Here is a 540317-nt window from a genome sequence, read left to right as displayed (position 1 = left end):
ATAAATTTTTTTAAATGGGACACCCTATATATCTTTTCATACATACTTATATTCCTCTGAATTCTTGTTCGTGTAATATTGTGCTTTGCATTACTGTACAGAGTATTTAACAAGCTATGACCATTTTTATTTCGAAATCCCTATGAAATCAACACCATGCATATAAATAAGTAGGGTAAGGAAAAGTATATTGGTGATAAAAATTAAAAATACTAATAATTGGATGTAGTTATGCATAAAAGAACCAACCCAAAATATATGAAAATGAGCTATGACAGGTTTTATGTATTTAAATTGCAAAAAATGTAGTAGGGCAGTTTGAATTATTTAAGCGTTCATTAATGGATAAAACTAATTTATTGGTGTAAATCTAAGATAATTTAATGACCATATTATAAAAAATGTTATTTTGTTTTTGTTATGTGGCTTGGTTCTTTTTTGCATAATATGAATACCTGGATTATAAAATTTGAATATTGGAACCACTCTGATATTTATTCAATATGGATAAAAAGTAACACTTTAGAAGACAAAATATTTTATTTATCAAATCAACATGTATTATCCGTCAAATTCAAAATCTAAATTAGCGTCGTAACCATCAAGATAATCTTCAACATTACTATCACTTGTCAGAGTAGTATAGTGGTGCTTAACGTCTTCAGGAATAAGATGTAGTAAAGATGAGATGTCTTCAAGCTTTTTGGGCGATATTGGTTTGCCCGTAGGCCACAGTTGAGTTAGCGATGGCGAAAAGATATTCCTTGTGTTATCTAAAGGTCTGCCTTTTGATTTTTTTGAAATGTCTACTTGAACATAGTCTTCGCTGTGTGTTTTTGACATAAATAATTCAAATGGTTTTTCTTTATAAATTTTTATTTCTCTCAAATGAAGCCAATTAATTTTTTCTCCAGACGTATCTACTTTGCGGTTGGTGATAAGCTTTTCTGTATCTTTGGTCCCAAAAAAATGTTCCGTTTTCATTTTCGTAACCTGTAAGGGATTTTTTTTACGACAGCTTTTTATGATATTTATGTAATCGTCTTCACTGTAGATTCTTTGCTGTAACTTTAATGCCTTTTCTATGTCTGAAAAATCGCTGTCGTTTTTTAAAAAACTATGCCCGGAAACCAAAAACCTTAATGAAATATCTTCTAATGTCAAATGATTTTCCAATGCAGCCTTTAACATTAGTACAATTTTTATATTTCGGTTTTGGCCACCACAAGAATCTGACCAAAGTATGAGATGTTTTGTCGATTCAGGAACATGTCGCGCAATGTGCTTGAGCAAACAAGACCCTACCTCCTGAGCTCCTCTACCAGCTTTGCCTTCTAACCATGTATAACAATATCCTTTATTGAATTTGCATGAATGGATACCAGTATTTTAAAACCATATCTGTCTCTTATAGAAAACTATATTCGTGGGAATTTTTGGCAAGGGTAATGTTTTTTCCATGTCAAACGTAAGGACTTCTAAACTGTCATCGATTTTTGCCTGTTGCATGTCTTTGTTCATTCTGTTTCTTGCTTCTTCCTGATTAGTTAAATGTATTTTATGCTCCTGCAAAAACTTTTCTTTATCATCGTTACTCTTAGCACATTTTACAGCAGCATTTAGTTTGTCACATAGATTACAGGTGTCCTTTTTTAACGGCTTACGCCGTAGATTAAAAATTGAATAAAAATTTTTTTTATACTTTTGATAGCTGACTGGATTTTCCACCTCTTCTGAATACAAAGAATGCATTTTCTCAATAGTTATGTGGCTTTCTAAATACTCAGCATCTTGCATTTCTTCCCGTCTGTAATGGGACTTATATTTTGGAAGTCTTTTTATGTGGTCAATAACTTCGTTGAAACGTGTACTGCTAAGTTTATTATAACCACCATACGCTCCTCTCTTATCAACTATACTGTCCGACTTAATCTTCACGAGAGCGGTATTAACACGTTTTGTTGATATTTGGAGCGTTTTAACAAACATGTCCCGGCAAACCTTAATACTACTTATTTTATATACTCGAGTAAATTGTTTCGCCCGATCACCAGAACTAACTCCATAATGAAGCTTGACTGGTTCCTCGCTGATTAGTGTACCTAAATAAGTTGTTTGGGAATCATATGATCCTAATTCCCAGTATTTCTTAAACAGTTTTTCTCGTTCTTCCACAGAAACCATCTCACTGCACCTATTCTTACACTTGCACACGTAGTTTTCAAATTCTTTGGAATTAACATGGATACCTCTATAATTTACGTAAGGTTTGTTGGTGTTCTTGAACTTTTTCCTGCTATCACGTGTTTGATTGTTATATTTGCGTTTTCGACCCTTTGGCCGTCTGCCTGTAGAAGTACTTTGATTGTTAATTTCATCGCATTTTCATCTTCTGTATCTGATGAAGAGGGTACATAATTCGCATCAGCAATGCTATCATCGGTGTCTTCTGAAAAATCACCCGAATCTTGTAACAGATTATCACCGTCAATGGTAGGTTCCTAAAAAGTATTGAGGTTAGGTTTCAAATTTTTACTTAATCTAAACAAATTTATTTTCGCACGCTTTTAATACTTATTACATACCTCATCTTTGTTTTCTTTTTGTGTTAGCTGCACCATATATCGTCCTCTGGACACAGACATAATGATATCACTCGTTAACACTTAAAATGTAACTGAAAGATAACGGTTTATGTAAACACAACCGGAACCAACAATAGAATAGTATGAAATTTGCAACCAACCCGTTTGGTTCCTTTATGCAGAATTCTGTAACCGCGTTTTACTGTATGCATAAGGGTACTATCCCACAGATGGCGTGACTATGCACATAAATAGGTTGGTTCTATTTTGCGTTTTAGAGAACACTAATTTTTATAATCGAAAACTTCATTATCTCAAAACTGCCAAAATGTGGGTTGGTTCCTTTATGCAGAACTACATCCAATTTAGGAATTCAAAAACTAAGCAACAAATAAGTTTTGCTTTATTACGTTACTTATTATTTGAAGTAAATGTTTAGAAGAGTTAATTTAACAAAAAATGATTAATAATGATAGTAAATGTCAAATTGACATACACACTTATGTTAGGTAAGTTGGTGACAAGGTAAGGTATATTGGTGATAGTGGTTAGGAAATTTGGTCATATGAAAATTGTATAAATCAGATATTTAAAAATTTTATTCCATACAACGATCACACCTATAATAAAGTTTTTCATCGGCGTCAGTATCTTCGATAGATATGCAAATCTCGTGGTATGGTGTCAAACAAGATGAGCACTGAATCCATTGGGCTCCATTTGAATACAGGACTCCACATAAGCCACACTCCCAATCATCTATTTTACTGTTTTTGCTTTTTGGGCAGATTTGTATGAAGTTGAGGGCTGTTGCTGAAGATTTTCTGTTACTAAAGTGTTTTCATTTGTCGGTGTTAAGCATTTCGCACTTGAGTCCCTTTTTCTTGACCTCTCTGGACGTTTTGAAGCTGTTGGTGTTTTCAAAATATGATCGACTGTAGCTTTAGGATTTAAAATAGAAGTTTCAGGTGCTGCGTCAGTTCAAACTGGAGAAGCAGGAGCTATGTCAGTTAAAGATGAAGGCCGTAATGCTTCTTTTGGAATAACATCTCCGTTTAAAGGACATATGCCTATTTTTTTAAAAGCATTCTCAATGTTTTTCTTTGTAATGGCGCTTATGTAAGCTGTATTCAAAATGGAATGGAAGTTGCTACGATTTGGAGCATCCGTAGGGTTATTGCTCATGTAACGATTCATGCTATCGCGCCAGTAAGTCTTAAGTGGCTTGAATAGTCCCACGTCAAGTGGTTGCAATGAATGAGTTTAATGAGCTGGGAAAGTAAATAGGTAAACTTGATTATCTATCGCTATTTTCAAAACTTCAGCTCCAATGTGGGCAGAATGAGAGTCCATCAACAAGACTACAGGACGTTCAGGCGGTATCGTAGTGATAAAAAAATTTAACCATTCCAAAAACAATTTAGAATTGATCCATCCTTTAGGAGATAATTTTATTAATGCGTTGGGAAGGGCATCATTTTTAAGTGTATCATTCCATCTAACACCTTTAAAGATTACCATAGGAGGAATCCATGTTCCATCAGCACAAATGCATGCTAACATAGTTTGAGTTTGACCTCGTTCAGCGTAGGATCTTTTATAAACATAGTTTTTACCAATGCCGGTAAGGCAAACTTTGGAAGGTTTCACTACATATGATAATCCAGTCTCATCGCAATTCCAAATTAAATTCGGTTTGTTTTTTATATTGAGTTTCGTAAGAACATCATTCAGTTTCGAAAAGAAATCTTTGATCATAAATTCATTAGCCATGGAAGCTCTGTAGGCCGAAAGATTTTCTGGCACACGAAGGCACAAGTTGTACCTACTTTTAAAACTATTCCACCACAATTTGCTTCCAATGCAGTTAGTTGACGGCAAGAATTTCTCTCGACCATCCACTTTAGCAAGATCATAAGCATATTTTCTAATTTGATACACGGTTAGTCCAAAACCCAATTCTTGCATTTCTATAATATAATTGTAAAGCCTCAGCTCTAAATCACATGACAATGCAAAAGGCCTCCCCAGTTTTCTTACCGAATCCTCTTCATTCGCTAGGTAACGTTTCAAAGTGCTCCATGGGACTTCTACTTTCTTTGCAGCTTTATATATAGTCTTACCTTCATTTCTTACTAATCTGACAGCGTTGTGAAGTTGCTGTTGATTATATTTTCTATATTTACCCTCTTTTTCCATTGCCAATCTAAAAGTAGAAATTAAATAGGTTATTTGGTGATAAAAAAAAAGTTAACAGCTTTTAAAAATAAAATATATTTACGGATTCCTCAAAACAATAACTTTTGCATATTATACTACACTTCTCTATTTTATTTTAAATAAAAGAACAAAATATATCCAAAGTTAACGTCTCAAAAGTTCTTGAAAAATGTGTGCAAAAACACTAAGAAACAACAACCGCAATTTAAGGAATAAAAACTTACCTTTTCTGAATCACGAATTCAATGCAGCTTTTTTTTATTGAATGGTTTTATAAAGTTTTATAAAGAAAGCAGCAATTATTCCAATAAAAATGTAACTAAATATGTAACAGTCTTTCACATTCAATAAGAAATGACTCCACTATCGCACAATGGTCAAAAAAGTCTGTTTACTAAACGCAGGTGCGCGCATCGCTAAATCGGAATATCGTCGGCCTAATTTGTTATCCTGCTAAGTCCATTTTTGCATAGTTTACAGGAGGGAGAAAAAATTGAATAATACTTTTTCTTTTTTACATATCAAGATTCTAAGGATCCCGTTGGTTCCTATGATGATTCTAGACATTTTGTAAGTTTTAATGCTTGAGTACCTGAAGTAAAGGGTAAAAAAAATCAAAAAATAATAACTTGGCAGTTTTTCGTCTTAGGTTTAAATTTGATTGAGAACTTAGCAGTTATAACACCTAAATGAACATAATGACATTTCAATGTGATTTTTAGTTAAGGTTTATAATAAAATAATCAGATAAATACAGTCTATATTAAAATATTTATTATCAAATGTTTAACAACAGAATCAGTCTTTAAACATGAAACAATATTATAGATTATTTTATAAACAATAACCAACATCGTATTAAATGTTGTAAGTATTCTTCACTAGCTACACTTTTATCTTAACCATTAAAATCACAGTCAATATTAAAACTTAATCAAAGTTAATATTAAGAGACAACTTATTTAAAAGAAAAATAACATCAAAAGATTCTTGAAACAAAAACTAAACTTTTAAAAATAATTAAATTCTTCACAAAAAACAGTCTTCTAAACACTCTAAATTCAAAGGCACATCAAAATAAATTGCAAAAATATAAAAAAATTTAGATGGTTACTTGTGACGCCTCAATATACTAGGATGTTGTATTGTGAAGTCCTTTTTCCTGGTTTGTACAGTCCACCTTCCTAGATCTAAGGTGTTCAAAAACATCGTTCGACATACCTTAACGTTTTCATTATTAACTTTTAAATGATAAATAAATGTATTAGCTCTCTTTGTTATCTCTTTGGTATTCCGATTTCGTGGTCACATTGTCTCAATAGTGGTTAATAGTGGTTTTTTCTCCCCAAGTAAAACTCCAAAATTGTTTAAAAATATCCTTTCTTAAATTTTTATCTATGGTTTTACATTTTAAAGTACTGTACTTTCCGATTTTACAAGTGCATCTTAATTTGATGGAACGAGCCTCTTTTGGTTTCATGAAATTATAGTAGTCTTCTTTCTTCTGTCTTCCAAAATAGCTTTTACCACATTCTCTTCTGTCTTTATTCTTTTCCGAAAACCATTCTTTTTTATTGACTTGAAACCGTTTCTTTTGTTTATTACTTTTTCTTATTTCAGAAAGCAAGTCTGAGTCAGAATCAGAATAAGGCACAAGTTTATTATGTTTTGTATCATTATTATCTGATATAGGTGGATTAGGTACAACTTGATGACTGGAATTAACAAGAGGTAATATGCTTTCAACCGGAGCGTGCATATTGTCTATAATGCTTGGCGTTTCATCTGAAGTATTAGAAATAGCTTGAAGTGAATATAGGCTTGGTTCATGACTTATTATTTCGAATGATTGAATGGCTGAACTATTTATATCCTTTGAAATCAAAATATTAGTTGTTTGGAAATATTTTTCAATTTGTAACGGTAATATAATCAAATTATTTTCACTCTCAACTGGAGTAATGTATTCTTTTTTAATTTGTGACGGTAGTATAATCAAATTATTTTCACTCGTAACTGGAGGAATATATTATTTTTCAATTTGTGACGGTATTATAATCAAATTATTTTCAAAATATTTTATGAAAACATTCGAAAACTTCAATCTTTTCAACAGCCACGTTCACGGCGGACCATTGTCAGTACGCAACTAAGGTCCCACGAGGATTTAGCAGGTTTTTGATGTGTAGATTTGCTATTGGGTACAACGCAGTTTTTCGTGCACGGCGTTTCTACCCAATTGAATATTGATATCGACCTTATTCCTTTACCATAAGGTAGGTAATCGTCTCAACTTTATGACGAGCTCGAAAAGTAAAATTGACCAAAAAATGAACCTGACAAAAAGCAGGTTAACGCATTAGGCCGACGATATATGTTTATATCGGAATATAACTGTGTGGTAATCTGATTAAAAATTATCACCAAATTACTTGTATCACCAATATACCTTTCCTTACCCTAATGCATAGACAATTATTTATTTTATATGATAAGATAAACAATATATTGTAGTTTTAAATTAAGTTTAATTGAAATCCTTGACTAAAATTTGTATACAGGGTGAACTACAAAACGAAATTACGATTTTCTCAATTTTTTTAAATGGATCACCCTGTGTTTTATTTTTTAGAAATATTGTATTTTTAATACTCTTTTATTTTTATATAGCCATTCCATATACCTAAACTTATTACTTTCCGAGATATTTTTAGTTTTCTTCAAATTTCGGGAATATATTTAATTTTTGTAAGTAGAAATAAGTTTTGAGTATTGGGTGATAATATAACAAAATTATTTTTATTCAATAAGTAACTAACAAAAAATATAAACCATAATAATATGTAATGAATGTAGCAATTGATGCGTTCTTTGTAAAAACCCCATGTGACATTATTGACAACATTGAAGATGTTTTAAAAAAAAAAGTTATTTAATTGAACCGTATTAAGTTTACGGAAATTCTCAAATTAGTGATTTATTATTTTGATGATTACACACAGTTTTTAATATAAATAACATTATTTTTTCCTTTGGTTTTTATGAAGGATATTTATTCATTTGACATAATATGTGGTTTTTGCAGGAAATTTTCATTAATTTATAGGAAAAACGATATTTATAGTAATAAACCAAAATAAAAAATGAACGGAAACTTTTATTTGAAATGTGAAAAAATTGAAATATGAAATAGTTGAAATTTAAAACAAAATATTTAGTTTTCATCACTTAAACCACTGCTGTTATCGTCTTCATCTAAATCGGTAATCTTTTCAGACTGATGACCAGATTGTGTGAGCAGTTCGTTATAAAAGTTTTGAGCCTCTGTTTTTTCCAAATATTGGGTTAAATCTCTAAGGTTTTTTTTTTTTTTTTTGAGAAATATCCAAACGCGTAGTATATAACGGTTTAAATTTAAACTCTTTCGGTGTACCACGTTTGTTTCTTATAAGGGATTTTCCCAGCTACCTGTATAAGTCTGTCTTACTAAAACAACCCCAGGTTTATTAACTGAATATCTAAATATTCACGTTTTTATTTTCACTGGAGGAACTGTGAAAATTTCCACTGTTCTAAGAAAAAATGGAGTTACTGCTTTTGAAATGTTAAATATCATAGACTGATTAACATCAGTTACGGTAAACGGTGATGGTTTGCCCCTAGCATTCTTGATTACATTTTCGCATTCTTTAGGCATTTCGACGGTTTCATATTATTTATGCTTTTCAATCAATGAAAAATCTTCGTCGCAACTTAAAAATGAATGGCCTCGAATAGGAAATTCATGTGTGATAGTTTCAAACATGTGTAAACCATGGACAAGCAAGTACAAAAATTTCATAACATAGTTTTTATTTTGTCCAGCACATCCGTCGCTTATTAGGATAAGATTCTTTGTCGTATTCGCCTCATTAGATCGTAAATATTGACTTCATTTTGTCCTTTTCTTCCCATAGTTTCATCGTAAGAGAACATAGTTGCATTATTATTTTCATCATTGTGCACACCAAATACGTATAACCATAACTGCCTAGCATAGACTATCTGAATCATCACGTGCTTTTAATTTATATTTTCTTTTTAGTCCATAAAACTTCTCAGCTTTCCGTAAGCGGAGTTCTTTCTCAATATTTAATTTCCGTAATAGTTTACTTTGATACCGATCACAAGTACCACATACATTACTTCTCGGTAATCCAAATTTAAGGTTAAATTCGGTACGGAATATTTTCCAATATATTTTATAAGAAGACTTTACACCGGGATGTTCTGTTATGAATATTTTATATTTTTTTTTTTCACAAATAGCGTTTCAGGAAGATAGTAGGTATTCGGATTTTTTTTTTAAATAATGAGCCTGTCGGTTTTTAAAAGATTTGATATGGCTCTTAATCAAAGCCAATGTATTTTCTGCCATTTTATTTGATCGGCTTGAATGCTTGCCTCGTTTATGCGTTGGTGCTGATCCGCCATTAAAGACATATTTTTGTAGCCTTGGAACCCTTTCATATGTTATTCCATGAAGACCGCAAAAAGCCTTTACACATACTGGTTCTTCTCTTTTTTCCAACCCTATTTTATAATTATAGGCAGCAGAATGTTGGTCTTTGAGCGTTTGCGGATCATTACCTTGGCTTGGCGCATCATTTTCTACTTCTGTTAGTAAAACATATTTAATTTCAGCGTTTTTTCGGCTTCTTCTTTGCTTTGGAATGTGATAAGATATTAGCCCTACAACGAAATATACTTGTTAATATTTTAATTGTTTAAATAAAGCGATTCATGAATCAATTCATTCATATTTTAAATTGACGTCAGCGAACAAAATATATTAATTCTTTGCACTGTTTATTTTTTAAAATCATATTTGTCTTGCGATAAAATTTGCTTTAGCAATGACGGCGACTCTTTTAAAAACTTATAAAAATCAACTCATTCATATTTCAAATTAAATTTTACGAACAAAGTATTTTTTAAGGTTTAAATGCCAAGTTGCGATTTTTCGGCTGTCCATATTTTTGTAATCAATGAAAAACGCGCTCGACGTTCGCAGACGTAGGTGGTAATCAAAAGATGAATTCAATAACTCGTGCAAAGCGTTTATACGGAACGTGATTCTTTTCGAAGTGTTGGAAGCAATCAACCTAGCATTGATTAGCCTCCCGTACATGATTAATGTCACTTATAGGCGACAGTGACAGTTCTGTTTCTTCATATTCACTTTCCATAATATTATCCTAAAAAAAAACAATATGAGATTAAAAACTTTTTCGCTATTTTTCTTTATTGAGTAATTATGATAAACCGCAGAATTTGCACGGCTAATAAATGCTATTTTGGGCTTAATCTTCTTTTTAAATCTACAGTTTTATCAAGAAATACAAAAGTAAAACTCTACAAAACAATAATACGCCCAGTCCTAACATATGGTTCAGAAACCTGGACTTTAACAAAAAGCAATGAAAACATGTTTGTTTCATGATGTTTCAAAAGAAAAATACTAAGGCGAATCTATGGAGCGGTACATGAAAATGGTGTCTGGAGAAGACGATACAACTTCGAACTCTATAGAATATACCAGGAACCTGATATCGTACAACACATTAAGATAGGAAGTCTGAGGTGGGTAGGCCATGTAATGCGAATGGAGCAAACCGACCCAGCTAGAAAAACGCTTCTTGATAGACCTATTGGTCAAAGAAGAAGAAGAAGACCCAGAACAAGATTCCTAGATAACATAGACCAAGATATGAGAAATATGGAAATACGTGCTTGGCGGAGGAAGGCGATGGATAGGGACGACTGGAAAAAAATTCTTGGGGAGGCTAGGAGCCACACAGGGTTGTAAAGCCAAAATGATGATGTAATTATGAACTGATTGTGTCAAAATTTAGAAAAATATTTTAATACAAATTAGTGGTTTCCTCTTGTGCAGACGAGTGGCAGAAACTTGCAGACGACTTTCTTTGACTTGCTCCACCCGTGGACACACTGGTGCCATGGTTAAAATTTTATAAAATAAATATTAATAATGTGTGTGTGTGTGTGTCTGTGTGTGAAAGAATAATGGCACGGAATCAAGTCCATTTGCCACTGAAAGTTGTATACAGAACTTTCCTTATAATATGAATACAAAGTTGTGGGTTATGCTGCTTTAAATTTCTATTTTTACTTCTTTAATAAAATTTACTAGAAGTTCTAAAGTGTTTCTATTGGCAGTTAATAAAATGTGTGATAGATTTAATGGAAGAAAATATTTCATTTTAATTAGTTTACGAATTAAATCATCGGATTTTTTTAAATGTTTTTTGCAACCTTTTGCAACCGAAGAATATATGGTTGAGATCTCCGTAAGAGTTCTGATCACAACTACAGGCCGATGACTGTATAATGCCCAGCTTAGCAAGGTGTGATGGAAATCGCCCATGATTTGTTTTAAGTCGAAAAACACTTGCCGAAAAGAATTGTGACGTGGAATAGTTGAAAATATATTGGGGTGAAGATGGTAGGGTTGGATGTATTTTAAAATACGTATTTTGTGAGTTCTCTACGACGTTTTCCCACTGTCGTTCCCATTTGAACAATATTTTATTTTTTATCAAATTAGAGATGTCACGTATTGTACAAATATTACAATGAACTCCGTTTTGTACTGTCTCCTTGGCCAAACTATCAGCTTTTTCATTACCTAGTATACCTATATGACCTTTGACCCATACAAATGTTATATTTTATTCTGCTATCAATTTTTTTAAATTGCATAATATAGGACATTTCATTCTTTCAAATTGAATGCTTTTTATTGACTCCAAGGCTGACTTAGAATCGGTTAGTATTACCCCCTCTCGTAAATTATTTGATATTAAAATATTAATAATAGTTTAAACTTACTGTATATCTCTGCTTTAGAACAGAACTAGTCTATGTGAGAAATCACAACTTTTCAGAAGAGCAATTTGAAGTTTTTCAGAAGTTTAGTTTTCCATTATTTTGTTTTTCAAACATTAACGTTTACTTTGTGCATACTTTTAAATTCATTCAAAAACTTTTACATTATTATAAAACTAGTTTTTTTGTTTCATTATTTTAATAAAAAATGAGGTGGACATAGACTAGTGCTGCATCAGAATTATCAGTGCAGAAGTAGTTTATCTGGATTTATGCTAGTTCTACACTAACAATATTTTCGATACGATATATTTTCATGATATGTGCCATGAATGCGTGGATAAATCGCTTTATTTTTTTTAAGAGATCTGTACAAAATCCAGACTCGTCGCAGTTAAAGAAAAGCTCGGGTGTTTGATCAAATAAATTTTCATTTAGAATTTGTTGTAATTTATTGTAATGGTCTGCAACAACAAAAGGATCATAAAACAGGGCACTTTTATTTTGCAAACTTTCTGGTTTCTTTAATGATAATCGAGGATGTCGATTCATAAAATTCTGATACCAATCTTGACCGGGTTTATTTTGCTTGAAAGGAGTGAAAATGTTTGAATCTTGACAATAACTTTGAACGAAAGATATTAATTCTTCTTTGTCCATGGGATAACCAAAGTCGGCTCTCGCTAAAATTAGCTAGTTGACCCCCCAACTTCTTTCGAAAGGGCATTACGCCGACCATCGCCGAAAAATTACAGTGAAGTTTTTCTTCCATTTATTCGGTTAAATATAACGCTTCTTGGATATCCATAATATTCAGCAGTAGAGCGATAAGAACGGTTGTGGTTTTTGACGTCGTTTACGGCAGCTTTTACGTTTTCTGCCGTGTAGATTTTCTCTGGTCTTTTTTTAATATATTTTCTTACCATATTGCAATTTATTTTAGCCTGTAACGAAAAAATGATTATCAACTATGTAGAAACCAAGTCTCTGTATAATAGTAATTAGGGGTAATTGGGGACGCGTCCGTAATTGCCCCAAAATTCTGTCTTTATTTACCTCTTGTACATATTATTACAATCCTAGTCCTAATTATCATTAAATATTTTATACATGGAAATTAATTCTAATTCTTAAAGTATAACACTCCTCGACCTTCCTCTTCCTCCTCCACCTGGGCCTCATGCACCAAATTCATTAATTTGCTACGAAGCAACCTAGCCCTCTTGGGATTTTTAATTTGTCGTATTTCTAAGCTCATGTGTCTGTAACAATATATGAGATTATTTCTAGTTATATAGTTGATTTATTGCAACAAAAATGTTTAAACATGAAAACCAAACAAATATTTACTAAATAAGTACTAAATTTTTTCACTTACATAAAAAAACCATCAACAAGATCTGCTTCAGATTTAGAATCTGTTTCATGTTTTTCTAAAAATCTTGTAGCTACATAATTTTTACAGCTGGTACATCCTTACTACTCTCTGCCTTTGCGACAAGTTTCCTCCTTTTGTGTTAGAGTTGAGTTGCTACCAAATTAGTTTCTGATGATATTGAAGCAGTCTGAGTCATATCAGATGTTACAGAAACTTCTGGCTCTAATTCTATTGACAGCCTTGTGGACGGCGAATCAAGCAAAACATCTGTGGGCTCTACTATTCTTTTTTGTAATTTCCTGGATGGTCCTGGATGGATAAAGCTTGCCCATTCCAGTCCAGCTCAAATAAGTGACTCGAGGGCCCATCATACAGTACTTCTATGTGTCATCAACAGGGTCTCTAAGCTCACTTACTTGTTCCACTAGATTGGACACACTTGAGCGTACAGGATTACTGCCATCCAGGAATTTTAGATTGTCAAAACACCATAAGGAGGGGCAATAAACTTGGTTTGTTCCACTACCACTGGTCATGCTGCTCCTTACTTTGTTTTTTTTCAGCAAAATACTGAGTTCTCAGACTGTTTTTTTTTTCTAATATCATGGACCCCCACCTTGGCCGATGGGTATTTACGGTTAAAATTTTAGGTTATGGATTTTAATGAAAATAATCTTTTTGTTTTATTTTTGTAATCATTGTTGGTTACCTAATACAATTGGGGATGTAGTTCATACAATGATATTAAATAATAACATTCTTCGCGGGAAATTGTATGTTTTCCCTAAAAAATACATATATGGCTTATAGTAGTTATAGGGTGGCTTTGTTAATGATGGCTTGATATTCTGTTGTCCTAGATCCGGTATTGCATGGGATGTGTTTGTTTGTATTTAATTTGTTAGCTGACCCTCTAAGAAGATTTTCTAGCTTACTTTTATGGATGCATCGTTACGGCATTGTTCTCATACTACACCTCTGTATTTGATATTTATTTTTGTAGCAATTATCAAAATTACATTTTATATCGATTATCGATATTATCGATAGTGAGATTAAAATCTCACTATAAGTGAGACTAAGAAAAAAAAATTAAAAAACTATTTCAATCTTTTAATAGAAAATGTTTCGTGCAGTATTTCTGCACTTCTTCTGTTCTAATGATTGTAAAGTCATTTAAATATGTCAAACAATGTTAAATGCATAGGTTTTGTGATAGGAAATACATTTAATAACTACAATAAAATTACAGTAAAAAACACATTCAGAGTTTTTTAATTCTATACAAACTTTAAAAAGTCACAAAAATGTAACAGTATGTTAACAGGAAAACAATATATGTAATATAAAACAATACTTCTATTCTATCGCTGATGTACAATATATTGAAACATGAAGCCAGCAGAAAAAGTAACTTATTTTAATTAGAGCTTAGTAAGCAATTAAAAAAAAAACTTTTTTATAAAAAAAGGCATGGAAAGTTAACTTTATTGTTGGAGACACCAAAGTAATTAAAAAAATAAACTATTTTGACAGAAAGGGCTCAACTATTACGAAGAGAAAAATAAAATATAATGTGGCTTTCTGTCTATCGAAATCAGCCTTTGTATGAAAAATCAACTAGATAACAAAAATACTCGTTTAAGCAGGACAAAATAGAAAAGTCAAATTTTTTATATAAATCTGATTAAAAAGGAAGATTGGAAATATAAGGTATCGATGACCATTGACCACGAAATTGTGTTGGGGAACCTAGAATTACGTGAATGTTTTGAAATGAATTGCGATGTGAATTTATTTAGCTCACCATGAGGTTCCTTTTGGAAAAGATTTTACATCGGATGCGATGTATGAAAATTGCTGAAGTTCTCGTTGAAATGTGAGGATTGAGCTTAGAAGTATCAAAGTAGAATCTATGGTAGCTACTTTTTTTCATAGAGGACAAAAACCGAAAATTTAGGCCATGTCTTGATCGGATTTGGGTGTGCATAAGTTAAGTTAATGAATTATAACATTTAACTGAAGGATTTTAAGGACTATTCAACAGCAAGGAGTGATAAATGATGCTGAGATTATCGAGGTCAGTACGTCTGTTCATGGAGTTATGGGACACATTTCTAGAAAGGATCTCTTATAGAAATTATTCTCAGTTGCTAGAGATTTAATATTCTTAAAGTCGATTTGGTGGTTAAGAGAGGTAGAGTGGGTACTGAGAGCACAAGAGTTCTTGTTGCATCTGGTATTACTTTGATGAGATATAAGTGTTTTGATACGTGAAAAGAGATTTCCAACTGTTTTACAATTTTTTATGCCTATTTTAGTAGATAGGGGTTTAAACAATTTAGTAAGTTTCTCTGTAACTGTGGAAAATAGGGTAATGAGCAATATCTAGGACAGGGGTGGTCAACCTTTTTAAGTCGAGTGCCAATATGAGAACAAAAAAAATTTGGCGTGCCACTAAAATTTTTCGACATACTAACATTAATAATATACGGTACAATATATATTTCTTATGTAAATTTCACATTTTTCCGTTTAGTCAAGATAGTGGAGGTTTAAAAAATAACGTAATAAGTAAAACATAACAACAAACTTACTTTATTGTTAATAAAAATAAAATAAAAACGTTAAACAAAAAAACTTAAATATTTTCTTATTATCTAAAATTTAAATTATTAAACAGTTACTTATTTAATGTGGTATTTGAACTTGTATTTTTTTAATTAATTCATCTATTTTGGGTTAATTTCGGAACTAGCCAACAGAATTAGATTTTTTAAATGCATGTCAGTTAATCGTGACCGATATTTTGATTTTATTATGTTCATAATAGAGAACATTTGCTCACAAACGTACGTTGAACCAAATCTACAACAATATCTTAGAGCTAACTCGTGTAAATTAGGAAAATTGTTTGCTGGTACAAATTTCCAAAATTCAATATAATTGGGATCAGTAACAGTTGAAATAATTTTCCTATATTTGGTTTTTAGTATAGTGTGGTTCTGTAAATCAATAATTTCGATCTGTATTTCAGCTGAGTAACAATTGATATCTTGCAGAGAAATAGAAAAAGGATTTATGAAAAGGTCAACATTCATTTTGTCTTTTTGAAAATCTTCAAACCGGGTATTGAATGAACCTAGCAAAATAGATATAAATCTTTTTTAAATTTGTCATAATTTGGAGTTCTACTGACCTTGTTGGCTAATTCCTGCATTAATGTGAAATGTGTCAATCTCTGTTCTCCAAAATCGTTACAAAAAAGCATAAGTTTGTTCACAAAAGAAGATATATGACCAACTAGAGTAGGAAAAATACAATTTTTCCCTGTAATCTTAAATTTAATAAATTTAAATGTCTCATAATATCAGTGAGAAAAGCTAAATCCCAAAGCCAATCTTTATCATTAAGTAACGAGCACTCACTGGGTAGTTCATTGTTTTCTTGCAAATATTTTAAGACGCACTCCTTCAAGTTCCAAAACCTTTCGAGTGCATTTCCTTTGGAGAGCCAGCGCACACTGCAATGGAGAAGTAACTCTCCATCTTGCTCCGTTTCTTCCGCGAACAGTTCTCGAAATTGTCGTCGATTCAATGCCCGAGCTCGTATTTTGTTAATGCAGCGTGTTACAGGGTCAACAACAGATGACATGTTTAGGTCCTTGGCACAAAGAGCTTCCTGGTGAATAATACAATGGTACTTAAAAACTTTTCTTCCCAAATAGTTTTCCTGTAATGTAACAAACCCCTTTAGTCTACCAACCATGCAAGGAGCTCCATCTGTACAAACACTATCTAATTTTGACCATTCAACTTTGTTGACTTCGATTACGTTTTTAAGCTGTTGAAAAATGTCCTCTCCTGTTGTTGTGACTAGTTTGCACAAATCCAGAAGCTCTTCGGCATTTTCAAAATTATCATTGGTATAACGGACAAAAATGCTTAACTGCGCATTTTCTGTGTTGTCACAACTTTCATCCAACGCTAAAGAAAAGAATTTGCAGGATATTAATCCACTTCCCACTGGGAAACAACATCCTGGCCCATATCATCTATACGGCGCATGACTGTATTTCGGGATAATGCAATATTATCGACCATATTTTTGATCTTTACATCTCCCACATTTTTAGCAAATATTGCCAGACTATTTTTAATTATCTCCTCTCCATCAGAGTAGGCTTTTTTCTTCCGGGCTAACAGCAGAGAAAGTTCATATGATGTTTTAACCATAGTTTCCATTTCATCACTTCTCTTCTGAAACAGTGACTGTTGGCTGGCTAGGGTTTTCTTTTTTTTTTCAATAAAGTCGGCTCGCAAATGTGAACCAATACGATATTTGTTGCTGAAGTCCTTATGCAGTTGTTTATAATGTCGTTCCAGGTTAAATTTTTCGGAACTGCTACAGACAATCCACATATCAAACAAACAGGCTTTGAAGTATTACGATTAGTAAATAAAAATTGTTCTTCCCAAGCAGGTTGAAAATCGCAAAATCGCTAATTGCAATATCATCTTCGTATTTTCGTTTTGAAGTCGAAGGCTTACTCGTAGACATATCGAACAAATACTTTTAAAATTTTAAAGAAACAATGCGCGATGACAAAATGTGCACATACAACGGGGCAGTTTAAAATAAACTAAGCAAGGGTAACAGTCCTATTGCACATTACGACAGCTAGGATCACGTGCACCAATCGCAGCAATATCGCTCGCCAGAGGATGCAATGATGCCGCATCTATCGTAACTTCCGTAAACCTACCAAGTTTCTTCTTATTATTTTTTGTTTTTTAAGTTTTAATTTTTTTGAAAGTGTTTTAATCCAAAACGCTACGCGTGCCACTGATAGGACTCAATCGTGCCACAGAGTGGCACGCGTGCCGCGGGTTGGCCATCCCTGATCTAGGAGAAGACTCAGATGTGGATTCCTCATCAAGGTGGAGTTCATTGTCGTCAAGTATGTTATTATGAAAATCTTCCACATTGGTATAAGTATTTTTATATGCTCTCTTCCTATACACTTTTCCGTTGTTTCCGAGAAGACTGTCTATATGGTCTGCGATACTTCATCTATATCCTGTTTGACTGGATCCTCTAGTTTTTTATTTATTTCTTCCTCTAGTCTGTTTACAACCTATTTCTCTTGAAGGCGCTCTAATTGGTTATTTAATCTATCTCTAACAGGTTTTGATATTATTGGTAGTTCTTGTTTTGGTTTTGCTATTATTAGTGTGTGGTCACTGTTAGTATCTGCCCCTCTGTAACTCCTGCAATCGAGTATTGCCTTATCATGTTTGCTTTCAATTAGGACATGATCTATCTGATTTTTTTTTCCATCGGGAGAAGTCCATGGTGTCTTATGAATGTCTTTGCTATCAAACTTTGTGCTAGCTGTCTTCATTTTGTTCTCTGAAGCAAATACTATTAACTTTTTCCCGTTTTCATTTGATTCCTTATGTAAACTTCGTCCCCTGTTATTCTTCTATATATTTCCTCGTTTCCGACTTTCGCATTCAGTCACTAATGATTATCTTTATATCGTATTTCTGTATATTTCCTATTAGGGTGCTTAGCTTTTCGTAGAACTGTTTTGGTTTCTAAGTTTTTATCTTCAGTGTGCGGCATGTACATTAATGATACTTATCTTCCTATACTTTTCTCTGACTCTCATACATATTCTGTCTGATATTGGTTGAAAATTTACACAACTGCTTTTTTACTTTCTCCGACACCATGAATCCCACTCCAAAATATCTCTTGGTTCCTTCACTCATTGAACAGTGTGCTATTTCCTATTCTTATTATTTCATTTCCCAGTTGTTTCGTTTTTTGCAGGGCAAGGATATCTATTGTATATTTTGTTATAATTTGGTCCAAGTTTCTTAAAGCTCACTGCTCATAAGTACCTCTCACATTCCAAGTCCCAATTATTATTATATCCTTGGATTGTTGCCTTTCTTTTGTGTTTATTTTTCCGTTTTCCATGGTCGTATTCCTTTGCCTTGCAATTTTTCTTTGGTATTTCCTTTTAGTTGTTGTTTTTCTTCCTCCCATATCCATTCTTTCCCATTCACGAACAACTTCTTATAGCCTATTTTTGTCTGTTTTCCTTTACTTTTTTCTTCCTATGCTATTTTAACTATTTCTTTCTGTATTTCTTTTTTTTGCTGTCAGATCATTATTTATGTAGATGTGATCTTTATACTTCAATTTACTTTTCCTATTTAGTATATCAATTTTGTCCGTCAAAGTTTCTGTTTTAGACTCTTTCTCCTATTTTTGTTGCGTTCCTCAGTTTTATTTGCGCATGCAGTTCTTGGGATATGAATGTTTTCATACTTTCTTTTAGTTTCTTATCATCATTTGTATCTATTTTTAAACCCGATATAATTAAACTTTTCTTTTTACTTGTTTTCTCCAGTTGTTCCATTCTGTCTTGTAATTGTTTTACATCGTTTTTTAATTTTCTATAATATCGTGAGTATATCGTAATATATCGTTGATTCAATTTTTAATGTTTGTTTTAAGAATTTAAGCGTCTTGACTATTACTACGTTTGTCATTGCGTTGGTGAAAAACCAGGGCGTAAAGGGTGACGTTTCATTATCATTATCGAATCTGATACATCGCTCCTACTGTTATTACCTGCAGGATTTTATTATAACTCGAGTGCCAACTACCCTACCTGTCGATGAACCCACGTCACATTTGTATTTTTATTTGTTTGCAGGGCATCTCGTTTCATCATCCCACGTCAAATAAAGCAGCTAATGCAATGAACGATGGTATTTCGTAAGGAAAAAGTAATTTCAAAAATAAAACGTTGAATCAACTTTTTACGTTTTCACAAAATTTATTACGACGAACGCATCAACGAATTTATGAGTGGGTGGTAAAGTTTGTTTGGATATTTTTATTTGTAAAGCTCGGCAGGCTATGAAGACCTTTGACTAGGTTAGCATTCGTACTTTAATTTACAAAATATTACAATATAACAAATAATATGAAATATAAAAAAATACTTATAATTGATTCTATTATAATCTAGATGACAGGATTCGGACTCTACGATTTCAACCGTCATCAGGTCCACAATAAAAAGGGGTAAAGTGAGGTAACATGGTTCAGTAGGGCCGCCATCTAAGGTAAAGACGGTAGTACTGTTCGTTGCAAAATATTTTGGATTTAATCTTCTAAGTAAAGTTGTATACAGGGTCGAACTTATATACTGATACATTTTATCAAAATTACGGCAATCCCACAAAGTAAAAGAAAAATGCATATAAGTAATACTGTTATATTGAAATATACCATGCGGTTCATTTGTATGGAATAAATTCATTTTTAGCGTTATTATGTACTATCTGAAAAAAACCTGAAACAGGTCGATTTTTATTTTTAAATTGGCAATTTAGAGTATGAAAATATTATCCCCTTCCAGCGCCCCCTTTGAATTATAAGCACCCCCTCGAAAATTTTAAATAACAAAGGGGGTCGTGTGGCACCTTGTTAGAAAGGGATTTTAGTCCTCTGTTTAGCAATATAAATTTTTTGAGTTTGTGCAATCATAACTGAGAAAATTGATTTTTACAATTAAATTAAATGTTCAACTTGACCACCATTATTCACTTCTTGACAATAACCGAGGCGATTTTGGAATTCTCGTACATTTTGTATGACCTCGGGGATTATTTTGTTATTTTCTTCCGTTATTCTAACTTTTAAATCAGCAATATTGCCTGGTCTATTAAAATATGCTTTAGAAATAATCAGGTATTTTCGAATCTGTTCTGCCAAACATTAGAGAAAAAACTTTGAAGATAATAAAATAGTAGTCAAAAAGTCAAATAAACAATTGATATGAATCTAGTAGGCTGCTGTCATTTAGGTATTTAAAGTTAGTAAAAGACGTCAGTATAATATTATTGTGCGCGTAATAAATTTAATTACGGTTCATTTGACCGAGACTCAAACAATAGACATTTTAATTATGATTGGTTGTGATAATAAAACAAGAACTCAAAAGAAGGTTTGTGAAATGTTTAATAATAAATACCCTGGTCAACAACTTTCGCAGTCTACAGTTAGAAAAATTGAAAAGTTTCGTTATACTGGACATGTAAAAAATATTGAAAAACCAGGTAGAAATATTAAAATTACTGATGAAAAAAGTTGTATTTCTAGAGATTGAGGAAAATCCGCATAAGACAACTCGAAAACTGACCGACGTCAATGATGTATTTTGCATAAAGAAAAATACCACCCTTAGAAAGTTCAGTTGGTTCCGGAGTTAAATGAAGATGATCCCGATAGAAGGCAAGAAAATGATGATACGCAGATTTGCAGTTCATAAACAAAATAGTTTTTTTCTGATTAAGCGATGTTTCATTTAAACGGAACGGTTAACAAACCTAGAGAAAATCCTCACTGGGTGTGTGTGACTCACGCAATATCCTAAAAAAAAAATAACATTTGGGCTGGTATCATTAACAATAAAATTATTGGTCCTTATTTTTTTAAGGGCACAGTTGATTGTGAGGTTTATCTAGATTTTTGATTAACTTTTTAGTGCCGACATTACGAAGATTTTTTTCCTGATGTAAATATTTTTCCCAATAGGTGGATTGGAAGACGTGGAACGATCGAATGGCCGGCTAGATCCCCGATTTGACCCCTCTCGATTACTTCTTATGGGGTTATTGAAAGTCTAAAGTATATTTTATTAGACCAAACAGTATTGCTGATTTAAAAGTTAGGATAACGGAAGAAATACAAAATGTTGTGCGAGAATTCCAAAATCGCATCGGCGATTGTCAAGAAGTGAATGGTGGTTATTTTGAACATTTAATTTAATTGAAAATTACATTGAAAAATACATTCTAAATATTATGTGACAATATTATATTCATTTAACCTAAAGTTTTGTGATAGAGACATTATCAAAATTTACATATTAAAAATTAATTTTCTCAGTTACAATTGCACCAAACTTAAAAACTTTATATTTCTGAATAGAGGACTAAAATCCCTTTCTAATAAGGTGTCACACGACCCCCTTTGTTATTTAAAATTTTCGAGGGGATGCTTATAATTCAAAGGGGGTGCTGGAAGGGGATAATATTTTCGTACTATAAATTGTCAATTTAAAAATAAAAATCGACCTGTGTTAGGTTTTTTTTCAGATAGTACATAATAACGCCATGAATGAATTTATTCCATACATATGGACCGCATGGTATATGTAACATAGTGAAAAATTACAAAAAAAATATTTTAAACTTGACTATCGTCTACATTTAAATCGGTATCACTATCATCGCTATCGTTTAAATCTATAACTATTCTATTTATAATGTTTTGAAACTGTAAGTATTTTTCTTCTAGTTTTTTGACATACTCTATACATTTTTTCCAATTATCTGCTGTAATATTATTACATTCGGTCTTAATTAAATCTACAACTGTCGAAATTTTTTTTTGAACATCCCATTTATTTTCAATCTGTAATAAGGATTACAATAAGTAAATTGTTTAACTAGATTACAAGAGACTTTCAGGAGAGTGTCCAGTGACAATAACCTATTAAATCATAATTTTAGTAACAAAATTATTTGTGACTCTAATATAATGTTTATAATAAATAATTTTTTTTAATTTAAAAGTTTAAAATCTTGTTGGTAGATCGCTTGGTGTAACACGCTTTAGCCTTCTGTTTGCCTGGAGCCTCATAAGGTTCTTCGCTAGCCTGTTGGGGTGGTTTTGCAGTCGTCTGTCATATTTTTGGGAGTAACTGGCAATTTCTTCTTTGACAGTTTTCATCTGAAGATCGCGATTGATAAATTCAGTGGGCATGTACCACGGTGCATTTGTGATAATGCGGAAGGTCTTGCATTCTAGGATTTTATTGTACAAAGTCAGTTGTGATCTTTTTCTTATTAGCCAGTACATTTTACTGAGTTTCAGACCCAACTGTTTTCTTTTCGTGAATATGTGTTTCTTCCACGTTAATCTGCGGTCCAGGTGCAACAATCGAAAATGAGTTAGGAGAATTATTATTTTTCCTCACATTACTATACTATTTTACTATACTATACTTATACTAAAAACTATAAATGAAGGAATACGAATAAGGATACGATTGGGTAAGAAATTGTATTCACTACAATGTGTTATAATGCCAAACATGTTGCATGATATGATCGTAGGAGTGGATGAATTGGCAGAAAAACATGTGGTGATAGATTTGAAAAATAACACGATGAAAATCACAGAGGAAATCGAAGAAGAACAGGAGATGTTGGAAAAGGACAAGGAACATGAAAAACGGAAAAATGATGATTTAGACAATGAACAATCGGTGGAAATGAATTTGGCAACGAAACAAGGACAGAGAAAGAAGGAAAAGCAGAAAAAAATTAAAAAAGGAAATAGGGGATTCCTCAAAAGAAGAAATGAGCCCAGAAGAAGAAGAAAGTTTGAAAAAAGAAAATGGAAAAGATATAATTGAAACGGTGGTGTTTGAAGAATAAGTATGCGAGATGGAGGAGGCAGAATATACAATAAACATGTGTAAAGAATCTGAGGAAAAAGAACGAAAATTAATATGTGGAGAAGAAATAGAGAAGGAGCTGCGTTTAATATTGAGATATTATGAAAATTTAATAAATGAAGAAAACAGAGTAGCCAAAAAGTAGAAAACATTCATTTGAGGTTAAACACTTTGGAAATTTTCGATCGAAAACTTACCCTAACCCATATAAGTAAGAGGTGAAAGGAGAAATTAATAAAATGTTAGAAGATCAAATTATAGAGAGATGTGACTCGCCGTATATCAACCCAATCGTGATTGTTAAAAAAAGCAGTGGAGAATTGAGGCTATGTTTGGATGCCCGGAATATAAATCAAAACACGGTATCTCAATATGAATCACCTCTCAACATAGAGGCATTTTGTTACTACAGGAGTATGATTTTGAGTTTCGATATATAAAAGGAAAAGACAACATTATAGCCGACGCTCTCACATAGGATGAAGACACCGGAAAAAAGGAAGCAGTTGCTTTTCATGTTGGACTAAATATTTTGACACAAGAGGAAGGTGTATTTTCGTTAAACGATATAAAAGCAAATCAAGAAGATCTGGAGGAAGGAGAAAAAAGAAGAGCGGAGAGGGAAAATGACATCGATGGAAAGGAACTATATTTGTCAGACATTGGCAGAGAGGATCATAAAGAAATTACACGAGGACAATGGACATATCGGTAGCAGGAAGGTTTGGCTGGTTTTTCGAGAAAAGCCATATCTGCTGAAAAGATTACCGGATTGCCAAAGAAGTTACCCAAAAATGTGAAATATGTTAAAAATATAAAAGCAGAAATTTCTGAAATGAAAATATTGTATCCCGTCAAAAATTGGATATTGTACCAATAGATATGTTAAGTGATCTGATTATGACCACGCAAAGGAACATATTTTGGTGATGGTCGATATATTTTCAAAATATGTAAAATAATACAATTGCCGTACGACAAAAGGGGAAGAGATAATGAGAAAGATTGACAATTTTATAGCCAGCGTAGAAACACCAAGAAGAATTCTCTTAGACAATGCGACGTATTTCCGGAGTGATCGTTTCAAGGGACAGCTTCAAGACAGGGGAATAGAGACAAATTTTGTCAGTATCAGACATCCTCAAAGTAATCCTTCAGAGCGTTTTATACAGGAGACTACGAAATTCCTTCGCATTGCTACCGATGGACAACATCGACGATAGGATAGAAAAATGGCAGAAATAGAAAATTACTTGTAACACCATTCCAAGTACGGTAACAAAAGAGACTCCGGAATATATCATGAAGGTTGTGATGCCAACACGGTCATGGGAAGATCCTGAGCAGAGTGAATGTCAACGAGTTTTGGAAACTGTGCAGAGGAGGCTGCAGCGCAGTAATGAGAAATATCTCCAAAGACAAAGTCACAATAGAAGACGAAGACCAGTGACTTTTCAAAAGGGAGGAAAGGTGCTTGTAAGGGCGTTACGAGTATCAAATCTCACTGGGAACGTTTGAGCAAAACTAATGCCTGTTTTCGGGGGGTCCATATATCGTACACAATGAAAATGGAATAAACAGTTATGTTCTGAGGCATGTGGTATCAGAAAAAAAAACGAGAAATTTACAATATTCACGATGTGTACAAATACCATGAATAAAGACACATTTATAAAATTTTAAGGTAGGGTAAAAGAATTAGGTTAGGATAAAATGATAACAAGAGAAAATTTTTTGTTGCCGAGAGAAAATATTTTTTTTGTTGCAATTGTAAAAAAAAATTGTATCTCAAAACAATGCGGGGATTTTGTTGTGTTTCGTTTTATCAATCAAACATAGAATAAAAATTTTATTTTGTTATAGAACGCGGCCACATAAATTTGCAACGTTCTGTACATCTATACATTTGTAAATATTTGTTATAAGTTAGTTTTAAGCAGTGGGTTTATCCATATTGAGTTCTATCCTGAAGGATTGAAAAACATTAGTAAATATTTAAATGTGAAGAGACAATTGTTTCCCGGTATTTGTAGATATTATATTTTAAAAGCCTTTGGTGTTGTGTCGCTGGAAAGGCCAAAGCCACCAGGTAGTTATTGTATTTAGAAAGTATAAGATAAAACCGTTATCATTTTCAAAGAAAGTTGTTTAGAAGCGATGCTGGTGTTTTTCTGAAGTAAAATAAGAAGAGGGATATAGGAATTTTCTAATTGGTCAGCGAATTTGGAATGGGGATGAAAGAGAGGGAATGTTTTGAAAGTTTGGAGTAGAAAAGATTATTATGTGATAGTCATCCGAAAGAAGCAGAAGAAGTTTTGTGTAGTCAGTTAAGAAGCAAGTGCCAGTGATGTTAATAGTTAGAAGTGGGTGGCTTAAAGGTGGAACGAGAGATAGGTAAAAGTTGAGATGTCGAATACCTCTATAAACTCAAAGTGAGTAAGTCACAAGAATTATAACTTTTGTAAATTTTGACAATTTACTACAAGGAGAATTCATGGTAATACAAATAGGTCTAACGCCAGATTTATTGGTTGTCATAATGACAACCTAAAGTACACTTTAACTAATGTTCACTTTACACTAAAGTGCACTTTAGTGTTGCATCCGGTTTCATAATACCTAGAGCTCTTCTCATTAGTAAAAGTAAACTTTAGTGTTTAATTTGGTAGGTTGGTAATGGTGTTTGTGTCAATTTTGTTGGGTTTTTGTCAAAATCAAAATAATATATATATATATATATATATATATATATATATATATATATATATATATATATATATATATATATATATATATATATTGTAAAGTCGGTTCGCTATATTTACGCGGGTTTCGGATTAAAAATTTTATTTATAAGTACCCAGTTTTAATTACCTGCTGTTTGGGGAAATATCAACTGGTCAAATGAAATGAAAAATAATCCATAACTTTTGTTAATTAAATAATAATGGAAAATCTTTTATATAATTGACAGTATAATAAGGAGAATTACTTCATTAATGGAGTCTAATGTGGCTAATATAAACCTAATAATAATGTTATATTACACTTCACACAGAAAATATGGTCTATGTATATTTGTTCCATGGAGAGAATTTCTAATGAAAAATAAAAAAATTTAACTTGCCAACAAAAATGAAAATCAGTCATTATCATCAAAAATATCATAATCGTCATCATCATCACTGTCATCACCATTAATTGTTATTATGATTGGACTTATTTCGTTTATTTTATTTTCATGAGTCCACCAATCTTCTATTAGTTTCTCGCACTTGAATATACAGTTGCATCACACTTCTGGAGTTACAATTGAAAGTGCCTTTCGCCAAGTTTCCCGAACTGCGTCGTCGCTATAACCGTTAGGCCCAACATGGTTGTCATTCATATGTTCATATGTTTTGCTATTCCCCATATATATTCGATGGGATTAAACTGGCAATGATACGGTGGCAGACGTAAAACTTGATGACCGTAACTTTCAATAATCTGATCCACAACAAAGGTTTTTGGTTTTGCGTGGATATTTGCCAAGCGTAATAATTCTGATTTTAAAATATGTTGTGTAAATGGTATATGTTCCTTTGTCAACCATTTATTAATTTTATTAACAGTCCAAGAATTCGTTGGACTTTTGTTTAATACTTCAGAATGGTAAGGTGCATTGTCTAAAATAATTACGCTGGGCTCACTTAAACCTGGGAGAAGTTTTTCATGTAACCATTTTACAAACATTTCTGTGTTCATATTATCGTGATAGTCACTTGATTTTGATTTAGATGAAAATATTAAATCAGCACCTTCTATAAAACCCGATTTTCCTCCTGCATGTAAAATTATGTGTCGCTTCCCTTCTCCATCAGTATGTTTGATAGACTTTACGTTATCATCTTGCCATATTCTCTTGGTTGCACCCCTAGAAAATATCCATGTTTCGTCTAAATATATAAAATTTGCCCTTTCTTCTTTTAATTTAGAATATTTTCTTAGAAAGTTAATTCTTTTATGCACAACAGAGCTTCTTTCACAAAGGGCTTTTCTGTTATCCTCCTTTTGAAATTTGAAATTTTCTATCTTTTAATTCCGAGAGAATTGTATTTAAGGTCACATGTTCCTTGTTGGCTCGCATTCGGTAAATGGTATTACGAATTTCAAATTTTTTTCCACCTGGAATATCTTTCGTTTTCAATGATAGGCGAGTTTTTCGGTGATCTTCTTTCGGCCGTCCATTATTGCGATTTTGTAATACCCTTCTTAGTTTGGTTTCACTAATTCCTAGAGCATCACATATGCGTTGTTAAACAGACATTACCGATTTTAAAGGACCGCCATTTTCTTTTTCATCCGTAAAATACTTATGTACACTACAAATTAGACTATCTACATCTAACACACGTCTAGGCATTTTTAAATATTTCCACCAAACATACATTGTCAACACTGGCAAAAAATCAATTCAACTGCACTATTGTAACAAATTTATACCTACCCTAATGTTATTTTAATGTATTTTAAAATATGACCATTAATGCAGTTTTTACCTAATTTTCTCTGAAGTCGTTTACTGCAACTGGTTATCAATGAGTCATTAGCATAATTTTGTTAATCCGAAACCCGCGTAAATATAGCGAACCGACTATAGTATATCATTGCTTGTAAAGTTAAAGTTAGTTGTTAATTGTTTGTAAAGTTAGGTGTTAAAAGTTAGTTGTTAATTATGTCTGCAGCGAAAAGAAGTCGTTCTGTGAATTTCACTATAGAGGACGAACTTTTACTCATTAAGAAAGTCTCTAAGTACAAGTCAATTGTAGAATGTAAAACAACAAATAAACTAAATTGGAATGAGAAGGTTAGTTTTTATTTTATATATTTTTGTTTATATATGAAATAAAAATAACATTTGCAGGAAAATACTTGGAAAAAGACACTGGATCAGGACACTGGATCAAGTACGGACCAAGTATGATAACAAAGAGCAAGGCAAGAAAGGAAGTTGCCAAGTTAACCAGTTAACCAACTAGTACAAATCTACCAAAGTTTCCAGCTTCAAATCTTTGTTTTATGCCACTATTGTTAAATATTGTTTGATCATGCATAGAACCAGGCCATCTTGCAACAATATTTCTGATTTTTAAAGTAGAGTCACTGATTGTTTGGACATTTAATGCAAAAAATCCTTTTCTTGAGCGATATATTTCTACATCTATGCCTCCAGGAGAATCAATTCGTATTAAAGTGCAATCAGTTACACCTATGCATCTTGGAAATTGTGCAATGGCATAAAACTCTTCTGCAGCTTGGACCATTTCATCATTTGTTTCATACATTTTAATGTACTCTCTGCTTAATGATGCATTTGCTGCAGAAACTCTTTTGATATTTCTGGACGCTGTTGCCTTTGATATACCCATGTAGTCAGCTACTGATACTTGTATGGTTCCAGAAGCAAAAAATCTTAAGGTCAATAATAATTGTTGGAGAGTGGTGTAACAGCTCCTCCCCTAAAAATATGTTCTCATTAATATTTTTCTCTATACACATTTTAACATTGTTGGTTTGACTTTTTAATGGTTTTTGTATCCACCAATGTTAATGTGATGACAAATTTTATTATATCTTAATGGTATTACTTACCTATTTGTTGGAAGTTTTATTAAAGGTTCGATTTGTTCCAGTAAGGACATAACTGTTTCTTTTGTCAATCTAAATCTTTCATAGAAACATACATCTTACATAATGAATTCTTTACCTGTCAACTTTAGAGCGGCGGACATATATAAATTCATCTTCAGAAGAATCTGAACTTGTAGCCGAAGAATTCATTTTAAATTTGAAAAAAAAAATAAGAATTTTGGGGTTAAATTATTGGTTTAGTTAAAGTGGACATTACGAAGATAATTGACAGATTTCTACCGTATAACTTAAAGTGAACTTTAAAGTAAGGTTACAGGATTATGAAACTGAAATTTACACTTTAAAGTGAACTTTAATTTAAAGTTTACTTTAAATCGATTATGAAATCGGGCGTAAGTGGTGTATTCGCTTTATAAACTTTCGATCAAAAAAAATCATAGCGCCTGATTCGTCTTTAAACAGACAACCACATGCAGTAAATTTCTTGACATGACCCTTTTCTCTAAAATTACAAATAAAACAGTTTGTGCTGTTTTACACTTCACCCGTGGACACACTGGTGCCATGGTTAAAATTTTATAAAATAAATATTAATAATAGTTTAAACTTACTGTCTATAAGGAAAAACACAGTTAAAATTTGATTCCACGTATAGTGCGACTTCCTTCATTATGGTTAAATTCATAATTTCTTGTGCTGAAGGCCGTTTGACAGAGTTGTATATACTCATTCGTTTAATTAAATATAAAAGAGGGACACAACTTTCTAAAAATTTATTAATGAAGGTATTTATAGGATCCTGGAGACATATAAAAAGCACGGAAAACGGAAGGTCTACTTTGGACAGTGGAGTCCTGTGGTGGATAATTAGAACAACCTTGGACGAGAATTCAATACAAATTAAATGGGTCAATTCTCTGTTAGACATGATACAGTCTAGCTTCGACTGAGCTATTCTAAATAAAATTCCAATGACTACCATATTCAAAAAGTGTTTTTTTTTGTTATGAAATAAAATACCAAAATGTTACGTATGGTTTAATAAAAAATTATAATAGTTTGTCGTAATCCTTTTTGGTATCTTCTCATACTTATTTCAATCTTCTTGAATTCAGAATTGCTTGACATGACACTTTTCTCTAAAATTACAAATAAAAAAGTTTGTGCTGTTTTACACTCCACCTGTGGACACACTGGTGCCATGGTTAAAATTTTATAAAATATATATTTATAATAGTTTAAACTTACTGTATATAATGAAAAAGACAGTTAAGATTTGTATCCGCTGTGTATCCGCTTATACTATATATATTTGTCGTAATCCTTCTTGGTATCTCAGATGAATCATCAGCCTGTAATTGAGATACTGTAGGTGCTGTTGTTATTTGAGTGTTTTGCTAAAAGATTAGTCAGCAAATTTATGACTAAATTTTTTGATCGCTCAGCAACACTTTCATCTGAGAAACCGATATTTTTAAACCTCGGATCCATAAATGTTGAAACAATCAAACTGTTGCTATTTTCAAAATTTTTGAATCTCACCTGGCTACTATTGAAGATACTTTCAACAACTTTTGTCGGTCTTTCGGCAAATGATGTCCCTGGATTGGTAACTAGACGGTGGTATATTTTTAGTAAGTTATTTGCTATAATAATTACAGACGAAAGTGTTACATATTTTTCTCCACTCATTGTTCTGGTGGCGGATTCTAAAGGTATCAAAGGTATCAAAGGATCAAAATCAGTATTGGTGATACATGGAACATTTTCATTGTCTAGTACCGCAATAGAAGCTCTAACTTCTGCTTTGAGGTTAACAATTCTGTCCAGCATATAATAAACGGAGTTCCATCGTGTAAGAACAGCCTGAATTAATTTTTTGGGATCTTTGCCGTTTTGCTTCTGATACCAATCAAGCTTCTCTTTGGCTAAATTACTTTGCTTGAATAGATTAACGACAAGTTTAACCTTTTCAATTAAACTCTCGATTGATTTTAGACCATCTTGAACTATTAAATTATTAGTGTGTTCTAAACAACCCAAATGTTTTAATTTTAGCTCTTCTAAAATCGCTTTTTTACATTTGCATCATTGTCAGTAATAACTATAAAAATTTTGTTTTGCAAATCCCATTTAGTTATAACACATCGTAGTTCATTTGCTATGTTAACACTTCTGTGAGATCGCTCGAACAGAGAAACTTACAAAAGGATTGACTTTAGTTCTAACTTATCATTTATAAAATGAGCTGTAATTCCCATAAAACTATCACTATTCCGTGATGACCACATATCAGTAGTTATTGTTGCAGATTCTTTGGTTGCCATAATTTCTTAAGTTTTATTTAGAATCTTAAGAGGTACTTTAAATATTTTTAACAATAAGTAAAAGCAAAGTTATATGCAAAAATGCCTGATATAGTCGATAATTTGTTATTTTTTAATAATAAATTTGCAATAACTCCGCTTCTAATGGGCCGATTTTAATTCTTCTTAAAGAAACAAAACATGAATTTGTTAGTAACAAATTCCTGCCTAAAGATACGGATTATCTTGTTGAAGTTTTGGAATCAGCGGATTAAAATACATAAAAATCACTTGTAAAATCTCATGGACCTCAATCGGTCACGAAACGTCCCTTTGCTCATGGAATAAAAGGCACGATATGAAAAATAGAAGCGGTTATGTTCAAAAATTTTTATCAAGGATAGTAATAACAAAAAATCTCCATACAGTTATAAAGTTTTTTTAAACAACTAAAATAGTTCCAAACTTTAGCAGTTTCCAAGAAACTGTTAAACTTTAACGAATATGTCCGTGCGAAACTTAAATAGTAAATTATACCGCAATGTGACCGCCTTCCTCAAGGTGACATTATAACAATCGGAGCAATTACCCACGCTATGAACACGGTCTCCTGCTAGTCCTACCATTCGTCCTTTGCAGGATTTATCTTGACACGACATTTCGAGCAAATTTAGGAAATTGTGTTAAACGCCACTGGAGTTGTTTGTGTCGAAATTAATTTGTCAAGTTTCTTATTATTAGTGACCTTTTGGCTTGGCAAAGCTACAATTTCGATGAAAACACTGTAAAAGACAAACGAGTTCAATACAAAACGAGTGAATTGAAATAACGCACTTGTGTACTTTGTTGTACAATCTATCATTTTGTAAATATTTGCCAGCTTTATTTATTATCATTATTTAAATGCTATTTTCTCGTTTATAACACCTAGTAGTAAAGGGGCAGCACGGGTTCTGCGTATTTTCCCATGTTAAATCCCATAAGAAATCGCTAAGGTCCATTCTGCTCGTTTTTGGCTCATTTCGTGGTGGGGGTAAAACGGCTCATCGGATCGTGACGTGTGAGGTATCGTTGGAAAGGGGAGAGGGTAACGAATACGTTAACACAACTAATGCTGTAGTCAGTGTGAGGCTGAATATGTTGGTGAGACCGGAAGAAATCTTTCAAATCGCATTATTTCTCACAAAAGTGATTGCAGAATTAAAAAACCATCTTGTGCTTTGGCAGAGCATGTAATCGATAAAGACCATATTATGGATTTTGATAACATTAAAATTTTGTGGAGTGAAAGTAATAAATTCAAAAGGACTTTTTTGGAAATTGTTTGTATTAGCAAAAGTGATAATAATTTAAACAAAACATCAGAAATTCAAAATCTAAGCAACATTTATAATTAAATTATTTCTTTGTAGTTTATATATGAAACCAGTAAAATATCACATTTTGATTTAATTTTCCATATATCTGTTACATTTTTTCAGACATCTATCAATGGTGAATAAATCTTCTTCTTTTTTGTTACTAAACAAAAAAGAATTTTTAAACAAAATTTTATGTTTGGCAATATAATTGTCAAAAATAAAAATTTTAAGTTGGCATTTATGACATTAAGGCTTAATTAACCAATAGCCCTTTTATTGACTCCAACCCATCCAAAACCTTTATATATTTTTCCAAACGAGTCACAACTATATATCTAAAAATAACCGTTTCTGTTCTGTTCATTTTTCTGCCTCTCTAGAATTAAAATATAGAATATATATATATATATATATATATATATATATATATATATATATATATATATATATATATATATATATATATATATATAGTAAGTAGTTAGGTATTATTGACTGGCACGTTATGTAAAATAAAGTTTTATTTTGGGGTTGCAGTCATTAATAGGGCAGGAAAGTGAAACTCTTTGTTCTTTATCAAGCTTTCGCAAAATTTATTTGCTTCTTCAGGATATGCTAAAATATGGTATCAGTAAATACAATGAAATTAGAATTAAATAGCATTGTATAAAACTAGTATAAAAACTTACAACGTGAGTAATCCATTAAATTTTCAAATTTACAAAACATTAATATATATATATATATATATATATATATATATATATATATATATATATATATATATATATATATATATATATATATATATTGAAATAACAGGCAGAAAAAACAGAAACGGTTATTTTTAGAAAAATAAAAAATGTATAAATAGAAAATCAAATATTGACAAATTAAGTAATATTTATTGTTATATATTAACATATCAATAAACAATTGGCATAACATCATAATCTCATTTTCTATCGACATCCCAACATTAAAAAATTCATATTTGTGCTTAAGCTAAACTGACTGGATTAATTTATTTTTCATCAACAATTAAATTATTAATAATAAAAATTATTGTTACTTGTTTTGCTTTCCACATAAAGTAACTTTATATTCATTCGTATATGTATATTAATCAAACCAACATGAGAATGAAATATATAGTGACAGTATAGTTATTTTAAGAAAATTTTTTTAAAAATTTTAATTTATGTGTAATGTTTTGTTTCATAAAGTATGACATAAACTGTAACCTCACGACTAGTAAGTAAGACAATTAATAATTATAACTAGATACTTTTTATTTTGATTTGTTCACTGAGGTCTTGAAAAAGAATTAAAATAAATTCGAAAGCTTGACAGTAAGTCAAAGAGTTTTCTTTGTCTTGTGGGCCAAATAGACTGACTGCATCCTCAAGAATCACCACTTGTTGATATTTAAATCAACAGGCAAAAATACCACCATCTTATATAAATATATACACTGGGCATAACATATATGGCATTTACTCGCCGAACATTTAAGGGTCCTTTGAACAACCAGGTAAATTTAAAAATTTTGGATTACCAACATATATGGCAGTTACTTGCCGAACATTTAAAGTTCCTTTGAACAACCAGGTAAATTTAAAAATTTTGGATTACCAACATATATGGCATTTACTCGCCGAACATTTAAAGGTCCTTTGAACAACCAGGTAAATTTAAAAATTTTGGATTACCAACATATATGGCATTTACTCGCCGAACATTTAAAGGTCCTTTGAACAACCAGGTAAATTTAAAAATTTTGGATTACCAACATATATGGCAGTTACTTGCCGAACATTTAAAGGTCCTTTGAACAACCAGGTAAATTTAAAAATTTTGGATTACCAACATGGCAGTAACTTGCCGAACATTTAAGTGTCCTTTGAACAACCAGGTAGATCTAAAAATTCTGGATTACCAATAGCCTCGTCTTTTTCTTTTGTTTTTTTGGAATACTAAATTTTTCTTCCAGATTCTCTAAATTCTCCGTCTACAAAATATTACTAATAAGACAATTAATAATTATAACTAAATAATTTTTATATTGATTTGTTCACAGATATCTTGAAAAAAAAAATTAAAATAAATTCAAAAGCTTGACGGTAAGTCAAAGAGTTTTCTTTGTCTTGTGGGCCAAATAGACTGACTGCATCCTCAAGAATCACCACTTGTTGAATTTTAAATCAACAGCCAAAAATACCACTATCTTATATAAATATATACACTGGGCATAACATATATGGCATTTACTCGCCGAACATTTAAGGGTCCTTTGAACAACCAGGTAAATTTAAAAATTTTGGATTACCAACATATATGGCAGTAACTTGCCGAACATTTAAGTGTCCTTTGAACAACCAGGTAGATCTAAAAATTCTGGATTACCAAGAGCCTCGTCTTTTTCGTTTTGTTTTTTTGGAATACTAAATTTTTCTTTCAGATTCTCTAAATTCTCCGTCTACAAAATATTACTAATAAGACAATTAATAATTATAACTAAATAATTTTTATATTGATTTGTTCACAGATATCTTGAAAAAAAAAATTAAAATAAATTCGAAAGCTTGACGGTAAGTCAAAGAGTTTTCTTTGTCTTGTGGGCCAAATAGACTGACTGCATCCTCAAGAATCACCACTTGTTGAATTTTAAATCAACAGGCAAAAATACCACTATCTTATATAAATATATACACTGGGCATAACATATATGGCATTTACTCGCCGAACATTTAAGGGTCCTTTGAACAACCAGGTAAATTTAAAAATTTTGGATTACCAACATATATGGCAGTAACTTGCCGAACATTTAAGTGTCCTTTGAACAACCAGGTAGATCTAAAAATTCTGGATTACCAAGAGCCTCGTCTTTTTCGTTTTGTTTTTTTGGAATACTAAATTTTTCTTTCAGATTCTCTAAATTCTCTCAAGATATCTTGAAAAAAAAAATTAAAATAAATTCGAAAGCTTGACGGTAAGTCAAAGAGTTTTCTTTGTCTTGTGGGCCAAATAGACTGACTGCATCCTCAAGAATCACCACTTGTTGAATTTTAAATCAACAGCCAAAAATACCACTATCTTATATAAATATATACACTGGGCATAACATATATGGCATTTACTCGCCGAACATTTAAGGGTCCTTTGAACAACCAGGTAAATTTAAAAATTTTGGATTACCAACATATATGGCAGTTACTTGCCGAACATTTAAGTGTCCTTTGAACAACCAGGTAGATCTAAAACTTCTGGATTACCAATAGCCTCGTCTTTTTCCTTTTGTTTTTTTTGGAATACCAACTTTTCTTCCAGATTCTCTAAATTCTCCGTCTACAAAATATTACTAGTAAGACAATTAATAATTATAACTAAATAATTTTTATATTGATTTGTTCACAGATATCTTGAAAAAAAAATTAAAATAAATTCGAAAGCTTGACAGTAAGTCAAAGAGTTTTCTTTGTCTTGTGGGCCAAATAGACTGACTGCATCACCACTCAAGAATCACCACTTGTTGATATTTAAAATATATATATATATATATATATATATATATATATATATATATATATATATATATATATATATATATATATATATATATATATGTATATATATGGCAGTTACTTGCCGAACTTTTACGGGTCTTTTGAACAACCAGGTAGATTAAAAATTCTGGATTACCAATAGCCTCGTCTTTTTCCTTTTGTTTTTTTGGAATACTAAATTTTTCCTCCAGATCCTCTTAATTCTCCGTCTACAAAATATTACTAATAAGACAATTAATAATTATAACTAGGTAGATAATTTTAATAACAAGACAATCCAGTAAAACTAATGGCGATAGAATAAAATTAAGAATAACAATGTCATGAATGTGTTTATAATAATTAAGTGTTGTGAATGTAAAGTAATTTTTGAGTTTTAAATATAGGAGTAGGTTTTATATTAAACAAAGATGGATCACAGACTGTGATAAATTTTATCAACATTATATAACATCATTGATGATACAGCCTCATTAAGTTTCTCCCTGATGAAGGACATAGCCAATGTCCGAAAGCTTGGATTACAAATTTACAAGAGTACACGTTTCATTTTTTATTGCTGCAAACCCAATATTAAACGTTTACTTCATTACGTTGTAAGCAAATACTTCTGGTTAATTATATTTAAACAATTAAAATTGTTTTTAATAGATAATATATGGTAGCTAATTATAATTTATTCTCTTTCAGCCCTGAAGAAGCCAAATTATTTCTCTTTGGCGAAAACGTTCGGCGAAACAATTGATACTCATTAGAGTCTTTCTTGCAGATTTCCCCAATATTTAAGAGTTTACTATTTAACTTATCTGCAAAGATTAAGTTTCTTATATATATATATATATATATATATATATATATATATATATATATATATATATACAAATCAAAGTACATACCTTTCATTCTTTTAGTAGCCCTAGGGGAAACCTCATTGTAGCTACTTGAACTGGCAGAACTCCTTATAAACAGCCTACGTTTTCTTAGGTTTCCATATTCTGGTGTCTGAAAAGAGTTTTTATTTTAATTATTGTAATAAAATTTTTGTACCAATTACTAACATATACTGTCAAAAAACTTACCGAACAGTAATTATGTTCTTCAAACACATATTCTGGTTCACTATCAGATATACCAGCAGTAATGGTGCTGTTTGATAGTTGGTGATCATCAACATCTACCTCTAACGTCTCTGAGGGTTGATTAACATCCTCGCTGTCCAAAGAATCATTCCTTGAACTATCTAACCCATATATTGCAGCGTCTCCAATTAGAATTAGTCTCCTTATAATTTTTAGTTCAAGGTCACTTAAGATCCCTTTTAAAGGAGGACCTCCTCCGGTTTGGGTCATGCTATTTTTTATTGCACTTGTCTTCTTTTTTACCTTATTTTCTACACATTATAAAGTATCTACAGCATTTAGGCTCAACTCAAAGTATACTTACTCTTTGCCATTTTTGGCTACTTTTTTTGGGCCCATTTACACCATTTAACTGTGTAGTTAAAATCTCCTTCCTAGCCATCATGGCCAAGGAGTTTGCCCTTAGCAAAATCAGCATGGTCCTCCAAAAAAGCCATCATAATTTCCTTTTGGTCCACAGACAATTAACCCGTAACTGCTACTGACAAAAAGTTATCTCGCAGCTGCTATTGACGGGTCACTGTGACCCAGTTTTAAAATTCTGAAATAAAGAAAAAACATTAGCTAATACATTTATTTTAAGTCATAAACACTTTTTTATATAACGGTAAACTAATTTAATGTAAAATAAATTCCTATTTACAATTTGGGCATATTTTTAGACCACATTGTAAACATATAGGTAATTTGCACACAAAACAGTATGTATTTGTTTTCCGGTCTTTTTTTCTGGGACAAATTGCGCATCTTTTCCTTTTAGATATATTCTGTATTGGCAATGGTGCAGGTGTGTCATCTATATCTACTCCAAGGATATTCGCTGCGAGACATCGAAGTTTCCGGGGTACATTTACGTTGTAAAGTCTTTTCTTCATATGTGGCGTGTACAGTGCAATGCCTAGTTCTTTTAAAAAATTGTAACGGGATATTTCTTTTCCTCGGGAAAACTGATATATTATTCGGCTGTTTACACCAGACACATTTAAAATACAGTGAAAAATTGCCATAGGTCATCGACGGGTCCTTCGAGAAGTGGAATATGTTGCACATTTTTCGTCCAAAGCATCTACACCTGCTTTGGTTTGGTTATAAAACATAATTATTTTGGGTTTCTCAGTGCTCTGATCAACAGTACTGTCGTGATGCATTGATGATATTAAAACAACAGATTTTCCCTTTTTTGGGACGGACATATGATACCAGAGTATTGTCTGATGTAAATCCGAACTCTGAAGAACTAGCAGGTCTCTTTCTGTCGGCCATAAATTCTGGAGGAATCATTCTTTTATTTTTCTTCACTGTACCTACATATGTAATTCCTCGTTTTCTTAACTCGTTGGTTAATTCCATTGATGTGTACCAGTTATCTCCAGTGACATTACGGTTGGAATTTTCAATACATTATATCATTCGAAGAACAACCTCAGTTGGATGTGAAAATAGCGATTTTTGTTTCTGTTGGAGAATTTTTCCTGTATAGACCTCCGCGTTATACATGTAGTGTGTTTGGGAATCGGCTAAGATCTGCACTTTTATACCATATTTCGCAGGTTTATTAGGTATGTATATTCTAAATGCACACCTTCCCCTGAATGGTACCAGCATTTCATCTACTGTTACGTGAGGACCTGGAACATAGTTCTGTTGTGAGTTTTTTTACAAAAGTTTCAAATAGGTTGGATATAGCTGCCAATTTATTAGTTTTCACTCTTTCAGACCTTGTAAGATGATTGTCGAATCTTAAACAGCTTAGCAAAAATAAGAATCGTGCAAGTGACATCGAACATCTAAACAAATCTCTCCCTGTACCATCTGTTGCCCATAATGATTTTAAATCTTCATGGTTAGACTTAAATATACCTTGCATAAATAAAAGTCCAATAAAAGCTTCTATCTCAATTTTATCTGTTCTTTCAATGAAAGTTGGGGCAAATTTTGAGAGAGAGTTTTTACGTCGTTTGAATGTAGCGTAATTTGAGGATACTAAGTCAATTCTTGTGTTGGTATGTTCAACAATAATTTCCAACATGTCATCAGTTATTAATAATTTCCAAGCTTCTTTAGGACACAGTGGTGGATTCTGACGGGTAGAACCTTTCAGTCCTGGTAAAACTCTTATAATGTTATGAGATTTTACTTTGGACCTTTTTGGCGATTGTTTTGCCCATTTTGTAGAATCTTTTCCATACCAAGCTAATTTTGAAATGTTCAAAGTAGCTGTTTTGTTACTTGAAGCGTTATTCGTGGCATCATCTCTGTCTAAGGTGTTTTCATGCAATAGTTCAACCTCAAATTCACTATCAGAGTCGTGTTCACTGTAAATTTCATTGTCTATTTCATCGCTGTCACTTTCACCTGAATAGTTAAATAATTTGTGTGCAGCTTGCTCCTTATTTTCTACTTCTTGGAGAGTATCTGTCGTTTCATCGGCATCTTCCAAATCTTTCCAAAACTCTTCACTGTTTAGAATGTCTTCCATCTCAGACAAAGTTAAATGCTTACTTGAAGAAGCCATTTTATCTAAAACAAAAAATGTGTATTAAGCAAATGATATAAATATTTAAATTATTCAAGCCGTTAACATAATAATATATATATATATATATATATATATATATATATATATATATATATATATATATAATAAAAATAGGTACATACCTTTATAACCAAAAAATATTATGTTACTTAAATACTATAGACGGGTCACCGTGACCCAACTACGTAATTATTTCGAATTTGACACGATCAACAAAACTGCTCACTTTGCCTTTTTATAAAATACTAACTGGCCAGAGAATAGGTGGACAGACAGCTCCCCCACTATCAAACTTAAATGGGTAGGGTGGTTTAAAACTATTGATGGGTCACGCTGACCCTGTCGGTAGCAGTTACGGGTTAAGTGCCACCATCACCGACAGCCTCTCCATCCATTTTCTTTAAATTCAAAACATACTAAATGAGAATGGTCACTAAAAATTTAACAACTCAAATAAGAAACAAAAGACGTAACGTAATCAAAACAAACATTCAACAAGCGCTGTGCATCGTGCAGCCAATAAACAAGAGGGCCAACCCAAATTCTGAGCAGTGTCAAAATGATAAAGTAAATATCCCCAGTTTTAACTAAAATCGAAATGAATGAGAATCGCTAGCGATTGCAACTGTCAGTCATGGCGTAGTCGCTTTTAAATTTCGACATCAAAATGAAATAGAATCAGGGCTCTGGTCTTCCTGACCTTTCGGCATACGACCGTTCTTGGGATACAGTCGAAACATGCCACATGCGGGAGGTTGGATCTTCCTATGTGGCGTTTACTATACCTATCTAAATTTCTAAGAATTTCTTGGGGAGCCAATTCACACAAACCCTTTTATCGGTAGAAAGCTTATTATCTGCAAACGGAAGCTAATTTATGTGAACAACCAAAATGTTAACCTCTCACTGAAAAACTGGGCCGTAGTGATAAGAAAGTTGGAACAGTAATCGATGTTTTGCACCGATCTAATTGAATTAAAAATAGATCAGTCAATAAGCCTTAAATATTTTTTCCATTTTGATATTAAATTCTTTGTAAAAATTCTTATGTACGATACTTGCAAGGATAGTTTCAATTAGCAAATAAATATCCAACGATCGATAGGACATGGAACTAGAAGAAGAATATACACTTTAACTGTTGATATTAAAGGTGTAACCTGCTTATATATTTTTACAAACTTTTTAATGGAATTAAAGTGGTTTTGTTTCATCAAAAACACATCTCTTAATAGCCACCGTAAGTTAGACGGAGATCTTTTCACATTGCCACTGATCTGATCATCTGGTTTAAGTTTGACACAAGTCTTGTTATTTATTTAAGAAATATGGAAGGTAGCAACAACGTAGCACAAAACATTTTAGTAATTATAACATTTTTTGCCCCTGCAACATTAATTTGTCCAAGACAAATTATCCAAAAAGGTGTTCGCATGTGGCCAGTTCATTAATTTAATTAGACATAAAATATTTGTTATCTTTTGTCGTCATATGTCCACATAACAACGCATAACATAATGGAAAAGAGGAGAATACTACAAAGGGACAATGATTGATCATTCCGCTACCTTCACATTGAATTTGACACAAGATAGGTTTCTTGTGATTAATCCACCCTCGTTTACGGAGTGTTAATGCACGTGTCGTGTGTTGCTCACTATATCGCAGTAGTCCGTGGGGAGTTTTCTAGAGAGCCAATATTTGGATTAAATTTGGAAGGGTAGATTGTAACGACCATAGTCAAAATTATTTTATCTCTGCGATATTTATAAAATGGAATTTTTAAGTTAGTTAAAAGTTAATTAAAGTTGGATGAAAATAAATGTTTTTTAAAAAAAATTCTTCTTCCACTCTATAAGCATTTCTGCTTGTTCTTCTGCTTCTTGACATTTAACAGTTATCTAAGGTCAGTGGCCCAAATTCAGACATGTTTAGGCTTTCACGTTCCATTTTATTTATTGGAAATAATACTTATTGAGTAACATTGTTCAGTTTTTATCTTCTCGAATTAATAACTATATATAAGAGAACCTGACAAATTATTAATCATAAAACTTATTACATAAAACGACAAGTTAATTATATTTTTATATTTATTATAACCATACAAAAATCACCTAATTCCGACATCAGGAGTGAAGTTTGCTCCAAAATCAGCCATGTCAGTGAACCTAATTCAGACACTGATCCTAAATCAGGCTTCTCTTCAATAACAGTTGATTTTTTCGGTGTCAATTGTAAGGTTACTAATATTTTTTCAGTATTATTTTTCTCTTCTTTGGCCGCTTCCTCTTTTACTTGCTCATCTTCAATGATATTATTTTGTATTTCTGGAGACAACTGAACGTTCCTTAATACTTCTTTAGTATTATTTTTATTATTGACTGATTCCTTTGGTATTCGCTCGCTTTCAATGATATCAATTCGGTTTTCTGGCGCCAATGAAATAATTTCTAATACATTAATTTTCTTTCCTATAACATTAGTTTTTGTTGTTTCGTCGAAAGTTTCTTTCGTGTCTGTTTCATCAATTCTTTTCATTTCTTCAATAATTGTTAATTCTTTTTCAAGAAGTTCTGCTTCGGTTTCAGTATTTTTAACTATGTCTTGTATGTCCAAAATTACTCCTTGTAACGTATCATCAGCTTCAAATTCCACTTTATTTTCCCATCCATCTTCTAGAATTAGGTCTTCTTAAATATCGATTATAATGTTGGCGGTTTTCTCAATATTTTGGGATAATCCAGATTTCTGATATAGTTTGTACCAAACTTCATACAAACTCTTATCGTTAATTTCACCTGTCCACTCTGCACCCATCAGTCCATAACATTTAGTCAAACAATCTGGCTGAATGAACGATTCCAGATATTGCAAATAACTCACTATTTCAGGATCCGGTGTGGCTGTACTTGTGTTAAGCTCATTGTCTTCAGCGAGAAGTTTATGATAATCCATATTATCAGCATTAAATGGACAAAGACCACATACTTTAAAAGATTTTTTAAAATATCTTCCACGTTTGTTATTGAACTTAAAGCATTTTGAAGGACAGGGGCAAGGGTGTCTTTTCCTAAGTGTTTATAATTATTTTGGATTTTAAAATTTTGTACTTCAATTTTTCATTTCATTTTTAAAGAGTTAAATAATCCCACATCAAAAGGTTGTAGAATATGTGTGGAATTTGGTAACAAACTTATCAGGATTATTTGTTTTTCTTTACAGTAGTCAGTCAAAGGTAAGGTCACATGTGACTATGTCCAAGTATAATATTACTGGAAACTGAATATTTTCCGATAAGAGCCATGGGTAAAAAATGTTTGTTATATATTCGAAAAAAGATTATAAAGTCATCCATCCGCTGGTTGACTTACCAATACTCCAACCTTTAGGCACCTGCGATACTATGTGCTTGGGTATTCTTTCATATGCGTATATTACCATGGGTGGAGCTAGTTGACCGGTAGCATTAGCCGTAACAAGAACAGTCAAGCATTCTTTGTCATCACCGGATCTATCGTGCAGGGACTTACTTCCTTTCTTAGCAAGTACTTTGCGACCTTTTGGCGAGAGAAAAAAAAGCAGACTCATCCGTGTTGTATATTCTTTTTGGATCAGTTATATTAATATTACATGAAATAAAGTATTCTTCAATTTCCTTATGCCAGTTTCTGATTTTGTTTTCAGTTACGGCTGCTCGAGATGTACATAAGTTTTGAGCTATTTGTTCACTAATTTCTGGATGCATTTTGGTAAATAATTCATACCAGTGACGACCTGGTCTTCCATCTGTAAAATTGTTAGGGCGCTTTAAATTTTTTATCAGAAGGCAAACACTATCGAGCAATTGATCCTTGGTGACAGGAAAACCCATTCACCCCATATTAATTATCCATTGAACCAATAGATTTTCTTCATGAACGGATAGTACAGAAGGTGCTCCGCTGCGACATTCTTCTGGGTAAATGCCCCGGATCTTCCCAATGAGTGTAGTTCTCGGAACGTTATATAGCCTCGCTGCGGCTAAACAAGGTGTTCCACCTTTAATGGCATCTAAAGCACGTCTCACATCATCTTGGGTTCGTCGACATTCTGTAAATAAAGCAAAAAACTATTGCAAATAATATCTAAATGTTAAAATAACAGAGAATATTCGCTTACACAAATTAAACATAATTCGGACAGTTAAAGTCCCTAACTCCGACATCTATGTCGGAATTTGGATACAAGCTGTAAAAAGTAGTTCTACTAACTAAAGTGGTATAGACTTATGTTAATATAAGAGAAACGAAATAAATAGAACTATATCCACTTTATAACTTATGTACGCAATTCCGACACCCAGTTAAACCATTACCCCATTACACCATTAAAATTTTTGGATGCTGTAATTATACTGATAGAATTTCAACTTAAAATGAAAATTTAAAGCCCTTATATACAACTTCAACAAAGTTTATTCTAATTTTCTTAACTAGTAATATCTTATATTAAATAAAATAATAGATGAAATCTGCTTACCTTATTAGAAATTCTTTCTCGATGGACACACACACAATTTGCAAGAACCGTCCAACTTTTAGGTTATGTATTGACAGATACAATGTCGGTAAGATAGAAAACGAATTTGGAAATGAAAAAATCAATGTTAAATTAAACCAATAGATGTCTTAATATTTATCTGGATATACCAAATTTCTTATTTTAACCGAATAAACAGAAATATGTCTGAATTTAGGACCGTGTCTGAATTTGGGTCACTTACCTTATGTAGTTCTATTTAGTTTATATAATAGTTCTATTTAACATTATTAAAATAAGGATACCGTAAACTGGGGTAATTTTGTTTTACTTTTAAGAGTCATTAAAATAATTGCGAGGAGAATTGTATAAAATTATTTCTAGTACTGTTCTGAAGCTATTCTTTGTGGCATCTTAAAGTAATTACTATTTTAATGGGAATAAGCCACAATTAAAAGTTTAAAATAAGTTTACTGGTGTTTCAATTTCCACTTCGGAAATCGTTCTCAAAATACAAACAATGAATTAAACAAATTTTGTTTTTTGTTACTTAATAGAAATTTCTTAATGAAATCCCTACAAATTGTTAATAGTACTCTTAGGCAAATGGGAATAGTGATTTTGAAATTTTAATTATGATAGTTACCTTAAAAAATTCATATTTTGTGAACATAGTATTGTATACCTCTAGGCTTGATATGTGTTCCACGGACATAATATAAGAGTATTATCGTTGAAAATTATTATTATTCACTATTCAACTTAAAATATTATTTCTTTATGTTGATTTTATAGCAGGTATAATAATATAACAAGCGTATGATAGGACAATGATTTATTAAAAAACAAAACATTTCAAAATTTTAATAATACACTACATACACAGTACAGGATACTTTCTTTTAATGAATTAATGTGACAGAACGAAATAATAATTATGATGAAAGCATTATTTTTAAGCAAATCAAGAATCACTGTCACTATCGATGGCTGGGTAGTCTCTGTTTCAACATTAGTTTTTGGAGGTCCCTCTAAAATCCATGGAAATAACTGGGAATAAAAGGTAAGAAATAAATTAAGTCATTGTATTTTTGTTCGGATATTGGAACAGCCTTCTTTTGTCGAAGGGCTGATGGAAATGTAGGCCCACATCCATCCAATCTTGAACTACTTCTTGTATTCCTTTTCAGGTCAACTGCTTGGAACTACCCTCAAATGATGTTTTTAGGAAAATCATTCCAAGATTTTCCTGCCTCAACTGTATGTGGTGGCCTGCGTAGCGCAAGCGGTAGGATGCTTGACTCGCAAGCCGGTGGTCCGGGGTTCGAATCCCACCGCCGGCAAGAACATCTAGACATTTTAAAAATGTCTATAGGCCCCAGGTCGACTCAGCCTGAATAAAAATGAGTACCTTGGGTAAAACCAGGGGTAATAATAGACGGTTGAAGCGTAGCACTGGCCATGTTACCTTCTTTGTATACCGTAGGCCCTAGATATAGCAGACTACCCTGCTATACTCCCAAAGCCGCGACAGCGGTATAAAACGGGAGACTATTATTATAACTGTATGTGTACACAATTTGACATAAGAAATTTCTCATTCTCAATGTTTTTTTTTTCTATGTATAAATGGTGTTTTTTGACCCTTATACAGTGCATCAAATTGTTTAAAATATTCTTGTTCCATGTTGTATACATGGTATTTGTTAGAACACTGACGTACCATTTGCTGTCAGTCCCAGGGAGTGATAATTGTCAGCTTGTCAAGTTCTTTCCTTTTTTTTCTATTAATGCATGAATAGAATCAGCCTCCATGTGTGTAAGGAGGTACTTTGCGTTGACACACTGTATTTGAGGATATTTTTTTAAAATCCAGGAAAAGCACAACACAATGAAAATATTTTTATTTTGCCCAAAGCAATTATCGGACCAAAGTGTAATTTCGTTAACATCAGAAGTAGATATAACACTGAAGGCCCATTTCAAAATAGCAGATGGAATTTTCTCTCCACCTCGGCCACCTTTGGACTCATCCCACATCATGCAATGTGCAGTTTTATCTAATGAATCGTAGAGTGTATAATTTAGCGTCCAAAGTTTGCGTTTATAGAAACTTAAACCATTTGTCAATAAAGGTGTTGGTAGACACTTCTGGAGGTCGCCAGTTAAAACTTGGTGATTAGGGTTTCTTTTTGACATTTTGGTGTCATCACTTTTCAGATTGTACCTTTTTTTGCTTCTGTGAGGTGTGAATTGTATTCAGCATTTATGTATTCTCTGTCTGCCTCACTTAAACTTCTGTCTTTCAAATTGGCCTGAAAAGTATCAAAAGTGTCACAAGTGTCAACCTCCGGTGGCTTAAAAGGTAGCTTAAACTCCTTTTCAAAAATATCAAAATACTTCCATTTTGGAGCAATATGTTCAACCTGCATGTTTTTTTCTTGGCAAAATGTCAAATATGGATTATACATTTTCTCTTTATTTAAATGAGGACCCAAATATCTACGTTGTGATTTTTCACGACAATAATGACTCTCATACGAAGGGATGGAAGAGATATAACAACATTATCTATACATTCTTGTGGTATTTTGTTTGTGGGAGTACTTTTACCCCTACAGTCAAGATTGACTGCACCTCCTGGCTGGGAGTTTTTCAAACAATTTACTACAACAATGCTTGTAATTGCTTGAGTGTTTAGAAACATAACCTTGCAAACCTTAACTTTGCTACCGTTCACCGTAAAATAGTACTGTATAGTATTATGTTTGGCTTTATTATGAATGTTTTGTCGCTTTCTACTACGTTCAATAGGAATGGTATTTAAGCAACATAAAATGAATTGCCTGTTTACATTAGGGCTTTTTTCTTTGACCCAATAAACATTGAAAACATCTAATTTTTCATTATAAGTTATCTTCTCCTAACACTTTGAACGGCATGAACATGGCGGTTTCATAACCTTAGCAGGTACTAATTTACCTTTCTTACTATAATATTGTTCACCACCAGCCAACTTTCTTTTACGTATATTACAAATCCAGGCATCTGGATTTCTTACTCGTATTCTTCCCTTTTGTTTAATACGTGTTACATTTTTAACTTTTCTAACAGATTTATTTTGGTTGCCAACTGGAGTTCCTGCAATAATTGAATCATCACTTGTAGTAAGGTATAAATCTTTCTCCAGCATACTAATTCTATTTTTACTTAATATTTTTCTCGCCTTCTTTGAAGTAAATGGCTTACAAAGTCCATTGTATGGAAAATAATTTGCGTCCTTGTCTGACTCATCAATTATTTCGCTGCTTATAGAACTGCTGTCCGTGTCATCTCTGTTATTTTGGTTTTTCTTATCATTTTCATTTGAGACTGGAATAAAAACAATAAACTACCTACATAGTAATGTATTATTACATAGTAAGAAGTAGGTTGGACACTGCCAGTTGGTTGGCAACATAAAGGAATTTTGGAGGTACGTAGGGTTAGTATTGTATATAACAAGGTTATGGTAGTCAGGGACAACATAACCATCTTTCAGTTTATATAATTATTATTAGGTCTTGTTTTTACAGTGCTAAGTTTTATAGGTTATGAAAGCAACTTACCTTTGTTTTCGTTTGAACTCTGAATATTATTTAACTTGAGTAAACTTAAAATCTTTGATCTTCTAGAATTTAAATTTTCCATATCGCCTTACTAAAGGAAATCCAAGCAGTCACAACATTAAAAATCATCAAAACTAAACAGACAGTGAAACTGCTATATTGTAAACAACACAAAGTTTATACTATCAATATAGTACATGTTGTATCCACCAGGTGCAACTGCAGTCTAACTGAAAGGGATATATCATGTTCACATGGTATTAAAAACTCCTGAACGTTTCTTGGGGTAAACAATACTATGTCCACATGGTATCATATCCCTCTGAGGAAAATGGACATATCATATTTTATTACCTTATCTTCCTTATTTTTGGGAATAGGACATAGCATCATATACCACTGTATAGAGCAAAAATTCTACATTATGGACATAGTATTAAGTCAATTTCATGAAAAAATGGACGTGTTATCCTTTACCTCCGGGGTACAGATATAGGTTATACTTATATTTACTTAAACTCCTGGACAAAATTAACGCACCACTTTAATTAATCTAAATATTTACAATATGAACACAAAATAGAACTAAGTTACATTGAAATAATAATAAACACCTACAAATAAGTCCAATATGACTTAAATAAGTCCATCATGACCTTAATTTGCCTTATTGTTTCTTTAAAAATTTGTTTTTGCCGGAAATGCGTAAATAAGCTAGCATAACTCCAAATTACAAAAAAAAAATAGTAAAGTAACACCATAAAATGCATCTGGATCTACACTAATACCGTGTAGGCCCTCCTCTAATTCTTATGACTGCATTTATGCGTCGAGGCATGCTTGATATCAAATGTTCAACAAAAGCTTGCGGAATATTCTCCCATTCTTCAATAACGGCCTCAATAAGTTGGTTGTGATTGGCAATAGGGGGTCTACGACTTCGAATCTTTTTTTTTTGAGATAGTCCCATAGATGCTCTACAGGATTCATGTCCGGACTGTTAGGTGGCCACTCTAATAATGGAATATCAACATCATTTAGGTAGCCAATAACCTGTCGAGCCACATGAGGCCGAGCGTTGTCTTGCATGAATAAAAAATTAGGTCCAAGAAACGGAGCAAAAGGAATTGTATGTTCGATAATAATGTTGTCTAAGTAATAATGGGCATTCATAGACCTCGTACGTATGGGGACCAACTCCGTACGAGCTTCAAAGCAAATTTCCCCCAAAAACATTTTAAAGCCACCACCAAAAGGTACTTTAGGAGAGATATTGCAGCTGGCAAACCTTTCTCCTTGCCTTCGCCAGACACGCTCACGACCATCTGGAGCTTTTAGGCTTACTCTAGTCTCATCGGAGAAAAGAACTCGTTTCCAATCATCGATGGTCCAATTTTGATGCAATCTTGCAAAATTCAATCTCTAAACCCTGTGTTCTCTGGTAAGCAAGGGTTTTTTGGCCGGTTTCCTGTTGCTCAATTCTGCTTCATGTATACGTCTTCTAACTGTTCGAGATGATATCGCGACATTTCGAACATCTGCTAGTTCATTTTTTAGCAAATTGCTGGCGACTCTCCTATCTCTGAGAGCACGTTGTCTCAAAAAACGATCATCAATTTGATTAGTGCAACGTTTTCGCCCTTGTCCTGGTCTTCGATGGTACCACCCTCTTTCATTATATCGCCTCACCTTGCGACTGCTGCTGGACTGATGTCTTCCTAACAAACCTGTAACGTATCGCATTGAATATCCTTTATCTAGGATAGTCGGTGCTCGCACTGCCTCCTCCATTGACAAATTTCTTTGGCGGTTAATTTTTTTATTTGTTTTTTATGCAAATGAACTTCCAAACATGCATATGATAAAAAATATCACAATAAAAAGCTTGTTTGTCATAAGCACTATGCTTTAATCGGCACTTTTAATGAAAAATTTAACTCACTTTTATTCTAAAACGAAGTTTAATACAAATTATTGTTAAAATAAGTCGATTATTAGCTTACATAACAACTGTCACTGTCAAACAAAGTCCATAGGCAACTTTTCGTACAGTAAATTATCAAGAAATAAAAATTATTGAGAAAAATATGAGTGGTGAGTTAATTTTGTCCAGGAGTTTATATTTATAGAGCCAAAATTACTTATATAATTACTTATATATAATGCTTTGTAAGGAGTTCTACGTTGTTATCATTATTTATCATCACCTTGCTTAATTATAAATGCATATTTAGTTGGCGACTGATATCCTTTTCGGTTTTTACAATTCAAAAAAAGTTTATACCTACCGGTTTGATCTTTTCGCGGTATTTTCCCGCGGTTGTTGCGGACGGAAACTGAAAGAAAATAAAATGAGCTGCTGAGAGCAAAAGTGGTGTAAGTCAAAAAATCAAGTTCTCAGCAAATTAGTGCTTTACTAGAAAGTCTGTACACACGAAGGTTTTTATGGAAATTGTTTTTTGTTTGAACAAGTGAATGTATAATACATTACTCATGCTTATAGTATGTATTATTACGTAATAATCTCCATAATGGAGATTTTATTAGCCTCTCAAATGACTTACACCACTTTTGCAGTAAACTTACCTAATGGTAATGACTTACACCACTTTTACAACAAACGTGTTTAATGATTAGGTGTCATTTATGATTTGCAAGAAGATTAAAAAAAATTAGGAGAAACCAGTACAAAGGAAAAACAATATTAAAGTTAAGAACTGGTGCCTCCGTTCTCATCATCGAATGACTCTACATGTTCTAATGGTCCCACGTCATCCACGTTCCCTGTTGACGTTTTTAAAATGTTATAAAATGCATGGTGAATTGGAGGAATATAGGGTAATAAATCTTTCATATCGTTTTTCTTTGCTTGTGTAATAGGCCTAGGGCAATTAAACAACCGGCGTTGTTGAATTTCACAAAAAAGTTGTGATGAGCCTTTCGTTTTCGGCAACTGCAACTTAAAAAAGTCTCCTATGTCACTTAATGTTTCCTTATTAAAAATTGTATGAGGACAGTTTTTTGTGAAAAACATTCGAAGGTTTTTGTCCGCTGTGTATCAGTAGATGTACTTTTAAATTTGTTTTCTGGCTAAATCAGTTAAAACAAACGTCACATTCGAAGGTTTTTGTCCGCTGTGTATCAATAAATGTAATTTCACCCTCAATCACTTGTTTCTGATCGTCACTAGTTTCAATAAGTTTAAGATTTAAACTCTTAATTTCCGCATTGTATTTGTCACATATTGAACAAGTATTTGTTCGGGGCTATCCAAAAGAAAGATTAAGTTTATTAATAAAGATTTTTCTGTAACTCTCATACGATACACGAAGATTGGGATATTTTCCTTTGTAAAGTTCATAGCATTTAGATATCGATAAATCTTCAGGTACGTAAATTTTTTCAGTATCGTTGAGGCCATAATGGCTTCTTATACCTCTAAATAAGTTTATATGGTTATAGACTGCCTGTTTTTTCTCATCACTCAATCTTTGTAGTTAGTAAAGTTAAAGTCGGATTGTCGGGCACATTTCGCCAGATGCAACCGGGTATAGGATTAGTTCTATAAAATCTACGTCTATACTCCACTGGGGTTGCTCTATTTGCTAAACTCACCACAGTTTGCCTTAAATTCTGGTACGTAACTTGTTGAGCTTGAGGAATGAATTCCCCATTATTAGTGAACTTATCTTTGCCAATTTTTGGAACGTACAATCTTTCACCAACTTTCACTTTACCAATTTGATTAATGGTCAAACTCATTTGATCAGGGATTGCTAGCACACCTTTTGCAGTTATAATTAAATCTTCATTTTGAGTAAATCTTTCATAATCTTCCTCATGATCTAGAATACCTATCACGCCCCGCTGGGCCACAACTGTTTTACACTGAATTAAAGCTAGTCCTATTCTATATAATTGATAAATTGATCCCCTACCTGGTACATTATTATAATCAAAAAGAACTGAGAATATATTAACGGTGGAGAATCTTACTCCTAGGTATATACATATCGAAACCTACTGATATTTCACTTAAGGTACTGTCGTTCACTGAATTATTACTTATTACACTTAACTCGTTCATTTCTGCCATTTTAACTTTACTAATTTACTTTTATGAACGTTTTCTACTACGAACAAAATTTTGTTTCCAAACTGCAAAATGCGGTAATCTTTCAATATATAAAAATTTTTGAAGAAAATAGTTATATACCGGGGCTGAAATCAGTATCCACCGTTAAGAAAATCGTTTACTTTTGACACCTCTTCACTACGAGGGTATGAATTTGCATTTCTATGATTCTGGCTCTTATTTTTACTCTTTTTCTGTTCTAAGGGTCGCCGTTCACTGGCGTCGCTGTTCGGCCTTAACTTACACCCTGTTAAACTTAGAGATTGTTCTTCTATGCTGTGGACTTTTGTCTCAATAGCTTTAATTTCTGCCTCCATTTCAGCTAAGGCATTATCACAATATGTTCTACTATTAGTTTGACAAACTGACACCTTTTCAACAAAAAGTGTAATCATTTCTTCAAGCTTTTCATCGATTAAACTACGGATATTCTCTTCCGCAAATGTATGTCCAGTGGGGGATGCTAACCTCTCAATGCTATCCCACATACTACGCATTGAACGAATGGACTCTGATTTATTTCCAATTATTGATTTTATTTCAGAGGATGTAGAACCGTCCGATTCTACAACTTCTATCTCTTCGGTCTGAGTACTTTGAACGCTTTCTTCTTTGGATTTTTCTTCTTTCTTCTCCTGATTTTTGGGAGTAACATATACACAGTATCTATCATTATTGAAATTTAGAGAACAGTCAAATACATCACAAGTAAACTTTTGAGAAATCTCTTCACGGGCTACTGGTTCGTTAAATATTTTTAAATCAAAAACATCAAACTCGATTAAATTAAAATGGGTTTTGCTATAAAATGAATAGTGAATTTCAGTATACCTAAACTGAATTCCAAAGTATTCAAAACTATTTCGATATCCAATTCGGCGTGTTCTATTATATAACCTAGAAAAAGACCTACTAGGTCTTTCTTGGGGCCGATTTAAATGGCGACCTCTTTGGTCCCTAGGAGACAAGCCTTTTTCTTTTAAAGAATTTTGTATTGTATCTAGTCTACGTCTTGAAATACCATGTAAGGAAATGAAAACCTTCTTGCAAACAGGAACTTCCTGCATAAAATTGCCTCGTTTCACTCTTACTAAATATCTAAAATTACAGTCTCTACTTTTTGGATCGTCCTGTCTAGGTATTCTACGAACAACCAATGTTACTGCAATAAGAGAGGTTAGATATGATGACTGTTCATTCCAGTTTCCTAATAGATTAATAGTATATTACTTTATGAGGCGGAGAAGCATGACTTTTCTTGATGCGCCCGATATTACGCGCCGAACGAAGTGAGGCGCGTAATAGAGGGCAAGTCAAGAAAAGTCGCTTCTTTGCCGAATAAAGTATACTATTTTTTCTTCAAACGTAGCAATTTTCAACCATAAATAGTACAATTCATACGCTATTTTTACTCGAAATTAACTGTGACAACTATCAAAGTCGTCTAGATGTTAGAAATTAAAATAATTAAGTCGTCGGTGGGATTTGCGTCTCCCTGGTTACAGTTGTAACCGAAATTGAGTCCGCGGATAATGATGCAGTAGCACGTTTGGGGCCCTCCAAGTCCGGAATAAAGTATCGGTTAGCGTACAAGCACTTCCAAGAGTGGTGCGATACAAGAGGAGTACGGCAAGAGTTTCCGAAGTAAGTAAGTACCGAAGTTACCGAAGACGTTTTACTGGCATATTTTAATATAATGGAAAATGAAAATAAATGGAAATCTTCTACAATGTGGTCACGATACTCTATGATAAAATCCGAGTTAGTTATTAGAAAAAATGTGGATATAAGCAAATTTTTAAAGTTACGTGCCTTTCTGAAAAAAACAAGCGAATGATATACTGCAAAGAACTCCAAAGTTTTCACTAAAGACGAGTTTGATAAATTTTTGTTTGAAGCGCCAGATAAGTTGTATTTAGGATTAAAGGTAAAAAAAATTATATTGCAAAGCATGTAGTATACTCTACTAAATTATAAAAATATTTCAGATTGTTTTGTTAATTGGGGTTACCGGCGCCTGTCGATGCGACGAAATGGTAAAAATGAAGACTGTGGACATTGAGGATAAAGAAAATGTAATAATTATCAAAATCCCAGACAGTAAAACACGACAAATTAGATCTTTTACGATAATTGGTCAAAACTACATTAAACTGTATAAAAAGTATGCATCACTTCGGCCTGAAAATTTCACAGAAAACCGATTTTTTATCAAGTACCAAAATGGAAAGTGTTACCGAAGCGTCATGGGAATACATTCGATCAGCGCAGTAGCCCAAAAAGTAGCTAGTTATTTAAATTTAAACGATGCAAACACATACACGGGTCACTCTTTACGACGAACTTCAGCAACACTTTTAATTGATGGAGGCGGAAATCTAGAATGCCTCAAACGACATGGGGGCTGGAAATCAAGCACGGTTGCCGAAGGATATATAGAGGATTCAATAAGAAATAAGAACGATAATGCTCAAAAAATTTTAAACCCTCATGATTCGCCAACATCGGGAATGATTGCTGAAAGTTGTTCTCGACCATCAGTATCATCAACAATTACCAATGCGTATCAAGAGTCGGGAACATTTTTGCACGGTTTCAATTTTGAAAATGCCTCATTAACTAATTGTACTTTTAATATTACTATAAATAAAAATGATGTTTAATTGTTGTTAATGACATGTGTATTGTTGCTTTGTGACATGTTTCATATTGTTGCCATGACAACATTTTTCCCCCCGCCGTAAAGAAATGGGAAAAAAAAAACTGCTGCCGGCGGAGACATCAAACTTTGACAGGATCAAGTTAGATAAGTAATGTCATCATTATTTGACGTTTGAAGAAAAAATCTTTTATATTCCTACTCCTATCCTCGGGCGGAATAATTTTAAAACAACCAAACATTGAGCAGTTACAATCAGGACCTGTTTCATGACTACTAGCTAACATTCTTTTGTTTACATCAGTTAGTCTACCAAAACTATGTTTTTTCTTAGAAGTTTTACCTGACGATCGCTTCTCTCTCTCTCATCACCACTAGTATCTACACTGTCAATTTCCATTGTTCCTATATAATTAATTACTAATTAACACTGACTGATGCTCAACAACGACAAGCAAAAGCGAACTGATGCAATGGCTCCAAGGGATAGATAGATAGATAGATAGTTTATTTGACTGTAATTTACAACAAGGTTTACAGCAAGTCAAACTAAAATTATAAATATTAATCATTACAACAAAATGAAAACAATACATTAAAAATGTTTAAAACATTAAAATACATACAGTGTGGCGCACCGAAAACGAAACAGAGACATTTACTGGCAGATGATTCCTTTCTTGAAAAAACGCTCGGACCCGTCGATTTTGTTTTCGAGGGGGACACAAAATTGGCATAAAATCACTTTAACATTTGCAGCCCCTTAAGCGGGGGTGGCATCATCCCTAAAATCTTAAATGAAAAGGGGGGTCGAATGATCCATTATTTGAAAGGTCTTTCAACTCCCTTTATAATGATGTAAAATTCATGTATTCAATTCAGTAGTTTTGGAGATTTATTGATTTAAAGTTTAAAGTAGACTTTAATAGGTACATCAAATTAGTTTGTACTTCTTTCAGAAGAAATTTGAGTAAAAGCATTTTCTTGATAAGTAAATGCTTTTATTTACTACGCCCATGGTTTATTAATAATGAAAATAGCAATTGAAGTGTCCTTTGTGACAAAAAAAGTTGTTTCTTGAAGAAAGATAAGTAGAGAATGCCACGTACTTATTTTAAATAGGAAATAGTACATTAGTTTGCGATTGATTTGACCAATCTTTGTTGTTAAAATATCATTTATTGCTTTATACATAAATTAACCATGGTATATTCCACGGCAGAAAGGGTTGAAATTATTGAAATATTTTTCGGAAATAATCAGTGCGCTAATAGAACAGCACAAATTTTTAATGAGCGACATGAGAACAATAATGTGCACCCAAAATATGTTTTAGAACTTGTAGCTAAATTTCGGGAAACTGGATCAGTCGCCAATAAAAAACGTAATATTGAAAATCCTATAAGGAACGAAGCAACAGAAGTGGGGGTTTTAGGGCAAGTTATTGTAAATCCTACATTAAGTACCAGCAAATTGCAAACTTCGTGTGGTGTTAGTCGACGTACTATCCAACGGATTCTAAAGGCCCATAATTTTCATCCGTATAAAATTCACCTTGTACAAGAACTTAATGAAGACGATTTTGATAAGCGATTAGAATTTTGTGAAGTTATGAGTGAACGAATTACAAACGATGAACAATTTTTATTTAACATTTGCTTTTCCGACGAATGTTCCTTTTTTTAAAATGGCGAAGTAAATCGTCATAATTGTCGATATTGGTCGGACTCTAATCCCAGAATTTACCATGAGGTACACACACAGCAGCCACAAAAATTAAATGTTTGGGCTGGCATTTTTGGCGATCATTTGGTTGGTCCTTTTTTCTTACCTGGAAATTTGACTGGTGAAATGTATTTGGAATTACTGCAAAATGCCATAGATCCTGCGCTAACAGATATAATTGAAAATCAGAATGATGGTCGATACGTTGAGAATATGTTGATGTTCCAACAGGATGGTGCCCCACCACATTACGCATTAAGAGTTCGGCATTATTTAGATCAGACCTTTCCAGGTCAATGGATTGGTAGAAGAGGTGCCGTTGAATGGCCCCCAAGATCGCCAGATTTATCACCTTTGGATTTCTTTTTGTGGGGTTACTTAAAAAGCAAAATCTATGCTACTCAGCCAACATCCTTAGAAGATTTACGACAAAGAATTGTGAATGAGTGCCATCAAATTACTCCACAAATATTGCAAAATGTCCGGCAAGGTTTTCAGCAAAATCTTTATTATTGCATGGAAAGTAATGGTGGTCATTTTCAACATTTACTCGGCTGACAGGTCGGTTCATTCTTTATTTTTTAACAACTTTGCTGCTATGTATTGATCTCCTCTTACGATGATGTATTTAAACTTTAAATCAATAAATCTCCAAAACTACTGAATTGAAGTACATGAATTTTACATCATTGTAAAGGGAGTTGAAAGACCTTTTAAATGATGGATCATTCGACCCCCCTTTCCATTTAAGATTTTAGGGATGGTGCCACCCCCGCTTAGGGGACTGCAAATGTTAATGTGATTTTATGCCAATTTTGTTTCCCCCTCGATAACAAAATCGACTGGTCCAAGCGTTTTTTTTTTAAAGGAATCATGTGCCAGTAAATGCATCTGTTTCGTTTTCGGTGCGCCACCCTGTATAAAACGTACAATGGACATCATAATATAATTAAAATAACATTAAATTTGGTTATGTTACAGCTTGGACATTCACAGATACACTCTGGTAATATTCACTTAATGTATAAGGACACATGGTCACTAGGTACTCTTTGACTTGGTTTTTAAAAGCTGTAGTTGAATGAATGTTTTTAAATTTTTGAGGAAGTTGATTATACAATAGTAAACTACAGACAGTAGATGACTTCCTACTTATTTCTAAATGTCGATAGGGTACTACAAACTGTCTCTTATTTCTTGTGTTGTGTGAGTGAATATCACTGTTACATAAAAAAGTTCTTTTATTTTTATGAATTAGTATCAATAATTCCAAAATGTAAATTCCATACACTGTTAATATATTCAAATCTCTAAATAGGTTTTTACAAGACCAACCATACGGAACACCTGCAATACATCTGACAATACGCTTTTGGGCCTTGAAAACGTCCTTTATACTAGAAGAGCCACCCCAGACAGTTATACCGTAACTCATTGGCGATTGTACCTCAGCAAAATAAAAAAGACGAAGGTGTTGGAGACTAGTATTCTACCCAAATTTCTCAATTGATTACATTTAGAATTGAGTTTTTTACATACATTCCAACAATGAGCCTTAAAACATAAATGAGAGTCGAAAGTCACTCCTAAAAACTTCACATCACTACAACTCAAAATACCCTCACCATTGATGGAAATACTTAAATCAGGTTTAGTAGAATTTGAACGGGATGTAAATGATAAAAATTTAGTTTTGTGAACGTTGAACAGGAGCGACTGATTACTGGACCAATCAGAGAAGGTCTTCAGTGAGTTTGTTATTTTGTCTTGTAAAAAATTTATGTCTTTATCACGATATAGCATTGTTGAGTCATCAGCATAAACTGATACAAATGCATCAGACATTACATATGGTAGTTCATTAATATACAAAATAAATAATATCGGGCACAATATGGAGCCTTGTGGTACTCCATTCTTATGGAAGTACTGAACACGTTCTTTGCATTTAGGCAAGCGACTAAGCACACTCTTTTCGTGTGCCTCCAAATTAGAAACGGAAATATCTCACGGACTGAATACGTTGTTTTCGTGTGATGTAGACAGGTTCGTAGTACTCGCATTGAACTACCAGAATGCGTTATAAAACAAAATTCCAAAAAATGGACTGAACACATTTTTCCCGTGGACCCTTCAATTATTTTGCCTCTTTGTTTTTCCATACAGGTAAACTCATCATTATGTCTTGCGGTATAAACACTAGCAACTTCAGGAACGTTTGGATAAAAGAACTTGTTCGATTTATTTTTTTTTTCTTATATAATTGGTCTCATATTCGAAATCATCAGAAAGATTAGTCAAAATTTTGCAAAAAAAAAGTTTACTTACTTTAGTCATCAATGACTGCATTTCTATCCAGTTCTTCGAATCCTGTTATTGGAGCATCAAGGTCGGCATCTTATTCAGATGAGCTGTTCAGGGATTCTGCTTGGTTACTTAAAGAACTATTTTCGGGTTGGATAAATCGTTTTTACTGTCTTAGCTCTAGCTTTGCGTTTTTCAGAGTTCTTTGTTTGAAGTTAATTTTTTTTTTGAAGTGTTTCTTGGACAGTGGGACGCGTCTCAGCATGTCCCTCTAAGGATTGTCTCACTGTACCCCACAGGTACAATTTCACCAAAGTGTGATATTTTTTCTAAATTCGATCAAATAAAAATAATATCGCTACGTAATTACATGCAAAAATACCCAAGCTTTCTTCTTCAAGTGCCATCTCCGCGGCGGAGGTCGGCAATCATCATAGCTATTCGGACTTTTGAGACGGCTGCTCTGAAAAGTTAATTTGATGTACATCCGTACCACTCTCCCAGGTTGCGCAGCCATGACATTCTACGCCTCCCTATGCTTCTCTTTCCTTGGATCTTTCCCTGCATAATCAGTTGGAGCAAGGTGTATTTCTCTCCACGTGTAATATGTCCCAGATATTCCAATTTTCTTGTTTTAATTATATTTAAAACTTCTATTTCTTTATTCATCCTTCTCAGAACCTCTTTGTTTGTGATGCGTTCTGTCCACAATATTTTTATACTATACACCCACAGCTCAAATGATTTCAGTTTTTTCATTGATATCGCATTCAAGGTTCAAGATTCCATTCCATAAAATAAAGTCGAAAAAACACAGCACCTCGCCAACCTAACTCTTAGTTCCAATTTTAAATCCCTTGTACATAGTACTCTTCTCATTTTGTTCAAATTTGCTCTAGCCTTTTCTATTCTGATTTTGATCTCCTGAGTATAATCATTTGTGGAGTTAATCATTGTTCCCAGATATGCATATTTGTCTACTTGTTCGACGTTGGTTCCGTTTATTAGAAGATTCTCGTTATTTCTTTGAGTTTTCGATATTCTCACAAATTTCGTCTTCTTGACATTCATTGTTAGACCATACTCTTTTCCATACTCCGCTATTCTGGTCACCAGTCTCTGAAAATCTTCAATATTTTTGGCTAAGATCACAGTATCGTCCGCATATCTAATGTTGTTAATGGAAACTCAATTTACCTTTATTCCAGCTGTTTCACCCTCAAGAGCTTTTTCAGGATCTCTTCGGAGTATGCATTAAAAAGAATTGGCGACAATACGCATCCCTGTCTCACTCCACATCTTATTTCAATTTCTTCTGACAGCTGTTCGTTAACACGTACTTTTGCTCGCTGTTTGTAGTATAAATTTGATATGATCCTGAGGTCTTTGTAGTCAATCTTCTTTGATTTCAGGACATTCATTAATTGTTTATATCGTACTTTATCGAATGCTTTATTATAGTCAATAAAACATACGTATATATTTTGATTGACATCCAGGCATCTTTGTATCAGTATATTAAGTGAAAAAAGAGCTTCAAGCGTTCCTAGTCCTCTGCGAAAACCAAATTGTGTATCATTAACGTCTATGTCCAGTTTGTGATATATTCGGTTATGGATGACTTTTAGTAGTAACTTTAGCACATGAGACATCAAGCTAATGGTGCGGTAATCGCTGCATTCTCTTGCGTTTTTCTTTTTGGGGAGACAAATTAAAATCGACGTTAACCACTCTTTGGGTAATACGCCTGAACTATAAATTTGGTTCAAGAGTGTCACTAAAACATCAATGTGCTTCTCATCTAGAATTTTTAGGATTTCTATAGGAAGCATGTCAGGTCCAGGGTTTTTCCCACTCTTCATGGTTTTTAATGCGTATAATATTTCTTCTTTTGTAATATATGGACCTATTTCTTCTGACGTAAGTTCTATGTGCTCCAGATCTCCTCTTTCATCATCGCACAATTCGTCGATATATTCTGCCCATTTTTGTATTTTCTCGTCCGTGTGTGTTATAGTAGTCCCGTGTCTATCCAGAATTGCACGAGTTGGATTTTGTTTTCTTAGTCCTGCCAGTTCTTTAACTTTCTTGTGTAGGTTAAACAGATCATATTTATTTTGAAGGTCTTCGATCTCTTTGCATTTCTCTTCAAAGTATTTTTCTTTTGCCTGCTTTATCATCTTCCTGATCTCGTGTTTTATCTCTCTGTATGTATTGTTGTCTTTGTTTTTAAATTGTCTCCGCTGTTCCATCATATTGAGTATCTCGTCATTTATCCATTATTCTTTTCTTCTTGCGGAAGTCTTTAGTATTTCTTTACAGGGTTCCAGTAGACAATGTTTTAGTCGATCCCAGTACTCGTCAATATCATTGGTGTTTGTGTTCAATTTTCTGCAGTTCACATGCAGTTCATGTTGGAGGCATTCTTTTACTTTAGGTTCTTTAAGTTTTCTTGTGTCTATTGTAGGGATGATTTGATGTCTTTTAATATTTTTAACGGTGAGTGTAATCTTGGCGATAAATGGATTGTGATCTGAAGTCACGTCTGATCCAGGATATGCTTTCACGGCTTTAACAGCATTACGGTATCTTTCATTGATCATAATGTAGTCTATCTGGTTCCTGACTACTTTCTCCGATGTATCTGCGGGCAAACGCCATGTATACAATCGTCTGTTTGGTAACTTAAAAATGTGTTTATAATAATCAAGTTCTGCTCTTGACAGAATTGTAACAGACGGTCTCCTCTCTCGTTTCGATTTCTCAGACCATAGTTTCCTATACACTTTCCGCTTTGTCCCTTTCCAATATTTTCTTACCATCAATATCAAAGTACTAACTCAATGCACAACCGAATAATATCGGTCGATGTAAGGAACAATATAATTACTTTGGGGAGCAAAAATCACACTACCAGCTGACACGCAAAAACGAACAAGCGAACTGAAGCTAAGACTTGGTGGTAGACTCTACGTGTTAAGACAATCTTATGATGGGGATAGCATGCAGCCTCAGAAAATACACTGTCTCACTGTGGAACATGTCTGACTGTGGACCACTCTCCCCTACAATGGAAAAGACAGAGAAAACGAAAATGGGACCAGGATGTTACACAAATCGATCATATGAGACTCGCCCGAATAGCAAGTTGTTTAAGTCCAAAAGGTACCTGACCACCACGAAGACCCTTTTAAAAATGGCGAGGTCGTTAGTAGTAACGTCACAAAAAATACAGCCTTAAGATCGGTCAAGAACAGGCTGAAACTCTAATATAAGGAGAATAAGAAGACGTAGAAGAAGAAGAAAGTAAGTTCTTCAATTCTAATATCAAAATAGGTTCAAATATTGGTATCTAAAAAGTTGCGCTCTGAAATAACTGCGTACAAAGAACGCGAAGTCTACATACTTTTTCCCAACATGCAATATATTAAATTATTGCACTTATAGGATATACATCTTTCGAGGTTTTCTTAATGCTTAAAACCTCTAGACCACTCATGCGAGATGGTTCACTTGGAGGAGCCTTTGATATTTTAACGGCAATTTCATCTTGCAACTTTATGTCCTCAGTCACATCACCTAATTCCCTAACGGTGTCATCCGCTACCTCAGACATATCAGAGGTTGATAGTTCTTCTGTAGGTGTTGACATGATGTATATTATCAGTTGTTTGATAGCAAAATAAGCAATATGTAACGCAAGAATGATTATTCCACTTGAAAACACACTATATACGTATAGATTTGATTATATATTGTATAGAAAACCTCGAGAGATGTATGTCCTATTTGTAGTGCAGCAAAAAGGCTGAATGCAAGTGCAACCATTGCACTTATGTCATAAAATAGATTTGGATATTCACAAAGCGCATAAACTTAGGCGAGCTATTAAAATAAATTTATATCAAATTTTACGCGACATAAGTACTTTTCATGCGACACCTGTATGAAAACATGATAAAGTGTTACCTGTAATAAATAAAAAGACATTTTTAGATTTCTGTATAACCATTCGCAACAACGTAAACATAAATTGGTTATCGATACAATTTAAAAATTATTTCAAATCGATTCGATTTTACCGCTATTGATAAAATGGTATATTCCCTGTGCGTTGGGATTATAACCATTGCGAATTTTGACGGTTTCTACAGTTCATGTCAGTGGTCCTTAACAGCCATAGGATCTTTATGTTCAACAGAAATATGTGTGAATAATCAAATAGTTACTGATTATTGCATATAAAATAATTTCATGTTTACTCTATAAAGTCAATATGATAAATTATTTAAATTTCCGTAAAGACACGAGCATTTGTAATGAAAATCAAGAATGACCGATAAATTCGAACGTTTGAGCACCTCTGTTTCTTTTCCACAGTCCTGGCGGTCATGCGTAGAAGTAGTCACCTTGTCACCGACGTCACGGAAATTCGATGCAAGCTACGCTTGACGTTCTTATACCATCGAACGTGCTTCTTAGGGCGATTTTGTTGAAGTAAGTCGTAGCTTGATCGGTGTGTATACGTTCAGTCTCCCAGCCATCTTGTAGAAATCTAAAAGTATGCTTTTTTGAGGTGTGTGTTGATTTTAAAGGATTTTTTAAGTGACCAGGATTATTTTATGGGTGAGTTGTTATCTTTATAAAATATAGTGTCGTGTTATCTTGTGGTATATGTGAAAAGCCGTACCCAACCGTGACATTTTCGCATCATAAAGTGTGCCCCTGTCAAAGCTTTCACTTGGTCCCTAAATACAGGAAAATAGATTTAATACTTAAAATTAGCATTAGTGGAAACATGAGATTCTATATTTGTGTACGGGGTGTTTCTATCGTGTTATTAGATTAAGGTACAAGTGATAATAGTCGGTTTCGCTGTCGGTTTAGAGGCCAATATTGCTCCAAGAAACTTAGCCTTATTAGGTAGACCTTTGATTTATCTATAGAAATCGGTTTTCCTGTTAATACACAGGTGCTTATTAATCATTATCAATTAAATACCGATACTGTTGTATTTTTAAAAAGTGTTGATACATGGTAACTCCGGAAATGCAAGGCAATTTCTTTGAAAAGTGGGTAGGTGTTCACATTATTATAAGACAGGTTCTTAGTTTTTAAGTGTATAGGTATCTCTCGCCAAATGAGTCATCGTCGATAGAAGACCCTGGGAGGTCATTACTTCCTTAGTGTAGAAGACTTAATTGTTTTTGTATAATTTATTCATACATATCTCATATTTAATATAAAGAACAACACATTCTGCCTTTTTGACAAAGATTCACCAATATTAAAAAGTTGTAGTTGTAAACAGTTTTTATTTATAAACATTCAACATGAGTACTGATAAATCTTTACAATTATTATATTTAAGTAGGTCTACACCTTATCTCTGCTAAAACTCATAATATTTATTAAATTATTCACAGTAATCAAATAGGTTAACCTGGTTTTTGCAACTGCTTGATTATCCTTATTTCAAGATCAAATGAGGTTGAAAACCTTGTGTATTATGTCAATTTAAAGATTCTTAGTATCATTCTCTTTATTACTCAAATATAATTGGCCAAGTTGATTTTAATGGAGTGTAAAATTAGTAGTAATAAACTGGGTATCAGCAAATTTTGTGTTGGAACAAAATTGTTTATTTTAACAGTTGTATTAAAACAAAAAGTTTATTACTCTTTACATGTGTATTGTCTTTACTATTTCTGCTAGTATTTATACAAGTACAAGCACAATTTCCAGTTGAAATATTTGAATAATATTTCCTGAAATATGTCCTTTTCAATTTTATTCATATACAGGATTACAAAAAAATTTTAGATTCATATCTTGTATTTTATTGCAATTAAAATAGCTTCATCTCATAGTTTTACTGATTCTATTTTTGCATAGGCCTTAATGACATTTTGTAATAAAAAAATGTATTAATGTGGTCATAAAGCTCCGTATTTTGCTGTGTCCTGGGAAGTTTTTATTATATCTCTTTTATAATTTGGTTTTGGAGTAACTAATCTTTTTTCATTTCTGGCAAATTATTGTAATCTCCTTATGTCAAGGATTTTGTGATGTAAGGAAACAGTTTTTGAGTAATGTAATGTAAAACAGTAATGATTAGTGACTGTGGATGCAGTTTCGGTTTTAATTGATTAAGTGTACAGCCAAATAAATCTACTCAGGTATAATATTAAATTCAGTATAAATTCTAGTTTTATATCAATTTTATTGCCCTGTTATATATATATATATATATATATATATATATATATATATATATATATATATATATATATATATATATATATCCTGGTCCATTTTGATACCTTTTCAAACACGAATATGCTAGTATCATATTCTGTTTGTGCCTAGTATCATAACCATGCTGATCTTCGTGACTTGTATAAACTTTGGTATTCCTCTTCATGAATAGAAGGTTTTTAAGAATATACTATGCTGGTACAGTAAGAATTCCCAATCTTTCATAAGACTGATGGCAGGCTTCTCTAAATCCCAAACCAGCAAGTGGACCCTCACTGCCTTTCTCTACAAACCAATTACTCTGTGAGTGAGAGCTGAGTGACCCCAGACAAGCATATGAAAGATGTGAGTGGAGTATGGAGTGATACATAGTACATTATAGTCTCCAGTGAGGTACATTTTGAAAGATTTTTTAAAATAAAGAGGCTTTTGTTTAATTTTAAGTTATTAATATGTGAGCCCCACTGTAATTTTGGGTCCAATAGAACTCCTAAAAATCCGAACTTGCTGACTCCAGCATTCATATCACCCACATCTCTCATTGTGAAAATCAATGAAATACAATTCATTAAATTACAATATTTTACTGTCATCTGAGGTGTCCTAGCTCTTAACGAACTTTCTCCATTCCTTCCTATTGGATGCCATCTGTGTTGCTTCCTGCCAAGTCTTACCCTTACTATGCAGTATCGGCGAGATGTCACTGTTCCATTCATTAATGGGTCTTCCTCTTCTGTTCTTCCCTATTCGTTTGGCATCCCACACTCTTTTTACTTGTCTATTATTGTCCATCCGGGTTAGATGTCCGAACCATGTCTCATTGTGAAAATCACTTGTTTAGTTTTATTGTTGTTAAGAACCAACCTATTTGCAGCAAACCATTGCTCAGTCATCTGCCATGCTTCCATAGAATCTGCCAAGATACCTTAAATATTATCAGCTCCAAAAACCACTGCAGTATATCTGCTAGGAGTGTATATTTAACTTTATGTTACATATTTGGAAGATTTGGAAGAATTTTTCATCTGCCATGCTACCATAGAATCCTCCAACATATCTTAAATATTATCAGCTCCAAAGGCCACTGCAGTATATCTGCTAAGAGTGTATATTTAACTTTATGTTACATGTTTGGAAGATTTGGAAGAATTTTTCATCTGCCATGCTACCATAGAATCCTCCAACATATCTTAAATATTATCAGCTCCAAAGGCCACTGCAGTATATCTGCTAAGAGTGTATATTTAACTTTATGTTACATATTTGGAAGATTTGGAAGAATTTTTCATCTGCCATGCTACCATAGAATCCTCCAACATATCTTAAATATTATCAGCTCCAAAGGCCACTGCAGTATATCTGCTAAGAGTGTATATTTAACTTTATGTTACATGTTTGGAAGATTTGGAAGAATTTTTCATCTGCCATGCTACCATAGAATCCTCCAACATATCTTAAATATTATCAGCTCCAAAGGCCACTGCAGTATATCTGCTAAGAGTGTATATTTAACTTTATGTTACATGTTTGGAAGATTTGGAAGAATTTTTCATCTGCCATGCTACCATAGAATCCACCAATATATCTTAAATATTATCAGCTCCAAAGGCCACTGCAGTATATCTGCTAAGAGTGTATATTTAACCTTATGTTACGTGTTTTGAAGATTGTTTATATAAATCAAAAATAACTATTGAATCCTGTGGTACTCCAATATTTAACACTCTCTGACGACAACACCCGACCCCATCTTAGAAACTTGATTTGAATTATTTGCATTCTAGTGAAATATTCATCACTATATAGTGTCCACACAAAAGATGAATATTCCAGAATAGAACATACTAAAGAACAATAAAGAATTTTTAAGCAGTAAGTAGGTGTTGGAAAAATATTTTAAAGATCTGTTAATAAAACCAAGGTGTTTATGGGCTCTATTACATATGTCTTTTATATGATTACCAGACCTTAGAGATCCATCAAATCTAACCCTTAAGTCTTTTATAGATGTAAACAAATCTATTTAAAACATGTTGAAGCAGTTCAGTCTTGAACATTGCAAATTTTTCTAAAAACCTTTTTTTTAATTGCTGTATTGCTAGATTCCAGTAAGAGCCTAGGGCATCCATTGAATTCTGGTAGGCAATGGTGGGGCAAATCTTTTTTAGACATCTACGTCACGGAGCAAGACACACTGGCTTTTTCGGCCAGGTAAGATACTAGACCAGAAGACCCCAGGGTAATGCCGGATTAACTGTTTCTGGCTAAAACCTTAACCACCTTGCCAGAGAGGTGGTCTTGCCACTTAATAAACAACTGAAATAAAAAACTAAAAACTTATAAATAACCGTACCTATTACGATTTGATAAAAAGCTTGAGATCCAATTGAATAGTGAACCAAATACTCCCAGAGACCATAGCTTACTTATAAATGTAGAATGATGTATTTTGTCAAATGCCTAAGAGAAGTTGGTGTAAATAGCTATTACTTCACTTCTATCGTACAAGGCATCAGTCATGAATTTTTCGTAAACCAGCAGATTAGATATAGTTGATCTATTTGAGCAAAAACCATATTGTTTCACACATAAAATACTACAATTTTTTCAAATACTTTACCAAATAAAGAGCACTTTATAATTCCTCATTAATTTCTAACATTTGTCTTGTCATTCTTAAAGATAGGAGTAATATAACTTGTCTTCTAAGCTTCTGGGAAAATTCCTGAGCTGTGAAATAAATGAAAAATCTTTAGTAGAATGGTGATATAACAAAGCTAGTATTATATAAGAAATCTCTTTAAATACCCTCTGGACTAGTTTTCAATTTAACATTCATGCATTCCAAACAGTTGTAAACTTTCATTAAATCAATCTATTAGATCAGTAATAATATAATTGGAATATCCTTCTTTTGAGGATTTTTGTATTTGTATATGGCTAAATCTAACAATATGGAAAACAAGCTAAAATTTATTTAACACTGTAGAATAAATGTCTTTATTAACAAACAAATCAACTTTTGATACAATATAATATTACAGTATTACAGCACCATATAACTGCTCTTCAATCTAACCTTATTGTGTTAGTAGGTGCCATTTAGTATAAAATTAATGTAACACATATGTTTAAGAAACATTCACCATCTAATATGAATGACAAAACAACTTTACTTTGGTTAACCGCTGTCAAAAATAGTTGTGTAGTTGATAGAATGATTTGTAAGAGACTATAAACTGAACTTAGTGTTATTATATTATACATAAATAGTTGGAAATTATTATTTTTAATAACTAAATTACCTAAGCCTTTCTCTACTTGACATTTTCTGTCAATATGGGGCCACGAGTCTGCAACACATTCTGCCTATCTTTCTCTATTTTGGGCCTGTGCAATCCACAATCCATCTACTTTTCGGATAAGTATCATCATCTTCAAGTAACATCTCATAATGGTGGTTAAATATCATTCTGCTATTTATATGATCTTGTGTAAGTGTCCAACATTCCTGTTCATATTATGTTGTTGAGAAAATGTAGCCTGTAGTTCTTATTGTTAGTTGCTTCGAAAGGTTCTGGTAACAAAGAAACTGTTTTAACTTCATTGAAAACATTTCGAACTGTTTCAATCCTCGTCCAGATCTCTCTTGATTTATTATTATTGTGTCCCTAAATATTTATAGTTTTCCATTGTCTCCAATTTGATATATTAGTATTTACATTATGAATACAGCACTAGGTTATGGCAATACTTAGTAATATAAGTTACCTAATAATTTGCTTAATACCTACTTATACAATATAAAAAACATATAAGAAAAACAAATTAAACAATGTATTAGAAAACATTTCCTTCTGTTTTTTTTTCTTCAGCTAAGATGTGTGAAGGTACATGGTAGCGATCAAATATCCAATTCTTTTCTATGGTTCTAAGATGACCAGAATACCTTGTTCAGCATGTCAAATATAGTAGTGGCATCTGGTATTCCACAGTCCCTTATATTTCTTAGCCAGAAACCTACCAACCCCTTTCTCAGTTTTTTCTAGTAATATTAGTTTTGGTATTAAGTATTGGAGTAAACTTTCCTAAAAGACTAAAATGAATTGTACATACAAAACCTAAAGATTTGTCAAAAGAACAGTTTTTACCATAATTGCTTCTATGGAATTCAATATGAAATAAATTATTTAGTTCCAGTGTTCTCGGAGAAATAGACAATTTAAGTTTAAGATAATTCAATATTTGTGAATATCTTACAGACATTATATGGAGAGTCCAGATAATTGAGCCATATTCAAGGTGTGATCACATAAATGCCACATATATTGATTTTACTGCTCGCAAAAACAACCCACTACAATTTATAAGAGTCAAACCTAACTTTCTATTAGCTTTTATTACGATTTGATCTGTATGATTACAAAAGCCTAATTTTGAACCAAACAGTATACCAAAATCTTTATTAGCAACATCATTTATTTTAATTTTCTTCTGATTTATTGTGAAAAAATTGATTATGACTTTTTTCCTGCCAAATTAAATTTAAAAGCATTTATTGATATTCAAATCTAACAAATTTCTTTGACACCTCTAATCAAGATCTTTCTGTAATATACTAATGACTTATATCAAGTTCATTAATAAAAAATCAAGAATGGTTCGAGAACATTGACCAACATTAAAAACTCACAAAACGCTATGATATTGTTAAGGTTGTTAACAAACATATTAAATAGTTAAGGAGAAAAGTGTCCATCCTGGGGAATAATAATTACTTGTCTTCTTTCACTAAGAAAACTTAGCAAGATGTCAGATAAACCTATATTTCGCAATTTTTCAATCAGCAATTACTTACCATGTAATAAGTAATTACCAAGCACTTGGTCTTTTTAATGTTTATTTAAGTCCATAATTCTTGAGAAATTGTTTGAACAGTTGACTAATATTTGGATTTCTTCTTCTACTACTATACTTGATAGGATTTTTCACCAATCCAGCACAACATGAAACAATTATGGCATAGAAAAATAGTATCTATAACCAATAGATCATTTTGTTTCATACACTTCCTTGTTTGTATAAGACATTAAGAAACTGTTTGAAGATATAATTACTAAAACTGTAAGACACAGACACTATTAAAATCATTAAAAAATATACTTGATCTTAATTTTTATTTATTGGATCCATCACAGTAAGTAATCTAAACTTGAAAGTAATTTTTGTGGTGTGCATACAACACTAATTTCCTGTGACTATGGTTTGTATGTGTACTATACATTTATGGAAATAATATTAGTCATGTTATGAGCGAACTGTTTAAATCCTTGTGTAAATATTCAATAGGTGAATGTGTATGAACAATTATATAACATTGAAACAATATTCTATAAATGTGCAGAACTTACACACAGTAAATAGCTTTTATTTTAAAATTCTTTCAAAATTTATATAAACTTTTGTTTTGAAATCCTAATGAAATGATTCGCAACAATTTGTTGTTCGTGTACTGGTAGCCTAATTTTTGGGAAAATTGTAAAGAATCATGGTTCTGGTGCATTTATTAGCCACGCGCTTTCGGGAAAAATTTTTGTAAATCTTGAAAATATACATTACTTTAAGCTATTTCAAAAAAAAATAAAATTTGCGGAATTTCCATTTGTTTAAATAAAAAACTTTTATTATTTTATTTTCTAGAAAATTTCACACTTTTTGGGCGGTCATATTGAGAGTTGACTGCGACGTTTCCAAATCTATAAAAATGTATAGTATTACAAGTATTCAGATGGTGATCTACAGACGTCGGTAGGTCATCTCATAGCCCAGGAAGAGAACTCAATCTATCCTAAACTAAACGAAAGTAATTAAGATAAAATATGTTAATCGGTGTATATTATTAAGATAAAATATACAAGTTTTCTTCCTGGGGTGTGAAATGACCTATCCTAACCTAAACGAAAAAAATTAAGATAAAATATATGAGTACTTTCCTGGGGTATTCCCCATCTCATACCCCAAGAACCTATTCTAACCTAAACGAAAATAATTAAGATAAAATATAATAATCGGTGTATATTATTAAGATAAAAATATACGAGTTCCCTTCCTGGGGTGTGAGATGACCTACCGACGTCCGTAGGACACACCCCAGGAAGGGAACTCAACTTATCCTCACGTAAAGAAAAATAATTAAGGTAAAATATATTAATCGGTGTATATTATTAAGATAAATATATACGAGTTCCCTTCCTGGGGTGTGAACTTAACCTAAATAATACTATTTAAAAAGATTAGTGATTAGTGATAAATAAACCTAACCAAACCTAACTTAACGCAACCTAAGCTAACCCATACAAACCAATGCCAGGCTCGTTACCAGCTAAAACCACCAACCCCATATTCTCCAGAGAACGCCAAATGGGACCATCCTGTTGGAACTTTTCTCTCTTTGGCGCCTCCCAGACTTATGTCACCTCTATGCAGGAAATTACTCGCTCTAACACACAGTCTGCAAGGTATCAATAAGGTGTACCCCTGACGGGTACATATCACCTGTCTCTACTATTGAGGGATCACTCGACGTTCTGGAAAAGACCACGCACGCTCGAAGTAATTCCTCTTTTCAAACACTCTGGGTATATGCCCAGATTTAACTGGGCAATACCCCTCTCAGGTTACATACACACATATACAACACACATACACATGCGGACAGCACAACATATATTTGTAACTGTAAATATAATGTAAAGAAATAAAATGTGTAAATAAATAAATAAAAATAAAATTATTGTATATATTGGGTAAAAATAAAAAGTAAAAATGTAATAAAAGAAAAGTGTGTATAAAATTGGGTAAATAAATAAAAGGTAAGTGTAAATGGTAAAATGAATATACGTTCCTAAACTATGTGTATAAATATAATATCAAAAATAAACAAAATAAAACAGATACATATAACTTTTCGCAGAATAAAGATTCGCAGGTAACACTGTTACCTGCAAATTCATTCACACTCTTCACCACGTCCTCCGGCGAGACTCTTCACCACGTCCTCCGGCGAGGTGATCTGATGCAAACCGGTCAGGAGAACCTCCCTCATCCGGCTGCCGCCCTTCGCGACTGCCGATTTGACCGCGCCAGAGCCGCCGGTGGAGATGACTTTCCTGACCTTCCGCCTGACTCTGCCGCCTTCTACTTCGAGGACGACCCCTTCCTCTCTCGTTCTCAGTCCCTCGACAGCCCCTTCAGCAGATCGGCGTATGACTTACCCTGCTCCTTATGTATAAGGACAATCCCCTTTGTGGACCGGAGCGGTCCCTCCGTGGCCGTCTTCTCACTGTTACCGTGGACAGTAATTGTCACATCTTTACCCAGGGCCGCACACTCCACCAGCTTCCTGGTGACCTCTGCACCAAGAACTGCCGGGACATGCAGCCCCACGTTCTTGCGCCCATGTTGCTCCATGCGGCAGACAAGCATTGAAGCAACTTTCAAAAACCTGACTGCCGCAGGTTCATCACTTTCCGAGGGGATGAGCTTGTGGGCCCACCTCTCGGCGCACTCCCGTCTGCCGTCCTCTTCGACGGTGTCGAACCTGGCGACGACAGACCCCACGGCTCCCCCTTCGCGAGCGGGGGCGGCAGCACCAGGCAGATCTGGGTATTTCTCCCTTAGCCTCGCCACCACCTCCGCGTCGGCAGCGTCCTTAGTAATAAGGACCTCCACGTCCCCGGGTGAGTCATAGAGCCCGACATCGTTCCCCCTCGACACCGTGAAGAGGTCTTCGGGCCATTCCTCGGAGATGAGGTCCATGACCTCTTCCGCCGTGCCTGTGACTGCTGCCAGCATTCGTTCGCGAATGCATGCAGCCCTCCCTTTGGCCTCCCGCTCGGTGTCCAGGCCAATCTGAACGCCGACCGAGGGTCCACATTGCACCGCTGCCTGTCTGTGTGCTGACGGTGCAGCCTATCACTTTTCTTGGGGGGGGGACTCGGTCAGCGCTTCTTTCCAGCTCCCTGGAGATCACCTTGATCTCCTTTTTTGTGTTCACATTGGCTTGCACTAAGCGTGCAAGCCTAAAAACCTTCCGCATTGAGTTGATTTCCTCCTCTAAGGACCGAAGTCCCGCTTTCTTCTTCGGATGCGAAGCTGTTGTTTCCCCCCTGAGCTTGCCGTCTTCTTTCTTTTTTTAGTATTTGCCACCTGCCACTCTTTATCGAGGGCAGTGGCCTCAGCTACCTCCAGAGTGGAGGTGTATTCAGACGCAAGGGGCGCTCCTTCGAACGCGCCCTCTACCGTTGCTTCCTTCCTGGGCGAATTCGGGGTCTTGGTAGACCTCTAAAACGGTGCCAGTTCCTCCGCCTTTTCCATCTCACTTACTACGTTAACATTCTCTTCATTATTCTTATTCCCACGAGTAGGGCCGGAACAACTAACGCTCCACGGCAGTGCGCCCTTACCGTGAGGGTGGCTAACTTACCCCAGAAGGTTGCCTGGCCGACTGGGGGCACCGTTCGAGACCATCTAACCCTTCAGGTACTTCGATCTTGGAGGTATTGGGGCGAAGTCCCCATTTTTGAAAGTAATTTCCCATAATTAGCTTCTTCTAGTGACTTTGTTTCGGTTAATAAAGCCCAGTCATCAGCATAGCAAAACATTTTACTAAGGCGTCTTCATTTATGTCATTCTCCCTGTATTTCCACTGCTCGTGATAACTATTGAAATCTCCCACATACACCGCTAGATGGGGATAAGTTTCTAGAACGTGCGTTGGCCATTGCTTGCCTGGAGGTTTATAAACGTTGGTGATAGTAATGCTGCCGACTCTTGTAACAACGGTAATATTTTCCCCCTTTTTCGGAGATCATGTTCTGTTACACAGTGGGTTTCCTGTATGGCACATATCGATATCATTATCTTTTAGTATCCTTAATAGATACTGGCTTTTGGCGTAGCTTATGTTTTCTATATCAATGTGACAAATTCGAACTGAAGGCCCGATTTGTCTAGTAGAATAGCTCTGAAAAGAGCTTGTTGGTAAGTTTTGAGTCATACTTCTGTGTATCGTGGTCAGGAGATACAAAGATTGTGTGACCGCCAGTATTTGCTAGTTGATTTAGCGTTACCCAGGGTGCACGTGTGGTATTCTACTACGGACGCGAACTAGCTCTATTAATACAATTCATAATAGTTCACTTGAACATTAATTCACATACCATTTCAGGTTTTTTTTTATATTATTGAACTGATAATTGAGTAATTACCGCATATTATTTAATTTATCTGCGCGCGCAACTAGATACGAGTTAAAATAGGACTATATCTCAGAAAATACTGAAGTTGTAAAAATGTTTTAGATAAGTTTTTAGGGTAAAGTCATGCCGATAATAGTTTTCTAAAAAAATTATTGTTTTTCATTATTTTCATTATTTTTTATATGAACCTTTCTAGTCAAACTTTTTTCCAAAATGGGGGTACTTTAGAATTGTAAACTTTTTTTAATTGAACACTTTCAACTATCTATTCCCAAATTTTCATCCTTCATTTTTTTTGTTTTTGGCAAAATTTTGTGTTCATTGACCGGGTTCATCATCATCAGTTTCGGCTACAGCCCTTCGTGAGTCATGGCTTGCCTCAAAATGTCCTCTCTATCCCCTTACTACAATCTCCCTTAAATCGTCCTGCACATCGTCCAGATACCTGAGTTTAGGTCGCCCCCTTCTTCCGACCGGATTATTTTGCATGATTATTGTCCGGGTTGCAAATGTATATACATAATCGTATATTATAGTATGAAAAGATTTCTGTTTAAAAATTATTCAGCGTCTTTTCTCTCAAGGAGATTTTGAGGTTGTTGTTTAAATATTATACAGTTTATCAATAATTATGTTTCTCCTGCTGGGTAATCAATTTGTTTAAGATAATCGCCGAGAAGAACCAATAATAGAAGTTTAACGTTGATAAATGTAGGTCAAATCATGCATTTCTATTTGTATGTAAAGATCTATCGTCTAATTATTAATAATAATAATCTTTGCACCGCAAAAGTGCAAAATTGTTGTTTGAAATATAATCGTGCATGTTGAGATGATGGCCACAGAAGTTCGATAAAGTTTTATACGGTTTGGTGTAATAAATATCGGAAACGTGTGTGGTTTTACCGTTGTAAAAAATTAGCTGTCCCTGTTCTGTTTGTTTACTTCCGGAAGTCACTTAATTTTTTTTATTGTAATTCTTCTTCAATCCTCTATATTTATATGTTATCTCAATTTTTGCTCATATTTTTTGAAAATAAAAAGTTTTCTGTTTCGGTTTATTGAAGAAGCTTTTTAACCCTCCTTTCCACGGGTGACTTTCTTGTGACACAAATCCACGGGTGGGGTCTATCAGGAACAAATTTTAAATATTAATTTTCTCATTAAAAATTTTTTTTTTTAATATTTTTAAGAAAACTTAGTGATGTAACGTACTACCTAAATGTACATATATGTGTCAATATGTATTGGTATAGTTTACTGCGAAATAACTAAAACCATTATTTTTTTACAAGAGTTTATTAAAAAAATCATAAACGGCAAAATACAAAAAGAAAATATAAAAAAAAAACAATAATATTACTCTAAATACTTAGTTATACAAGTAAAAACTAAATATCTAAAATTAAAATTGGAAACCGAAAATAGAGGGGGTTAAATTATGTTAACTTTGTTTCGACACAATCGGCACAACATGCTTTTATATGTTCGATACATAACCAGTTTCTGCACAATTGGCAAAAATACCTAGTTTTTTTTTGCAATACTAACACCATCTCCGTTTTCCTGGGACTGGGTCATCCCTCGTCGTTTGATCAATTCCAGAAAATTTTGCAGCAAGTAACCGTGATGTACTCGGTATACGGATATTTAGCGCTCGTATTTTCATATTTTTCTGGACTAACGCAATTCCTAAGGATTTCGGAAACAATCGACGAGAAGACCGAAATGCTGCATTTGTATTATTAGATCTGTGTATAATAAATGCATTTATAGCTGCAATATTAGCCAAGCCATAGAAAACGGCCATTGGCCACCTTCTTGTTCCTCTTGCTACATTATAAGATGTAATCATACGATCTACCACATCTACTCCACTTTAGTAGAATTGTAGAATGTAATTATATCTGGCTTACAGAGATCACCAGTACTTTCATCAATTCTGTCATCCCTGTACATACTAGAAACGACCAAAACATTTTTATTTTTTTTTTGGGACGTCATTTGGGGGAGAAACAAGCGTCATTTTTTCACCATATGCAAACATTGAAGAATATACCTATCTGGTTTTTACATTTGTTAGTTCCTGAGGTAATTCTCTTCTATTAGCCATAATTGTTCCTACTACTGTAAGACGGTGTTCATTCAGTAAATGTGTTACAATATTGTAACTGGTAAACCAACGATCAATAGTAACGTTTCTACCAGACTGAGATAAATGTTGCACCATTCTTTCTGTTACAGCAGCAGTTGAGTTATTTGTTTTATATTGTCCACCTGGCTGCGTTCCTACATACAATTCTAAATGATAGGTGTAAAATGTGTGGGCATCAACTGTAGCAAACATTTTGAGCCCATACTTATTAGGTTTTTTCGACATGTACATTTTAAACATGCACCTTTCTCTAAATGCAAGAAGCATTTCATTAAGCGTAACATATTCCCCTACTGAATAATGTAGTTGTACAGTTTTGTACAAAGGTATCGATCATTTGTCGAACTGGAGCCAGCTTATCTTCTTGCCTCCTTTCTTCCCTAGTGTTGACATTATCAAATCGTAATGATTTTACTAGAAATTCAAATCTTCGCTGAGACAGTGCAGCTGTAAATATTTCCGATCCCATGCCGTCACTAGCCCAAATTCTTTTCCCAAAGTTTTTCCTACCTCCATGTTGAACACCAGCTAAATAAAGTTCAATTTCCTCAGAATTTGTTAGTTGCGTATCATATTTAGATTTAAATCTGTCTTGAATTTTTTGTGTATTTACATTTGTATTTTAAACTATAATATCTTATAATATTACCAAACATGTACATCCAACTCTCGTATGGATCCCTAGCATCACCGATAACTCCAGATAATTTGGTGGTTATATTCTCTTGGCGGGTTCTGACTTTACGAGGCGGAAACTGCTTTCGCTATTTGGTTTTGTCTTGTCCATAATAAAACAATCTTCTGTCATCAGGAATAGAAAAGTGCTGTTCTCGTATATTGTCAGATTCTGTAACATCGTCTTGATCGGTGTCAGTTTTACTAAAAATAAATTCTGCGTCGTCAATTCCAGGCTCCGTCTCAAACTCGTCTTCCGACTCCATTTCAGTAACATTTTCATCATACAATGCTTGTAGTCTTTTTAGTTCTACTTCATAAGGATCCATATTAACACGTTAACTGCCGATCTATTCTGGGTAGGTTTTCACCAAGAGCCGCTTTCTGTTTTTGGTACACAGACGTTTATTTATTAGTTTTTGGAAAAGTTCGAATAAAGTAAGTGTTTTTAAACTAAATGCACATATTATACAATAAGGGTTGGTGGTGAACGTGCCAGAGCGTCACTGGCGCTCGGCTCTAGTATTTATATACATACGCCGTACGACGCGCTGGTGCGTTTTGTAAATAATATTGATAAAATCAGTTTTAATAAGAACATTTTATTGATTTACTAATACAAAATAAAAATAAAACAAGAAATACAAAATAAGATAAAATATAGATATATAAAACAAAATTAAGGTTTAAATGTGGGATATTTGACAGCGATCCAGACAAAATCCAGGGGTGTCGGTACAGGTTTTGCATTCGTAAATTGTATCTTTACGGATATTTCGTTCGCTGCAAGTTTTACAGCGTTTTCTCATAACTTTTCCCTTTAGATCTTTTACCTCTCGTTTTGTTATTAGGTGATCTTTTGTAACATGTTTAGTTTCAGAATTATTAATTTTTAAAAGTTATTTAACGAGTTCTAAACGAAATTCGTAAAGACCAATCTTTTTTCCAGAATACTTATTGTATAGTATGTGAGCATTTATAACCATCATCTGCATAATATGTATACATATTTTTGTTGGCCATCGTACAGTTTTTCGTTGACAAGGATAATAGGCAAGCATCTGGTCTTGTCGGTCAATACCAGACATATTCTTATTATATCTTATAATAGGCTCTGGTTTCATTACATGCTGACCTCTTTTTGTTGTAACTTGTTGTAAGGTGTTTTAACATTCTGTTGTTATATAGTAAACGTCTCTCTTATCCTTCCATTTGCCAACTAATACCCCTTTTCGGCAACGGGCAATTGTTTGCAGCAATTGCACCTTTAGCAAGTTTTTCTTGTTTTACTTCTGCAGGATTAGGAGCACCGACTGCAAAGCGCAAGCAAACTGAAACGCTGACTAGTGCCGGCCGACAAGAATCGTAGAAACCGCTTCCCTCAAGGACGAGCGACGGACGCGTGCGCTCCCTCACTGGCCATAACGCCAAACACATGCTTTCGGGCCATGGGGATCAACTGATATAATTGCCCAGTATAGTGCAATTGGCAATGTGCCGTCTATTTGCGTGAATCCTCTTTGATTTAGGTTAAGAGAGACCGCGTTTTTTAGTCTGTGGGAAAGTACCCGATGCATTAATCTCTGTACAGCTGACCCCACCCCCACAGGACGGTAATTACTGGGATTGGATCTTTCTCCCTGTTTATGAATCAAAGTAGTTCTTGTAGCAAAGCTCCTGAGGTACACTTTTCTCATTAAAACGATTGAGAATAGCACTGCCAGTGCTTCATTGTTAAGTGCCTTCACCCTTCCCACCTCAATGCCATCGAGTCCCGGGGCCGAGTTGGACCAACCGGTTTTCGCTGACTCGACTTCAGTGGGGTGGAATGGGCGAAATACCCTACTCGAGCCTGTTTAGGGTCGGTTACCTCTTCCACATCCCCAAGAGAAAGAAATTCGAGAATATTCCCGAATAGTCCTTCCACACTCTCGATTGATGGAAATCGCACTTCCTCTTCTAAAGACCTAACTGTTATGATTCTATCAATCAGACCAGATCTGTCTTTGGCAAATAGGCCTTGTGCATTTTTGTATGATACTGCCCTTTGACCTTTGCCGCAGTTTGGCCTGTTAGATTTGTAGGAAGTGCGGTTTCCACCTCTCCCTCTTTTTCCACCCTTTTTAATTTTAGAGTCTATCCATAACTGGATAGACTCTGAAAGTTCTCTGTTATGTAAGGAGATACCAGCCTCGCATAGAGAAACAAGGACCTCTCCGTCCCTCGCTAGGAGATTTTGTCTAACGTCGACGAGGTACCTCTCTAACTCCCCCGAGACCGGTAAAGTGTACACTGACTCGTCTTCGTTGTGAGGTTCCTTCTGGAACGTTGAGCCAGTGTACACTTTATCATTAAGGGTGTCCAGGTGAGTGCTTTGACCTGGTGGTGTGGAGGGTGTCTCCGACCGTCCATTCGGCATGCGATCCAAATGAATCACCGGCAATGCCCCTACCGATGTACTTGGTATTTGGGAGCAGTGTACCCCAGGAGAAGATGCTATGGGAAATTTCGGTAATACTTCCTGTAAAGGTGAGTCCCTGCTTACAAAGGAATCGGTTTTTTCGCTTGTAATTTGGCACAAAACACGGAGCGATACAACCTAACCCTAATATTACACCTGTTTGACAGGAGAACGGCGGTATTTTTAACAGAATGTACATAAGCGGTATTAAAATAGCGGCACTGGAGAGCGCGTCGTTTGTCGAAATTAGACAGTTTTCAAGCCAAATGACGCCTATGTAAAGGAACCATAAAGTACATTTGGGGAAAAATGTCACTTGCGCTTTTGGTTCTTCGGCGATGATATACTTCATGAGCTGCGTATTTTATATATAAAAAGTAAATGAACGAAATACAATTTTTGTCAAAAATTAATTACTTTAATTAATTAATTTAATTAATTAATTAAATGAATTCAAAATATTTGCTGCCACTTTTTGGTTGGCAACCTATTATCAATGTATCCTCCTAATTTCAAATGTATGTAAAAATGTGAGTTTGATTAACTACGGTGATCCTGTAGTGGGATCTTAGGCTAATAATATAGTTGTTGGGTAAAATAGTTGAAGAAGGTTTGGAGATTAAATCTAAAGTGTTTTTGACAGAATATTTGGGAGTGTAATTAATTAGATCTTAAAACAGAATGTTAATAAAAATATTCTAGAAAAACAAACTATTGGAACATTAACTTGTGAGTTTTTTGGAAGACCGTAAAGCCGTGGCATTAAAGGATTGCGGTAAAGGAAAGTTTTGGGGTGAATTTAAACTTCTTGAAAAAAAATTGTAGCATGAGAAATATTGGTTTTTAGATCACTTATAAGTTTGTCCATTGCGTTTTCGTTAAGTGGAACGAATGAGTTGGTTAATAGAAAATATTGTACTTTGTTGACATAATTTAGATTGTACATGATTTGAAGTTAATTGCCTTTATCAGCTTTTATCAATAAGACATCAAACTTATTGCCAAACTTTACTGGAACCAAACAGCCATTATTAATACCAACAACAGAGAATCAAAGCCAATCAGTATTGAACGAGGCGTAAGACAAGGCTGTATACTATCTCCCACCCTCTTTAACGTCTATTCTGAGAATCTAAGGAAGCTTTAAAAGATCAAAAAGGAATTATCATAGGAGGAGAAATAATTAACAATATACGGTACGCCGACGATACTGTGATTCTAGCTGAAAACATCGACGATCTGCAGGAGCTAATCAATAGAGTTGACATGGAATGCACAAATTGGGGACTGTCGATAAATATCGATAAAACTAAATACATGGTGACCAGTAAAGTGGATATCGGCGCAACCCAAATGATATTAAACCAACAACCGCTGCAGAGAGTTCAGAGATTGAAATACCTTGGATGTTGGATTACCCAAAATCTAGATCCATCCTTCGAAATTCGATGTAGAATTGAACAGGCAAGAAACTCATTTCAAAAATTCAAGCCTCTATTATCCAATAACTCATTAAATTTGGAAATCCGTGAAAAGTTGACAAGATGTTACGTGTGGTCTGTACTTTTGTATGGATGTGAAACTTGGACTTTAAACGCCGATATCATGAATAAAATCGAGGCGTTTGAGATGTGGTTGTACCGAAGGATACTAAAAATTCCATGGACTAGCAGAACCAGAAACGAAGAAGTTCTTCGAAGAATGGGACATCAACGAACTCTATTAAATATTATTAAGAGGCGTAAACTAGAATATCTTGGACATATAATCAGAGGACCAAGATATGAGTTCCTTCTGCTAATTCTCAACGGTAAAATCGAAGAAAAGAAATGGATAGGACGGAAGAAACTCTCTTGGTTGAGGAATTTGCGGCAGTGGACAGGTTTGACAGCGGACCAATTGCTACACGTAGCGCAAGACCGAGATCAGTATAAAAATATTATAAGCATGGTAGTCGCCGACGTTCCGTAGGGATATGGCACTCTAAGAAGAAGAAGCTTTTATTATTATAAGTGAAATAGTGCAAAACCTATAGTATGACAAGGTATTAATCAACATATAATTGTACATAATACAACAAACAAAAGCAGTAGAAAATAGAACAACATGGCAGTGTTATGTCACTGACTTATGTCAAACATTGACAGAAATAAAGTTGTCTACAATGTTCAAAGTCTACAGCAAATGCAATACCAAGGAGGTTAATATCACATCAATAAGTTTATAAGTTTTGATTTTATTAGAAATAGTTTTAACAAGTTTAAATTGTGTATAAAAACTTGACATAACCTTATTGTTAAAAGAGTATTATAAGACTGGTTTAATATAAGAAGACATAAAATTTATGATACTGTCAATTTCTGCACAAAATAATTCACTGTTATTTAAATCCGATTTAGTTTTAATACAAAATATGAGGCCCTTACTCAAAAATTCATGTTCAACTTTTGTAAATTTACAAATCTGTCCTACGGCATTATGTCCTACACCATACCGTTTATTACTCCGCAATGACGTAATAGAATGCTTTGTTTACGAATACCGTGCTACACGTCATTATATTTTGAGTTATGCTCTTCATTTCTACCCTCAATATTTCCTGACAACCTGCCCAGGTAGAAATAATGTCATCTTCCCTTTCGAAATTAACCACACCCTTGAACTTAACCCTAAAAGCCGATATTTTGTTTCGCCCTTCTACGTTTTCAGTCCCCTCGTCGATTCAAAATATCATAAAAGTGATAAAGAATTCATTATATTGTACCTGTAAATTGTGATACGGTAGTTTCGGAAGGAAACGCCTATTTATTTATGGCTAGGGAAATTTTCGAGTCGGCGGCAAATAGTTTTAGGTTTTTCGTGTTTCCTGTTTAACGGGGTATTTTGTCTTTGAAAAACATAAAAAGGTATTAGGGTTTAATTTATTATAAGCTTAAAAATAAGAATGTAAATAAGTTATAAAGATGAATCTTTTAACCTTTTAGCGCTCTTGCCTATATTTTTTACATCAAAGCGCGCGTGACATATTTTTTGTGTATTTTGGATAAATGTGAATTATCTCATATTTCTTGAATGTAAATCATAAAACATATAAATATATTACAAATAATAATGAGTAAACATATTTATTTGCAAATTTTACAAAATAAAACAGAAATTACACTTTATACTTTTTAGTCTAGATCAGGGGTGGCCAACCTTTTTAAGTCGAGTGCCAATATGAGAACAAAAAAAATTTGGCGTGCCACTAAAATTTTTCGACATACTAACATTAATAATATACGGTACAATATGTATTTCTTATGTAAATTCCACATTTTTCCGTTTAGTCAAGATAGTGGAGGTTTAAAAAATAACGTAATAAGTAAAACATAACAACAAACTTACTTTATTGTTAATAAAAATAAAATAAAAACGTTAAACAAAAAACCTTAAATATTTTCTTATTATCTAAAATTCAAATTATTAAACAGTTACTTATTTAATGTGGTATTTGAACTTGTATTTTTTTAATTAATTCATCTATATTGGGATTAATTTCGGAACTAGCCAACAGAATTAGATTTTTTAAATGCATGTCAGTTAATCGTGACCGATATTTTGATTTTATTATGTTCATAATAGAGAACATTTGCTCACAAACGTACGTTGAACCAAATCTACAACAATATCTTAGAGCTAACTCGTGTAAATTAGGAAAATTGTTTGCTGGTACAAATTTCCAAAATTCAATATAATTGGGATCAGTAACAGTTGAAATAATTTCCCTATATTTGGTTTTTAGTATAGTGTGGTTCTGTAAATCCATAATTTCGATCTGTATTTCAGCTGAGTAACAATTGATATCTTGAAGAGAAATAGAAAAAGGATTTATGAAAAGGTCAACATTCATTTTGTCTTTTAGAAAATCTTCAAACCGGGTATTGAATGAACCTAGCAAAATAGATATAAGGTTTTTAAATTTGTCATAATTTGGAGTTCTACTGACCTTGTTGGCTAATTCCTGCATTAATGTGAAATGTGTCAATCTCTGTTCTCCAAAATCGTTACAAAAAAGCATAAGTTTATTCACAAAAGAAGATATATGACCAACTAGAGTAGGAAAAATACAATTTTTTCCCTGTAATCTTAAATTTAATAAATTTAAATGTCTCATAATATCAGTGAGAAAAGCTAAATCCCAAAGCCAATCTTTATCATTAAGTAACGAGCACTCACTGGGTAGTTCATTGTTTTCTTGCAAATATTTTACACTCCTTCAAGTTCCAAAACCTTTAGAGTGTTTCTCTCCATCTTGCTCCGTTTCTTCCGCGAACAGTTCTCGAAATTGTCGTCGATTCAATGCCCGAGCTCGTATTTTGTTAATGCAGCGTGTTACAGGGTCAACAACAGATGACATGTTTAGGTCCTTGGCACAAAGAGCTTCCTGGTGAATAATACAATGGTACTTAAAAACTTTTCTTCTCAAATAGTTTTCCAGTAATGTAACAAACCCCTTTAGTCTACCAACCATGCAAGGAGCTCCATCTGTACAAACACTATCTAATTTTGACCATTCAACTTTGTTGACTTCGATTACGTTTTTAAGCTGTTGAAAAATGTCCTCTCCTGTTTTTGTGACTAGTTGGCGCAAATCCAGAAGCTCTTCGGCATTTTCAAAATTATCATTGGTATAACGGACAAAAATGCTTAACTGCGCATTTTCTGTGTTGTCACAACTTTCATCCAACGCTAAAGAAAAGAATTTGCAGGATTTTAATCCACTTATAATTTGGGAAACAACATCCTGGCCCATATCATCTATACGGCGCATGACTGTATTTCGGGATAATGCAATATTATCGACCATATTTTTGATCTTTACATCTCCCACATTTTTAGCAAATATTGCCAGACTATTTTTAATTATCTCCTCTCCATCAGAGTAGGCTTTTTTCTTCCGGGCTAACAGCAGAGAAAGTTCATATGATGTTTTAACCATAGTTTCCATTTCATCACTTCTCTTCTGAAACAGTGACTGTTGGCTGGCTAGGGTTTTCTTTTTTTTTTTTTCAATAAAGTCGGCTCGCAAATGTGAACCAATAGGATATTTGTTGCTGAAGTCCTTATGCAGTTGTTTATAATGTCGTTCCAGGTTAAATTTTTTCGGAACTGCTACAGACAATCCACATATCAAACAAACAGGCTTTGAAGTATTACGATTAGTAAATAAAAATTGTTCTTCCCAAGCAGGTTGAAAATCGCGAATTGCAATATCATCTTCGTATTTTCGTTTTGAAGTCGAAGGCTTACTCGTGGACATATCGAACAAATACTTTAAAAATTTTAAAGAAACAATGCGCGATGACAAAATGTGCACATACAACGGGGCAGTTTAAAATAAACTAAGCAAGGGTAACGCAGTCCTATTGCACATTACGACAGCTAGGATCACGTGCACCAATCGTAGCAATATCGCTTGCCAGAGGATGCAATGATGCCGCATCTATCGTAACTTCCGTAAACCTACCAAGTTTCTTCTTATTATTTTTTGTTTTTCAAGTTTTAATTTTTTTGAAAGTGTTTTAATCCAAAACGCTACGCGTGCCACTGATAGGACTCAATCGTGCCACAGAGTGGCACGCGTACCGCGGGTTGGCCATCCCTGGTCTAGGTAAACAAAAAAATAAATAAATATACAGGTAAAAACTATCATCCTAACTGTTTGTATTACAAAAGTTACACATAATTGTCGTAAGTGAATGTCGTTTGCAAGTGAAAGAATTAAAACGTTTGTTTCAGGACCCATGCTTCACTGCCAAAGCATACTATTGGTCGAATTAAGGTTTTATAGATTCTCATCTTTGTATTTCGGTGGACATTTTTAGACCAACATATATATGGGAGAATTCAAAATAAGCTCTGTTTGCCTGCGTTATTATTCTCTTCCGTATTTCTCTTATTGGGATTATTAAGGGATGTGTAAATAGTATAAAATAATTTTTTCAAATTTTTTGTCCAACCCCTTATAAGGAGTGGGGAGCCGGGACCTACTAGTACCGTCAGGGACGAGAGTGATGGTAACTTATACAACTACACATATTACATACTTGTTTATTCAGTAATATTATGGTATTTGGTAAAACAATTTTTCTTATCATTAACACACAGATATACCGAACAGTTTGAACATTTTGAATATGGTCGTGACTCTATTGCAACAGACGAACATTGTTCGCATCTACCTCTTTTTGGGGTAAAAATTGGCAAGTGCACTCCAAGGTTGCCCAGTCTAACGTCGTCAGAAACACTGTAGTTATATTTCCTACGTTTTGCACACACCACAGAATTTTGTAGACTGTTTCGAAGTGTCACTGAAGACGCCGATCTGGGCACACTTTATATCGATCTTTCTGTGTAGTCAATTCTGTGCCATGGAAGTTGATATATCGATATTGATATATCCATATTTGACACTCTATAATCAATATCACCTCGCCGAAAGGATTTATTTTATTTCATAATATACTACTACTACTAAGGATTTCCACAGTTTTCACTGTCTTCCTTCACTCAACCGTTTTCTCCAATTTTCCCTGTCATTCCAGTCTCCATCTCGCAGGGTTCTTTTCTCCATAGCCTCGTCGATTTCATCTCTGAATGATCTTCGGGGTCTTCCTCTCTTTCTTCTTCCCATCGGGCTCCATTCTGTGATTTTGTTTATCCAGCGTCCTATGTCCGCTCTTCTGACGTGGCCGTACCAGGATAGTCTCTTCTCCTCTATATAGTCGATTATGTCTGATTGCACTCCCATTCTCCGCTTAATCTCTGCGTTTTCAATTCTGTCTCTTTTTGTAAGTCTACAGCTTCTCCTTAAGAGCTCCATTTCTACTGCTCTTATTCTACCTCTATTTCTCTTGTTTATTGTCCAGTTTTCGGACCCATATGTCAGGATACTTCTTGTCAGGGTATTATATATTCTCTTTTTTGTCTTTATCGTAATGTTCTTATCCCACAACACTGAGTTTAGTTGTCTTATACAGTTTCTTGTTTGTCTCAGTCTGTTGTTTATATCTTCTTCTGTTGTTCCCTGGTTCGATATTATGGTTCCTAAATACTTGAATTTATCTGTTCCATTTATTTGTCTTCCCTCGTCTATCTCTAGGTTTCTCATATCCTTGTTTTCTGTTGTTAGGTATTCGGTTTTCTCTAAGTTTATTTCCATTCCGTTGTTTTTATATTCTTCTTCTAGTTTTCTGAGCATAAAGCTGAGATCTTCATCTTGTGCGACGACTACTTGATCGTCGGCAAAACTTAAGGTGTATAGGTATTCGTCTCTTACTGGTATGCCCATTCCTTCGCACTTTCTCCTCCATGGTTTGAGTGTCTTTTCCAAGAATATTTTAAACAGAGTAGGGGACGTAGCACAGCCTTGTAGAAGTCCTTTTGTCGTCTTAAATGGATTGTAGGCTTTATTTCCACATTTAATAGCTACTTTGTTTTCTTTGTATAGTGCTTTAACTGCTTTTATTAGTGTTTGTCGGATTCCGAGATCATTCATTGCTTCCCATAATTTGACTCTAGGTATTGAGTCATATGCTTTCTTTAGATCAACAAAGGCCAGATGGACCGGTCTACCTTTTGCCATTTTCTTCTCTATCAGTTGTTCTAATGTGTACGTATGATCTAGGCATGATTTTCCTACTGTGAACCCTGCTTGGTCTTCTCCAATTTTTCCTATTATTTCAGTTTCTAGTTTTTCCTTTATAATTTTCCCGTAAAGTCTACCTACCGACGATATTATACTAATTCCTCTATAGTTTTCACATTTTTTCCTGTTTCCTTTCTTATGTATGGATGTGATGTATGCTTGTGTCCATTCCGCAGGTATTTCTTCTCCATTTAGTCCTCTTTCGAACATTCTATGTAGCATGCGGAATAACTATTCCGTTCCGTTTTTAATTAGTTTGTTTGGTATTCCTCCGGGTCCTTTGGCTTTTTTGTTCTTCAATGTCTTGATTGCTCTCTTAACTTCTGCCAGGCTTATTTCTATCTGGTCGTATGCACCATTTCCTGCATGTTCTATATTCTCTTCCTTAAATTGGGGACGATTTTCTGTAAGTAGTTCTACGTAGTATTCTTGCCACTCGTTTTCACTAATTTTGCCGATCTGGGTTTTCTCTGTCTTATTTCGTTGAAGTGCTTTTAATATTCGCCATGATTCTGAATTTCTCGTTCCTCCGATATGTCGTTCTATCTCTGTGCATGCTTGTTCCCATCGTTCGTTCTTTTCATTTGTTACTCTTTTCTTTACCTCTCTGTTTTTCGCTCTATATAGGTCTAAGTCTTCCTGTTTTTTGGTGTTTAGGTATTTTATGTGTAGTTTTTTCTTTTCTTTTATGCATTTCAATGTGTGTTCCCTTAATTTGATATTCTGATGGGTGTTCCTTTGGTCGTCTTCTCCAAGAGCTTCTAAGGCCGCTGAAATCAGGCAGGTTTTTATGTGTTCATGCATTTCATCTAACGTGTCATATCTGAATTCTTCTAGTTTTTGGTCTAGTCTTCTTTTGTATAAATCTTTTATTGATTCTTCCTGCAATAGATGTAATTTGAGCCTCTTTTCGTTTATTGTCGTTCCCGTTGTAACAATCGATGTATGTTTTTGTTTTGTCCAGATATAGGGGAATTCCATCCATGCCACCACAAGTTTGTGATCTGTTCCACACTCTGCCCCTCTTTTCACTCTGGTGTCTTTCACTTTGATGGAGCTTTTGTGGTTCATGATAATGTAGTCAATAATGGATCTTAGTTTTCTTGTCTCTTGAGTCCATGTATACTTATGTATATTTTTGTGTTTGTAGAATCCGTTCATAATTTTCAAATCATTTACTTCACATAGTTCTACCAATCTTTCTCCGTTGTCGTTATTTGTGTCTTCTCCAAATGGACCAACTGTTCTGTCATTTCATAATATTTGATGGTAATTCTAGTCAATCACGCTGAACTGTTCCACATGCCAACGTGTTTTCAGTTTTTAGTTTTTCTAATAAAAAGACTGACGTGAAGTAATTGTCGAAATATATTATACGACTAGTGGCCCAATCAAGTGAGAAATCAGCACCGTTACTCCCTGCTGCAGTCTATATTGCAAGGTAAAGTCAAAGGTAAGCGAGGACTCGGTAGAAGGAGAATATCATGGCTGCGGAATTTAAGAACATGGTTTAAGAAAACCTCAACGGAGCTGTTTCGAGCCGCAGCGAGCAATGTCATGATTGCCAATATGATTTCCAACATCCGAAACGGATAGGAATCAGAAGAAGAAGAAGTGGCCCAATAATTTTCGGTCAAAGTCAAAACAACTCTTTCGCCCAATCCGAAATCCTGAAACTTTTTTTCGGCTAATTCATTGTTCCTTGGTATACATAGAATTTTTTAATATACCCGTTTTGGTCTCCCAGGCACCATAGTTTGTACCCTCTTTTGATGGGTTTTTTAGGGTTGTATTGCTTCAATGTGGAGCGGCCTTTGAAGATTATCATGGATTCATCAACTGTAAGAGTCCTTGTTCCATTATTTAAAATATCAAAGCGTTCGTTCAAAGCTGTCACAAAAGGTCTTATCTTATAGATTTTGTCTTTGTTGTTGAGGGGTATTGTGGAATTGTAATTTATATGCAGGTATTGCAAAAACTGCTCGACTCCTAGGCATTACTCTTTTTACAATTGCTACTCCGAGATCTTCAGCACATGACCAGTAATATGTATAACTTGGTAGTGTATGGTAGCCCATAAAAAAGTTAAGTCCTAGGAAAACCAATAGTTCACATTCTTTAAAATTCATAGTCTTTCCACATTGAGTAGCATACAAGTTTGACTGGTAGACGATGTCCCTTATAGTATTTGGCCCCAACACTGTTAGAAAGTAATCAGTGTTGAAAATGTTCTTTAATCACATTCTCATCCAAGCTTTATGACGGAATGTTGGTAGTAAGCTCTCTCTTTTTTTATTTTCTTTTCTGTTTCTCTTCTGCTTTTCCTCCTCTTTTGTTTTTCTTTGGCTCTGAAACTTCAAGAGATGCAACAGGAGCATTATTTTCTATTCCAGTATTTGCCTGCTGTTCAGAATCTGCATTTTCATTGTCTAAATTTATTTCCTGAAAAACCGTTGTCATGTTGTTGGTTTCGAAATATTCATCTTCTTTATCACTTTGCTCTTCGTCCGTTATCGTTTCGTTGTCCAGTGGCAGATTTGCTAGTTCAAAAGCTGCTTCTTCAGCTGCAGCCAAAAGTTCATCATCATTGAGTGGCTTTTTATGTAGCCAATTATACATTTTTCTATAAAAAAAAATAAAAAAATGTTACCTACCTATATTTCAAATAATTTATTTTCATTTAGTTTTTAGTACTCATAGGAACGTCCTTGCGTCCAATTTTTATGATCCCTTTTCCCTATTTTAGGTAGATACACTCTGTTTTCAATAAATAATACATATACAATAACACACCTGTCAAATCCCTGACGGGACTTAAAAGTCCAGTAGGTAAATTGCTTTGGTAAAGTCTCCTTGTACAATCTAATTTAATAACTGATATTTGTTTGTATGTTTGAAACAACAATGAGCTCAAATGCATAATAAATTATACTCCACCCTCTGATAACTTAGAAAACAACACTAACAAAACACATAACACAGCTGACGCAGTCGTTGCTGTGTCACACTAACACATTTAAGTAAATGTCATCATCGTGTTATAGCGCGTATTCTTGGTTGCCTAAGTCGAAGAATAATGTCTACTCGAGAGTACCGTCACAAATTTATTGATAAATATGAAATATTATACTTAGCCACTTATTTTAAATTATGTGGGACCTTAGAGTCCCGTCGGGGAACAAAGGGTTAAGCCAAAAATGGGCCTCATCTGAAAACAAAATTTTTCTCGAAAACAGTGAATTTTCTGAAAGCTTATCCAGAACCCATCGACTGAAACGGTGACGACTCGGAATGTCGGTCGGCTTCAGCTCTTGCACTAATTGAATTTTGTATGCTTTTAAACCAATATCCTTACGTAAAATACTCCAAGTTGTTGCATATGACAAGCCAAGCTGTTGAGAACGGCGACGAATAGATTCTTCATTATTTTTGAGTACACTATGCGTTACCACCGCTATATTTTTTCAGTACGTGCTGAACGGGGTCTATTTGGTCGCGTGTTATCCAATAATGAAAACTGGGTTTCAAACTTACTAATCGTAAAGCGAATTGTACGTTTGGACCATAAATTGCTCTAATCGCACGAAACACATTCCTCACGGAACTCCCATTTTCAAAATACAACTTAATAATTTCTAGACGCTGTGTCGGGCTAAGTCTTTCCGTCATGAAATGTCAAACAATACTGAACAAAAGCGAAATGTCAGTTTGACATTATTCATGCACGATCTCCAATCAAATCCCCACCAAAAAAAGTACCTCCAAATGAATCATCCATTATTTAGCAGTGAAAACAGTGTGCGATCGTCACGGTATAAAATTGAAATTTATCGTCACAGCTCATCAATGAATATTAAAAAAAAACGATGTTTCAAATATTTTTAGAATTGCATAGAATTATTTAAGGAACCCGATTTTCATTTTTCAAATATTGTATGTTGCAACAATGTATCAGTCTACGTCGCAATTTAACAACTTATCACAACATAACAAACGTTATAAAATGTTTTATTTGGAATCAATAAACCTATAAATTGATACATTTTATTATTATTTGCACTGTTTTATACAGAGCAATGGATAGAGTATTAAAATAAACGTTTTATAAATTACAGCCTTTGTGAAACAAAAAACGAATTTGTTTTCAAAGTCAATGAGGAGAGAAAATTGAATGAATTAATAAAAAACCTTTTTAATTTTAGCTAGACTAATTCATGTGAACGGTATTGGTGGATTTATACACAAATGATTGGAAAACACTTCAATTAACAAATAAAAATATTTTTCTATGAACCCAAAAGAAAATTATATGCACAAAATTTTATCTCTCGTAAAATTTTCAATATTAGTCTTAATATTTGTATTAATATTTGTCTTGTTTCTATATGCGAGATCGGCTTCCCTATTGATATTAATATCCTCCACACAATAACTTGCTTAATCGTCTCTCATCAGATCTCCTTTAGTCCTTGATCCAAAACTTTATGGGAATTGGAATACTTATTGACCCAATATTCAATCAATATTAAAGGTTCTAGAATTTTTCCTTCAAGAAAAAAAGCATATGAATATAAGAAGCAAGGCGTATTGACCCCACATTCAACTTTATTCCTTAAACTTTTTCTTTTTTGCACCAAGAGAAATTTCTGTTCCAATTTTATATAATGCTATAGTACTTCAAATAGAGCATAAGAATATAAAAAGCACCTCTACTGACTCTAAATTCAACAGTTTCAATTTAAGTTTCAAGACATTAGGATTTTTTACGTTAAGAAAAAAAGCATAATAATATGAGATAATTCATTAGGATTCTTTCTTCTTCTTCTTCATGTGCCTTGTCCGTTCCGAACGTTGGCAATCAACATGGCTATTCTCACTTTGTTTACGGCAGATCTGAATAGTTCAGCAGTTGACAATCCGAACCATTGCCACAAGTTTTGGAGCCACGAGTGTCTTCTCCTCCCTGGACCTCTTCTGTTGTCTATTTCCCTTGAACGATCAGCTGTAGTACTCTATATTTATTATGTCTCATAACGTGACCCAAGTATTCCAACTTTCTTTTCTTTATACTTATTCCTACCTCTCTTTCTTTACCTATCCGGCGTAGTACCTCTTCGTTGGTCACGTGCTCAGTCCAGGATATACGTAATATACGTCGGTAAGCTCACATTTCGAAGGCCTCTACTTTTTTCATCAATGTTGCGGTCATTGTCCACGCCTCCATTCCATATAATAAAACCGGGAATACATAACATTTCAGAAGTCGAATTTTGAGAGGTAGGGTGAGGCTTTTAGAGGTGAAAATTTGCTTCATGCTAGTGAACGATGCTCTTACCTTTTCTACTCTTATACGTATTTCCTTCGCTTGATCCCAATTTGAGTTAATTGTTGTTCCCAAGTAGATGTACGAATCCACGTGTTCAATTCTTTCATTGTCTAATATCAGTTGCTGTGGTGGTTTTGCTTACTAACATCCATTTGGTTTTTGTGATATTTAGTCTGAGTCCGTATTGTGCACTTGTTTTTTGTATTTTACTCATTAGGCAACTCAGTTCCTCCATGCTACTTGCTAGAATCACAGTGTCATCAGCATACCTTATGTTATTAATTATTTCTCCATTTATCTTTATACCTTCTGTGCTTTCCTCCAGCGCTTAAATACTTCTGAGTATATATTAAAGAGAACAGGAGACAAGATACAGCCCTGTCGTACCCCTTTCTTGATCTCAATTTTATTGGTCAATGTAGATCCTACTTTCACTTTAGCTGTTTGACCCCAATAGAGACTCGCTATTGTTCGAATGTCTCTGTAGTCGACTCCGATCTTATGGAGAACTTCAATTATCTTTTCGTGCTTTACGTTATTGAATGCTTTTGCGTAGTCTATAAAGCATATGTACACGTCTTTGTTCATACCTATGCAGCGCTGGATGAGTACCTGTAGACTAAAAAGTGCACTCTTTCTTACACCAAGAGTAACCTCTATAACATGTTTCAAGATTACTGCGGCATGACTTCAATATGAACATAATATGTGATCCAAATAACAAAATTACCAAAAATTCAATCTATGGATGGAATGATCATTCTTAAAACACAGCTAAGGCATTTGACACTGTTAGTCATCAGCAGTTGTTAGGTGCTTTGGATAATCTTGGAATAAGAGGCATACCGTACTTACTATTTCAAAGTTATTTAAAAAATAGATTGCAAATTGTCAAAATTAATAACAAAGTAGGTGCTGAAAAAATCATTGAGTATGGTGTGCCTGAAGATACTGTTTTAGGTCCTTTACTATTTTCAATAATATATATATATATATATATATATATATATATATATATATATAGCAGCAATGAAAATACATGGAAAGATTATTTGTTTGCTGGCACATGCTACTTGTAGCAGACTAGCTCTGTCGATGAGCTTCTTGTAGGTTGGTATTTCTACCACCTCCCTCCAGACAGAGGACAACAGACTGCACAACACCGGGAAGCGCCCTTTTCCTTTTGGATTTGGGTCCATCGGTATTGGGCATTATCCTTCACAGCGCAGTTATCTGAATGACCCAATTATTTGATAAGGTCCAAGGATCAAATATTAGCCCCAACTCCCACCCTCGTGTAAGAGTAATTCCCAGATACTTAACGTACTTTGCCAGCGTTACTCTCGCTGCCGCGAACTCAAATACAACAATGTCTTTTTTCTGAGTACAGCGGCCTCCGTCTTATCCTCCGCGAGGGAAATATCATGCTCGCTCATCCATTTCAATGAGGACACACGCACGTGTAATCCGAAGCAAGAGTTCCTCTCTGTCCCTTGTCGCCACCAGCTTAGCGAGGTCGCCGCGAATGCGAAGGGGGTAACTCTCTCCCCATATTCGCATTTTAATACCCCGTCATATACCAGGTTCCACAGCGTTTGACTCAGGACGGAGCCCTGCGGAACCCTAGCTGTTACATCCATTATGACACCATTCTCCACCACAATCTTCCACTCGGAAAGATAATCAGTGACGACGTTCCACAGATACTCCGGGCAGTTCCTTACTTCCAAAGAGCTCATTACGTGACCCCATTGCAACTTATTGAATGCATTTCGGACGTCACAGAGAATCAGGATTACCCATCGTTGATCACCCCCCAATTCCTTGTGCTGCCCGAAGCACATCGGTTACCGCATCTATTGTACTTTTCCCTGGCAGAAACAATACTGTCTCGGAGACAGGCCTCCAGACATCACAAGCCCCTCCTCGATACGTGGACGTAGCATTCTCTCATATAACTTTCCGAACCAAGGAAGAAGGCAAATAAGACGATATTTTCCTGCCTTGAATTTAGGCAGTAGCAGGAAAGATGTGTTGAGGTTGCTACATTCTCGATGGATGTTGTTGGATCCATAAAAAATTTTCACTTCTGTCTGTGTGTTTTCGTCTAAAACTCTTTTCTCCTCACGCTTCTTATTCAAGACAGAACCTGTTTCCAAAAATATTCGGACTAACAGTAACAAATACTTCTTATGATCGACATGTTTGGATGTATTTCAAAAATACTCTTTTCCGTAGAGTAGCTGTTCCTCTATCGTCACATTGTAATAATCACTATGACTTTTTTAATTGTCATTATTGGTTTTTGAAATGTGGACATATCGAAGAATGCTGAAAATCTCCTGGTGGACAGACAGAATAACCGATGAAGAAGTATAGAGAACAGCAGGAGATACTGGATTCCATCAATATAAGACTTTTTCGTGTCTGGATCTGACTACAGTTTTTCTGCCCAATATCGGGCTACGTCTACACCCTTTGTATTTGCGAGCCATAAATCATCGAGGGTGCACTGTGATGGGTAAAGTCTGCATGCTCTGAGGTGCTCCACGTTCTGTATTTCCCCACATTCACAAAGTGCGTCGCTGTCTGTCTTGATGCCCCATTTAATGAGGTTCTGTTTTACAGGGGCAACACCTGTGCATATGCGATTGAGTATCCGCCAGGTTCTCCAGTCCAGGTTTATTCCATTAGGTCGTTTTGGATGTATGGGAAACAGTTCGGGTGGTTCGACGCTGACATTTCTCATAAACCTTTTCCTTGATTTAAGTCGGCTGATTCCCGGCGGTTCGTCAGACCCGTATAATTGGTGCCTTTCATCGAAAGTTTGCCTGAAGTTCTCCACATATTGTGAGGCGCATCTACGGTCTTCTGCTACCCGGTACAGTAGGGGTAGAGGGGTAGGCTTCATACAACCGGTAATTATTCTACATGTTTCATTTAACGCCGTAGTGACTTGTTGGGCGTGTTTAGATCTACCCCAGACGGGACAAGCATATTCCCCTGTTGAGAAACATAAGGCCTCAGCCGTTGTCTTCAAGACCTGGGTCTTTGCACCCCACTTGCTGGAGTTTATACGTTAGTGACCGGTCTAGTATTACTCCAAGATATTTGGGCCTATCAAGCGTTGTCGGTCCCAAGAAACATTCAGTTTTACATGCGCCAGTTGGTTGTTGAGATGGAATGCACATACTTGGGTTTTAGTAGGTTTTGGCTTTAATGAGTTTTGTTTGTAATAAGTTGACATCATGTTTAAAGCCTCTTCCATTGTCGATTCGCCTTGTGTGAGTGTCTTCCCCTTTACGGCTATACCAAGGTCATCAGCGTAGACAAAACTCTCAGTCTGAGGGTGCATTGGTTGGTCGTTGGTGTAGATGTTAAATAAGGACGGCGCCAGAACGCTTCATTGAAGTAGTCCATTTTTTTGGGTTCTCCATCTGCTCTTCTTTCCATTTAGCACAACGTAGAAACGTCTATTACACAACAGTGATCTAATGATATTTACCAGGTCATAGTCAGGCACAGTGTTATAGATCTTAGTTAGCAAGGTTCTGTGGTTTATCGTATCATAGGCCGCTGTGAGGTCTATCAAGGCTACTCCCACTATCTCTTTCTGCTCAAATGCCTCCTCTATGTATTCTGTTAGGTTCAGCACTTGGCCTGTGCATGATTTACCTGGTCTGAAGCCTGCTTGTTGTGGGATTAGTTTTGCATCTAATGTTTCCAGGATGCGGTTTAAAATGAGGCGTTCATACAATTTATACAAATGGCATAGCAGAGATATCGGACGGTAGCTACTCGGTATTTCAGGGTCTTTCTGGTAGGTAGAGCGACAGATGTTAAATCAATAGAAGCTAATAACGCAGGAAAAGATTCAAGGAAAGCGCAGATAGAAGAAAAATCTCCTGGCTAAGAAACCTCAGAGAATGGTTTGGATGCAGCTCAACTGACGCTTTCGGGCTGTAGTGTCAAAAGTTAGAATAGCACTGATGAGTGCCAACCTTCGTCGCGGAGATGGCACGTAAAGGAGAAGAGATTGTTTTTGTTTTTGTCACTGTTATTGACTTTTTGAATTTTCAACATAATACGGAGGCATAGGAAAAGTTTAAAGAGAGCCAATTTTCGCAAAAACGCAAAACAGTATGATTGAATACAGATTTAGCAGATCTTTTAAATGAAGTATAACTTGATACCTAAAGTCATTTGAAAAATTTAAGGGGTATTGATGACATTAGCATTAAAAAGTGCCCCCATTTTGTGAAGATGGTAAATCACACATAACATCTAAAAGAGACTATATCTAAATTAAGTTCTATGTAATGTTACTTTTATTGTGTATTTGGAAAAATTTAAGCTGGTTTGTAAAATTTTAAGAATTTACGTTATACTCAAACGCATACAAAATATTCAGATATCGAAAGTTATACCAAAAATTAACCTTTCCGTGATTTTGTTATATTTAATTTAAAAAATATATAAATTTACATACAGAATCATGACCACTCACAATTATTGTGACTTCTTAGGTCATGTAATGGATTAAGACTATTTAAAACACTTTCAAAATGTTTAAGACCAATTTCAGTCCTTTCACATATCTAAGAACGACTCAATTTCCAATAAATCGTGATATTAAAAGATTCATTAAGATCTTTATCTCCTATCGATGTCTCCTTGTAGACATAGATAAATTACGACAAAAAAGTACCCGTCGTGTACATAAAAACCGATGAAAGTAGTTTTTACTGGGTGTTTTTTTTTATATATGAAGTCAAGTTAATACACACACTGACCTTTCGTCGCCGTGAGCTGCGTAAAAATCTACTTTCTCGGACCGAAGAAAGAATTTCGACCTTTATAACACATTTAACGATCTTATATACGTCTCTGTCTTGTGTTTTTGCCAATATTGGTTGACAATTTGTGAGTTATGTTTGCCAGTTTGCCGGTCGAAGAAAGTTTCTTCAATCAAGTAATCAACGCACGTAGATCAAAAGTTTTTGTTTTGTTTTTCGTATGTGACAAAAGTTTTGAGAAAAAATGTAACAGGGTCATTCAGTTAAATATCGAAATTACACAATTAATGCTAGTGGTTAAAGGTACTTATTTGGAGGATTTTTGAGATGTTTCTTGATTGTTCGGTAAATCCGTACTATAACAAAGAAATTAGAGATCTATACTTCGTTTGAAAATCATTTACAGCACAGTTTTTATGAGGGCGGCCCGATAAGTATTTATCCTACAGAATAAAAACGACAATTTTGGAAAAGTGATGATTTATTTCTCAACGCAGTCTCCTTTAAGCTCCAGACCTCCTCATTAGATTCGAATTTCTGCCCGGGAGTGACTTTTTAAGTTTAAAAACAAAAAGAAATTGCACGGGGTCAAGTCTAGAGAATACGGCGGATGGGGCAGCAATTCGTTGCCCAATTCGATCAATTCAGCGATGGTCACGGCAAAGGTGTGAGACGGTACGTTGTTATGGTTTTTCGCCAAACCTAGTACGTTGGTTCTGAAATTCGGCGTTGAGTTGCCCAATAATTCGACATAGTAGATCCCTGTCGATTTGTCCTTCTCCAGAAGTTAACCGTTTTGGCAGTTTGTTAGTCTCTGGTGTGTATTAGTGTATCCAAATTTCGTCGAAGGCCACGAAGCGATGCATAAACTCCTTCGAATTCCGCTTAAACAGCCTCAAACAGTGCTCTGAAGTGGTCTCACTCGTTGCTGGAGTGGGCAAATGCGGCACCCATCGCACCGAGAGCTTTCTCATGGCCAAAATATGCAGTATATGACCCATGCGGTCTTTTGAGATTCAGCTATCTCGCGTGTGTGTATTGTATTTTAAAAAATGTTACTAAGCCGAACGGATAGTGTTTATTAAAAAAAAAAATTTATTAACAAAAAATTTGTTTCAATACTTTTATTATTATTTTAAAATCATAATATTAGCAATATTCCTAATCTGATAAAACTTACTATCGTATAGTATATGTTATGATTGTTGTTAATAACATAGTAATTAAACACTTATGGGAGTGCCTTTGTCCATCAGCGGATGCAAATATACTGAAGAAGAATAATTACTCGGAATCACTACTATCACTTTCACGATCATCTAAAGGCACATTTTCTCCTTCGTTTCCGGAAGAGTATCCAGCTGGGTTGGGATCGTCAGGTAGCAGCATTTGCAATGTTTCAGATAAGAAACTACTTTTCTTTTTTTTTTTTATTTGATTGAAAATATTTCTGTTGCAGCTTTCTCTTGAAAATTTCCGTGCGAAATCTTGGCGATAAGACCGGAAGTGCTTGTTGCGCGCTTCTTCAGAGAGCTGCCCGATTGGCAACAATGCATGTTTTATAATTATTGCACCATGCATGAGTATTTTGTGCAATGTGAGCGTCATGGGGTGCCATGGATAGAGATCTATATATAAACGAGAAGTTTCTTTTGCGTAATTATCGTATTTATCATGGTCAATTTTGTGGCCGCTTGAAATAGTCTCCAAAATCACTTTTAATCTGTATATTAATTCGAAATGAATACCTGTAATTTCTGAAGCAACTTGGGGATTCTCGAAAAATCTTCGGCTTGTATTTCTGTCATTTGTATTGCCGAAATTCGCCTTTGGCACGTCCACAAGCAATTCAGTTTCTTTGCGGAATCTCTCCTGGATTTCTTTTTTCCTTTCTTTTTCCAATTGTTTTTCAGCTTCTGTTTTTCTTGCCCTATATTTTTTCACTGGCAATTTGTACGCCAAATGCAGAATACTTTCAAATACTCTTATTCTGTCATGTAATACAGAGAGTCAGAATTGAATTGCCCCATCATCAACACAATTTGCTCTGTCCAAGTTATTGAAATCTTTTGAAGTAGCACCGCAAATATAACATCGGCTTGTCGATGTAGTTCCTGTGGCAGCATTGCAGACCTTTCCGTCCACCATTTTCATTATGAATTTATATTTAACTCTAAATTGTTGGCCACATAAGTCAAAATCGGTTGCAACAAGCGAGTTAATAGAATTATTGACATAATCAATTTCTTCTTTAGTGGTATCACTGGTCTCTTTGACAAACCTAAACCTTATTGGCCGACAAAACCTAGGAGAAGAGGGTGTTGGGTTTTCACATACAGTTTTTTCATTTTTTTGTCCACGTACTAATTTCAAAGGAACAAAGCAGCTTTGTAATATATTGGAATCACTGTTATCACTATCAAACTTTTGTTTGTACTGCGATTGCTGGGACCCATCACAGCCCCATTTGCAGATTCATTTTTAAGTTTCGCGTTCTTTCTCTTTTAACGATAGTAAAACCTCTTCTAGGTACTCCGATAATCGTCTAACGGTAAGGTCGATCAAAGGCTGCAATTTAGCTTCCGCACTAGTGCTAGTTACAGTGCAAGCTTCAGGTGCCGAATAGCATTTCTTTTTTCTTTTTGTAGGAGACTGTACCACGGAAAGAAGTTTTTATTCGTACTTCTTATTACATCATATTGTGCTCGTGTTAGGTCTGCGTCTATGAACATTTGGCTGGCTTCCTGGATACTCAAAAGATTAATTTTATTCCTCAAAGACTTTGTCCGAATGTATGCCTTTTTATATTTTGATGCGCGAGTTGGCGAACATATAATTTCTTTGAGTACATTGGAAGCGTCTCTCTTTCCTCTTTCTTGTAACTTGACTTAAGCAGCATGTACTAGAGTATCTTCGTCGAAGTTGGAGCGAATATCTTGTGTTCTCCTTCGTTTACTTCTTTCACTGAGATCTCCAAAAGTTTTATGAGGTCATCCTGGCCGATTTGCCGTACTATCGGTAACAGGAATCGTAAAGTTCCCCTCGAGCCAAGAATCGTTATATTTAAGAAATACGTCTTCTCTATTATGGGCTTTCGTCCATCTTTTCTTCATTAGACAAATGTTGATTTTTTAAACAATTTAGTTTTTCTTCTAAATTAGGTAAATGTTCTTTTCTCATGCGATCGAACAAGTATTTCCTGGTTACAATCTTCACTCCAGATGTACCCCCTGAGCCTAAAACAAACAAATATTTCGTTTAAGCCAAAAACAGATAAAGAATATTTTCGGAAAATAAAAGTCCTTAATTCTCTCATTATCTTATAATTTTCAAAGTACAAAATTTTTAATTATCCGGGATTATCCGTGGCAAATTCTTTGACTTTCTAATAGCTATAACATTTAATTATACATAGTAACAAAAATAATTGCCCGATCTATTCCGATGGAAATAAAAATCTACTACACAAATAATTGTTTTTTAGAAAATTCGGATCAAAAACAACTTATTTTCAGAGCGATAAAAGTGAATTAATAAACCAATAAATCAAATAGATTTTAATATATATTATAAGCTACTAACCTCTTGTTTGGAAATCCATGTTTTTTTTCTACACAAACAAACTTAATAAAGTAAAATATCACTTTGTAAATAACGTTTATTAAAGCGCCGAGAACCGATACACGTGCACTAGATGACAAGATCTAATTCAGACTGACCGTACACGAATATGATTGGTGGTAAGGGGTCGGGAGGGCTTGGGTACTATTCTCGGTAGGTTATTGTACTTCAGGCAAATATTTTCGTAGACGTACTTATTGTTTTGAAAAATTGACTTTTGGCCGCCTAAATCGTTCAAATACCCCTATGTGCGGCGGTCTCTTAAGACCCATCCTCAAAAATCCTAACAGTGAATTTCAGTGGGCCATCTCTATCTCAAAAATTTCTTTCTTTACAAAAACAAAATCTGTTCATGAAGTAATATTCTAAGCTTCGATCAGATATCTCTCTTAAGTCCAGGTCAAAATTGCTTTCATCTTGTACTCGAGCCAATTATAGAACCGGGACACCCCCTGAAGTGACAGGTTTGGGACTACACAATAAAACCATAAACTTAAGTGGGCGGTCTTCTCTTTAGTAATGTTATGGGTAATTAGAATAACAGATCAGAGTAATGTAATATTATTTATTAATAAATTTACAAGGTAGCAAAGGTACATACATAATTTTTATCACTTTTTTTACGGAAAAATTGGCTGATTGAATTTTAACGTAGATTAAAGTTTGCCGAAAATGGAAAATTATAAAAAAAAGATTATAATTTATATTTTTTAAGAATTTGATTAGTATCATGATAATTAAAATTGATATAATGAAACTATATAAATATAGAATTATGTGTAATGTTAGCATATTTTCCCACAGTTCTATATCTTTATCAATCTTTTCGAATAAAATACGTTTTGGGATCCATACCGCAAACTAACAGTATTCTCTATTCGATATAAACAACTGTGCTCGCACTGGATAGTAATGGGAGTCAGTTCTTTTTAAATGCAATTCACCGTCCATTAGTTGGCAAAATTTAATTTTTGTTCAGTTTGTCTTATTATGTAATGTACTATCTTCATCTTTATGGTGTTGAATCACATATTTTTCCTTAAGAGATGGTCTGTTAATGTTTTTATTTTTATAATTGTTATTTTGTTCTTTCCCTCGAGACAACCTAAAATAAAAGTCATTTATAAAAATTTTACTACAAAGGAACATTTTTGTTCAATAGCTTCTTTAGGGGACGTGTTCGAACTCATCACTGTATAGCCCCCCATAAAATTATTAGACCGTCTGAGATATAGTAAACTGATCACCGACATCACTTGGAGATAGATAAACTCATCACCGCAGATAGGTAAACTCATCACCAGCATTTTTGCCCTAAGGCGCTGGTTTCTACTGCGGAAGATTGCCTGTTACCTTCTCGTTTATGTGGTAATTTATTAAATTTAGAAATTATTTTAAGCAAATTGCTTTAAAATAGATATTAATATCGGGTTTCTTACGCTGTGACCTATTAGACGTATCTGCCAATCTAAACGGTTTTGAGATCTGAAAATCCAGTTGCATAGGTTTTCGATAGTGAACTTTATAATGAAAATATTTATGAGCATGTTCTCTTTCCGTTTATATCGGAAATAGTTCTCAACTTATTAACTAATCTATATATCTATCTAGAAATAGAAATCTATTTATTATGACAGAATGAACCAAAATGCTTAAGTACAGTAAGTACTTAAGTTTCCTGGCTTTTATAAACGGTCAAAGAAAACTTAATGAAACATTATCCTGTGAAAACAGCAAAAAAATTTAAAACAAAATGTCTTAAAAACTTGAAAAATGAAACTGAATTTCAAATGATTATCCAATATAAAAATAAAGAAAACTATGAAAATTTTAAACATTATGAAATCTATGTGGGTAGGTAAAAGAAAATAAATAATAAAAAAAGTTTTTTAAGGTGAAAAATTGAAAAAAATTGGTTTTGATTGCTTCATAATAATAATGAGCGTCGAATTTTAAAAAAGAAACATTTTATTTGCAGTATAATTTACTTTTACAAGTTTTCATGATATCTGTATGACATAAATTTCTCAAATTCGTTATCGAAAATTACGTTCCTACACAGCTCTTCTAACTTTTCACGTTAAGACGTCTTCAGCCTGCTTGACCTTCCTAATAAGTGTACGGACAGGTACATGTAAACTCTGCAGTTTTACGTACACCATTGTTTAGTACTGTAGAAGCGTAGATACAAAAGTGAGGATATTGGGATGAGAATGGTAAAAGCGGTTGGAAAATAGGAATAAAAGGATTTTGCATGGATTTGTGATGAAATGTATATGGCTAGACTGGAATGCCCAAACAATTAGAGGGAAAAGAGACTCATTACTTATGCAGTTCTCTACCATATAATCGGCCATTTTGATAAATGAAGGCAGGTTAGGGATACAGGTATGAAATCGTCGACAAAACAATCGCCGACTCGTTCTGGCTTCAAAAATGGCCAGCCAAATAAGTGGTGCAGGCACTTGCCGTTGGAATCTCCCCTCTGTACATGGTTACCAAACCAAGTTTTTGGATTTTGCGAAATCAACTTTGAGTCAAGTGAAATAAACACATAATTCGCTTCGCAGATTACCGAACGGCAATTACGGCCTTGTGAATCGAAATTTTTAAAGTCAGCCACAAGTCTTAATGAATTTAAAACGACACCAACTTTTTCGGAACAACGAATTAATTGAGTAAAGACTGTGACGTAGGTTTGTATGCATTTGTCGGAAAGAACACAATATAAGAGACACGTAATGCCCATTTAATAAACTATGGATGGTAAATAATTGCAAGAAAATTTTTGGTGCATATTGAAATCTACCATCTATGTAATATGCTTCTGCTTTTGCCAAGTAACATAAATTCTTAAGAATGCCAAAAATAATATTTTGTTTCGAATCGTTCTGCAACACAAAACATTTATCGTGTTCCGTCTTTAGATTCATCTGACGGATTACTTGATGCGCTTTCCCATTGTCTTCGGAACAGGTGACATAAAAAGTAAACGATCGTTGCTCATATTCCTCCGAATATGAGAGATGTTCGTTGTTGTCTGGTGTTCTTTGAAAGAAGAAGTTGCAATCTTTTGGTGAATGTTTTTTTATGGCCTCTCCGATCCGAAGTATTCCTCTTGATCTTTCATCTTGCAGGAGTTGCTGATGACTTGACGGCTTAGTTTTCGAAGGTAAACTTCGAAATATATTTTCTGCAAATAAAATAGTTAGTTAAAATAGTAAGAAATATAAACGAGCAGATACAGTTTCGTCCAGAATATCGTAATGAGTTCAGTTTTATCTTAAATTTTTACCTGAAGAAATAACACTTTCGTCCAAGTCAAATGTTTTTACATATACACTTTCGTTCAGGTGTCGAGCTCCGCGGGGATTAATCCCATATTTAAAAAAAAAAGTTGTCTTACTGCGTTATAAAATTTATTACCCTAGATTAGTGAATTTCATTTACAACTTACAATATAAATAGCAAATAATAATAAACTTACTTAAAAACTAAAATAATGGGATGCATATTTAACATATTCCCTTATAGTAATAGTTTGTTCATTAAAATTTTCTATTTTACTTTTTAAAAATTTTTCACGAGCTACAGTTTTGTTATTATGTCTGTTACATTTATGAATACTTTGAATTCTAATGTAGATCTCATTTTGATATTGATTGATAACCTCTAAAAACACGAATCTATTCGGATGGTATGTATTAAAGGATTTATGTAAATGTGAATGGAAAGATTCACGTGCATTGGTTGTTCTCGTAGTTTCTGATGATTTTGTAGCCCAGAGTATCGGTGGAAATGTTGAGTTTTCATCAGCATATGTCTCAACTAACTAATCAACAAAAGCATTTAGTTCGACACTCTCGGGCATAATTTCGATCAGATCAAAAACTAAACAATCACCAACTTTTTGGTGATCTAGAAAAAGAAGACAAAAGCAATGACCAATCCATTTTCCCACTTCAGTTCTGTTTTTGTAATCATTTGTTAAGCCAAGTTCTTGAATCTTACGCCACCAAGCCTGCGAAAGATGAAATCTAGATCCTACTATTTTAGATTGACCCCAAACTGATTTAACAGCCTTATGAATTGATTTTTCAAAATCAATGACAATATCTTTTGGAAGAATATTTAAAATTAGCTCTGAACATTTGGTACTTATTATATATGTAATAGCCAATTTTACACTCTTATCATTTACCAATAAAAAGTTTTCATTTCTAGACGTGATGATAGGGTCCTCTAATTTTTCCAATGATTCCAGTACTTCTAACGTTTTTAGTAAAACTGGGAGTAATTTTCTTCTTACATTATAAATACTTCGTTTCACTGATTTCAAATTCATAATAGTTAAATTGGTATTATTTTCTTCACTTAAAACGCGATGTAAAATTTTCCTGGTTTGAGTACTTATATCTTCTGCAGCTTTACGCTTAGCTGCTACTCTTACAAACTGTTGTTGAATGCAGTTGGCCTCCAGACTTTCATGAGAATGATTTAAGTTTTGTCTATCTGACCCTTTGGACGAACTTGTTTACCTCCATTTTAGGGCTTGGACGAAAATGTATGCCTTCTTTTATGACACTCATTATTTTGGACGAAAGTGTAATCGCCGATATAAACACATAATGGTTATTTTCAGACAACTGGACTTTTTTAATATGGTGTATTATTAAAAATCTATTCTGTCTGAGATATTTTTGTGTAGATGTTTTAAAAATTACTTTTTTTTTGCTTCGAAGTCTTTTACTGACAACTGAACTAACTCTTCTGCATTTAGGGCATAGTCTTTATCTGGTTTATTAATACTTGTTTGTTTTTTAATATATTTTTTTGTCTTTTTGTTTCTTGTATCCATCTTTTACCTTTTTTGGGCAAATAAATTTTGGTAATAACCTGTTGAACTTTTGCTATATTTTGTAATATATTATTTAAACAATTTCCCTGTGAATTATATAATACTGCTGCCGACAAACACCTTTGATAGCCACCTCTCTTGGTGTGATTTACACGTTTACCTTTAACAAATTTTGCAATAACAGAATTGAAGCTTTCGGCTTTATTATTGGTGGCGCTTTTTATCAAACTTGTTACATAATATTTAAGCTTATTACTGAATGATGTTATATCGGACAACAAACCACACTCTTGCATTTCGGGAATATAATTAATTTCTTGGTCTAAATTTTGTTTTTTTACAAAAATAATCTTGTATACCAAGTATTTTCATATTGTCAATAGTAATACCACTAGTGATTCAATTTTCGCGATAAGTCTGTCGACTTACTTCTAAACGAAAGTGAGTTGCTTGAAAACACCACGAGTCCGTAGGACGAGTGGTGTTTTCTTTAAGAAACTCAGTTGAGTTTAGAAATAAAAGACAGACTTATAAACTAAATTAAATCACGAGTGGTATTTTATTAGACTATTTCATGAACAAAGTGATAGGTCAAAAATTCAGTAGAATGGGAGGAAAGAATTTAATAATAATACATTTGATGTAGGTAACCCAAATCTACCCATTTTTTGAATAATTCACAATAAGTCCTAATCATGAAATATTTATTATAACTATAAATAATTTGTTATAATTATTTTTCAACAATTTTCTCTTACTATCACGAGCCGCTCTCGCTTCCTTGAAGGGATCTTTGAAGGGATCAATATGTCTCTGATACTCACAGAAATATTTTTCTTGTACCAATTTTGCAGTAGTGTTCCATATGGTTTTAATAACACTCTCCTTGTAATCACTACCATCAATTTTTCGCATGTTGAAGGCCCAGTCTTTTAGAATGAATGCTAGTCTTTCGTTGTTATTTTCTACATTTAATTTGTAGTTGCGATCCACACAGAACATCATAAATTGTCTCCATATATAAGATTTAGATTTTCTTGTGTTACTCGGTATATTTTCTTCAATGTTTTGATTTATAACTTCGTTTGAAGTACCACCGAAACGACTCATTTTGACGTATACAGCTACAATAATTTTTTTGGCAAACGTCAAACTTTGCTTTGCGATCGGTATCCATGGTTACGTCGTTGAAAACACGAAGCTGATAGACCAATCAGAATTGAAAGACAGTTGGTGTTTTCGCGATAACACAAGCTGTCTTTGGTTTGTGATTGGTCAGATTATGTGAAAATTTTAAGATGAGTGAAATAGTCACTGGAATTGTTTTCGCGGTGATATTTGACAGCAGTCAATTGCCGTTCGTAAGCTTTGTACATTACTTTTAAGTACAGATCCTAATTGCAAAGGAATAGGTTTTCCCACAGAACTGTATTTTTTGAGGATTATTCTCTTAGTCGATTGACAAAATTGCGCAACAAATGGTTTTTGCACTCGATTTTCTCAATAAAAAAGTTACCGCCGCCGTATGGCTTTGCTTCACAATTTTTTTTTTGTACGTGCTGCTGTCGCCAATAGCAATAAAATATTTAGTTGTGCATTTATATGCTCTGGTTAAAGCCTTCTACAAAAATTGCACTTTCCATCGCAGTCGAAGTACCGTTATAATTTTTGTAACATACGTGTTAAGTAATAGCATTTTTTTACGCACACACACAATAATACTTGTTTTTTATGCCTCAGTACAATAGCTTATAAGTCATTTTTCCTATAATACAAGCCACACCAGACTTGGCCAAAAATACAGACTTATTTGATCTTCGTGTCCATGCACCATCAGCTACTACAGTAATAACAGCTTTGTTATCTTCTCGATCAACTTCACCCCTTTCTAGTGTTAAACTTTCTTCTTCTTTTCCAGCAGCTAACATTAATTCCATGGCTTTATTATAAAAATTGTCCATAAGCTTCTCTTCTATTTACTGCAAAATATTTGGGTATTACACTGAGCTCTCATGTAAAGAAACAAAAGAGAAGAATTCTGATTGACGACAAAAAAAATGTACTGACTGATTGGACAAAATTTTACGCTGTTTTAATAATACATTATTATTATATAAGCAAATAGTGAAACAATAGTATTGCTATAAAAACAGTTATAATTTAAAAGGAAAATGCCACAAATCAACAGAAAATATTTCTATTCATACAAAAAATTAAATTAAATAATAGGTATTTACCATTGGTCTACATACAATTCCGTTAATTGTCGTCGAATTTTTCGTGGGGCACATAAACGTCTTCGTGAACTACCCATTATAAAAACTATGAACCCTTTGTTTTGTTAATAGTTTGAATCTGAATGAACTGTGTCCATTTAATAAGCACTAAGTTCTAGTTTTCGTTTCAGCATTATTTATGACCCTACCGAGAGAGTGTAGGGTATATACCTGGTGGCTAGATATCGACAACAAGGACAACCTGTGTTGACCAAGAGAGTTATCTATTAGCAGAGCTTCGAGCTTTTTTAAAAAAGTTTAAACAAAATAGCTGCTTTGTGTTACATTTTATGTTAAAAGTAAAAACAGATTCGGAAAGTGCGAAAAATTCTATAGTGAACTTTTTAATTTGTCTTTAAGTTAATTTTAAACAAAAAAATTTTAAAAATATATTGTTTAAACAATTTATTAATTTATAAAGAGTTAGTGCACTACAATTTTTTAAGACCAATCATATAAAAAAAGAATTATCTCAATATCTGCCATAGTTTTTGCGTTATTTTATTTAAATTAAATTGGAATTTAGCTATGCCAAGAATAACGAGAAACGGTCTTAATACGAGATTGTAGATTTTTGTCACGATATCTTCAGTGGGAGCCGTTTTCGGGCACTTGGACGTCGTGTTGCTGATCAAAAGGTGGACATTCAAGCTAACTGACTGTGGGGTAGCTAACCAAGAACAGATACACGAAACAGAGGAAGATGCAATAACTTGCTCTCTTTATCCAAATAGAGGAGGCCTAATATCCTGCAGGGGACTTAAAACGAACTGACGATGATGATGATGCTGTATTTATTCCAAGTTAAATATTATGTTTAAAGAACATCCCAGAGGTACTTTTCAGTGCGTCATTAATTATGACGTCATATAATGAATTAGGTGTGTCGAGAATTATTTCATGTAATTATTGAAGAATCTGACAGATGCCAGGATCGTACTTAGCCACAGGTGAAAAGCTTGGGGAATTATAAAGTTTTTTTATTGCATCTGAGTAGATTTGATTATTATAAAATATGTTAAGAATTATTTCATGTAATTATTGAAGAATCTGACAGATGCCAGGATCGTACTTAGCCACAGGTGAAAAGCTTGGGGAATTATAAAGTTTTTTTATTGCATCTGAGTAGATTTGATTATTATAAAATATGTTAAGATATATTTTTTTTGTAATGGGGGTAATCCCGTATATTAATAAAAATAAAAAGTAAACAATATTGTTTATTAAATTTATAAATATGGAAACATTTAAAATTGACGACAAAATGATTCATTTATTGAATTTTTGTATCTTCTTCTTCTCAAGGGGCTGTCTGCGCGTCGAAAGTTGGCAATCATCACAGCGATTTTTAATTTTAAGACCGCGGCTCTAAATAATTCGTTATTACATGAGTTACGTCTCCTTCCTATGGATTTTTTTCTCCAGATTTTCCTTGCATAAGGACCTGGAGTACTAGATATTTATCTCCTCTCATTACATGACCCATATATCCCACTTTTCTCCTCTTAATTGTTAGTACTTCTCTTTCCTTATGCATACGTCACATTACCTCAACGTTGGTTATTCCATCTACCCATGAGATCTCTAGTACTCTTCGGTACATCCGCATCTCGAATGCCTTCAGTCTCCTCACGTCAATTTTCTTCAGTGTCCACGCTTCCATCCCGTATTATAATACGGATAGCATATAGCACCTCAGCAGTCGTATTTTTAACTTAAGGTTTGTTTCTACAGCAGAGAAGCCTCTGTATTCTTGTAAATGCACTTCTGCCCTGTTCGATTCTGATTCGTATTTCTTGAGAGCTGTCATTATTTTCATTAATAGTTGTATATAGGTATTTGAATTCTCTTACTATTTCAATAGGCTGATTCTGTACATATATCTCACGAATGTCCTGAGTTGTCTTTGTTATTATCATATATTTCTTGCTCTGTTGAGTGATGGTCCATATTCTTCTTCGCTTACTGCGGTCACCTAATTAAGGAGTATCTGTAGGTCTTCATGTAATTCGGCTAAAAGAACTGTATCATCAGCGTATCTCAGGGTATTTATGATCATGTCATTAATTCTAATTCCTACATTTCGTTAATCCATTGCCTTACTTAATATGTGTTCCGAGTATATATTAAATAATACTGGTGAATGTATACACCCTTGTCGAACAACTCTTTGTACTTCTATTTCTACTGATGTTATGTCTTCTATTCTCACTACTGATTTTTGGCCATAGTATAAGTTACATAAAAAAGATTGTTTTCAAAAATTTATTAGGTAACTTATAAAAAATTAATTACATAAATAAAATATAATTCTAATCATAAAAACTATTTATTCACTAATGCGTAATATTAATAGTTTATTGAAAACACTGAAAAGTAGAATTTGAATATCAGTGTAATAGAAATGTATAGAAAAATACTGCCAATGAGAGTTTCCTTAAAGATATATCCTTAGACGAATTCATGGTGAAATATTTCGACCATAACCTAGCAAAACATTAATAAGAGAAGAAATTTCTAACGCTTCAGCAACACGCTGAAATTAACAGTAAATAAAATAATTTTATTTTCAGGGTAATAAAATACTTATATTAATTAATAATTAAATACTTCACGAACAGCGAAAATTGGTAATAATGTTTGTCCAGCTTTCTTTTCCAATTGAAAATATCTAAGTAATTTTAATATTAGTACTTGTTTTTTTTTCCGTATATCTTCCCATCTTGGCCCTACACAAATACAAATAAACACCCAACCCAATACTATGTACAAATACTGACCTGAACGACAGCCGTCACTTGCTGTTCAACACTTGAAAAGAATGGCCAGCATGGACGAAGTTTTACGACAACTGTCAGTAATAGGCGTATTTGATTGGCTAGAGAAAGCGCGCATCTAAATATCAACGAATCAAACGTAGGTTAGGAAACAACCGCTTATGTATGTAAGCTTATTCTACCGCTGCAATATAGTTCTGTTTAATCACGGAACTACTGCTTTTTCCGTCACACCCAACTTAATGCATTAGGAAGAAATCGAAAAACTGTGACGCACTGAAAAGTACCTCTGGGATCTTCTTTACCAGGTTGGATTGATATAAAACTAGCCTTTGATAGAAAAAACAAGTTTTTTGGAATTAATTTTTTAAAGGAGAACAATTTCCGAAGTGGAAATTGAAACGTCAATAAACGTACTTCAACCTTTAGTTGTGACTTATTCCCTTTTAAATAGTAATTACTTTAACATGCCACAAGAAAATAGCTTCAGATCAATATTAAATCGATGTAATTCTCAACAGAGTCCACTTTTAGCTCGATACACTGGCGGCAAGATCTGGGGAATACGGTGGGTGTTCAACGAATTCATAGCCCAATTCGTGTAATTTTGCCATGGTGACGGCCGATCGGTGAGCCGGTGCATTGTCTTGGTGAAAGAGCACTTTTTTGCGTTCCAAACCGGGGCATTTTCGACGCAATTCGGCATCGAATCGATCAAATAATGCTGCGTAGTACTCACCATTGATTGTTTTTCCTTTTTCCAAGTATTCGATGTGGATGATGCCCTTCGCATCCCAAAAAAGAGTCGCCATCACTTTGCCGGCCGAATGTGCACTTATTCGGCGGCCCTTCGCCGCGTTTTCGCCACTGTTTCTGGTGTGTAATAATACACCCACATTTCTTCAACGGTGATAAATCGGCGAAAAAATCCTTCGGATCGTGCCGTATCATCGCCAAAAGCGTCTCCGAAGTGGTCACACGTTTTTGCATTTGATCGATTGCTTGTCAGCAAACGCGGCACCCGTCGCGCTGATAGCTTTTTCGTGTCCAAATGATGCTGAATCATGTTGTGTACGCGTTCGTAGGAAATCTTTAGGACCTCTATTAACTCGCGGAACTTAATTCGACGATCTGCCATAAACATGTCATGGACTTTGATCATTTCCGGCGTGGTGACTTCATTTGGCCTCCCGGGACACTCATCATCAAAAACACTCGTACGACCACGAATAAATTCAGCTTTCCAAAATTTTACTGTTGCTAACGAAGGTGCAACCTCGTCATAAACGTCGTCTAGGTCGGCTTTGATTTGCACGTTTGTTTTACCCTTTTTGTGGAGGATCTTAATCACCGAACGATACTGGACATTTTCCATTTCTCCGAAAACACAAAATTTGCTTGCTTTGGACGGCTGTAAAAACCAAACTAATTGTTTTTAAAACTTAAAATTTTGACAGACGTCATGTCATGAATGGCAAATGTCAACACCGAAACCAATTCGGTATCAAGTAGCGCCATCTATCAAAGGCTAGTATCAATATAACCTCGTATATGAGATTAAGCTAATTGATTGTAATGAAAATTACATTTCTAATGTTTGAAGTACCGATTTTCAATCCGGAAATTGTTTTCAAAAAAAGATTATTTTAAAATAGTGTGATGTTTTTATTATCAAAGATTTTTATCTGTCTGTATCCGACTCAGATACGTTTAATCTGATTAAAATGTTTTGCTTTCTTTGCTCTAAGTTTGGCTTTCTTAGATGTATTCGTTTCATCCTACTGAATATCAGATAAATCTTCCTCTAGATATAAATATATTTAAAATAAAAATGAATCTGCATTGTTATTTCCTAACAACTGACATATCATCCTATCATAAATTCAGTAAAAGGCTAAATTTACCGGAGTGCAATGAATAACCGGCAGGTATTTACCAAACGTTTACATCGATCGCGAAAGAAACCAAATATATACAGTTTTGTAACGATTTCCCAAACATTGAACATCATCCAACATCGACCTGCATGCTCTAGCATTGTTTTCGTCTTTTTCGAGAACTGGCAAACGTTTTACCTAGCAAACGTTGACCTATATACAGTGTATTTTTGACCAAAACTATTTTAGAATAAGAAGAAAAGTGGCTTTCCTCGCACACTTGCACACTCGTACGTTCTACACAGCCGGCGAACGGTTATATTACAGCATTTTCCTGTAATGTTAGTAAACAACTCAACTATTAGAGGGATAATAAAAGAGGAGTTTATGTTAAAAGCAGATGCATAGTTTTAAGTTTTGGATTATATGTGTGCAATAAATTAATATGTTTATAAGTAAATTAGTGAACAACAATTTTGTAAAAAACTTTGCTTGAAATTTTTCACGCAATTTTTTATTCAGTTTAACCCATTAAGTAGTGAATTTTAAAATTGTGGGATGAGTCCAGGTCATTAGGACTGCTATGTTAGTAGAATATAGTTGGTTACGTAAAGTCGGACCGCTATATATACGCGGGTTTCGGATTAAAAATTTTATTGTAAGTACCCAGTTGTTCAATGAAATGAAAAATAATCCATAACTTTTTTTAATTAAATAATAATGGAAAATCTTTTATATAATTGACAGTATAATAAGGAGAATTACTTCATTAATGGAGTCTAATGTGGCTAATATAAACCTAATAATAATTTTATATTACACTTCACACAGAAAATATGGTCTATGTATATTTGTTCCATGGAGAGAATTTCTAATGAAAAATAAAAAAATTTAACTTGCCAACAAAAATGAAAATCAGTCATTATCATCAAAAATATCATAATCGTCATCATCATCACTGTCATCACCATTAATTGTTATTATGATTGGACTTATTTCGTTTATTTTATTTTCACGAGTCCACCAATCTTCTATTAGTTTCTCGCACTTGAATATACAGTTGCACCACACTTCTGGAGTTACAATTGAAAGTGCCTTTCGCCAAGTTTCCCGAACTGCGTCGTCGCTATAACCGTTAGGCCCAATATGGTTGTCATAATATTGTTTTGCTATTCCCCATATATATTCGATGGGATTAAACTGGCAATGATACGGTGGCAGACGTAAAACTTGATGACCGTAACTTTCAATAATTTGATCCACAACAAAGGTTTTTGGTTTTGCGTGGATATTTCAGCACCTTCTATAAAACCCGATTTCCCTCCTGCATGTAAAATTATGTGTCGCTTCCCTTCTTCATCAGTATGTTTGATAGACTTTACGTTATCATCTTGCCATATTCTCTTGGTTGCACCCCTAGAAAATATCCATGTTTCGACCAAATATATAAAATTTGCCCTTTCTTCTTTTAATTTAGAATATTTTCTTAGAAAGGTAATTCTTTTATGCACAACAGAACTTCTTTCACAAAGGGCTTTTCTGTTATCCTCCTTTTGAAATTTGAAACCCAAATTATGTATCACTTGCCATAGACTTGTTCTGCCAATTTCGTCAAATGTTCTATCTTTTAATTCCGAGAGAATTGTATTTAAGGTCACATGTTCCTTGTTGGCTCGCATTCGATAAATGGTATCACGAATTTCAAATTTTTTTCCATCTGGAATATCTTTCGTTTTCAATGATAGGCGAGTTTTTCGGTGATCTTCTTTCGGCCGTTCATTATTGCGATTTTGTAATACTCCTCTTAGTTTGGTTTCACTAATTCCTAGAGCATCACATACGCGTTGTTGAACAGACATTACCGATTTTAAAGGACCGCCATTTTCTTCTTCATCCGTAAAATACTTATGTACACTACAAATTAGACTATCTACATCTAACACGCGTCTAGACATTTTTAAATATTTCCACCAAACATACAATGTCAACACTGGCAAAGAATCAATTCAACTGCAATATTGTAACAAATTTATACCTACCCTAATGTTATTTTAATGTATTTTAAAATATGACCATTAATGCAGTTTTTGCCTAATTTTCTGGGAAGTCGTTTACTGCAACTGGTTATCAATGAGTCATTAGTATAATTTTGTTAATCCGAAACCCGCGTAAATATAGCGAACCGACTATATGTTGTGTATTTCTTATGAGAAGATGTATCTTATGGAATGAATCACGGAAAGAGAATCAGTACATATGGCAATTGTTCTGCTTTCATGTGAAGTAGAGTGAAGTATTTGCCTGAATGCCTGAAGTATTCCATCATTCTGCGGTGCAATCACTACAGCTTTTAGGTAGTCACACAGACCTTATAGTCGTCGTCATTATAGACACAACGCAGCTAGAACAGACTTAATTCTTGGACGCATCGGCGTATAAAATTTCATGAAATCGTGTTGAGGATGATTTGAAAGGATTTTCTTAAGATTGAGTTTGTAGTTTCTGTTTTATTGAATCTGCATAAAACAGTATTGACTATTGGAAGATTGTGCATCCATCAAGCTGTCTTAGAAGTACCAATAGTAGTAATATTTGAAAGGTTGGTAGAATCCACGAAAAGAGATAATATTTGTGGTAACGTGAATATTGTTTCTCTTTATTCCTAAACTACTTTAGTGCTGCTATGCAATAACATGCAGAAAAAAAAGAAAATTGGTCACTTTGTAGTTGATAAATTTCAACTTGAAGTTAAATATTCTACAATAAAACATATTTTTAGACAGCCTCACTTTTGTTTATCGTAGAGTCGTCCATGAAAGAAAAAGTTATACCTTTATTGTTTCATTTCTTTGTCCTACCTTTTTATGCATATATAGACTTCATATTACATACTTAAAACAATTCAAATGAATCAAATTCCACGTTCGAAGGTAAACGACCAGTGAAAGATCCTCCTTCCAAAATAATTATTACCTGTTAGTAATAATAAACTTAATGGGTGGCACATCCATATTTGTAACCGTATACCGACCAAATCTTAGTAATTAAGAAATGATCGGAACAAGCCTCGATATTTCCTTAATGAAAGCGAGTCAAAATTATTGTACTCGTACTATTATTTTCAATGACCTCGACAACGACCATTCAATTGACTTACGATCAAAATTAACGAGTGGTCTACACAGCGACGATTTAGAAGGTTAAAACTTAACCAAAAGATTAATTGATTAGTTTCTACAGAACATTTTGCAATGTGTATGGTGTAATTTTTCTGTCTGGCTTCTCTCCGTTTATTTAGCAAGAAGAAGTACATAATAAATACAACGTGGCAACTTTGGAACCCCATACATTTTTGTTATCCATCTAATCGGTAAACTCTTGTTAAGATTCGTTATTTATATAAGTATATTATTTTAATATATCTTCTTTTTTTGATAGTTTGGTGAAATCTAAAGTTCTTTTACGATAAGAATTAAATGACGTCACACAGTGATCGTCAAACTATTTTCCATTTCCGATATTCTTCTTAAACACACATAACCTAACTTTTCGTTTTCTTCTTCTAAAAACAATTTGGTCACTTTTGATTTATAAGTTGCAAATTTTTAACTATAAATAATTTAAACCCATCTTTTTATAACTAATATTTTATATGAAGACCTTGCAAAAGAAGGGGACATGCCACCAAACAATATTTTGGAGAAAACATCATTTTAAACTTATTTTCAAATCCTGAAATCCAATTTTTACATTTTTCTCGGAAGTAAGGTCCATAATCGTTGGGAAATATTTTATTAAATACACAATAAAAGTAACACAAATGTTTATTTAACGGTTTTTGAGTTTTTAAACATTTTTCGAAAAAAATATGAGCTTATCACATTTTGTATAAAAGAAATATATTCTAAAAAATTAACATAACATGTAACAATAAACAATTGAGTTGTCAATATTTTCAATATCTGAAAAGTCGTTCAAATGTTCAATGTCTTCCAATGGTTCATTATCAGCATCTGGTAGAATCTGTTGGCAAGCACAGATTTCTTCATAAAATTGTAGGAAAGCTGGCGGAATAAACTGTAAGAGCTGAGAAATATTTTCAATTTTTTTTCTGTTTAGTATAATAGGTTCAGTGTATTTTGATTTCAAATCACTGGAAAGTAAAATTGTGTTCCTCAAACCTTTCTTCCCAATATTAACTGCTTTATAACCTTGATTTACAACATGTTTAATATACATTATGTTAGGTTTTTCAGATGAAAACTTGAGGCTTGATATTTTGGAAAAGTTAACTTTTTTTTGTCATCTGTATGGCTTTTTTGGTAATCTCGCTTTGTAATTTTTTAAAAGAAAAAAAAAAGAGTTTGTATAGTTTCACTTCATATTTATGTCTTGTTGGGGATATACTGACGAAAATGGAGTCTCCCTCTGAAAGGTACCATATATTCATCTATAACGAGAATGTTGCCAAGCTCTGTTATTTTTTGAAAATTTTAAATGAACTTCGTAACTAAATTTTCGATAAATTTATTATAAAATATAGTATCTTTAGACCAATATAAATTTAAATGTGGCACCTGAGTGAGACCCATTGCGATTATTACCCCTAGGAAGGCTCTTTCTTACTACAAAATCGTCACCATCTACATCTTCTAAATCACACCATTCATCACTATCACTATTGTCAGCACTCTGTTCATTATTCTCTGATGGAACTTGCTCATATGGTGTAGTAATAGTTTCACTATCAATAGAAGAATTTAAATCGGAGGATGAAGAAAATTTAGGAAACTAACTTTTATCTAGCAATGAATCGTCACTGTCAAAGGGATCTTCGATACGGTTGGCATCAGATGAAGATTGAGTTGCTGTCTGCTCATTCTCCATATCGAGTTTATCGACCTGTTCGTTATCCATTTCGTGTTCTATTTCTGTTCGTATAAACTGTTGTTCGTTTTCATTATTAAAATTTTTATGACTTTCAATAAACCCTGTATTATTATATAATTCGTTTAAAGTAGTAGTTGTTTCAGAACTCTCTTCAAACTTTTTATAATCACTGATTGTTTGCTCATTTGCAACTTCTATCACCTTTTGTTTCACTATATCAACCATATATTTTGCCCTTTTCGACATTTTAACAAGTACTACTCACTCTTCAATGAACTACAATAAACTGAAACTGAATATATACAGCGACAAACACCAACAAGTTAAAACGAATGGCAATGTCACATGCTTCCCGGGTTCTGTGACCCATAGTAACAATAAATTTTTGTTTATGTGCGTCACGTGTCTCCGGGGGCATGTCTCATATTACCGACATCAGTAGCGAGAATTAAAAATTTGTTATCGATAGCTATTTGTTACACATAAAATGACGTACAATACAATTACCATTTTTATCGCTACCGCAAGTTGCGACGGTTTGACCAATTTTACTACAGCACAGTTGAAAAATTACGCACATGCCCCTGGGGGTACGTGACGCAGTCAACGTGTTAAAGTAAGCTGTAATCCCAAGCTAATGGGCCAGTAAATGAACGTGAAATATAACCTGTGATTTTCCACCTCCTACCTCCTCCGAATTGCATGAATATTTGGTTTTAGGTTCTACTTGTCCTCCACTTCACTTTTGGACCTGTGCCGTTGGTTGCTTTTTATTTTTAAGGGGTGAAAGCTACCCCTATTATAAAAAATCATATAAATTAAAGCGGCTAATTGATTCAACTCATCTTTTAATGAAGTGAATGACTAACATTAAACAACATAATTTAAGATTTTATCACAGTTTAACCCCTAAATCTGATCCCCTAGATTAGTTATAATTAAAACAATGTCATTACATACCTTGTCTCCACTGATCTGCATGGAAATTTGGATTTAGGTTATACTTATCCTCTATTTCAAAATTGAACTTGTGCCATTGGTTGTTTAGGGGTGAAAGTTATCCCTATTAGAAAAAAATCATGTAATTGTAAATTCAAGCAATTTAGAACTATTTAATTATACCGTGAAATTAAATTTAGATTTCTTTACTGTTTTAATTTTTTACCACATAATTTCTACCCTTATATAATTTGTATTCATATAAAAACTACCCGTTGTGAAGAAATTCGAATAGTTGTAGTATTTTTTGAAGTTATACTTCTATACGCGCGCTCCACGTTGGAAATTTGTACGGGAGTAAATCGCTGAAATCATTACATATGTAAGATAATGAGTAAGAGAGAGACAGAAGATATATTTTCTCTCTCTTCCTCTCTCGAGAATAAAAATGTTCCTTTTGTATATATATTTAATATTATATATATTCTATATAGATAATATTATATATATATATATATTGTTGTACTTTTGAATGTCCATAAGCAATAAAAAACCGATATACAAATTTTATTACTTAAATAAAAATTAAAATTATTGATATTTCATAAAGACACGGGCATATGAATTTTCAAACATCCTGTATAAGACAAAATATGTATTTTAAGTTGTTCGAAGAATTGTTCATTAGGCCTCAGAGACAAGACTTTCAAATATTATCGATAAGAAATTTAAATAAGTCGGTTATTGTGAAATGGTTTTACCCGGAATAAAAGTGTATATAGAAAGTGTTGAACAATGGACCGGGATTTGCGGTGGTTTTCTCCCCGAAAGATTATATCGGTAAAAGTTTATTAACAAAAGACATTGAATTGAGAAACAGGTATCGTTTGTAGCTATTAGTAAGAAATATTTGTAAAGTAGATAGATTTAGTTAGAATAATTAAAGAAGATTTGTTTTCTGGAATTACCCGAATGACGTTTTATAGAGAGAGTTGGGTGGTAACGATATACTCACAAGAGGTGGATGATTTTTATTGGTCAAATTTTGAATGCAAGGAGGTTTGGTTTTGGCTATGAGATAGGAGAGAGAAAAAAAGGTTAGTTAGTCAGTTTTCGTCGTCCAAGAAGGAAGGAGCTTTGGGATTTGTGTTTGTTTGAAGTCCCGAAGACGTAATTTACCGGGTGTGTTTATTTGCGGTGGAAAAGCTGACCAGTGTGAGGAACGGGGTACAGAGAGATAGAAAACCAAAGGGCCTAAGAATATTAATAGCAGACGAAGCCGGAAACATTTGGAGATACAAGGACAGATAGGAGAAAGGTGTACGTCATCTGGACCACAATAGGAGCAGAAGCAGAGAAAGGATTTTTTTGTTGTGGCGTGGCCATAGAATTGCAACGGCAGAGAAGGAAAGGTCAGTCAAATTTCATTAGAGCCGGAGTGTGATTTTCATTTATTAATTAAGTAAATTGAATAAATAATAGAGACAGTTAATTTTGCGATCACTAAAAAAAAAGGAATTATAAAAAGAGCTTAGTTATAACACATCTTAAAAATCAATGTAAAATAACATTTGGGTCCATGATAGAAAACAACTTCTCATATATTTAAAGTTAGTATATTGCAAATATTACAGGATTGATTGTTGTATAAAATTTCATTAAAATAAAGGACATCTCACATATAGTTCAGTTGAAATTCTATGTATTTTATTCAGGTCATATTACCTATCCCGATTAGGACGCCAATTGGAAAATATTTTGAATCCACGATCAAAGGTAAATCGTACAATTTAAATAGCCTGAGATTGTAATTAATTAATGCTGATTTATTGTGATTAATTGGAGATTAGTTCATTTAATAAATATAGACAGGATTTTTCCTAAGTAAGCAATATAATACAATTTAAATAGCATAACAAAATGGCCCCCAACGTGTAAAGCTTTGAAAAATATTTCTAGTTGGCAAATTTGAAAGGATAGGAGTAGACGAGCAGATATTTGAAAGTTTATATGCCGGGGATAAAGTGAAATATTATGTAAAAATTGAGGACATAAAGATTATATATTTTTTTTAAGATACAATTTACCATAATTGATTTATTCGTGATATTGACAATTTATAGGTTACCATAATTGATTTATTTGTGTGATATTTAAATTTGATAATTTTACCATACTTGAATGATTTGATTGATTTTGACATTTGATATTTTACCATTTGATTTATTTGTGGGATATTGAAATTTGATACTCGTACTCAAGAGTTATTACATTTGAACAGGAAAAGTCCCGTTTGTTGCAACAGACCAGTAGAATTTTATATTTGGCGGGGAAATTATTGCACAAATTTCAAAGTTTCATATTTGGCGGGGATAAATAATCTAACGAACATGTCGGCCACAAGGAGTCAAAGCAAAACGCAAGAAAGGAAAGAGGATAAGATAGAAGAGGAAACAATTATTGATGAAGGATCGGATAATGAAGGAAATGCTACAATAATGGAGGAAAGAAAAGAAACAGGGATGTTAGAAAAATTATTAGCTATGATGCAAATACAGACACTACAAATACAAGAATCGTCACAAAAAATGGATAAAAATCAACTGGAAACAAAACACATAATGGATGAATCACAACAAAGAACGGAACAAAAATTGGACAATTTGGAAGAAAACCAAAGAAAAATGGAACAAAAAATGGAAACGCGTATGGACAAATATGAAAACGAAATAAAAGTCTGTTTAGAAAGAAGTAGGGAAGAAACAGAGAGGAAAATAGAATTGCAGAGAGAAGAAATCGAAACTAAAATGAAGGATATTCAGAGTATGCAAAAAAGGGAATTAGAACAGATAGAAATAAAATTTGAAAATGCGCTACAAGAAGACCGGAAAGAAACGGAAAGGAGATTTAAACAAATTGCAGAGATGGAGATAAGAGGAGTAGAAAGAAAGGAAGTCATCGTACATAGTACAGAAGACGTAAAAGTACGATTTGGCGGGGATATAAGGAAAATACACCCAGTGCCTTTTATAAATAACCTAAAGGAAAAAGTCAAATACATAGGACCGTTTGCAACAGCAAAGGAAACCATCAGAAACCATCTCACAGAAGAGGCAAATCTTTGGTTTGTCAGCAAGGAAAAAGAATTGGACACAGCGGGATTAAAACTAAACATTGAAAAATGTCAATTTTTTCAAAAGGAAGTGATTTATTTGGGTTTCAAACTTGACACCGAAACTGTAAGTCTAGCCGAGGACAGAGTAAAGCTCATCGACGAATACCCAAGACCAACAAATCTAAAAACATTGCGAGGGTTTCTCGGTACGATAAATTATTTCAAGAAATTAATTCCCGATTTAAGCCAAAAAGAAATTCCTTTAATAAAATTGTTAAAGAAAGGGACAAAATGGAATTGGAAAGAAGAACAGGAGGAAGCTTTCAAAATATTGAAACAAGAATTTGCTAAAGGAACAAAAATATATCACCCTATTTACAATTTGCCGTTTATACTCCGTACGGATGCGTCGATACAGAAATTTGCAGGAGTGTTGTCGCAAATACAAAACGGCCAAGAGGTTCCGATATGTTTTATATCTCGAGTGACTAAAACACATGAGAGAAAATACAGTGTCACCGAGTTGGAATTCGCCAGTGTACTATTTTGCGTAAACAAATTAAGGTTTTACTTATTGGGAGCTAAATTCACCATCGAAACGGATCATGCAGCATTGATACACATCATGAAGAATCGATTGGTAAATAACAGAATACACAGAGGCATTCTGCTCTTACAAGAGTATGATTTCCAATTTCGATACATCAAAGGGAAAGACAACATAATAGCTGACGCTTTAACACGGGACGAAGATACAGGAAAAAAGGAGACAATTACATTACATGTGGGATTGAATATACTGACACAAGACGAAGGGATATTTTCGTTAAATGAGATAAGGACCGACCAGGAAGGCCTAGAAGAAAGAGAAAAGAGAAGAGCAGAGCTAGAAAACGAGATATTTTTTAAGAGAATAGACGGAAAGGAATTATATTTAGTGACACCGACATTGGCAGAAAGAATCATCAAGAAACTACACGAGGAAAATGGACATATTGGCAGTAGAAAGGTATGGCTTGTATTTAGGGAAAACTACATCAGTCGACAAGATTACCGCATTGCAAAAGAGATCACACAGAAATGCGCAGTATGCCAGAAATACAAGAGCAGGAATTTTAAAAACGAAAATATTGCAAAGAGCATTGTTTCCCGGAACAACCTGGACATTATAGCCATCGACATGTTAAGCGATCTAATTGTGACCACGCAAAGGAACAAGCATATTCTGGTGATGGTGGATGTGTTCTCAAAATACGTAAAATTATATAGTTGCCGCACCACAAAAGGGGAAGAAATATTGAGAAAAATAGACAATTTCATCGCTACGGTAGGAACCCCAAGAAAAATTTTACTAGACAATGCAACGTACTTCCGAAATGATCGTTTCAAGGGACAGCTTAGAGAACGGGGAATCGAGACGAACTTTGTAAGCATCAGGCATCCCCAAAGTAATCCTTCTGAGCGATTTATACAAGAGGTAACGAAATTTCTTCGTATTGCAACGGATGGTCAACATCGGCGATGGGACAGAAAATTGGGAGAAATAGAGATGTACCTAAATTCCATGCCAAGTACAGTAACGAAAGAAACACCAGAATACATCATGAAAGGCGTCATGCCGATAAGACCGTGGGAAGATCCAGAACAAAGAGAGTATCGACAGGTTATAGAAACCGTTCAGAGGAGATTAAGAAGAAGCAATGAGAAATACATCCAGAGACAGGGTCATAATAGGAAACGAAGACCAGTAACTTTCCAAAAGGGTGACAAAGTAATGGTAAGAGCATTAAGAGTGTCAAATCTTCAGACCGGTATTTGCGCAAAATTGATGCCTGTTTTCGAAGGGCCATACATAGTAAACAACGAAGATGGAGTAAACAGCTATGAGTTGAAACATATGGATTCTGAAAAGATCAGAGGTATTTATAATATCCATGATGTATATAAATATCACGAATGAAGATTTAAATTTGTATAAAGTAGATAGTAGGATAGGATAATACGTAGCATAAGTACAGATAGCATACAGGAAGTGCGTTTATTTTGCCTCGAGAAAATTTAGTTGCATAAATTGATAAATTTTATCGATTACAAAGGCGGGGATTTGTTGTACTTTTGAATGTCCATAAGCAATAAAAAACCGATATACAAATTTTATTACTTAAATAAAAATTAAAATTATTGATATTTCATAAAGACACGGGCATATGAATTTTCAAACATCCTGTATAAGACAAAATATGTATTTTAAGTTGTTCGAAGAATTGTTCATTAGGCCTCAGAGACAAGACTTTCAAATATTATCGATAAGAAATTTAAATAAGTCGGTTATTGTGAAATGGTTTTACCCGGAATAAAAGTGTATATAGAAAGTGTTGAACAATGGACCGGGATTTGCGGTGGTTTTCTCCCCGAAAGATTATATCGGTAAAAGTTTATTAACAAAAGACATTGAATTGAGAAACAGGTATCGTTTGTAGCTATTAGTAAGAAATATTTGTAAAGTAGATAGATTTAGTTAGAATAATTAAAGAAGATTTGTTTTCTGGAATTACCCGAATGACGTTTTATAGAGAGAGTTGGGTGGTAACGATATACTCACAAGAGGTGGATGATTTTTATTGGTCAAATTTTGAATGCAAGGAGGTTTGGTTTTGGCTATGAGATAGGAGAGAGAAAAAAAGGTTAGTTAGTCAGTTTTCGTCGTCCAAGAAGGAAGGAGCTTTGGGATTTGTGTTTGTTTGAAGTCCCGAAGACGTAATTTACCGGGTGTGTTTATTTGCGGTGGAAAAGCTGACCAGTGTGAGGAACGGGGTACAGAGAGATAGAAAACCAAAGGGCCTAAGAATATTAATAGCAGACGAAGCCGGAAACATTTGGAGATACAAGGACAGATAGGAGAAAGGTGTACGTCATCTGGACCACAATAGGAGCAGAAGCAGAGAAAGGATTTTTTTGTTGTGGCGTGGCCATAGAATTGCAACGGCAGAGAAGGAAAGGTCAGTCAAATTTCATTAGAGCCGGAGTGTGATTTTCATTTATTAATTAAGTAAATTGAATAAATAATAGAGACAGTTAATTTTGCGATCACTAAAAAAAAAAGGAATTATAAAAAGAGCTTAGTTATAACACATCTTAAAAATCAATGTAAAATAACATTTGGGTCCATGATAGAAAACAACTTCTCATATATTTAAAGTTAGTATATTGCAAATATTACAGGATTGATTGTTGTATAAAATTTCATTAAAATAAAGGACATCTCACATATAGTTCAGTTGAAATTCTATGTATTTTATTCAGGTCATATTACCTATCCCGATTAGGACGCCAATTGGAAAATATTTTGAATCCACGATCAAAGGTAAATCGTACAATTTAAATAGCCTGAGATTGTAATTAATTAATGCTGATTTATTGTGATTAATTGGAGATTAGTTCATTTAATAAATATAGACAGGATTTTTCCTAAGTAAGCAATATAATACAATTTAAATAGCATAACAATATATATATATATATATATATATATATATATATATATATATATATATATATATATAATATTTATTAATATTATTATTTATGTGGTATGTTTTGTATTATTTATTAAATGTTCATAATTATTTTAGTCTTTTGTATTTCAAAATAATAATCTCAATAAATCACTGTAATATGACCTCAAACTGTCAATTTTGAAATCCATTTGTGTCATGTCTAATTGGCAAATATTTTACGTGTTTGGTTCATACGCTGGTGGATGTGAGTTCGAATCCCAATATGAATTTCCTTTTTTATTTTTGAAATATTTAAAAACCCCACGTTAATTTTATTAAATATATGTAATATACGCAAAAATGCTAAATTTTAAAATAAAATGAAAATTTACAACATAATCCGAGTTGTTGATTTTGAAGTTATACTTCTATACGAGCGTTCGACTGTGGAAATTTGCACGGGAGTAACAAGCCTCGTTAGGCATGTTAAATTATAAATTAAAACTTGTAAATATCTGAAGAAAGTTCAAATGTGTACTTATATACAAAACAAACAACAATTAAATATTGTATTTGTTAATGTCAGATAAATTGACAGTTGTATCACCAAACAATATTTTTTTTTATTAATATTTTTATCATGTAAACATATGCGAAAGTAAGTTGTCATTTTTAAATGCTTATGAATATTGCATTTTAATTTGTATTGTATTATTATAATGAATTATGTTGCAGTGTATTGTATTGTCTTTTTATATTAATAACAAAATTAACAATGAATTTTACTGCAGAGTATGTGTAAAAAAAATTTTTTGCATTCAAGTCCTTTTATACTTATATGAAAATAAAAATATATATTTTAAAATATTGATTCAATCCTTCATTTACTTACTATACTCCTATTACAAGTCAAATGTTTATATACAGCAAACGATGCACCATATACCTGTATACCTAATTCTTTTTCGCTTTCTGCTCTCTCTTACCTATAGCATAACATATGTAATGATTATGCAGATTGACTCCCATATAAATTTGTTACGACGAACGCGTGTATAGAAGTATAACTTCTACCGGCAGTCCGATTGGACTGCCACACCAGTTTTTTTTTTCATTGAAACATATACAATAATACAATATTTTTTTTAATCAAAATGTTATGAATTTATTTTATTTTAACTTAAAAACAACCATTGTTAGTTTGTAAGGATGGGTGAAAGTATTATGTGCCATAATAGCACATTATGTGTATCTTACAATGCTCCAGTATACGCGTTCCGATATCTCCTAAAATATGTGATTGGCTTTTTACTCAGAATGCGGTTAGTTAGCTATGAAGTACTTAAAAAACCATTTTGTTGGTTTTTTTTAGGGGCAATAAGATCAATAATTTAAATTATTTTTTTTAAACCCATATTTTTGAAAAAGTTGTAGTTAAAAGGGCTTGAACGAGTCACTAATCACGAGTGTATGCAAACTTTGAACAGCCATATCTTAACCAATTTTTGTCTTACAGAAAAACAAAAAACCAAAATGTTTAGAAAAGCAAAATCTTTTTTTTTTACTCTTCAAGATTAAGTGATTTTGAAAAAAAAAACTAAACAAAGTGCTTATTTTTTTTAAATAAGCACTTTGAACCGGTCAAACTTACAGATCGTATTAACAATACATAAAGTAAATTGTAAACCGGAACGATTAATTTTATTTGTTGTGCTAATTGGGGGGTGATTTTCACGATGTTTTTACCATAAAAAAGGGTCCAACTTTATTTTGAGCGTAACTCGCTTAGTTTTGATGGAATCTTAAAAAAAAACAAAAATAAAGCTTTTTTTTAAACACTTTGAAAAAGTTTTGATTAGATTTCCCCGAAAAAATGCTTCCTTTTTTTGTTACCTTGAAATATTCGATTTGAAATTGGACAAGTAAAAAACTACTTTTCATGAGCTACAACTCTGATTCTAATGGGTCTGTACACCATTTTTTTTTGTTTTTTACTTGTCTTGTTTTGTAGTGTTCTTTGTATAGTTCTACACATCATTTGATAATGTTACTAGTTGCGCTGAAGGTCGTCCAAAACGTCGACGATTTATGTAAAATAAAATTGCAACGGCATCACTTGACTCTTCTACCAATAATTATTTTCAATACTTCTGGTATAAAAAACATAAGAAATAATACAAATCCCGTAACCTTTCTACAATAACAATACACACTTATTATATGACTGTATATTGTGGGAACTGTATATATAAAGCTAAATTACTTCCTAAAAAATCTAGTTGCTAATTATCTTTTAATCAAATTTCACTTTTGTTTCGCTATAATGGCAAAATGTGTTATACCTGCAGAATAACAACTAGAGGAAGTTATTACAATCTCATGAAAAAATTTTGTATTTATTGTTGAAAAAATGTACACTGAAAAAAAGGAGAATGAAATGTGCTATTAGTAAAATAAATTCATTTGAAATGAAGCGTTTTTGTCGAAAGTAAAAAAATAACAGTTGGATATCATGTTTATTGCCATATTCGCTATCATGGCTATATTAGACAAGGTGAAAACATCGGGTTCGTTCGAAAAAATATTCCCATGAGATTTTTTTGCATAATCACTTTCATGCGATACTCCAAAATATAATTCAAGAGGTCGCCAGGCGAAAAGTTGTTTAAATTTTTTTAAACAAATTGAAGAGTTATTTACAAAAACAACACATCTGTATTTTTAATGCTTTACATAAAATAGAAAAAACTTAATTTCTAAGACAAGTGGAAATTTTAATGATATTTTTTATAAGATATTCTAGAACAATGTGCATTTGTTTGAATGTGTAGGTTAATTTACATTGAAGGTCCTTTTTAAGAAAAATAAAGGGAAAGAGACATTGACTTTTTGTAAAATTTTCTTACATAGTAGTTTTTGTGCTACGGAGGAAGGATTCAGTTGCAACGAGGGCTCATATAGTTGTTTCAGTTTCAATTCATCGAGCAATTTCCGTCGTTTGTTTCGTATTTTGATCCTTTACCATGGACCTGTAAATGTATATCTAACTAATACATATGTAAATTCTTTACTCATTTTAATCATTCTAACTTCTTTTAATTTCATTGCTGGTATACTTTGACGTAAAAAATAGACTGCAGGTATCCGATCGCGGATAACCGAAACTATGTTATATTTTGTCTAAAAATTTCTGTAACTTGATAAGAAATATTAACTTCCGGATATTTTTCTTTTAACATAGAAAACATTTTCATTATATTTAAAGTTTCAGTCAAGTAAGTTTTACCTTCATTATCATGTAAGCTATAGTGATTACTTATTGATTTAAATGACAGGATATGTTCGTGAACACTATTAACACTACTCGGCTTCAGTTTGTTATAATTTATTCCTTTTTATATATCCCTTTTATCTTTAGGAGCCGTGCCAGACTGCTTTAACTCTTTCTGTAGATGTTGAAGTTTTGCCCCTGTAATACCATGAACTGCACGAAAAAACTTGGCACAGACTTGTATTCCTTCGTAATGTTTTTTCTCATCCTTAACATTAGCAATTGACCTTGGCTCATGTACATTTTTGGCCCTAGATCGCCGCCTCTGTGCGTTTACTAATGATATAAGAGAACAGAAGTACGCATTTTCTTCATTATGAGATATAAATGAATTAAAATGATTTAAAATTCTTTGTCTATTCATTTTATTTGCTGTGTGACAACACAAAAGCGTTTGCATTTGCAGAAATCACCAAACTCATGTGACTGAAGCTTCATTTTTTTCATAACTTCGTATAATCTGCCCATTTTACTCTCTTTTTAGTGGATATGTTTCCACTCTCTGCCATAATTGTTTTAAATAAATTAACTAACCAAATAGAACTGCACAAGTACGTGGTTATAACGATGTATTTACTACACTGACACGATCGTTTGCAAGACAAAGATGCCAATTACATTTTCTGGCGCCGCTGAGTGGACATTCAGTGTTTCAGCCGTTTACGCGCGGACTTGCACGGTTTTCTACCGATATAGGGTATTTAAAAACTGTAATAACTCGTGACACGCACTGTTTTCTTCCTTATTTGAAATGTCCAAACATAGATATTAACAAAAGTTACTAGATGGCGTACTTAACTCAATTTTAGTTAATTTGTGACATTCATGGTTTTCTCCCGAGACCCTTCATATTCATTTGTGATGTGTCAGCCGTATGTCAGAACTGTCGAAATAGCGCGGTGTAAATAGTGCAGCGCAGGCACTGTTAACTTTGCAATAACTTTATTAACGTTCAAACATCATCGTGTGAGAGGATTTAGAGCAAATAGAGCTTCTCTAGTGCATAGTACTCTTCTAGAGCCTAACTGTGGCTCGCTAATATCAAGTTCCAACTTTCTGTAAACACGGTTATAAATGATTTTTAAAAACACCTAACCAAACGAGATCGATCAATGATCGGAATATTCTTTTGCATTAGTTGTTTTCAGTATTGTAATAAATGTGGATAACAGTCATTCTTGAGGAATAATACCAGTATTGTATATGGTGTTAAACAGATGTAATACTATTGTCGTTCGTGAGTTGTAATAGTTCTGTAGGGATTTCATCGGGCCTTGCTACTTTACCATTTTTAGCATTTTGTTATTACGTTTTCTATTTCTTCTTTAAATATATCAGGATCGGTTTCACTCTTTATTTGTGGAAGGTTATTTCTATTGTCAGAAAATAATTCATTTGTATATTCAGGCGCCAATAAATCTTAACCGGAGAGTTATAAAGGATTCAAAATTGTCAAAAACATATAAAATATGCTGAGATGTTTACCTATATGCTGCAAAGAATTATATCGTCAATAAAATAATAAACTTCAAAAAATATATTTAATAATCAAAAAATATAAGAAGAGATATTAACAGTAATAATCTAATAACTAAATAGATGGCGGTCCTCGATAAAAGAAAAATAGATCAGTTAAAAAGGTAAATCAAATTAATTATTACTTAAGAATTCACAACAATTGATAAATAAAGAACTTCGGACTACAATCTTTCAAAACCGGAAAAACCTTTTTGGTTCCAATATCTATAATATAAAAATGAATCGCAAAATGTGTTGGTAAGCGCATAACTCAACAACGCATGGACCAATCTTAACAATTATTTTTTTAAAATGTTCCTCGAAGTCTAAGAATGGTTTTTACGGCGAGAAAAATTCGAATAATTACCAGGAAAATCCTAAAACAGCCCTTTTCTTTTTCCCATACAAATATTTTCGGAGCGGTCTGTTCGGTCCGGTGAACACTTTGAAAGAATTAATTCAAACAAATCTTCCACTATTGAATGAACAACAGAAGTATGTATTTGATACACTTATGAAAGTAATAAATGATAAAACAGGAGGGATTTACTTCTTAGATGCACCTGGAGGTACAAGAAAAACTTTTTTGATTTCATTGATATTAGCAACAATTCGCTCACAAAATAAAATTGTACTTGCACTCGCTTCGTCGGGAATCGCAGCAACTTTGCTTGAAGGTGGCCGAACAGCCCATTCAGCACTAAAATAGCCATTAAACATGCAAAGCAACCAAACTCCAACCTGCAACATTTCGAAGAACTCTGAAATGGCAAAGGTTTTGCAGCAATGTGAATTGATTGTTTGGGATGAATGCACGATGGCACATAAAAAATCTTGTGGCTTTCGATAGAACCTTACAAGATCTACGGAGCAATCATAACCCATTTGGTGGTGCAATGATTTTATTAGCGGGAGATTTTCGTCAAACATTGCTTGTGATTCCACGGACAACGCCAGCTAATGAACTCAATGCATGTTTAAAATCTTCCAATTTGTGGAAACATGTCAAGGTATTATACTTAGGCAAGAATATGCGTGTCTTGTTGCAAAATGGCCAATCTGGAGACATATTCCATATTCTCTAAACAACTCATTGACATTGGTAATGGCAAATTTCATATAGACACCTTGACTGGTAGGATTAACTTTCCTCAAAGTTTTTGTCAGTTAACTCGATCAAAAGATGAACTTATTCAAAAGGTGTTTCCAGATGTTGCTCAAAATTACAGAAACCACGATTTATTTAGTAAACAGGCTATATTGGCTACAAAAAACATAGATGTAATTGAATTAAATTTCAAGAACAAATTACAGGCGAATTGAGGATATATAAATCAGCTGAATTTTTAAACTCACTGGATTTACCAGGATTGCCACCTTACAATTTTTAATTAATGGTTGGATCGGTAGTTATAATGTTGAGAAATATCAACCAACCGCGTCTTTGCAACGGCACACAGTAAGCGATAAAAAAATTATTGAACAACGTGATAGAAGCAACTATACTGAAAGAAAAGTATAAAGGAGAAGACGTTTCCGACGACTACAGTTTCCAGTGCGGCTTGCTTTTGCTATGACCATAAATAAGTCCCAGGGGCAATCATTAGGTGTTTGTGGTATTAATCTAGAAAACCCATGTTTCTCACATGGTCAATTGTATGTTGCCTCTTCCCGTGTTGGAAAACCATCAGATTTGTTTGTATATTTACCATGTAACCAAACAAAAACATTGTATATCATAAAGCACTACAATAAAAATAAAACAGATTTTCGTTAATAATTATGATTCACTTGATTTACAATAAAGCGATTACTGAAAATACTTATATACCTTTTATTTCATTATTCTTTATTACATCGGTTATTAACCCTATGTTAATAATAATAATAATAAATAATTAATTAATTATCTCTATGTTTTGTCATTGAAGCAGCCACTTCAAAAATATTGGTCACCTTTAGGTTTCCACTATCCTTTTAGATTATTTTTCAATCAGGTTTCAATCCCCTCTTAGTTTGAAGCCCTTTAGCAGACATCCCAGTCGGGGTTTTTAGTAAGTCCAAAAGGGTGGCCAAAGTTCGTGGAAGCTGACCCTCACACACCGCCCTGTCATCATGGTGACGGTTCTGTCCACAAGAATTAAAAAAATAAACTGCCACATTCCAAATCTATTTGACAGAACGAAGTCTGTCGGGCCCGCTAGTTATCAATAAAAATTATGTAATAATGTTCATAAAATAATAAGCCCGTACTATTTTCAAAGAAAAATATTCATATCTTCGAATCATAAAATGTCAATATCATACTTTCAACCCTTGAGTTTGACAGCTACAGTTGACACTGTCAGAGAGTGAAATGGACTCATTTGAAAAAATGGTCAAATTCAAAACTGTTAAAATAATTTGTATTTGTTTGAACAATAAGTGATTCATATTATGAAGAAACACATTGTATTGAAAAAAATTAACAGTTATTAAAAATCGAAACAAAAATGGTACATTCACTAGGCAAGTAACTTTACACATGAAAATGCAGCTATATACTTCAAAATAGAAAAAAAAAATTACTAATTCACTAAAAATTACGAATTTTTAAAATTTAAGGTAATGAGAAATCTATTTATTATGACAGAATGCATCAAAAAGCTTAAGTGTAGTTTCCTGGCTTTTATAAACGGTTAAAGCCTACTAGATGGAACATTATCCTATAAAAACAGCAAAAAAACTACAAAATTAAAACGTCTTAAGAACTTGAAACATGGAACTGAATTTACAATTGTTCGGCAATATGAAAATGAAGAAAACTATTAAAATTTGAAAAATCGGGAAATAATGTGAGTAGCCAAAAGAAAATAAATAATATTCACAAATTCCTAATCGAAATTTTGTTCCTACTCGGCTCTTTTCACATTAGACGTCTTCAACCTGCTTGACCTTCCTTGTGAGTGTACGGACAGATACATGTAAACTCTGCAGTTTTATGTACACCATTGTGTGATACTATACATTGTAGAAGAGTATATACAAAAGTGAGGATATTGGGATGATAATGGTAAAAACAATTGGAAAAATAGGAATGAAAGGATTCGCATGGATTTGTGGTGAAATGTATATTGCTAGACTGGAACGTCCAAACCATACATGAAGACAGGTTAGAGAGTGGTGGGTGAGAAGGGGCATTATCGAGGTCAAGAAGGTTTTGCATGGGTAGGTTGTTTTGCTGTAGATATTTTTTTAACAGAAGGGGCAAACACCAGGTTTATCCACTCCACAAATAATTTCCTGGTGACCCACACAATTTAATTTGCTCTCCATATAACTGACAGTTTTTCTTTCAAAATCTTATGTGACTTAAAGGCTCTGGGATTTTCTGACTGATATACTAGAAGAGGTTTGATTTTACAGTCGCCACTCGCATTAGCGCAAAGTAGTAGAGTTAATATATCTTTCATAGGTTTGTGACCTGACATCGTCTTCTCCTATGCCGTTATGTAAGTCCTATTCGGCATCTTTTTCCAGAAAAGCCCTGTCTCGTCACATTTAAAGACTGGGGGAGGGGATGTATCCTTTGGCTTCTATCAGTTCGGAAAACGTTTTGATGTAAACCTCAGCTGCTTTCACATCCGAACTTGCTGCCTCACCATGCCCTACGACGGAGTGAATGCCGGTCCTTTTTCTAGAGTTGCCAAACCAGCCCCGACTGGCTTTTAACGAGTCTTCCGATTCATCATTTGTGGAAGTGTGTGGGATCTGCTTTAGCCAATTTTCGTAAATCGCTCGTGCCTTCTCACATATGATGCTTTGTGTTAAGGCTCCTTCTTGAAGCTGCTTCTCTGTCACCCACACCATTAGTAGTTTCTCCATCTTTACATGGACAGCAGTCTGGATCTTAGAAGATATTGTAATGTCCTTAGCTGGCATTATACCATTTATCACCTTCCGTTTAAGTACAATACATATCAGTGATGTGCCCGTACATCCTCGCCAAGTCAGTTACTCTTACACCTTGCTCATGTTTTTCAATGATTTCACGTTTCAGTTCAATAGACATTATCTTCTTCGATAGTTGTAAAAATAAATGTAATATTGTAATGTACAAAAAGCACAAAACGCGAACCCAACTTATCAACAATACTTCGGAAATGAGGAAAAGAAGCAAAGCAGACAGACTGAGGTCTATAGTAAAAATTTACACAGTGTAAGGTACACCAACATCGAGAGTGCAGTATGGTTAGTATTAGAATCCGAATTTTTGTCGGATTTAACTTCCAATGGCCATTTAATTTGTCGATACAAGTAATAGTCACGTACAGATCCGTAAAATGATCTTTATGGCGAGGCCGTGAAGATCTATTACCAATAAAACTACCTTTTATTTACAAAGCAAATTAGAAGTAGTCAAATAAGAGGTATAAATTTGAATTAAAGCCGATTCCTGTATCTCAAATCTTGCTCTCATCTCAAAGCAAAATATCGCTCGCTCCGATACAAAAGTCGTTTAAAACACTAAGTAGGAAGTAGATATTTACATTTTTTGTTAGTGTCATTGGTTCTTCATTTCGTGTAATACGATTTGGAAATCTCTGAAATAAAAATTTAATTGTTTTAAAGTAATTTTCAACTATTTCACTTGATATTACATACCTCAGAACTTGTAGAAGGTTTTGATGAATCAAAAAGTTTGTTTGCATAAGTATTTCTTATTTTGTCTATTATTTAGGGATTTATTAAAATTAAAATAAGCGTAGTCTTCTTCTTCTTTAGATGCAAATCCACTAATGGATGTTAGCGATCACATTTTCCATTAATTCTCTATTTCTTGCAATATGTATCAGAGATTGTATGTCGTTAATCCCTGTCCATTGCCTTATGTTTCGGAGCCAGGACATTTTCTTGCGTCCCATTCCTCTCTTGCCTTCAATTTTACCCTCGATTATAAGTTGGAGGAACTGGTATTTTTCATTTCGCATGATGTGACCTAGATACGCCGTTTTCCTTTTCTTGATGGTTTCGAAAAGTTGGCGTTCTTGGTTTATTCTTTTAAGGACATCTATATTTGTGATTTTCGCTGTCCATGGTATTTTTAGGATACGGCGATAGAGCCACATTTCGAAAGCTTCTAATCTGTTTATATCCCTCGTTTTGAGTGTCCAGCCCTCTACGCCATATAGCAGCACTGACCACACGTAACACTTAGTAAACCTTAGTCTCAGTTAAAGATCGAACTCTGAACAAGTCAGTACCTTCTTGAATTTTACGAAAGCTTGTCGAGCTTGCTCAATGCGACATTTTACTTCCCTGTCCGATGCCCAGTCTTCAAAAAGCCACGATCCCAGGTATTTAAATTTACTCACTCTTTCAATGGACTTAGTATTCAGTGTTATGGTGGAGTTTTCAAGTGCATCCAAGTTTCTGGAGATGATCATAAATTTGGTTTTTTTGGCCTAGTCACAAGCGTAGTCACAAACTTACAAAGAAACAGCATATATTTACACTATATTATACTTTTAACAAATTTAATAACAACTACATACAACCACAGGAACTGAAAACTAACCTCAAACTCTCATTAACTACGCAGCTGTCAAACTACAAAACCTCGTGTTAAAAGTATTGCCATAGAGGTAAAAATCATTAAGTGAAACCTGACTTTTACCTCCCAACGAAATGTAAACAAAGTGCACTTTTTTGCAGTTTTTTACCATTCTATAACTGCTTTATTATTGGACATAGCACCTAGTGAGTTTTACCACACGAGAGTTTAGATGTTAAATGTTACTTACTGATACAGACATGGTTTTGAGCTAAAATATCACTTAGTGAGTTAGACCTGCTGCATATGTTAAACCAATCCTTACATCAACAACAAATCAACAATATCGAAATAAAAGTATTAAGATCAATAGCGGGCATATCATTAAGAGACAGACAAACCAACAGAAGTATACGCGAACAATGATACAACAATGAACAGATAGATTAGTGAACATCTGTAACAACAACAAACCGTATAGCAGAAGACCCGTTGGAAGGCCGCCAAAAAGGTGGAAAGATAATGTACAGTCAACAACGACTAAAACAGAATAAGAGGCAGACAAACAGGAGTAATCCTAGTCGCACGAAGAAGAAGAAGAAGTGAGTTTTACCTCTATATAGATCAGCCATAATATCTACGCGACCCGTGGGCCGCATGCTGCCCTTGGAGCGATTTTTCGCGGCCCTCAGACTGCTAGGCAGTAAAACAAAATTTGTGAGTTATAATATAATTATGTTTCTATTTATGTATTTAATCAGATTACAGTAGTGTAGAGCGGCGCCATGCATTTTACCGCACTTCGCATTAGTCATCTTTACCTCCACAACATTGGCACTGGCCGGAAATTTTAGCAAAAAAGATGAAGCCGTTTTCTGATTCAGAAATTGTAATAGAATAGAATGTCACAGTTTGCAAAACTTTGTCCTCACAATTTGCTAATAATGAACAAATATTAAATGAAGTTTCAAAACTTCAGCTGTCTGATTCGACATGCATGAGACGCTCACAGAACTTAGCAGCAAATATTGCCTTTAATCTTACCAATAAACTGCAAAAAAGTAAATATTTTAGTCTTGCGCTCGACTCTTCTCAACTGCTATTGTTCGTAAAGTATGTATCGAAGGATTGTGTTCTTAAAGAAGATTTTTTGGGCATGATTCCTATGACTGGACAAACTCGAGGTGTTGATTATTTGAACACAATAGTAAATTTTTTTAACGAGCATAGCATTGATTTGAAAAAGGTTTTTTCTGTGTGTACAGATGGTTGCCCATCAATGTTGGGGCGAAATATAGGGCTTGTTCAGCTGTTGAAAAAACACTTGGGAAATGATAATTTATTGAGTTTCAATTGTATGATTAATCAAGAAAGCTTAGATGCTAAATTTGGTGAAAATTTCAGCTGTTTTATGAAAACACTTGTAAAGATTGTGAATGTCATAAGATCAAATGAACTAAACCACAGAGAGTTTCAAGAATTTTTGAAAGAACTTCGTCGCAATATGGGTACATTCTTTACCACACAGAAGTGAGATGGCTGAGTAAGGGTAAAGTTTTGGAACGTTTCTTCAGCATTCGACATGAGATTACTCCCTTTTTGGGTACAAAGAATAAAGAGTTTCCTGATATTCATAATTTTAGTTGGTGGCTTAAAGCAGCGTTACTCACTGATATAATGAGCATTATGAATGAAACATTGACCGAATTGCAAGGAGACTACAATAACATTGTAACGAAAATGATGAGTATTGTGTTTTCACTGGAGCAGAAGCTGAATTAAATATTGAAGAATTGTCAAATGAAGATTATTCCAGCTTTCCTTCCGTTAAAGCACTGTTTGATGAAAATCCAGATGAAAGTCAATAGATTTCTGACCTACTGAAGCTGTTAGCAGACCTAAAGGATGAAATGTCTGTAAGGTTTAGTGACTTCAGGAAGTTCCAAGAACCATTTCGCTTGGTAGAAAATCTATCGGCAATAAGAACAGCAAATGTAGCTCATCTTTCTATTTTTGAATACGAAGCTAGGGACTTGAAAAATGAGTTAACTGATCTTCAGAATGATACACAGCTCAAAAGTATTTTTGAAGAAAAAAGAAGCAAAAAGCTCACTACAAGTTTTGGGAAGCAGTTGAAAATGACAAATTTCCTAACTTAATTGACAGTGTTCAGAAAATTTTGTGTATTTTTGCATCTACATTTGTCTGTGAATCTACATTCAGTAAGCTGAAGTTCACAAAAAACAAGTACAGGTCTGGGCTAGCTAGTGAAAACGTTGAAAACATTTTGAGAATTTCCGTTTCTTCCCAACCTGCTAACATAGATGCCATTCTAGAGAGCTGTGAAAGATTTCGCCCGTCGACTTCAAAGAATTAACAAATTCAGGACTTGACATTCCTGGAGTCCACGTAAAAGACATTTTCGTACTTTTTACATGCAAAGCAGTCCATATAATTTATAATTATATTGTTTTTACATAACTTGTAATAAACTTATGTTATAGTCATATAGTTTTAGTTATTTCATACCACCACTTGTACTTGTGGCCCTGAGGAAAATTTCATTCAAACTAGTAGGCTCTCAAAGGAATCCTAGCGAGGATCCCTTATAATATTGTGTTAACTAACACTAACATTTCGTTAACGCAAGCTATAGCTTTTACAGTATAAAAAGGGTTTTACTCACTTAAAAAGAAGAAAGAAAAAACTTCTCTCTTCCCTGCTGCTCGGATTTGCAAAACGACAGGTTGCTAATTAAATTAAAAACCGTCGTTTTGATATAACTGCTCGATTGTTGTCACTTAGTTTTCACTTCTTTCTCAGTGATACATTTTTTGTCGCTACCATAACACGAGCGAGGTTAAGCATAAACTAACGTATTCAGATGTCAGTTATTGGCGGGAAACTTTTGAAATTAATGACCTCTATATAGGAGTAGAAATAATACAAATCTATGTATTAGAAATAAAGTTATTTCAGTTTTACCAGTTTTTGGCCGACTACTAGTGGCTGTCGTACCGGTGAAATCACTCTATACTACTTATTTTTTGACCCCTTAATTTCTTGCATAACAAATTAATACAACAGTTTTAAATATACTGTTTATAATCTTTTGAATATCTATATCGCTGATCTAAGATGTATACGATAAAGTATCAAGTACTTTAACAATTCACTACCTTATCGGTATAAGTATTACATTAGCATGCTTCTGAACGGCTTGAGACCATATCCGAGCATCATAAAATTTTATGTTTGTTTTGTTGTCTATGTTAAAGAGGTATCAAACAGTTCTCTACGTAATAACTATTTATAATGGTAGTCGTTACGATATACGAGCAATATGGGGTTTGACCTACTTATTTTCAGTAGAAAACAGTTTTCAGTTAATATTTACTGAGTAGTTGGGTGAAAAAGTGTTTGTATTGTAAAGGTGTTTATATTTTAATGAAAGATATCGTGAAGAAGATATCCATCGTCGGTCTGATTAGTAAAACTCCTAACTCCATTTCTTGCTACTTTAAGGAAATCGAGAAAAACTGTAATTTTTTTCAGATTTTGAAATAAAATAAACTGCTATTTCGGATAGTATTTTGCTAGTTTCTTTCGACAAGTTAAATACATTTTGTAATTTCCTGTTTTATTTAATTATTTTTAAATTTCAATGGAGTTACGCGATTTTCTGTTCAGTTTATGAGGAGTTGCGAGTTTTTTTCTAAAAGACTTGTTACTCTAAGAATGAAAAAGGATGATAAATGACCATTGTTATTATAATGCATTTACTTATATTTTACAATATAACAATCAAAGTAATTGTATTATAAAATATTAAACCATAAAACATAATTATATATTTTTGTACTCATGTAATGTAAGGTATGTTATCGTAAAACTGATGGAAGTCACTCGGTAAGGTTCCCTTTAGATCCTGCAGGTCTTTGAATTTCGATGATTTTATACTAAGACGGGTTTCATACAATGATGGCAAGCAATCAATTTTTATCGGGTTCAGCTCTTTGGATTTTCCAGGCAGATCACTCCAGTCATCATCGAAGCTTAGTTTGTACTGTACTCGTCCGTTTTTTTATAATAATGCACAAATATCTGTAACTCTCGCATTACCTACTCTCCTCCCAGGGCCCGTATTTTCGAAACCGTTCGAACGGAAGTCGTATGCGAAAGATGATGAATTTCGAACGAAAATCGATGATTCGTATTTTCGAGTTGATTTCGAACGCATCGTATACTACGATTTTCGTACACGACTGCTCGAGTGGGTATTCACCATTCGAATCACAGATCACCTACCTCTGTTATTAGTGGTCTGTGATTCGAATAGCGGTAAACACACGGAGTTTGACATTTCTGACTTTTAAGAAAATACCTTACCATTTCAATCTCATATTCCTCTTTTGCATCTTCATCCAAATTTTCATCACAATCATTGCTGAAATGAAATGAAGTGGCAGATTCTGCAACTAAAGGGTCACCCTCAACTATTGCAGTCCCTATGATGTCAATAATTTTTAGGTCTTCCTCAGTCATTTTGACATCTTTAATGGGTGGTCCACCTCCAGTTTCCACTTGAGAATTTTTAATTTTTGTGTTTTTTCTTTTTGTGTTAGATTTCATATCTTGCCATGTCTAAAATAAAACAAATAAATCGTAGGTACATTTCCTTTTGATTTTGCATAAAAACTATTATAAAATATGAAAAGAGATTAGAAATTGTGTTTATGGGAATAAGCCACAATGATTGTAATCAAAATTACATTTCTTACATTGACGTTTCGACTTCGAAATCGGAAATCGTTCTCAAAATGTTAGAATTTACCTAAAAAACTACAAAATAGAAAAAAAATCTATTCACCCTAGATTAGCGGGAAATACTGAAATCAAATCTACATGAAAAGAGATGTTTGCATTACAAGGGGCTATTTTTTACTTTTTATGCATGTTACAATAGGTATCAAGTTATACTTATCTACATTTTGCTTTCGTTACTTACCTTACGCCATTGTTTCCACTCTTTCTTTGCTCCTGGCAAAGCATTTAATATTTGGCCTAATTTCTGCCACATTGTTTGGGCAGTTTTATATGTAAAATTGTTTGTAAATTTCCCACTTTTTACGAAAACACAAGCCAAAACACGTTAACACTGTGTAGAAAATTGAGCAAATCACAAAAAACTAAAAAACTTCAAGTCTGCTGCAACAAGTAAAATAAACTTGTCAGTCAAATAAATGTCGCCTGTCACCTCTACCTCTTCTTTTCTTAATTTCGTGCGAATTTGCGGCGTTGCCGGTGAATTTGGGTTAACGGATTCTCGTATGCGAATTAAACTTTCGAATTGCGTTCGAAAATACGCTTTTACGTTCGTGCACGATTTTTTTTCGTTCGAACTAATCGCATGTGAGTAAATTCGAACACATTCAAAAATACGACCCCAGGCCGTATACTTTTTATTGACATAATCGTAGTCAAGTCTTTGAAGTACTGATGTTCCAAGTAGGTAACGTTATATGGATTTTTTCCTTGTCTCTTTACAAAACTGGACGTAGTCTGCCGGAACATTGATATATCTCTTACGGGCTATTCGTTCAATACAGTGCTCTTCAAGGAGTTACGAGTTTTACACACTAATGGACTTGCGAGTTTTTCGGTGCCCCTACATCACGTTGAAAATACGAGGTTTGTTTTTTTCAATTTCATAACTTTACTATAACAGATGGAATTCCAAGGTTTTACAGGCATGCGCCCACTGTCCTGTTTTAAAGCATTATTGAAGAATCCAAATATCTCATAAAGTGGAGTTACGAGTTTTTCTAATTAGCCGGACGCCATATTGGGGTTTTAGATTGCAGTTACAAGTCTGTAATTTTACGTCCTAAACTTTTTCCTGAATTTTGTACACCTCTTTCTGCTGAAGTATATTTTAAAATCCTAGTTACAGACAACTTTCCACGGACAATTTTGTACAAAAATCTAAGCTCCAACTACCAACCCTGAACAAATGCCGCCTGTTATTTTAGAATATACTAAAATAACGGGCGAACGGTAAATACCGCGTCTATACATAATCTTCCAAATCTTATACTTTGCTACTTATTTTAAACGGCATTTTATTGGCGAAACACTTGTAATAGTTAAAATCTACAACAGGTGAAAAATCCAAGTTTATTGCCCTTCGACAACTTCGAACTTTCTTCTAGAGCAAATCAAACCTCCAAATTACATCGTATATGTTGTTACACATACAATTGCTAAGCCCACATAGTACACTACTTACGTTCACTGATCGAAAAAGGAATTAAACAAAAAACAATGGGACATTATAACGGTATGTTTTTCTACCCGGCGCTGGTTAGTACAGTGAATATGGTGTCTGACCGTGTGCTTTTTGCTCGGCAATATTTTTTTTTAATATAGAAGGTTTGCTTTTTTCAAATCGGGAGCTTTTGTTTTTTGGGATATCTGAGACTTCGTGACCTATTACCATCTCCTTTTGAAGCCCCATTTTAATTAAATTAAAAAAAAACAGGATTTTTGTGAAATTTATATATTTTAGTATATTCTTAAAACAAATTCAGTCAAAATAAACAATGCTGATCCTGAATTATATCCTGCAGGATGTAAATGCAGGATTCTAATTAAATTAGAAATAAAAACCAGGTAACACTTCCTTCTTCCTATTGTTTTGCATGGAACGTTGCAAAGCAATTTTTGTCGTGTTTGAGATAAAGTCAGACATTGCTGCAAGATAAACATTTTCACTGAGTTCTGCTAACATTTGCTGTCGTGCTGCAGTTGGCACATCCCAAAGAAGTAGTTCTTTGGTGCATATGAGAAGACTCTGAATGGCGCAGTTCCAAGGGAATATGCGTTTTGAATTTACTCACTGGTTTTTCTTTTGATGGTCTTCCCCTTTTTAATTGTTCTAGAGCTCCAATAAGGCCTCTCATCACAAAGAGCCGGAATTCTTTCAAAGACATCCTTTTGGATTGGATTCTAAGTTGAACTAGAATGAATGCGTTTAGGACGAAAGCATCCCCAAAATAAAAAAAAATATTCTATGCCACCACTTGCATGATTTACGATTCACCTCATAAAGACTTTTCAGCATGACAAATTTGTCAACATATCCCATATGTGAGTTGTAGAGCACTACCATTTGTGGACATGAAACCTCATTCAGAGTAGCGTCTTTTTATATTCTCTTTGCAACTTCGTTTGTAGTTGGATTTTGGTAATTTGCTAAAAGAATCACACTTCTGCGATCCATCCACTTCAACGCAGATAGTCCATCTGTTGAAATACGGTAATCTGAATCTCCTCGATTCATTTGTTTGTCAGTTTTGAACTCTGGTAAATCCTTTCTTTTTTTTATTTTGAACGTTACCACTTGCGTAAATTCCGTCCGACAATGAAGATCAATACAGTTGAAATAGTTGTCAAAGAATACTAGGTGGTGTTTATTTACTAAGACCCTTGTTAGATCATGTACGACTCGATGTTCTAAGATTTTTTCGGTGGAATTTCCCACTTTACCGGTATATATCTGGAACTCGCACATGAATCCGCTTGAATCTGCTCTAACCCATACTTTGTAGTCACGTTTTATATGTTTATTGGACATGTACTGTCTGATACTGCTTCGACCTTTGAATCGTATCATAGACTCATCAATCGCGTGGAACTCATGTGGATTCAGTGCTGCAAGAAACATTTCCGTGAGTTACATTAATGTTAAACAGCATAGATAAAAAGACGAGTTAGACTGACATGAGCGGCATTTAGCAAAGTAAGCTACATTTTTAAAAACAAACATTCTTAAAAACAAAGTATACAATCAATGCGTACTCCCTGTTCTCAGTTATGGTTCCCAAACGTTCACATTTACAAAACCAAACATGGACAAAATCATAAAAACCCAAAGAGCAATGGAAAGACAAATGTTGCACATAAGACTAATGGATAAAATGGAAAACGAGTGGATAAGAGAGAAAACAAAAGTGAGGGATGTTAGACAAGAAGTTGCAAAATTGAAATGGAGATTTGCCGGACACAATATAAGACAAAAAGAAGACCGATGGAACAAAATTCTTATAAGTTGGAGATCGTGGGAATATAAGCGAAGCAGAGGAAGGCCCCATATGACATGGGCAGATGATATCAAGAAGCACGTGGACTCTAGGTGGATGACTATAGCGACAGACAGAGAAGAATGGAAAAGGATTGGGGAGGCGCCCATGTCCAAAGATGGACCGAAGAAGACTAATTAGATAGATAGATAGACATTATTGTTACACTGTCGTTGAGAGTTTTAACAAATTCTTAATACTGTTTTTTTTTTTTGTTTCAGGTATGTATTTTCGGCCCCTATCTGAACCATCACAGTCATCGGATTAAAATTAGGCTGAGTATTAGATAAGTATTTTCCACCTGTGAAAATAAAATATGAATACTAGAAGTTTTCTAACACAGTTAGGTACTGTTTATCCGAAAAATATTTTAAAAGATTGACTTTTCCATATCTATTTCGCGAATTAGCCGTATCAATTGCCAACCGTTAGTAGTATTTTTCTAGCATCTTTGTCTACAATATGCTTCCATCTAACTTACGGCTTACTGCTCCATCTACTTTGTACCGGCTATGACATAAGGACCTCCAGGTACAAAGCCTCCACCTTCCTATCAATTTTTGTGAATAGATAAGTTAGCCTGTTATGTTAAAAGTGTCCAAAAATGTTTTTTTACAAACTTAAAGCCGGTGTTCTGCTAACTGCAAATTATATTCATATGTCCAGTTTCTTTTAACTTTGTAACCTTTCCCTCTGTAACAGAATGTAAAAATTACAGGGGAATAGCTCTACAAGATACAGTGTATAAGATTCTGGCCATATCAATTAGAAATAAAATTAAAACAAAAGTTGAAAATTGTCTAGGTGAATATCAAGCTGGTTTCAGAGCAAACAGATCGGTAATAGACCAAATTTTTACAATGAAACAAATTTTAGCTAGCTCATATGAATTCAACCTAACATTACACATGCTGTTTATTGATTTTAGACATGCATATGATACTATAAAAAGAAATAAAGTATATGAAGCACTAGAATATTTTAAATTTCCACCAAAAATAGTAAGACTGACTAAATGCATACTTCTTCTTCAAGTGCCATCTTCGTTCCGAAGGTTGGCGATCATCAGGGCTATACGTATTTTCGAAACTGCTGACCGAAACAATTCGTTGCTGCTACAGCTATACCATTCCCGTAGATTCTTTAGCCAGGAGTTTCGTCTTCTTCCTATGGACCTTTTTCCTGCTATTTTTCCTTGCATAATTATTCGAAGCAGTTCATATCTTTCGCCTCTTGTAATGTGTCCCAAGTATTGCAGTTTTCGTTTTTTGATCGTAAATATGACTTCCTTTTCTTTATTCATTCTTCTCAAGACCTCGACATTTGTGACTCTCTCGGTCCATGATATTCTCAGGATTCTGCGATACATCCACAGTTCAAATGCCTCTAATTTTTTGGTATCAATCTTTTTCAATGTCCATGACTCCATTCCGTAGAACAGCACAGAAAGTACGTAACATCTCATCAGGCGAAGTTTCATTTCAAGGCTCAAATCTCTTCCGCAGAACACTCTCTTCATTTTAGTGAATATGGATCTGGCTTTTTCTATTCTTATTTTGATTTCTGCTGAGCTATCGTTGTCTTCATTTATAAAAGTGCCTAAATATTTGTATTTGCTAACTCGATCGATAATTTCATTGTGTAAATATAAATTTTGGACATTTTGTGTTGATTTCGATATTACCATAAATTTAGTTTTCTTTATGTTCAAAGATAGTCCATATTCTTCGCTGCAGTCTGCTATCTTATTCACCAATGTCTGTAGCTCTTCAAGTGTTTCTGCGATCAGAACGGTGTCGTCGGCAAATCTCAGATTGTTTAATCTAACACCATTTATTTTAATACCTACGGATTGCTCAGAAAGTGTTCTATTCATTACGTCTTCGGAATAGAGATTAAACAGGGTTGGTGACAGTATACACCCTTGTCTCACACCTCGCTTTATTTCAATTTCTTCAGTGGTATTATTCTTTACTCTCACTACTGCTTTCTGATTGTAGTACATATTTGCTATTAGTCGGATGTCTCGTTTATCTAAATTCTTTTCTGTCAGGAGTCTGATTAGGTGATCATGCCGCACTTTATCAAAGGCCTTGTTGTAATCTATGAAACACATGAATACATCTTGATTTATGTCAAGACATCTTTGAGACATAACGTTCAGTGCAAACAACGCCTCTCTTGTTCCAAGTCCATTTCGGAATCCAAACTGGGTATTATTGATGTCCATTTCCAGTTTTCTGTGTACTCTAGAGTGTATAATTTTCAGAAATATTTTCAGTACATGGCTCATCAGACTGATTGTACGGTAATCACTACATTGTTTGGCATTTATCTTTTTTGGTATAGTAACAAAGGTGGATAAAAGCCATTCTTGTGGTATTTTTCCTGATGTATAAATGCTATTGAAAAGTTCAACTAAAATGTGAATCGAGTCTTTTTCTATTAGTTTAAGGATTTCCGTTGGTATTTCATCTGGACCTGGGGCTTTACCATTTTTCATTCTTTTTAGTGCGTACATTACTTCTTCTTCCGTTATTTCTGGACCTTCGTCTCCTTGTATGTTACTTAGCTCAGATTGTTGTCTATCATCTGCAAAGAGTTCTTCAATATAGTTTTTCCATGTCTTCAACTGTTCTTCTAGTTCTGTTATTATGATTCCGTTGACATTATACAGGGTATTTGGCTGCTTACGTTTTTGTGTACCTGCAAGTTCTTTCACTTTTTTATGTACATTAAAAATATCATGTTTTGCCTGCAATTGCTCTATTTCTTCACATTTTCTTTTATAAAAATCTTCTTTTGCTATTCTGATTTCTATTTTGATTTCTTTCTGTATTTGTTTATACCTTTGTTCGTTTTTTCCTTTCATTATTCTCCGATTGTCCATGAGAAGAAGGATCTTATCAGTCATCCACCTTTGCTTTATTTTTGGTTTTTCTTTAGTCAGAATTTTCTTCACAGGATCTGTTATCGCCATTTTTACGTTTTGCCATTTTTTATCTATGTTGTTCGTTGGTTGAGATGTTTCTTTTTCATGAAGTATTTTGAAATTATTATTAATACATTTTTGCAGTTTCTCTTTTACCTCCAGGTTACATAAATGACTGACATCTATCTGATTTGCTCTTCTTTTCTGCTCCAATATTTTTAGTTTAATACTCATTTGCGCTATTAGAGGGTTATGGTCTGAAAAGACATCTGCGCCTGGGTAAGCTTTAACGGATTTTAAGGAGTTTCTGTATCGTTCGTTTATCAGTAAAAAATCAATCTGGTTTCGAATTATTCTTTCGCCATTGTCCTGGGGTGATTTCCACGTATAAAGTCTTCTCTTTGGTAAGTTGAAGAATGTATTAGATACAATCATGTTATTCTCCTGGCAGAATTGAAGTAGTCTGTCACCTCGTTCATTTCTTTTACCGAGTCCGTATTCTCCTACATGTTTTCCACTTTTTCCTTTACCAATTTTTGAGTTAAAATCACCTAGAATTAATGCATACATGCATAAATGCATACTCAATGATACTAAAAGTAAAGTCAATGTATCATTGACGCAATGTATCATTGAGTATGCATAAATGCATACTCAATGATACTAAAAGTAAAGTCATGTTAGAAGGACGGGTTTCGGATAGCTTTATCACCAATAGAGGTCTGCGACAAGGTGACCCGTTATCAACAGATTTTTTCAATTTGATCTTAGAGAAGATTTTACGAGAATGTAACATCTACACTAGAGGCACAATATATCACCACAGGCAACAATGCATAGCATATGCAGATGATGTTACCTTAATAACAAGGAGACCTGCAGAATTAAGAGAAATCTTTACTAGAATAGAGAGAATAGCCAGGGAATATGGTTTAGAAATAAACGAAGAAAAAACAAAATATATGGTCATGAGGGGAAACGAAAATCATCTAGGACAGTCCTTTAAGATACAAAGCCCAAGTAAAGAATATAACTTTGAAGTTGTTAGCCAATTCGATTACTTGGGAGTGACACTAACAAATAGGAACCAAGAGAACCAAGAAATCATAAAAAGAATGGTCAGAGGTAGTAAGAGTGCTGGGAGCCTGACTAAGATACTGAGGTCGAAGATAATATCCAGAACAGCAAAAAACGAATATATACAACAGTTATCCGACCTACAGTACTATATGCTAGCGAGACCTGGACACTAAATAAAGATATGGAAGTAAAATTACATTGATGGGAACGAAAAATTCTTAAAAGGATATCTTCTTCTTTGTGTGCCGTGCTTGTATTCAAGCGTTGGCTATCGTCATATTGACAAGCTGATGAAATGATTCTCGGTCGGCAGCTAGATGAAACAGTTCCTCGACCGTTCGACCTGTCCATTGTCTGATGTTACGCAGCCAGGACAGTTGTTTTTTTCCGACCCAACGTTTTTCTTCGATTTTGCCCTGAATGATTAACCGGAGTAAGCGATATTTAGGTCCTCTCATTATATGACCGAAGTATTGAACCTTTCTCATTTTGATGATGTTGATCAATTCTCGCTCTTTGTGCACGGTATCTAGCACGCGTTCGTTAGATATGTGTGCTGTCCACGGGATTTTGAGCATGCGACGGTAACACCATAACTCAAACGCTTCTAACTTGTTGAGATTTTTTATTTTTGTTGTCCAGGTTTCACATCCATAGAACAAAGTGGACCAGACGTAGCACTTCAATACTCTTAGACGTGTGGTTAACGACAGACTTTTACTGCATAATACAGAACGCCAGTTAATAAATCCACCCTTTCCAGGATTTTGTTATCTAATCTTAGCACTGAGTCATCGATATTAATTTTTCCGACCACCATCCATTTTGTTTTTTTTGCGTTGATAAGCCCTTTTCAGTACATTCGTTGTTTACAGCATTCAACAGGGTTTGAAGATCTTCTAGACTCTGTGCCATAAAAGGATATACGGAGGTGTAAAAGAGGGGAACATCTGGCGAAGAAGAACGAATGAAGAAATAATGCAAATATATGGGCAACCAAAAATAACAAGACTCGCTAAAATTCAAAGATTAAGATGGCTCGGACATATAGCAAGAATGAAGGAAGGAAGAGTTCCCAATGAATTAATAAACACGGAGGCTGGTACAAAAAGAAAAAGAGGCCGCCCCCGAAGAAAATGGCTGGAGTCGGCAAAAGAAGATCTGAAGTCGCTGCGGGTATAAGATTGGAAAAACTTAGCACAAGATAGAAAGAAATGGAAGAAAACCGTTGAAGCCTTAGGCCTTTGAGGCCTGTTGAGCTGAACTATATATAACCTCTCCCTCTTGTCTGAGAAAATATCTATCTATAAATTGAGTCATAACATTTTCGGATAATTTCGATTTACATTTATCGTTACACCCAGGTCTCAATTTGCTCATTTTCGTTAATTTTCCAGTTTTACTAGTATATTCTTGCTCAAAGCTCCAAAGTTTCTTCAATACATTCATTTCCCAAACTTAGACTTAGACTTATTTAATGACGACCTTGTACATTTGGTGCATGTAGAAGTTTCCTCTGTCGATGTATCTTGAGTATGTAATGCACTGTGAACGTTTAATACCCTATTTTTATCAGTAGAAGTTAGTTCGGTGATGATATATGTGGTATTGAAATTCTAAACTAGTATTTTCACGCAAGTTTTTAAGATTTCAGACATGCTCACTATGCTCAGCAGTTAAAAATAAAGAATTTACTTCTTATCTGTCATCTTCCTGATTAGAAGAACCTGGTAAATCGACTTGAATGTTATTTATAATAATATTGCACTACCTTGCTTTCTTGTATCACAACTTACAATGAAATTGTACAAAGTAACTCAATAATTTTTTCGAGAAAAACATTGTATACCATTTTACAATGTTTTTATAAAAAATATTCATCAATAATAAAATTTTTCAATATTGTAATTTTATAATTTCAAATTATAAAATATATATAATTTCAAATTATAAAATTACAATATTGAATTTTTATAACTTCAATAATTTTAAATATTGTATTGTAACATTGGTTACAACGTTTCAACGTGATTCAAAATTTGCACTTACAATGAGGTTATTTTGTTGAATAACTTTATATTTACATAGGATAAGATAAAAGTTATTAGACCAAAAAAGGTTATCCTTTATAGATGTTATTTAATCCATAGTTGAAAAACATTGTAAGTAGAATTACAATGTTATTCATATCAGATGTCGATATATTGTCCCTGTCACTTCAAAAAAAACATAAACAAAATGACACCGTTTACAAATATTTTTTCAACAAAATTCACTGCACTATTTGTACCGCAGACAATTCGATTGCGCAAACGTGTATTATACAATGAGTGTGATATAATTAAGTCTTATTAAATTAACAAAGTAAAAAACAATTAATTTCAAGCGGACGTCTTGAGAAATTATATTGCATGCTACATAAATTAAAATTTGTTACATATTACAATAAATCGTCAGTACTTTCAGTAGCGGATAGTTCTTTGGGGTACTTAGTGGACTTATATAACTTGATTTTAATGATTTGATTTCAAAGTACGAGTATGTGCCCTATATTTAAGGAATATTCTTCACATATCGCACACCTATATTAAAAGTGTAGTAACTCAAAAAACCACTGTTTGGACAAATTGAAAAAATCTAATCCACTCGATATAATAAAAGATTTAAAAGCTTTTGTAAATCATATTGGAAACACATTGGGTTACGAATTATTTTGGTATCACATGAGTGTTAATCTTGCATTCTTAATAGAAAAAAGTGAGATTTTTTTACTTATTATACTTTCGAGAAATGAAAACCGTCATGATTTCAAAATTATTTTGAATTAATTAATTCACTTTTGTTGCAATTAAATTAAGATGCAACAGTTTTAATCTAAATTTGTCAATGTGAATCAACACAAAACTGTAGTTTTTTATTGAAATACGCAAGAGACTTTCAGCAAAAGTCATTATTAAAGTCATATTTTAATTTTAATTTTTTTTTATCGAAAATATGTCTCTCGACAGCTAATGGTCATTGACACAGGTACAATTTACATTTATGTTAACATGGCTAATACTTTACATTGGGTACAAATTAGTTACAATACATTTTTTATAATACATTTTGTTTTAAATTAAATTGTATAAGTTTGTGTTTTTTAAAAAGTTTAATACATTTTCATAGTTGCTGCTGTTTGAGATAAGTATGTCTTTTAGGTTGTTACCAAGATTGTATTTTCTTCTGGCCGCTAGGTAGTGTTGACAGTCAAGAAGTACATGTGTTACGGAAGTCGTGCTGTTGCAGTACTGGCACAAAATCTGATTACTGGAATTCGTTAGGTGTCCATGTGTAAGGCGTGTGTGCCCTTTTCTCGATCTTCGAATGATAGATTTGTCCTTTCTTTTCATTGGTGGGAGCTGGTGGTAGAAAATGTTTGGTTGTAGAACGCTTAACTTGGTATTGCTTCTTTTCCAATGATCATTCCAAAGGTCCATTATTTTATGTTTGATTGTTCTTTTTAAATCTGATGATGTTTGAATGTCTGTTGTTACGTTAAGAGAACATGCTTGTTTTGCTGCTTGATCGGCTTTTTCGTTACCTGGAATACCAACGTGTGATGGGACCCACAATATTGTTACTGTAATTCCATTAGTTTGAAGGCGATTACATATACTCTGGATTTCTTGAACTATTGGGTGGATAGAATGTACGTTTCTTATGGACTGCACGGAGGACAGAGAGTCCGTACAGATTTCTGTAGTTTCATCATCGTTGAGTGGAGTTTTCACGGCTTGTAGTATTCCATATAGTTCACCAGTATAAATACTGCAATTGCTGGAGAGTCGAAACAAGTTAACGGTGGTTGTAGTCGTTGTAACAGCACAGCCAACACCATCTTCAGTCTTAGATGCATCTGTTCCAGAAATGAACATATCGTTTTAAAATATAAAATAAAAATATAATTCCTTAGACTTTTCTTAGTGTAGAATAAGTAAAATAGTCATTTCATCAAGTTTGCTCGGGATACCCGACTCATTGGCGCCACAACCTCTTAAATAGTTTTCACACCTAAATACAAGAGGGGTAATCTTCACTTTTACGCATCAAGTAGTATTTTATCAGTTCATTCTCACACATCGCCCTTGAGGCATGTGCATTTTAAAACACTCTCAATTCATGTATAAAATATTTCTCTACGCCGAAATCGGGCATTTTTCTCATAAATACGGTTTTCTCTTTTACGTGTGATAAAGAAAGAATTATTTGATATTGTACAGTCAGCTACGGCCGTTTTGGGCTTCTCTATTCTAAAAATAGTTAATTATAAATCGATAAACTTGAAGTGATATTATTTCTCTGGAGCTATATTTGCTCAAATTAACAATCCTTATCCTTCAACGGTCACTGAAGAACCAAATCTATGGAGATACATCCACTCACAAGTCCTTTGAAGTAAGGCTTGGAATCACAAGATTTCCAACCCTCTTATGTAGGGAGCCAGTTACAAGGCTCCCTCAGCATCTTAGTAAAGGATCTTATCGAAGTTGCATTGATGCAGTATTTCATAGAATCTTTGTTTGATAACGGAAGGTGATATTTCATTCTTATTATATTTGGATAATTCGATATTGAAATTTGGAAGTTTACATATCCATGGAGGAGTTTGAGGGACCGTGAAAGGGCTGGTCGACAGCAGATTGATATCTAAATAAGGAATTAACATCTGTATAGTGGACGGTACCATTCTAGGATTATTAGTAACTGGTAATTGTCTATTACAGATGAGGTTTCTTGTGGGATTTGCTGAAACTCTAGCGAAATAGAGCAGTAGAAGTTGTTGTCGCCTTAGATGAAGCGGAGGTTCGAAACTACATGAATGCTTTCCACCGGACTGGATCGGATGCTCCTAAACAGAGTCGAAGGGAAGTATTTTGGACTACATTTAGTGAACGTAGTAGTGATTTACTTGATGACATGTAGAGAACACTACCATAGTCAAGTTTGGAGCGAATAAGAGCTCGATATATTTTTAGTAGTGTTTCCTCATCGGCTCCCCAACTATAATGAGCTAGTGATAGTTTCCTCATCGGCTCCCCAACTATAATGAGCTAGTGATTTAAGAAGATTCATTCTTTGAAGGCAGCTACCTTTAAGTTCTCGAATGTGTAGTCTCCAGGAAAGTTTTTTATCGAAAATAATGTCAAGAAGCTTTATTTGATCTACTACTTGAAGAAAATTTCCATTCAGAGTAATGGTTGGAGATTGCGTGTTTTGTCTTCTGGTAAAATGAATAACTTTGGATTTGGATGGGGAGAAGTTAAGGCCGGATTGACTGGCCCAGTTGTTTATTTTACTTAGCGTGTTTTTATAGTAAAGTATTTGTGCTGGATGTGACCTTTCCATGACAGAATAATATTATGTCGTCAGCATATATTCCGTATTGTACAGGGTCGTTTATGAATGAACTAATATCGTTAATACTAAGGAGAAATAGTGTGCTGCTAAGGACAGACCCTTGTGGGATACCGTTTGTGGTTGTGTGCTGTGAGGAAGTTTTGCCATTAGTAATTACTTTAAAGGATCGCTCTGTGAGAAAATTTTTTATAAACGGATATATATTACCGGATAGCTTGTTCTGGTTTAGTTTTTTCAGTATCGCAGAAATTGGTATAGAGTCAAAAGCGCTTTTGATGTCAAGGGCTTCATTTTTGTTAGATAGCGCAGTCGCAATTGTTGATTGCAGAAGTATAAGATTGTCCATGGTGCATCGATTTGGTCTGAAGCCTGATTGAAATTGGTCGAAGATTTTATTTTGTTCAAGGTACCAAGGAAGTTTACATAATGTACAGGTGAGAGAGATTGGCCTGTGTGAGTTTAGCGTGTCTAGGGTTTGATCGCCTTTTTTGATAGGAATCGTTATGGATTGTTTCCATAGTGATGGGAATTTTTGGGAAGACACATTATTTATTTTTAACAAAGTATTTTATATAAAAATATTCAAAAGCAGTCATTACTTTTACACAATGTTGACAAAAACATAAAAACTATCCACAATAAAAAAAAACTAAACTGAGATACAACAGAATATTGACAATAACATAAAAACTATTCGAAATGTAAAAAAAACTAAACTGACATCAATACATTAATTTAGGCCTAATCTAATACATTTTTATAATAACTATCATAATACACTCGCGATCATAAAATCCGGGTCATCTTGAAAATTTCAAGTTTCTTAAATATTTTTGACTCTGGTGCAGAAATAACCTTTTTTTTTGGCTAATGTATTTTTTATTTGTCATCAATGTTTGTTTTGAAAGAAAAAAAATGGTTTTTTATTGGTTTTATTAAAAAAAACAGAAAACAAATCAAATTGTTGATAAATCAGACATATGAAAAAAAATGGAAAATACAGAACGTGGTAAAAAATCAGTGAAATTTCAATGACCTATATCGTGTATTGCCTTCCCTTGCTCTAATAACCTCTTGCAGACGACGGGGCATACTCTCAATTTTTCTCCGGATTACGTGTTGTGGTATGTTATTCCACTCTCTCACTAACAAATCCTTAAGCTCCTGTGCGTTGTTAGGAGGAGGTGTATGGGTTCGAATACATTTTTTCAAATCGTCCCAGAGATGTTCGATGGGATTCAGGTCCGGAGACCTAGCTGGCCAGGGTACCCTCGTAATTCCAACTTCGTCCAAGTATTACATACTGATCCTGACAACGTGCGGTCGCACGTTGTCCTGCATAAAAACGGCGTTTTCTCCAAGCCCTGCCATATTGGGCATAACATGTTCTTCCGGAATCTCCGTAATGTACCTTCGTGCAGTTATGGACCCATTTTCGATGAAGGGTAATTCTGTGTGGAAGTCGGAAGATATACCTCCCCAAGCCATGACCGAGCCTCCACCAAATGGCATTCTTGGAGCAATGCAAGCTTGTGAAAATCGTGCACCGGTTCTCTTCCAAACTCTTACACGTCCATCGGATCTAATTAGGCAGAAACGGGATTCATCTGAGAATAACACTTTGCTACAATCGTTAATTCCCCAATGCGCGTATTGTCGAGCAAAAGCTAGTCGTGCAACTCGAGGCACCCGGCGAAGTGGCGGTCCTCTAGCCATTACCCGAGAAGATAGTCAAGAAGAACGAAGTCTTCTTCTGACTGTTGCAACACTAAAATTGCGATTTCGTACTTCCTCTAGACGATTTTGATGCATAACCGCAGTTGAGGTCCGGTTTCGTAAAGCCTGAAACACAAGGAAACGGTCATCTAGTGCCTTGGTCGTTCTTCTTCGTCCAGAGCCAGGTCGCCTGGTTAGCAAACTTGCCTCCTGAAAGCGTTGAAGCACTCGTTGAACCGTAGAAAGGCTTACGCCAACAGTTCTTGCGACTTGCCGTTGAGTGTGACCGTCTTTCACAAGTGCAACAATTTGTGCCGTTTTAACAACAGTCAAAGGCATTTTTGTCAAAAAATAAACACAAATAATGGCACTAATAACCGTTTGTCCGTTGCATTTGAACAGAAAGTCGAAGTACAAACGAGACATTTAAAACAAGCGGAGTTACAGGTAGCGTTCATTTTGGGAAGTGTGCACTTTACCGCGAAATCGGCACTATTGGAATTCTTTGTTACAAAAGAAACCGCAACAATTCTCAGAAACATGCATTAGTTTGTATTTGTGTTATTATTATTTACGATAAAGCTCGTTAAAAATGAAATATCGGTGATTTTCAAGGTGACCCGGATTTTATGATCGCGAGTGTAGGTTTTCGGAATTATATTTTTTTCAATAAGTTCGTTAATAGCATTTTTTTTAGCATCAAGTAATGGAATTTTTTTTGTTATACACAAGTTTCAAACCTTCTGAAAATAATTCTCTATTTACTTTAGCTTTCCTTTTCTGTACACTTCCGTTTTCTTGAAATCTACATCAGAGTAGCTCGTTTTATAGAAAAAGATTCCGGGAATTTTGTTTCAACGCAAAAAAATTTTTATACCATGCCAATTAACTTGGTTTTTATATTTATCCATAGTGAAATTTGTTCCCCACTCTTCCTGCAAAGCCTTGATATCAAAAAACATGTCATGTATCATCTCCACGACGGTATAAGGCGGACCAGTTTTTTTTTGCAGTACGAATCAGTGCGGAATACTGTTGTGGAGTGTAAATGGGGCCCGACTTAACATGTCTTTTAATTTGTTTTTTTATTACACTGATACACTATTACACTGTGAACATTGTCACCTTCATTCTGTGAGTGTCCTCAAATTAAAAACTTGTGTGTAATAGATTTAATTCCCATGTAAAAAACAACATATGCTTAAGCACTCAATAAATATTTATTCTTTTGCTGACCGCAGCAATTATCAGAGTAAAAAATGATATCTAAATTTTTACCTTCATTATGATTATCAGCTATTAAATTTTGTATATAAGCAAGTACACAGCTTCCAATTTCTGTTGCACCCCATTTACCTTCTGTTTCATCCCAAAAATAACATGTAACATTTCTCGCTTTTAAATCACTCACCGTAAAGTTGAAACAGTTTATTCTGGATTTATAAAAGAATAATCACACTTGGCCTTTAGGAACAGGCATCACTGCGTATAAATCGCATACAGCTACTTTAACATCAGTCCTATTTTTGTCGTTTTCTTTCTCTATTCTTGCCAATTGTTTTTCTCGTAGATGATTTTCATAATTTTCAAGTAACTTTTGTTTATCGTTTACATCGGCATTTTTAGAACTTTCTAACAAATCATAGAGCTCTTAGGAATATAAAAAGATATGTTAAATGATTTTCTTCTTTATACAAGTTAAACATTATGTCTAGTGTTACATTACTGTTTAAAAAAAAGTCGTTCACTTTAATCTCTACAATAATGCGACCTATATTTTGGAAATTTGCTGATGTGATCAATAATTCTTTGTTTTTGATCTTCAGGCATTTTTCGATGGGTAGCTGTCTTTTCTCCTCTATGATCTTTAATGATTTCTCTTGAACCAACTTTTTTTAAATATAGATCAACGCTTGCCGGGGATATTCTCAAAGTTTGAATCAACATTTTTGAACATACTACTTTACCAGCTAGGTGGTATATTCTTGTGTGGGTTCTTTTATTCGATAGTTTAACTCTTTTTCTTTTTGATGGCACAACTACGACTGAAGATGATACATAGAGGCATTTAGTTTGATAGTTATTAAGTGCCCAAAATCTGTTAAATTCTTGTTGCCTTTTTTCTAAACTTATTTTATCAACATTTGTCTTTGCAGCGATAATCTGTAAACTGTCTAGCTTCTACGGATTTGCCCTTTGACTTACATACGGCTTATTGGTTTCGTATAAAAGTTTTCGAGATTGCCGGGATTGATTTTCAACTTGTCTCTTGTGGCCCTTTCTTGGTCTTCCTTTTCTAGATTCCTCCATGTTTTCTGTTTCTAATCTATTGGCATTTTCTTGCCTCGTATGCTTTTTGGACCTAAAAAAAGTGCCTAGTTACTTAAAGTTACAGTTTAAGAAGGTAGTATGTATTAAATAATTATTAAAATTAATGGAAGATCTATTAACAACAGAAGATATGCAGATGACACCGTGATTATGGCAAAGTCTGTTGAACAACTCCAATTACTGCTAATCAAAACAAACAGTTTCTTTGAAAAATATGGACTAAAAATTATATCTTTTTCAGTAGATAACTGGCCAGTTTTTTCTCTAACTCTCTCAATTTCGTAATCAACTAGTTATAATTATATTATTTATAATTATATTATTTATAATTATATTATTTATAATTATATTATTTATAATTATATTTACCTCTGTAAAGGGTGTGTTGGATTCGTAGCTCTTTATATAAATAGGATCCGTAATTACAAGCACGAAATTATTTTTTTCCATCCCTAAATGGGACAGTTTCATTTAAAGTATTTTTTGCTATTAACTAAATTTAAATTCTTGGCCAAATCGTCAAATTTTCGAAAGTGTATACGCATGTCTGTGATATGATTCATTTTACTTTCTTGGGTTGTTCTTCTTCTTCTTCAGATGCAAATCCACTAATGGATGTTAGCGATCACATTTTCCATTAATTCTCTATTTTTTGCAATATGTATTAGAGATTGTATGTCGTTAATCCCTGTCCATTGCCTTATGTTTCGGACCCAGGACATTTTCTTGCGTCCCATTCCTCTCTTGCCTTCAATTTTACCCTCGATTATAAGTTGGAGGAACTGGTATTTTTCATTTCGCATGTGACCTAGATACGCCGTTTTCCTTTTCTTGATGGTTTCGAAAAGTTGGCGTTCTTGGTTTATTCTTTTAAGGACATCTATATTTGTGATTTTCGCTGTCCATGGTATTTTTAGGATACGGCGATAGAGCCACATTTCGAAAGCTTCTAATCTGTTTATATCCCTCGTTTTGAGTGTCCAGCCCTCTACGCCATATAGCAGCACTGACCACACGTAGCACTTAGTAAACCTTAGTCTCAGTTGAAGATCGAATTCTGAACAAGTCAGTACCTTCTTGAATTTTACGAAAGCTTGTCGAGCTTGCTCAATGCGACATTTTACTTCCCTGTCCGATGCCCAGTCTTCAAAAAGCCACGATCCCAGGTATTTAAATTTACTCACTCTTTCAATGGACTTAGTATTCAGTGTTATGGCGGAGTTTTCAAGTGCATCCAAGTTTCTGGAGATGATCATAAATTTGGTTTTTTTGGTATTAATCTCTAATACCATTCGCTTACTGCATTCTCCGATTATAGTGACAAGTTGTTGAAGATCGACTATGTTGTCACAAATTAAGACACCATCATCAGCATATCGTATGTTGTTGATCAATACTCCATTCACTTTGATTCCCATCTTTGCATCCTCCAAATACTCTTGAAATATGGCTTCCGAATAAATGTTAAATAAAAGAGGGGAAAGCACACATCCCTGTCGAACGCCCCTTCTTATATGTATGGGTTTGGATATATAATTGTCTATTTTTAACTGTGCCGTTTGATGCCAGTACAAGTTTTCAATGCATCTTATGTCTTTTTGGTCTCTATCAACTTTCTTGAGGATCTGCATTAACTTGTGGTGTTGGACACGATCAAACGCATTTTGGTAATCTAAAAAGCATAGGAACACATCCTTCTGATCGTAACAATTTTGGACCAGGACCTGTGTTGCTACTATTGCTTCTCGTATAGCGCAGGTTATTGAGCTTGACTCCATTTATTGAGATGCCTTCATCAATATCTTTTAGAGCCTCTTCAAAAAAAATGTGCTCCGAGTACAGATTGAATATCAGTGGTGAAATTATGCACCCCTGTCTCACTCCCCTTAAGATTTTGCTTAACTAAAATGGCTAAAGTGGCTAAAATGCCTTACTGGTGGTTAATTTAGGAAGGAGAAGTGTTTGTTGAATATCCGTAGTTATATAACGCCATCTTTTTTTGGTGTACGCACAGTGTGCACGATGTATAGAAAAAGCTGCCCCGTAATTGTCCTTATCGCTATCTTCTTACTGGCAATTTGTACCAAATATTTCTTATTTAACTTTTTTTCTTGACAGTCCAAATACATTAACCCATAGATATTAATCTAATTAACTATTCCTACCAGTGATAATTTAAAAAAAAAATTCTAAAACTAAAGAGAATATTCCGTACTTGTTCTGATTTTTGTTTACATGAATTACAAATCTCCAACTTAAATTAGGCTAAACGGTGGTTTACCGTAAAGAAATTAGCATTTTATTTAACTTCCTGGCACACTATTCGCAAAAATAAACATAATTTATTCGTTTGATGACTCATTAGGGTCGTACCAAAGATTAAATTGTGGTTTCACAAAGAGTACTGTAATTGTTAATTAAAAACAAATGTACAATTAACGTACTATAAGAAAAGTGGTCAATAACTGTAATAATTAGTGGTCACTTTTAATAGAAGAATGAAAAAAAAAACGTAGGACTATGGAAGGAAGTATACGAGGTCTGGCATTTAAGTTCCGAGACTCTTGATATTACATCTCTGTTTGACAATTTTTTATGTTTATTTCTCCCCTTCAATATATTCTCCTTCCGCATTGCTGCACCACTCATACGAAATTTTCACTATACGAAGCAAGATCTCTCTCCTGTAAGTGATGTAACTTTCCTCAGTCTTCCAAGTTTTATTGATCTTTTTCGGTCTGGTTTGAGGAACATCTATGCTCCAGAATCTGCATTTTTCATTTCTTCTTAAAGAGGATTTATAGTTATAAAAAGATTTAAAAGTCAGATCGATCTTTTGCACTGTACTTGTATCGTTGGATTTTTTTTACAAATTTTAGTTATGAATAAAACCATATCTACTGGTACTAACTCTTGGCGTTATACCGACTTCCAACAATGTCAAACATAAATTACCACCATACTTGTCACGTGGGACTCACTCACGTTGTAGAGAAATTTTATTTACTAACAAATCCTGTTTTGTATTTTTGTCTATAATCTGTTGATAATGCAAAAAATATTTATCTCTAGAAAGTGGTATAAAGTTGTGTTCGCATAAAGGTTATTTCAAGATAACAGACCAAGTTCAAGTAAAGCAATGTTTCTAGCAGTGTTGCCAACCAAAAGATATTTGCCAAGTGTTTACTTATTCACTGTTTACTATCAATATCGATAATAATAGTCAACAAGAGCAACAAGTTTATTGGCACTTGAGTTTGGATTTTTCGAATCAGATATTAAAGATTTGATCGTCTATGTTGTTCTTTTTTCCTTCAGAATGCATTTGGGAATTTTATAATGCATTTGCTTTAGCAGTTGCATTTGGAGCTTTTAGTTTCAGCTCGAATATACCAAATAGATTTAAATAAAACAAATAAAAACTGATATTAAAGTATGTAAAATATTGCAAGTTAAGATTAAACTGTCTTAAGCACGTTCGTTACAGTAATAAGATAAAACAAGTAAAATTACTCCAAATGTAAAAAATAACAATAAAAGAAACGTTAAGAAGAATGACATTTCTCTGATTAATTATTAAGGTTAGTTGTTATTAAGGTGATTGTTGGCTATTTTAAATATCTATCAATTTTGTTCAATATATTACAATATCTGGTACTTAATTGTCCAGTATCCGTTTTATAATTTAAATTGTTTTTATTTTTGTTAATGTGATACATCTCCAGAAATAATCTACTTTTGTAGTTATCAGTCTGTGCCAAAATACGAGCCTTGTTATAGTATAGCATATGACCGGTGTTTTCATAGTGCTCAATTACTGTACAAGTATTATTTCCCAAACAGCAATCACTTATGTTGTGTGATGCGTTGTTTTAGCCACTGTGATGTTTGTCCAATGTAGCTTTTTTGACAACCTAGACACGGTATTTCATAAACAGCATTCCTTCTATATAAGATTGGTACTGGGTCTTTGATTTTTGAAAATAGTTGTTTGCTGTTCATTGTATTATATTTAGCTATACTAATATTAGGAACATCTTTGAATATGGATATGACAGAATGAGGTAGAGCATTAATAAAGGGGAGTTTTTTTACAATTGATTGATTTGTTATTAGAATCATTGACGGGACCATCATAGAAATTACTGCTGCAAATCTTTTTTTTTTTTTAATTTGTGTAGGATAGCTGTTGTAACGAAAAATTTTGTATAATATGTCCAGATTTTGATGTGATTTTCGTGGTAACCGTTTTGGATGAGGGCTTGTTTTAAACAAGAGAGCTCAGCGTGTCTACTTGCATCATCGCAAAGGCGTATTGATCTGGGGACAAGAGTATTAATGACTAAATTAATTTGTAAAGGTAGATGATGAGAGTTGGCATGCAAGTAACGATTGGTATGGGTGGGTTTTCGATAAACAAAGCGATGAAAACATTGGGATTGGTTGTTTTTTATGATATGGTGTTTATGGTCGAGAAACGGTAGGGATGAATCACCTCCATCGTGAACTGGATATTAGGATGTATACCATTCAGATGGGTTTGACAAGACACCAAAGCATCCCTGTCATGGAACCAAATGACGAATGATCGTCAACATATCGTAGCCAACAGCAGACAAGCGCTACTAATCTTGAATAGACCACGTGTCACATCAGGTTTAGTAATGGAGTATCACGAGTCACCAACTCAAGCTTCGGATGGTAATACCATCATCCTGAGGTGGGTTAAAGGACACAATAGGAATAAAGGCAACCGCATTACTGACCAATTATCTAGGAAGGCGGCAGGCCTAAGACTCTTAGGACCTGGGGATCTTTTTGGTTGGTCAACTACAATAATCGTGGAAATTGTCAAATGTCAATCCCATACGCAAACCGTAAAAAGATGGGAAGAAGGGAAAGGATGTAAACTTGCCAGGGTAACACTAAGTAACCTTGAAGAGTCAACATCAAAGAAGTACTTAGGAATGACCAGGAAAAATCTACGTTTGGCAGTTGGTTTTTTAACTGGTCATTGTCAACTAACCAAACACCTCCACACACTGGGGCTAGCAGACACACCTCTATGTAGGAAGTGTGAACGAGAAGACGAAACTGTAGAGCATGTCCTATGTAAATGCCCAGAGTTATTGTTAATACGAGAGTACGCGTTCGGCGAGTCCTGGCCCATACCTGCCCACATAAGAGAGATGTCTCCTGGTGACTTGTCCACCTTCCTAGAAATGGCAGGATGGACAATGAGCTAAGGGTGACAGCTCCCTGGGAGGACGCACAATGGGTCAATTGTGGCCTAAGTGCTGTGAAACTTAACTCGCCCCCCTACTCTACAGATACAGATCGTAGCCAACGTGTAGGTTTGAGCATTGATGTGGATAGTGCTCGAGTCTCAAAGTCATACATAAAGATAACGGCAATTACTGAAGATAGTGGGGAGCCCATTGGGGCACCATTTATTTGTCTGTAGAATTGATTTTGGAAGATGAAATAAGTGTTGGACATACAATGTTTAATGAGAGATAGGTGGTCTTGTTGGATACTGGAGAGTTATAGTAGGAGTTTCGCCTCTAGGAATCTTTGTAAAACACTGAAACAATATCGAAACTTACTAGAATGTCTGACGGTGAGATAAGCTATTGTTTAAGAAGTTCGATGAAATGAAAATAATTTTTGACTAAGGATGAAGCATTTTCCTCGAGGGGTTGTAGAGTTTTGGCCAAGTACTTGAACAGTGTAAAGAAATATCGGGTTTGTGAATTTTGGGTATGCCATAGATTCGAGGTGTTCCGGATATCTTTTCACGAGGAATTAGAGATTGTATTATGTCAACTGGAAGAGAGATTTTATTGATAATGGTTGTTTTTTTTTTCCAGATAGGTTGTTGGATTATTAGGGATTTATCTGTAGACTGGAGTATTAATGAGATTGGGGAGTTTGTTAATATAAGAAGAAGGGTTTAGGTTGACGGTGGCATTACCTTTATCGGCGTGAAGAATGACTAGCTGAAGTTCTTTCAGGGCTTTTGGCTAATGTTCGGAGTAGGAGGCTTATATTATATATTATTTGTTGTGAGCCTGTAGCTAGCTGAGACTGGATATTGAATTGTGCATACATATTAAATTCGATCATATTGTTGGAAGAGAAATTTTGAATGCTGTTAAAACTTAGTGACATTCAAAAAAGATTGATCAAGATCACCCAGTTTTCCGCAATGTTTGCAGTTATCGTCTTCAATCATATTATTTATTTTAAATAAATGACTTGGATAGATCGCATGTCCAAAGCGTAGTCGATTTATGGTGGTTCTATATTTAAATGGAGCTTTAAAACTCTTAAATCAAGCAGTTTGTGGAATAAGTGGTGTTTAGTGGATTACTAAATGTTTGGGCAAAACTGTATTTTTTATGTTCTGTGGAACTGAAAAACAATATGAAAGAATTACGCTTTTTTAATATTTAACATATTTCAACCCTTCGAGTATGGCCTATGATTCCGCCGAGAAAATTGAAAACTCATTGGAAAGTTTGTACTTAAAAGTTGTTTGAAAGAATTTGGAAGGAAGGAGGAACCCAAGGAATTCGGAGCACAAGAATATTGTTGCTAATTTTGTTGTTTTGACTGTATGTGAGCATCATTACTTTAGTTCTATGTTTCTATGAATTTTGAATTTTGAGTTTCTATGAAGTGTCAATGTTTCTTAGTAGAAGATTTTTGAACGCAGAACCATAGAGAGTAGCACCATAATCTATAATGGATCGTATATAAGCTCTATAAAACAATAAAGAAGTTTCAACATCGCAAGCCCATCACACTCTAGTTATTTATTATTCTAAGCAAATTTTCCTAACCTTTCAAATATTTGACATGATTTTTAAATGTAAAAGATTAATTATTAAGACATATATTTTTTGGTTTTTAGGAAGATGTAAAGACAGATACTGCTGATTGGCAATTGATAAATTTAACCGTTCTCTAAGAACCACGGAAAGAGAGAACTACATACTTTACTTGACATATATTTTTTGGTTTTTAGGAAGGTTCTGTCTTGTAAAGACACACTGATGATTTGGCAATTGATAAATTGAACCGTTCTCTAAGAACCATGGCAAGAGAGAACTACATACTTTACTTAGGTTTTGCATACCGTTTTTATGTTTCTTGCTTTCTGTATAGTTACAAAAGTCGTCTACATTATGTCAGAGGTATAGAGATTGAGTACGATTGGCGATAATACTGAACCTTGTGGTATACTATGAGAGTTATGTCGAGATTCGAGATTATTAGCTTGTTATTATGATCTCTGTGACTCTGTGTGTATAGAAACCGATAATTGTGTTGACGAAAGCAATTGCTATTTGAAAGAAATTTACCATTTGGATTTTAAGGTTGGTCAACAAACTGATTCATATGCTCCTTAAATATCCAAGAATAATGCTGCTAAATAGTTATTACTAGTTAAGTTATTCTTGGCATCTACAACAGGTATTGGTAAAACTTCTACAGGTCAAACCCTTTTTTGTAGCCAAACTGGTTTTCTGGGAGTACATTCTCTTTCTGTAACCACCAATCTAATTTAAATTTTATAAGCCTTTCTAAAGTTTTGAATACTCAAGATAATAAGGATAGTGGTGTCTATATGAATTCACAATGTTTGGGTCTTTTCCGGGTTTAAGGATAAGAACAATAAGATGTTTTTGAAGGAGTCGATAACTATGTTATTTTGGATGATATCATTGAAGACATTTGCATTATCTTGACGAAGACTATTTTTTGTGACCCTAGTCCATAGACTAAAGCACTCGATGACACGTGAAATACAATTTTTACTTAATTTTCCCAAAAAATATATGTTAAAAATACAGCCATAATCAAACTTTACATTGATGTTTCTTTTTGTGTGGCATAGACTTTCGTCATTCAGTCTGTCTCGAAAGGTTATAATATATTCCTTAAGAAGGTATATACACATAAGTACAGATTATTTCTCTCAGACAAATGCACAGCGATATCCCTAAAACGAAATAGACGAATAATTAATAGAACACGTCGAAGGAAAATACAAGGACACTCGCTTCTCGTCTAGGGGTCCGTCAAGACATTTATTTTAACAGACAAACAATACTGGACCACGGATAAGGTATTGTTACATATAGGATAAACAAAGGGTACAAGTCTAACCCTATACACGCTCATGAAAATTTTTATGAACGAGTACCAGATTTATAAAGCTATGCATGTGTCTGACAAAAATTCTATAATTAAATTATATATTGTTACAGAACCTATGGCTAACAAGGACTGTATGTTATATGGAGCGTATGTATTGCATTTAGTTAATTTTATATACAGGGAGTTTGAATGCTGAATAAATTTAGGACATTCAAAGAAGATGTGATCGAAGTCACCTAGTTTACCGCAATGTTTGCAACTATCATCATCGATGACTTTAATTTTAAATAAATAGCATGGGTAGCATGCATGTCCAAGGCGTATTCGATCTATAGTAGTAATATATTTACGAGGAGCTTTGAAATTCTGAAACCAGGTTGTTTGAGGTATAGTTGGTTGTAAAGAGGTATACCTTTTATGGTTTGTAGAACAGTAATGTTTCCATTCTTCTTTCCATCTAAGTTGCTGATTTTTTTTGAAAATCGTAGTAACATCTGATGTATTAAGCATATATTTCAACGTAGAGCCAGTTGTTACACTCATTTTAGCCAAATGATCTACATATTCATTATGTTTGAGACCAATATGTGCTTTGACCCAAATAAATTTTATGTTGACTCCAGTCGATGAGAAATGATCGATCTTTTATTTCAAATATGTAGGGGTTGCTAAATGTTGAGGGCAATTCAATGTTTTTTATGCTCTGCAAAACTGAAAGGCAATCTGACAGAATTAAAATATGTCTATTGCAGGTGTTTTTAACATATTTTAGAGCTTCAAGTATAGCTATTGATTCCGCTGAAAAGATTGTAAATTCATATGGTAGTTTATACTTGAATTCTACGTTTGTAGCAGGTAAAAAGTATGCGCATCCAGTCCCTTCTGTTGTTTTCGATGTGTCCGTGTATATTACTGTTGCTTCCCTATAATCCTGCAGTAGAGATCTTAGAAGATTGCTACTCATAATGGTGTTCTCACTATAAGTGGGTATTATAACCTGAGTTCTGTGGTATAAAGAAAAGTAGTCCAAGCTTCTGTCAACCGTGTCCAATTTCTTGAAAAAAATAGGATTATTCTGTAATGCCATGCATAAAGGCGGAGAAGGTTTTTTCTCCCAATATTTGTTTGTAAGATCTGACTCGTTAAGTTGAAGGACGCTTGAAAATAACTGGGAGTTAGTTAATAGAATTTTAAGAAGGCTTTTTTCACTTAAAAAGTTTCTTCTATTTTCCAGGGGTAGCTCAGCGGCTTCAACATATAGGGGTTGATCTCATAGTACCCAAACATACCCCCATAATAGAATTTTGAAACGTGTCGATTTTTCTTAAAAGGTTCTTGGAGGCGGAACCATAAAGAGTAGCACCGTAGTCTAGAATAGATCGTATATAAGCGCGATACAACAACAAAGATGTTTCTACATCGCAACCCCACCACGTTTTAGTTGTCATTCTGAGGAAATTGCTGCCTTTGTTACATCTATCAAGCATGTACTCTATGTGTTGTCTCCAAGTTAACTTCTTATCCAAAATAAGGCGTAGATATTTGACATGATTTTGAAGCTTAAAACATTAATCGTTCAGAATGATATTTTCATTTGTAGGAATGTTATTTCTTGTGAAGATAGATACTACTGATTTTTCTATAGATAAATTGAGACCATTCTCTAAGAACTATGAAAAAAGGGATTCACATACTTTGCTAAGGGTTTGTATACAGGTTTCATATTTTTTGTTTTCTGTATAGATGCAGAAATCGTCGGCATACTGTACGATTTTTAATGAACTGCTATTTATTTGGATGTTATGTATGTCAGAGCTGTATATATTGAATAAGATTGGAGATAAAACTGAGCCTTGTGGTATACCTTGATAATTATATCGCGGTCCAATTAGCTTGTTATTATGATCTCTTCAGGAGACCTGAATGCCAGAGTAGGAAAACAAGTTCAAAGTAAAGTGGTAGGCATGCATGGAGAAGAAACTGTTAACTGTTAACAACAACGGAGAAAGACTCATAAATATATGCCAACAATATGAGTTAAAGATTTTGAATGGTTTTTTCGCCCACAACAACATACATAAATACACCTGGTATCAGCACACAAGAGGTCTAAAATCGATAATAGATTATTTCATAACAAGACAACAAACTAAGTTAAGAGTACAGGACGTAAAGGTGAATAGAGGAGCAGAGTGCGGCTCGGACCACTGCCTGATAATAGGAAAAATATATACACCATTCGTAGACAGGAATCACACAGATCAACGACGGATGAATACGAACATATAAAAAACTGCATGAAAGACGCAGCGCTAGAAGCCTTAGGGCCACAGGTACGAAGAGTAGATAAACCATATTGGTGGGATAAAGAAGTGGAAGAAAAGATAAAAAGAAAGAAGGAAGTATATCTGCAGTTATTACAACAGGGAGACGAACGTACAAAACAACAATATAAAAACTTGAATAAAGAAGTCAAACGAGAAGTGGTTAAAAAGAAAAATAGTACATGGGAACAAAAATGCCATTACCTAGACAACCATATAGGAGGGACAAAGAGCTCTGAAGCCTGGAGAACTATAAAAACGATGAGAACAACGACAAAAAACCAAGTCATAATAAATAGAATACCAGAGAACACATGGGTAGAGCATTTTGAGAACTTATTAACAGAGAGAAGAGAAAGGTTTAAACAGACAAATGAACAAGTGGAAGTAGAAGGAAGAATCGAAATATCAATAGAACAAGTGAATGAAGCAGTTAAGGGAATGAAATTTAAAAAATCTCCAGGCCCAGGCGGAATACATCCAGAGTTGATTAGATATGGATCATCAAAACTGTTTGAGATGATCCGAAAATTATTCGAAAGATGCTTAAACGGAGAAGAAGTTCCAGAAGAATGGAGACAATCGTATATCTCTCCAATACACAAGAAAGGCACAAAGATGGATCCTAAAAACTATAGAGGGATCGCAGTGATTGCTACTATAGGCCGACTATACTCAAAAGTACTACGAAACCTGATAGAAAATGATATCAAAGACAAACAACCCGAAGAACAAGCAGGATTTAGGGCCGGGCGCTCCACTATGGATAATATCTTCACATTAAAAATTGCAATGGAAAAACGAGTGCAGAGAAATAGAGAAACTCATATAGCTTTAATAGATTTGGAAAAAGCATATGACAGTGTACCGATCTCCCAACTATGGATAGAAATGGGTAACTTGAAAATAAACCCAATTCTTATTAACGCCACTCAAAAATATTACGAACAAAACTTTGCGAGAATTAAAATGGGACAAGAAATCACCTCTCCTTTTCAAACAACAAAAGGACTACGACAAGGCTGCTGTCTGTCACCCACCTTATTTAAAATCTATTTGGACAGATCCTTAGTGAAATGGGTAAAAAAATGTAGAAACATGGGAATAACGGTGGAAGAAAACAAGCTATATACACTTTTCTTTGCGGATGACCAGGTAGTAATTGCCGAAGACAGCTACGATCTTAGCTATATGATAAGAAAACTGCAAGAAGAATATGAGGTGGCAGGTCTAAACATGAATATGACAAAATGTGAATATCTCTCAGTGGGAACAGATGAAATATGTGACCTAGTCTTGGAAGACGACAAAATCAAAGGCGTGCAATCCTGCAAATATTTGGGGGTCATTTTCAACAAGAAGGGAAATAGCGCAGATGAAATCAGGGAAAGAATAAACAAGGGCAGAGCAGCGACCCGTGCCTTAAACTCTCTTCTCTGGCAAAAAACAATTCGACGAGAAACCAAAAAACACATTTACGGTAGTATAGTTCAAAGTATTACACTTTACGGTTCGGAAGTATGGGACGTCACCAAAGCTAATAAAAACAAACTTATGACGACAGAAATGGATTATCTGAGACGAAGCTGCGGTAGATCGAAACTGGAGAGAGTTAGAAACGAACAAATAAGAAACGAAATGAAAATGGAGAGAAATATCAATGATGACATAGAAAGAAAACAATTAATCTGATTCGGACATGTTAAAAGAATGCCAGAGTACAGATGGCCTAGGAGAGTACTGGAATGGATCCCTCCTGAAAGAAGAAAGAGAGGACGACCACGGAGAAGTTGGCGCAACGATATTGATGAAGCAATGGCGGCAAGAGACTTAGAAGAGGCAACTGCATATGACAGAAAAAGATGGAAATTGGGGGCGGAGAAGCGGCGACAGCCGTAATAAATCCGGTATTATATTATATATTATATATTATGATCTCTTACATAGATGATCCTCTTTGTGTAAAATCCAATTATTGTATCCACGAATGCGATTGGCATATGAAATAAATTAACCATTTTATTTTTTCTGTCACGTCATTCATTATGTTGACGACACTACTATCGACCCGTAGAAATAAGTGGTTTCATGGCCTCCTTATATTACGATTTTTTCAGTGGCTCTATATTATTACAATACTCCATTTTCTCACATTTTTTTCATTCCATACATCTGTTACTAACTTGTGCATTTTTTTCTGCTACAATATTACCTCGTGCCTTCAATATTTCAACTGCATCCAATAAAATACTGTTTTCACCATACGTATTCTTTTATTGGTGTAGCATACTTTATATTTTATAAAAAATATAATAATTTGGATTTTGCATGTTTTAGCTCTTCTGCACTTCTTGTTTGTATTGTCGTATCTGCTCGCTTAATGTCCTTGCATATATGTAAAGTGAGAAATCATAGTAAAGTTTATTCCCGCTAATCGGCAAGAACATTCGTATAAAAAGTAACTGTGCACAATAAACCTTTGACATAATGTAATAATCTGTTAACCGACAATTTTGCAATATAGTTATTTAGTTCACTCGCATAATTGTAGTATAATTACGCTACGGCGAATTATAAACTATAATAATATGAGTCAATGACTCTGCTATAGTGAAAGACACCTTGAACAAGTGATTGAACAGTTACTAATATATTATATGCGTGGTAGCGACCATTATTGCTTAAAACATCAGTTGGTCTATTAGTGTGAATATTAGGTATATTATCTACTTCCATATGGTACATAGTTTTTAGAGGAAAAGTATGCTCTGCAGTGTTCTTTTCTTTATACTAGTTCTTTATGGTAAAGCAATCGTTTAATTGTTTTTGTTGTAATTACTGATATCAACGGTAAAAAAACGTTCACGTTGTTGTATAAACTTACGTTCAAATCTAATTATTAACATATTTCTTTTCAACTTTGCTTTCACAACCTCTTGGGGGTTTAATTTTCTGTTCGATCTGAGTGTGCCTATGAGATGTGTTGATCTATCTAAAAGTTGGTGAGCCGAGTGAATACTAGTATAAAAATTATCTGTGTACAGTATTCTACCACAATCTAGGAGACCGTCCATCAGCGACATAACAACTGAAGGTGATGCTGAAATCCCTGGCTCCAAAACGTCTCTTCCTCAGTAAACTTTCATATTGAAAGTATATCCATTTTCTATGCATAATTTGTAGAGTTTTATCCCAAATTTATGTTTTTTATTTTTGATATATTTTTTGAAAGCCAGCCGTCCACGAAACGGTACTAGAGTCTCATCAATGCATACGTTTTTGTTCGGAATTCTGGCAGTTTGAAATTTGGCCAGTAAACGATCAATTAAGGATTAAATTTTAAAAAGTCCATCACCTCTTGGACATTCTGTATTATTAGAAAAATGCCACATACGTAATATTAGTTCGAAACCTATTTCGTGACATACGCTTTTTGATATCATTGACGTACAGGATATTCTTGGTCCAATAATCGGATAGTCGAGGATTTTTATTTAAACCCATCCACATAATTATACCCAGGAAGATTTCAAATTCTGAATTTGTTAGAGGTTTCCATCTTTTGACTCTTGAATACTGCGAAATATTTTCATTTTGTTTGATCTGCTCAGCATATCTGTTTGTTTCAGTTACTATATAGTCAATGATATCATCTGTTAGAAAAAATTTAAAGAAATCATAGGGTTCTTTTTGCGCTAATAGCGATGCAACTTCAGGTGAAATGCCAGGATGTACTGCATTGAAATCAAATACCTTTAGTTTTTCCCGTTAAGCAGTCCATGTAATTTGAAATTCGGTAGGAGTAACAGGAAGTTCAATGCCATCGTGATCTGTGTCTTCAGATGATTCACTAGATTGATGATCTGTTGTCTTAAGGATTGTTCCACAGTTTTACGACTATCGCGAAATGATTCAGGACTAGCCCGCAACACTACACTACTTATCACTTGATCTACAGTACTGTAGATGGTTCTGCACTTTTTCGTTTCCATTTTTTGGTAGCCGGTTCTTCTTGTTCACTATCTGAGCTGGACATAGGTGGTATATAATCGTCTTCAGAAATGTCACCTTCGAAAGGATCATCTACATGCTCATCACTCATATCAAAGTGTTCATCCTTATGCAATCTCTGCAAATATTGTTGTTGTTTCTAGTAAGTATCAAATTCTTTCGCCATAATAAACAGAATAGGTAGTTCTAATACGAAACAAATTCGAACAACACTCTTACTCTAACGAAATCTTTACTCAACTAAATTGCAAGCTGAGACTTGTAGCGGTAGGTAAAGTATATTGCGTGAGTCACCTACAATGCACGTGGTCTGGAAGTGGTATTTTGGTCTTAGAGCTCCGTGTGTTAAATATAATTCACGGTCATAAATCAAGAAAAAATATTTTTTTTTGTAACTAAACCCAAAAATTTAATAACCTAATGCATTTTTAATATGTATTAATAAAAAAAGTTTGGAGCCTGAAATGAAAATGTTTTCTTTCTTTCTATTTGGGCAGCCAATGTGTTAAAAGAAAAATTGTCTAAATATACTAATCACTTCACGCTGAACGTATTACACATTTTTGAAATCAGCATAAAAAGAAGAATCCAAATATAAAACAGGGGGAAGTAATTTAATAAAAAAATAAAGGCATGATACGCTTCCATGGCCATTTGATGTGATAACCACAAAACATCTGTTTAGAAGGGTATTTTACAGTGTGTTAGATATGATCTTGTCACAAAAGTAATTCTTTCTGAATAATTTCTTCTGAAAATTACTGTTCCCAGTCGTCAATAATCCTTTATCGTATTTTTTGGCACTTGCTAAGAATTTTTTTTTGTAAGTTTCTGCGTTAGAAATTGTTTTTTCTTCTTTTTATTTATGTATATTATTTGTCATAATTTTAGATGTCAATGGACTGACAACAAATGTTTTTTTTTTAATAGGTATGTCAATAACTGGGCTTTTGGGAATGGTATCACACATTCCCATTAACTCGGCTCATAGGGCACAGAGCCACCTTCTCTGTCGCTCATATGAGTAATTCCTGTCTGGCGCGTCCACGTCGCGGGGGTGGGCATCTCTTGCTTCAGTAGACCGGAGCTAGTAGATGGCTAAGTTCAGATAGGGACCCAGTTCCGTGGGGTATAACACGGCCCCCTTGCCCAGGGTTACGGGTGAAGACCACAACGATGATGAAGGTGGAGAATATAGTATTCGGTTCAGTGAATTCAACGGAAGTGGCAACCCTGTTTCTAGGGATAGTATAGAATCAACCTGGTGAAGGGCAGCAGCGATCACCAGTACTAGAATTAGGCGTAAAGGAAATGATCCTAAACCGGCTTCTTACTAGAATACCGTAGGTGAGACTGAAACAGTTAGAGGGCTACGGTACTGCGATGCGGAAAGCAAGTAGGAAACTACCGCATTATATTCCTCAGGACATCCGTCCGTAGATTTTTTTTTCTTGTCATGTTGGAAGAAACAAAACAAACGGCCCCTAGTCCCGGGCAGGCCTTAAATGGCCAAGGGGTGCGAAGAATCTCCCGGTTTCAACTTGATAAGACAATCAAAATTGCTACGTGGAATGTTGGAAGCTTATTTGCAGCAGGCAAACTACAAAATCTAATTCAGGAAATGAACAGAATTAACATCGATATTCTCGGCATAAGCGAATTGCGATGGGAAGGCACAGGCATGATCAATACTACTGGTAAAACCCTTTACTACTCATGCAGTGATAGCACAGACCCTCACCACAGACATGGGGTGGGAGTTCTGATAAGCGAAAATTTGCGCGCCTCCGTGAAGAACTTTGTCCCGATCTCCGAAAGAGTCATACTTATTCAGTTGCATGGAAAAGTCAACATAAATATTATACAAGTCTACGCCCCTACAGCAGACAAGCCAGAAGAAGAACTAGAGCGATTTTATCAACAGCTAGACGAAGCCTTAAAGGTGACCAAGAATCACGAAATTAACATCGTATTAGGAGACTTCAACGCAAAAGTTGGGGAAGGAGCTGTAGATCACGTAGTTGGAAAATATGGTCTTGGTCAGGAAACGACAGAGGGGACAGATTGATACAGTACTGTCAAGACAAAGATCTAGTCATAACGAATACTTGGTATAAGTTACCACCCAGGAGGCTTTACACATGGAAGTCGCCTTTAGACGGACATCAGGGCATTATAAGGAACCAAATAGATTATGTGACAATTAATAGAAGGTACAGGAATGCTATTACTAAGGTATCTGCATTACCTGGAGCAGACATAGGATCCGACCACAATCCCTTAGTAGCAAATATCAAACTGAGGCTCGCTACAGCTAAAAGAAAACACCAGAAGGCATCAGTAAACATTAGAAAACTCAAAAACAATGAAACAAATGAAGCGTACACAGAGGAAATAAACAAAGGTTCTCTAATATGGCAACTGAGAATGATGTTGAAAAGTCATGGACCACCATAAAAGAATCATTTGATGAGTTGAACAACACTTTTCTACTCGAGAGTAAAACAACTACCAAGAATGAGTGGATGACAAAAGAAATATTAGAGATGATGGAACAACGCAGGCAGTGTAAGATCAGGCAGGACGAAGTAGGGTACCGAAATATACACAGTCAAATTCGTAAAGAAATTATAGCGGCGAAGGAGATCTGGATGACTACACTTTGCGCCGAGGCTGAAAGCCTATATAAACTCGGCGACAGCTTCAATCTTCACAAGAAAATTAAGGAAATTAAGGAGAAGCGATCTTTAGTATGCAAACATTGATACACATTGATTACGAGAAAGCATTCGATAATGTAAAACATGAATTGATGATAAAATACCTACAAGAGTTGGGATTGGATGCAAAGGATATAAGAATCATTGCCAATCTGTATTGGAATCAGACAGCAACAGTACGTCTTCAAAATTCCAACGAAACAGAAGATTTCTCCATTAAAAAAGGAGTAAGGCAAGGTTGTATACTGTCTCCAATGCTGTTCAATTTATACGTAGAAAAAGCCTTCGCAGAAGCAGTGGAAGACTCTAATAAGGGTATTAAAGTTAACGGCATATTTATTAATAACATCAGGTATGCCGATGATACAGCCATAGTGGCAGATAACATCGAAGATCTTCAATGCCTTTTGAATGATCTAACTCTTGCAAGTGAAGCTCGGGGTTTGAAAATAAATATCAAGAAGACAAAATCAATGATTATAAGTAGAAATGATTACCCCAACGCAAAGATATATGTCTCTGGAGAAGAAATCGAACAAGTCTGGCAATTCAAATACTTGGGATGTTTGCTGAATGAGGGTTGGGACCCCGAGAATGAAATAAAGAGCAGAGTTGAACAAGCCAGAAATGCTTTTTTGAGGCTTCGTAAGTTTCTGACTGATCGCAAATTGGACTTCAACCTCCGATACAAGATGCTTAAGTGTTACGTGTGGCCTGTTCTCCTGTACGGAATGGAAGCATGGACGTTAAAGGCCAGTTCCATTAACAAACTTGAAGTGTTCGAAATGTGGTGCCTGCGTCGAATGCTCAGAATATCATGGACGGACAGGGTCAGAAATGAGGAAGTACTCAGAAGAGCGGGCTTACAGGATAGGGAACTTTTTAATTATGTAAAAAGTAAGAAGACTGCATACTTGGGGCACATTATACGAGGAGAACGATACACTTTTCAGCAACTGATACTCGAAGGGAAAATAGAGGGTAGGAGAGGTCTCGGACGTAAAAAAATGTCATGGCTGCGCAATATTCGACAATGGACAGGAATCCACAGCTATGAAATGCTTCGCAATGCTGCTAAAAACAGAATTATTTAATCCAGAATATTTAACATCTCACCTGACAAGACGATGTACGGTGGACGCCTACGCAGAAATGCATGGCACCTTAAGAAGAAGAAGAATAACTGGTTTCAAAAAGCATATTTTTTTAAGCCCACCTTCTTTTTATTTTTGTAAAATTTACACTTCTATTAAAAGAAATCATTACTGGAACACTTTGATGGATATTCAATCGAAAAATGGAAGACACATAGTCATTTAGTTACCTGATATAACCTAAAATCTCGAATTTTTTTCTAAAAGTGTTAATAATTGGTCGATTATCTTAATAGGAGGAACAGGTACACCTAAAAATCGGAGGGGAATTTAGTTGACCGAAAAATATAATTTGTTTTATGAAGCGTATACTGTGAGGCGACATCTGACCGGATAAGGCCTAAAAAACCCCAACCAATACTATTCCGATTTTAATAAAATTTCTTTACTTCATTGCTGAAAGTTATTACATTCTTCCTCAAAACTTCTGTCCCATACGGTTTTGCGACATCTAATTCACTGAAGTACTGAATTTGTGTCTAGACTTTATATCTAATTACTTTAATTGCCCCTATCTACAATTTTGATCGCTTTTATTTCTTAACAAAAACTGCGTCAGACTTATGATAATTCCTACTTTCTTTTTCACGATTCTCAATGTTTTTTGTCTGATGATGATATTCTATTAATAAATTCTGCCTTTATCTTTCCACCCAACATTTTTCCGCTCGAGTCATTCGTTTTCTTTTACCACGTATTTAATCAGCTGAAAGTGTTTTTTTGAAGAATCTTGTAATCGAGAAATGATGCTGAAGCATAATCCAGAGGCGGTTCAAACAATTTTTCTCACAGTGTGTCACATTTAGTTTTAAAATGGGTGGTAAAATATATTTTGGTAAAAGTTTATACCTAGTTCAGGAGAATAAGTAAAAAAAGACCAAGTTTGGAACATTTAAAGATCTAAGTATCTATAGTGTATTTTAAAAATAAGATTTTTTTTATTATAATAAGTAATTAAGAGTAATTTCTCAGAATATTAATCTCCGAGACCCAAAATACATAGGCGTGCATAATTTACAAACACTACATTTTGAAACTACTTTGGAGCAACATATCTTCGTGGTAATCACAGGTTTTCTTTATTGCAACGCGAAATGCTTCTTGAGCTGTTTTTATGTTTTTAGCTTTTCAAACTCACTACAGAATATTCTTCATCAATCCACGTTTCATCTAAATAATAAATATTCTTGTTCTCTTTCTGTCGTTTTTTTTTCGTAGTACTCTCGCGTCCAACATACAACTTCTTCGGATTCGGTAAGCATTGACAATCAAATGGGGGCTTGAAATAAACATAAAAAGACAGAATATGTGTGTGTCGGTGGGATACAGCAGGACCACGCATTGGACGATGGAGAAATTATCAGAGATTGCGACACGTATTCTCTTCCCGATAGTCACGACATTGCAGAATGTGTTATTTAATAATAATTTATTATTTTGCGGAGTGTTTTAGGCCCAAATTAGACTATGATTGTGTTAACAAAGCTCTAATTGAGGCAGTCTACGCGAGAAGGGCACATAGGACAAAAGTGGATTTTGAGAAAAACCACTTTGAAATTTTAACTTGTTGCTATAGATACTAATTTGTTGTTTAAAAATTGAGAAGTTTACTACGCATTAAAACTATTTATCTAGAAAGCCATATTCTAAGTCTGACATCGATAAAAATAAAGCTTATGGTAAAAATAAGGAAATACAAAAAGCTGTTATGTGCCCTTTTTAGATAGATCAGGGAATTTTTGATTGAAATTAATTTGCATGTAAAGAAAAAGAAGCATTATAAAATTATATACTTTTTTTAATACATTACATATTATATTTTTAATACATTATGAAACTATCCATTCAACATTTCATATTTAATGAAGTTTACATCTTCTTCATTTAGGAATCTGAAAAGGCTTGTAACATCTTCAACTTTCTTCTGGTTCACCTCTGGTCTAGGACATTTAGTTGTATTGACAGTGTGAAACTGTTGTACTCCTTGTTTCCAAAATCTGTATAGTTCAAAATTTTCTGTATAACTTCGGGAAGTTGAAATGCCACCGCTACGATCATATTTTATAATAACGTACTTCATAATTTAGAAGGGAACTTTGTTTCTGGACACAGGTTTAGTCAAGAAAAAAGGTTTAAGGAAAGGGTCCCAATCTTGAAGAAGGTCACTGTTCATTTTTTCTTCAAATGGCGCAGGATTTTTCCTGCATGTCACCATAGCAGTAAGGTATGGCTTAGGACTTCCTATTACTTCAGCTTTGTTAATAGTCTTGTTGATCAAACCAAAATTTCTGTCACATTGGGAAAAGCTGTGGCCTCTAACCGGAAACAGTTGTATGGCAGTTACTTGGAATACTCTTGCAAACCACGATGAAAATTTTGTAACAGTTAAATTTCTGTTTTGTCCTCCTGCGGCATCAGATAACAACACAATAGTTTTAATGGTAGAAAATTTACTTATCTGTATTTTAATACAATCAAATAAAAAAGATACCACAGAATTAGGATTATTCTTTCCATCACACTCAGTAAATGTATAGCAATAACTAGAGTCGTCGTTAAAAACATGAATGTTAAAACAGTACAACCAAAACATTCTTTTGTAAAATTGGGTATTGACATTTAGCTTTGGTATTGGGAAATTTTGAGAATAGTCGAACTTCAAAACCAGATGCGAGGAATTTTCTTCTTTGGATTTAGCAATATACATATCACGCAGTTCTTTTCTTTTATTTGCTTTCCTTTTGTGGATTTCAAAAAAAGGCATTTTATCATTGACATTTAGCTTGATCTTACATTTTTGGCAATAATCGCATACATCTGTTTTAGGTTTGCGAACAGAATAGGAAAACTTAGTTTTAAAGTACTGATAATATGTTTTATAAGACATCTTGAGAGTTTCCTTTTTTTTTTCTTTGAAAAAGACCTGAAACAACCCATACAATGATTTTATATTTAAAAAAGTGTTGTCAAAAATTGCAAATTACTCTTGTTTCTACAGTAATGACTTTCGTCATGGGGTATACTAGCCAAGTGATCCCCCGTTAACACAAAAACGTCATCTAAAATGTTTCTGGGCCTATTCAAATGTTTTCCTCTTTTTTCTTCAAATGAATCTCCCAACAAGATCTTTTTTTGAATAATCCGTATGCGTTTTATTGAAATTTGAAACAAGTCCAAAATAAACTTGCGACACCCTAAACCAGTGTTTCCTCTTATAGACATACGATAGGTCCAGGAGTGATCTCTTGGTTTTTTTTTGGGTTAAGAGATTTCCTTTTACTTTTGGAATCTTTAGCCAGGTCCATACAGCTAGATAATTGGCTATATTGGAGACTTTTGTTCTGACAGTTGTAAAAGCATTCAAAAAGCTCTACTTGAAAATCAAGAGGCAGATTTTTGTGGCATTTGTTCTGGCAGCAGTCAGTAACTAAATTGAATGACTTGGAACTAACCTTCTTTCCTGACACAGATACGTATTCTTTACCTTAAACATGCCTTAATTTATTGGTTTCTTGTTTCTTATTTTTCTGTTTCTGGATCACTTTCCTTTTCCTCTTCCCATCAGAACTATTAACTTCTTGAACATCTTCGTAATCACTATATTCTTCATTACGTATCATAGTTCTTATCAGAGTAAAACTCGATGTAATAATATAATAGAATAAAACTTATCAGAATAACAACGCCGATACTTTAACGTCACTATAATATATTAATATTATATGACACATGACAAGTGATCGAAACAAATGAGAAGCGATAAATAGCCCTCCTATACAAAACACCTGCAGAAATCGTTTATTAATAATCACATATCTGAAAAAACATTCTGCACACTAATATTCAAACAGTTCCACCAACCTCATTTTTAAATAGCCATTCTGCGTAAAAAGGGCACACAAGCCTATGTGCCCTTCTCACGTCGACCGCCTCAATTGATAACAGTCACCGTTATCAATTTGTACACAAATGTGCACTCTAGTATTGTACGTAGAATATTCTCTCAACTAATTTGTACACATGGGTATACAAGGACCAAGCAGTAAATGACAGTAAAAGAAATAAAAACAAATTAAAATATGTTTTTATTTTGAACAATGAAACTCTTTAAACCAATTTCTATCTTTAAGAATACACAAATATAAATTACATTTGGTGCAAGTTATTTTAGATCGACCCTTACAACCTTCTTTTCGGCATCTCTAGGCAGTTGTCAGATCTTTTGCTACAGGTAAATGCTTAACTTCATTACGTCGCATTTGTTAAAGAGGAATAGCAACAAATCTAGGTCTACCACGTCATTTCTTTTTTGCAGTAGGCCCATCTTCATCCTTTTCAGATAAAGTTCTAGTGTTCCGCATAACGTCTCTCTGGCTCACTGTGTTGCCCAAGATCTTAAGACGACGACTAAAGGAATCTCATCCGTATTTTATACGAAGTTCGGTCGTTTGGACTAGTTAAAAAATCAGCAGCCTAAAGTTGGAAAAGTCACTGAGATTAGAAGATGGTCCTCGATCGTTGCTGTATGTGGTGACCAGGAAGTCGTATACAGACAGGGCAACCTACGAGGACATATGGCGTGTTCTAACTAATTTGAAGAAAATCGTCTGCAATTACGACATGAAGAATTTGGCCTTACCCAAGATAGGCCATGCACTAGATAATCTGGACTGGAAGATTGTCAGAAGCATGCTTGAAGTGATCTTCCGAGAAACCGGCGTAAGAATTACTGTGTGTTGCATTAATCCGAAGAGATCGTGTCCTTCAAAGACAGTAGACTGTTATTTCTTTCTGATGGGTTCATGCAGAGCTGGAAAGTCCTGTAGATTCCGCCATCCTGGGCCTACATATAGAGTTGCTGATCGGGACGCTCAGATCTAAGAGGGGAGCAGTGTTACGAACATGCATTCGGCGTGGCCCGTGTAATGGTTGCATCTCGAAAGCGACTAGAAGAGATCAACCCGTCAAATAGGCCAAATAGAGGTGGGTTACTCCAGAATGTTCTAGTACATAGTGACTCTTCGTGTAAGCTTTCACGTCCTATAGTTGGGTGAGTCGTTTCGCTTCCATTCGCCTTACGTGTCCATTTTTGCTTTTCTATACGTTTTATTATCGTTTCTCTTACTTCCATTTGCCTTCTGATTTGTTAGTTTCTAATAGGATATAAATATTACGACAGATAATCTGTTTTGTCACTGAACGGTTAAAACGCAGAACTGCCACTGACCTCTTGGCTCATTAGTACTCTTATTAGCATCTATATGATCGGTGAGATATATATGTTCCCCTTTGATAGACATATAGACGATATCATAGTAGGCGGTTGTTTTCATCGGTCGAATAATCAACTGTTTTGGGCGATAAAATCGCAACACCAACATATACATACATTAGAATGCCGAGGTGTTCGTCACTGTATAAGCGTCGTGTCTAGGCATGTAAAAAAGTTGTAAAACATTGTTTGGACTATAGAGAGTTAGCACGTGCGATACATTCTAAAGGATTAACAACGATAACTTAATAATCGCGAACATTTTCTGATTGGCGTTCACTGTCACGTCGCTGAATGTATACTTTTGTCGAATTTATTTCCAAAAAATATTATATAATCTTTATTATTTATGATAAATGTGCTGTCTCCATATCATGATTAATCATTAGAAACTACAATTTACCTGTTGTTAGTGGACAGTTGTTACAGTTAAGTAAATACAATGTCTTAAGGTTGAATGGGTTTTGCTAAAATATTTTTGTATTTATTCTAAGTCTTTTTCGTTTGTTTCAGGTAATGTAAAGTGGCCAGCGCGATAGTGTGAGTGGGGACGATGTCGGCCGCTATGCGTTCCACCCTTCAGACCGTGCCGGAAAGTCTGGAGGTAACGAAAAACGCCGACCCCACTATCGGTACTTCAGGCCCACAAACAACCAAGACACCCGTTAAAACCATCTCGGAAGACAAATCTACCAGGTCTCGCAATTATCACACATCTTCGTCCACGAATAAGGTAAGTCTCCATTCCATTTTGTATTTGATTCGGAACTGCCAGTATACTAGTATTGTTCGGATCTTGTAAATAAAAAAAACTAATTGATGGTTCAGAAATAACTTATTTTTTTTTACTCAAAATGTAAAATATTTGTAAATGCTTGAAGGTGCGTTTTAAAGTGTCTGCTGTTCTGTTTAATGCAAATCTTATACAATAGATCTAGAACATATAAACATGTCTGTATAATTAAGATTGCTGAGGTTGAAGATTGTTACGAGACATTTTTTTTTAATACAAAACATTTTCAGGAGCTTTTTTTGTTGAATTGTGGCATTTATAAGCACCATTTTTGAATACACTTGTGTTGTTGGATGTTAAGCTAGACATATACATGTTACTTTTTCTCCTTGTTCACCTTTCTGTATTTATTACTAAAAGTTTACGGTTCAACTATGATCAGTAAACAAACATAAATCATTGCTATAAAAATATGTTAAACGCATATATGATTAACTTTAAAATTTTTACAATAGATAAAATTTTTTTATGAAATTCATTTTAAGTTTTTTATAATTGGTCCCTTGAGCCACTTTTATAGTAGCAAATGTTACTGACAAAATCAAATCTTCGTATATTTAACTTCTATGTACATACATAAAAGCTCCAGGCAATTATTAGTATGCTGGCTATACTGAATACAATTTTTAATGTAGAGTATGTGCTACATGGGATCTTGGATTTTTTTAAAGTCAAGTATATTTTATTGTGGTGTTTGTCAATAGAGTGATGTTTTTAATGTTTATTCTTGTTTATACAAACATTTATTTGGACGTTTCGTCTTTTACGATATGAACAGAATGTTATAAATATCAATTTTAATTTGCGCAAATGAAACTATCGGCGTTTATTAGCATTTTTAGCAGCTATACTAATAATACGTAATATAATATGTAATTCGTATTGTGATCCAAATGCCGACAGAGCAATATGCTCCTGTAATCCTGAGACAAAATTACTGGAGTTTAACCATTGCTGAAGTTCGATATACCAAGCAGTACTGTTATTTTGAGCCGTTGTATTATTAAAAATCTGTTCTTTCTGAGATATTTTTTGTAGATTTTTTAAAAATTACTGTTTTTTGCATCGAAGTCTTCATCTGAACTAACCCTTCTGCATTTAGGATATAGTCTTGATCTGGTTTATTAATACTTGTTTGTTGTTTACTATATTTTTTTTTTGTCTTTTTGTTTTTTGTATCCATCTTTTACATTTTTTTTTGTGCAAATAAATTTTGGTAATAACTAGTTGCACTTCTGCTATATTTTGTAATATAATATTTAAATAATTTCCCCGTGAATTATGTGATACTGCTGCCGCCAAACACATCAACTGATAGCCACCTCTGTTGGTGTGATTTACACGTTTACCTTCAACAAATTTTGCAATAACAGAATTGAAGTTTTCAACGTTATTATTGGTGGCGCCTTTTATCGAACTTGTTACATAATATTTAAACCTATTGCTGAATGATGTAATATCGGACAACAAACCACACTCTTGCTTTTCAGGAAAATAATTGATTTCCTGGTCTAAATTTTGTTTTTTACAAAAATAAGCTGCACAATTTTTGTGATCGCAGAACACGTGATACGCAGTGTTTTCAAATATCTTGTTTTAAACCAAGTATTTTCATATTGCCACTGGAATTTTTTTCGTGGTGATATTTGACAGCAGAGTCAATTGCCGTTCGTAAGCGTTTTACATTACTATTTAGTACAGATTTTAATTGCAAAGGATTAGGTTTTCTCGCAGAACTGTATTTTTTTTTTTGAGAATTGTTCTCTTAGTCGATCGACAAAATTGCGCAACAAATGGTTTTTGAACTCGATTTTCTCAATAAAAAAGTTACCGCTGTATAACGTGGCTTCACATATTTTTTTTTGTACGTGCTGCTGTCGTCATCAGCAATAAAATATTTTAAGTTGTGCATTTGTATGCTCTGTTTAAAGCCTTCTATAACAATTGAACTTTCCACACACACAATAATACTCGTTTTTGACGACTCAGTACAATAGCTTATAAGTCTTTTTTCCTATAATATGAGCCACACTAGAATTGGCCAAAAATACAGACTTATTTGATCTTCGTGCCCGTGCATCATCAGCTATTACAGTAATCACAGCTTTGTTGTCTTCTGGATCAACTTCACCCCATTCTCGTGCTAGACTTTTATTTTCTTTTACAGCAGTTAACATTAATTCCATGGCTGTATTATAAAAATTGTCCATGAGCTGTTTACTGCAAAATATTTGGGTATTACACTGAGCTCATGTAAAGAAGCAAAGAGAAGAAGTCTGATTGAAATACAAAAAAAAACGTACTGGCTGGTTGGACGAAATTCTTCGCTGTTTCTACACAATACATTATTATTATATAAGTAAATAGTGAAACAATAGTATTGTTATAAAAACAGTTATAAAAATTTAGAAGGAAAATGCCACAAATCAACAGAAAATATTTCTATTCAAACACAAAATTAAATTAAATAATAGGTACTTCATACAATTTCGCCAATTGTCGACTTTTTTGTGGGGCACATAAACGTCTTCGTGAACTACCAATTGTAAAAACTATGAACACTCTGGTTTGTCAATAGTCTGAATCTGAATAATCTTTGTCCATTTAAGGAAAGGAAAAAGACAGTTAAGATTTGATTTCACGTACAGTGCGTCTGTGTATCCGCCTTATACGTATTTCGCTCTAATAGGGTTCTTCAGAGATAGATATTCACAGTCGCTCTGAACGTGAAAATAAATCTTTTCTGTCTTAGGAAGCAACTCTAACTTGGCTTCGTATAGACGCAAATAGCGACATCTGATATTAAAATCCGTAAACTAATTTTCGAAACCAAATTCAGATTTTTGCTTTAATCTGTGGCTTCTAAGAATTGCAGTGCAAAACAGACTTTGATAAAGATGTTATTATTATTATTATTTGTCCATTTAATAAGCCTAAATTTTTGTTTTCGTTTCAACATTATTTATGCCCCTACCTAGAGAGTGTAGGGTATATACCTGGTGGCTAGATATCGACAACAAGGACAACCTGTGTGACCGAGAGAGTTAACTATTAGCAGAGCTTCGAGCTTTGTTAAAAAAGTTTGAACCAAATAGCTGCTTTATGTTAAAAGTAAAAACAGATTCGGAATGTTCGAAAAATTCTATAGTGACGTAACTTTTTAATTTGTTTTTTAAGTTACCCTGTTAGGGTAAAAGGAAGGGGAGAAAGAAAGAAAGTTAATTTTAAACAAAAAAATTGAAAAAAATATTGTTTAAACAATTTATTAATTTATAAAGAGTTAGTGCACTAGAATTTTTTAAGATATATCATATAAAAAAAGAATTATCTCAATATCTGCCATAGGTTTTGCGTTATATTTTATTTAAACTTTTACATTGGAATTTAGCTATGCCCAAAATAGCGAGGAAATGCCTTAAGTGGCAGTCAATATAAACACCTAAGTATTTTATGTATAGGCATAACCATCTTAATCAGCTCATTATGACTTTTTCAATTGCTTTGCTTTATTCTGTTAGGTTTACCTTAGTTTTTGAATAGATATAATTCTAAAAAGCTTTTTGTGATTTATAATTTTCCTCATTATCAGATATTTTCAGAGTTTCGTTGAGTTTGAAATAATCAGTTATGAGAGAGAATTTCAGATATTTTGTTATGTAGTCAGAATGCACTCAAAAATTTTGGATTGTTCAAACAACGATTCATCTAATTGATAAATATTTTGGCCGGAGTTCAAAAGAATTTTTAAAAGAAAATATTCAAATAACACAGGTAAAATTCTTGACTGAAGTTTTCTCTAAAACTTCCATTTGTATTTTCGATTTATAGTTTCTGCGTTGTTTTTTGAAATATATTGAATATTGTAGCAGCAGTCTTGAAATTATCAAAAAAATTTGTCACAAATAAAAAATACCAGGTTGATTGTTTTTCTCTTTCTTTTCCGATATTTCCGTTGCTATTTTTCACTTTCAGATTAATGAGGTTATTAGTAGGTACCTTTCTTAATGAATTGATATTGTAATCTTCTTTATTTAAGGCGATGAGGCTTAGTTCTAGCTAAGTTCTTTTCAAACTATTTACCAACCATAAACGTTTCTATTTTTTGGTACCAGAAACATGTTTGTTATTAAAGTGATAAGTTTTTACTTAGCATCTTCGAGATATTTGAAATTAATACAGTGGATTTCCCAGTCCAATCTGTGGCTTTTTATGAATAAATGGATTCTTAAATCTCTTTTGTAATCGTTACTTTTGATAAATGATTTATAAATAAAAAGTTTTCGCAGAAGAAAAGGATTTATTGGAACTTAAAGTATTCTGCTTTTACAACCCATAATTCATTCACACCTGGACATAGGTCTCTCCCAAATTGCTCCATTAATCTCTGTCATATGTTTTGTTTTCTATTTACATTTTTGTAGTATTCTATTTACATCTTTGATTTTATTTCTGTTTAATTTGTTTAAGTGATGTTCTAAGTCTTCTTTTTTTTTATTAACAAAATCGTATCAGCCAAATTGGCTATTACCGACACAATAGTAGCGAACACTAATTTGTATTACATTCATATGTTTAGATAGCGTTTAGAATGTTATTTGAAGTTGAGAAACTTTTTAGGTTTGACATATTGCACCGTACACCTAAAATATCACTTAGTTTGTTGGGTATATTGTACAACATGCACTTAATGCTGCACATTTCTCTAATATATGTTTGATTGTTAACTTTTCTTCACATTTGTCACATCTTGGTTATTGTTTGTTGGAAAACACATGGCTATTATTTATTCACATTTTATTTAATCACAGTGGACATTTTCCACTTTTCGTCCCACTTTACATTTGACCGCAGTTTTCACGACTACACTCATAAATGTTTCAGTACACTCAGTACTATCACTAGTTGCAGCGTTGTCTGCCTTCATTGAATTCCCATTTATATGAATTTCTTGTTTTATCTTGATGACCAAAGGATTAGTTAGGTAGTCGTATTGGATTGACTGTACGGAACTTAGAGAGTCTGCGTGTTATTTACCGATATATCCACAGAACCTTTACTATTAACCATTAGGACGTGCTGTATCGGGGATGAGAGTTTCCATACCAAGTTTGTCCTGCGTATCTTTATACTTTGCTGATGAAACTTTCTTTATCATTCCAATTGAGTTGTTTAAAAACAACTTCTAGGGCTACAATAAATGTTTAATTTGTTTTACTTGGTTCGTAAAGTTCAATAGTCAATGCGCATTCTGACTTCCGGATATGATTTTAATGATCCAAATATACCTTGAAAAAACTTTTCCATGGATTTTATGATCGCATAAAACCCCTTATAATTCGACAATTTTACAAATAAATGGGCTCATTATATTCAGTCTTATTAAAATTTGGAACGTATTTAAATGATTGATCGTGCTAAAGAAATTACTGACTTAGGCTTGTTCAGCTGTTTGTAAAAATCGTCCCTAGGTATTTATACTACTCATTTAAATAGTAGAGTAAGTTGATTTGTTGAATATCCAGAACCCCAAATATTAGTATCCTGGCGTAATAATCTCAAATATTCTTGGTTAATTTCATAGAGCACGGTTTATGTTTTCTTATGGTGTTTGTCAAGGCAGAAAAGTAGTTTAAATTGTTCCAAATATTTTTTAATGTAGGTTGTTAGTTTTTTTATGTAAACATTTATTATTATTTTATTATGAAAAATAATGTTCCGAGAATATTGTAGTTATTTTTATAAAAAAATTTCATATTATTTGAGAAAAGATACTACACTCTTCATTCACATCTGCCGTACAAAATAAAAACAATGAAAACCGTGTTAATAAAAACAAACTCGGATAAACTGTAATTTAGATTACAGCACGCATGGTTTTACGTCAAATAAAACTGTTCCGGCGGACGGCGCTCTGCAGCAAACAGATAACTGTAACGGCACGCGAGCGTTAAACTGGTTGCATAACTGATGGGTCCACTATCTTTGTTCTATATTTAAAACAAGGTATAGTTGAACCGATGCCAACCAGTGGTGCCATGCGGCGTTGGGATTTTCTGTAAAAATTTTCTATCAAAGTGAGAACTTAATGCATAGTTAAAACGCTGCAAATTGAAGACATTATTTATTCCTGTTGTTTTTTAATGTATAACGTAATTTTGTCAATGGACACTAATAGTCTAGTCTATTGCTGTTGTATGAATTTCCCAAGTTATCAATTATGTCTCGCTTGTTGGAAAAGTGAAATAATAAATAGAAAATTGAACCAAAGACTGCATCTTCTGTTACTGTCTTTTCAAAGTTTTAAGATATTTTTTTATATTTTTTTCATGTTTTTATTCGGTCTGATAGAAAGGCGGGCTCGATACTGACATGACGTTGACTCTACGCTGACGTGATATTGATACGTAGCACAAGTCCTCTTAATTCAGTTAGTCAACGACACCCCAGTGTTAACGTCAGCATAGAGTCTGGGTCGCGTCAGCACTGAGTCTCTCTTTGATCAGCTTCTTCTTCTTCTTCAAGTGCCATCTTCGTTCCGAAGGTTGGCGATCATCAGGGCTATACGTATTTTTGAAACTGCTGACCGAAACAATTCGTTGTTGCTACATCTATACCATTCCCGTAGATTCTTTAGCCAGGAGTTTCGTCTTCTTCCTATGGACCTTTTTCCTGCTATTTTCCCTTGCCTAATTATTCGAAGCAGTTCATATCTTTCGCCTCTTGTAATGTGTCCCAAGTATTGCAGTTTTCGTTTTTTGATCGTAAATATGACTTCCTTTTCTTTATTCATTCTTCTCAAGACCTCGACATTTGTGACTCTCTCGGTCCATGATATTCTCAGGATTCTGCGATGAAACTGCTGACCGAAACAATTCGTTGTTGCTACACCTATACTATTCCCGTAGATTCTTTAGCCAGGAGTTTCGTCTTCTTCCTATGGACCTTTTTCCTGCTATTTTCCCTTGCCTAATTATTCGAAGCAGTTCATATCTTTCGGCTCTTGTAATGTGTCCCAAGTATTGCAGTTTTCGTTTTTTGATCGTAAATATAACTTCCTTTTCTTTATTCATTCTTCTCAAGACCTCGACATTTGTGACTCTCTCGGTCCATGATATTCTCAGGATTCTGCGATACGTCCACAGTTTAAATGCCTCTAATTTTTTGGTATCAATCTTTTTCAACGTCCATGACTCCATTCCGTAGAACAGCACAGAAAGTACGTAGCATCTCATCAGGCGAAGTTTCATTTCAAGGCTCAAATCTCTTCCGCAGAACACTCTCTTCATTTTAGTGAATATGGATCTATCTTTTTCTATTCTTATTTTGATTTCTGCTGAGCTATCGTTGTCTTCATTTATAAAAGTGCCTAAATGCCTTTGATCAGCACCTTACCTGAAATGTCATTTGAAAATGTCACAAATGGACTTAGCGTTTTTGAAGTTAGGCGCTCCATAAGAAACCACTGCCCTTCATCCAATCAAGGAAAGTTTCTGATCTAATTGGCCAGTGCTTCTTCTTTGTGTGTCGTGCTTGTTTTCAAGAGTTGGCTATCGTCTTATTAAGGTAGCTAGATTAAACAATTCCTCGACCGTTCGACCTGTCCATTGTCTAGTTGCGCATCCAGGGCAGTTGCTTTCTTATGACCCAGCGTTTTCCTTCGATTTTGTCCTAAATGGCAACCGAATCAACCGTAGTAAGCGATATTTAAATACTCTCATTATATGGTATGTTAGTGCATACCCTCGCAAATATTCATGCAGTGACATAAGTTTTTAAGACCGTGGAATTGAGCTAAAATACCCCCTATTCACCAGATCTGCACCCGTCCAACTATCAAGCTTTCCTTAACAAAAAAAAAAATGCTAAAATATCGTATATTTTCTTTCAACGAAGTGATGATGTGTGCTGTTGAGACAAAATCCTGTGCAGAACAAGATAAAAAATGTTTAAGCTATAGTGAAGTTGTTGTTGTCAATTAATTAGTTGTAGGCTAAGAATTAAGACAAAAACCAAATATTGTTGATTTTTGTGTTTGTAGACTGATTAAATTTTAAAATTTATCACTACAACGTCGAGAACAATCGCTGATTTGTAAAGGCTATTAGAAATCATAATTCTTTTCATTCTAGTGTTTTGGTATTAAAAGATTGCTAAGTATTTTAATTCTTCTTTTTCTTTTGCATCTAGTACTAGACTCCGATCCTTCTTCTTCTTAATATTTGTTATTTATAATTTAGTTAACTAGAAAATTGTAAAAATCCCATTAGGGCCACTAAATGAACTTGAAGTAAGGCGATATCGTGTAATTTTTCGTGTCACCACCAAATTGCATGAAAATTTTATAATTGTAAATTAAAGAGGGTAATTTAAATAATCTTTTAATGAAATGAATGAATTAGCATTAAAAAACATAATTTAAGATTTTATCACAGTTTAACCTCTAAATCTCACCTCTTAGAATAGTTATAATTAAAACAATGTCTGAAATCAAACACTGATTTGCATGGATATTTGATTTAGGTTATACTTATCGTCCACTTTAAAATTGGACTTGTGGCGATGGTCGCTTTTGATTTTTTGCTCAAAATATGTGATTATCTTTTCACTCATAACTCGGTTAGCTTTCAAGCTATTATTATTGCTTTCAAACCATTTTGGTTTTTTAAGGACAAACAGATCGATTTACATTAATTTTCTTAAACCCTTATTTTTGAAATGGCTTAAACGAGTCGCTAATCACGAATATTTTCAGACTTTGAGGAGCCATATCTTAACCATTTTTTGTCTTACAAAAAAAAACAAAAAAGTATTTTTTTTTTCTTCAAAATTTCAGCAAAATTTTACTATAACTAATTTTATTTTTAAAATAGTACTTTGAACCGGTCAAGCTTGTAATTTCCAAAAAAAAAACAATGAACCAACTTTATTTTGAGCGTTACTCGCTTAGTGATGCTAGAATATTTTTTAAAATACAAAAATAAAGTTTTTTAAACACTTTAAAAACGTTTTGAAGAGTTTCCCCGAAAAGTGTTTAATTTTTTGGACATTTCACGTTGAAATTTTCTATTTGGAATTTGACAAATAAGAATCTATTTTTCATGAGCTACAACTCTGTTTCTACTGGATTTACAGACCTCACAAATACACCATTTCTTTTTATTTTTTATAAGCTACTTTTTTTTAAGAATATTTGTTCTTTTTTTTTGATAAAATACTTATTTTTTGAGTTACTTGTGAAAAACCGTCTGAAACCGTGTTTTTTTTTAAAGAACGTTTTCATTTGCAAATAACTCGAAAAGTATTGATTTAGTGAAAATACTCTATAGGACTAAAGTTGTTTAAATAAATTAGTCAATTTATCTATTTCCGGGCTTATTTTGAATGTATGTTTTTTCACCAAGTAAAAGCAACCCTGGTCTTAAGGCCAAAAGTAAAGAAATGGGCAAGAGGAACCTGAATCAAAATTTTTGAGCAAATTCGTCGTAACGAGAAAAATTATACTCCAAAATCGTCATTTACTGGGGTAATTTGTAAACATTTCTTTATTTTTCTTAGTAAATTTAGTTGAATATTCGTAGAGCTGTCGATAAATTAGTAAATCCGGCAACACCGCTACCAACCAATAATGCCTTACATATTGAACGATTGCATTTATATTATATACCTAATTCTTTTTTTAAAGCGTTTCCGTAAAACGGATTATAAGAATAACTTTATATAGGGACAGTGAAAAATTAATGTACGCTGGAATCTTTTTATGTAATACAAATAGGTATTCCAGAAATAGAAAAAGACGTGGAATGTCCACATATAAATAAAAATCTGTAATAAATAGTAATGTCGTCGAAAGTCCAATGACTTCTTGTAACTTGTGATAAATATATGGGATCGGATATTTTTATAATGTGATTTGCTTGTTTTTGATGTGATGAGTTGTTCTCAGCTTCTCGTTTTACTTTTTGAATTTAACATTATTTTTCTAAATGCAGATGTTATAAGGTCTACTCCTGTTTGGGTCTAGCACGAAGGCTGTGTACTTATTTTTTAAATATAAAAAGAAGTTCTGAAAAAAACTGCCCATTTTTTTCTACATACATATGTCCAATAATTGATACGGATGAAGAATAGGGTTGTTATTTCTTATGTTCATCTTTTCTTTTTATTTAGTTTGACTTGCCATATTTATTTCCAAGTTTATGTATACAGTGAGGGGCAAAATTATGGAATAAGTTCTTTTTTTTTAGAATAGACGACTTTAAAAATCCCTAAACAGATCGAGTTTTATTTTTAAATTATGACTTTTGGCATACACATCACACTATATGCTGTAAATCTATGGAATAAATTCTTTGTTTCATATAAATACTACTTAAAAAAATCTTAAAACACGATGACGACCTACAACAATGAGAAAGACTGCCCGTAAATTCTTTCCTAACGTTTTCGATGACTTCAGAACATATTTGTACAATTTCTACTGATGCATGCGCGTCTTCAACTCTTCTACATTATTTGTTCGACTTTGATATACTTTGCTCTGCAAGTATCTTCATAAAAAATGCTTACAGAGTCAAATCTGGATACCTTAGTGGCCATTCGATAGATCCCCTTTTGTCTATCTACCCTCCTGGGAAAACGTTATTTAAGTAAAAGGAGGGGACATCTGTTGGAACCACAAATGATTTCTATTTGGAAATAGTTGTTTCAGCTCTGGTATCAGATAATCCTGAAGAAATTCCACATGACGAGAAGCAGTAAGTTTTCCTTAAAAAAAAATATGATTGTTTATAATGCCGGCCCAAACATTCACCTTCTCAGGATATTGTGTCCTATATTCTTCTGTAGAGTACCTTTTCTGTGAAAATCCGACATCTGTTACATCGTTCTATAATCTTTTCGCAGAACTCGATCCTTCTATCAAAGTTATCTTCTAACAAGTCCTGGACCAGATATTCTTTGTGCGGATGCCACTTATCCTTTATCTAGTACGACCCCGATTCATTTTGTTTCTGTAAGTTTGATTCTTATTAATACTGTTATTTATTAGTGTAATTTATTACAGTGAAAGAGTGTCCATTGTAATTCCAAGAACTAAGTAGGTACATAATTTTGATTAACCCTGTAGAAATAAATATTCGAATGATACATCATTGCAAAGTCGATTAGCAGGCCTTTCAAATGAGGTGTCCCGTGACCTTGGTTTGTATTTAAAAATTCGTCGATTACGTCATTACGCCAACATTGATGACGTAATGTTCAAAAATTAAACTAAACTTAAATTAACTCATCTGTTTCTTAAATAATGAATTAATTCCACAGATTTACATTATACTGGATAGTAAGCCTATTTTTGTTGTAATCTAAAACAAATTTACGTAATACATCGTTTAGCTTGTTTGATAGCGTTTAGCTGTTCGTCCTTGATTTATTCCCTTATTAATATCCTTTCCGGTGCTGTCATCTTTGGCTAAACTGGTTCCTAGATACTTCTTGTTGTTTTCCTCTAACTAGAAGATGTTCAGTTTTTTTATATCTATTTTTAAACCTCAGTTTGTGAACTATTTCCACTATTTTGACTTTTTTTGTTTTGAGTTTAGTCCTCAAGTTGTCCTACTGATAGATTGCTCTCGATCATAACCTCATAGATATTTAAATTTTTTCCCAATATCTTACTACCCTATAAAATGTATTATGACATAGAATTGTTCGTTTTACTTGTGTGATTCTCTAGTTAATACCCCTGTTGTCGGTTCAAGTTTTACCAAATATTACTTCCACATATTTTTGTTCGTGGGAACTATTTATTTGATGATTATTTCCCATCACAAGATTTACCCCGTTTTTCTCTGAACCAACACACATTAATACATCAAACATAGTCAATCAATCATCAACATCAACAATCAATCCCTATCTGGACTATTCTTAAATTAATTCACCCATCATATACTCATTATCGTCTATCATTTGCAATGCTGACCGAGTTCTCAGCAAATTGGAGCTTTCGTAGGTAGGTGTTGTTTACCTTGGCCTCATTAATGTACTTTTCTCTTCTCAGCTATAAAGGCTGTTGCAAATTAAATTTTAAAAATTGTTGGAGAGACACAGTATCCCTGTCTAAGCCGTTTGTTAATTTCAAAACTAATTAGCGAGGAAAGTTTCCCATTTTTACCCGTGAATGTGAGCCTACACTTTATATTAAAAAAATGGGCCTATTTCAGGGCTGCCGCAGCAGTTTTTTGGTGGACTGTGGTGACCGACCACGATTTTTTTCTAACGGATATTCTCAAGTTGAAGTTGATTTCATGTAATCGAATGAACTATCTTACAAGTAAAGTCGTCCCAATAACGCTTACGTTAACCTTCAATTGTGGCTTATTCCCATTTAAATAGTAATTACTTTAAAATGCAACAGGAAAATAGCTTCAGAACAATATTAAGAAACAGGTTTTTGGTTTCATAATTTTCAAGCGCAAGCGATGTCGTTCCGTAATGTAGACGATTATTTTTTCAATATAGAAAAAGTAACGATCCCTAATTGTTTCACTTCTAAAAGCGGAGGATTATAAGTCTATGTACCGTATTGAAAGATGTGGAACATTGACTGGGAAGAGATTGGTTGGCAGGAAAGGTAGACTTCGTAACCGTGTTGATATTTATGGAGAAGATTGGTGGGTGCTTCTAGTGCTGGCGATGCCGAAAGACTCCCATACTTTAGTCTGGATCTTTTATCGTAGATTTAAAGTGAAAGTGGAGTATGACGGTGTGCTGGAGCTATCGGAAGGGGCACGGTAATACGGATGGCTCGAGAATTGAGAAAACCGGGGTAGGAATGGTCTTCGCTGAATGATCAAATCTGGAATTCAGGATCGTGATATAATGTGTATTCGGATAGCCAATTAGCTCTAAAAGCGTTGATAAATCCTGCCAAAGACAATAGTTGTCCTAATATATCCTCCCAATAGTCCTTCATAACAATTTGTTTCAAAGCTCTGAACGATTGGCAGGTTAAAAATAGCAAAGTAGTTGTTATGAGTGCGTGGGCATTCCGGTATTGGGGAGAATACGTGGCCGATGTAGCAGCCAAAGAAGGTACAAGAGCAGGTGTGCTTAGGACTGAACCCTTTTACCCAATCTCATATCAGAAATGTAAAACTGATATACAAAAGTGATCCCTAGATCAACACTTGACAAGATGGAACTGAAAGACTGATTGTCTTTAGACTACGGAGGCCGTCGGTTGAGTCTTGTTTGGAACCAAACAGCTGCTTTGATAGCGTGATCTCACACATCACGCTCATCTCGCAAGACATCAAAACATTCGTTGTAGACAATCAGCAATGTGTTCCAGGGACAGCCGAACACTTTGTGGACGACTCAACGAGTTGGTGGCGATGAGCAAGCTTGAGAGGCTTGCTGGATTCATCAAGCTGACCGGGCGTCTAAAATAGAAGCTCGATGACAACCCCGAATAGGAATAAATCTCTCCGAACCTCACTAGGAGAAAACTGATATGGCAAGAGGCAATCGGTCCAAGAAAGCCGCTGAAAGGACAACCCTTAGGAAAAGAATTGTTTCACTTATATCATAAATCGTAACTGAGGGTATTTTGTGTACTCATTAAAATGGCGCAGGTCGCTTGGAATACAGTTAAATTGCTCTTCTAAAAGTCTTATATATTTGACTGCCATTTTCATGCAACTGTTTTCAACTCAATAAAAACTCTGTTCTCTGTCTTCAGATTTATTTCACCCAAAGGTGAGCTCCACAATAGCAAACATTAAAAAGCAGAAAAATCGTTCTCTTGAATAAATCGTATTTGCATTAACTTGCAATTGTAATAAGGCAAGACGGATTTCTACGCGGTAATTCTCTGTACCGACAAGATCTTTAAAATTCGAAGCGTAAGATTTATTTCTTATTCTCCTTTAAACGCTCTACTTAAGACGAAAGAACGAAACAATAATTGCAAAACGAGTTTGTATTACGTAACTTTGAACACGAAATAGCTATTATGGTAATAAAGTGTCGTGTCATCTTCGGTAATTGCGTGAACGGCACCTAGCTTTCGGTGCAACTTGAAAAATTAAGGAAGAACACAATGGTGACGAATTTTATAAAAAAAAATCGCCACCGGCGTTGTATTTGTTGAATACAACCATTATCGCAGATAGGTAATCACTGTGTAAATATAACTATGATTGAAAAATACTTGCTACACAACTTTTTTCGATTAATAATGACTGTCTTGTTCAACGCTTATGTATTGGCAAGATTACATTGTATCAATTATTACAGTAGCTGACGCACACCTATAAGGTCATAGTTGATGGTAATTCTGAGTCCTAACTGTAAATTTAAATAGATAAAGTGTGGTGCAAATATGTAAGATATATTCGTGCACCAAACCTTACTATAATTGATACAGATTAAAGGAACATTAACAAGAAAATTAAGAGGATAAAAAAATAGCAATGCTAAATAAAAAATCGTTACAATGTTAAGAATAATGTATTGTAACGTTTCATTAAAATATACCGTCCGTTTCATCTTCTTCTTGTAGTTCCTTTTCCTATCGGAGGTAGGCTATCATCACAGCTATCCGTACCTTATTGGGCGGCTGCTCTGAAAAGATCTACTGAGCTGCAACTATACCACTCTCTTAGCTTTCTTAACAGAGAAATTATTCGTCTTTGGATCTTTTACCCTTGATTTTACCTTGCATTATGAGCCTTATTTCGCACCTCTGGCAATGTGACCTAAATATTTCAGCTTTCTTGTTTTGATGTGCAATTCTTTGGTAGCCTTCTTAGTACTTCTGCATTTGTAACTCGTTGGGTCCATGGTATTTTCAAAATCCTTCTATAGCACCACGTCTCGAGAACACGTAGTATCTTAAGGCTCTTATCCTCAGCTCCAGAGGAAGGTCTCGATTAACAAACATTGTTTTCATTTCTATAAATGCTTGTCTTGCAATTTCAATGCGTGTCCTTATTTCTCTACCTTGGTCATTGTTTTTATTTACCCAGGTTCACTCTTTCTAGTTGTTTTCTCTCAATATCTAGCCTTCCTACAGTATGTTGCTTAGAAATAATCATGCACTTAACGTTAACAGTTTTACGAGTTTCTGATGTCGTACTCTATCAAAAGCTTTTTGATAATCTATAAAGCAGACATAGAGATCCTGGTTCATATCTAGTCGTCTTTGCGCGAGAACGTTAAAAGCGAACAGAACCTCACTCGTTCATAGTCCTCCTCTGAATTCAAACGATGTCATCTATATGTATCTAATCTGTGCCTACTGATCTGGGTCTGTTTCGTATAGCTGTTATTTGTAAAATTACTTCTTAAAATATATTTACAGGCTAACTAACTAATAACACAAAGCGGTTTGTATATTTCCATTACCAGATATATAGTAAAATTCACGTAAAGCTTTCAGTGTTAAGGTGGGTACACATATGCTCCGAATACCGTCTCGAACCCCGTCGCGTACAGCGACGCGATCAACAGAAGTTCGCGACGTTGTTACAGGGGGCATTGAAATAAGTAACGAACCGAACGCCGCTCCGTACTTTGTACCAAACATTTTAGCGTTCCAGCAGTAATTGAGTTGAATTTGCATGTGCAAGATGCAAGATTTTCTCTCCGTAATCCAGATAGAAGATTGGTCATTTTTTTTTACACTCATCTACTGTAATTTGCATTTTAGAAGCAATCTCTTCCCATGCATCGTTTTTTTTTATTTTATTGTAGTATCTGGGATTATTTGTATCCCATAATATCTCTTTTTCCCGATAATTTTCGATTAAGAGTAAACTATTCTCTTCCGTCCATTCCATCTTGATGCACTCAACTTTAAAAACACCTTCAACCTTCAAAATAACAGACTGACTATTTTGAATGACTGGAGATTCGATAAAAGATTCGCAAGCTAGTCCAAACATGAATTCGCGGTGTACATTGTCGCGCTCAAATTTCTTTTGATGCGAAGGCATTTTACCGACAACCGATGGATCGCTTCGATGTACGTTGTTGACGCGTCGAGGTACGGTACGCGGTTGCATGACTCCGTCCACACTTGAGAACGCGACGGGGTTCGAGACGGCATTCGGAGCATATGTGTACCCACCTTTAGATGTCTATTGCACAAATTTGAGCGGTATACAATAAGCTTGCGGTGATAGGAAATAACTCTCAGTACAAATTTTCTGTAAATGTATCGTGCGCAATTTTAAACAATTGTCTAATTGGATCATATTATTTTACCTCGAATACGAATACGAATATTGCAGGAATGTATTTTCAACATAATGAGAATATATTATTCTTCTTCACAAATATGTGAATAGACAGGTCGATCTCCTGCGTAGCTTGCAAAATCACCAGATTTTAATCCTGTAGATTACTGCACATGGGCATATTTAAACTCTTCTGTGTATTATATATATATATATATATATATATATATATATATATATATATATATATAATGTCGGTTTACAACATTCTTCGACGTCTTCCGATTTGCAATCTCCATCTCATTCTATCGTTTCATAGATCGTCCTCCAGTTCTCTTTCCCTGATTTCTTTATCAACTCCTTCTCTCCAACTTCTTCTAGGCCTTCCTGGTCTCCGCCTACCTCTTGGTTGCCATTCAAGAATTTGCACTTGGTATTCTATTCTCCGGCATTCTCCTTACTTGTCCGTACTGTCGTGAGTTGTGTCGTTTTGATATCATCAACAATATTATGTGTAACCCCCATGATTTCTCGGACTCACTCGTTTGTTATTTTGTCGCGTCTGGAGATTCCCGCCGAGCGGCGCCATAAGTCCATTTCTGTTGCTCTAAGCATTTTCTCTGTTCTGTCTTTTAGGGGCCACACTTCGCATCCATATGTTGTGATACTTTTTATTATGGTGTTGTATATTTTTCTTTTATTTTCCTTTATCCCACAGTACGCTGTTCAGTAAGGCTATGCCTTTCCTTCCGTGTATTTCGTTCCTTAATGGCTGCATCTAATTTTCCGTCCTTCTTCTTCTTTGAGTGCCTCTCCTATCGGAGATTGGATATCATTAGGGCGATTCTAATTTTATTTACTGTTTTGAATAATTCGTTAATGGATTTCTGCTTCCTTGGATTTTTCCTTTCATTATATTTTATAGGAATGTGTACTTTTGTCCTCTCATCAGATGGCCTAAGTATTCAAGTTTTCTCTTTTTTATATTCAGTATAACTTCTGGATCGTTATTTATTCTGCGTATTACCTCTTCATTTGTAATTTTATCCACCCAACTTATTTTTAGTATAGGTACGGCGGTAGCACCAATTTTCCGTCCTGAGTGATCTTTACTCCTAGGTATTTGTAGTCGTCACATAGTTTAATCTCTTGATTTTCCTTTACGAGAAGGTTATGTTGATCTCCTCCGATACTAATGTACTCAGTTTTTTCCATATTCACTTCCAAACCACACTCTGTAAACTCTTCTATTAGATTTCGTACCATGTAACTAAGGTCTTCAGAGTCCTGTGCGATGATGACCTGGTCATCCGCAAAGCACAGAGTGAACAAAGTTAAGTCCATTAGTGGTATGCTCAGATTCGTACATTTTTTCTTTCATTTGTTGAGTGCTGCTTCGAGGTATATTTTTAATAATGTTGGGGATTTACAGCATCCTTGTCTTAGTCCTTTAGTCACTTTGAATCCCGGTGTTATCAGATTTCTTGTTTTAAGTCTTGTTGTTTGTTGGTAGTACAACGTTTTTACCGCTTCAATCAATTCTATATTTATATTTGTTTTCCTCAGTGCCTCCCATAATTTATCAAGCGGGACATTATCATATGCTTTCCTAAGGTCTACGAACGTCAGGTGGACTTCTTGGCCACGAGCAACTTTCTTTTCAATTATCTGAGTAATAGAGAAAACATGATCTATTGTAGATCGACCTGCACGAAAACCAGCCTGTTCTTCGGCTTCCATATCTTGGTATTCTTCTTCTATTCGATTTTTTAATATTTTCCCATATCTTCTGCTAATACTACTAGTAACTGCAATTCCTCTATAGTTTTCAGGTTTCGATTTATCTCCCTTTTTATGGATGGTGCTCATATGCGATTCTTTCCATTCCTCAGGTATTTCATGTTTATTTATGCATTCCTGGAAAAGTTGTCGTAGCCGTTGAATTAGTATTTTGGGTCCATGTTTGATGAGTTCCGGAGCTACATTTCCTGGCCCAGGTGATTTGCCATTCTACTTCTGTGTATTAACATGAAATAAATAGCCGAGAAACTGGTTCGATGTATTGAAGATGCCTGCATTGAGATCAAAAATAACCCACATATGGTTAAAATAACATAATTAAAACGAAGAAGTACAGTGTAAAGCCACTTTTTTAAAAATAACATTTCTTTGTTATTAGTCTTAGTTTAGAACTAAAGTAAAGAATGATTAAGTGCTATATTTGGCCAATACCATGGGATGGAGTATGGATGTGATGTGATGTGATGAGAAATGTGGATACATAGACGAATGTTAATGATTCCTTAGAGGGTTTAAATAATTAGCAATGAAGTATGAAGAAGAGTCAAAAACTGGAAGGAATTACTTCGATGTGTAGTATCCGATTTTTGATCGTAGACAACTCCTCTTCATTGAGTAAACACAAACATAGAGGACCTACAATTTAGCATCAGCTCAAGTAAAAAATGGAAGTCGATCAGGTATATGGAAAAAACAGGAAATTTGGTTGAAAAAATATTCGAGATTGGACCGAAATCAAGACGCAAGTCTTCACCATGCTGCTCGCCAAAGTTAGATAATTCTAATATGGCACGTGCAAAGAAGCTACCCTTAAAGTATGTAGTTACAAACATTTCTCCTTTTGCACTAGCATGGATTTGGAATTATTTGGTGTATTTTTATCGGGTCCTCTGTATAAATTGGTTTAAAAAGTTTTTATGGCTGAAGCAATCATCGTTCGTCATTCAGCAAGTCGTATATAATATACATTGTTAGTAGTGCTTCTTCTTTGAGTACCGTGCCCAAATTAAGCATGGGGAGCTTCCATGACTATTTGCCGATATTGCCGGTAACAATTTATCTGCTAATAAGCCAGTCCATTGACGAAGATTACTGAACCATGAATATTTCTTCCTACCAATTCTTCTTTTTCACTCGATCTTTCCGTTGAGTATTAACTGCAGTATCCAGTATCTGCTACCTCTCATCATATGCCCCAAATATTTAAGTTTTCTTTTTTTATTATCTTCGTCGTCACCTTTAAATTGACCTAACGACTTATATGTTTGAGATGCGTTGCATCCATGATATTTTGAGCATACTACGATATGATCACATCTCGAAGACTTCTAATTTGTTCATCATATTAACCTTCATGATCCAGGTTTCACATCCATGTAATAATACAAGATATACATAACATTTTAGTAACTTGTTTCTTAGTTGTAAGTTCAGCTGAGAATTGTATAGTATAGATTCAAGTTTCATAAATGCTCCTATTGCAGATTTCGATACGAGTTTTACTTAATTTCTTCATCCGAATTTAGTGTCTCGTTTTTCCAACATCCTAGGTATTTAAAATGGTTAACTTTTGTAATCGGCTTATTGTTGACAATTAGTTTCATAGGGCCAATGTCTTATTTAGTAACCACAACTAACTTTGTCTTTGATGTATTTATGCCTTGAAGATCTTCGATACTTTCAGCCATGATCGCTGTGTCATCTGCATATCTGTTGTTAATAGTTTCTCCCCCAATTCAAACTCCACATTACCCTTCCAAGGCTTCTGTAAATATTATTTCCGAGTATATGTTAAACAAAGTTGACACACATAACACACAATCTTGTCTGACACCTCTATAAATGAAAATGTTATATAGTTCTTTGCCGTCTACCAGAATAGAATCTTCTTGATTCCAATATAGATGTTGTAAAAGTCTGAGATCTCTATAATCTATTTCAATCATTTCTAGATACTCAAACAGCCTATTATGTTGGACCTTATCAAAGGCCTTTTCATAATCTATGAAGCAGATATAAAATTGGTTTCTGTACTTCCTATGATCTTCGAAGTAATATTAGCATTAAAATCAAAGCTTCCCTTGTTCCCAATCCTTCTGAAACCGAATTGTTCGTTTAAATCATAGTTCCGTATATTTAGTTATAAATGTTTGTTAGTTCTGAGACATTGTCGTCATCTAGAAGTTTGAGCTAGTTTGATGGTATTTAGTCAGGGCCTAGAGATTGTCCATTTGCTTTGTTTGATGACCTTCTCTACTTCTACTCTTAAAATATTAGGACCAGGATTCGTATACTTTGCAGTGTTAAGTGGTGGCTTCATATGCAAGATCTCCTTTATGTCATTAGTCCTTTCTTCCTTTTTTTTCCGTTTAAGTCGAGAATTATTTTATCTGTGGAGTTTCTCATGAAATTCTATATGTGTGCTAAGTAAATACTTTGCTATTGTAGAGTCCACTTCATTATCTCTACAGACTCACTTACTATATTTACAGACTCGGAAAAGTACAGGTTGAGCCTTTGAGGTATCTAGGATTTATCAAAATCTTCAATTAATTCTTTAAATTACTTTACACTAAACGTTTAAAATACTTGTTAGCATTACGATAAAGAAGAAAATAATTTCTTTGAGACGCCACTGTAAAAAAGGTGCTTCATAAAAAGGCGAAATAAGTAAAACGAATATGATCCATTGATAATATTAAAAAAACGAAAAAAAAACCGGTTATAACAAGAAGAAAGTAAAATGCAACTTTCGTTCACGTAGTTACTAGTGAAAACAATGTTTTTAATCTTTAAACCCAAAGAATTCCCGATACCGTTATAAAATCTCGTCTTTATCGACATTTCTGTCACTTTCAACTAATTACCACATTAATACTTCTTTTAAAAGGTTGATAAAATTAAGGAATTCGAATAAACATCACGAATATACATAGTTTTGTTTAAAGCATCTTTTTAACGATAACAATGAACTGTGTCTAAATAAACACAGTAAAACGTGGAATTTGAACATTAATTGAGCTTGAAGGCGAGATAAGATAACTTGGTGAGATCTGCTAATTGAATGTGGGTTCCATCTTCTTTTATCTGTCTTAGTTTACTTGTAGATGTCTTCCATTTTTCTTTCCATAAATTGAGGGTCACCAATTTTAATAGTTGCTTTATATCTGAGGCTGGAATTGATTTTTTTAACAATGATGGTAATTGCCCAGCTGTGTAAGCCTAACGATCGTCGTTTTCATTTCTCCCTATTCCAGAATGAGAGGGAACCTATAGGAACACTACGTTTGATTCTGCTTGATTGATATGGCTATAGTGTTTTTCGTAAAGGATTGATGTATGAGTCTCAGTGAATTGAGTGAGTTAGATATTCTTAAAGAGCTTTTTGTTTGTGCTCTGGAAATCTATTTTAACACGTAATATGGCATAAAGTTCTCCATTTAAGATACTGTATGAACTGAAAAACTTAAATAAATATTTAGTATCGTTGATTATGAATATTGCTGTTTCTACGCCTTGGGAACATTTAAATGAATCAATAGAGATGTGGATCAAGAATTTATTCAAAATACCGAAGGCGATCTCCTATTCTATAGTACTGTATTAACAGCTCTTTAGACCTGGATAGCCCATGGCGTCTATTTTCTTATCAGGTTCTTTAATTTCTTTCTATCGTGGGTTTTCAACCAATCAATGGATTCGTAGTAGTCTTAGACCAGTTTGTGCCTCCTGAAACAATTTCTTGTTTTGATTTACCGCCTTATGATCCAAACAAATACTTTTGTTGAGTGCCTACTTGCAGGCGTTCCCTAAATATATGCACCATCTCGTCCTCTTATCTTTTGTATAATACTTGGCCGTTTATATAGCTCCCAGAACCCTTGTTGGTTCTTCTTCTTCATATCAATTATCCTTTATTCTAGTTTATATTATATATCTAGTGCAATATTTCCCCTTTTCATCGTTCCAACTGATGGCAGATTCCCATTTTTCGTTTTCCCAGACATGAATGATATTAGTATTATCGCACGAAGGAAACTCAGCAGTCCATTACGAAGGCATGGAGAAAAATTTGTCAACAAAATTACTGCTAACATCTATAGAACACAAGTAAAAAAAACCAATTTAACAATGTACGTTGAACATATTGAAAAATAGATTCTTCTTTCGATAGTAACCAATTTTTTTACTAGTGTCAACTTAGAATAAGAAACAGTAAATATCAAATAAAAAAATTTCTTTTTTGACTATTCATATCTACCAAAATATTTATAAAGTGACATTAAACGCCCGATGCTCGAACATCCTTTAAGCCTTTTTATAAAAGCATTTTCCGACGAATCTTTTCTGACAAAGCATCCATCTCTCAATTGAAAACTATTTTTCACGCCGTGCAAGTACACGAAAACAACCCTTCTGCAACTTTTTCCTTTGCCCCCATTGTTCGTGACTCCGGCTCTTTGTCTTGTCGTTTATGCTCCAACGGAAAATGTAATTCTGAAGGATGCGACAAAAGGGGATGAAAGCTCCTCTTCGCCTACGGGGATTGCTATAAATTGATAGCAAAATTTACTTCGAATAAAAGATGTGAGTTGGATTTTATTTAGTTAAAAGATTTTACGAAAGTAGAAAATCCACTCTGCACGACAAACTTTTTTTTTATAGACATTTAAGTATGACAAGTTAATACATTGGTTCTTCTTAAAACAAATCACAGCTTTAAAAATCTTGGAAGTCTTATTTTTTATTCATTATGTACATAAATTTCTTTCTTTCGTGGGGATCGATTGTGTAATACGTCTCTCTATAATAATTTCTGGTTATTTTTATTATATCAAAGAAATTCTCATCCTTTTCGACCCATAAAAAAAACAAAAACTATCCAATATCTGTGTCTTCCTTGTCGTAGAAAATCCGAAATTGCTACGTTAAATCGTAAAGAAAGTAACAAATTAAATTCCGTTCATTGTTTAGGACTTAACGTTTTGTGTACCCTCTGACGAATATAGGAAAACACAGTCAGCTGAAGGACTTTTTTGATTGTTCGGGCGTATGTGGTATCAGCAACAATTAAGAGTATATTATATTTCCAAGGTTCTCCGTTTTCCTAATTACAAATTTCTCTGTTTATACAGCGATGTTGCCAGCTTGTGATGTACATTTATCCGAAGCGGTAATTTTCACGACGAGAAAATATTAATTATAATAATGACACAGGTTCCAGATCAATTGACCAGCTCACTAAAGTTATGTCGATAATTCTATAGAATACTCTCATAGACTATCTAGGTGTACAACCTTGAAGAAAAAGTAATTATCTTAAAAATAAAACTATTAGAAAAATATAAATGAGTGTGTACAAATATAGGTTGGGCACTGTTTACACTGAGTTTGTGTTTGTTTGTTTTTTCCAAGAACAGTATTTGCATCTTCCAGTATAAGATTGACTTATTAATCCTGTAGAACCTTCACCAGGATTTCCTAAAATATGCTGTATTATGGTTATCTAATTTCACAGTTCTTTTGCAAAAATTTCCAAATACACTCGCGATCATAAAATCCGGGTCACCTTGAAAATCACCGATATTTCATTTTTAACGAGCTTTATCGTAAATAATAATAACACAAATACAAACTAATGCATGTTTCTGAAAATTGTTGCGGTTTCCTTTGTAACAAAGAATTCCAATAGTGCCGATTTCGCGGTAAAGTGCACACTTCCCAAAATGAACGCTACCTGTAACTCCGCTTGTTTTAAATGTCTCGTTTGTACTTCGACTTTCTGTTCAAATGCAACGGACAAACGTTTATTATTGCCACCATTAGTGTTTATTAGTGCCATTATTAGTGTTTATTTTTTGACAAAAATGCCTTTGACTGTTGTTGAAACGGCACAAATTGTTGCACTTGTGGAAGACGGTCACACTCAACGGCAAGTCGCAAGAACTGTTGGCGTAAGCCTTTCTATCGTTCAACGAGTGCTTCGACGCTTTAAGGAGGCAAGTTTGCTAACCAGGCGACCTGGCTCTGGACGAAGAAGAACGACCAAGGCACTAGATGACCGTTTCCTTGTGTTTCAGGCTTTACGAAACCGAACCTCAACTGCGGTTATGCATCAAAATCGTCTAGAGGAAGTACGAAATCGCAATTTTAGTGTTGCAACAGTCAGAAGAAGACTTCGTTCTTCTTGACTATCTTCTCGGGTAATGGCTAGAGGACCGCCACTTCGCCGGGTGCCTCGAGTTGCACGACTAGCTTTTGCTCGACAATACGCGCATTGGGGAATTAACGATTGTAGCAAAGTGTTATTCTCAGATGAATCCCGTTTCTGCCTAACTGGATCCGATGGACGTGTAAGAGTTTGAAGGAGAACCGGTGAACGATTTTCACGAGCTTGCATTGTTCCAAGAATGGGTCCTTCATCGAAAATGGGTCCCTAACTGCACGAAGGTACATTATGGAGATTCCGGAAGAACATGTTATGCCCAACATGGCAGGGCTTGGAGAAAACGCCGTTTTTATGCAGGACAACGTGCGACTGCACGTTGCCAGGATCAGTATGTAATACTTGGACGAAGTTGGAATTACGAGGGTACCCTTTCCAGCTAGGTCTCCGGACCTGAATCCCATCGAACATCTCTGGGACGATTTGAAAAAACGTATTCAAACCCTTACACCTCCTCTTAACAACGCACAGGAGCTTAAGGATCTGTTAGTGAGAGAGTGGAATAACATACCACAACATGTAATCCCGAGAAAAATTGAGAGGTTATTAGAGCAAGGGGTTATTAGAGCAAGGGGAAGCAATACACGATATTGGTCATTGAAATTTCACTGATTTTTTACCACGTTCTGTATTTTCCATTTATTTTTCGTATGTCTGTTTTATCAACAATTTGATTTGTTTTCTGTTTTTTTCAATAAAAACAATAAAAACCAGCAAGGGGAGGCAATACACGATATTGGTCATTGAAATTTCACTGATTTTTTACCACGTTCTGTATTTTCCATTTATTTTTCGTATGTCTGTTTTATCAACAATTTGATTTGTTTTCTGTTTTTTTCAATAAAAACAATAAAAAACCATTTTTTTCTTTCAAAACAAACATTGATGACAAATAAAAAATACATTAGCCAAAAAAAGGTTATAACTGCACCAGAGGCAAAAATATTTAAGAAACTTGAAATTTTCAAGATGACCCGGATTTTATGATCGCGAGTGTATTTCCCGCTTGCTATGTAGTCAATATTATTTTCTTTATATAGTTCATATAGTATATATTTAGCATTGAACGGGATATTGTAAGAGACCTCCTGCAACTTTTTTGAGACACTGAATAATTTCCCTTTAGTTCATCCACTACCTCCACATAGCAGGTTTGCACTTACCGCCTGTGTTTCCCTCGATTTCATCTGTATAATGCATTGTTGAGAGTATTAGCACTATTTTATTTGGCTTGGTTTTTCATTCTTTCATTTTTGCTGAAAAAAAATGCAGTAATTTCACGTTTATTTTTTCTCAGAGTCCCTACCAAGGTGAAATTGTCATTTTGGAGTAACTTAAGTGCAAAAGGCTTGAACCAATTATCACCTTTTAACCTTTTTACCACAGAAAAAGCACTTGTCTAATCGAAAAGTTCTAATCCATCAGGATGAGTTCCAACGTAAACTTCCAAATTATTCGCCAAGTCTTTCAAATTTATATGGGATGAATTCAGAACGTCTACTGCCTTAATTTAAACCACGTTTATATTTCTTGCTTCCCGACCTCTAATATACCGATCTCTAATTTTTCCAAGATATCTATGTGTGCATTGAGCTATATCTTCGAGTGTGGAGTCCGGAAAACACAATTTCCAAGCGTGAAGAACTGTATCCGCTTTTTTGACAATTTTAGTGACTTCGCTGGACTGAGTGGGAATATTCTTTTTGATGAAACTATTGAGAATTTGTTCCATAAAGTTGTCTTGTGTTTTCCAATAAAAGACCCACCTCGTCCGATATTTGGGTCAACCTAGTTCTTCACCTTCAAAGGTCTCCGAGTCTGATTCATGGTCACTAGTTGCCTCTTGACCTTCCTCCATACGTTCTTCATCAGAGTCACCGCATATTTCGATGTGGAAATTTGTCCCTGTCCGAAGGAACTGTCCACCGCGAGCGACAAATTTGTCCCTCTCCTTTAAGGGCACATTTTCCTTTAAGGGTATTTTAATACGAAGAGGGATATGTATAGCAAATAGAAGATGTCATTGATCTTTAGACTTGATCTCGAACTGCAATCTGGCTTAGGGGAACTATCTGGTATTCCTAAGTCATAGAGAGAACTCTATTCCATTTGGACTTAAAAAGAAGAGGTAGCATTTGCAAGCCAGACGACCAATCCCAGATGCTTCGCTGGGCCTCAGGATTGACGAAATATCGACAGATTTTTCCCTGATAATGTAAGTTCGTTCATTAGTACTCACAAATATTGAATTTAAAAAAAAATTCACAAATGTTCATCTTCACAAATTTTCAAAGAATCTATGTATGATTTATGAATGCCACATTCTTGACATTATTTCTGATAAATGTTGAATCTACGGGTTCTTCGCTTAAAACCAAATGTAGGATATATTATTCTTGAGGTAATTATTGATAAACATTTAGTTTCCATTTCTTTGTTTGTCTTGAAGTAATTATCAATATGTCTTAGTAAAAAAAAATGGTTTTTACGGTTGCCATATCAGCAGAAGAAATGTAATGAAACTTTTTTTTGATCTATTTGTTATTCAAAGCGAAGTCAAACAAAATATATTTCTGTCTATTGTACCTTTTTTTTATTCTATCAATATATAGCTCATTGTTATACAAACTCGTATACCATTGAACACCCCAACCTCATTTTCATAAACAACTAGCTCTATCCAACTCAGAAACGTGATTACCAAACTCGACGAAAACTTACATAAGCAGAGAGAGAAACAGCACAAAAACTTATTCCTCCATCCATCCCACGTTTCCAAATAGATATAAAACGTGTACAAAAACATTTTCCTATTTAGTTTTACCTCTTTCCGAAATATAAGTAATTTTATCGAGACGTGACAACTCAGCAAATTGGAATCGACAACGAAGTCTCCTTGACATTGGCATTAGAGAATCATGTTATCGAAACTCATCAACCCATCTAAGTTAGCCATGTGTGTCTGTGTGTGGTTGTATGTTAGATCGACGATGTTTTGTATACTATCCGAGAAACGAGAAGATCAACATAGGCGGAACAATGGAAGAGGGATAATCTATTAAAAATATATAAAATTCTCATTAATTTACTCAAATATTTAATAATTGGTTTGTTTTTTAAATAAAACGAACATCGTTTAATCGAACATGTAATATCTTTTTCGCTAATCAGTGTTAGGATGTAGGATCGATGTTTCAGCAATCTAAATTTCACTTGACTTAATTTTGCCATTATCTAAAGTCTCTGAGAGTCTCTTTTTAAACCAGGTAATTTTAAATTGTCAAAATATGGCTGAGAAGGTTGATTTTTGTTTATAACGAGCATTCTATTATCAGCAGCTCAGTGCTATCACAGTCGTATCCTTAGTCAATTAAACAGTAAAAGATTTTCGCGGTTAGTACAATTAAACCTAAAGCTAAGTGGAACGGGCTGGGTTCCTCTGCACCGTCCAAGTGGGCCGAATAAATACTTCGGCTGGGTACAAGTAACTAATTATGAAATATAATTACTTCGGATTAGCCTTCGATTTGGTATCTGTATTTCCATTAAGCGGTGGTTCTTTTTGTTACATGGATTTAATTAAAACTACTCTTGCTCAGTAGAAATGTATTTTGATTATCAATAGTATACCCTTAATTGTTTGATAAACAATATACTAATTACTATTTATTTGCTCATTGCTTGTGTAATGAATATTAACACTTACAGTTATTATTGTTAAGACGTGATCGGATGGTTCTGAGCGATGCGTCTTCTCGGAGAGTTGAACGTACAAGAGAGAGAATTCTGTGCAATCTTTTGTATCGTCAAATTTTGGTCTGTACCAAAGGGTAGTTAGGGGTAGGACGCGAGGGCGCTGTTGCCAGTTTGGATCAAATCCGAACACTAAGATTAATACTATTACAAGAATTAATATTAAAGTGAACAGGCTTCCGGGTTGAACCACGTCAATTATTACTGCGCCGAGCTTTCGACATCCTCTCCGATGTCTTCTCCAGGGTTTCCGAGGTCTCAGTCTCCCGACCACCCAGACACTACGAAACTGATCACTAATTACTGATCACGGTAGTGCAGGTTTTATTACCTGGTGATGAAATTGTTGTGACTTGTTCAAAAATATAAATGTAAATGAGTGTAATAAGTAATTATTTCGGAGCATGGATAAACCCGACGGTAGAGTTTGTCTGTATACATTTGGCAACCCTGCTAATTATGGCGGGAAGTATTAGCCTCCTGATGATTAGCTTAGTCGAGATTGAAGATACAGAAAGCGCGTCAATTTCAATTCTACTTTCGTTTTGTATGAACAGATAAATATATTTTTTTATTATTTGTTTTGAAATGAACCAATCTCGAAGATCGTGGGTGAATAGCCCTAATGTTTCTTTTTATATTTGTTGGTGTGTTGTGGTTGTAAAACAGAGAAAATATTACCAAATTTGTAGAAAATGTGTACTTTTCATATTTTGGTGTAAATCTTGGCGATCAATACAAGGCATTGGCTTTTGATACTATTTGTCGAACTTGTGTTGAGTTATTGCGACTATGGTTAACAGGTTAAAAGAAAGCTATATCCTTTGGAATACCGATGGTCTGGAGAGAACCTTCAAATCATGTGGATGATTGTTACTTTTGTCGTTATCGACACTATGTCGCTCCTACTGTCCCTCCTACTGTTCTAAAAGATGTTAGTGATGGCTATGACTGAGAGAAAGTAGAGAAAATGGAAACAATGTATCTGATAAGGCATATGAACCTGATGAAGATCGCACTAAAATTTTTACTCAAGAAGAATTAAATGATTTAATTAGAAATTTATATCCCGCAAAGGATGCTGCAGAAGTTCTTGGATCCAGATTTAAATCAAAAAATCTCCTTGCGATGAGTGTCTTTTTTTCTTGGTATCGTCATCGTGAACGAGTACTTGCTTCTTACTTTCAAAAAAGAGATGCAATGGTTTTTTGTAATAACATTCAATCCGTCATGGAATATTTTGGAATTGAGTATAGGCCTACTGAATGAAGATTCTTTATGGCTTCATCAAAAGGCTTCTTTTTTAACAATACTCCATATTGTCTCACATTTTGTGAGTGGATTTGTTTATTATGTTATCATAAGCAGTAAGTTTTTCAGCTTTTATTGCTTGCTTGTATTTCTTTTGCATTTGACAATATTTAATCCAATTATCAGTGTTTTCCTATAAGTTGCTTTACAATCGTAGAGTTGGTTTCTTGAATTTTGAAGTTTGCGATTAAGCCAATGAATAGCACATTTTCTGCTATTCACGTTCTTTAGAAGTAAACAAATGCTGTATTCTTCACACATATATCTCAAATAACTCGTGTCATGTTGGTTGAATTACAGTGGATATCGTCAAACAGTCCAATCTTTGGATAAAGAGTGGTTAAGGCATGAGGATAAGTATTAAAATCGACTGGGCTCTGTCGATAGGAGTTTGGGTTCTGTCGATAGCTGAATAAAGTATGATAGGTAGAGCAATTGATAGCAGATGCATGTGTTAATAGAAGTTAAATCTTTCTTGATGCTGAGATATTTATTTATTGAAACACTTTGTCAAAAGATCTTATTATAGTGTTTTGGAAACCAAAAAGTATCATGTATAATACTATATTTAGTAGATACTCTGCAAAGTGTTAATTGGATCTTATGAAAAAGCTTTAGTAAGCGAAAATTACCTACAGAAAATATTTAGTCGATCCTCCTCGAAAAGTTTGTGGATACATCTTTGGAAGTTCTCCGGTCGCTCGGGTGAGCCAGAAAACTTCCAAACGAACCTATCAAATGAATTTGGACGTGATTTGATGCCGCTTAATCCTTTCACTCGGTCTGCTTTTGAGTTAAGCTTCGCTTTGACGTGTCGGATAAACAAAAAGCCGATGACTACGTCTTTTTTCTATGCAGTGATGTTAGACCTTCACAAGTTTTTTCCGAAAGTTCGATTTGTTTTATTTTTGTTTGTCTGCTTCCATTTTAACTTATTTAATATTTAGTGTAATTACCGGGAATGATAATTGGTGAACTTATTATCTGTACACGAGAACAGTCATTATGGGAAGTGTCGTTACAATTCTCTTCGATATTGTATTGATTATTGGTTTGTTTGTAAATTGCCTTACGTCGATAATAATAGTCATATCAGAGAACTAATAATAACTTATTTGTTATGGTAATTTCCAGCCAGTGAGAGGTAGTATCACGACAGCTAAGTTTGTCGAGTTTATGGATTTTTCCTAAGGTTTATTTAGTTTTCTATTTTTTTCAACTACCTCAGTCTTTTCCGAATTTTTTCATAGCGATACGACTTATCTAAGGTTTCTTGGTGTTGTTAATTGGTATAAATCGTCCGTTCACCATCGGTGTGCTTATTTTCACAGATATTTTCCCCAAACTTTTTTGATTTGGTATCTTCCTTTTTAAGGTATCATCCTGGATTTTAAATAACCTAGACATAATCTCAGGCATTTTTTTTTCAAGTTTGTTTAGATGTGTATTGGACATCTAGTCCAAATAATGGAAAATGAAGCGGTGGTACCTCCATTGCATTTACGCCGCCAATTCCTTAGCGACAAATTCACAGTCCGAATTATGTCCAAAAATTGTAAATACCTTCAAGATCTTAATGAGCTATCAGTTTTAGACCTCACCCATAGGTACTGGAGAACTAAAAAATATATACGTTTGGTAGAGAGCTAAGTACGGTAAAATATAACGATATTCTCTATAAAAGCCAAATTCCGCCCTACTACGGTGAAATGACAAAAACACTATTTTCTAGAAAGGTCAGGATATGTTACTTAAACTCACATTTACTCCCAAATATGTTTGATATATTGAAAACATTCACAAAAATAATTACCAATAGATTGACAACAAAGTTCGATGTATATCAACCAGTAGAGCAAGCCGGATTTAGAAAAGGGTTCAGTACATGTGACCATCTTCACACACTAAAGGTCCTAATAGAAAAAGTTAACGAATACAATTTACCAATCTGTTTAGCATTTATAGACTACGAGAAAGCTTTTGACAGCATAGAATTATGGGCTATTGAGGAAGCACTGGTCAACAGCAGAATAGATTCTAGATATAGGATATTAATACATAATATATATCAACACGCTGAAATGGTAGTCACGATGGATAACGGAATGAAAACGAGGCCAATAAAAATCAACCGAGGAGTAAGACAGGGAGACACCATATCTCCAAAACTATTTACTGCCGCACTTGAAGACATCTTTAAATCACTAAATTGGGAAACGAAGGGACTATCGATAAACGGAAAGTATTTAAACCATCTAAGATATGCAGATGACGTAGTACTAATAGCCGACAGCTGGAAAGAACTGAAGACGATGATCGATGAGCTTCATACGAAATCCATAAAAAAGTACTGAAAATGAATCTGAGTAAAACTAAGCTTATGTCGAATAAAGATGATCAACCGACGATAACCATCCAAAGAACAAAAGTGGAACATGTAGAAGAATACATATATCTGGGTCAGAATATCAAGGTAAACAAAGAAAACCAAACTACCGAAATAAGCAGATGAGTAAGAATGGGATGGGCCGCATTTGGAAAACTCTCATACATACTGAAAGACAAAAAGATACCCCAAAACCTTCGATCCAAAGTGTTCGATTCTTGTATCCTTCCCGTTCTCACTTACGGAGCTCAAACCTGGACATTCACAAAAAAGAACATGGACAAGATTCGAAAAACTCAGCGAGCCATGGAACGACAGATGCTTGGTATCTCACTAATAGATCGGCAAACGAACGAAGCAATCCGGAACAAAACAAAAGTAAAGGACGCCGCGAAACAAGCAGCTAAATTAAAATGGAAATGGGCTGGACACAACGAACGTCTCGAAGATGGTAGATGGAACAAAGAAGTCGGAAACTGGCGACCGTACGATGGAAGAGACCAAGAGGAAGACCTCAAATGCGCTGGAGCGACGATATCAAAAGAGTCGCAGGACCAATGTGGAAACGCCTAGCACACAACAGGGATGAATGGCGAGAAATGGGAGAGGCCTTTATTCGACAATTCGGATAGAAAAAGGGCTATAAAAAAAAATCAGTACATTTTTACTGATGAGTCAAAAGATGCAAATGGAAAGGGCTGTGCAATGTTCCACGAAAATAAAAATTACCATCACCAGTATAGCTTACCCAGTGAATGCTCAATATACACAGCAGAAATGATGGCAATATTGTTTGCTACTGACAGTAAAAGCGTGGTCGACAGATTTAACAACATTCAAACAGTCAAACACATAAACCACATTGAACTGAAAATTCTTCAAATTATTTATGAAACTATACAATTAGGATTAAATGTAATTATTGCATGGATCAAGGGCCATGCGGGAATAACAGGCAATGAGATCGTTGACAATTTGGCTAAATCAGCATATATGCTTGGAGAAAAAGTAAACAGAAATTTAATTCCAGCGACAGATATTGACACCGTTAGTAGACAAAAACTTAAAAATAATTGGCATTTACATTACAGAGAATGTAAGACTGGCTTAAACTTTTATCATTGTAACACTAGGATACCCTCAATAAGATGGTTCTATACAGAATCTAATCGACATTTTATAAAGACTATTAATCGGCTGAGAGCAAATCATGCTCTTACGCCATCTTATATGCATGGAATCGGCTTATCAAATACTCCCAATTGTACTTGTGGCAAAATAGGCGATCTAACACATATTATATTAGAATGTGATTTACAAATTATTAATATAAACGAACTTTATAAGGAATTAATAAATTCTTAGTGTTGTTTTCCAACAAACCTTAATCTTTTAATATTTTCAAATAATATGGAAATTCTTCATTGCATTTACAAACATGTTAAAATATGTAAATATAAGTTGTAAATAGTATATAGGCATAATCTGTTAATATGGTTTGAAAAAAAAAAAACAAAAAACGTATATCACAAATTAAAAAAAAAAACAAAATAATTAAGAAAATAGAAATAGAACAAAAAACAAAAAAATAAATCCAACAAAAGAACAAAAAAAAAGCAAAAAACAAAAAAGTACCAAAACAAAAAAAAAGAAAACAAGAAAATAATAAAAAAATAAAAAAACAAAATAAAAATATATCAAAACAAAATTAATGTATCCATAAAAATATTAGGTATGTAGTACAAACATTGATAACTGATAACAAGAAAATTTTGACTATGAATCTGCAATCAATAATAATTAAAATTTTTCAGCCAAAGCCATTTTTCAGAAAGAAAAAAAAAGGTATCATCGTCATCAAGTATCATCGGTATCAAGCGTCATCCCTACTCTGTGCTATTTTTATTAAGGTTTGGAGGTCTAGTCTCGTCCTATCCTTGATGTTATGCAGCCAGATTATTTATCGTCTGCCAGGACCAAGATTTCCTTCTAATTTTTCTTCCCTTATTAGTTGAAGGAAGTTATATCTCTGGTGTCCGAATATTATCTATGTTTTACAAATTAATGGTTGAAATAATCACAACTAATAAGGTTAAAAACTCAGAAATTAGCATTGAAGCATTGATCAGTTAACTAAAAATCACAGTGTTATAATAGATACACTCCTCTTTGTTGTAATTTGTGTATAATATTCTGTAAGGGTTCTGTTTACGAGCCCCGAATGGTTAAATATAAAATATATTTGATTTCTTCTTCACTTTTCCGCATTATTGTATTTTTGTATCAAAGGATATCCACTTCAAGTTGTTTTCACAACAATAAACAAATAAATAAACATAACGTTACGAGGTCACCTTGCAAGAGATATAATTTTACATTTATTTAAATAAAACAGACGCACATATGTCACGGAGGCGGCTCATGTAATATATGAGAGGAAAATATATCCCTGCGAGATGGAAAATAAAATATATTACTCAAACAATATCCTAACCTTATAACATACGTTTACCGTACATATTTCTTGTTTTCGAAAGATAAATGGAGTTTTCGAGGGTTAGTATTATACGTCCGTTTTGCGGGAGACTAGCAGAAAACAAATATTTATCGTCGAAACTTGATTTACTGTTTTACAAAATACTCTCCTTGAACAGCACTTCAACACTAGACACAAAGTAATTTCAAAACAAGCCTTTTAGACCTCTTAACCGCTTCTTCAGATTTCACAGAACAATCATGAGTAATCTACATCAATTATGTAAAAATGTATTTTTACTATGCGTCTAGTTTTTAACTGAATAAGTTGTGGAAGTGAGAGCTCTTTGTCTCAAGTTGGTCATTCTGAATTATGTCTGTATTTTTTAATTTATGAATTTCCATACATTCTAATAAAGGTAGTTTAAGGTCTTTATTTTCAATGTCAGAACTTGGTCATTAAAAGAATGATTATGATCTAGAAGGTAAAGCACGTACGTAAAATCTGTTTTTTTTATTATTGAAAGCTCTTTTGTGTTCTGCTATTCGTTTTTTACGTGTTCTAGCAGTTTGACCGATGTAAGTTTTTGGGCAGTCACCATATGTAAGTTAGTAATCAAAAACACTTCGGGATAATACCAGCTGGGGTTTAGAAAAGGTAAATCAACGAAAGTGCTACCAATACGATATAGATGTGCACCTACGATTTATAGCTTTTCAGAAAATGTTTGACTTTGAAAACAGCATGTAGCAAAAGAATTACACATAGCTCCATATAAATTACAGGAAGTTCTGATATTAGCAACAGAAAATAAAAACAAATGTAGAACAAAAACTGAAAAGTCTTGTAGACGAAGCAAAAATTCTTTTTGATATCTTTACAGTTCTTGGTGAGCTTTGACTTCCCTCAATACGCAGGTTCAGTCTTCTCTATATTCTGTAGTATCTGCTTCTACATCGTCCAGGAAGCCTGTTTTTTTTTCTCGTTGTCTCTGTCACATTATCACATCATTTTACTACAATACTATTTTGTTAAGCCACCTGGGGCTTTAAAGTGCAGCCACTTTCCTAGGCATGTTACTCATGCATCTTACTGCTACTTTTTTTTAAATGTTCATTATGGTTTAAATGAAATAGATTCTCTCTATCAATTAAACCTTTTTTATTATTACTTCCTTGACCAATTTCCTTTTTGAGCCCCCCCCCCCCCCATTTTTGGCGGAGTTCATGTCTAGTGAGTTGCCAAGCTATTAAAATGAGGAATTTCTTGCCCTATCAAAAAAACTTACTGCTTTTAGTGGTATGGCAAGGTACTCCATCCTGCATAAAAACCTTGCGACCATTACTTTTACAAGACTCTTTTATACTGGTTCTATCACCTATAAACGTTCCATTCCTTTGCTACTCATTGCAGACCAGTTCATTATTGAGACTGTATGTGTAATTATTTTTATTACACATCCCTTCTCATATTTTTCACATGTATGTCTTCAGGCGAATTGGACCTTCTTTCTTCTTCAGCCTTAAGTAACCCAACTTTGGACATAGGCCTCCCCCAAATCAATCCAGTGTCTTCTATTTTGCGCCACTTGCTTCCAGTTGTGTCCTCCGATCTTCTTAATGTCATCAGCCCATCTCATTTGTGGTCTCCTTCTGCTTCTCTTTCTTAACCATGGTCTTCATTGTTGTATTTCGTGGTTCCATCTTTTATCATTTGGCAGCATGTTCTCCTACGTCTTTTACTTTGGTTTTGCTTCTAATCCATTTGTTTGTTTTTTTTTGTCTATAAGTCTCACCCCGAGTATTGATCTTTCCGTCGCTCTTTTTGCCTTTACTATTTTATCCATATTAGACTTGGTTAGTGTCCACGTCTGTGAACCATACGTGAGTATAGGGATAATACACTGATCGTAAATTCTGGTTTTCAATTATTGTTCTAGTTTAATGCTTTTCAAGATCCAACTCAGTTTTCCAAATCCTGCCCACGGTAACCTTATTCTTCTGGTAATTTTGGCAGTTTGATTTTCTTTGTTAACTTTCATTATCTGTTCCAGGTAGGTGTATTCGCTTACTGTTTCTAAATTTATGTCGTTCAACGTTATTTCTCTACTGTTCGGTGTATTTGTCATCTTAAGACCTACTTTTTCCGAAGCTTGAAATAGTTGCGTCATCATGGTCTGTAGTTTTTCGAAACTTGTATCGAATATTACAGAGTCATCAGCGTATCTCAAAAGACTCAGTTTTCTTTCATTAACATTTATTCCTTTATCTGCCCAGTTAATGTCTTTGAACACGTCTTCCAGTCTCAGTGTGAATAGCTGTGGTGAGATAACATCTCGCTGGCAAACTCCTCTGTTGATTGGTATAGCTTCGGTTTTCGCATCTATTTGTATTTTCATTGTAGGTTTCTTGTTAATAGTATGTATGTCCATTCTGTATCGAAAGTCTATCCTGCAGTTGTTCACAGCTCTCTCTGTTGTCCAAAGTTCTATGGAGTCGAATGCTTTTTCATAGTCAACGAAGCCAATGTATAAGTTGAAGTGATGTTCGTTGGCTTTCTCTGTTAACGTTCTGGCTGTAAGAAGATGATCCGCAAGATGTTACCTTTTTGGAATCTTGCCTGCTCTACCGGTTGATAGCTATCGAGCTTCGACGTTAACCTGTTAGTTATTACTCTCATAAACAGTTTGTACATTTGGGACAGCAGAGAGATTGGCCTATAGTTCTTCAGATCTCCACTGTCTCCTTTTTTGAAGAGAAGTATTGTCAAACTTTCATTCCAATCATCTGGGACTTCTCCTCTGTGAAGACATTCGTTGAAAAAAATTTTCAATTTTTCGGGAATAATTTCACTCCCCTTCTTCAACAGTTCTACAAGTATTCCATCTGGGCCCGAAGCCTTATTGTTCTTTAGTTGTGCCATAGCTTGTTTTATTTTGAAGGATTCATAGGGAGTATTTCTGAGTTGACATTCGTTATCTTTCTCTTAAGATCTTCCTTTGCAGTGTTATCTGGGTTCTTGTTTGAGGAATATAAATCACGGTAAAATGTTTTAGTAACTCTTAGGATTTCGTTCTTTTCTCTCATTTCCTTTCCATCTTTATCCTTCAATGCGATTATTATAGGCTTTCCAAAGTTTGGTCCTAATCATTTCAGGCCTCGGTTCTTTTCTATTATTTTTTCTACCTTGTTTTCATTGTAGATCCTTAAATATTCCTTTACTCTTTTCTTTATTTGTTTATTCAATTCTTTGAAACCATCGGTGTTTCGCTTTTCTTCGCTTAGAAATGTGCGTCTCTTTTACATCAACCGTTTTTTTCCATCACTTATTCTGTCTTCTTTATTTTTCGTTTTCTTTGCAACAGTCAGTCCTGCTTTCAAGAGCTTTCGTTGCATTTCTTTATTAATTGTGTTCATCTCGGAATATTCTTGTTGATAATGTTCTACAAATTCTGTTCTTAAGACTTCTCTGTACTCATCTCCCTTCTGTCGCATTTTAGTTTGATCTATCTGATTACAATAATTATGTGGCCTGTTTCTACTGGTTTTCGTCTGTTTAACAAGAATCCTTGCTCTTGAGGAGCAAGGAATTGCGCCTTACCATCCATAATTTGAAATGTTGCTTCAACACTAAAGCTAACCTACAAATGTGAATAAAATATATTAAGTATGAAAACAAAGTGATTTGTATTAACTTACTTTTTGTTGATCATCAATAGTTCAGTCTTTATGTAAATTGGCCCAAGCTAAGCGTGTCTTGAGAATTCTTGGTGTTAATTTTGGCTTCTTAACAGGACTGCCACATTTGAACAACATGCTATACAAATTTCGGCGTACAGTGGGCCACCGATACTGAAGATCCTGTTGCTTGTAATTTATTCTTTATATCTCAATGTGGTTTACAGCCAAATTCTTTAAAATTCGTTGAATTCTGGGGATGACTGAAAGCTTTATATCACACATACCCTTCCAAACCGATGTAATAAGAAGTTTCTCATAAAATTTTTGATTCGACTTTCGAATTAAAATTAAGATACACAACATTTTCTAGTTATTTCTCTTTGATTATATGTGGTATTTTGTAATAGAGCAGTAACAGGAGATATTTGATCAACAGTAAGATCTTTAAATTTACTCATCTGAAAAATTTACAACCGAAGATTAATTGTCTTCTTTTGTGAGTGAAAATTAACCAAATTGAAAACTAACATTACCATAAAATCATATCAATACTCACCACTGCAAACTTTACAAAAGTTGAACACCAATCACTAATTTAAGTAAAAAACTGAAGTTGGAAAATGTCGAGTTATTCGCATTATTGCACACTCTTAGCACATTCTATTGCCATCTGCCAAATTTTGCTTATTCTCTAATTTTTATGCAACCCATTCAACAGCTGTATCACTGTGAACATACTTCTAAGGCGCTTATAATTCAAAAAGCTAATCAAAAATCTACATTTTATATTATTCATAATACACATTTTTAAAAAGTTGCACCAAAAACACCTTTACAAACTCTCAAAACGTTTTTTTTTTCTTTGTATACGTCATAACCCATAACATTTATGAAAAGCAGCAGCCGCTTTTTTTTACATTCATATCTACAAATTGAAATATAAACGAAAAAGTTAAAATTAGCGGAAATTAAATTGTGTATATCGATTAGCGACATAAATAAATATCAGTTTCTATTTTTAATACTACAATTGATATGTGCGATAACTATCAATCGATGGACACTCGTTAGCTACCTACGTATCTGATGTGAGAGAATTACAGGCTATTTCAGTTTATGTATCCCATGTGCTTTTTTTTTTGTTTATTTAGAATGTTCGATGATCTTCAATTATAGGGTGCGGACTAGAATTTTTATTACCTGTACATGAAAAGTAAATGATTTAATCAAAAATAGATTGTGAGACTTTCAAAATAATTGACAGTAATCGCTCTTCAACCGCGGGGGTTGCGTTTCGTGGATAAAGGCGCGTGGTGAAACCGTGGTTTACAAGGGATCCACGATCCAAAGAAAAATATGAAATATAATCCCAATTAGGATGCATATATTAGTACATATTTAGATATACGATGAAAGAATAAAATAAGCGTTATATTCTTCTTCTTTAAGTTCCATCTTTTATCGAAGGTTGGAAATCATCATGGCTATTCGGACTCTGTTGACTGCCGCTCTAAAAAGTTCTGCACTACTTGGTTCAAACCACTCCCTTAAGTTCTTAAGCCAGGATATTCTTCGTCTTCCCACATTTCGCTTTCCTCGGATTTTGCCTTGCATAATAAGTTGTAATAATGCGTATTTTTGCCCTCTCATCACATGTCCTAAGTACTCAAGTTTTAGTAAGCAGTTATATAGTCATATTTAATAAATGTATACCTTCTTCTTCTTTTTATATAGACATGACTGTCTGTTTTTCAATCTGCCTCCAGTAAGTTGCCGTTCCATCGTTTTCGTGGTCTTCCTACTTATCGTCTTCCTATTGGGGAACCGGTTCTTGCCGTCTTTCTTCTTGATGTTCTCCACCTTGCATTTACATCGTATATATGTACTTTTAGCTCGCAAAACAAAAATTTGATTCACTTACTCGCGTTCTATTACGAGGTGGACTTATTTTTTAAGTACTAGCCAGTTCCTCCTCACGTTGTCTTTTCACTGCAGTGATTGGAGTTCTGCAATCCACGTGTATTGTAACGGATTTTTGAGTTCTTACGTACGCAGTAAACTCTCGTGACACTAGCTTCGATTAAATTTGGCATTCCACGATCAACTACGAGTGTTTTATCTTCAATTAAAAGTTTATTGCAAATAAAGCAAAACTGAGACATTTTTAGAGCAAAATAGCACAAATAACCTAAATTGTAGACGCTTGTAATAAGTACGTATATTCCCTTGAACTGAACGTTCAAGAAACAGGTGTATCAACGAGACCTACGGACAATAGAATAGCCAGATGTTTTTTATTTAACTTATCTTTGCAGATAAGTTAAATAGTAAACTCTTAAATATTGGGGAAATCTGCAAGAAAGACTCTAATGAGTATCAATTGTTTCGCCTAACGTTTTCGCCAAAGAGAAATAATTTGGCTTCTTCAGGGCTGAAAGAGAATAAATTATAATTAGCTACCATATATTATCTATTAAAAAACATTATTGATCTTACCGTAACTTAGAATTGTAGAGTTAGAATATTAAAAAACTTTGCTAGTAACATAATGGTGTTTTTTGTTACTATGTGCAAAACAAGTTTTTTTTAACGTTGGAAATGTATGGTAGCTTTGAACTTATTGGCAATTTTTGTAAATAATTTTAAGATCTACAACTTTGGTTTAAGGTTTTTTTTTGATAAAACTTACCGTTTTCGAGAAAAAACAAAAAAACGCCACATTTTGGCCTTTGACCCCGAATAACTTTTGTAGCGCACATACGATCGATGAGGATTTTTAAAACTTTATTTGTAATGGTAAACCCAGCTCTCCACCAATATTTGGCTTTCCGGGAATTTTTGTTATTTTATCACTATTTTTATGTCTAAATTGACCGGATTATTTTGTAACCGAGTAGTAAATGAATCTCACAACTTTTTTATCCCTTTGTTCATTAGGCACTAATGATACTCATTTCTTGTGCTTTATATTCTTTGCCCTGATTTTAGAAGATACGATGGATGCTACGTAAACAATAAACTAATGTTTTAAAAGCAATAAAACTTTTCTGACACGGTAACAGCTATATTACAAACTTTGATAAAACTTCCAAAGAAGTCGCTTTCACGTTGTTCTTCTAAAACATAGTAGTGGGCTTTGAGTAGCTTTTCTTATTTGTGCGAGAAACGCGAGATCCCAACGTAGAAATTACTACTTAAATCGTTTATATTTCGTCGAAAACTTTAGTATCCAATTTATCGGTGTTCGTGCTCGTTAAGGCTCTTGTTTTATCGAATGATAAATTTTTAACCTTCGGACTATATCGAGCACAACCCTTGGTAATAAAAAATTGGAGAGACATGGTATATGTTAGATCTTAGCTACAAAATTGCAGTGTTTATTGTCGACTCCGCCTGTAATTTTAGAAGTAGATTGAAGTTTCTCGATTAGTGTGTGTTATCTGAAAAGAGTAAAAAATCACATCCCAACAAACTAGCCAGTTCAGGTCAAAGTGTACCTGAACAACTGAAAGAGCTTCTTGATTTTGAATTATTCAGTTAATTGTCGTAAAGTCATGGCTTAGGCAAGTGTTAGGCAGATGTTATCTTACTTTCTTCTTCTTTAAGTTCCAACGATCAAATATTCTTCGTCTTCTCACGAGCTTTAATCTCGAGTTGGTTTAGAATGGAAACGTTTGTCCGATGGGCTGTCCAAAGTATGCGCAGCATTCTTCTCCAGCACCACATCTCAAAGCATCAATTTTTTGGCGCTCGCGTCCTGAAAGAGTTTAAGTTCTGCCCCGTATAGAAATATTAAGCATGCCAGTCTCATCTTGATATTTTGAGATATATCTGTCCTTCCAAACTTTGGTTAGGCGACTCATCCCATTTTTTGCTATACCAATACGTCTCCAATGAGACAAAATGTTACAATAGACCCATATAACGTGGAAAGAGTCGAGAGTTTTAAATATCTCGGAGCAACAATCACTGCGGATAACGATATCGGGGAAGAGATTAGTGGAAGAATTCAGGCAGCAAACAGATGTATGTACAGCCTCCACAATACTATTAAATCTAAAAGCGTAACACGAACATCAAAGATTAGAATATATAAAACGCTGATTAGACCGGTGCTCATGTATGGGTGTGAGACGTGGACCCTGACCAAAAAAACTGAAAGAAAACTTAGATGTTTTGAGAGGAAAATCCTCAGAAGAATCTTTGGACCTTATCACGACATTAATAGCAACCAATACCGAATGAGAACAAATGCTGAGGTCAAGCAGATGTATAGAGCGAGCGATATAGTCCAAGAGATTAAATCCCAACGTCTAAGATGGGCTGGCCATTTCCATAGGTTCCCTAATAATCGCCTTGCCAAGTTAATATGGGAGAAAGCCCCCACAGGAAGAAGGCTCTTAGGACTTCCACGAATGCGATGAAGAGACAATATATGGTCAGATCCAAGAACAATGGGGTTACCCACTGACCCAACTATTATAGACGACCGTTCAAGATGAAAGCAAGTTGTGCAGTTAGCCAAAACCCACCCCGGGTTGTAGTGCTACGAGAAGAAGAAGAATATGTCTCCGAATTTCTGCTTCACAGTTACCATCGTTAGTTATACCAGACTTGAGATAGACAAAAACTGCCTACTATCTGGTGTTCCTGTAACATGACAGTCAGTTGAATAGTGTGGAAACTGTCGACCACCATTATTTTTGTCTTAGCTTTATTGATTTGCATACCAACTTTATTGCTTTCGTACTCAACTCTTTCTTCTTCTTAAAGTTCCATCTCCTATCGGAGGTTGGATATCATAACGGCTATGGTCACTTTGTTGGCTGCTGCTCTGAAAAGTTGTAGTGAACTACAGTTAAACCATTCTCTAAGGTTCCTCAGCCAGGAGATGCGTCTTCTTCCTTGGATCCTTACTTGCATAATAATTCTCACCAGCTCATATTTTTCTCCTCTGGTTATGTGACCGAAATACTCTAGTTTTCTTTTTTTTTACTCAACTCTTTGCATTAGATTAAACAATTCTTGCTCATTTGCTGCTATAAGCCTAGTGTGATCAGCAAATCTTAAATTGGAGATTTTCCTACCAGCTACTGTTACTCCACCGGCCCATCCATCTAAAGCCATCCTCATTACATGTTCACCATAAATGTTGAATAAGTCAGGTGACAACACGCATCCTTGTCTAACACCTCTCTCTCTCTCTCTTGAATTTGTTGGTTACTAGTACTTTATCATAGATGGCGAGATATATTAATTGATCCATTATGTAACACGTCCCAGTATATACCACTGTCCCCTACATATTTATGAATTTTTAAGCCGAATTGAGACTTGCCTTGGCGTTAGACTGTAGTTTAATTTGGCAATCGTATCTCACTGATCCTCTCATGCTGGAGAATGCTGCAGCTACCTGTTATTACTAGCGATAGTATTATTACCAGCGATCTCTCCACCTTTTGGATCCTCTTGCTAGTAGTTGACGCCTTTATTAACGGAAAACTTCACGTTGCAGGTCATCCTTTACTCCAGCAATTTTAACAGTTACGATATTCAATCTAAGATGATGTCTAGCTTCTATAGTTCGTTTGTAATATTCTAAAACACTTTCGTTCGTCGAAATTTGCTCCTGGTTATAAATAGACCTTAACAAAATGACAAAAGATAGATTTTGAAATATGATTTTTTTAATGGCAAAATTTATAATTATTTATTCGAAATTGTTATTTCAATACCTAAGTCAATATTAAGTCAATACTAAGTCTAAAACCATTGTAGCCCACAAGTTTCTACCCTGCATATATCATACAATTAAATCCGTATTTAGTTATTTTAATGAAGATATTTAATCTAATTCAATTTTGAAATAAAGATCATATTACAGTTTCTCTGTAAAACCAAATCCCCAGACTTTCAGTTATCACCTATTTTCTCTAGAAGCGACTTTCAACATTCCTATTGTAAAATTTTCCAACACGAACCACTCTACAAACTTGTAGTAGTCGTGTTATTGCTCCATGGCGTGATTTCAGATCCGATTTTTGTAAAAATAAAAAACCGTAAACTATATACTCTTCGGGAAAATAAAACCAGCGGGGAAAATTGACTTTCCGTTCTCGGTTATCTCCCGATTTCTTATGGTTTGGTCGTCAATATCGCAATGGGAAGCGGTTTGTTCATTCTGTCGTTATGTGCCAGCCAGGTACTGCAGTAGCGTACACTAAAAATTTCTAGGAAAACTAATGTATTAAGAAATAATTTGAATTCAAAAATGCAACTTTTCTTAAATAATGATTACTTTTGGAAAGAAAGATTAGATGTTTTATTACATAGATCAAACAAATCAAATAATTCAAAACAGAATTTATGAGCAACAAATTTAAGTCCGCAATTCCGATTCAATTTCTACCCTGGCCTAATTTGCCTTACAAGCAACAAGCTCCTATCTAATTTTATGAATCAATGAGTATGTAAGAAGCTATTGAAATAAAAAACGCCCTGACTTTCTCAATGAAAGGAAGGATGGCACCCTTCAAATTGGAGACCACTCCTTACGTAGAATAAATCGCCGTCCGGTTCTTCCAACAAGTCCTTCGTCAAAAATTTTCCTCGAAGAAGATTCACCAGGTCACCATCTGGATGAAGGTCAAAAAATCAAGATCAAAAGTAACATCTCCGGGTAATGACGACAGTAGTGCACTCAATAGTAAACCAGTTGTATTTTAGGGACTCAAGACACTCAAGTCCTAATGAAAACTCTAAAAAACGAGTGGAAAACTTGACGTCGCCAAAATTAGACGCGGTTCAACCCCGAATATGAGCAATATCTGTCCCTTTAATAGAAGAGAAAAGGTCGAAATGTTTAAAGGATGAGAACAGAGTCAGGTTAATAATACACAGAGAATTAGGGGATAATCGCACATATTGAAAAGAGATGACAAACACACTGAGTTTTACGTGAGTTTTACATTCCCAATTTTAAATTATGTGTAAAGTACAATTTTTATCACAGTTTATTCATCCACTAAACCAGAACACTCACTGATCCATAAATTTTTAATCGTAAGACTTAAGATTTTGATGGTTCTATAAACGTTGGTCGTTTTATGACGCCTATTAAAAATCCCGACTTTTTAAAATTTGCAACAACTTCCTAATAACGACTAACTCGCGCCGCTCCAAACCAAGTCTTTATTAATGAAGCTCGTTTCACGAGCCTGCTGCTAAAGGAGTAATTGCTCTAAATTGTGGAGAGACGTTGGAATGCCGCAATTGTATTAGCAAACTTTATAGACGACCGTTTAAATGATTTAAAAAGTTTTCGGAATATTGGTGCAAAAAAAGCCATGAAATTTGAGATAGCCCAAAAAAGGAATATAAAATGCTTTTGTTAAACACAAGATTTCACCAAAATGGTTGGTAGCTAAGAGATTTAGATAAGATACTTGAAATAGAGACTAGTATAGGAAGGAGCCTTTTATTAAATCTGTCAACATTTTTGCTTGAGTTTGTTTATATTGTTTGTTTGTTCCCTCTAATAAATGCAGGTCGGATGGTTGCTTCTCATTCCAGAGCTGCGATTATTAAATAGTTTACACCCTTACATATCTAGTAGATGATTTTTTAAATTTGTACCTTGTTTGAACGCATATTTTACGTCAAATTGACGTTAATTACCAGTGGCGGACCCAGAATAAGTTGATTAAAATTAAAAAATCAAAATAAAATAAATCTATTTTACAAAATGTAACAAAATGGAAATTATAGAAAGAAGTTTTTTTGAATAAAATGTATTGTTCTTATTAACAAAACAAGGAAGTCTGGGTTAAAAATATCGCATTTTATTTTAAAACTATTTTACATATATTAATAATGATAAATAGTAACACAATTAATATTTTTTTGTTCTGTTCATAGATAGCACGAATCTCCTCATGTTACATTCAACAAGCTCCTGTAATGCCTGCTCAACTACTTCCCATAGTTCAACTCTATTTCGTGGCCTAAGGTTTATTATATTTAATTTCTTTGTCAATTCTGAGTTAAGGTTTGGACTCCCGAAAGGCCACGGAAGAATATTAACATGAGTTTCTTCCAACCATTCTCGAACAATTCTACTCGACACCTGGCAATTGTCGTATTGGAAGATGCAATTGTTATTGAGGAATCTCTGGATCACTGGTGGGAAAATTATATTCTTAAGAATATGTTTGTAATATAATCCTGTTAATTTTTCTTCTATATGAGAGCAAACGCCCAGGCCTTCAACACTTATCCATTCCCATACGTTGACCACGAATGATGCACTATTTCTTAAATAATGATTAAATCTATGATTTCTTGGTCTATAAACTCTTGTTCGATCATTTCTATATGATTGAAACACGTTTTTATTGGAAAATGCAACGTTAGACCAAAAGTTGTCTTCACAGTTTATGAATTCATTACAAAATGCAACTCTTATCCTGTTGTGATCCTCAGTCAAAAAAGGTTTACTTGCAGCTGCACAATTTATTAATGCACGTGCTTTAATCCTTCTACGGGCATGTGCAGTTCGAATGCTGCCTGGAAACGCAGATAATTCTCTCAGATAATCTACTAACACCTCGTCTTAGTGTTTTGTGGAGGTCTGATGCCCTCTTGAATCATCAAACCGTGCTATAGAATGAAGATGATCCCATCTTTGTTTAATTTTCCTTAATGGCTCACATTCAAAACTACAGCAACTTGCCGTAGTGGCCAAACTCGACAAACTTCTTCGCGTTTGTCAATTGCTCTTGATTTTGCGCCTGTTTTAAAAGCATTCTAGGTATTTTGAATGCGTTTAATAGCCTTTAATTTGTTTTTAAATGCGCGCGAAATTTTTGACAAGGACTTTGACATTTAGCAAATCCGCAAGACACTGCGATTTTACAGTATTACAATTTAAAAATGAAGGTGTAAACTATTCAGTGACGCAGTTGTACGAGCACCTTTAATATCAGTTGGCCCAATGTTAGATTGATAAGAAAATTAAATTTTAGAGAAAAAAAATTAAAGCGCGGCGTAAATTTTAGAAGTTTTAATGCATCGAACATTTTTGAATTTCCTTATTAGAGAATAACGTAATGAAAACTATAGCTTGACAATTGCAACATATTCGCGATTTCCGAATTGGATTTTCTAGAATTAAAAAATCTAATAATAATTGAACAAATTTTCTTATCGATAACTTTACCTCGACCCATTGTACAATATTATTTTGATGTCATTTTTCCATAGCTACTTCTGGATTTAACGTAATTATGAAAAAATCAACGAATGTTGACATAAGTGAATGCATAGCCAGGGTTTAGTGATTTTTTTTATTGTTGAAAATAAATAAAAAAACCATAAGGGTAATTTTTTTAATAAATATTAATAAAATTGCCATGTTAATTAATATGGGAACTTATATAAAAACATGCAGAATATAATTTGTTTATGATAATCGACTTAAACTGCAATTTTCATAGGTGGACCAACTAATATGGAAAGGGGCTCGTACATACATGTCTCATTCGCCAAAAATCAGTTAAGAGTTTCCTCACTGATTTCTAACGGAATCTTTGATAACTTAAAAAAATATTAAATACCACCACAAATAGTTTACCACTGTAGTTTCATGTTTTTTTTTATTCCGCTTTGCACTGATTTTTTATTATTTTTTTTTTTTTTTGTTTTCTTTCCTGAAGTATGGTTCGTCCTGTATAGTTTTCTACGTAGTTACAACTGTATCCATATTATAAGAAACATCATAAATGGTTACAAAAAACTCACACAAAGTATTTTTAGCTCGTTAATCGTTTACATTATATATTAATCATATCCCAATTTTTTCCTACCATATTGCTAATCATTATGTTAGAACGTGGAGTATAGGCAACAATAATTAACTTTGACGTACGATACAAAGGAAAAATTGCTTGTTTGTATAAGAATTATTAACTATTATTGCTAGTTTCAAGACAGATGATCACGACTGACATATTGATTATACCGATACTTTATTTTATTGAAAAGGTGTTTATTTTACACAATATTTTACTTAATATATATTTAAATATACATAGAAAACAATACAAAAACTAGAAAACATCTACAGAATTGAGTTTACAATAAGTATGTATATGTATAAATTATCTATCAACATTTATAATGGTAAATGTTGTACCAGTCATCAGACACATTGATGGTCATATGTTTGTTGGCAGCTCTCTCTATTATACCGAATTCCGTATCATTGGGAAGCAATGAGTGGCCTGGTATCATTAATTTTAAATCAGTTGTTTCCGCATACAATAGAGGGATTGAACAAGTTTCAGCAGAGTAAGGCTAGTTTCTATATTCCTATTTTGCCCAGTGCATGAGGCAGAAAACATAACAACGTGTTTGAATATCCTGGCATGTTCATACAAATGTTTCCTAAGGCATGAAACTACATCTTCAGAACCCCTTCCACCATTAGTCTCATCCCAGACGTGCATAAGGGCAGTGTTATTATTAAAACAATGAAAGCCAAAGTTGTAGATATAAAGAATTCTCTTATAGTAGGTCAAGGTCAAATGTGCAAACATATTAATCCTGCGAGGCTTCTTTGTTTAGTTCTGCGCACGCTTGTGCTGCTCGCCTTCAGTGATGTTTTTTTTCTGTCTTCAAGTCGGCTGCCTTTTTCTCATCAGTTTCAGCACGGATATTTTTTGAAATAACTTGTCACAGTTGCTGCAAGTGTCCTTTGAAGTAGGTTTAAACTGCTTAAAGTTAAATTTTTGGTTGAAGACTTGGTAGTAATATTTTTCTTTCACAGGATTTCTGTTCTTACTTTCACATTTCTCTTTGTATAAATCATACATTTTTTAATATTCAAATCTGGACTTAAGTATCTTTTGTTCTCATTGTCGTTTCTTGTATAGTGGCTTTGGTAGCAGGGAAATGACTATATAGGCAACAACATCTGAGTCGTCAATCTTATGCAACGCTGCTTTTCTCCGTCCGTCAATAACGGCAGTAACTTCTGTTTTATTTAAACATTTATATAATCTTTCCAAACTTATTTGTAACATTGTAAGAAAGCAGATCTTACAAATCCTCAGCTGGTTATTATGTTCATCTGGAATAACGTACTGATACATCTTTGATTTACTTTCACCTGTTCCGTCTCTTGTCCGCCGCCTACTGACAGTTAAGGCCTTAACTAAGACCTGCAAAAAACAGTTTTGTTTTGAGTATTCTCCAGTTTCCCCAATAAATTAAAGATGATTTCTATGTATCTTCAGAAGGGAGCTTCTCACGGCACTTTTTGGGGCGTTTACAGTCATATTCAGAGGGAAATATCTTCGCTTGCGTTACCTTATTACTGCGAGATGTGTACTCTTTACTGCTGTTACGATTTAACTTCCTTTTGTTAACTTACCAATTTTCAAAGTTCCTCAGGCGCTTTCTTCCTCGGAAAATCTCTTTATTTTCGCAATCTGAATAGACAGGCGGAGGAATGATGTTGCTGTTAGCTCCATCACCTTAAAACAAATTTAATTGTAAAACATATTTTCCCATACAAAACCTATCTATAAAACAGCCAAGAGAAACAAATAGACAAAACTTTCTGTTCTTAAATATCTTGCACTAGAACTAATTTATTTTAAACATTTTATTTCATCGTCCACTGTCATCAAGCATTAAAATATTCTTTTTTAGGCTTTAGGCTTAGTTAAACACTTATTGAAACAATATTACAGGGATTTAAATACCTTTCTCTCTTGATGTACTGGGTTGAGTCAGATCATGAGAAATGTTTTTGGTTAAAAGGCTCTTGGACGGACGGCTCCGCTTCAGTTTGGCCGACGGAACACTCTTGTTATAGTCAAATGAAGTATCACCCTCTAAAAAAATATACGAAATTAGATATTTACTGCAATAGGTCCGAGTGTGATACACGTTTCAACCAATATCAAACACTTTAAGTAGCAATTCTAAACTAAACTATAACAACATTGAATTTACCTGTGTGAAATTCGCCTAGCGATCACTCTTCACTTTATTCAGATGAAATATATATAATATATTATGTGTAATAATGTGTAATAATCTGTCAAAAGCTATAACTAAAGGTCTAAGGCACGTCAAAAAAGAACTGTACACAGTAAACAAACACTACCTGGTCTTGGTTCAGTAATATTCTAAGAGAAAATAACAATTTGTTAGTAAACACCAAAACTTGCTGCTGTCTAGCGGATATTATCAGAACTACGACTTGGTTTATTATTACACTGAAAAATTACCTAGTTGGTGTATGTTATAGCGTTGTTAACACGTAAAATGACAGAAAGTGGACTAAGTTCACTTCTATTTTGAACCCTCCATATGTAGATGCGACATAAACAACACAACAAACTTTAGTTTCGCAAATATGTTATCTTTTAAACGATATCGTGTACGTGATATTAGATCTAATCTATGATCTAATTTTATATAAGTTTTTGAAGTATTTATGCATTTTAATATGTAGAAACAAGATTATCTCATTTTAGAAATTAGTCAGTTAACTTAAATTATACAATTTAGTAGTAGTTTGAAGTATTTTAACTTTCTGGTTGTTTCTCCATTGCATTATAGTTATAAGAGTTGCTGATGTTGACATACCAACTTTTAATGTGTTTTCGGGTATGTTTCGGTACTAAATTGAAGCGCTGTGAGTGGGTAAGTTCCGTTTGAGGAATTTCTGTTTATTTTAAAACAAAGTTAGGTAAGAATAAGTCACCTTGTCCTAAAACAAACCATGCAAAATTTGTTAAGGCTATGAAATATAAGGAATATTCTCTTCAGAAATATAGAGAACGATGCCTGTTGTAGCATCGATTCCTTTTGTAAATTACGTAGGTGTTTTACCGATTTATAAAATGCTAAAATTCTGTTTTTCTATCCTACCTTCTTTCTTTTCGCCATTTGAAGCAATAGTTTGTCGAGTCGTACTACTGGCTTTAGTAATTATTATTTAATTCACACTCATATCACAGAATATCATTTATAACAACTCTATGCCAATCTCGGCAGTAACAACATTTTTATTTCTAAATATGATACGAGCTGTTCACCGTATTTCGGAGGGCACGTAAAGACGTTGGTCCCCCTGGATCCCCTTGTTAAAGATGCTTTCTTAGGAAGGAGAGATGTCATTTTGGTATACAAATATGGAATTTTCTTTTAAGCTATTGCTATGTTAAAATATTTCTTGAAAAAAACACAAAAAATACTGTACACCGGACTCCACAAACAACACTTTAAAAAAATTGGTTATGGTACTGGTGGCAGAACCCGACCATTTATTGGAGTTGAAGCAGCAGATGAAATGAGGGGAATTAAATGCCAGCCTTTTAAATGATTCCTCAAAGAAGGCGACAATTGGTCATACATAGAAAATTAAGATTATTGAAATTATTATAAAAAATTATGAATTGAAATTCATAATCAAATAAGAAATTTATCGATGACTGTATAAAATTAAGTTTTATAAATCTTGGTTTGCATAGCCATCATAATGACTGAAATTATTTAAATATAAAGAAGAAACTAGATTGTAATGTTTCTAAGTATGATACTAAGGCCGGTTGTTCGAACGCTAATCAAAACTTGATTGTAATCAAATATTTAATTACAAGCAAATACTCACAGCAGCTGTCAAAATTATTAAAAATTGCTTATTATTGTTATTGATTTGTAAATAAAAACATTGAGTTAACATCAGAAAGAGTTTAATTCTGGTTTATTTTAAATTAAACGCAAAATAATAAAATTGAATAAAATAAATCAGTCAACATAACCTCAAAATGTGACGTCTTTGATTTTAATTAAATATTTGATTACAATTAAGTTTTGATTAGCGTTCGAACAACCGGCCCTTATTAGTGTATTAAAAATTGTATCTCTTGATTGGAATTGTAAGAATGTTAAATAAAAATGTTTCTTATTTCAATGAAGAATAATTGGTCATATGATTGATTACAAATAATTGTTATCAATTAGTAATGGAATTTAAAAAAAAAGTAGAATATATTTTTGTTTAAGATTTCTTGAGGTCACTCTTCTTCCTCTAACGTCTCCCACAATAATTTTAAAAGATGTTTAAAGTTGCAATTGAGATTGATTTGTGTATTTAATCAATAATCAGTTTTAAGTTTCATTTATTTGGAGATCTCAAGATCTTCTAAAAGGTCCATAGGTCTAAAATTTTTAATTGGGATATTATGTAAAATTTTACTGTTTTTGATGTGAGAAAAGGAATGATTATTAAATTTAATGTGATGTTCAAAATTTGATTTATCTGTGTTATAGAGATGTTTTTTGATTCACTGAGTCAAGGTTCTCATTGTTCTACCCGTATAAGTCATGTTACAATCACCACAAGCCAATTTATAAATAAAACTTTTGTTTAGTTCATCACTTTTGTCCTTAATTTTGCTAAAAATGACCTTAATGTTGTGTTTGTTTTAAAAGAGATGAGATACGTTTAATATAAGAGATTAAAACAGATGTTTAAGTTACTGATTTTATTACAAAGTACTCTTGATCATTTTTTTCTGAAATTGGCCCTAAGTAAGATGAGGATCTAAAAATGGATGTAGTGTTGGGTTTGTTTTCCACATAAAAAACATATCAGTCTTTTCATACATTGTTATTAGTTAAAAGTAATGCTAATGACTACAGTAACAGTCATGGTAAATCAATCAGAGCTTTAGTAGTGAGTTGTTTTTTGTAATCAACAACAAAGTAAACCTTTTTCGTGGAAATTAACGTTTTTATTTCGTCAAGGATATTTATACTACCCCATATCTTAATAAATCAGTTTTTGAATGAGACTATTTCACGAAAGAATTTTACACATCTGTCAGAATATTATAATTAAAAGATATTTCAAGCAAATGTCAGGAAAGACACTCTAAAAAGACAAAAATAACTCAAATTATGTTTTATGGGAGAGACGGATCCGACGCTATATACGTTTGATGTTATAAATTTCTACGAAAATATCACCTCTGACCTTTTCCTATGAGAATACTAGAAGAGTCGAATAGATAGTGTTGCCAACATTTTAGCATTCGGTTTTTATTCGAATTGAGAAACTTACGAGGGTCTCTAGCCATGAGAGAAAAGAGTTTGAGTCGTTTTGAGATGCACCACAGATTTTATATATTATTATTAGATTAATATATATATATATATATATATATATATATATATATATATATATATATATATATATATGTATATATGTATTGGTGACTTATGACAATTTTTGATATATAAAAATATTATATTGAAATAAGCCAGTTTCGGATCATTTTGCCATTCTTCGCCGTAGTGACTTTCCAGTAGCTTCCTTACGTCCTTCAATTTCTCTTTGCTAATGTTTACAAAGTTCCCGACTCCTATTTCATTTGTATTGATGTTAATGGTCGATCTTCCTTTTAAAATACTTCTAAACGAACCGATGCTTGAGTTGTAGCTTTCGTCCCCTTTAACCAATTCGACGTTATTTTGTTTTTTTTTATCTTGCCAAACAAATCCTTTTTATTTTCGATATCTGAAAGCGCCAACTCTGCAGTGCTTTGAATGTAGACAATGCTTCGGTTTTCCAATCGTAGAACTTGAAATCCATATCCATATTGGAGCGCTGCAAAGTTGTACTTTCAGATATTATTTCAAAATAGTCCCCAGGCGTCGGAATAACTTGCATTTTTTAAGTTTTTTCTCGACCATTCCAAACACCCTGTCCAACGACAAGAATGAATGCCCTCGAACGGGATACACTATTCCGATATATTTTATGTGTTTTTGGAGCTTTTATCAGCTAGCGACTTGCCATGGATAAAATTATTTGGTTCTTATTCTGGCCTCCACATTAATCTTACGACAATGATATCTTTAAATCAGTATTAGACAACCTGTGATACATTGCCGAAGCCACTTGATTAGCTATTATTATTAGCTAAATACTATTAGCTAATGTGCTAGTCAAATTTATGTTTTGTTTCCTTTCTAAAAAATCTGCACAACTACATTTCGTATCTTTTCCTAATTGTTTTGCCTATATACTTCTTTAAAATATCTGACATTCCCCTTGTATTTATTTGATTCAAATATGAAGAAGACATAATATTCATAATCGCAATTGGAATTGAAAACAACGCCCGCCCTTGAAAAACAAACCAACCGACGATAAAATAACGTGTTTCTTGTGATTTGAATAATTCGAGCACAAAGGAGAATATAGGCGCATGTATCAGAGACAAAATAGTTATGCGATATGTAAATAGGTACATTATATTATTCGAATCTGTTGTTAGAATGTTCTCTTAGACTTATTTTAGATAGATAGGTTTATATTTTTATATAAAATTATAAATAAATAGTTCATAAAAATTTTTCGTTTCCTTTCACACTTTAACTGTCATGTATACAACCAGTGGTGACATTACGTTCCACTTTCAAAGCCATGTGTATTTGAGACGGTCATACTTAACATTTATTTAAATAGATGTATTGGTTGTCCTGGCATAGAACGTGCCCTTATTATGAATGGCCGGAAAATTTTTCATTTTTGTAAAGAAATATGACACAAAATATCAATTTTTGTAAATAATTCGTTTATTTCTTCGATAACTAGTAAATGTACATATCTTATTTGAAAAATTAAATCACCACAACACAAAATTCAGTTTACGCTTTTAAAAAACGTGTTTTTGGAAAAGCTAATTCTCAAAAATTCAAATTACAAATCTAAAACTTTTTATCTATCTTTTTTTGATATATCCTGGCACTAAATATATTTACATCACAACCTGGTGATCCTTTTCGTATTTTGTACTGCATAATTACGCCCGTATTGGTGTGATTTCTTTTTGTAGCAATATATACACGTCCGCCTTTTAAGTATTCCCTTGTTAGTTTTTCAGCGTATCTGTGCTCTCCTGCAGAATCCATTATATTTGGAATTACACTTTCAAAAAGTTGCGTGACAAGATTCTCTTTGATTGTCGTTACTGACACTGTTTTTTCTTTTAGTTAATTGTACAAGTTTAAGGCAGTTACCACAGAAGTACCTGGGATAAATTCTAAGTAATTTTCCATACCATTTAATGGTCTTTCTTAGGAAATCTTAGTTTGATATCCATATATGTATGGCAGAGTAAACCAGGCATTTTGAAGAATCTATCTCTAGCTTGAGCAATTCGTTAGCAAAGCAAAGGCCTTATTTGTTGAAGCGACAATTGTTGTTGGCCCGGGACTTACTGACTGATCTATTAGATCCATCACAACAAATTCTACGTACTACAAAAAGCTTTTGTAAGTCTGTGTTAGTTAATATACACAATTAAAACCAGCTTCCAATTGTTTTACTCCTTCTTTAGCATTATGTGATTATCTCCTGAAATAAAACGCGAAGACATTCTTGATAAACTTCAGAAGTTATAATTAACAATTAACCGTGACACCCGCGTTGAGTCTCCAGAGAAAATCCCGCTTAATCCGATTTTCTTGGAAGTAGTTGTAACGAGTTTGATATAGTTCAAACAAGTCTCGAATAATAGCCGTTTTGATTTACAACGGTACAAAGCGTGAAAACTTTGTACTGTTAGACGATACCGTTTTAGCAATGCCAAGAAATATTAGTTTACGAATTAAAATATCCAGGAAAAGTTAACATCTAAAGGTAGAGACCCGGATATCGACTCAGCTAGACCAGCGTTTTTAGAATAGATAATTAATTATTGTAAAAGAAATTGAAGAGGGTGACACACACATGTAACAGAATCTACTAATTGTACGAGGTGCAAATCAAATACGTCGTTTCATCATCAATCAGCCAGTCCCGTCCACTGCTGGACATAGGCCTCCCTCAGTTCTTTCCAGTGTTCTCTACACTGGGCCGCTTGTAGCCAGTTTCTCGCTACTCTTTTTATGTCGTCGGTCCATCTAGTCGGTGGTCGTCCTCGGCTTCTTTTATAATTTCTGGGCCTCCATTCCATAATTCGTCTTGTCCATCGTCCATCTTGTGTTCTGGCTAAGTGTCCTGCCCAGTTCACTACTACTACTACCCACAGTACGTCGTTTCCTAATAAGAAAATCAGAATAATATCAGTTCACAACATTGTAAGAAATAGCTTCTAATTTGAATCCGTAATATGCAGTCGTTTACAGTGAGCCACCTATAACAAACAACAAGAGACGCAATTCAGGATTGCATTTGAATAAGGGATGGTTTGAAATCCTTGTTTCTAGTCGATCCATAAAAATATCATCTAGATTTCAAAACATACCATATTCATTATATTGGTGGAGATACGTGGGCGATACACTGGTATGCTTTACATGAACTAACAGACAACAGAACAGAATAAATCCATAAATTTTCTAGAACAAACATGAGTCTCCATATTCCATAAAACTACCCATACTGACACGACGAAATCCTGAAATTAGTCTTTCCATCAACAGAGAAAAACACAGTTCATTCTGCTTGATTATTTAGTCTTTTTTGATCTCCGGGAGACAGAATAAAGTTCGATTTATACATATCAGTGCCGTGTCCTGTGTAACTGAAATTACCTGGTAACTAGTTACCAGCTGAAGTCCGTTTAAAGAGGTTTACTCTCCGGACACTGAAACTCACTTAAAGCATGGGTGTATGTTACCTGAAGTAAAATTTAATTAAAGTATTAAACATCAAATAATATTATAACATTATATACAATCTTTGGTAACATTATATATTTTAAAGGGTTTTTACCCTAATATTTTGGTGGCTCAGGCATGGTAACCTGTATTTTTAACCTGATGATGGAACTGTTGTTCCGAAAACGTTCGTGTTTTTGATGTAGCCCTTTTAAGGGTTTTTATAAAATATACCCATTTACAAAGATTAACCTCTTTTTTGTGATACGTGGTATACAGCTAGCTGCAGGAATTATTTTCCTTGTGGATTTTCTTATAAGTATATTTATACATGGGCGTTTTCCGGACGCGGTCCGTCCGTGCCCAGCCTGAAATTAATTCCAAACGATATTTTTGTTTTCGGCACTGGCGATGCACTGAAATGACGCACAGACTTGTATAAACACGATTGTATTGTTTTGTGAACGCAAGTGTTTGTAAACAAACAAGCAGAAGATGTGCAGTTAGTATGTTATGGTTTTTATATGCATTAAAGAAAAAAGAAAAAAAGAGTACCGCGACATTCTAAAATATTCGTGAAATTTTGTTTCATCGTCCAATAATTTTTTGTATATTTTAAATTCTCCTTCGGTTTGTCTTTTTCCCACATATGATGCGCACTCCGTAAGTATCAAGTAATAATGCCAACACGGTGAGATCTTCTATCCAAGCCGCCATATTTTCAACTCTCTTTTACACAGAAAAATGTAATAACGTTTTCCTCTCTATTCCGTCCAGTACGTACACTGCCACAACGCGGTTGTGTGTAAATATAACATAAAAAATGACCGGACTCTGCACTGACACGTAACGGACCCGGCACTGATATGTATAAATCGACCTTTAGACGCTTGTTTGTCGACATTTCGTCTCCTGCTACGTTGTTCTTGTCACGTTCAGCCGGATTCCAGCGCTTTCGACTGTCTGTAAGTGCTGCCAACCCAAAAATTTTCAAACGAGAAATATAGCACATGGTACAGAATCTCGTTTGCATTGATGTTCTACAAAAATCTCAACTTTACAAAAATTGTCACTTGCAACGTTGATCGGCTGAGCTATTTAATTGATTTTTATTGTAAATATGGTGTCATTTGTAGTGGTTAATTTAAAATCAATGATATAAACTTTGTACAGTCAAGTTTGATGCCATACATTATTTTGTGTTAAAAAAGTACATATATTTAGAATATACATAAACAAGACTATTTATACTTGCATTTTCTAGTTATTTACAAATTATTACAGTTAGCATTTATTATAGTTTTCCATTTTCCAAATTACGAAGCTTTATGACACTGATTAACTTAGGGATATTCTAGTCGCATTTTAGCGTAACTTTAAATGAGATATAAAGCAGTTCCTCGTAAAATAAATCCTCCATCAACTGAAGTATATTCTACTTAATTGGACTTATTTTCCACACAGCCATTAAATTCCGAGGACTCAAGAGGAGAATTGCATAGCAGTGACACGATTCCTCAATGAAACGTCCTTGGCGTAATTGCAAGTTTCTGTTTATGAAAGAGACCACAAGGGGTTGGATTTGTCTTTTTTGTTCGCTCTCAACCATAAGGATTTTCTACGAAAATAAATTAATTTGTGGGTTGAAAAATACTCTAAAGTATAATTTGATTCCAGTAATTATATTATTTCATTGGATTTGTTTCGACAACATTTAAATACTGTATGTAGTGTAAATTCTGTACATTTAGATATACAGAAGACATCCAAAAATTACACAAAATTTTCAATTCTCGTTCAATTGTCTCGTTCGGTAATTTTTGAAGAGGAATATTGGCAAGAATAAAAGCGACACATAATTCAACATTATTCGCGCTGATCATTTTTGGCAGTCCCTGTTTGAAATGCTTGGTGTAAAAGTTGTTGTTCGTTTTTGATTGATTAAGTTGTTGAACTTTTTTTATGCGGTTCGGTAGCAATATGTTGTGGAACTTGAAACTTACGATCACAGGTGATCGGAAATGGACAACACATTATTGATTTTATAAAATACGTGTTTATAAATACAATTTCGTCGGTTAAGAGTGTAAATCTGCTAGGTCCATTATAACAGATTTTACAGGAGAGCATAAAAACTGTAGCAGCAATGAAAAATCATTGTTCTATTAATTAGCAATATTTGTAACATCAAATATAGTTCCAAGTAATATATGTATACATCCATAAACCGATTTTATCAACGCAATTAATTTTTATTTACACTTTTTGGGAGTTAGCAGAATTTCCTTATATGTAATATTAAATCTTTTGGACTTGACAAAAAAAAATATAAGCAAGTATACAAAATGCTATATTAAAAATCATTTTAATTATGTTGTTATTGTTTTACAAAATATTATTCATGAGGTAAATCATCGTAGAAAGTATGATAGTCATTAGGTAAAATATGTTTTAAATCCTGTAGGTCATTATACTTCCTACTTGAAATCTTCAGTCTTTCAGAATAGAGTTGGTCTAGTTGAAGTAATGAACAAGGTACAATTCCGGAGCTGAGCCTCTGAGGTAATAATTTCCAATCATCGCCAAACCGTAATTTATAATCAATTTGACCGTTTGCATTATATCTTAACGCACGCACATCTACAACCTAAAATAATTACATAATAAGAATTTACATAAAATAAATACTTGTGAAGACTTACTTTTGGGTCACCTTTTTTCTTACCGGGACGGATACTTTTCAGGAACTCAAGTTTCTTCATTGACTTAAAGAATGTATGATTTAAATAAGTTACATTATATTTTTTGGGGATCTTTCGGGCAGATAGACATATTCCCAAATAATCTGCTGGCGCGTTGATGGTTTTGTTCTTTAAACACCTTTCAATTGTGGAATGCATGGAGTCTGCCTCCATTTGGGTGTGCCCAACTTCTAAGTACTGTTGCTCAATAGTAATGTTTTCCTTCACAGCTGTATTCAGTAAGGCGTTTGAAACAGTTACGTTTCTATTTTGGCACCGCCATCGCTATACAAAATTATTTTTGTGTCTCCCTAATCAGTAGTTCGATCAAGTGTAGGCAAAATTTTGTTGGTGATAAAGTCGGAAAAGATGGTGGCAAACTCTTCTGCAGAAACATTACCTTCCGTCTCATTCCAAATGTAACAAAATCCATCTTTATTCCTTAAGTTATAGAAACAAAGATTGTGTACGCACAATTTTGTTTTATAGTAAAGGCTCGAAACTTTTGATTTAGGAGCCATCAGTACAGCTTGTATACAGCAAGTCAACAGTGAAAACAAGAGTTTCATTAACTTTATCACGATCCTTTTCTTGACGTGCCTCATTCTTTTTAATATGATGTAAATTGTATTTGTCCTCACATATATGCCCTACTTTGAATGCGGCGCATTTTTCGCACTGGTCTTTTTTTGGTCGGAATAAAGAAATCTTTTCGGAATCTAATGCTTCATTGAAAGTTGTATTAGAAAGTGGTTTGATAGATTTTGTTTTACACCAGTCATCAACATAAAATTTGTATAAATTTGTTTTAGACTGCCACTCTCGTAAAAGGTATTGTTTAGTGCTAGTTGATCTACAATAATGAGATTCCATTTTAGGAATTGAATCTATAAAACTTTTTAGCGCTGACCGCTCCTCTTCAAATGGCTTACTTTTTTCGTTTCTTTCTGTTTTTCCTCTGTTTTCTTTAGCTTCGTTTGATTTCTTTTTCCATTCTAATATGGTCATTCTACCAATTGAGAAAGTGTTAAGGAACATGGTCCTGCATACTCTTAGGTTATTGTCATCGATTCTTAAATGATATTGAATTGATTGAGATCTTTTGGAAGTGTCACGATTTTTTCTATTTCTTGGTCTGTTGATTGGTAAAAATGACACAACACTATCAATTAGTGTTTTTTTGGCTCCCCATTCCAAACTCCAGAAATGATCAAAAATACTTCTTCGAGCTGTTTCTGAAATTAATGTGCACTTCATTTGGCCAGTACTTTTTTTACAGGAGCACCTCGGTTTCATGGTACGTGGTTCTCTTTTTATATTATAAGTCCATTTACCGTTTTTAAGACTTCGACCTAGGTATGGAGATCCATGTTCCCTAAGTTTAAGATTTTGTTGTGAAACCCAATTTTCTTTATCTACTTGAAACCTTTTTCTTCTCTTTTGGCTTTTTGTTGGATATCCTTCAAATACGCAATCACTATCAGAACTATCTGAATATGGAACCAGTTTTAATGGACTTTCATCTTCGCTGTTACTGATACGTAAGTTTTTCTCAATCTCAGTTGTATCCTGAAGCGATGAACTCGTGTCACTGCCGATAACATTAGAATCAGCTACTAATGTGTTTTCTTCTATTATTGAGGTCTCGTCAGAAAACTTCTCGCCATTACTCGATTTTGCAGTTAAAAACTCATTACAAACTTCTTCTACTACAACATTTTCTACGACAGTAAATTTAGAATTTGACAATAGAGGAGAATGAGCTTGAAATTCTTCATTGATGTCAATATCATTTTGAAGAGCAGTAACCAAATCGACCATTTTTTTTCCACGAGACATCTATATCCAAAAGAAAACTCTGTTTATTTATTTTAAAACTATTATAACAATATTATTATGATTCACTCAAAAAAAAATGTATAGCTAGTAGATAGAAAACGAACTATCGAAGTCCATGCATTTTCTGATCATGAGAATTTAACAAATAATAAAAGCTGCCAAGTCCATGCACAAACACGTGTGGTTCAAAACCAGTAAAATAACAGAAAACAAATCATAGTAATATTCATATTATTTTATTTTATGAAAGAAATACTCACGTTTCAGTTTTTAACACCAACGAACGCTATTTTTGAATTAATAAATTTGGTAAAATATGGCTATAACCTGACTAAGTAACAGCGGACTTGTCAGAATTACACTTTACGTTTTTGGCGACAATATAAAGCATAATTTCGTGCGACCAAATTGTACTAAAATATAAATAAAACGGAGTTATCAGATTTCACTACATAATGAGAAATGTTATCTACATTATGACTAAGCAAAAATCACAAAAGGTCCAAAAAGTGGACTTAGCAGATGTACACTCTTAACCGACGATTTAATTAAAGAATCAAGACATTATCATCTCTCAGTATTTAAAAGAACGGTCCAAAGAACTCAGTTTTTAGAGTAGCAGTTAATATTTAATGTACCTATTAACTAATTGTTAATAAAACTTACCGATTTGCCGCAAGCTTTTGCAAAAAACTTTTTCATGTTCTGGAAAACTTTAAATCCAAAAAACGTTGACGTGCCGTTGAAAAACATGGCGTTAAACCCCCACTAAGCACGAATATTTATGTACGAGGGTGGATTGATATAAAATTAGCCTTTGATATAAACAACTAGTTTTTTGGAATTAAATCGATTTATTTCTCAACATAGTCCCCTTTTAGCTCGATACACTTAGTAAGACGTTTTTATCCCATCCGAATAGTACTTTTGCTCGAGCTCTTCAAAATATTCCGACATTTCAGCGACGACTTCATCATTTGTAGCGAAACTGCGTCCTCTGAGCCATTTTTTTAGGTTTGGAAACAGGAAAAAATCGCTGGCGGCAAGATCTGGGGAATACGGTTGGTGTTACCCCAATTCATAGCCCAATTCGTGTAATTTTGACATGGCGACGGCCGATCGGTGAGCCGGTGCATTGTCTTGGTGAAAGAGCACATTTTGCGTTCCAAACCGGGGAGTTCTCGACGCAATTCGGCATCGAATCGATCCAATATTGCAGCGTAGTACTCACCATTGATTGTTTTTCCTTTTTCCAAGTAGTCGATGTGGATGATGCCCTTCGCATCCCAGAAAACAGTCGCTATCACTTTGCCGGTCGAATGTGTACGCTTTGCCTTCTTCGGCGGCACTTCGCCGCGTTTTCGCCACTGTTTCAACTGTTCTTTGGTGTTTAATATTGGTTCGATTATCTTCAGGAAATAGTATTTGTACATATTTGAATACATGGTAAACTATTCCTTTGGATTCTGGTGTCAATCTAATCTGTTGGCTTGTAATACACTTAATCATCTCCATTCTGCAAAATAGTTCTAATAGTACTAAATTAAAAATTCATAATAACTTTATGATTACGGATTTAAGGAACCGATACTAGATTTTACCAAACTTACAACAAAGAGTATCAATTAAAGATTATATTATAACCTGTTAAAATTTTAAGCCCACGCGCCTTGGAAAATTTTGATAAAACCGATCACCAATATTCATATTTTAACACTGTCAGTACTGAACATTTTTACAGTTGCTGATTTGACTAAACTCCCATTATCCAATGGCTCAAACTCCATTTATTATTTAAGTGAATAATAATTTTATTATTAGTGCCGTTTAAATATAAAACAATGTTCTCAAATTGTCTAATCTTGCAACGCCACTGCATGGCTCTTATTACAGATATTCTATTGTCTGCGCCATAAACTATTTCGTGGAAGTGCTCGCCACTTGATTTGAAATATCCTCTACATTTTTGAATTTCTGCATTTCAGAATTTTTAATAAATGTCATAAACATTGTAATCTGTTAATTATTTCCTTGCAATAAAGTAATACTACGCAGGTGCTTACCTATTATATCGTGTGGATTGTCTGGTTGGGGCTATTTATCAGCAACCGGTATTACTAAACCATTAAAATTTATTTACTTTTCTTAATAATTTTATTTTGGTAATCAGATTTTGCAAACTATGCAAAAACGGTGAAAACAGCAGTTATATGCAATATATGTAATTGTCATAAATTCATTGTCATTTAAAATGAGTCTATGTGGTTGTTGAGCGTCATTATTCACAAGTTCTGACTTCAATCATTAGAGTTGCCATCACGTTTTATTTAAAATATTTCTACAAAATATATTAAATTATGTATACTTTGGATTATAAAACAATACCCTAATAAGTTTAATTTTAGCATATCTACATTTGCTTCTGGATTAACGTTAAGTAAATTAAGCCAATTTGTATTTAAACTTTGAATTTACTTTTAAACTAAAAAAAGCTGCACGTTTTTTATTGTTGATATATGTTTTCCCTTTATCCATTTGTTTAATCTTCAAAAGAGATATCGTGTATGTTTTACTAACTACACCTAAGTTACTTCAAGGTAATTCTTTCGTTTTGCTTCTTATATTAAGACTAAGTTCAGTATTTTAATACGTAGTGTTGAAAATTATCTGTTCAAGTCCAAATTAGTAAGTTCTTTTAAGGGAAAACCTACACTGTTAGCAAGATCTATTATAATGCACTTTTTGTTGCCTTATACTTTAGTTCCGTGCTAATTACAATGTTGGTGTAGATTGTTGGTTGATAGAAGTTGTTCATACATTCACTTATGCTGTCAATATCGCTACATTCCTCATTTCTATTATTAATTATATTAAATTTTCTCTAATTTTGAAATTTGAAGTCGGATCTGTACAGTGAGTTACTGCTAAATCACCGTCAGTTCACTATCTGTCGATAGTCATTACGCTATATTTTTTTTTCTGGTACACTTTCTGATCCAATGTTTTCCAAAACTACGTTAAAAAGAGTCTTATTTATTGTTAAAGCTTTAGAGTTTGCTTGTTTACCTATTACCTATACCCCGATTTCGATTTTCCAGTGTCATTTTTTGTTAGTCATGTTAATTTATTTTTTGTATCAAGTTTACTAGACTTTTATTGTAAAAAATTCATATTGTTTAAATTAAGTTAATGAGTAAATAGTTAGATAACATTGGATTTTAGTATATATCAAAAGTATACACTCTTAATCTCCGCGATGTTGATTCATCTTACACAATGCCGTAGAAACAGCGATTACTATCAACACTAATTATTCCCAATTTGCTTGTTTCAACCAAGAGTTGTTAATTTTGCCCTCCATAAACGAAAATATCAAGGAAACCACCAATTAAGGTCTTTATTTCCTTGTTATTACAAATACTTACGAAACGAAATTCTAAACTTATTCTTAAAGCCACCAATAAGGATATGGATATCCTGTTTGGGACACGGCAGATGTAATTTGATAAAATTTGTAATAATTGGTCCTCGCGCATGTTTAGTGAATCATCTAATTGATAGGCATGCGATTGAAGATTTATTACTGATACAGAGAAGTTATAAAAATCATAAGAACGTGCAAAAGTGATCAGAGAAAATACATGTAGAAAAGTAATAGATATAGACAAGGCGAAAAGCTCGGGTTCGTTCGGAAAAATATTCCCATGAGGTTTTGTTGCATAATCACTTTCATGAGGCACCCCATTTGTTTTTTAAACAAATTGTAATAATCAATTTTTTCGCCCGGACATTTTTTTTATTTTTTGGATTATTCTGAACAAAATATGGTCAGTAATGTAGTTTTCCTATAAGCTTGATCGTTTTCGAGTTATAAATAATTTAAAACTGATATAAACGCAAAATGATAATTTTCAAGGCTCAAAAACTCAAGTAAAAAACATTATTTTTGAATTCACCAGGGAGCTAAATTCAAGTTTAAACATTGTTGTATCATTTACCGATAAGGATTTTGGGCCTATTTCATTTTGAAACATTGTTTTTTAATCGTTAATGAAGCGCGTATGACAGGACGGACGCTCGGGCTGCGGCGTGTATATAGAGAGAGAGAAACAACATCTAGAGCACAATGTTTTGCTGGTTTAAATTCTCATTGTACAATTGAGCGGCCGCCTGCCATGCGCGCTTCATTATCATTTATAACAATGGTTTATTAAACCCATTGGTAATGCGATCCAATCGTCCCCATTGCTAGAGAAATACAGTACTTAATTTGTTTTATTGTAGTATTTGATAATCTGATTTCTTGCTACATACTATTCCTCTCCTAGTAGGTCTGTAACTTTTTGCAGTTTTTTAAGAAACTTTTTATTGGTTTTAGTAAACCTCTTTCTGCTTCTGGGATTCTGAATGGTATTCATTTTGGATTACTGTCATAAAAGAAAGTAAGCTCAGTTAATTAATTAAGCCCCATTAATTTCAACTGCGTGTTTATCATAAGAGAAGTCGAGTTCTGTCTAGTCGGAATATCTAATACAACTCCTGAGCTGTTAATTCCGACGGTCTTGCATGCAGATTCATATCGTATTTTAAAAAAATTGGCTCTGATACTGATAATTTCTACAAATATGTTTACGTTGCAAACATAATGCAGATAATTGTTTAATTACCAAATGATTCCGATAATAATAAAAGTGCAGTTTTGGCGGAACTAAGCGCCAGTCCCGTCCCGAGTAACACCCCGCAGAAAAATCGCTGTCCCATCACGCAGCAAAAATAGCTCTCCCGTCAAGTCCTGTGGGAAAAGTGCGGGACCGGACGTAACGCGTGCATGCCTTATTTCAATAGCCTGTACGTATTGACTGAATGTCATCACAAAAAAATTACGAATTCGCTTTCTATAATGAATTTTTCTCCTTTTATAATCAAAATACGAAAATAAAAAAATACGCCATTTGTTTTGCCTACTTTTTATCTTCAAATATTTTACCTGGGCTAATATGCAAGTATCTGCAAGCTTCAATTTGTATAGTTGATTAAACTATACCACCTATACCAAATAATAGAAAATAAATTAATGAAACATCATACAGAACGAAGACGGACATCTTTGTTAAAGCATTTTAAGCTCAAATCTTTTATTTTGAACCATTTAACTTAATGTTCAAATATGTCTTGGGTCGCCTTTGTAAAGTGACATATTTACTGTGCCACCCTGCTCTCCTAATCTCTTCTCGACAAGCATAAACAGTATTTAACTGCAATTAGTTTTCCACGCACCGACAAATTGAGAAAAGTGGCCTGCTACCTCGATGTCTTATCCAGTAAATAGGGTCAATAAGGGCAGGGTTAAATCTCGCCGGAGCAGAGGTTCCCTGAGGGGTCATTGGAACTATCGTTGTTGATAAATTGCCAGACCATGCTGTTTTTCGCCAGGCCTTTCCTTGCCTTGCCGTTTCTCTCGCCGAGTTGATCTAGTAACCGAACGTGCGAAGGATACAATTCGAGCCGTCAATTAGGACGTTTATTTACAGAGGCAATTTGAACCCGTCGGAGAAGAACAAGAGGACGGTGTTTTATTATAAAATTTATATTTACACCGCATGTTGTGTCATCAGGAGGACAGACCGGCACCTGAGGCTCGGTTACAAGGACTTTTATAATTGAAAATCATCATTCTTCTTTTTTAGACAGAAAGTACATTATACGGTTTATTGGAATGGATCTTTGAAAAGAATTGATCGATCAAATTTGGACGATTATTTCAGTTCTATTTATTTTGATTCTAGTGAAAATACAGGGAAAAGTTGTTTATTAAAAAATTGCATATAGTTTTTGTTTTGCTTTAAAAACAAAATATATACAAGCATGTTTGAGAAATATTAAGATTCACAAAAGGCTAATAAAACAATATGATAATAAGAAAATAGGGTTAGAAGCGATAAAGAATATTTTGAGTACCAGAAATTATGCTAATCGAAAACCAAAAATACACATTTAAATTTTAAGATTGATAAAGAAATGTAGGAGTTACTTTACATATCGTCGGCTGTATGCAATAGTGGCACAACACAAAAACTGTTAAGTTTTCAAAACAGGAGTTTAAAGTTTGTGTGCCAATAATTTTCTTATTTGTTTTACGACATAGATTGGGATTTTTGAAAAAAATAAATTTTGGTATTTGGGAGAGCTTTAGATAGCCTTTAATTGCAACACAGACTTTTAAATTCAACCCTTATTTTGAGTTTTGTCACTATTGCACGTCAACATTTTGTCTTTCAAGACTAATTAAGGCAAAGACAAAACTGGCATTTTTTTGTTATTTCTATCAACTGAAATAAAGGTTCAATAAAGAACATTACAAGTTAGGTACTTAAATGAGAAAATATGTTTATTAACAACTATGGGTGATTATCACTAAGTGTTATTTATTTAGTATAGGGTAGACTGGGGCTAGTTGTGCCACTTTGGACAAAATAATTTTTAACATTTTTTTCGTAATTTTTAGGGCTGTTAGATTACTTTAATGAGGTACTATTTTTAATTGGGAATCATTATTTGGGAACATCAGCAATTTTTAAGCAATACCTTACAGTATGTAAATAGTTTTACAAAATGCACATATTGTCACAATTTGCCCCAATATGGGGTAAGTTGTGACGAACTTGGGGCAGGTTGTGACAGTAAATATTTTTAAATATAATAAACTTTAGTTGGAGAATAATAACAAAGTTTCCATAATAAATTTATTTTATAGTTAAGTATAGATACATAAATATTTGATAAATGTTTATGTAAGAAACAAATGTGTAGAAAAACATCTAGTGAATTTAAAGTAAAATAAAAAACTTAATCGCTATCGTCAATTTGTGCTGATTCTACTTGTAGTTCTGAAGAGTGGCAGTTTATACAAACATAATAAAGATCATCTTTTGTGCACTTTACATGAGCCCACCTCTTGCATTCCATACATTGCACCCAGTCTTCTCCTAACCTAGACTTTTTATATGGTCCCATACAAACTAAGCAAAAGTAATCTTCTTCCTCTTCTTCTGAGCTGTCTTCTCTTTTTCTTGTTGCGGTCTCTTTCTTTGGCGCTGCTTTTTTCTTAGGCAACAGTTGTTTTGAGTCAAATAATTTTTTCTTTATTTTATCCTCTTTGCACTTTATTGTTTCCTTCCTCTTTAACTCTTCACTGCGAATTGTCTCCTTGACAGGTGTGCTAGTCAAAATTGCAGATGTTAAGCTCTTGCGTTTTTTATTTTTTCGAGGACCAGCTTTTGGCAGAGGTCTTATATCCATAGGGCTGACAGGCAGAACTTCGGCATGGAATGATCCTGGTAGGTTGGCCTGCGATGATCCTTGTTGATATGGTCCTGGTTGATAGGTATGGGAGGGTCCTGGCTGGTTAGCATAATATGACGACGGTTCAGGTTCATCGAGAGGCTGAAACTCTTTAAGCTGCCCAGCACTGGCTTCCTCATTACCATCTACGATGTCAATAGGCCTATTCAAAGGTCGGTCGGTCACCGAAGAACACAGAAAGTCTTCTTCATTAAAAATGTTTCTATTGAATTCCCATATTCCTGTAGAACGAAATCCTGCCTGAACATTTGTTGGTGTTACAGCTTTAGGTAATGCTGTTTTCACTATACTTGGGATGTCATAAATTGAGACTGTGTTTCCAGGATGAGATTTCATCCATCCACACATGGCGTCGTTTAAAAACTTCTTAAATGGACCAAAAACGGAAACATCCAGTGGTTGAAGTCTATTTGTTGTATGGGGAGGGAACGATAAGAGAGTAATACCGTGCTCTGTACAATAGTCAAGGACTTCGATATATAGGTGAGCACTGTGGTTGTCTAACAGAACTAAAACCGGTGATTTCTTTGAGCACCTTACTTTTTTTACAAAATGCTTCATAAAAAACAAAAAGTCCGGGCCTGTTATCCAGCCACTTGGGTTAGCAGTACCACAACAACCTACTGGCCCATCACGTACAAAATGCTCCTTGTAAAACTTACGTGGAAAAACGAACATAGGAGGAACTGAGTTACCCTCTGCGTTAATAGCAAGAACCATAGTAACATTGGTCCCCCTCTCAGCTGAAGTGACACCACCAACTCTTTTCTCGCCTTTCTTCGCTATGATTTTTACCGGTTTTTGGACAGTCCCAGTCCCTGTCTCGTCTATATTCCAAATATCATTAGCTGTAAAATGGTTTTGACTTAATACTAATTCGAGGTTATCAAAAAAGAGTCCGACATTGTGCTTGTTGAAACTTGTACTCCGACTTAAGCTGGTAGCCTCAGGAACACGAATAGACACATTATTGTTACGTTGCATGAACTTTGTAAACCAATCATTACTGGCGTGTTTTGTTGCTACCCAATTCTCAGGCACAAGAACTTTGTTCGCTATAGCAAATTCAAAAGCTAAACTTTTCATTTCTTTTGGGCTAATACCATAAAATATTTTCGCTGCCTGAACAGCATATTCACAGAGCTCTTCTTCTTGTTGTTGTGAAAATATCATTCGAGGTCTTTTGTAACCCATTTCTACCACTCCATCTGGATTGGTTTGTTGTTTTTTTATATATCTAAGTAAGGACATCCGGTTAACGCCATATTTTTCAGCTGCTTGCCTTAAACTACACGATCCAGACTTAACATCTAACGAAGCCGACTCGTAACTGTTTATATTACTCCGACCACGTTCCGTTTTCCTTTTATAATTTCTCACCATTATCTGTAACAAACCCATAAACATGCATTAAAATTAGTAGGGGCATGTTGTGACACTGTCACAATCTGCCCCAAGCCTTTCGTCACAACTAGCCCCACCGTACGCCATTTTACATAAAGCCACTTGCACAGACCTTGACACGTCGTATAGAAACCAAACTGTGTCTTACTAGAGAGAAATAAACAAACTATCTACTACAACTAGAATAAGTTTCTTACCTTGTGGTTTGAAAGTGAAATAACAATTCAAAGACAACAGCAAAATTTTACTTCGTTACAACGAAATGACATATAATTTTATAAAGCGGCAGAAACGCATAGCATCACAACCAAACTACACAAACAGACTGAGGACATGCGGACGTGGAATTCTGGGTAACCGGGCGACGCTGCTACCTATGGTTAGTCTATAAAACTATTTGTCACAACATGCCCCTGTCACAACTAGCCCCGATCTACCCTACAGAAGTTTTCAAAATAAAAATATTTTTTTATTTTTTTTGTTAGTAAATTTACATTTAGATTGGAAACACTAATAAAACTATGTATTAGGTCAAACACTTAGACCAATATTTTTATAAAAAAAATAGGTTTAAAAAAAATTGCATTTCACGAAGTTGAGAATACAATAACGGAGGTGATATATGTATATTATTCAGCATTATTTCTGTCTTAATATACAAAAATACTCGCCCTAAATGTTTAGTCATTGTACTAAAAACACAGTAATAATAATAATAATAAACGACTTTACTTAAAAAACATTTATTAAAATAAGGAATGGACATGACTTGTATTGACAACAGGTTTAAAAAGTCTAATCAGTCTTTTGAATAAGGAACTAAACTTGAACTTACATAAAAGAAAGCAAAGTTAAAACTTATCGTTGAAAGAAAAACCTAATTCAGGTTGTAATGATTAGTCTTTTTATTGTAAACTTTAGAACTTTTAACTCAATAGAGAAAAACAAAATTTGTATTCTAAGTAAAGTTAGTTAAAAATAAATGAAAAACGTCATTATTTGTTACTCTAGGGATTTCAGTATGTTGTTTTTAAAGCTAAATACATATTGTTCTCGGTTATTAATAGAAGGCATATCGACCACTTGTAAAATGTCACAATTGTCTATTGGGTATGTTTCTTCCTTTTCGGGAAACACAAATTTATTTGTTCCAGAAACCCGTTTAAGGTATTTAATAGTACAGAAGTCGTTATATACTTCTAGGACTATTGCTACGAATTGTTTTATTGTTTTTTTACCCCTAACTTGAACAAGAACATAATCATTTATTGTAATCTTGTTTTCCTTTACTGAAAGAGTTTCTTCGTGGCTTTCACCATCACTGGAACTGCTGCTAGAATAAACATCTGAATATTTTAGTCTGTGTACTTGTAATTCTCCAATATTAAAAATTCCTATTTTGAAGTGAAGGCATGAATTTCTGCAATCTAAACAAGATAACTTTCGGACTTCCATGAAATTCTTTGTCTTGTCCCAAATGTATTCATGAGCTTGCATTAACCCTTTAAATGTTGGCAATACCTCTGGCAAACATGCTTCTATTCAGTCCAAATTATTAAGGGTTAATCCAAAAATCCTGATTCCCTTACATCTTTCAGACACATGGTTTAAAAATGAGTTAAAATCCGGAATGTCAATTCCACTTGCCACAATTGAATCGGCTGTTCGTTTTAGGCCACCTCCAACTCCGTCAGGCGCACCCTTACCGTGACCCTTTTCACTAAAGTGCCATCTTATTACCTCAAAATCCAGCAATTTTGGCAAATATGCTGCTACGAGCCACATCATTTTCCTGTTGCGATACTGAGTGGTCGGACCATCGCTTAAAAAGTGGACTGAATTAATTCTCTTTAATTTGGTTTTTAATTCGTTAACCACAGGCTCTAAATGACCCATAATAGCAATGGGATCATGACGTAAATTGTCGGATATTGTACAAAGACTTGTTTTAGCTAACTTGCTATCTTCATTTAAATAGTAAGTAACTACTGTGTGGAGTGAAAGTTGGGGCTTTGATCCCCCGAAATGAGCGGATTGTACTTCTTCATTGTACTTGCAATTGTAATTCTCAGAAAAATCTAAATGTATTAAAACTTCGTCAGACCGTAAATTTGTTTTAATAGCTTTTATTGTTCTTTGTTGATGAATAATGTTTCTGATGTGGACTAAAAAAGGTTTAAGTTCTTGATGAAAGAGATTTGCCAGTTCATTCTTAGTTGTCCTAAATTTTTCCTTTACAGTTTTGTTGCAAATCTTCGATTGCCCTTTGATAACAAGTTCAACCTTTCTCGTTACCCACTTTTCATACACTATTGTATCTTTAGTTTCTAAATCATTTAACTTTATTTGAACAGACAATTCTTTGCATTTCAAACAGGAGCGTTCCAGGCACTTTTCATCAACTGTGTTTCCAGGACAACTTATACCTTTGTAAACTTCTTGAGGAGTATTTTCAGAAATCATGCCAAAAATCTTTAATTTTCTGACAATCAAGGTAAAATTAGTATGTAAAATGCACAAACATGTGTCACATTTAGCAACAGACGGTTGTACGATCCACAATGGTCGACATCTGCAAAAGGTCGCATAGGATATTTTGATGTTGTGTTTGCTTAAAAATATCTTATGGTAATTTTTCAGTGTGTCGTTTAATACTCTTTTTTGTTTTTTGATTTTGTTACGTCGTACATAATCAAATTTACCAGGACACAATCTACTACATTCATCATTTTCAAGAAATGAGCGGACAAGATGTCTTATTTTATTAAGCTTTTCTATTCTCTTCTTATTGCCAATTTTATTTCTAACAAAGCACGATACTTCTTGTTGTAGCTGACTTTTTTTTTTAAATTTTGTTACTTTTTGCCCAAACACATTATTCCAAAACAAACGTTTTTCTTTAAACGTACTTTTTTCTTTATAGTTTTCTGGTTATTGTTTTTTAGGACCTCTCCAAATACTAGTCTTCTTTTAACTGCAGGGCTAACTTTTTGCTTTTCCAACAAATTTTCTACATTTCTTATAGGAGTGGGCTTTGTGTTTTCATACTTCGATTTTAGTCGCTTTACTTTTTGTTTGTATTTCAGTTTCTTATTCTCTTCAATCTTTAATCGCATTTTCAAACTTAATATTTCCTTATTTAATTTCTCTAACTTTCTTCGTCTTCTTAGCCGCCCTTCTCGAACACTGCTATCTTCATTTTGATTTGAAGGACCTGGATTTAACTTCAGTATTGGTTAACTTGAACATGTCCGTGTTTGCACCCGAAGTCGGCTGTGGAGAGCTTGTTTTTCTTCGCGTTTTGCATCTAGAGTTTGATTTGTATCCTGAATATTTCATGTAAGATGTAGACTTTTATATTAAAACTATACAGCTAGCCGTTTATATTACGAGTAGAATGACGATAAATTTTAAAATCGAAAAACATGTGACTTGTCGGGTTTTGCATTTAGACGCCTGAAATATAAAGTCAAGGTCATTTCAAGCCAAGCGAGTACATTATGAAAAACTTGAATTTATGTAACCTAAAAGAATTTAAGATTTTTTCTTGAAACGTTAACTCTAACAAGTTTCTTCGGCTATTAAACACAAGATCACAGTTTTTTCAGTACTTCCTTTGCCTTCCTTTTTTTCCGTAAAAAAAACTATTTATATAATAATAATTTTATTTTGTGCTCCCATTTTCATATTTTTATTTAAAACGTCCATTTTCATATTAAGTATATAAAATTATATCTTAAATTTTCCAAGAAGATAAATATGTATTTCCCATTTTTCCTGTATTGCTACAAAACCTACACATATCAATAAAACGATACGTATATTACACACACGTCAAAACGCATCGTACACGAACACTGTCACTTTATTCCAAACCATATACCGTAACAGAGATATCTGATGGTGATATCCTTCTTTTTTAAATCTGAAAGCTTTAAGCGGAAACTCAAGAAAAGGAAAGCAAATCAAAGCCCACGATATTTCTAAGGATTCTTGAACCAATCCTTAGAAGATATTCGTGGAAACTAAGGGGGAAATATTGAAAACAAGTTCTAAAAATAAAAATTGTTTGCTGTAGGGGACTGTGGTTTATGAGATATTTGAAGTATATCTGTCAATCGTGCGGTTTTTAGGATTTTGATGGAGGTTAGGTTGTATGTAGCAAAATGAAATAAAATTTTGTAATTCTTGTCAGTATTTCAAATTAAATAGAAAGCAAAATTTATTCATTTATTTAGACACCTTACAAACACTATAGACTAATACTAATTACATGTAAAATGTTGTAAGACAAACAAATACAATAAATTAATGAAAGAAACGAACATTAATAATACAATAAGAAAAAAATACAATAAACCCCTTAAACCTAGTGCTGATGAGCAAGCAATGTCTTAAGTTCACAGCTTTTTACATTAAATATATTCACATGAGTCAGTCTATTAAATACTTTATTACAAATTTTTAACATATTGTTTATTGGTGATATTTTTCTATAGTAATTTGAAGAGAATAGATCTAGGTTAGTTATCTTTAACCTACTCTTGGGTACGCTTAAGTAAATAAACTCAAAATATAATGACGGTATTAGATTTTTGTTTCGATACAGGGCAGCGGCAAGCCGCTTATACGTATTTCGAACTCTTTAGGTCTCCTCGGAGCGGTATAGCCACTGCTCTGAATCGAAACAAAATCTATCCCGTCGTAGACCAATAGTTATCAAAATAACTATTTACGGACGTAACTACGCCATCTAATAACAAAAAGAGAAATCAAACGATTTCTACCTGGCTAAACCGAATTCAAATTTTTACCACTGTGCCTTCTTGTTCATTAAAATGTGGTAAATTGAAATCTCCTAGTAACATCACATTTGAGTTTTTTGATAATAAAATATTCTAAAACAAATTAAAATAATTTTCATACATCAAAACATCAGCTTTAGGTATAAAATACACAACGGAAATATAAAGGTAAAGTTTTTTAAATTTATCTTAAGTATTACACAATCACTATCACAGGTAACATTAATAAGTTCATAAGATAGTTCATTTTTTATTGCTAAAAGTACTCCTCCACCTCGCAGCCTATGGTCTGACCTATCTTTCCTAAACACTATATACCTATTGTCGAAAAGTTCAGAATCAAAAATACCTTCATTCAGCCATGTCTCAGTTTGGGCAATTATGTCATAGTTTTCAGTATTTTTCAAAATGATTATAAATTAAGAGAAAAGTACAATAGATAAATTAAAAAAGAATATAAAACTTGGCTCCGTATACTATCCAATTAAGTCAGTTTTATGAAAAAAAGTTATTCTTTATAAAACGTTCTGCATGTTCTAAAACCTAAAATATAATCATCAAATATTAAATTTTTTCAGTCATATACGGGGTTTGTCAAAAAATATGAATTGTAGATTTTGCATAAATAAAATTCATATTTTTTGACAACCCGCGTATATGACTAAAAAAATTGATATCTGATGATTGTATTCTAGGTTTTAGATCATTAAGAACTTTCTATAAATAATAACTTTTTTCTTAAAACTAAAAATATAAAAGTCTGCATCTTCAGCAACTTTTTCAAAGATATTTTCGGAATACAGTAAAATTTTGGTGTGCAAACATTTTCACGCCTATCCATTTTGCAATGAATACTTTTATTAAATAAATATTTGAACAATACCTAATTCCATCATTATTCAATCCAAACTAAAGTATTCACATTGAAGTGAAAAGACGCGGAACGTTGAAACGAATACCCATTCAAATAACCTCTGACGTACGGTTATCAAATAAATTCCCTGAAAATAAACCGGCGAAAAGGAAATGGAAAATGTGTTCAATGCCGAATATTCATGAATGTTTGGTGTAAATGAAAATGTAAATGTTTGAATTGATTTTTTTTATTTTCCGTTTCGGCATTCGTTTTGAACTCATCGAACGAGTGAAGTGGCGTGGAATCTTTTTCAAATTTTCCAAATTCGTTAAGTTTATTAGAAATACGCTTTTATAAGAACATTCACGAGATACGCCAAAATGACCAGTTATTACGAGAGAGCTGTGATAATTCCGACCTAGCAAGAAGCTTTTTTTATTTAACACTTGTGTTTTGTGTGTATGCAGTGCAGAACAATATTTTCTAACATATTATCACAAAATAACAAATTTCAAATCGATAATGGATCAGCAGCTTCTTCCAGCGCCCTAGTCTTTGCTTTTAGCGTAGGTACTTTTATCAGAATGTTGTGTTTTCTAGGTTTGAACGAGGGACAAACTTTTGAGTTATAGTAGGTACCTGTACCTATTCTTACCATACATTATGTTCTTTTTTAATATCAATATTTCTATCTCCATCACCAAATAAATCTTGAATCTGAATCTATAAACCACTGCTTTCTTTCTTTGTTAACTCCGAACTCGTATCACTGAATAAAAATTATAAGTTTCTGGTACAGTATGTCAATCACTATCGCCAGAAAAATCTTTATGATACCATTTTAAAAGAGTTTCTTAAAAATAACTGTCACCTTAACTAACTTTTTCCGATGGACAGCCATATTTTTAAAATCTGCTGTACTGTTAACAGTTACATGAACAGTCCAGCATCTATTGAGAGTCTTCTTCTTCTTCTTGATGTGCCTATCCGTTACGAATGTTGGCAATCATCAAGGCAATCTTTATCTTATCTGCAGCAGCTCGGAAAAGCTGCACAGATGTTGTATTGAACCAGATCCTGAGGTTCTTTAACCAAGATGTTCTTCTTCTTCCTGGACCTCGTTTTAAAAATATTTTTCCTTGCATAATAGCTTGAAGGAGAGCATATCTGGATTCATTTCGCATAATATGTCGGAAGAATTATAACTTTCGAGATTTGATGGTGGTCACTACCTCTCGGTTCTTATTCATTCTTCTGAGGACCTCCTCATTTGTGACTCGGTCAGTCCACGGGATCTTAAGTATTCTCCGATATAGCCACAGCTCAAATGCTTCCAGTTTTCTGCACATTGAGAGTCTACTTTTAAGATAATATTCAGCAGATGTCTTTAGCCATTGTTGCCAATAATAAAGTTTTATAGAAATAGATATAAACCGAAAAATATAATTTAGTTATGAAGCGTGACTGTGGGGTGACACCGGACCAGTAAAGGGTTAAAAAATGTAGTTATTTCTCAACGTAGTCCCTCTTTCGCTAGATTCACCAATGGATACTTTAACTCCACTTATGGGTAAATTACCATGTTAAAACATTTTTTCTTGGTCAAACCACGACTTTTGTCGTTATTTGTTTCATACAGCTTTGAACGTTAATCATTTATAATAATATCTATGGTAACACAAAAAATGTAATGTCTAATCAAACCAGTCGATGCAATTGTTTTGCTTTTTAAGGTACTTCGCCACGGGCTATGATATTTTGATTTGTTTCGAACAAATTGAGTTAGAATTCTTCTTAAAACGCTATAAGCATACATTTTCGACTATTATCATGTTTTAAAGTGTAGCGTTCTATTTTCCTAAACCTGTCTTTTACATAATGGAAACAAATATGCTTCAATTCCAACGGTTCACTCCGTTCGTTTAAAAGAAACGAACGACAATATGAAAATGCTCTTGGAAAATAGTAAATACGAGAAAAACAATTCGTTAATTTGTGGAAATTTCAAAAGTTAACACTTACAGAATGCCGTAAACAGTTCATTACTAAACTGGGTGTCATGAAACAATCCGTGAAAGCGTTAAATCAGGATAAATCATGTTTTTAGTATTTGGGTAAGAAGTTTCTTAAGATAACTTCTGAGAAAATAAAAGCTGGAATTTTTGTGGGTCCTCAAATTCGCCAATTAATGATTGACACTGGCTTTGGAAAATGCAAGGATACTAATGAAAAAATGCATGGAGGGGCTTCAAATCAGTTGTTAACGGGTTTCTTGGGAACCAAAAAAATCCCAATTATCAAGAAGTCAAGGGCTTGTTGAGATGTTTCCAAAACCGGTTGTCTTATGAGTGTAAATCTTCATTTTCTTCACTCACACCTAGACTATTTCCCCGATAATTTAGGAGTTTACAGCTAAGAACAGGGGAGAGATTCCATGAACATATTAAATTAATGGAGCAACGTTATCAAGACAGGTGGAATACTACCTCTGGAACCTCAAAAGAGGCTGTAATCCCGAGGAATCTACATCTAGAAACTCAAGAATTTTTTGTTGACTTAATGGCAACTAACATTATATTAATTTATCTAATGATTGTAGATAATAGAGTCAGTTTGTAACTTGTATCCAATGATTTTTTATTAACTTCGTCCTAATATTTTAATTTATTAAGCATGGCCACTATAGCAAACCTGTCTTTGTACAAAAATTAGATGGCGATTTGTGAAAAATTTGTACGTGATGGGGAAAATCCGCTGGTAGATTGAGAATGAACACGGTAAACGAGTTCTAAAACACCTTTCACTTCTCAGTCATCGAGCAATTTTTTTTTTAAATTGCAGCACTGTGTTATCTATCAATGACTCATATTCTGATCTCAAAAGTCCGAATAGCTATGATTATTGCCGACCTTCGCCGCGGAGAAGGCACTTGAAGAAGAAGAAGAAGATATCCTGATGACGCTACTGATTCTGGACAACGAGACCTTTGTAATGTCCATGTATACGATCAGCTTATTGCCACCTTTTCTTTGACTACCTGAGCTGTTTTTCGTTACAGAAGTTCTCCACATATGTTGAATAGTGGTATGTTTTCGTCGTATGAGTGTTAATTGATTAATTACTGAACCAGTGGTATCAAATTTATCCATCAAACTGCAAATCGACGATTATGGCGACCGTAACTGAGCGAAGCGCTCGGGACGTTTCCCGAACACTCATCTTGATAACGACAATTTTATCATTTGCGCATGTTGCTATACGCTAGATCCATCCACGGTGATTTGACAAAACAGAAGCTTTAACAATATAACCTCTACCAACTGTCAAGTAGTATTGTCCGTCCGTATTGGAAGACTGTATAAAGCTACCTGTCCGTCCGTATTGGAAGACTGTATAAAGCTACCGAAATGTTATTTCGTCGCAATATGGTTTTTGCTGTAGGAAATCCACTCGTTAAATTAAACGATTTATGGGTTTGTAGGTTTATAAAGATATCTTGTGAACTGAACCATTCGACGATTGAAAGCTTGCTGAAAAGATTATGAGTTTTCAAGACAATTTTTGGGTTGTAGCTGGAGGGGCTGCAGTCAAGTGGCATGCCATAGGGAAATAACAGAGTCTATTGAGATGTATGGTTTATTTGGCGATCACAGGTCTTCGCCAGTGCTGTTGAAAGGTTTTAAATTTATATTTGTTATAATATAAGGATCGGTCACAAGTACTTTTTAAGTTTATCTAAGATCTTTTCATCTTGTCATAATTATCGCTTTATGTTACAAGCAGGATAATTGTTAATTTCTTTGAAATCATTTGACGCAACTAGTTTGATTCTGATAGTAAATAATGTTAAAATTTTATGGTAACATTGTAATCTCAGCCGTTTCCCGAAATGGCAGCTTTGACGTCATACTTCGTACGTCATGTCATCTGTCAACGAAGCTATTTGATACATAATGTTAATAACATGTGATAGCGACTTTAGTTACCAATTTATAATTATTATAAACCAATTAATTTTATATAGAAATAAAGAGAATCATTTGTAAGGTCTCGTTTTCTCAACGAAGCTAATTGATACTATTCCAAAATATTGTGTTGACAACTTTGGCTGCACATTTATTTCTATAAGAGTGACGAAGATGGCCAAACAATGGAGAAAATTTATGTTGATAATATAATTCAAGTAATTGGCATTTGTTTCAGATATAAATAGAGTAATAAATTTTACTGTATTTATTAACGATATACACTGATTGATCCCATTTTGCTCTTTAACGAAACTTTGGTGTTGGAGAAACTGTCACGGTAGATTTGAACCAAATGATTCATGAAATCAGCGCATTGCCCACACCTAATAAAATATCGGTTTGAAGTTGTAACTAGAAATTTTGCATTATTTCCTTATGCCCCGTCACACTTGGCAGAACATGTTGCTTCCGTAAACAGCCTTGTGAACCACGAACAAGAAAACGAAACTGTTACTTGTAGAGGTGGCATGTGGTGCAAAATAACTGTTATCGGTAAAAGAGTCACCAAAAAGCAAAGACAACAATGAATATTTTTTATAGTTAGGAAATAAGTAAATACAATAGCGTTTTGAAGAAGTTTTATAAAAACAGAAGATGGTACTTACGGTATGGGACCGATTTGATTAATTACATCATTGGTTAGATATGAACAAAATTTGACGATGGATGACGGTTTTGATCATGGCTCTCAATTTCTTTGCATGTATTATAATAGTATTGTTGTTTATCAGCCTTGCATCTTATTTTGTTTCTTTGTTGAGGTCTCTAAAACTGACTCTTTCCGCATGAAAGTGACTTTTTTCACCATATACACCACTTTGACAAAGATTTCTTCTATTTTCAATTATTTTAAGGGTTTCATCTGTTATCCAGTGTTTTTGTTTTACTGGATTTTTTACCTTTGGGCGATTAATTGGTGTTGTTATAGAACGTTTAATAGGCTCCCATATTGCTTGTGATGTACCCTTACCAATAGAGGCACACTTTGTTTGCACTTCTTGGATATAAGGTCATCCTTACTACGCATTTGTCGTTAAATCATTGCTTGTTGTTGACTTTTTTCTTTTCCATAGATTTTCCAAGGAGGTATTCTTGATGTTTGTCACAAGTTTGTCCCACCTATCGCTCGCTATGTCAGTGCCATCGAAGTTTTCTAAGGCTATTCAATCTATTCACCAGTTTTTCTTGGTACTGCCATTCTATTTCTCCATTTTTTTTAAGTCTGGTTTCTCTTTCGTTGGTACTTGTGGGATACATTTTTTAGCCTTGCTTAATTTTTGCTAAAACCAAATATTGGTCCGTATCTACATCTGCTCCCCGATAGCTTCTTACATCTAACAAAACTACTTGTGTGCCTAATTTGATTTTTCCTAGTTCCATCAGGTAAACTCGACATTTGTTTGCGTATCTATAGCTTTATGCGGCAATTGAGTAATACTAATAACCATGTTTCTCGATGTTGAAAATTCAATGAGTCTCGTTACTTCTTTTCTTATTGTTAGTGTTACTATGTCCTATGTTTCTTTCCATATTTTTGCGTAACATCGCCTATTATTGATATTTCGCCCTAGACCGTTACAACGTATTGAGCAGTTGTATCTCATCTCTACACTCACACTCAATGCACTCACGTTTTCTACCGAACCCGCGATAGCTAGCCTATTTTTTCGTACCGCTATGTTACTTACCATCGTCGATATTTTCCTTGTAGAAAAAATAATAAAACGTTTCCTTTCGCGTTTTTTGGGACGCGCCTAAATTTCGAATGCACAAGAACGTGATCAGAAACATCAAATATGAAAACGGTGTTTTAAAAGTGTAAATTATTGAGTGTACTCGTGTGTAAAAAAGAACTATAGGAACGTTTTATATCTTGCAGGATTTATATTGTCGGCAGAAGCGTCAGTGGAGGCTTTGGCGTTAAAGAGATATGATAGTTCTTAATAATACAGTTTGATTTGAAAACGAGAGTTCCGAATATATATATATATATATATATATATATATATATATATATATATATATATATATATATATATATATATATATATATATATATATATATATATATATATATATATATACTAATGCCCAAAATTAACGCACCACCTTAAATGTACCAAAAGTTTGAAGCTATTTTTCTTCTGAACGAATGATTAGGTTTTGATGATGTTTTTTTCATATTATAGGTCTATTCCTAGGAAATCAATTTATTAATGTTTTCTGAAAAATATCAACGTTTCACCCGTATACGGGGTGTAAAAGTAAAGTTGTGTTTTTTCATCGTTTTTTTGCAACACCCTGTGGAATGTATTAGAAATAAACGCTACATCTTATTATTATTTTGAGATAAATTTGTTCTTTCTTAAGATTTTCGTGAAAAAATTATTTCGATATCTCTATTATCAAAGATTATACAGCACTTCAAATGTAACAAGTTTTTATCAACATTTAAAGCAAAGAAAACATTACTTACATCAACTTTATTGAAATTTAATACAAATAAAGCCTAAGAAAAAATAACCTAAATATTTTTTAACAATTGCCCTTTCTTCTTCTCTCACAATAACTTCTATGTCGTCAAGATAGACAGGAGACACAAATTCTCATTAAAAGAAAATTATTTCCTATGTAAAGAGCAAATGAAACTACATGGTTAGACAAAATGTCTAATATACCTTTCACCTGTTAAGAAATCTCTTCGTAAAGCAACAAGGTTCGTTTGCGCTGTAAGAGATATTCCTCCCCAAACCATTACAGATCCACCATTGAATAAAGTAATAGGTCGTATATTACACTGTGCATAGCGTTCTCTTGGCCGTTGATTAACTCTCACACTGAACTATATAAGCAATACCACGATTCATCAGTGAACAACACGTACTTACAGTCATCAACATTTCAGTCAAGGTGCTCTCTGGCAAATTGTAATCTACTTCTACAATGATTTACGTTTAAAGCTCTGACTGGTGTCCTTATTTGCAGATCTTGTTCAGCGAGACGCCTTTATATAGTGTTTCTACTAATTTGAATATTATGAACATTTTTCACTTGTATTTGTGAATGTCTCATTGTGAGAAAACGTTCTCTTATAGCACGAAGCCTGATAAACTGATCTTGTCGTGGTGTTGTAAGTTTTTCTTTTCCTTATCCACGCCGTTTCGTATGGTCGTTTGTTTCTCGAAAACGTTGAATAACTCGTGATATTGTAATATGAAATACCCCTAACCTCAAGCCTATTTCATGATAACTTAAGCCTACATCAGCTAAAGTAATTGCCTGAACACATTCATCTTGGCTCAGATTTCTTGAAATTGAATGTTGAATTTTTACAATTCAATAAAGTCACGTTACACTTTGAACGTACTTTTATTTTTTGATAAAGATATCGATGATTTTTTTACGAAAATGTTGAAAAAAAATGAAACTTTTTTAAAGTATTAAGATTAAGATGTAGCATTTGCTTTAAGTAAATTCCACAGGGTGTTGCAAAATAAGATAAAAAATCAAATTTATTTTTACACCCCGTATCTAGGTGAAATGTTGACACCTCCCAGAAAACAATAATACCGTAATTACGTAGAAATAGGTCTGCAATGAGCAAAAAAAATTATTGAAATCCAATCAAGGATACACAAGAAAAATAGCTTAATAATTATGGTAAAGTTGAGGTCGGGCGTTAATTTTGGAGAGTAAAAAATCCACGCAATGCTTTGAACACACAAACTCTTTTTTGATAATAAACGTATCGTAATGATTATTTTACCAAAATGTGAACAAAGAATGAAGCGATCTTAAAATATTCATAACATGTAGCGTTTGTTTCTAATACATTCCACCGGGTGTTGCAAAATTAGATGAAAAAACACAACTTTATTTTTACACCCTGTATATAAGTAAAACGTTGACATTTCTTAAAAAACATTAATATAGTCATTAACTAGAAATATACCTACAATGTGAAAAATAAATCATGGAAATCCAATTAAGGCTTCAGAAGAAATATAGTTTTAAATTCATGGTCCATTTTAGGTGGTGCGTTAATTTTGGAGAGTAATATATATATATATATATATATATATATATATATATATATATATATATGAATCGATTGTTTCTTAGGGACTAAGTGATATTTTCAAGTTATGAGAAAAACAGAAAAATGTTGTTTATTTTTTAACCTGATATTCAATCTAGAATTTTGGATTTTCTTTATTGGACAGATTTTTCAAAAAAATTAACTTAGGTCCTTTCTAGAAATATACATTTTGTAAATCAAATTTAAATTTTTAGGTTTTTATATAATCCTATAATATAGTAATTTTATTGTACCATATACCATGTATACCATAAAAATATATAACCAAAATTAAAGAAATAATATAATACAAAAATGAAATAAAACATTATTCTTACAAAGTTTAAAACAAAATCGAAAACAAAGGCTATTCAGTTCTATTAAGATGCTTTGGTTTTGGATTTCTTGGCTGCTGTGTTTCGGTAAAGCCAAATGGAAGTGATTAACACCAAAAATGATATTAATATATTCCGATGCCCTTACATAACCTGGATTTTCAGAGCTATATACATACTGGTTAAAGGTCGAAATTACACAATAAGTTTTTTGCGATCGAGAAACATTTATTTGTTAAGATTCAGTGGACAGGCTTGTCTTTATATAATACTTAGGTCACCATTGCTGAAAATCAAGAATCTCACTAGTTTGAACTTTTTTTACAGTAAACTTGCTTTTATCACTTGAATTAATAATAATTTCTGTGCGAATTTCAAATATTCTGTCAAATTTTTTGTGGCGCCGAAATCGCTGTCACAGGGCAAGAAGTAGTGTCCTCTAATGGGAAAATACTGTTCAATTTTATCGAAGCGCCTCATATCTGTAAGGACCAAATACAATATTATAATAGTGTGTTTCTTATTTTGCCCAGGCCAGTTGTCACAAAAAAGTTTCAACTTTTTTATGTTGGGTGGTATATAATTTTTTATATAATCAAGCAAAAAGGTGCATACTTCGTTATTGCTCTTATTGGCCTGTCCTTCGTGATAAATATAGAAAAAAGAATTTTCTGTTTTAAGATTATGTATGTAAAATACATTAACCGTTAGTTGGGTAGAAGACTTCTTGTACAGGTAGAATGTAGAATGTAGAAAATGGGGCGGCCAATAGAGCCTGATACACTGCGACCGTTGCAGATCTATTGTGTTTCCCCCTTATTTTAAAGCACTTCATCTAGCTTGGTCCTCTTAATGAGACTCAACAGCCTTGATAGTGGCCTTTTCATGTAGCCTGGTGCTTCCGGTTTTTCCTCTCAGAGTTCTAGAAACCGCACTCGTGCGAGACCTTCGCAATGGCACAGAACGTGTAGAGCGGTTTCCTCTTCTTCCAGACAGAAACGACAGGTGTCCTCTTCTGTCAGACCTATGAGAATCAAGTGTCTATTGAGTCTACAGTGCCCAGTGAGCAGACCTACTATCATTCTGACAGTCCTGCGTCTGTGCGAAAGTAAGTCTGCTGTAAATTTAGCCGAATGTCCTTTGATGAACTGGCCTGCCTCTGTCCTGGTGAGTTGTTCCACCACTCAAGAGACTTCTGTTGCACCTATTTGTGTATGGCTGCCCTTTTTATTGTATTTGCGATTCCAAAGAAGGGTTCCGGACCAACCAGTGGCGTAGATGCGCCTTCTCGGGCCAATTCATCGGCCTTCCCGTTGCCACGATGACCCTTATGTCCCGGCACCCAGGCAAGTGTCAACCTGTTTTGACTTCCCACCTGAGAGAGGACATCCAAACAGTTCCATACCAGCCATGAATCGACCTGTACCGAACTGAGAGCCTTTAGAGCCGCTTGACTATCCGAATAGATAACGATGGAGTCGTTATCTACATTTCGGCCGATTAGTTCCATAGCGCACCTGTGTATAGCAGCTAATTCGGCTTGAAATACGGTCGCGTATGTTCTTAGACATACCCGGACTTCCGTCCTTGGTTTTATGCCATATATTCCAGCCCCCGTACCTGTATCCGTTTTGGAGCCGTCCGTATACCATATTGAGTTTGCTGTTAGCGGCGGACCAGTTTCCCAGTCCTCTCTTTTTGGTATTGTAATTTGGAAATTTTTGTTAAAACTATACCTCGTAACCATTCGGTCTACAGGCATTCCTAGAACGGGGTCTGCCTTTATGTCCTGGTATAGCCTTAAGTTATCAGCTCCCTGCATCATACTTATTGGAGCTTGGCCTTGGATCAACCGATGTACTGTTGATCTGGCTTCACTCTGTATGTATATATGCAGAGGTGGTAGGTTTAGCAGAACTTCTAGCGCGTCCGTTGGGGCTGTTCTCATGGCTCCTGTAACACTCAAGCATGCAAGCCTTTGTGTGCTACTGAGCAATCGAATCGCCCCGGACTGTTGCGTTTTGTTCCACCACGCCACTGAACCATAAGTTATCATGGGCCTTATAACCCTTGTGTACAACCAGAGGTTCATTTTAGGATTTAACCCCCAATTCTTACCACACATTCGTCTACATGTGTTCAGGGCCATAGTGGCCTTCTGTGTGACTTTCTGAATGTGTGCATTCCATGTCAGCCTCTGGTCGAATATTACACCTAAGTACTTGGCCTGACTTGTGAATGGGATTTCTACTCCCTTGAGCACTAGTGGCTGTAAGATTTGCAGTGCTCTTTTTCTGGTGAAGGGAACAACAGATGTTTTTTTGGGGTTAACCTTCAGGCCTTCTTCCTCACACCAGCTGTCCACCATCCTCAGAGCGACTTGAAGTCTCTCCGAAATTATTTTGGTAAAGCGTCCTCGGACTACAATTACCAAATCGTCCGCATAACCCAGACAGTAAAAACCCTCCCTGGACAGTGTATTAAGTAGGTCGTCCATAAGCGTAGCCCACAGTAATGGGGATCTTGTATAGGTATATGTGGTAGATGAACATTTTGCACATAGTCAAATGCGAGCCCTACCACGTCGTTCCTATCGTGACACTCTTTAACAGTATCCTTTAAATTCGTATAAAACTTGTTGGCCCTTTTTTTGTGTACCAACAATTCTGCAACAGCCACTGTTTTTGAGACATCTCCCAGAGAGGGACTTTTGATTTTTAAATTCAACTCTTCACATTTTACCCATGTGTCTGTTTGAGGGCGGTCCAATTTCAAAGTAAAGTTTTCGCAAAAAAATGTATAATAATAGCTGTATTTAATTTTCGTTTCTGGATACTTGGATCTAAACATTTCGTATATAATTTTAATTTTTATTTTAAGCCTACTATCTAGATATTTATATTCTTTTTCCGAATAGTGACTTTCTTTTACTGGGTAGCTTTGCTGACGAAATAATATGTTTTGATCTTCTGGCATTGCCTATTTAATATTTTTGCCACGTTTACGTACAGATACAGAATGCAAATTTAAAAAAGTCCTAAAACACACTTTTACGTCCAAATCTTCAACGCGAATAAAATTATCAAAAGATACTTACCTTAATTTATTGTTTTCATTTTTCTGGCTTCTTCGTTTTGCAACATTTTTCTGATGTATCAGGCCTTGAATATATATATATCCTGTTCATCCTTGTTTTGCATTTTGTAGAAATCCTCAAATACCATATGTGCTTTTGCTCATCGTTTAGCTTAGTAAAACACTGCATTTTACATCTAAAAAGTAACGCATCTATATACCTAGACTATTCAATCTTCTTCTTTTAATAGCGCTACAACCCTTTGTGAGTCTTGGCCTGCTTAACAATGTTCTTCCATTCTGCCCTGTCGGATACTTTCCTTCGCCACTGCCTGATGTTCATGGTTTTAAGATCCCTCTCTACGTCGTCTATCCATCTTTTACGGGGCCTTCCTCTTGTTGTGTTTCCTTGGGGCTTCCATCTCTGGACTACTTTTACAGCTCGATTATTTGGCATTCTTTCTAGGTGATCAAACCAGTTTAATCTTGTGATTTTACAAATCTAACAATATCTGCGCTCTGCATTAGTTCATCCAGCTCGTGGTTCATTTTAATTCTCCACGAATCATCGCTGCATTGGGTTGGTCCAAATATCTTCATTAGTATTTTGCGCTCAAATATTCTCAGTTGATTTTCATCAGTGGTTGAGAAGGTCCACGTTTCACATCCGTATGTGACCACTGGTCTAATTACTGTTTTGTAGATTCTAAGCTTAGACTCACGATTCAGTAACTTACTTTTCATTAAGTCTTTGTATGCATAAAAGCACTTGTTACCGCTAAGAATCCGTGCTTGTATTTCTTGACTGATGTTGTCATTTATTATTGAGCCTAGGTAGGGAAAAGTGGAGGCATATTTGTAGGTATGGTTGTCTACCTTCAGATTCTCATGTTGATTCGATTTTGTGCACTCCAAATATTTTGTTTTGCTTTCATTTATATATAGACCAAACGTAGCAGCTTCTCGTTTCAGTTCTATAACTTTTTCGCTTAATACTCTTTTGTTGCAGCTTATTATGGCAACATCATCCGCATAGGCGCATATTTGCATTGATCTTGTATTAATACAGCCGTTTATATCCAGTCAACAGCTTCTAAAGTTAGATTAAAAAGTGTTGTTGATAAGGCATCACCTTGTCTAACTCCATTTTCAATATCAAAGGCCTGCGTCATATCTCCATCTATTCTCACCATAGCTTTTGAACCCTCCAGAGTCATTTGTATAAGTTTAACCAACTTATTGGATATCCCTAACATAGATAGTTGCTTTAACATCTTTTGTCGATCTACTCCATCAAACGCCTGTTTGAAATCGATATACAAGTTGTAAATAGGTATGTTATATTCAACACATTTTTCATGTATACCTCTTAACATATGTATTTGGTCTATAGTTGACCTCTCTGGTCTGAAGCCACATTGGTATTCACCAATCATCTCATCCGAAAACGATTCCAGGCGGCCGTATATAATTCCTGATAATATCTTGTAGACGACATTTAAAACTGTTATGCCCCTATAATTTTTGCAGAGTCGTTTGTCTCCCCCTTTGTACATAGGAAGTATAATTCCAATCTTCTGGGATGGCTTCTAGTGTCCGTATGTGGTCGATTAGTTTATGGACACGCCTCCATAGCGCATGTCCACCATTCTTTATCAGTTCTGCAGTTATTCCATCTGTGCCAGGTGCTTTGTTATTTTTTAGATGTTTTATGACGTTTATCGTTTCTTCCAATGTTGGTTGCTCAACTAGTTGTTCTGCTGTGTGGTGAATTATTTCTTCATCTTCGTTTTGTTCTTTTTGTGGATTTAACAGCTCTTGAAAATGCTCCTTCCACCTTTTCATTATTTCCTCTTTCTCGCTGGTAATTGCCCCATTTTTGTCCTTGTAAACTGTTGATATAGTCATGTATCATTGGGTGTATTGCTTGGTTTCCTTGTAAAATTTTCTAGTCTCTCTTCTGTTATTATAATCTGTAATTTGTTGTATTTTTCTACTCAACATTTCGCTCTTTTTCCTTCTACATATTTTCATACCTAGGCTATTCAATGTATATTATTTAACTTGTGAGCACCTCCGATTTGCCTGGCAGGAACCATCTGGCCTTTATAATCTGTATACGCAGTACCACTGACTCTAGCTTTTTTTATTAAATTTCTTTGGTAATTATCATCATTTCTCACACCTCACCATCTTTTTATTAAGATTTCGCAATGCAAAACATTTGTGTGAGACAATACAACACTTAGAGTTCCCGTTGAACAGAGAAGGTTGGTAAGGATGAGAATGTTCAAAAATCATATAAAAAGAAAAATCAAAAATTGCGATGCTGAAGAATTTTAATACCAACTGAGGATGGAAACAAAGGGTGCGCTGACATGCCCTGCCCTGCCCCCTTTTTCAAAATTACGTGCTAGAGAAAGTCATAAGAGATGCAGAACTGAACAACCGGGGTGTTTAATAAATCTGTACCCAAATTGAGCATATGCAGGTGACTTTGGACTACCACATAATAATATGCCACATACGGCCCATAATTCTAAGCAGATATTCGCAAAAACATGGGACAAACCTTTAACATTGATAACTGTAATTTTGATATTAGCTGAGAAGTAGAGTTTATTCCAATTAACAAAATTGTATAGCCTTAAAAAGCCAGTAGGAGAAAATATTAAGTTCTCCAATTTTTCTTATTATTTGTTTGCTTTCTTTCATTATTTTTCTCTTAGTACTTATTTGGGGGTGTCTGTGACGCTTATGTATATATTTTCGCCCTATGTCTGAGCTAATCAGTCGTCTTTACTTTCTTGTCCTTAATATCTGGCAACGCGCAGTTCGCGAACCCACCCCATGCGTTCTGACCGAAGGTGCACGCACACACTCCTGTTCTGCTAGCTCGATTGACGCGCTAGAGAGCATGCTAACAGCGGCGGCAGCAGCACCATCGCATCGCGCTTCATTCGTCGATTGTTTTTCTGCTTTTGCTGCCACCGACCGGCAAGTCGAATATTCCGTGCCGGATTCTGTATTCTGTGATAAGTCCGTCGCGGCGGTAGATCTGGTGCAAAGGCGTGTTTTTTTGCTTCCGAGATTTTAGCGGTGCGGCAGGGTTGTGTTTTTGTATGCGGATGGTATCCGTTGTGGTGGTGACTTTTTTAGTGAGGCAAAGTGCGTTTTTTTATTAATCTAGTTAGTGTTTATACGTTCGATAAAGGATATTAATAGTAATTGGTAAACTAGTATATATGTTTATTAATAATGAGCTCATGATAAAAATTGACATATCATAAAACGTTTTATTATTTTTAGAATTGAAATCATTAATGCATGATGAAGAAATCATCTCTGTCACTGCTGATAGAAAATATTTCCGTTATTCTACGTTTAATGCTATAATGAATTAAATGCAGTAATTTTAACGTTTTTTTTTTGACTAAATGGCATTACTTATCTAGTTGACTTAGAATAATAAAATGGGTTGTATTCAGCTCACGAGAAAGCTGTAATTTTTATTTATATTTGTTTTATATTATAATATTATAAAAACAATCTCGGAGATTAAACGTTATATTCAATGTACAGTGTTGTCTATAAAAATGAAAACCAAAAATGATCTTATTATCACGAGACGATTCACTGTCTGCAGTATTACTTCTCGAATCAATAATATTTTGGACGCGGTGGAAGAAAGTATGCTACAACCTTACATTTGGAACATTCAACTCACCGGCAAAAAAAGTCAAATTTGAGCTCGATAGAGCATCAATAAGTTTGTCCGGTGCTGGCTCAAACAGTCGTCACCTCATTTCAGTTCTTGTAAATCTTAGAAACAGAAGAAAAAGTCATATTTATTGAATAATATACTATTTACCGAGAAACTATAGGAAGATCGTGCTATTCTACACCTTATTCATTCCATTTGCTATTTTTGTTTATTCATGACATTTAATTATGTATATTATGCGGACACTCCCATGATAATTAAGTACACAATAAATATTCTTCTTCTTTTGGCACCAGAACCCTGGACAGGTCTTTGCCTGTCGGGCTATGTCCTTCCATTCAGATCTCTCTTGAGCCCTTCTCCTCCATTGTCTTATATTCATGGTTTTAAGGTCGTCTTCGTGTCTTCTTGTCGCTGAACATGTCTCAGCCATGACAGTCTTTGACTTTTCACAAATCTTATAATGTTATACCCTTCATTCAGTTCATTAACCTCGTCGTTTCTCCTGATTCTCCATGTGCCGTCTTCCTCTTGCACCGGGCCATATTCTTTTCTCAGTATCTTTCTCTCTTGAGTTAGGCTTCCTCTTTTTTCGCCATTACCCAGGTTTCATAACCATAAGTTACTACGAGTCTAATCAAAGTTCTCTAGATAGTCATTTTGGTTCTTTTGTCTAATGTCATCAATCTTTTATTAGCATAGTATGTACGATTTCCACTGGAAGTACGTGCATTAATTTCGCTACTTACGGAATTCTTCTGATTGATTTCTGTGCCCAGATATGTGAAGACATCCACACGTTCAATAGTATAGTTGTCTATTGCTACATTATTTTCATTCTCAGGTATTCTTTTGATGATCATGTACTTAGTTTTTGTTTCGTTTATTTTACGCCCTCTTTTTTTTTTGCTTCAGAATCAATTTCCTTGAACGTTTCTATTAGTCGTATCTTGCTTCTACTAATAATGGCGACATCGGCTGCATATGCAGTAATTTGTACTGTTTTGGTGTTTATATGGCTGTTACATTGGTTTTTCTGATGACTGCTTCAAGAACTAGGTTGAACAGCATGGTTGAAAGTGCGTCTCTCTGTCTCACCCCCATGTTGATGCCAAACAAGGGAGACAGTTCTCCATCTACTCTAACTGCGGCTTTTGAACCCTGCAACGTCATTTTTATGAGGCTGATATAGTTTTTTGGTATACCTAGATTTCGAAGGTCTTCCAGCATTTTGTCTCTTTTCACACTATCAAAAGCTTGTTTAAAGTCTTTATACATATTATATAGTTCTATGTCGTATTCATAAGCTTTCTCTGGTATTGTTCTAAGTATGAATATGTTGTCTGTAGTGGCTTTATTTGGTCTGAATCCATTTTGATAATCACCAATTATATTTTCGGAGTATTCTGACAATTTAGTATAGATTGAGCGAAGGTGCAGGTGTGTTTGTCCTGATGCCTTTGTTTCACGCACCAGTCATAGGACGCTGGTTTTTTCCCTTGGGAACAAGTTTTGTCCTTAGGGAAATAGGTTCACTTTATATACTTCTTTGAAGGACCGCCCAGAAAACTGGGACACATGAAAGTTTCGCAAATAACGTTTTAACAAGTCTATTTAAACAATTTCCACAACGTATTTTGGACGCCGATAACAAGAGCAAAATTAGCGCGAACAAGAGCCTAGCGCTCATCCAATGCTGGATTCGAACTGATGTCCACTTATTCCCTTCAATCACTCGGCTCGTAATCGTTTCTAACATTCAGAAATCTCCGCCTGACCCCCTCGACGTATATAAAGGATATGTTTACATTTAAAATTACCTTCGACTCTCCTTTCATTGGTAGAAACTACCTGAGAAGGGTATGTTTCAACTTTCGTTAGTGTTGGAAATTTTCGAATGACTCAAACCGATAATTTGGAAATCATTAATCCTTTCATTGTTATGATTCTTTTGCGATTTTAGAAGCTTATGTCTAGAAAGTTATTTGAGTGCAAGCTATCGGCGCCGTACAGATTATTAGATGGTACAAAATAATTTTATAAATCTAAACTAATATACAGTGTGATATAATAATATAATACAAAATTAAATAAAAGTATTAAATATTGTTGTTAAGCAACATAGATAATGCCAGAAAGAATTTTGTATATTACATTTAGCAATGTAATTGGTCTGTAATTCTGGCATTCCCTCTTATCTCCTTTTTTTATATATTGGCTGTATAAGACCAACTGTTCATACCTTCGGCATTTGGTCCTTAGTCCATACCTTATCACGTAATGGATTCTTCCCCAGAGATCGGGTCCACCATATTTCAACAATTCTTCTTCACTTCTTCATAACTCGGATTTTCAATGTGCTGCTCTGCCGTAAAATATATTGTCTCCTTTGATCATTTCCATTGTCTTCATTTAGGTTTTCCTCAAAGTATTCTTTCCATCTCATTATAATTTTTTGTTTCTCTGTTAGTAGTTCTCCGTCCTTGTCTTTGCATATTGTCAATTTTGGTCTAAATGACTGTGTGCTTTCTTTTATGTTTTTGAAATGTATTGTTTGTAATTCTTCGGGGCTAAAATTACTGAATCCCCGGACCTGTGCAATGTTTTTATTTGTACCATTTTTATGGAAATCTTAGGTGACTTGTTCTAGCCCGGATATAAAAACTATCGCTGTTCCTGATACGAGAAAGTCACGTGCATACTTCACAACTGAATTAAAAAGTACAATAAAAGTCAGTGAGATGCAGTAGAAAAAAAAAACGAAAATCTAAATTAGACTCAATAATAAGATAAATGAACCATATTAATCATATAATTTTTCATTAGACTGAAAGTTAGTGGTTTCTTTATTTGTTATCAATTTTAAACTACAGAAACAAAGAAAACCTTGGAAAAGTAACTTTATACGAGCACATTCCTTTATTTGGCAAAAAAATCCACATGTTCCACGTAACTGATTTCAAGGAAACAAAGCATTAGCAAGTCTAATTTTGTATTCATCATTCTCTAGGTAATCGATTATCACTATTTAACATTATTGGAATACTACATTAGTATTCGCTGAGTTATTAGAATTTGATCGATTCACTGAATATCCTAAGCATTTGGCTCGAATCTTCTGCGCGTCTTTTTTCTTTAGACTTTTGTCTTATATGTGAAAATGTTTATTTGATACCTTGATTAAGGATTTGGTGATTTGATTGAATATTTATCGCGAATCAATAATTTTGCGATTTACCTTCATCGTGTAGGTCGATGAATTATAATCAGTGTCGATATATAAGGACAAAGTTGGAAAATAGGTGAATTAGAAACTATAGGAGGCTTTAAAATAGCGATCTTATTTTGGTCTTCAGTTAATTTGTGTGAAATCCAAAGCGAACATATTTTTTCATATCTTAGTGATCTTGTAAAATTGTTTTTTGGTATATACAGAGTGGCCCAAAAGTCTGGAAACGGCCAATTATCTCGTAAATTTTTGGGATACGGAGATTCCATATTTGATATTTGCAATGTTGCCAGATTTGCCGTTTCTCTTATATTATTATTAACTTTGGTTTTTCAAATTCATCACCCTGTATATTTAGTCATTATTGGAATCTCCTATTCCATACGAATTCAACCATATAAACACTTATGATTTTATGTAGTCTGGAAGGTCTTAAATACATAAAACAGAAGTCTGGTAACGCCTAATTGTCTCAATAAATTTTTTAATATGTACTAACTATTTTCAACTATATTAAAACTTAACAATTGATAGATTAGGTGCAACATTTGTTAACATAATGGTTACTTTATCAAGTGTTCAAAATGTGCTCCATTTGTGAGTTGACAGTACCCTAATCGATGGTAGAATGCGTGTACCACGTTTCTCCATGATTGTCTAGAAATTATTCGAGATTCGTCGATAATTCGTTGCCTTGGCTCTACAAGACTTGCTGGTTTAGTTTTGTAAACTGAATTTTTCAAGTATCCCCAATAAAAATAATCTTTGGGATTGAAATGAGGTGAACATGGAGGCCAGTCAATTCTACCTCGTTTACCAATCCATCGTCCAGGAAATATCTCTAAATAACTCCGAACATTTGCACTAAAATAAGCTGGAGCTCCATCTTGCTGAAACCATATCTGATTAAAATTGGCCCCAAACAAGTTTCTCAGTGTAGGTACAATTTCATTTCTAAGTAACATTTCGTAACTGACATTAAATTTCCTTCGATAAAAAATGGCCCAACATTGAAAATATCAAATATAGAATCTTCCTATCAGAAAATAGGTGTACCTCAAAGTTTGTAAAATTATGACTAGCAATTTACGAGATAATTGGTCGTTTCCAGACATTTGGGCCACTCTGTATATATCTGCCGTAGTACCAATCCAAACAGATTTAAATTTATAACACCACCGAAACACATTTTTAGTTTATCAAAATAGTCATTTTTTTTTTCATTTGAAAGTGTTCTGTAGAAAGATTTGCAGCTTCTGTCCCAATGCTGGGATACCTAGTTTCTTCGGTCTTAACTATAATTTCCCATTTCTAGTATTCTGAAGAAATTATAAACCAATATATTGGTATAAAATAAATGAGAAGTTAGTTAACTGGATGTTTTATTACAAAAGTTAAGGAATTGGGTGGATTGTACTACATATTTTTCAATCATTGTAATATACGCACATCAAAAATGTCTAAGGAACACCACTATTATTCCACTATTTAAAAAGATCGAAAGAGTTTAAATAAACATAACTTTTTATAAATGATTTTTTAATTAAAATTTTTGGGATTTATGGTATATAGCCGTCTACAGGAAATTCTTTCCTTGTGGATAGATACTAATACAAAAATAATTAATGAGTCAATTAAAAGTATTTACTTTTTTAAACTAAAACTCAATGTCGAACATTATTTGACCTCTAAATATAGTTTTAAGGACAGACAAACATAAAGGGGGCGTGTACATCACACCTAAGTTTACTAACAAAATACATTAATACTAATTGTTTCTGGAAATACTCTTTTCGATGAATATATGTTTTGTGGGTCAATAGGTTTCACATTTATTGTGACATTACTGGATTATTGTGACATTATGGAATTGTTCAACATTACTTCACGCCTGATGATGGTGTGAGTCCTAGATGATGTTTTTTAGGAGCTCCAGAAACAGGTTTTCTTTTCGGAACAGTCCCTGAAGGCAACGACGCTACCGACCGTATCCGAGGTAATTGATAAATTGCAGAGTAATTACAGAGTCCCCTTTCTCAAGTAACGTTAAAGCAGGAACTTTCTCTTGTTGTGTGAGTTTCTTTCGACCCATATTTTTCACTTCAATTTAGAATTTAACGATCCCAAACTTTACTAAGTAAATAAAAAGAAGTTTAACACTGACTACTGGCACAAATTCAACTGTATGCAGTAAGTGTCAGGTCAGTAAACTATAGACAGCCGCTGTCGCAAGTACGTTATCCCGTCCCTCCTCAAATGCTAAACAAGTGCAGAGAGAACGAACGCATATAATTTTTATTCGAATGTAGTGATTTATTTGGCAATGTAAAGATTTTTTTGCCGGCACTGTAAATAAGGTCGTGGTTCTTCTGATGAAGTTTTGTGTCTTTCCAAATCATCCTTTTCTTGTATTATCCACATCTATACAAAATTTATGTATTCTGCTTGTTTCCTGTAGTACTTTGATCCGGTTTTTACAGCATCTATTACCATCAACAAGGACAAAACGATCTCTAGAATAATTTATGCTTATTTTACGTCAAAGCTTGCGTTCAAAGACAACTTTATCTCCTCGTAAACACAGTTTTAATTTTATGGTTTTATTCAAAAATTGTCCTGATTATTCTCGTAAATATGTACGTGTCGGTGCCATAAAGAAGCTGTGTTTGTTTTAATTACATTTTATTTTGTTTGTCACTTAAGTGGGTGTATGGATATTGAGTATTACCGATAACAAAATAAAAAAAAAACGCCTAAAGTCCGTTGTTTTTGTTAATAAATATATGGAAATCAGATTCCTTATTTATAAAAGATTTATACAAGTATCTAATTAACGTCATACAGTATTTCAATAAATAAAAGGGTTGATGCTCAGGTTTTCCGACAAGCAAAACAAATGTTTATTATAAAAAAATAAATACATTGTTCAAAACAATACGTTCTAAGCACGTACACATTTAAAACATCAAACTTTCCATCACTGAAGTCAAATAGCTCCTAAACAAGCAAGCAAGCAATTTAAGTAAACCCAGCCCGTGAGACATGTTCACTCCTAAGAATTACGTTCGGGTGTAACAACTCATTGGAGCGAGGTGTATTAACTCGAGTTAAAAACAGGAGTCACTCCACCGCGCTCAAATGCTCCAGACCATCCCTTTCCTCCCTATAGCACTCTGATACGCGATATGGGCACAACTATCAGCCAAATGCTCTTTATGTGGGAGTCCTGGGTAATAGAATTCTAACATGGTTCCCTAACCGATTTAAACTCAGGACAGCGTTACGCGATTTGTTCCTGATATCCCCTAATAAGTCTTAAACGTTAGATAAAAAGCGATTAAATACTTATTTATTTATGTCCATCCATCCATCCAATGGCGCTACAGCCCAAATCGGGCCTTGGCCTCCTTCAACAGGCTTCTCCAACCATCTCTATTTACCGCTGTTCTTTTCCATGAACGCGTTCCCAGGCAGTTCCTGGCATCCTCATCGACTTCATCTTCCCATCTCTTTTTAGGTCTTCCAACAGGTCTTTTTCCCTGCATTCTTGCATTTAATAATTTTCTGGGGATTCTATTCTCATGCATGCGGACCACGTGCCCTGCCCATCGTAATCTCTGCAGTTTAGTATGTTGTGCTAGAGGTGGTTCGCTATATTGCTCGTATATTTCTCTATTGTACCTAATTCGCCAGTTGTTGTTTTCACTTATTGGGCCCAGGATCCTACGTAATATTTTTCTTTCAAACACATCTAATGCATTGGCAGATTTCTGTGTCACCACCCATGTTTCGCAACCATAACTTACTATGGGCCTGATTATTGTTTTATAGACCCGGAGTTTTGTTTTCCGGTGTACGTCTCGCGATTTGAATATGTGGCCCATCGCGAAATAGGCTTTATTTGCCAGCACAAGCCTTCTATTTATTTCCGGTTCTTCTTCATTGCTTGCGACCAGATCCATTCCTAGGTATGTGAATCTATTTACATGTTCTATATCGTCAATAAAGTGTTGTTGCACCGGTCTATTTGATCTGGTTTGTATGAGTAGTTTTGTTTTATTTGTATTTATTGCTAGCCCTACTGCTTCTGCACTCTGTTTCAACTCAACGTAGGTTTCTTCCGCTGCATTCATTGTTCTGCTCATTATGTTTATGTCATCTGCGTATGCTGCTAATTGGGTAGACTTGTTTGTAAGTATGTTATTTCCGCTCACCGTCAACCGTCTAATTACATATTCCAGAACAAGATTAAAGAGCGTTGGAGCTAGTCCGTCGCCTTGTTTCAGTCCTTGCGTTATCGTAAACGCATCAGTGATCTGTCCCTGAATACATACCTGTGCTTCTGTTTCTGTCATTGTCATTTGCACTAGTCGTATTAATTTTGATGGTATGCCAAATTCTTTCAGTATATTAGGTAGAATTGTTCTATCTATTGAATCATAGGCTTGTTTAAAATCTACAAAGAGATTGTAAACGTCCATGTCATATTCCCATGCTTTGGCTAGTATTTGTTTAACTGTAAATAGTTGGTCAATGGTAGATCTATTTTGCCTAAACCCTGCTTGATATTCCCCGATGATTTTTTCCGTGAGAGGTTGTAGTCTTCGATTAATGATGTTTGTGAGTATTTTGTATCCCGAACAAAGTAAAGAGATGCCTCTATAATTCTGACACAACAGTTTGTCTCCTTTTTTATGAATAGGGCAGATTATACTTTTCTTCCATTGTTGGGGAATTTCTTCTTCTATCCATATCTCTCGTATTAGCTGGTACATCTGTTGTGTCAAATTCCTTCCTCCTTGCTTGAGTAGTTCTGCCGGTATTTTATCTATTCCCGGTGCTTTATGGCTTTTTTGTATGTGGATTGCCGTTTGGACCTCCTCTAGCGTTGGGGGTCTAGTTAATTCATTTTCTTCTCCATCTTTCCCCAGTTCTTGTTGTTGTACCTCCTGTCGTGCCTGCTGCTATTTATTTATGTACGTGCCATAAATGATAATAGTGAATAAGAGGTAAAAATATTCTTGGAGTATCAAGCTGTTGTCAAGATCAGGAGATTACCTAATTCTTTCAGTAAGCCTGAAAGTGTACCAGGATTTTTTGCGTTCCCTAAATAATCAGTGGTATCTGTAATTAGCCACTAGTAATGTTTCAAGTGAGCTCTTCAAAGCATTTACCAATTTCGGGTGGTATTGGTTCTCCCTTACCAATAATAACGCTTGGACCATAGGACCTAATAATTTCATAATACTTACCTATTCTCCTTTCTCGGGCTACTGATAATCCTTGGAGTAGCGATATTTTCAGAACGATTTCCGAAGTGGAAAAAATAAACTTATTTTAAAGTAAAATTGTCCCAATAAAAATGTAAATTGGGTTTTTGATATTTTTCTCTTGTCCTTATTTCTTGTCGTGGTCGATTTCACATTACCAGTCCCTTTCAGAGGCTTCAAAATGTTTCTTTAAGCAGTCTTCGTTTTTTACGATTGGTAGGTTGCTAACCTTGCCAGTCACCCTCCACATTTATCCCTCCCCGCAATTATCCCAGGCAGTGTTGTATTATTTTATTTGTGACTGTATATGACAACAATGATGGACAGTCTTGTGAGATATACAGAGAAACGATTACCCAAGGTAATTTGGGCTGAATAACAGAAACATTTAACTTTTGTTTATTCTATTCTAAGAGACACTAATTGTTTTTTTTTTTAAGATTTTTTAGGACGCATATTATAACATTATACAGGATCTCATAAAAGTAACTGCTTTCTGAATTAAATCGAATTTAAAATAATAAAATATTTTTTAATCGTTACAGTGTAAACTGACATAATACATAAGCAGTTGACTGTTTTCAAGATTAAATATCTCTTTATGGATCCTGTGTTTGATATCCTCCTAAGTGCCTTCTCTGTTGAGGTTGGCGATCAATATGGCAAATTTCTCTCTGTTCTGGGCTTGATGAATTAATTCATTTCCTTTTGTGTAGGTCCAATCTCTGATGTTTCGTAGCCAAGATTTTTCTTTCGTCCTATGCCCCTTTTACCTTCAATCTTGCCTTCTAATATTACCTGGAGCTGCTCAAATTCCCTATGACGCATTATGTGTCCTACATATGACGTCTTTCTAATTTTGATAGTATTGACCAGATGAGGGCGTGTGTTCATTGCTCTCAGTACTTCTTCATTCGTAGTTCTGCTGGTCCAGCTTATTCTTAGCATTCGGCGGTACATCCACATTTCAGTATGTATTAGTATTAGTATTTCAGTGTGGTTCCAGTATGTATTACTTATGATAGCTATGTCGTGTCCGTCCAACCCTACTTCTTTTAGCACCTCTATCAATTTTCCGTGTTTGATGCGGTCAAAAGCCTTTCTATAATCGACAAAGCACACATACAGCCGTTTTTGAACCTCAAGATACCTTTCTGCCATCAGTGTCAATCCCATAATTGCTTCTCTAGTGCCTGCACCCTTTCTAAAGCCATATTGAGAACGACTCGGGTATCCTTCACACTTATTTTGAATTCGGTTATAAATAATTCGCATAAAAATCTTAGCGGCATGACTCATTAGGGATACAGTTCGATGGTCTTCACATTTCCTTGCTTTTTGTTTTTTAGGAAGAGCTATATATATATTGTTGTAGAGGGATGTTAATTTCCTGACAGCATTATCACTTAGGTGTTTAAAATGTTCGGCTGTTATTAGGTCTTTGCCGTGTTTGATATATTCGATGTATTCTATGTCTTTTTTAAATTTTTCTTGTGTTTATTTTTAAATTTTACAAATTGCTTACCTCATCATGAACCCTGCTCTTTTATTTGAACTGAGGACCGGCTGTCCTGTTGTAAACCTACTTGATCCAACCAAAGCAAATTTTTAAACATTTAATATTTACTGTTAACCTCGCCTTACCAAATTTGATTTAAATTATTTTGATGAAAAATGGCAAACGAAGGCAAGTAGTTATCATTTGACTGTAGACCTAGATTAGTAACACTCTAACATATAAATTTATCTAATAGGGCTCTAATGCTCAATCAAAAGAAAAAAAGTGAAAGCAAAAACCGTTTTTTTGTTGACCAATGATTTGACTATTGACAAATTTATTCCGTCCTCGTCGGTGATCGTTATTGAATGTTCGACTGTATAAATTGTTGTGTAGGTCTGCTAGTAAAACCTTATTAATCTTGTTTTGTGCTGCTAGATTCACACTATGCCATACAACGCCATTTGTCTTGCGTTTACTGTAGCAATATTATTTCCTGAATGTCACTACCAAATATACCGCACATTTCCCTCAGCCCGTGACCTTTATTATTTGATCCGGACGCGATCAATTTCCTCGTGTCAATGATCGATCGGTTCCAATCTAATTATTCCCGCAAATAAAAAACAAATTACTGCCGAATTTAGGGACTAATTCTGATGTAAAGAACTGCTAACTTATGTAATTAGCGAACAGATGGCTCACAACTCTCAATTCGAGTTCCGTTTCGGCACACCGGGAAGTTAAGTTCATTTGCATTTTAATTAGAACTGTCTTTGGAAGTTAGCCGTCTTTGGGTAACTCTAAATTAGAAGTTACAATCCAGATGCAAACTGGATCGGCCGAATAGACTTCGGTAGGTGTATTTAACCTGTTAGTCATTATCAATTATCATTATAACTATGTTAGCTATAAGTAAGAAACATAGGTAGCACATATGATAGTATTAACCTGTTTGCATATTTATTGAACAAAAACAACCTAAATTATTACAATATTTTACTATAACACTAATATTTTGTTAAGCCGCCCTTGGCCACTCTCCTAGGCATGCTGTTATGCATTTTCTTGCGATTTCTTTTATATTTTCTGTGTGATTCCAATGAACAATGATTTTCTATCAACTGAACCTTGTTGGTAATTATTTCCTCTTTTTAGGTACTCCCAGACATTTTCAATAGGGTTCATGTCTGGTGAGTTGCTGGGCTATGGTAAGAGAGGAATTTCTTGTTCTAACAAAAACTTTTTAATACTTTCAGCCGTATGGCAAGGTGCTCCATCATGCATAAATATCTTATCTCTCTGGCTGTTACCAAACCATTCGTTCACTTGTGGAACCAATCTTGTCTGCAAAACCCCTTTACATTGGTCTTATCGCGTGGTTTCTTCTACGACATACAAACGTCCCATACCTTTGCCACTAATCACCGACCATATCATTACTGAGGTGGGATGGTTAATTTTATTAATTACACACACCTTTTCATATTTTTCCCCAGGACGTCTTCGGACAAACTGTAAATGTGAATAACAATAATTATAAAGTGCGAAAATAAAATTATTTGTAATTATTCACCTTACGCCAATCGTCAATAATAGACCAGTCTTTATAGATCTTGGCCCAAGCTATGCGTTTTTTGAGTATTTGTCGTACTTTTTGTAGCCTCTTAACAGACCTGCGACATTTAAAGCCCGTGCCGTACAACTTTCGGCGTACAATTGGACATACTTTGAACAGTGCGATTGAAATAAAAAAAACTGAAATTTTTATGGCGAGTCTAATAAATTGAGCAGGGACTGTAAATATATTAAAAATTGCTATATTGAATACTTATACTTTTGATTTAAATATTGTTCTATAAGTGAAATATATCATTCATATTATGATGATATTTTATGATTCATATGATATTGTTTTGTTATATAAAATTCATATTATTATTATTATCCAGATTTAGCCATACGGCTCACACTCCCTCTAAGGGAAAAATTCACTCATCCCAGATACCTACGGTATCAAAAGGATTGAGCTCTGGTGGGACTCTTTCCGTGTTATCGAGCCCTAGGTGACTTGGTATGTTGGAGTATCTCCCAAAAATTTTCGTACAGATCTGGACGTCGCGAGGAGTACAGCTTTCTGTAGAAGGCCTTATAGGGATGTTCATTTAAACCCAGCTGTTTCATGTTCTCTATGAGGTTTTTGGGAATAACACCAGTGGTGTTACCACCAGTGGTAGTGTCACTACCAGTGGTAGATAGAATAATGGGTACTGTCTGGGTACTTTCCATTCTCCAGATTTGTATTTCTAGATTTCTGTACTTGGCGATCTTTTCATTGTATTTAACACGTAAATTATTGGTGTTGGGTATCGCCACATCAATAAGTGTTTTTTTCCTAGTAAGTTTATTAACTAGTATGAGATCCGGTCTATTATGCGCCACTGGTTGGTCTGTGAGCACAGTGCGGTCCCAGTATAGCTTGTAGTTGTCATTTTCAAGCAATCTGTCAGGAACGTATTGATAATAAGGAAGATGCTCGGTTTGGAGAAGTCAGCTAGTTATTGGTGGATAATCTTTCCTACTGAGTCATGGCGTTCTTTATAATCAGTACCGACAAATGCCTGGCAGCCACCGATAAGATGTTGGATGGTTTCTTGTGCTTGACATCCATATCGGCATTTGTCATTTTGGACTTGAGGATCTTTAATAATACATTTCAGGTATTTTTTTGTTGGAATAACCTGATCCTAAATGGCAAGTAGGAAACCCTCAGTCTCGGGAAACATCTTTCTTTTCTATTATTATTATTATATTTAATGATATATTTTCACGGTTTTTATAAGATTCGTTTTAAGGTCCTTTTCGTTTGGTGGTATTTGGTGGTTTCGTAAGTGGTTTTTTAACAGCATGTTCAAGTTTATTTCCAAACTTCTGATAATGTAATTAAATTTTACAAAATCAGTTTGCAATCTTGCTTCCGGAAATAATTGTCATGCGTCATCAAACGCAAGCAACTATATAAAAAGTGTTAAGGTTAGCAATATTTGATAACTTTTAATTTATTATTATAATTTATTTTGGAAAATTATATTCTTCATTCATTGTCATGCAATAAAACTAGGACACTTTTTATTTATGTTAATCTAACTTTAATTCGTCATTGTCACTTAACACAACCTTCAAACCTTATATCAGTAATTTTAAATTGGGGTTAATATTTAGATTAAAATACAGTAAAAACAATGAATTATTTCTGCACATTTGACTCTAGATACCAGAAAATATTGCTTCGGACTTCTTTTTTTGTTTCTTAGTTGGAATTGCATCATACTCTTCTTCCGTTTCGTGGCGTATACTCTATTAAACCTGAGCCTTCATAGGGTTTGAAGAAATATTATATACCTAGACAGAACAATCCGAAAGAAAGTTGAACAACCATGGCAGCTTTCCCATAATTGCAACTCATTATTAATGCAGAAACATGACTAATGAGTTTTCTGAGAATTTTGTGCTCAAAGTTGGAATAAAAAATCATGCAGAAACAAAAAAATGTATTGTATTTTTCTTTATGCTATTGTTGAGCAGATCACTTCAAATTTTACAGACCAAACGTGAAGTTTATATTTTTTTACATTTATTCACTACTTATCATTTTTTTGCACTGGATTCTTTTTACTAATGCCAACTTTTGGCAAAGGCAAAAGGCAAAAAATATGGAGAAATAAAAATATCGGGAAAGAAATGAAGGGCAGAATTTACAAAACAGTCATCAGATCAATAATGACATACGCGGCAGAAACACGACCTAACACAGAGGACAACAATGATGTTAGAAACAGCAGAGATGAAAAGACTTAAAAAAATTGATGGTAAGACACTATGGGACAGAGCTAGAAGTACAGAGATACGACGTAGATGCACGGTGGAGAACATCAAGCATTGGGTAAGAAATAGAAGAGTAAAGTGGAACGATCATATACACTGAATGACAACAAAAAGAAGTAGTAAAGATGGCAAGAGACGGTTCTCCAACAGGAAGACGATTAGTAGGAAGACCACGAAAACGATGGAACGACAACTTACTGGAGGCACATTGAAAAACAGACAGAGGCATGTCTACATAAGAAGAGGAAGGAGAAGATAATTACTTCCAAGTATTTAAATTGTTGAGAACTCTTTCAGAAGTGTGGTTCTCTATCTTCATTTCTTCACTCTCTTCTAGAGCAGATTAGATATTTTGTTTTTCCTTCGTTCATTTCTGACCTCTTTTCCATGATTCATTTGCCAGGATTGTTAATGCTTTTTTAATCTTTCCTAATATCTTCCCATAAGAAGTATGTCATCTGCATATGCTACTGTTTGTGTTAAGGAAGTGGGCTATAGTTCCTTTAATTTCGCTGGCCTTGACTGTTCCTTCTACTGCTATGTTAAATAGTGTGATTGACAGAGAATTGCCTTGTCGCACTCCTGTTTCTATTGCAATAATTGTGTTTGTGCTACCATCTTCTGTTGTTATTTTAGCTCGGGATTCATCCATATTCAGTGTAGTTAACTTAATTAGCTTTGCCGGTATATCTTGATTTTTTATTTAATTAAATAGTTTATTTCTTCTAATACTGTCAAAGGCTTTTTTGAAGTCTACGAAGAGGGTGTGGTATTTCTAGATTATTTATGTAAGTAATTATGTGAATCGCATATGTAGTGGATTTGTCTTCCTTGAGTTCTGGCCGGTAGTCCCCAATTTTTTTGTCTGTGCATTGAGTGGGATTTATTCATATATATATATATATATATATATATATATATATATATATATATATATATATATATATATATATATATATATATATATATATATATATATATATATATCAAAAAAATATTGCTATGCAAACTAAGTACACGCTTCTTATATTCGCTTCTTAATACAATACCTCCCATCTGATATTTCTTTGTATTTTAAGCTTATAATAGTGACTCTCTTAAAAAATATATATATCTACGTTCCTGAAAAATATCTATACTTATATTTAATCTTTTTGTAGCAGGGAATGAAGAAAAAAGAAAATAAATTGAATTTCATGGGGATTACGTTTAGCTGCGTAAGAATGACAAAAGAAGATAACTGCTGGCCGTATCGTCAATAATTTTTTACGAGATAAAAATCTTCCGAACCATCAAACCGTTTTAATGTTTGTTTTATATCTCCATTTTCAAGAAATAACTTTCTGTGTGTTGTTTTTATTACAAGAAATAAAATTAAAATGCGCAATCGGCAATACATTAGCTTCCATTTTGATTATCAGAATGGAACTTGAACCATTAATTTAGTAATCTTTTATTATCCTAGTTTATTGAACGTACATTAGCATTCGGCACAGTTAATGAGGTTTCTGGTTTAAAATGAATACGGTTGCCCATAATATTTGGTCCGTTTTCATATTCGGTATTGCGAAAAGTGATTATTGTCGTCCTTATTATATTTTACTGTTAGATATTACAAAATTCATGCCTTGAATATTAATTTTTGCTAAACATTGTAATAAAATAGTTCTTAGGTACCAAACACTTTCATATTTTGTGTTTCAACGTATTTTACAGTACATTTACGCATATTTTGATCTAAATTTTTTAATTTCCTCAGGTTTTTTTCTGTTGTAACACGTTTTCAAGCAAATAAGCCAACTTCCCGATGAGCTAGACTTGAAAGTTTAGTCCATGTTCAATTCGACTTCTTCTTTATAAAGTCTTCATCGGGGCTTCCAGTATCTTAAGTTACAAAACCCCCAGATCACTTTGCTTGTATACTGTTAACTACACGACTAGATGTTGTGCACATCTATAGCATACTTCTAATTTAAATAATTCTTAAAGCTCTTTTTTGAGTATCTCTTCTTCTACTTTATTGGTTCTTTCTTTTTCTATTTCTTCATTGTAGTCTTTCATTAAAAGTGAAAGAAATAATTCTAACAAACCTTGTTCATCCTTCTTCAGTATTAATAATAATGGTTATAATCAAACGACGACCTTTACCAGTTGAAAATGTTAATCCAGTAAATATTTTGAAGCTGTTTATCGTGCCAAACTTCATTATTAAGGTAGAAAATAATAGTACCTTATCTTTTTAGTTGTCAAATTTCTCCTAAGTATCGCCTCCACCAACAAGTTCTTCTTTCTCTATATATATGTAAACACAGATTTTCCATCGTTCTTCTCCCAAACGAAGTCTGCTTTCTTTTTTAACAATTTGTCTCATATATTTTTGGCAACATATCCGAACAATGGAATACTGCTAACACAATACTAATACACAAAAAGGGAGACACCACAGTCCTGAATAATTATCGACCAATTTCACTTCTTTCACAACTTTACAAAACCTTTACAAAGATTATTACAAACAGGTTAACAATTAAATTGGACTCATATCAACCAGTAGAACAAGCCGGATTTAGGAAAGGGTACAGCATCTGTGACCATCTATATACTTTGAAAATCCTAATAAAAAAGACTAACGAATACAATCTCCCATTATGTGTGGCTTTTATAGATTATGAAAAAGCTTTTGATAACGTAGAACTGTGGGCAATAGAAGAAGCATTAGTCAACAACCGGATCGACTCCAGGTACAGCTGGATAGCTGAAATCTTATAATCCAGGATAAGCTGAAATATTAGGACGTTGGGTAATGGAATCGAAACAAGACCAGTAAAAATCAACCGAGGCGTAAGACAAGGAGACACAATATCTCCAAAATTATTTACAGCTGCCCTAGAAGATATCGTTAAGTCAATAGACTGGAAAAATAAGGGAATTCCTATTAACGGAAGATACTTGAACCATCACAGATACGCAGATGATGTAGTACTAATAGCCGACACGTGGAATGCACTGAATACGATGATTGAGGAGCTACACACAGAATCCCTAAAAAAGGACTGAAAATGAATTTCAGCAAAACTAAACTAATGTCGAAACAAAGATGACAAAAATATAATAAACATTCAAGGGACAGAGATAGAACACGTAGATGAATATACATATCTGGGTCAAAATGTCAGTAAGCAAAGAAAATCAGACTACCGAAATAAGCAGACGTGTAAAAATGGGATGGGCAGGATTCGAAAGACTCTCATGCGTACTTAAAAATAAAAATATACCTCAAAGACGGCGAACCAAGGTGTTTAATTCCTTTATCCTACCTGTACTTACATATGGAGCTCAAACCTGGACATTCACTAAAATAAACATGTAGAAGATCAGAAAAACTCAGAGAGCTATGGGGCGACAAATGCTGGATATCTCACTCAAAAACCATAAAACCAATGAAGACATTCGTAATAGAACAAAAGTAAAAGATGCTGTCGAACAGGCAACTAAACTGAAATGGAAATGGGCTGGACATAACGAACGTCTTAAGGATGGCCGATGGAATAAAGAAATCGGGAATTGGCGGCCATATGAAGCCTAAAGACCACGAGGAAGACCGCAAATGCGCTGGAGCGACGATATTAAAAGAACTGCAGGACCAATATGGAAACGTCTTACAAACAACATAAATGAATGGCGAGAACTTTAGAAGTCTATATTTGCTGGCCTATAGGCCAGCAATCCGAATAGAGAGGGCTTAAAAAAAATTTTGGCAACGTTTCATCACTATGAATGTCTGCTAAAAGTTTGTCCAAAGTAGTTATCTTCTTTTGAAAATAAACCATTCTTCTGGTGTTAACGTTTTCGGTGAGTCTCCTTGTTTCTAGTTCCTTGATTTAGTTGTTTTAAAAGTCTATAAACTGTTGCTTTTTCATCTCCGGTCATGATTGTGCAACGAAATTGTTAGTGATCCTTCATGAATCGATTATATATTTCATGACTGTATGAAAAATGTTATACTTAAATAATTTTATTTATATGTATCTTATTCCCATGTTATTAAAACAGTCTCCCTCCCACCTTGCTGATTTACGGCATAACCAACTGGGGAAATCTCTTCCTAGTTTATTCGCTTTCATAAAAACTTTTCTCATGCATCACTTACCAACTTTATTAGAAGTAAATCCCCCAAACGAGTAATTTCATATTTTGGAGTTTTAAATTTGGATCCGTATCCAACGTTGTTGTGCTTCATTTTAAAAAGTTTACACCCTCTTAACCACACAAGATTTCGAATTCAACAATGGCAGCGAACTGAAGTATTCGTTCAAACACTTGACGCTCGATACAGCTTTTGTTTTAAATTTTTATTTCCATGACGCTACAATTTCTCTGCTCCTTACGAAAAATCTCAATTGTCTCATTCACAAGAATCATTTGTAATGAAAAGAAAGCGGATGCTTCGTGACTTTTTTGTTGTTCAATATATGCGTTCCTAGATACGAAACGTATACATTTACTTAAATGATTCATTATTGTCTAACAAGAATTGAAATCGCGTTTGACACTTTGTAGTTCAAGTAAGCTGGTATATATAATAGGGTTGGGACATTCGACGATGACTTGTTAACAAAAGTACAAATAAAATCACTAGTTTAAAAGTAGTTCGGTTAGAAGGAGGCTGTTTCGGAACTAATATAAAAGAGTTACAGTTTTAAATACGCGGATTTTTTGCATCGGATTACAATGCTATCTTTACTCGATTAGTTTTAAAAAAGAGCTAAAGAGCTTGCAAATATATTTTAATAAATATTTACATTTCATTCCTTAATTTATAAATATTCCGAATATATAGGCTTTCACATTTATTGTAATTGGGCCTTTCCAGACTTTTGGTCCTCTGTATATAGTGTAGTAAAAAATTAGAATAAGTTTAAATAAATGAGTTAAAAACGATATTTATTTTGGAAAAATGCTTAAAAGAAGTACTTTATTGTTATACTACTAAATTAATTTGCCATGAATGAGTAGCAATAAATATACAATACACATATTTCTAAAGACAACTGTAATTTTAATCCAATTATACTACGAATATTATCGGTTTTTAGTCACTGATTTTTCATTAAGTTCATCCTCATTTAATATTCGATAATGAGAGAAGATTAGACTTTGATGTTATTGTTTACACTTCGATAAACTTCTGAATTTTTCTAAGAAACTAAATATAATTTTCAAACAAGTATTTAATCATTTATCGACTTATAAAATAAATAGTTTAGTCAGCAAAAGAAAATGTTTTTTGAGAAGTATCCTAAACAGCTTGTTATCAAAACTAAAATGTTTTGAAAATTTGAGCAACATTGAAAAATTCTTATTTTGGATTCCAACCAAATACTGATGATCTGATGTGGCATCTTGCGTACTAACCTGTCATCATATTGTAATAACCCTTGAACACGTGAGTTTATTGTAATAGATTTCGCAACTATCTTGAAGCCTAGTATGATAAATATTAACTATCTAGAATCTGAAAGGCAAGGGGTGGTTTGATCTACGAGATTATTCATCTCATCTGCAAAGCAGAGTACCAAAGATGACAAAAGAACTGGACTATAGCCGAGAAAAGAGCATTCGTTTTTATCGCTTGGACAGCTTAGATCAAATTTCCAGTCATTTACATCTCAGACAAATAAGCTACTATCGTTCAGTAGTTGGTAAGCAGAACCATTAACACATATAAATTATTCTTGCTGTCTATATTTGGCCAAAAATAGTCTATTGTTCGTTAATGTTGTTTTTGTGAGCAAAGCATTGTCTTCTGTCTTATATAAAAATATCTGATGATGATGGCTGTTTGCAGCTTAAGTCTCTATGAACCAGCCCCGTTGTATGCAGTTGTCTCTTGACTGACGCATGTTCAGTAAAGTACGATATTCTGAGCAGATTCCTGCTTTTTTTCCGCATTACTTGAGTCCTATTAGCACATCGATCCGATATACAGTTTGCCACGTATCTGACCAGGTATATTATCGCAGTGGGAGTGTTGTTGGCTTCGGCTCCAGGTTTCTTTTCATTAGGCGATGCTTTTTGACACTTCCACGTCCGTGCTTATATTGATCCATTTCAGTTTCGAATTTGGTTTCGAAAATTAGTCTACGATTTTATTATCAGATGTCGCTACATTGCGTCTATACGAAGCAATGTTAGAGTTGCTTCCTAAGACAGAAAAGATTTATTTCACGTTCAGAGCGATTGCGAAAGCCGTTCTGATAAGGCCTATTGGGCCGAAATACGTATAAGCGGATGCGCAAGCGCCCTGTACTCCTGTACGTGAAATTAAATCTTAACTGTCTTTTCCTTTTTATTCCGATATATATATATATATATATATATATATATATATATATATATATATATATATATATATATTGATCCATTTCAGTTTTCTTGTTAATTTCTCTTGCATAGTGCAATAATGCAAAAAGCTCTGCTTGAAATACAGAGGTAAATTATCCTAGTAGTATAGAATTGTTTATATTTCCACCAATACTGAATATTTCTGCATCCGACCCTTCTGTAGAATAACTTTGCAGTCTGGGTCAAGTATTTCCTCAGTTCCAGTCCTCTAGTAGGCAAATGCCCACTTAAAAAGATACTTTGAGCCTGTATCTGGGTCTATAATATTCCGTTCTTACCTCTCCCTTGAGGTTATGGTTATGCTAGATCGGGACAGGGCCCATTTATGAGCTCTTCAGACACTTCGACCTCCTAAGACCTCAAAAGGTATTTTGTCTTTGGTATTTTTGAGGCCCAGGCTGCTCTGTCTATGTCTGCTATAATCAGCAAGGGCTTCAAATCTGAGCCCTCTACCGTTCCGAACGTCTAATCTTTTAGTAACCTTGGACCTCACAGAAAACCACAAGTGTCTGTAAGAGTAACTCTCTCATTTGGCTCGGTTGCATAAACACCGAACCCAGGATCTGCCACCTTTGATAGTCAAGTGCCGAACATTTGCATAGCCTGTTTAATACCTTCACAACTGGCCCAGGACTCCTGGAACCTCCGCAAAAGAAGCTTCTTGAGACTACCCCGACCAGTACTGAAAGGCACACCATTCACGGGTTCCAGTCCCACTGACAGAGTGGATGAGCCCTGTCTTGCCATGGCGTCAGGCTCTTTTGTTCCCTTCCACGCCTGTGTCTCGGTACTCATACCAAGTTAACCCTATTGGTTAGCGCAACATCAGCAATTGCTCTCTTGCATTCAAGAACGAGCTTAGAGCTGACTTTGGGCGCTTCCAAATGCTGCTTGACTGTCAGAGCAGATAAAGATGGTCCTGCAAATAGAGATACTCCATTACCTACCTGCTCGTCCATTCTGGACCCATCGTAAACTAGATGAGTCCGCTTCGACGGATCAATGCAGGCTCTCATTCCATTCACTCATCCCGGTCAGGAAATTCAACCAAGAAAGAGGATGAGAACTCAAATTGGGGGGCAATGTTGTCCTGTACCATAGAGAGCACAGAACAACAATCGAAGACCTCTCTTCAGATGTCACATCCTTCCATAATATGATGATGTGCAAAGGAGACGAGTCTAGTGGGGTCTCCATAGCTGTTGCTGGTATGAGCCCCTGTGATTCCAAGGCGCCAAGTCTTTGTATCTTGCTTAGTTTGAGGATGGCACTTTTTTGCTTCACCGTTACTCTTCATACCATTAATGCATAACCAATTGACGCTTGGTCCGTTAAGAAGAATTCATGCAAACCGTAGGCTACAAATCCGTGAACCAAAGTATCATTATGAATAATAGTATCACAATTAATTACAGAAAGGTTTGCAGGCATTAGAAAAATCATTGGAAAATAAGTAATAAGAAGATACATATTGTTTAAAAATATCTAATCATAAAAATATTTGCCAATAAGTTATCATCACTGTTATGTGTTTGTCCTTGGTCCGTTGTTTTGTTTATTGCTGAATTGAATTATTAGGCACGAGAAATTAATGAAATTTTTAAATGTGTTTAAAATCCAAGCAATTTAATTTAAATTAAAATGTTCTTACCTGTGTTCTCAAGGTTTAAGTAATTCATCTTTATAAACAATCCAACTAATCTAAACATTACATAACAAATTGTTTGCTGGGTCTATTATTCGCTCACAAGATCATTTTGTTGTTCGGAAAAGTCAATATACTTTGAACAGTATCTAAAAGATCTTGTTATAGTTGAGAGGATTTGGATTTAAAAATAAAATGCAGCATCAAACCAATAAATTACACCGAAAATAGAAGTTTACCTTCACCTATCTGAACCGCAACTCATTGATGGCGTTGATGATTCAAATGTTATTTTAAAGTTTTATGTAAAATTCGGCAAGTGACGCATTGGTTAGGACTTATTATTCATTATATGTAAATATCTACTTTTGTGTGGTTGACACATACAGTTTATGGCATCATAGAGGAGTGTCCTAACTATAAGAAAGATAATTTAACAAAAAATAATTAAATAAAGTAAACTAACGGCTATAACAACAACATGCAATGACAATAATGAAATTTATCTATCTTCCAATAAAGTCGTCCTAGCAATGCAACTCAAAAATATTTACAAATCATTTTAAAGTCAATATGAATGAATTTTAAAATTAAAATATTAATTGCCTTCTAATTGATTCATTCTTTAACTGGGATACTTCTTCTCTATTTCTGGGTCTATTTCTTCTCTGTTAGTTTAAGTTGGTAACTTTTTAAGTTTGACATGAAATTTTGATATAAAAAAGGAAGTTTTGAGGGAACTTTCTAGCAGGAATTTTGAAATATGTAGGTGTTCGTGATGACGAAGTTCCTTTCTTGTCAAAACTGTGCCAATCACCAATTTGTGTCCTCTAATATTTAGCGTACCCAATCCAAAGTTCCCTACAAAGTCTGTCTTACTGCCTTGTTCTATTTTTGCGTTGAGTCGCCAATTACTATTGTGAGGTCTCTAAATTTTGTAATATCTAGCTCTTGTTTTAATTCATTATCTTCTTCTTCTTAGCCTTCTGTCGTCCATATTTGGACGTAGGTCTTTCCCAACTCCTTCCATCGATCTCTATCCTGAGCAACATATTTCCAATTTGTTCCGGCTATTCTTTTAATATCATCAACACATCTCATCTGTGGTCTTCCTCTTGGTCGTTTACTTTCGTGAGGTCTCCAATGTTGTATTGTAGTATTCCTATACTACACTATACTACTACTAATTCATTATAGAACTGTTCAATTTCCTTTTCTTCTTTGCCGTCAGTTGGAGTACATATCTAAATTATGTTAAACTTAAACTGAGGTATTTGTAATTGAATCACCATGACTCTATCCGATATTGGTAAAAAGCTAATTCATCATGGTTGATGAATGATGATGGTAAAAAGCTAATTACAGATTGCCGGGTGGTCTTGTCAACAATTGTCTCAGCCATAATAGTTTGTGCTAAGGAAATTATTTAATGAAGTGGTTTTCCATTGCCTTCCTCATCGCAGTTTCTCAGCCATGCCTCCATCATTTCACTTAAGCCATTCCAATCAATCAATATTCTTTATTTCATCTGACTTTTACAAGTACATAAAAACAGTTAACATAAAAACATATAACATATACACAAAAACATACAATTTGTTAAAAATATGCCTGCAATTATTCCTCTAACGAATACAAAGTGTTTACCTTAAGTAAGTCCTTAACTGTTCTCTTAAATACATAAATATTTGACTCTTTAACATAATTAAGTAATCCGAATTCTATCTTCTGAGCTTGTAAACCGTACTGACCTAATTGCTTTCCTAAGCCACGAATGTATAGCAGTATAGTAGCCAGTAAAACTTCTTGAGTCCTCCCTCTTAGTATCCAATATTGCACCGGTCCAAGATCGATTCATATACGCCACAACTTGGTAACTGCTTGGTAAATGCTATTTATCATTTCCAGGAATGTTTATAGACCTTCCGGTCTATATTATTAATGTTAGCATTAAGAATTATAATGTAGGGTGTAGACGACGCATTACGGTCTTTTCTAGAGAGAGGCTGAAACTCCTCTTGAAAGAGCTATATTCGCTACTTATTCATACTCAAATTAAAGAATTTTATTGTTTCACTCCTTTGTTTAATCTCTTTAGACGCTGCTTAATTAAAACTTATTTTCACGGTTCTTTACACTCACCCGCCTAATGTTAGTATCAAAACTGTTGAAGATGAGAAACAATTGATTTAACATTAAGTAGTCGAAGAATTCGTATATCTAGAGTACCTTACTTTCCGTGTCCGGAACACCAACAGCTTTAAATTTTGTATTTCCAATGGTTGGCCACATAGATGGCCCTATCATTCGCTATAAATAGGTCTTCTTCTGTGCAGGTCTCTCTCATCTCTGTGCATGATAGTAGATGGTGACTATTCCGAACCGCGCCACAGTCGCAGGTATCGTCCTCCTGGTGTCCCCAATTCTTCAGGTTACCAGCACAACGTGAAACGCCAGTTCTTAGTCTGTTTACCGCTTTCCATGTGGCATACGGCAAATTGTGTCCAGCGGCCATTTCCTCTGATGGGGCAAAATATGTTGTAGCTGACGCTTGCCATTATTCGGCGCGTCTTTGGTTCTTCGAAAAGGTATCGTGATTTTTTCAGAAAGCTTTTCCGAGATTTTAGTCTACTCTACGAGCTGTATCATCCGCGTAAATAAACTGTCTTGTTTGTTGGTTTTTGGGTTGGTCGTTGGTGTAAATATTGTATAACATCGACGCGAGGACACTTTTTTTGATCCTCCACCGACTGTTCTTGGACTAGAGCGTTACGTAGAAGCGTCTATTCTGGAGAAAACATTTCATTAACCTTGTTAGTCAGAAATCCTTTGTAATTTCGTAGAGTTTTACCAGCTGCAGTTGATGGTTAACTGTGTCATAGACGGCAGTCAGGTCTATGAACGCTACTCCTGTTATTTCTTCCCGTTCATATCTAAAGTAGTAATAACAAAATGAAAAAGAAATTCATTCAAAGTAAAGGAGAAAAATGATCTTGAAACACTCAACAATATTTTTATTGTTGTCTCGAGAGTATGCACCAGATAATACTGTCATAGTCAAGACTTAACTACAAATCTGTTATGTGTTTCCATATTTGAAATATCCTGTATTTTAAAACACTTATTTGACCTTTGCCATCTTCATTTATTATAATGCAGATTAACATTTTGAAACACTTGAATGATGTCGTAACTGTTTTACCTAGTCAGTATTTATTTTGAAAGCACTTTTGCACAATTTCTAGCTATTCTCTGTTGTAATTTTTGAGACCGAACAACAAAAACAAATCGTTTAGGTTATGAGAATAAAGTTATGTAATTTAAATTCTCATAAACATCGAAAATTGATGATTTTCTCCGCGATCTGATTTACATTCTTATATCAATTCTCCGACGAGTTCAACAAGTTACGACACGCAATCCTGAAAATGTAACAAGTAAAATTTGCGTTCCGTGTTTCAATTTTTCAAGCAGCTTGTTTGTACGTGTCCTAGTTATTTATTGGTGTGCAACAGTTAGAACAGCTCCCAGAAGTAATTTGGGATATTGAGAAGTATAGAATACAAAAATAATCACAATACTGTAACTCCATGTTCTTTTGGCTACTTCCTGCATACTTCTTAAATGTATTTGACATAACTTTAAGTTTCCTTTTTTTTTGAATATGTATTCCTTCTTCTTTATGTACCTATTTGTGCTTCTTCTTCTTAACGTGCCCCATTCCTAAGGACATTGGTGATCATCATGGCCCATTTGACTCTATCTGCAGCCGTTCTGAAAAGTTCTGTTGACGTTTTCCCACTCCATTGTCTCAGATTCTTCAGCCAGGACATGCGTCTTCTCCTCGGCCCTCTTTTGCCTTCCACCTTCCCTTGTATGACCAGCCGCATCAATTCGTATTTCTCGTTTCTTAGTATGTGACCAAAGTAGCTCAGTTTTCTTTTCTTTATAGTGTTGTGTCATTTGTCATGTGTTGTGTCCAAGATATTTTCCACATTCTTCGATAACACCTATTTGTACATTGTATTAAATCCTGTTTTGTAAATTATTTTTGTTGATCAATCGATCATCAACGCTCTTGCTGAATAACTTGCCCAGTTCCATTTTAGTAGAGACACCCTTAACATTATTCTATCCGTTGCTCTTTCTCTAATTTGTAGTTTACTCACTGTTGTTCTTATGAGTGTTAGGGTTTCTGTACCATAGGTGATCACTGACAGAATACGTTGATCAAATATTTTCTTTTTGCGTCAGTTTGGTATTTTTGCGCTAAAAATATCCTTCATCTTTCAAAGTGTAGCTCAAGCTAGGTTTATTCTTTTCTTGAGTTCGACTGTTTGGTTGTCTTGACTTACTCTGATCTCATTTCCGAAATACTTATAGGAGTCAACTGGCTCGATGTCATTTCCTTCATCTGAGATATATTTGCTGCTTCTTCTTCTTCCTCTTTATAAGCAATTCTGCTTGTTAATTGGTGAATTAATACCTCTATGGAACGTTATCACTCCATCTTTTGCGCGGTCGTCCGATATTTCTTCTGCCGATTGGGGACTTATCTCTTGCTATTTTGACGACAAGGGTTTCCTCCATTTTGCTTATGTGGTTATTCCATTCTTTTTTTTTTCTATTTTGTGTCCATTCACTTATACACTGTACGTTACATTTTCTTCTAATGTCTTCACTTCTCTTTCGATCTTTCAGCGTATTTCCTGTAATTCTCAGTACTCTCATCTCTGTCGTTTTTAGTAGCCTTTGCGTTGTGGCTGTGTCGGGTCTTGTTTCTGAGGCATATGTCATTATTGGTCTTACACTAGCTTTATAAATTCTTGACTTCATCTCAGTGTTAATCTGTCTATTTCGCCATATAGTGTTATTAAGGCATCCTGCCAGTCTATATGCTTTTTATACTTGATCTCCCACTTCTTTGTACAGGTCTCCAAAGCTAGACAGTGTAATTCCCAGGTATTTTATTTCCATTACTTGTTTAATACTGATGCCATCAATTTCTATTTTACGTCTGGTTGGTTCTTTGCTGACTACTATTATTTTAGTTTTCTGATATGAGATTTTAATATTAAATTCTTTTGCTCCTATGTTAAATTTGTGGCCCAGTCTTCGCGGACTATTGTCATCTTGGGCTATCAATATTGCTTCGTCTGCGTAACAGAGTATTTATATTTTTTGTTTTCCCATTCTGTATCCTCTTCCTTTATTAACGCTTTTGATGATTTCATCCACGATCAAATTGAAGAGCATGGGGCTCAATGAATCCCCTTGTCTTATTCCGCTGCCTATTTCTATAGGTTCTGTAAGGTATCCACCTATTCCGACTTTCATTTTGTTGTTTTGGTAGATGTTTTCGATAGTTTTTATAATATTTAGGGGAACTTCTCTATTATACAGAAGATGGATCTTTGAGTTTTACTCTGTGAAACGCGTTCTTTAGGTCAATCAGACATAGAAATGGTGGTCTATTATACTCTAGTGATTTCTCAGTAATTTGCTTTATAACGAATATTGCATCTGTACACGATCTTCCACTAAGAAAACCCTGTTGTTTATCTGCTAAACTTATCCTCTGATTTATTAGCACTTGTAAAATTATTGTTGTAAGTTTTAGCGTAGTATTTAACAAGTTTATACGTCTGTAGTTTTCTGGCTGTATTTTATCTCCTTTTTTGAATAGTAGAATTAGTTCGCTCGTTTTCCATTCTTCCAGTATTTTATTGTGTTTTATAATTTTATTAATGAATGTTGTTAATTGTTCTGTCATTGCTGCTCCACAATATTTCAGTAATTCGTTTGGTATCCCATACCAAAATGAGCGATATATTTGCTGTGGACTAAATTGGTCATAAATTGTGTATGAAGCTCTTGGAGTATTATCTATGATTGTTCAAATGAGAAGGATGTCATCTGCAAACTTAAGATTATTCGTATTTTAACAAAGTTGTAAGAGAGATATTGTCTTGTCGAGCGCCTCTCTTGATACGAAAGGTCCCAGTATCCCCATTAAGTCTTACACAAGCTGTAGCATACTCATATATGTGTTTCATGAGAGATATGTATGACTGGTGTGTTCTAGTGGAGCATTTCACTTTCTTTGACCGTGTCAAACGCTTTTTCAAATTCGACAAAGTCAAGTATCAGGGATCTATTATAGTCAATTGTTTTTATTCAATTAACGACTTTATGGTTTGCAAATGATTATTTGTTCCTTATTTAGCTCTAAAATCCTGCTCGCTCAATAGGATGATAGAAGCCTAGTTTTTGAGTCAACTTATTTTTTTTTTGCTTATTGGCTTTGGCTTGGAACCTTAATTACATATGAATATTACTATTCATTAATACAGGATTGTACAGTGATTCATCAGGGCGGCTTTATTTTAACAAAAAAGACATAACCCACGGTTAGGTATATAAACAACTTCACCACTGAGACGGTGTAACTTCTTTTGAAAGGCATGAGTGATATAATTGTACCAATGCTTTTAATACTGTCTTTCCTCCTGCTTTAACTGCCTCAATAAAGATTTGTTCATCACCAGTTACGTTATTGTTTTTCATTTGGTTTAACGACTTTAAGGCTCCTTTGAGATTTGTCCATTTCGAGTGCTAGCCCTCGCCCCAACACGGTTGACGCGGCGAACTGTGATCGGGCCTTTACCACGAAGCGTGGAGTATCGAGTTATAGTTTAGTTTTACGTGCTAACTTCCGATCTCCTTTGAATCGCGATGATTTACCGACAAATGACGCAACTGGTCCCGCCAATTCTGCCCTATTCAATGGCGCGTGACTGGTAAAATCGGAGCTAAGAGTGACACTCCACTCTCCATTGGATCTCGGCTTTAAACTGTTATATTACCTTTTTAAGTCTTTTGTGACTGCTTTATTAATATTTTTATTGATCTGTCGTAGTATGCGTGCTCATATCGTTTTTGTTCTTAAGTTCTGATATATATTGATATGTATTCTCTTTCTTGTTAAGTAAAGATTACCGTCTTTACTTAAAAACCAAAAAAACACATATCAAACGGAGTCAAATACCTTGGAATTGCATTCCGTTTCACATATCTCTGTTATCTTCGATGAAATCACATTATGTTTTATTGCACGTCATATAGAAACAAACTTTTTTTTCTCTTAACTACATACCAACCATTCGTAATGGAAAAATCCAGTAAAGCAAATAAAATTAATTATAAGATGTACTTAAAAACCACCGAGGCGGCCCACAAACACACCTGACTCAATTCGCATTACTTCACATTCTTTATTTAACAACACAGTAGTGACCTCGACCTTGGCAGGCGTATCAGGAACTAATTAAACCAGTGTACTTTTTAATATAATTGCAATTGCAATTTGTGAAACGCATTTACTCAACTTCTATAGGAAATTAAAAAATCGATATTTCTTAAAAGATTTGTATCTTAAGTAGCTCAATTTGTTATTCTCTTGAGGCAATATCTTGTTTGGAAAATAAAATCATTCGGTACAGCTTTAGATCGGTTTAAGATTGTTATCGATATATCGAAACAAAACTAATACAGTCTTATCTATCTTTACCAATTTAAATATAAAAGTTTGAATAGTGCTTTTAATGTTTATATGCTGTATTTCTGGGACAACTTGCTTTAAAGAAAGCTAATTTTATAATTTTAAATTATTTTTGATAACAGTCCCAATCTAACAACAATAAAATTGACTAGTTGGTGTTGACACCAAGAATTGTTTGGATTCCAGTTATGATTTTCATGATCATTAGATGTCGACTCGACCTAAAAGGTCTATTGTGCCTCACCCTTAGGTTGTTGTCCTTTCAGTCCAATCTTTTTAACAAAGTCTGTTTATTATGGGCTTTGGTGACACTTCTACGAAGTCGTAGGGCTTTTTGCTAGTCCAACGACAAGTTCTGGGCCTATCTTTATTACTTTTTCCGATTCGAATCAAATTCTGAAGACAGTTTTATACTAATTTGGGAGTCAATCCAGTACATTTAATGCCTGAAAGTGTTTAAACGCCGGATTTTAAGATTTATAATGGTAAGTTTCCTGATCCAGGTATTTGCTTCTGGCTAGAACCAGATTGCTTTATTTATTTCTTCCGTGGTTTTTAGTTCAGTTGTTTCTTGTTAGAGCTCTATAGGGTCTCTTCAACTCTTTTTTTGTCGATTAAGTATCGTACCTTTGCTGCCATCTTTTCAACACTTCTACTCTCTCCTTCAAAAGAATTCCATTCTCAGGCTTCTCTGGTTGGCTTGTGACTTAAATGCTTTTCTCTTTTCTAAAACTTTTAATACACTTTCTGTATTCGTATTCTCTGTTCAAGCTTTCCATTTCTTTAATCTCTTTATTGATTTGTTGCCTTTTTATGTTCTTGTTTATCCACTCTCCACTTTCTGCGGTATTCCCAACATCGTTTCTAGTTCTTGTGCTGATCATTCTCAGATACGTTTCATTCTTCTCTTTGGTTATATGTTTGCATTCCCAATCAAACAATTGTTTTACTGCCCTTTGGATATTTCACTTGCTGTCTTCAAAGAATGGTTTTGATATACTCCCATTTTATGTTAATCTCGATGTGACCTGCTTTACATCTATTAATTTACTTTCTAAGCATATTTAAAAGCTTCTTAATTCATTCCACTTATTTACTACATTATATTTGAATATTTTTGATTCAATTGTATATTTTAGGACGTGAGAAAGTGGTTTGAGTCAATGTTAGCGCCTTTGTAACTTCTACAATCTAATATGCTTTACTCATATCTTGCGTCAATCAATGAGTGGTGTTTGTTTTATCCATATTTGAATCAATTAATACGTGGTCTTTTGTTGGAAATAATTATATGCTGTTATATGCTATTATAATTTCCTATTAGTTAGAACCATTTAATTCTCCCATTCTTAATACGCATGTTCTATCTTCTTCTTTAGGTACCGTCTCCTCTAAGGAGGTTGGTAATCATCACAGCTATTTTTACTTTTGAGATTGCAGCTCTGAACATGTCGACGGAACTGCAATTATACCACTTTCTCAGATTGTTGAGCCAGGAGATGCGTCTTCTTCCAATACTTCGTTTTCCCTACATTATGGTTTGTAGCAACACATATTTATCCCCTCTCATAACGTGGCCGAAATATTGTAACTTTCTTATCATGTTCTATGATCTATGATAAAACTAAACTACTAGGTTACTGAATATTTTGCTCACTACAATGCCTTCACCAAAGATGTGCTACGTTTGATGACAGCTGTAGTATATATTTATAACGTTCAACTTCTGAAGAGTTCATATCACTTTTCGTCGTATTTCTTGTCTAGGAGACACATTAACGCTCCCGTGACATACTTTCTCATGTTCCATTCCACAAGAACATTCGATCCATATCATCGATCACCATAATGTCATTCCGGTTTTTGTTGTTTTAGGTCTCGTAACAAATGTTTTCTTACATGATAAGATTGTTGTCCTCGCGACCAATTCCCAAAAAAGCTATTGTCATGTTAAACACATATTTAGTTTTAACTGAAGTAGGTATTAGAATTTCAGCTTTTTAAAAACCAAAACACATTGAAAAATACGGTTTTTAATTCCTAAGCACTAAACGATGCAGTAGATATGGAAATGTACATTGTTGATAAACCTTATACCACTGTTACAATAATTATAGCATTTCCTGTTATTCGAAACAATTAACTTCCCGATAATTGAAAGACAAAAGGTCATTATGAGGTTTATCAGCCTTCGAGATATAAAACACGCACAAAGACTACTTTAAGGTTTGAGTTAAGATAAGGAATGGATATGGATGATTTAATTTATAATCAGTTCCGTAAAAAACATAAGAATTTTAAAATATATCGTAAGATATATATTTTTTAGCTGTTTATGTCGTCGATTTATGAGAGTAAATCTCCTCGTCTTACTCCTTAGTCCTTTAACTTGATCTCAATATGTTAGTGGATCCTCCATTCAATATTTTCGGAAGTTAACAAAATCAAGAAAGCGTTACTCATAAAATATTGCATTAAAGTTCATTCGTTTACCAAATTCCCATCAGTAAATATGAGCACGTGTTGGTATTCGTCGTCTCATTCGTCAAGAGGCTATTAAATATAATTTATTACCTTAATCGAGACAGATTCTGATGTTACAGATCCCAACTTGCCAGCATTTTAAATTCAAATTGTATCGTGTTGATTTTTAAGTTAATATATTGTGTTATATTTATGTTATAGTTATTGTTAAGTTATTTACTGGTCGTGTTATTTTTTAGAGTTTAGTTTAATTGTGATATAATGATTAAATTTCAAGAAATTCTTACACTAACAGTTTCAAAAGTAAATATTTTTAAAAATCATATGATACATAGGTCGTACATCAGTACGACCCTGTTTGGCTTACACGTGGTTCTATTGACGATTGGGAATTTGTAAATTGAATAGGGTTTAGACTGTACTAAAGTAACACTAATTCGCGTCTTCCTCGATTTTTTATTGTTGAATGTTAAATTACAGTTAAACTGAAACTGAAAACAATCCATCTTGATATTTCGCAATATTGTGTCATCATATGGTGTCAACAACACGTATTTTATCAATAAAATATATTCATATATTCAGAAAGCATCTTTATGTGCAGATATTTTATTGGTTGGTACTTAACCAGACCCACTCACTATCCAGTCGAATCGTGCTGATAATGGAATAAGTAACTGTCGTTCTGTGAGCGAACGATACCTCAATAATGCTCTCTAAAGGCGTAATATCAAAGTCGTCGGATTAGTTTCCAAGAACAGGTGTGGTAATCTTAACATGGAAAAATATATTTGTGTTTATATCTGTTTTCTTTAACAATTTTTTCTCTTTTATGAACCGATTTATCCACTCGAATTTTCTACTATTCAATATTTCCCCATTCTCTGCCCTCATTGGATGCCAGATGGGCTTTATAATTCTTTGGACTATTTTAATTATGATTAACTTTCTTGTCGGTATTCTAAGTTATAGACAAATATTAATCACCAAAAAGGTAGTAATGATCATTGTTCACATATATGTTGATGCCTGATCATAGTATTGTTTTTATATCTACAACTCATACAGTCGTCCTCGTATTACTATATGAATGTGATTCTCTCGGAGAGAACCCATATACATGGTTCAATTATATCTCAATTAAAACATTTAACAATGCAATGTCAAGCCTTTGCCGTGACTCACAGCTGACACGAATAATCTTTGAGTTATTGTTTTGTTGACAGTTCCTGTCTGCCGAATGCACACATATTATAACAATAAAATAACGGAATGTTCCTGATTACAAAATAGGTTAGTAGCCATTTCCGGCTACGTTGATCTCGTAAACAGTGTCATGTTGATTTTTTTTATCGTTAAGTTTTTTGACCTGGTTTCACCTTTTAATCTAATGCTTGTTTAATAGAAATACCAACTTTTTATTTTGCTTATAAACAAATTGTTATTTAAAGTTAAAACTTTATTGGAGGTAAAAAGAATAGATATTTTTCCTTTATATCCGTGCTCTTGTAATGGGTGCGGTACCGTCAACTTACGAGTGCCTAGTATCAGTCTGAAACACCAACTCAAAGGACGCATTGATAACCTTCCAGCTGTCGTTTTAGCGTTTTGGACATGATTGCCACCGAAGCAGTTGTTTTTGCTTTCGAAAGCCGAAAGCAGGTTAGTCAAGTGGATAATTTAAAAACACATTTGGCCTTCAAGGCTTCATTGCAATTGCTTTGAGCAAGTATTCTTTTTACCACAATCAGGTTGCTGGCCTCACGTCTAAACCAGTGGCGGCTGGTGTGTTAAAATTTTGGGTAGGCCAAGCCAGCAAATTACAAATAGCTATGTATAATCAGTGGCGGATCCAGAGGGAGGGGTCACGGGGTCATGACCAGCCCCCCAAAAAATATTTGAAAACCCACTTATCCTATTGGGGGTAAGACTAAAAGTGACCTTGCATCAGAGAAAAGTAATCACCCTCAAGATCCATGACCACCCCAAAAAAAATTCTGTAGCTGCCAGTGTGTGTAATACATATTTTTTTTTGAGAGTGGGAATCTTTTTTTTTTTTTCGAATTTTACGATTTTTTAAAAATTTATTTGGGCAACCGTGCACTTATTTGCAGTTGTGTTGTTTGTTTAAAAATATGTTACAATTATAGATTATGTTACATATTTTTTTATCATAATTTAAAAGCAAATTTATATTACAATTCGATAATTACGTTACAAGTGACAAGGATGATCGGCGTAGGCCCGATCGTCTGGTGCCTAAACAGCAATCATTAACACGACAATATAAATCGTTGTCCGGCAAGCTGCAAACTTCAAACGCTTTTTGTACGGGGATCTTATGTGAGTTGGGTCGGCCAGTTCCGATCGGGCCTATTAATGATATTTAAAATGCCTGAATACGATTCGATGCTTTCTGTGGTAATATAATAACATAGTTGTTTTAACGGACGCTAATGATTTAGTACATTTAAAAGTTATTTACATACATTAACATAATTTTTGAATATATGTTTTTCAATTTTAAAGCTCTTAAAACTATTGGATCCTGCCTACCCCCAAAAGCCGCCACTGCTCTAAACCGTCCTCTTTTATCCGGGCTTGGGACCAACAGTGACAGCTGATTAGCTACTCAATCTACCTAGCAACTGCACCACCAGCTTCTGTGCAGTGTGCAGAGTTTGGAGTGAGTTTAATTACTAGTGAATAGAGTATATAGTATATATCAAGGTTGTAGTACATATCAAGTTTTGTTTAACTTTGTAGAAAAAGTAGTTGGATAATAATGGAACATTATCTCAACCTTGAAGAACAAATAATGTGCCCTTACAACAATGCTCATTTAATACAGAGAAAAGTATTTAATGCAATTTGAAACAAATTGTCAATATCAGAAACGAGTTTCTCTAAAAATTTTGAACCAACAACTATTATGCAACTATTCTAAAATCGTGAAGTAGGAGATTAGACGTTAAACATAATAATTCAATTTACATTGTTTGAATTGGGCTCAACTACCGCTTACTTTTATCTTGTTCATTGTTGAAGGACGTATACTGTATTAACAAAAGATTTGGTAAAAAATTTAATTATGATAAATATATAGTTTTCGAAGAGGGGTCGCAACAATTTCAATCATTCTCATACTAGAACATAGTATAGGTCCAAGAAGCCAGTTCTTTTCATTTTATTAATATGTATTAATAATATTCTCAGAGAAAATTTAACGGTAGTCGTATCTCTGTTCTATCTTTTGTAATAAATGTGAAAACAGTTTGTTCTACCCGGAAACACGTGTGTTTATTATCTGCCCATTTTCCGGAGCGTTCTAGTGCCTTCGTTTTTCATTTGGTAATTACCTGGCTTTTATTGTTACTGCCATACTGGTAAAGTCCGTAAAATAATTACGCGGAGTATTAATTGAATCACATAAAGTAATTATTTCATAGCCGTACTGTGAGTAATTTATAGATTAGGCATAATAAATATTCATGTTGTATTGATCGGTTCGTATAGAAAAGGGAATTGCATAAATGTGATTCGGCCTTTCTTTGAATTTTTTGGATATTTTCAACCGGCTTATGGTTCATAGAACGCGTGTAGAGAATATGAATCTCATTGAAACATAAGAATCAGGGGTGCAAATATTGGTCATACACAATTTAAAAATTAATCAAGCTTGAACTAAACCAATGTTTAGTTACTACAACAGCAGTAATTCTGCCAAAGCTGTTCTAGTGTGTTGGATTTGCATATGTCTGCCATTGAGAATTATTAAGGGCTCAAATATAGTCGAGACACAGTCGCCTCTATATTTTTATTTATAGGCACAACAGAACCGCTTACGTCTTATTTTGTGTCCCCCCTTTTTCTTTTGTCTCCGTGTCCATTTTTTCTTAGTCTTAAAATGTATCTTAAAATTTTTACAAATTTTAGAAATATAATATATATATGAACCTCAAACACTACATACGTGAAGTGAACTTTTTTATTTAAATTCTTTTGATGTAGACATTTTGTAAAGGATAAAGGAGTTTTTAATGTTACATAAATTAATTTTCATTTCACTTTATCTCACCTATTAAGAAAACGCCTTCATTAAGGAGAGTCACGTGGTATTTTTACAAGGCAACCCTTAAATACCCTAATAGGATTACACTTGTGCGGATGCTGACTTAAATGGAAATCATACCCAAGGAAATAAGGTACAAAACGCCAAGTTATAAATCGTTTGGTCTCTAAAGATCGTTTCGGAGAACATGGCCATTAAGGAAATGTGCCAAATGCCGTGATTTATAAGGAATTAAATGAATAGGGGATCGGTTGAATTCGATGTTTGTAAATGCTCATATGAATTTGAAATCAGTAGGATTTAGTATGTTTGTGTTCTGGTTTTGTGAGTATTTTGTTCTAGAAATATTTCATTTGCTCGTATATACCATATTTGTTTTAAATGATAAAATATTCAATCCATTACAATTTGTGTCTAGTTATGGTCTCTGTCCTATAAGTTATACTTGTTTTAAAGCTAATTTTTTGTGACATTTTAATATTATTTAATATCTTTATAAGCAATTCCCAGTAAAGATAATAAATTGTTGCTTATTTTTTTTTACAAGGCAATTGTTATATTTTTACAATATATTGAAACAAAAACAATATGGCTTGGTCTATCAACTCTAAAGAACTAAGTGTCGCTTTGATCCCTTTTTCCACAACAAAGTATATTAAACAATCGCTAAATAAATTGCCATCATTTGTGCTCTCCCTGCTCAGTGTTCAGTGAACTCTGTGCTAGATAGGTCTCTATTGTAACCAGTTTTACCTGTTTATTAGTCTTCTCAATTGGTTTGGCTGTATAATTGGCTTTTTTTCATTATTTTTAATAATACTTTGTATTGTGCTGTCTGAAAGTGTCTATAATTTTCCCAAATCGCCCTTTCATCGTATATATTCAGGGTTTCTACAGTATTCACTGCCTTCTCTCGCTCAACCGTTTCCATCTCTCTCTGTTGTTCCATTCTCCATCGCTTAGGCCTCTCTTACTCGTGGCGTCGTCTACTTCGTTCCTCCGGGATTTTCGGGGTCGTCCTCTTTTCCTCATGGGGCTCCATTCGGTTATTCTCTTTATCCATCTGCTGTTGCTAGTTCTTCTAACATATCCATACCACTTTAGTCTTTTTTGTTCTATATATGTTAATATGTCTGTTTCTATTGATGTTCTTTGCTTTATTTCGTCATTACTTCTCCTATCCATTCTTGTTACTCTGCAGCATCTTCGCAGGCATTCCATCTCTGTTGCTACTATCTTACTGAAGCTTTCCTTTCTTCTTCACGTGCCATATCAGAATCATCTGACGTTCGTGATCACCATTGCAAAGGCTTCTCGATCTTCTGCCACATGGAGTAATTGTCCTACATTTGACATCTGAGTCCATTCACGAATGTTTTTTAACCAAAAACTTGTTTTCTTTCTTCACTTCAACAGCCTTCTGGTTTGTCGTTAAGAATTAGTTGTAGTATTCTATATCAATTTTCCCCCACTATATGTTCCAGATAAGACAAGTCTTTAGTAATTCTGAATCTTTGTTGACCATCTTTATAATTTTCTCATTAGTTTTTCTTGCTGTCGAAGGTATTTTCAGCATCCGTTTATGAATCCACATTTCCAATGCTTCAATTCTATTCATGCTTGATACTTTTAGTGTCCACACCAAATATAGCACTGAACCACTATTTGTCTTAGTTCTAAACTGAGATGATTATTGCAAAGAAATGTCTTCATTTCCATAAAATTAGTTTTAGTCATTGTTATTCTGCGTTTTACTTCTATTTCCTTAAATATGTCGAAGAGAGTTTTTTTGGTAGGTTTCCTTAATGCTACTCTTCCTATCTTCTACTAGCGTGACTGACATTCCGCTTTTTTATTGTTCTTCTAAATTGATCTTTCCTTGTGTTAATAGTGTGTCCGGTCATCAATTAAGATGTCTCTTTCGAATGAAAATATTTTTTATATGAGAAACTAGGACTTTTCATTGTATAATTTTTTTTAACTATTCTTTAACCAAACATATCTGTAGGTAAGAAAGACAGTTAAGATTTAATTTCAATACAAAGCACCACCATTTCGCTTATATCCATTTCATCCTTATCAGCAATTATTTTTAAAGCTAATGTGCAAAAGACACTACAGCGACATCTATTAAAAACAATAGAAATCCGCAGATTTCGTTTGTTTGAAATCAATTCGGGAAAATGCCAAATCTATGGTTTCTACAATTTGCAGAGCAAACAGACGGTAAACGAGTTGACATGAGGAATCTAAAAATTGTATTTTATAACTCGTCAACTTATCTAGACAAAAACCCAGCGCGAACTGATTTTCAGTACTCATATTGCGTGAGTAAACGAAAAATCCGAAAGACAGTTAAGTAAGACTTAATTTCAATGCAGATATTTCAATATCTGTAGGTCTTCAAAATATTCGTTCGATTACAATCTTCTTACAATTCGACAACAATCTGAATATCAATAATTAATAGGCAGTTACAAGAATTACGTACCAAGTCTGTCTTTATGTACAAACATCAACGAAAACGTTGCAAAAATCATTATCCAAACTATGTAGATTTCATTATAAATGAATATTAACAATGTGAACCAAACTTTTTTGCGAAAGTGCATTTTGCAACAAATAAATCACTGTGTTTGGTAACATTTACTTAAGAAAAAGAAGCTCGTGGAGTACAAAAATTATAATGAGATTAATTAATGTTACTGTTACATAAACAATCTCGTTTCTAAAAACGCGTATACTTATTTAACTTGTGTAGATAAAAACTGGTAAAAACAATAATATAACTTAAATCTTTCAACTGCTGAGATCAGCCACGTGCTTATAATAAAATGGAAACTAAGTTAACAATAAGTTGGAGGAGGAATAAATAAATTACATTATGGATAATTCTTGCAAAGGATGAACTGTTGAGGGGGAGGGCAGAATACTCCATATTTATTATAATATATGTAAGAGAATAATTAATATCCTCAATCAAGGTCCTCTCATTATACTAGCTTTCGCCGAAGAACCGATTAAGAGTCGCAGAAGGAAGAATTTTTAGAGGAATTTATGGACTAATTAGGGAAAGCACCACATAGCATAGTCCATTTGGGATGTCATTTGACTTTATATGGCGAGCTACCACGAATTTTATTGTTTTTACCTTTATGGAGGGGTCAGTAGGAGTGTAAATTTAAAATCGCGACAATTAAATCGCGAATACTAAATGCTATTATGTCTTCCATTTATGATTTACTCACAAAAGACGCACTGGGTACTTCGGGAATGAACGTGGAAGGGAGAATCAGCCAAAGTTGTACCATACCTAGTGGTCTAGATTGTGTAGAAAAGTAAGGAAGAAAAGGTACTAAACAACAAAGAAAGAAAATTTGGGAAGAGAACAACTCTTCAAAAAAATGATCTTCAAAAGTAAAATATCACAACAAAATCCAGGTGAAATATTCAAAAAAGGTAAATAACTATCGTATGAAACATATCATATGTACTGAGTTAAGTTATTATCACAACACATGAGATATCTTATTGATATTTTTAGATAAATACCAAGTCCTTCTTTAACCCTTTCACCATTAAATATTCAGTTTTATAATTAGAATAATTAATTTAAACAAATTATGTGTATAATTATAAAATTCACATAATGTCCGTTCTAAGGAGGTGGGAACTTTTGGCCCCAACAGTAGTTTTGACTGGGATTTTAATCAGTAATAAAAAGAGCAATTACAAAAAAAATTATTAAAAAATAAGGTATAATTGAAACCCACTTATGAGTGGAATGTTAAAAAACACTTTTTGCAGAATGGGACATTACTCCAACACATAAAGTTTTTGTACGGCTTTCCTTTTTCTTTTGAGAACAACTGAAACATTTTCTTTTGCTGCTAGTTTGTTTTGGTAGGTGATCTTCAATATTTGTCATAATTTTTTGCATTTTTGTGTGCCTACCTGGACGACCAGAGGGTCTTCTTTTAATGTTGGCTTTGGATCCCACCAAACTTATCAACTACTCAGCTACAGGTACTAAATAATGAAGAAGAGGAACTTTCTTCCTTTTATTCTGAATTTCTAAAAATATTATCTATGAACTGATTACTTCTTCTTCTTAAAGTGCCCTCTCCTCAATGCCGGGTTGGCTACTACAATTTTAAAATCTTCTCTATCTTCAGCTGTTCTTATTAGCTGTTCAAAATTTAGCCCTGTCCATTGTCGGATGTTTCTGAGCCACGATAGTCTTTTCCTTCCTAGGCCTCTCTTTCCCTCGATTTTTCCTTTCACTATAAGTTGGGCATATTGGTACTTATTATTTCTCAGTATGTGGCCTAGGTATGATGTTTTTCTAACTTTTACTGTGTTAAAAAGTTCTCTTTCCTTGCCTATTCTATGCAGCACTTCTTCGTTTGAGGTATGCGATGTGCATGAAATTTTGAGCATTCTCCGGTAGATCCACATTTCAAAGGCCTCCAATTTATTTACGGTTGATGTTTTTAGGGTCCACGTTTCAACTGCATATAGAACAGAAGAGATTGAACTGATTACAAATGCCATTAACAATTTGTAGAAAACTTGACGCCATCATTTACTAGATTTTCTGTCTTAATCATAGGTGGCAATCTTTTGATCAGCCAAATCAACCCCTACAATATATTTATTGTAAAATACTGTAGTTTCAGAGCAATCAAAAGTGCATTTTGAGCCTGTTTTTAGTTTTTTTTTTTCAATCTGTGTTAAAGATGGCGAGTGGGAGTTTGATAAAAGTAAAACTTCTTTAATGTCCTGCCATGTAACTGCCATTACGCCTTTATCATTTACCAATGATAATCAGATTCACCTCTAAATAGCTTCTTATCAATAAATTGTGGCGTATTCTTTCTGCGCTTCATGTATGAACCATCGCATGGAAACTCAAGATTATTCATGTAATCAACAGTGGTAAAAAAAGGATCAATATACAAACACACGTCTTTTGATTGAAGTGTTTGACAGTGTCGCTACCACCCTCTCTCCAAGAGTCCCCTCTATTGCTGTGATTTCCTTACCGTTGTAGATGTTAAAGTCGTATATGTAACCAGTCATGGAATCGCATCGTTGCCATAATTTGATACCTCTCTTGATTGGTTTGTTAGGTATATATTGTTTAGGTATGTAAGCTTCTATAAAATAATTTTAGAAACACATCTAGCTCAGAACACTGTCTGTTGAATTCCAAAAGATTGACACCCTTCGTTTCCTTAGGCAATTTTCTTCTAGGTATAAAATTTTTCGAAGGTATTTTCCAAGTTACAACATGCGTGTTTACATTGGGACTCACGTCAGTAGCTTCACCACTACCATTATTACCGTTTTCTTCGTTCATTGAATGGCGTTCATCATCGCTGCTTATATCTGCTTCTTCTGTACTGCTGTTACCTTCCTCCTCTTCGTCGCTCATTTGAACTCCTCCTTCACTTCCATCTTCGCTGTCTCCAGGAATATAGTCAGACTCATCAGATGCTGAAAATGGTTCTTCTTCTAAGTTAGATATTTATAGCTCCTTCTAACTCTTTTTCTAACTCGAAACCGGCCACTAAGAGGCCGGTTTCGTCTTATATCTGAAAGAGAAAAAGTTTATTACTGATGGAGAATTTTGATCCTATATAAAATAACTATGCACTGTTTCAATATAATATGAGATTTTGATCATTGATCTCAATTAGATAACTTATATTTATTAGTCTCTTTGCTATTTGTAATTTTCCTAAAAAAGAACTTCACTTAAATTGTCAAGCAACAGAAAGGGATTTTGTACTCAAATTACCTCCGATTAAACTGTATTTTTTCTATCAGTAGTGGCAAATAATTTTGATTTATTCTGCCAGTGGCGTAATACAAATATATTATTTACAGTATGTTTATTTAATAGATCCCCTATTAAACTTTACTACGGACTGTGCGATTGTCAATTAAAATAGTACCCGGTCAGTTATAATAGGAAGATGGTTTTTTTTATAAAATATATTGATTTATGATTACATATTACTATTATTCCATTTAATATCCTTTATCGACAGTATATAACATTATTTGGAATTCTACAATTAAATTTGACTTTTTCGTAAAAAAAAAACAGAAACCGTTGAACATTACATGAAAAATGTGTTCAGTAATAAATGTTTTGAAAAATATATACAACTTGATATCAAAACTATCAGTAGAATGTATCAAAACTGATTTTTAAAGGTGTAATTCAAGAGAGCACTTGCATTTTAGATCTCATAAAACTTGTAGGAACCAAAATAATCAAGGCAGGGTAAAAAATTATTTTTGATCTAGTTTTGAATCTTCGCAACATATAAAGGTGGCATGTCTGGTATATTTTACATTCATTTGATGTTTTTACACAAAAAACTTAAAATGAATGAACAATTTCTTAATCCAACTTTTGGTTGCAATCTTCAACACAAACTTTTAGATTTAGGCAGATTATCTTTTATGCCGCATAACGCTTAGGATATATCATATTTTATACCATCTTGAATAGGCATCTTTACATTTGTCGGTAGAGGCATAGTCCGTCCTTATTATTAAGAAGTCATATATCGTCCCCATGAAATCACTGAAAGCGCTTTATAATAATATTTCATCTAACTTGTTCAAAAATGTATCACTACTCTGGACATCTGGCTAAATGTAAACCGCCTTCTCAAAACAATGCTTGTCTAATAATTTAGGATTGGAACTGTAATAAATCTAATAAACCACTCTAATAAATTGTCACCATTCTAATAAATGCTGTCACCATTGTAGAAGACGCCTGTCTCAATATCCTTATCAATGCATCTACAATTCTTAGGGGATACTTCTCCCTGCGAGCGGGGCAAGGCTTACTGGTTCCACTAGCCTAGACTGACTGGTTCCGCCCTCGCGGATTTACAAGAGGGTAGGGAGATTTTGGGAGGAAAGGGATTAAGAACTCCTCGGTCTCAGGTCCTGCAAAGGGTGAGAGGCTATGGGCTTACGTTAGAAGTCGGAGCACTGCATAAGCGAAAATGTGTATCTCTTCTAGTCTCTACCTGTAACGGCCGGGAATAACAAAAAAACAAATTTCGAGTTTACAATGTATTAAATAGACTGTATACTACAAAATATCAGTTATGACTAATAATGTTTCGATCAGGCGCGAAGGGAGACGAGAAGAGACAAAGGAAGGAATTAAAGGGCGGACAATTAGATATACCTTGGATTAGTATATAGATCTTAGTTACCTTCGCGTATTTAGGCTCTAGCTAATGAATACGCCTCCAGTCCTACAGGGATTCGAGATCCGTCAGTTTTAAGAAGACAAAACGGCGCGCTATCGCGAACTTTCGAATCTCCAGATACCGGCACCTCTCCGTCACACTGTCGGAGCACTGTCACTTAAGCGTCACAGCAATGTGTTTTTAAGCCGAATTTATTTTCCACAGCATTTAATGTTTTCAGTTCTTCAAGGTGATTTTGTTGTTTAAGAGTATATCCAAGTATAGTGTGATGTTGCTATATTGTTTAAACACTATGGGTGGTGTTCCCATTTAATTTTAAAATTTATTTGTATAGACATTCCCATTTATCCAAATATTTTAACCTAAGGCGGTTTTTCCAAACAATCTCCCGAAAGTAGGTAGGACACTTAATCCTCTCTAGCAGTTAGGATCTTTTCGATTACCCTTTTTAAAGATGGACACTTGGTGAGCGGTTTTCCATTCGGATGGTACTTTAATTTGTTGGCAGCATTGATTCATTAGAAAAGTTATTCGTTTTATTAGGAGTGGACCTCCTGCTTTAAGTAACTCCACAGCTATATTGCCAGGTCCTGGGGATCGCCCGTTTTTCATTTTAATTAACGCAGTACGGACCTCGTTAATGATACTATTTGTTTGTCCCTCCATACTGTATTCCTCTACCATATATTCCAATCTGGACTCTTGGAGTAAATTTTTATAGTGATTTTTCCACTTTTCTATAGGAATTAAGTTGCTTAAGAAATTATGGGTGTTTTTCTTTAGATTAGTGATATTTCTCCATACTTCCGTAGTCTGAGAACCACTAATTTTCAACTTGGACACATTTTTGTTTCCAGAAATTGTTTTTTACTTCTTTTATTTGATTGCGTACTTCTCCGTTTTTCCTTTGATATGTTACTCTATTGCTAGATGTTTTATTTATTAGCCATTTCTTATATATTTTGTTTTTTTCTTGTATCATTTCTTTTACATTTTCTGTCATCCATGGTGGTCCGTGGTGTTTTTTGTCGTTGTTCTCTGTTCCTAATATTTAATAAGCAATTTTTTTATTATCGTTCTGAAGTTGTTGTATTCTTGTTCTACATCCTTATTTCTTTCCATCTCATTTAGTTCCTTTTCTAATCTAAATTGAAAAAGATGTTTAATACCTGGCTGGAATAAAAGGTTCAATTTATATCTCTTTTGTACTGTGTAGTATTGTTTCTCTCACTTTCGGTGTTCTGTTTGTAGTAATATTTAAAGCTGCACAAAAGATTAGCTAAAAGAAAGTAGTGATCTGTCTCACAGTTAGATCCTCTTTTTACTGTGCAGTCTTGGCACATAAATTTTAATTTCTGTCTTATTATATAGTCTATGATCGACTTCTGTTGGAGTGAAGGTCGTTCCCAAGTGTATTTATGAATATATTTATGTTGGAATTGGGTATTCATTATTTTTAAACCAAAAAGTTGACTCAATTAAGCTGTTCCCTGAACCATCTTTAACCATTTCTCCGTGCCGTCCCACCACCTCATCGTCTATTTGAGAACCTACTCTGGCATTTAGGTCTCCTAATAGTATTATTTCTTGATGACTTTTTATATTATCACAAATGTTTGATAACTCTTCATAAAAGGAATCTTTAACTTGTTGATTTGAATCGTCTGTTGGCGCATAGACTCCAACAACTATTGTTTCGATGCCGTACATTGTGATAGTTATTGTCAGAATTCTTTCAGAGATGTAGTTTTTTTAATAATTTTTTTATAAGAATTGAGATCCCTGATTTAGCGTGTACGTGTTGCTCTACTCCTGACCATATATGAATGCAGTCTTTAATCTGCTCATTTCCTTGGCCTTTCTTTTTGGTTTCAGAGAGCACTATGATGTCTATTTTTTGCTTCGTCATTTCAGTTAAAATTTCCATTGTCTTGTGAGTCCTTGAGTGTTCCAAGTACCAATTTTCAAAGTCCTTTTCTTTGCCAGGTGTCGTCGTCGTAAGTTTCCATCCATATTTTGAGGCACGGCGTTAGAATTTTTAGTCAAAAAATCTTGAAGTACAAGTAAGAATATTTTGACAAGGATAAATGGATTCTATCTTGCTGAAAACATGGAATCAAATATTTCGAATATGTATTTTTACTTCGATGAGATACGAGTAAAAAAATTTTACTCGAAGCTATTCAGGAAAAGGGTTTATTGTTACGTTATTTGTTAATAGCAATTTCCGGTCCGCTTGGAAAAATTAAAAAAATATATACATTTGAACAAAAAAGGTTTGGTGCGCTAGAAATGCAAAAAATAATTTAGTCCGTATATTCCGCTTCTAATCATCTTTTTAAGGGTAAACCGCTTGCCTATACCGTTTTTTTATCATATGCAATTTTTCATCAGAAAACTATTTTTTATTTTTTATTACATGTTTAACTCTTTCCTCAAGGCGAGTTTAAACTAAACCAGTTGTCAATATCCAACTAATTTACAATTGGCAACACTGTCTATTTATGACATCGTGACCTCACCTTTAACTTCTTTCTTATAAAAAAACTTTCTGAAAAAAAAATAATTTCGGCTCTGTTTTGTTTGTTTTTGTTTCTGTACCATGACGCAATATTTTTATCCGTAGCTATGTTGAAACCTGAATGATAAGTAACTGTTTAGTGATTAAACAGAAACGTCACGAACTTTATTATAATAACCTTACATTTTATCGGCAGTTGTAGTAGTATTAGGTGCAGTTTTGAGCATTTTTAACAAGAATTAGGGAAAGTTTTCAAGTAATTTCCATCGTTATTGTTTAATACAGATTTTAATGTGTTACGTTCAGTCGTGGAGGTCTTATATACATACAAATCGCGATAACAAGTTTAGTCGTAGAATTCTCGTTAACGTAAAGCAATTTATATCTTCAGAACCAGATATACATTAAATACAACAATCCACGCGATTGGATTAAGTGATACGGTTCCTTCAACTTGTGCTAACAAACCTTGTGATCAATGTGAACATACAATGGTACGTTGACTGTCTGGTATTCGTGTGTGAAGTGACAAAAATCTATCATGATGATGTTCGAGGTGGGAAACATCGGTAGCAACAAGATGGATGCCGCTGCGGCCCTTCGTCAGCCTCTTTTGCAGGCTCCCACGCGACAACATTATAGTGTCAAGGATCAAATGATGCGACTTTTAAAGAGGTCCAAATCGACAGCGTCGACCCCTTCAGAAAAACTTACCCCCAAACGTACTGGCTATAACTACAGACATACCCATGTGGTACACCCGCAGACTCGGGTTGTTAATATTGTGGAAGGCCTGCCTGTTGTCATGGGGAAAAACAAGAAGGTAAGCGTTGCATTTTGCCATACTTTGCGGGAATCTAAATGATAATAATCGTTTATTAAATATATCTTTTAAGACTGATCTACAACCTGACTGAGTAATGTGTGTGTAGTGTATATTTTGCGTAGACTATAATACATTTAAGTTCTGTTTTAAGAGTTCCTTAAGAGTTTTAATCTCTTTAGGATATTGTTCTGTACCGGTATTGTCGAAAACTGTAAAGATCTGATTATTTTCAGCTATTACAATTGCTACAATGACGAAAAATTTTTTCAACTTTTTGTCTCTGATTTGTGGCCTTACGTTGATGATTAGTAGCCGTCAAAAACACTGTTCCATCAATAATTTTCATTCTTCTTTCGTAAACACGAAACGGAGTATAAATATTATTTTTTTGGGATTTCCACATGAATCTGTTCAAATATCTTCAGAATTTGTTTCACAAGACCTGTTTTTTTCTAGCGAGATATTATATTTAATTTCTATTAAAACTGTTCAACGTTCGCGCCGAAGAATATTTAGAGGTGGATACCTAAATAAAACTCTTATAAAAATAAAAATACAAATTCGATATGGTTTATCTCATCCACGTGCCATCGAGATCGCTTGTTGCCACGATAATTCCCAGCTGCGACTAGGATTTGTGACAAACAGACGTGACATCTGGAAAATATTGACTATTTTTCTTTGTGCACTATATAATTGAGAGCTTAGTTCTGGCTCTTGGGACATTTTTGATGTAAAAAGTATTTGATTGCATGAAGTCGTAAAATATATCAGTGTGATGATAATGGACGAGTAAATCTATATTTCGAAAAACACATTCAACCTTTTGATAATTTATGTAGTGCTTCTACACTCTTATTTGACAAGAAAAGGTTCTTTTACAAAAAAGTTGTCAGTTCCGTTTGTTTTTGTTTCATCGGATTCGAGAAGGTATTCGACCGAGTACAACACGATACACAACAGGACTTGACCGCTACGATATAAGACTGCTAAAATACTAATATTACAATCAAGTAGCCTCTATCCAAAATGGAGATAGTCTTACTGAAAAACTACCCGTCAAACGAGTACGACAGGGTTGTGTTTTTCGGCCAGTCTTTGTAATCTATACTCTGAAGAAATCTTTAGAGAGGCTTTGGATGACACATGAGAGGGTGTAAGACTAAGCGGAAAAGTAATCAACAATATCAGATACGCTGATGACACAGCCGTTCTTGTAGAAAATTTACAAGATCTCCAAACATTAGTAAATCTGAGAAGCAACCAATCGGAGAAATAAAATTCTGCAAACTTCACAAATTTTAGTTTTGTTATCAGCATTCCTCTTTTTCACAAGACTTGAGTTATTTATCTATAATTTTATTGCATCGTTTTGTGCTTCTACTTAATATTTAACATCTATTTTAAGAGGAAAAACTCTCTAAAAATTTAAAAATAAACAAAACAACAGCTGTTAGCTATTAGTATGTAGATATATTTTTTAAAAATGGTACAATGGTTATTATCAAGAAAATTAGCATTTGGTAGAATAACCTTTGTTTTTTAGGGCAGACTCGATTCTGCGAGCATGGAGTTCACGAGACGAGTCAAATCTTCTGGTGTAATAACTCTAAATTAGTTTTGAATAATAATGGCTTCTATCGGTTCTCTCTTATTATTTGGGTTTCGGCGTGATACTAACACTTTCAGCCTTGACCATAAATTTTCTATTGGATTTAGATCGGAACTATTTAAAGGTCAAGGCAAGACAGTAACGTCATGGTTTCTCAATCATTCCATGGAAGTCTTAGTCGTATGACAATGCGCCCCATCCTGCTGGAAGATGCATTCTTGGCCATCCCCTTCAAACAAATCTCTGATAGTTGGTAGCAGTTTGTCTTGCAGTATCTCTTCCTGAATTTTTTGCATTAATATTGCCCTCTATTACTACTAAACGTCCAACTCTATTAGTGCTTCACTCCTTCACTACCAAAGATCGATATTCTGGTTTCATCACTCCAAATTACCTTACCCCACTGTTCTTCTGTCCACCCTCTGTGTGCCAAAGCCCAATCAATGCGTTTTCCCCTCTTTTTTTGTTTAGGAACGGCTTCTGTTCGCAATCCATTTTCACACAACTTTCTTCTGATAGTGCGGTCCAATATTTGTAAGCCAGTTGATTTGACATTAATTAATTAATTAATTTCAGCATTAATTTCTTTTGCGAATCTGCGACGATCTTCTAAAGAAAGTCGGCATATTCTACGCTCATCGTATTGACTAACTTTCGGTTTTCTGCCTGTTCTTTTTGCTGATTTTGGCGTTCCAGTGTTAAAATAACGTTTACACCTGATTTTTTGGCGCCTCCACCCAATTTGTTTGCTATTTCTTGATATGTGTAACCTTCTTCTCAAAGGATAATTGCTTTGGCTCTCTTTTCTGGCGACCAGTCAACAGGTTTTGGGTTTCTTGGTGCAATTTTTGTTGAATCGACACTGATGTGTATTCCTCTCCGACAATTAAACAATATCACTTTAGTAACAACTACCTGAAGTCACTAATAAACACTGGAAGTCGCACGAAATTGTACTAAACGCTTTCAATTGGTTCGTTGACTGACTAGCAAAACCCTGACGCAATACAGTATTGCCAAAAACGATAATTTTCGTAAAGTTTCCAGAATTTTGGCCAGTAGTGTAGGTCAAGGTCTGCTTTAACTTATTGGAGACGAGATACAACGTGTAAACTGTAAATCTTTTAAAATAACTTAGCAGCGGGTGAAATATAAATTTTGACTCTGATGGAGATCGAGTTTCGAAATATCACGTAAGGTTTTTATGACCTGGAAACCAGTTTTATGCAAAAGAAACCTATCGATGCTTATTTGCAAGAAGGTCCTGAAATGTTATGTGATCCATCCTATTATGCTGTCGTGAGACATGGATATTAAGAGCCACAATGCTAAACAAATTGGAAGCATTCGAATTGTGCTATGGCCGGTTCCTAAAAATGTAATAGGTTTAGCACACTTTCAATAAAGATGTTATTAAAATGATGAATTCAGAATCACTGCTCATAAACACCATAAAGAGGAGGAAAACTTCAGCCACATAATTAGAGGACTTAAATACCATCTACTTTGCCTTATAATACGAGGAAAAGTGGAGGCAAAGAGATGGATTAGTCGAAAGAAACTTCCACGGCCTCGTAATATTATGCAACAGTGTGGTTCTACAGTAGAAGAATTATTTCACACAGCAGCTGGTAGAGAAAGGTTTCAGGACATTGTAAACGTGAGGACTGCCAACGCCTGAATACGGACACGGCACCTAAAGAAGGAGTATTTGTTATATATATTTTCGTACTGTCTACCAGCTCATTATCATTCGTAGCCAGTATGTAAGTTTAAGGTACGAGCCAGGTTTTAAGTCAGAAATTTTTCCAACGTAGGACCATAAAATCCAAAGAAAATCGGCGGCGTTGTTTTTTAAATTCGCGAGGGAGTCAGCCAATAGATAAGTAGTACGGTGAGAGATATATCTCATTCATTCGTCGTGTTACATAACATTGTTATATCTCGTACTTGAATCAGTATTGTGCCAAAATTTCCCCTTTTATAAAGGTTTTTACATTTCCCACTCGGGTTACATACTGTTTGAGGAAGACGTAAAAATCATTCTTTTATCGTCAAAAACCGAATCACTTGTTTTTCATAATAGTGTGTAAAGCAAAACACTATTTAGTAAGCGTTTGAACTTATTTTATGGGATTTATTTTTGATGATCGGGAATAAAAAAAGTCATTTAGTGCCAAATCGGGGCTGAATGATGGATGACCCATCAATTCTGTGTTGTTAGTCCTTAAAAATCAAAAATCCGTCATCCAAAGTTCTTTTACCGAGCTGTGAGCGTTAAAATCTATATGAATATAGCCATACCGTTATTATTATAGCCTACGGCGAAAATTGAACACTTGCACAAACAATAGTTGGCCCACCTTCTCAAATTTGTTTATTCCTTTCTAACTTTATATTTTAACATCCTGGATGTCTATTAAGTCTGTCGATAATTTCTTCATGCTTGTTCGCTTATTTTTTATAACTAATTTTTGCCTTATATCTTTATTCTAGAAACATCACGACTAGTATACAACTAACCGTGTATTTATTTTTCGAATTACGTCAAATATTATTCACACAACGAATCTACATCTTCGCCAGACAGATATCCCTAATGTCTAGACTCCGCCGGTGCCTGTACATTGCCAATTAGTCGAAATATGATTAGTTAACACTGGCGTTTACAAAGTTATTACAGCAATCAAACGGTATATCTGCCATCACAGATGTAGTAATCTAATAGAGACTAGTTTCTGTCGAAATCGTATAAACTGTCCATCTATCGGCGGAAATTAGAACCGTTTTTAAATTAACGCTCGGACGAAAACGTAATCTCAAAGTTTGTGTTCCTGTTGTACCCCTGCAAAGTTTGTTGACGTTAATTGCAATCCTTGATTGAGTTTAGGATAATCAGGAATAGCAATCAAGTGAGTTTTGGATCTATCTAGGGAATAATTCCCAAACATGATTTGTTATATTTCACCTGAAAAATCAACAACTTCGACCCCAAACAAAATAAAAGTGGTAATCCTAATGATTCCCAAACAAAAGCAACATTTTAAAAATAGTTTCACGAATAACTATATATATTATTTTCCGAATATATGAAAGCTATTTCTACACCATTAACTACATGTTAACTCCCAAGAAACTGTCAATTCATTTATCCAAAATACAACCAAAAATTTCGTGGCAACTATTCACCGAAAGTCATACAAAATAATACTTTTTTCGTATCCGAAAGTTCAAAATTTTCGCCCCATTACTGAGCTACGTCTAACGCTTTTTGCTTGTTAAACCATAAGTCATCGAGGCCGCAGGTAGAACCATAGTCTGTACAGGTTAGTACATGGACCATGTTCTAAATGGCGCCATATTCGCGTTTATTATTTGCTTTTTATTTAAGGCTCCAGTTTATTTGATTAGTTTTCATTGGTGCCACGCCGATTCTTATTCAGTTCAACGTTCTCTATACTAGCCACTTGGAGTTTGAGCCAATAGGTCTCTTGAAGACTGGATAGTTGATCTGTTGCAGGATTTTAATCTTTTGAACTTGCATTCGGCTTCGAAAAGCGGATTGTGTTCATCAATTTTCTGTTTGTCGCTTCAATCCGTACGCTTTTCTGCATTTTTGTTCAGGATAGCAACAATTTATTTGTCTTGGGTTGATCTGGACCAGATCGAGTAAGAATACTCCGCTGTATAATACCACAGTACACGGGCAGTGATTCGCTATCAAGATTGACTCTCAATGACTCAAGTCTGACTTCCCACATGCTAATCATGAGTTTTCTGTTGATATTGTTTCTGGCTGCCATTGTTCACGTTTTTTTGGACAATAATAGGTAGCTAGATTAGCTTCTCCGTGTGTTAGAAAGTGACATATATAGATCGTCGTGGCTGTTTTAGGCCGACCTAACAACCCAATAAAAATTTCTATGTAGTTTCAAGATAAGACCTCTGAAGTGTCTAGTTCCGAGTTTGTGGATCAATGACAAAATTCTTAAGGACAAAAAGTACATTAAGTGTAAATAATATACCATTATCTAATAATTAATTACTATTACAGTACAGTTGTGGTAATCTGAAAACTGCATATAGCACGCATAATTAGTGCGAAAAGAGCAGTATGAGGTTCTTCTGCTAGCAGAAAGAGAGACCGAATATAGTATGAAATTAGTACCGACATACAAGCTTGTTTTTAACACCCATTAGATTGAATTCTAGTTTTGTCAAAGTGACATTCAGTTTTGTTAATGGAAGCATGAATTATACGTTTCTTTTTCATTAGTAATGTGGTTACATGTTATTTTCTCGGACATACAAGGCTATATAATATTTTTTCTCAGTTCGTTGCGTTGTGTTAATGTCCTATAGTCAGATCATTTTTTTTCTATACCTGTATACAATGGCAGATTCATGTTCCCCATTATCTATACTTTAAGCCTTTACGTGCTTGCGTCTGAGTTGATTTTTTTTTTATTACCTGTTGTGGATTTTATTGTAACTCCAATCTTCTTTCCCGGTTGACTTATAACCTGAATATTCAAGCACTTCTGGGGTAATCTTCTGATGTATGTTTTATTCTGTAGTTTGTTTTTACTAGGAAACCCGTAACCGCAGAACACTTTACTGATTTCCACGTATTTAGTGTTATTCTTGTTTATCTGCCACATTCTGTAAACTATTGATTCAAATTTCAGAGTTTTGAGCTACAAAGTATACAAAGCATTCTATCGACATATTGTAATTTAGCAAACCCATGTACCTCTGTCAGATTTAAATCAAAATGTAGCAACTAGTAGTTGTTTTATTCTTTTTTTTTTGTTACATATAAAACTCTCACGCGAACTGTGATTATTTCCCATTATGGTATAATAACTGTACAAAACCGTTGCAAAATCATTCATTTGACAAATGACATTAACATCTACCGCAATATTTTGTCCACGATGGCGGAACAAAACCAGATCAAATTGGTCTCGTTTCCGCAATGAATCATTTAGTAGATTTAAACGAAATAAACAAGAACAACGAATACTCATTTTTCGGGTAAATATTTGAAAAAAATATTTATTTTTAAGAAAACTGTTACGAAAAAAAAAACCCTAGAATAATTTAGATGTATATATTCTCAATTTTTACTATATAAACTAGAAAATATACACTTCTATTACTAAAATGATGAATGTTATAAAAACATTTATAGCCAAAAAGACCTGTAAAGTGTAGACAACCTTTTGAGGAGATTTAAAGGATTATGGTTTAAAACTTAACACGCAAATAAAAGTCTCTATACTGCATTTTAAACGTTAGAATCAGTGGGTTTGCGTAGCGCAAGCGTAGGATGCTTGCCTCGCATGCTGGTGGTCCAGAGTTCGAATCCTACCGCCGGTAAGAACAACTAGACATTTTTAAAAATGTCTATATGCCCCAGGTCGACTCAGCCTGAATAAAATGAGTACCTTGGGTAAAACCAAGGGTAATAATAGGCGGTTGAAGCGTAGCACTGGCCATGTTACCTTCCTTGTATAACGTAGGCCCTAGATGTAGCAAACTACCCTGCTATACTTCCAAAGCCGCGATGCGGTATAAAACGGGAGACTATTATTATTATTATCAGTGGGTTTGCCATATTTCGCCCATTCTGTGAATTATCATAAATAAATCCTCCTTTTATATTCGACAGCAGTTTAACAACGATAATCCTCTAAAACTATCTGCCTAATACCATTGATTATAAACCACACACGGGTGTGGTTTATAATCAATGCTAATACTTTCATTTGCTTCTTTTTCTCAGCGGTCGTCAAACGATTAATAATTTTCTGAGGCTACTGGATAATTATTTTTTCTTTCAATTTACTCGTGAACGGTCAATAAAAAAATATATTAATAAAAAACATTTATAGTGTTGAAATTTAAGACTATTTTACGTTAGGCGATTTTGAAAACAATAATTCAATATGTAAAAATCTTAAACATACAAAAACATTTTTATTAAACCCCTTGAGAGGTTGAACTATTGTTTTGAAAATTGACTTATAATAAAAGAGCCCAAAACCTCAACACTATAAATGTTTTTTATTCATTTTTAAGAGCCGCTGACAAATTTTGGTGTGTATGCCGCTTGTGCTTGTAGTAGTTATCATTTGACATGTCGAAGGCCAGCGTGTCACTTCCAAGAGTCGAAAGAAAGGCTTGTATATACAAAATTTTTAATATGTTAGTTTAATAGAGTATGATGAGTATTTTTTGAATCTATAATCAGCAAGTTAATAACTGTATAACGCTTTCAACTCATTAATTTTCTTTTTTTACATACGTCAATGCTACAAGTAAAATAAATACAATTTGTTACTTTTATCGTGTAAAAATAGAAACCCTTAACAAAAGAAAACATCTATGTGACTTCGATTATTAACCTAAAATCAATTCTCGAATGACGTCAATCTTCTGAATCATTAAGTAACTGTGAGACATCATAAAGCAGAGTTTTCGTCTTTTTTTAACCGGCGACAAGGAATAAATGCAGTGATTCGATTCACTGAGTGATAACAATGCCAATGTCGAACTTGATATAATTGGTAGCTGTGTGGGAAGTTACTGTGGATTAAAAGAATTATATCTTGAATGCAGTAACACGAACGGAAAAGTATATCTATCATTATGACGGTGACCATTTACGATAAAGAATCAATAGATGACAATAAATCGAAGTATAAAATTTTATAATTATTAATTATTTTTTTAACAACAAAACAAAACACTGTTTTTTTAATTACACGGAATATAATCAACAACATAATCGCTATACAAAACTTTCCTCAGAAGAGAAATTTTAGGCTAATCACTTGTGCAAACAATTTGTAACACTCGGTAACTAACGAAATATTTATTATTGTTATTATTATAGTCCTACCAGAGATCTAAGAGAGTCATTAATATTTATTATCGATAAGTGTCTACCGCAAGGCAGCGGGGATGGATCGCCTCTGGACAGGATCGTACTTTTATTTTTAATTTGCATTACTTATTCTGCTTACTCTGCTTTTTAAGACCTACTTTAAAAGCAGGTCTTTATCATTGTCTACTAAAGTTATATAATAGTTGCAAAAATATTTACATACACTAAATTCACATATTTACAAAACTTTATCATTTCTAAATAGAGTACAAAAAGAACAGAGGCAAAAATATATCGCTGTCGTTATCTATATCTATAATAATTGTTTCTTTGAGCAACCTATCTGTATTTATCCAGCTCTCCATTTTATTATTATTTTCTCCATTTCTACTTCAATTAGACGAACCACAGATGAATTTAGGGTAAGGGAAACATTACTTCTCCTTACCGATGCTTTTATCTCAAGCCATATATATTCAATAGGATTGAACATGCAATAGTAAGGAGGAAGTCTTAATACTATATGACCCATTTCCTCCGCCAAAGTGTCGCAATAATATTGTTTTCTGTAATAATGGAATGGAAAATGATTTTAAAGTTTCAAATAATTCAAATCATGAATGTGTTGCTTGTGTGAGTCCATTTCAAATAGGTAAAAGAAATAAATAAGACTTACTCACAATCAATTTAATTTTACTGCCCAAAAACGACCGGTTTCGCTTTCTAAAATTTGTAAAGCATCTTCAGGTCAAACGGTACAAAGTAAATTAAATGCTGAAATTATGAAAAGCCCATATTAGGGTGCTGTCTTATAAATATATAGATCAAAAAAGTTATAGTAATTATGCCAATATTGCATGTCTGTGTTTATTAATATGCATAAAATTGATTTAGCAGACAAAGTAAAAACCCACAAATTGGTAAGAGATAATCTATTGAATTGTAATAAATTAGAAATAAACAAAATACTACTTATATGCCGGTACAAGAATTTTTATATAATGATTCGTGATACATAGTTCAAACTATCCTGTATTGCTGATAATGGGTAATCTTCGGTCAATGTTGTAACTGTCTGACTGTAACTGTCTGTTCTTTCTTAAGAAACTTCCTTGGTAATTGTCAGACAGTTACAACATCATATCAGACAGTCTAAGTTTGGTGTCATTAGAACATGGAACTTTATTCGCCCTACGACTGTGCTATATTTGGCAATAACTGTGCTAATTCTGACGTGTTGTCATCATGATAGTCGACACGGGAGTCCTTAATGTTTTTTTTAATGTTTTGTCCATGCAAAGTTTCACAGTTGTGGTTGAACTCATGTCTATTTTGATTATTTTTTTTGTATTTCTTCAAAGAATTCTTGGTCTGTAGAGCTATGTTAATCTTTTTTTTTTTAAGAAGTTTGCAACTTTCTCAATTTGATTGTCTGACAAAGAAGATGAGGACTACCTCTTTGATTTTTTCTTTCCTATGTCTATTTCTTCCTATTGATGTATCTTTCCGTTATACTCTATGCAGATTGTTCCAAGCATGTTTACATATCTGTGATTTGTAGAAATCTCTGTTGTTGATGTATACCTTATGCTCGTTTATCCTGACATTTAGTGGTCTTGTGGTTTCTCCCATATAAAAATTGTAGTATTTACAGGTTGTTCTATAGATGCAGCTCTCTTGTGTGTTGTTGGGTTTTGGACAGAATAGATCTCAGTGTATTGGTTGTTTTGAATGTTGGTGTGATGTTGTACTGTGCAGATGAAAACAGTTTCAAAACCTTTTGGAGAATTTAAACTTTCAATTAATAAAAAGGATCTCGAAATTATTAAATTCACGAATAATCGTGAAGAAACTGAACCAGATAATTAGATTTACGATTTTCACCTTTTATTATTTTTGATTTATGAAACGACGCATGAAAAATAATACAGATGAGTAATTTTACGATTTCAAGAGAATTCCAAATATTTTTTTACTTTTTAATACCAGCATATGTTCCATACTTATATTTTCATCACGCATGCAGCTCTCCAACACACTAAAAAAACTTTTACTGACACTAATAACTTTCTAGATAAAATATGGCCCCATTTCTCGACCGAAATTGTGAACGAGGCGTGGTAGTTAGGGAAGTTCAGCAATAACACTAATATCTGTTTTTTATACAAATGACTATCACGAACGATATTCCATTCACATTATTTGTAATTATATAGGTACTCGGTTGGTATGGTTTATTAATTTTTGTACTTTGTTTTGACGGGGTCAATTATTGTAGGATACAGACCTCACATATTTATATACCTTTTTATAACAGCAGTTCATTAGATATCGAACAGCTCAATATCAGTAGAATTACAACTTAAAGTTGTAATGTTGTAAATACAACACACTCTACTTACTTTACGCAGTTGACATTGCTTTCGTAACAATAACGTGACATACAGATGTAATCTAATGGCCAACGGTATGATTAAACTCACCTGAACTAGGTCGTAAAGTGTACCTAACAAAATTATATCTAATCCCAACAAAACACAAGTTATCCTGTTTCGACACGCCAATGTTACAATAATCGGAAGAAGGAATACACCTCAAACTGTAACCTCATTTGTCATTTTAAGGAACAGATCAAATACCACAGTATAGTGATCAGCAGAACGCTTTACTGAAACTTTCCCTTAATGGGGTGCGAAGAGTCAACCTCCTCAACGCTTTATGAGGTAAATTCGTACGTATGCACACAAAAACAATACTACACACATATATACTACTACTACGTCCGCTACATTGATGGAGGAGCTGCTAAAGCAAACTACAAACGATACTCTTGTTTGTTCGTGGAAATACATCACTTTCCAAACACCCAACAATCAGATCTCTGTGTAGTAGTTTCACACTGAGACCGATTCGCGATTAAAGCTTCAGAGCTCAAATATTTCTAAAAACTTCAAGATTGTCTCTTGGTAATGTATTTGTCAGACATCCTCATATTCCTACTAAATTGCTGATCCCCGCCAGCAACAAACACCACTTTTTTTCATTGTTAGATATCACTTTGAAGATAGCACAGGAACAAGGAGGCATCTGTTTTCTGTTGCTTTTTGAATCCTATCGTACAAGTATACCTATCTCTAATGAATAAGTCTGAAGTATTAAAATTAGCTGGTTAATTAATTAAAACAATTAGCATAACTCATAAATTGTTATCAATTAGTTAGAAACTCATTTATCTGTTGAATACTGTACTTGGTAGTTAGAAAATAATATTGTCGAATCTCGTTAGCAGGTAGAAAATCAGGGCCGGCATAGCTCGATAAGGAAGGATTCTCCCACGTTAATCGGGAAGTGCTCTTATTACGAGGCCTTGTGTAGTTCTGCCCCGGTTCTTAAGGTATCGACAAAACCCTCTTACCAACCCTCGGGCAAATCCTCTTAGGTGAATTCTTATTTTGAAATGCCATAAATTAGATAAAAGCCTCAAATATTTTATATTTTAAAGGCTTTTGGGCTTCCGAGCTAATTAACGACAAGTGTGGTTCTTTGAACTTGAAACCATTATAAGTTAGCCAGCTTTACAGAGAGATTTAAAAATATGAAAGTTGCCTTTAGATAAATAATTAGAATATATAATTAAATAGGATCACATCATGTTAAAAATATTAAGAACATTAAAAGTAAAATATTTAAGTAAATGCTAAATATTTTTTGAAGTAACACTTTCAAAGAATAGGAAGGTAACATCCATAACTAACCTCAAAGCGTTCTTACAAAAAATATCCACCTAATAATTAAAAAACACAATATAAACCATAACTATGTATAAGAAAAGCCACTAAAAAAGACAAATATTAATCAGTGAGTCCGTGAGCCTTTCGTTTATACCTACATATCTTAATATACACTTCTCAACAATTGAAGTGGTTATTATGAAAATGTGTATTTTATTTTTTTGTTCATAAGGTCAAATAGAAAAATGGAGCGATATAAATAAAGATTTATTTCTACTTCGTATTTTCATACAGATGAACCGAAAGAAAGAAATTCTTTAAGAAAAAAAAATAGAAAATAAACAAAAATTGTAAAATTAACAACCTAAAATTTCTATTCCTACTCAATTTCTAATATCCCGAAAAGAAAAATTAATAGTGTGTGGGTCCACCTCTGTGTCGCCTTAGTGCTCTAACTCTATTTGAAAGACCTCTTATTAAATTATTGATGAACTGCTGCGGTATACGTTCCCAAATCGCGCGTAATGTATTGGCCAACTGATCTAAGGTTTGGGGCGGTTGAAGGAGCCTGTTTTGTTGCCTAGACATTTCGGCCCAAACATGTTCAATGCAATTCACATCAGATGAACACGGTGGCCACTCCATTCTTGTAATGCCATGAGCTTCTATACACTCGTTGACAATTCTCGCACGGTGAGAGCGAGCATTATCATCAATCAGAGCAAATTGTTTGCCTATTACACCAAAAAATGGAACAACTATTTGTACTATGACTCTGTCTCGATATTGTGTAGCAGTTATTGTCTCATTAATTAAGACGACTAAGTCCGTGCGACCGTCAAAACATATGCCTCCCCACACGCAAACGGATCCACATCCAAAAATAGTGGTTGGGACTCTCAGATTTTCATTGTAACTCTGTTCTATTTCCCTCCACACAAATATTTGGCCATCATTCGTATACACACGAAATCTGGACTCGTCAGTAAAGAGACAATTTCTCCAATTTTCGAAATTCCAGTGTTTCATCGCCCAGCAATATGTGCATGCACACTGCTCCATAGTTAGTCGTGGATGGGTAGCGCGCCGTCTAGCCCTTAAATTGGATGCATGTAGTCGTCTTCTGACAGTTTGACTGGAAATCGCTCGTCCATGCCTGAAGATACTGTTAATTCTGGAATCCGTGAATGTTGGGTTTCTTCTTGCCGTCAGAACTACAAAACGGTCTTGCCGACAAGTTGTAGATCGTTCTCTTCCTCCTCCATGCCTGTATGTTGCAAATCCAGTTGCTACATACCAATTCCCTGCACGACTTAGCACACTTTGCGGCACATTTAGCCTCATAGCAACCTCTTGTTGAGTTATGCCTTGTTGGATCCAACGAACTAATTGCTCGAGTTGCACTAGTTCTAAACGTCTTTGCGGTATAATGTTTTTGTGATAAATAGATTTCTTCACTTATTGACAACTGGTAAAGCCAATACAAGCACTTTTATACGAATGATATATTCATGTTTGGAACAACATGTCCCTCTTTGTATGAGATAAGGGCCGATAAGAATAGGGAGAAAAAAACCACATGCAAAAAATATTGGCAATAAAGATAGCATATACAGGCAATTATTTTAAAAATAGTTTTATATGTTAATTTTAGGAATTTTAAAATTATCCACTTCAATTGTTGAGTAGTGTATACCTACTATACGAGTAACAACAAGCACAAAGGTGCATAACATTTTCGTTACATTTCTATTTTAAACTTTTCCTTGAATAACTTTTGCCAACATAATAAAAAAGTTGTTTATACATTAAAAAAACATATAACCTTTTGAATAACTTTAAAAATATATACCAATAAAGAAATGCAGAATCAAACATGAAACGATTTTTTATCGAACACGAATATCAACGACATTTATATTAAATACAAAAATAAATATAATTTTTCTTTGATAGAGGAAATGAAGGAAATTTCCTATTCGCTGTAAATTGCTATTTATATACATAATAAATGAACCGTGTCCAGATATAGGCTTATATCAATTAAATGACTTGTTTCAGAATAACAGTATAATTATCAACTTCGTTGGTTTCTCCTCGATTAAAATTAAAATTTACAACAACAAATGTAGTTCACTAATAGTACGCAGCTGAATAATTGGTTGCCTACTATTAGGAGGCGTATAATTGTTAAGTGTCTCGACCGAGAGGATTATTCGTATAAAGATAAATATATTTACCCAGCTTATGTGTATAAAATAATAAAAGGTTTACTTAAGAGGTTGATATTTAAGTTTAATTTACGTCATTGTACAGTCTTTTCCGTACAGTAAATCATACTACAGTATCTGAGTACATAACTGCTCTTGCGTTTCGTTTATGGTTTATTATATTTTGATAGGTGTTTCTTTTGAGATATTTTCACAAAAAGTGAAACAATATTACCAGGTTTAGTTTTTCCTTTTTGTTTATGTTCTGGTTCGTAAGAATACTTGCAATATTATTTTCTTAAATATCTTCGATCAAAATTGCCATGGAAACTGAAACTACAAATTAAAACCCCTCTTGCCCAAACAATCATACAATTCAGATAAATGCAGTTTTGAAAATGAAACTTAAATATTTATTAATAACAGGATTAATAATAATTATTTTTTTTCTTCATTTTGTTTAAGATATTTTTCAAATCAGATGAAATGTATTAAACACTTTCATGAATAAATGTTCCATATATTTGACAACTATCACTGAAAAATAAGATACAACTTTCCAAGAAACTTTCAACTTGTTTATTAAAATAATCAGACCATTTTTCATAACATTAGGCACTATTTGATAACCCCATTCATTCATTTTTATTATCGCGCTTTTTCTCGTGAGAACCACATTAACTAAGACGATAACCTAAAAGCTTTTCTTGATTCGTTTTTAATGTCCTTCCGTTAATCTTATCCTTTGTTGGCTTTTTAAAAACACCAGCAATTTCCCAATTTGCTTATGCCGTTTGAATTGCAAACATCCGAAGCTAGTTCATTGTATACCAAAAGTAAACGACCAAATCACGTCATCCGGATCCGCTATAATTTGCTGGTTTACTCTCTAATAGGCCAGTCGAGAGATATTTACGAGTAAAAATCTGAAAATAAATGAATTGAAAAACATTATGTCAAAAAAATCAAATGTCAATATAAAAATTCATTAATATATTTGAAAACAGCAAAGATAGTACAATAATAGTACTTCTTCTTCTTTGAGTGCCTCTCCTATCGGAAATTGGATATCATTAGGGCGATTCTGATTTTATTTACTGCTGTTTTGAATAATTCTTTAGTGGTACAGCCAAACCACTCTCTTATTTTTCTCATCCAGGACATTCTTCTACGGCCTGGATTTCTGCGTCCTTGGATTATTCCTTGCATTATATTTTATAGGAATGTGTACGTTTGTCCTCTCCTCAGGTGGCCTAAGTATTTAAGTTTTCTCTTTTTTATATTCCGTATAACTTCTGGATCGTTATTTATTCTGCGTATTACCTCTTCATTTGTAATTTTATCCACCCAACTTATTTTTAGTATACGGCGGTAGCACCACATCTCAAACCTATCAAGATTTTTAACATTCCTCTGTTTAAGAGTCCATGCCTTAACACCGTAAAGCAAAGTACTGAATACATAGCATTTTAACAAGGTAGACCTGGAACTTTCAATACGTCTTTTTATCTCGTGATTTTGGTCACCTATTTCATTGATGAGGGTTCCCAAGTATTTGTATTTGCTTACTTTTTCGAGTTGGGTAACGTTTATTGTGATACTAGTGTCATGTATAGGATTCTTACTGAAGGTCATATATTTGGTTTTTTTTTACCTTCATCCTTATGCCGTAGTTATTACATAATATCTCATTCATACTTTCAACTAGATGTTGTAGATCTTCCGCTGTTCTTGTGTACCATCAATTGTGGCGACTTAATATAGCTCCTCGGTCAGGAAAATCCGCTGACACTAAGAACAATCGCCTTATATCCCCATTTGTGAGGTTTTTGCGTATTATATTGTTTTATAGATGAACGCGTACTGCTCATATATGGCTAAAAATTCCTCTTTCGGAACTGAGTAACTGATTCCTTAGTTTATTTAGTAGCGGTCGAAATTTAAAGAGTTTATCATAACCAGGATTACCGGCAGCAATAGCATCGTTATTGTTCGCAAAATGTGAAAAACGTTTTATTTCTTCCCATCTATTGCATGACATAACATCTGAGATCAATCGATGATTCAGGCTGGGGTAAAAACTTCTAGCGTTTGGCAATTGCACTATTTACATATAAATACAGGTTCCTAAGAACTGTTCTAGCTCATTTTCAGAAAGTTTCATAGGTTTTGAGGTCTTTTTTCCACTGCATATAATATAGTTTGATAAACTATATCTTTGATCATCTCATTTGTTAAAAAAAAATTTAAAATCCGTAATGGGAATCCGCTTGTTGCAACTCAGGTGGCAGGTCAGTAGAACCGAGAAATCTTATATCATCATCTGATGTTACCAAATTTCCATCTTTCCAAGTTGGATTTTTTTTTATTTCTATTACGTCAGTTATTTTCATTACGTTATCAGATTACGTCGTCATTCGTCCAAAGAAATCTTCGCTATCCGAACTGCTGTCTAAATTCGTTTCTGGGATAATAATATAATAGGGGAAATATCATCATCTGATATCCCTTGGTCTTCACTACCATATGGTATGTCCATTACCACAAGAGTTTCACCCTAAAACTTTTTTGGATCCAGTATCTAAAATAAAAAAAAATAATACCTAGTTCAGAACGCATATTGTGCCATATATGAAAGAGAGTTTTGCACGACAGTGCATATTGTGGCATATATGGCACAAGCATATTTTTGATCAAAAAATACCCAAATATAAAGAAATACGTGAAAATACTTACAGAAATTCTTTCTCGAAGGTCTATCCTTGATGTCGCAATTTTTTTGTACAAAAATTTTCAGTAGAAACTTCGATAATTGGATATCAAATTGCACAATTCTTATGAACAGCTGTCAGACCGCGGCCATTTGCAAATTTTCATAAAAGTTCACTTTGCATTGAGATGGCGCTTTATTACTGGTTATACGAAATATGTGCTCTATATATGGACATGTCATGCATAAATACTTTGATTCGGTCTCTAACAGTTAGTTATAAAACTAAGTATTGTGCCATATATGACCCACTATGCGGTAAGGAGTTAAGACGAACGCTGCTACTAGAGAAGTCTTCTTCTTTAAGTTCCATCTTCTATCGAAGGTTGGAAATCATCATGGCTGTGCGGACTCTGTTGACTGCCGCTCTAAAAAGTTAGAGCGGCAGAGCGTTTTTACGCATGCGATAAATGCCAGTGACAGTGACCGATAACTTTTTAGCGTGGAGCTTTTTTTTCGAATGCAGTATCTCTCGCTTGCCTGTAAGTAAATCCATATTGCTGTAGCGTTCATTTTAAAATTAAGTTTTTTTTTCTATTACATAAATCTGAAAATTGGCAAACGATACAGTACTTAGAGTATGAATTGTTTGTTAAATTTAACATCAAACTAGGAAAATACGATGCTCAAACTTATAATTTGTTGAAAGAAGTGCATTGTAATGAATACTGATTTGAAGCTAAAAATATTTGAAGGTACCTTCAAATATGTAAGATTTTAACGGAGAACGAGATAAATAGGTCAAGTAATGAATGTGAGTATTTGGAAATAAAAATACTGAGACAGGAAATAGGAAATAAAGCATCACATCAAGAGATCAATTTGATTAGCGATTAGATATCTTGTTTCTTTTATTGTAATATGAGTAAATTAATATTTAGAACCACCAATGGGGTAGACAACTATGCGCATAATGACGCACAAAGATAAATGTAAAATAAATAAATTTTCACAAAACATACAACAGACAACACGCCACTAAAGAGTACGGAAGAAAAAAACGGAACTTCTAAATGAATTCGTTGGCTACTGGCCTATCGCGTGCCGGTGTATTACGATGTGTGCATTGAACTTACTGTTAAACGCACGTTCGGGAACGGCTTTATGCAGTGGTATCATAATAATGATGTAAGGGCGATTGTTTTGGAACTCGGCCAATGGAACCTCGTTACGACTGACATATTACGGGCGTGGAAAGGTTTCAGGGTGGTTTTTCTCGACAACGTTGCCAAACGTAAAGAAATTTATAATACAATCGGAAATTTGCGGTTTTCATCAGTACATCGCGACTTTACTAGATTTTATTGCGAGTAGCAGGCTATTATTTAATATTATGTTTCCACGGCTGTACATATTTCCTAAGAGTTTTTGACTAGTTTCCCTAATAGTAGAGGAAACGGTTTTAAGTGTACAGGTCAATAAATATTTATTATTGACGTCTTAATTAGTCTTTTACTGTTAACACGAGGGTTGTCTTTTTAGTTTTGCTTATAGCCATAAAGACAAAAAACATATATACTTAAAGTAGGTACTTTATTACTTTTAAAAATATGTCTCACCAAGATCGACACATTTGCATATGTTTAAACTAATTGGTAAAACTGTTATTCCAGTCTTCAGTTGACATCTGCAAAATCGCTGCTTTAAAGGCATCGATAGGTTCTAGCGACTGGATTCGCTGCGCACGCATTGAATTCTTGTTCTTTGGGAACGTGAAGAGTCGTTAGGACTTAGGTCGGGGTTATGCGGTGGATGGTTTAACAATTGGATGTTCTGAAGCTCCAAAACTCTATTGTCTTTTGGGAAGTGTGAACACATGCATTGTGCTGATGTGTGATGATTCGCCGTTGTGTTGGAGTTTCGCGATAACTTCTGGTCAACAAACGGTTATATGCCAACCAGAAGTAGTAACCGTTCTTCGATATTTTAAAGCAATTGCTGCCACATGACCAGATTTTGATCAACAAAAATTTTTTTAACCTCTTCGACCATTTTTTTAACACTCTTCGAAAACGGATCACTTTTGTTGGTTTTTCCTCATCGTAAGTGGACATCGTTTCCTCATCGTAAGTAACACCCACACAATGGATTGGCGTTTATTTTCCGATTCGTAGGAGTAAATCCAAGATTCATCGTCACTAAAAATAATAATAGTAATATAAAAATAATAAACCGTTCCAATGTTTTTCGACACCCATTGAAAAACTAACCGCTTTTTGCTCTTCTGTGAGCAAATGAGGGTTCCAACGGGAAACCAACTTCGTAATACCCAGTTCTTCATGTAGGAGCTTTTGGATCGAGGTCTTTGAAATGCCCAAAGATTGAAGTTATACTTCAATGGCGGTGGGACTGGCCTGATGTCCACATTTATGATTCGGTTAACATCTTGGTCTCTACGTACTTCATACGTATGATCGCATACAGCTCTGAGGATGGTGTGAGGTCCCGTCCAGGTAGGGCCAAAGTTCCCTTTGATGTGGTTCCTCACCAAAGACTTGCTCGCTTTGTAGGTACGTTTTGGGCTGTCGAACATCTTGGTTCTCTGGGAAGAGATTTCTGGCGTAGAGAGTGGCTCGCTGAACAGCGCGTTTCACCTTTCGTTGTCGTGTCTCTTCTCGTCTCACCTGGTGCTCGGTTTCTTGAGATCTTCTGGGTCGGTATCCCAGGAAAAGTTCTGCCGGTGTCTGGCCTGTGGCATCATTTTGGTGGGTACGGAGGCTGAAAATGATATTAGCCACGTAGGAATCCCATCTGGGGTCCTCAAGGGATGAGACTCGTGCTCGGAGGTCTTTCTTCAGCTTATGGCCTCGTTTTTTATGTGATTTGTGTCGGAAGGTTTTATTGGTGGCCCTTGAGAAAGTTTTGGAGACAAATTTTTATATACTCTTTCAAATTACGGTATTAATGATAGGAATAGGACTTTATGGGAAATTAATACTAGTTTAAAACACTGTATTTTCGAAGATATAGATTCCTTTGTACTTATTTTTTATCTTTATTTGGCAGATCCTTTTATAAATGGTAGTTTGTTGTACCGGTGACATTACCACGAAGATTTGGATACTGATATTTTTGAGGAATACTATAAAATTTGAGAGAGCTAATTTCTAAAGATTCCTTATAATTTTTTCTTTGCACTAAAAGTGGCAACATAGCTTTGATTCGTGTCGAATAATATTTCGAAGAAACGATTCTGACGTGTTTATTTCGACGAGGGCGAGAACTTACGCAGTGAAAATTGGGTCCGTGGATAATATGATTTTCTTCCGGCGATGAAAGGAGAGCCTAATATTCGTTAAGGTCATCGGTTTCCGTTAGGGACCATATCCCTAGTGAAATACGGAAGAATAACATTAAAAGGAAACTACAAGATTGAATCCATTAGTGCCTCTACATTAAGCTGAGGGTAAATAAAACGTTAAAAGGGAAAGTCAATTCTGTAGGTTAACAAATTTAGTAGAAGATATTCATTGTGTTTTTAATTTAACTTTATCGCTGCTAACTTGTAAACAGGGCTTAATATTATATGGTGTCTTATCCATTAGAACTATCGTTTTCGGCACTAAATTTGGCAATATAGACAAGATGGTCTGAAACGCATCAGGAATCGTTATTATTATTGCGTCGTATTCTTCTCTTGCTCTATTTCATTTAAAAATTCTATTACTTCGTGTGTTATGTTCTCTAATGGGCCTGGGGTTTCAATATTTTTTCTTTTATGTTTTCTGTTATTATTATCCCCACCCTATCTTTCAACCTATTTTACTCCTGGAAAGCCGACATCTCACAGCACCTGGAGAACATGGTTGGCATCCCATATTAATTTAAAATTTATTAATATTTACTTTTTGATAAGTAGCCCAACGAAGCGTGTCCTGTCCAGATCAGAGTTTTGTCCACCAGTGTTGCCGGTAAAATTTTTAGTAAGTTAGGTAAACACATATTCGTTTCCAGACCACTTCATAGAAAAATTACCACGACACTGACCGTACCTGCCCCTAGTCACGTCTGAAGGTTTGATGGGGGACGTACGTGCTATACCATCAGCTTCCAAATTCCTTTGAAACATGTTAATTTACCTACAAACAACGTGACTGGACTCGCTGGCCATAGATAGACAGTTTTACCCTATCCTAGGTGTCGTAAATCACAAATATTGGGGGTAAAAACGGTATTCCACGTTGGGTTAATTCCCGTTTTGATATTTTGTCTGTTTCTATTATATATTTTCTATAACGGCGCTCCACGTTCTGCCAGATAGCTGTTGTTAGACTGTAATATCAATACCCGCAATAATTGAATGCCGGCATTTGCCCAAAAGTATTTAACGATCTAAAAAAATCTCACGTTTTCTGTGTTCAAATAAATCTTGCCAAATTGTTTGTAAAATACGACATTCCTCAATAAACTAGGTTTCATTCATGTAATAGATCTTCCTGTCAGTGTTTTCTAAAATCCCAAATTCTCTTTTACACCTTAGTTTTGCTGAAGTACAAGGCGATCGTGCTTGTTGGATAACTTTGGGAAATGGTGTAAATTAAGGTTTCAAGTGGTTTTAAAGAAGTAAGTCCATTTAAGATGTCTATGGATTTATGTGGTTTAAATCACTTGATTGCGGCTTCATATATTTGTTCTAGTTCTTTGTTTTCTTTTAAGTACCTCAGTGCCTCTGTTGTATTCGTTATGCAGCTCTTTTATTCCTTACTTGCGTGATTTTTCTTGATTTTGATCCATCTAAATTATCTTAAATTCTGTACAGTATATAAAATTTTATTTCAAAGATTACCACCATGTTAAAATTTTGTCTATTTTAATTTATCAAACCTTCTCGACTTTTTGTACCTTCAGCAATTCGTACCAGGTCATCAATATATCTAAATATTTTTTACCAAACTATCACGCTTCTCTACCAAATTATAAAGATATTCAAAAGGGTTGTTACCCTTTTGCGGAGGAGCCTCTTTTAATTTATAAAACCTTCTCGACTTTTTATACTTTCAGCAATTAGTAACAAGTCAACAACAATCTAAATATTTTTTACAAAACTATTACGCTTCTCTAGCAAAAATATAAAGAAATTCAAAAGGGTAGTTACCCTTTTACGAATGGGCTTTTTTAAAAATCCTTCTCGATTTTTTATACTTTCAGCAATTCGTACCAAGTCATCAACATATCTAAATATTTTTTACAAAACTATCACGCTTCTCTACCAAATTATAAAGATATTCAAAAGGGGTTGTTACCCTTTTACGGATGGGCCTCTACAATGCAATCAATCAACCAGTTAATTTTAAATCAAATTCCTATTTTTACCTTCTTGGGCCCTAAGGTCAGTTCTGTCTAGAGCTAAAAATAGCCCATTGAAAAATTTATTGAATAAGAACACGAGAATTCTCGTGCGTGGCGTAACAATATTATTAAAACGTCTATTTTTGTAGCAGTTCGATACCCGAAAATAATTAAGCGTTTCGGTAATGTAACGAAATTAATTTTGGGGATTTTGTAAAGTTAAAATCCTCGATGGTGTTTCTATGAAATTGTAATATATACGATAAGATGTTTTTTTTTGGGGGTTGGAAGAAAATTTTGACGAGAAATGTCTATTGTTTTAGAGATAAATCAATGACTTACTCGATCGTCTCCATGATTTGAGGTTAGAGGTTATGTAATAACCTCTCTGTCTTTTGTGGTTCTGATAAGTTCTTCAAATTGCTTTTCAGTTTCTATTGTTACATAATCGGTACAATATTTCATTGTCCAATACATTTTGTCGCTATTTTAGCCCTAATGATTAATTGAATATTGAAATACTTTTTGTGACGTAGGAAATGACCCTCAAATTTGATCGTTTTCTGAGAATAGTTGTTTCTCTGTATTTCTGTTTATGACTTGTTTATTGATTTGTCGTGACAGGAAATTTTCAAAATTCATCGCTACACCAACAAAGAATAGAATAGAATATATGCAATTGTGAAATAGGAGAAGACTTGGCATATCTCGTAAATTATTGACAATTCAGAAGTGGCATATCTCGTAAATTATTGTCAATTCAGAAGGAAGCTTGCTCACCTTTGGAATACTGCTTGTGACAGAAAGATGAAAAGGTTGCGTCTGTGATCAAAGTTTCGGCGCCGCGATGCTGTAAGAAGAAAATGTCCGCTGTAGATGAGTTCAACGGGGACACGTGGCATCTTGGACGCTAGACTGTAAATCTTATCATCTCGAGGTTAGTTCTTCTTCTTTTTCTTCTTAGCATTCTGTCGTCCATGTTTGGACATAGGTCTCTCCCAACTCCTTCCATCGGTCTCTATCCTGAGCAACATATTTCCAATTTGTTCCGGCTATTCCTTTAATGCAATCAACCCATCTCATCTGTGGTCTTCCTCTTGGTCGTTTACTTTCGTAAGGTCTCCAATGTTGTATTGTAGTATTCCAACGTTGGTATTTTTTTCTAGCAGTGTGGCCCGCGAAGCTCCACTTAAGTTTGGCAATTTTTGTTGCTATGTCCTCGACTTTTGTTTTGGATCTTACTCAGTCGTTCCTCTTTTTATCCGACAGTCGTATACCTAACATTGCTCTTTCCATTGTTCTTTCTGTTGTGGCTAGTTTATTCATGTTTGCCTTGGTTAGGGTCCAGGTTTGACATCCATATGTCATGATAGGAAGGATGCATTGGTTGAACACTTTGCTCCTTAAGTATGGGGGGTATTTTGCGGTTCTCGAGGTTAGATAACTATTGCTATTGATTATAAACCACCCATGAGTGGTTTATAATCAATGCTACTGCGTACTGCCCGGTTCTGTGTAGGGGCAAACACTATTAAGTAGGTGGCCGAGGGATAGTTAAGCCAAGCGTACCTTAGTAAATTAAAACTATCATATTGAGCTTTTGGTACAATAATGTATGCATCCCCATTTGAAGAAATGCAGTAATTTAGATAAAATGCTCAACAAATTTGATCTTTTAAAAGCGTTTTGTGCTTTCGGGCTTAAAATTAATTGTTTCCCGAAAACGTGAGGTGATTTAGACAAGTGGTTTCTCAGAACGTGACAACATAATATGAATCAGCCAATTTGACCGTGAAAATTTTAAAAATATGAAAGTAGCTTTTAAATGAAATAAGTAATTATATTATATAATTAACTAAGATCATATTATAATAAAATAGTATACTATAAGGTTATAATAAGAATATTAAAAACAAAATATCTATTTTTTTTTATAAATAAATACTAAATACTTTTCCAAATACTAGAAGACAATGATGTATTTGCTGATGTGTAAAAATTTTTCTCGGCTTTTTTCTAAATATTCAAATAATCATGTCATTTTTTTAATTCTTCTATTTTCGTTACATTTTCCGTCAGTACCTTCTGTTCCACTTCGTGTATTTTCACCGTATTTTCCTATTTGGACGTTTGTATTCTATTTTACTCTGATTTTTATGCCCCGTTCTTTTATCAATATCGAAAATGTATAATGACGTCCAATCTTTTCGTATTTTTGAAATTGCTCATGGGAAAACCCAATACTTACGTACATTTAGAGAAGTTTATATATTTATAATTATATTAAAAATTATTCTTATTGCAAATCTAATTAAATGATAAATAGACCTTTTTCAGTATAGAAAGCGCCAGAGGACTTTATAATCCAAAATTATTATTCCAAATTTTATACGACGGCATTTTCCCTCGAGCCTAAAGCAGCCTCTTCCTGATCAATCTCTTAATGGAAAATGGTCGTATTTCCAAATGGAAAACGTTCTCCTTAATAAAAACTGCGGCAAATATTTAAATGCTCAGCTTACAATCTTGTTGACGATGTAAAGAAGAACAATGTAATTTATTCAGAAGGTCCAAAATTAATTATTTAAATTCCCAATTCTGCTCTGTCCTCGTGTCCTAACAGTCGTGACGGTAGCGAAGATCATTAAAATTTTAAATTGTCTTGTGAACGACGAAAAAGTTGAGTTTAAGCTAATTAGATCCTCAGTAGCTAATAAAAATGGTAAAAGGAATTGAAGATAATTATCACATTCATTAAAAAATCGTCCAACAGTATATGTATCCACAAACTGGATAATAAATTGGGACATAATAACATTTTTGGTAGTTTTGACATAATTAGTTTACTTATTAGACAAAACTTTAAAAATAATAAGGATTAGGCTAGAGAAGGACAAATCAGAAGAAAATACTAATCAATTGAATAAAACTACAACACGCACGATTTCTACAAAATCTTCGCGAACCAAATCAAAGGATATACACCACCAAACCTGTCTTAACTAACAAACAAAATTGTAAAGGACCAGTCACATATTTTGAATAATTATTAAACTGACCCGAACCAAAAGAACGTTTTCAGAAAATGTAAACAGAAAATATAGAAGAAGAATCAACAGTTTAATGCGATCAACGGTTTCATTCACTTAACTAATAGGTTGCCAAATCGTATGATAGAATTGGCAGGAGGATGATTGATCGTTTTGTTTAAAAACTTTCTATAGTGTTAAAAGAAAGAAGAATTGTTCTGCTACAACCGGGAACCTTTATTTGATACATTTTTTCTAATTGGTATAAAATAATGTAACAATTTTCGTATTTGAGTTCGTATCTCAAAAACAATTTGAATTATAGAATTTTTAATAATTATTATTATGTAATAAGCATGGAAATTTGTATCCTTAAGTAAGTTCGAAATACTTCATTTTTTCATTTTGAAAATTAGTATCAAAGACTTGATCCTGATCTTTTGAGACATAAAATATTGTGACATATGGTTGAATGCTCGGGTTAATGAACTTTAATCAAATAAAAGGTAGATATCGAGCACACTTTTTTATTAAATCTTGCCCAAGTACTTTCGCCATCAGAGCATCTTTAGGGGCATCTGAACATCACATTTTAATTTAATTATTAATTAATTTAATTTAAGTTTACAAAGACTTGTAATGTTAATAGCCAACGTCCGCAATGAATAGGGCAATATAAGAACATATATATTTGTTACTAATTAGCTACTATCAAACTGAAGATGGTTAAATGTTTCTTGTATATTATTTAATATCCAAATGCTTTAAAGTATTTAAAGTTTGTTTCAATTTGTTGTATCGTACATTTAGAGTGGCATCTATTTCTGAAAGGAATTAACATTAGAATATATATTGACAAAGAAGGTTCCTATAAGAACCATATCAAACATTTAATGTTTTTTAAATGTTCATATCAAATTGTAAACATATTAAACAAAGGTTTGTCGTTTAATTCTTAATTCGTTGTAATTTAATAAAGAAAGAGGAGTGTTTGCATCCGAAACTGAGATATCCCACAGGACCGATGCAATTCAATGCAAGCACTTCAGCGTCAGCTAAACTACGCCTGATATCTTTTGCGATACCGTTTAAAATTATTAGCCAGATTTTACGAGGTCTTATCCCATTTAAAATGAGTCGTCTGGTGCACGTATAAACCACTAAATTGCTGCCATAAAATCGGTTTAATCTGTAGAGTAATTCAAGTTAAATAATGGAGATATCCATTTTTCCTATAAAATTGGTGTTAAAGGAGATTAACTGGGCAATGAAAATTCATTTTATTGAATGAGACTCAGTTGAAACTAGGACACAAATGTTAATCTAGTTAATTGATATAAAAGGTGGTTCTGGGATTTGTAAGTAAATAAATAAAAACTTTAATCCGAGGAGAAATTATATAGATTTGTTTGTACTTAAATATCCCGCCGCCGTCTAAAATGTAACAGTATTTGTAGGAGAAAGGATGAGGTAGCTGGTTCGATGATTTAAAAGCAAATATTTAAAACTATATTCTCACCTTTCTGCATTTGACAGATAAAAATAGATAAAACTCTCGAAGGACCAGCGATCAATAGATCAATAAAACCGTATTTCCTTGTCTACTAGAAACAAATACTTTACTGTTCAAATATTTTTTTTTTTTCGTAATCTGCATCCATAATCAAAAGCTCAAATAATTGTAATCATTTCAACGAAAGGCAATTCTGAGTGTAAAACTGTTTCAGTCAGTTGTGACTAACAAGTGTTTGTTTTATTACAGAACATGCGAAACGAGTTAAATCTTTAAATAATTAACGGAACAAATGATACAGATCCATTAGGAAAAAGCCTTAATTATATTTTAATTATTTAGATTTCTACAAATTATAAATTTCAATGCCAATCAAGAAAACATATCTACAATTAAATAAATCAACAACAATGATAATTAAAAAATATTGTTTCATTAATTTCTTGATTGAACAGAGATTTCTGAAAAGTTTCACAATCGGTAGCATGCGTTCTAGCAATTATCCGTTTATTAATGTTATTAAAGATGGGGATCACGTGTCCGGTTTACGTAACTTATAGTTTACTTAATTTGAAAAGGTTCATAATGGTCAATTTATGGAATTGATCCTGCACTTCTTTAATTAGAAAAAAATTGCAATGTTGTGAGTTTGATACCATTTTTTGAATATACTGGACTATAATATGGAATTAACATTTTCTTCAACAGTAAATCTGGTGTATTCGCTACCATACATATTTTAAAAAATTTTAACTTTCGCTTACTTAAATAGCCGTTGGAAAATTCCGTACATACGGGAATATTCATGTGTATTACTTGAAAGCGGAAGATTTTGGCAACGGACTTTAAAATTTCAGAAACAGTAGAACAACACACTGCTGCTTCACGACACTTCAATACTTGCAAAAGTAGAATGTGAAATATGACGATTATGAAATCATATATTGGTCGTGCCAGCCCAGTCCTATGCCTCATTGTATTTCGTCCTGAATCGTGAAAATAAAAAACACCAGACAAAAGAAAATGGTCCATAAAAGGACTACGAACTGAGAGACTCTCCTGAGTCCTTAAATAAACATATAGGTGGAATCAGCAGATGGACAACTACGACCTCATAGTCTTGTCTAAGTAACACCCGCAAGCTGAGGCCTGACTGTCAATAGATCGCAATGATGTCTACCAGGTACAATTGCTAGATACATAAATCTTCCACAAACAATTCCGTGTATTAACATTAACAAGATTTTAATACCCATGTTTTCCGTCTCACGATACGGTCTACTGGCAAAAGTCGACCACACAGATACTCTCCACAGAAATTAGGAATTGTGCGACAACTGCGATTGCCTAGAAAAGTCACATTTGACTAGAAAGTATACGGCATTAGAGGCGTTCAAGCAAATGTCCGAACCTGCGGTTCCTTTCGCACTGAGTATGATTACTATCTCAACGAATGGCAGAAAGTAACGAAACATTACTCTTTGCTCTTGCTCAAGAATATCGGTGAAAAAGCATGACAAATTGTTAGCGTCGGTAAACAAAATCCAATAAAAAAGTTCAAAATATACATACTAAGTAGAATAAATCATAGCCAAGTTCCATTTGTAACAGCACCTATTTAGGCATCACTCAAGACTAAATGGAAAATTCACATGAAAAAAAGAGAGAGAAAAACTTAATATTCCACAAAAAATTATTGGAACATTGGGATAGTTTATAAATTTTCCATTCATAATAAATTGCTAATCTAGAAACAAATACTGAGATTATAGTGTGAGTAGCCGTTAATCAAATAGGGGCTGTCGTAAGGCTTTAAGTGGCAAAGCTATTAATATAAATATCACCCAGAGGTTTCAGTATATTCAGACTTGATATTCCTTTACGATCTTCACCGCGATCTGGGCATGGATATTAAGGTGAAGACAATAGCAAATCACCAGCAGTGATCGGGGTAATTTGATGTAGTCAATACAGCTCCTTACAACCGCTGGAATAATAATGTTGGTTTAGTTAGGTAATGTTGCTGGTTAGAATTTTCGTGGTTTGAGCCACAACAGTCCTCTCCAGACGAGTTGTCCAATAAGTATGATTCAGTTATGTCATCTCCTCATGAACGTTTTGAAGTGATTACTGGATTGAAAGCAGTAAAACAAACAATATTTTACTATTTATTGAATACTTTTAATAATAAGAATCTTGATAACTAACGGCCAGTACAATACAATAACAAACAATATCAAGTGAATTCTACTGACTTATTCTATAGTTACAATCGGACATGACATATGTCACTTTTAAAATCAAGCGGGTATTCTGGTGTTTTAGCACCTCCCCTCAATTTCGCCAAAATAAACAATAGTATCAGATAAGTATCAATAACTATCAGTAGTAATACTACAGATACCTATACAGTCTCTAAAATTTTTGAACTTACCACAAGATAATGCTTTTGTCCTCATATCAGCACACTGATATTCGCTGGGTACATATACCAGTTTAATTTTATTTTCAAAAACACAATATCTAATAAAGTGATGACGAACATCTATGTGTTTAGATTATTTTGTTTCTAAAGTGCAAGCAATCTTTATGCATTGTCTTCAAATATCACTATTGGATCAAGTAACTGTTTAAGAAAGAGACACTCAGTTATACAGTTTGACAAAGCAACATATTCTGCCTCAGTACTAGAAATTGCTACAACTGACTATTTCTTTGATTTCCAGAAAATAATATTACGATTAAAATTCAAAACAAGGTCTACAAAAGCGTTTATGGCAGTATTATTAGATTTTTTTTACATAATATCTTAGAACAAAATTTTCAGTTTTCTTTAAATACCTCAAAACATTGAAGCTGTTCGTACAACTTCACCCCATAAATTCTTCAGTTCGGTTAAATCTCTCACTGACCCCATTTTGGTCAGGATTTCTAGGTACTGTAAATTCAATTTGAATTCCTTTAGACTTGCAAAAATTTTTAAATGCATGGCCCACATACTCCCCACCATTGTCATTACGTAACACCATTTAAATTGGGCACATACCATTGCTTCATATTCCATAAACTTCTCCAATACTTCACTTTTTTCTTTTTTTAGATACACATATGAAAAGTGAGAAAAATGATCAATAAAGGATACAAAGTATCTGCATCATCATATGATGCTGGAGAAAATGGTCCAGCCACATTAGATGATACAACTTCTAAAATTGCTTTGCCCTTCAGTTGGAATATCCTTAAAAGGTTTCCTTGTTTGTTTCGCCTTAATACATATCTCACATAAATTGCTTGGAGGATATAATGAAGAATGACCCATTCTTCTGTGTAATATACTATCTCAAATGGCAACAACATCGCACTTATCATCTACTACAGTAAAAGTAATTATATTTATAAGTTTCCTCTTAAGATTCCACTCATGATGAAATTAGAATTATGGTATACCGTACTTTTGCATTTTTAAATATAATTGTTAGACCTGCTTTCTCCATTTTCTTTACACTTAGCAGATTATTTTCCAATTCATTGCACTGTAAAATATCTTTCAGATTGAGTTTAACACCGACATTACTTAAAACATGTAAATTTCCACTCTTTTCAGCTTTTATGGTTACACCTTGCTTTGCCACTCTAATATTATGAGCTACAGTTTTAATTTCCGTTAAAAAACTTCCTGAAACTGCATTTATCAAATGATTTGTGGCACCAGGAGTCTGTTATAAAGTCAATGGTTTTGTTTACAGTTTTATCAATTATTGTTTCATCTCTGTCAAAATTCAGATTGACAATTCTAACATTTGATGGACATTCCTCATCCACCTCAACCAGTTCCTTTCTTTTGTCACACAAAGCTCTATTAGGATGTGGCAATTCTTATTCATTTAGTTCAGTAAGAAATGAAATTTCTTCTTCAACCTGATTTGGACCGACACTTTACTATTAACATTAACTATTAACAGACCGACGTTCCATGCACTCATTTCTTTTGTCCAATTTTACCGCACTTGTAGCATTTAAATCGAAAATTGCCTGTTCTTGTCCCACTACTGGCTATTGTCATCATTCCATCGTCCTTCTCTACTATGATTACCAGGACCATGTGACCTGTTGAGAATTCTGTTGACGTCCATAGTGATATCGATTCTTATAAGCAAAGAAAACTGCTGTGGATTCTTCCTTATTTTTATGATAGTTTCCTTGACGTGATTTCTAAGAGTTTATTTTTCACCATATTAAAATCAATTCCTGTTGGATCTTAACTGCAAACAATGTCAACTGCTGTGACTGTTGCTTGATATGACTCCGGCATAGCAACTAACAATTGTGAAACAATTTCGGGAAAAAACACCTTACTGGAATACTAATTCTTACTTTTCAAATAACAAAACTAATGAAGAAATACGTTAAACTTTCAAACTTTACCAACGTTTTTTGTAATGCCTACTTCTTTTAAGCAATAAATAGTGTTTTATCATTTAAAAATAATTAGAAACTATTTTTTTCTTTTTGTGACAGTAATTTTTTTAAATTAATCACAATTCTAAAATTTTTAATTTTTTGACATTGACCAATTGCATTTTGATGACTAAGCGATCATTTGAGGCGTTTCCTGAACTTCAGATGTAGCTCCAGGGAGAGTAATATCGGGAAAGTAAAACTACTATAATTTAATTCAGGGAACATAAAATAAAACTTATCTCATATACTACATAACTGAATAAAAAAATAGGATTGTTTGACTAAGTTTGACTGTGAGAGTGGAGTGCGTCTGGGATTAAAATTGTTTTTGAAAATAAATTTGTTTGTATCTATCGAACCTGGACGGGAAAACAAGTGATCCTTGTACGTTTTCAAACTCCTTTTTATTTTAATTACTATTCAAATGGGAATACGCCACAATTAAAGGTTAAAGTAAGTTTATTGACGTTTCAATTTCCACTTCGGAAATCGTTCTCAAAATACAAACAAAGTGGAAATTGAAACGTCAATAAACTTACTTTAACCCTTAATTGTGGCTTATTCCCATGTAAATAGTAATTACTGTAAAATGCCACAAGAAAATAGCTTCAGAAAAATATCCTTTTTATTTATGTGGGAGAAATTTTTTATAAGGTACACATTTCTTCAGTCACTTGATTACTGAAAGCAATTTTAAAACTCTGACTTGCTTCCGAATGTTTTAGTCAAAAAGTTGCTAACCTTTAATAAAATAAAGTGAAATTTCAAAAAAAAAACAAATCCGGCCCTTACTCGTCATCCGCCAATTATTCATTGACACACGTCCAAACGACTAACTACGCCTAATTACCTTCACGTTATACACACCTTAATACGCGCTAGCGAACGATCGGTTGCATACACGGCTGGCGTTAAATTAGTTATTAAATTTTATCGTGAAATAATTGCTACGACCTTCACTTAGGCTGCTGACTAATTTTAATCGTAATAACCGATGATGATATGTTATTAATTTATCTGTAGGCGACAGTGGCGTGCCGAATTCACGCAATTACACAGAGGTATGACACTTTTCTTTAAATGCGGAAAACAATAAATTAAATACAATTTAATTATTTCGCTTTTAACTAATAGCCCAACTAGTATCAAGCGTTTATAAGTTTCCAGTTTATCAGTGGCGTACAACAGGAACGTTTATCAAAATAAGACATTTTTGTTTTTATTTAAAGAAAAAAGGTGCATGAGAGAACAGTATTACTTATTAACCACCACATTTGACAAAAGCGACATGAAGCCTTTAACGAGAAAACTTTTGTTTTCATAACGTTGCAGTGTATTTTAGAGTTTTAATGTTTGTGGTTTATGTTCAATATTTAACATAATGAAAGTTAGGTTAGGTTAGGAACAGGAAGATATTTGCATACCGAGTTATGCATTATTTATTCTGTTCTTTTATTGAATTAAAACATAGGATTTTTAATATTATACTGATCAAAATAACTAAAGTAGTTTTTATACAAAAGAACATCTAGACATTTTAAAAATGTCTATAGGCCCCAGGTCGACTCAGCCTGAATAAAAATGAGTACCTTGGGTAAAACCAGGGGTAATAATAGACGGTTGAAGCGTAGCACTGGCCATGTTACCTTCCTTGTATACCGTAGGCCCTAGATATAGCAGACTACCCTGCTATACTCCCAAAGCCGCGACAGCGGTATAAAACGGGAGACTATTATATTATTATATTTTTATATACATCAATTAACAAAACAATAATTCGTAAGCTACAATCAACTTTGGAACTCAATGTGTAACCTACAACATATATTTCCGTTAATTCTAGCCAACTCGGCTGATTTCGAATACAGCAATAAATTCAAGCATACGAAATACTTCAGAAAATATGTATATAAACAAAATACAAGGAATATTAAAAGGATAATTAAAAGACTGAGAAGATTGTGACACGCGTTACGGATGATAAAAAAAAATAAAGAAAAATAATACAGGCACAAAAAATGGGGAAGAGGAAGTCAAGAAACAAATGAATAGGCATAGTCTTATATTATTGTATCGCGTTGTAAGACCAGTGTCTTGATCTCTAATCCGTCTCTTGGTCTCTAAACTTAGGTCACTGCAGTTCAGTAAGGATATCATCTTTGTAATTGTGGGCCGAGTAATTTCGATCCTGAAACTAGTTTCTTCAGCGTGGTCGCAGTGTGAGATAAGGATAGGTTCGAGGTCGACTCGGACTCGACTCTATCTCTTCATTCGTTGTCATTGGCTCCCCGGAATCCATATCTGCTCGGTTATTAATTACGGATCTGTTTTTCCCAATGTATAGGCTTAGGCGGTACTTTTGCTCGCAATTCTCATTCGGTCCAGTAAGGACTGTAAATCACTGATTTTGTCCATTGTGCTCTATCTTAAGTCAACTTTGTTGATGTATTTTCTGTTAATTCGGATTCCCATCTCTAGGTTTCGCGTCTTTAAGTATAGGACTTGACAGCGTTCAAACGCTTTGGCGTAATCAATAAACCAAATGTGGACGTCGCCGCTGACGTCATGACGTCTCTGGTGCAGGACTTGTAAAATAAAGTGATTCTTGTGTCCCTGGCATGCTTTTAAGAAAAATCTTAAGTGCAAGACTCATAAGGTGATAATAAGAGCTCCTCACACGTTTTCGCAGGTAGTTTCTTTGGCAATGGTACAAATGTTGCAACAGCCATTCCTTTGGAATGTTACCTGAATCGTTGATGGCGTGGAACAGTTTATTTAACTTCCTTGTGCTCACTGCATCCATCACCTTCATGAGTTCGGCTGGTATGTCTCCGGACCTATGGCTTTACTGTTTTTAGACTGTTTTAAAACGGAAACTTTCAGAGTTTTCTGAGTTGATTTAATTTACGATATACGATTAATAATTGGCATTCAATATTTTATTTGTATGCAAGCTTTTTGAGTTGTTTTTGTGGACATAAAGAAGGTTATCGAGGTTTTAGGGGATTACTAAGTAGGATATAATTGAAATACGTATTTACTATAATATACGAAAAGGAATATGCACATGTCGTTGACCTGCCATTCTATTATACGTATTTCGCTATTAATAGCTCGTCAGATAGAACTTGCTGGTAAAGACGAAATGCAGAATATATCCATTCGTCTATCGATGGTTAATTCAAAACCTTTCAGTCATTCACTGACTAGTGTAATCTGGTTTAAAGGCACTAGAAAGCGCCTGATATTTTTTACAAAATGTTTAAGAACGCCCGTCCTGTTGAAATAATGTTCAATTTAGTGTAAATTTGTCAACAAAATCAACCTGCTATTCTGAGTTAAGACGAAATGAAGAATATATTACTTTGTAAATTTAAGGATCCAAGCAAGTAGATTGTTGATAAAGAGGTCATACTTTTCCGGTTTTCCGTTTTTGTTCCATTCTTTTCTTACGAGAAGCTAGGGAAGGAATGGTTACCTCCGATAGAACCGTTACATGCCGAGAAGAGGCCAATACAAGCTATATATCGCCTAGTATCTTAAGTTAAGATGTCATTGGCTTCTACTCTACTCTGACTATGGCTGAGCATACAGAATCTCTCCAATACGACATTGACTCACATTCTCCGATGGTTTTGGACAAGTCACATCCCATCATAGTTTTACACGTCGAAATATTTATAGGAACAACACCAGCAATACCGTTACAATGTTTTATTTCGAGAACTTCATTTTTAGGAGCACATAATGGAATCCCCGCACATATATTTGAAAGAGAAAATCTCCCTCCCTTACTTATGCAATCTAAAGAATTTTTATTTACACAAAGTACAAAATGTTTGTTACGAAGAGATATCTCATATGACATACCTCGTTAATTCTACTTCCACCGTATGGTCAATCTTAAAAAATAGAACCCTTATAAGGATATTTCGGTTAATAAATAACTCTTTTAAAGTCAGCCATCTAGTGAATTGTTCCGTCTATTTTTTAATAGCTATTCTTCTGCGAGAACGATTTCCGGCGTGGAAATCAAAACGTCCAAATAAAATTAAATTAAAATTGTGGCGTATTTCCAATAAAATTAGTAAATTGTATTAAGATGTCGCAAGAAAATTGCTTCAGAACAATATTAGTCTTTTATTTTCATCTAATCCTCCCTCATTAAATCTTCTCATCGACATTTGTGCGAAAAGTCTCATTTCGTTTATAACAATTAACTACCCTCAGAAATTTGGGAGCCAATGTGTAACAAATAAACTGTGGGAGCCAATTGGCTCAGTCTAGCTCAGTCTCTCAGGTGTAACTTCGTCTTATCTTGTAAATGTAAATCTGAAAAATAAGTTTGGCTAGGACGGATAAAAGAGGACATTAACTAATCATGTTCATTATACAGAAATGACCTGAAAGTTTAATCATCATCATCATCCAGCTTCAAGAATCCACTGCTGAACATAGGCCTCTTCTTCATGTTTCCAACCCCGTCTATCTTGCGCCGCTCTCATCCAGTTTTTATTGAGTCTTCTTAAATCGTCAGTCCATCTGTAGGTGGTCGACCGACGCTTCTCTTGTCTTCCCTTGGCCTCCATTCCAATAACCTCTTTGTCCATCGCCCATCTGTCATTCTGGCTATGTGTCCTGCCCATCTCCATTTTAGTCTGGCTATCTTCTCGATGATGTCAGTCACTCCGGTTCTTCTCCTGATGTCTTCGTTGGTTATTCTGTCTCGCAGAGTTATTCCTAACATGGACCGCTCCATTCTTCTCTGCGTGACTCTCAGTTTGGTAGCTGCAGCTACCAAACTGAAAGTTTAATATTAATAATAAAAAAATCCTGCCTAGAGCCGTACAAAATTTAAAAATTATAGATACGGCGAGATTTAACGATATAAATGAATTTACGACCAGTTTACGAGCATAAATTCAGCTTAAGTAGACACAAAAACATTGCGACCTCCATTAATTAGAAGTATTCAGAAGACTGACATGACGGAACGGACCTGCCAACGACTGACAGAACAGAGTTTTGTCACTTGGAGTAGCTCGCAGACATCATTGGCATTTTATATATGTCTATCGCGTAGAATAGACTCTTATAGAATATGGAAAATATACAAAGAGTTGAGCGTCAACTATGTTTGGAAGAAAAATAGTAAAACAAATAGATAGTTAACAAATGAATAAAATCAACAGAAATTATAATAAAATAATTATTTAAAGAAAAATAATAACCATGTGACGTTTATAACATTCCACGCTCTGCTACTGAGCCGTGATTGGCTGTCAACTGGGCTAGTGCTGATGACGTATTAATGTCGAGAGTTTTTCATTTCTGTCTGCATCAATATTTGAACTAAAATGTTATCGCTCAGCTATAGCATAAAAATATCCTGTATTTGTCCTAAAAATAAGGTGATCATATCTCATTACGCCAGTTATAAAGATAATGATATATTAATGTCAAAGTAAGGTTAATTCATACTTTTCAGATAAGGATAAGAATGTTTACCGAATATTGATTATGACGGTTTTTTGAAATAGGTATCGCTCGAATATTTTTTTATTTAATATCTTTACGATATAAACTTTGCCAAATTCGACTTCAAAACAACTAATATAAAAATATTTTTGACTTTAGTGTTGCCAAACATGAAGCAGTAGCGTATATTTATGTAATGTATTTTAATTTTAATAGATAATTACTTGGTATCTTTGTTGCGACCAGTAATTTTCTGTCAAAATGATTTTATACTTCGTACGGGGGTGAAACGAAAAGATTAGTCCTAAGAAGAAAATAATTTTTATTAAAAAAAGAACACTGAATTTAGTTTGGTCTTAAATTCAATACATCTTCTAAATCCTGGATGCCATATTGTTTCAGTGTCGTTTCAAAAATCTTTTTCTATTGACTATTGATGACACAACAGGACCACCTATTAAGAGCAGCCATAATGTCACTAAAAGAAGGAAGAGCTCCAGGATCAGACGGAGTACAATCTGAATTTCTTAAACTTCTTGATGATGAATCTGATGATGATGAACATTATTGAAGATTCCAAAAGATTGGCTAGTTTCAGAATTTATTACGTTACCAAAGAAACAGGGATCGAAAAAGTGCGGAGAATATAGGCTAATAAGTCTAATGAGCCATACACTAAAACTTTGTGATAAAATTTACATCGCAGAATATACAAGCTATGCGAAGAGAGAATACAAGACACACAGTTTGGTTTCATGAAAGGCGTAGGTACGAGAGATGCACTGTTTAGTCTACAGGTATTATTCCAAAGATGCAGAGATATGACTTGCAATATATACACCTGCTTTGTTGACTACCAAAAAGCATTTGACACAGTTCAACACCGAAAAATGATGGATGTTCTAACAAAAGCCCAAATAGATGATGAAAGACCGGCGTATAGGTAATACAAAATTTATACTGGAACCAATCAGCCACAATAAGAACAAATCTTGGAGATGAACCGACGGAAGCGATCCAGATTCTGCGAGGCGTTAAACAAGGATGTATACTTTCACCTATATTATTCAACCCATATTCAGAGGAAATAGTAAGTGAAACCTTGGAAAATTGCGAGCATGGAATCCTTTTAAATGGAGAACGCCTAAACAACATCCCATATGCAGATGACTCCATTATTTTTGCAGACAATTTACAGCAACTAATAAACAAAGTAAATGAAGTAAGTGGAAGATTTGGACTACAAGTAAACATACCAAAAACTAAATTTATGGTCATCAGCAAAAATACAATTAGAGACGTCCAACTGCTCATCAAGAATACACCAGTGGACCGAGTAAAACAGTTTACCTATCTTGGAACAATAGTAAACGAACAATGGGATCACTCACAAGAAGTAAAATGTAGAATACAGAAGGCTAGGAGTGCTTTCAAAAACATGGCCAAACTCGTTAAAAGCCACAACCTTAATCTGGAGATAAAAGTAAGGCATCTACGATGTTATTTTTTCTTGATATTATACTACGTAGTTGAATCCTGGCACTCACTGAAGCGATGGAGAAAAAACTTGAAGCCTCCGAGAGGGGGCGATACAGATGAATCCTAAGGATATCATGGACGGACAAGATAACCAACGAGACTGTACTACGAAAAATCTGGTAAGAAAGAGAAGTGATGTATACGATTAAAAGGAGAAAGTTAGAATATCTCGACACAAAGTATTCGGAAAGAAAAGAATTGGGAGAAGAAGAATATCATGGTTAAAAAACCTGAGGAAATGGTTCTCCACAACAACAGGATGATCGCCAATATTCGAAACGAATAGACACCATAAGAAGAAAGGTTTTACAGACAGTACCAAATTGTAAACTAAATAGTTCATTATACAAGAACTGGAGAAAAATTTTGTATATAATAAATAACCGAGAGTCCTTTGGCCAAGCTAGTTGGTAGGCAATTATGAAATTAACAAAAGTCTGAACTAAACAATGATTTTAATTAGATGTCTACCAGCGGACTCGAGAGTAGCTTGAAAAAACATAAAAGGAATATAAAAAGCGTGACCACATGGACAATCTGAATAAAAAAGTTATAAAAAGTATGCTAGAATAAATACATCATGTAGAGAGAATAAAATAGAAAAGCGTCACCTAAAAATTCTCTGATTAACAACTGTAGGTATCAAGTAATGTAACTGATTTTAATCAAAATTTAGGGGAGAAATATGCAGAATAGATTCAATGAAAGTTCTGTAATGTGGTCAGAAGTTTGTTCGATGCAGAGCCGCCTCTGTATTAAAAAAATTGTTTAAATTCTTAATTTTTAAATTTGGTCAAGGTAAATACAAAAGAAATCTTCAAGTAAACCTTTTTAACAAATTATATTTATATCTACCTCCACACAGTTGGTCAAGTAATAAAATATTAGTCCAATAAAACTGGTTTTTGAATCATCCCGATATATCTTACGTGAGACGCCTCTGTTTCGCCAAATACGGAAACCAGTCCGGGGAAAATAACTGTGGGCGGTATTAAAACTCTCTAATTACGATAATCTATCCTTCAGGGATTCTGTTGCATTAGTAATAACATCTCCCATGCGAAAATGATAGTTTGACATTGTTCCAATATTAGTTATGCTTATTATCGCAAAACGTTAACGCCAGATAGTCAACATGGGATTGATGAATTCGCGTGTACTGTATCTTATCACAATAATGTATAAATGCTTAAGACACGAAATTAGTCGCCAGGAAGTAATTAACGAAGAAGCTTCTCAAATGAATCTTGGGACTAATCGTAATGATGATTGGCTGTATTTAATTTTAAGAAGACCAATGATAAAAATGTTTTGAGTTCTAACAGCAAATATGATCGAGATATCAAAAGTACTCTATGATACTTGTTGAATCTTGTTCGAGCGTTTTACATAAAAACTGAGTACTACCAAATTATTAGTGGTAGTTCATTTCCATACTGTTGCCTCACAATTTCGAGACCCCTTTACAAAATCATACAAAACCTACAAAATGGCGTCCGTCCGCCATTGTTATTGATTGTTGTCACTAAAACGTTATAACTATAAATAGTTGCATGATTTCAATTATCAAAAAACGTATTGATCCATCTTTTCTGGTTCAGAAAATAGTTTGGGATGGAGGATTCTCACTGATTATGTGTAATAATTGTCCACTATTAAATATATGTGTATTGTATGTCTAATTTTTTTTAATATTTACAAAATAGTGATGCTGAGTGTTTTAATAGGAAGAATATTTCTTAAGATGAACAAATTACAAATCCAATTAGAAATTCTTTATCTTTATCTCAAAAGTCGCACACATATAGCGTTACGCTCCTGATAATAAAATATTGTTACTAAACCCGCAACAACACAACATGTGCAACATTTGTTTGAATTAATCGACAATCATCACAAGCTCCACCATCTCTCTCCATCTCCCTCCTTTTAACGGGTAGCGTACGAGGGACGTGAATCACTTTTTTTTCGCAGAACGGGGGCGTTTTCGCTGGTAACCGATCCGAGCCATGACCCAGTATAAAAATGACAGGCGGTGCTTCTGTGGCGGTACGTTCGAATGGTAGAGTAGAGATGGTTGATTACCTGTGAAAATTACGGCCTACTCATTATTTATAGACCAGGAAAGAAGATCAGAAAGAAAAGTTAATTGAATCGGTTATTTCGAAAAGACCACAACTCCAGAAATGTTAATTTTACAGGAAACGAAAAAAACTTTTCATTTTGGTATTAATGAAGATATCTTTCTCTTTTCGGAGTAAAGTCTCAAAATGTGGCATGACGAAGTTTCATTAACAAATCCAACATAAAAAAGACATAGGTACACTGTAAAAAATAATTTAGTTTTTGGAGTTGTGGCCTTTTCCAAACAAACACTGATGATTTTATGATTAATAATAGAAAACTCCAATATTATTAAGGAAAAAATTTATTAGGTGGCAAAAAACATGTTGAAGGTTAAAAAATAGTCTTTTAGTAATCTTCCTCTGGTGGTTCATCACTATTAGTGGTAGGCCATAAAATCAGCTACTTATAAAAAAACATTTTGTCTTCTGGCACATATTATACAAGTTTCTTGATGTTGTCCATTTTTTGTGATGTGATGTTGTGTAAGCAGACTCTGTTGGCAAACTAGGACAAACTCCAGCTGGTTTTCCCAAGGAAAATTCATGAAACATAAACCCATCGATAAATGGACGTACTTTAACAATTCCCGGTTTTTTGTTGTCATATTTGAACTCATTATATTGAGAAATTTGAAAAGTTGTTTTCTGATGTTTGGTTTTTTTCCCATAGGAGTCAATGGAGAGTACGGTTTTCTTATAATGCATGGGCCACCATTTTTTGAATTCCAAAATTGTTTAATTTTTTTACCAGTTCTATAGAAAAAAGATATTTTCTTGACGATTTTTTATCAATTGAGTGAGTGGCCTCTGATTGGAAAATAATGAAAAATGTGATTGAATTTTCCTGACGAAACAAGAGCTAGAGGGAATCTTATTACCGTGTGGTTCTTATTTTGGCCTGCACAACCATCTGAAAATATATGGACCTCTTTTACATTTCAGAAACCTCATTTTCAAAATAATTTTTCAGGAAGGTGCACACTTCATTTGGACCTTTGTGGGCCTTGCCCTCGTGATAGGAAAAAAATTTAGCTTCTCCTGTTTTTGAGTTGTGTATACTGAATTCAAAAACCCAATAAAAAATTTCCTGTACAGATAGGTCAGGTATCGGCAAATTTTGCATATAATCCATGGAGATTCCTATTATCTCGTCCGTCGAAAGAAGTTTTTTAATCTGCTCTAGTTTTTTATAAAATTTTTTAGCACTATTTTTGTGAATTAATAGTTCTGCAACAGCAACTCGTTTTGTAATGTCGTTGAAAGTGGTACTTTTAACTTTCTGGCCAAGTTATTCACAAGCAGAACATACATCAACTTGAGGACGACCCAAAGAGTATGTAAAATTTTCATGAAAATACTTCAAGTAAAAACTGTATTTCACTTTAGATTCCGGAAATTTTTGTTTTTTCTTTAGAGTCCGGAAAGTAGCAGGTAAATACTTTTTTAATATATTAGCATAATGGACTTCCTTTATATCACACGATTGTATGTGCTCACGTATTTGAAAGCACAATTCATCTGGTATTAAATTATGCCTAGATTTACTTCTATTATCTCTTGGAGTGGATCCAGTCATTAGTAGGTGGCATAAATCTTCTGACATGCTTTTCGCCAACACCATATAAACTTAAGAAAGCTTTCTTACATAATTGCTTACGTACTCCTTTTAAACAAACATGAAACAAAAAATTATTTGGTCTCTCAATACGTTGAATGGCATTCTGAGATTTTCTCATTCTCTTAATGGGAGTTACTTCGATCATATTTTGTAGGTATGAGTCTTGTGAGTTTTTGTCATCAAAGTCATGTAACGACGTAAACAACGCATTCTTGTCCACTTCCGAAAAATGTTCAAAACACTTCTTGCGACAAGTACAGTCGATTCGAGTTTTTCGCGCCATAACTTGTTTTCCCACGTGATTAATATGGGCTTGGCCCTTAACTTTAGCCTTCTTAATAACTTCACTTTTATACAGGGCCTGATTAATAATACCTTTCTTTCTTCTCCTTTGTTTATTTTCAATAATGACACTGGTTTCACTATCAGAGCTACTTATTTTTGTATAAACAATACACAATGGAACCTAATCGTATTAAAGATAATCGTCAACTGGTCTAGGAAACTAGGAAGGTCCGCGACCGTAACCACTAAATCACATGTCCGGCGAGCGCAGTTTGTTTCGAAAACGCCACATGTCCAGAGAAGTTGCTTTTTCGAAATAAACAGAGAAATACGCCTGTCAAGATTAATAGTAATGAACAACGGAGATGTGGCGTTTTCACGTGTAATAAAGCGTAAAGGATATTCTGAACAAAAAACAATAAAACCATCTTTATTGTTTGTCAAAGGATTTATATTCGAACAAAATAATCGTCGAAGCATTTATGATGCTAGGTCAAAATAGGTATCTTAGAAATGAGATTGTTGTATGCTTCGACCGCTTCACCTGCTCTCTTACAACGTTTACCGTGCAGTTTGTTTTTGATTTTCGGGAACGCAAAGAAATCACACGGTACCAAGTCAGGTTGGCCCACCAAATCCATGTTTTTCGCCTTCAAACACTGGGTTATTCGAGCCGCCTGGCAAGCCGCACTTCTAGCAAGCAAATGGTTGTATACTATTCATTATTGACGGTTCTACCATTCTCTAACAACATTATGGCAATATGTGAGAATTCTTTCACTTTCTCTTCTCGGAGGTCTGGTGTTTTGGGTGAAATTAGGTCTTATGTTTTATCATGAAAATCAAGACAGAATTCGATCGACGCATTGTTCCTTAGTTATGTTAACTTTAACCCTAGAATGTTATCGATATTTTTTAGGTCATTAGTGGTACCGTGATGTCATATACGGCACCACATCCATTTTTTTAATTTATGCTAAGAAATCAAAAAATTTTTAATATAATATATATTTTTTTCTGCAAAGTTATAAAAAAGACTCTAAAGAAGTAGAAAAGAACATGTTTATAAAAAAAAATCAAATTTCTTCGTTACCAGTTGGACAGATTGTTTCACACACAGGCAAACTTTGCGGCCGACGCACAGGTCTCTACCTTTTCTGTTGGCAGATCGGGGGCAAACTTGACATTTTTTGTGGGTTTGAGCTGGAGTTTCTTGATTTTTGACTAGGTACTGGCTGGTCCTCTTGACCAAGAGTACCCAAAATCATGGAACGCAAAAATTTGGGCAAGGTTGGTATTTCTAAGCTCTTATTTAGTTGCGGAGTCACCAACTGTAGTGCTAAATGCCTAAGCAAATCTTTCCTGGGAGTAATTTTTAAATTTTGATCTGATTTGGTTCTATTTGCGCTATAAATAACATAAGCATTAATACCTGCACCATCAAGCTTACCAAAAAAAACTCTTAAGAGTTCAACGACGAGTTTTTCTAGCCACGCTCTTCGAAGAATAACACAACTAATCACAAGTGTCTACTCATGCTTTTGTAGAGTTATAAAATAAAACATTTTTTTTTTGTTTTGGAGAAAATGGTACTAATGTCTTATTCTCGTCAAAAGCAAAGTCAGAACTTAATACAAAGTTTTTCCTTTTAAGAAATTCTGGCGGAATGTCAGACTTATTTTTTCTTGAGGTTCCAACCATTGTCAACTTTTTTTGTAAAAGCTTTCCTGCAACATCTGAAGACGAAAACCAATTATCCATGGTGACATTTCTATTGTTGTCAGATATTTTTGCATATGCGAAGAACGTATTGGATGGGCAAAGCTTTTGATGCATCTCTTCTCTTTTTTTTTTCATATATGGTATTGCAGAAGACATATAAAAAGTCTTACAGTCGCACAACATAACGATTTTAATTCCATATTTGTCAGGTTTATTTGGAATATAAACTTTAAAAGGATATCTGCCCCGAAAACTGAATAACTGTTGATCAATTGTCAAATATGCCCTAGAAGTGTAATTAGCTTCACAATGTTCGAAAAATTCATTCCAAAGAAATCTTATAGGTGCAAATTTATCATCACGTTCCGTCTCTAGTTGTTTTGTCATCAAAATGAAGACAATTAATCATAAATTCAAAGCGTTTTTGAAACATTGTTGTTCTAAAAATGAGCATTCCAATTTGTTTTGACCATAGATCCGAGGTACTCAGGTAGCTGGTTTTTAGAATACCACTCATATGTAAAAGACCGAATAATGCCAAAATTTCTTCTTTGCTTGTAGCATTTGTAAAACTTGTGAGTTCAACTAAATTTAGTAGATTGTTTAGAGCTATCTTGGTTTGTTTATTGATTTTTATAGTCTCTCATTGAGTCCCTGAAAAATAATTTCCAAACCAAAATATCTTCTGGTGTATTTGACGCGTGAGCCTTTGGACCTGGTAGACGAAACAATATGTTTTTTTTTTAACTGTGAGAGTGTTCTTTGAGAAGAACCAAGTTTTATACTACTTAAAACCATTTTTTCCATAAATTACTTTTCTTCTTTGATCGCTATCGTTCTGCGAATCTTCATTAACCTCTCGTTCTGCTTAAATGGTATCAGAATGTTCACTTTCACTAAGCTCTTTGTTTTCATCTTCACTCAGATTCTGTATTACCTAAAGAGACATCTTCATAACTCTCACCAGCCTCATAAGCATGCACAATTTCTTCTAACTAAGCTTAAGTCAACGCTTTGCTTGTTGAAGTCATTTTCTTCTATATTCAAAATTATAACGGAAATTCTAATGTGGTGTCGTACAGAACAGAAACTGCTACAGTTGATTAAAGGTAAAGATACAGTAAAGGTACTAAGAATCTAGGCCACCCTTCTCTAGAAATGTCCGACTGCATGCAATTGAAACTGCGCCTACCTTTGGTACACCATTCTAAGGTTAATATCGTTTGAAATTTATTTTGAAAATTTGTTGTTGCTAAACCACGAGATATTTTTCAATATATTAATGTTGTTCAACATAAGAAAAAATGTCAAAATTTAGTCGAGTAACTTTCGCTAGATGGCTCTGTACAATACTTAAGTTTACGCCTCGTAAATAATCCATTTTAAAGAAATACAAGTGTTCGAACGAAAAATAAACGCTTTGTTAAATCTCATATGTAATTAATTTAACATATATCTGAAAAGTTTAAAAATGAACTGCTGTGAAAACGTGTGTTTGTCAAAAATCAAAAATATCAATATGGACCTAACCTCAAAAGTTAACTGCGTGACGTCACAGTTAAATGGCGAATATCAATTTAAAGAAAACTTATTATTTGTGAATCTTTTAGCGTATTTTTTATCATTACCTGATTATGTTATGATTAATATGAAAAAGAATTTAAATGAGTATAATATTCCAACATTTTGGTACTTATTTCTTGGTCTATAACGGAGAGTTAGCGATCTAGCAACAACCTTGGAACTACCTCGTATTAATTCATTTCATAAAAGGACAGTCGACAAACTCCCAACTGATTATCTAAAAAATATCGTCGATATACTTTTTATTCTATTACATATACTAAAAAAAAACACGGTGAGAGCGTGTCGATCTGCGCAGTCGCACGCTAGTGATAACGACAACGTTAGAAAGATTGCACTTTTTATATCTTCATTATTGTTTCCTCGATTATTCCGACTCCAGCACTGGTATATGTGATAAATAATCATTGCGCAATCGGATCAATTGTAATCTTTTTCAAGGAAAATTATTACATGTTTCGAAAATGAACAGTTTCATGTTCGATGTGGACGCGAACGCTCGGCTTGCGGCAGGTAAAGAAGCGTGAATTTTCATATCGGTGATAAGAAAAAGTTAAATGTGTCGTCCTACATGTGTGTCGTTACGTCATCGGTTTAATAAAAATGTGTTTGTAGTGAAAGTCATTAGCGGTGCATATAAATGTGCATTTTAGGACAGCTGGTACACCTTCGGAATGTAATAGATAAAAGAATGGGTGTATACTACCCAATAAACCGTTTTTTATCTAATAATAAGTTCAGTAAGGCTATTATTTCATTTAATTTTTGATCATTTCTAAAATATCAGACAGGGCAAAACCAGATCATACTAATATGCGATAATTTCTCCAATCTTGCTAAATTTTCCCATGAGACATTTACAGCCTGGAGAAAAAATAGATAAAGAAAGATAAAAATGTGAGTAATTAGTACCGAGAAGTGTCTGTAGATTGGCATTTTTGATATGCACCTTTCAAATATAAAATGAACGAGCATATGATATATTTCAATGGTATCTGTTTATCTGTACTTGGATTATAATTATGAAAGATATATTGTCCCTTGATCTTTTGTGTTTCTCGCAAACCTTCAAAATGTAAGTGTTCTAAGAGTAGCTTGAATGTTGACATATGGTTTTATTTGTTGACTTTCAACGGTTTATAAATGAATCTGTTTGATTTTAATTTGTATTGTCGATTTTCATCATTAGGACATTAACAGGACTTGTTTCACCTGTTTCCAAACTCTCCATTAGTTATCTCTTATTGTATTCGTTCGTTATCCTATTCCTTTTATTCGTAATTTAACTTTAGATATTCACTTAATTTCTACTTCAGTTTCAGTTGTAACAGTTTTGTTAAAATGTTTTTTTTTATATTTATATAAAACACCCCTTAAGAGTTGTCTTCTACACTACAATCTGATCAGAAAGATCAATGAGCAGTTCTGTTTCGTTCTAAATGAATACTTATTAAATACTCTTAAAACTATAGTTACATTTAATAATGTTTCTACAGGGTGTTCGTAATTATTTACACAAGCACTCGTGTACACTAAGCCGCACATACTCTGCCTTTGAACTAATCACTACACTAACTCAAAGGGCTCACCCTTCAGTCTTCTTACTAACTCTGTATTGTCCAGGAGTTGGAGAGCCTCTGTTCTCACATGTTGATGAAATCTTTGCTCATGACTGTTGGCACAATTCCTAATTATCTCTTCAACAGTCTCCATCTTCAAGTCTCGGTGAATGTAAATGTTTTTAACTCACCAAGGGGCATCAACGCTGCTCCTTTATACTTGCACTGCACTGATTTGGTCTCATTCAATTTTATCTTAAATTTTTTGACCAATCAGCGATCTTGTTCACTGAAGAATGTAGATTTCTTACAGCTTCTACATTATTTCCCAATGACAGAACAGCTTTGTAATAAGTAGAGTACTTGGCCGAGCACACTTCCCTGCGACACTCCCGTCTTGATTTCCTTTATCTCCGTGAAGGTATCTGCCAGCTGTATTCTGAAGGGCCTTTCAGTTAAATACGACTTTAATAATTGTGGATACTGCCTCGGTAGTGCTCTTTTCAATTTATTCATAGGGCCTTCAATGCCATACCTTATCGAAGGCTTAAGTCACATCCAGGAAGATATCTGAACAGATTTGTTTTCCCTCTAGAGCCTTTTCAATGATGTTGGTGGTTCTATGTACCTGATCTATCGTTGAATGACTCCAAAGCCAAACTGATCTGGTGGGATTAATCTTTTCTTTGATGATGATCTTTAATCTTTTCATTAGACTCTTCATATAATTTTGAAAGTACAGGCAATAATGAAATAGGCCTGTAGAATGAAATCTCATTTGGCGGCTTTCCTGGTTTTTCAATGATTATCACATCTTCTCTATATCAAGAACAGTTTGCAATTCTTGTTGGTGTTTCAGACAATTGGCATTCCATTCCACTTCCACCTCACAACAAAACAAAAATTCCACCTCATGATCCTAATTCCTTAACCTTGCAACATATCGGTAACTCTGGGCATTCTCTTTCTGTCAAGTTTGGAACGGTAAGTAAGTTCTGCAGGCCCTCTTTGGTTTCTCTCTGCTCGTTCCCTCGAGCTCTCGTTTTTTTCTTGTTTGCTTCCAATCTATTTAGTTTCTGGTCTAAATTTCTTTGTCGCTCTCAAGCCTGTGCAGTCCATCCAATTTCCCAGATATTTAAAGTGTAGTATCGAGTCTTCAATATTAATTTTTCCGTTCACCATTCATTGTTTATTGTCTTGTGCTATTTTGGCGGTATCATCTGCGTATCTAATGTTATTAATAATTTCACTAGTAGACAATAAACAACATCGGTGACAACACATCTGTCTGACGCCGCGGTTAATAGGAATTTTTCCTGAAACCTCCTGATCCTCCTTAATGCAAGTGATCTGACAGTAGTAAAGATTTTTGAGCAATCTGATGTCTTACGTATCCCGTCCAACGAAGTCGTAAGGTTTGAAATAGTAATCTATCAAAGGCCTTATCGAAATGTATAAAACATACATTTTTCCACTTAGTTGTAATAAATTTGTATTGTGTCATTCCTCATTTACTTCCTTGTTTAAAATTTAACCTAAGTAAATTCCAAATTTTTTGTAGTACTTTTGATATTTTTAGTTCTTGTATTTTTTCTTTTAGATTCTACAGATTTTTCTTTCTTATTTATTTTGTCTCATGGTTGGTTGAGTGACTCATTATAAATAAAAATCTTCAGAAGAGATAATCCTCCAAAAAAAGTAATCCCAATTTTCAATACGGAATTTTTTTTCATTTCATTTCAATTCATTTTATTTTGATAATAGTAAAGGAATTACTTTATTACATAAATCCAGATTTCATGAACGGACACATTTTTTTTTGTAAATATTTTTAATTGTCTACTTTAAATCTCCACTTTGGACTTTATCTAGAACTTTATCTATTATGAAAGGCGTCCATATTGTATCAACGACCTTGTCCTCAAAAGATATATTATACTTTGTAGACTGTAGAATTCCATTTCAACTATATACATGTTGAGCATATATGCCATTAACCCATATTTGGTGTAAGATATGCAACATTTCCACTAAATGATTATTCTACTAGTATGCAGCCAATACAATGATTTTTTCTTTATTTTATTTATATCATCCCATTCACCTTCGTATAAAACCTTTTTTTCTAGACTATCTGGACTATGCATTACCTTTTTTTTCTTCAACAGCATTCATACTTTTCAATTGTTATTTCCATTTTAACCAATTGCGTACTTCTTGGTATTCTATTGTTTAGAATGTTCAATACATTATTTGATAGAAATTCTGTCCAAATGAGCCCTAAACACGATAAAGGTCTGTGACTAATATATTCTTTGTCTCGATTTCCATTCTTTCCAGTCATTTGGTCGTCCGGTCTTTCCTCTGGTTGTAAATATCTTCTATCTTCTTTTAGCAGCCCTCTTTAATTTTTACCTTGTGCTTCCTCAAACACACTCTCGTCGAACATCTTTGTTCTAGAACGATTATTAACATTATTGGAAGTTTAGCTGTTCGTCCATACATCTGGTGACATTTTTTCTCAGCATTTTCATTAAATTTTAGTTTATTTTTGTTAGCCATCGTGCCCCTTTTACTTTACTTTAAAGTTATTGGTGGTTCAGACAGAATTTGTTAGTGATTCAGATCATTTCTTCGTCTTCACTCTTAATAGGCATAGCATTTTATGTTAAAACGGTATAAGAGCATTTGAAGATCGTCTTCAGTCTGCGCTACCAGGGCAGCAACGCCTGCATAACAGTGGTTTCACATCAGCATTCAACATTTTATATACTTACTTTATACACTTCCATGATTATATTCCGTGATCCATAATTATATCAAATAGTAATAGTAATTATAATCTAATAAATTAATATAAATAGACTAATTTACCAGTAGATCGCTTCTTGTGATTTATTTTGAGAAATACTGTATATAAATAAATATATTTAATTAAGAAAAATATTTTTAATCTATAATATATTCTGTGGGGTCTCCAGTATGTTACCAAAACCACATTATGTATGCGGTACCTGTTACCAGCTGTCATTAAAAGGAAAAGGATGTTATGATCGATGCAAATTATAAGAAAATACAAAGCGATTTTCTACTTACGCTGTAATCAACTTGTTTAATAACTTTTTTAATACTTATGAACTACTACTTTACTGTTTACAAAAACAAGTATAATGACTTTTGCATAAATAAAAATGTACCGTTTTTACTGAATTCCAATCCGAAAGTTTTCCAAGGAAGATAATTAAAAATGAATATCTTTACTAATTAAGTTATATTGCATTTTTATTTAAAAAGCCTTTTGTAAATGTTTTACAAATATGTATAATCAATGTTATGGAAAATTCACTGTATAGAATAATAAAATTATTTTATAAGGACTAGATAAATATTCGACAAAAAATATTTCAGAAATAATTTAAAATTTTTGTCACAAAGTTAAGTAACACTTTGTTTAAGTTTTTGAGTAAAAATTTCACTACAAACACATATTTTTGTCTTCCAAGGTTTGAGTGCCAACATTGTCATAGTATCGTCTTCTCTGTTTCTATGTGCGTGTATGTCTAGGTAAAATCGCTTGAGCTTATGTTCATCTGGGAAATGCTTCAATTCTTCGACCAACCAACTAAATCACTTCTTTGTCCAAACAGAATTGAATAATGAGCGAAGGCGTTAGTCCCTGGAAGACCAACCACCATGATATCGGAATGTTAATGTTAAAAGACAGAAGGGAAAAGATAACGAATGCCGGCAAGTACTCCGATCGTTACAAGGACATTTTTTCGCATGAAGTGCCCGACGAAGAGAAGTTTCCCTTAAGTGCTAAGTGTCGCGATACAATGGAACACTACCGTAAAGTGTCAAAAGGCGGGAGGCCGGACGACTCGCCTACCGCGGCTTCGAAACTGACAACGGAGAAAATGAAGCTTACAGTAGGTAAGAAAAGTAGCAATGCTACCAATGACCTAAATAAACAAGAAAATGCTTTAATAGGATTCAAGCTCGTACCGGAAGGTACCCACAAGCCGAACCAACCCCCATTGCCGCTCAGCTCTCCAAATACCACCAAGTGGCAAAAGAGAAACGTCAACGTCTACAGCGTCAATACAAATGTTCCGCCTTCGAGTCCTAATCAAATAGGAGCACCGCCAGGATTCCCCGCGAAGAAACCTCCACCTGTAGCTCTAAGCACAATACTCAACGGTAACAACAACAATATAATCACTAACAACAATAATCACTTCGATAACACTTTATCACATCTCCAAAACGTTGAGAGTATCATAAGTAAATTAGACGAACACGAGAAGAAGGAACAAAACTTGAAAAAATTCGAAGAACTAGTCAAAAAATTTGGCCCCAAACCTGCCGAAAAGGCAAAAAAGGCCGTAGCCCCTTTCGAACAGGCCCCTAACAAACAAACTAAACCATTGGAATCGTCGGAAGACCAACTTAAATCTCAAGAGCACATCCTCAATCCGATGAAACACGCTAGCGAAGTCGAAGATTTGCCCGCCAGAGGACTCAAAGAAGAGGAAAACGAAAAGCATCAGCATTTTAACAGAGGCGCCAAGGAACGAAAGAGTACGGATACGAATGAGAAGTCGAAACCTGTGCAACAGCCTTTGAGCAGGACGGCTTCCGATGCTCAAAACAAAACTTTGACCAACGCGAAAAAGACGTCTAGAACCTCTAGGGATCGTACCTCACGCAAAGTAAGTTTTTATCACATTTGCACTTAACATACCTACAAATAAAAAATTTTGTTTTTTAGAAAATATTAAAATTGAGAAACGGGCTCAATGACCTTCCAATAACAAATAATTGTCAGAAATTTTTGATTTTTTGACTTTTTTAAACTACCATCATTTTGGTTTTACTGATGTTGATATGTAAATTGTGCGTCACACTAACCATAGATACTGTATCCAAGAGCCTCTAAAGAGAAATAACTTAAATTAGTAACAAAATAAAGTAACAACTTCTGTAAAAAATTTAAATTATCCAAAAAGGATTTAAAGTTTCAGAACGTTTTCAGTCCTATCGGACTATCATTAGTGAAAACATCTAAAGAGTAGTTGAAATTAGTCACATAACAAGATAGGTATTAAATTTTAAAAATATTTCTAACACTAGGTCGATGTTAAAGGATTTCATTTTTATAAGAATACAGTTTATCTTGGTTATAGCGTCATTGAAGAGTCCAGAAAAAAAAATACGCTATATCAGAGTGACGCTATAAAAGAGGTAGAAAAAAATGAAATTTTAACGAGGCAAAATTTTATTACAGCTGCATTTAGGATAAAAAAATTAAGAGATAGACTGATTGATTGATTGATAGATTGATTGATGATAGATTGAAGAAATTAATATACATAGCATGTATATGAAACTTACATTTTTTATGAAAAAGTTCTCTAATACTGAAAAAAGTCAGTTGTTTTCTTCTGAACAACCCTTTCCGAAAGTTTTTCTATAGTGTCTTTAATAATCTGAGCCGCTTCTTTGGTAATTGTGAATGCCTCTCTGAACTGGTAAAACCTGGATATGGTCTTAGCAGTTCTCATTGCTTCTTGGATTGTAGGACAATCAACGCCGTCTTTTTCTTCTTCATTATCTTCATCAACATCCATTTCCACAGTTTGCACTTTCCAAGATTTCTTTATCACTTAAAACTTGAAATGTTTCTACCTGATCGTTTAGTGAAATGTAGGAGTCAAGATCAGTTCCAAACTCTCTTTGGTTTACATTAAATTTTTGTATCCACTCTGACAACGGTATTTCGTCATCCTCGTCAACATCCTGAATATTGGGAGAAACTACAGTCAATTTAGCTTGACGGAAACGCTTACAAATTGTCACTTACGTAACCGCACTCCAACCGCGATGTGCACCAAATTTCCATAGATGTCCAGCAAGCATATGATTTCATAAAAAGAAGAAAATTGTGGATAGCAATGTCAGAAATGGGAATACCAAGAAAATTAGTTGAATTAACGCAAATGTGCGTGACAGACTCATATGCGCAAGTAAAGATAACCAAAACCTTTTTTTCCCTGTACCTGTCATGTTTGCACAAACAAAAGCCGTGACTCTTTGTCTTGAAAGCTTTCCACCGACACATTTAACACACAGGAATATCAGAACTGCGACACTGCTTGAACCGTTTGAGTAGAGCTGAATCTGCGTCAACACGAATGCACTTCCTAATCTTTTTAACATTGTCTCCCTTCTCATTAAAGGCTTTTAAAATTTTGTCCTTATTTTTTAGGATTGAGCTGACAGTCGAATTAACAAGTCCAAATTTCCGATATACATCAGCAAATTTTCGACCACGTTCAAATGCTCTTAAAACACGCACTTTATCTTTAATAGGCAAAGCCTTCCTTTTAGTACTACCACTTTCCATATAAAAAAATTAAAAAGTTAATTACTAAATTAAAATTTCACAGCAGCGAAAATTTCTTAAACTGACTGTTCTGAAACAGAAAATTTGACTGTTAGGATGGCACTGATAAATAAGAAATCATAGAACGGTCAAGGTCACATAACTGTATATAGAAGGGATAATCGGGCTTTCTCACATTCTTGGAAGGAAAAAAGCCGGAAACGCATTGCACTTTATTCTTCATAAAATAAAAAACGACAACCGACTGTACAATTTTATGACGCTATAGACGAGGCTTACTTTATTTTTAGTCGATAAAACCGGGTTTGAATAATTTTTGGACGGACCTATTAAAAATTGACGTTAGAACCGAGGTGACGTAACTACCGAGGCCGTAATATCCAAGTTCCACTGCATACAGATCACTTGAAAGCGGAGATCTGTATGTTCCATTTTATCTGTTGGCTGGTTATATCGTTTGGACGTCTATTTTTTCGAGCAGGGATCTCTATGTTCCCTTAAACAAGAAAGTCTTTAACATCGACCTAGTGTTAGAATATTTTTAAAATCGAATACTTTAAATTATGTAGTATAAGGGTCATTCGATCTCGTTATGTTGCTAGTTCATAGCTAACACATGTTCTGGTTCATTATTACTGATTTTTTTGGTGAGTTAGTTAAGTTATTTTGGTAAAGTTAGTTTTTTGCTCGACACAATTATATAGGCAGACGGGTTTGTAGTAAAAGATATTACAAAAAGACTCATCTAGGGATTCATCAATTTTTTAGTGGAAATATTTTTAAATAAACAATCATAACTTCAAAACTTATGTATTTAGAGATTTGACGTCAACAGACAACTTTTTCAGAAAAAAAAAGTTACACAAAATGAGATATGCTAATTTAAAATCAGATAATAAACATAAAGATTATTGTAAAATGAACAACAAAATCTATGTTTTTGAATATCTTTTTTATTATTTATTAAAATTTGTTTAAAAATTTACCTGAACTTACTGAAAACTAAGCAAATTTCTAAAGCTGGTCCAGGTAATTTAACTGAATGGATCTCAATAATCAGGTATTAAATAAGTTAATTTAGAGATTTGATATCAAATCTCTAATAAGTCTATTTAAAGATTTGATATCAAATCTCTAAATAGACGAGTTTTTAAGTTTTTAAAAATATTTTCATTAAAAAATGGATGAATCCCTAGATGAGAGTCTTTTTGTAATATCTCCTACAATATTTCAATTCTCAAACCCGTGTATACAATTGTGGCGAAAAAAGGTTTATTTCTTACTAACTTGCTTGGTCTATTATGTTAATACATATCTTTAAGTTCTTTATTATTACATAAAAATATAAAATACTTTTTGTATTTGAACTACTACCTAGGAATTTTTATGAAATAAAATTGTACATAAAATACACATTTCTCTAATGTATAAAAACAAATCATATTTCGTGACTACTTCACCATAAAACCATGTCGATATTAGATTTTTCGTTATTTTATCGTTCTGAAACAATTTGCATCATCCAACTTTAAATACGAGATGTTTGAATGAATATTTTCAAGTGTTTAATTGCTTCGACCGTGAACGTAATTGCAGTAATGGATTTTTTGACGAATATCTTACCCAGTAATTTAGTTTATATGTATTTTATGTAAATACAGTGGTTAGAGTGGGACATTTTTAGAGCAAGGGGAGGCTAGGAACGATTTTAAAGTGGCGCAGTAGAAATCTAAATAGTAGACAATTGCTACAGAAATAGTTTTAAATTTATAAACTTAGATAGAAAGATAATACTAAAAAAATTTTAACTTGAAATTTCCTCTCATTTTAAAGAGTGACAATTAGAATAATTAATTATCACAACAAGCACCCTCCCGGATAATATATTAAAAAAAATTAACTTGAAATTTTCTTTCATTTGACGAAGTGACAATTAGAATAATTAATTATCACTAGCAATTATCACCCACCCGAAAGCAGTTTCTAAACCACTTTAAAAAACTAAGTTCTTCTTGTATTGTTAAGAATGGATAATCTGCATCTGCTTTGCGATTAATTCGAGTTATGTCTTGTTTATAAACGAAAAAAAAATTGTGCTCAATGTATCGGCCACTCGCGATACTGCGGTGTCGTTCGACAAAATCGTCGATGATATCAATTCTGCAGTACTGCATTATAGAAACCAGTTTCTCTGTGGTAAAATTGTAACGATTTTGTTGGATGCACGGTCACAGACGATCAAAATGTTTGTCAATTAGTCGAATTTGATAAAATTGAACGACGTCGCAGTATCGTGAGTGGCCGGCAAGCATCACAATATTGCAAAACGTATCTAACATATCAAATTAATCATTTAACGATAAAGGTCAGATTTTTGAATCTCGTAAATGTTTTTGAGTAGTGAGCAAGAGACTGTACTATCGTTTTGTAGCGATCTAATAACCAACAATTTCTTATTTCTTTGATGCACCCAAAACAAAGGTCCCTTGTTGTGGATCGTCAATTTCTTGAGGAACTGTTCCAATGAACTCATTTTTAATTTTTTCTTCTTCTTCCTCTTTATAAGCAATTCTGCTTGTTCATTAGCGAATTAATACCTCTATGGAAGGTTTTCACTCCATCTTTTGCGCGATCGTACGATACTTCTGCCGATTGGTGACTTATCTTCTGCTATTTTTAACAACGCAGGTGTCCTCCACTCTTCTTATGTGGTTGTTTCATTCTTTTTTTTTCTATTTTGTGTCCATTTATTTATACACTGCACGTTACATTTTCTTTAAATGTTTTCACTTCTCTTTCGATCTCTCAGCGTATTTCCTGTAATTCTTCTCAGTATTCTCATTTCTGCCGTTTCCAGTAGCCTTTGCGTTGTGGCTGTGTCGGGATTTGTTTCTGAGGTATATATCATTATTGATCTTACACTGGCTTTATATATTGTTGACTCCATCTCAGTGTTAATGTGTCTGTTTCGCCATATAGTGTTATTAAGGCATCCTGTCAGTCTATTTGCTTTTTGTACTTGATCTCTTACCTCTTTGTCCAGGCCTCCATAGCTAGATAGTGTAATTCCCATGTATTTTATTTCCATTATTTGTTCAATACTGATGCCATCAATTTCTATTTTACATCTGGTTGATTCTTTGCTGACTATTCAGACTATGCAGGTTCGTCTGGGTAACAGAGTATTTTTATTTCTTTGTTTCCCATTCTGTCTTCTTCTTCTTCAGATGCAAATCCACTAATGGATGTTAGCGATCACATTTTCCATTAATTCTCTATTTCTTGCAATATGTATCAGAGATTGTATGTCGTTAATCCCTGTCCATTGCCTTATGTTTCGGAGCCAGGACATTTTCTTGCGTCCCATTCCTCTCTTGCCTTCAATTTTCCCCTCGATTATAAGTTGGAGGAACTGGTATTTTTCATTTTTTCCCCATTCTGTAACCTCTTCCTTTGTTAACGATTTTGATGATTTCATCCATGATCAAATTGAAGAGCATGGGGCTCAATGAATCCCCTTGTCTTATTCCGCTGCCTATTTCTATATGTTCTCTAATTTGTCCATCTATTCTGACTTCCATTTTATTGTTTTGATAGATGTTTTCGATAGTTCTTATAATATTTAGGGGAACTTCTCTATTATACAGAAGATGGATTACATCTTTGAGTTTCACTCTGTCAAACGCTTTCTTTGGGTCAATTAGACACAGAAATACTAGTGATTTCTTAGTAATTTGCTTTATAACGAATATTGCATCTGTACACGATCTTCCATTACGAAAACCCTGTTGTTCATCTGCTAAACTTATCCTCTGATTTATTAACACTTGTAAAATTTTAGTTGTAAGTTGTAACGTAGTATTTAACAAGTTAATACCTGTTAGTATTTTTCTGACTGTTTTTTATCTCCTTTTTTGAATAGTAGAATTAGTTCGCTCGTTCTCCATTCTTGCGGTATTTTGTTATGTTTTATAATTTTATTAATTAATGTTGTTAATTGTTCTGTCATTGCTGCTCCACAATATTTCAGTAATTCGTTTGGTATCCCGTCTTTACCTGCTGCTTTTCTGTTCTTCAGATTTTCAAGTATTTTCCGAACTTCCTGTATATTTATATTAAGTTCTTCGTTTGTGGTAATTTCTGGTGTTTCCGATTCTAGCGTCGTTTGTCTTCCTCTGCATAAAGCTTTTTTAGGTAGTCATTATTTGTAGACTTCAATCTTTAGTGTTGTGGTAACTTGACTAGCAATATTAGGAATTCGTCCACATGCTGAATGTAGCAGAAACTAAATCATTTATACAATTAATCAAAGCAAATTTTCTTATCTAATATTAATTATGAATCCTTCAAAGACTAAACATACAATTTTTCTTATTTATATCTAAATTTTAATAATTATCAATACATCATTATCACACATGTATTTAAATTTTTTTTTAAGTTGTCTTCATTTGTATATTTTTGTTTTTTAATAATGTATTACCTTGAGCTTTTTTCTTTCGGTTTTGGTTGTATTTTGTCTAACAAAAATATTCATTCTGTTGTATCACATTCAAATTGTTCAATTCGTATGGAACGTATATATATTTATACAATATTCCGGTAAAATTGTATATCTGGATCATCATTGGAGATCTACAGGAAACTTATTTTTAAAACCAAAATCTATTATAATCTTTTTTAGATTATATTGTTATTGTTCAATAATTCCATCAGAGTTATGAGAGACTGGGAGCTTTTTCGAAATCCACAAAACATATAAACATTGTTACAAGTTTTTTGCATTTTGCACAGCTATTGTATGCTTTGGTTTATATTCGTTTTTGACTAAAACTATGTCCTTTATTTCAGTAGATATCAAAGATTGCTTTTCAGTTCATTTTGGCAACTATTTGGTACCACTTGAGTTAATAATTAGCAAATAATTGGAAAAAATTTGAATTGTCCCAGTATTGTTACAAGAATTATTTCATTAATATCCACTCTTTCCGATCTCCCATTTAGAGAGTAATAGCATAAATAGAAATGATAAATAAAAAGTAGACGGTAGTTTAATAGTTTTAATTATATGTATTAAATTAGGCGAGTACAGAATCTTGGTAGCTAAAACAACACTAGGAGCTCTACGTTTTACTGTCTTTGTTATTAATAAGTCTTTGTAAAAACTGTGGTAGGTGGAGATAATTTGATTGACAGAGACCAGACATCAAATTCTTTTTCCTTTTTGGCAGATATTCCCACCGGTTTTTCATAATCCTTTTTCTTGGACCAGTAGTAGTCAAATAGTCATTATTGTTGCGCAATTTTCTCTTTTTCTGCTTCTCTTCAGCGAAAATAACAACAGTCTTTAATTCATCCAAATACGATAATTTTTAAAGAAATTTATAAGGTCTCTCTGACAATTTTCACTATTTTAATATCTGACAACGAAAAGATGTCAGAATCAATATTTGTGTTGTAATTTGTGCCGATTTCTCCTGCAACATCATTGAACTCAATAAAATCATTATACCTATGAAAATTCTCTTACACGGTACAGTGGAGAGGTTTTCTTCGCACTTTTTATTAGCTGGTAGTACTGGACCGGCACATAAATGGGTCCAGTTTTGCGAGTCCTCCTTAATTCTGCCTCAATAGTTAGATGAACCGAATCACCCTCGTTTTGAGTGTGCCCGGAGATCAGATATTTATGCGAGATGCTTTTGATATTATCGAATGTGTAATGGCGTAAATGCAGATGCTCAACAAAATTTGTTTTTTTGTTGTCCGCAGCAGTTGTCAATGAAATAAATGAACTCTATATCTGCTTCTGCGCTCATAGCTCTCTCTTCGATAAATTTAAAAATACATGTAGCTATTTCATTGGCACCTCTGTGGGCATCATCCCCGTGCCAGACATTGCAAATAGCTTGTTTTGTCTTCAAGTCAAATACAGTTAGGTTGTAGCTACGTAGAGAGTTTCGACTTGTAATAAAACGTTGAAACTTTTTCCTTTAGGTGTAGGCAATGCTGCTTGTAAATCGTATGTTGCTACGATGACATATGCTGCTGATTGAGTTTTATCTATCTCTTTCTCTTTTCGAGATAAGTCTTTTTTCTCATGATGTCGCATGAGTTCTTCCGCATTCTTTTCTCGAAGTTCTTCATTGGAGTTTTGAAACACTGTGCAAAGTGACACTGGTCTTTTTTGTGAGTAAAAAATGATAAGTTGTATTCTTGATTGAAAATACGTAAAAACGTCGTCTGATTTCCGTAACGTTTGCCTTGTCGCCCATATTTCTCAACGTAGTCACGATAGATTTGCGTTATTGACTTACCTCCTTAAAAAAACTTCCTTGTGGTGTTAGCTCTTGTATAGTGGCTCTCCTCTTTTGGGATTGATTCAATGTGTGCTCTCAGGTCGTTCTTAATAAAAACATCAACTACTTTTCTATTGTCTGGCTGAATGAAACCAGCCTCGTTATTAAGGAAACTTGTCGAAATTGCGCTTTTACTGATTCCCAATGTAGCCATAAAAAAAGCTTTATATACTCTAAGGCGCAAATTATTCACTTCAAAATAGAATGCATGATTAAATGTTCTAGCATTTTCTTTAGCATAACGAGACTGAGGTTTTATTTCAGTGAGTGACGAACCACAAAATCTCGCTGCTTCTCTATACTGTTAAGTTCCCAGTATCGATTAAATAAAGACATCCGTATTTCTTCTGAAAATTTAGAAGGGCAGTTGTGTTGACAGAAAACTGAAACCATGTGTATTAGAGGGACAAAGCAGTCCATTATATTAGACGATGGGGTAGAAATTAGACACTGTAATGAATACAAGTACCTGGGTATGAAGATAACTCAAGATGGAACACTCGATGCTGCTATAAAAGACAGAAATATACAGGATAGAAAAGCCATATCCATGATGCATGATGCATGAAGCAATATCTAAAGCGAACAAACAACTCATATATAACACCATACTTAAAAGTGTAATCACATATGGCAGTGAAGTTAGGCCAATGAAACAAAGAACAGAGAAACTGTTACTAGCAACAGAAATGGACTTCTGGAGAAGAGCAGCAGGCAAATCAAGAAGAGATCGGATACCAAATGAGAGAATACGAGAAATGATGGGAGTCAAGCATATAATAGTTGATGACATAAAAACAAAACAGTTAATATGGTACGGCCATGTACAGCGACTGCCAGATGATAGGATTCCGAAACAGATTTTGACGTGGACACCACAAGGGAGAAGAAAAGAGGAAGGCCGAGAAGTTGGAGAGAGGGAATTGAAAAAAAACTAGAGGAAAGAGAAATCCCTCCAGGCCTATGGTTAAATAGAGAGGAATGGCGTTAGGAGTCGGAAGGCGTCGGAGAACGCTGTAAACCGATAGTAATAGTGTTGACAATTTCTGCAAGGGGGTCTCATAATTCTTGCTTTAACGATTTTGTTAGAAGCTGTTTAGCCTTTTTACTTTTCCACTCCGAAGTACAGACAACTCGTTTTTGCCCTTGTAGTGAATCCGCCTTCGTTTTCTGGTGGAAGATTATTCACATATAATAATAATAATATTTATCAGGATGTGAACATTGACCTATTCAAAGATTATGTTTCGATAATATTGCATTAGTTCCAAACATTACCGACATTATTCCATGTCATGACACGATTCCAAAAAAAAATAGTAATTACATCAAGATGCCATAAGAAAATAGTTTCAGAACAATATTCTCTAGTACATAATGTCTTTCCTAAATCTAAATTGCAGATTTTCCTAAAAATCGTCGTATTTTTATACGAGCAGATTCTGTTTTATATAATTTTGAGGAATATTGTCGCGACGTGGCTCATAAAGGCTTATTAGCCCTGTATTCACCGCATGATTTATGTGAATTTTTTTATTTTCATTTTATCTCAAAGTGAAATTGCAGCATTGTATTGTATTGACGATTTTTTAGTATGAATTGTTTGAGGATATATTTCTATATAGCTTTGTTATTTACCATTACGATAAAAAGGACGATTGCTTAAAACAGGAACTTTTTATCTACGGTTTAATTGTTTTTCATTGTTGTAATATATGCTAAAATGTATACATTTTTTCATATCCGTTTGACCTAAAAGTGTTTAGTGTGTTTCGCTATTTATTAATCAACAAAAAACATCAAGTTACGAATTGGAATAGAGGACAATAATTGTCCACAAATGTGGACTTTCCTTTTAAAAATTTAAAATTGATAGTTCTCTAAATATTTCTAAAAATTAGCACTTGGCAACAGCGCGTTAGCATGACGTCACATATTCATTATTTTGAGGTTATCTTAATTTTTAATATCTACGGGAAATTATAAAAAAGGAGAGCATTTATAAAGTATAGATTTGTTTTAAAATTTTGTAATTGAATTTAGATTAAAACGACATTGCAATTACAAATAAATATATCTTTCTATAATCCTAAGATATCGCTGTTTCGATTTTAAAGGATACTAAGTTTAAACTGATATGAAACATCTAATAATTTAGATCTTACTTACTTGCTTACTCCGTGGCGTTATAACCCTTTGTGGGTTTTAGCCGACTCGACAACATACCTCCACTGTTTTCTGTCTTGAGCAACCTCCATCCAATTCTCCACGCCCATAGTGCTTAAGTCTCCTGCTATATTATCTCGCCACCGGAGACGAGGGCGTCCGCGTGGCCTCCTTCCAGTTGGGACTTCCTTTTACACCAGTCTTACTGTTCGTTCGTCAGAATGTCTTCTGAGGTGTCCTGCCCATTGGAGACTTCTGGACTATTTCTTTTATGATGTTGGCGTCTGGGTAAAGTTCTTGGAGCTCTTTGTTAGTTCTTATCCTATATTGTCCTGATGCTTCATCCAGCACAGGGCCAAAGATCTTCCTTAGGATTTTTCTTTCCCAAAAACATAGTCTCTTTTCGTTTGCCTTTGTTATCGTCCATGTTTCGCTTTCATACATCACAACGGGTCGTATGATCGTTTTATAGATCTGTATCTTCGTACGTCTTGTTAGTTGTTTCGATTTTATAAGGTTTTGGAGGGCAAAAAGACATCTGTTGCCGGCCTGGATCCTGTTGTTTATTTCTTGTGATCCGTTATTGTCTTCAGTTATTGTTGTTCCAAGATACTTGAATTCTCTAACGCGCTCAAAGTTAAAGTCATCGATGGTGATGTTCTGACCGATTCTGTCTCTGCTTTGGTTATTGCGGCTCATATACATATATTTTGTCTTGTTTTCGTTGATTTAGAGCCCCATCTTCTCTGCTTCCTTCTCGAACCTCACGAAAGTCTCTTTCATCCTTAATCGCGTGTTTCCTATTAGATCGATATCGTCTGCAAATGCCAGTAGTAAGTTAGATCTGACATTGCAAGATTTCTTCAAACTTTGTATACTTACACTTTAAAGTCTAATATTAGGAAACTAGTGATTCGTTCCCCAATATTTTTATCTTTGTCTGTTTTGTTGGTTCAAATAACTGTCCCTGGATAGTTACTTTTTTTTGAAATTTTGCTTATTTTGGGTACCAAAAGGACTTCTATTTTAGGACCTCTATTAACTCGCGGAATTCGACGATCTGCCATAATCATGTCATGGACTTTGTTGATCATTTCCGGCGTGGTGACTTCATTTGGCTTCCCGGGACGCTCATCATCAAAAACACTCGTACGACCACGAACAAATTCAGCTTTCCAAAATTTTACTGTTGCTAACGAAGGTGCAACCTCACCATAAACTTCGTCCACGTCGGCTTTGATTTGCACATTCGTTTTACCGTTTTTGTGAAGGAACTTAATCACCGAACGATACTCGACTTTTTCCATTTCTCCGAAAACACAAAATTTGCTTGCTTTTGACGGCTGTAAAAACCAAAGTAATTGTTTTTAAAGCTTAAAATTTTGACAGACGTCATGTCATGAATGGCAAATGTCAACACCGAAACGAAGACGGTATCAAGTAGCGCCATCTATCAAAGGCTTGTTTAATATCAATCTATTCTCGTATGTTGTATGGACCAGCGATTTTTTGCCTCATAATTGCTTTTGAATACCTACGTCAAGTTCCGTCTCAAAACTAGTATCGTCCATCATCAATCTTCCGCTATATTCTTTCCGCCTGTATAAATATATCCTATTTAAAAACGAGTAGAGTTGTTTGGTGCAAAGGAGCGTGTTATGTGCTTTATTTTTTTTTTTAACATGTCTCTAGTCTCATTTTTGGTTTTATGCTCCTCTATTTCCAGCAGATGTTGCACAAGTGGGAGTTCTTAATCCTTTTGCAAAGTCGTTTTATTTGAGCGTTCAGCGCTTTATAGGCCTCTTTCTCATTGTCATTATTCAGTCATGTGGCTTTTAAACACTTACTCTCTCGTATTTTAATACATGTGTTGTCTGTTATCCACTGTTTCCTTATTTTTTCTCTATTACTTCTGTTGCATTATGGATTTGGTTTTTGTCCATATACTGCTTGAGGAATCTTCTGGTTATATTGCTTGTCTAATGTTGCATAGCTTCTGCATTGCGGTAATTAGCGATAAATAATATACGCGTGATTATTTCTTACACTTTTATTTTCTCTCAGTCTGTGCAGAAAGCGCCGTTTAGAATGATCTGCATATTGAGTATGCTATCAAAAAGTTCATGCCGCACATGAGATGGTTCTCAAAATGGTGGTAAACAAAAAGGAACATATTGTTTCATCTAAATATGTTCATATATTTCAGAAAGCATATTTATGTACAGATATTTAGTGATCTCGTAATGTCAAAGTCATCCTTAAAATCGTCAGTCCATAAAAGCCGCACGCCACTGGCAAACTGGAAACTTGTAAATTTGTCCCTTAACTCTTTGAAAAGCAAATGCTTCTTGCTGTGCTTGCTTTTATATATCCAAAGCTGTAAAATTATTATTATTATTCCCTGTATAGTTGAAAGTGGAATAACTATGATATTTATTTTCAAATAAACCAGTTAACAATAGTTTATACAAAAAATGTTTTATTACTTAATTGAATTACAATAAAATGCAACTCATAACAAGGACACATTTGGCTAATAATACAATTCTGGTAATTGTCAATTGGTCTCTAATCGCATGTAATAATTCTACACAAGACTATGTCCGACTTAAAAAAGGGCTGATGTGTGGATAATTATTTGAACAATGGCCTATTTGCTTACACGTATAACATGCCAGATTGTCTTGAGATACAAAAATTTTGTATGTGAAGTTTTCATAATTTATTTCAATAGAAACTGGATAACGATATTATGTGGGCTGACAAATACTCTTTTCTTAAAACTAATGTGGTTTTATTCTGGTAAAGTAGCACCGATTTTTAAAAACGTTAATAGAAGAAACGAGGTTTAAGCTCATCTCTTTTATTCCCGGATGAGTACATCATGTGGAAGTTGGATAATACTAGCCTTTCTTCCGGCGTTGTAAGTCTCTAGCTCATAAGATTTTTCCTTGTACTTCAATAGATCCATATTTTTTCATAAATTCATCTACGGTGTGTTTACTATTTATGTAATATTCTGTTATTGGATAAACGAGAAGAAAATAAAACATTTTTTTTTGACTAATTAAAATGCCTTTATTAACTAAAATGCCTAGAATTAACGACGCTATTTGTTGTACTGAAAATTATCGCTTGATCGTTAGTAGGAAACTGCTGCCCTTAGGCTGCTAAGGTATAAGATTTTCCGTTTGAAGAGACGTTCTGTATAGTGACATCGGACAACATACCAATTAATTATTTTTACACAGTAGCAGAAAAATAGATAAATTATAGATTAAATATAGATAAAATAGTTCCAGCAAAAACAGCAACCATATACAATATATTTCTTTTAATGCATTATTCTCACTGTGGTACGTGGTGTACTCTTTTTGGTATCATTTACTTATGAATTATCTATGATTATCAGATCTCTTTCAGTCTTTTTTGAAAAAAATATATTCTCTTTTATTACATGTATACAAACATACTAAAACTAGCATAAACAGTGTATTTTTCCAATAAATCACACGATCTCTCATCCACGGCCTTATCAGTAGTGTGGCAAATGATAAATAAGGTAGATATGAGTTTGTGTAAATACAAAATATAAAGTATCATTAGTAATTGATAAGAAATTAAACAAAGATTTTTATACTTTCGTAATGTAACATGACTGATGTTTTTTTATTCGGAATCGCTGTTTTTAAGAAATTATCGAATGTTTTTCACGCCATGCTCAACAAGACTGATTACTTTATTTACCTTGTGATCCGGATAGGACGGCGAATTTTGTTAAAGGTACAGTATTATTGAAACATTATTTTTAGTGGATGAGGTTCTTTATGAACATTTTTGGAGTTTCTCTTTGTATATTGTGTGCAATATTAAATAAAAAATTGTGGAAATCATCTGTTATTATCAATATGAGTCCACTTTTCTGAGGTTACAACTCCAGATAAATATTTTTGCATATTGAGAAGACTGCTTAATATTTCATACAACTAGCCACCTTTGATTCAGTAATATGCTTGTTTGATATCAATAAAAAATTTTATATCTCCTTTTCTTCTTCTTCTTTTTCTTTTTATGTAGACATGACTCTGTCTGTTTTTCAATATAGTAGAAGTATAGTAAAAGCTTCCAGTAACTTGCCTCGTTATAAATATAGTATCGGTGCATGATCTTCCCCACCTAAAACCTTGTTGTTTTTCTGCTAGTATTATAATTTCATGCAGTTAATTTGTTATCACTTTGGTTGTTAATTTTAGTGTTGTGTTTAATAAATTATTTCCTCTGTAATTTTCTGGGTCCGATTTGTCTCCCTTTTTGAAGAATGGTATTATTATGCTTGATCTTTGAGGAATTTTGTTTTGTTCTGTTATTTTTTGGATTAGTTTTAGTTTTTTTTTGTTGCAGATTTAGTAAATTTGTAATTTATCTCCATTCCCATGTCACAACAACGCCATTGTTTTTGTTTTCCAAATCTACAGATGCTTCTGTTATATAACTTATCTTTGATAAAAAAATTTATTAAAAATCCTTTGTAAAAGGTATATATTTTTAAAAACCCAAACGGGCTGTTATAGACAAAACGTTTTCGGAATCCATTATTCCATCATCAGTGTCTAGGTGTACATGAATGTAGCCACTAAATACATGGGTAAAAACCCGTTAACAAAAATTTAGTTACATTTGTTTTACATTATATTATATAAATTGCTAGGATGCTAAAGTTACCGTTGGATTAGCATCCTAGCAATTTATATAATATAATGTAAAACAAATGTAACTAAATTTTTGTTAACGGGTTTTTACCCATGTATTTAGTGGCTACATTCATGTACACCTAGACACTGATGATGGAATAATGGATTCCGAAAACGTTTTGTCTATAACAGCCCGTTTGGGTTTTTAAAAATATATACCTTTTACAAAGGATTTTTAATAAATTTTTTTAATATATGGTATACAGCCAAATACAGGAACGTAGATTCCTTGTGGATTTTATCTTTGATACTCTTCTTAAACAGTTATGAAGTGCACAAAACGAAAGAACAACTTTCTCAACACTTGTAGCAGTAGGTTGTCCATTGGTTAGTAATTCTTTGTCACTTCTTACACCAATTTTTTTTCCTCCACCATTTCCACAAAAATAAGCAGCTATTATTTTGTTACTCTAGCTATATAACTGATTGCTTGAAACTTTTTCACGTCTGTGGGCAAAATGCTCTACAATCTGCCTTGTCGATTTATCGACTAACTTATCGTACGATCGGTAGTACAAAAAATTGCATCGTCTGTGGCTCTTTTTAGATTGTTTGTTTATCTTCCTCCAGCCTAATTCTTCGTCTCGTTTAATCATAGAATGATTAATGCATATTCTCTCCCCCTTAACATTCCTTAATTTATATTTATTTTGCATAACCAGTTTTTTGTCTTCATTATTTTTTTAATTCAAGTAGGCATGTGCTTTTTGGCTTCCACTTGCACTCCCAAATTTTTCTGGAGCAGATCTGCCACTGCTTTTTCAAGAGAAATTGTTGGTATTGCAAAACTTTAACTACTTATATTATTTTCGTTATAATATTAATCCACAATTTCCATTGTTTTTTCCACACTTACTGTATTTTTTTGAGTATTGCGAAAATCTTTGATCTTCCTTTATATAAAAAACATATTAAGTGATTTCTACTCTTCAATAGTCTTGTTCTTCATTTAAACCTATGGTGTGTTCATTCTTCGGAGCATTTCATGTCGACCTATTTTAATATGGTTTTAATTCGATTCGTTTTTGGCTCTGGTTTAGAAATTGTATATTTTTTTTGTATGTTTTTACCTTACCCTCTGATGTCACATTTTTTCAGAGCATTACTTCCAGACAGCCTTGTTTGGTAGTTTGTATCCCAGATTCAGTAAGATAAATTCTTGTATTATTTTATCCATAATTAAGCAGTGTTAGGCTTCTTTGCACCTGACTCATTCATTGTCTCCAGTCTCCAACACTTGCTAAGCTTACAGTCGTAATGGAGGTTTATATTTTTCTATTTTGTATTATGAATTATGATTGACAACAGAGATCCATACATTCCTTCTATTTGATTTTTTTTATCGAACTGTTTATTCAATAAATACATTTTCACAGTTAACCTCTGTAGGTCAATACTGGCTTTCCAATTTGTTTGTCTATTAATATATTGTTCTCTGTGAATTTATGGTAGTATTTCATTATTAATTTTAAGACTTTTCACCAAATAAATATCTTTCAGGTGAACTACCTTGTAAAACAAACCTCAACCGATGCGAAACAATATAAAGAGCTTTGCCTTCGCTCCGTAGTAACAAATGACTTCAAGATTTCGCACATTTCGTACATTGATTTGCAGTTATTATAATTGTACCTCGCCCAGACACGACGACAATCTGAAGGTCGTTATATTAAGCTGCAATAATCGCCGAGATATATCTTGAATACAATAAGATTACACACTATGTTGATTCATTTCGTATGTCTAAATCAAATAAAGGTGATTTTACGCAAAGACAATCATATCAGTCAGCCAGTTGTAACATTGTTTAGCATCTCTGATTGTAAAAAAAGGTAAAGTTGATGTGTTTATTCAGAAATTTCCTATGAGGGCATCTTCTTTATGAAAATATTAATTTAAGATTCTCGGTAGACGCAACTTTTGAACTTAACCTTAACTTTTTTCCAACGTAAAGAATAAAAGGGTCGTATGCTATCACATGACTTTGGTTAAAAATTTTAAGCAGCTGCATCAAACAGTCCCGTTGTAGTCATCAAATAGCGAAGGTGAAAAATTTCTCTAAGTTTTTGTTAAAAGGCCGAACCGAAATGCCACGAAACTTTGCAGAGGATTTACAGTGATGATTACCCATTCTGTGCTGGAGATTTTGAGCGGTACAATCATTTAAAGGGGGGAAGGGAGGATACTGAATATGATAAACGCTCCGAACCACCTACGACTTCAAAAAAGTGACCAAAAACTAGAAAAGATCGCCCGTTAAGTATTAGGACCATTGCTGAACATGTGGGTATTAATAGAGAAATTGCGAGACAAAATTTGCATGAGGAAAGTGTGTGCTATGCTTGTGCCCAGACTCCTAATCGCGGAACAGAAGATGCTTCATAAAGACATTTGTTTTGGCATCCTAGAATGCATAAAAAAATACTCATACTTCTTGTCAACTGTCATTAATTATGACGAAGTATGGATTTTTCATGGCTCTGAAACCTAGCAGCAACTCATGCAATAGAATACTGCAAACTGTCCGAATGTAAAAAGAATGAAGATGAGCAAGTCCAAATTCAAGGCAATGACTGTTCTTCGATATACATGATGTAATTCCCATGAACGGAGACCACAATGTCACACAGTTAATCAATATTAGTATTTATAGGCGTTAACAAGATTTTCACGAAAAATTCACAAAATGAATTCGGAAAGGTGGAAAAAGAACTACTGGATTATTAGGCTAAAAGTCAACAAGCACCCGCCCTATTCGCCAGATTTAATACCATGCCACTTCTCTCTGTTCCCAAAACCAAATCTTTCTTAAAACGAACCCGACTCGAGTCATTATAGGGGACATAAAATAAAAAATCGGAAGATGACATGCATCGCTGCTTCGCACAGTGGAAGATTTAAGATGCATTTCTGCATATTTTTCAGTTTTAATTGTATTAATTCTTCGAGTTGTATCTTCTGTGTATACCAATAAATTTATAATTTTTTAGCCGCTTCTATCTTCTGCTACATACATATATTTATCATCTATACGTGTTTTAGGCTTCTTTTATTACTTTTAGTGTGTCTTACACACACCAGATCGTCAGCAAGAAATAACTTCTTCAATCTTTTACTGTAATCTTATCCAAAACTAATAGAAACAACTATGAATCTTTATAGTAGTGTTGAACCTTTATGCAATTCTACATGCAATATTTCCTGTATATCATTTACTTAAACGTAAATTATTTTTATCGCAAGACTAAGCTTTGACGTTGTGAAACAGTATTTTTAATATATTGTAAATATTGTTCACGATGCCTTGGTTTTTAACCTTTCAATAAAATAAAATACATATTAAGATATTTTTAAAACGATAAATAACAATTTTTCTTAAATAATATTGACCTGTGTTGAGTAGTTTAAAAATATTTGAAGAATATGTTGGGCCTGTTGTGTAGAAATATCATTTTTGTAGCCGTGAGTAACTATTCATTGTCTTACTCTTTCGTTTTCTCTCCCATTCTTCGATTTCCTAGTTTACTTTATTGAATGACCTTTATTAAAAGTCTATTTTAATTTATTTTTTCTCTATAACACAACAAAAATAACTTTGCTATAAGTGCTTGGACTTGTTGTAAGGAATTGTTGATAATGACGAATGGTGGAGCTTTACTGATGTGGTTGATCAAACTCGGTGGTTATCGTAGAGTTTTAAAATGAATTAAAAAGATTTAATTTTTTCCTCATAATAAGAATAGAAATACGTTAACGAACAACAATTACGAGAGCTAGTTAGCAGTTACAAAAAAACAGCTTGTCGTATAGTATTAGCAGCTCAGTGCTCTAACAGCTATAGACTAAAATTATCACAAATCGGTTACGGTAGGGCTGAATAACATATTCACTTAATGGAAAACCTGATTTTTGTGAAATTTAGAGATTTGATCAGTAAAAGATAAACATCGATTACCATATTGTTGCATACTCATGAATCAAATGAACAAAATATATGAACTGCACCAATAGTCAATCACTTAATTTAGATAACTCATTAATTGCTTCTGAAGTATCTACCGGATCGAGGACAAGTGTGTATCCCTCACGCCTTGCGCACCATATGTAATCCTAAATAAATATGGGCAAACTTATTAATGCTAATGTGTTTTCCTTATACGATTTAGAAAAGCTGTTGTAGAATCATCAAAATTTATGAATATTAAAAGCTTTTACGTATATACCTTGAATAATAACTAGGTTATAGATTTACAAAGTGATAAATAAAGTATACATAATATTTATATAATGAATCCTACGTTTCTACATATGATAAAGTTTTGGTTAAGGAACAAAATGTTAAGAAATTTGTTTCTTTATTACGCTCATAGTAGATTTTGGTATTTCAAGAGAAACAATTGAATATGATTCTGAAATTAAGAGAATATGACCACTTTAGTTTTCTTTAAAATTATTTCCTTGCTATCGAACGTGTCATAGTTCTTATATATTGTTTTCAAAAATAACAATGTTAAGAGTAACAAATAACAATTGTACATGCTCTTGTTTTAATATATTAATGGGAAAACTCACAAATATGTATATTTAACATCAGCTGCTTTTACAGGAAGGGTAAATAAAATCAAAAAGTCATTTAATTTGAAATCAGAACTATATGACGTGAGATGTTGAGTGTTCTAAAGTCAGAGTTTGTATTTTTCTTTTATTAAACAATGTCTGGTCATATTTTTTCAATTATTATGGTCACTATGGTGACGAAATTTTGAGTGACGAAATTTTGTTATTGATTAATTCTCGAAGACTGTCGAAAGGCAAAAATGAAGAACAGTATAAGCAAATTAACACCGCGACGCTAAAAAACAATGGTTACAAGACAAATGTAAGGAGATCGAAAACTTGGAAGCCAAATATGGTTCGTTCTATCTTCACAAGAAAGTTAAAGAAATGATCAACAATAGAAACAGGAAGCAGACAGTACTTATAGACCAACAAGGGAACATGATAATGGAAACAGAGGAGAAACTAAAACATTGGCAGACATACATAGAAGAACTGTTTGACGATCAAAGACAGCCTCCTTGTGATAATTTACCAGAGGAGACAGGTCCAGAAATAAGCAAAGAAGAAGTAATGCAAGCGGTGAAGTCATTAAATAGCAAAGCTCCAAGACCAGACGAGCTACCAGCGGATATACTAAAGTTGATAGACGAAGATCGAGTCCATTTGTTAGTAGACTTATTTAACAAGATGTATGAAAACAGTATAATTCCTGAAAAATGGCTAAGATCAATCTTTGTCCCTCTTCCCAAGAAGGCACACGCTAAGCAGTAATACCTTAAAAATATTCCTCAAAATAATTTACAATAGAATTTACAGAAAATTGGAAGAAGATATCGGAGAAACTCCGAAGTTTGGATTCCGGGAGGAATATGGAACTCGCAAAGCATTATTTGCCTTTAACATCTTGACACAGAGGTGTTTGGATGTGAATCAAGATGTATTTGCTTGTTTCATTGATTACAACAAGGCTTTTGATAACGTCAAGCATGACCAACTTTTAGAGATCTTGGAAGCTAAACAGTTAGACACTCGCGATATAAGAATAATATCTACTCTGTATTATAATCAGAAGGCAGTCGCACGCATCGAAAATAGCACAACAAATGAAATTCAAATTAAAAAAGGAGTTAGACAAGGATGTGGGCTGTCACCAATGCTATTTAATCTCTATTCGGTATAAATTATGAAGAAAGCATTGGAGGAAGAAGAGATTGGGATAAAAGTTAACGGCCAACCAATTAATAATATTAGATACTCAGATAGTGAAGAGAAAGGGTTAACAATGAACGTCAAGAAGACGAAATTCATGATTATTTCAAAAAAACAAATATTGAATGCAAACCTGTACATTCACAATAACGAAATCGAACGGGTGCACAAATATAAATATTTGGGAACAAGCGTTAATAACAACAATGACATCACAGAAGAATTAAAAACTAGAATTGGAAAGGCTCGAGCTGCTTTTGTTAATGTAAAGGACATTCTGGGAAGTCATGACATTAACTTAAACCTGAAAATGAGATTGGTTAGATGCTACATCTTCTCGATACTGCTGTACGGAGTAGAGACTTAGACTTTAAACAAGAGCAATACCGATAAACTAGAGGCCTTCGAAATGTGGATATACAGAAGAATTTTGAAAATACCTTGGACAGACAAAATAACAAATAGTGTAGTTCTTCGAAGAATGAACAAAGAACGGGAGCTGTTGATCACCATCAAGAAAAGAAAGTTGGAATATCTTGGTCATGTGATGAGAGGGAAAAAGTACCGAGTGCTCCAGTTAATTATCGAAGGAAATATTCAGGGCAAACGAAGCGTGGGAAGATGACGTATATATTGGCTGCGCAATTTAAGACACTGGTTCCAGTGCACATCTAACCAATTATTTAGAGCAACATCTTTAAAGAATGTATGATATCGAATAGTAATGATGATTGCCAAACTCCGTAGCGGAGAAGGCACTTGAAGAAGAAGAAGAATGGTCACTTGCAAACAAATAGTTACATTGTTATAATAGAATTAATTTTAATATGGTATTACTGCGAATTTTCCGAAGAAACCAAGCGACCATCTGCTTCAAAATGCTTTGTTTGCGAACAATTGGTTGTTCGTTGGTTGTCTTCAACGACTCATAGAATTGACTGTTCAGTATTATAATCTTTTAGATGTCATTTTAAGCACTGCCAAAATTAGCTTTTGTATTTCGTTCGTATTTATACAGTACAATATACCAAATGATTGGATTATTTTAGTACAAAACTCTCCTTGTGTAATTTTTTATATCGTTTTTACGTGTTTTTTTTTGTGATCCGTGCTTTAAACCACCGGTCTCTCCGAAGAATAAGATTTTTTTCTTTCATCGCAGTTCTGTAATTATTATACTTCGTTATATTGGTGGTTATTTATTTAGTACTTTGCTTTACGGTGTTGAGGCATGGACTCTTAAACAGAAGAATGTTAAAAATCTTGAAAGCTTTGAGATGTGGTGCTACCGCCGTATACTAAAAATAAGTTGGGTGGATAAAATTACAAATGAAGAGGTAATACGCAGATTAAATAACGATCCAGAAGTTATACTGAATATAAAAAGAGAAAACTTGAATACTTTAGCCACCTGATGAGAGGACAAAAGTACACATTCCTACAAAATATAATGCAAGGAAAAATCCAAGGACGCAGAAATCCAGGCCGTAGAAGAATGTCCTGGATGAGAAATTTAAGAGAGTGGTTTAGCTGTACCACTAACGAATTATTCAAAACAGCAGTAAATAAAATTAGAATCGCCCTAATGATATCTCCGATAGGAGAGGCACTCACAGAAGAAGAATATTGGTGGTTTTATTAAGTTTTAACTTCTAAAGCTACAGTTATCGTTATGTAAGGGATCGGGATATCACCAGAAAATATATATCGCGTCTAAAATATTATCAATGTAATATAACAAATGGAGTCTTTAAAAAGCGATGTATTTAATCTATACAATTAATATATTTCTGTTGTCCTGATGTCTTTTTGACTGTATGTTAATCATTAAAATGAAAATATACCAAGACCTCTTCCTCTACACCCATTTCCTACAGGCACAATATGTTTATGCCAATTTGCAAAAAAATATGATACGGTATAATACGAGAACTATGATACAGTGTACAGTATAGTTATTTACAAATGATCCAGTAGGCGCTACAAAGAACTCCAACCATATACGAGGGCGTACTTCAAGGTGGTACGATTGTGCCTCGGTACTATATCATTTATGTAAATTTAATCGATTATATCAGTAGTTAAACTGTTATTTAATGCATTTAGATGAATGGTTCCAATTTTAAATGGGTTTTTTTGTCTATTTGGTGTCATTCTGTATATGGAAGTCACTATGCAAATTTTAATAGCGATATTTTAGGTATCTAGTTATTATTTTCGGATTTTGAATTACTTTTTGAATAAATACTCTGATATTGGAACCTATTTACTACACCTATTAGGGTGTGACAAAGAAATTTTGATTAATTTCTTATATAATTGATATTATATTTTTTCACGATTAGCAAAATATTAATTTTTGTGTCTATATGAGTACTATACGACAACCAATAATTACAATCAACGTGAAAAATACAACAGCCTGATTGAAAAACGTAAAAACTTCTCATACTCAGCTACATCTAATCGTCAACTTGTTCTCTCAATGACCGAGCTTATTTTTTTACTACACGGTGAGTGCGGAAGCAATTCAAAGCCCAGTTCGTACATTTTTGTCCCAATCGTATCAACTTACAACACGGTGCTTTGTCTTGGTGAAACAACAATTTTTTCTTCAACAAATGAGGCCTTTTCTTTGCGATTTCGGTCTTGAAAGGCTCCATTAAACCAATATACATAGAACTTTGTAGATTGTTTCTTCATGTTTCAAATAGCCAATGAAAATAATTCCTTGTTGGTTCCAAAATACAAAGGCCGTAACCTTTTCGACCGGTTTGTTGCATCTTTGGATGCTTTGGGCGGCTCTCTCCCGGTGCTGTACACTCGGATGACTGTCGGTTATTTGCCGATGCAAAAACTCGGGCTTATTTCAATGAAACAAATCCAAACAGCGCCGAGATTCTTTAATTCGTTGTTATTTTTGCTTTGGAGCTCTGGACCCTGATTCTATTTCATTTCGATGTCGAAATTTAAAAGCGACTACGCCATGACAGTCGCAATCGCTAGCGATTCTCATTCATTTCGATTGTAGTTAAAACTGGGTATATTTACTTTATCATTTTGACACTGCTGAAAATTTGGGTTAGCCCTGTTGTTTATTGGCTGCACTACACTTGTTGAATGTTTGTTTTGTTTATGTTACGTGAACGTATTTTGTTTCTTGTTTGAGTTGTTAAATCATAAATAGTGGCCATTCTCAATTATATTTTGAATTGACAGAAAAGATGGCAAGAAAAAAAAGGAGATGTGGGAGATCCTTAAGTTATAACCACTAAGATTTGACTTAGTGGTTATATTCTAATATATTTTTAAATTGACTGCAGCTTAGTAATACTAACCCTAAACATTTTGGGTATCCTAGAGGCATAAACACCTTCTTCCAAATATGGTTCTAATACCGTTATTAAATAATTTGCAGCTTGTTTATTAAGCCGAAATTACTGCCTAAATTGAGCATCACTTAGTGAAAAAGAATTTTGAGTATCCCGTAACATTCTTCTTATCCTCCGTTGTGAGCGTCGGATATCTATCCTCTCTAATTCCTCCAAAACTAGCAAATGTCCGTAAAACACAGCCATATTAATACTTTTTGCCTCAGTTTTCCTTGCAAGGATCAAAACACCGCCTACCTAAACTGAACCTAAGTTCACTTCTCCCAGTTCAGTCAGTCATGTCAGATTAATTTCGACTCGAAATGAAATTTCAACTACTTTCTTGAAGTTGAAATTAATTTCGATAAATCGAAAATTAGTGACGTCGTTTGGTTAGTTCAGCTGAAATCCACAAGGTTTGCAAAGTCGCCATATTAATTTCGACATGTTTTGAGTCGAAATCTCAATTAGAATCAGGGCCCTGGTGTGAAAAAACGCGTCACCCGTTTGGTAAAGTTGATAGCTTTATAGTGTTAACTATCTCTTGCAACTTCACTTTGCTGTTTTCCATAATAATTTCGGCATTTTTTTAATATTTTCGGGAATAACTGCATCATTTGGCCTTCCGGAGCGCTCAGCATCATTGGTGTCGGTACGACCGCGTTTATATTCAGCAATATTTATACATATGAGGCACAAAAGTAGCGTTACTTTAAACACTTTTTAGAACTGTACATATAGAGCTGTATATGTATGTTTAGAATACTTTCGAATTTTTGACGTTTTAACTGAAATTTGTAGACTTTGTTAACTTATTTATTTTTTTTGTTACAGACCAATGACAGCACAGTGGAGTCAACGCGCAGCAGTTCTGCGTCGATGCGGAACAGGTCGCGAGTGGGAGAAGAACCGACCATCGGCAAATACAAACTACTCAAAACCATCGGAAAAGGAAATTTCGCCAAAGTCAAACTGGCCAAACACGTTCCCACGGGCAAGGAAGTGGCCATTAAGATCATCGACAAAACTCAGTTGACACCTGGTTCACTCCAAAAACTATTTAGAGAAGTAAGTGACAATATGTATTTACTTATACACACTGAAAAGTGAAAATTGTTCGATTTATTGTATTCAAGATATTGGTTTCGGCCTAAAATGCATCTCTAGTACATTGGTTTTTCTTGTTGACTATTTATTGTTGGCATGGAATGCAAAAATATTAGTTTTTATACGGTGTTAGATAGCTTAATCATAGGAAATAAGTTAATCGCGATGTTTCTTCGATAGCTCTATTTCTTCATATAACTCTTTGTTTTGTGTAAAACTTGAGGTCGCTGGTTAAATATTTCGAATAGTAACAAAAAGAAATGCAATATTTTGATTGTGAATAAATTAGCAATTAATTTAAATATGGCGAAAATAGCTGGCTTAACTCATTGCTGCTGTCTGTACCAAGAAAAAACACTTACATTTTAAATATGGTGTATTAGTCGTAATAAGCAGTAGAAGAGTAGCATCAGCGCGTCGCGACGCAAGGAACGCACTGGTCAAACTAGAGGAGATGCTTACATCGCGATGTCTGGATTCAAAGTGTCCTGAGATAGGCAGAAAACCCTCTGACCACCCTTCATAGGTGATTTGTAGGTTAGTTGGCAAGTGTACCCCAATCAACGCTATTGTAATGCGCTTTTGAAAGACGATAATTTAACTAAATAGTTCACAGAAATTTGATATTTTGTAGCGTTTTCTGTGATTTTGAGGAACAACAAAGATAAGTGAATTTCTTTGAACTTAAAAACAGATTAGCATGTGTTAGCCAGTTTGACAATGAGAATTTACTGAATAGAAGAAAAATAATATACTGTAATCTTTTAAAGTAAATAAGTAGTTAGAATATATCAGTAAACAAGATCATATTATAATACAGTAAAAAAAATTAAATGTAAAATATGTAAATGAGTACTAAATACTTTCCCAAACACTCTTAAAAAGTTGCTAGCATTATTGGATGGCGACGAATGCGCCTCTGAAGCTGTATGATAGCCAATCATTTTTACCAATGACCAATCCCATTGAGGGAACTTCCAGAAGCCATGATGTAGACTCTGGGAATGTGGATAACTCGAAATACTGGCGGACCATAATATTGTCACATTGGTATGGGTACCAGGCCATCGAGAAATGATGGTAATGAAAGAGCTGATGAAGTTCCGTAGCCGGCTTTAGAACTGCCAAAAAGCACCTTAAAATGTCTGGATTAGAACACAGTATAACTATCACTGGAACCGTACACCCGGTCAAGCACATAGAAATATATATTAGACGGACATATGCTAATAGTGCTGAAGTACCGCAGAAAAAAAACAGCAAATAACAAGAATCATAAGAGAATTCCTTACTGGACATGGGCTAGTCAGGAGACACCTGCATACTTCATTTTTACTCGATTTTTACTTCCGAAATCGTTATGATTAAACAAATAATTTTTTGGTACGTGGATACAGAAAAGAAAGTTTTTTTTTAATGGCTTTGGATTGCTGATCCATTCAGCCACGATATATATATATATATATATATATATATATATATATATATATATATATATATATATATATATGTATATATATATATATATATATATATATATATATATATAAATAAACGAAAATACAAACAGGAGGTGGAAACATTAAATTGACCACTATTTAAACTCTTCATTCGGGGCCCTAACCAACTTAAATTAATTTAAAAATAAGAAATTGACAAATAATACTAATTACTAATACTAAATACTAATAAATATTAATATTTTTTCACAGCGCTGAGCCATAAACCTGGTTCAACACCTCGGAGGTTTAGGCCTTCTTTGTGAATGTTTTTTTTAATATTGTATTTTATTTATATTTTTTTCAATTTTTTCCTCTTTTTTCTGTTTTTTCCTTTTTTTTAATTATTTTTTTCTATATATATATATATATATATATATATATATATATATATATATATATATATATATATATATATATGTATATATGTATATATTTATTTACAAACAAAAAAAAAAGTTCCCTCACTCATGACAATTCACAGGTATATTATTATAAATTTTAAAGTAGCTAACTTGGCCTGCGTAGCGCAAGCTGTAGGATGCTTGCCTCGCAAGCCGGTGGTTCGGAGTTCGAATCCTACCGCCGGCAAGAACAACTAGACATTTTTAAAAATATCTATAGGCCCCAGGTCGACTCAGCCTGAATAAAAATGAGTACCTTGGGTAAAACCAGGGGTAATAATAGGCGGTTGAAGCGGAGCACTGGCCATGTTACCTTCCTTGTATACCGTAGGCCCTAGATATAGCAGACTACCCTGCTATACTCCCAAAGCCGCGAAGCGGTATAAAACGGGGAACTATTATTATATTATAAGTAGCTAACTTTAAAATGTGTCATCATCAGTCCGTAAGTCCACTGCAGGACATAGGCCTCCCTGTTTGTGTCCAGAATGCACGGTCTTGTGCAGTATGAATCCAATTTTTCGTGATCTTTTGCAGATCATCTTGCAATCGTGTGTGTGGCCTTCCTCTGTTTTGTTTATTTGCTTTTGGTCTCCATTCGGTTAACTTGCGTGTCCACCTTCCACCCTTCATCCTTTCCACGTGGCCAGCTTAACTCCATTTCAATCTGCAAGCTGTCTCCACAATATCTGTAACTGTGGTTCTGTTTCGTAGGTTTTCGTTTGTGATCTTGTTCTATCGTTGAACGCTCAAGCCATATTTGTGCTGTTCTTAGTTTTAAAGCATTGTTTTTTTTCCGCACTCTAGGACATTACACCAGAACGCACTGGTCGAAGACTTTTCGCTTCAGATTAATCGGTGTGTTGCCGTCTTTAAATACGTTTTCAAGAGCTCCATAAGCTGCCCATCGATATGCTATTCTGCTTGATATCTCACCTGTTTGGTTGTCCTTATCTACTCTAAATACAAAGGCAGTTAAAGTGAAGGAAATACGTCAACTTTACTGTAGTGAGTTTAATAATTTCTCCTTTCTACGCATTTCATATCAATAAAGGGTACAGGTTATAATTTTAGTCTCACATCTCCACAATTAGCTTCCATCTTCGAAAATTTGGTACTTTTATATTATGGATGTTCGACTTACTGCGCTTATGACGTTTATTATATTTGCTTTGATTTCCTTTGGGTCTCCAGTGTGGAGGAAATTTTAGATTTTGGTTCAATAATGTTCTCAGCCTGTGTAGATTTCTTCCCATCCAATTGTGTAAAGCTAGCACGATGGTATCGATTTTAGGGTTTTTTAAATCTATTCTCGAACTCCTCAACCCGGAAACTCACGCTGGGTATTTTATTTTCGATACCAAAATCGACTAATGTGACTTTTTGATTATGAATGCTACGCCAGACCAGATTATGATTTAAGGAGTTTTTCACCCTTAGCGGCTTCCATGTGTTTTTTCTTCAAGAAAGTCATTTGTAATATTAAAAAACTCTCTCCCTCTCTTCCTCTCAACACGTATCAACCCGTCCATGAGTCGACTTCGTTACGGTCAAGGAATACTTGGAACTTCAACGATAAGGTTTATTAGGCTATTACTTTATGATCATTGTATCATTCTCGGGCAACATTTTATCCCGGTAGTTGTTGGGGATCACTGTTAACTTTATCCAGTTGTTTTGAATAGCGTCACTGACTTTAATATGATAGCATCATTATTTATAGCTATTGTTAACAAAGCCATGATGACGAATCTGGTAGCCAAAGATCGATAACGGTCATGGAATTAGAAGACGAAGAAGAAACTTAAAGCACGAACCTCCACAATATCGCTTTAAGTCATTGATATGTATTCACTAAATTTAATAATCGTAGTACTTGTCTGAGAATTTAATTCTATTGTATGTGGTGGATAGTTGGACAATGAACACAGTTAAAACAGTTATGTTAAATATAACTGTTGTCAAAAACAACGTTTTGGTTTATATAGTTGTTTCATGCGACTGAACAGTATATTCTTCATTATTGATTATTTCCCTATTTTATTTTTCAGGTAAGAATAATGAAAATGTTAGACCATCCGAATATAGTGAAACTCTTTCAAGTGATCGAAACGGAGAAAACTTTGTACCTGGTTATGGAATACGCGTCCGGCGGAGAAGTCTTTGATTACCTCGTTCTGCATGGTAGGATGAAGGAAAAGGAGGCGCGAGCGAAGTTTAGGCAAATTGTCTCTGCAGTACAATACTGCCATCAAAAAAGAATTATACACAGGTAAGCAGATCATATTTAACTTTTAAGTTTACGAAATACTAAGTAATCTTCACACACGAAATTCCCAATTAATTGGAAAAAATAATCTGGTGAACAAACGTCCTGAGTACAGGCCTGGCTAAAGACGTATACCATCTTTACAGGTCTGTACTTAAAAGTTTTTAAGAGTTAATTTTATATACCTAGTTGATTTATAATCTGCATATTAGCTTTTATTTTTGATTTTGTATATAAAAGTCCCATTCTGTTTTACACTGGCGGGAAAAAGATTTTAGTCACATTGAAAATTATGATGTCTAGTTGACATGTTTGGTTGTAAACTTCTGTTTGCGGTTGTAAACCATTGGTACTGTATTTTGTAAACTAACTTTAATAATTAATATTAAATTATTAGCAATATTTTGGTTTTTGAGTTTTATTTGGGAGAAGTAATTTCGTTCTTGGAACGCAATCGACGGAAATCAATAGTCCAACTTTGAATAAAGTGAGATGGCTTCTACTTTTCTTAGTGGCTCTACAAGTAATAAAATGGCACATAAAACCTTTTTCTCAATCTTGGTATGAACGGAATCTACCTCCATTTGAGTACGCCCAACTTTTTTTTTGCTCAATAGCCACTTCAATTTGCTGAGAAAGATGAAGAAGAGCATTGGATAACTTTTCACACCTATTTTGGTAGGAGCCATCAATTCATATTACAATGTCAGTCAAACTTCACTCAATAATTTCCTTTTTCAAAAATGTATACAATATAGAAGCAAAAACATCACTTTCTAGACTTCCATTGACCATTAACCATCGCCTAAATCTGATAGAGTGCCTAATTTATGTTTAATACAAGTTTCACACTGATCTTTTTAAGGCTGGTTAAGATCAATGTTTAATTTATACATTAATTTTGAGAATAGAGTCCAGCTTGCAGGTGGTTTGTTGGTACTAGCATAAAAGTTCTCTTTGAATTCTTTAAATAAGGTTACTTTACTCTCCCAAGCTGAAGCCGTCTTTCTTTTGCAAAATCTGGACAAGTGTGTTGACAAAGAGGCTTTTGAGGTTCAACACTGTTGTTGTCTAGAGTAAGTTTTTGCAGCTATGAATGAACAGTTCTCTCGCCCACTGCAAACGTGCTTAAAAACATTTTTTTGCACACGCTGACACGAGAATTATCTTTTATCAAGTAGTACTTATACGTAATATTTCTTTTTGTAGAATTAGATAAAGTGGAAGATTTTCACCTCTGTGCAATTTGCTTCCGTTCAATCAATAAGGAGACATGTGCTTTTCTACCGGACTAGTCATCTAAAAGCTTCTTGCTTAATTCTGAAATATCTGTTAATCTGTCAGATATGTATCATTGCAAAAGTTTTGAATATTGTTTAGGCATAAGAATTTTGAGTTTGTAGATTAAACCTTCATGCCATACCTTGTCAAAGGCATTAGCTGCGTCTTAAAAAATTGTAGAACATACTTTCTTTTCTTCTGATGTTGGTAATGTCGCTGGGTTGGATCTGTGTGGTCTGCGTGGACGATCGGCCCAATAAGGACTCTTCGAGGAGGTCACCTCCTGGTGACCTCTCGTGTTCCTGGTATCCATCTATAACTGGTACAAATAAAAGACAAAAGAACTGTAAAAAGCTTTATTGTTGTTTTTGAATATAATGTTCCACCAGACGGAACGGAAATAACGGTTAACTGTCGTAGCACTGGAGACTAAAAGTAGTTATTTCGACTGGTGCTGGAGACAAATTAAAAGAGCCCTCCGAATCTTCCTTCTTTTATTCAGAAATCAGGCTTCAGTCGGTCGACTGACAGATCGCTTTTGCAGCTGGAAACCTTTATCATCGACGAAAGTCCTCATCTTCTTTCTTTCTCTCTTTTCACGTTTCCTTTTCACAAGGTGTGGCTTATGTAGGAGGAGCTTTTTGGGTGAGGCTCCAGGAACAGTAATTCTGTATACCTGATCAATTGTAGAATGTTTATTTCTGAAGTCAAATTGATGGTTTGGAATCCCTTTTTTCTCTTCTATTATTGTTTTGATTCTTTTTAGCAGGAGCTTCTGAAAAGCTTTAACATTACTGGCAAACTGGTGATATTTGCCTATATGAAGAACCTTTATTTGGTGATTTCCCTGGTTTTGGTATCACTATAACCTCAGCTATTAAACAGCTCATAAATTTGGTACATATCTCAATCTAAGTGCGGCTTTGATTATGTTGGTTAATTTTGTTTGTTGCTTGCACTGTGGTAGCAGCTTTTGCTGGTTAAGTGGTTGGATTATAACTTCCGTGCTCAGTATGTCAGTTATTCCAAAGATTTTGTTCCTAACTTCTTCTTGTCTGAATGTCAGGATGAACATATGTATCTAGAGATTTTTTTTCAGTCATTAATAATTATTTTAGTATCTGGTTGATTAATTCCAAAAGCAACTCTATGGAAATTAGCTTTTTCTATTAATAATAAATCTATAACAACTTAAATGCAAATATTGATTTATCAGTTCACCATGACATCGTCATATGTTACCATAAACGACGATAAAAAAAACTAGTCCTAACTAACTCTCACCGAAAAAAAAAATACAAAAAGAACCGAATACAATGGATTATTTTATTTAAATACTTAATTGTCCACTTATTGCCTGAATTGACATCTTTGAATGACATCGTCATAAACAATAAAAAACGAATCTTTAAATCCGTAGTAATACCTGCCCACGGTAATGGCTTCTAATTTCCTGTGTCTGTTTTTGAAGGCCGAAACGAGCGTGTAGGAACCGTTTAAGATCGGTGTGAAAAATGTATAATTGAATTTAAGCATGCGTCCAAGGATCTAAAATTCTATTACGGATTTAAATAGAAAGTACATTGGGAGATTGTGTAATTATATAATTATTTAATAGTAGAAACAGATGTCTCTGTATATTAAATTTGTACGAGGTAGTCAAGATATATGGGTTTATTTTAACCCAGATAATCCTGACATAAGAAATAGTATTAAAACTGCAATTTTTTGTTATTAATATGTTTTATTTGGAACACTTGAATACATTACTGTAATAATATTGCAAAAATCGCAATGTACACAAAAAAAATTAGCGTCCTACATCTAGGACGTCAGGATCAAGCACTACCATTTGTGTGGTAACTCACAAAGCAGCGTACATGGATACCAACATCACATTTTTGACATCTTGTAGTTGTTTTTTTATGGCAGTAGCGACATCTAGTTTGTTTTTCTTGATCAATCACATAATGATGCATTCCATCGAAACGAGAATCGGCATTTTCTCTTCGAGTTGGCCGTCCACAAGAAGATGAAGTCGCTTTTGTATAAAGCTGAAGAAGTGAAGTTGCAATGCGTCGTCGAAAAGCTAATTGATCCAAAGTGCCCTGATTGCTTCGATGTAGTTGCCAAGCATTCTGTATAGCCAAATCGATACAGTGAGTAAACAAACAGAAGTACCACTTTTTTCCTCTAATACCAGTTCTATATAAACTTACGTTTTGATCGCATCGATATACGCCGCCCATATTTCGATTATATGATTTTACCATAAATGGTTGAGGATCAAGTATCTTTTTTTTTTTCTTGTCGCGAATATCGCTTTACTTGATGAATAGGATTCGTACCAACTGCGTTCGAGCAGAGCGATACAACACTATTATCGTGCCAGCTGACAATTGTCAATTTCTTATTACCGTCAAACTTAGCATCGTACGAACCTCTTTTGTCTTTTTGTAACTCCTTTGCCGATTTCAGCGGATTTTTTGGTATTCTGTTACTTCTTATGGTTCCTGTTCCTCTGATATTTTTTTCTGTCAGCATTTCAAATAAAGGCATTGTACTAAAAAAATTATCAAAAAATAAATGAAATTTTTTCAGCTCCCACTTTGATCTAAGAATGTCAACATAACTGAGTACCACACCTACACCGACACCAAAATCCTTGTATTTAGGCGATACGTGTGTTGATGCTCCCTGGTATGGCTCAAACCACGTTACGTACCCATTTTTGTTACATCCAACCCAAAGTTTATATCCCCATCTTATCGGTTTACCCTTTATAAACTGTTTACAGCCGTGACGCCCGAAATAAGGAACCATGGCTTCATCAACACTGTGGTTCTCTTCTAAAACTGCATGTTTTAAAAAATTTTGATTTAGTAACCTAAAGAGAGGTCTAACTTTACTGAATTTATCAGAATGATCCAAATTATTATTATCGGCTATATGCAGAACGCTCATTATAAAATCAAACCTATCCCTAGCAAGTGCCCCAGAAACTAAGGAATTACAGACGTCTCTATCCTTTTCCCAATACATCTTCTTCCTTGGGTATTGAGGAATACCACTAAGAATAAGAATTCCTACGAATGCTTTGATTTCTTCGATACATATAGGCTTATTTTTCTTATTTTTCATACTTGCATATCTATTGGATTCGACAACCAGTAAATCAAAAATTTCTTCATCGAACAACTTCATGAACCAGTCTATGGGAGTATCTTCTGTATCAATATTGAGATCATTATCCTTTGACCAATCAAGTATTTCTGCTTCCTCTGAGGTGGTTGCTACTTCAGACCAGTGGTATTGCCGTGGAATTTTCAAAACTTTCTCAGATTTAACAGAATTTGATAATGGAATATCATCATCCGAGTCTGAGTCAACCGAACGAGGTACATGGATTTCAGCTACTGTTCTCAACATATTTGAAGGCAAATTATCCGGAGACACGTTTTCTTCATCACCAGAATCCTCATCTGTTTCAGCGGCATCTTCCGGAGGTAAGAGAACTATATTAGCTTGAGAATGAGGAAATTCATCTTCTTTTAACATCTCCAAGGCCTCATGTAAAGAAAAACCCCTGAAACAATAAAAGCAGTATGTTCATAACACTATCAACAAATTCTTTTGGGCTAAATACTAAGTAAAATAAACAAAGAAATCCAATGATTACAATAATTACTCAAAATTATAATTTTCATGCCATAATAGTACATAATCCTGACATCCTACATGTAGGACGGTCAAATTTATCACCACCTGGCAGCCAACTGGCAAACATTTTGGATAAAATTATTTCACGATTTGGAAAAATGAACACTTATATACAAATAACATCATAAAAAAATATATTTTATCAAAAGTTTAATATTCATTTCTTACCTTTGCAAATCTGATTCCATGCTCAGCCATATTTTACGTTTTTTACAACCGCACCACAAGTAGACGTTTCAAGCGATAGGAACAAACTAAACAACAATGGGACGATTTGTCCTTGAGTAACATTTTGTGATAGACGGCGTTATCAAATTTAAACAGGGCCGTGTTCAAAAATTATTGAAATTAGCGTCCTACATATAGAACGTCAGGGTTATTAGGGTTAAACGAAAATTTCATTTTGATATGACTTCTCTTGTGATCTTACGTATCTTTTTATGTTGGAATTAGAATTCAAGTAATTCTTCTTCTTCGTGATGTGCCTATCCGTTACGAATGTTGGCGATCATCATGTCTATCTTTATCTTATCTGCAGCAGAGCGGAAAAGCTGCACAGATGTTGTATTAAACCAGATTCTGAGGTTCTTTAATCAAGATGTTGTTCTTCCTGGACCTCGTTTTCCAAATATTTTTCCTTGCAGGATGGCTTGAAGGAGAGCATATCTGGATTCATTTCGCATAATATGTCCGTGGTCAGTATTCCCGGTTCTTATTCATTCTTCTGAGGACCTCCTCATTTGTGACTCGGTCAGTCCACGGGATGTTAAGTATTCTCCGATATAGCCACATCTCAAATGATTCCAGTTTTCTGCACATATCTTCGTTCAAGGTCCACGATTCAACACCATAAAAAAGGACAGAAGACGTAGCATCGCAGCATTCTTACTTTTGTATCAAGAGAGAGGTTGTGACTCCTGAAGAAGGCCCCCATCCGATTGAAGGTGGCTCTAGCTTTTCCGATGCATGCTCTAATCTGCTGGTTGTTGGTCCATTCTTCATTTATTATGGTGCCTAGGTAGTTGTAGTGTGTCACACTTTCTACAGGGGATTGGTTGACATAGAGTTGACATTCTGTTATCCTTTTTTTGCTGATTATCATAAGCTTTGTCTTCTTAACATTTATATTGAGTCCATATTGTTGACTGTGATACGTGATTTTTTTCATAAGAACTTGTAGGTCTTCTAAGTTGTCTGCCAATACTATGGTGTCATCTGCATATCTGATGTTGTTTAGCCGGTAAGCATTTAGTAGAATACTTTTTTCAGTTTTGTGCAAAACTTCGATAAATATTCTTTCAGAGTACAGATTGAAGATTAGAGGAGACAAAATACAGCCTTGCCTCACTTCACGCATGATTTTCACATAGTCATTGTGTTCACCTTCAACTCTGAGATTTGCTGTCTGATTCGATTTCTAATTATTTTCAAATCTTGGTTGTTAATTCCTGCTTCATTTAGTATGTGCATCAAGTAATAGCTTTCCATAATTGTCTTTAAAGTGCTACAACAAATGACGTGACCTTAGCACTAATTTCCCCATTGCTATATTTTATAAATAGAGATATTGTTTATTATCTAATGTATACACTAAAGAAAATTAGTCAAAAACTAACTTTACAAGGATTTCAACCTGATTCTGTAATACACTTGCCAACTCACCTTTCTTATCTCTTGGGAAGATAAGATAAAATTTATTTTCACATATAACTGGAGCTATTGTGTTTATCTATAGTTCAGTAAATATTACATTTACCCTTTGCACGTTATTATTAAATAGTATGTTATGCAAAAAGAGTAGGGCAAGGTTGCGATTTGTTAGATATCGATACTTTTTTTATCGTAATTGACTGGGGAAAAGAATTATAATATAGTAGAGGAATAATTTTGCAAATGTTTAAAAAATTGCCAGTGACATTACTACTAGAAATCTCCACAATTTTCCATGTTAAACGATCTTCCACGTTTTCCGTTCTTTTAATTTATTACATTTTTTGTTTTAGTAATGTAACAGATTTCGAGAAATAGCGTGTTTTTATAATTACTTACTGTTTGTAGGATTTAAAAATTAGTATAATCAAACTGGTGACCTGTGTTGATCAAGTGTTCGACAATAGCACATGTGTTTTTACCTTTATAGCACTCACTTTTGTGCTAGGTAATACGTTGTTTTAACCATTGGCTTGTCTGTCCAATATAGCAACCTTCGCAGCCTAAACACGATAGTTTTTAGATTGTATTGGCAGTGTACATTGCTGCTGTCTTATCTTTAACACGAGAAAACAAACTTTTGTTGTTAGTACCGCTGTATCTACCAATTCTGATGTTAGTGTATGGTTTGAAGAGGGCTGTTATTTTATTGTGTCAGGTTACCAAAGAAGAGGAATCTTTTGTATTTAAAGTCTTGTGGAGGTTCCTATATTGGACATAGCTAAAACCACATTTTTTAACGTGGAGCATGAACAAATAATTTTCCAGATGTTTTACGTGTAGTATTTGTACATTGAGGAACCGTACATCACATGTAGAACTTAGACTTCAGCTTATTACAAAAGCGGAAAACTTTATATAACTTTTACTGTTTATATTTATAGTTTACATAAGTTGGGAGCATATGACGTCATTGTGGTTACCTGAAAAGCATAGCAGCTTAAGCTTATGTACTACGACAAGGTGTAACGGCTGCCGGAGAGCTTTGTGTTCAAATTAACTTTAACGTAAGAGGAGATTTAAAATGCCACCTCATTTATATAGTTCAGCTGGGAGTTCCCTCTCGTCTGTTCCCTTTGCCTCATCTCGTTCGTCTTCCAGTTTTCTTCTTCCTCTATATTAAGTGCCTGGTTAAAGTATTCCACCCATCTATTCAATACATATTTCCTTGTTGTTAATAGGTCGCCATTCTGACTTCTGCATTGTGGTTTCCTTTAATTCTTTTTTGTAGATGTTAACATATATGCTCTGAATCCTTTCTTTCTGTTGAGGTTTTCTATATATTTAAGGTCCCTATTTAAGTTGTTTCTTTTGTATATCCTCTTCTCTTTTCTTTGTTTGGTAATTCTCTACAGTTGTTCTAGTTCGTCGGGCAAGCATCTTTCTGTAGGCTTCATTTTTTTCTTTTGTTGTATTCTTGCATTCATCTTCAAACGAATGATTTTTACGGGCACAAATTTCTGTTCCTATTTCATCATTCGCTGCTGCTGCAATGTCTTCCTTTATTCTGGCAAAGTAGGAGTCTATATCTGTCTGGCCTTCTCTTCATTTAAATTTTGATTCCTTAACCTGTTGGCGATGTTTTCCGAGTACCGTTCTGCTATTGTCGCTTCTCTCACTTTTTGCACATTCCATTTTTTTGTATCCATTTTATTTTCTTTACTGGTGTTTAAAATTCTAGATGTCTAGGCAATTATATGAGTCTATGTTTGCGCCTCTATAACTTCTGCAGTTTATTAATAATAATAATAATAATAGTTTATTTCCTTTTTGACAAATACAATTTTTGTAGGATCAGTCACAGTTTAGAAAACAAAATTAGTAAATATAAATGTAAATCTAAAATTACGCTAAACCTAAGATTACAAGACAAACACAAATAGAAAATGTAAAATTACTAGCATATACTTAAAATAAAATACTACTAAAATATTCATCAACAGAATAAAACGTATGCTGCAATAAAAAATCTTTTAAAGTTAATTTAAATTTTTTCATATTCTTACATTTTTTTATTGGCTCGGGTAACTTATTATATATTCTTTGACCTATTATTGCAGTTGAGTAAAAATGCATATTTCCTTTAGAAAAAGGCACATGTAATTTTTGATTCTGCCTTGTATTTATATTGTGAATTTGACTATTAGTTTTAAATTTCTCAAGATGTGAATGAATAAAAACACAAACTTCAAAAATGTATAAGCACGGCACAGTTAAAAGTTTATATCTAGTAAAATAGCTCTTACAGCGAGAAATTTCTTTCTTCTTCGAGAAATACCAGCAATGCAACGGACTATTCTCTTTTGAGATGGAAAGACTTCACTGAATTTACAAGACGTACCCCAAAATACTATGCCATACCGCAAACGAGACTCCATCTGAGCATAATACAGCATAATTAGCTGTTTTTCACTTAGTATATCTTTGAGGTTTCGAAGTAGGTAGCATGCTGAGTTTATTTTGGAAATAATATCATCACATTGCCTTTTCCAATTGAGACATTCATCAACATACAAACCCAAAAACTTTAATCATTGATATTTTTCAATTTGTTTAGAATATATTGATAGTTCGATATCTAACAGATGTTTCTGTCTATTGTGGAAATGAATAGCTTGCGTTTTATCCGCATTAAGATGTAAGTAATTTGAGGAAAACCAATAACTAAGATCACACAAGAGTTCGTTACATTTATTTTCAAGAGATATATATGTGATTTATCTAATATAAGTATTGAAGTATCATCTACATAAAGTGTAAACTGTACAGCAGAATTTATTGAGACAGTATCATTTAAGTAAATAAGAAATTAATTAAAATCCTTTGTAAAAGGTATATATTTAAAAACCCAAACGGGCTGTGTTAGACAAAACGTTTTCGGAATACATCATTCCATCATCGGTGTCCTAGAAAATATGTAACCACTTAATTAAAAAGAACATGAAGTTAAAATTTTGACCAAGGTTAAAGAAAAGTGTGGTTAATACTTACTAGGAGTACATGAATGTAGCCACTAAATATATGGGTGAAAACCCGTTAACAAATAATTAGTTACATTTGTTCGACATTATATCTTATAAATACTTATGATGTTAAAGTTACCGTTGGATTAGGTAACATGGCGACATATGACTCCACGTTGAAGTTGGAAGTCCTGAGACGGTGTGTCTACGAGGACTTTATGGAAGCAACTGATTGAAATGACAATGTTGACAAGTTAGGACGGAAGTCGTAACAAAGTAGTCAATATAACTGTATGTGTCTACTTAAGACAAAAGCCAAAGTTATTTAAAATTGTTAGAGTTCAATGTTGTTATTTTAAAATTATGTATATGAGATGAAATGTGGAGAAAAGATTGTGTGGTTATAGTTAGGCAACCAACTATACATGTGTGTGGTAGTGTAGTGAAATAGAGATTTTAAATAAGAAATAATATTGGGCGAATTACAGAACCTTGCGGAACACCCATATGAATGTAAATGTAATCTAGAGAAAGATCTTTTATTCCAATATTTTCTAATTTATTAATGAGTAAGGTATGATCGACACAGTCAAATGTCCTACTGAGATCACAAAAAATCCCAACAGGACATTCATCCGCATCAGTATAGTTATTTAAAGTCTCATAAATTGAATGAACTGCTGTATTTGTATACTTACCTGCCTGAAAGCCATGCTGATATTTACTAACAATAGCGTTCTCCAATAAATAAGAGTTTAATCTGTTAAGATAACAGTATTCGAATATTTTCGAAAACACTGAAGGGCGATAATTACTAATATCCTTTGGATCACCTTTCTTATGTACAGGAACGACTTTTCCCACCTTTAGATAATCCGGGAAAATACCATTGCAAAAAGACAAGTTTATTAGAAATGTTAAAGGTAATAGTATGAATGGAATTACTTTTTTTAATAAAAATTTAGGTAATCCACACGATTTTGAAGATTTCAATTTTCCTATCAATAATTACTAGAGCCTCAGCTCATTTGGAGTGTAAGGACATAAGTGTAAAAAATTTTCATTTTCATTATAAGGCGGTTTTCTTAAAGTACTATTTTGATGACTGGGAATTTTAGAACGTACCTCAATTGGAGCATTCTTAAAGAAAACATTGAATATGTTGGTATGTTCCATGCCTTGAATTTATTAAGATCTGATCAATCTGACTCGTTGTTCTTTCATCAGGAGAGGTCCAGGTTACCTTGTCCGTTCTTGTGTTCAAAATAGGTGTTGCGACTGTCATATTTAGTGCTGCTGCTAAGTTTATCAGTCGTAATCCATTATTTATTTTTCTTAATAATTAATAGCCATTTATGGTTTCTCAACATTGATGTGAGGAAACAAGTTTTTTATTCGTACTATTTACTTTTAAAAAATTAATTAAAATCCTTTGTAAAAGGTATATATTTAAAAACCCAAACGGGCTGTGTTAGACAGAACGTTTTCGGAATTCATCATTCCATCATCGGTGTCCTAGAAAATATGTAACCACTTAATTAAAAAGAACATGAAGTTTAAATTTTGACCAAGGTTAATGTAAAGTGTGGTTAATACTTACTAGGAGTACATGAATGTAGCCACTAAATATATGGGTAAAAACCCGTTGACAAATAATTAGTTACATTTGTTTGACATTATATCTTATAAATAATTAGGATGTTAAAGTTACCGTTGGATTAGGTAACATGGCGACATATGACTCCACGTTGAAGTTGCAAGTCCTGAGACGGTGTGTCTACGAGGACTTTATGAAAGCAACTGAGTTACCCATATATTTAGTGGCTACATTCATGTACTCCTAGACACCGATGATGGAATGATGAATTCCGAAAACGTTCTGTCTAACACAGCCCGTTTGGGTTTTTAAATATATACCTTTTACAAAGGATTTTAATTAATTTTTTAATATATGGTATACAGCCAAATACAGGAACGTAGATTCCTTGTGGATATTTACTTTTAGATTTGCAAGAAAACTCTATCCATCTTGCAACTGTCCTACATTAAGACTCCGAAAATACCAATAATTTGTAAAGTTACGTTACGTAACGGAAGTTTTATACTAAAGTTGCGAACAATCGTTACTACCCACTAACTTACATGACTACAAATCATATTTTACCTCAGTAGAGTTTCCGTACTAAACATAACTTTCTTTTCCAGAGATTTAAAGGCTGAAAACTTACTGTTGGATAGTGAAATGAATATTAAAATTGCCGATTTCGGCTTCTCAAACGAATTTACCCCAGGAAATAAACTAGATACTTTTTGCGGGAGTCCACCTTATGCAGCTCCTGAACTTTTTCAAGTAAGTATTTTTATATTGAATCTTTTTTTTTATTAAAATATCACAATACGACATTTGCATTACTTATGAAAAATCGATGCAGCTACTGAGCTGTTCCAGTTATATCTGTACTTTCTTCTAATGCTTAAGAACATAATTTAAACTAACTTATCTTTGACTCTAGTTGTGAGACAAGCTGATTATCGATTACTTTAATTCTAGAAGTAATCGTTTTTCAAGAGGAACTTCCTATTTCAAAATCATTTTTTTTGCCGGCAAACAAAATGTTTTCAACATACAACACAGTTTCCAGTACATTCAACCAACTTACACCTCTAAACGATTAACGGAATTCGCAGAAAAAAAATTTCCTTGTAGTAAAAAAAAGGCACGGTAAACTGCACTGGAGCAGAGAACAACCGAACACAGAGAAGCGACAGTCCTTTGAAGATACGTGGCCAAGCCGCCAATGACAGCTAACAACCAGAAAATTAATAGTCAGTGGGCATATCACACAATATAAATTCTTAAGAGCGTAGGCGCAAAATTTCGGGCCAATGTTTTTTAAATGCATTCATTTTTTTCGAATCCTGAAAAAAACTAATAAGTAATTTTAAAAAATTTAAACGCAGAATGAAAGACTACATTATTACTGAGGGCCGAAAGTCCCTGAAAACTTTATAATGTATATTTTAATAAGTTACAGGGGTGAAAAAAAAAAGAGAAAATTTAGTGTGATTTTTAATTTCAAATATCTCATTCAAAAAAACTTTTTGTTTATTCTAAGGGACTTTCGGCCCTCGGTAATAATGTATTCTTTTATTTTGTTTTTAAATTTTTCAAAAATATTTGTTAGTTTTCTCAGGATTCGTAAAAAATGATTGTATTTAAAAAGCATTGGCCCGGAATTTTGCGCCTACGCTCTTAAGCGAGACAAAGAAATTACTAAAAATCTTAAAATTACAACAGAACAAGACTTCAAAATTGCAAAAACATGGTTGCAAATAAACAAACTTACATTAAATTATGAAAAAACTAAATAGGCACTCATCTACTTTTTGCTATATACAAAAGTTGTCTGCCAATTTTTAATTCGTTAAATATAAATAACAAAGATCATTGAAGGTACTGCGTCATGCACCAATCTTTTTCTTCTATTTCCTTTTACAATAACATTATCTTCAAAATGCAGTTCACAAATCCTATAATTATTATAAAGTGAATCCATTTTGAATAACAAATCTTCTCGTCTGCAAGCTTCTATCCACACTTTGGCACTACAAATTTTTAACAGAACAAATTTTAAACAAAGAACTTTTTCTGTATTTATAAATAATACTTTATTACTTACAACTATAAGAGTATTAGTATATTCGAAGTATATTGTAAGTAATGAAATATTTAACTTTTGTCAATATCTAATCTTAATAAATTTACAGTTTTCTCCTGACGAAGTCACAAAAATGTCACTAAATATTGAGATATGCAACAAATAAAGTTGTAATATTTTTTATTTGTAATTCCCATTTAAAACTCCTAAATATTTTATGTACTTCGATCCATATATTTGATCTTTTTTATTTATATTTAATGAATTAAAAATTGGCAGACAACTTTTGTATATAGCAAAAAGTAGATGAGTGCCTATTTAGTTTTTTCATAATTTAATGTAAGTTTGTTTATTTGCAACCATGTTTTTGCAATTTTGAAGTCTTGTTCTGTTGTAATTTTAAGATTTTCCCAATTATCGGTCTAATTATGTTTCCAACAATTTTTAGTTTGAGCATTTTAGTAATTTCTTTGTTTCGTTTAAGAGCGTAGGCGCAAAATTTCGGGCCAATGCTTTTTAACATTTTTTTGGAATCCTGAGAAAACTAACAAATATTTTTGAAAAATTTAAAGAATTCACAGAATGAAAGATTACATTATTACCGAGGGCCGAAAGTCCCTTAGAATAAACAAAAATTTTTTTTGAATGAGATATTTGAAATTAAAAATCACACTAAATTTTCTCTTTTTTTTTTTTCACCCCTGTAACTTATTAAAATAAACATTATAGAAGTTTTCGGGGACTTTTGGCCCTCAGTAATAATGTGGTCTTTCATTCTGCGTTTAAATTTTTCATAAATACTTATTAGTTTTTTCAGGATTCGAAAAAAATGAATACATTTAAAAAACATTTGCCCGAAATTTTGCGCCTACGCTCTTAAATCAAACGTTTGATTTTTTACCCAAACACCACCAAATTTAATGTTTTCATTTTGAACTATCCCTTGGCAGACCAAAGTTTATTTTTTATAGCTCGGACAGACACGTCGGCGTCGGCTTACTGCTCGAAAGTCAAACCCCAAATACTATTATGTAATAACTAATAATAATTACAAAGCAATAGTAATTACCTGTTATTATTCTTAGGAAATCTAAATAAACTTATTCCTTTTCCTGTCACAGATGAACATCCGCGAATCGCACAAATATATCCAGACATTTTAAATATAAATTAAACTTTTAACTATAAACTATAACTATAAACTTATATATTTAACTATAACTATAAACTATAACTATAACCTTTTAACTATAAATAAATTATATAAATGGTCAAATGCACTTGTTGTGTCGAGTATTTACCATAGACGCCTACGGACTATCGAAAACAACCATAATTAAAGAATAAGCACGTGTTTTTGACAGTTAAACAACCAGAATCGGGCATGCGTTTACAAAAATGGTACACGCTTTTGGACCGTCGTGTCGCTTCTATGTGTGTTCGGTTATTCTATGACTGGAGTTTTCCATAATCTTTTTAATTACTTACTTTGTTAAAATATTTTTGCCTGTATCATCAGGTAGTTTTTTTTTATTTTTTTTATTTATTTATGCCTCAACCTTATAGGGTCATTGGCGTTGTACAATTTAAAGTTTTACAATTTATTTAGTACATTTATGGAATATAAGTATGATGTCAAATTTTTCATATCAGTTCCATCACTTAATATTGCCTGTAAGGTATTTTGTAATTTATATTGAAGTCTCTCCATGCAATATAAAGGACACTCCAGTAAAATATGGCGAACAATGAGCACAATATCACATACGTAGCACTGTGTGTTTAATTCACTCTCCAGCAGATGTTTATGGGTGATGGCGGTGTGGCCTATTCTAAGACGACATAGGATGGTTTTATGTATACGCTCAGTTAGAGTTAATTTGTATAAAATGAGGAGCAAAAATTCAAATGGAATTTTAAATATTATTGCTTATTTGGCTAATAATGAATGTATAAATATAATGGTTAACCTGCTGTACAATTATTTTGTAAATAACATTATAATAGTGTACTTACTGATTATTTAAATTTATAAATCACCATCATCGTCACTAAATTCACTACCGCTATCATTATGTAAATCTATAATCACTGGATTAATTTCACTAATTTTATTTTCCCGAATCCACCACTCTTCTATTAATTTTTCACATTTATTTACAGTTTTGGCCCATATATCTTGAGTTGTAGTTTTAAGAGCTTCTTGCCACATTTCCCTAACTGCATAATGTGATATCACAAAAAGTACAATTTTACAGGAGAGCACTTTTTAAGTTTCAAAAAATTATAGCCTGGTAATGACTGAATTAATTTTCTTGAAATTGTAATTGGTGTATAGTTTGACTATTAACTTTAAATAAAATCAGTCATTTTACCTAAATTTTGTCAATATACTTATATAATTAAGACATGCAAAAAAAGTAACATATATGTCACATTCTTTCTGAAAATATAGAAAGAAAGTAATGCAATAAATTAACTTGTAACATTGTAGATGATAAAATTTTCTGGTTTTAAGTTACTTAAATAAATAAAACAGGTGGTCTTCACTATATTTATTGGAAGTTATAAAATATTTTAAAACAACCAGAAGTAAAAAACTAAAACTTAAAACATTTATGGCACTTAAGCACACTGGACTGTATCGAAATTTATTGTTTACATAATCTAAAAAGAAGAAACATAACAATTGAACAAAGAACAAAGAAATCAAATATACCTTCTTAAATATAATTATAAAGCTTTGTAAAAAGGTCTGTGGTATCTTGGAATGAGATTCTTTTTAATCAAGTCCATTAGATCTGCTTTTTTCCTGTCAGCTAAACCAGGTTTCTGTGAATATGCATTATTCAATTCTATATTAATGTTTTTCTTTTTTTTTATCACTATTGCTTTTCGAAACTCTTCATCAGCATATGAATATTTAAAAGATATGCCAGAAGGATCATCCTTTTCGAACTTAATAACCTTATTTTCTGACAGTTTGACAGGATTGTTATCCATATCTTTTGTTAAAGTTAAATTCATTTGATTACATACGTTCTTCCAATCATAAAAATCTTTTATGATTGCCTTTATGGCAGCTATAAAAGCATCAGGGGTATACATTGGTCCTGATCTTAATTGTCTTTTTATCTCCTTTTCAATTTGAGAATGTGCTGAGTCTCCCTCATTTTGTGTATGTCCTTTGATTAAATATTTGTGTGTTATGGACCTAAGATTTTGTAAATGTTGTACAGCGTACAAGTAAAGGGCAAACATAAATTTGTTTTTTTGTTGGCCTGCGCAGTTGTCTGAATAAAAGACAACAGCGAGATCTTTGGCCGTTTTTGAAATGTTCATTAGATATTTGAATACGCATGTCCCAATTTCATTAACACCCCTGTTAGCATTCGTTTCGTCCCAGACATAACATTCAACTACATTATTTTGAATATTGTATATTGTAAGGTTAAGTAAATTCAGTTTTGATTTGTAATAAAATACTGAAACGTCGCCTTTAGGACACTGAAAAACAGCTTGAAGGTCATACACGGCAACAGTAATATTCTCGTCATTTTTATCTTCGTTCTTTTCAATGCGTGATAGCTCCTTTTCCTTCAAGTATTTCTCATAATTTGCTTTTCTTATCTCTTTTTCTTCGGTTGTAGTGTTTTTATATGCTTCGCACTCCTCACATAAGTCTTTTTTCGGTACAAAAAGGAAATATTAAAATCTTGTGTGAATTTTCGATAGAACGTGACATATGTTGCAAAAGAAAGATTTTTTTTCTTACATTCTTTTACGTAATCCCTGTGCAGATTTGTCACCGTTTTACTTCCATTAATGAAATTTCTATTCGAATGCGCTCGAATATAATGGGTTTCTATTTTCGGTATTGCGTTTATGAACTCTCTAACGCCATTCTTTATGTTTTCATCTAACTTGCTATGATTTCCATGGCTCCCACGTTGATCCTTCATGGAAGAAATATTAGTATCTTTATTCTTTTTTTCTAAAGCTGTTTCGATTGGACGGTTGTTAATACTGAATGTGTTTTTAAAAAAGGTTTTGCATACTCTGATTTTCACACCAGACACAGTTAAAAAATATGCATTATTATTTTCTCGCTTTGGAGCAACACATCCCTGAGAGTCAACTTTGACATAGCGATGCTTTGGGGACAACTGTTTCGATGTTGTTCGCTAAGAATGTCCATTGTTTTTCAATATCCCCCAGAGCCCAGTATTGTGCTAAAAGTTGTTGCCGCTGACTTTCTGTGATATTTACTTGACATTTGAATGTGCAGGTATCTTTGCATGGTGACTTTAAAGAGCGTTCCGGAACAATTTTACCATATTTTGGGATTGGTATGCTTTTCCACTATTTCTTAATTTTTTCACAACATTTTTCTTCCATTCACTTTCCTGTCTTCTTCTCTTCTTTCCCTTTTTCGTTGGAGTTTCATCGTTTGTTACACTTTCTTCTTGGTAAGTATCTTGGTATGAGGTGTCAATAGTAATCGATGTAAAAGGAGGAATTTCTTTGTACTTTGTTGAATATAGAATGTTGCCACAGCCGTTTTGTCTGCAAAAATAATACTCGTTGTGAATTTGTATTGGTATGTATAACCTGATATAATGACATAGTAGACCGTGAAATAATATAATTTTTCTGGAAAAAGGGCACAACAACAAATAATCAAAACTAAAAAATAAAGTTTATCATCAATACTGGTCCTTTTTATGATATCACCTTTGAAAAATAATATTTTTACAACAACAACGTGATATCAATGATAAGACTACTTCACATGTTACTTTATTTTTTCTGGAAGAACTAGTCAAATACATTTGTTACATTTTAGAAATTAAATTAAACATTTGATTGTAGCTTACCTTTGCACTAACAGGGTGATATAGTCGTGATGTTACGTTGTTTGTGAAAACAGAGAGCACTTCACCCTACGCCAGACAGATCACAACTAATATGTCACGCTATCGAAAATAACGAGGTGTCCAAAAGAGACAACGCTACAAGATGATTTGTCACATCATTTCTGTCTTTATCCCTCCAAAGCACATTTTACTTTTATGTTAAAGATACCATGTTTTTGCAGTATATAGAATAAAATACGGCGGATTTATTTAACGGATAATAAAAAAAATCGGATTTTTTGAGATATCACGTTATTCTGGTAAATGAGCGATATACCCCAGATGTATTCGATGGGATTAAACTGGCAGTGATACAGCGGTATCGCTATATGGTTATAACCGTAGTACTTGATGTCCATAACTTGATACAATTTGGTCAACTATATAAACTGTTGGTTTTTCATTACGTTTCGAAATTTCCAGTAACTGTGTTTGAAGGCGTATTCCGGAAAATTTATATTATTTTTAACTAACGCAATCAAATCTTCGTTTTCTATAAAGCCTTCTTTCCACCCTTCATGAAGAATGATGTGTCTTTTGCTTTCGCTATCTGTGTGTTTTATTGATTTTATGTTGTCGTCATGCCAAATTCTTTTAATTCCACCCTTTGCAAATATCCATGTCTCACCTAAGTATACAAATGTTGCATTTTCAGATTTAAGTCTAGTATATTCTTTCAAAAATTGAATTCTTTTGCGAACCACACTACTCCTTTCGCTTAAAAGTAACCTATTATTTCCTTTTTGAATTTAAATACTAAATGTCTCAACACTTTTCAAAGGCTAGACCTTTTAATTTCAGAAACTTGTCTTTCTCTTATTTTGGCCAGTAAAGTATCTAAAGTGACATGTTGATTGTTTTCACGCATTCGATACAAAATATTGCGAGTTTCAAATTTTTCTCCATCAGGTAAGTCAATGCTCCTAGAATGTTTACTTCTTGTCTTCGTGATACTCAGTCACAGTACGATCTTCTTGAGAATCTCTGACAGTCTTCATTAGGACAGTTTTTAGCTTACTTTCACTTATAACGAGTGCGTCACAAACGCGTTGATTTATCCATAATAAGGACTTTAAAGGTCCACCATTGTCTCTTTCCATGGTAAAGTATTGATGCACATTTGCAATTAATTCATCAATATCCAACTTACGTCTAGGCATGATAGATACTCGAAACTACACGTTTGAATTACAATATACTGAGTTTAGATCAATATGACAAAAACTTTCTAACTGTTGTGATTGAGAGGTAAAATATAATATAACCGCTTAAAAAGATCCTAAACACATTAAAGCAAATTTGCCTAATGATCATTAGGAATGTCGATTGTAATTTAATTATCTTTGATAAAAAGTTTAGAAATGGTTGGAAACCGTACAAATTAAACTATTTCCCACAACTATATTATTCTTAGTACAAGTATTTTCATTTGAAAATAAAAAGTTAAATATATTTACCAAAACCCTAACTTTAACCCGTAATCGCAGACGTTTCAAAAACGATACACTCCAGACATAAGTATGGTCAATCTAACCACCACTATTTAAATTGACAAAATGTTCTACTTTACTGCGAAGTATTTTTTAACAAAAATTAAAAGTGATATTTTAGTACTTTGTATATCTACTTTGAATATAAATTGTCCTTAACACGGTAGTATTTGTTTTAGAAAAAATTATTAAACATGTAGGTGAAAGAAATTTGCGTTAAATAACATTATGCAAGAATAGTATTTATAAAAAAAATGTAACAAAATATGCAAAACTATGAGGAACGGGTTAATGACACATATGTTTATTTTATACCTAAAATTTAGCAAAGTGTTTAACATTATGGAGAACACGAGTGTAGTTTACCGTGCCTTTTTTTTACTACAAGGAAATTTTTTTTCTGCGAATTCCGTTAATCGTTTAGAGGTGTAAATGGGTTGAATCTACTGTACTTCGAGCATACAACCAAACTAGACAGATCTTGAGAATAAACAGAACGAAAATGGTAGGGTCCGATTTGTTCCGAACTTAGCCGAGCAACAGAAACATTTTACTCCACATCGCCATGCTTCCAATCTACAGACATCCACTACGCGTAGTAAACTTAGTCAATATTAGATGCGATAATACTGTACCGATCGCAATGAAGAAGACTTTATTGTCCTAAGTGTAATTGTTACTCAAAGTCATGTTGCAGGCCGGATTGACTAGTCTAGATCATAGTTTGCCCATATCTAGGTTAAAAAAAATAATAAATTGCAAACCGAATAGAAGAAGAACTCGAGACCGCCCCTTGAAAATATTCAATGAACTTTGATGACGAAACTTTGATGCATTGCTATCCATCATCTAGTAACTGAAAATTGAACATCAAATTTTGTTCAAGTTCATTTTCCACTGTAACACACTGTAATATATATTCTTGTAAAAAGCATTTAATAAAAACACCATCAGGCCGTATACGAGCGTTATAGCGTAGAAAGGAAATTTGAAGAGTTAATAAAGTTATATTGCGGCAATGATCTGCGAAAAATCTCCACGTTGAGTTTTAATGAATTTTTGATGAAGACCTTCGCGCCAAATGGAAATTCGCTCTCCGTTGAAATTTGTCAAAATTCGGGTAACAAATATGGACGGTGTTCGCTTCGGGTGCTATTTCTCTTCTCTTTGTTGATTTGAAGGGAACGCATTCTCTCTAATTTCCCAGAAATTAATTTTAAACAAAAGTTGGTTGTGTATAGAATTTGTGACCATGAAATATCATGCGGGCTAGCCTGGAAATTTAGTTCTATATTGTTTTAAATTAAAATAGGTTGTACATTTAAAGCTAATATTGCATTGTATTATCATAATATAACGATAATTTTCGTGTACATTATATGTTTGAACATAGTCAACGGTTTCCATTTTCAACTTGATTTTAATTTAATGTACCTCTTTATACAGTTTTGATGATGAAACACCAAAACGAAAAAGAAATTGTTTATTTTTCCTATTTATATGGTATTTTCCCTTTATAAGATTATAATCTTTGAACTGAGTTTGGCAAATTTTTGCTTCCGCCAAATTTTAAATACAATGTTGCAAAATGCAAATGAACCCAAAATTTGTAGCCGAATCGAATATAAGCTTTCCACATATAACATACTTCAAAGCTGGAGTATTTCGGACATGTAATGAGAGGTCCCAAATATAGGTTGCTACAAAATATCATGCAAGGAAAAATAGCAGGCAAACGCGTCAAAATATGCTCGAGACTTTACAGAGCAAAATTTTTTCAAATACTGAATATCGTCATATTTTGCTTGATTTAAAGGTAAAAGTCCACAATATGCTTGTTCTGGCAGGTGAATACAGCCTTCTGGTAGTGCAATTTGTTTCCTCTTAGGCTTATACTAACAATACTTTCTTCATTTAGGCTATTAACAGTCTGACGATGTAGCATCATTCGAGGGTGATAAGAAACGATGCTTAGTTGCCGTACAGGTCGTGTTTTAAAAGGACAACTTTTTGTATCTTCTTCAAGTGCCATCTCCGAGGCGGAGGTCGGTAATCATCATAGCTATTTGGACTTTTGAGACGGTTGCTCTGAAAAGTTCATTTGATGTACATCCGTACCACTCTCTCAGGTTGCGCATCCATGACATTCTACGCCTACGTATGCTTCCCTTTCCTTGGATCTTTCCCTGCATAATCAGTTGGAGCAAGGTGTATTTCTCTCCATGTGTAATATGGCCGAGATATTCCAATTTTCTTAATTTAATTGTATTTAAAATTTTTATTTCTTTATTCATCCTTCTCAGAATTTCTTTGTTTGTGACGTGTTCTGTCCACGATATTTTCAGAATTCTTCTATATACCCACCTCTCGAATGGTTCCAGTTTTTTCATTGATGTCGCATTCAAGGTCCAAGATTCCATTCCATAAAACAACCTCGCCAACCTAACTCTTAGTTCCAATTTTAAATCTCTTGTAAATAACACTTTTACCTATATTATTCTTCACCTATTATGTACAGCCTAAACCTACCTTTAAATAGATTGACATCCTCAATTATAAACTATAAACCCTTGTATTAAATTATATACAATAACAACAACAATATAAAAAAATAAAACCCCTAGCTTTGAAAGGACAACCTACTCGCCTACTAGATAATATTTCGACACTTCGGCATTTGATTAAAAAAATATCGCATGTGAAACGAGAAACTAATTTGACGAATTAGTCCTCTGACATATATTTATAAAAAAATAACTCTGGTTAGATGTATACACATATACCTTACAAAGAGATCTAAAGGGGTATTACGGACTTCCCTGGTAAATAATTATGTTTAATTAAAATTTCATGAAATGATTATTATGATCCAGATTTAGCCATACGGCTCACACTCCCTCTAAGGGGAAAATTCACTCATCCCAGATACCTACGGTATCAAAAGGATTGAGCTCTGGTGGGGCTCTTTCCGTGTTATCGAGCTCTAGGTGACTTGGTATGCTGGAGTATCTCCCAAAAATTTTCGTACACATCTGGACGTTGAGAGTAGTACAGTTTTCTGCATGGTCTTGTAGAGATGTTCATTCAGACCTAGCTTTTTTATGTTTTCTGGGAGGTTCTTTGGAATGACTCCAGTAGTAGAGAGAATAATACGTATTGTCTGGGTACTTTCCATTCTCCACTGTCTTTGTATTTGAATTTCCAGATCCCTGTACTTGGCAATTTTTTCGTTCTGTTTAACACGAAGATTATTGTTGTTGGGTATCGCTACATCAATTAATGTTGTTTGTCTTTTTAATTTATTAACTAGTATGAGATCTGGTCTATTATGTGTCACTGTTTGTTCTGTGAGCACAGTGCGGTCCCAGTATAGCTTGTAGTTGTCATTCTCAAGTATACTCTCAGGAATGTATTGATAATATGGAAGATGGTTTGTTTAAAGAAGTCTCAGTTTGATAGCTATCTCTTGATGAATGATCTTTCCTACTGAGTCGTGCCGTTCCTTATATTCATTTGCAGCAAATGCCTGACAGCCCCCGGTAAGCTGTTGGATGGTTTCCTGAGCTTGACATCCATATCGGCATTTGTCATTTTGGACCTGAGGCTCTTTGACGATATATTTCAGGTAATTTTTGGTTGGTATAACCTGATCCTTGGCCAGTAGTGAACCTTCTGTTTCAGGGAACATCTTTCCTGATGTCAGCCAATAGTTCGACGCTATACTGTCGACATGGTCTTGACTGACCTCATTGGAATGTCACCCGTGCAGAGGTTTGCCCATCCAGGTGCGCATCTTTTCGTCCCTAGTAAGATGGTTTATGCGCATTTCTGATTCCCTCAGTTTGATCGGTGTTGTATCATCTACTGCACAAATCGCGCGATGTAGAGTAGATGTTTCAGCTTGCATCTGAAAATAAGTTCTTAAATTAGTAATTTGTTTTTCTAGTTGCTCACTTATATCCATAAGTCCTCTTGTGCCTTTGTGAGGTGTGTTCGTACTTTTCGCTGAAGATTTTCTATATCCGTTTTTGTCAACTTTACAGTACCAAATGAGTAGCTAAGCGCGGAACATGCGTAGGTGTTTAGTGCCTTAAACAAATTTTTACTGTTAAGATGTGAACGAAGCAGCTGTTTTACCCTTTGTATAAACGTAGCAGTTATCTCAGTTTTCATTTGCTTATGGTCAATCTTCCGCGCTTGCTTGATTCCGAGGTATTTATACTTATCATTTTCACCCATGGCCTCGATGTTCTGGCCGTTTTGCATATCTAATCCGCCGGGCTGAACCTTTCCTTTGATTATATTTAAAACACGGCACTTGTCAAGACCGAAGTGCATACTAATATCATTAGAGAAATTTTCTACTGTTTTTAGCATTTGATCTAGGTGGCTTCAAGTGGAAGCTAATAGTTTTAAATCATCCGTATACAATAGATGATTAAGCTTTGCAACAACAGTAGTATTATAATTATAAAGTATAAGTATAATTATAAAGTAATATTATGACTATTATTATTATGTAATTTAAGTAAGTAAATACAAATAATGACAAAAAATTAAATGTGACAAAAACAAACGTGTTGAGATCCTACAGTATATTCCTAACCTCTGGTAGGAACGGCACTAGAGCGAATTCTCATCCAAACCAAGAGTTAATTGAAAGGAAAAAATAAACCAAATTCTCGTTATAGCAAAACCAAAACCCCAATTACTGAACAAAAACTAGTAAAACCAAAACAATGGTACTTCTTCCCCCTCTAATAAATAAAACGCTTTTCTGCAACTGAAACCATTTCTCTTAACAAAAACACAAAACGGATTCTTAAAACTTTTTTGTCCAGTAAGTTGGACACGGAAGAGCGTGTCAGATCTCAAGTCCAGTTGCGCATACCAAATTCTATTCTATCATAGTTATCAAATTGAAATTCCTTTACAGGTGATATGGATTGTATAACAATTAGTGATTATAAAAAACTATTGATGTTTAAATTATAATTAGAAAGTGACGAACGTTACAACCTACACCGATTTTTTTTTAATGTATTTGTATAAAACTAGTAAAACAATTATATTGGTAAGAAATATTACTTAATATAAAAATAATAACTACATGACGTCAAGGTACATGAAAATTATATGGTACAAATTGACTTCACGGAGCATTTTGTCAATTATTAATTTTTCCTGTTACGTAAATTAATGAAGGTAATTTAGTCGATGTACTGAATTTTTAATAACGTCCAAATTAGTAGTCAGATACCACAAAAATGTGGCTAGTAATTTTTTAAGTAAAAAAGGAAAATCCCCGACGGAACGAGTTTATACGAGTTATGAACTTGAAAGAAAAAAGTATTTAAAAAAGGTTTTTTTGGTTGATTTATTGGAGATTATTACAATTTATTTAATGGAGCAAATAATAATGAGTAGACGGAGTGTATGAAAAAGACTTGCATGTCTTCTTATAAGAAAAAGTCGCCATGAAAACGCCATCACGCACACGCCAACCATAAATAGTAAGTTATAAAAAAGATCCATAACAATTATTTATAATTAACTATCGAACAAATCAGATGGTAAAAAGTGGTTAAATTTGGTGAAAAACATTTGGTGAACAACAGTAATCGAGAAGAGACTACGAACAACATATTTATACATCAATAAAACACAAAACTTCCACAAAATTTATATTAAAAACAAGAGCCAAAATAAAAAGCATTTACACAGTGGTGTATACAAACTTAAATGTGGTGACTGTCCAAAAACTTACATCGGTCAAACTGGTAGAAATTTTAATAAACGAATAGCAGAACATAAAAGGGCTTTCAATAATAGAAAAACAGATTCTACATACGCACTTCACCTTCTAGATCATAATCATTCTTTTAACGACGAATTTCAAATTCTTCACATCCAAAATAAAGGCCTTAAGCTGTCTTTATTAGAATCTATGGAAATTAACAAATTAAAAAACACAGACACACTTCTCTAAGGATTAGGTTAGGATAGATAAAGTATCAGATTTTTTAAATGATGTAAGACTGATATCGTACTTTGGGAGAGATATTGTCCATGGTGGAGGATTATCAGAATTTGTGTGTATATAGGAGGTACAGTGATGTCTACATAGGTTATTTAGAATTGTGCTGATACGATGATAGAATGGTGGATCTAATCTTCTTCTTGACTGAAACGTCGAGAAAAATCTGTCGGCAAAAAAGTACGCTTCCAAGTATGTATTTCGTGTAGCTAGTTAAATGAAATGTGTAATGTTTTCTAACGGACTCCCCCTTTTTAACGTTTGTTAAACGTCATTTTATGTTTATATATGGATCAAATGAACTAAAAGTCTAGAGGTGGAGTCGTATAAAAAATTTTGAATTGACAATTTAAAAAAAATAAGTCATTCATCGAGATAAAAAATATCCTATCTGCTAAGTTGGACCAAAAAATACATTTTCACGAAATTTTATTGGAATCGGTTCAGTGGGTTCGAATATTAACATGGACAAACAACGTTGGATATAAACAAAACATGTGTTATATGACAGTTGTACATTCAATTTCCTGATGCACTTTGGATATATTTTGGATTCTTACTGAACTAGAACTTACTGGACTAGAACAAGTCTCGATTTTTGGAAATATTCTTTATTATTTCTACATTTAAACTATTAGTAGTCATACTAAGGCTGAAATTGCACTGGCAGTGCTGGTAAAAGACACATATGAGTTTTTGTATCCAAAATATTTTATCAATAGACAAAGGTCAGTTTGAATCATACCTTAAAATTTTTGATAAGTTTAAAACATTTTATTTGATATATTTAGATCTTATATTAATAATTTCCGATTGTTTTTAGGGTAAAAAGTACGACGGTCCAGAAGTAGATGTCTGGTCGTTAGGCGTAATCCTCTATACCCTCGTCTCGGGTAGTCTCCCCTTCGACGGTTCGACGCTCAGGGAGCTGAGAGAGCGAGTACTTAGAGGCAAATACCGGATTCCTTTCTACATGAGTACCGACTGCGAAAATCTACTAAAGAAGTTCCTCGTACTCAATCCCGCCAAAAGAGCTAGCCTGGAAACCATCATGAAGGACAAGTGGATGAACCAGGGGTATGTGGGGTTAGTTAAGTTGGATCATTCGGTGTCGTCAGTAGATTGGTCTTGTCGTATTTGTGTTGTATTATACATAATGTAGACCAGTCGTGTGTAAATACAATCTGTTGTGAAACGTAGGGAGTATTTTCCAGCACACTAGTTCTGAAATTCGCTATACTATAAATGTGCATTTTTTTATAGTATTTGTCACATGGAAAATATTCTCTCATAAGTTATACAAAGTATAGGGATTTAAAAAAATATTTTAGTAAGCATCTATTCCAAACATTGCATGAATATTTGTCCTATGGTGTAAATATGTATGTGCCAATTCAGAAATGCTAAAATCTTTTTCGATCAGTCATAGATTTGCATTTATTTATTCATCCTGTCATTGGATCCGAGAATTCTTTCATGAATTTCGAATGCCTATATTTTTAATGTTCGAGAACATATGGAGGTCAGAAGGAGTCAAATCTGGCGAATAGGGAGAACTCATCCCTCAAATATTTCTGAAACGATTTTCTTATGTCAGGATTTACACAATTTTTTTAAAAATGGGATTAAACCATATTTCATTTCATTCATTTGTAATCTGTTTATATATATATATATATATATATATATATATATATATATATATATATATATATATATATACAAGGATTTCCACAGTTTTCACTGTATTCCTTCACTCAACCGTTTTCTCCAATTTTTCCTGTTTAGCCAGTGCCCTTCCTGTTGGTTTCTTCTACTCATTGCTTCGTCCACTTCATCTCTGAAAGATCTTCGGGGTCTGCCTCTCCTTCTTCTTCCTATCGGGCTCCACTCTGTTATTCTATTTATCCACCGATTTTGGTCTGCTCTTCTGGCATGTCCGTACCAGGTTAACCTCTTCTGTTCGATGTAGTCTATTATGTCGGAGTTCATTCCCATTCTCCTCTTAATCTCCATGTTATTTATTCTATCTCTTCTTGTTACTCTGCAGCTTCTCCTTAGGAATTCCATCTCTGTTGTTCTTATTTTGTTTTTGGTTTTCTTATTTATTGTCCAATTTTCACACCCATAAGTGAGGATACTTCTTGTCATGGTATTATATATTTTTTTCTTTGTTTTCATGCTGATGTTCTTATCCCATGTAATCTGTTTTTAAAGAGGCATTATCCTGTTGACAGATCTTTGTCTATTGCAAACAAAGCGTTTTTAATCTGTAGTTTTTTTATCCAACTGGTTGAAAACATTGAATGTTATTTCAAATTAATTACTTGGTCCTTTGGAAGGTAGTCAATTAAAAAAATTCCTTTTGATGCTCAAAAAACACTTGCTATAACCTTTAAAGTCTATGGAATTTCGTTTTTGATCTATTAGTTTGGTTTAGCTGTAATATTGTAACAAATCTGAGAACAAAATAACTAGATTCATCTTGAAATGACCCAAATATTTGTGAAGTGAGTTGATTCACTGTTTATTTGTGATTATCATTTAACAATTTAACATTTGTCATGTTGCATAAAGGATTCTTATACTGATTTCTTCACGTGAAATATGCCCTACTGTTCTTCTGAGGAGTATAAATCTTTATTAAAACCTTTAGTTGTGATTATCTAGAACCATGTTGTGTATCTTCCCGGTATTGTCTTTGGCAGTTGCAGTTTTGATCTTCTTTCGCGTAGATTGATTTTAAATCGATGTATGCTCACGTTTAACCTTCCTTGACAACTTTTTATCATTTGTATTGATAGATTTAGAATTTTTATATACTTTCCTCAGCTGTGGATGAATGTGTATTGTTTGTAGTGATAATTCCCAGTAGTGATCCCAAAATAATGGAAATATCCAAAATTTACAATTTTCAAAACGTTTTCGCTCCTATCAGACCATCCTCAGTGAAACCTGAAAGTAATTAATCCCACTTTATTATAATGAACAAGGGGGGCAAAAATTTTGAAAACTGTTGTAAAAATTAAAAGTAAAACTACGTAATGTCGATGATTTAAAATTTAACGGAAAGTTACCAGCCAACTTAGTTGGATGATCAGGAAGCGAAATTAACTGTAAATTGATTTTTTTTTGTCATTTTTTACTTTTGTAAGATCCAGACATGGTCGCCATTTCGAGGAAGGGTCAGTATGTTCTCTTGCGGTTAAATCTTAAATCATTTACATTATGTCGTTTTACAACTGTTTTCAAAATTTGTACCGCTTGTACATTATAATAAAGTGGGATTACCTACTTACAGGTGTCACTGATGATGGTCTGATAGGACCGAAAACGTTGTGTAAAACTGTAATCCTTTTGGATATTTTCATTATTTTAGTAATATTATAAATATACCAATTACCGCAGAAGTTTTTCATAAGTTTTTTAAATTCATTTTGATGATAAACTATTCAACTTTGAAGTAAATCTAAAAAACCAGTAATTTCATCAGTTTAAGAAACTGCATTTATGTCTTGCATATTTCCACAAAATTAAATTTTCTGTTCTAAAAATCTTCCTTTTTTTACTTTTCATGATTATATAGTCATGGTCCCTCTCTGTCGTTTGGATGTGTGTACTGCATATATATTTTTATTCATTTACAATTTAAATAATACCTTCGTTACTTGTGTGTTATCTTAAAAAGACTATCATGAACACGTTCACTGTCAGCTGAGCGTCTCGTGGAGGCCACAATATTTTATTATATGCCATAAGAATCATTGTTCATTCATGTTTTCTTCGTAATTATTCAGAGATATCGTACATATGTAATTCAATGATGAAATCTAGAAGACACAGTTCTATACCCATAGGCGAGGTAATGAAGCATTAAGCCTACCAAATGTTTGCAGTAGGATATTCAATATTACTACTCAGTGGTTTTTGGGGTTAGTGAACATAACCGCAGATAACAATGTCAGTGGAGAAGTTAAGAGAAGAATACATATCGCTAATAAAACATATAATGGACTAATTAAACATCTAAGATCTAACAACATCACAAGAAAAACCAAGTGCAAAATATACAAGACCCTGATAAAACCGGTCCTTGTATATGGATCAGAGACATGGACACTGTCGAAAAGCGATGAAAACCTATTAGGTACGTTTGAACGAAAAATCCTTAAGACACATATATAAGGGGTGCAAGAAAATGACATATGGCGCAGAAGATATAATTTTGAACTATACACAGCATACAATGAACCCGAGGTCATAACATCCATAAAGATCGGACGTCTGCGCTGGATGGGCCATGTTGAACGAATGTTGGAGACTGAAACACCAAAACATATAATGAGGCAAACACCAGTAGGGAGAAGGTCAAAGAGAAGACCCAAACTTAGATACATGGAACAAGTGGAACAAGATCTGAAAACACTTAAGATTACCAACTGGAAAAACAAAGCAAGGAACAGAACAGAATGGCGGAAAATCCTAGAACAAGCCAGGACCCAGAAAGGGTTGTCGAGCTACTGATGATGATGATGATGATGATGAACATAAATATCATGACAGCAATGTTCTCCGAGGTACCTGGTGCACATGGGCCTCATCTCTTGCAGTTTTTTTGGAAATTCGATACAAAATCAGTGCAAATTAATTACTTATTGATTTTTGGGGTCGCTGAACACTAATATCATGTCGGCGATAGTGTGCAACGCACCTAATGCCCAGGCGGGCCTCGTCTCCTGGAGTTTTGTGTAAATTCGATACAAAATCAGTGCCAACACGTTAGTCGGTAGTTTTGGTGTCGCTGAACACTACTATCATGATGGTGATAGTGTCCGAGGCACCTTGTGTTCGGTAGAGTGCTGGTCTCTTGGAATCTGTGCATCGGAGACCATCACCGTTATAATATTCGTGATCAGCGACCCCAAAAACTCTCAAGTAACGAGTTTGCACTGATTTTGTATCGAATTTCCACAAAATTCTAGGGGGTGAGGTTCTTCATGGCACCAAGTCATGGCATCTCTGCTAAAAACCCCTAAATAATGAGTTTGCACTGATTTTGTGGCGAATTTCCACTAAACCCCCCAAATAACGAATTTGCTTTGATTTTGTATTAAATTTCTACACAACTCCAGTAGACGAGGTCCCTCTTGGCCATCAGGGGCATCGGAGACCACCACCGTCATGATATTCGTGATAAGCGTCCCCAAAAAACTTCCGAGTAACGAGTTTGCACTAAAACATGGCCCGTCCTGGGAACCAGGGGCCTCGGAGATCATCACTTTCATGATATTCAGGATCTCGTGATCAGGAATCCCAAAAACTCCCAAATAATGAATTTGCACTGATCTTGTAAGGAATTTCCACAAAACTCAAGGAGACGGGACCCAGGTGTACCAGGTACTTAGGAGACCATCGTCGTGATATTCGTGTTCAGTGACTTTAAAAACCCCGAGCAGTAATATTGAACTTATTTCTGTCAATTATTTCCGAATTATAAATTTATCATTTTTCATGACTTCGAAATGCACTTTGGAAAATGCATTTTCCTTGTTCAAGAATGCAATATTGATGTACACATCATTATTTTTGTTCACAAAATTTCCTGACATATGAATCGAATGCAAAAAGTTTCATGGAGATCCATCCTACTGCAAAATATTGGTAGGTTTTGAGCTTTTAAATCTTCATTCTCTCGCCTACTACACTAATTTTTAAATACTTGTATCTTCTTTCTAAAAGTCTGTCTTCGTTCGCACTATGAACATTTATAGCTGAGCCTCATCGGGCATTGATAAAGCCTCAAATATACACGAACGGCGAAAGGCGTAGATTCCTAACGAAGTTTCCCTTTTTAAATAGTATAGACGATACGTTACGCCATCTACTTTGTATAGCAGAAAGTGGTCACCACCGTGAGCATTTTAGCTACGCAGCAACCGCTTAAATATTTTAAAATTACTTGTATCTTCCAGAAAAAAATATTTTAGTGGTTTGTACTTGGTTAAAGCACACACAGTGGTTTCTATCTTCTATAACTAAAACGAAATATGTCGTAGTGGTATCGGCGATAGACTTTTATGGAGAATAGACAGGCATTCATGTTGTCTAGTGCACAATACGCCGTCTTCTATAAAACAAATTACAGAAATTTATTTTTTGAAAAATAGTGGTATTTTTCAAACAAACTATCATTGTGGGTACTATAATTAATCAAATGGATTAATGTCGGAGTAAAATTACTACAAAAATTTATTTTCCTAGGTTAAAATACTGTAGTATTAAGTGGAGCATGCTTTAAAAAAAATCAATGTGAAATTTAGTAAAAGCTACACCAAAATAAGTGTTAGATATTCGTTCTATGTTAGATGTCACAAGTAATTGTAGTAGTGATGTTTCTCAAATCAAAGGATCCAAAAAAATGTTGTTTTAATATGATTTATAGATTATAAAATAATAAATATACAGTTTACCTCCTGTAATCCGGCGCCAGTCAAGTCCAGCTTCCTCTGTAATTCAATAAACACTTTAATTATCGCAAATCTTTCAATTCATAGGCTGCAACTTGTTAACGGCTTAGTAACTTTTTCTCGAAGCGTATTTTATCAGTTTTATCGGGAACGTAATCACGGACGTGTATGTAACTGATGTTATTCGCAATGGCTTCACAAACACAAAAGGCATAAGCACAAATGATCAATTAAAGAACAAAGAAAGACCACATACGTCGTACTGAATCTAGTATTAGGAACACGTTAAGTCAAAACTCGTAGGCCGTTACACAATTGACTTCATAAAAAAAGAACCGCGAAAAAATTAAAAAGCTCGTTCGAGGTTCCAAAGTTTTTCCACAGATATAATCAAAAAGGACCACTTTTTACTTACTGCGGAAAATTTAAAAATTCGTATCAAACGCTTCTGTGGACCTGGAAAGAATCGGACACTCAAGAAAACCGAACGTCCAGACATGGAGGAATTTTTGTGCAGCATACGCCTACTTCTGGACCCATATTGGCCATAAAAGCAAAGTTTTTTTACACGGATAGACCCAAAAACGACGATTTTGTATGACTGAACCGCGAAAAGTTTCGAAAGGTGGCTGTGGCCCTGGAAGGAAGCAAATCCTCGAGAAAACCAAGCATCCAGATTTCGAGGAATCTCTGTACAGCATACGCCTCTTCCTGGGACCAGGTTGGCCGTGGAAACAAAGTTTTTCCAAAGATATAACTATAAAAGACTACTTTGTACTGCGAAAAATTCAAAAATTGGTGTCAACTACTGACTGTAAGACTGAAAAGAAACCGACACTCAAAAGAAACCAAACATCCAGTCTTGGAGGAAGCTTTATACATCATTACCCCATTTTTTGGTCCGTATTAGCCATGAAAACAAAGTTTTTTAGTAGGCTATATTCAAAAAAGGTCTTCTTACCGTGAAATTGCGAATAAATTCAAAAATTCACGTCAAATACTAACTGTGTACCTTCAAAGAAACAGTCACTCACCAAAACCGAACATATAGACGTGGAGGAATCTTTATAGAACATACGACTACTTTTGAGCACATATTAGCCATGAAAGCAAAGTTTTTCTAACGATATATATAAAAAAGACGATTTATGCCTCGAAAAATTAAGAAAATCGTGTCAACTACTCACTATGGGCATGGAAAGAAGCAGACGCTCAAGAAACCGGACGTCTAGACGTTAAGGAAACTTTGTACAGCATTCCTCTATTTCCGAACCCATATTGGCCATGGAAGCAAAGCTTTTCTAAGAATAAGAGCAAAAAAGACGATTTTGTACCTCGAAAATTTCAAAAATCCGTCTCAAATACTGGCTGGTCCTGGTACACTGAAGTAAATCGAACATGCAGACGTGAAAAAAAATTTATAAAACATTTTTGGGTTTGTACCGCGAAAAGGTTCAAAATTTTGTGTCAGCTACTGATTTTATAGCTGGAAAGAAGCAGACCCACAAGAAAATCGAACATCCAGAGGTCAAGGAAGCTTTGTGCAGCGCATATGCCCATTTTTGATCCCCTATTGGTCACGAAAGCAAAGTTACTTTACGATATTACCAAAAAAGATGGCTTTGTAGCTAACAAAGGATGGCTGGATAATTTCCAAAGTCGCCGGTTGTTGAAAAGATTCAAAAGTTTGCATCAACTACTGACTTTAAAGGTGGAAAGAAGCAGACCCACAATAAAATCGAACATCCAGAGGCCAAGGAAGCTTTGTGCAGCGTATGCGCCTATTTTTGATCCCCTATTGGCCACCAAAGCAAAGTTACTTTACGATATTATCAAAAAAGATGGCTTTGTAGCTAACAAAGGATGGCTGGATAATTTCCAAAGTCGCCGGTTGCTGATTGTAAGAGAGAAAAGCTTAGATCTTTCTCTGCACTTACCCTTCACAGCAGACCAGTCGGGGCTTTTGGCGTTTAATAGCTTTGTTTCGTATGACGAGAAATCTGTACGTGCACGTAAGGAGAGCAGAGCACGTATAATCATATCATCTTGTGCAAACACTTCAGGCATAGACGTATTAAAGTTTGGTACGTTGGAAAATAAAAAAAAAATCACATGATTTACTAGGATACTACTAAGGATAAAAAAGTGCATAGACGACAAAAAATATTTTCAAAACGTGGTTTGATGAATGCTTCGTCTGCTTGACTGCTCATCATCAGATCCCCGGTAAGTAACTTTCCCTGGGAAAATGATGACTGATTAATCTACTTACGTAACGTTTTGTTGCTTCTTAATAATGTTTCTGGTCATCCGCCTGAAGAAGATTTGGCTATGGATGATAAATCTATCACTGCGATGTTTCTTCTACCAACCTGACCCAACTGATATATCAGTATATCAAAAAACTACTGTTAACAGCTATATCACAAGACTAGCCTATAGAAAAAATTGAAAGGATTTGTTTTTGCGCTTTATGAACTTTAAATCCATTGGCTCCATCGTCATGGAAAGATATTGTTCAGAAATTTTCGCCACTCTTAGCAATGCTCCCGGACTCAATGAATGTTGGAAGTCATAGAGCAAGTTGCTACTGAAACGCGAGAATTAGTACGAAAATAACGTGGAGTTGAGAAAGAAAAAGTGCGTATCATCAAATATCGGATGAAGATGTTAATTAACCAAGTTTCTATTCAGTAATAAATCAAGACGGTGAAAATTCCACAATGCGATCAACACATTTGAGCTCGCTTTGCTATGAACTGAAGAGAATGGTGCATCGTTTAACCTTTATTTCTGCGAAGTATATACATAATTTGTCAAATTATTGTAGTCCTCTATATCAAAAGTTCCGAACTGCAAAGAGTGAATTAGACTCCTCTGAAATCCTACGACCCATTGCAAAAGGTTTGCTGGATTACCGCGAGTCAACTGTATATTAAAATTCCAAAGTAGTTGTATCGACAAATTCGTGTGGATTTGCGCAGTGTTGCGCACATGTTGATATGGTACATTTCTTTTGGCTCCTTTCGTTCTTTACCAAAGAACTCGAGAGATCCATCACTGTAGTACAAGCACGCTACTTTCTCTCTTGTAATACTGGCTTCTTTTCTCGGTTTTAGATAAAACTGCACAATGGCAACATTGGATAGTTTCAGTTGTATCTACATGTAGCGATGTTGGTATTCAAGACTGAAGAATAGACTAGATAAGACATTACGAATTTAAAAATCTGTGATTATACCTATATGTTAATAAAAAATAAATTGTGACAAGGAACGTAACCTTATTTCGGTGTAGTTATTCGCATGAAAATTGGTTGTTGAAGTTACGAAACGGTATAGCGTAAATCTGAAGATTTACTTATAATCTAATTTTTTAAATTAAAATGTGCAATTAAAGTGACAAGTCTTTAGACGCAAAATTTCAATATTTTTTAAAGTTTTTGTATAAAATATGTGCCATATCAAGATTATTGAATAATTTAGACTCTTTTTCATATAGATGATAAATCTGATATCAACAGTGCTCTAGCTATCATGCTTACCAAATAAATATGTTTTTGTGGTTTACCTGGAATTGAAAGGTTTCTACTTCCGGTTTCATAATTTTCTCGAATAACTGTGCATACTGAATTCGTCAGCAGTCATGTTATATCTCTCACAGTTTTGGCTGCATAATCTCTGGCACTGACAAACCAGTACAAAACTAAAGTCTTCATTGGTGACTTTGTCTGTCCATTGTATCTTCAGGATCCTTCTGTATAACCGTAGCTCAAAAGCCTGAAGTTTTGATAGAGTTTCCGCCTTCAATGTTCACGTTTCTACTCCCTACAGAAGCACTGAGTACACGTAACATTTAAGGAGCCTTATTTTTGTTTCTAGGGTGAGGTCATGGCTCTTAAACACAGAACTCATAATCAAGAATGCACTTTTTCCCTTTTCGATGCGACATTTAATCTTTTGGGTATTGTCCCACGACTCATTGATTATAGTTCCCAAGTAGTTGTACTGTGAGACACGTTCAATTCTCATTTGGCTCACATACAGATTTGCTCCAGTTATATTTTCCTTGCTGATGATCATTAGCTCGGTTTTGCTGGTGTTTATATCCAGTCCATATGTTCTACTTGTTTCCATTATTATGTTCATTAAGTTTTGCAGCCCTTCTATGGTATTGGAAAACACTATTGTATCATCTGCATACTGCAAGTTATTGAGCTTGACTCCATTTATTGAGATGCCTTCATCAATATCTTTTAGAGCCCCTTCAAAAATGTGCTCGAGTACAGATTGAATTACAAGTATGAAATTATGCACCCTGTCTCACTCCCTATAAGATTTTGACCTGATCTGTGTCATCTATTCGGAGCACCGCTGATTGATTCCAATACAGGTTAGCTATTATTTTTAGGTCTCTTTCGTTAACCGCTGTCATCTTCAGCACTTCCATCATTTGTTCATGCCTGACTCTATCGAAAGCCTTCTTGTAGTCAATCAGGAATGCAAAAATATTACAGCTGATAATATCTCTACATTTCTGAAACGATACCTGCACGCTAAATAAAGCTTCCTTCGTACCAACGGCGTTCACAAATCCGTTCCGGTAAATTCTTTTGTGGATGACTTTTAAAAACAGCTTCAGCAGATGGCTCATTAGGCTTATGGTCCTATAGTCTTCACAAACTTTTGCTCCACTCTACTGGTATTTTTCCTGCCTTGTATATTTCATGTTATTTTTATTTGTTCTGCATCTAATAGCTTCAGCAGTTCTGCAGGAATTACATCAAGTCCCGGTGCCTTTTCATCCTTCATTTGTCTGATGGATGCCGTTATTTCTTCTGGTAGGATTTAGGGACCTGAATTTTCTTCAATGGTGTGTTCTTGTATTGTTCTAAGGTCGTGGAAAAGTTTCTCCAAGTATTCTTCCCATACTTTCTTTTTATCCTCTTTGGTTATGACACGATTGCCTTCATCATCTGTTATTTTTCCGCTATTGCGTTTTCGGAACTTTCCAGCTATTTCCTTCACCTTTCGATGGACATTGAAGTTATCATATCGACTCATGACACTCCTCTATTTGTTGACGTGGTTCTGTTTTTTGTTTCTCTTTGGCTTCTCTTATCTTTCTTCTAACGATGGTATGTATTCTCTTATATTCTTGGAGATTTTCTTTGTTGTTTTTTCTCTGATCCACAAGTATTTCATCGGTCATCCACGATTTCCTTTTCTCTGTATCTTTCTTCTTTTATTTCTCTCACTGTTTCTTGTATGATGGTTGTATGATGGATGTTAAGGAATAAACACTTTAAATATATATAAGAACTGTCCAACAATTCTGTCAATAAAAAATTAACATTAAATCACAAAAACTGTTAAATAACAGAAACGATTATAAGCTGCAATGATAGAAGTCTTCTAAATCAAAGGTCATAAAAATATGGTGAAATGCTTTGAAAAACACGAGATACCTGAAGATAACGAATTGAAAATGGAACACAAACAAAAAAAAAATAGTATAGTACACTCTTTGTTTGTCGAAACACTATTCTTTCAAAGATATTAATTGCATACTGATTGCACCTGCATACTAATACAGTTAAACATATTTCATTTGTATTTTTCTCAAAATCGAGAAATTTAATATCAGTTAATCTCCAAATATTGCAGAAGACAAACGTGTTTTGTTGTGAATATTGTATAGGGCGCTCTCTCTCTCTCTCTCACTCTTTCTTTTTTCTTTCTCTCTAAAAGAATTGGTATTGTGAGTGTATAAGCGCCGGTAAATAAAAAAAATGATAGCGATAAGTGTTACGTAATACTCCGCTAAGAACACAACAAACTTAAACATTTTAACAAAATGTATTTTTGTTCATTCTTTTAATTTTAGAATCTTAGAAGTGCTTATCTAATTTAGTTTGTATATATAACTGCTATTAAAAGTGTAGGTAGATCGTTTAGTCGACCCTCTTTCTATATAATTAATGTAGTCTGCTCTGGCCAAGCTTCCTATTGAAGATATAAAAACAGGTACAGTACCAAGCGAACTGTACTAATGTCTTCTTGGTCCTTCGAACCGGATTTAACAAGAGGAATTGAGATTTTTGCAAAATTGGATGGTGTATTTGCACTTTGACAACTTCATGTTAGCTGGTAATCGGGATTGGGACTCGAAGGATCATGCAGGCAATTAGTAGAGTTCGCAGAGGACTGCAATTGTTTTTATATCTTCGACAGACATGGTCCTTATCTAGATAGGAGAACTTAAATGTATAAGAAATTCTAATAATAACAACACGCTACTCTACATTTAATAATAATAATATATAAAAAATAAATTAGATAAGCACTTTGTACCAAATTCTGTCCTTTAAACTCCGTCAGTAAGTCCAGTGCCTTTATCTTTGCAATATGAGAGGCATCAATTCTCTTATGTTGTGAGTAATTTAAGGATTTTTTCTGACTACTCAAGTTAGATCTACAAACGCTACAGGTTCCAATTTTATTATCTGTATGTTTATAATTGGTTCCCACCTTCTAAAATTTAGTCCTCTAATCTGTTGGATGTTCAGTTCCTGTGATGTTTCTTCCTTCCGAATATATTGTTTTGGATCAATGATATTTTTGGTGGTGAGAATTTGGTGAGAAACCATATTAAACGTCCATACTGATGGACGTTTAATATGGTTTTCTTGATATTTCAAAGTAGGGAAATAAGTAAAGTGGGAATTGCGATGATTTTTTCGAAGCGTGTCACAATATTTGGCATATTTGGGAACCTATTATTTTTTCTAAAAAATAACTAGTCGCTTCTTAGTTAAAGGCACATTTTAATTTCAATTTTTTATTAAACATTCACTTGCAATAGTATAAAGTGAAGAAAATAGTGAAGAAAAAGTTGATGATATTTGTCCATACTGACTATATATGTTGGCAAAAGTAAAGGCAGTTACAATTCAAATGAACTATTTGCTAGTAAAAAGGAGACGATCAGTTTTGAGGTTGACAATATATAACCCATCATCAGGTCCACTATACTTCGTTGAATTTCAAGATAAGTTCGATGTAAACAGTTTGATACACGTGGTCAGTGAGAGTGTCTTGTCATTGCAGCTTGTCATTGATCAGAAATTTAGTGCTAACCTATGCCAATCTGCGATGACACGATAAACCCACTGATCACGTATCGAATGCTGTTTACCTCGGGTGTATCTTGAAATAGAACGAACTATAGAAGAATATTTACAGGATATCAGTACAATAACTTATGTTTTTTAAGAATGTTCATATAAGACCAAGCCTTCTAGGAAAACAACTGTCAGTGGTGGGATAACTTCTGAATCTTTTGTTTTTTGAAATAGAAATTTTAATGCAAATACATGTACAAATTTTTAACTAGAATACTTCCAAGAGTCTCTTTGTTAAATGGGTTAACCTGATATATATTGTGAATGTGTTGTTCGTATGTGAGTATTGTTGACAAGTTTTATAAAAAAAATATTTTGAAAAAAAAAATTCTAAAAAAACTACCTTGAAACATTCAACTGTTGTACCACCAGTGAGGGTTGTTTTCTTTGTGAGTGTGGGTGTTTTTCCTGAACACTCTTAAAATATATGTGTTATAGTACTGATATTTTGGACTGAGCCTGATAATGAAGTAATCTTGTAAATACTGGTCTCTTTTTTTGCCAATATACAATAAAAAATTTTTACATTACTATAACAATATCTAAGCCAATTACGTTTTCTTCAACTTCAACAAATCTTATTGTATAGTAAACGTAAATCTCTAACACCCTGTTCTCCCAGGCTAAACCTCTGTTTGAATCACCATTTTCAGGTACGAAAACGACGAACTGAAGCCGTACGTCGAACCCGAGCAAGATATGAGCGACCCCAAACGGATAGAGGCTCTAGTTTGTTTAGGATTTAACAGATACGACGTGGAAAACTCATTAGATTCACAGAAATACGACGACGCGTTCGCGACGTATTTATTGTTAGGAAGGAAAAGCACCGATGTAAGTACATTTTTTTATATATATAAATTATTAAGTATGTGGTTTACTTAGACAAATAGGTCATAGGTCAATAAAATAATGTAGTTTTTAATACTAAAGTGGCCAGAATTAATTAACAAAGCAAATTTTAAAGAGAGTTAGTTGGCTTCAGATCGTATAGTTGTAACAATTCCAAACGTTTCCGTTAATTCCAGCTAGCTAGGTTCTCAAAATAGATACAACCTTAAATGTACATTGAAACAAACTCCAATTTTCCCGTAGAAGAAGGAGGTTCTACAAACAGATGCCTTCCTGTTATCCTGCCTACCAACTAAAACCACCCTCTCCTACTTGTGCGCAGTTGACTGTCGCACGTACTGTACTCCGAAAGTGGAATAGCCGCTGTGAGGCTGACGACACTTTCGGAGCACTACCTTCTCTTATCTATATCTTATCTCTGTCGTTGGTCCGGCTGGTGTTTCTCTTCTTCTTTCTTTTTAATTACTGGTCGAATGTAATTATCTATAATATTCCATTCCTCCTTACTTCCCGTCATCTTTACGATCATCTCTATCATAGTAACAAGGTTCATACCTATTTCTCCATACATTATCTTTCTCTCCAATGTCCATCTATTACACTCCAATATTGTGTGAGGTCATGTAGCGAGAATGCATGACTCACGATGGACGAGCAAAATTACAAATTGGAGGCCAAGAGCAGACAAACGTAGTAGAGGAAGACCACTTACACGTTGGGCTGACGACATTAGGCGTATTGCCAAAAATTGGCAACAAAAAGCACAAAATCGCAAAGAATGGAGGAGTTTAAGGGAGGCCTATGCCCAGCAGTGGACGTAATAAATTAAGGCTGGATGATGATGATGATTGTGTGAGTGTCAGAGTATTCACAGTATAGGCATTTATCTGTATCTGTCTTTCTGAATCTATGAAGATATGTCCTAAAACACCCATGTCCTGTAAGCACAGGTCAGGAAGTAATCCAGTCGCCTGTGACCATAGTCCACCCATTACCTTAGGCTCAGGATCAGCATCTTGGTCAACTGAGCAACATTTCTTTTGTTGTTACACTCTTCTTGCCATCTTTCTCTTTCTTCTTTTTTATGGCTGCTGTCAAATATTCTCTTCTCATAGAAATATCTCCTTTCTACTGCTAACACATGCACAGGAACACAACCCGTGATAGTGCACAAGGCTGCCGCAGATACAGTCTTGACTTGTTCTCTCTACTCGTATAATGAGTCCTTTGTAGGTCGGTATCTCTATCGCCTCACTCCAGACTGGTGCCGTGTGTATGCTCCCTTCTGGGCTACCACCCGTATATGCTCCCTCCATCCGCCATATTGGTGTAGAGTCACTCCGAGATATTTGACGCATTTCTTTGATGTTAGTTGTACCCCTGCACATTGGAGTTCCATCCCTTCTGTTTTCTATTTATCCTTTAGAATGATGGCTTCGGTTTTCCCTGCTGTGAGTTCTAGTCCGTGATCTGTCATCCAGTCCTTCACGACGTTGCCCATATGTCTTACCCGAAATCGGAGATCTGGCTCGTCCCGCGCTATTATCAGAACTGCGAAATTATCCGTAAAAGCGAAGGGGGTTACACCTCCATATTCGCAGTTCATGACGTCATCATAAATATCAGGTTCCATAGCGTCGGACCCAAGACCCGATACCTGTGGGACTTCAGCCGTTACCTCAACGAGCGTGCCCTTCTCAACCATGATCTTTCTCTCGGAAAGATATTCCGCCATCACATTCATCAGATAGTTAGGACACTCCCTCTCTTCCAATGCCCGCATCACCTCTTTCCACTGCAGAGTGTTGAATGCATTTCTAACATCGACGAGCAGCAGCTGTTCGTTCCCAATGTTGTGCAATGCCTCGATTACAGTTACAATTGCGTCAACTGTGCTCTTTCCTTTGCAGAATCCGAATTGTTTTGGGAAGCAGTACCAACTAATCTCTCAATCATGTCGTCGATCCGTCCTCGCAGTATCCTCGCAGTACAACTTTCCGATGCATGGGAAGAGACGTATGGGGCGAGTTTTGGGAAGCAGTACCAACCTTGATGTCCTCCAAGCTTCACGAAATGTCTGTGCTTCAAGCAATGTATTCATACGCTCCAAACCCACTGAGTCAGTTAACCTGAAATTCTGACAAGGAAACTTAAGGCCTAATCCTAAAAAATGCAATTGATCCTCTGAAAAGTTACTATTACTTAGATTTAAAACTCGAGGATGAAATTGGTGGCCCAATTGGGAATGTTTATTTATTATACATATTTTCATAATAATTTTCTACTAGAAGGGGTTGTTTTTAGCCCTTCAAGAAGTACACTTTAATAGCATACTGACTCTAGTCCACTCTTTTTGTTAAAATCGGTACGTTACTTCAAAATTGTAAAATTTTAGCATTTTTTATCATGAAAGACTGGACCTATATATTTATGTATAGAAATTTCTAATTAAATTCATTTTTAGCCGGAAAGTGACGGTAGCCGGAGCGGCAGCAGTTTATCCCTGCGTAACATGACAGGGCAACAACAGGCCACGCCTCAACCCGCTATACAGAGCCCTCAACACAGAGGCGTGCATCGTTCAATTTCGGCGACGCATGCTAAACCTAATAGGAGAGCATCTAGTGGAGGTAAGTCGCTGTTTTTTTTTTGAAATCTTACAGAATTTTTTTCTTTTCCCCCTTTTTCTTTTCTAAAGATAAACTAGCAATTTTCTTGGGACACTAATACACAGAATATGTACAGTCTTTTTTTAAATATTGTATTATTTATTATATTTTATCTCATCTGCTACATACTATTAATATAAAAGTGAGTTAATTTGGGAGTGGACCGATAATGACCTTTCCTTGGTGAAATGTTGAAAAAACATGTTCAAGAGTAGCATATCAATTTTAAAAATAATTATCCATTATATACGTACGTTTACACGGTAGCTGGTTTCCCCTGGCTGCGATGATATCACGGGAGAGCTCCTTCAGAACATGGGAGACAAAGGATGTTACATAATGTGGAAACTTTGTAATAAAATTTGGAGATGCGGAAAGTGGCCCAGAGAATGGCGCACATCATTGTACATACCAATCCATAAAAAAGGAACAACTACAAAGTGTAGTAATTATCGTACCATCTCACTGACTTCCCATCCAAGCAAAATATTACTAAGAATCATTAAACGCCGTTTGCAACAATACTTAGACAAACAAATTCCCCAAGAACAAGCAGGCTTTGTCAAAGGGAAGGGTACGAGAGAGCAAATCCTTAATATGCGGCAGCTCATAGAAAAGGCCCGCGAATTTAAAATTCCAATAATAATCTGTTTTCTAGACTACCAAAAGGCATTTGATTGTGTGAAGTGGGAAGTTCTCTGGACAGTTCTTCATGAGATGGGAGTTCCAGATCATTTGGCAATATTAATTAAAAACTTATACGAAGATAACTCAGTTAAAATAAGAATTGAAAACCAGCAATCTGATACCTTCAAAACCAGCAGAGGTGTACGACAAGGGTGCATACTATCTCCAGACCTGTTCAATTTATATGGAGAATACATAATGAGGAACGCACTCGATGGATGGAGAGGCGGCATCTCCATTGCAGGAAAAAAGATCTCAAACTTAAGATTCGCAGACGATACAACACTGATAGCAACATCTGAAGAGGAGATGTCGAGACTGATAAAGAGAGTAGAAACCGAAAGCAACAAGTGTGGGCTCAAGATTAATAATCAGAAAACAAAAATCATGATTGTGGACCACGTGAATATCCTCCAAACAGCAGGCGCCCTAAATCAATTCGAGACAGTAGACGAGTTCACGTATCTAGGATCTTCCTTAAGCAATGCAGCCTCCTCCCATACGGAAATTCGCAGAAGAATGGGGATGGCCAAGAACGCGATGAGTCGACTGTCAAAAATATGGAAGGACCGCTCTTTATCCAAAAAACTCAAAATGAGACTGGTACGGACACTCATTTTTTCAATCTTCAGTTACGGTGCCGAAACATGGACAATAAAATCAGAGGATAGGAAAAGGATTGACGCATTCGAAATGTGGTGCTGGAGATGAATGCTACGCGTCTCGTGGACGGAGCACAGATCCAATCAGTCGATTCTCGAAGAGCTAAACATTCAGACCAGACTCTCCTCTCAGTGTCTTGCAAATGTTTTAAAGTTTTTTGGCCACATTGCGAGAAGAGACAATGACAACTTAGAAAGACTAATTGTGTGCGGAAACGTAGAAGGACGTAGAGGCAGAGGACGCTCACCTATCCGATGGTCAGATCAAGTACATAAAGCCACTGGAGAGACGTTTTCCGAGTCCATGAGAGCAGCCCAAAATCGCAAGAGATGGAGAGAATTGACAGCCCGCATTGTAGGAAATCACGATCCTCAGCAATGAGGAAACGACAAGAGAGAGACACGGTAGCTTATAGACGAGTTCATCCGCCTGTGGTGCCAAATGGTGCCGAATGAAAGTACAAGAGGTGTACCAAAACAGAGGTAGTCGTTTATAACATCACGTCAAAACGTTCTAGCGCTTTCTGTGGAGTACTAGCGTAATCAATAATTAATCTAAGAAGTCATTTGTATGAGCAAAATGCAGATTAAAGACTAGTTCAATCGTCTTCAGAATATCCACACAGCTGTTGAAAATTACGTGTACTTTGGTCGGTCTTCCAACACAACAATTCCGAAAAATATCGGGCGTGTGAGCCTAGCGAGTGAATATGATCGTCATTTGACTGTGTGCTTACGTCAGAACGGAAAAAGATTCGCTTAGTCGCCATAATCTTGAAAATGGTTGCTGATGATTAAAAAGGTCGTGACCAAAGATAAATCATGAGCTTACAGTTATTCGAAAACAATATTCTTTATAATGAAAACCTTTCAAACCGTTCATTATTGAACAACTAGATCAATCACCGTACCAAAACGTTTCGAAGGCATAGAAACAGTTTAAATGAATGCTACTAGAGCACAGAAAGCCGTTACAAAAACTGTTTTAGTGACTTAAAGCAGAGATGAGAGCGTATTTTTAAAGGAAGATCGTATACTTTTAGGACATACTTCGTATTCCAAGATCGTCTCAGAAAGGAATTGACAAACTAATAATGGAGAGTAGTTTACCATTAAGTACTTAGTCGTTCGGAGTCATGAATCATACAGGTTAATTCACCTTAATGATACATACCACAGATATAGGCAGAGATGTGGTTTATGTCCAAATTAGTACGGCATTACAAGAAGAAGATTTACTCTTGCTACCGTGCTTTACGAAATCACAGTCCACAAGAAATAAAATAGGATTTTAAACATCTAACAGACCATTATTGACATATTGAAAAAAATGCAGTAGAAAAGCTGAAAAACAGAAAAAAAACACACTCAAGAAAATCTTAAACAATACACCATAGTTCTGTTCCTTTCTAATGGTGACTGTTAGATCACTTTAAAATAAAATATTGAAAATACTTAGTAAAAAAATATAATAGTTTTAATAATCTAAGTTGTTTTTGGGTAAAACAAGTAAACAAGAATGATTTTGAACCTGTACTGAGAAATGTTGCTAGTTTATCCATCGACTTGCTGTTTGTGCGACCTGCTTTTTTACAGTTTCATTGTGACCAATACCGTTTGTAACTGTAGTATCAAATTATTATGTATGTATAAATTTTAACAAATCTCTTTTGATTGTTTCTTATTGTAATATTTTATATTTTTATTTTAACTATCTATCATATCCTTACATCTTATATTACTATACAGTCAGTTCTTAATGTAATACGAGTAAATGTTTTCTACCCAAAATTAAAAATGGAAAAATTTTAACGTAACGCACACGCCATTTTATCTTACCAGGGTGATGAGGGTATAACTACTCGTTGCAAATGTTTAAAGAGTTTTTGAACTTTATATTGCAACGAAATTGCTTTGGTGCCGCCACTGATAAAATTAGAACACCCCAAGTAAAATCAAGAAGATTCAAGGAAACCGTTAAAAGTGTAGAAGAATAGGATTACTGTCATTTTTCAGTTAGTTTGCGTGACCATTTCACGTTTACGTGATGTAAAACGTGACATTTTAGGTAGATGCCATGTAAAGGCGTCACATTTGATGTAGAATGTAACATAAAAGATAACATTTGACGTAAAATGTGATATAAAACGTAACATTTGACGTTGATGCAATATAGAACGTGACATTTGACTTATATGCGATGTAACTCGAGAATACGAAACACTTGACATAAAATACGAAATAAAAGATAACTTTTGATGTGAAATACGACATAAAACGCGATATTTAACGTGGATGCAACGTAAAGCGTCACATTTGACGTGAAATACAACGTAGGATTTAACATTTGACGTGGAACTCGCCATAAAACATGACATTTGACTAGGGTGCGATGTAAACTATGATATTTGATTGGGGTGTGACGTAAATGACATTTTAACATGAAATGAAAAATTAATTATATTCAATTCTGATGAAAATTTGGAACTGATGACAAATTTGGAACGAAAAGTCGTTTTCCTGCATCCTGGTGACCGATACGGTGAAATTATTATTTGCAAGTTGTTTATTTATTGTTTAATATTTACCTGTTAAAAGGTTTTTACCTCTCGGTATTAATAATTAGGTAGAAAATTATTTTATTCGTTACATCGTGATTATACCATTGTATTTACTCATAAAACTTAAATAAACAAAATAAAACAAAAATAAATAAACTATCATGCTTTTGTGTATAACGGTAAAATTTTCTTTCATAATTTTATATTATTTATTATAAAAATAAAACACTGAAAACTTTGTTTTCAAAACTTCCACAAAATTTACTCTAAAATCTTATGACTACAGCTGTTTCGGCAGAGTGCATTTCTCAAGTGATCTATTTTTGGCATGCGTTTACACTTTAAAGTTTTTAATGAAATAGGTTGGTCGGTCAGATAGCCAAGCGGGCTGGGCGGCCGGTTCTCATTCGCTTCACTGCGAGTGTTTCAGTGGTTCGATCCCCAGCTCGGTGTACAGAAAACAAAAAAGGTTAACGCAGCAGTTTAAAATTCTAAATGAATGTGCGACTTAGACTAGAATATGCTGGTGTCTGATCGGCCTATGGTGGAGCAGTACGGCAAGAGATAAGGGCTTGCGGCTCAGTGATACTCCTTCATAGATCCCTACCGGAAGGGCGAGGCGCCTAAATACCGTTATATATATATATATATATATATATATATATATATATATATATATATATATATATATATATCTTTCCGAACATATATATATATATATATATATATATATATATATATATATATATATATATATATATATATATATATATATATATATATAATGAAATAGGTTGAAGAGGGGAGAACTGTTTGTCTCAAGTTGGTCATTCAGAATTATATCTGTGTTTTTTAATTTGTTAATTTCCATAGATTTAACAAAGAGAGCTTCAGGCCTTTATTTTGAATGTGAAGAATTTGAAATTCGTCATTAAAAGAATGATTATGATCTAGAAGGTGAAGTGCGTATGTAGAATCTGTTTTTCTATTATTGAAAGCCCTTTTATGTTCTGCTATTCGTTTATTAAAATTTCTACCAGTTTGACCGATGTAAGTTTTTAGGCAGTCGCCACATTTAAGTTTGTATACACCACTGTGTAAGTGCTGTTTATTTTGGCACTTGTTGTTTTTAATATATTTGCCTAAGTTGTTGTTTGTTCCAAAAATTTTTTTAGAACAAACAATAGGGCACATAACAAAAATAGATCACTTAACAAAGGCACTCTGCCGAAACAGCTGTAGTGATAAGATATTATAATAAAATTTGTGGAAGTTTTGAAAACAAAGTTGTCAATGTTTTATTGTTATAATAATTTCAAATCATGAATAATCGTTTCCCATTTGATGATTTTATTTTCTAATCCTGTGATTTTCATACCAAATGAGGATAATAGCCAGTTATTATTACTGGTTGTTATTTTTCAAATGTTTGTAAATAATTGATAGATCACTGCGCAGGAATTGCTAACCATTTTTTGTAAGAATTGTTTTATTTCGGCACTTTTTATTCTGAAATTGTGTTAGCGATTTGTTTTCTCTCTCTTTATTGACCTCTCTCTCTCTCTCTCTCTCTCTCTCACTTTATTTCTGTCTCTCCCACTTTATTTCTGTCTCTCCCTCACTCCCTCCCAATGCAATAGAAAGTTTAGTTACAAATTGCTTCAATAATGTACCTGAAATCTATTGTAATTGCTAAAAATATATAAGCTTTTCTGCTACTTCTTTTGCTTAAAAAATTTAGCACCTTAATTTTTATTAACGCAGTCGATGCTTTCTTTTGCTTTTCTTTATTGTCGATCTGTTTACGACAACTGAGATACTCTGCTTAAAAGAGAAAGAAATCATTAAGGATGAGTTATCCTGAGAGTATTGGATGTTGAACTTACCAAGGTATTAAGAAAAACTACTGTTTACACTTTTTTAGACTCATATTTTTTAAGTTTTTGCAATACGTAGTGTTGTTGTCAGTAGTTCTAGCTTTTCATGTTGTCTTTTGTTCGTAGATCATACCAAGTAGAAATTTTATGATTTTATTTTTTATTCACTTGGCACATTGCACGTTTTTTATATATACACACATTATTTCCACTATTACAAAAAATCACCGTCATAACCAAGGACCAGATTAAAAATTTAATGATGTGGTTCATTTTTCATGCTTAAATATTCGTGTATACAAAGACATCTGACAATTGACATCTGACGTTATATCTGTACCTTGAAAAGTGTGCGTTGTTAATACTACTTTAATACAGCAAAGTTTTTACTACATGTATAAGATTTCTTTAGGAGTGTAAATCCAGAATGAATCCGATAAATTTATTAAATATCGTGTATCAGATTTAGAAGATGATTTAATCATCCTTGTTGTTGGTTTTTAATTTTCTTTTAATTCTTTTCTGAAATTTTCACAGATACGTCTTATTATTTTCAATAAAATAATAATTTTGTTTATAATAGCGACGGGCCATGGATTGGCTTTAGTGCCAGACTTCGCTCTTCAACTACACAAGAAAAGTGAGTCAGAGTAATGCGAATGTGCATGACCTATTACTAACATTTACAGTATCCTGGTTCATGTTAAGAGTTCAATAAAAATTCTATATATCTAGAAAAGGTCCTTTAGTCATATGGAGCATTTGAATTATTGCAATACGTTTTCATTCAATGGCTTTTGGAAATGTATGATTTTGTAACTGCTTTCTAAAATAGTCTCGTTACTTTAAGATTTTATGGAATTTCTTATTTAGAAATGACAATGGTTAATACTTTTTAAATTATCCATTTATTAGTTGTCCCTTGTCAAACTAGGTTATCAGAAACTTTGTTTCATGTCATTATAATATTTATAGTAGGTATGTCTCTATTTTCACCTTATTACTCATTCATCAGTCGAATATTCACTCGTGAACTCTGAATCAAAAGCTCCAATTCAAAATCATATTTGGATTTTAAACTAGTATGCTTCCAAAAATCTGACTGGAGCGTTGCTCCAAAAATCGATCTACTAAATTCCGAAACATCGAGCCGACACCTGTTACAAATTGTTTTAAAGATAAATGTAGAAATACGATTTATACTTAATTTCTTTTCGTGATCACGCAGGCTTTGAATTTGTCAAATAATTTTATATATTTTTAAATGAAAGTATATTTTAGAGTAGGTTTTTAAAAATGTGAACCACGATAAACGTGTCTTTATGAAACTTTGCATTTTTAATGAGATTCCACTAACTTCTAATCCTTCTAAGTTGCACATTCAAAAGTACTAATCTAATGCTAACTCATTATGATATCTAGTAAATAGACATAGATACAGACAAGTTATAAACCTAATCTGCTTCTAAGATGTTACAAATCAAATATTAATTTATTTAAAGTATATATATATATATATTAAATCAGTTTAAGACTTATATAAGAGGCTGCTCTTATATATTTCTCTATTAGGTCAACTCAAGTCGAGATTTTATTACATAGAGTGGAAACCTACTAATAGAACTTATACTAATCGACGAAGGCTATTATTTTTAAGAAAATCTACAATAATTGACAAAATAATTCCAACTAGATTTCTTTCTTGATAATAACATTAAATATTGGTCCTTCGAGTCGGATTGTAGTTCGCTGATACGAAAAAATTGTATATTACGAAGGCAAATCTATTTATATAAACGAAATGTTACTTTTGAAAGTTTTAGAAATAAAATACAATATTGTAAATACTATTCACGAGAAAATCTATCATACTGAATAATAAAATTTTGTGAATGTACTTTCCAACATTTTGCTAGCCGATAATCTTTTATATAATAGAATTTTTGTATATATTTTAAACTATAAATTGTACCAAAATAATAAAGTGTATAAGAGCTTCTCGCTGTACTATATATGGCTTTTAGAACGAAACCAAACACGTGTCATAATAACTGGAAAAAGCAGGTTGAATAAATCCAGCTTGTGCCTTTAGTGTTTTGTTGTGTGTGTTTTAACTGACTGGATTTTTCTCTATTCTTTTCAGGTGGAACCATAGGTAGGTGCTTTTTGTTAGATGGTCTGTAATGTTGTGAGTAACCTCACCACACTGGGACTTTTGAAGGGCCTAAACTGTACATAGGCTTTGAATGCTATATTATGTGTGACGTATGTTTTAAATTTCGATTTTAACTGTTGTGTAAAGTAGACGTTTTTTATGTTTTACACTGTTTTAAATATTATGTGACCATTTTTTATAAAAGCAGATCGTTAGAAAGGACGGCCATATGTTTAACAATTCTTTAAAAATTGATAAGACAGCATATATGTTTGGCATACAATAAAATTATGTAATAGTATGTAGATAACTGTATTCTCCATTCATCTTAATAGCTTCCCAGCTTCTAGTGCTTCTGCAAAACTCTGCTCCGAATATAAATCGAACGCTAACGGTGATAGCACGCGCCCCTGAGGAACTTCTTTTTATGTACAGCTAATTCCTAAAAAACTGATACGACTCTTAAAGCGTATTCTGTAGAAAATTGAGCATTGTATTTTGAAGCATAAATACTTATTATTTACATACTGTCATATATGTATATATATATATATATATATATATATATATATATATATATATATATATATATATATATATATATATATATATATATATATATATATATATTGTTATGATTGTTTATTTTGAGTTCAAACTTAGTTTATTGAGCCAATAAAAAAATTATAACTTATCTGTTATCAAAAGTAAAATAATCCTTATATTACCTGTGTTCGATGGATTCAAAAGATTTTCTAGTTGTCTTTTATCGGGAGAGAAGAAAGGATAATAATACAAATATATTATATTACAAAGATTTACGTTTCTTTATTTTATATGAACGAATAAAACAATTATTAAATTCTGTCGTTATCTTATCAATCAGCATACAAGAAAATAAATCAAATTATTATGATAATAAGATTATAAAGCTACATACATTTATATTACGTGAAAAACCAATTTTACTTAAAATTTTCTTTACTTGAAAAAAGAGACCACAAAACTTTAAACTTTTGATTAGCCTAACAAAACCTCAGTTCTTAAATTTGAATGCTAATGACCATGATGTCGAAACGATCCTTCACAGATATAAAATTCAATTGTACAAACACTTACAGTTTATTTTCTTCTTGAGTTGTATGTTGGAACATACCCAGAAAAGTCCAGTCTCCTCAAAGATGTGATCTCCCCTCTTTGGCACCTCGGCTCCTTCTTTACGTCTCTGCAAACCTCCTTCAGACTACACAAAAAACACCTGATTCACTTCTCCAAACTCCGCTACTTATTTATGACACCAGGACCTCCTTTTGTCAACTTGATGCCGTAAGAATACTTTCACATATACTTTATAAAATGCCCACGGTAGATACAAGGACCTCTTTTAATCTACTTGTTATCTCCTTCTTCAAACTATTCACTTCTTTTCGTTACGCCGGTATCCAAACTCACGAACCACACCCTATCTTGAGACACACGACTGTTTCCTTTCGATGACCAAAATATGACTGACTTCTCCTGTCTCATCATCGACTCCCAAATTCCCATTTAAAAACGACCGTCCAATCAAAAAGCTTAAATTGTGTTTACTATGATATTGGAAAAGCCTAATTTCGGTTTCAGAGAAAACTAAATAGCTTACTTTAAAATTGGTTTTTTTCAATACATCATTTATACATATTTCAAAAGATTAGAATATGGTCATTTAATACTCGACTCTACAAACAATGAAGAGATTAACTTACAGGTAAAATGTCTTCTAATTCTAAACAAAGGTTTTTTGATAATTTTGTTTGCAACGGAAACAGGTCGTTTGCCAAACAAATTTCTATTCTTATCTACACTAAATCTTATCTTAAATTACTATATACAATTTATTTATATTGATTTCTTAAAAATTTATTCCGATGGATATTTTTATTTGTTTTTCTTTGGTTGGGAAAGAAAAAGTATGACAATATATATATATATATATATATATATATATATATATATATATATATATATATATATATATATATATATATATATATATATATATATATATATATATATATATATATATATATATATATATATATATATATATATATATATATATATATATATATATATATATATATATATATATATATATATATATATATATATAGCTACAAAATCAAGATTTTTGAGATAGGGTAATATTTACAGATGTGAAAATTTTTCAATCTTCTAAAAAGGTCAAAATTGGGGTGTATAGACCAGACATTAATAGATTTAATTCTCTATATGTAGATAGATATCAAGCCGCTGATCATTTTAGCGCTAATGTATGGGGATGGATTACATCTAGAGAAATGGGAATGGTATGGCATATTGATGGCAGGTTTGTTGGGCAGACTTATCTGAATATTTTAGAAAACATCATGTTTCCCAGTGTAGAAAAGTTGTATACAGAATATAATTTTATCCTCCAACAAGATAATTGTCCTGTTCACACTGCAAACCAGTGGCCCCAGAATAACAATATCGAAACCTCAGCATGGCCCAGCTACAGTCCAGATTTAAACCCAATCGAGAATGTGTGGGGGGTTATTAAAAAACGGTTATATCGGCGTAATTCTATACCTCAAAATGCTGAAGAGCTGTGGCACGGTATACAACAAGTTTGGGAAGAGCTCTCCGAAGAAGACAATTTCATAGTTCCTCTCACGCAGATGGACCGAAGACTACAAACTGTTATCAATGCTGATGGAGATATTACAAAATATTAATTTTATTTTTACATATCTAAATTTAATATAGTTTTGGTCTTCCAGACTATCGCTTACCTTCGAGAGTTTCTTGTTGCCTCCATTTTTTATTAATAGAAAAACTGTGGTTCTGCTTATGTTAAAATGTTTTGCTGCCTCTGGTAGTGCCCAGTTATCTTTTAATTTGGTTTCAATTCTTGCTTTAATATATTGTTGAGTTAAATCGTTTGTTTTATTCAAAAAGGTCACTCACGTTTTACTCAAAATGATCAAATCTTACTAAGAGTCGTATCAGTTTTTTTATGAACCAGCTGTACATCTTTTGAATCTTGATATGCATTGTGAATAAAATCTCGCGTTCTGAAACCACTATGGATGTTTCCTATATTCTCTTCGTAAGTATATATTTTCGAATTTATGCATTAGTTAAAGGTTTTGGGGGCTGTCTTATATTCTATACTAGATAAAAAGTTCGAATCTAGATTTTCGCTACTATCGATAGATCATAGGGGATTGAGGTATATGCTGTAGCCTGTATACCTGTATATACATGCCTGTAGCAAATGTTCTGACCGGAACGGGATAATACTCAGGTACGCAACGGAGTGACAGGAAACGGAAATGCTTCAATTATTGACTACAAGTCACCACTAAACTACGTGAACAAAGGCTAATAGTCTAGATTACTGGTGGATAACCCAGGATGTGACACAGCGGAGTCTTAGAAAGGGCACGTGGGGACTTTTTGGAAACATAAATCTTTTATACTGCACCACTGACTTCTGCTGTAAAGCAGAAGCTACAATATTTCCCAACCACCAGACATATTCATTAAATAAATATAAGGTTGAATGCTCGGATAAATAAACTTTGATCAAATAAATCACAGTTTAATATAATCTTGCCCAAGTACTTTCAATCATTAGATCATCTTCAGGGGCATTTCGTCAATAAATTATATTGACGAAAATGCCCCTGAAGATGATCTAGGGATCGAAAGTACTTGAGCAAGATTAAATTAAACTGTGCTCGATATATGCCTTTTATTTGATCAAAGTTTATATTATTCATTGTTTTATCGATGCTATTGTCATCTAATTACGATATATGTATCGTACAATATTTACTCATCACAACTCTTTCAAGCCTTGCTATTTCATATGTGAAATTTGTTAGGCAATACCAAAAAAAAAATCTGGAGAAGAGACAAGAAAATTCATGGCGACTTATCCAACAACTATTCTGTCAAATCACACAAATAGTAACAATGGTCAAGACTTAACATATAAATTCTCATTGTTAATTCTCAATATTTCATTCGGCTCGAAATGTCGGTGATTCAAACCCAAAAGCTATGGTTTTTGTACATTTAATGATGAATCAAACATATTTTAAGTATGCATCCTGGCGTTTGTCAACACACAATTCTTTTCTGCGAATTATGTGGGAATATATACGTCTTAAAAAGCAGTAGGTTAAGAGTTGCTACCTCTGACGTTCTAGCTATTTCTAGAAAGATTCATTTCAATTCATTTTGTGTGAATTTCTTACAGGCTTTTAATTATAATTTCCATTATAATGTTTAGAGATATTTCCAGTAACGTTCTTCTTGATACCTCTAATTTGTTCACTGCCAATTCCAAACTAGATGTTTTTCATTTATGATTTTTCATTTAAAAACGTTGCATTGAACTAAATATTAGCTTTCTGTGTTTATAATTACAAAATTAATTAGTATTGGTCAAATAGTGTCGTTACATTATGCATTACATTTGAGATGACGTTGTAGTTTCGGTGTTGCCAAGTGCATTTTTAATGGCGCAGTCTCATGAAAACGGATAAAGTTATGCCATGCAGAAAATTTAATTAGTTTGTTGTTTTATCAGCTTTTACAAAATTGTTGGATTATCCATCCTGGTTCTCAAGATGGACAAACAGGTTGTTGGGTAATTTCAAAATGTGGGTAATTAATATAGGTATTTTTAGTTATAGATTAATAATTTAAAGTGACCTATTTTCTGAATATTTGAAATAAACCGATATTAAAATCGCAAAAATGAGGTAATTTTTGTATGATCATCGTCCATGTTAGTATTATGTCGCAGCTGTATGTCAGCTTTCCATTTTTTCTGGAACAAGACGAACAAGCTCCATTTTGTCAAATTTTTAAATGAGATCGTGTAGCAGTAATACATCATTTGAAAGCTTTTGGAATTCGTGTTTTTACAGTTTTATGAAAGTCACTCTGATTTTAAAATTGCGACAAAATGCAAACTATGGACTTGCCCTAATAATTTAGTATTTAGTTTTGATGGAAAATGCCCGAATTTTGACACAGCAGAAGCTCACAGAAATCTAGGAACTGAGTCACACAAACTAAATCACACAAGATCAAACTATTTATCATATAAAGTATCGATAACCTCATATTTTGAAAGTTGTCAATAAATATACAAATAATTTATCGAAGTGTGGAAACTGTAGAAATAAATAGCACATTTTGGGAGTTTTCCATAGAAGCTGAAGAATATAAAATTATTAGGGTAGTCCTAATGTTGTATACATTCTCGACACTGAACGTTGAGCATTCGCCATTTTGAAACAGTGTGAACAATCACACTAAAATGTAAGAACACGAGTAAGACGAGAGATTTCAATGATCTATTACTTGCCATATGATCCCATTTAAAATAAATAGACAAAATGAAGCCCGCCCGCCATTTTTAAGGTTACGTTATTTTTACATTAACGATGTAACCTTTTGTCACTAAAACACCATAAATAATTTGAACTGGTGTCTAAAGGCAATGGCCCAAAAATTGATATATTAACTTAAGTTTTATATTATGGTGATCAGATATTCCAATTTTTATCTCAGGACCGTCCCATTTGTGTATTGAATTATTGTATACATTGTAACGCAGTAAATCATTACAGTTTGAAGATGTATTGAACATATTAAGCTCCAAATATTACGATATGTTACAGATGACTCCAAAGAGGTAGTTGAAAGCTTGATCTATATGAATTAGAATCGTTTTTTAATGACCGCAGAAATCTAAATTGTTAAATAATTAATTTTATTACTTCAGTTATCTTGAACAAGTTGTTTTAACTGTTAGAATAGCAATTTTTTACAATTAAGTACAATAGTAATTTAAATTTTCTAAAGACACTGAGATCTTCGATTACGAATATATATTAAAAAATTTTTGTTAAGATTATACAATATTTGGTTTATTTTTCTTAGGTGAAACTCTAAGGACAGAAGCCCAACCTCAAGTACCTGCCTCGCGAATTAACAACCAACAATCTTCTAATTTCAAACGGCAAAATACCGTCGATAGTGCTACGATCAAAGAAAATAGTGCCAGGCTAAACGTCAGACCTGCCAGTGCTCAACCCAAGACGACTACGGAGAATAGTAAGTTACCTGCCATTTAAAATGTCAAGTTAAAATAAGTTAATATATTACATGAGTAGTTGCACATTTTTTCATCTGTGTTCTAATGCAAAACGGTTTTAACGCGTTAAGTGAGATTATTCTCGTCTATTTTGTTAAACAGGGTGGCGAATTTATGAAAGTTGCAGGTTTGCAGGTATCTGCACATATGGCCTAAAATATTAGATTAAGACAGAATAAATGACTGATCCAGGTTGGCACACTCCTGTTAATTCCACGTTTACACAGCTGTTCTTCCATTTCCTTTTTAATGAAATTTATAGAGTTAATTAATGTTCATTTTTATTAATGACAGAATTAATCGATTGTCTTCTGACGAATTTTCAAGAACATTTTCACTTCACTGGCTAGAATATTCATCTTTTTTATTTGTATTACTTCTCGAAAATTTCTTTTTGATCTTCTGCTGTAACTTTTGTTTTTGTTTTGTAGCTATTACAGTCTCTGTACTGCTGTTACCATCACTTAAATATGTTGCAATGACCCGTAAATTTGGAGGTGGTAAACCGTTTGCTGACGTTGTACTTTCTGCTTTTTTGGTACGCATTACAGTCTCAGTACCACTGTTACTGTCTTCTCGAAAGTCATCTGCAATCACTGACGAAACTGAGGGCTCTATGAAAGCTGTATCATGTCTCTTATAACTTGAAGGTCCTTTGTTTACAGAAGTTTTATATTCTTTAAGAATTTATGGAAGTTTTAAATCCTTGCAAGTTCTAAAAATTCCTCAGCTTTTTTAAATTTCGTTATCTATTCTTTGTGTTACTTTTAAATCGCTGGAGAAACTGAAGTCTTTATGAAAGCTATATCATGTCTCTTATGACTCAAACGCTCTTTGTTTACAGAAAGTTTAAATCCTTCAAGCTGCAAAAATTCCGCACCTTATTTAAATTTCTTTAAATCTTCTTTAATCACTTTTAAATCACTGTAGAATCGGAAGTCTCTATGAAAGCTGTATCATGTCTCTTATGACTTGAAGGCTCCTTGTTTACAGAAATTTTAAATCCTTCAGGCTGCAAAAATTCTGCAGCTGTTTTAAATTTCGTTAAATCTTCTTTGTATCATTTTTAAATCACTGGAGGAACTAAAGTCTTTATGATAGCTGTATCATGTCTCGTATAATTCGAAGGTTCTTTTTTTACAGAAAGTTTAAATCCTTCAAGCTGCAAAAATTCTGCAGCTGTTTTAAATTTCGCTAAATCCTCTTTGTATCACTTTTAAATCACTGGGGAAACTGAAGTCTCTATTAAAGCTGTATCATGTCACTTACGAATCGAAGGCTCTTTAAGAAAGTTTACAGCCTTTAAGCTGCAACAATTCCGCAGCTGTTTTGCATTTCGTTGACTCTTCTTTGTACCACTTTTAAATCATTGGAGAAAGTGAAGTCTTTATGAAAGCTGTCTTTTATGATTCGAAGGTTCTTTTTTTACAGCAACTTTAAATCCTTCAATTTGCAAAAATTCTGCAGCTCTTTTAAATTTCATTAAATCTTCTTTGTATAATTTTTAAATTGCTGGAGAAACTAAAGACTTTATGAAAGCTGTATCATGTCTCGTATGATTCGAGGGTTCTTTTTTTACAGAAAGTTTAAATCCTTCAAGCTGCAAAAATTCTGCAGCTGTTTTAAATTTCGCTAAATCATCTTTGTATCACTTTTAAATCATGGCTGAAACTGAAGTCTCTATTAAAGCTCTATCATGTCTCTTATGATTCGAAGGGTCTTTGTTTACAGAAAGTTTAAATCCTTCAAGCTGCAAAAATTCTGCAGCTGTTTTAAATTTCGCTAAATCATCTTGGTATCACTTTTAAATCACGGCTGAAACTGAAGTCTCTATTAAAGCTCTATCATGTCTCTTATGATTCGAAGGGTCTTTGTTTACAGAAACTTTAAATCCTTGAAGTTGCAGTTGCAAAAGTTACGCAGCTGTTTTAAATCTCATTATATCTTCTTTATATCACCGACGAAACTAGAGTCTCTATGAAAGCTATATCACGTCTCTTATGACTCAAACGCTCTTTGTTTATAAAAAGTTTAAATCCATCAAGCTGCAAAAATTCCGCAGCTGTTTTAAATTTCGTTAAATCTCTGGAGAAACTGTAGTGTCTATGAAAGCTGTATCATTTCTCTTATGATTCGAAGGTTCGTTGTTTACAGAAAGTTTAAATCCTTAAAGCTGCAAAGATTTCGCAGCTGTTTTAAATTTCATTACATCTTCTTTATATTACTATTAAATCACTGGAGAAATTGAAGTCTATATGCAAGTTGTATCATGTCTGTTATGATTCGAAGTCTCTTTGTTTACGGAAAGTTTAAATCCTTCAAGCTGCAAAAATTCTGCACCTTTTTTAAATTTCGTTAAATTTTCTTTAATCACTTTTAAATCACTGGAGAATCGAAAGCTTTATCATGTCTTGTATGATTCGAAGGTTCTTTTTTACAGAAATTTGAAATCCTTCAAGCTGCAAAAATTCTGCAACTGTTTTAAATTTTGCTAAATCCTCTTTGTATCAATTTTAAATTACTGTGGAAGCTGAAGTCTCTATTAAAGCTGTATCATGTCACTTACGATTCGAAGGCTCTTTAAGAAAGTTTACAGCCTTTAAGCTGCAACAATTCCGCAGCTATTTTAAATTTCATTACATCTTCTTTGTACCACTTTTAAATCATTGGAGAAACTGAAGTCTTTATGAAAACTGTATCATGTCTTTTATGATTCGAAGGTTCTTTTTTTACAGCAAGTTTAAATCCTTCATGCTCCAAAAATTCTACAGCTGTTTAGTTAAATCTTGTTTGTATCATTTTTAAATCACTGGAGAAATCAAAGTCTTTATGAAAGCTGTATCATGTCTCTTATGATTCGAAGGCTCTTTGTTTATAGAAAGTTTAAATCCTTGAAGTTGCAGTTGCAGAAGTTCCGCAGCCGTTTTAAATTTCATAATATCTTCTTTATATCACCGACGAAACTTGAGTCTCTATGAAAGCTCTATCATGTCTCTTATGACTCAAAAGTTCTTTGTTTACAGAACTTTTAAATCCTTCAAGGATTTATTGAAATTTAAATCCTTTAAGGATTTATTGAAATTTTAATCCTTCAAGCTGCAAAAATTCCGTAGCATCGTAGGCTCTATCATGCCTCTTATGAGTCTTAGGTTCTTTGTTTAGATAAGTTTTAAATTATCTAAGGATTTATTAAAGTTTTAAAACCTTCAAGCTGCAAAAATTCCACAGCCTACATTGCCTATTTTGCGTAAATACCTTTACGTGGAAACTATAAATTAATTATTTCGTTTAACAACAATCCGGTTACGTTATCTAGTCTGCTGGACACAAGAACATGGTGCAGAAAATAAATTTACCACTCAAATGACTATTTTGAAATTCGCGTTTTGCATTAGAATACGAGTCTTACGTTATCCTCAACTGTTTTCTTTTTGTCTTACCCTTTTCCTAACCTCCCACCTCTCGTTAGTGTAGTGTCTATCCATTTTTTTGTTTTCTTTTTGTCACATTAGGTATACAAGCTCCGACTAAAGCTCGAACTGTATTTAAGAACCAAGCATTATCTTTAGGAACTACCGTGGGTCGAAGGTCTACCATTAGCTATGACGGCAAATCAGATAGTACAGAGAAAACTAATTTGACCACCGAAACACCAGGGTAAGTGTCACAATCTATTAATTTATATATAATCTATATTGTGATGAATAGGGGTGTAATAGAATATCAATCAATTAGAGTGTTCTTTTTATATCTAATAATACTTGTACAACAAATTTCCAACCGCAAACAACTGTTTATTAATGATAAATCAAATATGGCTTCATTGAGTAAAAGTTTTTGGTAATCTACAATAAATATTTTTTGATAGCTGAAATGTCTTAATAGCTCTAATAATGAAAAGCACAAAAAACTAGCGTCGGATTTATACCTTTTTTATATTGATATGTAACGACCGGTAGACTTTTGCATGCATTGGAAAGAATCGTAGTGGCAGTTTTTCCACGCCAAATGGGATATCTCAAAGATATATTTGTAAATATAGCAACGGCTTCTTAAAACGTCGAGAAATAATTCATTTTTTTTGTAAATTGCAAACGGAAAAAAAAGTAATTCGATGATCAGTGGGGCCAAGAATTGTGGGAAATCCAACAATTCGATGTTTTGAGTGCTTTCTTTCCTTTCCGTATCCGAATCACTTGTTCATATCTTATACTTTCAATGTTTCACCTCTTGAATGGCTCTTCCACTGGCTACAATTAATTTAAAGTGAGTGCATCCGTGATTTAAGTCCGTGCAAACTAATGGGTGCTAATTCTGAGTCTATTAAGTGACCTCCATGCGATGTTGGGTAATTAATAACCTGCAGATATCTGTCCCTTTAGGTCTATGACATCTTCGAGCCAAGTGTCAATCTAAAGCTGTAAAATGCATCGTTCAGCAGTTGTTTCAATTGGATCCGTGCTACTCATGAAACTTCTACGAAATTTTAATGATGATGAGTGCTCAAACATGGGATGACTTTAGTCACTATCTTTTTTCTTTCTCTCAGTGTCAGAAATCACTTTCCTTCTGATGTTTAGAATCAGAAGAAAGCAGTCTCATTTATAGCGTGATCAACGTGGGTTGGTCCAAACCAGAAATGATTACTCTGCTCCAGAAAAGCACAAAGCCAGTACTAATGTATTCTTAGCACACTTGGCTGAATTGTCCATGGTCTTATAGCTTTACTAATTTTTTGCTCCAAGATGGACATAGTTTTCACTTACCTATATTCTTTCGCTTCAGCCTAAAAGTAGGTTTGTTGTGCTTTCTTTACAAAGCTTCTTTACATAAATTGGTGCTAAAGTTCGTCATAAGTAAAAGGATAGCCATAGATCCAGTTTATCATGTTTTCCTGATCTTTTCCTATTCAACAAGAGGTGGTGTTTAATTTGATCAGGTGTGTTTTTGTTAATCCTATTGGTGTGTAGGGTCATTGCTGAGGTTTTTTAGGCTGTTATATGTTCCAGATATTGCTGTAGCAATGCTTTGAAACCTACGATATATTCTGTCCGGAAACTTCTTGAGATGTTTTCTGTATACCTTTTTTTATGAGTTCAACAAAGTTACATACTTTTCTGGGATTGGCACTTTGATAGGTTTCTCTCAATATTGTTGTGGTTTTCCAATTTTATAGGATTTTATCAATTCTCCGAACACTTTTGACAAACAAATAGTGGCATACTAGATTGAATTTACTTTTGTACGTAATACTAATAAAATGAGGTGACGTTTCCAGGTTTTTTCGAAAAAAGAGATCATCATCAGCTTTGAAAAGCTCCGTTAGTAAACAAATTCTATTCAGTGATTGTGAAATAATGCGTAATTTATCCCGAACAATTTTTTGGTTGCCAAATACATTTTTTTTCTTTTTTTTTAACGCCCTTCTCTCTATTCGGATTGTCGAATATAAGCCTCTCCTAATTCTCGTCATTCATATCTGCCAAATACGTAGTCAGTATTATTTTATACCGAAACGAGCATAATCAGTTACAATATTCTTTTGCGCAACAATTTTCAAAAGATCACGAAGAGTATCAATGTTTTCTATAATTTCTAACAGTGGAATGTCTTCTTCTTGACTGGCTTTACTCGGGGTGAGTCTTCGCCAAATCCACTATAGCCCTCCGTCTTCTACGATCTTACGCTTCCATTTCCCATTGTTGTGCCCCAATCGTAAATAAATCAGCTTCAACGTCATCCTTCCATCTTTTTCTGGGACGGCCTACTGATCTTCTACCATCTGACCTCTCTAAAAACACTGTCTTTAGCATTCTGTCTTCCTCTGATCTTACCACATGACCTGCCAATCATATCCGGTTAGCTTTTATATGTTTGACGCTGTTTTCAGTACCATAGATAGTCACCAATTCAGCATTGAGGCGCCTTCTCCACTCTCCTGTCAATTCATCTCTTTGGAGTCCAAATATCATTCTACAGTCGAATCATCAGTGGAATGTGAAAGACCTACTATAGTACTACTGATAGACATTTAGCCATTCAGACTAGATAAGACATTTTTAATTTTGAAATTCCATCCTCTTCCTACTCCGCAATTATCTAATTATCACTATGCCAATCAGCCTGCCCGAGAACATTTTCTAAAATATTGTAGCTTGTCTCCTCATGAAAAGAGTATTTTAACTCGTGTCATAGTAAATAAAAAATGTCTATGCAGTTGGCATGTTAAAGTAGTTCTTGGTAGTGTTACAAACGAAGTGCTGAAAATTGCCAGAAAAATTCTTCGTGTCATATTTTAATACCTAATCATCTTTTTTTCTTGTCACTCACTTTTGTCAATAATAAGTAAAACATGATCAAAACTTGTCGGAAAATTTTCAAAAAATTACCACTTGTCAAGTGCTTTAGACTTTGGGATACTTTTATTTGATTATATATGATATTCAGAAATGCGTTTTATGGAACGAAAATATAACAGTTTGAAATTTGTTGTATGGATATAATATAGTTGCCATTAAATAAAATTTATATAGAATTAACTCATGTAGTAGCCGTAAATAGTTTTTAATGTATTTTGTTTTTTGAATTATTAACAAGGATCCATCTGAATTGCTTTTGTAATAGACATTACGTATTTTATCGTCAGAACAAAGTTTTTACATCTGTACAATATTCGACTATCGTTTTTTTAATTGCCATGGTTTTTTCAATGAAAGGAAGGATGTGTTATTTACACTAGGTCTTATCTCTTATATTTGTTAAATTTTTTGCTCTTTGTAGTCAGTCGGGGAATTTAACAGACTTCGTTCTTTGTTTTAATGTAGTCTATGGGCTTCCGTGTTTTACGATTTGTAATTATTATCATGTATGTTATTCCTCGTCTTTTTCGTATTATTTTCTCCACATTTCCATTATTCCACTCTTATAACATATCGTTTCACTCCATAGTCTTGTTTCGTTAGACCATTGGGGGATCATTCTTACCAAATTGTGTTTGTTCTATTGATAAATAATCCTGTTTGCTGAAAAATATTCACCTAAATATGGGTGTTTTTTCCACGTTAGGGCCAAAAAAGTTTCAGTCACTTTTCTGTTTGATTGATTTTCAAAGAAAAATCATTATGTCACTGGCCGACATGGCACATGTCACTTTTGGACCAACTAGCTCTCGTTAATGTAGCTTCCCAATATCTGCATTTTTGTTTGTTGAAATAGTTTTCTAAGAGATGATATTTCGAGAAGATTTTCAACGAACGAATTGATACGTCACACATTGTCTTCAGTTGAACAAGTAGACTTAAGCAAGCGGAATCTTCTGTTTAGCAACACCAAGGTTTTTTTTTAATTTACTATTATTAGCTATTTTTTATTAAATTTATATTCGGGACATGTCTTAATCGGCGAATGGTTGCGGCGTAGGATTGACCAGTCTTGAAAAAGGTTTCATTTGCTAAAGCATGATGCACGTATTGTGATCAATAAATCCTGAAGTATACTCATCCATCGAGATCTCTCCTCTCTTCCCGCATCATTCTTTTCTGTAGTTTTTAAATTTTAAATTAGCAGTTTTGTTGACGCATTATGTTGCTGTTTTATTTCATCGTCTTTAACTTCATTTTCATTGCTAATTGCGGTATTGATAATGGTGCTATTATGCTACTAGAGTTGCTACATAAGGGTCAGATTATCAAGGTTGACGTTTTAGTTGTAAAGGAGCTCAGAATTCTTTGTCATAAAAATTGTTCTAATGTATATTCCAAAGGAGATGGTGTTTTGGGAAGACTTTTAACTTAAGTTGTTACTTGTTTTTGTCCAGGAATTCAAAAGTGTAGATGTTGATATGGACTGGATACTGATCACATTATCACACGGTAAAATTTATTCGCTGTTAACTATTGTATGGACATAGGTCTTCTCCAAATGTGAGACTTCTCCGTCAGGCTCCAGTTTCTAACCACCCCCTTCAGATCATCTGTCTGTCGAGTAGGCGGTCCTTCATAGCTGCGCCTATTCTTCTCTTGGTAGCCTCTCTTAAACATTTTTGTTCATCACTTTGTCTTGGAATATACCCTATCCATTTTCACTTTAACTTTGTAATGCTTTCTATAATGTCTTTTATGCCAGTTATGCGCGGGATCTCATAATGTTGTCTCGCCATGTTATGTCTCACAAAGTTAGGCCAAGCATTGATCTTTCCATCTCACTCTTTGGGCAACGTTAGCGTTTCAGATCCATATGTACTTATTGGGATGTTTCAATATATCTTTCAGTTTGCTATGTATTGCTCATCGAAAAGCTATTCTTCTCGCCTGTTACACGATTGGCTATCCCAACTTATTTTTATGTAATGACGAAGCCTACTTTTTAAATTACTTTTAATTCTTGTAGCATTTCCTGAGCTTATTTTAAATTACCAGTGATTATAACTTTGTCATCTGCAAATCTTAGGTGATTCCAATGTTCTCCATCGATTTGTAAACCCCTAATACGCAGGGCGAAATCGTACTTGTTTTTTTTATTTGGTATGTGTCCAGTTTATTTTCTATTCTGACAGTGAATAATCAAGCAGACAATTTATATAGATGGTGTAAATTACTGCATGGTCTATAATTTTCGAGGTCCCTTTAATATCCTTTGTTATATATGCGGATTGATATAGTATTGTCATCTAGTTGGTATAACTTGGTGTTGTACGCAGATATTAAAGAATTTTTTTTACGGCGCTGATAAGAGCAGGTCCTCCAATTTTTATCTCTTCTACTACATCTCTACTAACCCACCTGAGGTTTTATTTTGGTCCATATTTTTTTGTTTTTTAGGTTTTGTTGAATATATGGCGAATTTATTTGTGTATAGTGTTTTGTAGAATCCTTGTTACTATCTGTAACATTTCTTCTCTGCCATTTGTCGATTTATAAGATATATAACATTGTTGTTTTAGTGATTGGTCTATCAAAAATTTAATATGTTCTTATGTTCTTTAATTTCTTTTAAAATCTTCTTGTTAATTTTATTTATATTTTGTTGTTTGATACCTTGATATTGATTCCGTCTATTACGAATTATAGTTTTCCTGTCATTGAATTTTCTTTAGACAAACTTTATCTGCACATTCTCTTCTCGTTATATCAGTGGCACATTTTCCAATTTAAATACCTGATAAACTACTTGTCATCATGAAAATGTCTAATATATTTTTAAATTAATGTATAATTTTGTAACATACGCTATAAATATTCCGTACTTAACCTAGCTATATGTTGCTAGTTATTTTTATAATAAACCTGTAGATTTTAGTATTTTGAAACTATTTTATAAACAAAATCTAACATTACCCATTCGATGCAGATTATCTATCATCTATTGTAGGAATAAGATGTTTTTATATTAATATAATAAATTATTAAGTAGGATCAAATTTTTCTCATAAAAATTAAAAATAGATGAAAGTTATCTGCATGTTCCAAAAAAACGATGAGGTAAACATTTTTTAACGAGATATATTTGTTGCTAGTAAATGTAGAAACAGACGAGCAGATCTATTTGAAAGAAAAGATTCCTCCGTCCATCTCTGTTCCAAATACTGTTAAAATATATTTCTTTTTCTCGTAGTCCTACAATCTGAGCTGGCTGCACAACTTGCTTCCATCTCATACGGTCGTCTATGATAGTTGAGTTAGTTAGCCTCATTGTTCTTACATCTGACCATATGTTATCTCTCCACCCCATTCGTCTCCTCCCAGATTAATGGCAAGGCGGTTATTAGGGAGTCTGTGGATATCTTAGGCGTTAGAATTTAGTTTGTTGGACAATATCGTTACGGTATTGGTTAGTATTCGGTATGTGATAGGGTCCGAAGATCCTTCTTGCGATTTTTCTCCCAAAAAATTTCGTTCCATTGCTTTTGTTAACGTCCATGTCTCATATCCATACATGAGCACCGGTCTAGACAAGTTGGTTGTACCAAGTGCTCCAATTCGATTTTGAACAAAATCTATTTGATTTAAGAAAAAATTTGATACTTTTTTCATCTTGTATGTGTTGACTCTCAAAAGAGAATATTAAAGTTAAGTTTCGAACACTGTTATCATCGTTCTCCACATTTCTCTGTCTTAGATTGTTAGGGAAGCTTCATGTAAACCATGGCCAATAAGTCTTCTTGATATTCGATCCATTACTCCCCTATTCTTTCTGCTACTACTTTCTTACTATCCTACTATCTCATTTATGTTCTTATTGAGGTTATTGTTATCGTGATTGTAACAGATATGTAACAATAAAACACTGAAAACTTTGTTTTCAAACTTCCACAAAATTTATTTTAAATTCTTATCACTACAGCTGTTTCGGCTGATTGCCTTTCTCAAGTGATCTGTTTTTGGTATGGGTTTACACTTTATAGTCTCTAATGAAATAGGTTGAGGAGGGGAGAACTGTTTGTCTCAAGCTGGTCATTCAGAATTATATCTGTGTTTTTTAATTTGTTGATTTTCATAGATTCTAACAAAGATAGCTTAAGGCCTTTATTTTGAATGTGGAGAATTTTAAATTCGTCATTAAAAGAATGATTATGATCTAGAAGGTGAAGTGCGTATGTAGAATCTGTTTTTCTATTATTGAAAGCACTTTTATGTTCTGCTATTCGTTTATTAAAATTTCTACCTGTTTGACCAATGTAAGTTTTTGGGCAGTCGCCACATTTAAGTTTGTACACACAGTTCTTCCACAAGAATTTAAAATAAATTTTGTGGAAGTTTGAAAACAAAGTTTTCAGTGTTTTATTGTTACATAAAATGAATTTCCATCAAGTAACGGTCGAATCCATCAATTATGTAACAGATATATTGATGAGAGCGATTGTCCTTTTGCATAGTTCTGTTTCTGACAAGATTTTTTTCCTTCCTTTTTCCGCCTTCATATTTTTTTACCATTTCATATAATTTCGATTTTAATACCTCTCCTCAGCGTTTGAATTTTTGTTCAGCTCATATTTATCGACTGCTGGACGTAAGCCTCTCTTGAATACTTGTATATCTCCCTATTCTGTAAGTATAGGTAATATGTAGCAAAATGTTGGAATACAACATTTTGCTACTTATTTCCAAAAACATTTCTCTCAATTTCCATTTGATAATTATTTTAGTCCATCCATTCGTCTATTCTCGCGACATGTCCTGCTTAAGTTCATTTTAGGTTTGTTATACATATTGTACTCTGATGATCCGATCTCTTGGAGATAAGCTCTACATTAATCGTTCCATTGCATATGGTGTTGTTCGTGTTTAATTAACTGCTCAGATTAAAGGGCACGTAGATTGAAAATCTTAAGTTTAAGACAGATTAAAAGGTCTGATTTCAGTGGGGACAGTTACCAAAAGGGGCTTATACCATTACTATTCTCCGGTGAAATGCAAATTTCGTGACCTAGATATTCATACAAAGCAGTGTCAGCTATCTGAGTTCCATCAATGTCGGTACTTCTGTTGAGAACCAAGTTTGGTCATTATCTGTGTTTTTCAGAAAATTAACCTTAGATCTGCTTGTTGCGAGGCTTTGTGTAGTCTTTCGGTACAAATTTATCAAACCTTCCACGTTTGAATCGGTACCAATAGAGTGTCATAATGTTCTTTCAGCGTCCCCGCTTCGTCAGACGACTCCGGCTGATACAAATTTAAAATCGGTAGGTCTACCTAATGTCTCCAGAATATTTTGCACTTCTGTGGGTAGCGTACAGATGATGCATATACTTCGATGGCCAAGAACGAAAGCGATTTCATAATATCGTTTTCTGTCCTCTGGGGGCTATACGGAATGTGCAAAAAATTAAAACTTTTAGCCAAAGCCTGCTATTTAATTTCAAAACTCTTGATTTGATTATTTTTTTGGTCTATAATTTGAGGCCATCATTTGTTCTTTCTTTACTCTGATTAAAATATGGCCCGAATGTGAATCTGTCCCCTTGTACTTGCGACTGTTATTTATAGAGTCTTTATGTGCTTGGATTCTGTGATTAATCACTCATTCAGATGTGGATAATTTGATTGTCATTGATGGCTATATGCTCAGTCTAGTATTAAAACTCAATTTCGAAGTAGCAAACCCAATAATACAAAGTTGAATATAAAGACCCATGACAGTCCCAAAATGGCAAACTGAATCGAACAGAGCTGTGGAGTAGATTATCGACTTTTTTTGTACAAATGTCATTTTAGTTTAATATATCTACAGAATTTTCTGTTTCTGCTAATCTCATCGTTTTTTTGTACCAATATTTTAATAATCCCGTTAGTAAAACTTTAGATGACTTATCCTCTCCTCTTATTAACTGTCATCCCTGACCCGTATATGAGATCCAAAAAAGTAAAATTGTATTCTTTTGCTAACCGCATGTGCAGACCTGAAGCTATTGGTACCGGAGACACTTTAAGGCCTGGAAAAGGTCACGTAAAATCGGCCTCGGTTAGTAGCAGCGGCCCTGAGCCTGCTACTGATCCCTTACGCACTAGGTAGGTTGACCTGGATAGGCCAGAACGCAGGGACAATGCAATAAAAACCCACATTTTTCTTAAATTTAGACGAGATCAATTTATTAAGAAAGTTGATATAGATTAGGAAAAATTATAGTGGTAATAGTCATTAATATTCATATCAAGTTTTTTAATCAAATAAAAGGCAGATATCGAGCACAGTTTTTTATTAAATCTTGCCCAAGTACTTTCGCTCTCAAAGCATCTTCAGGGGCATCTGAAATAAGCCAAGAAACTTTTTTTAAGTGAAGGAAAATTAATTAACTATGAAAAACTCAAAGTTGATGATTGATAAAAACTTTTTTTATATAACGTTTATAAAAAAAATTTTTATATAACGTTTTAGACTTACTTCGTTAAAATTATAGGTTATCCAGCACTTTTATGAATGTCATAAACATTAAATAATACATTTACACAACACTAGACAAAGGACAAACAGTTTAAAAACATTTTAAATTTGAAGAAGCTACATAGTGGGTGACACGGTGACAGCAGGTGAGGGAATGGCTCCTGGTCTTAACGGAAATGTTAAAGTGACATCTGACATATGACAACTGGGGTGAGCAGTCACAATCATAGTGGTGTAATCTGCACATTTTAAAATTCTATGGTAAACTGAACATTGACCAAAAGTGCAACTGACACTAATATAGGAAGTCAATATATAATATGTAAACCGAATAATAAGCATTATAAATGTAAACCGAACTCTCTTGGAACTAATCCATAATATAAATTAAACTAGTGATCTACATTTTTTTAAATTCTACATTACTGTTGTGTGGTCACAAATGTAGGATGTACAATCACTGTACATCTTACATTTAAGATTCAAATGAAAATTTTTCACCTTTTGTGCATCTTTTGCAAAACTCCAAAATGATAATTTCCAAAATTAAATATGCTTCTTTACAGAAGAGTTAAGATTTAGTATTTTATAGCAAGTAGTCTCTAAAGACAAGTTTTTAAAGTAATGTTAATTTTAAGAAAAATGTTGGTTTTAAGTTAGTTCCCTGCGCCTCATCTATAGATGTTTTGTGTTAGTTCCTTTAATGTTTTTCACCTATCGTAGTAACTATTAGAATATTCTTTTTTTTTTTCTAATTTTATGTTTTTTACTTACACTTTGGAATGCTTTTCATGTTTAATAGTAAATTTTATTAAAATAAACAAATAATATGACAAAAAATGAATGTATCAATAATTCTATTCTTAGTTTTTGTCTATTTGTCTATTAATTTATTAACAAATTGCAGAATCTTTAGGATACAAATACATGAAATCACAGAATGAGTAATATGCGCTAATATTATTTATAGTAAAGTATTGATAACGAAAAATATTTTATAAAATCCTTTTGTTGTGCAGTGGGCCGATACTTCTATCGTTTTGCGATGTGTATCTTGCTATTTTGATCATTTTGGTCTGTTCATTTATACTCTTTTTGTTACATTTTCGGCCGATGTCTTTACCTCTCTTACTATTTCCTGTAATGTTTCCCAACATTCTCATCACCGTCGTTTCTAATAGGTTTTTTGTTGTGGCTGTGATGGGTCTTATTTCTGAGGCATATGACATTATTGGTCTTACACTGGATTTATAAATTCTTGATTTCATCTCAGTGTTAATGGTTTCGCCATATATTGTTATTGAAGCATCCTTGATTAAAGAACTTAATAACTCTCTTTAGTTTATTCTGTTGTCTACAGTCCGTGTGCTCAATTTATTAGACTCAGTTAGCAAATTGTAGTTTTCTGTGTTTTATAATTAATTATAATTATAACTATGTTAGCTATGAGTAATAAACATAACACAAATGGTAATAGTAACCTTTTTGCATATTTATTGAACAAAAACAACGTAAATTATTACAATATTTCACTATAATATTAATATTTTGTTAGGATTTGTTTTAAATTTTCGGTATGATTACAATGGAAAATGATTCTTTCTATCAACTGAACCATTTGGTAATTATTTCCTTGGCTAACTCTCCTTTTAGGCACTCCCAGACATTTTAAATAAGGTTCATGTCTGGTGAGTTGCCGGACCATTGTAAGAGCGGAATTTCTTGTTCTAACAAAAAATTTTTAATACTTTTAGCCGGATGGCAAGGTGCTCCAACCTGCATAAATATCTTATCTCTCTGGCTGTTACCAAACCATTCGTTCATTTGTGGAACCAATATTGTTTGCAAAACCCTTTTATATTGGTGTTATTGCATGGTTTCTTCTACGACATATAAATATCCCATACCTTTGACACTAATCACCGACCATATCATTACTGACTTAGGATGTTTAATTGTATTCATTACATACCCCTTTTCATATTTTTCCGCTGGACGTCTTCGGACAAACTGGGCCTTGTCGTCCATAATTTGAAACTTGGCTTCATCGCTGAAGCAAACCTGTGAATCTGAATAACAATTATAAAGTGCGAAAATAAAATGATTTGTAATAATTTACCTTACGCCAATCATCAATAGTCCAGTCTTTATGGATCTTGGCACAAGCTAAGCGTTTTTTGAACATTTGTGGTGTTATTTTTGGTGGTTTTGGCTTCTTAACAGGCCTGCGAGATTTGAAGCCCATGTCATACAAAATTCGACGTACGTTGGCCACCGATACTGAACATCCCGCTTCTTCCAACTTATTTCGTAAATCTCTATGGGTGGCCCTTCTGTGTGTTACAGCTAATTTTTTTTTAATTCGTTGCGCCCTGGGGGTGGGTAAAGGTTTTCTGCCACACCGGCCCTTCCGAACTGATGTCACAGGTCGCTTCTCTTCGAGTTTTTGACTAAATCTTCTCACTTACGACTGGGATACATCTCATTTTCGTGCTATCTCTCTCTGACTAAGTGCTGTATTCTCTAATAGAGCAGTAATGGACGAGATTTTCTCAACACAAAGATCTTTAGATTTACCCATCTAAAAATTCCAATGTAAGATTAATCGTCTTGTTTTATGATTAAGAATTAACCAGAATCAAAAGTAACACTATTATGTAATAATGTTAATGCTTACTAGTGCAAATTTTAAATAAATTGACCAGAAATCTATGTTTTTAGTAAAAGAACTCTAAATGTAAAACAGTTACTCCAAACTTTAAGCACATTCTACTGTCATCTGTAAATTTTTGACAATTCTAAAAAAAATGTATACCATTTTCTACGTAACTATGTAGCCAATAGTTATGCAACCCATTCCACACCTTAGTATCCAAGTGAACATACTTTCAGTGCAATTGAAATCAAAAACAACTGAAATATTTGTGGTGAATCTAATAAATTAAGCAGGGACTATATATCTATACACAAAAGAATTGAGTGTTACTAGATTGAATGCTTTCTTTAATTAAGTATGGAGCAAAGTATTAAACAGTTTTTAAAGTTTTCTGTTTTTTCCGGTTCTAACGTTATTTGTTATCCCTCTTTATAAAGCTTCTTTAGATAGTCAATGCTCTATCCTTTTCCATGTGTTTCGGATTTCTTAGTTCTTTCATATCTGTATATCGGCCTCTTAAATGTCATATTTTCTTTTGTAGATCATAAAAATCATGCTGCATTTTTTAAAAAACGTTCCGAGTGATCATTTCGATTCTTCTTGGAGAGAAAAATGAATGTATTTCATATCTGTATATCGGCCTCTTAAATGCCATATTTCCTTTTGTAGATTATAAAAATCATGAATGTATGTAGACGGAAATATGCTAATATTCAAAATTGGCGTCCACACATATATTGAGAAACAAGAAAGGAGGTAAAAAAGGTACTTTTAAGGAAGTAGACTACAAAACCCGCCATGTTTCAATTAACATTTTCATTCTAAAAGCGATTAAAGATTTTATCTATGCTTTCTAGTACTTAATATAACGCCATATATAATCCGAATTTGAAACACGATGTAGTCTATTTTCTGTCATCTAAAGTAGATGGCATTTAGCAATTCTAGTTTGTCAAATGGGAAATTTGCTTATGAGTACCGCCTTTCTCTGCCCGACTCCATTTTCTAGAGAGTTAATTTGGTAGTAATAGCCCGACTCGAACTGCTGCCTAGACCGTAAAATTCGCCTTGTTTGAATTACAGTTTGCTTTCTAAAAGTGAGTTAAGATTTTATCTTTGCTTTCTAGTACATAATATACCCTTAAGGTTTCCGCCTTTCTCTATCCGACTCTATTTTCGGTTCTGGCAACTGATGAGTTCTCAATAAAGACAAAGTGTGTCATGATTTTTATCGAGAAAAGGCAGGCGCTGATGTTTTCTTGCCCTATGTAAAACGAATCTTAAAAATTTGTTTCTAGAACATAAAAGTATTTTCTAATATATATAATTTGTATTTAAAAAATGTTAATTCGTGTCCAAGATATTTGTGATTATTTGTATAGATATGAAACACATTCCTTAGTTGTAAATTGTGCACACATCCCATATCTCGATTAATAAAAAAAGTCTTGTATTTAATTTGTGGAATTTTTACCAAGTTAACACACTGTCTTCGTCTACTCAGGTCAAACCATATTTAAAACGATTACCACTGCATGACTGCCGTTTTTCAAAATGGTTTAATCGATGAAATATGATAAAACGCCCGGGGAGCTTTTAGAGTAATAAATTTAAGTAATCCTCCAGTTTCACGATGTATCAAGATACGTATATGTCGAATGGTACATGCATTGTGGAAATCAGTTTTGGAGCATAATTGTTTTTAGTCTTATTTTAGAAATGTGCAATACTTGCGAGAAATAGTTGACTGGTATGATGCTTCATTCCCAGAATCAGGAACTATTGCAGCCAGACATTGCTGTTGAGATAATCCTTCTCCGAAAATTGTAAAAAATTATTGCTCGAAAATGTTCTCGGCTAAGATGAATTTTTCGATTGACTTCTAATTTCAAAAATTCACTGTATATACACGACTTGTTGTATCGCAATGAAACTCTCGATTTATGTTAACAAAAGATTGAGGTTACATTTGTACCGGAAGGTTTTATTGGTGGCGCCCTCTAAGCCGCTATATGCAAAACTAAAAAGACAAACCTCGTACCTGCCGATAACAATAAATGTAGAAATTTATTTCTATTTATTGGAACCTTTTACAGGGTCAGGAAGGCAAATGAAGGAAAAATCTGTGGAATTCTAATGTAACTTTTCGTGGAAACTATTTTCTCCACTTTTTAGCATTTTGTATATATAATTGTATAATGGAAATTATGATATTTATGAAAATGATAATGGAAACAGAGGAGAAACTAAAACATTGGCAGACATACATAGAAGAACTGTTTGACGATCAAAGGCAGCCTCCTTGTGATAATTTTCCAGAGGAGACAGGTCCAGAAATAAGCAAAGAAGAAGTAATGCAAGCGGTGAAGTCATCAAAGAATAGCAAAGCTCCAGGACCAGACGAGCTACCGGCGGATATACTAAAGTTGATAGACGAAGATCGAATCCATTTGTTAGTAGACTTATTTAACAAGATTTATGAAAACAGTATAATTCCTGAAGAATGGCGAAGATCAACCTTTGTCCCTCTTCCCAAGAAGGCACATGCTAAGCAGTGCAGTGATCATCGCACAATCAGTCTGATGAGCCATACCTTAAAAATATTCCTCAGAATAATTCACAATAGAATTTACAAAAAATTGGAAGAAGATATCGGAGAAACTCAGTTTGGATTCCGGGAGGGATATGGAACTCGCGAAGCATTATTTGCCTTTAACATCTTGACACAGAGGTGTTTGGATGTGAATCAAGATGTATTTGCTTGTTTCATTGATTACAACAAGACGTTTGATAACGTCAAGCATGACCAACTTGTAGAGATCTTGGAAGCTAAACAGTTAGACACTCGCGATATAAGAATAATATCTACTCTGTATTATAATCAGAAGGCAGTCGCACGCATCGAAAATAGCACAACAAATGAAATTCAAATTAAAAAAGGAGTTAGACAAGGATGTGGGCTGTCACCAATGGTATTTAATCTCTATTCGGAAGAAATTATGAAGAAAGCATTGGAGGAAGAAGAGATTGGGATAAAAGTTAACGGCCAACCAATTAATAATATTAGAAACGCAGATGATACGGTTTTAATGGCGGAGACAGTAGAAGATCTGCAAGCCATTTTAAACAAGGTAGTCACAGCTACTGAAGAGAAAGGGTTAACAATGAACGTCAAGAAGACGAAATTCATGATAATTTCAAAAAAACAAAGATTGAATGCAAACCTGTACATTCACAATAACGAAATCGAACGGGTGCACAAATATAAATATTTGGGAACAAGCGTTAATAACATAAAGGTCATTACAGAAGAAATAAAAACTAGAATTGGAAAGGCTCGAGCTGCTTTTGTTAATATAAAGGACATTCTGGGAAGTCATGACATTAATTTAAACCTGAAAATGAGATTTATTAGATGCTACATCTCTTCTCGATACTGCTGTAGGGAGTAGAGACTTGGACTTTAAACAAGAGCAATACCGATAAAGTAGAGGCCTTCGAAATGTGGATATACAGAAGAATTTTGAAAATACCTTGGACAGACAAAATAACAAATAGTGTAGTTCTTCGAAGAATGAACAAAGAACGGGAGCTGTTGATAACTATCAAGAGAAGAAAGTCGGAATATCTTGGTCATGTGATGAGAGGGAAAAAGTACCGATTGCTCCAGTTAATTATCCAAGGAAAGATTCAGGGCAAACGAAGCGTGGGGAGACGACGTATATCTTGGATGCGCAATTTAAGAGACTGGTTCCAGTGCACATCTAACCAATTATTTAGAGCAACAGCTTCAAAGATACGAATAGCAATGATGATTGCCAAACTCCGTAGCGGAGAGGGCACTTGAAGACGAAGATATATAATTGAGTTTACTCATTCAATGCCAAATAAAACGTACGTATATAAGCTGATTTTGTTGAAACCCTTGGAGAAGAATCAGCATTTCTCTGTCAGTTAAAGGTTAGGATGTTGTCAGTTAATGATATTACTTTGCAAACATATAAGGAGCGATGATATTTGTAAAATTATATCAAAAAAAGAGGATTGTCTAAAGTTTATTACTCTATTATATGTCGACATAAAGCATAAAAGATTCAAAAATTTTTTAAAAAAATACTAAATAGACAGAAATAATTTTGAAAAACGGTCAAATATTAGTTTAGCTTATCTATTTCGCGTTTTTCTTAATTATTGCTGTATATCTTCGTCAATTATAACAACATCATCAACCACGATCTTTTCTAAAACAAACTCCTTTACACCGAAACATATACACATTAACGGCGACTAAAAGAACACCTTCTTGATACACTTGTATAAATCTTTTTTACTTTTATAGCCGCACAAGCGCTTCGCCAGCAGCCACCAGGCAACAGGCCTTTCCCAGAAACACTTCCTCGAGGAGCACCTTCCACTCGGGCCAGACTAGGCCAAGGGCGACGTATGCCCAGGGCGCTCCAGGAGATTCTCCACACACGAGACCTTCGTTTTTTTCTAAATTCAGCCTGAAGGGCTTCACAAAAAGGTAAGTAACTTCTTGTTTTGATGATTTGTGTGTTGGATAGTGTAAACGGTGAATCTGAATTTGATAGTTTTACAAAGAAATATTTGCTCCATGTACAATTTTATAAAAATGTTATTTTCGAAAGGAAATTATTGCAACAAACCTGCAAGTTTGAATTATTAAAAAAAAAAAGTTGAAATTATTCGTTATAGTCCAAAAATGATATTTTTCTTTAAAAAAATTACTGATTTTCAATTTATTGGATTTTAGTGTATTGTAATGGTTCGTTATTTAGTTCATAATTTCTCAGTTTCCAGCATCATATAAATGCCAAAACCTAATCATAATACGAGTAGTATGACATTGATTATTGCGTACATTTTTCGTAGTTCGCTTTTATCTTATACCAGCGTTAAATTTCGTTCCAACTTGTGTTACGTAAATAATAAATCGTTTCCTGGACGAACTTTAGTTGCTTAGGTTTTTGTTTAAGTGTTTACTATTTTCCTCTTGGTGGATGTGTAAAACTCATTAATATCAAAAATTAGGATGTCAATGCCTTCATGTTTAGAAAATCATCTTCAATTTACTTTTGAGTTTTGAAATTCCCACAGAAAATACAGATTGATTGAGTGAATATATGCAACATTTGTTCGATACCTCAGTAAATGTTGAGTATAGTCTATAACCTCAATCAAAACTAAAAGTACATTTAAAATCATTTGGGTTTAGCAGAATATGCGCCTAGTGCGCATTTGCGCAGAAAAAGGGAACGGTTCATTTCTAACTAAATCAGAATCATTCTACTGGATTATTTATCAATAATGATCCTTATATTATTTGCAGACTCAATGTTAGAAACTAATACTTTTTTGTAATAACCGGTTGTCAAATATTGAAATTTTAAAAATAGATTAAATATGTTAATGTCAATTATATGTTTTACACATAAGCATATGTGAAAATAAAAAATTAAAGTGCCGTCCTTTCCATAATATATTTTTAATATAAAGGATGCCTAACCGTAAATTTTTGTTTATGCATAAAGAGTAATCATTTTTATGCAAGATAAATCTAGAAAAGCTTTATGTAGCTTAGATGTATGTAAGACAGTATATGCCTCAGGAGAACAATGCTTTGCCAGTCTTTGTTTTTGAATGTCTTAACACTAGCATTCAATGTTGATTTCAAGCTTCTTGGCAATCGTCAGCCACGCGCAAGCGTGTACAAACCCAAATCCAGAGACCTTCTTCTTTTTGTAGTTCCTTCTGCTATCGGAGGTTGGCTATCATCACAGCTATCCGTACCTGGCGGCTGCTCTGAAAAGATCTACTGCGCTGCAACTATACCACTCTCTTAGGTTTCTTAGCTAGGAAAGTCTTCGTCTTCCTATGGATCTTTTACCCTTGATTTTAGCTTGCATTATGAGTCTTAATATCTCATATTTCTTCATATTTCGCACCTTTGGCTATGTGACCTAAATATTCCAGTATTTTCAAAATCCTTCTATAGCACCATATCTCAAATAATTCCAACTTCTTTATATTATCCACTTTTAGTGTCCAGCTTTCCATTCCATACAACAAAGTCGAGAACACGTAGCATCTTAAGGCTCTTATCCTCAGCTCCAGAGGAAGGTCTCGATTAACAAATATTGCTTTCATTTTTATAAATGCTTGTCTTGCAATTTCAATGCGTGTCCTTATTTGTCTACCTTGGTCATTTTTTCATTTACCCACGTTCCCAGATATTTGTAGTTATTCACTCTTTCTACTTGTTTTTCCTCGATATCTAGCTTTCCTACTGTATGTTGCTTAAAAATAATCATGCTTTCTTAACGTTCATTTGTAGTCCATATTTTATACTGACTTGATGTAATCTATTTACTAAGCGTTGCAGTCCTTCTAGACTGTCTGCAAAAACAGCGGTGTCGTCTGCGAATCTTATGTTGTTCAAGATATTTCCGTTTATTGATATACCCTGTTGTTCCTCTGATATCGCTTCCTTAAAAATAGCTTCGCTGTACAGATTGAATAACAATGGGGACAGCACGCAACCCTGTCTAACACCTCTTTCGATTTCTATAGTTTCTGTATTGACATTTTCGATTCTATCCTTTGCTTTTTGATTCCAGTACAGATTGACAATAACTCGTATATCTCGACTATCCACTTTCTTTTCTTTCAACAGTTTTACGAGTTTCTGATGTCGTACTCTATCAAAAGCCTTTTGATAATCTATTAAAGAGACAGAGATCCTGGTTCATATCTATGTATTCTTGCCAAAATCTTAGTTTATCTTTGACGTCTTTACCATTATCATCTTTGATTAACCCATAGTGTGCTCGCTTTTTGGTATTTGTTAGTTCTTTTACTTTTTTTTCTGCATATTAAAGCTGTCGTATTTTCTGTCATACTCTTCTATTTCTATGCATTGATCTGTTAACCACTTCTTCTTGGCCATTTTTATCTCTACTTTAATTCTATTTTGTAGTTCTTGATATTTTGGCTCATTTCTCCCTTTGGCTTTTCTTCTCTCTTCCTTTAATGCTAAAATTTCTGAAGTCGTCCACTTCTGTTTTTTATTTGTCTTTTCAGGCTTTAAATTTTCTTCTGCAGCCTTTAGTAATGCCTTCTGAATATTGTTCCACTTTTCATTGACATCTTCTGATGTTAAGATTTTTCTCCTACTTCTGTTAGATTTGAGTTGACTTGTTGGATCACTATTTGATGTATTTCTCGTTTTCTTAATTTTGTATAATCAAACGTTGGTTTGTTTTTAGGTATTACAATCTTTTTGAGATTCACGTGAAAGCTATCTAGCTATCAGCGGGTTATTGTCTGAGTTGACATCTGCTCCGGGGTATGCTTTTACTGCTTTAATTGAGTTTTGGTATCTATTTTTGACTAATATATAGTCTATTTGATTTCTGACTATGCATTCTTTGTTATCTGCAGGAGATCTCCAAGTGTATAATCATCTGTCGGGTAGTTGGAACATTGTGTTCATTATTGCAAAATGTTCATTTTGACCAAAATCCACAAGTCTATCCCCTCTTTCGTTTCTATCACCTAGTTCAAATTCCCCAACATATTCGTGAACCACAGACCAATTCTTCTCAATTCAATATCTTTATATTTTCCCGAGTCGTGGCAGTGTAGCAAAGATGCCATCTATTATAGTAGCCATGAACGAAAACAATTTAATAATTATTGTTTTCTGTTCGTTGTTCTTATCGAAATGTGCAACATAAATCTCTCATGACTCTCTATGACTCAAGAGCAGGATGCCGTATTGGTATTTTCTATTTGAATTTACAAAACAAGTGTGTGTAAACTAAAATCCAGAGGTCGACAAGACGTTTGGGAAATTCAACTTTGTTTTGTAAAGAAATCTACATAAATTTCTGCGACATCACCAGATTTCCAAACGTCGTGAAAAATCTGCACCACTGTCACAGGCAGTGCCTCAGAATATTTATTATTTTTATATACGTATAAACGGTCTCAACCGTATGTCTTGTCTCTGTGATTCCATCTCTCGCTATCTTCACTTTCATTCCTTGATTTAAATTTCTAGTGCTCTTTGAGTTTCTGATGCTAATTTTTAAGGATATTGGCTGTATTGTGTTGTTCTGCTTGCCGATAGCTTCATATTCAATATTGTAAAGATTGCAATGGGGCGCCACTACGAATATGTGTAGTAACTAACGTATGTAAGTAAAGAAATCAATATTTCACACAACGGAACAATTTGGTCAATAAACATGTTTTCTTTAATGCCGAAACAACTAAAATCTGTTATTGAAATGAACGGTGGCTAACTAAGATCGTGTTCTCTGAATAGACACTTTTGTTTTTACTATTTTATGCATTTATGTGTAAAAAACTGAAATGACAACATTAATAATTTATTTTTATAATTTTAACATCTGATATATTTGCAACAAGTTAATTACCTGAAGCGTAATATTTCTAGCCCATAATGTGTAGGTAAAATACTTCATTAATCACTCTATATACATTCCAATAAATCTTTAACAATATTTACCCATTCATATACGAAAGAATGAATAAATTTGATTTTTAACTGTAAAAGCGAAAAGAAACTGCTTCAACCATATCAAATTATACATTGAACAAATTTGTACATTCATATAATATTTTCGCCATAACAAATAAACAACTTGGTGATTTTGGTTCATTTTTTACACTATCCAGGTACAACTACCACCTACCTTTCGCTTACACAGCTTTCTATGTATAATACACTAACACTATCCTTTCCTGGTTGCTTTTTGTTGTATATCGTCTGCTTTGAGCAAGTCACTGTTATTACATATCTTAATATTACATGTATGCTTCTATTGGTCATTGATTTGTTAGACAGTTTAATTTTTAACACAGTTTCTGTCATCACAGAGAAATGATGATAACCAAAACTCCGATTAAAGACTACAATTTTTGGTTAAGATAGAAATGCTTTATATATTGTGTTTGGTTATCATTAATTTCACTAAAACTTATGAATATGTTGTTGTATAAACTAGACGACTACGCAATATTTAAAAGATAAGACCCCTTGTTGAAACGTTATAACTAGTCAAGTTAAAGGAGTTATTAAAATAGAAGAAGAGCAGCAGGGGCATATGAGAAAGAACGAAGCTTACCGTAAAACGTAGAGAATATAGCAGAAAAAAATAATAATAGTCCTAACATTCTTTTTGTGAACAGTCAATAATGTAATTGTTTGAAAGACATGTTTGAAAGAATACTTGATATAATACAAAAAAGACGAGTCGCTATACTGAGTGCTAAGTCTAAACAATTTCATTGTTTATTGCCATCTTTGACTAGCAATGAATAAGCATTCAGGTATAATTTCAATATGTTATCTTCGTATCATTAGCTACAAGCTTCACTGCAACATTTGCATATAATGCCCACATATTCGGTGTACCAAAAATCCTATCAGCGTATCCACAGAGCTACAAAATCATTTACATTCAACAATTGGAATGTAAAAGTAAAAGTATCCATAGAAATGCAAAATACCTTCACAACCGAACGAACGAACGTCCCAGTACAACAGTCAATATCAGATAAACATATGCTACAGTAGAAACATGGCATTAATCCTGGACAAAAAGGCTAACATGAAAACCTGAAATACAAATCTGGAAAAGCACAGATTAATATTAATAGTAAATTTAGCGCTGTAAAAAGAACGAAAAAATAAATCATTATACATTGTCTGTCCAGCAAAGTCTACGAGTTATTTGTTACATATGTGGTAAAGATCTGTGTCGAACAATACTAGCAATCGCATTCGAACACTATTTACCACTTCACCATGACCTAACGGTTCACCACGTGGTATATAAATTCAAGAAGGGAAAACACGTCTACATCAAGAAGCCTTAAATAAATGCTTATCAATCACAGATTAAATTTTCGAACTGAGGAAAATCGATAAATATCGATAAATCGATAAAAGTAAATTGAAAAGGGATGGAATAGTTTTGTATTTAATAAGACAAGGTCCATATTTGTAAGCTGCAATTATAGTTGGAAACTTTTGCTCACACTCAGTCTCTGTGCATGTCTGATGATGCTCAATAACCTTGAAATCTTAATAACAAACTGGTATTTACCAATTTAAATACAAGCACATAGACTACCTTAGATACATCTAAGCTACACAAAGCTTGTTTAGAAGATTTATTTTGCACATTGCGATAAATTCAAAGGACGGAAATTTTATTGTTATCATAATAGGTGACACTTATGTAAGTTGTCGAGAAAGTGGGAAATATATACACATTCATCTTAACGGTTTCTGAGATTGAGCTTATAAATACCTGGTATTGTCTGATAATAGTCAATAACCTTGACATTGCTATAACATACTGGAATTTAAAAGACTAACTGTAGCATATAGTGCTTTTACATATATATATAAGGTACAGAAAGCTTGTTTGAAATATTTATTTTGCATATAACTGCTAGTTCAAAGGTCGGAAAATAATTTTATTCATTTACGACCTTCATAGTAGATGACACCTTTGCAAGCTGCCACTAAAGTGGAAAAATTTGCACACACGTATTTTCGGTCTCTGAATTTGAGTTTGTAGATAGCTGCCATTGTCTGATGATAGGCAAAAATGTAGAAATTGCAATAACATGCTGATTTTACGAATTTAGTTAAATAACTGACAAAGCGTTGTGCTCTTGATGCTGCTATACTGCCTAATAGTAGTGCTCCTAAGCGTGTTCTTCTTTTAGATATTGACCTGTTGTCTAGAGCACTTGTATTAACTGATATGTTTGTATGTACTATTTAATTGTCTCGTCATTACAATGTGTTACATCGATTATTACGTCTAATGCAACAATAGTAGTGTTTTTATATTTTCTATATTAGTATGTTAATTGTTTTAGTTATGTAGCTTGAAAGATTTTGCATAAAAGTATCTAATATTGCAAATATTTGTTTGAATATATTTTTAAACTCGATAAAAAAGAAACGAATTGGTGAAATCTACAAACGCGAAGTGTAGAAGGCGCTGTCTTCAAAAGCTTCTATTCAAAATCGTTCCCAATGCAGTACATCGCTTTGTACGATGCATTAGTCATCATCTTGATTTAGAAGGGAGATCGCTATTATCCGGTATCCTTGCAACAGTTCCTGTAAATGTGCTGGTTCCAATTTCTTCACCTTCTTCTTAATCATCTTAATATGTCATTGATTTGCCATTTCTCCCTTGTTACACTGTACTTATTTGTCTAACATTCAGTGGATACTCTCCTTTACTCATGCTTAGTCGTACATTATCATTCTAACTAGTTTTTCTAATAAAAATTGTAGTAAATACAGCGCCATATAATCACAAGTTATATGTCGCTGTATTTCGAGGTATATACTTAAAAAGTAAACGGGTGGGCAGGGATAGTCGAAGAGAACTTATAGAGTTTTTTCTTTGATGTGCCGCTTATAGGGCAAATATATCTTGAATCTTTACAAAAATGAACTTATACTCGTCCTTACAGACATTTTTTCAAATGAAAATGATCTTAATTTTCCCAATGGAAATATAATGTTTCAGCAATGCGGTGTACATCCGTACTTTGCACTTACTGTTCGTGATTTTTTAAACAAAAGTTTTCCTAGAAGATTGATTGGTAGACCAAAAACAATAGAGAACTCTATTATGATTCAGAATTGATTCCTGTCTGCTTTCTGTAGTTTTTTTGTTTATAAAATTCTTCTTGATCTGGAACTGTTTATTTTGTTCCAATGTGTTGCCTACAAGGTTGTGTTATTGCAGTGAGTGTTTTTAAATTACATTCTAAGCGTTTAGATGTCTTCTATGATCTGATCTTTGCGTGCATTAAGTAGTAGGCTTTGTCGTGTCTATACTTACACATATTTCATAAAGAAACACGTTCGATGGTTGGAAATTCCAGTTTCCTATTACTTTTAAATTTTTTGTTATCATTGAATATGTAACTCTCCAGGTTATGTAACTCTAGACTATGTAATCAACTTTAAAGTCTAGATTTTCTGATAAGTACAAAAATAAATGTACCTTAACGTTTCGGTATACTTATTAGTAGTGCCTTTCGAGAATATAATGGATACGGTACATCTTCAATCCCAGGAACTGAAGTAACTAAGTAAATACCTAAGTTACCCATTAGCTGTCATTAGTTTGCTGGTAATTAAAAAATTAACAAAATATTTTTAAAGAAAAAACTGTTGAACAAAAATATATACAGAGCAACTAATTATATACTCTAAATATCATTCGTATTCGCATCAATTAGGATATTACACTAAAATAATATAATTTATCTATTATGGCGGCACCACACTTCGCCATGTGTTATTTGTTATGCCGCTTTGCTGTATTCGCCCAAATATTTGTTATTCGTCAGCGAATAACAAATACTTTACTCCACACTTGTGCAGGCGGGCCAAACATGCCAAATATTTGCGTCATACATGTTTGGTAGAACCAAAATGGACGAGGACGTAGTACGGTCGCTGCAGCTTATTTTTTACTTAAAGCAGTTTACCAATACTTGTTGTGTAAACACAAGATGACTAAAAGATCTCTTAGAAGACGCTGGTGGATAATAAGTCATTTTGATTTCATTTCAGGCATGGTTATTCATTATTTTTGATCTATTGTAACTATTTTTTGGAGATATCTGTTATAAATCCAGAAATTTCATTACCTTTTCATTTGCTCACTCCATTTCACAGTAGGTACATCATAAATCAAACCGTAATAGATACGATAGTTGTATATAAACCCACAAATTTGTAGACTTAATGGTTCAAGAATAACGAGAATTACAATCAAGTTATGTTAAGATAAACAGCGAGACAACCGCCGCGCCGGTGGCAGCGAAGTGTGGGCAGTCGACACATATATTCGGCGTGCATTCTGCCTATTCGTGTCCTTTGAAGTTTGTCAAAAACCGGCAAGTGGACGAATAGGAGTATTTGCTATTCGGGTGTTTGCTTATGCGTGCGAATAAAGCAAATAATTGACGAATGTACTCTCCACACTTCATCATTCGGCCGAATATGGCGCATAACGAATAACACAGAGCGAAGTGTGGTTCCACCATAAGATTTCACGTTAGAAATATTCATTATATATGGAAAATTTATCATATAAACTTACCAACTGCGATGTAGTCTTAAAGTACTGTCGATAGTATTGTCTTGAACTTATAGTACTGTCTTGAATGGTCGCTAGACATCAAGTCACTTTGTAACGGTACAAACCTTACAATTTAATTTATTATCTTTAATTATTTTATTCCTAATTTCTTTAGATTTCGTTTATTTGTTAACGAGGCCTGTCTCACACTTTTCTAACAAACTGAAAAGTAGGATCCTGTTTGGAAATATTTTGGTAATACCAAATCTATTCCAGTCAACATATAAGAACACAGTAGCATATACAAAGAACAATATGCAGTAATTATCAATTTATATGCTGCAGACGATAGCCAGCAAGGAATACCGAGCACTTCTCTTCAGTAGACTTTTAGTAAAGATAAGTAACCAACAAAAGGAAGCAGCAGTTTTTTTTTCAATTTAAACATTGTAAAGCATAGGCAATTTTGTCTTTCTTGCTTGTAGCTTCTAAATAAATAAGATGAATAAATGATATTATGTATTTGTGTCATCTGGTTTCCTCCTATATTTTAGGTTAAGATAAGAATGATGGTACACCTGAGTGAGCTGGTGAACGCCGTGCGCCGTTAGGCAATTCAACTTTTTATGATGGGTGTTAATGGTGCTAAACAATTGGCGCCTAATGTGGGCACAAATCCACGACCCTAACATTGCGAGCCATGTTGTCTGTCGATTGATTTTTACATTTTCGTTATTTAAATAGTTTTGATATACTCATTAACATTTTTGCATACTTCATTTTTTGCTACTGATTTTTTGCTTTATATTGATATTAATGATCTATTTCTAACGGTTTTTTTTGTAACATTTTGTTAATTACATTATGAATTGTTTTTTATGTTTGTTCAAGATGCCCCCAATTGTCCCTAAACATCTTGAGGCAGAATAACCAGTCTTACGAGATCCTTACAAGGGATATTTCTGTTCATTAAAGAAAATATAAAGATTCTTATTGGAATTCTTTCACATGAAGCTATAAATCGCAGTTTCACTGAAATTTCTGTTCCTTTATAATGTAAAGTTGATTTAGAACAAGTTTTAACTTCTTATAATAACTTTACTTTTCTAATTTAATTTACCAGTTAAAACAGGCACTAAATTTAAGACTTAACTTCAGCATTAATTCATTTATCTGGTCTATTCTCCCGTTTGCGCCCAATAACTGGAGAAAAGAATAATTATGTAACACCATTAACACCTATTAAACTATTAAAAATCTTGGCCGCTAATTTTATAACAAGAAAACTTTGTGTGCTCAATTGTGTACTGACGTTGATTAGCACACTCAGGTGTAAGATCGTTTTTGTCTTAACGGCATAGGCGCAAAATGTCGTTTGTCAAAATGTTTAATGTGTTTTAAATGTATTCATTTTTTTTTTCGAATCCTGAGAAAACTAATAAGTATATTTGAAAAATTTAAACGAAGAATGAAAGATTACGCTATTACCGATGGCCGAAAGTATCTAAAAACTTCTATAATGTTTATTTTAGTAAGTTACAGGGGTGAAAGGAAAAGAGAAAATTTAGTGTGACTTTTAGTTTCAAATATCTCATTCAAAAGAAACTTTTTAGTTATTCTAAGGGACTTTCGGCCCTCGGTAATAATGCAATCTTTCATTCTGCGTTTAAATTTTTTAAAACGCATTGAACATTTTGACAGGCGACATTTTGCGCCTATGCCCTTAATATAAAATATACATCGAGGAAATCAGATGGAGAAAATATAAAAGAGAATACCATATTTATTGAGACAAACCTACAAAATACAAGGAAGACAATACTTGCCTATGCTTTACAAAGTTTAAAATGTCTAAATAAAGTCTGCTGAAGAGAGGTGCTCAGTAGACCTTGTTGGCTATATTGTCTTCAGATTATAATTTGATAATTATTACATGGGATTCTTTATATACGCTACTGTGTTCTTGAATGTTCAATGTTTTTACCTCGCCAAGTGTCAACAATGCTACCAATGTTAAAATGGCAAGACATATACAAGGGTTATACGAGAAGTAAGGGACAATTGAAAATCAAAAAAATTAGTAATAAAATAGTTATTTGGAGATAATAAATAAAAGTGAAACTTTATAACGTTAGAAAACGCAGTAGTTTTGTAAATGTTTTTTTTTTAAATATCTTAAAATTGAAGCCACAAAGAATCTATTGCGATCTGCTAAATACCTCTAGAGTCACTGTTTGGGCAAGCTCAATTGTTTAGATAATCGCTCTCCGGGATAAACAAATTGAATAACTTAAAAACTGTTTGATACTTCAATAAGTACTTCTTATGGTACTACTATGGTACTTCAATAACCAACTAATTGCCATAATTTCAAGTAGTTATATTATATCATCAATCCGTTGTGGATCTTGGCCTGCTCACAAAGAAGTCGCCACTCCTGTCGATTCCTGGCAACTTCCCTCCATCTTCTGACCCTTAGAATCTGTAAGTCTTCTTCCACATCATCAATCCATCTCCTTCGTGGTCGTCCTCTACTTCTTGTGCCGTCTGGTTTTGAAAATGTTAATCTCTTCGTGTTTTCGTGATCTGACATCCTAGCAATGTGTCTCGCCCATCTGTATAACCGATATAGTTCAAAGTTATATCTTCTACGTCATAGCCCATTTTCATTTACGGCCCCACAAATTTTTCTAAGAATAATAAAATAAAAAATAAAAAAAAGTCTTTCTCTCAAAAATAAAAAAAGTCTTTCATCATTTTGAGATAAAGTCGACGTTTTAGCCCCATATATCAAAATCAGTCTCATTAAGGTCTTGTATATATTGAGCTTTACTGCACGTTTTATATTTTTATTTTTTAAATGTTTCTGGAGACCGTGAACAGTTCTGTTTGCTATTGCTACACATCTGTTTAATTCGTCGCTTGTCGTGTTTGTTGAATTTACTACCGATCCAAGATATGTGAATTCTTTGACTTGCTCAAAGGTATGGTTGTTCATTTGAATTCTCTGTTGGATATTTCGGGGGTTTTTAGAAACCAACATATATTTGGTTTTTTCGTCGTTTTTTCCATTATACCTATATTGTCAGCGAATGCGAGAATTTGCGTTGATCTATTAAAAATAGTTCCTTGATTGGCTTTTCCAAGGCAATATTAAAAGGAGACACGCCAGCGCGTCCCCCTGTCTTAGACCATTATTAAAGTCAAAGAACGTAGAGTTTTCTCGTACGAGAACGTAAAGTCTATCATTGCATTATATAATGCAGTTCTTTTCACACTGTCATAAGCTGCTTTGAAGTCGACGAAGAGATTGTTATATTCTAGTGATCTATGTTATATTCTAGTGACTTTTCTAGAATCTGCCTATGTGCTTGAATTTGATGTGTAGTTGACTTTCCAGCAGTAAATCCGCATTGATATTGACCAACAATATCCTTTGTAAAATGTTTTTAAGTCTTTCAAACAATACATTGCCGAAAATTTTATACGCAGAAGCTAATAGAGTAATGCCTCTATAGTTCTTACACTCCAGTTGATCACCCTTTATATGCAACGGGCATATTATTCCCTTTAGCCACTCTTCTGGTACCAATTCATTCTGCCATGTAAGTCTGCCGTATATCACATGTCGCTAGTCAAAAAACAAAGCTATTAACATCTATAAATTACTGCAAAAATAAGGGTTTCTTGCAATTATCTCGGTCATTTGTTTTTAAGATTCTATAACTTTTATTTGAACCGGTTTTCTTTCAAATATATAAGAAACCTTTAATAGGCAAAAAATGATGTTTTCACTGTTAGGTGTTTAAAAAAACAAAGCAAAGTCTGCTGGACGTCTTCAAGGATTTGTCATCAGCTATCACTGTTGTACCTGTGATGATTTTTCACAGATATACTGTGGTATATGCTAAAACAAGAATGTGGATAAAATTCATAAGTAGCTGTGCGGTTTTTAAACTTAATTCGCGGGAAAATCGGAAATCTAAAGATAAACATTTCGACGAAATATAGGGTATTGCGTCTCGGTAACGCTTATTCATTACCTGTACTATCGGAAGGCTTTAAAATAATAATTATCAAGACAAATAAATTAATCTTATGTCTGAACTATGTTCACCGTCAATAAATAGTAACTAGGGGCTGCCATGAATTAGAAATAACTGTGTTAATTTAGAAAGTAACTGCATTAAATGTTGTATTATGTATAAAACTTTATAGTTTTGTACTTATTATACTTTTTTTGTTCTCATTTTCTTTTAGAACATATCATGAAATTTTGCGATTGTCTTGTAACATTAAGAAGTCATGTATACCATAACTTGTTATAAAAACATTGTACTAAGCTACTTGTTATGTAATTTGTTATATATGTGTTGCCTATTTTGGTGTAATGCTTTGTAATGACTGTTTTTCCTTATGGGATATGTGTTTGCGAGTGGTGCGTCCCTTGAAAATCTGCAAAACTTCCTTCAAAATTAAAAAAAAACATAGAATCCAAAATGAATAAAATTATCAAAAAAATTGACCTGGTATTTCTCGTTCAGGAGGAGAGAGATTACGGGGGACGTACCACCGCGCCAGGACACTCCTCCTCCAGAATAAGCGTCATGACTCCCTACCGAAGTCTTCCATGGAACCGTAGGTGAACTAAGTAAAGTAGTACGAATACTCAACCAGAGTAAAGAGAAGGTTTGGATCAAGATAGAAAGAAGAGCTTCGACAAGTGATATTAGATTAGTCATTTTAATTCTTCTCAGTTTAGTCGAAAGATTAACTATTTATCTGAAAGAAAATACACTCAAAATAAGTAAGTTTTATGTACTGGAAGTAAACATTTTAAAATTTATGAGGAACTTATCTTCAATATATGTTCTCTTTTCTTGTATTTCTTTTAGTTACACTCATCTAGCCTGAATGCAGTCCTTCAACTTTTATACATATGAAAAAGTCGAATAATTTAGATCTTACATTTTATTGTCTATTTCACATTAATTTTATTTATTGCTTTTTAATATTTACCTTCATATGTTATAATAATATTGTATATTTGATTGTTATATTTTATCTTTATATAAAATTCACATACCGTAGAGTTGGGTGACTTTTTGGACATTAATTCAGTAATACCTGCCATACTGATAAATCTATCACAAAACAAAAACTGTGGTGTTATGCCACTTTTGGCAAAGAATAGAACCTATATAAATTTTTTTTTGAAAAAAAAAATAAAAACCCTGTTTCTCAAGTTTGCCTGTTTAAAAAAAATCTGTTACTATTGTAGAGGGTGAAATAAATTTTTGAGACCAGTTACTTCAAAACGTTTATTCTGACAAAATATAAAAACAACGAATTAAAATATTCTCAAAAAATTTCGTTGTATTAGACTTAAATCTTATATAACAATATTTTTATTAATTTAGTTATCTAACCTATTTGTTTATAAAACATTATTAGCTTCAACCAAATCTGCCAAAAATTTGAAACCTTTTTGGGTGAAGAAGGTGTAGAGCTGGAAGACGAACGGCTTCGTTTCTGTTCACCATCGATCAGCGGCGGCTCGTGGCCTAAAAAAGTAGTGAAGATGAGAAAAGCTTGCCGGAGCCAAAAGGAGTTTTGGTACCTACTTCGCGCCCAAATCTCATAAAAAATTCGTTAAAAAAAATGTTTGTGGCCCTAATAACTTGAAAACAGTTTTTCTTGTTCAGTTCTGCTTGCCTGGGGTATTTTAGTTCTGAACCTCGACATTTCATTGAGGGTTTTTTGGCGATTAAAACACCACGCCTGGGGTTGGTGAGTTTCGATTCAGCCGCCCACTCTAAGTCAGATGCTGATTGCAGCCTACCACCCTGGATCAGACGCAGATGTTTAAAATACTGGTTGGTCGACAATGTAAAAGAACATCCCTTTTATCTGCATTTTTCCAATGCCTAAATGGAGTCTCTAATATATTACACACCAAGTCATTAATTTAGCCTCCATTTAATATAGTCTTCTGCAGGTAATCATGCAGGGTAGAGTCGATGGCAAAAAGGGAATAGGTAGAAAGAGGAAATCATGGCTGCGAAATATTTGAGACTGGACAAACATGACTGTAGACGATTTATTCCACGTTGCAAAAGACAGAGAAATTTTTAGAAATGTGGTCGCCAATCTCCGTTAATGGAGACGGCATAGGAAGAAGAAGAAGAAGTCTAAAAATATTTTTGTCCAAACGAAATCCACGAGAACACTTTATATCCGAAATCCGAAACAAACCACAGAGAAATGTATTAATAAAGTGCTCTAAACAAATAAAATTAATATTGTGACTAAACTAAACTAATAAATACTATACTATACACTATACTATATAAAAATATCTATATAATGGACTAAATTTCAAAATATTGTCGCTTAGAGAAATTTCCAAAAAATAGGAATACCAAATACACATCCAACAGTGGGTGAAGACGAATAATATATTTTTAGACGGAACTGCACTCACCAGTTTTCTCAGCTATCACTAAGGATAGGCTGACGTCACGTTGCCATGGCAACCGTGAACGCTTATGCAGATGGATTTTGCATTTCAAAAATTATATTCACCTCTTCCTAAATCCTATTATACACGGCTAGTGACACAGGTCAGGACTTGGCCGTCAAGTACGTACCGCTAATAAAGCTAGTTGTCTTTTTTAATTTTTAGATTAATTAAAAGAGAATAGATAATTGATTTCAGAATTTAGATATAATAATGTTGTTTTCATTTTTTATTTATTTGTCTCAATTTAATTATATTTTTTTGGTGAACCTCACCTTCACCTACTTCACCTGGCCGGCCGCCGCTGCCATCGATTCGTCTATTACGTCAGGATATGAAAAAAATATTTCTTTTTCCCACATTGTTTTGTAAGAATTTGACTTGAAGGTGCTCTTCATCTATGATTTGGCAGATTTCTCCAACATATTTTACAAGCCGTTTCTCTATATTAAAGTTCACGAGAATAAACTCTCCACATTTAAATGCATGTGGTTCCACGAATTCTTTGAATTTTGATTTTCTTCTTTATTTTGCTCTTGATTTCGCATTTGTAAATTATCTATTACACTTTCAGAAGAAAGTGCATTTTTGTGATTCTATATCTTCTACACAGATGCTCTCCCTTGGAGCAGCATTTAGTTTCTTCGGTCTGCCGGACATAAATGGGTTTACATATCTTATTGTTTTAAACATATCCTTCAACACGTTGGTAATTTCCCCAACAGGTATATCTTGAGAATTGATTCGTTTTAAAACAGCTTCTCCGTCGAGAGGAATAAGTCCTGTCGCTTTGAACCCGGCTTTTATGTTGTCGGCATTTTTTGCCCCTAGTTCTACCAATGTTGCTTTTAGTAGACCTGGGAATCGATCTTCCCTTATAGGGCCAGGTTGTGTTTGCTTCCATTTAGTCAAAACAGATCTCCATGTACCCTTCAGGGGTCTAAAATAGTAAACATTCAGCGGTTGCGTTAGATGCATGCTATTGGGCGGTAAAAGAACAAAGCAAAACAGTGATGGAAATAAGGCTGGCTAAATTGTCACCGATTAGCGCCATCGATCCTTCAAGTTTTTTAAAATAAGGGAGCACAATAAATTTAAACCAGTCTCCAAATAAATGTAGATCAAACCATCTCGATTTGCTCCGATTGTAACGAGAGTTTTCAGGACCATTTACTGTCCATGTAGACCACAGCTGATGTGCCTTATATACAATATAAGGTGACAATATAACTCCTGATTCACTAACGGAAAACATCACACTCGTTGAAGATTTTGTGTGGTCCATAATTTTTTTGACATGTTGGATGAATAACTCACAATGACGAGTAATAAATGCGTAGTACCCGGTCTGTTGTCGGTGAAAGATCCTGATCTTCGTCCTTGTCTGTTTAGATCATTTCGAACGAGATCTTTAATTTTGTCTTTATCTAAGGGAAATCCCCACTCAGCAGCAAATAAAACAGCATCTTTTAAAACAACTTTCTCCTTCTTTGTAAATGATGTCTGGCCTCCATAAGTTTTCATATTTTAATTTTCGATATAATGTAGATTTTGATATACCGGTATTACTTGAAGCCTCCGCCACTGTCCATCTACCATTACGAATATTTGTTAAGGCTTCTTCTAATTCATATTTACTAAAGTCGTGGTATTTTCACTTGCCTAACACTCTCTTATACTTATTAGGCATTTTGTCAAGTCACCCAAAATCTGTAGCAAAAAATTTAAAAAACCGTGACTTAACCTCAAAAAATAAAATCAACAAAATTGAGGTTCAGAACTTCTTAAGAAGGTAATAAACTATTGTAAAAGAAATATTACATCTAATTTGCTGATACGGACACCTGTTGATGACCTTAATTATATACATATCATATCAAAAATCGTTGCTTTCTCACCTATTATTCAGTATTTTTTAGGAGTCAAACAAAATAATTATGTACAACTTTTTGTAAAGTAAATATCATATAATAAGTTCATCATTGTAGAATACTTTAAAAATGATTTTGAAGTTTGAACATTTTCCTAATAGATGGCAACAGCAGTTCCAAAAATAATTGTCTGCTCTGTCAAGTGACCCAACTCCACGGTATTATTTTTTTATTAGTTAGTAAATAATATTATGTTGCTTTTTCGATTCCTTTTGTAGGACAATCTTCAGAACCTGGCTGTAGCCCTGTCTGTTTTTGGAATCCTATTATGCATTCGGACTATGACTACATACATACGTTGCTCACTATTATGTCTTCCACTATATTATTATTTAAATAAATAAGTCGTGTGACGTCGTAAGTCTCCCAAACTATTTAGAATGTCTAATCCCTGTTCTGGGTGCATATTTAATAATCGTTTATCATATTTCTTCATTGGCTTTACTTTAAATCATTAATATTCCAAACTATCTCCAAACCATAATCGTTATAACAAAAATAATATTTGCCGACTGTAATCGACTACAAACAAGAAAAATCGCACTAAATAACTACCCACTAAGTGATCCTGATCTTCATCTACAGAGGCGACTTACGACTCACCTCCTACCCTCTCTTTCACTACTTCACCGCTTTTCGAAAAGATAATCATGCGGTGTTCATATATTTAGCGCGCTTTTTCTTGACTGAGTATCTTATAGTATGACAACTGTTGAATGTTCCGTACATATTTGAAGATATCATTGTAATGATAATATACCTAGATCTAGACATTTCTGTTCCTTTTAACTTCTGCTCAGTTAACCGTCGTAATCCTTTAATATTCTATATGTATAAAACCAGTAACAAGATTACAATAGCTCCTTTTTTAAACCCAATAAGATAATCCTCTAAATATACATACTTGTTAATCATACGTACCAATAATCAGAACGTAATTACATTGAAATGATTTGTTTATTTTTGTTTCAAATTTTTTGACATCCCCCTGAACAATGTGAGGTTTTATTTGTTCAAAGATTTGTACGTCTGTTTTAAAAGCTTGTAGAAAATTTTCTTTCAGAAAGTAGTTACTATTTGACATTAAACAACTAAAGATTTAGAGTTCATACCTACTACAACTATCTTAATACTGATTTTAAAGTATGTAAGATATTTTATGGTAGAATCTGTTTTTGGTAGAAGGTTTTTGTTACTGTTTTTTTAGACTTTAAATCTTTAGTTTCTGGTTTAAAAAAATGTACAGTATGTTGTTCTTTATGACTTGAAACCGCTCTTCAAGTTAAAAAATACAAATGCGATTTTAAATGAAACGAATTAGTAAACACAGAAATGTTGTCATTTAATGTTTTAAAAACCATTACAAAATCTAGTGGATGTCGCCAGGTTATCTCAAGATCGGTTAATGCTTATAAAATAATTTGTATTGTCACACTTGTCATTTGGATGATGTAGTTATGAATCCATTTATCGAAACCGTAGGTATTTACTTAAGACAAATTTAATATCAACGTGATTTAATTTCTGTCACTATCTCTTCCAAAACTGACTGCGCCAGTCTCTGACACCAAGTTTCTAGAGGTCATTATTCTATTACGTCACTCAGAGCCACCGACTGGTAAGTATTTTCTGTTACCATTGATTACCCCACAGTAAGCTCTGTATTTGTGCTTGTACGCTATTCACTGCCCTTTGTGAATGAGATTATTTTGATTATAATCTACGTCTCGTAACCGTACCTTATCACATATATGTGTATAAGTCATTGGTCTCACTTTCTTACTGCACTGTTGATTCTTCTTAAATGCTCCTTTCCCAAGCAGATAAGATCTTGCATCCCTTTTGGTCATAACCAACTTTACGCAATCGAACCTTACCACATGCAACTGCGCTCCTGCAAGAGCAAACGATGCCGATTTTCTATTGGTCGTGCAAAATTTTACCTGACTCAAGTGACCTATAACCTATTAGATCCTAGTCTTGGTTTTTTAGGACAAGAAACTTAATAATGCAATTTAATGGTGTAAGCTCATAATGATGTCAGAACTCAGGGACTTAAAAGTTTTTACTTTCACTAAGATATACTGGTCCATTGCTAGTTCTTGGTTTGTGTTCTCATAATTTATATATATGTATATATATATATATATATATATATATATATATATATATATATATATATATATATATTTATTTATTTATTTGGTTTTTCCTGCTCGATAGTAATACCTGTACTGCCCGATTCCTCTTCTCAGCAGAGCGGAAGAGTACTACCGCTTGGTCATGCTCACCTTACAGTAGAATTGGCAACAACGACGAGATTTGTACCAGTCATATGCTCTTTTATATGCCTAAAAGTGCCCTATATATTAGTGGAGGTTGGCAATATTTAACATCAGTTGGTATATCCACATTTATAAGGTCTTTAAGCTACCGACTTTCATGGTCCAAGTCTCCATTTCATACAAGATAGGGTACATGTAGCATTTGACAAATGTGAGCCTAATGGTCACTTAGCGACTGGTTCTAGGTTATGTTTGTCAGCGAGTTGGATTTTCAACCAAGATCTTGATTTTAGTAGTCTTCATTTTCAGGCCGAAATTGTCGCATTCTCTGGTTTGTTTAGTAAAATTTGGATGTGGTTTGCGTTATCTGCAAATAGGGCTATTGTTTACCAATTATTGTTATGCCTTCTTTTGCATGTTCTAATGCTCGTTGAACAATGTTGAGTAGTCATTGAACAGAATGGGTAATGGCACACAACCTTATCTTACTCCTCGTTCAATAGGTGTCTACATTGTTAAGACCGTTTTCCAGTTTTACTGACGCCCCTTGTAGCCTATATGGGTAAAACAGAGTCTATATATCGGTGTTTTCTAGTCGTGTTTATCTAGAATTGTCATTAACACAGAGTGTTTGACAAGACGAAGTATATCCTGTCTTCATAACCTATAAAAGTGGTTTAACACAAATGAGTGATCTTTTTTTGTCTTAAAACTTTTCGTGGGAGTCCTGACTGATCAATTTGCTCTATTTTTATTTTATTCCTATTATGACACTGCCTATTTTATTCCTGTAGTATTCCATGCATTCGACTATTGTCGACTACTGTTAGCATTAGCAAATCTCTCCAAATTTTACCAAGATCTAGTAGATTTCCGAGCCAATATATAATATTTTGTACCAATTAGAAAACCATTTACTCTCTTGAATTGATTAGGAAATTATCGTTTTGTCTACCATTAATATAATCTCTTTGGTTTTATCTAAAGTGGCCCACACGACCATCCTCATCTAAATAGACACCACTTCTAGGTTTACTGATTTGTATTTTATTTACAATAAAATATAGAACTATATCATTTATGTTAAAAAAAAAATATTATTTACATATATAGTCTATAAAATGATAAACTATATTTAAAAAGGCAGCTCCTTTAATTTGTAACGATAATTAAACAAGGAGGAACCTTATTCAGGGTGAAAAAGTGTTAAAAAAAAAACAAATTTACTGCTAAATATCTAGTCCATTCTCCCAAAAAAGTTAAAAACTTACTAAGTATAAGATATCCTTTAAAGTTCGTTACCCATTAAATTATGAAATTCACATACTGTATATTTTCAGTAAACTGTTCTCGTCTGATTCGTTTTCAAAAAACAAATTTGGACGTAAAGTGCCAAAAAAGCACATCATTGTTTACAAAGTTTTATTAACAATCGTGTTTGAATTGTGTATTACTTAATCTATATGCTTCATATAGTTCTTGAATTGCCAGGAGCAAATTATAATTTTTTGTTCTACAAAAACGCTGAATAGGCTGAACCAAATTTCATGGTATTTCCCATTGATGTAGATATAAATACTACTGAATGTGGTTTTTTAGAAGACTTTTTTTGCAAAAAATAAAGTACCACGTGTCTAGGCAGAACCACAAATTCTAATAAAAAAAAATAATTCTCATGAACTCTTTTATAGACAGTATCCATCTTTATTCTATCATTCCATAAGGTACTTTCTTCGAATTTTATTTCCAAAGAAAACTCCTTCGTTTTAATATTTATGGAATATTTTGTAATAAGAAATATGTCCAAAATTATCTCTAGAATTTGCTTTAGTTTTAAGTCCAAGTCCAAGCAGTTTCTTTTCAAATGTTTGTACGACATATTTTATTTTCCTACAAGCAAATCACTTTGAATGTTTTCTGTGGGCTGTAAATTAAAACTGAAGGAGCAAAATCCTTATCTGAAAATAATATCTTGAGCTTTCAGAATAAACGCCTGTCATCTCAAAACGCTTTATGACCATTTCAAGCGTTGCAAAATATTTGTTGATATTATATTTAGTGGGCTCTAAAACGTCACATCAATTCTCATTCGTGGCTGAATTCGGTGGGTGGTGTTTTAAGCATAACTATATCTTTTTTTACAAAGATTATAACCCATCAATTAACAGTGGCTGCAATGATTGTCTAGTACCAATGACTTGGTGGTAGTCTTTGACAGACAGTATCTGACTTGTTGGTGGGTAAATCCCGTTAGGCTGAAAGCACAGATGAAAATTGTGGTTTTTAAGCTTGTAGCGAATGGAGAACTTTGTAAGGAAGATGCATGAACAGAAGAGAATGTTTGAAGTTATTGCTGTATACATGCACAAATTACTTTCAAATTGAAGCTGACCGTTCTAGGCACTTCATAAGATTTGTTCCAACACCCCACTTTTTTACGGTCATGAAACCCTTTGGCATCGATTCTGCGCGATGCGCATGCTTCGACTTTGCACCGTTCGATTACGATCCTAAAGAGAAGACGTGTTGGAACGGATTTTGAAACCAACCTAAGGACTGGTTATTTGTTTCAAATAGAGGCCAAAACGGCTAACTTAGTAAATTATATATAATATAAAAAATACGACTGAAACACTTAACCTCACTTGGAAATCAAAATAAAACGTCCACGTTAATTAAAATGAGAAGTTCTGCTCATACTGCTTAATGCGCAGGACAGTACAAACGGTACTTAATTAATATTGCTCGTACTAAAGTGACGATTTCGAAACCGTAGGTTGAACTATAATGCCCTTTATCTATTGCGCAGAAGCGTTATCGTATGTTGTAGGATTCTTGAGAAGTTGGAGCAAACCTATATAGTAATAGTTGAATGAATTCAGTTTCCAGCGGTTGAGTCGACAGCTGTCCAAGCAGTTTCTGTTGCGCAAGTGCATGATCGGTCGTGTTTTAAAATCTGAAAATGTAAACACGATCCGCGAATTTGCGATGGATGTCGTAAAAAAAACCCAATGTCTGGAATTTACCATGACCGCTTTATCCTAAAGGTTAGTTTACAGTATGAAAAGTCCATTAATTATTGCTTATATTCTACTAAAAATAAAGGAAATACGATGAAATTTTCGGATACCGTTAATAGCAACGTAACAAATAAAAAATTCCAATTTTTGGTTTAAACAAAGTAGGAACACTGCTTTAAGATCAATATTTTATATGAAATGTTCTTTATTAGTTCTTATAAAAGTGTCTGAATTATGTTGTAACCGTAATAAAGAGAATTTTTGTTAATTTGAAATACAAAAAAAAATTTAAATTTTGATTCAGTGCATAATGTTTTTCCGCCATTGCGATGTATATAAAAAAAGCAATTATGGAGCATTGTGTCATGTGATGTCACGAAGATAGCAAAAAGAAAAATATTATGCACCTGCACTGTTTATATATTGAGTATATTGATTATTTTCGTAGTCGATCGACTTTGATTTTATAGGTTTTAAATTAATATATAGGATCTCACTTATATTGTGAAATGTAAGGGTTTTATCTGGGATTTTTTCTTTAAAAAAATCTGAAAGTCTTTATTTTGCATTTAATAAAGATGCTCCAAACTTATGGTCTCAGGAATTATTTATTACTCTCTGTTTGGTTTTTGTCTATCTTAGTGCCGACTTTAAGACCATAAGATCGGACCATCCTGTAGATAGTAGTTTAAGACAAAAGTATTATTAACTAATCTTCCTTTTTGTTTATTGTATAGCAGACTGTTACATAATGTATATGACTCTATAGTTAATATAAATAGTATAAATATCCCGTTGTAGCTATTATTTCAGTAAAACACTTCTCTTTAAGTGAACTTCCCGATCGGATAACGATAATCAAGTTAACTACAAAAGATAAACGTAGTGTATTAGCATTTTGTGTGTAATGTAGGGTAGTGTCGTTGTTGGACAAGAAATATTTCTTCATTTTTACTTAGAAGTGTTTATATCCTGCCTACGAATTAATGTGAACACATATTTTTTTTGCAGTTGGCAACATGGTTATGTCAAAGTATTTATTTGCTTCATACTTTTGTAGATTAATATCACTCCCAAAACTGCGCTAATAGTATTTTTAATGAAATCACATCAATACTGAAAAGGTGTGAGGTGTAAGTTTATGAGATTTCAAAGAAAAAAAGATACGGGTGCGGTTGATATAGACAGAAAATTAAAACTTTTGTGAGACAGTCTCCCAAGCCCATCAAACTCAGTATGTAGTCGAAAAAGAAACATCAAGATGTAATTTCATGGATTACATAAGAATCTGGTGGCGGACAAATATTTTCAGAAATATTTGTCCGTCATCAGACAAATATTTGTCCGTCGTCAGATAAATATTAAAGATCACAAAATCTGAAACACGTATTTTCCTTTGAGATGTCATGAAAAGCGTCGATTGACAATAATCATAAATATTTTGAACAGCATTACATTATTGCGTTCTGATTTGGAGTGAAAAGCGCATGGAAAATATTGACGGACAAAAATTAGAAGGAATTTTTATCCGATCAACAAGCGTGTATTCTGTTCTTTGAACGTACTACAATGATTTAATGCCTTATATGAAGCATTGCTGAGAAAATTAGACCATTGTTAACAATTTAAAATTAGCTAAGATATTATAGTATTAAGCGTGTCCTTCACTTTTAGTATTTTTGCCCTCCAACATTTTCCTATCGCGTTTTTCACCTTCAATCAATCCAAATGTACACATATCATGTTCAGATCTTCGCCTTATTGACGATTTTCAGAGCTTCTCAAAAGGAAATATATGTTACAGATTTTCCGACCATAAAAATCTTACCCGTCACGAAGTTCGTGATTTAACTTTATGACTTCTGAAGTTTGGTGAAAATTGGTGTTCTCGCATGAAAACCATTTGTTGATAGAAGAATAGCGATCTCGTTTTGTCAATGTAAGTGACAAAGAACTACTTACGACAATTCGTATTGATACAACGGTTAAATATGCGTTGCAGATGTTTCGGGTCTACTTTTCTGATCCGTGTACCGGTAGAGGCCATGATGAACTCAACAAAAAACAGAAAATTGTTAGAACAGATTGGAAACTGATTTAAAAAACGAAAGGCGTGATGAAATTCTTTAAGGACAAAAATATATCATGCCTTGAATCGACAGGGAACGTACTAGATCTTAATACTATTGTAAATCTGTGGGCTATTTAGACCAGAAAATTAGCAAATATAAAGCCTTTTTCGTGATACTCTTTGAAACAATTTAAAATAAAATGCAATTTCAAAAATATAATTTATTTTAACAAATGTTCAAATTGTTTTCCTTCTTATTCAATACATACACTTACAGCGTTTAATGACTGAATTACAGATTGCTCTGCATAAACCCGCTTGTGTGTGCAATGAAAGGATCTCGTCTTCGATGTATTCCTTCAATTCTTCCAAACGGCTTTGGCTTTCGCTTGAACACTGCATTCTTTATTATAAACCACAAAGAAAAATCGCGTGGTGTTAGGTCACATGACCTTGGAGGCCAGCGAATTGTTCCACGCCGTCCGATTCATTCCTCAAATGTATTGTTAAAAAAATCTCTTACTTGTAAACCATAGTGTGGTGGTGCTCAAGGTCCTACAATCCCTCCACTCTAAATTCCTGCCTATTGAAGGTTTATCTCTTTTTCTTAAACCGCATTAGAATTACTGTCACTCCAATAAACAAGATTAGGTTGATTAACCGTGCCACTGTGGACTTTCTGCACGACCCCACCTGAACAGCGAATCAGCACATTTACCATATCCGGTACACATACGATTAAGTCTTGCCCAAGTGGACCGGGGCAGATTTGATCCGATGAAACCCTGAGTTGGGGTGGATATCTTAATATAGTCCGATTCTACTGTTGGCATCCATCTTGTTGTCCATTGCCTATGTATATCATAGGAATTACCAATTTTTCGGGCAGATCGTATTGGAGGATTTCTAGATCTCAGTCGCTGGTGCTCTTTTGAGATGTCTGGGATATCTTGATGTATTGGTAATTGTACGTTGGCTACAATTTTCTAGTACTCTCTCACTAATGCTGCTGTACGGCGTAGATCTGGTGGAGCAATATTGCTCAGAGTAGGCAGCCATCTCACTGGCGTTGGTTTTATTGTTCCAGTGATTATTCTCATGGTTTGGTTAAGTTGGACATCGATTTTGCTTGTATGTGCACTATTTAGTCATACTGGTGCACAATATTCTGCCACTGAAAAAACCAAAGCTAGAGCAGAGGTCCGAAGAGTATCTGCAGAAGCACCCCAAGTTGTTCCGGCAAGTTTTGATATTAAGTTATTTCTTGTTCTTAGTTTACCGGAGACCGGAGTAGATCTACCCTCTCCTAAGGACCCATTACCGCCCCTATCTTCCTGTGGTGTCTATTCTATTCCTTGTTCATGTGGACAAGTGTATATTGGCGAAACTGGTCGTTCCGTCAAAACTCGGATTCAAGAGCATCAAAGATGCATTCGATCAGGTCTTTTCTCCCATTCTGCAGTTGCAGAACATTGCCAAGAAACCGGTCATTCCATATTGTTCGGAAAAACCCATATTATTTCTAAGAGCCCCTTCTTTTATTCCAGGAAAATCCGCGAATCTCTAGAGATCCGAAAAAATCCACATAATATCAATCGAGAGGAAGGATACTACTTGTCTCCCATCTGGAATCTCAGTCTAGAGCCGCCGTCCGGTCCCGCTACCACGATACAGCCACATGATTGGCCAGCGCGCGCTTCTTGACGTTCGCGCCACGGAGTGTGCCGATACGTCCCGACACGACAGGTCACCGCGACTATAAATAGAGCGGTAGCGGAGTAATCGTCGGATTCACTCCCCGCCTCTCGACGTGTTAGTGTTCTGAGCTGTTGGACGTGAATCCCTGTCCTGGCATTTGGTTTTCACCTCTGGCTGCGTTGAGTAGTTGAGTTACTGTGACCAATTGCCCATCTTGGTAGTTAGTATTCGCCTCTGGTTGCGTTGAGTAACTGAGTTACCGTTGCTAACTACCCATCTTCCTGTCTTTTGTTTTCTTTTTCTTTTTTGTTCTCCTGAAGAAGCTACATACAATTGTAGCGAAACGTCGAGATGAACCCACTTTTGGGTCACTCACAAATGACACGGTCCAAACCCGGAAGACGAATAAACTATAATGTAGGTTGGTTGTCTATAGCTTTTATTACATCTCCTGGCCATTTAGTTAATGGTGGTTTGTAGATGTTTTTTATGATTACGCCATTCACTTCTGTAGAGACTATGGACACATTATTTTCGCAGCTGCAGTCCGTCATTTTAGCATTTTGTATAATGTTATGCACGTAAGTTGCAGTGTCATAAACATTGCTGTGAGTGGCTCCAATCATGCTATATCCCGGAATTTTACCCCTCTTAAGAAGCTCGGTTTTCGATGGTGCGTGAGTTTCTTGAATGGTTATAACGTCAACGTTATTTTCGGTGGAATTTTCAAAAACACTTTCCGCAACTAACTGTAGATTTACTTCTAGACGTGAAGTGCGTGGACGACCACATCGAGGTAAATCAGCAACATTGCCAGTGCTCTCAAATCTCTTGTTTAAATTAAATAAGGCCTGCCGTGTTGGCGGCACTTTGGCGGATTATCTTGGTTGTCTGACAAATATCTTCAGCTTTTTTAACTTTTTTGTGCATATTGAATGAATCGTGTTTCTGGTTGTAATAGCTGTATTTCCACACATTGTTCTCCCAGCTGTGTGTCCTTAGCCATTCTGATTGCTTTTTTGATCTCTTTGTCTATTCTTTTGTATAATGTCTTGTCCTGATCTTTGACCTTTCGTTTGTCTTCCATCATATCTAGAATCTCATTTGTCATCCACGATTTGGTGGTTTTTAACCAATTTTATGTCTTGTGAAACTCTTTTCTGCAATTTTTCAAGCTTCTGGTCTATTAAATCCGTTCGAATAACGGTATTTAAATTGCTATGTATATACTGCTTTACTGGTCTGTGCGTAGGTCTTTGAGTAGCCTGATGTTGTATTTTGGGATGAATTACGTCGAATCTTCTTTATCCTGACCCTCATTTTGCAAATTAGTGGGTTATGATCTGACTTGATATCGAGAATATTTTGGAAATGGCACTATTTTCAGTAAAGCGATTTTTCGGCCACTCTGTGAAGACCCGTAAATAATATGGAAAAGTGACCCCTTTTTTACTGAAAAATAATACATTAATCTTTTGCATATTTTGTTTATTGCATATTGTTATCACCAAATTTATCAAAAGCAGCTGTTAGATACCCGTATCAAAGAGTGTCATGGGAAAATCGTTACTTCCCTGGTCTAATTGTAAAAGAAGACTTCTTATATAAGAGATTACACAACAAGATCAAAACCAATTAAGACTGTAATGTAGATATCGTTTCGATACTAGCAAATATCAGAAAATGGTAACAAAAACTTACTGATTATATGCTAAGACACGTTGAAGAAATTATTGAAGCCGAAGGAAGACATATTTTATCTTAAAACAGTTCATGATATATTATTTTTACTTGTTCTTTCGTATATAACTGAAATTATCGCTTGTGTTTGTGTTCACATTAATTTGCACAATACCTAATAATTTATAACAGGTCTTATGACATTCATCCTGTACCAGTCATGTTTTTCATTATCTTTTGAATTAGTGTTGCGTGTTTAATAGTTTTTGTCATACTTATTTAATTTTAGTTTATACTGCATCAACATCAACTTAAGGAGGAAACTAAACTGCAGAATGTCGTGACGGGCGATTTTTTATGGTCTCAAATTTGTAACTTGGGCTTTTTCCTGTAAGACGCTTTGAAAAGTGTCAATTTGGCGATAATCGTAGACATTATATTTTTACGTTTCATTGGAAGATAAGTGGAAAATGCTATAAAAGTGTGAACGAACCAAAATGTTATTATTAAGCTGGCTAGACACCCGTACTATGTTAAGAGCATAGGCGCAAAATTAATGCTTTTTAAATGCATTCGTTTTTTTCAAATCCTGAGAAAACTAATAAGTATTTTTGAAAAATTTAAACGCAGAATGAAAGATTGCATTATTGCTAAGGGCCGACGGTCCCTGAAAACTTCTATATTGTTTGTTTTAATAAGTTATAGGGGTGAAAAATAAGAGAAAATTTAGTGTGATTTTTAATTTCAAATATCTCATTCAAAAAAACTTTTTGTTTATTCTAAGGGACTTTCGGCCCTCGGTAATAATGTGGTCTTTCATTCTGCGTTTAAATTTTTCAAAAATATTTATTAGTTTTCTTAGGATTCGAAAAAAAATGAATGCATTTAAAAAGCATTGCTCAGAAATTTTGCGCTACGCTCTTAATTCTCAGATTAATTACAAATAATTAAAATAATTTAATTTTCTCAGTGAAACTTCGTATAAACCGTGATAGTATGCCCAACGGACAAAAATACAGGGGTATTTTTGCGGTTATACACTGTAAATTTGTAGGATTACAAGATCTACAAGTTTGCAGTATCCAACTACAAAAACACCCCATGTATTTTGTCCGTCAATTTTAATGTTAAGTTTTAATGTCTTTAAAAATGGTTCTAAAAATATTTTATTGTTATATTTCTATATTAGCTAGCGTATTCTAGATAAATTTGAGATTTATTCCCATTCAATAAACTAGATAAATTTTATCCGTCTACATTATCTTCCAATCAGGCGAAAAAATGCAATGCTATAATATAAGCCTGAAAAATACAATCACAATGATCATAATATTAATGATAATTAATAATTTGATGCTTTTCACAGTGTCTTAAAGGAAGACGCACCAGCTTCAAGAGTCCCACCATAAACAATTTGCCCGTGACATTCCTAAGTAATGGACTACCTAAGTCTGACGTAACAATGGGCGGGGTTTTTAAAAACCTTTCCAAACATTTCTAATTTGTGTGTATTTGTCACATAAATATTGGGTTTTTTAATTGTTTGAAGAATTGGTTGGTATTATTGGTTCTTCGTGAATTTGTGAGGTAAAAATATCAAAGTTTTAAGATATTTACTATGAATGTTTATGTTCTTATGTTCTTGTTTGATTAATACTTGAATTTATTTTTTTACTATATCTCAAGGTATTTTTTTAATCAGGGTTATTTCAAAATAAATCAATAAATCATTTAATTTATTTACGAAGTTGAAAAATATTGAAATTAATGTTTTATTCTTTTTTCGTTGCCAGTGATTTTATCCTCTAAAAGACTGGAGATATTCGTTTTCTCGTAGTTTAAGTTGTAATATAACATTCTCTGGAAACCTTTCTATCAAATTGTCATAATGAGTGTTTAAAAAAGTGTTTTTTGAATGTTGTAATAGTTTTTGGACTTATAATGGCCAGTAAAAATGTGTTAAAGATATCCATTTATCCAATTTTTCAGTAATGACAACAAAACTACTATTAACTATTAGAAAACGAATATATTTAGCCTTTTAGGGGATAAAATCACTATCACTTAAAAGAGAATAAAACATTAATTTAAATATTTTTATCTTCGTAAATATATTCAATGATTTATTGAATAATTTTAAAATAACCCCTATAAAACAACAACACAATACATTGAAATACAGTAAAAAAATAAATAAAGTTTTAGTCATACAGTACCATAACCTTAAAATATGAACATTTATAGTAAATATCTTATCCTTTGATATTCTTACCTCACAAATTCACGAACAACAAATAATACCAATCGCATAGAATGAATGTTCATAACCTAAGTGCTTATTTATTCTTCAAACAATTAAAAAACAATATCTCGAACTTCTTATGGGACAAATAAACACAAATTAGAAATGATTGGAAAGTTGAAGAATCTGGACTGTTTTATTTCCCAAAACTACTTTCATTTCCACTTAATTTAGACTATGAGAAATCTGGTGCATCTAAAACAGCTGGTGTTTGAGCAATTTCGGCGTTTTCCTTAGTTTTCTCTGGTCACTGGAGGTATTATTTGTTAATTTGTCCGATAAAGCTTTCCTGCAATCTAGACTTTAGGAGTTATTACTGATTTACTTTGCATTTATCAATTTGTCTTCCAAAAATCATTCTTGAAATTGCACACATGTCTTATATTTTTATCTTGATTTTAGTCAATTGACTGTCTCAATGTCAAATGTGTTTGTTTTTAGAAATCATCTCTGTCATACATATTTGTGGATGATGGGTGCTTTCCTCATGAATTATACGGTTAATTAACTTCTGTTTGTCTGTTCAGGTGGATTTTTGTAACTGATTTTAAAGCAACTTCCCGATCAGCTTTCTTCTTCTCCACCCGTTCTCTATTTTTTCGATATAGGCATCTGCCATTGCTCTCCAATTTATCCTATTCTTATTTTAAAACCTTCATCCTTCTCTCATTTTTAATATTATCCACCAAACTGGTGTTGGGGTCAAATATATCTCTTGTGTACTCAATCGTACTACTAATTGTAGTGGATGAGTTAGAGACCTTAATATATGACAGTGCTTACTGATATGTAAGTTGTAAATATATAAAACTAATCATCTTTAGAACATGTTGCTAAATATTCGTTCGGCGGGCTATATAAACTATTTTTCATATTTTTTGTGAAATGCATACAATGTTAAAGTTGTTCAAAAAAATAGGAACGTAATTATTGTGAAAATCGATCTAACAATATGATAAAATTGTACGTTTTCTCAAAGGGAAGTTCACTATAAAGATCACCTGCACACGCAATGCTCTGTTTATACCAAGATAGCATCTGTTGGCTTAATTGCGTTAGAAATTTGGGAGTAACACCTGCACAATGGATTCAAGAGGGCTTTTATGTGTTTTTATTTTGTTTTTGATAATGTTTATTTCCTTTTTTTAGTGACAGAAGTCATCTTGAATCTAACCAAACCGGTCATCAAAACAGAGCTTTGTGAGTACCATTTTTGTATACTTTTTTTGCATTATTTTGGCATTTTATTTGAGATAATCCGCAATGTGTGGCTATAAGGAGAGTGAATTTCTTATCTATGGGCTGATTAGACTGCATGGCAAAACATATTTAATGCCTGATAATCATGAATTAGTCATTGACTCTGATTTTTGGTCTCTATTATAAACGAGGATGATGATCGTTATTCTACAGAAAATACAAATAAAATTGATTTGGATAAATTTAACCATTTTAAAATACAGAATGCTTGGTAAAGAATTATAAAATTATCAAATTGATGGTTTCCTTTTTACTTTTTATCTTGGTTTGATCTTAGGATCGTCAGTATCAATTTTCTTTACAAACTTCCCCTACTCTCTCAACGCGTCTATTGGTCGTCCTCTCTTCTTGATCTATTGTCCAGACAGTATCTGTTCTAACACTCTCACTTGGGTGAAATATAATCCTAGTTTTTTGCTTTAATCGCTTTGAAATATTATTAGAAATGATAATTTCACTATGCGTAAACTTCAAAAGGTGGGCTAAATTTTTTAACTATTTTTAAAAAAATGGGAAAATTTTAATGATTTTTCTCCTCTTCATTGCTATATCTCGATCCAACGTTTTTACCATGTTTAGGCTATGTACCTCTTCAAGGGTGGTATTATTTATTGGTTAAACGTAAGTGTCATGTTGCCTCTCTCCGAGACAGGGCGTGGCTGTAAAGCAGGAGTTCTACAAGAATTTCAACCTTTTGGGCGCCGTATGGACCAAGTCCGCTACTAAGTACAAGTTCAATGGGAAAACGGTCCTTTTCAGATTGTTGGCCTTTTGTTTTGTTTGGTTTGAAACGCGTGGAGGATAGCTCACCTAGGATCCGGTATCGTTGTGCAATAAGATTGGGAAACCACAGAAAACCAATCTCCCCCTGTTCTTGTGATTTGAATTCGACTCTTAAGGAGTGTGTGTGGTGCTCACTGTTTGGTGTTTGATATTATGGATGTGTGTGTTTATAGATGTGTGTAGTTATTGGTTATGTGTTGTTGGCTTTTTCTTTAGGTGTTTATTTGTTTATGATTGTGAGCTTGGTGGAGGTAAAGTGTGTATGTGGGTAAATGATAAATATATATTTGGATGTCTTCTTCTTTTTCTTCTTCTTTTTATATAGACATGACTGTCTGTTTTTCAATGTGCCTCCAGTAAGTTGTCATTCCATCGTTTGCGCGGTCTTCCTACTGATCGTCTTCCTATTGGGGAACCGTCTCTTGCCGTCTTTACTACTCTATTTTTTGTCATTCGGCTTATATGATCGTTCCATTCTACTCTTCTATTTCTTACCCAGTTTTTGATGTTCTTCACCTTGCATCTATGCCGTATATCTGTACTTCTAGCTCTGTCGCATAGTGTCTTACCATCAATTTTTCTAAGTGTTTTCATCTCTGCTGTTTCTAACATCCTTTTTGTTCTTTCTGCCGCGTATGTTATTATTGGTCTGATGACTATTTTGTAAATTCTGCCTTTCGTTTCTTTCCCGATATTTTTATTTCTCCATATTGTTTCGTTTAGGCAGCCTGCGGCTCTGTTTGCTCTATTCACTTGATCTTCCACTTCGGTTTCGAGCTTTCCGTGGCTAGATAATGTGATGCCTAGATATTTAAACTCCATCACTTGTTCTAATATCTTACCTTCCAGCTTCAATTTACATCTTAGTAAATTTGCTGTTATAACCATGCATTTTGTCTTTGTTGGGGAAATTAACATGTTAAATTTTCTGGAGGTTATATTAAATTGGTGCAGCATACCTTGTAAATCATCTTCACTTTGAGAGAGTAGTATTGCGTCGTCTGCATAGCAGATTATTTTGAGTTGTTTTTCTCCCATTTGGTATCCTTTTTTAGTTCTAACTTTTTTTATTATTTCATCCATAATCAGGTTGAACAATAGAGGACTGGATAGTCAGTACATAACTGTAAATATTACCTAGCGAACGTAGACACGCTTTGTTTTCTGACCAATGCGAAAATATCTACGCCAATGACGAAGAGTCACGCCATTTGAACATGCGGTGTGCTGTGTTTATATTTAACTCGTTCTTAAAGTGAATATGCTGTAGTTGTCTGATATTGAGTCAAGTTATAACGTGTAACGATAAGACTACCAAAGAGAATTGAAATACTATTATAAAAATAATACCTCAATCAACCATGGGAGCTTATCGTCTATGCTTCGCCTAGCTCAGTATCTCAAGTGTAAGTTCGTCTTGTCTTAAACTAGAAATTAAACCATGAACCCCTAGCTGATAGCAAATAAAACAATTTTTAACTAATCATATTTATTAAAAATAGGAAACAATCAACGCTGCCATTGCTTTACAATGAATACAATGTGGATGATACTTATGGCATCGATAGCATCAATGGGCTGCTTGTGTGACCTCCCAATTAGACGATTAGGACCTCCGGAGAGCTGTAGTTATTCCATATGTGTGTGGCCTCCCAATTAAGTGGTTAGGTCCTCCAATAAAGTCAATAAATCTTCATAATGTATAGATCGGTTTAAAACGTTCTCCTACGTCTTCCGATACCCAGTTGCCACTCCTCTCAATTCATCCATAAGTCTTCTTCTATGTCTCTGTCTTTCATTTCTCTATTGATGCCTTCTCTCCAACTAAGGCGGGGTCTTTCTCTTTTTTTTTTTTTTCTACAGTGAGAGGTCCACATTAAGACTTGTTTTAGGAGACGTTCTTCAGACATTCTCTGTACAAGACCGTACCATCTGAGTTGTTGGGTACAAATATCGTCTAGTATTGTAGGTTTTACTTTCATAATTTCTCTTATTCTGTTGTTCGTTACTCGTTCTAGTCTAGATTTTCCAGCTGAATGTCTCCAGAAATCCATTTCTGTTGCCTCAAGTTTTCTCTTGTATCTTTCCTTTATTTGCCATACTTCACTATTGTAGGTAATTATACTTTTAATGATTGTATTATATATCTTGTGCTTGTTATTATTAGAGATTGATTGATTCCAAAGGATGCTATTGAGAAGGGAAATTGCTCTTCTTGCTTGGTTGAAATCTTCATAATACGGCCAATAAAATGTAGAATACGGCCAATTCGAGTGAGGTTACGATTACGAATATTGAAAATGCTGTCAGAATTATAGAATATATATTACAATGAAAGTACCCAAGAGAATTCTGCAGACCATAAAATGAAGCTTATAAAAATTTTTGCCTTCTTTTATAAATTTTAATTGTAGACAAAAAAAACATATCCCATTATGTCAGAAAAGCTGATTGCCGGAAAATAAGTTGGAGATTGAAATGAAGTTAGCACATATGTCATAAGATGTATATCTATGATGGAATTAGCTTTTCTGTCAACATAGAACAGAATATTTAGTCTACCGGACAGAGAGAGAGAGAAGGCAAATATTTATTCTACCGGAAAGAAAGAGAAAGAAAAGAAAGACCGATGGCGCCAACTAGTTTTTGAAGAAAAAATAGTAAAAACGAAACTGAAAGCAAAGGAATTAATAAATTAATAAAGAAATTAAAATAAAATAATTATTTAAATATAAATTAATAAAGATGTGACGTTTATAACGTTACAAACGTCTAATCTAAATTAAATATAAGCTGTATCTAATATTTGATAAGTAACTTGATGAGTAGAAAAATCTTTATATGTCTAGTATTTGCCTCCATTGTATTCAATACATGATCTTTACCTCTATCGGTTAAATGGAAATTGAAGACTTACTAGTCTAACTTATACCCATATTGCCATTAATTTCCTAGTCAATATAGTAGAAAAATATCTAGCTGCCATCATAGCAACCACTAGTCTTCGATACCATATCAAACTACTTGTAGAGCAAGACGACCTCATAGAAGGACTATAGCCGAATATTCTTATCAACGATGTCATAAAAATGAAGGCTACAAATGAATTTAACTACATACTGTTTAAAATCAGCTACTTTTTTGAGACATATACAGACGATGTATCTATTGTTTCTATCCATAAATGATATCCGGCGGAACTTGTGACCAAAAATATATAGGACAAACTAAACTACAAATCTTCACCAGGCTAGGCAAACACAAAGAAAGTCTAAATAATAAGCAAATCTTGCCTTCCTTCACACACATAAATGTACGACTCGATACAAAGTAGACCTCAGGGCATTACGTACTAAAAAAACAAGGCAATAGAAAGCTCAACAATAGAGATAATGCCTCAAAAGTATACCCAATACGGAAGTCAAAAAACCAACGGTAGAACCCGATCTGAAAGCATCTTAACCGCGCCATGTTACAAGATGTAACTAAGCTATCCGACCGAGAGAAGATAACACAAATAATTCACTGTAAGCCATTGACGACAAAAATTAACTAACTCAAAAGTTTTATTTTAATGCTCAAACTGGCAATGACTAATGAGTTCGTTGAAACATCTATAAACCTGTTCCGACAAAACACAATCACACAATAGTAATCCCCACGAACTGAATGAGACTAGCATACAACAGAGTGATGAAAACCTTGGGATTGGTTTTTCTTTATGATAACGTCGAGAAACGGTAGGGATGAATCAGTTTCCACCTCCATCGTGAACTGGATACTAGGATGAATACCATTCAGATGGGTTTGAAAAGACACCAAAGCATCCCTGCCATGAGACCAAATGACGAATGTATCGTCAACATATCGTAGCCAACACGTGGGTTTGAGCATTGATGTGGATAGTGCTTGTGTCTCAAAGTCTTCCATAAAGATATTGACAATTACTGGAGATAGTGGGGAACCCATTGGGGCACCATATATTTGTCTGTAGAATTGATTTTGGAAGAAGAAATAAGTGTTGGACATACAATGTTTAATGAGAGACAAGTGGTCTTGCTGAATACTATATTTAGTTTTCAGAATGTTTAGAGTTTCTATATAGGAATGTTTGTAACAAGTGAAACGATATCAAAACTTATTAGAATGTCTGACAGTGAGATAGGGTATTGTTTAAGAAGTTCGATGGAATGAAAAGAATTTTTGACGAAGGATCTGCAAAACTCTACAATCTCTCGCTCAAAATGCTTCATCCTTGGATGTGGAAGGGATTGAAATTCCTTCTCTTGAAGATCTCAGTCAGATAAGAGAGGAAAGAAGCAAGCTAGATGTTAACTATTCCATACATTAGCGGAAACGTTTCGTTTTGAGTTTATGCTGTTTTGTAAATACAACTGATCAATTGAAACCTAAGCAACTGAAGTTGCTATCGAGGACCCATAGAGATACCTTCTCTTGGGTTGGCAACACATGGAAATCTTGCGTTTCCATGATGTAAATCTGTTTAAAACTACATGATTTAACTTTAACAACAAATATGTATTAATTAACAAAGTTAACATCATTTAAAGGGGTTTTACCCACATTTTAGTTGCTTCCCTCATGTATACCTGGTAACAGCATTGATGATGGACTTATTAGTTCGAAAACGTTTTGTGATGTAACTCGAAAGCGCAATTTTGGAATATATATCATCATCATCACTTTGGCTTTACAACCCTGTGTGGGTCCTAGCCTCCCCAAGAATTTTTTTCCAGTCGTCCCTATCCATCGCCTTCCTCCACCAAGCACGTATTTCCATATTTCTCATATCTTGATCTATGTTATCTAGGAATCTTGTTCTGGGTCTTCCTCTTCTTCTTTGACCAACAGGTCAAGGAGCGTTTTTCTAGCTGGGTCGGTTTGCTCCATCCGCATTACATGGCCTACCCACCTCAGACGTCCTATCTTAATGTGTTTTACGATATCTGGTTCCTGGTATATTCTATAGAGTTCGAAGTTGTATCGTCTTCTTCAGACACCATTTTCATTTACCGCTCCATAGATTCGCCTTAGTATTTTTCTTTCGAAACATCCTAAGATGTTTTCATTGCTTTTTGTTAAAGTCCAGGTTTCTGAACCATATGTTAGGACTGGGCGTATTATTGTTTTGTAAAGTTTTACTTTTGTATTTCTTGATATAACTGTAGATTTAAAAAGGAGATTAAGCCCAAAATAGCATCTATTAGCCGTGCAAATTCTGCGGTTTATCTCTGCGGTAGTGTCATTTTCAGTATTGACGAACGTTCCCAGGTATACAAATTCGTGTACTGCTTCGATGACGTCGTTTTCTATAACAAGTGGCCGTAGTATTTGTGGTTGCGTACCTATTTTCATGTATTTTGTTTTATTGGTGTTTATTATTAAACCCATTTTTGTAGCCGCTTCCTTTAGTGCTACGTACGCCTCTCGTGCGGCGTTTTCCGTTCTCCCAACAATATTGATATCATCAGCATATGCTAGGATTTGCACAGATTTGTTATATATTGAACCGGTAGTTGTGATTTTTGACGTACGTATTACTTTTTCCAGGGCTAGATTGAATAGTATACAGGAGAGTGGGTCTCCCTGATGTACCCCTTATTTGTTTTAAAAGGTTCAGAGAGTCCCCCTGGATTCGTACTTTGCATTCAACTTTTTCAAGGGTTAGTTTGGTTAGACTTACCAATTGATTTAGTACTCCTAGGTCTATCATTGCTCTAAACAATTCTCTTCTATTTACAGATTCGTAGGCTGCCTTGTAGTCTATAAATATGTGGTGCGTATCTACACCGTATTCCAGTGTTTTCTCTAGAATTTGTCTCAGGGTTGAAATCTGATGAATTGTTGATTTACCACCTCTGAAACCAGCCTGGTATTGTCCTATTATTCGCTCTGCATATGGTGCCATACGATGGCATAGTATATTGGAGAATATTTTATACGCTGCATTTAGGAGCGTAATTCCTCGATGGTTAGAGCATTCAAAGATATCTCCCTTTTTGTGTTTGGTGCAAAGTATTCCAATATTCCAATCATTGGGAAGGGACTACTGTATCCATATTTCTTTTATAAGCTGCTGTAGCGCTATTATGATATCGTGGCCACCTTTATATAATTCCGCTGGGAGATTATCTATTCCGGGTGATTTGTTTCTGGTTAGTTTGTTTACAAGGTCTTTAACTTCCAGGATCGTTGGTGGATCCTCCTCCCTCTCGTCTGCTCCGCTTACCTCACAGCTTTCGTCTTCCGGGTTTTCTTCTTCCTCTATATTAAGTATCTGGTTAAAATATTCCGTCCATCGGTTTAGTACGTCTGTTCTCGTTATTAATAGATCGCCATTTAAACTTCTACATTGATTTGTGTTTGCCTTGAATTCTTTTCTGTTGATGTTAACTTTCTTATAGAATGTTCTGAATTCTTTCTCTCTGTTGAGGTTTTCTATATATTGAAGTTCCTTTTTTAAGTGGTTTCGTTTCTTCATTCTGTGTATTTTCTTTTCTTCTCTTCTCTTTGTCTGGTAATTCTCTATACTTGTTCTAGTTCGGCGGGTAAGCATTTTTGCATAGGCTTCATTTTTTTTCTGTGTTGCGTCTTTGCATTCATCGTCAAACCAGTGATTTTTTCGGGTACAAGTTTCTGTTCCTATTTCATCTTGTGCTGCTGACTCAATATCTCCCTGGAATATATATACCTTTTAAAAAAGATTTTTTAAATAGAAGAGTACCCGCTACCCTAGCTACCCGAGTATCTACGATCCTTCTGGTCTGTGAATATATTATATTTTCGTCAACAGAAAAACCAATTCCACTATGCCAGTCACTGAATTATACAAAATCATTATGTTAACCATAAAATCTATACGATCTGTGGCTATTGGATTAAGTCTTAAGCCAAATTCCCCAAATTGGTCATTTGTCTACTGTTTGTTCATATACTATTATAATAGGACTAAAAATAAAATTAAAAAAACTGCAAATATTGACTAATATTAACCTGTTGCATTTATTTTGTACCAGGAGTGTATTTTAACAGAAAACAATAAATTTTGGAAAAAGATAAAATATTTGTAAGGTGGCAACGTCTGATAGTAAGTATATTATTAGGAAACGAAGTATGTAGCAATCTTCTAAGGTTCATTTTCAAATCCATACGTATATTGTACGCTGATATGTTCTAGTTTCCAAAATCACCAATAGCAGATCAGATAGATTCGTAATTGCATCCTTCAAAATTGGCTTTGAGAAAATCATCAAAACTCTACAATTATTAAGAGAAGAAAATGACAGCATGATAAAATACGAAAAACTAGTTCTGTTTGAGCATAAGTAGTCATTTACATACATTGCATGACAGATACGTTCAATTACCGAATTAACACTCATGTTGTACTCGTTTTAGTTTTTCTTTCTTTTAAAATACTCATACCGCATACATACCATCACTAATATACCATTGTCTTCTATCATTTTGTTTTAATTTTTATTTTCAGAGCATTAGAACCAGGTCAACAAGTTAAACATGGCAACTCACCTTTACCTGCAGTGGGGTAAGTGAAAATCAAGACGAGGATTGTTTTTCCAGTTGTAAGAGATTTCTCGCTTAGCTGAAAGTGAGCTAATCGGTTTTTTATATTGGGTTTGGTTAGAAATAGATAGTTAACGATAGTAAAAACGCAGTTTTTTCAAACTTCTTTTATTTTATAAATGTTTATGTTAAATTATTGTGAAAACATGTGGAATATAATGAGCATAACATGCATAACCTGATTGGAGATTTTAAGGACTGGAACAACTCAATACATGACAAATATATCTACAAAACATTATTTCATACTCACGTTATATAGATTCGTAAACTATAGCCACAGTCACATCCCATGTCACTGCAAAGTCATCACAATATATACTTTATCATTTCTTATTACCATCCCCCAACCTATATGAATTCCTTCTATTCCCGCTTTTTCTCTATCAATATATCCATTCAAATCACGTCCGATAAAACACTTTTCGTCTACAGGAATCTCCAGCATCTTACAATCAAGGGCACTCCAAGGGCACTGTTCATGTTCATGTTGTATCGCCTGCATTTAGTTGGATCTTCGGGCTACCCTTACTAGATGTTCCTTCCACTCGTTTTTTTAAATAATACTCACTCCATTTCTGACATGACTGTTCGTACTACTGTATATTAACTGGCATCCATTGCCAAGATCTCTCGATTTAAAAAGGAAAAGACAGTTAAGATTTGATTTCACGTACAGGGCGCTTGCGCATCCGCTTATACGTATTTCGGCCTAATAGGCCTAATCAGAACGGCTTTCGCAATCGCTCTGAACGTGAAATAAATCTTTTCTGTCTTAGGAAGCAACTCTAACATGGCTCCGTATAGACGCAATGTAGCGACATCTGATAATCAAATCGTAAACTAATTTTCGAAACCAAATTCAGAATTATGCTTTAATCGGTGCCTTCTAAGAATTGCAAGGCAAAACAGACGTTGATAAAGATGTTATGAGAGACATGGGGAATCAAATCTTAACTGTCTTTTCCTTTTTATTTCGATATACTCTGTACGAGTACTAGAAACCAATTGGCTAAGAATTTTGCTTAGTTGAGGAGATTTGTTGTGGAATGCAATTTTTAGATGGCGGAGGAAATAGGAGTATGGGTTTCTGGTTTTTGATCCTTACACCAGACCTGCTATATTATTGTAACTTGCCATATGAGCATAACGGGATTGTTGAGGGAGTCCTTTTATCGGACCAATGCCATTCTGCAATGTACCAAGAACCCGCATATGTTTAAAAATGGGAAAAACAACTTTTTTTAGGTATTGAGAAAACATTCCACACCAAAGGCAAGCAAACAGCTTTCTGATCATTGCACAAAAATACTTACAGCTTCAGAAAACTGAACTCACCTGGTGTTCTCATTGGACATTACTTACTTAGATCTCATATCTCTGAAATGAACAAAATGGACACAGCAACATACTTATTCCATAAAAATTTTGAAAAATCGGGCGAACATACCATCTGTAACTGCAAGATAATTATTTGCCAACCCCATAAATACCTGAAGCTGGTCTTTTTATACCTTAACTTGGTAACAAACATATATACTGAAAATACATCAGAGATCCTTCAGGTCGCAGTGTGGAAAGGTCTTTGAGCCCAAAAGATCTCTTTATAATGCACAATCAACTTCAACGTGGACTTAGTTTAACTTACCTGTGTTGGACGTTAAGAGAGATGCGAAATAAAACATAAATCTCCGAAAAGGGCCATATGGTCGATGTCAAAAGAAAAAAAGGAAAGTAAATTTAATTCTACCTTCTGTGACTACTTCATTTAGATTTCCTAGCTAGATTTTTAAATCCTTCATCAATGAATGATCAATGATTAGGCCTAAGTTCCTATCTCTCACCGTACTACTCATTCATCAGTTGACTCGATTTCACTCGTAATTTCCGATCCGAAACAGCAGATCTTTTGGATTTTATACTTAAGCGGGGTTATTTTTATACTTAGACAATACATTAAACTTCAGCTTCTTGAAGGAGCAGAAAAGGAAGATAAAAATATATGGAGAAAAACAATCGGGACATTGTGGCCGTATGAATAAAAAACAGTCTGACAAGACACTTGACATGACTCCCGTTGGTGGTATAAAAAACAATAGAATCGGTTGTCTGTTACAGATCATTAATGCAGAAATGAAACGACGAATAAATGCCATTAAAATGAACTATCTAAGACACAGTGCGAGGTTTTTAAGACTTAAGGGCCTGAGGAACGAATGTTGTTTGATCACCTATTGCGATTACCGGAAGGAAGAATATGATTAACAAACATGTATTATTTTACTTTAAACAGGAGCACAATACAGATTCCAAGGCAGCATATTCTTGAATCAACATGTCACTTTTCAGTCTTAATCTCGTTTAAAAGATAAACTGAATATGTTGTTTTACAAAAGGAACAAAGAGAGGAATCTGTCGCAAGCATATTCAAAACATGATTAAAATAAAGACATAATAATATAGTATTACGGGGGAGGGTAATATAATAGTCAATTTAAATAAAGTAGGTATATAAAAGACATATCTGTCTATTACCAAAATTCAGATTTAATAATAAAGCTCATCTAAAAACGATTAATTCTCATTAAAAAATGTACTTGAAATTGAAAGTAACTGGAAAACAATTTCTCAAACTTGCAGTGATATTTTAAAACTTTTAGCTTTGGGAATTCCCCAAGAGGTTCACGGCGACCATGCTATTTTTATTTCATTTTCATTTTTACACAGTAACACAGTATCTATGTCACTCTTAACTTTCATGTGATCTATTGGTCTGTGAATGTTTTTATTGTTCGTGTATTGTGGTGTGTAATACTTGTACTTCGTGACTTGGTGTGAAACACGTTTGAAAAAAATTTTTATATGAATACAAAGTTGGAAAAATTGTAGATCTAAAGTAGTTTTAACTAAACTCATCTTTAGATTTGGATTTTGTCACTCTTAAATTACCGATCAAAGGGTGTTACAGAAATTTCGGTTCATTTGGAAGTAACTAGAGGTTCAATGAAAACGGTGAGCGATTCTACAATTACATTGGCCAACAGCCTAATATGCATTTCATTCTTACTCCTGAATGGAATAGGTGGCGAATCATTGTGTAAAGTAAATAAAGTTTACCATTTCCAAAATATATACTAGTAAGTGAATAATCGTTATTCACGGAAGTGATTGAAGCTCATCCAAGACAAAAAAAAATAATGCTGTTTCATTCAATTAAATGTTTATACTACACTTAAATGTAATATAAATATAAATGAAAGGCTTCAATTAGTAACTTCAATCGAAAAAAAAACCATAGACATAATACCTAGACTTCCCGCTGCAATCTAAACCCGTTCCTACAATGCGACAGAGAAAAAAGATGCTAGCACTCTTTACATCTATTTCTAACGGACAAATTTATCGACCAAAGTCATCTTCCCACTGGAGATTGTTAGGTAATAGGAAGGTCACGTGATCGATAAACCCCAGTCATCAGAAAGAGATGCAAGGGCTGTTGGTTGTTTTTTCTCTGTCGCAGTTGGAGAAAGGGTTTAGATTGCAGACCGTAGTCTAGGTATTATATCTATGAAAAAAACCTCTTAGGTCACTAACCTAAAAAATATAAACAGATAAATTTACTTTTGCTGACTATAATAATTATTTCAAATGATACTCTAACAAAAATTGATAAGATGTCTGTGCGGCTTCAAACGCGATATTTTTAACTGTTTTTTTTTAATAAACTTTGTTAAAAGTGTGAGCATATTTCTAACTTACGAGCTTTCATTTGACGCGTTTCTTGCTCTTTAGTTACAATAATGTTTTTTTTTGCTACAAATAATATTATAATTTTTATTTCCAGGTTAGTTTTTTACGATATTTGGTTATCTTGTATGCTCTTATTTAAATTATGGAAGGGTTCCTAGAATATTTTGAATATATTTGAATGAATCAAATGATATAATGTTCTTCCAGCTTTGTAAAAAAATGAATTATTAATTTTTGATTAGGCATGCTACGATTTTCTTACTGAGAAATTAAGAATTAATGTATTGTTTACAGTGGCGGCTGGTGTGGTAAAATTTTGGCTAGGCCAAGCCAGCAAAGTACATAATAGCTATGTGTAATCAGTGGCGGATCCAGAGGGAGGGGTCATGGGGTCATGACCATCCCCCTCTCGTTAAACATATTTAAAAACCCACTTATCCTATTGGTGGTAATATTAAAAGTGACCTTGCATCAGAGAAAAGTAATCACCCTCAAGATCCATGGCCTCCCCAAAAAAATTTCTGTAGCCGCCAGTGTGTGTAATACATTTTTTTTTTGTGTGAGACTTGCAATTGTGTTGTTTGTTTCTAAGGTTTGTTTAAAAATATGTTACAATTATATATTATGTTACATATATTTTTATCATAATTTAAAATAAAATTTATATTACAATTCGATAATTACGTTACAAGTGACAACGATGGTGACCGTAGGCCCGATCGTCTGGTGCCTAAACAGCAAGCATAAAGACGACAATATAAATCGTTGTCCGGCAAGCTGCTCAACTTCAAACGATTTTTGTACGGGGATCTTATGTGAGCTGGGTCGGCCACTTCCGATCGGGCCTATTAATGATATTTAAAACGCCTGAATGCGATTCGATGCTTTCTGTGGTAATATAATAACATCGTTGTTTTAACGGACGCTAATATATTGAGTGATTTAGTACATTTAAAAGTTATTTACATGCATTAACATAATTTTTGAATATATGTTTTTCAATTTTAAAGCTATTAAAATTATTGGGTAGACCCGGCCTATCCTGCCTACCCCCAAAAGCCGCCACTGATTGTTTATTATTTTTAAATACTAATGTTAAAGAGAAGTGTCCAAAAGATGGAGATTACAAATATAAGAAATGTTTTGAAATTTTAATGATTTATCGATACACTAGTTTTTAAATGAACATGATTAATGAAATGAAATTTAACGGACTTATTTACAGCTAACATTCGTTTTCAAATTCCTCTTCTCTAACCTTCTTTTTCTTTTTTCCATCCGAAATTAACGGTTCATTCGATAATTACAAAACAGTTTGTGGATTTACACAGCAATATAAACAGAGTTATGACTCTATAAGGAGAAGTTAGTTGGAAAACTTCCTTTCAAAATATATCCGGCTGATAATGACAACGACGAACTCAACAGTACTGGTCCGCATATACAGCGCTAGTCAAAAGTCCGTTCCCTCCCCCCTCGTATCTTTTGAACGGTTATTGTTATAATAGTGAAATTTGGAGGGAGGTAATAAACAGACTTAGGCTTTTCAACTAATCATAATAATTGACGTAATAGTGACAGATGACGTTACAGCGCCACTGGAACAGATAATTTTAAATGGGAACTTATGAAACTCATTTTGATGAATAAATTAAATAAATACATACTAAAATTGTAGCTTCTCATTTAATTAATAAATATTTAACAACCAGTTCTTATAGTAACTATGTGTTCAAAATGTGCTCCATCTACTTCCTGACTGTAATGCATCTTATTTCTAAACTCTTGCCGTACTCGTTCAAATGTGTCGGGGGAAATTGCCCTACATTCTTTCTTGTAACAATTCGTTGTTTCAAAATGTCAATATTGTCGGGTGCTGTAACGTAAACTTTAGATTTCAAGTATCCCCACAGAAAAAAATCTAATGGTGTAAGGTCCGGTGACCGAGCTGGCCATTCTATCGTACCTCTTTGTCCAGTCCATCTACCACGATATTCCTCAAGGGTTCACTACCATTTCTGAAATTATGTCATCTTTTTTTCATCACTAAATGTTGGTCGATCAGATCGTTTGACATCTTGAACACTACCTGTATGTTTAAACTTCCGAGGAAGCTTCCTCAAATAAGCTCTCGATATAGGGCGATCGGGATCATTAAAAAGACGTTCCGCTGCATGGAAATTATTTCCACATTCACCAATTATTAACACAGCTGCTACTTTGTCGACTACAGTACGTAGCATTCTGTCTTTGTAAAAATTTAAACGTCTCGTTAAACAATAATTAAACTAAATATTATTTTAGGACAACTAACTAAACTTGAATTGACTAAACAATCAGAAACAGAAACTAAATATTCAGGCATAAATGTGTTTGCAAACTAAAAATAACTAGAGAATTGACTAAACTAAGCAGAAACAGAAACTAAATATTGAGCTATAAATGCTTTTACAAACTAAAAACAACTAGAGAATTGACAAACGTCAACTTTCTTGACAAATAACCAAAGGCGGACGTTAGAATTTTTATTAATTAAATGCCAAACTAGAATTTTTTGTATTTATTTAATTTATTCCTCAAAATCATCTTAAATCCAAACAAAATTAGTATGATTGAATAGGTATATTAAAATAATTGTAGTTTCGCATTTAATTAATAAATATTCTAACGTTCGCCTCTTGTTAATTGTCAAAAAAGTTGACGTTGACGTAAAAACAAATAGAGAATTGAAAAAGTCAACTTTTTGACAAGTAACCAGAGGCAGAGGTTTTAATATTTATTAATTAAATGCGAAATTACAATTTTAGTATTTATTTAATTCATTCATCAAAATGAGCTTAAACTTAAATAAAATTAATATGAAACTTATACAGAAGTAAAAAACTTCAAAATTTGTATATTGGTATAAAAACATTTAATTAAAACTTGACAAAAGGGTCGTCCAAAATTTATAGATGCATAACGTTTTCGATCTAGCTCAGATTATCCTCAGTGCCTTCTTTTGGTACTTGTAGCTAACACTAAAATTGCAGTGGAGACATCAATATATGGTTTACATATTTAAATTTAAATTATGATGCGACTCCAGGTCGATGACAATGGTTGTAAATGTTAATACTTAAAGAGCAACATGTTTCTTTGTTCGACTTGAACACGTGGTTCTTGTAGTTAAAACGACACAGATCAACTTTTTTTTTTTAAATTAGTATGGTTGAATAGTATTTTCTAGAATAGAATAGGATAGGTATTTTCAATATCTTTCAAACGAGTTATGACTAGTTAAGAAGCCTACGTGTATTTATTACCTCCCTTCAAATTTCACTATTTTAAGTATAACCGTTCAAAAGATACAAAGAGGGAACGGACTTTTGACTAGCACTGTATAATGCACTTACTGAAAGCTTTGAAATAGTCACAACGTTTAAAACAAGGCAATGGGCTGGCTTCAACACTCTTCAATCTGACCCTTGAATATTCATAAGGCAGCTGAATGTCGGAAGATGAAGAAGACAGATGAGGAAACTGTTTAGAAAATGTTCTCGTGTGGTGTGCTTGACAGAGTAATAGATAATTACGTCAAAAAGGAATTAAAAATCCAAATTAAAAATTTATTAATACAGTATACTCCCTCTATAACGAACACGGTTATTACGAGGTTTCGCTTATAACGAGATACATTAGATGTCCCGTGAAATTTATATTGAACTATAACCGTCTATAGCGAGGCAAATTTGGTTATAACGAGAGAAAATAAGATATAAAAACGTGTTTTTTACGTTTTTAGTCCGGTCGTGGCTATAAATAAATACCTTTTCAAACAGCCCCTCAATAAACTTAACTGCAGCCCGCAATAAACTTCTTTACAATGAATAAATACAACTGTTTCACATCTTTAGAAAATATATGATAGAATGATACTGGACCATTTAAAGCAGTTAAAAATAACAGAGTTCTTAAAATTGCAGAAGCAATAGTTTATGTTATTCTTGAAAATACGATTTATACATTATGTAGTTGGAAAAAAATATAAGTACAGCTTTTTTGTTTTAACGTATATCATTGATATACGTAAAAGTAAACAACTCTTTTATGTTTTAATATATTTCATTAACAATAAAAGTAAATAACTTTTTTTCAAAAACGCCATTCAAACAATATTTATTAGCATCTTATATTGCTCCGAATGGCTTCACTATAGGAAGTTAATGGTTTAGAAAACTACAGATTCATATGTATGCACAGTATTATGATTGTCTGATATAACGAGATCGGCTTATAACGAGGTAATCAGTCTGTCATTTCAGTTCTCGTTATAGAGGGAGTCTACTGTATTACTGTTATATCGTATATTAGCATTGTCTATTAAAAAGAGTAAATTGTCTTTAAAACTCCATCCGCTTGGAATTTTTGTAAGCGGATGAATAGGAGGAATAGTAATAAAAGCAGGTAAAGAACAATAAAAAAATATGAGCGATCCGTCATTGTTCAAGGATATTGAGGTATAACAATCAAAAAAAGTTTGGTTTTCCTTTGGAAGCAAGAGTCGTCAAATGACGCCAATGTCGTTGATGTTAGTCAGCGACGGCACGCGGTGTCAATTAATGTAAAGATCAATTTTATTTTAAAATAAAAAACTTAACATATTAGTGCTACTTTAATGTTAATCACTATTACTACATTATTATCAACAATTTAGTGTTGAGTTTGCATGGAGAGTTGTTAATGTAATAACGATTTTTTTTTGTATTTGCAGAGTTCAGGGAACCCCAAACGAAGACCACGTGAAGCCCCGCTCTCTGAGGTTCACATGGTCGATGAAGACAACCTCGAGCAGAGACCCCGCCGAAATAATGGCCGAGATTCGCAAAGTGTTGGACGCCAATAATTGCGATTATGAACAACGCGAACGGTTCCTGTTGCTCTGCGTGCACGGGGATCCGAATACTGACAGTTTGGTGCAATGGGAAATAGAAGTGTGCAAGCTTCCGCGTTTGTCTTTGAATGGAGTGAGGTTTAAGAGAATTTCGGGTAAGTAGAGCTCCATTTTGCTCATTAAATTGTCTTTTAGTCACTATTCACAGCTCTCTCTGATGATTCAAGGAATATTTTCCAAAATTTGTTTTTTTATGTTATTTTTTTACTAACTAATTTTATATAACCGATGTATACCCTGTTTAAATAATTATTTGCTCAAAGAATTCGTTTACGGTATTTTGTACTTCTTCGTCCGACTGAAAGCGATTATATTTTAACGCTTTTTTCAGTGGCCCAAAGATGTGAAAATCGCAAGGCAATAAATCGGGACTATAGGATGGGTACTCTCTTGTATGTAGGCTTTAAAGCCTGTTTCTTCTTCAATATTAGTCTCTTAAATTGTTTAAATTATCGCACCATCTGTTTCTTGATCTGCCAATACTTCTTCGTCCATTTGGTGACGTATCTCGTGCTATTTGTACTATCCTATCCTCTGCCGTTCTACTAATGAGTTCGTTCCACTCCTGTCACCCATCCATTTATGTCTTCTATATTGCATGCTCTTCTTATGTTTTCGCTTCTCTCCCTGTCCAACATACTTTTTCCTGATATTCGTCGAAGTATTTTCCTCTCTGTTGTTTCTAGTAGTCATCTCGCTTTAGATGTGTAAGGTCTTGTCTCTGCCGTGTATGTTAATATAGATCTAATTGCTATTTTATAACTTCTTGTTTTTGTATCTTGTCTTAGGTGTTTGTTCTTCCAGATTGTGTCATTAAGAGATCCCGCCGCTTTACTTGCTTTTAAGCTTTGTTGTCGTACTTCTTCTTTAACAATCTAAACCTTGCTTTATTATTTTCCTATCAATTTCGATTTTACATCGTAGTGGGTATTTAAATGTTGTCATACATTTGGTTTTTTCTGCTGCTATTATCATATTGTATTTCTTGGCTGTTGCATTGAAGATGTGTGTTAATCTTTGGAGCTCGCATTTTGTCTAGGCGATTAATGCGGCGTCGTCTGCATAACATAATATTTGGATTTCTTTGTTCCCCATTCTATAACCATGACCTTTACGTACTGCTTGTATTATTTCGTCCATTACTGTGTTAATGAGAAGTGGGCCTAATGAGTCACCCTGTCGTGACTCCGTTTTGTACTGGTATACACGGTGTTAGTTTTCCATTTATCTTTGCCTGTATTCGATTATAGAAGTAGATGTTTTCGATGGTTTGTATAATATTGATTGTTATGCTTCTTTTATACAGTAGGTGTAAGACGTCTTCGATTTGGATGTGATGGAAAGCCTTTGTCAGGTATATAAAACATAGATATTCTGGTTTATTGTACTTGATAGCCTTTTCTGTGATTTGTCTTACTACAAATACGGCGTCTACGCAGGATCTTCCGGATCTGAATCCTTGTTGTTCATCTGATAAAGTTGTTAGTTTATTGATTTTGTTGGTTAGGACTTTTGTGGTAAGCTTAAGTACGGTATTTGATGTTTTGTACTTCGTGTAGGCCTCTCGTTTTTTTACATTTCACTTTTATTTCTGTTCTTAATCATGGTATATTGTTGCTGTTTTGTTTTTTTCAGTATGACTTTGCGTTTTCCTAGAGCTTCTGTTGCTGCTTCTTCAATGTCGTTTTTAATTTTCTCCCATCTTTCGTTTCTTCTGTGCCTTTCTTACATTTCTCTTGTAGTGTCGTTCCACAGTAATTCTACACTTAATTTTTTCTTTACATTTTAATTTTCCTTATATATGTTTGTCCCGTTATTCTGGAATTCCATCGGAAGTTTATTAGTGAACCGTCGCCTCATTCAAAGGGTTTCTAGATTCTTTATGACGTCAGGCCGTTGTAATCTTGTCCCGTCGATGAACCCTCAAATCGTTCGCATAGCATGATTGGAATAGTACAGAATCATCTAGACTAGACAGGTGGCTTCTTCGAACGTTCGGTGACGTCAGCACATCGCCGTTAGAATGGGGATCAGTAGCGTAGCGAGCGAGCTGACGTAATACGTGTTTTTAATTTCACGCCGTAGTTCCATAAAATCTAATATCTCGCTAGTCACCCATAATTTATAGTGTTTTTTTTATATGTAATTATATGTTCTTTGGTGTCTGTATCTTGTTCAGTTATTCATTGAGTTTGTCAGAAATTATTTGATTTTTGATTTTTTGGCAAGTACATGCCAAACATATGCAATTAGGCCGAAGTGCTGCAGAAAACAGGAATAAAATCAGGCTTCTTTAATCGACATGCGCCAGTTAAGGGATAACTGTACTCAGTGAGCCTGTTTCATAGAGCCTTAAGCTTCAGATTCTGTGGCACAGACCCGGAAACAGTCAATCATGTTTTGCACATTTAAGAGATTATCAACTGATTCCACAAACGTATGGTACCCATTCCAATAGATCAGTATAAGGTTCCAGAATTCTGGAATTCATGAATAAATGTTAAGCAATGAGCTAATTAGCTCTTAGTATGACCGATATAAAACAGACGGCTTCCTCGAAAAAAAAAAAAAACTCTTTGCTAACGTAACTCTTAACTTAACCTTTTAACTGCCAACGTTCCCATTTTGGGAACACCTATTAAAACATTTTTTTAGGATTGTTTATGCAATTATTTTTGTAAATCGCACTACATAATGTTTTGTAAAGGTAAGGGGCTTGCTAGTTTAAAAAAAAATGTTCTTAGATGTGGGTTCATTTTCTTAAAAAAAAATAGTAAAAAGCACAAAAATTCAATTTCTTGATTCGTTTTACGGTTCTTGTTATCAAGTCAGCAAAAATTATTCTATTGCTATTATTTTTTCAAGTAAGGTAGCCAATTGACTACCTTAGTAAATAGTTTATATTGCGCTTGAATTCTTTCATTACTTTTTGAAAAAAATTGTCGGAATTAGCCATGTCCCAAAATGGGAACGTTGGCAACTTTGAATACCTAATATACCCTAATAAATTATAATATAATGTCGTTTCTGTTAGCTCGTAAATTTTCAAGGGCAATAACGATTAGTGCAATCGTCTTTCAAGTGCCTAATAGGAATTTAGGAATAACAAACAGTCGATCAGAGCTGTTCAAGAAGAACACGTGTGTACTTGGTTTTTTTTCTGTCTGCATTGTTTATGCTGAGAAGTTTAGAATGGATACAAAAGCATTTTATGGGTAAGTTTACAAAAATAATTTTTCAATTAGGGTCTAATTCAACAGTTTTTCTTAAGTTTTTCTTCTTTCTTGAAGTAAGTACATAACTAAAAATAAAAATCTATTGGTTCAGTTTTTTTGATACAAATATTTTCATATTGTTTACTAAGAGCACCGAAGGCTTTTTAGAAAAAAAAAAATATTATGTAAAGTACCTAAGACAGTCTTATTTTACATGTACCTTTCTATTGAACCATGTTTCTTAGATATTTCATTGTTTTAGGAAATCTATACGCCGACACAGACTATTACGGGATGCTTTGGAAGATGTGGAAACCTCAATATCCTCTAACATTGATGTTGTAATACTTCCTCCCACTTCAGGAGACCGAGATATTGATAGTGACGAGGACACTCTTGATGACCAGATTTTGGACGTGGTTGATATGCCAATAGAGGTTCCTGGAGAGGTAGAAATTCATGATGGTGATGCCGAATCAGATTACGAAGAAGAATCAGTTATAAGTCACGCATCACAAAAATGGAGGAAATCTGAAAAAGTGGCAATCCAGCTAGAAGCCCAAGATCCACCTAAAGTAGGAGCCGAGCACATGGGTAAAACGGAGTTTGAAATATTCTCTTTGTTTTTTACTCCAGAAATTATTAGTTTTATTCGTAATCAAAGCGAAACTTACGCTCGAAGGGATCAAAATTTTCATAATTTTATAGTTTCTGATGAAGATATTCGTCAGTTTATTGGCTTGCTCCTGATTAGCGGATATCATCATCTACCCGGCGAAAATGACTACTGGTCAACGGCGGATGACATGCAGGCTCCAATCTTTGCAAAGACAATGAGCCGTGAAAAATTCAGAATAATAAAAAGATATCTTCACGTTTGTGACAACTCTAATTTAGCTCATTCAAAAGTAGCTAAAGTTTTACCACTTTTCGAAAAATTAAAAATTAATATTCAGCAGTTTGGAGTTTTTCATAAACATGTCAGCATTGATGAATCAATGGTTCCATATTATGGCCATCACTCAGCTAAAATGTTTATAAAAAATAAACCAATTAGATTCGGATTCAAACTATGGATGCTCTGTGGAAATGATGGATATCCATATAACTTTGATATTTACTGCGGAAAATCGGGAAATGCTCAAACTCCCTTAGGAACTCGAGTTGTAAATAATATGTTAGAAATTCTGCAAAATAAAAACAGCCATGTTGTATATTTCGATAATTTTTTCACCAGCTACTCCCTTCTGAAATCTTTATCAGAAAACGGTATACGGGCTTGTGGTACAGTTCGAGAAAATAGGATCAACAAATGTCCTTTAGTTTCATCGTCAACTATCAAAAAACAAGATCGAGGGACCTATGATTACAAATCAGATGGCGATGTTATTTGTGTCAAATGGAATGACAATTCTCCTGTAATAGTCGCAAGTAATCATTTTGTAGTAACCCCTGTTCAAAATACAACCAGAAGAGTGAAGTCTGAACATAAAAAAGATGTAACTCAACCAAATTTGATAAGACAATATAACATTGGAATGGGTGGTGTTGACCTTTTTGATCGTTTAGCTGCTTCTTATCGTCCCCGACTTAGATCAAAAAAATGGTGGTGGAACTTGTTTGCTCATGGATTGAATTTGGCGGTTGTGGCAGCTTTTCGATTTTTTCAACATGTGAATGCAGGAACAAACATAACACACCTCGAGTTTCGCAGACACGTTGCTCTCGCGCTTGTAAAAGCAGGTTCAGGTCAAAGAAAAAGAAAAGGCGGTCCATCTGCCTCTGTTCTAAGCGACATAAAATTTGACGGGATAAATCACATTCCCGAAGGCACTAACCAAGGGCGTTGTGTTGTGTGCTATAAAAATACTAGACTTCAGTGCAGTAAATGTGAAAAGCGACTTCATAAAAATAAATGTTTCGACCAATTTCATACACCTAATAAATAATTGTTTTATATTGTATCTTATTTTTACTTATTTTAGACATTTATGCTAATAATAAACATTTTTCCAAACAGGTAAGTATTTTATTTTTTAGAAAATCCATAATACCTTACATGCCAACGTTCCCAAAATGGGAACAACATGATAAAGACAAAATACAGCAGCAATATTTTTTTTTACTTCAAAATCTATTAAAATATGTCAAAATCAAAAGACCTTTTACATATTATCTGTTTATTCCAAATATTTCGTATAGCCGCCATTAAAAGGTTAAAGCGGAAAAACGTCATTTGGGACAGCTCATAATATTGGTGATTCCAGTATATTGTAATAAATCGGTTTAAAATATTAAAACACTAATACGCATTAATTTAGAACACCTTCTAATGTAATAATTTATTTTACAGGTACCAGTATTGGTTTTAAGAATATTGCTAGCAAAATAGCAAACGAACTGAAGCTGTGACTGCTTGTTAAGGAGCCAGAGATAGCAAACAGTGAGCCAACGTAGAAAAAATTTCGAGCAGTGTGTGTGTGTAGCGACTTCCATCTCAATTTTCTTGTGTTCGAAACCAACAAATGTACCAGCTGACTACCTGATAAGTTTCGGCCTTTTTATGTTCAAAAATATAAAGTTTCTCGGTGTCCCGTTGGAAAATATTTCACTTTAATGATTTTTAGTTCGTTTTCAATATTACACGATACTACTATAAGTAAAAAATTTAGTTTTGTGGTATAAAACTTGTATTGCTTTTGACCAGTGTTAGAACTTTGAGAAAAACAATCATTTTCCATGTCCTGCGGACTTTTTGTATTAATAAAAATTACTGTCTTAAATTATTACTACTTATATATTTAGTTTCAATGATTTTTAAAATATTTTAGACCATTCATAGCTTTATTTCTTTACAAAAATGGTTTTAGTTTAAAATTAGGAAGAAAACAATTTTATTTAGTCTGGATTGATGACTTTCTCAAAGATATTAATAATTTTTACACTTACAGACAATAAAATATCCTCGTTTCTATGACGTATAGTATATTCCAACGGGATACGTCATGTAAGACAAAAACACCAAATCTGGCTTCAGTCTCACCGTGTTTTTCGAATACCGCTCTACAATTTAGTTCATAAGATTAAATAAACCCTGACTCTTTGCTTGTGATATGTGGAATTGATTGAAGAAAGTACGATACTCTACAAGAAACGATATACGGGGTGTACCAGTAATACTTGGATCAATAAACAGTTGATTGATTGACTAATATAGCTCAAGTGACTTTCGTCCAAACGTCAGTTGTTTCAATTAAAGGTAATAGGTTTTTATTAAGCAGTAGCAGGCTTCCTACGACGCTGTTCCTGTTCAGGATCGACTTTTTTATGTATATGGTACATCTTGTATATACACGGTGTCGACAAACTCTTCACAAAAGAAAACTGCAAATTTATTGTCGACAGAAATCTCTACATTGCTGAAAACTTTTTAATATTTCGATACTATTTGGAATACCAGTTATTTTAACAGTTTTGGGACTTTTAAGGCTGTTATCTTTTCAGATATCATTTTTGAATAATATCGTAGACTTTTCGAGCTCTATAAATATTGTTTGGTTCTAAAAGCATGTACACTAGTGGCCAAAATTCTGGAAACTTTTTAAAAATTTTAGTTTTGTTATCAGCATTCCTCTTTTTCAGAAGACTTATTTTATTTATAAGTTTATCTATAATTTTATTACATCGTTTTATGCTTCTACTTAATATTTAACATCTATTTTAAGGGGTAAAATCCTCTAAAAATTTAAAAATAAATAAAACAACAGCCGTTAGCTATTAGTAGATATATTTAAAAAAAATGGTACAATGATTATTATCAACAAAATTAGTATTTGGTAGGATAACCTTTGTTTTTTAGGACAGACTCAATTTTGCGAGGCATGGAATTGACGAGACGAGCCAAATCTTCTGGTGTAATAACTCTAAACCAGTTTTGAATAATGGCGTCTATCAGTTCTCTCTTGTTTCTTGGGTTTCGGCGTGATACTAAGACTTTCAGCCTTGACCATAAATTTTCTATTGGATTTAGATCGGGACTATTTCCAGGCCAAGGCAGAACAGAACAGTAACATCATGGTTTCTCTACCATTCCATGGAAGTCTTAGCCGTATGACAAGGCGCTCCATTCTGCTGGAAGATGCATTGTTGGGCATCCCCTTCGAACAAATCTCTGATAGTCGGCAGCAGTTTGGCTTGCAGTATCTCTTCCTGATTTTTTTTTGTATTAATATTGCCCTCTATTACTGCTAAACGTCCAACTCCATTGGTGGTCATGCAAGCCCATACCATGGCACTCACAGGATGCTTCATAGTGACCGTAGTACACTGGGGCAAAAGGTCTTCTCCCGGTTGGCAGCGAACAAACTTCACTCCGTCACTTCCAAAGATCGAGATTTTGGTTTCATCACTCCAAATTACTTTACTCCATTGTTCTTCTGTCCAACCTCTGTGTGCCAAAGCCCAATTAATGCGTTTTTGCCTCTGTTTTTTGTTCAGGAACGGCTTCTTTTTAGGAATTTCTGCTCGCAATCCATTTTCACACAACTTTCTTCTGATAGTGCGGTCCGATATTTGTAATCCAGTTGATTTGACAATACCGTTAATATCTTTTGCGGATCTGCGATGATCTTCTAAAGAAAGTCAGCATATTCTACGCACATCGTAGTGACTAACTTTGGGTTTTCTGCCAGATCTTTTTGCTGATTTTGTCGTTCCACGTTTGCAAACTTTCATTACACCTGATTTTGTAGCGCAACCACCCAATTTGTTTGCTATTTCTTGATAAGTGTAACCTTCTTCTCGAAGGATAATTGCTTTGGCTCTCTTTCCTGGCGACCAGTCAACACGTTTTGGGTTTCTGGTTGCCATTTTCGTTGAATCGACGCTGATGAATTCCTCTCCGACAATTAAACAATATCACCTTAGTAACAACTACCTGATGTCACTAATAAACACTGGAAGCCGCACGAAACTGTACTAAAGGCCACCTAACCGCTTCCAGTTGGGTTGTTGACTGACTAGCAAAACCCTGACGCAATACAGTATTGCCAATGTTGCCATTCACAAATCTCGGATTTTCGGCGTTTCGCTTGAATGTGGTTCCACATTTTATTAAATAATGATGTTAACAAAAAAGAGTGAGAAATACATAAAATATTATGCAGGAATATAAAACAATAAAATAAAAATGTAATTGTAATGGTAAACTATATAAATCATGATCATGAGACGAGTCTTGCTAAAAAAACGATAATTTTTGTAAAGTTTCCAGAATTTTGGCCACTAGTGTAAGTACTGGACAAATCCACAGAATTATCCAGCGCCAAAACTATTTTTTTCCTCAAAATCTACAGTCCATTAACAAGGAGTCGAAAAATAACCATAATGGTGTAACTTTATTGCCTACATAAGAATGTAGTGGCGGACAAATTTTTTTGGTCGGAAAATCTGAGACAACAATTAAATATAAATAACGTCCAACCGAAAATATTGGCGGACAAAAATATTCTTGACGGATTAATTTTAAATTCTTAACGGTAGTTTAATTTTCTCAGGAATTATTGACAAAAAAAAACACTAAAGCGTGTTAGTATGCTTGGCGGACAAATATACAGGGTGTGTTTGCAGTCGGACACTTCAAACTTCAAAAAAGTCTCCTGTATTTTATTTGTCGAGCATACTATTTGGTTTTAATGTTTTTTTATGAAGCATTCCTGAAAAAATAGACTGGTGTTAATAATTTGATTAACATATGGATGTCCGACCTGCTTAACCTTCAGAATTTTCAGTGTCTTAAAGAACAACGTCAATTTTAGGTTGTCCGTCCATAAAAAATTTGTCCGTCGCAATATTCTGTCATTCACGAAATTACATCTAGCTGTTGTTTCTTCGACTCTGTAAGCTGATAAGACGAAATTTGCAGTTATCTTATGTGTAGAGACACCTTGTATTGCGTAGATCTCTCGTCCTTTGTTATTTTTTCTCCAATACAAAAATACTTTCAACGATTTTTTTAAACGTGCATTGACATTGACACGAGTAGTAATTCTGTGTCTTACGTTTAACTAAGTATGAAATTCGAAAGTAAGAAAACTGTATTATTTTATTACGATGCATAAATATTTATTGTATTTAGTTTCTTTAAATTTTGCCTTTACTTAATTTTTCTCTGGTTTTTTTTTGAATTTACGCAACATAGTGTGCACGATTTTGCATCTTGTGATTTCTTGAGATGGCCAAAAACTTTTGTAGGCCGATTTATTCAAAATTGTAATCTTAAAAAAGTTATATTTCCAAACATGTAGTTAATAAACTGTATTAAATAAAGATGAGTTTTGTTTTCGACTGGATAAAGACAAAAATAATTGCTTTCTAATAGTTTAAAAAGAAAAAACTCACTATAGACTCGTTCATTTTGGTTATTAGTATTGAGACAGAACAGATATAGTTATAAATTAGTTTCTTCTGCAACACGAAGGAAATCATAAAGTATCATTCAAAATTAGGTTTAAATTCAATCATTGAATAAGAGTAACAATTAAAAATATGGAAGACTGCTGATGTATTCCGAAAAAATGGATTAGAGCTTCACAATATAGAGGTAAGTAGACATTATTGCCTTTCGTCTTTCTAACTAAACAATAACCAAAAAATCCTTCTTCTTTCCACTTTTTTTCCAAAAAATCTGTTTATCAACGTCCCACACTTTAGCAAACTATTCTCATTCTTCTATTTTGTGCATCTTCAAGTGTGTCGATATTATGAAAGTTGAAAGTCAATGTTTGGGATATTTTCTATAGGCTGTGATAATGTCATCTAGATCTGATGGTAATTATAAAGGATTTTGTCGAATATAAATAAAGGTCTCGTAGACCTTTCATTTCGATCGTTTATGTTTAGTGTACATATAAGTTTGTGGCTTAGGATAGACTCTACCGGTTGCTGTAGAGGCTTTTCTTCTACAGGTTCTTAAACCTTTCCCTCGGCCATGTTTTATCACGCTGTTTGACTACTTAGAATGTAGTGGCGGACAATTTTTTTTGGTCGAAAAAACTTAAGCTAATACAGTAATTAAATATTTTGAATAGGAATAGATTTTTACTAGCGAAAAGAGGATAAAAAGTAGAAAACACCCAATCGAAAAATTTGGCGGACAAATTTTAAATTCTTAACATTAGTTTAATTTTTTCTAGGAATGATTCATAAAAAAAAACATTTAAACGTGATAGTATGCTTGAGGGACAAATATAGAGGATGTTTTTGCAGCCGAATACTACAAACTTTTAGGATTGCAAGTTCTAAAACTTTGCAGCATCCGACTGCAAAAATCTCCGCTGTATTTTGTCCGTCAAGGATGGTCTGGTGCTAGACTGGTGCTAATAATTTAAATAGTATATTTGACCCCCTTACTGCTCCAGAATTTTTTGATTTCGTGATTTTCACTTATCTTTTAGTCAGACATAAATATATAATATTTTCACAGTGTCTTAAAGAAAAACGTCTCGGTTTTAGTATGTCCGACTATAAAAAATTTGTCCGTCACGATATTCTAGTCCTCGACGAAATTACATCTAGCTATTTTTTTCATTTTAATCTACTAACATTTTTTTCGTGTTTTTCACTCATTATCTTGAGTCAGACATCAAGATATATATATATATATATATATATATATATATATATATATATATATATATATATATATATATATATATATATATATATAACTTTTTTAGCTTCAATCGTTAATGAAAGTGAAGATGTAAATCAAACAACATAACATGCTGTTTTTTTTTTCATACCTAATGGAACGTTTTGTTTTCTTTGTATAATCATATTCATAGTTTAGAATTGATTTTATTTCGAAAAGCACACAAGTAATTTCCAATTGATCTAAAATGCTTTTTAAACCAATTTATGAATCCTCTTTAAGTACAGTATCATCAGCATATCTGATAATAGATATCTGTATAGCATTAACTTTTTTATCGGCATCATTTCCTTCTATAGAAGTTCTGAGTGCAAATTAAGTAACCCAGGTGACAGTGTCGCCGTTTCACTTATTGATAAATGTTGTCCTCCACTTCTGCTGTCCGTCCCTTTATGTCATCGTAAAGATTCGCCACCGTCTTTGACTTGAGTTAACGAACTATCATATGTGTAAAGAGATAATACTTTGTTACTTATTTGAAGTGCTCCAGACCATTGTGGATCCGTTCCTGACCAACTATTTGCCCCAAGCAGATATACAGTGATATTGTGCTACTGTTTCTGAATCTCAGCTTTCTTAAATCTTCAACGCCGTCGGTTCAGTGAATAAAACATTCACAGCGGTATCTTCTGGCTCGGATCATTCTTTCCGTGTAACATGCTGCTCAGTTGAGGTTCTAGGTACCTCTTGACTACTTCATTGTTACTTCTTTTACGCCACACATCTTGTTCGGATCCGTAGACCTTCAATAAAACCTTCGTCTTCCATTTCCGTAGTCATTTTTGCATATAAGAGTCGAACGGGTGTGACTACTACTTTTTCTTCTTCCTTCTTGTATGTCGGCTTCAAAGCCTGTTTCTTCTTCAATATTAGCCTCTGAAATTGTTTAAATTATCGTTTAATTTATATAAATATACTATCCTCTGCCATTCTACTAATGTGTTCGTTCCACTTCTGTTTGCGTTTTGTCACCCATTCAGTTATATCTTCTATGTTGCATGCTCTTATGTTTTCGCTTCTCTCCCTCTCTAACAGACTTTTCCCTGGTATTCGTTGAAGTATTTTCATCTCTGTTCTTTCTAGATTGGGTCATTAAGAGATCCCGTCGCTTTACTTGCTCTTAAGCTTTGTTGTCGTACTGCTTCATCTCCGTAAGTAGTTATATCTGTATAGTTATATATATTCCCAGATATCTAAACCTTGCTTCCTGCCTTATTACATCGTAGTGGGTATTTAGATATTGTCATACATTCGGTTTTTTTTCTGCTGATATTATCATATTGTATTTCTCGGCACGAGAATTTCTCGGCGAGTAATGCGGCGTCGTCTGCATAACATAATATTTGGATTTCTTTGTTCCCAATTCTGTAACCATGAGCTTTACGTACTGCTTGTATTATTTAGTCCATTATTATATTAAAGAGAAGTGGGCTTAACGAGTCACCCTGGCTGACTGCGCTTTGTACTGGTATACACTGTGTCAGTTTTCCATTAATCTTTGGCTGTATTGGATTATGGAAGTATATGTTTTCCATGGTTTGGATAATATTGTTTGGTATGTTTCTTTTATACAGTAGGTGTAAAACGTCGTCGACTTGGATGCGATCGAGAGCCTTTGTCAGGTCTATAAAATATAGATATGCTGGTTTACTGTACTCGATGGCCTTTTCTGTGATTTGTCTTAGTACAAATACGGCGTCTACGCAGGATCTTCCGGATCTGAATCCTTGTTGTTCATCTGATAAAGTTGTTAGTTTATTAATTTTGTTGGTTAGGACTTTTGTGGTAAGCTTAAGTGCGGTGTTCAGTAGATTTATACCTCTATAATTTTTGGGGTCTTCTTTATCTCCTTTGTTGAACATTGGTACCATTATGCTGTTTCTCTTAATATCATCAATCCTAGGCTTACCACAATCATCAACCAAAATATATTGAGGTACTTTGGACACATTACCAGACGAATGGAAGGCATGGAGAGGTTGGTGGTTGAAGGCAAGGTAGATGGTAAAAGAACCCGAGGAAGATCAACACTCCGATGGTCAGACCAAATAAAGTGCGCTACCGGTTACTCTCTGTCTGAGGCAGCACACCGCGCCCGCGAGAGAGAAGATTGGATAGCAACCATTCGCAAATACCATAACGTCACCACATCCTTACGAAGGATAGAGGCGGAGGAGGCTGTTTCTCCATGCGTCTGGTATCTTGCAGTGCAATATTTTGTTTCTCTTTACATTTTTCTTTTATGTTACTACAATGTGTTACTACATTTTTGTAAATTTTAATTTTTGATGCTCTACTCAGCAGCCGACCTTTAAATTATTTACTGCAAAGAAACACCTATTTCTAGCTGCTGTCCTTGTCTAAAACTTTTTATCATTTTATTTTCATACAGCAAATTTGTAGAGCTTTTTGCTGTCAGAATATCGAGATGATTTTGATTTTGAAATACCTTTTTACTGGGAATACTTAATAAATGTTTCATTTTTAGGTTATCAAAGTGAATCAATTACGGAAAAATATCGTTTATGAGTTTTTTTATGTGTATCAGATTAGAGACAATTAAAAAAATAACTACGTTTAAACGGATATAGGCAATATTTGTAAACAATGAATTACTGAAAGCTTAGTTTGTATTGTATTTTTTCAGATTACAATTTTGGCATAGTCGGCACATCCCTGCCAATCATATTAAAACTTATAACCATCCGACTGTAGTTTAGTCGCCGAGTTACTAGTTTTTTATGTGATTTATTTTATTAGTGTGGATCCC

General features: G+C 33.9%; 1 protein-coding gene and 1 long non-coding RNA gene across 22 annotated transcripts; one reads left to right on the top strand and one right to left on the bottom strand.

The window, feature by feature from the left end:
- The first annotated feature begins 63591 nt into the window (after window positions 1–63591).
- On the top strand, window positions 63592–536969 carry LOC140449704 (serine/threonine-protein kinase MARK2-like). 21 transcript variants are annotated; one of them, XM_072543011.1, is made up of 18 exons: window positions 365680–365835; window positions 370529–370814; window positions 370872–371593; window positions 396538–396771; window positions 400765–400985; window positions 412862–413006; window positions 427582–427844; window positions 441062–441242; window positions 443725–443890; window positions 451860–451871; window positions 457857–458030; window positions 461583–461727; window positions 470466–470576; window positions 477945–478130; window positions 509440–509490; window positions 517844–517900; window positions 526442–526716; window positions 532190–536969. In XM_072543011.1, the coding sequence occupies exons 2-18, from the start codon at window positions 370538–370540 to the stop codon at window positions 532246–532248; spliced, it is 3279 nt and encodes a 1092-aa protein (XP_072399112.1). In that variant the 5' UTR covers window positions 365680–365835; window positions 370529–370537; the 3' UTR covers window positions 532249–536969. The 21 variants fall into 21 exon arrangements, with proteins under 21 accessions (XP_072399125.1, XP_072399122.1, XP_072399123.1 ...); XM_072543024.1 differs by lacking the exons at window positions 365680–365835; window positions 370529–370814; window positions 370872–371593 and adding exons at window positions 63592–63746; window positions 181734–181953 and having other exon boundaries at window positions 427582–427835; XM_072543021.1 differs by lacking the exons at window positions 365680–365835; window positions 370529–370814; window positions 370872–371593 and adding exons at window positions 63592–63746; window positions 181734–181953.
- Window positions 230989–232131, bottom strand: LOC140451548 (uncharacterized). The gene is made up of 3 exons (XR_011952075.1): window positions 231905–232131; window positions 231652–231783; window positions 230989–231420 (listed from the first exon to the last, which is right to left on the bottom strand). It is a non-coding gene; the product is annotated as an uncharacterized lncRNA (long non-coding RNA).
- Window positions 536970–540317: the final 3348 nt, after the last annotated feature.

Source organism: Diabrotica undecimpunctata, chromosome 9, assembly GCF_040954645.1.
Source record: "Diabrotica undecimpunctata isolate CICGRU chromosome 9, icDiaUnde3, whole genome shotgun sequence".
Taxonomy (NCBI): domain Eukaryota; kingdom Metazoa; phylum Arthropoda; class Insecta; order Coleoptera; family Chrysomelidae; genus Diabrotica; species Diabrotica undecimpunctata.
The sequence above is the reverse complement of the archived record's forward strand: the minus strand, read 5'-3'. Positions and strand labels throughout refer to the sequence as shown.

Coding starts and splice junctions, on each gene's coding strand:
- LOC140449704 (XM_072543004.1), top strand. CDS start 370,538: ATGAGCGAAGGCGTTAGTCCCTGGAAGACCAACCACCATGATATCGGA. Junction 458,031..461,582: donor CAAGACGACTACGGAGAATA/GTAAGTTACCTG, acceptor TTGTCACATTAG/GTATACAAGCTCCGACTAAA. Junction 517,901..526,441: donor TCACCTTTACCTGCAGTGGG/GTAAGTGAAAAT, acceptor TTGTATTTGCAG/AGTTCAGGGAACCCCAAACG.